The sequence below is a fragment of the Tursiops truncatus genome, chromosome 20, assembly GCF_011762595.2.
Source record: "Tursiops truncatus isolate mTurTru1 chromosome 20, mTurTru1.mat.Y, whole genome shotgun sequence".
Classification (NCBI taxonomy): Eukaryota; Metazoa; Chordata; class Mammalia; order Artiodactyla; family Delphinidae; genus Tursiops; species Tursiops truncatus.
In genome coordinates, this window is record NC_047053.1 from 24,818,898 (window position 1) to 25,395,613 (window position 576,716).

Genomic DNA, 576,716 nt, shown 5'->3' on the forward strand with positions numbered 1-576,716 from the left:
GTGAGCCGTGGCTGCTGAGCCTGCGCGTCCGGAGCCTGTGCTCCAGAGCGGGAGAGGCCACAGCAGGGAGAGGCCCGCGTACTGCAAAAAACAAAACAAAACAAACAAAAAAAACGAAGCAAGCAGTGAATTGCACTTCCAAAAATGATGGATTGAGCCATGAATCAAAGAAAAGGTGTGTGTCTTCATTAGTGTAATAGGAGAAGCTAGGTAAGGAGAGAATTGAGTTGGGAAAAACTGAATTTCTTATAATGGGTTCTGTATGTTATTCTTGACAGATCCCATTTTGATTGAAGAGTCTGCTTGGTTCTGAAAAGCACACCACCTGTTCCACATTGAGGCACATTCTGCCTGCAGTCAACCTTGCACCACACACGTACACACACACATTGAGACAGAAAACACATGTATCCCTGCTACAACATGCAGCTTTGGTGGCACCTATGGGTTTCTCTGTGCATACTCTCTAGATTAATAGCTAACCTGCCAACAGTGAGTAGTTGACTCGTTACATAATTCAAGTCCAGATTTCTGGAGATTACATATTGCCTTAACTAACACCAATGTGGTCAGTATATAGCAGTACAATTTCCATTCTGATGGTTTTTCAGAACTGTTATCCCACCTCTCTCTCACTGTATCACCGTGGGGCAGTGATGGGACAGCTCCATGGGATGAAGGAAAAGGAGGAACTAACCAGCATTTTGCAAATGTCAGTAATTTATGATAGCTTCTATCATGATTTGTACCAAAGTCATGCACCATTAATACAATTATTTAATTGTATTATTCTTTAAATTGACTTGCTATGTTACTTGGCCTCATCCTAAGCAAATAACAACCATGGTAACTCAGATTTAAGGGATGAATAACTTTTTAAATGCTCATTCAAATCCATAACTGATGGAACAAAAAAAAAATTGTTCACATATGACCTAAAATCATCTTATGTGCCTAAGTCACACTTTGGAAAATTCACATCTAATAGAAAGCCCAGCTGAGAGCTGCTAGAATTTCAGACTGAGCCCAAAATACCCTAGCTTGAGCTGGATGAAAAGTCAGGAGTGGAGAATTCTCATTGCAGACTCACCCTTCTCATCTAAATACACCATCATTTCTCTCCACTTTTCCACATCTTTACTACTAGCAGATACCATTCAAGTACCGGCATCTGTTAGAAGAAACTGAAAAGGAGAAGAAATAGAAATTAAATAAAAGAAAACATATCTGACAACTGAAATGGAATCTGCTTGGTTTTCTGCTGTTCCTGCATTTTGTAGGTTGAAAGGCTACTATCAAAATATTGTGGTTATAAAAACATCATAATTATAGGATCTTGAATCATGTTTGTTGTCACTCCATGCCTTTGCCTTTGTCTTTCTTTTAATCTCCTCAAGGTACCATAATTATGTCTTCAGTGCGGGTCAATTATCTCTGAACTAAAAAGCAATTTACCATCATTACCTCTGATTATTCTTCCCTTTTCTTTGATCTTATTTTGTGCAGCAACCAAAATTTTGTGTTTATTCAACCCTTCTCTTCCCTGGTTGCCTTGTTGGCAGAGCTGAGATACAGTAGAAAATCATTCCCCTGCCATTTCCAATATTATCCTTTCTCTTCATCCCACTTTTCAAATATTTTTGGCACCTGCACATTATCAAAATATATTCAAATGATCTTATTACCAATGTAGCTCCTGGCTAACACTGTCTTTTTAGTCACAGTGTCCCTTTCATCTTTTTCTTCCCAACCCTAACTACGTTTACTAAAACCAAATTAGTATACAAAGGCCCATTTAAACAGCATTAATATGTTAAAAAGTGACTGCATCCTCTTTTCAATAATCCTGAGACTAATGGACCTCAAGACTTATGTGACACAGAAAATTAACGAGACTGGGTTGGAGCAATGATCCATGAATCATGAAGGACCTCTCCACTATGGTTACAAAAACTAATGAAATTAGCATTTCTTTTGGTTGGAAAAGGAACAAAGCGAGAAAGGGGTTGAGAGAAATGATCTTAAGAAATAATACTTAAGACATAATACTTGCAAAATAGAAATACACAGGTCTTATTGGTTAGGTTTTTTTTGACAGTTGTCCAGAGGAGTAAAAAGACTAAGAAGCAAAGTAATGTGTTTGCTTTCTCTTTGTGGAAATGGGATGCACACAAAGGATGAGGGAAGCACAGCCACAGATACATTCTTTGGGGCAGTCTTCCTGGTTCCATGCCATCAGGCCTCATGATGATTTTTCTTGCCCCATATTGACAAGATGACTTCCCAGAAATCCCCGCAGTGAGTCAGAAGAACATTCTTGATGCCTGGTATCCAAATGTACTGTGCAGCCAAGTAAAAGTGGGAGAAGGGGATTCCCAGCAGAAGCTTCCTCCAACTCCCTCTGGCCAGAGCTCTGTATGTAATCAAAATTTTTGCTCCTACCATATCTCAGTGCCCCCTCTGCATCTTATGAGGTACTTTTCCTGTGCTGATTATTCCCCTCTATTTCTCATTGCTCTGAATTCACAGTGAGGGGGAAAATATCTTAGAAATACAGTCCACTGTGGCAACTATTTAGCAAATAAGTACAACTAGATGTGTTGCAGGCACCACATAGAGAGAATCCTCTAGGTCTTTGGTCTATGTAACTCAGATCTGGGGCATGGAATGGGAAGACTGTGGTACTGGAACAAAACTGAACTACTTGATATTTTAGAAAAACTGCACTATTTTCAAGAAGAATAACTTTTAAATGATTGAGAGCATCATGATGGGAATAGCACATGATCAGAGATCAGGATCCCAAGATAAGATTCTCATACTGCACTGCCCCCAGTTGAGGGATTTTGAAATCACATAAGCTCTATGAGTATGAGGGTCCCAACTCCATCAGAGGGTTTCTGTGAGGATCCACTGAAGTAATACATGTGAAATGCCCAGAATTAAAAATAATGTACAAATACAAGATGCTTCCTATAAACTAAATGTTTGTGGTCCCCTAAAATTCATATATTGAAACCTTAATCTCCAACATGATGGAATTAAGAGGTGGGGCCTTGCTTGCTTCATGAGGACGGAACCCTCATGAAGGGATTAGCGTCCTTATAAGAGAGTGAGAGAGCTTCCTTACTCTCTTCTCTCTGCCCTGTGCGGATACAATGAGAAGATGGTGGTCTGTAAACCAGTAAGAGGTCCCAAACCAAGAACCTGACCAGGCTGGCACCCTGATCTCAGACTTCCACCCTTCAGAACTGGGAGAAATAACTATTTACTGTTTAAGGCAAGTGGACTAAGACGATGCTTTTCAATAACCCATTTTACGTTTTCCTACTCTCTACATGGCAGAGGGAGAAAGTCCTGTTATGAATTTCATGCATGTGACACTCATCCAGGTGTTCTCACATATCTTTTCTCATTTAAACCTGAAAACATCCCTAGGAGAATTACATTAATATCCTGATTTGATAGCTAAATAAAATGAGGCTCCCAGAGGATTAATAATCTTCCCACTTTTGTGAATTTCATGTATTTACTCACTCAACAAATATTACATGCTAGATATTGTTCTAGAACAGAGATTGGTAAGCTATAGGTCACAGGCTAAATCCTGCCCAATGCCTATTTTTGCAAATAAAATTTTATCGGACCATAGCCACACCCAGTCTATGGCTGCTTTCATACTATTGATACAATGGTAAAATTAAATAGCAGCAACAAAGACCATATGGACCACATAGCATAAAATATTTTCTCCCTGGCCCTTTGTAGAAAGAATTTGCTGCCTACTATTCTAGGAGCTTAGGATACAGCAGTGGTAAAAATAGGAAAAACAAAACACCAAAGAAACAACCCCGCCCTCATGGTGCTTACGTTCTAATGGGAGAAGACTGTCAATATGCTTAAGTAAAAAGTTAATCACATAGTTAGAAAGTTAAGTGTCATGGGAGAGAGGAATCAGGGTAAGGGGAATGGGGCATGTTTAAGGGGAGGAGTTTCACATTCTGAAAAGAACTTTGGGGTTTACTCAGTAAAATAGGAAACCACTGACATTATTTAAATGGAGAAATGCCATGATCTGATTTGGTTTTTAAAGTCTACCTCCCGTTGTTCTGTTGAAAATGAAGTGTAGTAGGACATGATCAAAGCAGGGAAATGAGTTAGTAGGCTTTTGTAATATGGTAGGCAAGAGATGATGACTGTAGCAATGGAAATAATGAGAAATAATTGACTTCTTGGAATATTTTGAAGGTAGAGGAACAGGATTTGCTGATGGATTAGATGAGAGGAAAGGAGTCGAGGATGACCTCCCCCACTGCCAGGTTTTTGGCCTGAGCTGGAAGACCAGAGCTACTATCATCTGAAGGCTGGGGCTGAAGCAGATTTGAAGAGGGAGGTAGTTTCCCCGGGGCGACTGTAACAAAGTGCCACAAACTTGATGGCTTAAAACAACAGAAATTAGTCTCTCTCATAGCTCTAGAACACAGAAGTCCAAAATCAAAGTGTCAGCAGGATTGTACTCCCTCCAAAGGCTCTAGGGGAGGATCTTCCCTTGCCTTTTCAGCTTCTGGTGACATTTCTTGGCTTAGAGCTGTATGACCACAATCTCTGCCTCTGTCTTCACATGACCTTCTCCTCCTCTGTGTATCTTCTCTTCTGTCTCTTATAAGAACACTTGTCATTAGATTTAGGACCTACCTGGATAATCCAGAATATCTCATCTCACGATCCTTAACCTAATTACATCTGCAAAGCTCCTTTTCCAAATAAAGTCATATTCACAGATTCCAGGTAGAAATATCTTTTGGGAAGGGCACCATTCAACCCTCCACAAAGGGAAAACAAGTGTTCTATTTTTACATGTTAAATATGAGACTCATCTGAATTTATTGAGTGGAGATGTTGAGTAAACAATCACATGATGGTGGAAGCCAAGAGTTCAACCACTCGTTCCTCTAACCATACTTGCTCAGATGTCACGGGAGTCTCTTCTATACAATCGAGTAATTGACAAAATGGTCCTTGATATAAAGTAATTTGCCCTGACTAGGTCATTCCCAATGTTGATGCCCTTAGATATAACCCAAAGAGCCTTCTGCTTTATCTTTTAAAAAATGGTGTGGATTTGACCAAGCAAGATGAGATTCTTGGAGGTAGAAGGAAAGCAACACTGTTTGTTTTCCTTTAGTGATGAGATCAAGCTTAGCAAAGTACAAAAGGACCTAATGAATCCATGGTTCGATTGTCCCTGGTTCCTGCCTTGTGAAACACTGCAAATATTTACAAGCTGGAGTTAAGAATCCAACCAATAGTTCAGAACAGCAACTTTCTCTACTCTACAAAGAATAAGTGGCTTTGCTAGCAGCATTTTCTAACCCATGGACCTAACTAGCTGAGAAGGAATTTGAGCATTATACCACTTAATACTGACTCAACATAGATATTCTACCAAATCAAAAACTTCAAAGCTCAATATATTAATGAGTTCCTGGAGTCTCTGGAGACTTGTTGCTGGTCAGATAAATGATCAATCAAAGTACTTTCTCTTTAATTTAAAGTTAAAATTGATGTTCTCTGGTCTCAAGTGTAATCATGTTAATTTATTGGGAAATATATAAGGAATTGCCAAAAGTAGGAATGAGCCAATTATTGGTTTAAATGAGTTTGGGTTTCCTTGTTTTTGTCCGTCTGATTCATGAAGTATTTTCACTTTCAGACAATCAAAAGTTATTTATATAGGTTTGGGCCTTATTAAGGTAGCTAAAAAGGCCCAGGGGTAGAATTACAGCCCTTTTCTAAAAAATAGTGAAATTGATATACTAAAAATCTAATTTAAACATTAGCATTTGCTACTTTTAATAAGTCACAGAAAGTGGATGCCTTGGGACAGGATAATGCCAGAGAATGCTTCTCAAATGTGGCTTTTTTCCTCCAAAAGGTTTCTGGCTCCATTTTTTTCAGAATCTGCCAGGACAGAAAATATCCTGATCTCATGGTTTGTTCAATGACATAATTGAGTGAGTAGCTTCCCTAAGCTTCTATCAGGTAGGGAACGTTAGGAAATCATTTGTCTCAACTTGGGCACCGCATCTAAATGACTCTGTTACCTTATTCTTTCAGGACAGAAATGAAAATAATTGGAGAGGACTCACATGTTGGTCCTTTTCTCTTACAGAAAGAAGAGAAAGCAACATGCCTTGCCTCATAGTCACTACCCCTTGCTCTAAGGGAGATAGTAGTGTGAAGTTTTTTTAAATAATAGTCTTTGGCATTAGGAGTACATTTGTGAGTATCCATTTTGCAATTTGTCTCTTCTGTGACTTTTGGCAAGTCACTTAACCTTTCTAAACCTCATATATAGAAAAGAGATAAAAAATAGTACATATTTCATAAGGCTGTCAGTAGAGTTAAAAGTGAAAAATACAACACATTGCCTAGCACAAGGTAAGCAGTATTAACTGTAGCTATAATTATTATTATTATCTGAATACTCAAAGCAGGGTTGAAGTGAAGTGTTAATAATTCCACACCTTTCTGTCTGAGCCAAATGTCCTTTGATTAAATCTTAGACCCAATCACCCCAAATAAGAGACTTTGATGAAAGGACAATTCTGCTGAAAATGTGATGAGAAGTTTGCACTCCTATTAGTGAAAGTAGAAAAGTTGTTTTTATTCATTTTTGTGATTTGGCTGTGGATCCAAAGGCCCTAGGGCACCTGGCATAAAGAACTAGAAGTTATTATTAAAAACTGAACATTTTTGATGAACCTAATAGCCAAAGGCAGATCAAGTCCACATAGCATGAAGCCTAAAAGTAGGGCAATAAGAAAATCAGGGCTGAGATAATATTCAAGTCTCAGACCTCTGGCAATAAATAATGGAATGGGTCAGAGTGAGTGAGAAACAAACCAAGCCAGCATAAATGCTGATTTGGGCTCTTTTTAGAAAGAAAATGTCTACCAGTAGTCATTGATCTTGAAGTTGTTCCTGTCACTGGGAAGTCAGAGGCCAATTATATCTGATTTAAGATCCCACCTAGATAGGTAGTTTTGCCAGATTCCACTCATTGTTAATTTCCTATTCCATCATCTATTATAAAAGAATCTTAGTCTTCAAATAAAAAAAAGCTCTCACTTCTACCCTTTAGAATGTCTTGCCAGCTTAGCCCATAATTTTCCTAAGGTGGAGCTCACCTTCTTCTACCTAAAGGGGCATTCACTGCCTTACTGGAATAACCTTACCAAGAGTTAAAAGGTAGTCTTTAAAGCCTATTAAGAGATAAGAGAGGTGAAAACTGTGTACACAGACGTGCACACATATGTGTTGATTGGTGAGGGAGTCTCAAAGCAATCTCAAATCCTGAGGGTGAGCCTGGGGGACATGACCTCCAAACAGCCACCCAGTAACAATAAGCAGCCATTCATTCATTCCCTTAGCAAAAATCTGAATTCAAATTTAATATGAATTTAGTTAATTCATATTACTGGAATGCCTACTTTTGCCAAGTGTTGGGGTGGACAGGGGAAATTAGGAGGTTATAATAGTCCAAGTGAATGACAATATTGTTTTAGATAAAATAGGTAGTAAAGAAGGTCTTGAGAAATGATTGGATTCAGGATATGTTTTGAAGGTACCACTGAAAGAATTTTACAAGAGAAAGAGGAAACTCGAGTTGAATCCGAGATTCTTGGCTCGGGTGACTTGGATGGAGCTGCCAGTCACTAAGATAACCCTGTGGGAGGAGCAGATTGGGAGCTTAGAAATCAAGAGTTATGTTTTAGCCATATTAAGTCTGAGATGACAACTTTACATCAAGGGGGATGTGTTGAGTAGGCAGTTGGATGTTTGAGAATGATTTCGGGAGAGGCATGTGGGTTGTAAATATAAATTTAGGAGTTTACAGAGTTCACATGGCTTTCAAAACCCTGAAACTGGGAGAGAGAGCTTAGGGAGTGAGTATAGAACCCGAGGAGAAGAGGTCTGAAGAATGAGCTTCAGGGAGATGAGGAAGAACAAACAGAGATCGAGGAAGGGTAACAAGCAAAATAGAAGGAAAACACAACCAGGGTACTTCCTGGAAGCAAAGTGAAGAAAGTGTTTCAAGAAGAAGAGAATGATCAACTCTTCCTAACATTGTTGATAGACCTAATATGATGAGGAATAATAATCACCTACTGGATTTGGTACCATGGTGATCATCAAGGACTATAGAACTGCTCTTTCAGTGGAAGAGGGAACAAAACACCAATTAATATGGATTCAAAAGAGACTGAGAGTAAAGGAAATGGAAACAGCAAATATAGACTTCTGGTTTTGAGGAATTTCTCTATAAAGGGGAGAAAACCCTGACAAAGGAATCAAACCACTGGCTAGTTTCCTGAATCATAGGGTGATTCAGGACCCCATTAAGTTCCAGAGCAAAATCCAAGTTGGCAACACTCTAAAGATCATATGTTCAACCCCACTGGGATGGTGGAAGAGATAGAGATAAGTAAGTGAGCCCTAGTCCTCAGAAAGGTTTCAGTCAAGGAGGAGAGATATTTAGGATGTCAGGGTCAGAAAAAAATTTAATTGCTTTTAATCCTTGAAACAACCTATTACTTCCACTTAGCAGACCCTCAGCATCTGACTATTTAACAATGGGAGATTTTTGAATATTTGTAAGTCACTCTGAAGTTTCAAGATGTGTGGCTATTTTCAGTTTTGCTGAGGAGAAGGTTGGAAAGTGTGTACTGTCAGTCTGGTGTGGGGAAAAGGACAACTTAGCCCCACCTCCCAGCAACTGCATCTCACTCAGCTTTATGGTTATCACCTAACTGCCATGTGAGTGATAATATGTGTCAAAAGTCTCAAGTAGGTTAGTTAAGATTTTTTTTCATACTTTACAAAAAAGAAAATATGCCATTAAAATTTCCTATTAGAGTAACAATATATTAAATGGAACATTTTCTATTATCTCAGGATTTTGGCTGAAACTCTAACACAGAAAACAATAAAACATATTCCTAGATTATTTTTTTCTCCCTGCAGGGCTAAATATCCAAGCACCATCATGAATGACACAATGGACAAGGAAATTAATGATGAACTGACTGATTCAGGAGAGACAAGTGGTAATAGTTGCCATTCAACCTCAGAAGACAACATACCTAACTTATAAACACAGAAAAATCTAGCCAATATACACATAATCATACGAGTTACTATATTTAATTTAAGAATCAGAACCACTTAGTGACAAAGCAACAGATTTTCATGATATATATCCCTTGGGTTATGCAAAGAAAATTAAATCCAAACACAGATTTACAAGACATGGTTTGTAAGAAAAGAAAAATGGTCCAAGCGTGCAGCAAAACATAAAAACACACAAAAATAAGAATATAGTAGAGAGTCAGGGTAACTGAAAAGTTGAATTTGGTATGGGATTTTGGAATTTAAAATAATTAAAGACCCTGAAATGGCTTGATCTGTGGCAGTTGTACAAATTTTTATCAGATAATTATTGTATATAAGATGAATCCATGCTGTGCTAAAACATAAACACATCAAATCAGTGACTATGAAACCTTCCATCATCTTCTGCTTCTGACTTATAAGACTAGAAATTCAAATAGTTATTGAAGAGAATTGGTCGAAGAATTTTCATACAAGTGAAGAATTATTTTTCTTTCTCTTCCTACCCCCTTAGGAAAAGATTTGGAAGGGTGGTGTCTCCCCTCTATCATGCCAAGAGAAAGAAAGCTTAAAGATTAAGAAAAGAAGTGAGGTTAATACTAGTTTAATGCCCTTTGAGCAAGAAAAATTCATAGGCCTGTCCCAAGTCTCTGTGGAGCCAAAGTGAAGCTATGGGGAGAGATATTTGAAGAGTCTGCTATGTATCCCCAGGAGTTTGCAGGCACAAATAGTAGTCACTGGGGAAATCTGAAGGTGAGAGGCTGGCTGGATCAGCCTTTGTCTACACGTTTAAAAGAGGGCTATTAGAATTTGGGGAGACTGCTCTTCCATGATTTGGCAGGATAAGGATGTATGTCCTAGGGGCCAAGTAACCATGTTTGAATTGTCTTGTTGGGCTTCTACCAAAGAGGATGCCCTGCTGGCATAGGACAAGCAAGTGGTAAGAAGCTATAGGGATTTCTGCTACAGGCAAAAGCTTTTGGGGGTATCATCAGGTCCAGCCAGAGGGTGCATCCATATCAGGGGCCTGTTCATGAGAGATGTGCCCATAGGGCCCTTTGGAGAATCCATTGATACACCCACAGAAGAGCCAATATCTGGATGCCTGCCATGAGACAGTGCATGTACAACCACAAGAGAAATACAAACAACTAAAAAAAAACCTTTTCTCCTACCATCTAGAACCCTCCTTTTGTCATGATCTCAGAAGAACCAGAAAAAGGGGGAGGATATGTGAAAGTTCCAGAGGAATAGTGACACAACCGTCCATGCCAATTTTTACCTCTGTAGCTCTAGCATTCTGAGATATCACCTTCTTAGAAGAGAGAAAGTATTGCACGTCATGAGTGACATGGATATAAGGCTCTGATAATGCAAAGGTTAGATTACAAGTTACTCACCTCTTACTGGAGTCCTCTTTTGTAATTTTAATAGAAGTAATGAGGACCAAATTGTGAGGGAACGTGACACTGTGTTCAACAGCCCATTCCCCATTAGATTAAATGTCATCTAATTGGAAAAGCAGGCGTTAACACAAATGGAGCAGTGGAGGAAAGCTTAGTCAATCTAAGCAGATTCTCATAACTCTAGATATTGATTTTAGATTACAAAATCATTGATAAATTGTACTACACATCTAGGTTTATTGAGTATTTCCCAAAAAAGGTGTGGAGAAATGGGAAGTCAGTGGCAACCATTATACAATACTTCAAAGGGGTGACCATGTTGTCATTAACTGCCATGACAGCATCTATTATTCTTCAAATCCATCCACACCCAGATGGCTTATTTTTCTTCAGATTATTGATACTCAGTGAGGCCAAGCAATGAGACTAGTTCACTTTTTTGGAAGTTTAAACTTCCAATGTAGAGGAGCTATTTGTAATTTTCAGTTAATACTAATGGTGATTATGATTGTATATTCAACAACAGATCAGATATTTATTTATTTCTTAAGTGAGTGCCATCTACAGAAATCCATTCACCAAGCATTTGTTAGGAACTTATATTGTTCTTCAATTCTGCTAACAATCAGGGACTCTGTGCAAGATATAGTCCCTGTGTGACTTCAAAGGACTCCTGCCTAATTGGAGAGTCTAACAAGGAAATTGTAAGTATGATACATTGTGTTGAGTGGTATATAAAGATATATAAACAATACCCAACACGTACCAATTACTTCCCATATATCTGTGAGGTAGTGATATCAAGCTGTCTATCAAAGGTTCATGTTCCTCTTCTGAAGGGAAGAATTACTGCTGGGAAGAAGCTGCCCACATAGGTACTACATTTCCCAGTCACAGTCAAATATAAGGATGACCATATGGAATGTGGGCAGAAGTGATGTTTTTCTGATATTCTCCATTAACCCTTTTCCTCTCCAGGCATATATCCCACCACTGCCACCTGAAATAGATGATAGATAGATAGATAGATAGGGCAGATAGATAATAGATCACCCAGTAAAAACTTAAAAGTTATATGTTGATAATGGCAGAGCCTCCATCAGCCTGGGCCCCTGAATTACTGTGTGGAGTACCCTCTCTCATTTATGGAGTGAAAAATAAACTTCTATGTTGTAAAACAACAGAGATTTGGAGAGTTGTCAGCTAAGCAGCTACTTTGCCATTACTAATATACCCAAAGCGCTAGTTAAAAATTCCTGATGTGATTAATCCTTTAAAACAACCACAACAACCTTATGAAATGGTTATTATAATTATCCACGTTTTATCAGTGAGGAAACTGAGGCCCAGAGCTGAGATGCCATTTGTTCAAGGGCACAGAGGTAGTAAGTAGTGAAGGCAGTTTATTAGTGACTAATAATAAAGAATAGAGTCATTTTGGGCCCTAACCTTGAAGAGGTTTCTGTCTCAAGGTACAGATGATATAGATGTGAAAATTCCTAAATATAGAAAATCAAAAGTCTGAACAAGAAACATAAAATCTCATCTGCATATTTTCAGAATGAATATCCATAAATAATTTGAAAATGCAATAATAATCCAATGACAAAAAATTAAAATAATTTAAAAATACATGGCTTGGAAAAATTAATTCAGAAGCAATTAATGGTAGAAAAATATATATGTTTGGATTAACAGGATATAAATTTGAAACAATATAATTTTCATTTCATTTTCATTCAGAATTTATGTAAAGATAAGCATATAATAGTAAGAGTTTAGCATCAAAAGTGTTTTATAATCAGTTTTATTTATTTATTTTATTTTTATTTTTATTTTTTTGCAGTACGCAGGCCTCTCACTGTTGTGGCCTCTCCCGTTGAGGAGCACAGGCTCCGGACGCGCAGGCTCAGTGGCCATGGCTCACGGGCCCAGCCGCTCCATGGCATGTGGGATCTTCCGGGACAGGGGCATGAACCCACGTCCCCTGCATCAGCAGGTGGACTCTCAGCCACTGCACCACGAGGGAAGCCCTATAATCAGTTTTAAATTCAATTTTATTCTTATAAAGTTTTCTAAACTAATTGAAACAACTACTGAATATTAAAATTTATTTATGGGTGTTTAAAAAACTTTATTATAGATGCTTATCTGACTCATTCAAAAAAATGGGGAAGAATTTGAGGCAGCTTACAGAAAAGTGAACAATTGAATAATATAAAATCTTGAAATAAGTGAGCTAATTGGTGTGAAAAGGTAATGAAGTCAAAAAATAAGTCAAAGATAAGACTGTTACAAGATTTATAACAAGTGATACATTTTCACAAAAGGAGGTGCATATTTATATCTGATTTCCCTGGGCAAAAAGTAGTGAAAATATTAAGATTAATTACTAGAGTTACAATATTGTTGAGGGGAAGTCCAACCTTTCTGGGCTTCGGATATGAACGGAATTTCTTCTGCATCCTTACATAGAAGAAGCTATATAATACAACAGACTGTAAAGCCTCAATACCATGCCTACAAGACATGCAGCTGCAAGATTCACACAGCTGTTTTCTGTGTAACATCCCTCAATACTAACCTTGGTGTCACTCCAAACCTAGCTCAGTAAAGACAGTTTATAAAGAGTCAAAATAATGCAGTCTAGGTACACAGTTCTCTAACGGTCCAAGTCTGACGTTTAATTATTCCGTCCCATCTACTTACTGGGAGAGGGCGTAGCCCCACTTGGAGAATGAGATAGATCAGCCTGAAAGCACTGAAAGAAGCACATAGTTATTATTTACCATAGACAGGTGAGTGGGGTGATGACAGGAGGAACGGGAATTACAACCCCTGCAAAGAGAAATTAGAACCCATACATAGTAAGAAGAAAGGAAGGAAGGAAGGAAGGAAGGAAGGAAGGAAGGAAGGAAGGAAGGAAGGAAGGAAGGAAGGGAGAAAGGGGAAAGAAAGAAAGAAGCAAAACTGTGTTGAAAACAGAATTTATGTAAAGATAAGCATATAATAGTAAACAATGAAAAAGTCATCATTATCTTTAGATTCCCTTTTTTATACAAAGAATGACCTACTGGAGCATCAAGGCATATGTTTTCAATTGTTATTATTGAATAAGGATTTTCTGTCCTACTCTACTCCTTTCCTGCAATTAGTGATGTATAATATGGCAAGAGGTAGGGATATAATGACACATCTAAGTGCTGTTAATTAAGCCATGTATGGTCTTAGCCTCATTTGTACACCTACTTGGCCTGTAAGTCAAAGAGCAAGAATGATGTCACCTAGCCACAGAGAACACTCTGGTAGAAACTCCAAATGGGAGCTGCATAAGAAGTGAGGGAGAGGTCAGCAAGCTGCTGACGAATGTGGAGGTGTATCTAATTAGAAGTGTATCTACTGACTCATTTTAATATATTTTTCTCCCCAAACCCATTCCCCTAGTCCTTGCTTCTTTAGAGGTTTTAGTGCCCAGAAAAGGGATCCTAACAAGGTATCCAGAAAGTGACAATATAAAGGTTTCAGTGCAATGGAAACGACCTTAATTCTAAAGGGGAGCTAGGATTTTGATGTTCCATGGAGCTGGAACAGTGGTTTTAGAGCCCAGGAAGCTTTCTATAAAACTGTAACGAACAGCAAAGATAAATAGAAGACTAATTAGGGCTTAGATCTCTCAGAAAAGAAGTTTAGGATCATTCAGTAGGAAAAGAACCCATTTTCTAAGACTGATGGCTAAAGGCATCTGTGAATCAATGAACAAGGAGGGAAGCTGTATGTACCAGCTGTTTACTCATTCATTTGTTCAGCACATATACTGAGCATCTGCTTTGTTCCAGGAACTATTCTGACTCTAATTCCTTACACAAATAAAAGCTATGTTTTAAATTTCCTTTTCTTGCTCACTGTCAGAGTATTTAAATTTGAGATATACTCTGCTTTCTTTTGTCATCTTTAGTAGACCTTTATTCTACAGAGGAATTCTACTTGCATTTTTTTTGCTTAGCTTACTAATATTGCAATTTTGCTCCACAATCAGAAAGTGTTAGTGATTGTGTGCCATTTTATACAGAAGAGTGGAATATTAAGATGGAATTATGAGAGAATCAGGAGATATTGTGAATTTTGAGACAAAAACAGTTTTTTTAAGAAAGACTACAGCTTTGCCTCTGGATGGAATAACTGGATGTGACTTCAAGTGGCTACACAAGAACATTTTACAGTGTTAGGACAGAGCATCCTCGGAGCTGTATAATCACCATGAAGGAAGCTGTATGACCCAGTAGGTAGGAGGAGGAATGCAATGGACGAGAAGCCTCAAAAAATCTTGCTAAGAAACTAATACTCAAAAAGTATTCTGTGACAGGCAAATCATGTGCTTCAAGCTAAAAGAGTATTGATGCCTTTGGCACAAGTGATTGGGTTAGGGAGAATTTCCCAATTATGACCACCTGAGAAAAATGGCCCACTTTGGATGGTGGTTAACCAACCCAACTTACCTAGGGAGACTAAAGGTGAAAGGTAGAAAGCAAAGCAGGCACTCCTGAAGGAAATTCAGGAGCCATTATTGGAAAAACTAAGCACTAGAACAGAGACATTTCTATATCCTCACTCTGTGCAGATAAAGTGTTACAACTCTTACAAACTAAAGGGGCAAACAAATATAGTGGTGTTTGGAAGGCAGGTGTTTTGGAGCCTCTTATCCAGAGAAGCTATTAGGTGGTATTAGGAGTAAGCTCTAGATTTGGTGTCAGAAAACATGGGTTGGAGAACTAGTTAAGTCATACACTAAATTTGTGATATTGTCCCAATATGTATACTGAATATTTTACTTATTAGGAAAATATCCTTTCCATTTCTTTCAAGGCTCAAAGCCATGTTGATTTTGATGTAACACTATAAATTCTTTATTTTTTATTTTTATTTTTTGCAGTAGGCGGGACTCTCACTGTTGTGCCCTCTCCCATTGCGGAGCACAGGCTTTGGATGCACAGGCTCAGAAGCTCCAGGCTTTGGATGCACAGGCCAAGCCGCTCCACGGCGTGTGGGATCTTCCCACACTGGGACACGAACCCTTGTCCTCTGCATCAGCAGGTGGACTCTCAATGACTGCGCCACCAGGGAAACCCATAACACTATAAATTCTTAAAGGTAAAAAAATTATAACTGCCATGTACATGCAAGAGTAAATGTTGCTAGTTTTCTCAGCACCACTTACTGAAGAGGCTGTCTTGTCTCCATTGTATGTTCTTGCCTCCTTTGTCATAGATTAGGTGACCATAGGTGTGTGGGTTTATCTCTGGGCTTTCTATCCTGTTCCACTGATCTATATTTCTGTTTTTGTGCCAGTACCATACTGTCTTGACTACTGTAGCTTTGCAGTGTAGTCTAAAGTCAGAGAGCCTGATTCCTCCAGCTCCATTTTTCTTTCTCAAGATTGCTTTGGCTATTCGGGGTCTTTTGTGTTTCCATACAAATTGTGAAATTTTTGTTTCTAATTCTGTGAAAAATGCCATTGGTAATTTGATAGGGATTGCCTTGAACCTGTAGATTACTTTGGGTAGTATAGTCATTTTCACAGTATTGATTCTTCCAATCCAGGAGCATGGTATATCTCTCCATCAATTTGTGTCATCTTTGATTTCTTCCATCAGTGTTTTATAGTTTTCTGAGTACAGGTCTTTTGCCTCCTTAGGTAGGTTTATTCCTAGGTATTTTATTCTTTTTATTGTAATGGTAAATGGGATTGTTTCCTTAATTTCTCTTACTGATCTTTCATTGTTAGTGTATAGGAATGCAAGAGATTTCTGTGCATTAATTTTGTATCCTGCAACCTTACCAAATTCATTGATTAGCTCTAGTAGTTTTCTGGTGACACCTTTATGATGTTCTATGTATAACATCATGTCATCTGCAAACAGTGACAGTTTTACTTCTTTTATTCCAATTTGTATTCTTTTTATTTCTTTTTCTTCTCTGATTGCCGTGGCTAGGACTTCCAATACGATGTTGAATAATAGTGGCAAGAGTGGACATCCTTGTCTTGTACCTGATCTTAAAGGAAATGTTCTCAGTTTTTCACCATTGAGAATGATGTTTGTTGTGGGTTTGTCATATATGGCCTTTCTTATGTTGAGGTAGGTTCCCTCTATGCCCACCTTCTGGAGAGTTTTTATCATGAATGGGTGTTGAAATTTGTCAAAGCTTTTTCTGCATCAATTGAGATGATCATATGGTTTTTACTCTTTAATTTGTTAATATGGTGTATTACATTGATTGTTTTGTGTATATTGAAGAATCCTTGCATCCCTGGGATAAATCCCACTTTGACCATGGTGTATATGTAAAATAATGAAATTAGAACACCACCTAACACCATACACAAAGATAAACTCAAAATGGATTAAAGACCTAAATGTAGGGCTTCCCTGGTGGTGCAGTTGTTAAGAATCCTCCTGCCAGTGCAGGGGATATGGGTTCAAGCTCCAGTCTGGGAAGATTCCACATGCCATGGAGCAACTAAGCCTGTGCACCACAACTACTGAGCCTGTGCTCTAGAGCCCACGAGCCACAACTACTGAAGCCCACACACCTAGAGCCCGTGCTCCACAGCAAGCCACCACAATGAGAAGCCTGCACACCACAGTGAAGAGTAGCCCCTGCTCGCCACAACTAGAGAAAGCCACAGCAAGGAAGACCCAACACAGCCAAAAATAAATAAATGAATAAAAGACCTAAATGTAAGACTGGACACTATAAAGCTCTTAGAGGAAAACATGAAAATAAAAACAAAAATAAGTGAATTGGACCTAATTAAACTTAAAATCTTTTGCACAGCAAAGAATATCATAAACAAGATGAAAAGACAACCCACGGAATGGGAGAAAATATTTGCAAATGAAGCAACAGACAAAGGATTAATCTCCAAAATATACAATCAGCTCATGCAGCTCAATACCAAAAAAAAAAAAAAAAAAAAAAACCCAATCCAAAAATGAGCAGAAGACCTAAATAGATATTTCAGCAAAGAAGACATACAGATGACCAAGAGGCACATGAAAAGATGCTCAACATCACTAATTATTAGAGAAAAGCAAATCAAAACTACAATGAGGTATCACCTCACATCAGTCAGAATGGCCATCATCAAAAAATCTACAAACAATAAATGCTGGAGAGGGTACAGAGAAAAGGGAACCCTCTTGCACTGTTGGTGGGAATGTGCAATTAATACAGCCACTGTGGAGAACAGTAGAAGGTTCCTTAGAAAACTAAAAATGGAGCCACCATATGACCCAGCAATCCCGCTACTGTGCATATACCCTGAGAAAACCATAATTCAAAAAGACACATGTACCCCAATGTTCACTGCAGCACTATTTACAATAGCCAGGACATGGAATCAACCTAAATGTCCATCGACAGACCAATGAATAAAGGAGATGTGGTACATATATACAATGGAATATTACTCAGCCATAAAAAGAAATGAAATTGGTTCATTTGTAGAGAAGTGGATGGACCTAGAGACTGTCATATAGAGTGGAGTAAGTCAGAAAGAGAAAAACAAATATAGTATATTAAATCCTATGTGTAGAATCTAGAAAAATGGTACAGATAAACCTATTTGCAGGGCAGGAATAGAAAGGCAGACATGGAGAACTGATGTGTGGACACAGGGGGGAAGGGGAGGGTGGGATGAATTGGGAGATTAGGTTTGACATAAATACACTACCATGTGTAAGATAGATAGCTAGTGGGAACATGCTGTACGGCACAAGGAGCTCAGCTCGGTGCTCTGTAATGGTCAAGTTGTGTGGGATGGGGAGGGGAAGGGAGGTCCAAGAGGGAGGGGATGTGTGTAGGCATAGGGCTGATTTACTTGGCTGTGTGGCAGAAACTAACACAATATTGTAAAGCAATTATACTCCAATAAAAAAAGAATAAATGTTGCAACATTGTATTAAATGAGTATACAAAGTAATATGTGCAGGATGATGGCTACTTTGGAAAGACTGAGATACATGTGGAAAACAAAGAGGATACTCAAAAGTGGACATTGTGATAGAGTGGTGGGATTTTATATGACAGTTCCCATTTTTCAAAACAAACTGTGATATTGTTTTATGTTTTCGTATCAGAAATTAGACTAAAGCAATGTGTCCATGTGGAAGCATTGGCTCTCATACAGAAAACATGAGTGGTTAATAGAAAAACCCTGTGCAGTTGCAGACATGTGAGATTTTGAATAGTATACAATGGAAATAAGAGAGAGTCAACGAGTTCTGGAAGGAGGCTGTTTTCAAGATGTATCCAACCTGAACACTCTTTACTTTCATCCCCACCTCCTGCTTCAGCCAGATCAGAGAGAGAAGATTCAGACGGAGAAACAGAGAGCATAGCCCAGAGAGACCTTGGACAGATGTTGAGCACTGGCTCCGTGTCAGGCATTGTGTTGAGCCTGCAGAAATATGCAGCAGTGAATAAGCAGACATGCTGCTTCTCCACACAGGGCTTCTAGAAATGTGTGTGTGTGTGCGTGTGTGTGTGTGTATGTGTGTGTGTACTGTCAATGTGAGAGAAGAGAAAATCTCCTCAACTTCTTTTTTGTTTGTTTGTTTTGTTTTTTTTTGCGGTACACGGGCCTCTCACTTGCTGTGGCCTCTCCCGTTGCGGAGCACAGGCTCCGGACGCGCAGGCTCAGCAGCCATGGCTCACGGGCCTAGCCGCTCCGCGGCACGTGGGATCTTCCCAGACCGGGGCGTGAACCCGTGTCCCCTACATCGGCAGGCGGACTCTCAACCACTGCGCCACCAGGGAAGCCCCTCCTCAACTTCTTTATAAACAGGAAAAGAGATGGGAAGATCCAGGGATACAATCAGTGATGACTCTCTAAGGCCGGAACTTTCATCAATTACAGACTGAGAAAAAATATTGACAATTCTCTAGTTTTGGTACTAAGAACCCTTTAAAAAAAAGGAGTTGTAAAAAAAAAGTTGGTATAGGATATACATAGCACAGAATGCAGAAAAGAATCAATGGAAAATATAGAATGAGAATAATTTTTTTTAAAGCTATCCAAATAAAACCAAGAGAGACATTGCCTTTTGCTGTTTCCTACTTTTGGTTTAACCAATTCTTCTGTAAGAACAGAATAAAAGTTCATCCTTAAACCAAACTTTACATTATTTTTTGGTTGTTTCTTATATAAATGTGCATAGATTAACTCACTAGTAAACTGCATATATTTCTCATCCCATTCAGTAATTCTTTGTTAATCCTTTGTTGTGTTTTAAAATACTGAGTTAATTACTGTTTAGATTTCATATAGGTATGCACGTGTGTGTGTGTGTGTGTGTGTGTGTGTGTGTGTATAATTGTTTTACAAAAACTTAATGTACGTGAGATAGACCCCAAATGACAAGATTCTGCTGACAAAACTGGCAAAACCCACTGAAAAGCAGATTTTGCAGAATTTTACCTTTACACTTGTTCTTGTCTGGGCTGCAAAAGAAATTTGCAAAATTTTAAGCAACACTTCACTGGGAAAATCTGACCCAATGTCAGAAGACCTAGGCTCAAATCCAAGTCTTACCATTTATGAGCCTTACAATGAAGAGCCTTTCACTTGAACTTTAAATTTTATTTATTAAAAAAGTACCCCCCCAAACTTATTTACTCAAAAAATATTTGTTGATGGTTAATTATGTACCAGTCTCCTAATTCTCAAGTGTTTGTCTTCAGGAAACTGATATCCTTGGCCAATCAAAACTAAGAACAGCCCGATTTTAATGAAAATGCACTGATTTCAGTGGCATCAGGAAAACAGTTCAGAAGTATAAAGGTTCTCCCCAATGTCTCAATGCACATTTCAACAAATAAACCTAACAAATATAAGAAGAGTAAGGACCATGCCTCCAAGTCTTTAACTAGTACCCACTATTTTTTAATATGTAAAACATTCTATGATGAAGGGAATTCAGGATATAATGAAAAATGCAGAACGCTAAGGCATGTACAAGGAAATAAAAGGAGATATGTTGAGGCAATTCTGATGTCTCAGTTAACCACAGATGTTTGATCCTTATCCCTGTGCCTAATTATAGCTCAACACTCCTCCTTAATCCTCCCCAACAGCAGCATGGAGCATGGATTGCATGGGGTCAACAATGGGAATAGGGACACAAATCAGAAGGATGTATAGCAATCTTTGTACCCTAGGAACAACACATACTTCAAATTTCCCTAGAGCACATTAAAATCAGCACATACTAGAACAAGTTAAAGAAACTTCAAAATATTTCAAAGTAAAAAAAAAAAAAAACTTTATTAATAATGCAATAAACTTGAAATAAAAACAAAATTGCTAACCAAAAACTCAACTATTTAAAAATAGAAAAGACTTTTTAAGATAACAATTGGGCAAGAGAAGAAATTAAAGCTGATTTTATAAGACAATATATATAACAATAGGAAAGGGAATAGTTTATGTCAAAACTTATGAGATATGAACTAATTTCTTGTGATGAAATTTTACACTATAATTGGTGTTATCATTAAATGAGATAAAAATAAATTAAGCATTCAGCACAGTAATTTATAAAAACTAACATCAAATTAGACTGAGTGGCAGGAAGAAAGAAATAATAAAGTTATGATATAAAGAGAATATAAACCCCCAAAAGTAGTATAGAAAGAAACATAACCGTCAATGCAGAGGTATATTTTAAATAGTTGAATATAGTCTACAATTCTGTGCTTATGTATTTGAAAATTATGATAAAATGGGCATTTTCTAAGAAAACAAAAATGACCAAAATTGTCCTAAGAAGGGTAGGCAAACTTAATAAAAAAATGAATGAAGAAGGAATTGAGAAATATAGTCAAAAATGAATTCCAGTACCAAAGATTGTTATAAGTGATTGCTTGCAAATTTTTAATTATCAGAAAATCCAGATGCCACTTAAACTATTGTAGTGCAAATAAAAAAGATGTATCTCTGCAATTCATTATACAAAGCTAGCATAATCTTGCCAGCAAGGTGTAACATAGCACAAAGAGAACTAAAGTTTAGGCCAATTATTATTTAAAAACACAGGAAAATTCTAAATAATTGAAAAATGAGTCCATAAACATAATTAAAAGTATAGTATAGTATGACCAAGTTGGCTTTGTTATATAATGCAAAGGAGCTTAATAGGAAAATTTTTAAATATAATTCATCATATCAGTAGGTCAAAATAGATAAATCATGTGATTATCTTGATACTGAAAAGATAATTGATAAAACTTAATATCCATTCCTAATCATCTTAGTTAGTACCTTAATCATGTAAAGAGTGAGACTCGCTCAAACTGGTAATAAATGTCATTCTTAATTGTAAAATCCTAAAGTCATTCTCTTTATAGTAGCAAGGTAATGTTGCATGTGATTATTACTACTATTTGAAACTATTGTTATTTAAACAGAAAAATAATATTTATTTATATGAAAAATATATAGACGTGAGAAAGAACTGGGTAAAAGTAAAAATATTGTTTTCAATATTATTATTGAATATATTATATTCAATATTATTACCTGGAGAAATCTAAAAGAATCCATTAAAACCTATTCAAACTAAAAGGAGAGTTCTTAAGGTTGTAATATACAAATAAATATACCTAAACGTCCTTTTATAAATGAGAAACAACCAATTAGAAAAAAAATCTTGTTTATAGTTGCAACATAGAATATAAAGTGCCTAGAAATTAACTAAAGACTAGAGACACTAAATATGGCTAAAGCTGTAAATCTTCCCTGTAAGATATAAATGAAGTTTAAATATTTGGAGACACGAAGATGCTTATGAATAGAAAGGCTTAATAATGGAGGATGTCAGTTCTCCTTCTCCTTCTTTGTCACCAATTACTCTGAAATGGTATGGCAATATTAATTAAAATTCCAATGCTATTTGGGGAGAGAACTTAAAATAACTTTAAAGTTCATCAGGAAGAATAAACGTCCACAAAGTTTTAAATCTTCCTGTGATAACAATGTCTAGTTATCATCGTTAAGTGGCCCTTTTCTCCTTTCAGGCATGTAGCAGGATTACACTTCCCTGCCCCTTGCAATTAAGCTAAGCCATGTGACTGATTCTGGCCAATGAATTGTGTCATTTCTAGACATAAGGACTTAATTGCCAGTGTGAGACCTTTCAGCTCTCTTTCCCTGCACAGGAATTGTGGAGGAGAATTTGTGTTGAAAAGTCAGAGCAGTCTAGATTGCTGAGTGTTTACGTGGAGGACAGCTTTCCTGAAGAGACATCTGAACCCACAGTAGACTTCCTGTGAAAAAGATAAATCTTTGTTGCATGAAGCCATTGAGATTTGAAGGTTGTTAATACAACAGAACCCAGCGTAGGCTTACTGATGAACTTCCTTGTAGGAAAAATAGAACTGTCATAAATAGATAGAAAAGACATACCTCAGGCTGACGTGAGATCATAAAAATGAGCAAAGGATATTGTAATAGCAGTTTACAAACAAAAAAGCACAAATGGACAATAAATATATGAAAAAATATTATATTTCACTACTAAATAAGAAATGTAGATTTATTTATTTTTATTTATTTGGTTGCACCAGGTCTTAGTTGCAGCAGGTGTGCTCCTTAGTTGTGGCCGGCAGGCTCCTTAGTTGCAGCATATGTACTCCTAAGTTGCAGCTCACGGGTTCCTTAGTTGTGACATGCGAACTCTTAGTTGCAGCATGCATGTGGGATCTAGTTCCATGACCAGGGATTGAACCCGGGCCCCCTGCATTGGGAGCACGTAGTCTTAACCACTGTGGCACAAGGGAAGTCCAGAGAAAATGTAGATTTAAATTGTGATACAATTTCACACATTCATTTAACTGAATGAAGTTAATAAGATTCATGAAATTAACTTTTGGAAACAATGTGGGAAAATAGAAACATATATTGCTTGTACATTTATAATATAATACTAACCCTAACTCAGAAATTTCCCTTTAAGCTCTCTAAAGATTTTTTCCATGTTCAAGGAGATATGTACATGTATGTTCATTGCAATATTATTGCTATTAGTAAAAAGAGGGAACAGTCTATGCCTCAGAAGGAGTCTAAAAAAAAAGACTGTTTAGTCCTTAAATGGATCTGTATGTGCATATGCCATTACAATAAAGGTCACAAATCTAATGTAAAGTGGAATAGAAGTACACAAACATTCATGCCTACACACACACACACACAGACAAAGAATCCAGTTTCTTATTATTAAAGACAAAGCTATGAACTAATGCAGACAGATCTGTTACTGTGGCAACAGCAACCCCACGTGCTTTGTTTGAACTCAATAAACAATAGAAAATCCTTGAAATTTCTTCCTTATCATCTTCATTGAAAACATTTCCTGATGGCTGATGAATCATGAATAGCACTATTTGACTGCTATAGGGTTACAGAGAAAGCAATTTGCTTTTGCCCTTTCAAGGTTATGATTTAAATAAAAATGTCAAGAACAGCTGAGGGATAATGATGGGTCTGATTTATGCCAGTACATCAAGTAAGTGAACAAATTCCAAAGAAAAAGGAAATGATGGTATATAGATTAAGATATTTCAGACATAGATATTAGCCATATATTCAGAAAGAGTTGTGGATACATACACAAATGCAAATGTAGATAGATATATATGTATATATAGATAGGTATTTTTGTTGTTTATAAAAGATAGTATTTGGAACAATTGACCTTCACACTCTCCTGAAACAAACAAAAAGTGCATGAACATAGTGTGCCCATAGTTTAGAGACAGAGACTTGCCTCAGAGATATTCTGGTCTACTCTTTCTCAAACATAGAACATACAATGTTACAAGATATGATTTTAGTTAATATGTGAACACTTTATTTTAATAATTAAATACTTTTCATCAGTTGACACTTTATGGCAAATATATATTATTACTACCTACTATTTTATAAAGTTAATTTTTAAACAAGTTATTTAAGTTAAAACGGGTTCATCTGCACCATCTGCTTAATTTTTCTGTAAATCTAAGACTGTATTAAAAATAAAGACAATTAAATATGGTTTGGTTGAAGGAAATATATTAATAAATAAAAGCACAGGTGATCCATAGTTATGGCAAACATTATAAGGCAAAACACAACTACTACTGATTGGGAAATTACTATAAGTTCTATATTTGGAAGTTTTATCTACCTATTATGTTGCCTTCATTTGTCACTGTGGTCAACATTTGTAACTTCATCTTTTAAGGTAAATCTACATACCAATCCTTATTGATGCACAGAAGACGTTTTCTCCCAGAAACCTTAAAATTATGCTTACATTTCAAATAAGGCCAAGTCAGGAGACAAACACCACACCAGTAATTTAACAAGGAAAATTTAATATAAAGAATTATTAATGAATGAAGAATGGTTAATACTAAAAGCAGTAAGAGAGGATTCTAAGACATAGTAGCAATTGAAGCAGCAATGGCAGGAAGCAGCACTATTCCTAGGACTAAGGGAGAACAAACAAGAAAGGAATTTAGAAACTTATAGGAGCCCTTCCCACAAGCTGAGATTCAGATCTCTAAGAAAAGGTATAGCAGCTACAGGAACACACAGCCAATAGTGGAAAATCAGCTTGCCAAAGGGCAGCCACTACAGCTAGACTACAGGGGTAGACAGCTGCTGAATGGAGGACATATCTGCTGAAGAGTGAAGGCTGCAAACAAACCATGAGGGCTGTAGAGATGAGCATGTTTCCCACTATTACCTGCACACACACACACACACACACACACACACACACACACACAAACCAATATGTGGCTATCACAGCAGACTGGAAGAAGGAAAAGAAATCCCTTCTTCCTGCTCTGGCCTTGCAGAATCACTCCAGCACACTTTATTATCAAAGACAAACATTGTGCCAACTGGAAAGAAGAAATGTCTACAGGGCCCAGCTCCAATACCCAAAGCACAGTGAAGAAGAGTATAGTTCAGGCTAAGAGGCAATAAATTCATAACTGGTACAGTCAATTTAAAGATGTGATTCATGAGGACACGCTTCCAGAAAAATTAAAATGCACTGTAAGAAAATTCTTCATGTGCAATGAAAATTTGGCCTAAGGCTTTTAAGTCTGAATGGGTTCTTAAAAATGAAAAAAATATGAGAATTTGTATGCATTTCTATTTAAAATACCCACTCCTTGTGAAAGTTTCCTAAAGGAAAGCAGAAAACCTAGGAGTATTTTATAAATGATTTAATTCAGTAAAACTTAAAAAAGCTTTTATGGCAAAAGGTACTATATACAAAACCAAAGAATAAAAGATAAACTTAGGAAAATACAAACTATTTGCAATATGTATGAAGACAAAGAATAATTATCATTAATTTACAAAGAGCTCCTTCAAACTGATTAAGAAAGGATAAATAAACCAATAAAAATGAGCAAAAGTATCTGAAGAAGCAATCACAAAAAATGACATGCAAAAGGCCAATATGAGAATACTCTCAAACACAATAGTTGATAAAACACAAAATAAATACAAATTTTTAAAAGGTAAAAGTTTTCCTTCCACCTGGAAAAGTTTAGCAACATTTCATGAAGCAAGGAAGTAAGTAAAGAAGTCTACTCATGCATTGTTGAAAGGCTTAACTTGCAACAATTTTTGAATTGCCTTCTGGCAATATGGATTAAAATTTATAATGCAGGCATCCTTTAACCAAGCAATCCTACCTCCAGAAATTTATTTTAAAAATAAAAATAAAATATAGACATATGAATGTATATAAAAGCATTATTTTATTAGCAAAAAAATGGGAAAATTGGAGCATCTTTCAATATGAGAATGGTTGAGTAAATGACGTACATTCTTAATATGGGATATAATGCATTCATTTTAAAAACTGAGTTATATTTTTGAGGGCTGTCTTGAAAAAGTATTCATGAAATAGAGTGAAGTGAAAAAAATTCCAGAATAACACATACTGTGATTCTGGTTTTATAATAAAATTGTATATGTATACAATTGATGTAATCTTGCATAAACAAATAAAAATATATAGAATGATAAGAATTTTATGTTTAACAGTGGCTACATTGAAGAGGGCAGAATTGGAGCTTGAGAAAAAACACTATTAATTTTAATCTAAATACTTTCATAATGTTTAAATTATTACATCAGGCATGTATTATTTGTATTTATTTTTTTCTTCTCTTCCATTATGGTTTGTCACAGTATATTGAATATAGTTCTCTGTACTATACAGTAGGACCTTGTTGTTTATCTATTCCATATATAATAGTTTGCATCTATTATTTGTATTTAAGTGACTAATATTTAGATATATATGCCTGCTTTAGTGCTGGCTTATGAAGTTCTAATCCTCTTTTCACTTATGGCTAAGGTAAATTGAGCAAATCTAGTCTGAAAAATAATAATTCAAAAAATTAGACTCAGTGATATGTAAGGTCCCTTCTTTTCCAGTATTATATAAGGTGTGTGGGAGATGTATTGTCAGATGGAAAGCGGGAGTACGGCTGCCTTAGGGGAGGAAGAGAAGTGGGCTGTGGAAAGGTTTAAAGGACAGATGCAGATGAGCAAAGCTGAAGGACAGTTTTCTAAACAGAAGTAGAGTAGGCAGTGAATTCTATTTTCATGTTCTTCATTCACAAGAAATAGTATCATCAAGAAGGAAAAAACTGCAAACCACCTTCACCCTTCAGAGTATAGCAGAAGGATCAGAGGATGCCATCTGCCACATACACTGTCACAGGAGATGAATTTCCTAAGGTAGAAGCAAGTTCAGATTTCTACTTCAAATTATCCACTTGAAAATCAGAGGAAATTCTAGAAATAACTGATCAAGGTAGCTAAACACAGTATAAGTAAAGCCCGACTAAGTTATAAACAGCGCTGACAGAGTCAGCCTAAAGAGGAGATGGGCATCCCACAAGCAATCAAAATGTAATTAATTGGTTAAAACAATGGCTAAGATGAGAACATTCCTTTGAAATAGTGTGGAAAGGGGGATGCCCTGGAGGCTACACATTGATTAACCACTTTGTAGTCAATGAACTAGATTTCATTGAATACACATGGTAACTTTAGAATACATGTTATTACACCTCTATTTTATAAATGAGAAGCCTAGGGAGGGAACTGACTTGCTCTTTTTGCAATGTTAATAAGAGGAAAAGCCAAAAACCAAACCCAGTTCAGACACTAACCTTTACGACCTTTATATTACAGTGTCTCCCAAACTGGCTTACTTCACAGAAGGATGTTAGGGAACCGTATGTTTCAAACTCAGCATATCGATTGCATGCCAGCCATGTGTCTAGAAGAATCCCGTTTGCTATGGAGAATCTGAAAAAAACAGGTGACATGGAGGTTCTTTTAGGAAGGCTAGTATGTTTGGGGTGGGGGGGGAGGTTAACTCATACAGATGGCCGGCTTCCAGCAGTGTAGTATATAAACGCCTACAAAAGGCAGCCAGCTGACGTAAATGAAAACAAGGAAGCCCAGTAGGGACTGCGCAATTAATATGGCCCAGAGTAAATTAAAACAGAGCTTTCAAAGAGTGGTATCTATTTCATAAGGGATGATTATCCCCATTGCTTCTCCATTTAACAGCTCAATTTGGTCTATTCTTAAACTTGGTAGGAGTGAATGGTGCTTCGCAGTAGATTACCTCAAATTTAATGCCATGTTCCCACAATTAAGGCATATTATTGAAATTATTGACTCTATCTAATCAGGAACTGGTAAATATTCACCATTATCGATTTGGCTATGTTCTGTTCAGTGCCTTTTTCAACAGTCTCTCAACTGCAGTTTGCCATCATTTCTGAAGTGACATAACAGACCTATACCCAGCTGGTCATTGGGTACCTCAACAGTTTTTAATCACACGTAATCTTTACAGGCAACATCTTAACTGCATTCAGCCTTCTCCTGGGGCACAGATATGACATTACATTGATGATATTCTCTTCCAAGATGACTCATTTAATATACTTGTTAGTACATACAAATACTCATAAAAGAGCTCAAAAAATGGGGATTGGGCTTCCCTGTCGGCACAGTGGTTGAGGGTCTGCCTGCCAATGCAGGGGACGCAGGTTCGTGTCCCAGTCCGGGAAGATCCCGCGTGCCGCGGAGCGGCTGGGCCCGTGAGCCGTGGCCACTGGGCCTGCGCGTCCAGAGCCTGTGCTCTGCAACGGGAGAGGCCACAACAGTGAGAGGCCCACGTACTGCAAAAAAAAAAAAAAAAAAAAAAAAAATGGGGATGAGCCATTGCCCCAGATATGATTCAAAGCCTCAATTAAATTCCTTAAAATTATTTGGTAAACCAAAGGCCACTCCATCCCTGACACTGTCAGGAAACAGCTATTGACTCTTTCAGCATCTACAGCTATAAAACAAGTCCAACATCTTTCAGGCTTTGGAGGGTTCTAGAAGCATATACAAATTTTTGCTTAAGCCCATTAATGCCATTATTTGCAAATCTTCCCACTTTGAATGGGGCTCCCTCCAAAGAAAGTCTGTAGAATCTATCCAAATTACAAAACAGTAGGTACTCTCCTTAGGGCTTTCCAGAAACTCCTTCATTCTAGAGACTTTAGCAAACTCCCTTCTGTGTCCGGGAGTCTCTGGACCACCTATGATGGCCATAAGCTGTCCATGGGATTCTCAGATAAGAAGCTGCCCTCCTCCTTGGTCCCATACTATATGCCATTAAGTGGTAATTGCTGACTACATACTGGGCTCTCTTTGAAACAGAGGCCCTTGAAGGCCCTGAACCTGTGACCCTTCACATGTAGCTTCCCTTCATGCCTAGTGTCATGGAAGTAGCACCTGCAGCCTTGGCATGGCCACTGAAGCCTCCTTGCTAAAGGATGGACCCAAATCTGGGCCCTCTGTTGTACCACACCTAACCAGACGGAGTGGCCTCACCCCTCCACAGTTCCTTGCTACATGCTATAGTGCTATAGTGTTAATGGTCAGCGTGTCTCCCCAAGGACTCCAGTTTCATAATTATGTGGCCATTTGACTTTATCTCTCAGCTTGCTGACACTCTATTTTTTGTTTAGCCTTTTTTCTCTGTTGTGTTCTATTCTGGATATGTTTTCAAGTTCATTAATCTATTTTTCTGCTCCATCTAATCATCCCTTAAACCCACCCAGTGTGTATTTCATCTCAAACATTTTATTTTTCATCTTCCAAAATCTGAAAATCCATATATTTATGTAAATGATATGTATATATACATATATATATATATCCTACATATATATATATCCTATGTATATATAATTAAAAACATTTTTAATAAAACACTGTGAAACCCAAACAAAACACATTAATGCTCCATGCACTACTATATCTCAACGTCTGGGAATAAAACAGGGTTTAAAATCAGACAAAGAAGAGGTTCGAATTCCAGATTCAATGCCTAATTACTGTGTGGATCTTGATCAAGTATTTCAATTATTAAAATAAGTTTGTATTTTAACTTAGATTTTAACTGAAATGGTTGTGGAACATTGCCTGAGCCTGTGTTGACCATAGTGAGATTTTTTAGAGTATGCATGTCAATTCAATATTGCCAAAACCCACAGAACCTAAGCAAGGAATCAAAGTTGCAGCTCTGTTCAGCTGCTGAGCATAGCCTCCTGTCACGCATGGGCAGCCACAGATCCCGTCCTACAGCCCCACTTGGGCAGGATGTCAAACCCACAGCCCTGTCCAAATGTTGAGCATAGCCACTGGCCCGGCACAGCCAGGGAGCCTGAAGAGTGACCCTGCAAAGCCTCAGTACCACCCAAAACACAAAGCCCAGCCTACAGCCCCACCAGACTACTGAAAACAGTCTGTGCCTTGCCCAGGCAGGGAGCTCAGCCAGTGACCATGCCCAACCAAAGATCCTGGCCAGCGACCTCACCTGACAGCCAGGCACAGCCAGGAGCCTACCTGCTCACAGAGTGCAGCCTAAGGCCCTTCCAATCATGAAGCCCTACCTACAGCCTCACCTAAACACAGAGCTCAGGCAGCAGCACCATATGCAGTCTGGGAGCACAGCCTGAGACCCTATTTGACCAGAAGTGATTGTGGAGCCCAGTTTGCAGCCCTGCCGGGGAACAAACCTTTGACCTTGTACAACCAGAGATGATCCTCTCAAACTCTTCCACAAAACTGAGAGAAGTGGGAGAAAATATTTGCAAATCATATATCTCATAATGGGTTAATATCCAAAATATATAAAGAACTCAGACAACTTGATAGCAAAAAAAAAAAAAAATCTGATTTTAAAATGGACAAAGGGCTTGAATAAACATTTCTCCAAAGAGGATATGTAAATGGCCAAAAGGTACACAACTACACTAATCATCAGGGAAACAGAAATGAAAACCACAGGGAGATATCACCTCATACCTGTTATAATGGTTATTATCCAAAAGAAAAGAGATAAATGCTGGAAAAGATGTAGAGAAAAGGGAACACTTGTGCACTGTTGGTGGGAATGTACCTTGGTACAGCCACTATGAAAAACAATTTGGAGGTTCCTCAAAATATTAAAAATAGAATTACTGTATGATCCAGCAATTCTACTTTTGGGTATATATCTGAAGGAAATGAAATAACTATCTCAAAGAGATATCTGAACCTGCATTTTCCTTGCAGTATTATTTACAATAACTAAGACATGGAAACAACCTTAGTGCCCATGGATGGATGAATGGATAAAGAAAATGTGGTATATATATAAAATGGAATATTATTCAGCCACAGAAAGAAGAAAATTCTGCCACTGTGACAGTATGGGTGAAACTTGAAAGCATCAAGCTGAGTAAAACAAGTCAGACAGAGAAAAACAAATACTGTGTGATCTCATTTATATGTGGAATCTAAAATTTAAAAAGGGGAGACCTTCAAGATGGTGGACGAGTAAGATGTGCAGATCACCTTTCTCCCCACAAATACATCAGAAATACATCTACATGTGGAATAACTACTACAGAACACTTACTGAATATTGTCAGAAGCCCTCAAATTCCCAAAAGGCAAGAAACTCCCCACATACCTGGGTAGGGCAAAAGGAAAAAAGTAAAAATAGAGACAAAAGAATAGGGATGGGACCTGCACCTCTGGGAGGGAGCTGTGAAGGAGGAAATATTTCCACACACTAGGAAGCCCCTTCACTGGCGGAGACAGGGAGTGGCGGGGTGGGGGGAAGCTTCAGAGCCACAGAGGAGAGCGAAACAATGGGGGTGCAGAGGGCAAAGTGGAGAGATTCCCGCACAGAGGATCAGTGGCAACCAGCATTCATCAGCCCGAGAGGCTTGTCTGCTCACCCACTGGGGTGGGTGGGGGCTGGGAGCTGAGGCTCGGGCTTTGGAGTTCAGATCCCAGGGAGAGGACTGGAGTTGGCTGCATGAACACAGCCTGAAAGGGGCTAGTGCGCCACAGCTAGTGGGAAGGGAGTCCAGGAAAAAGTCTGGACCTGCCTAAGAGGCAAGAGACCATTGTTTCAGGGTGCATGAGGAGAGGGGATTCAGAGCACCTCCTAAATGAGGTCCAGAGACAGAAGCGAGCTGTGGCTATCAGCATGCACACCAGAGACGGGCATAAAACTCTAAGGCTGCTGCTGCAGCCACCAAGAAGCCTGTGCACAAGTCATTATCCACACCTCCCCTCCTGGGAACCTGTACAGCCTGCCACTGCCAGGGTCCCGTGATCCAGGGACACCTTCCCTAGGAGAACACACAGCACGCCTCAAGCTGTTGCAATGTCATGCTGGCCTCTGCTGCTGCAGGCTCGTCCACATTCCATACCCCTCCCTCCCCCCAGCCCGAGTGAACCACAGCCCCCTAATCAGCTGCTACTTTAACCCCATCCTGTCTGAGCAAAGAACAGACACCATCAGGTGACCTACACGCAGAGGTGGTTCCAAATCCAAAGCTGAACCCCAGGAACTGTGAGAACAAAGAAGAGAAAGGGAAATCTCTACCAGCAGCCTCAGGAGCAGCAGATGAAATCTCCACAATCAACTTGATGTACCCTGCATCTGTGGAATACCTGAATAGACAACAAATCATCACAAAATTGAGGCGGTGGACTTTGGGAACAACTGTAGACTTGGGGTTTGCGTTCTGCATCTAATTTCTTTCTGCTCTTATATTTATCTTAGTTTAGTATTTAGAGTTTATTATCATTGGTAGATTTGTTTGATTTGGTTGCTCTCTTCCTTTTTAAAAAAAAAATATATATATTATATATATTTTTTTTTTCTCCTTTTGTGACTGTGTATGTGAATGCTTCTTTGTGTGATTTTGTCTATATAGCTTTGATTTTACCATTTGTCCTAGGGTTCTCTCTGTCCTTTTTTTTTTTTTTTTTTTTTTTTTTGGTATATTTTTCAGTGCTTGTTATCATTGGTGGATTTGTTTTTTGGTTTGGTTGCTCTCTTCTTTCTTTCTTTCTTTTTTTCACACTTTTCTTCTGAGCCGTGTGGCTGATAGGGTTTTTGTGCTCCAGCTGGGTGTCAGGCCTGTGCTTCTGAGGTGGGAGAGCTGAGTTCAAGACATTGGTCCACCAGAGACCTCCTGGCTCCATGTAATGTCAAACGGTGAAAACTCGCCCAAAAATCTCCAACTCAATGCTAAGACTCAGCTCAACTCAACGACCAGCAAGCTACAGTACTGGACACCCTATGCCAAACAACTAGCAAGACAGGAACACAAACCCACCCATTAGCAGAGAGGATGCCTAAAATCATAATAAGGTCACAGACACCCTAAAACACACCACTGGATGCAGTCCTGCCCACCAGAAAGACAAGATCCAGCCTCATCCACCAGAACACAAGCACCAGTCCCTCCACCAGGAGGCCTACAAAACCCACTGAACAAACCTTAGCCACTGGGGGCAGACACAAAAAACAACGGGAGCTACGAACCTGCAGCCTGCGAAAAGGAGACCTCAAACACAGTAAGTTAAGCAAAATGAGAAGACAGAGAAACACACAGCAGATGAAGGAGCAAGGTAAAAACCCACCAGACCAAATAAATGAAGAGGAAATAGGCAGTCTACTTGAAAAAGAATTCAGAATAATGACAGTGAAGATGATCCAAAATCTTGGAAATAGAATGGAGAAAATATAAGAAATGTTTAACAAGGAACTAGAAGAACTAAAGAGCAAACAAACAATGATCAAAACACAATAAATGAAATTAAAAATTCTCTAAAAAGAATCAATAGCAAAATAACTGAGGCAGAAGAACGGATAAGTGACCTGGAAGATAAAATAGTGGAAATAACTACCACAGAGCAGAATAAAGAAATAAAGAATGAAAATGATTGATGACAGTCTCATAGACCTTTGGGAAAACATTTAAATGCACCAACATTCGAATTATAGGGGTCCCAGAGGAGGAAGAGAAAAAGAAAGGGACTGAGAAAATATTTGAAGAGATTATAGTTGAAAACTTCCCTAATATGGGAAATAAAATAGTCAATCAGGTCCAGGAAGCACAGGGAGTCCCATACAGGATAAATCCAAGGAGAAACACACCAAGACACATATTAATCAAACTATCAAAAATTAAATACAGAGAAAAAATATTAAAAGCAGCAAGGGAAAAACAACAAATAACATAAAAGGGAATCCCCATAAGGTTAACACCTGATCTTTCAGCAGAAACCCTGCAAGCCAGAAGGGAGTGGCAGGACATATTTTAAATGATGAAAGGGGAAAAGCATGCACAGGAAACACAAGAGAAGGAAAAGACCTACAATAACAAACCCAAAACCGTTAAAAAAATGGTAATAGGAACATACATACCAATAACTACCTTAAATGTAAATGAATTAAAAGCTCCAACCAAAAGACATAGACTGCCTGAATGGATACAAAAGCAAGACCCATATATATGCGGTCTACAGGTGACCCACTTCATACCTAGGGACACATACAGACTGAAAGTGAGGGGATGGAAAAAGATATTCCATGCAAATGGAAATCAAAAGTTGGAGTAGCAATTCTCATATCAGACAAAATAGACTTTAAAATAAAGATGATAACAAGAGACAAAGAAGGACACTACATAATAATCGAGGGATCAATCCAAGAAGAAGATATAACAATTGTAAATATTTATGCACCCAACATAGGAGCACCTCAATACATAAGGGAAATGCTAACAGCCATAAAAGGGGAAATTGACAGTAATACAATCATAGCAGGGGACTTTAACACCCCACTTTCACCCATGGACAGATCATCCAAAATGAAAATAAATAAGGAAACACAAGCTTTAAATGATATATTTAAAAAGATGGACTTAATTGATATTTATAAGACATTCCATCCAAAAACAACAGAATACACTTTCTTCTCAAGTGCTCATTGAACATTCTCCAGGATAGATCATATCTTGGGTCACAAATCACGCCTCAGTAAATTTAAGAAAATAGAAATTGTGTCAAGTATCTTTTCCGACCACAATGCTATGAGACTAGATATCAATTACAAGAAAAAAATCTTTAAGAAATACAACTACATGAAGGCTAAACAATACATTACTATCATATCACCAAGAGATCACTGAAGAAATCAAAGAGGACATCAAAAAATACTTAGAAATAAATGATAATGAAAACATGATGACCCAAAACCTATGGAATGCAGCAAAAGAAGTTCTAACAGGGAAGTTTATAGCAATACAAACCTACCTCAAGAAACAAAAAACACTCAAATATACAACCTAACCTTACACCTAAAGGAATTAGAGAAAGGAGAACAAAAACTCCCAAAGTTAGCAGAAGGAAAGAAATCATAAAGATCAGATCAGAAATAAATGAAAAAGAAAGGAAGGAAACAAGAGCAAAGATCAATAAAACTAAAAGCTGGTTCTTTGAGAAGATAAACAAAATTGATAAAACATTAGCCAGACTCATCAAGAAAAAAAGGGAGAAGACTCAAATCAATAGAATTAGAAATGAAAAAGGAGAAGTAACAACTGACACTGCAGAAATACAAAGGATCATGAGAGATTACTACAAGCAACTCTATGCCAATAAAATGGACAACCTAGAAGAAATGGACAAATTCTTAGAAATGCACAACCTTCCAAGACTGAACCAGGAAGAAATAGAAAATATAAAGAGACCAATCACAAATCTGTGAAAAAAATCTTCCAAAAAACAAAAGCCCAGGACCAGATGGCTTCACAGGTGAATTCTATCAAACATTTATAGAAGAGCTAACACCTATACTTCTCAAACTCTTCCAAAATATAGCAGAGGGAGGAATACTCCCAAACTCATTCTACACGACCACCATCACCCTGATATGTAAACCAGAAAAAGATGTGACAAAGAAATAAAACTACAGGCCAATATCTCTGATGAACATAGATGCAAAAATCCTCAACAAAATACTAGCAAACAGAATCCAAAGCACATTAAAAGGATCATACACCATGATCAAATGGAGATTACCCCAGGAATGCAAGGATTCTTCAATATACGCAAATAAATCAATGAGATAAAACATATTAACCAATTGAAGGAGAAAAACCATATGCTCATCTCAATAGATGCAGAAAAAGTGTCAACAAAATTCAACACCCATTTATGATATAAACCCTCCAGAAAGTAGGCATTGAAGGAACTTACCTCAACATCATAAAGGCTATATATGACAAACCCACAGCCAACATCGTTCTCAATGGTGAAAAACTGAAACTATTTCCTCTAAGATCTGGAACAAGACAAGGTTGCCCACTCTCACCACTATTATTCAATATAGTTTTGGAAGTTTTAGCCACAGCAATCAGAGAAGAAAAAGAAATAAAAGGAATCCAAATCAGAAAAGAAGACGTAACGCTGTCACTGTGTGCAGATGACATGATGCTATACATAGAGAAACCTAAAGATGCTACCAGAAACTAGAGCTAATCAATGAATTTGGTAAAGTAGCAATATACAAAATTAGTGCACAGAAATCTCTTGCATTCCTATACACTAATGATGAAAACTCTGAAAGAGAAATTAAGGAAACTCTCCCATGTACCACTGCAACAAAAAGAATAAAATACCTAGGAATAAACCTACCTAAGGAAACAAAAGACCTGCATGCAGAAAACTATAAGACACTGATGAAAGAAATTAAAGATGACACAAACAGATGGAGAGATATACCATGTTCCTCGATTGAAAGAATCAACATTGTGAAAATGAGTATACTACCCAAAGCAATCTACAGATTCGATGCAATCCCTATCAAACTACCAATGGCATTTTTCACAGAGCTAGAACAAAATTTTCACAATTTGCATGGAAACACAAAAGACCCCGATTAGCCAACGCAATCTTGAGAAAGAAAAACGGAGTGGGAGGAATCAGGCTCCTGGACTTCAGACTATACTACAAAGCTACAGTAATCAACAGAAATATAGATCAATGGAGCAGGATAGAAAGCCCGGAGATAAACCCACACACCTATGCTCACCTGATTTTTGATAAAGGAGTAAGACTATACAATGGAGAAAAGACAGCCTCTTCAATAAGTGTTGCTTGTAAAACTGGACAGCTACATGTAAAAGAATGAAATTAGAACACTCCCTAACACCATACACAAAAATAAACTCAAAATGGATTAAAGACCAAAATGTAAGTCCAGACAGTATAAAACTCTTGGAGGAAAACATAGGCAGAACACTCTATGACATACATCACAGCAAGATCCTTTTTGACCCACCTCCTAGAGAAATGGAAATAAAAACAAAAATAAACAAATGGGACCTAATGAAACTTAAAAGTTTTTGCACAGCAAAGGAAACCATAAACAAGACAAAAAGACAACCCTCAGAGTGGGAGAAAATGTTTGCAAATGAAGCAACTGACAAAGAATTAATGTCCAAAATTTACAAGAAGCTCATGCAGCTCAATATCAAAGAAACAAACAACCCAGTCCAAAAATGGGCAGAAGACCTAAATAGACATTTCTCCAAAGAAGATATACATATTGCCAACAAACACATGAAAGAATGCTCATCATCAGGCTTCCCTGGTGGTGCAATGGTTGAGAGTCCGCCTGCCAATGCAGGGGACATGGGTTCGTGACCCGGTCCGGGAAGATCCCACATGCCGTGGAGCTGCTAGGCCGGTGAGACATGGCTGCTGAGCCTGCGCATTTGGAGCCTGTGCTCCACAGCGGGAGAGGCCACAACAGTGAGAGGCCTGCGTACCACAAAAAAAAAAAAAAAAAGAATGCTCAACATCACTAATCATTAGAGAAATGCAAATCAAATCTACAATGAGGTATCACCTCATACCAGTCAGAATAGCCATCATCAGAAACTCTACAAACAATAAATGCTGGAGAGGGTGTGGAGAAAAGGGAACCCTCTTGCACTCTTGGTGTGAATGTTAATTGATAGAGCCACTATGGACAACAGTATGGAGGTTCCTTAGAAAACTAAAAATAGAACTACCATATGACCCAGCAATCCCACTACTGGGCATATACCCTAAGAAAACCATAATTCAAAAAGAGTCATGTTCCACAATGTTCATTGCAGCTCTATTTACAAAAGCCAGGACATGGAAGCAACGTAAGTGTCCATTGACAAATGAATGGGTAAACAAGATGTGGCACATATGTTCAATGGAATATTACTCAGACATAAAAAGAAACGAAATTGAGTTATTTGTGGTGAGGTGGATGGACTTAGAGTCTGTCATACAGAGTGAAGTAAGTCAGAAGGAGAAAAAGAAATACCATATGCTAACACATATATATGGAATCTAAAAAAAAAAAACAAAAAACTGGTTCTGAAGAACCTGGGGCAGGACAGGAATAAAGACGTTGATGTAGAGAATGGACTTGAGGACACGGGGAGGGGGAAGGGTAAGCTGGGACGAAGTGTGAGAGTGGCATGGAAATATATATACTACCAAATGTGAAATCGATAGCTAGTGGGAAGCAGCCCCATAGCACAGGGAGATCACCTTGGTGCTTTGTGACCACCTAGAGGGGTCAGATAGGGAGGATGGGAGGGAGATGCAAGTGGGAAGAACTATGGGGATATATGTATATGTATAGCTGATTCACTTTGTTATAAAGCAGAGACTAACACACCATTGTAAAGCAATTATACTCCAATAAAGAGGTTAAAAAAAAAAAGAGGTAAATGGGGTCCCTAGAGCCATGCTCCAAATACTATAGCAAGGAAAGTGTGTCTCTTGCTATAAGATGCATACTGATGAAGTTAACTTACTGAAGTCTATTAAAAGAAATTCATCTAATATAGCAATAGTGAATCTTATCTCCATAGGCCAAAAACTCTTAAACCTGATAGAACAATTGTCCTCTCATCCAACACAATTTTACAATGAGGTTTTCTCCCTTATCTAAAGTATTTTGTGTGTGATTTTCTTACCAAGAGACAATTAACTGACACTGGACATTAACATCTCTCTCAACCTCTTCAAACAATAGCATCAAATTATTTCTTTTCTTGTGGAAATTGAAAAGAAAATCATTAACAGATGGTACCAAATTATAAGACTTTCTTTTTTCTATTTAGTATTTCTATTTTGCAGTGGCTTTACAAACACTATTGTTTCTTTTTTTCAGCAGGAGTTTCACAATTATGATGGGACATTTTCTGCCAATAACAAAACCAGTGGCTCGTCTAATTTGGGACTATCAAAAGCAGTATCATGTGGTGACCATAGCCAGTTTCATTTTTCTGTACCAGTAGAGAAGTATATGTAAAATAGAATATAATTTTCACCGTGACTAATGCATTCAGTAGTTATTACTAAGGTAAATTCTCAAAGAAAAATAGACAATTATTTATACTAAACTTTTTCATTTTGTTTTGTTTTTACAACTTGGCTGCCTGTCTGTCTTTATTAAGGTAATACATATTTGATCTCTAGTTAAAATAAAAGATTTTTGTCCAAAAACAAAAAAAATTAAAAGAAAACCTCATAGATATAGGAAGAACACAAAGATGGCACCCTTCAGCCTCTGTCTTTGGAGAGTATTTCAGTAGGCCCCTGGATGTGTGTTAAATTAGACGCCTGCCTCTCAGGCCAATGCTTTAAGATAAGCCTCTTCCACAGAGACTGGGTGTTTTTCAGTCAGCTGCCTCTGTGCTGGGATCGAGGGTCGAGGGTGGCTGAGTCCACGCAAGCCCTTTATGGACTGTTTCTCAGTTTGCGATAGTCTTGTTGGCTTCAAAGCTAGATGTTTTGGGGGCTCGTTTCCCACGTGCAAGTCTTAAAAGCTAGGGTTCCAGATGTGGGGGTGAAATCCCTTCACTCTTTACAGAGAAGCCCAGGAATTTGATTTTCCTCCCAACTGTGGGTCACCGTGTGCCAGGTGTGAGGCTTCTGGCAATATTGTGTTTCAGTCTCTCCTACCTTCTTGGATGTGTTTTTTTTCTTGTTCACCCAATGTGTAGGAGTTGCTCAGCTAGTTTGTTTTGTGTTTTGTTTTGTTTTGTTTTTCCCAAAGGCCATTTTTCCATACGTAGCTCTAGATTTGGGATTTCTGTGGGAGGAAGTGGGTATAGGCTCCTCCTTTATGGCCATCTTGAACTGAAACTGTTAATTCTTAATTAGCGTGGTGTCTAATTGCCTAGCCCTGGTCAAATTTTTCTTGGTCCTAGGGAAGATTTTATGGAACGTACGGTGGGTTGACTCATTCTGCTGGCACTTTTTTTTTTTTAACATCTTTATTGGAGTATAATTGCTTTACAATGGTGTGTTAGTTTCTGCTTTACAAAAAAGTGAATCAGTTATACATATACATATGTTCCCATATCTCTTCCCTCTTGCATCTCCCTCCCTCCCACCCTCCCTATCCCACCCCTCTAGGTAGTCACAAAGCACCAAGCTGATCTCCCTGTGCTATGCAGCTGCTTCCCACTAGCTATCTATTTTACGTTTGGTAGTGTATATACAGGTGTTAAGCTTTAATTCTTGGTTTATATGTTTGGTCAAAATATGGTCTTTAAGGGGCTTCCCTGGTGGCGCAGTGGTTGAGAGTCCGCCTGCCGATGCAGGGGACACGGGTTCGTGCCCCGGTCCGGGAGGATCCCCCATGCCGTGGAGCGGCTGGGCCCGTGAGCCATGGGTGCTGAGCCTGTGTGTCCGGAGCCTGTTGCTCCACAACAGGAGAGGCCACAACAGTGAGAGGCCCGCGTACTGCAAAATATATATATATACATATGGTCTTTAAGGACTGAATGTGAATCAAATGATTTCTAAGGGAAATTTTCTTTTCTTCCAGTATGATCTGCAAAATCCTGGCTATGGTTTCGTGATGCTGCTGGTCTGTGTCCCTACAACCTGAGCACTGAAGGTGGGACTGTTTTAGAGGATAATTTCCATTTGGATAACTTCCCTCTGAAGGATCAGGGTTTTCTGTACACTTAGGTCACCGTGCTAGGAAATGGAAGGAAATGCTTTTTTTTTTTTCTTCTCTTTTACATTTCTTATTTATTTGTTTATTTATTTGAGATATTTTGTAAGAAAAATCAGTTTCCTTCAGGAAATTAAAATGAATATAGACTTGCTATTTTATACTATACTGATACTTTCTGTGTACCTTCATAAAACTTTCCCCAGGCAATATTCCAGGGAGGCAACTGTTAAATCACTTCATAACCAGTATCAGTGGAATACACATAATCTTCTGCTAGGTCTTGAGAGAAAAACATGAACTCCAAATTAATTTTGTCTGTCTTCAAAGAGCTTATAATATATTTATCCATTCCATAAATGCATTCAGAACTATTTTTGATAGATTACCATGTGCTAAGTTATAACTGGCTGGGGAGGCAGGCTACACAAATGAAACTTTTTTTCTACCAGAAACAAAAAATGTGTTACTGCGGGCTTCCCTGGTGGTGCAGTGGTTGAGACTCTGCCTGCCAGTACAGGGGACATGGGTTCGAGCCCTGGTCTGGGAAGATCCCACATGCCGCGGAGCAACTGGGCCCATGAGCCACAACTACTGAGCCTGCGCGTCTGGAGCCTGTGCTCCGCAACAAGAGAGGCCGTGACAGTGAGAGGCCAGCACACCGTGATGAAGAGTGGCCCCCTCTTGCCTCAACTAGAGAAAGCCCTCGCACAGAAATGAAGACCCAACACAGCCAAAAATGAAATAAATAAATTTATTTTTTAAAAATATATATATGGTACTGCAATGCTAATATTAGCATTTTTATTCCAAAATATTATTTAAAGCAGCATAAGTTTGTGTCAAATGAGTGATAAGATCTTAAGGCCTATGGGAGTTCAGAAGCAAGAAATGTCACAGGAAACTAGGTGAGTCAAGGAAGAATTCCTTGTGAAGATAGTATTTCAGCTGGCAAATAAAGAGGAGTTTAATTTGCCATCATAATTTTCTTGGCATCTGGCCCCTCCCAATCCAAATCTTTCATCCTGGAAAATCATTGGCCTCTATGTTTCTCTGTTTTTACCTCATCCCCAATCACAAGTCCTGTCCTCTGAGAACACTATTCATAGAATCTTGACCCTGAAGAGATCTTTGGAACATGGAAGAGATTAAAGACCCACTCTTCACATTGAAGCAGGAAAGGGACCCAGAGGCCAGTCCACTCACTCCTCCACATTGCCCTGCAGCAAAAATCATGATACCTCAAGGCGAATATACCATGTACCTTAAACTACCTGTCTAGGCCCACTCACTAACAGAATTCACCAGATAGATTAAATGGTTAACTGCCAGTGGTTAGACTGCTAATTAGTGATACCTCCTAGGTGAGACCTTCGAGTCTGGTGCTTCTGTTATTACTCTTAGTTCACCATCAAAATAAGCATCACCTCTAATTTAGCCTCAGGACCAATTACATAATTTACAACAAATGTTAAGAATTTTAAGAAGGGGGCAGAAGACCATTAAACAAATCAAGAGGCCCTTCTGGGCATGGGGACTTTGTGACTACATACGTTGCCTGCCCACAAAGCCAGCCTGCTTATCCTTCTTATGTTGATCCTAAAGAGGGAGAAAGAAAATGGGTAACTAAAAAAATGATTAATTCCAAGTGAAAGTCACTTTTAGCTTCAATAATTTTTTTCCGTCTAGGAAATGTGGGTGAGTCATTCAGGCAGCATGTCTGTGGGGAGGAGTCTAATGGTCCCACTGTAGCAGATTTCACAACATACTTCCTAAGACTTGAATTTTACCCTCTAACTAAAAACAAAACAAAAAAAACAACAATAACAACAACAAAAAATCTATGAACAAATAGATGTCCATCAGTGACCCATTTTCTGCCTCTTTTGGTTTTATTAAGCTTTTCTGTTATAAATACTGTTCTTGACTACTTTATGTGAACTGAAGTCCTAAAGTCAGAAGGCAAGGTGAAATATTATAGCGGCCAGGGGAGGATAGCCTGATCTTTAGGTGAAACAGATGGGCAATCAAGGGATTTGGAGTTCTTTCTCTCTTCCTGCATTTTCTGAAGTGCAGTGAGTAAACTAAACCATGGAGAATTAGTTTGATGCAGGTAAACAAAGCTCTTCCCTTTTACTAGCTCTTTCTACCCTTCCACCCTCACCAGGCCTCAGAGTTGCCAATACAACAGAAAATCTCCAACACCTTTAAACAGCAGAAAGGCTGTCTGAAGGGCTGCTAAAGAAATGCAGCTGGGAAGGGGAGCACTTTATAGTTTGCTTATTGTGTCTGGTGTCAAGCTGGAACCAATGATGCTGTCATTCTGAAAAGAAAGTAATCAACATGAAAAAGAGCTTATTTTTTTTCTATCCAGGCCCCCACCAAAGAATCACTTAGATTTTATATTTAAAATAGTTCTGGGAAAAGAAAAGAAATAAATACGCTGGGTTGGTTCACATAACTATCAAAAAGCCAGTTCATAAACGCAGGGATTAGCATTTCCCAAGGGTTAACACATGGTCCTTTGAGGCAATTTAAGTTATTTCTGACCCCATTTGCCTAAAAAATAGAAGCTTCCCGTAAAGGTAGCTACCTCTCACCCTGAAAAGGGGTATAGTGGAGACTCTAATGCAAATAAGGGAATAATCAAAAATATTCCTATAAGGTTTTGCGATATAGCATTTTTAAGGAGCAGAATTTCCTTAATTATATTTGCAGACATGAATGTACATATGACACACTGGGTATACACTGACTCATGAGAGAAACTACAGCATCTCAAAGCTTTCTGAGGAGAAGAGTGTTATCAATTTGTGATTGTAAAATGTAGCTAATCCATTTATGGATAAAAGACTATAAAAATTCTCATGTGCTCAGGAATAAATCACTGTATATACATGTATTAATATTTAAAATCAAGAGACCCCTTCCTGGACTCCATTTCTGGAAATCAGAAGATAATAGGCATGCCCAAATGTGCGTATTTTTGGATAAAGATGAAATGAGGAACCAGGGCCTTTCATAGGGTTGCTCTTTTTAATATCCAAAGCATGGTCATACCCATTCCCCACTCTACCCGCCCCTACTCAGACACCTGCGGTTGCTGCCAGCCAGAAACTGAACACCTACCTTGCTCCTGACCAGGTACTGATATTTGAAGAAGACAGCTTTCCATGTCCAAATTGGGGTTGATATCCTTTGGGGAAAGTGGAGGAAGAAAGAGAAAAAGAATTTGAGGGTTGAAAGGCAGTGGCCTTCCAATTTACCTGACATTCCCACAACCAAACCATTAGCAGAGGCAGCAAGGAATAGAGAAAACACTCATGAAACTGCAGGCTGAAGCCAGAGTATAAAACTTTTTGTTTTTCTCTGGATTCATTTGTGTTATTGCTGATGTTGCTTATATGTTCTCTTGTAGTTCAGAGTATCATGAACAGCCACTGGGGTGTAAGATCAGATCTCAACTCAGTATAGCAAGACCAAACCAGATAAATCTCTGATAGAAACTGGAAGCTGGGCTGGAAGCTGTGCATCTCAAACTTTCCTTGAGCTGTAAATCTGAGAAGAGGATTTAATCACTCTTCAAAGAGACAATGAGCAGAAATAAAGAAAATTCACACACCATGTCTCTTGACTGAGTATCAGTACAGCACCTACCCCATTCAAGAATAAGTGTTCTTAATTCTATGAGTCTTTGAATATATTATTATATAGCATTAGCATGGCCAAGTAAACAACGGGCATGGATGGAAGAAAAAATATTTGTAATAATTGCAATCTCCACTGCTTACTGCCTGTTACCTGAAAAGATCTAGTAATATTTTTCACTTGATGATGTCTCAAATGTGTCTCTCTACCTAACCTGATTCATTTTTGTTCCCACTCTTACCAGATCTTTGAGTCTAGATCTTACACACTACACTGAAGTCTTTCAGAAATGCAATTACAAGTCATGCTCCTTTGGTTCTGATTTGCATTTCTTAGATTCCATTGCCTTCTAGAGCCATTTTACTTTGAAATATAAATCTAGTTCCAAGCAATAGGCATCCCAGAATTAAGGTAGAATATTAAGATTTTTTTTCTTTTTCTGTTCAGTTCTTATAAGGAATGGGACACCTAGACCAGATTTGATGAGAAACAACCCAGGGTACTGAGTTTTTAAATTACTTCTGGTTTGCCGGAAATTTGAATGTCCCTAAATGACTTCTGTAAAGGAAGTATTGCCGGAAGTCTGTAACTTTCCTGGAATTTGAGGTAGATTCCTGTGCCCTGTGTTCTTGCTGAAGAAGAAATAGCATAAATCACATTCTTAATATGAAAGCTCCATTCTCAAGGCCGTGTCTTAAGCTGATTGCCAAGGAGAAAACAAGCTGAACCAGGTCACATAACAAAGGGCTATTTCAATTCCAAAGAGTATGAGAATGATAACTTAGATCTAGTTCACGGTTGCTACTACTTCAGTTTGCTACCAAATCAGTAAACGATCAGTGTAAAAGGATACATGAAATTAAAATGCAAAAAAGTGGAGACACCTTGACAATACTTTCTTTTTCCTCAGGGAGACCCCAAAGCTTTGTGATCTAGCAACACACAAAGTTTCAACAACCCAGAGTCATTAGCTTAGTGAAAGGTCAAAGCATCACTCAAGGGTCTACCAACTACCATATAAGGAAACTCCTTGCTAACTCACAATAACTTATTTCACTGTTTCATTCATATCTCTGTCAAAATCAGGGTGCCATAATTAGGAAAATGCCTTCAACATCCAAAACACATTCACAGACCCACTGCAGACAGCTTCTTTGATTTGTCGGCCTTAAAAATAAAACAGTAATTATTTTACCAGCAAAATGGGTTTATTTGGGAAGAGCAGAGAATTGCAGTTCAGGACAAGCAAGCTATGGTGAAACATAGGCAAGTCCAAAGAGACAAAGGGAAGGTCAGCTTTTGTTAGGTTTTAGGAGGAAACTGGGGAGGGTTGTTTTGAACAAAATTTCCTTGGAGAAGAGCAAGAGTTTGAGATTTTGACATTTTCTCATTGGCTGCACTCTGGAGTTAAAGTTTTGTTGCTGGGGCAGGAGAGTTCTTCCTTCTTTTTCTTAAAAGCAGGAAATAAAATTCCCATGTGATTCATGTCCTCACTTGTCAAAATAATTCTTATCTTCCTTCTTCCTGCAATGAGTGTGTAAGAGCTCCCACTTCAGGGCTTCCTGACTCTATTTTATATGAGGTTTTCTTTATTTATTTTCATAAATTATAAGAAATGAACTCTGACAAGCTTAAAGAGAACACGATATTTATTGGAAAGATCTTGAATAGCGACATAGTCCATGGAAAGGCTGGAGAAGTAGACGCTGAGAAGGAATTCTCGGTAAGACATTGATCAAAGTGCTCACACTAGAATAAAGTAAGTATTTTTCCATGTTTCACAGCACCTCCAATATCACAAGATAGTGATATTAGTCAATGTTGACTAATATCACTATCTAATGTTGACTTGAGTCAACATTAAAACATATGACCACCCCTTGGATAGGGGAGAGGAGACCATACTGATGTACAGTGCTACCAGGATGACACACAATCACAGAGAAATTATTGCTCAAAAGTTACTTGCAATGTTATTACAAAGCAACAGGTGGTGGATGGGTTAATGGATACTGAGTTTCTGAACAAGCATCAAATATCCACTACCCAGCCCAATATATTTATGCAACATTCTTCCTCATTAATTTTCTGCTCAAATGTTCCTGGGATGGTCACTCAGCCCATTTGGAGGTGCCACACTGACTATAAGATCAATCCACAGCATTCCTGCAACTGTGTATCCAGGACATGAGAAGTTGTGCTAATGTAGTCAAGTTACTTGCTCTGCCCTTAAGAACCATGACCCTGAAGAAAACCCACTGCGCTGCAGCTGTCCCCAGTGAAAAATTCAGTGCTTGTCAATTTTTACAAATGTTTTAGCTGAAGACTTTGAGGAGTAATTCTTCTTAGAAGGCTTTTCTACCTCACTAGAGAGCCCTCCAGAAAAAAAAGTCTTAAACGTCAACAACAAATATCTCCTACTAGCTGTACCGATTTTTCCCTAGACAGTCTCTTGGAATTCAAGATGGGATTTTAAATCTGTCTTGAGTGTATAAAGGATGAAAAAAAAAGAGAGAGAAGAGGGACAAGAAACAATGAGGGGGGATATGCACATACTTTACCCATGTGGGTCTCAGTTATTTCACCTGCACTGAGTCAACCACCACAAAGCAAAAACACCTCTTGTTTCATTCCCACAGTATGCCATGTGACCTACATGACCAGTTCATTTAGATGAAGTTAATGAACTCACTAGTGCTCTATTGACCAAGCTGAGGATCTGTACTGGAATATGATAGAAAGATGATGGCATTTGGGGAAAATCAGGCTGAGATTTATATCCCTGCTCCTCTATTAACTAGACAAAAAAAGTAACCCTTCTGAACCTTATCTGAGGTCTATAAAATAATTTTTATTTTGTCCCTATTCAGTGAGATGATATATGTAAAGTGACTTGTGTTTAATGGGTGCTCAATAATGATCATTCTCTCTTCTATCTCTGGTATAATTAGAAGAATATAATTATATTCTGGAGCATATAATTAAATCTGGAGCACACATAAAAATCTAGTCTTCATTTCTTCACACGTTAAATAAGAATTTATTGCATGTCTACACTATGCCAGATACCATTCTAGAGACTGGGCATGTAACGGCAAACAGGACAAATAAAGTCCCTTCCCTCATGAAGGTTACATGCTGGGGGAAAAGATAGTGACAAATAAGTAAACAAATAAATACAAAATATAATCAGAGAAAAAAAGTGGTGAGTGCTCTGAAAAACATAATGTAGGGTGGGGATTGGCTATTTAAATAGAGTAGAGAGGGCTTCTCTGAAGAGGTAACATATGAATACTAATATGAATGATTTTTTAAAACGCTGACCTTGGAGACATATGGAGAAAGATGGTCCAGGTGGAGGGGACAGCAAGAATTAAGGCCCTAAGTTAGCAACGAGCCTAATATTTTTGAAGAACAACAAGAAAGTCCACGTGAGTGATGCTCAGAGGGAGTGGGATACACTGTTAGGAGAGAAAATCAGAAAAGCAGCTCTTGCCAGATCGTGCAGGGCTTTGTAGGCTTTTGTGTGGAGTTTAGATTTTATTCTCATATAATGAAAAATCATGGGAGGGTCTTAAGAAAGTTAGAAATATAATTGGACTTCTGATTTAAAAGAATCACTTCTGGGGGCTTCCCTGGTGGCGCAGTGGTTGAGAGTCTGCCTGCCGATGCAGGGGACACGGGTTCTTGCCCTGGTCTGGGAAGATCCCACATGTCGCGGAGCGGCTGGGCCCGTGAGCCATGGCCGCTGAGCCTGCGCGTCCGGAGCCTGTGCTCCGCAACGGGAGAGGCCACAACAGTGAGAGACCCTCATACCACAAAAAATAAATAATAAAAATAAATTTAAAAAAAATTAAAAGAATCCCTTCTGACTGCTACATTGAGAATAGATTCCTGAAGACAGTCATCATCCCCCACTCTAAACACATTTCCGTTCTAATCACAGTCTTTGGGCTACAGTCTAGGTCACTCATGAATTTCTTCAAATTGATATTAAACATAATATTTTGGGTGTTGTCTAACCAGTTCCAAGTAGTATGAGACTATGTACCTCAGTTGCTCAGCATACTGTATGTACAGCAAGGAAATCTAGGGTCATATTCACTTTTTAAAAAAATTACTGCATGGCAAGGTGAAGTAAGAATCACTAGATTGACTCCTGCTTGAAATAATTTAAAAACTGGGTGAAATATGTGAAACAAAGATTTTCAGACATTGTATGTTAGATAGCACAGGGTAATGATTCCCGAGAGAAGAGAAACAAATAAGGGGAGCCCTACAATGGCTCCAGCTTACCATCTGTAGAGTTTCCAGAGCAATGAGTCAAGAAGCTGAATGGGGGAGTCCCGACAAGTCAAGGTGGCAAGAGTTCTCAGAGCAAAGTGTCAGAGAAGAGAGAAGAGCTGCACAGACAGAAAGCTCTGGAGGTCTGTGGAGAGTTCCCCTCCAGGCTCCAGGTGAGAACTTACTGTACACAACTAAGAACACTACCCAAAAGTCAGGGAAAGAACAATTCAAAAGGACTAGAGGGAACAGTCTCCAGAGCTCACATGGGACCAAGAATAGTTTGTGTTCCCACCAGGCAGAGTGGAAGAACCTTGTAATGCATCAGACATTTGGGTATTCAGAAGGGTATCTTTCTCCACTGTGAAAGATGGAGAAAGCTAAGCTGTACACTAAAGGCTGCCCTAATTCCACCTTAAAAATTTTAAAGCAAGGCTAGAAAATATTAAATAGTTTCTATGTAATGGAAATGCATTCCAAAATAAATCCAAAAGAAGAAATCAAAAGAGAAATTAGAAAGTATTTGGAATTAAATAAAAACAAAATATCAAAATTAGTGAGTAGACAAAACTAAGCCCAAAGTGAGCAGAAAAAAGGAAATAAAGATCAAGCAGAGCTCAGTGAAACAGAAAACATAAAAGCAATAGTGAGAATCAATAAAACCAAGATCTTGTTCTTTGAGTAAATAAAAGTAATAAACCTCTAGCCAGCCCAAAGAGAGGAGACACACCTGAAAGAAAGAGAAGACATAACTACAGGTCCTAACAAATATTAAAAGGGTAATAATGGAATGTTAGAAACTTTATGTCTAAATAATTAGATGAAATGGACAAATTCCTTGGAAGACAAGCATAACTAAAACTCCTTCAAGAATAATTAGATAATCTGTAGAGCCCTACACCTATTAAACATATTGAATTTGTAGTTTAAAAATGTCTCCACAAAAGGAATTCAAAGTTCAGATGATTTCACTGGTGAATTCTATAAAATACTTTAAAACAAAATCATAGAATTCTACACAAACTGTTCCAGAAAATTGAATACATGAGAACACTTCCTAATTGATTTTATGAGGCCATAATTATCTTTATATCAAAATGAAATAAAGACATTAAAAGAAAAGACAGCCACAGAACAATATCCCTCATGAAAAATACAAAAAACCTTAACAAAGTATTAGCAAATCAAATCTAACAATATTTTTTAAATGCATAATGACCAAGTGAGTTTATCCTATAAATATGATTGGTTTAATATTTAAAGATAAATCAATGTCATTAACCGTGTTAACAAGTTAAAAACAAAGACCATGATCATCTGAAGAGAAGCAGAAAAACATTTGACAAAATCCAACATCCATTCCTAATGAAAACTCTCAGCAAACTAGGAATAAATGATACTTCCTCCAACCTGATAAATGTCATCTATGAAAAACCTACAGCTATCATCATACTTAGTGTTGAAATATGGAGTGTTTTCCCCCTGAGACCAGGAATGCGGGAAATGGTATCTTTACTCACTCCCTTTACTCATTTTGTCTTTGGTGCAATAAATCAAGACAAGAAATAAAGGCACCTAGATTGGAATGGAAGAATTAGAATTGTCTTTATGTGCAGATGCCATGATATGCAGAAAGTCATACAGAGTCTGCAAACAAGCTACCCGAACTACTGAGGTTGGCAAAATTTCAGGATAAAAGCACAATTTTAAAAACTCAATTGCATTTCTATATGCTAGACACCAAACTCATGTCTTTAAAGACAGGGTTTCCTGAAATATAAACCAAGGAAAAGCTAGAGAGTTTGTTTAAAGACACAAATTGGGTGATTCTAACAAAAACTAAAATTTGAGAACCACGGATATAAAACAAACATATTGAACCAATTTCATTACAGTCAAGATTCTGGTGCTCCAAGTGGGCAAAGCTGCATCTTACAGAATTCTGTCCTGAAAGTGATGGTTTGTTCCTGGTTATGTTAAAAAAAAAACAAAAAAAAAAAAAACATGCTTTATTTATCTTGCAGCTTTGTAAGTTTACATGTTGTCAAACTACTAAAGCATTTTAGGAAATAAATAGCAAAAAGTTAAGAAATACTCAATATACATCAATAAGAGATAAAGTCTCCTGGCACAGTTACACGATAAAATATAATTCAGTGGTTACTGTGAATTAATAGATCTGCATGTGTCAATCAACATGGCTCACTCTCTAACATGCCGTTGAATGAAATAGGGAGTTGTGAAACATTCACATAATTTTTAAAAAATACAAAATACACATAGGTTTTAAGCTTTTGTATATAGTGAAAATTTTTCAAAAACATGGGCTAGCAGGATTCACACAAAAGGTATATTAAGGACTGACTCTGAGTAAGGAGAACAGGATTAGTGAGATAGAGACTTCAACTTAAAAGATCAGAAGTAAAAAGAAATTTATCAATTTCACATTTATTCATTTTCTGTGGTGGGTACATAGGTGTTAGTAATATTATTCTCCACGTTCTTTTCTATTTCATTTTTTTCCCCCAAATTAAAAAAAAAATGTTATTTGAAGTTTGATGTCTCAAAACATTGTGAGGGTAATAAAAGCTATAAAGCAACTAGTGACAGAGATAATAAGGCAACATAAAAAAGCAGAAGAAAAATATGAGTCAGCTGTGATTTCTGTAATTACACTGATTGAATTTTGTGGTTATTTGGGGGAAGGGATGTTCCATTCCCACATGTAACAGTGTCACAAAACAGCAGTTTGAGGTTTCAGGGGCACCTTGCTTTTGATAGCTATGTCTTTTAAAGGGCTTTTGGGAATAACCAACCTTTCCAAGATTCATTCCAACTCCTAAAACTTTCAATCAAATTACACACAAGCAGAACCCCCTGAACTTCACAATCACCTGTCCTATCACCTTCAGGGTATGGTAATCCTTGCCATTGATGTACAGCACTTCATAAACTAGGAGATAGCAGATTGTAAGAGATCTAGCAATAAGCCCCTATGATGTGGCATTTACTGCATTGAGCATATTATAGACAGTATTTTAGTGACTTCTCACTGCAATATTATGAGGTACATGTTATCATACCCATGTTACAGACGAAGAAATTAATACTATGAGGTTAAGACCCATAGCCAAAAAGACTGGTCCAGCATGTCTCTCAGTCCCCACATGCACAGCATACATAACAGCTCCTCCCCTTTCTCCTGCTAACAGGGAGAGTGTACCCCATTAGGCAAGAGCAAAATGAATTATTTTAGCGGCCCGAGGGCAATTATTTGTGTCTTAAGTGGTGGGAGTGAGGTTACCAAAAAGTCTAATGCAGATTGCCTTTGGGTCCCTGATAGTCTGATTTCTATTGTTCTTAATTACTTTACACATTCCCCATGTCTGAAGCAACTCTAACATTGGTCAGAAGCTAATGTGTGTGGTCTTAATTGATTTTGCCGTCTTAGCCCAAACTCTCCCAGCCTTAGAGCTCATCCCCAGCCAGACCTCAGGCAGGAGCTGATTGGGGTTCCCAACAGCCCCCGTCATGCACCTGCCATTTCAGCTCAGCTTTTGTAACCAGCCAGGTAACCAGTGAGAGGCAGAGAGGAGATTGGAACTCCAGTCTTTCAATACTCCAAAGCCCATAGTCTTTCCTGCATACCAGCTGACTTTCCTATTTAAGCTCTGGCAAACACAGAAGGATCTTAATTAACATTTGCCTGTAGTGAGAAACTTTTATCTCATTCTGAGTTCTCTGTGGGATGTTTAGAATTCAGGTGACTTCTGAAACAGTAGACAGGAAAGAAACAGCACAGCTCAGCTTTCCCAGCTTCTGCATTTGCCCCTGCTTGACTGCCTCACAGCACAAGAGCAAGAGTCTCTTTGGTTTGAACTTAACAGATGCTTGTTTCCTAATAAGATCTTAGAGAAAGAAAGGCAGAGGGGAAAGTGTGACACAGGAGCTTGAGGTAGTCAGCTATGAAGGCTGCATTCCCATTAGCCCTCTAAGACTTTTTGATAGAGAAAAGGCCATTAACTGAAATTGGAGTCTCTAAGTGATTCCAGGCATGCTGCCTGAGTTTGGGGTTCCAAATACTACAAGGAAGCTTTTGCTGCTAAGTTTGTCAATTAATTCCTTGAGCCCAAAGGGGATTTGAGAGAAGATTAAGCCATATGCTACTGATTGGTTTACACTTAAGTCGGAAATGTATTGTTTAGAAAGTAAGATTTGGTGGGGGGAAAAAAAGGCAGAAAGAAACCTTATAGTGCCGTTCTAATACCATTAAAGATTTATTTGCTTCATAGTAGTAAAGTAGAGATTTTTTTCCCAAATGTAATTCAAGTCTAATCTCCCTTAACACCTTAATAAAAGTAAGGTGAGGTCGAGGGCTTCCCTGGTGGCGCAGTGGTTGAGAGTCCACCTGCCGATGCAGGGGACACGGGTTCGTGCTCAGGTCCGGGAAGATCCCATGTGCCGCAGAATGGCTGGGCCCATGAGCCACGGCCACTGAGCCTGCGCGTCCAGAGCCTGTGCTCTGCAACGGGAGAGGCCACAGCAGTGAGAGGCCCGCGTACTGCAAAAAAAAAAAAAAAAAAAAAGAAAATCATAGATGGAATACTGGAACCATAGCAATGGTGATGATTCTCCCTAATTCCCCCATTAAAACATATAAAGCCACTAAAATAGCAAAACAAAACTCACACAGACAACACCCACAACACCAGGTAACAAAGGTATTCCTATGAACCCCAGAATATAAACAGGTGGGGAATGACCACTTAGAGCCGAAAGGCCCTTGTGATATCAGCATCTATGTGGAATGAAGCCAAAGGGCGTCACACACACCTGAGAACAGGGGACCCCAAATTGTTAACAGGGGCACACTGGACAGCACACATAGCAAGCCAAATGAAAACACACCAGAAAAACAGGTCCAAAATGAACCAAAACGGTGACCTACTTCCTCAAATAAGCTAAAAAGCACATGAATTTGATATAAGACACAGAGTACAACACAAAAATAGGTGAAATAAGAGAACAGAGCTCAAGAAAATTTTAAAATACATTGCTAAAAATCATTTCAGAAATGAAGACTAAATGACTAAACTAGAAGGAACACAGAAGTGAATAAACACAAAAGACCATGGAAGTTGAAAAAGAAAAAAAGTAGCAGATATAGAAATTTTTTAAAAAATGAAGAGCCAACACACCTGTGTTAGCTTTCTGTTGCTATGTATCAAATATTCCCCAAACCTACAACCATGTATTATCTCTCTTGGTTTCTGAGTGTCAGACAGTACATAAGTGGGAGAGATTATTCCTACTCCATGATGTCTAGGGCTTCAGCTGGAAAACTTGGGGGCTGGAATCATCTAAACCCTTGTTCTGTCATATACCTGGCAGTCATTGTTGGTTCTTTTCTGAGAGCCTGGCTAGGGCTGTGAGACAGGCTGGGACCTGGGACCCTTTGCTGCAGTGCTGCAATGCTTACACATGGACACACCTCTCCTCAAGCAAGAAAATACAAAGAAACTATATGGGACTAAAAATAACTGCACGCATGTGCAGTTGGGGCAAATTCTGGACCCAAAAGATACAAAGAGACCAAAAACCAAACTGCCACTTTTGAAGAGCCTGGAGCAAAAGCAGGGGGTCAGGAGCAAAAGTGGGGTACTGTGCATGATCTTTGCACACAAAACCACCTAAGGGGTGGGCAAAACACCTAAGCCACCCCTCCAGCCCAACCCCTGGACATACCCCTACCCTCACCCCATATAAGGAACAAGCTTGCCCCCACTCAGGGAGCGAGCCAGCAAGGGAACCTGTTGTTCATTCTCGCTCCCCTCTGCTGCAGCAGGGGCCCCAATAAAGCCTTGCCCGAATTTCTTGTCTGGCCTCTGATCAATTTCTATTGATTAAGGAGGCCAAGAATCCTGGTTGGTAACAGCTGGAACACTGGAATGTGGCCTCTCCAGGTGGGCTGGCCTCCTCACAGCATGAGGGCAGGGTCCCAAGGCCAAGTATCCCAAGAAACAGTCAGGAGGAGGCTGCATTATTCTTATGACCTAGACTCAGAAGTTATACAGTATCACTTCTTTCGTCATCCGTTGGTCGAGGTAGTTCCAAGGCATGATCCAGATTCAAGAAGAGGGAACAGAGACTCACCTCTTGGTGAGAAGCATATCGGCCATAATGGGAGAAGAGCATGTGGGTGGAATAAGTAGGTGAGTGTGACCATCTTTGGAAAAATACAATCTGACACAAAACTTCTAATAGAATCCCTGAGGAAGTAAACCAAAGCAATGGAGCAGAACAAATACACAAACTTTACCTGAATAAAACTTTCCTATAAGTTTTAACTAAAAGAAAAAAAAAAAAAAAGAGTTGACATTATATTCTGTAAGGGTACACAATCTACCCGGGAAAATCAGCCCAGAAGGACCCAAACTGAGATCTATTCTAGTAAAGCTACAGGACTGTTGAGGGAAAAAAAAAAAAAAAAAAAATCCTTTAGACATTCATGCAAACCAACCAATTCACTTATAAGGAAAATAAAAGTGTCATCATATTTTTACACCAGTGCGTTATTCCAGATAACAGTGGAATAACATGTTAAGTTACGAAGGGAAAGAAAATCTGAACCAAGAATTCTACATACCAGCAAACTAACTTTTAAGTATAAAGCCCACATATAAACTATTATGAGCATGCAAGGATTTGAGGACTATATTGTTTCTTTGTGCCTTTCCTGAAGAATTACTAGAGAATAATACATTCTAAATGATCCAAGAAACACTGACATAAAGACTGGTAGAGTTCCAGAACGGATAGTCTATGAGACCCCGATAATGACTGAGTTTGTCAGCCCAACATACAATTAACCATAGTGTTAATTGATGGAAATATCACTTTAAAAAATCAATCTCTGTGCTTCCAAATACAAAATGAAGATCTATGATCTGCCCTTGAACTTTGTGGCCTGCAAAGAATATGAAAATCTAGCAGTGAGAGCACATGGTCTTTATTACAGTTATGACTGATTTGTATTGTGTGGTTAAGATTCTAAAACCAATATTTATCTACTTTATCAGGTTTTCTAATTAAAATGAGACGTACTTTTATAGGTATTCTGAGGATTTCAAATTGTATAGGTCATAGTATGACTTCTTAATGTCATGCCGAGTTCTTGTCAATAGACTCAAATTGACAAGAGCAACTAATTAATGTTACTAAAAGTAACACAACAGTGTTTGTCTATTTTTTAACTGACTCTCAATAAAATTTTACTTTCACTATCCTTAGTTGGAATATACAAAGATATTACTTATTTCTTCAAATTATCCCAATATTATAATAAAGAGGTATAATTATGCATATTTTAAGTATCCTGAAAATGTACATTAATAACTTTTAAAAGGAAAAATTCTGAAATGCTTGTAATAAAACACCCAATTTTAATTTTATAAACAACAAGATCAGTAATGATGTCTATTTATTTTCATAAACTTTTCAAATTTTGTATAAGAAAAAAGGAAACAGGTTTTGTACTGGCTGTTCCCTCTGTCTTGAATACTCTTCCCTCAGATATCCACATGATTCACTTCCCCTTTTCCTTCAAGTCTGGGCTCCTTCTAAGTTGGAACTTCTCAGACCACCCTACTAAAAACTGAATTCTCCATCCCCACTCTCTGCTTATTTGTCTTTGTGCTATTTCTCACTCTAACACAACATACATTTGTCTGTTTTGTTCACTTCTGTATCCCCAGTGCCTGGCATATAGAAAGCACTCAATAAGTATGTTAAAATAAAAGAAAAAAATAGACAGTGGGTCAGGGAAGGTTCTAGATGATCCTTAGGACCAAAGGTTAAATGTCATATTGCAAAGCATTTTTTGTCTTCAAACTCTTAGAACCCTATTTGAAAACAAAATGATTCTCTTATCCTTCTTATAGAGATGAGGAAACTAATATTCAAAAATGCTTCATTACTCACTGTGTAAGTAGAACACTTACTATGAGTCAGGTTTCAGGTACCAAATTCAGTGCTCTTGACCCTTTATCAGTTAATTCTTAGTGGAGTCCACAGATGTTACAGTGAGCATTAAAAAATCAGCTTCAGGGCTTCCCTGGTGGCGCAGTGGCTGAGAGTCCGCCTGCCAATGCAGGGGACACGGGTTCGTGCCCCGGTCTGGGAAGATTCCACATGCCGCTGAGCGGCTGGGCCTGTGAGCCATGGCCACTGGGCCTGCGTGTCCGGAGCCTGTGCCTGCAACGGGAGAGGCCACAGCGGTGAGAGGCCCGCGTACCGCAAAAAAAAAAAAAAAAAAAAAAAAAAAAAAAAAATCAGCTTCAGGTAAGTAGTGAAAATAAAATACCTTTGAGGAAAAGAAAAAAGAAATAGAAAGCGATATTTAATATAACCCAGTACTTCTCAAGTAGGGCGTTTTCGCCCCCCAGGGGACATTTGGCAATGACTGGAGACATTTTTGTTGTCACAAATGGGAGTGTACTACTGGCATCTAGTGGGTAGAGGAATAGGATGCTGCTAAACATCCAATGTTGCATAAGACAGTCCCCACAACAAAGAATTATCTGGTTCAAAATGTCAATAGAGCCGAGGTTGAAAAACTCTGATCACCTGAGATTTGCTTAGTCTTTTGCACACCAAGCAAGACTAATGCACCATGAAAATCGGTAATAAGGGATAGAACAATTCTTATCACATTACCTTCAATCATTTAGCCCATTGTTTTAAACGTTGTTATTTAAAACAATGTAGTTTACTTACATATAAAACCCTTTAATTGTCATTTAATCACCATTCTTTTCCTTGTAATTAGCTCATTAACTGTCTTACTAAGTAAAAACAACACTAAGCAAATGAGCTAATGAGTGTCTAATGATCGGTTACTAAAAATTACTACAGATGGCTTACAAATGGCTAGCTTCTTTACTACTACTGGGAAATTCAGTTGCTAACCTTAAGTAATTGACTACAATTAATATAGCAGAGTGTATACATAAACTGCAAGACGGTTAGAGCTGAAGCAAGAAATTTTCATCATTTCTTGGGGAAAATACATTAACAAAAGGATTGTTTGCATTCATGACCACATACCTCCCTCCGGCGGCAGAGCCTGGAATGAGGAACGGCATATTAGAGTCAGGAAAAAGCAGACGACAGAGCACTAAACTAAGGAGGCATGGAGATGCCAGCTTATCCAGCACTGGAATGCTGACAGGGAAGCTGTAACTTAAATCAGAGATCAGGAGCCAGAGTCCAACAACCCCAGAAGGTAGGTTTTATTATTATAAACTGTTTCATTTATTGTTATTACCTGTTTTTCAGGTGGAAAAACTGGGTACAGAAAAGTTCAACCACTTGCCCAAAGACACAACAAGCAAGCAGGGATTCAAACCAGCAATCTAGCACCAGAATTGTTCTCTTTATCACTAGGAAATGATGCCTTCTTCCTATTACACTGCAAACTCAATACAGAGCCTGCCACTGCAGAATGAAGTGGATAGGTTTGTCACATAGGTGAATTTACTTGAATTTGTAATCCCAAAGTGTAGCCAGTTACACAGGCACCCTCTGGCCTCAGACACCAGGCCACTGAATAGACTTTAAATCAGAGAGATACTTTGGAGTCAGGCAGATCTGGATTTGGGTTTATACTCTGCAGATTACTCTTAGTGTCACTTCTGGTAAGATAGTTAATCACTCTCCACCTCAGTTTTCTCATTTGCAAAACGGGAGTAATAATGTTTATCCTAAAATATGCTATGATGATGAAATAAAATCATATAAAATGTTTACACCAGGACCTGGCATATAGTAGGGGTTTCCTTCACTTTTATTGCTATAGCAAATAGCAATCTTGAAAACATTCTGTTGTAATTTTTTATTTTTGTGTTAAAATTAAAAATATACTTATACCCTATAAGTCAAAGGTAACACAAGAGAAGTTTCTAGTTTCTACACAAGAGAATATTTTCTTTACAGTTCATAGATGTGTGGAGTAGGGATATTTATAATTAAGGGAGTGGCAAAAAAGTGATAAAGAAAACTAAGGGAATTGCCATTATAGAAGCTGATCTCCTACTTCCTATGGGCACCAAGAAATAGCCCATAAACTCATTTCCTCTTTCATTTCATCACCCAACATTTACTGAATACCTCCTGTCTTCTAGGGGCTAACTTATTCACTAGAAATATAGAAAATCTTGAAACAAAAGGAAATAGTTTATGGTAGGAAACAATGAGATTTTCTCCATTCCACAAATATTTATGAAGTACTAAGCAGAAAAAGGCAGGAGACACTGTCAAGATGCCTGTCTCTCCCAGAACTTAGCAAGTTGTGTGACAAGTTACAACAGGGGGACAGGATACAAAGCACAGATACACAACACTGTCTTCAGATCAGGGGCATCATGGGAGTTTCCCAGCGAATCACCTCTGATCTGCACGGTGAAGGGTGAGTGAATGCTTCCTGAAACCTAGAAGCAGCAGAGCACTGCCGTCATGAGCATGTGGTGTGGATTCCCAGATCTGACTCTTCCTCCCTGTGTAAACTCAGGCAAGTGCTTCAGGTCCCTCCTTTATAAAGTGAGGATAATAAGGGTACCTACTCGTTCTGTTGCTGAGTGTACTGAATGCATTAATAAATGAAAACCCTCAGAATCCTAACTGGCTCATAATTAAGTGCCCAACAAATTTGGCTGTCATTTCTCATTCTTCCAGTTTCAGCTTAAATGAGAAGTGAATGGCATGTACAAAAAAATCAAGGGCATGAAAACCCGGAACCATTTGGAAGACTGCACTTAGATTGAGTAGACTGGAGCAGAGCATCCTTCTGGGGATACAGATAGAGCCCAGATCATGCGGAAGGAGCCTGGCTCCAGTACTGACTAATCTGGATTTTATCTTGATGGTTATGGGTCATGGGAGACACTGATGGATTTTTAAGCATGAGAGTGATTGGATCTAAATTCTATTTCAACAAGATGACTCTGTTAACAATGTAGAAAGCATGTGGGCCAGAGGCAAAAGTGGCTGCAAAGAAATCAGTTACAGTGCTATTGCAGTACTTTTCCAGGTGAAAATATTAAAGGTCTTGACCTAGGGCAGGGTAGTGAAGATGGACAACTTTCTCGTAGGTGAGGCAGTTGGATTAAAGGTCTTATTCCGACCTCCTAAAAGACTAATCTTAAATCCATTACTCATATATCGGGGTTCAAGGTGTAAGAAAAAAGGTGTTTGTGCATTTTTTCTAGGGTTTGGATAATGTCGATTTTTTTCTTTTTCTTCCTGTTCCTCAACAGACATTTCTTTTCTGAATGGTCTCAATGATGATGCATTCTAAGTGCTTGTAGACTTAGAAAGAAAGAGTGCAGAAGAATCACTGGTCTCCAGGGGCAGACAGCAGTCTACTTCTACGTAGGACCACTGAGTAGAATGCCAGGGTAAAATGACATCTTTTGATTTAAGTCCCCAAGCATGCTGTATTACCAAATCTGCTTCCCATGCATTATAACATCTCCGTGTATTTCATGACAAGAAGTGGGAGGAAATTTACTCTTAATTTCATTCATTACACTGAATTAAATCATGCACTTTTGAAATATGCATCTTAAATTACTCACAATTTGGATTAGTGTCGTTTCCATAAAATGTGCTAATAATAAGTTATGTGATTCCCTGTTTCAGAGAAAGAACTAATTCATCAAGGCTAACTTCACTGCTTTAGAACCTCCTAAAAAGTGCAGATGGATGTGATTTACTGTTAATGTGCAGAGCTAAATTTGTTGGAAAAATTCCTCTGGTATTCTTGGTGAATGACTCCAGGTGCAGTTATTAAGGTCAAATATTACAGTGTTACTGTCAAGATTTTTTTCTACAAAAACTAAGGGAGAATTACATGTAATCCTTAACATAGAGGCCCCTAATAAAGTATGTCCCACCTGCAGCTCTTAAGGCAAGATTCATCTCAATAAAAACGTGTGCTTATCAAAGTTTCAATTGTAGACTTAAGAAAATCTTAAAATTATAGGCCTAGGAAGGAAGTTGCATAGCTTATTCTCTATTCCCTTGGCTCTAGATGAGACAATATGTAAAATGCTGCAATTCCCTTTGGTATGTGGAGGCCATCTGTAACACATCTCTAAGGGTCACAGTGGTTTCAGCGGATCTGGTGGGAAAGGCAGCTACTTCCTCTTTTTCTCATCATTCTACTTGGGCCCTTGCCAAAGATGCACATTTGGTCAAGAAGCACAGTGTTCCGAACAGAAGGACCATTTATCTTATCAAGGGTATTCAAGGATTTGTTCTTTCTCACTGCGAGTTCTAAAAAGGTTTATTTAGGGCCAGAGAGAGGATGACATAGGACAGTAAATTTTCCAAGACTGCCATTCACTGAAAAACTGTTTGAGATTGACAGCCCTCACAGTTCAGAATTTGAGTTTAATCTGAATATATAAGCCAGAAGTACTTTAAAAATCATGTCCTAATCTCTCTCCTTTTTTACATTTACGAATCCAGTGATATGAAAGGACTCCCTCAGGTTGTATGACTAATTAAAGGCAGCCCAAGGATTAGAACTCAATGATTGCATATTGTCCAAATAACCTAAGTGCCTCGTGTTGTGGGATATACTCATGCTTCTAGTTCTCTTTTGATAATATGATTTTTATCTTCCTCTTTAATATTAGAAGGAGGGAAAATTTGGAGAATTTCACTTCTGGCTTGCAGAATTATTGAGACTTGAGGTATATGGGAGAGAAAATTAAAGTTGCTGAGTCACTAGTGAATTGTTTTATTGCCTCAGATGATGTGGTGGTGTGCCCCAAAGATGCATATTCCTTGTTTAAAGGAAGAATCTCAACAATACAAAGGAAAACTACCCTGAATTCACTATGTCCTCTGGGTAAGCACTTTTGGCACGTGGTATCAGAGCTGAGGACAAGACTGAACACGCATGGCCAGGAGAGCACGAGCTTGGAACTTCTTACAATTCTTCAGGAAATGAGAAAAGTGACAAGGGAAAAGCAGCAATCATAGTTTCAAACTCCTGTGACACTTTCTCTCTCCCAACCTTATAAAATAATCAAATGTACCTACCAGTTCTTTCCTAGCGCTGCTTGATATTTAATTTAGTAGGAACTTGTGCTAAGGGCTACATGCTTAAAAGGATTTATGAGCAGACTGTTAGGAGGAAACTTTATAGTTTCAAGATCCAACTCAAACCCACTAAAGAGAGTGTTATTTCCTTATGGGAATCTCAATTCCTGCAACAAGGAAAACTGTGAAAATTAAAGCTGTTTTACGTGAAAGGGCCCTATGTGTCTCCTGCATATTTCTGTTGGTACCATGCACTCTGACCATTGAAGACGTGTTTAGAGTGGGGATGGGGGCTGGGGCAGAGAGCAGTGGACACAGTGGTTTCAAGTCACTGAAAAAATCACTTGGAGATTTCTGCGGATATTTTCAGGGAGTACGGAGATTTGTAAGCTAGCTAAGTAGACAAGAAATGGCTTTTTAATCTTTCCATTAAATATACTTTCTATTGAAAGTATTTTTAAATGGTAAAATAGAGAACCACAGACAGAAATGTCTGCCAAGTCTAATGGTCATTTGAATGTAAAGAATGGAATCTGTCTACATCCAGGTCTGGTGAATTTTCAATTAATAGATACTTAATTGAAAAAAATTAAGTTTTCTATAAATCAAAGAATCAGGAAGGAAAAAAAAAAATCCCTTTTGCAGCCCTATAACACTTGCCTGAATGGGACTAGACCAGGGGTCAGCAAACTACTTATGTTCAGCTCCAGTTAGTAAATATTTTAGGTGTTTTAGGTTCAAACTATCACAACTAGTCAACTCTGCCATTGTGGTGTGAGAGCAGCCATAGGCAACACAAATGGGCTTGGCTGTGTTCCAATAAAACTTTATTCATAAAAGCAGGAAGTGGGCTGATTTTGGCCAGGGATTTTAGTTTACTAACCTCTGGTCTAGATGTTGATGCCAAGCTGGCTACTTAGACTCCTAAGGGTGTCAAACTGAAATGTCCAAAGAAGAAAACGTGTGTGAATTGGAGGTAATTGGGTTACTGTAGATGCATTGTTGACAGATGCCATATAAAATTTTGACATATTCCTGGACCTTTCTCTTGACTTGGTCTTCTTGACTCCCATAAAATTCAAAGATTTAAAGATTAAGGGTCTGGGGCTTCTCTGGTGCCGCAGTGGTTAAGAATCCGCCTGCCAATGCAGGGGACATGGGTTCGAGCCCTGGTCCAGGAAGATCCCACATGCTGCAGAGCAGCTAAACCCGTGTACCACAACTACTGAAGCCCACGTGCCTAGAGCTCGTGCTCCGCAACAAGACAAACCACCTCAATGAGGAGCACACACACGGCAATAAAGAGTAACCCCTGCTCGCCACAACTAGAGAAAGCCCGCGCGCACCAACGAAGACCCAATGCAGCCAAAAATAAATTTTAAAAATTTAAAAAAAAAAAAGATTAAAGGTCTGCTTCTGATCTGGTCGGCTTTAAATCATCCTAATTTAATTTTCAACAATAAAAACTGGGTATCATAGACATGCAGAGGGGTAGACTGATGATAAATCCAACCCACCTTAGTCTTCTAAAGGAAAATCACAGCACTTTTTATAAATGTGAGGCACGGAAAGGGTGATGTAAGACTAGCATTGAAATAAGAGACTAATAGATTTCAACTAAATTTTCTCAATCCTCTCCTATGAGTCACCTTGTACATTTGAAATGAGGGAATCACTAGCAATTCTCAGATATTTTAGTTCACATGTTTTAGTGTTTTTACTGGAGAATTTATGTCTTTAAAATTCACACACCATTTATCACTTTGCTTTATGCAGGGGAAAGGAACTGCCTAGTCCATATGTGTTGTAGTTTCTTAAAGACTTTCCTTAAATGTGAAGATAAATCAATCTCCAGCTGTGCGTCAGCAACACTGTCACACTGAGAAAAGGAGCCTTGGCTGCTTTCTATATTTTAGGCTTGTCTTTAAATGTCTGGAATTTATTTCACCTCCACAGAATCAAAAACCTTAAATGGAGAAAAGGCCTTAGCAAACCTCCTCCTTTATCACCTAAGACAAGCACAGACTGGGCTTCCTTTCACAGTGCATGTGAAGGGACTTCTCTGGCTGCCACAGCAGTTTCTCTTGGCAAGAAAAATCCTCCTCTTTTCTGTTTTGCCTTTGCTAGTCATAACCTCTGCTAGCTGACTTATTCTAGAGAATTTCAAGGGTCTTTTCAATAGACATAATATTTCTTTTTAAAATACTGATTTTCATAATTTTGAATAAACAGAATATTCCCATGCAGAAGAACGCAGTTTATTTGCCTCTATTTGTTAAAGAAAGTACAAGTTACATGGATTTCTAGATTACAGAAAAAAATAGCCCCTCTTTGCCCCATTCCTGATCATTTGATCTTCATATACAGCTTATTCTTGATCCTTTATCTAAAGCAAATTTCCTTGCATTTGCCCTATAAGTAGATCCCTTCTTGCCTGTTGGGTCCCTCTTTAAGTGAATCATTTAACAGACCTGTACTTCACCATACTCACACAAAAGGCAACGCAGGGTATGTTTCTGTGTTAAAAAAGCACAAAAACTACACCCTTTTCTGGTACAGCTATGAAGCATCAGGGAAAGAGAGGAGATTCAGAGCTAAAAGATCTTGATTCAGACACAGCTCTGGCTCTGAATTTTGAATCTGAGCCTTGTCTGAAAAGGGGGATCATAATAACACTTACCTCTGAGTTGAGAGGATTAAAGGAGCTAATGCATTTAGAAATGCTTTGTAGACTGTAAGATGCTAATCAGTTATTTGTTGGCCTGATGACTTTCCCAGTACAGAAAAGGAAACTTATCTCATGAACATGACCCTACTCTCCTTTGAGCCAGATTGCCCTGGATAGGGTCAGACGTCAGAGGTATGTATTATCCTCAACATCTTCTGGTAAGTTTCTTGCCTTCCACAGTACTGTCTGCAGGCCATGTCCACATGTGCTTTTGTAGCCTACACTGATGCTGGCCTGAAATGCTTAGAGCAACAATGCTCCACTTATCCATATAGCCAGGGGAGGAGGAGAGAGGAGACAGGGGGAAAAGAAGGGGATCAAGGAGTTTAATGAAAAAGGGAATATTAGATGATGCTATGCCAGAGTCGATTTATTTCTGTAGAAATGGAGCTTTCCTCAAGCTATCCCACACTTGGAAATGGTTTTATTCAGTACTACAAATCAAAGAGAGCAAGCAGAAAACTGAAACATTGTACAGTGGCAGTGGGAAGCTTCCAGAATGTGTAGACAAAGACAAGGACTTTGTGCCTTAATAGTGAAATATGAACAACTGTCATCTGAGAGACCCTGAATCTTATGTACTGTAATATTCTCTAATAGTAAGAAGTGACTAACCCAGCATGAACTGCGTGGGATAAGAGCTGCCTGAAATCAGGAGAAACCCATCCATGAAAAAGAATAGTGAAAGAGAAGCCAAATAGGGCCACCATAAGCACTTTAACTTTTCTTTAGTGAAGAGGGTTAGAAGTTAACCTTAGAATCACATCTTAAAAAACAAACACACAAAACCACATTGTATAGAATTAAATTTGTTTTATAGATATATGGGTATGATTCTAAAATAAGTTTTGCTGCCTGGTAAAGGAAAGAGCCCCATTGCTCTTAACAGAATTGTGCCATCACTGGGTGTTTTTCGGTCTAGTTTTGCCACATTTTGTGCTTACTGTGAAATGTGCTTCTAACTCTTCCTTCCACATATTGTGAACAGAAACTGTTAAGAGTTTGGAATTTTCAAATCATGTATGTTCATGGGGGGTAGGGTGGTGTGATAAGAGAATTATTTCTTAAAAAAAAAAACCCTAAACTCAAAATTCTACAAGTAAGAAGGGAAGAGCTCTGAGAAGGAATCACTGAAAGAGGAAGGACAGTTGTCCAGGGGGGTTTTGCCTTTGACAAACACATCCTACTTTTAATCCTGATGCCGGCCATATGCACTCCCTAGGGACATTGCCTCATTGGGAAAGACTGGAATATTTAAGTGTGACCTGATTAAAACTAAAGAATTAACAAAGCACAAAGAAGGCACACAAATGTAAAAACAGAATCATCACATTTAACAATTATAAGCTTAGAATCCTATTACACTTAGTTTAACAGTCATGGTACTATATACAGAATATATAAAAAAAATTTAATCAGAACTAAATGAAAATACTGGCTCTGCTATTATTAGCTATGCAACATTGGAAAATTTCATTTCCATGAACCTAATTTTCTCACCTTTAAAAAGAGGTGATAGGGGCTTCCCTGGTGGCGCAGTGGTTGAGAGTCCGCCTGCTGATGCAGGGGACGCGGGTTCGTGCCCCAGTCCGGGAAGATCCCACATGCCGCGGAGCGGCTGGGCCCGTGAGCCATGGCCGCTGAGCCTGCACGTCCGGAGCCTGTGCTCCGCAACGGGAGAGGACACAACAATGAGAGGCCCCAACAGTGAGAGGCCCGCGTACCGCAAAAAAAAAAAAAAAAAACAACTAGAGACTCATTGGAAGTGATTATTTCAGGATAGGCTCATGACCTAAGTGGATGCAATAACTCAACTCTAGGACTTTTGTTTCAATTTTGGGGAAGAAAGACTCTCTCTTTCTATTGGTTAATGAGGGGATGAAACATAACACTGGAACAGCAGTCTGCACATTAAACAGAGAATCTGCCTGAGAAGGAATCAACACAGAGGAAAGGATAGCTGAGAAATGAGAATGACCCTTTGTTTGAGAACTTGGATCCAGCCAAGCCTGAGTATTATCTTGGTACAAGACATTGAAGCCCTTTAAATTCTTTGTAAAAAGAATTTCTTTCTTTGATATCTAGATAGTTCAATAGCATCATTAAAAGATTTTGGCCACTGATACAAAGGTGGCTAGTCCAATTTGACAATAACTTGACAATACCATGGCATTTGAATTCAGGTACAACTGCTACATTTAAAATGATAGTGTGTAGGTGGTTTTTAATTATATATTTAAAAGATTTATAATTTTTTTGCCTTCAGCCTCATTGCCTAAATGCCTTGGCAAAACCTGGTGTGCTTGAGTTACCTAACTCATACACAGATGAGGCTATAAAAAAGAGGGTCCATCTCTTCAGGGAGCCCAAGGTAGGAGGACACACACCAGCCTGTCCTTCTGCTACTATACCTGCTGGAAGTCACTGACTAGACAAGTGTTTTCTCATCTTATGACCCAACTATTTTGAAGATTGAGGACCATAGGCTATCAGGACATCTATACCATCTACTTGGCCATATTGGTGAGAAGCTGTTAACTTTTAACTGTCCTCTTGCTGGAGTGCTTTATTTTGTTTCCTGCTGTATCTAAGAAAGATAGGTAGTTGCCCTAAAGCTTGCTTTTGTTTAACCTACATTAAGTGATTCTATTTCTGTGTGTGTAAAGGCCTGCATATCTAGAAGAAAAAGAACTTGTTCTAATTCCAACCTCTGAAACTGGAAGATTTGTTTCTAATCCCACTAATACACAGACTTATGGCCTAGATGTTTCAGACATAGGAGCCAATAAGTTCACTTTGGCTCAAACCAATTTGAATTACATTTTCTATACCTTGCTACCAAAAGAGTCTAGGCTAATACAGTACCTGACCCACAACAGTAGGCTTATCTAGTCTTGCAGACATAGACAAGCCTGAGTAGAATCTGCTCTTTCATCCTCAGAGCTCCTTTGCTGTCATGTGTTCTATTCTCACAAGAACAATGCAGTATAATCAGGTGTCTATTGAAGGCGTATAACATATATTTATAAGGTCATTCCAAATGAATATTAATACTGATTGGTTTAAATATTTTAAAAAACTATTCTTGTGAAAAATATCCACTTAACAGTGGGAATCATACCCTAGTCTCTTTATATGCCCCATTCCTAGTAAAATGCTAGGTGTATTAGTTGCATAAAATAATGAAGTTAAATTGAATTAGAAAAATCCCCTGGGTGGGAGGAGTTGAAGTGAGTTATTGTCAGTACAGAGTCCCTGTAGGCTATGTAAAAATGTTGCATGAGAAAATTCTCCTTTTATAAGAAAGAATAAAATGCACAATTACATCGACAAAGTCTAAAATAAGAAAAGGTATGCCAAAGGCTGCAGGAAGGTTTGATGCTCTGGGGAGGATAGGATCGCCTGTACTGGATGAGGAGTGAAAAGAGAAAGGGTATTCTGTCAGAAGCTATATTTAAAGAATCCAGATGCCCTCAAATAATTATAGTGATCCAAGCAGGGAAAAGGCCCAGTTCTGCCGTATTATGGAGGCTACCATGGGAATTGTGCTCCTGGAGTTCACAGCAGTCCCAGGACAGTCAATGGGGTCCCCCATAGGGGGATGATCCTACCTCTCTCATGTTCTACTCCCTTCATCCCATGCTCATGTATCTGGTTAAAGCAGAGAGGCAGAGGCTGTGAAAAAAAATTGAGTAAAACTCTGTGTTAGGAAAAAAATCCTAGTTCATAGATAGTCCTAAAGAGCAGCATTTTCCTAACTGAACTAAAGTTTATTTTGATAGTCCTATATTTCCAAGTAGCCTAACTAACACAAACAGCCTAGTTTCCCTATTGGAAAAACAGACATAATACTACTTGCCCTGTTTCCTTTGGTTATTATATGACCCAATGACAAAACTAACTACTGTACATGAAAGTGCTTTGTAAATTTGAAGACAGTTCATGATTACAAGTTTTATTTTTGCCCCTCCTATGCCTGGACTTAGTGTCCTGGCTTTTAGGATTTGGCACTGTGTAAGTCAAGCACTGATGCTGGATAATTAAGGTAGTTTAACTGCTGCAAGCAACAGCCCCCAGATCACACTGGCTTATCATGGCTAATTGCAATTTCTCACTCATGTCACACCCCATCATGCATGAGCAGGTGGTTTTTCATCCAAGCTTCTTGCATCTCATGACTCCCCACAACTCTAGGTTCATAGAGACCTCTCCTTTCCATCAGCTGATGAAGAAATAGAGTAGGCACAGTCCAGGAGCGAATTTTATGGGCAGATGGGGCAGAGGTACAACACTTCTACTCACATACTGTTGTACAGCACCCAATCACATTGTTGTAGCTAACTACAAAAAGGATCTGGAAATGGTAAGCTGTGATACCCAGGAGGGAGAGCAGAACATGGATAGCTGTGAGCACTAGATACAGACACTAAGCCAAGGCATTAATGAACTTATGCGATTCTTCAGCTTATCTTACATGAAAAGATCCTCCTCATCTATGTACTCCCAGAGTTTCTGGTTTACAGACTCTCTATAAAACCTAATTAAATACACTGCAAGCCACTTAAGTGCAGGAACATTTTGTCACTTTATTCTTACAATGCTTAAATATAGTGGGTACTCAAAATATGCTAGTTGAATTGATAAAACTAGTCAGGTGCCCGATTCGACCTGATTCACGTCCAAATTCAGCAGCGGTTTCTTAAACACCTCCCACAATGCCACGTTGCTGCCAAGAAATGGTTGCCTAGCCAGAAAAGTTATTCTGAAACTTAGGGCTTTCTACTTTTCTCTTTCAAACCCAGAGACATCCACAACTAAAACATAGTAAGCACTAATTATAAATGTGAAGGTTGAGTGAGTGAGTGAATGAATGAATGAGTGAATAATTTAGTGAACTAACAAGCTACAGACCCAAGAGTTTTATAAATCAAGTGAATTTGCTATTTGGATCATTCAAGCATTTGGAAATCAGTAACTTTAGTTCTTTTCTACCCTCTTGTAAGTTTTGGGCTCTAATCTACCCAGATCTAACTGACCCACATTGATCTAACTGTTTTATCTAAAAGCTAATAACCTGATAACCTGGCAGATGAAAGACTCCAGTGTTAGTCCTTGATTGAACACTAACTCACTCTATGTTTTTGAGCAACTTGGTAGATCCCAGGGCTGCTCCCCCTTCCTTCCTTGTCATTCATTTGGGACTTTCTCACACATTAGCTGTACCAGCTTGTTGTCTTGTATTCATGTCATCTTTCAGATTGTCACATCACTCTTCATCTGGGAAGAGATTTTCTCCTCAAATTGGTTGGGAACAATATGAGAATGTGGCCCATGTGTTCTTTGTTATTACTCTCTAAACAACATTTTCCATACACAAAACAGAAATAGATAAATAGTCCTGAGGTTCACTGATGAATCCTTTCTATGTTCAGCAGACATTTTAGTCCTGACCATGTGCCAGGTGTAACACTGAGCTTCATTAAGTTATAGTCCTTTCTATCAGGGAGCATCTAGTGGGGAAAGAAAGAAACTAAACAAATACCTACTAAGCAGTGCAATAGTTTATAAAAGAGTGTAAAAGGAAAAAGGAGTAAAGAAGAAAGATGAAGAAACTTAATAAACTGCCAAGGTTTAAAAAAATCTCAGCTTCACCACTCACTGGCTGTCTTTGACAAACTACTTAACCTCTCTTATCCTCAGTTTCCTCATCTGTAAAAGTTTAATAATAACAATAGCCATCTCATAGGGTTGTAAAGATGATTAAATGTATTAATATATGTAAAATGTTTAGAACTGTGCCTGATCTCAGTAAATATCTAATAAAAGTTATCTCTTATACTTAGTATTTTTATTGTCACTTTATTGTAAAGTACAATAAAGATATGGTAAGTGATATGCCTGAATCAAGGTGTATTTCAAATAAACATTTAGAAAATCGTTTTTAAAAGCAAGATGGTTCTGGAAGTGTTTTAAAAAGTACTGTATATTTCCAAGCATTATTATTTGCCAAATTATAATTTTGTTGTTCTGTTCTTATAACAGGATGAATCCAGTATATACTTATAAAAACTCAGTTTGCACTGACCACGTACATTACATTCATCTGTCATTGAAATGGATCTGATAAGTATCAGAATTACTACTTTCCTGAATTATTACTGTAACATACTACTAAGTCATGAAACCTTCCAGTTACCAACAGAGCTTGACTGTTTTCTTTGCTGTTTCTTTGGGTTGCAAAGATTGAAACCTGAGATTCAGAGCTGAGCTGTTTGTGGATCTGGCAGGCTGGTGACACTGTTGGGTATTTATTCGTATGACTTTATGGTGCAGGGTTGAAGTGCGGGGGAAGAATTTAATACAGGGAGGCTTGAGTCAAAGATAGAGGGGAGAATTAGATTTGGGAGGGAATTGCTTGGCATCTGTCTCCCTGTTGGCCAGAAGGACTGGTTTCAAAGTCCTATAGAGAGGGAAATTAAGGCCAGAAGCTGCAAGATAAGGTCTGATAAAGGATATGTGAGATTCTGGGAACAAATTGTGCTTCTTCAGGACATTTTATGAAGTGAGACAGAATCAGAGTGAGAGCCATTTTCATCACACGAAGCCCATCCCCAAACCCATGTTCCAAGACCACAAACCCAGTGTACTCTGAATCCCTTCCACCCTGGATGACAGCTAACCTGCTGAAGCCATACTGTGATGAGGGTGAGGGTGGGGCAGCTGCAGAGCCACATCAGAAGCCTCGACAAGAAAGCAGAGCCAAAGAACATGGTCAAACTTTTCCCTGAGCACATGTGTACAAGCGCCCCAAACCTGAGGACTCCCAGAGGTAACTAGGGGAAGCTTTGAAAGAGACTATGAATCTGTACAATGGGAACAGGGGAGAAAACCATCTCAGCAGGAGCAGGACATTTCACCACCTAGTAAGCAACAGGAGTGGGATTCAAATTCACTTCTCTGTCTTAAGATCCAGTCCTTTTTCAGAATATCATTCTGCCAAATTACTTCACATTGTACCCATACCACCCTAATAGTTACTTATGGGGAAAGAATATTACTCTAAACTGAATTACTAAAAACAATTTTTTTAATTAAAAAATAAACTGAATTACTGCAACGTCCACTATTTCTGCTGCATTCTGCACATGCAAACACACACACACACACACACACACACACACACACACACACACACACGTACAGCACTTCTTTTTTGTACCAGAGGAGGAATGTTTTAACTAAGTAATATTTAGCAAAAAAACAAAAATAGAGGATCATTTCCATGTTATCTACCCATTTGAGCCAGAGAAAGGCCAAGGAGTGGCCTATTAGGACCATGGTTCCAGAGGCAGTGAAAAGATAGAAGTTGTATCTTACATGTAGCTCCAAATCAGAGTCCCTCCACCCCAAATGATAGAAATGCTTAATTAAGTCCATATTTTTAAGCACTCCAATCCTTTTTAAGGTCATTATTTTTCAACTTTTGCATCTGGCTAAATACTCCTATTTTGGCCCAAGAAAGAAAAAGCAGGCTCCAGAAACCATTCTGCTGCGAGGAGACCTAGCGGCTTGAAAATGAGTTTTTGACAAATTGGAGAGACCACCTCCTTGCCCTGCACCTAGACAGCATGTAGCATTTTGTAAAGTGGCTTCATTCCTTCCACCCCCGCAGCCCAGCCTGGACCACATGGTTGAACCGTGTGATGCCTTAGAACCGTGTGATGCCTTGGAACATTGCTATTTCAACATGCCTTGAAATCATCCAGGACGGTTGCTGTGACCAAAGCAAAATTTTTAAATCGAGGGCCTTCAGTTATCTGGGTTTGCACCCCACCTCCCACACAATGATCTATGCTGCTTTGCTACTGAGAGCGCTTTCTCTGCTTTATTCTGCATCATGCTTTTATGCTGACTCTACATGCTATGAGCGAAAAGACTCCTTCCAGATATGGCTCTAAAGAGTTGATCATAAAAGATTTAGCCTTAATGTTACAAGGTTATTTCTATACACTCAGTCTTAATTTGGAATTATAGCTTCATTTGACTCGAGAGATTTTTTTAAATTTCATGATTATTAAAGGTCTCAGCTCTCCCATATGTGCAAATTAAGCCAGGAAGGCTTGAAATTCACCAGCACACTGAATTAGCTTTTCCACCCTCTGGGTTCCCACAGCACTTCAAACTTCCTTTTAACTTTATGTTTACTAGGTGTCAAAATCATTTATGTCTTCCTTTCCCTCTAGCCAATAAGTGTCTTAAAGACAATATATTTTAGTTATCTTTTTATCCCCGAAGCTTAATCAAGTGCCTGGCAAGGACCTAATCATTACTCAATATATATGTTGTTGGATTAAAATTTTACATGTCCATGATAACCATTTCAATGCCCTCGGGCACTGTTTATACTAAAAACCTTATTTCTTCTCCATTTGTACCTCGTGTCCAAGAACCTCCACAGACCTGCCTGAAGCTATGAGAGGACAATAGTTCTAAGGGAGACAGAGAGGAATGTTTAGAAAGATAATGGATATCATAACCATATCAAGATTTCCCTGCTTCTTTACCTGCATATCCATCTTTTACCATCTTTATTCAAGCTCAAACTCTCCATTACCTGCACTAATAAAGGGAAGCTATAGTATACATAGTTCCAAATAGTAGATCATCTAAATAACCCTCTTGTCCTTTGGGGGAAAGTGTCATACAGAAGCAAGAGCCCTAACTTCAGAGACATAAGGCTGAAGTCACACTTCTTACTTATAAGATGACCCTGGAGGTGTCACTCAACCTTTCTGAAACTCAGTTTCTTCACCTGCAATGTTTACCTTTCCTAGCCATAGGACTGGTGTCTGGATGACACAATTTGTACTATATTCTGCAAATCATAAAACACAGTACACATCTAAGATCATGGGAATATTACATTTAGAATGGAATCTCATGGCAACGAGTGATGAAGAAGCTGACATAGAATTAATATGTGGTTTTCTGCCAAATAAATATTAAAATGAGTTTACTGTTCTCAAGACTAAACCAAGTGACAATGTGGTGAGGCAGTCCAGCTACCTATTAGGTTCAGGGAGAACTGGATGGGGTTATAAAAGAGCCATGACTGATCCACTACATGGCTGGTTCCTGTGCAGATAATCAAGAGTTGACTAATTCACAGCAAGGGCACAAGACAGCACCTTGCACCACTGTTACCCATATGGTGGAAAAACGAAGGTTGCTTCTGCCAAGTGCAGATCCAATTAAAACTTGGAAAGGTTGCTCCATTATCATATTTGCAGTCATAATTAAATTTGTTGTTGAGAAGAGCTGCCAAGCTTGCCTCTGTTTTGGAAGGTGGGACATCTGTTACCATTAGCATGGACATGGAGCACGGCCGAAAGTCACAAAAATTCTGCTTCAAAATAAACATTCAAAATAAACTATAGTTTCTTTTAAAGCTCAGAATACTAAGCCTTCTATCATTTAATCGCCTCCGTTTCCTTGTTATCTCTCCTAATTTGTGATTTTTTTTAACATAAATGACTTTTCCCTGACATTGCTCATTTCCAGTCAAAGCTCTGAACGATTAGAATTCAGATATGACTAAAATTCAACAAGGAAGATAATTGATGATCAGAATTAAAAACCTTTAAGGAAGACCCTTGATACTTCCTATGGAGCTACCTAGTGCTGGGATTGTATATGACTTGATTCAACCACATATAGGAGGCAGCAAAGCTGGAGGGCTCTGGAGCACACAGTTAAGTGATAATATTAATGTATTTGCGTTATATCTTACAGACAACATGAGCTTCCACATTCACAAATTATTTTAAACCAGACAGCAATGTTATGTAGTAGACAGTTGTCTTCTCATTTTGCAGAAAAGTAAATTAAGATTCTGAAACATTGAAATGCTGATAGTCTCACAGCCAAATGGTAGAGAGAGGAGAAATAGAATCCAGGTTTTCTAAATCCTACGCCACATATGTGTACTTAATTTATAAGCTACATTAACTTATGTCAATAGAGCCCACCATACCCACATAAAGAGCTAAATGTTTTCATCTAAACAATTTTTTAAGATTATGATACTAAAAGATTAAATTAAAATCCATTTTCTTGCCTATTAGGATGAAACCCTGAATTGAATAATATGAACCAAAAGCCACACTCTCACTATATAGCCCTGACAAATCCTGCTTCCGACTATGAAGCACCTGGGCCCTGAAATTTACAATACCAGAAAGGGGAAGGAGAAGCACGTCATGGAAAGAGCTCTAAGCTGAGAGACATGAGTTCTGGTGCTTAAGGCGCAACCTGGGCCAAAGCACTTCATTCATTTCAGCATCATTTCCAGAACAGGAGGAAGAGATATGGCTGAAGTGAGTTCTCCCTAAGATCCCTTCCATGCTTAAAAACATAATGATTCCCATGAAGGACATTGAACTAGAATTGCACCTTATATTTTCCTGATGTATTGTCAGATCTGAGTTTGAATGATTCTAAGCTCATGCAGGTTTCACACTTACAACATTTTCCCTATAGCAATTCAGCCCCCAGACTCTCCAACGATTCACAGAGAGTCTTTAATGATAATAAACCTGGGCAAGGGAGGTTCTTAGTTCTGCAATTAATGACATGACAGTGAGAGAGATCTCAGAGCAGCAATTTATATAGGAGAATTCTCAGAAGAGAAGGTGGCCTGCTAGGCCTGAACAGTTAATCTTAAGTGGTCATTTAATTTTATATGAAAGGTGGCTTGATAAGAAGATGGAAAAAGAAAAAAAAAACATTCTGAGAACATATAACTAAAATCCAGCTCTCTTCCATGTTTGTATACATATATAGTGAATTCTAGAATTATTAATTTTATATATAAAGTAAGAAGGTAGAAAACTGAAAATCAAGAGCAGTGTGGAATAGTTTGAAAGGTCAGAATTTTCCAGAGAGGGCTTAACTTGATATTTCTGACCCCAAAACAGAATGTGGCAAGTTTTTAGTCTATGAAGGACGTTTACACACATGGCTTTGATCCTCACTGCAACCCTATAAAGAAGAAAAGATGTTATTGTCCCCAATTTAATAGATGGAGAGGATACAATAAGTGTTGTGACCAAAGTCACACATTAAGAAATGTGTTATGCATTTGAAGCCACCAGAACACGTGTTAAAAGCCCACAAAATATATAATTTCTCTTCATAACGCCTGTTTCAGATAACCACTAAAACTTACTAATTCAAGCAGCTCTACTCCTCACCCCAAAAGGCAACCAGAGGAAACAACTAAACATTTGAGAACATATGTATCAGTAGAGCTAGTAATCAGTCTTTCTGAGTCTCTTGTAAGTGGCCAGGACAATGTAATACAGTATCTTTTTGGTCAGAGTTTAGCTTATTACAGATAAAATTGTTGTTTTGAATATATGTGACATAATCAAACTATACATGGCCAACTGAATCATTTTTCCTTTGGGCATTTTCTTCTTTCAGTGTTTTATAATGATAATTATTATAGGGCTTCCCTGGTGGCGCCGTAGTTGAGAGTCCGCCTGCCAATTCAGGGGACAACGGTTCGTGCCCCAGTCTGGTAAGATCCCACATGCCGCGGAGCGGCTGGGCCCGTGAGCCATGGTCGCTGAGCCTGCGCGTCCGGAGCCTGTGCTCCGCAACGGGAGAGGCCACAACAGTGAGAGGCCTGCGTACTGCAAAAAAAATAAAAATAAAAATAAAAAATTATTATTATATACATGTAGGTAACTTTTGTATAGCAATTACAGTCGAGAGCAATTTACAAAATATTCCAATATCATATGAATTTAACTCTCTAATTAAAGCTCTGTGATACATAATCTATTGGCCTTTCCACATTTTACCTAGCTAACTTTTTATTGCGGTACGCGGGCCTCTCACTGTTGTGGCCTCTCCCATTCTGGAGCACAGGCTCCGGACGCGCAGGCTCAGCGGCCATGGCTTATGGGCCCAGCCGCTCCACAGCATGTAGGATCTTCCCGGACCGGGGCACAAACCCGTGTGCCTTACATCGGCAGGCAAACTCTCAACCACTGCGCCACCAGGGAAGCCCACCTAGCTAACTCTTAAAAGGCATCAAAACTCAGCTCAGTTCTGGAATCATTTTCTGACCTCCAAGTCTCTGTTTCCACCACAAATTACATTTGGTAATTTTCCTATTGGACTCAAAGCTCCCTAAGGTCAGGGGCCTCTCTCTCATTGTATCCTGGTCTCCTGTCATGTATAGGTGCTTAATAAGTGAGACTGAACAGACAGATGAAAGCAGGAATTGGGAGCTGTAATCCAGGTAATATACTGGAGAATGTACATTTAACACAATTCACTGCATTATTATTTGAGCTGATTGGCCAATGTTCTAGAATGTTCAACAGAGTCTATATTTTATGTCTAAGTTAAACACAAACTGCTTTCTCAGGAGACAGAGACTCTCAAAATCAGGGGCTGGACAAAGTCTCCAGAACCATCTGATACAATCCATGCCTACAGGAAAGTAAGTGAGTGTCTAAATAATCCATGGCATTTTCTGCTTCATTTAAAGCTTCATTTTTCCCCCTTAAAACAGGAGAAGAAAGAAGCAGCAAAGATTGCCTTTGTAGAATTTCTGGTTTCTATCCAGAAGAATCCTGCTCCCTTGCCCTGACCCTTGAGAGAACAGACTCCCAAGAGTCCCTGGAAAACTGCCACTTACATAAATTTGTCCCTGTTCATACTTCCTTCATTCTTCCACTGGCAAAACCTCTTTCCTCTCTCACACACATTTTCAACTACAGAACAAAATGTCCATTTCACACTGTTCAAAATCTCCGTCTCATTTTTCAGTGCTAAAACGATATAGTGCCCTGCAGTTTCTCAGACACTCATTCTTTTAAAGGCATTGGCTGAACCAAGTTCATTGGCTGTGGGTTTAATAAACTCTCTCAGTGCTGGTATCTTTCAGGCTGTCAGTTTAAAAATCATTTCCTGAGCACCATAGATCACTGCAGAGAGAGAAGTACACTCACAAAGAGAAATAGCAGGAGAATACCAGAATGCAAAGACTGCAAATGAATGGCTCAAAGGCTGCCACTGATGAAGATAATGATTAGACCAGTTGTAAATAAAATCACTTTAAAATGCAAAATGAGACACCCCCATTAGAAAAAGGTTGTTTATGTTCTGGCATTTTCAAGGGTAATGAATACAAGACATTAAGAATTACCCAAGTTGTCCACTTAAAAATTCTTAGATTTCCTACTCAGTGCTCAACCCCCTGCCTAAAAGATGAAAGACATTCAGCTCTATCAGTGGTTTTGTTCCTTACTTACTTATTTCATTTATCAGTGGTTTTGTTCCTTACTTACTTATTTCATTTATCAGTGGTTTTGTTCCTTACTTACTTATTTCATTTTACTCTCACATAAAATCAGGACCATTCTTAAATCCAACTCTCCTTAAGGATGGCCCATTTCCTTCTCTCTCTTATAAATCTGATCCCATTCTCTCCTTACATAACATGCTTTGCAACCTGTCCACATACTGCCTTGCACTTCCTTTTAATTGCATATGTTTAAATGTCTTGTCTCACCTAATAAAATCATAAACTACTTGAGGGTAGGAATAATGACATATTTCTCTTGTCTAACCCACAACAGCTGGCAGAGTAAAAAGCACAACACAGGTGTTCCATATAAACCCTTTGATGTGAATAAAATGAGAAACTTGGAGGCTGAGAAAGTGATTCTGTCTTTCCTTCTGGACTTAACAGAAATGCCATCTCAGAGCTTTCTCAACTCATGCATTATTGATTTTTACAGGTGCCACCTTTTTCTAAGGAGATATGGGGCACTAACAGCCAACCGCAGTGTGTGACTCTAATCAGCAACAATTTCGTTCTTATCCTAATCAGAAACACTTGTGCAGTGAGGCTGGGTCCCATAAATGACAATCATCTCACCATTGTTAAATCATGAATGCACCATAATATCATCAAAACACAAAACTGCCCCAAATTGTTCTCTTAAGTAATCGTACTGAAAGATTAGGCACCAGCAGGTAATTTGGCCTTATCTTTCTTCAGAAAAACTTAGAAGGGATTTGAAGTTGAATAAATCACCATGAGCAATTGTAAGAACAAACTACCCAGGGTATTTCAATATCTTTCTGTCTTCACACATATGGGGAAGATAATTTTATACTCATGATTTTCATATCATACTCTGGGCTCATAGTTCTGTTAGAGTGAATAATATTCTCCTTTCCCCATCAAAAATAGTGTACATGCATTGATTCAGGCATAGGGTTTCCCAGACATAAGAGATATTGACACAGGATTAATTGTTTTCCCAGTTTTCTGGGAGATGTTTGAACCTAAGACCGATCCTGGAAATATAGGTCCTGTCAGCCAAAAGAAGAGATCAGAGTGTGATAAAAGACATTTTAGAAAAAGATGGCAAGGCCAAGAACAGATAGGGTTTGGCTGGAATGCTGCTGATAAATTTTTAAAAAATAATCATTGTAGTACCCTGGGAACTATATTATTTACTTATTCAGTCTATACTCATTAAGCACCTAGTGTATACAAATAACTGTGCTGAGAAATGCAAGGCATACAGAGATAATGATCTGTCCTGAGCCCTAAGCAGTCTTGTAACCTAGTAGAAAATATCGTGTTATACGCAAAAAACATTAAGGCACCATAGACAACATGTGAAAAGGAACACCAGTGTCTTTTATATGATTAGATGATGTTTCACACACCTACCTGATGTTCCATAGAGATTAGGATTCAGCAGGCTTGCCGTATACCTAAAAATCTGTATATCTTTACAAAGCTCAGATGATTCTTATAATTAGTCAAATTTGAGAGAGCTCCAATTAGAGAGATTTTAGTTTAGTTGGAGAGTGAGACAATTTATACATGGAATGATCAGTACACAATTAGGAAAGTCATAGCTATTCATCTGGTTTTGAGGAACAATTAAGAGATAAATGTAGGTGTGGGGAACATTCTAAAATAGAACAAGTTGAGCTAAGCACAAAGGCAGGAAGTCACAAAATATATCAGGGGAGAGAGAAAAAACAGTCAAGAGAGGAAGGTAGAAGCCAGAATATAGAGGGTCTTGACTGACAAGATATGAGTGAGTTTTGAATTTAATCACCAGGGACTAGGAAACAACTGATAATTTTTCAATACAATCAAAGTATTACTTATGAAGAATTATTTAGCAAATAGGAATTTACAAAATGGATTAGATTAATGGAATAATTGGAAGCTTAGAAACAAGGAAGAAGATATTGTAATAGCTTAAGCAAAAATGGGGTACTGCAGTAGGATAGTGGCAGTGGAAAAGGAGAACTTGGAATGAAAGAAGTTGGAAAACTTGGTTACTAATGGTGTACGGAGGGAAAGGGAGAGGTAGGAAGATGACTAGGCATTGCTAAGCCTGGTAGCCACAGGAGAATGGAGATTATTAAAAACAAAAGAAAGAATCCAGAAGTTGAGCTAGTTTGACAGGAGTAGGGCTGGGCAGTTAATGATTTCAATGTTAGATTTGTTGAGTTTAAAGGATTTGAAGAATATTTGTGTGGAAATATCTGGTATAAAGATGGGGGGTCAGGAAGTGAGTGGAACAGGCCGTGGATAGGACAATCAAAAGTCTTGCAGATACTCTTACCATAGGATCTAGCAGTTGTGCTCCCTGGTATTCAAAGAGCTATAAACTTAAGTCCACACAAAAAACCTGCACCCAAATGTTCACAGAAACTTTATTTATAATTGCCGAAGCTTGGAGGCAATCAAGATGTCCTTCAGTAGGTGAATGGATAAACTGTGGTACATCCAGACAATGGGATATTATTCAGCACTGAAAGGAAATGGGGTTAACAAGCCATGAAAAGACATGGAGGAACCTTAAATGCATGTTACTAAGTGAAAGAAGGCAATCTGAAAAGGCTACGTATCATATGACTATATATATATATATATATATATATATAAAATATATATATATAATATGTGATATATATATATTATATATATATATATAAAATATTCTGGAAAAGGCAAAAACTATGAAAAGAATAAAAAGATCAGTGGTTGCCAGGAGTTGGGGAAAGGAAAGGATGAGCAGATAGAACACAGTGGATTTTCAGGGTAGTGAAATTACTGTCTATGATACCATAATGGTGGACACATATTATTACACATTTGCCCAGACCCACAGAAAGTTCAAGACCAGTGTGAACCCTAATGTAAACTATGGACTTTGGATGATAATGATGTAGTTTCATCAATTATAACACATGTAGTGCTCTGGTGGAGGATGTTGCTAATGGGGAGGCTTTGCATGAGTGGGAGCAGGGAGTATATGGGATCTCTCTTACCTTCCTCTCAATTTTGCTGTGAACCTAAAACTGCTCTAAAAACTGAAATCTTGGGCTTCCCTGGTGGCGCAGTGGTTGAGAGTCCGCCTGCCGATGCAGGGGACGTGGGTTCGTGCCCTGGTCCGGGAGGATCCCGCATGCCGCGGAGCAGCTGGGGCCCGTGAGCCATGGCCGCTGAGCCTGCGCGTCCGGAGCCTGTGCTCCGCAACGGGAGAGGCCACAACACTGAGAGGCCCGTGTACCGCAAAAAATAAATAAATAAATAAATAAATAAAACTGAAATCTTTAAAAAATATATATACACACACAATACTGACGCCTAAAATTCCAGTGATTCATTTTTCTTGTTACCATTACAATTTTCCTTTTTGCAAAGGCAGATAGAATGTTTCTAACAAAGAGTAGGAAAGAAAATGCAGAATGAGAAGGGGGAGATTTAAAGCAGTAGAGAATTTTCTGAAAAAGAGATAAAAGGCGATAAGCAAGGGGCATCAATGAGGGGATCAACTTCCACAAAGATTTTCCTAAGACTGAAGAAAAATACTTCCTTTACTGTAATAAATCCTAGCCTTGAGGAAGCTGTGGAGTGCTTGGGACTCTCATATAATTGCTGCTAGAAGTGTAAATGAACACAACTGTTTTGGAAAATTGTTTGATATTATCTACTAAAGCTGAACCTGCCAATGCAGGGGACATGGGTTCAATCCCTGGCCCAGGAAGATCCCACATGCCGCGGAGCAACTAAGCCTGTGTGCTACAACTACTGAGCCTGCGCTCTAGAGCCCGTGCTCCGCAACAAGAGAAGCCACGACAATGAGAAGCCCGTGCACCGAATGAAGAGTAGCCACTGCTTGCCTCAACTAGGGAAAGCCCATGCACAGCAACGAAGATCAAACACAGCCAAAAGAAAAACAGAAAACAAAAAAACACACAAATGAATAAATAAATTTATTTAAAAAAACTGTATAGGACTAGAGAATTAGGGTTGGTTTTTAGCTTTGGATATCAGAAAATATTCTCTTAGGTAACAAATAACCTGGGATTTGAAGGACTTCGTTATTTAGTTTCTCATGCACATTTTAATATTTATTTTGATCTATGATGTAACTAATTAAGATTTCATGTTGATTAAGGAGAGAAGAAACATATTTTTACTCCACACACACAAAATAAAGTTTCAATAAATTGACTCTGATTTCAAATTGGTAGAATCATGCTCTTTGTTATTAAGTGAGTAGATCACTTGCTTAAGGCACCTTCTGAGGACCAAGAGCTGAGACTAAAACAAAATACAAGAACAAGACTAGTCCAGATATAATGGGTTAGGGAATTGAGAAGGATGGATTTGGCTCACAAATGAAAGCTACCAGCCTGAAGGGAAGTAAAAATCACTAAATGTTAAACTCATTCTGTGGTGGATAAAACTTAGAGTCTGAAATACAAAACCAGAGCAGCCGCTCTCCCCTAGCACTCAGGCTTCTGAGAGGCAAAATGTTTCATATGAACCAAAGTAATATAAGGTGGAGATGAAAAATACCCTCTCCTCAGCCCTCCTCCCACCCCCACCCACATACCCTGTTTCAGTTGACTGGTAGTGGCCACCTGGAGCATAGTGTCAAGAAAGATGCTGAGGCCATATGCAGCCTCAGCAGAAAGGAGTGCCAGTATGGCTCATCTATATTTATTCTGGGGGTAAGAGGAAGAAACATAGAATGACCAACATTTCACCCTCAGTTTCCTTGAGATTCTCTTGATTTTAGCACTAAAAATCTAGGATGTTTCTCACTCTACCAGGAAATGATTACCTGTCTTTGCCTTCAACGGTCTATTTCAAGGAGACTGATCTTTGGAGAAAAATAACCTCAGTTGGTTATCTCTTTTGTACAACTAATTTATGAGATACCTTGTCTCTCAGAATCTCAAGCTCCTTGTGTAAAGTAAAGAATATAAAATCTACTGTATGGGGTTATGAGCGGACAAAAAGGAAACAATGATTATAAAGAGCATTGCAAGTCACATCATGGAATCCCAATAAATATTATTAGTTCACTCTTCTTTCTGGAACAGCAATTTAAATCAGTGCTACTACTAGCACTCTTAATGAGGCCAAGCCCCTCATGGACAGTCCCATCCAAATCAGTTTCTCAAATTGTATTCTGTAATGTCTTATTAACACACACACACCAAAAATGGGCTCCAGAGCAAAATACTTTCCAGACACTCTGGGTTAAATAAAGTTAAGCAGGCTCTTTAATGTGAGTCTTTCCATCCAAGAAAGCGATGTAGGGAGCAGCTTCTCCCAACTATCTCCCAAATATATTTAACCGAGAAACTCTTTTCCTCCATGGATCATCTCTTAAGACTAGTACTCTTTAGAATACCTAATAAAATGCTGACCCATCTCCACTCAAGGAAAAGCAATGCAAAGCTCAGATCTGAATGAGAAGTGAGCCCCAAACCATCTGCTCATCAAGACAGAAAATTATAGACGAAAGGAAGACAAGAGTTCAAGAATCAGAGATCTGGGGTCAGGTCCACATTTTGATCATACTGAGCTTTGTAACCCTGTCCCCTTCTGCACAATGCAGAGAACGAACTAGAAAGTCTCCACACCCATCTCAATATTCATCTTTTTTGAAATTATTCCCTTGGAGGTAGCATTATTCAAATACCTTGATCTTAAAAAAAATAACTACAGAATCCTTTTGCCATTTTGCTTTTTGCTGCCTTGGTTATTATTATTAGTTGTTATCCTTACTTCCTTTTAAAATGCTTCTCCAGCACACTACCTCTACCATTTTGTATGTTTAAATTATGCCTCAGTTTCTGCTGCTGACTCTACTTTCTCTCCTTCGAACAAGTTCTCCCTCTTCCACATCCCATGGCATGCTTTTCCCAGCTGAGAACATGAGTTTTCATAAAACACCTCCACGTACAGATTGCCTGAGCAAAAAAATAAACCTCATAATTACAAGGACCAGTGGTTCCCAGGGCCATGCAGATAATGCACTCCTGGGTCTTATTTTTTTCTGGTAAAATTGTAATAAGGACAAAAAAAGAAAATAGCACAATGTGAATCAATTCTTATGACAGTAATTGTAATGAGGATGGGACGTGGTACAATTTAGGCATTTGACACCCGACGCCCCACTTGGTAAAAATCTAATCTATTTTTCATTAGAGTTTCCTCACAGAAGATCCCATGGGACAGGCCAGAAGCCCCTGTTCCACGTGCAATCAGATTAGTCCATCTGGCTTCCAGCCATCTCTAAATGTTGTTCTCTGAACAACAATCAGATGGACACTCGAGTGACATTTTTTAGTTTTAGCCAGGGAAGAAAATATAGCCCATTGTGCTGAAATGTCCTGTTAACAGTGCATGCAGAAAAGGTATTGCTTCCATGAAAATTATGGGGTGAATTTTTAGTGGTATCTAACCAGAGAACCCAAGAATTTGCAAACATGCCCTACTACCCTCTTACCAAGCAAGATTTCCAAAGGAGCTTAACACAGAAGAAATTATAGCACATGGTTTATAAAATCTCTCTTTGTTTTTAGCTGAGCTTTGCCGAATACTCCTTAAAGAAAAGTACTGATAATATTGGGTTATAACACGCAGCTTAGTTTTAAGCCCTATGCAGGGTCACCTGCTTCTCACGTGCAAGCCTGGTTCCAACTTTTACCACCCCAGGACCCAGCGCAATGACCAGTGTTCAGGGGGAAAAAGAAAAAGGAAGATGGCCAACCCTGTTAGCTGGCCCTTCTCAGTTTACTAGTTGCAAGGCCTGGAGAAGTGGTAACCAGATTGAGTAAGCTGTACTCATATTTACAGTGAACCTGCCCACTAGTGAACCTCCAATCAGTACCTCGGGCTTGAAGTCATGGGTCAGCAAACTTATAGACTTCAGGCCAAATCCAACCCACCTTCTATTTGTCTGTCTTTGTAAATAAAGTTTTATGCAAACACAGTTTTAAATGAACACGTGACCATTTTCTTATGTCTTATCTATGTCTACTTTGACTCTATGACAGCAGAGTTGAATAGTGGTTAAAAATATCATCTGGTCTTCAAAGCCTGAAATATTTATCTTTGGCATTTACAAAAGAAAGTTTGCTAACCCCTGCTCTGAGTGCTCAGATTCACTAATTACCCTCCCTGTGGAAAAGCAAGGAAAGGGCTGAGAAGCATGCAGAGAGGCAGGGGCACTTCCTTCTTACTCAACCAGCTCACTTCTGCTTCCGTTAAACCCCTTGGGTTTAAAATCAAGCCTGTATCCAATCAGAGGGGTGGCTGAGGCTCCCTCCAGAACACTGGACATACAGAGATACATGAGGCTTGGTTTACTCTTTCTTTCTCATAAAAAACTTTTTACTGAGACCACAGATTTTTTCACTTCTGTGTTCTATCCTTGGGACATATACAAAAAGACATCTATCATAATGCTAGTCATAATAATAGACAAAATTTGGGGAAAAAAACCTATATATACAACAGTAGGGAAAGGGCAGAGCCACGTGATATAGCATTAAATAAATTATTTTTGAAGAATAGATATTATTCATATTAAAATTCCAAATAAAATATGGGATATAAAATTATGTTTTCAAAACTTTTAAAGCACACACACATAGACAGGCACACATACATGATATGTTTAAAGGTAGTTATTGTGTGATGTGATTTCCTTTTTTGAATGTTCCAAATTTTCCATAATAAGCATGAGTTACATTTAACATATTCAGATGGCTTTAAGGCACTTGTTCAAGGAGCTACTTGAAGGGCCCAGACTAGAGAGTAGTAACTGAGGAATTAAGTCTCCATCCATTTCCACCATATTTTTGAAAACTTTAATTTTAACAAAGGGCTCCAGAGCTAAGGAAAAGTTGAAAACCACTATTATTTAGAGTGTTATCAAAACTTTTTTGGAGTAGTTTCCAAAACCTCCTTTTCTGGTGCATGAGTGGATAGGAATACAGTTTTTCCTGGATTCTTGGATTAATGATTAAGGAGGGTACTGTAAGGGTTCAGGTCCTGGTGCGTACATGACACAATCCTTAAGGGAATGGGGCCAGATGGGTATAGAATTCAGAAACCCTGATATCTTAAAATGGTGGAATGGATCACAAAAATATCCTTCCTCTGCAGCCATAACCAGAGGGAAATGGAAGGAAAGAGAATAGGGAAGCTCATCACTGTATAACACATGAATCCCTTCCCAGGGCAAATGAGTGACCGCTGCAATTGTTCTACATATCTACAAAGTGGACTGCTCTGACAGCTTACATTTTCTCTTTTTTTTCTAATTTTTACCAATATTTTTAATTGTACTTTTTCTCCTGCTTTTAATTTTCTTTATGATAGAAGAGAAAAAGATTTAATAAATAAATAAAACCCTCTAGTATTGGTTTGATAGGCAGATTTGCCTCAATACACTGTCCAGACTAATCCTCAGCAAAGTCCCAGATAAAGAAATGCATCCACTGGGTTGATGAGTCAGCGTTGCATAAAACTGAGAAGCAATTTGCCTCCACCACTGCTCTCAGTAGGTAACTGTTGTCTGAGGAACATGCCAGCTATGCTAAATGCCATTTCCCAGCACTGGGCTCATGAGCTGACCTCAGAAAGTGTCACTCTGGCAGCCTAGGAATGAAGGTCCTCTGGTTTCATGGGGAAAGCAAATGAGATGTTGGCCATCAGCCAATGCCAAATACTTCGGCGAGGCTCCCATTGGTCTGTCATGATAAATAATACCTGCACACACACACACAAACACACTCCTTCCCTTAGAGACTCCCTTCCCCCATTCAAGTTTTAACAAGCAGTTGTTTTATCCTTGCTGTGGGTAGTCAGTGTTATACATCAGAATTTCTCAGTAGTAGTCAACTCCATATTCTGGGATCCTGGCATACAGAGAAAGTTCAATAAATATTTGTTCAAAGAACTCAGAATAAAATAGCACAGGAGGTTTGGTCTGGCTGACAAATATTCTTTAGTAAACTCTACTATATCAATTCAGGTGAAAAGTTAGTATCATGCACGAGCTTGCCCACAAGTGAACGGCACAAAGTGGGAAAGGATCCAAGGCAGACAATACTCTCAAGTCCAAACAGGTAAGTAGAATTAGGATGTTCCATCTAAGAACAGAAGAGCTACAGCCATTGGATAAAGTTTCAGAAGAAGGACTCTGGTTTACAGGAGGACCAGTAAGGTCAAAAATTAGCCCCTTGTCATAGATGGCTTACAGGAAAATGGTTTGAAAAAAAAAAAAGAAAGAAAGATTAAAACACAATCCCAGGCCTGTGTATCAATACCTAGAAGAAATTATGCTGAGACTGTGAGGTGAGAACTGGTTGATTCCTTCTGCCTCAGATCAAACTTCTTCTGGTATTGGATGGAGTAAGCCTAAATCTACAAAAAGGAATTAGGTGTGATAGACTTAGAGAGGAGAGGGATACAGAAAAGAGTAAAACAGACAAGGTGTGACCCTTGCTCTATTAACATGGAGTACATGGACAAGTAGTTGGAAATTCTTGAGTATCCTTGCAGCTAATCAATAGTACTCTTAATTCTGTGAACACATATATATCCTTTTTTATGGACAGCTTCACTTCCCATATCTATCCTTCCCAAGAAATAAATTTGCATACCACATAAGGTTGATTTCTCAGAAAAACCTCAGAACCTAATAGGTAAATGGACTCTAAGACTTTCATTAATTTATTTACTTTTACAAGTAAAAATAACTATTACTTGTTATTTCACAAGAAAATACCAAATTATTTTGTTATTTTATTCCTATTGTTACTGACGAAGAAATTTAAGTTTGAAGTGTGTGCACAGAACAGCAGAGCTTGGATCTGAATAAAGATCTCTCAGATGCCAAAACCTACTTCTCAACTGCTCCTCTAAAAATTGTTGGAATCTTGTTAACTGGCCACTTGGAGTTTTATACTTTCAATAGAAAATTAGAACAATTTAAAATGTACATAGGGAAAAAAGCAGAGGAGACATATGGGAAAGAAGTCAATGTGAACTCAGAGACTCCCACGCCTCATTAAGGGATTAAAATAATCCATTGAGCTGTGATAAATTAAAAGGGTTCCTCCTCTCCGCCCACAGCCTCATCTCCTCTTTCAGCCTCAGTGAGATGAAGCTACATCACCCAGAGATGAGCCAGTCATAGTTAATAATATGTATATTAATAAAGTATTACCATAGTATCTAAATATTTTATGTGTATCAGGCTTGTTTTATTATCTTGATTATAAGCACCTGAGGTTCTGTGTGTTTGTCTTCTTTCTTTTTATACTGTCTTCAAAAAATAAATTCAATCTTTTTTAAACATCATCTTTAAATGTTATACAGTGTTTCATTCTAATGGGGATAGAGCTCTTTTAGAATGAGTTCTGAAATACCCTCTTGCTATTATGGTTTGCATTAGAAACTGTTTGAAAAATATAGTGTTCTTGCTGAAGTTGTTAAGGGGATCATCCTATGAAAATTCCAATAAACACCTGAATTTCAAGTGCTAGTAGAAAGCTATTTTGAGAAGTGTGAAAGTTACTTTCTGTTTAGAAACATATCAATGTTTTAAAATTTACTTTTAGGAGAAAAAAGAGAACAGAGAAAAGAAACAGGCATAGAATTTTCTTTGCTCATCAAAGATATAAATTGATAAAGACAAATCTAACAGCTCTATTGGACCCTCACAATGTAGTTTACATCATGGGAGCTCCATAAATATAAAATAAATGGATAAACAAATCACAGGATTCTTAAGTAGAAAATAAGAAGTACTATATCTATTGGGAAGCTAAATACCTCATTAGAAAATGAACACTGAGAATGCCACCTTAATTATTTGATATATTATTTGGTATATGTGTGTGTGTGTGTGTGTGTGTGTGTGTGTGTGTGTGTGTGTACACATATATACATACAGTTTACCCTTGAACAATGTAAGGGTTAGGGATGCTAATTCTCTATGCAGTCGAAAATTCACATATAACTTATATTCGGCCCTTTGCATCCTTGGATTCAACCAACTGAGGATCGCATAGTACTGTAATATTTACTACTGAAAAAAAATTCCCATAGAAGTGGACCTGCATAGTTCAAACCTGTGATGTTCAAGGGTCAACTGTACATGCATGTATATGCACACACACACTCAAGTATATGTTTTTAAAATAATTCATTTTCTAGTACACAACTAAGAGGGAGATAGTCTTGATCACCTGCAATCCCACCACCAAGAAAGACACCACTGTTAACATTTTGCTGTATTGTGCTGCCTTCCATCTCTGTCATACATATACATATGAGAGAGAGAGTAAGATTACACATACATCCATCCAATATATACATTTCCACTGTAGAAATCAAACTGTACATAGATTTTTTATTCTGCTTTTTATATACAACATTTTAACTGAGAATTTCCCAAGCAGATAGAAATAGTCATAAACATTTTTAATGACTGCATAGGATAACAACTAGAGGTATAATACTCTATGAAACTATTTTATTGTCATCTGTTTTGGGGAATTGTAATTCTTTGTAATTTTTCACCATTATTATTAAAAATGCAATGAATAATCTTCTACATAAACCATGGATTATATTTGCTATTTCTTAAGATTGAGTCCTGTAAGTGAACTACTTTAGAAATAATTTAAGGTGGTTTTTAACTTTAAATACATATTCTTTTGCTTACAGGAGTAATACATGCTGTGGTAAGCAGAATAATGACACCTAAGGATGTAACTAAGGGAGAAGAGTAAGCTTCTGCAACTTTGCTGACTTTGAAGGTGGAGGAAGGAGGCACATGCCAAGTTTTAAGGGGTGGCCTCTAGAAGCTGGAAAAGACAGGAAAATAAATTCTCCCCTTGATTCTCCAGAAAGGGGCACAGCCCAGTAATTTTAGCCCATAGTGACCCACATCAGACTCAGAGATAACTGAAACATAACAAATGTATGTTGTTTTAGGCCACTACCTTTGTAGGAATATGTTACACCAACAATAAAAAAAGAATACATGTGATCTACAGAGTATCTGGAATATGGAAAAAGGCACAAAGAAAGTAGACATCCATAACACTAGCATCCAGAACTTTTTAAAAACATTAAAATGTCGATACATTTCTCTCTAGCTTGCTTTTTTAAAATGATAATATGTACATACAGTTTCTTTTTAATTAAGGGTACACTGAATCCTCTACTTCCCTCCTAATATTAAACTCATTAAACAAGCTTTGTTAAAAACTCATTTAAAACATTATTTGAATAACTATTTCATTAATATATCATTTGTGCACTATAATTAATTATACATTAGACTTTTCAAATATTTGTGGTTATTAATTATTCTTTTCTTTATCCCAACTTTTTTTTTTTTTTTAATAAATTTACTTATTTATTTCGGGCTGTGTTTGGTCTTTGTTGCTGCATGCGGGCTTTCTCTAGTTGCGGCGAGTGGAGGCTACTCTTCGTTGTGGTGTGCAGGCTTCTCATTGCGGTGGCTTCTCTTGTTGTGGAGCATGGGCTCTAGGCGGGCGGGCTTCAGTAGTTGCAGCACGCGGGCTCAGTAGTGTAGTTGTGGCTTGCAAGCTCCAGAGCGCAGGCTCAGTAGTTGTGGCACACGGGCCTAGCTGCTCCGCGGCATGTGGGATCTTCCCAGACAAGGGCTCCAACCTGTGTCCCCTGCATTGGCAGGCAAATTCTTAACCACTGTGCCACCAGGGAAGCCCTATCCCAACATTTTAACTTAAAAACTTTCAATATATAGAAAAGTTGAAAGAATCATTCTGTGAACAACAATATACCAACCACCTAGGTATACTATTAAACATTAACTAATTAATGTTCAACTATATTTAGCTTAGAATATATCCATCCATTTATTCTTCCTCTATACACCCATCAATAAATTTTGATGCATTTTAGAGTTATCTGTAGATAACAATAAGCCTCATCTCTAAACATTTCAGCATATATATAATTAACTAGCACTGAATAAAAATTTCTTAATTAACTTCCATATAAATATATATCTTCTCTGAATTTTGATTATTTTCTTAAAATAGCACTTTGGAAAGAGAATAACTGGGCCAAAATTTATGAATATTTAAGGCTTTCAAACATATAAACAAATGGTTTTCAAAAAAGTTTTGTCAAGTTATATTTCTACCGGTAGTACATGAGACTATCCATTTAATGGTATCCTTGTGAATATTAAGTATTATATTCTTCATTAATGTAACACCAGGAAAATTGGATGTTATTTTTTTACTTTGAATTTGTTTGATGTTTGATGATTTGGAACATTTTCCCATGTTTTTCATTTATATTTCCTCTGTTAATTGTCTGACTCATGTATGCCTATTCTTCCATTCAAATTTTAATGTTTTTCTCATCAGTTTGTGTAAGCTTTTTGTATATTAGAATTATTGACAAAAGAATATGAACAGCTTTAAGGAACTTGATGCATATTTTCAACTTCCTAAAAAGAATGTTACATATGGCATAATGATGAGAAATGAGACAGACTCATAAAATCTCTGTCTCTCAAAGATCAAATCTCTATGTCTCAATAACCAAATATCATTCAAAAAAGAAAATAATAATCAACACTTTTCATTCTAAGATAAAAAGCAAACAACAAACAAAGAAAAACAAGCAAAAGTTACTCTGACTAATTCTGGTCTCTAAAATAATAAAACCTTGAATATTTCTTGTAAATCTGGACTCTAACAAAATTATTTTCTTAGGTTTTTGCTATGCTGCTGTCTGAGGACATGTCATAAACTTTCTGAATTTCATAATTGTGACAGAGTTGTCATCTTTCACTATGAGAAGACCAACGTAAACTTGGTAACCATGCAATTTTGCACTTTGATTCCCTAAAATGCTTTTTGTGTTCTGTATTTCATGAGCCAGTCCTCCTGAAGTCTGACTCTCCTGCACTCTTTACAAGTGAACTTTTTCTTTTTTTATCTAAATGCTTCCACCTCTGAATATTTTGGACATATGTAATGATTTATAAGCAGAATTCCAGTAAATAATGGAAGAACTTCTACATCAGGCTAACTCTCTTGCAAATAACAATTACAAACTCTGGACAAAATTTCTTTAAATAACTGCTTGAAGGCACAGGAAAGCAACCAAAATCAAACAGAAAATGGAAGGGATTTGACTCTTGAAAATCACATTTGTTTATATAATTTGTTCCATGAGGGCACTCCATAGCATGGAGTGGCTAAAACTTGCAAAGCAAGGCACAGATTGTTTTGGATTGGTTTGGTTTTGACCTAAGGAGTCAGGAAAAGGAGTTTGGAACTGCAAGAGTCATTGGAAATTAAAGGGGGAAATTTCAGATAAAAAAGAAATCCATAAGGACCCAACTTTGCAACTTTGAGATTTCCTTCAAATGCTTGTCTAATCTCCAAACTGCACATACATGAGAGAGACGCCAAGGATACCAGAGTGAAAACAGTAGCTGGAAACCTAAAAGAGATGAATAAGGGGAAAATGTGTAATTCTAGACCTCAAAATTGGCGGAACTTGGAAAATGTCTCAAGCTTTTCATGGAAACACAGAAAAACCACTTAAGGAGTAAAGGAAACATTTCACAACTAAAGAATTTGCCCTAGGAATTATGGCAAGAAAGGGGACCTGGTCTTGCAGATTATAGATCTAAGCCTTCACAGGTTCAGGATTAGCAGTGAGTAATTTAACTGCCTTCTAAAACAAAACTAAACATCCTCTAGTGGAAGATAACAGAACCCAATCTCTATAAAGTGTCCTTCAAAATATCCAGTAGTCAATGAAAATTTACTAGCCTGTGGCGGAAATGGGGGACCACAGGGGAAAGACAGGAACATGTAACTAACAGTCAAGAGAAACGTTATTCAAGAAAAACATACTCAGAACAATCCAGATTTGCTATTTTCAGATAGGATTTTAAAATAACTAAGATATTGATAAAAATAATACACAGTTATATTAAAAGATATAGATATAAATGTATATATTGAGAATTTAATAAGAGATTTCAACATTATAATAAAAAAATACCATTGACCCTTGAACAACACAGGGGTTGGGGCACCGACCCCTGCACAGTTGAAAATCCTCATATAGCTTTACAGTCGGCCCACCATATCCACAGTTCTGCATCCCTGGATTCAACCAACTGTGGGCCATGTAGTACTTTAATACATATTTATTGAAAAAATCTGTGTATAAGTGGACCTGCACAGTTCAAATCCATGTTGTTCAAGGGGCAACTGTAAATCTAAGAACTAAATAGTACAATATCTGAAATCAAAAAAATTTTTTTGAAAAAAGTCATTGGATGAGATTGATAGCAAATTACACACAACAACAAAAAAAGACCAGTGAACTTGAAGGTAAGTCAATGAAAATCATCCAACTGAAGCATAAAGAGAAAAAAAAAAACTGGAGGGAGAAAAGCTAACAAAACTTCAGTTACATCTGAATCAATATCAAGTACTCAAATATTCATGTAACTAAAGTCTTGGAAGGAAAGAGAGGGAATGGGGTAGAAAAAAATTTGGCCAACTTTTTTCTAAAATTGATCAAAAATATATTAGCAAATCCAAAAATATCATTGAACTCCAGTCAAGATAAATACAAAGAAAATCACACGTATGTTCATCAGAGTTTAACTGCTAGAAAACAAAAATAAAGATCTTAAAAATAACCCCAGGAGAAAAAAATCATTACATGGATGGGAATAATGAAAAAATGACAGTTAACTTCATATCAAAAACAATTTAGGCCAGAAAATAATAGAATGATATACATAAGATCTGAAAGAATAGAATTGTCAACCTGGAGTTCTATATCCAGCGAAAATAACCCTCAAAAATGAAAAGAATAAAGATGTTTTCAGAAAAAAAAAGGAAGCCACAAAAATTTATTGCCAATAGACCCACTAGAAATTATACCAAAAAAATTGGATCCAAAGGAAGTTTATATATTAGATAGATTTTTAAAAATATTTTTGCTTGCTGTTTCCCTTTAAGTTTCTTTTATTAAATTGTTGTTATTTTACATAGCCATATCTTTCCCTTCTTTGTTCCAATGTATAAATTAACAATGATACTAGATGACAAAGGATGTGATTATGAGACAATTATTATGATATAGCTTTACTTACTATTTCATTTTGTCCTGGCAAAAATAAACTAGATTTTATTATTATTCCAGTTACTGTATACTGTGACAATCTTTATTATTTTACTACTATTTGAGATGAGGAAATATAATTTGCCCAAGATAGTTTCTACTGTCACTCCCATTTTACAGATTGCAGAACTGTGAATTTGGAAAGATTAGGCAATTTGCCTAAGTGAAAAAGCTAGTAAATTGCTAGCTAGAATTAAATCACAGGTCGCTGACTCCACAGCCATGCTCCTAATCAAAGTATTCTATACTGCCTGCATTCATCCTACAAACAATATTCCAGTTCAGAGATCAGGGAAGTAATCACTGACAGTTTCTTATAATGCTTGTGTAGTTCATTATATTAAAATCTAACACTTTTTTAGATATATGATGTGAAATGAGGATTTAACTGTACATTAAGTGTTTACATATTTGAGGGTCTGGGTCATCTAGCCTGTTCATTGATCATTCTGTCTACCTCTGTTCCAGTAGCATGCTCTTAATAATTGGGACTTTATGGAAAAGAGTTTTGACAGCTGAGCATCACAAAGTTGTTCAGCTTCCCTTACTGTGACCTTTTAAAAAAACTAATGACAAAACACCAAATGCAGCCTGAAGAAGGTTACACAAATTTCAGCCCTAATAGCTGGTATAAGAAGTAGGGGAGTTTTTGTGGAACTGACTCGTGCATTTGCATTTTTGACCCCCTGCTGACATCTAATCTTCAGCAAAGTGACATGTTGTTACACTGTTCAGATTGCTCATGTGGGAGAGATATCTTATCATTATCATTCAGCTCCCTGGGCTAAGAGTAGCAATTGGGCAGTGCAGATTTTTTAGAGATAGCAAGAGCGAAAGCTGCAGAACACACGTCTCAATTCTTCCCTCATGATTCCTGAAAATTTTCAATCATTATTTCTTTTTTACTCATAAATTTGGTTTTAATAGAAGGGTCATGAACAAGCTTCTGCCTTTTTCTTATCATCCAATGAAAGACCATTTCCTAGACTGGAATGTAAATGAGGGCACACAAATCTTGCTCTCTTACAATGAGATTTATTTACTAGTATTTTCTATTCCCTTCCTCCAAAATTACAAACATTTTCTGCAACACTGTGTAAGACAGCCTTTGCCCCTACACTTACAAAACCTATAAATGGTGCTAGGAAGTCAAGTTTACTTTCTGAGCTTTCTAATAAACATTTCAGAAAAGGTCATCTCTCCCAAAGGAGAAGTCCACAGATTGACAGTAGTTGGGGACCTTGGCATGTTGTGACAACTTGGATGTCACTTCCAATGATATGTGTCACCATTCTTATGGAAACAGGATTTCAATGGTCAAAAATGACACCTGTGGTTTCCCTGCACCCAAGGCTACCAGAAACAATTAACTTCCAACCTGCTTCTCCTGTATCAAAAAGACAGGAAAGATTCTTTCGCATGACCACTCTGAGACTATGGACAGCCCACTGCAAGATGTGAAGCTGCTTCTCCAATCTCTGGAGTAAACATCTACAAGATATGTTTGTAGTATTTCTTGTGCTTCTTGTTATAATCAGCTTTCCACCCAGTCTTCCTCTTCCCTTTCACCTTTGTTTTCTGTTGCAAGTCTTTTTCTTCTGGTAGACATGACGTAACATCTCTTTTCCCTGACCTCCAGTTTATTATCTACTCCCAAAGTTGTAAACTTCTTTTGCAATGTATATCCTTCATCTTGTTTCCTACTGTTAATCTTTGTCTTTCTGCTTATTCAGATAGAGTCTATCCTTCAAGAAAGATTTCAAGTGCAGTAATTCCTGACTTCTCTCCCTCACACTGGTGGCTACTAAATATACAGCTTGAACCACACTGGTTTTCATTTAGTTTTATCTACTTTACAATATCATAGAATGTTAGAGCTAGAAAGGATATTGAAATCATGTGTTCTGTTCATCAGAAAAAAAGCATAGGAAAATGGGAAAAATAATAAGCACAAAATAAGATATAAAAAAGTCTTAATAAAGACTAAATTTGTCAGTTTTAAGACAGATTGTTAGATTGAATTGTTTTAATTCAAAGAAGGGCATAAAACAAAATAGGAGAGAAAAAGGAAAACACCTTAAAATAAGTTTGCATAGAGATATTAATATAACACAAAATAAACTTTAAGAGAAAATCTCTATCAGTGATTACCACTAATATTGATAAAATGTCGACTCACCTAGAAAATATAACATTTCTAAAGACGTATCATCCTAATAAAAAATATACCAGCAAAAACAAAAGATTACAAAAAATTAGAAACCACCCTTATCATGGAATATTTCAACCCACCTCCCATACTACCAATATGCCAAGCACATAAAAACAGATACTGAAGATTTGAACAACATAAATAACATGACTGATTAATGAACATATATATATCAGCACCTGTCAGTTTTAAAATGTATATTCTTTCCATGCATACAAGGGACATTTACAAAAATTAGCATTTACAAATACAGATCATAAGTCAAGTCTCAAAGGACTTCAAAGAACTGATATCATACAGACTATGTTCTTCTACCACAATGCAATTAAATTCAAAATCAATAATAAAAGAAAAATTAAGAATTTCTGTACATTTGGAAATTTGTAAATATCTCTTTTAAATAACTGAAAAGTTGAAAAGGAAATTATAATAGAAATGTTAAAATGCTTAGAAGAAAATATTGTGTATCAAAATCTGTGGAATATAGCTAAAGTGGTTTTTAGAGGGAAATTTTAGCTTTAAAATAAGCTTATATTAGAAAATTAAAAAGCTAAAATTAATGAGTGAAGCACAATAAAATTGGAAAAAAGTAATCAAGTTAAAAGCAGAAAATAAATGAAATAGAAAACAAAGTCATTAGAGACCATCACCAAAGACAAATTCAACTGTTTAAAGAGATAAGCTCAGTAATTCTCTGGAAAATTAATTCAGAAAAAGAGACAGAGGGAAGAAACAAATTAAAATGTGATCCAAAAGAGGAATAACTATAGTTACATAAGAGATATTTTAAATGCTAAGAAAGCACTATGAACAACTGTATGCCAAACATTTTGAAAACTTGGATGAAATGAAAATGCACTAGCAAAAAATAATAATAACATCAAAACAGTCAGGAAGAAGTAGGAAGTTTCATAACTATTTTGAAATTTTCACACAAAAATCCACACTCAGGTAATATTGCATAATATTTCCACCAAATTTCCAAGACACATATAATTTCAACATAACATAAAATCTTCTAGAAAATAGAAAAATGAGAAATATTTTATAGGATATAATTTTTTCAAGTGTTCATCAGTTTCTCAATATGGTCATGTAAAGAAATAAGAAATAGTTACAAATAAGTTCATCTGTACCATTTTTCTAGATTCCACAAATAAGTGATACTGTACGATATTTATTTTTCTCTTTCTGACTTACTTCACTCTGTATAACACACTATAGGTCTATCCATATCTCTGCAAATGGCACTATTTCATTCCTTTTTATGGCTGAGTAATTTTCCATTGTATATATGTACAACATCTTTTTTTTTTTTTTTTATTTTTTCAACATCATCTTTATCCATGCAAAGCAGAAATAGAGACACAGTTGTAGAGAACAAACTTATGAATACCAAGGGGGGAAGGGGAGGGTAGGATGAATTGGGAGATTGGGATTGACATATATATACTACTATTTATAAAACAGATAACTAATGAGAACCTACTGTATAGCACAGGGAACTCTACTCAATGCTCTGTGGTGACCTAAATGGGAAGGAAATCTAAAAAAAGGGGATATATGTATATGTACAACTGATTCACTTTGCTGTACAGCAGACGCTAATACAACATTGTAAACAGCTATACTCCAATAAAAATTCTTTTAAAATTTCTAAAAAGAAAAAAAGAAATAGTTATACATTTGTCAGTTTGTAATAACTCTCTGCCCTTGGAATTTTTTTTTTCTTCTTCTTCATGTTTGCTTAGTAACTTTATCTCTTTCTCCATGTTTGCACATAGAAATATGATAGCATATTATTTTATTAAAGCTGCCAATTTGATGTATATAAATGAGTACCAACTCTTCAAAATAAATTTAAGGATTAAGAGTTAAAGTACAATTTTTTAGTGTAGGAAAATAGAAAAAAATTAAAATATTATTTACCACATCTTTGGAGAAATGATTATTTCCTCTATTTAAAGCAATACAAGAAATCATAAAGAGAATTGAAAACTTGCTTGACCATCTAAAATTAAAAGACATTTGCATAAAAAGTAAGTTAAAGAGGAAAACCAAAGTTATGAAAATATTTGCAGCAAGTTGTTAATATATATTACAAGAAAATAGCTCAAGCCACCAATAGAGAAAATGGACAAGGGATAGCAACAATTCAGTCACACAAAAGGAAACTCTAACGAATAAATATATGGAAAATGTTCAACTTCACTATTAATAAAAATGTAAAGTCAATCTTGAGATAACAATTTTTACCTATTAAATTATTTGAACTATTCGAAAGTTTAAAATATTCACTCTGAAAAATGGCAATATTGTATTGAGCTTGGTATACTCCTATGTGCTTGTGGCATTGTAAGATAGTACAATAATTCTTTCAATCTACTAGAAAATGGATCCTAAAGAAATAATAGAACAAAATAACAATGAAAAGCTAAATCCATGAAGGTACTGCCCCAATATCTATAGCAGCAAATACTTGAAAACTATTTCAATGTCCATGTAAATGATGGCACATTAAGTTAATGAAATAATGTAATATTATACTCTTATCAAGCAACTATTAAAATAGACAATGTGAACACTACTGAGCATCATAGAAAGTATTAATGCTATCATAATGCTAAGTAAAAACAGATTATAAATCTGACTACCAAGACAGCAACTACAAAATAACAAATGCATATGGAATTGAAAGAGCATTTGAAAACTAGGAAATTAATTACTGGGTTAAGATAACATACAGTAAATGACTAATATTTCATTGTTTAAGCTTCCTTTTATTTTGTTGTAAAATTGCCTTTCAATTTTTCAAAAATTGGTTTAATAAGTGAGGAGTGATGCAAGCTAGCCTTTCAAATCCAATGACTTTAGTGTGAACATTTATCAGAGTAAGTGGATTTGAAAGATGACCATTAAACTTCCAACGGATTTATTTAACGATATGTCAAGGCATCTGGCCACAGTTATATGCTTCTTAGTAACTCATCACTACAAGTAATTTTCCAGAACATTTTTTCCTTTTCATTTAATCAAATTCATGTACAAACCAAAGAAATTCCAAAAGGCCCAGCGCTGTTCTCATAGAAGATTTGATATGGCTAATATAAGCTCTATGGTTCATAGGGTATAGCTATAGTTCTCCAACAAGAGGTTATTTTGCAATTTGCCTGCAGTCCAAACATTCCTGGAGTTAAATTTTGAACTGTAATATCTAGATTACTTGATCAAATTTAGCTACAGTTGAAAACAACCAAGAATTGTCATCAAAGGTGATTTGGACATTGAGCTAATTAGCAAACAGACATGAGGGAAGCTACTAAACATATTTGCATTAGACTTATTTGTTCTACAAGGATGACAGAATCTTTACCAGTCCAGATCAAATTTCCTGGATATAACTGGAGGCCAGTAACTTACAGGGTCCTGTACACTTATTTTTTTGTCTTCTCCTCCCCACCTCTAATCCTCTCCATTACCACAGGGAAATCTTCCCCTATGTTGGAGTACAGTAAGGAGAGAAAGTGAGGTATGGTGATGCGATAGAAAGAAGTGCCCTCACATTACAGGGCACCTCTGTGTATGGAGAAGTCCCCTCAGGCACGACTTGACCTCCAGGTGCTTCCATCATAAAGTAGTTGCTTCAGAATTGATTGGGAGTGACAGCCTTTGGCTTCAATGTTGAAAAGTAAATAACAACTCCTCTTGAGATAATCGCTGCTAAAATTCAGATACATAATAATGACAATAATAGCTAAGATTTATAGGACAAATAATATTTTACAAAATGCCTTGATATATATATTATTTCGTTTAATTCCTACAGCAATTTTGCATCCAAAGATATAATTATTCTCATTTTACAGGTGATAAAACTGAAGCTCAAAGAGATAATAAATACATTATCAAAATATGCAGATTTATGTATAAGTATCTTTATGTAGAAAAGATATAAATGAGCCCTCCACAGTTTGTGACAAAGACTTATCTCAAATAAGGTGGGAAGCTCTATTGCCAGGATTCAATCGCAGGTCTTCCAATTCCAAATCTCATGCTCTTTTGTAAACAGGTAGGGTTACCCTTCTTAGTGAGGTATGCTTTTTTTTTGGTCTTTGGGAAATGAACACGTATGTGTATCTGGATGTGTAGCAGTATAGTTAACTTGGCATTTGAAACTCAAAGCTGACTTTAACTTCTGTGTTTGTTGAGGAAGTAAGGAAGCAGGGTAGAGAGTATGGCTTAAATCATACCACTTGAAAAATAAATGTCTATATGCTCCTTAAGAGAAAGGCAAAAGAAAACTGAAGCTTTAAAGCCTCTGACAGTCCTTCTGTTGGACTAAAGAGTTTCAATTACTCTTTATTTTAGCAGAGCCCAGTAACGGGTCTTTGGATATGCAAAAGTGGACCCAAACTCTGTAGAAGGATGAAAAGATAAATCATTCTGTATAATGATGTGAGGGAAACTGAAACTAGAGAGGGGAAAGGAAATTGTGTAGCAATGTGGTGGACAGACTCTTAAAAGCATCTACTATTCAGTTTTTTTGTCTACAGGTGATAAACTTCATCATCATGTACTTTCTTGAACATCGTGCTCGCAAGCACGCACACACACACCTTGCATAAAGGATATGGGGAATAAACAAAGAAAAAAGCTAAATCCCATGTTTGATTCACCGTACAACCAAAGCAGTGTCAAAGGAGGTAAGTTGTAATTGGATTGAAATATCAAAGTAAAAATTGACCATGAGAACATAAGTCCCTGAGAATCTGAAAAAAAATATGTGTGGGAAAGTATCAGAGTTAGCTCAAAGGACAGGTTGACTTCACAACACCTGGGTAAATAATACATGTCTGGGTGAAGAATCCTTTATATGTAAGTATCTATATGTGGAAAAGCTGTGAATGAGCCTTCCATAGCTTGGTTTATCCCTTTATTCAGCAAATATTTATTCAATGACTATCAATTACCAGGCATTATTATTAGATGCTGAGAATGTCCAGGAGAATAAGACATAGCTCCTTTTCTCAAGAACTGAATGGTTTAATGTGAGAGAGAGATAAGGAAATGGATTATTGCGATTCGGTTTAGAAAAAAACTAAGAAAGCAATGTCACAGTATTTTGACAATATAAAGAAGAGACACCCATCTCAGTCTTAAGATCAAAAAGACCTGCTAAACACACCTCCTACATTTTCCAGAACAAACCCAGTTTTGAGTAATTTGCCTCCATAGATATATTTTAAAGTGTCAATCTATGTACACTGTTAAATGATTTGAAAAATATGACCATCACTTCCTTAGTCTGTCAGGAATGTACTCATCTTTATATATGTTTTCCACCTTTAAAATTACCTTAGGAGTATGAGTGTGTGCCAAGATGGAATAAACTTACCACACAGCTTCTCTCCCACTGCTTACAACTAAACACTGCACAGAATACAAAAAGCAAAAACCTGAGAATTTTGAAAAATAAACACTATTAGGAAACTTAAAGAGCAGCCAGAGTGTGTTGAGTTCCTTGTTTTTTTTCCTTTTTTTTTTCCTTCTTTGACCCCAGGGCAGTGCGGTGGAAATGCACAACAAAACCTCTGAAAGAAACATCTTTTTTCTGGCTAGAGGACTGAGACAAGGCACTCTTGCAATGTAGAGGGTTCTCTCTCTCTCTCTCTCTCTCTCTCTCTCTCTCTCTATCTATCTATCTATCTATCTATCTCTTTCATTTTTTCTCTCCTGGACATGCCTGGAGGGCAGCCCAAGTCACAGAGCTGCATTGTCATCACAGCATGGATGGTTGTGTGGGCACCAGCACCCTTGAGAGGAAAACCCATCTCTCTGGCCAGAGAAAATGAGGAAAAGGATGTTTGTGGTCCAAAGAGTATACAGGGATGTCGCTGTTAAGTTTTCCTCTCTGTCCTCTTGCCTCATCACACCACAGGCAGCCCTAGTTGTGTGGAACTATAAGACAGTGCAAGAGGCTAGCACTCATCGTTCTGTCCAAGGAAACTAAGAGAGGAGGCCCTGAGGAGCTGGGGAGAAAGACAGGGCTGTGATGAGGGTGAGGCAATGTAGGCATCTAGGGAGCAAAATTGAGGAGAGCACTAGTTCTCAGGGTTATCCAAGTGCCAGCTCAGTACATTCACCACACCAGAGTGAGCAGCTCCTAAAATTCTGCACCCTGGGTTTCTCACACTTAATAAAAAATCTTGAATACACTTAGAGAAAACTGACATCTTGCATAAAAGGAGAAAAGTGATTCAAATGAATTACGAGTTTCTCCTCAGGAATTTCTAAAGCCACAAGAAATTGGAAGAACATCTTTAGAGTGTTGAAAGAAAGAACTGTCAACTGAGAATTCTATAACCAGTAAAAATACCCTTCAAAAATGAAGACAAAATAAAGCCACTTTCAAATGGAGGAAAATGTATGAAGTTTCAGGTGAAGAGACATTTTTCACCAGCAAATCAGTTCTGAAGTAAATGCAATAAGAAGTTCTTCAGGTGGAAGGGAAATGAAACCAGAGGGAAGCTTGGAACTGCAAGAATAAAGGAAAAACAACAGCAATGGCATGTATCTGGATAAACACAATAGACCCTTTCTCCTCTTAAGTTTTCCTAAAAGCACAAATAAATGAAACTAAAATATAAAAAATAATGGAGAAAATTCAATGAAACCAAAAGCTTTGGGAGATTAATAAAACATATAATCATTAAAGAAAGACTGACCAAGAAAAAAAAGGGTGAAGATGCAATTTTCCAGTAATAGGAATGAAAGCAGAGCATCACTACAGACAGCACAGATATTAAAATAATAATAAGGATGTGCTACAAACAGCAGTAAGCCCATAACCCCAACAACATAAATGAAATGGTCCAAATTCCTAGGAAAACTCATTCCAAACTACCAAACAAACTACCAAAGCTCATTCGAGAAAATTAGATAACTGGAATGTTCCTATAAATTGAATTTCTGGTTTAAAATCTTCTAACAAAAATACTCCAGTCCTAGGTGATTTCACTGGCCAATTCCACAAGAGATTTAAGGAAAAAAGTATATGAATTCTACACAATTACTTCCATAAAATAAAAGAGGAGAGAAGATGTCCAAAATCATTTTCTGTGACCAGCATTACATTGATACCAAACCCAAAGACATTACCAAAATAAAAAATACAGTGCATAAATATAAATTCAAAAATCCATGAAAATAGTTAAAATATTAGCAAATCAAAGAGTATATGAAATGGATCATGACCAATTTGGGTTTATCCCAGAAATGTAATGTTGTTTCAACATTCAAAAGTTAATCAATATAATTAATCATCTTATCTGACTAAAGAAGAGAAAAACACATGATCACTTCAATAGATGCATAAAGGCAATTGAGAAAACTCATATCCATAAATAATTTTAAAAAGAAAAAAACCTCTCAGCAACTATGAATGTACAGGAACTTCCTTAACCTGATAAAAGTCATTTACAAAAAAACACTATAGATAATATCATACTTAATGGTGAAAGACTAAATGCTTTCATCCTAAAATTGAGAATAATACATGCTTTCACCGTTCCAATTCAACAGTATTCTGAAACACCCAACCAGTGTTTTGGGGGAGGAATTTTAAAAAGACATACAGATTAGAAAAAAGAAATCAAATTTCCTCTGTTCCCAGATGATATGATTGTATACATAGAAAATCTAAATGAATCTATAAATGAGCTTCTAGAAATATTAACTGAGTTTAACAAGATGTCAGAATTCAAGCTCAATATACAAAAATCAATAGTATTTCTATACATTAGCAATGAATAATTAGAATTCAAAACTTGAAATAGTACCATTTACAATAACACCAAAAAAATTAAATACATAGGTATCAACCTAACAAAATGCATGCAAGACAATATGATAAAAAGTACAAACCACTGATGAAAGAAAAAGCAAAAAAGATCTGAAGAAATGAAGAAATATGCTATATCAATGAATTGGAAGAGTCAATATTGCTGTCAGTTCTCTCCAATCTGATCTGTAGAACCAACAAAATACCACTCTAAATCCCACAACACTTTTGACAAGAATATTCTAAAATTTATGGGAAGGCAAAGGTACTAAAATAACCAAATAAATTTTAAAAAATGAATGAAGAAGGCTCAAATTACCTAATTTCAAGACAATGTAAAGCTACATTAATTAAGAGTATAGTGAATGGATAGCCACTTAGATCAATAGGACAGAACAGGGAGTTCATAAATCACCTACTTATATATGAACAACTGATTTTTGACAAAATTGCAAAGGCAATTTAATGGAGAAAGGAGAGTTTTTTCAGTAATGATGCTGGAACAATTGGAATCACAACCTACATTTTACTTTTTATTGAAAAATTAACAGAAAATAGATCTAAATGTAAAACTATAAAAAGTTTAGAAGAAAACATAAGAGATCTTAGTGGCCTTAGATTGTGTAAAGAATTCTTAGATATGACACCAAAAATGTAATCCATAGGTGGAAAATCATGATAAATTGGACTTCATCAAAATGTAAGAACTTTGCCTTAGGAAGGACACTATTAAATAAAAATATCAGCCACAGATTAGGAGAAAATATTTACAAGTCATGTATCTGACAAAGAACTTGTAAACAGAATCCATGAAGAACTCTCAAAATTCAATAACAAGAAAACAATGTACATTGTTGTGCATAAGATCTGAACAGACACTTCACCAAAGAAAATGTATGGATGGCAAATAAGCATGTAAAAAGATGATCAGTATCATTAAAAATATAATGAAAGACAATTATACATCTATTAGAATGGCTAAAATATAAAAAGCTGATAAAACAAAATGCTGGTGAGGATGTGGGGTGTCAAGAATTCTCATACATTACTGGTAGAAATGCAAATGGTGCAACCAATTTGGAAAATAGTTTGATGGTTTATTATAATTAAACATATGCTTACCATACTACTCTGCAATCTCACTCTTAGGTATTTGCCTAAGAAATATGAAAACTTATGTCCATGCACGCAAAATGTATGCAAATGTTTAGAGCAGCTTTATTCATAATTGCCAAAAACCAGTAATAAATGAAGTGTATTTCAACTTGCAAATGGATAAACAAACTGCAATGCAGTCACACAATGGAACACTACTCAGCAATGAAAAAGAGTGACCTACTGATTGACACAGACATGAATGAATCTCAAATGCATTTTGTTGGGCCAAAGACAAAGTCCCAAAAGACTACACATTGTATTTTATCATATGACAGTCTGATCAGGCAAAACTACAGGCACAGAAAACAGATTCATGATTTCCAGAGGGTAGAGTTGGGGGAAAGAGTTGACTACAAAGAAGTACAAGGGAATTTTGTGTAATGGAAATGTTCAGTATCTTGGCCATGGTGTTGGATACACAGCTTTATTCACATGTCAAAAGGGCACAGAACTATACACAGAACTATATAAATTTTGCATGTAATTTTTTTTAATAAACACCTTACATATGCTTGAACACATAAGAAAGTGAAAAGTTGACACTTGACCTCTAACAAGTGTTAAAAGGAAACATGCTGAGACTCTGGGAGGGCTCACACCAAGGAGTACTTCCCAGAACTTCTGCTGCCAGTGTCTTTGTCACTACGGTGTGCCACAGCCACCCCTAGCCTCTGCAGGAGACCTTCCAACTCTAGCAGCCACAACAGAAAGAGGCTGGTCTCTGATGACATTATGGAGCTGCCATATTGACCCTATGCTGCTCATTTCTAGAGTTCTCATTATATGAGATAAACAAAAGAACACATTTATTTCAGGAAAACTAAGAAGGAAAGAATGACTGTGGATTTGCTGCCTGCCCAGGTGATACCGTGTGGATGAAAGGCTCTTGGTGCTCCAGACAGGAGCCAGTGCTGTGCCTCTGAGGTGAGAGAGCCAACATCAGGACACTGGTCCACAAGAGACCTCCCATCTCCACATAATATCAAACGGTGAAAATCACCCAGAGATCTCCATCTCAACACCAATACCCAGCTTCATTCAACGACCAACAAGCTACAGTGCTGGACACCCTATGCCAAACAACTAGCAAGACAGGAACACAACACCACCCATTAGCAGAGAGGCTGCCTAAAATCATAATAATTCCACAGACACCCCAAAACACACCACCAGATGTGGACCTGCCCACCAGAAAGAAAACATCCAGCCTAATCCACCAGAACACAGGCACTAGTCCCCTCCACAAGGAAGCCTACAAAACACACTGACACAACTTTAGCCACTGGGGAAAGACACCAAAAACAACAGGAATTACAAACCTGCAGCCTGCAAAAAGGAGACCCCAAACACAGTAAGAGAAGCAAAATGAGAAAACAGAAAAACACACAACAGATGAAGGAGCAAGATAAAAACACACCAGACCTAACAAATGAAGAGGAAATAAGCAGTCTACCTAAAAAAGAATTCAGAATAATGATAGTAAAGATGACCCAAAATCTTGGACCTAGAAAAACTAAAGATGAAAGAAGCAATGATGAACAACACAATAAATGAAATTAAAAATACTCTAGAAGAGATCAATAGCAGAATAACTGAGGCAGAAGAATGGATAAGTGACCTGGAAGATAAAATAGTGGAAATAACTACTACAGAGCAGAATAAAGAAAAAAGAATGAAAAGAACTGAGGAGAGTCTCAGAGACCTCTGGGACAACATTAAATGCACCAACATTCGAATTATAAGGGTTCCAGAACAAGAAGAGAAAAAGAATGGGACTGAGAAAATATTTGAAGAGATTATAGTGAAAACTTCCCTAATATGGGAAATAAAATAGTCAATCAAGTCCAGGAAGCACAGGGAGTCCCATACAGGATAAATCCAAGGAGAAACACGGCAAGACACATATTAATCAAACTGTCAAAAATTAAATACAAAGAAAACATATTAAAAACAGCAAGGGAAAAACAACAAATAATACACAAGGGAATCCCCAAAAGGTTAACAGCTGATCTTTCAGCAGAAACTCTGCAAGCCAGAAGGAACTGGAAGGACATATTTAAAGTGATGAAGGAGAAAACCCTACAACTAAGATTACTCTACCCAGCAAGGATCTCATTCACATTCAACGGAGAAATTAAAACCTTTACACACAAGCAAAAGCTGAGAGAGTTTAGCACCAGAAAACCAGCTTTATAACAAATGCTAAAGGATCTTCTCTAGGAAATAAACACAAGAGAAGGAAATGACCTATAATAACAAACCCCAAACAATTAAGAAAATGGGAATAGGAACACACATATCAATAATTACCTTAAATGCAAATGGATTAAGTGCTCCAACCAAAAGACACAGACTGGCTGAATGGATACAAAAACAAGACCCATATATAGGCTGTCTACAAGAGACCAACTTCAGACCTAGGGACACATACAGACTGAAAGTGAGGGGATGGAAACAGATATTCCATGCAAATGGAAACCAAAAGAAAGCTGGAGTAGCAATTCCCATATCAGACAAAATAGACTTTAAAATAAAGACTATTAGAAGAGACAAAGAAGGATACTAGATAATGATCAAGGGATCAATCCAAGAAGAAGATATAACAATTGTAAATATTTATGCACCCAACATAGGAGCACCTCAATACATAAGGGAAATACTAACAGCCATAAAAGGGGAAATCGACAGAAACACAATCATAGTAGGGGACTTTAACACCACACTTTCACCAATGGACAGATCATGCAAAATGAAAATAAATAAGGAAACACAAGCTTTAAATGATACATTAAACAAGATGTACTTACTTGATATTTATAGGACATTCCATCCAAAAACAACAGAGTACACTTTTTTCTAAAGTGCTCATGGAACATTCTCCAAGATAGATCATATATTGGGTAACAAATCAAGCCTTGGTAAATCTAAGAAAATTGAAATTGTATCAAGTATATTTTCCAACAACAATGCTATGATACTAGATATCAATTACAGGAAAACATCTGTAAAAAATACAAACACATGGAGGCTAAACAATACACTGCTTAATACCGAAGTGATCACTGAAGAAATCAAAGAGAAAATCAAAAAATACCTAGAAACAATGACAAGGGAGACACGAGGACCCAAAACCTATGGGATGCAACAAAAGCCGTTCTAAGAGGGAAGTTTATAGCAATACAATCCTACCTTAAGAAACAGGAAACACTTCGAATAAACAACCTAACCTTGCACTTAAAACAATTAGAGAAAGAACAAAAAAATCCCAAAGTTAGCAGAAGGAAAGAAATCATAAAAATCAGATCAGAAATAAATGAAAAAGAAATGAGGGAAATGATAGCAAAGATCAATAAAACTAAAAGCTTGTTCTTTAAGAAGATAAACAATATTGATAAACCATTAGCCAGACTCATCAAGAAAAAAAGGGAGAACACTCAAATAAATAGAATTAGAAATGAAAAATGAGAAGTAACAACTGACACTGCAGAAATAGAAAAGATCATGAGAGATTACTACAAGCAACTCTATGCCAATAAAATGGACAACCTGGAAGAAATGGACAAATTCTTAGAAATGCACAACCTGCCAAGACTGAATCAGGAAGAAATAGAAAATATGAATAGACCAATCACAAGCACTGAAATTGAAACTGTGATTTAAAATCTCCCAACAAACAAAAGCCCAGGACCAGATGGCTTCACAGGAAAATTCTATCAAACATTTAGAGAAGAGCTAACACCTATCCTTCTCAAACTCTTCCAAAATATAGCAGAGGGAGGAACACTCCCAAACTCATTCTACAAGGCCACCATCACCCTGATACCAAAACCAGACAAGGTTGTCACAAAGAAAGAAAACTACAGGCCAATATCACTGATGAACATAGATGCAAAAATCCTCAACAAAATACTGGCAAACAGAATCCAGCAGCACATTAAAAGGATCATACATGATGATCAAGTGGGGTTTATCTCAGGAATGCAAGGATTCTTCAATATACACAAATCAATCAACGTGATAAACTATATTAACAAATTGAAGGAGAAAAACCATATGGTCATCTCAATAGATGCAGAGAAAGCGCTCGACAAAATTCAACAACCATTTATGATAAAAAACCTGCAGAAAGTAGGCATAGAGGGAACTTTCCCCAACATAATTAAGGCCATATATGACAAACCCACAGCCAACATCGTCCTCAATGGTGAAAAAATGAAAGCATTTCCACTAAGATCAGGAAAAAGACAAGGTTGCCCACTCTCACCACTCTTATTCAACATAGTTTTGGAAGTTTTAGCCACAGCAATCAGAGAAGAAAAGGAAATAAAAGGAATCCAAATCTGAAAAGAAAAAGTAAAGCTGTCACTGTTTGCAGATGACATGATACTATACACAGAGAATCCTAAAGATGCTACCAGAAAAGTACTAGAGCTAATCAATGAGTTTGGTAAAGTAAGAGGATACAAAATTAATGCACAGAAATCTCTGGCATTCCTATACACTAATGATGAAAAATCTGAAGGTGAAATCAAGAACACACTCCCATTTATCACTGCAACAAAAATAATTAAATATCTAGGAATAAACCTACCCAAGGAGACAAAAAACCTGTATGCAGAAAATTATGACACTGATGAAAGAAATTAAAGATGATACAAATAGATGGAGAGATATACCATGTTCTTGGATTGGAAGAATCAACATTGTGAAAATGACTCACTACCCAAAGCAATCTACAAATTCAATGCAATCCCTATCAAACTACCACTGGCATTTTTCACAGAACTAGAACAAAAAATTTCACAATTTGTATGGAAACACAAAAGACCCCGAATAGCCAAAGCAATCTGAGAACAAAAAACGGAGCTGGAGGAATCAGGCTCCCTGACTTCAGACTATACTACAAAGCTACAGTTATCAAGACAGTATGGTACTGGCACAAAAACAGAAAGATAGATCAATGGAACAGGATAGAAAGCCCAGAGGTAAACCCATGCACATATGGTCACCTTATATTTGATAAAGGAGGCAGGAATGTACAGTGGAGAAAGGACAGCCTCTTCAATAAGTGGTGCTGGGAAAACTGGACAGGTACATGTAAAAGTATGAGGTTAGAACACTCCCTAATACCATACACAAAAATAAGCTCAAAATGGATTAAAGACCTAAATGTAAGGCCAGAAACTATCAAACTCTTAGAGGAAAACATAGGCAGAACACTCTATGACATAAATCACAGAAAAATCCTTTTTGACCCACCTCCTAGAGAAATGGAAATAAAAACAAAAATAAACAAATGGGACCTAATGAAACTTCAAAGCTTTTGCACAGCAAAGGAAACCATAAATGAGACAAAAAGACAACCCTCAGAATGGGAGAAAGTATTTGCAAATGAAGCAACTGACAAAGGATTAATCTCCAAAATTTGTAAGCAGCTCATGCAGCTCAATTACAAAAAAACAAACAACCCAATCCAAAAATGGGCAGAAGATCTAAATAGACATTTCTCCGAAGAAGATATACAGATTGCCAGCAAACACATGAAAGAATGCTCAACATCATTAATCATTAAAGAAATGCAAATCATAACTATGTTGGGAGCCAAGAAGTTTTCGCCATTAGAAGATGGCCGACACCCTGCTTCTCTTCCTGATTTATGAGATAGAAGTTCGCGCCTAAAATGAAAGCCCGCGCACGCAGCACCAATGATGATTAGCCAAGTACTTCCCTCATTCTGAATCCCGCCCCCCTTTCTCTGCAGTGTATAAATACAGCTACCGCAGCAATAAAAGTTTGAGGCTTGATCAGGATTCTGTCTTGCCTCCATTCTTTCGCGTCTCCTGCCCTTCCCCCTTTTTTCAACCCCCACAGGTTCCTCCTCAGACTCACAAGGATTTGTCCTGCTGGTCGGGACTCCCGGGGACGCCCGGGGCCGTACACAATTGGCGCCCAACGTGGGGCCTGAGGAACGGATCCTGACGGAGGTAGCACGCTTACGAACGCCTGGCCAGGCACCCACTGAGCCGCCGCGAGACTTACTCGAAAGTGAAGCTTGATTAGGTCCCCGGAGGACTGGCCGCCCTTCGGCAGTCGTGACCTGAGGATAAGGTAAGCGGAGCTATAAATATGGGACAGGAATTGAGTTCCCATGAACTCTTTCTTCAGGGGATCGAGGATTCCCTCAAGATGCGGAAGATTAAGGCTAGAAAAAAAGATTTGCGTGAATTTTTTATGTTCTTGTCTGATGTTTGCCCATGGTTCCCACAGGAAGGGACAATAGATAAAAAATGCTGGAATCGTGTAGGAAATTGTTTAAATGATTATTATCAAACCTTTGGGCCTTCTAAAGTGCCTGTGACTGCATTTTCGTATTGGAATTTAATTAGGGAGATTCTCATGGGTCATTTTTTTGACCCCGATGTCCAAAAGGTTGTAGAGACCGGGGAAACAATTCTTAAAGCAGCCTCTCGTCTCCATTCAGCTTGTCCATCCGTTACCATTGATATGGGTTCAAATGAAGAGTTCCCAAAAATTCCAGAAACCGGTCATCATTATCCCACAGATGATAAAGTTATCCCAAAGATTTATCCTTCCCTTACTGCTATTAAGGGTGATCCCAATGATGACCAGCTTTCCCCCCAAGATCAGGAAACTCTCGATGAGCAGGCTGCTCGTTATCATCGCAATGATGATCCCTGGGGATTCCCCCTTTTGAAGCCTCCACCATCTTATAATACTCCTCATCAGATGCCTGCCTTTAGCGCCCCTGCTCCCATTGCCCCCCTGATTGATCCCCTTCGACAGGCTAAGATGGCCTTAACCCAGGAAATTTCCTCTTTGAGAGATGTTTTACAACAAAAACGGGAACGCTTGGATCTCCTAAAGGAGCTTAAGGCCCTTGAGGTGGAGCTTACTTCTTTTAATGTCTCGAACGGTCCCAATAAACCCCCGCTTCGACAAAAACCAGGATCCATTAAGTTAGCCTTCCCTGTTACTCGCAGTCAAAATTTACCCACTCAAGGTGAAATTCAAGCTGAAGATAGTGAGGAAGGGGAAGAGGAAGAGGGAGAAGAATCTCCTGAACCTGATGAGGGACCAGATATTCATAATTCTTCTGGGGGCGGCCCTTTTGAACATAAATATCGCCGCCTCAATTTAAAACATATAAAAGATTTAAAATCTGCTGTCAATAATTATGGGCCCACAGCCCCTTATACATTGGCAATCTTGGAGGGATTAAGCGATCGCTGGCTGACCCCAAATGATTGGCTTACCCTGGCTCGGGCCACCCTTTCTGGGGGAGATTTTGTTTTATGGCGCACTGAATTTGCAGAAAATTGTAGAGAAACTGCCCAAAGAAATGCTGAAAACAGAACTTCCCGATCATGGACCCGAGATAAATTACTTGGCCGTCCCCCCTATGAATCCAATGAGTCTCAGGCTGCTTTTCCCCCTGGTTTGTTGTCTCAAATACAACATGCTGGCCTTAAGGCCTGGCGCCGTCTTCCGCCTAAGGGTTCGCCCACAACTTCCTTGGCAAAAATTCGCCAGGGACCAGAAGAGCCTTATTGTGAGTTTATTAGCCGCCTCACGGACGCCGCCGAGCGTGTAGTGGGTGATAGTGAAACTGATAATGCCTTTGTTAAACATTTAGCTTATGAAAATGCCAATCCGGCCTGCCAAGCTGCCCTTCGGGCTCATCGTGGTGGTAGCCTGGCTGATTACCTTAAGTTGTGCTCCGGAATTGGTCCCTCCCATTCTGTTGGTCTTGCGATTGGAGCTGCTCTAAAAGATTTTATTAAAGATACATCCGTCCTAGATAAACAACAAAAAACTTGCTATAATTGCAAACAACCTGGACATTTAGAAGCCACTACTTCGCCATGGAATACCCCTATATTTGTGATAAAAAAGAGATCTGGCTCATGGCGACTTCTCCAAGATCTTAGGGAAATTAATAAAACAATGTTTACTATGGGAGCTTTACAGCCTGGCTTGCCTTCTCCTATTGCCATTCCAGCTGGCTATTTTAAAATCATTATTGATCTTAAAGATTGCTTTTTTACTATCCCTCTCCATCCTCAGGATAGAGAGCGTTTTGCATTTAGTCTCCCAGTAATTAATTTTAAAGGCCCAATGCCACGTTTTCAATGGAAGGTCCTCCCGCAGGGTATGGCCAATAGCCCCACCTTATGTCAAAAATTTGTTGCACAAGCTGTAGACCCTCTTAGGGCTCGTTGGCCTGGTATCTATATCATTCATTATATGGATGATATTCTTTTGGTTGGAAAATCAACTGATGAACTCCTTAAGTGTTATCAAGATTTAAAAGATAATCTTGCTTCCTCTGGCCTTCAAATTGCTTCAAATAAGGTACAATTAAAAGATCCATACTATTATCTTGGTTTCGAATTAAACAAAAAAAATAATTACCACTCAAAAGATACACATACAAGTATCACATTTGCAAACCCTCAATGATTTTCAAAAATTTTTGGGAGATATTAATTGGCTACGACCGTATCTTAAACTTACTACGGGAGAGTTAAAACCCTTATTCGAAATTTTACAAGGGCCATCAGATCCCTTGTCACCCCGTAGGCTGACTAAGGAGGCTAAAAATTCTCTTCAATTAGTAGAAAAGGCCATTAGATGTCAACAGATTACCTTTTTAGATTATGGTCGTCCCTTTAGTTTGATTATTTGTGCCACTGCACATACACCCACTGGAATCCTATGGCAAGATCATCCCCTCTTGTGGATACATTTGTCCGTATCTCCTAATAAAGTGCTTAAGACCTACCCTTCCTTAGTAGCACAGGTTCTTACTTTGGGCAGAGAAAAAAGCCGTCAATTTTTTGGCAGAGATCCTGATCATTTGATTCTCCCCTATACCAAAGAAGAGCTTGGTTGGTTATTACAAACTGATGATAAATGGCTTGTTTCCTTATCCTCCTTTCAGGGTAATATTGATAATCATTATCCACCTGATAAGCTCCTTCAGTTTGCTAGAAAACATCTGTTTATATTTCCCAAAATCACTTCTGCTGTTCCTCTGGGAGATGCTGCCCTAGTATTCACTGATGGATCATCATCCGGTGTTGCTGTATTTGTTATAAATAATCAGCCCTATAGGGTACAGTCCCCCTTTTTATCAGCACAACTTGTTGAGCTTTTTGCCATTCTTCAGGTTTTTGAGATGTTACAGAATATCCCCTTTAATTTATATACGGACAGCTCATATATAGCTTTGTCCGTCCCCCTTTTAGAAACTGTTCCATATATTAAACCCTCTTCCAATGCTGTTCCCCTTTTTCAACAACTTCAAAGTCTTATACTTCGAAGACAAGCGCCTTTTTTTATTGATCATCTTAGGGCTCATACAGATCTTCCTGGACCCCTCTCTCAGGGCAATGATTTAGCTGATAAAAATGCCCGCCTGATGTGCACCGTAACCTCTGATTCTGTTTCTCAAGCTACTCAATTTCATCAGCTACATCATGTTAATGCACATACTCTTCGCTTAATGTTTAAGCTTACTCGAGAACAATCAAGACAAATTGTAAAAAATTGTCCAGGGTGCGTTACATTTTTACCTCTTCCACATCTTGGGGTAAACCCAAGAGGTCTATTACCTAATGAAATCTGGCAGATGGATGTTACCCATCTTGCTAAATTTGGAAAATTAAAATTTATTCATGTGTCCATTGATACCTTTAGCGGCTTTATATATGCCTCCCTTCAGGGAGGAGAAGCCACAAAAAACATTATTTCACATGTGCTCCAATGTTTTACAGTTTTAGGCAAGCCTCAAATAATTAAAACAGATAATGGGCCTGGGTATACCTCCCAGGCTTTCCAAGATTTTTGCACCCGGCTTCAAATAAAACATCTTACGGGAATTCCATATAACCCCCAGGGTCAAGGCATAGTAGAAAGAGCCCATCAAACCCTTAAAAATACCATTTCCAAGCTTAAAAATAATGATTTAACTGCTACAAAAAATTCCCCAAAAAATATTCTTAGTCATGCCCTGTTTGTAATTAATTTTTTACAATTAGATAATAATGGTAGATCTGCCGCCGATCGCCTTTGGCATCAAGGAACTAAAAATCAATATGCACAAGTTATGTGGAAAGACCCTTTGACCTTTAAATGGCATGGACCCGATCCACTCCTCATCTGGGGGAGGGGATCCGCATGTGTATATAATACCAAAGAAGGTGGAGCACGCTGGTTGCCTGAGCGCCTTATTAAACCTATAAGTTCTATAAAGTAATAAATTTTATCCAGGGCCCTTTTCCCTGAGATTGTATTTCTTTTTCTTTTTCAGAAAAAGATGGAGACCCTCCTAATATTGAAAGAGCGGCAGAGACGACATGAGCTATCCGTTGTGACCCTGATCCTGTCATCTTTGCTGGTTGTTGGACAGGCTGAAAGCACTCCCCACTTGCCTCAAAATTTAACCTGATACATTACCATCGCCTCGCCATTACAGAAGCAGAACCAAAGGATGATTCTGGCTGCCCCTCCACTGGAGCGGCATGAAACAGAGACATGCCTACCCCCCTCTTTGATGGAGGGTATGGGTACCGAGTTGAGTGTGGCAGCAAAGCATGCACAAGGGAAAACGTGTATATATGTATATACAAGGTAATCTCTGTTATTCCCTGTGAGTATACCTGAATTATGATAGAGGTTGGTATCTAAACATTGTTTTTGGCTTTTAGTAGCTAAGATTATCTTTGGCTCTGCCTCTCCTCCCCAAAAGATACCAAGAGCCGATGAGTGTGGACACACATACCTTGTCCACGGGAGGATTCAGGTCACTACTCCCTCACTCGGTTAATGCCCACCTCCTTAAAAGAAATAAAAAGGGAGGAAATGTTGGGAGACAAGAAGTTTTCGCCATTAGAAGATGGCCGACACCCTGCTTCTCTTCCTGATTTATGAGATAGAAGTTCGCGCCTAAAATGAAAGCCCGCGCACGCAGCACCAATGATGATTAGCCAAGTACTTCCCTCATTCTGAATCCCGCCCCCCTTTCTCTGCAGTGTATAAATACAGCTACCGCAGCAATAAAAGTTTGAGGCTTGATCAGGATTCTGTCTTGCCTCCATTCTTTCGCGTCTCCTGCCCTTCCCCCTTTTTTCAACCCCCACAGGTTCCTCCTCAGACTCACAAGGATTTGTCCTGCTGGTCGGGACTCCCGGGGACGCCCGGGGCCGTACACATAACTACAATGAGATATCATCTCACACCGATCAGAATGGCCATCATCAAAATATCTAGAAACAGTAAATGCTGGAGAGGGTGTGGAGAAAAGGGAACACTCTTACACTGCTGGTGGGAATGTGAATTGGTACAGCCACTGTGGAGAACAGTATGGAGGTTCCTTAAATACTACAAGTAGAACTACCATATGACCCAGTAATCCTACTACTGGGCATATACCCCAAGAAAACCATAATTCAAAAGGAGCCATGTACCAAAATGTTCATTGCAGCTCTATTTACAATAGCCAGGAGATGGAAACAACCTAAATGTCCTTCCTCGGATGAATGGATAAAGAAGAAGTGGCACATATATACAATGGAATATTACTCAGCCATAAAAAGAAATGAAATTGAGTTATCTGTAGTGAGGTGGATGGACCTAGAGTCTGTCATACAGAGTGAAGTAAGTCAGAAAGAGAGAGACAAATATCGTATGCTAACACATATATATGGAATTTAAGGAAAAAAATGTCATGAAGAACCTAGGGGTAAGACCAGAATAAAGACACAGACCTACTAGAGAATGGACTTGAGGATATGGGGAGGGGGAAGGGTAAGCTGTGACAAAGCAAGAGAATAGCATGGACATATATACACTACCAAACGTAAAATATATAGCTAATGGGAAGCAGCTGCATAGCACAGGGAGATCAGCTCAGTGCTTTGTGACCACCTGGATGGCTGGGATAGGGAGGGTGGGAGGGAGGGAGACGCAAGAGCGAGGAGATATGGGAACATATGTATATGTATAATTGATTCACTTTGTTATAAAGCAGAAACTAACACACCATTGTAAAGCAATTATACTTCAATAAACATTTAACAAAAAATAAAAAAAATAAATAAAACCGAGCCTGAGAAATGTTAGGTAATTTTTTTTTTTTTTTTTCTTTTTTTGTGGTACACGGGCCTCTCGCTGTTGTGTCCTCTCCCATTGTGGATCACAGGCTCCAGACACGCGGGCTCAGCTGCCATGTCTCACGGGCCTAGCTGCTCCGCGGCATGTGGGATCTTCCCGGACCGGGGCATGAACCTGTGTCCCCTGCATCGGCATGCGGACTCTCAACCACTGCGCCACTAGGGAAGCCCAGTTAGGTAAATTTTAATGGTTTGAATCTGATTGCCATGCTCTTTATTACACCAAATTGCCTCTCATGTTTTAAACCTATGGCTTTAGAATAGAAAAGTAATTTTTAATCCCTTCATTAGGACATATCAATGTTAAAAATCATCCTTCCATTCAAATAATCTCTGATAGTTTAAATATTTCTTGAAAATACATAATCTCATTTAATCCTACTAATGACTGTGAGTAGGGAAGGCAGATTTTAAATCCCTCACATTACAGAGGAAAAATATGTGACCCAGTGAGTTTGAGATTTGGTGTAAGGCAGAGCCTAGACACAAAGCCAGGTTGTCTAATTTTTATGAGTTTTCATGATTCCCAAAACACTGTACCAAAGAAAATAGAGGTATGTTACTTCAGCTTTCATTTTGCATATGGACAGATGACCAGGAAAACCACAAATCACAGGGGAAAATAAACAATGGCAGCTCTACCTATGACTATCATGGCTGAGAAAAAGTTGCTCAGTCCCTTCAGACACGTCACGTGTAATAATTATCCTTCAGAACAGAATGCAAAATTCCTTTAGCACTTAGCCACCATTTCACTTTCTTTGTCCTCTATTTTAAGTCCTCTATTTAAATATTTAAATTGTTACCCGCTAAGACACTGTAGGAACAAAATAAACTTTTGTGGACTTTTCAAATCCTCTGATTATTGATACAGAAGATAATTTGGATAAATTTCAAGGGCATTATGCTGAGTGGGGGAGAAAAAGCAATTTCAAAATTGTTTTGAAACTGTATGATTCCGTTCCTGTAACATTCTCAAAATGACAAAATGACAGAAATGGAAAACAGATTAGTGTTTTCCAAGGGTTAGGAATGGAGGGTGGGGAGTGGCAGAGAGGCAGGATAGCAATGGATGTGACTATAAAGGGGTATTATGAGGAATTTTTGAGATGATGGAGCAGTTTTGTGTCTTGGTTGGGGTAACGGTAGCAGAATCTACATGTGATAAAATTGCATAGAACTACACATACACACAAAAATGTGCATGTGATTTGGTAAACTCTGAATAAGCTCTGTAGATTGTACCAATGTCAATTTCATGGGTTTGATAGTTGTACTATATAGTTGGTAAAATGTTACTACTGAGAACTACTATCATCTTTGTATTTATTTTACAATTTCCTGTAAATCTATAGTTATTTTAAAAAATAATCTAAAAAAATTTTTTTAATCTGCTGATTTTAGCGGGGTCTTGTTGGATCATCAGTGTCTATGCCTTGGCAGATCTATTCTACTGTCCCCAAAAGTCCCCTTCCCCCCAGGAGAAGTGGCAAGGACTCTCAGGACTGCTGTCAAATGTATCCTTATCTCAAATCTAATCAGGTTGCTTCTGTTTTTAAAACACATCCATAGAATAAAGTTCAAATTCCTTCTTGAGTATGACAAACAGGTTCATTGTAATCTGAATCCTGCTTACTTTTTGATGTCCCTCCCCCTCTCCCCAAAAAGAAAAGGTTCATGCTGGTGGTTCTGATTATGCTCTTCCTTCTTTCTGGAATGACTTTCTTCATAGACTCTACAGACTCACAGCGTTTTTTGAGACAACCCAGCTCTGCTCCCAGTAGGCCTTGCAGCTAAAAAGTAGCATATGGCAAGTCAAAGCTGGACCCGCCAACAGATCCAGTGAACACTCCTCACAGCCTCTCCCCAGCCAGGATTCTTAAGCATTTGCCTTTGCCAAGTACTAAATCCACTCACCAATATCTTATAGCTAATCTCCTGTGATCCAGATGCAAAGCCTAACCTAAATTACCCCAGAAGGGAAGCATGTTGACTTTCTCTTCCACCATTTCAGGTGTTTACTACCCACCAAGGTTTCAGAATCAACACTAGGGCGTGGCCATGACAAAAGGTAGCACTAAGATTGGATACTGAAACAATAAATCAGCTAGACTTTGCCTATATGGGTTACCTCTGAGAGGCTGAGAACAAACAGCTTAATTTGCATCACACAACCCCAGGGTTTCATGGGCATCCCTTTTAGAGGAGAAAACAATACAGTAAAGCTGCAGCTTAATCCAGGACCACGAAGCCAATCCAGTCCCATTCACTTGTTTATCCTGAGTATTTCTGACCATGTCTGGTTCTTCTGACTCCTACCTTTCCATCCCTGGTGACTAATCCATTGACAAGCAGTAGCACTTCCTGAAGGGGGTGCAGTTCAAACAAAGTTATTTTGAGAGATTATTGAAGAGGAGTGGAATATATTCATCAGGTCAATTCTTGTCCCACAGAGTACACATTTTTATCTAGCACTGAGCTGATTTTTAGCTAAGAAGGACATTCTGATTAACCTTATCTTTAAAATATCTTCTCATCATAACTGTACCAAGTTTGCTGGATCACCAAGCAATACATATGGATAAGATAAAGAACCGTCGATCCTTTTAAATAATTCAACAGCATATTAATCTTTGTGAACTTTGTGGGACTGTGTTAATGTCAGCTTTCCATTGCTTATCTGGGAACACAGAGTATTCAGGACACATTTCTCACCTCAGTTAAAGAACTACATCCCGTTCAAGATGGTGATGTAGGAGGTTCCTGAACTTACCTCCCCCCATGGACACACAGAATCTACAGTTACGTGTGGAACAATTTCCTCTGAAAAAGCACCCCAAACTGGCTGACCGATGACTACACATCAGGCAAATGAAGAAAAACCCACAATCAAGCGGGTAGGAGAGGCCGAGACACAATGTTGTCATAAACCCTACCCCCAGCAGATGACTCACAAGTGGAGGGAACCCTCTGTCTGCGAAGCAAAGGATTTGAACGTCACATTGGGCACCCCAACTTTTAAGACTCGCACCTGAAAATTAAGCCTTCAAAACATCTAGCTTTGAAAGTCAACAAGGCTGGTGTCCATGAGACCCACAAGCTTCTAGTGAACTGAGAAACAGCTCCAAAAGCTCCTGTACTCAGACTCACCCATCCCAGGGCCCTGTGCAGAGGCACCTGGTTGAAAAGTGCTCAGACTTCCTGTGAAAGGAGGCAGGGGGCTGGCAGCACCATCTTCCCACTCTCCCTCTGCCTCATCCAACTCAATATGTCTCCAGAAAGGAGCTTGTACCCTCTTCTGATACCCTGATTTTTGTGGCTGCCACTAGGGGCCACCTCTAGATTACCTGGCTCTGGTGGCCAGCAGGGCTTACACTCAAGCGTCCCACAGGACTAATCTGAAGCATTTGGCACTGGCCACACATGAGTATTCTGTGAGTGGGGCCCTGTTCTGAAGAACAAGGGCTGATTCTTCATTTCTTCCCAATCTCTTTTCCCTCCAGGTAAGTAATAACCCTAGAGCTGTGCCCATAATACCTAATAGAAAAGGAGAAGACATGGCTATTGAAGCAGAAGGATCAGCCCAGTAGTAGATAGGATGGTTCTTTCCTTCCAGCCACCCAGAGCTATTTCAGCCAGTTGCAGATGGTGAAAGCTACTCAGAGAGACATCAAAACAATGTAGATGCATAGAAGTTATCTGGCTAATTTTATGATACAAGTTAAGGTGTGCATTAATACAATCTTACCTACATAGATCAAAATACCAGGTATTGTAGAATCTGCCTATAAACACAGAAGCATAGAGCTCTTAGTGATTTTCTGGTTCAAAAAAAAAATCACAAATATTTTTAACTCTAAATGCCCTAAATTTACAATCTGTATAAGGCATGTATGTAGAATTCAACCTCTATCTAATTGTGAAATGTTAAATCCACTCATTATTGAGTATCTGATCAACCACTTTAAATTAAAGAATATTCCTAAAGAAAGTATTTTCAAATCCTTGCAAAACAATTTATCTAATTAATGGCTCAGGTGTATGTCTCTAGGGAATGGATGTACAGTAAACCATACTTTTTACAAGAGCTGCTCTCTACTCATTGCCTTCATAAAGGATTGCCAGGTTATAGATTTAACTGGTACACCACTGAGTATTTGTACCCTCAAATTTTACCTGATGGAGAATGTTGATAAGAATTAAAAACTTTTTAGAAGTAAGAATTGATTTATCTATAACTTTGTTCAAACACTCTCCTTAGGAGGTAAGGCTGGTCCACATGATAAGCATAGACTCAGTGCTAGGAGTTTCCAAAACCTTTAAACTAGAGGGTAGCAACCAATCTACGGCAGTATGAAAAGAAGCAGGAACATACACACAAGTCAAAATATATTGATGATAGCTGAAAGTAAGATACCAAAGAAGCAATTAAAAAAATTAGGGAAGGAATCCACAATGCCAGAAATGGAAGATTTGAGGGAAGGAGTCAAAAGTGTAAGGTCAGAAGGGGATTAGATCAGGCAAAGAATACATCAAGAACAAGCAAGGAAGATCCAAAGTCCTAACTAAAAAGACCCTTCAAGGGTCTGTGGTGTGCTTTTACATTTGGGCAGCTAGGAAGACATAACCACCTGGCTTAACACATCAGAAGTAGGCTGCAGAAGCCTTTGATCACACAGATGGAAACAGTGTATGGGTCAGTCATCTCAAAATAGGTCAGGGACTCCAAATGATTCTTCCAAGCCTTTGTTAAATCACCCCTGTGAAAAATAGATCACACAGGAATGGGCTCCAGACACTGTCAATTCAGAACTTAACCAGTGTTTTAAAATTTTTAAAAAACTGAGTTCTAAACCCTCTACTTTAAAATTTATACTCAGAGTAAAAATTCAAGTCAGGTTCCTTAGTTTTCCTATCAAAATGTTAACTCTTCCCCTTGTGCATTTTCTTCTAAAGTATATGGATCTCTTTCAATCAATAACACAGAATATTTGAAATTAAGAAAGGAGACACTGATCTTCATAATAAATTCTATCCATCTAATCTAAAAACCCTCCATGAGACAACTGATATTCTACAGAGAGAGGCTAAGAGAATTGTTAAATATTCAATTCCCTCAATCTTCTAACTTTTATCTCTGAATCAAATCAAGTAGCCAGAAGAGCTATGTGCAAGGATTATTCTATTAGTTCCCTATAAAAATGCCTTTACAACCCAGTGTTATATTATGTCTTCTTATTGAAAGGACCAAAAATTTGTCATCTTTTGCAAAATTGCTATTGAAAATAGTACATTGTGTAATGCTTTCTCTATAAAACATATCAAAAGCAAAATCAGTGCAAGGGAAGTATTAGATTCCCTAATAAACAGAAACTTTTTCAGAAAATGATGTCATTGAGGTTTTCTACCAAGACATCCAGGAAGTTCGAAACTAATATTTTTGTACCTTCTCCATTATTGATTCTATATTCCTCTACTCCTGTCTTATTGGAGGCTCTCTCAAGTCAGTTTTGGAAAGAGGAAGTATAGGATTAATAGATACTGGAAGTAAATATAAAAATAATAAAAGTGGAATGATAATTATAGCTTCACTATTATTTTCTTTTTTTATGAGTGTGCATCTCATGGTTAGATCCATTTATTTTTTTATTTTAGATCCATTTATTAATTTGGATATTGAGGAAAGTTCCCTGTGGCAGAAACAATGCTATACATTTACCAATCTCCATTTCATTTTCCTCTTCCTGGACATACAGGAAGAATTCACTTCTTGCCCAACCTGCAGTTAAGGTGGTACTATATCTGTGGATTCTGGCCAATAAATTTAGAAGAACAAATGTATATCACTCTAAGCATGACACTTAAAACCATTCCATGCTATCTCCTTGTACTCTCTTCCCCTGCTTCAGCAACCCTGGAAGGCATGATGAGAAAGTAACATCATAAGAGGATGCAGCCTCCATCAGCCTGGGTCCCTAAGTGACTATGTAGATGGAGTAGAGGCCCTCTATTCTCCCAAGTTGAACATCTAGCATAATTAGTAAATTCATTGGTAAATTCATTAATTGGTCATTTTTGTAATTAATTGGAAAATTAATTGGTACAAATTGATAAATAATTGGTACCTATTGGTAATTGATAACTAATAGGTTCAATGGGTAATTGGTAATTAATTGGCAAATTAACTAATTGGTAAATCACTTGGTAAATAAATTAATTGATAAACTTTTTCTCTGAATAAGTGACTGAGATTTCAAAGGTAATTTTGTTACCACATAGCCTCTTCTCTCCTTACTAGTTCCTATGAAATATGTGATTCAAGAACCCTTCATAAAAATTCTCAAAAAAAAAAAAATTCTCACCTTTTATTCTTGACTCGGATTGCAGCCTCAAATAACTTTCTGCTCTATTATCCCAATGAGCTGGACTAGAAAACATGCAAAATTCTATGGCCTACTCTTCATATGGTTTTGTTTTCTTAATTGTGGTAAAATATACCTAACATAAAATTTCTCACCTTCACCACAGTTCAGCAGTGTTAAGTACATTCACATTGTTGTGCAACTATCACCACCATCCCTCTCTAGAACCCTTTTTATCTTGCAAAACTATAATGCTATATTCATTAAACAATAACTCTCCATGCCCCCTACCTCACCTCCTGGCAACCACCATTCTACATGCTGTCTCTATGAATTCGACTAATCTATGTACCTCATATAAGTGGATCATATAGCATTTGTCTTTCTATGATTGACTTATGTTACTTAGCATAGCATCCTCAAAGTTCATTCATGTTGCAGCATGTGTCAGAATGTCCTTCCTTTTTAAGCCTGAATAATATTCATTGTATGTATATACCACATTCTTTTTCTCCATTCACCCATCAATGGACACTTGGGTTTCTTCCACCCTTTGGCTATTGTGAAAAATGCTGCTATGAATATAGGTGTACAATGTGTCTTCAAGACTCTGCTTTCACTTATTTTGGGTAAACCCCCAGAAGTGGAGTTGCTGGATCATATGGTAATTTTATTTTGAATTTTTTAAGGAACTGCCATACTGTTTCCACAATGGCTGCACCATTTTACATACTTACCAACAGTGTACAAGTGTTCCAATTTCTCCACGTCCTCGCCAACACTTGTTTTTTTCTGGTGTTTTGAGAGTAGCCATCCTAATGGGTGTGAGGTGGTATCTCATTGATTCGCATTTCCCTGATGATTAGCAATGTTGAGCATCTTTTCATGTGTTTTCTTTAGAGAAATATCTGTTCAAGTCCTTTGCACATATTTTTATCAAGTTCTTTGTTTTTTTGCTGTTGTTGAGTTACTGACATGGTCTTTTAATGCCCAAACCTGAGCAATTAGCTCTTTCTTCATCCTTTTCCTTTGGATTCTATTCCAAACTACTTCTTCTCTCCAGAGATGAAGGCTTAAGAAAACTATATTTTCCTAAGATAGGCTTTCTCCTTATATGCAGTTAAAGCTGGGATATTTATTTTCACTAAATGTAAAGACTAAACTAAATTTTATCTGAGGAAACAAGGTGAAACTTCTTGAAAAGTTAGAGCTTTGTGTATGTCATAATTAATTAGTTCACACAAATTGCCAGCAAGGATCAGGACAAAATGTAGGGACCAACAGTGAAGGAAAAGTGAGGCAAGATCAACTCAAGACTGATCATACGGCTCTGCAAAGAGAAGCTTAGCCAAACAAAAGTAGCTATGTGGTCCACAGCATATTTTCCACAGGTCACAGCCTGAGCTATTTGAGGTGTATTTCCAGCAAGTAATTAAATTCTTATTTGTCCAATTCAGAGAATTAAACATGCCAGTCTAGGTCAGGGTGGAGATAGTTTATCACTTTCTTGCTTCAGAGAAGATCTCTAGCTGTTTCCAATTCATCCCACACAAGCTCAGGTGGGAACACTCCCTTTCTCACCGTTACTGCCATGATGGATACAGGGCTCTGCTTTCATCCTCTGGGGTCGTATCCTGCTTTCCTCTGGGGCTTACAAATGATTTGGGACCTTACAAGATGGAGGAAGGTGGTAGGCTGTTCACATCAGATAGGTTGGACAGGGACAGAGCAGTCTCCAAGCACAAAAAGCATCTTTCTGCTGGGTGGTCAGTAGACCTTGTGCTAATGAAGTAAGGACATCTCGCTAGACATGAAGTAAATCTAACAGAGACCCTAGACACAGGTGATGTACCCTGGTCACTAGCAGGGAGACTGGATGATCACCCATGCCACTGATGGGCTCTGGTCACTGGGGGCAAACACTACTTGCTCAAGTACAGTCTGTGGAGTATGAGGACGCTGACTCCCCTACAATCCCTTCAGGGGCACCCTTGACTTCGGCCCTAACAAGCGTTTCCTTTCATCACTTCCGCTCTCTCCCTTTGTCCTCCTCCCTCAGACCTGGAGAACTTTTTCTATACTGAGGAAAAGGATGATATTTGTCATGTTTTTTCCCTAACAATCTGAATATGACTCATAGAACCTAAACGTAAGAAGCTCAAAAGCCAGGAAGAGGCACATTTTTCCCCTATGCTCCCTGCTAATACATCCCTGCCGTGATAAAAAGAAAGAACAGAAACACCTGTATATCAATGAGGGTGGTCAGCTGGCATTATATCAGAAGAGCCTCAGTCCACAGGAAATAACTACAAGCACTTCTATATTCATATTTTAATCAACACTTGAAGTTTGGTTAATTGGCACAGGAAGTAGCAGAAATGAGTTTTTATTGCTGAAATGTGTAGCATGTTAAATAACATAATAAATGCTAGATATGGAACTCTCTTTGGGAAAATCTGACGTACTTAAGATATGTGGATTGGCTAAAACATTTTAGAGATGTTTCACCCTTGCAATACGTGGGTATAAGTATCTGAACAGGCTTCCGACTTTTTCCCTTAAGGATGATCTTGCCATCTCTCTCCAAGATTCTATTCTGGAAACAGCATACAGAGTCTTCAGACACACCTGCTACTTTTTTTTTTTTTTTTTTTTTTTTTGCGATACACGGGCCTCTCACTGCTGTGGCCTCTCCCGCTGCGGAGCACAGGCTCCAGATGCGCAGGCTCAGCGGCTATGGCTCACGGGCCCAGCCGCTCCGCGGCATGTGGGATCTTCCCGGACCGGGGCACGAACCCGTGGCCCCTGCATCGGCAGGTGGACTCTCAACCACTGCATCACCAGGGAAGCCCAGTCAAGGTGCTTTTTAAGAGACCTATAATATCTAAGCTCATGTTGTGCGCTCCTCCTCAAACTTGTTTCCAGCTCCCAACCTATCAAGTCCCCATCTGGTCTTGGGGCCTGATTCCTGGCTCTGACTCATATACTTCCAACTTTATGGTTCTTTTGTAAAACATTCCAGTTTCTCTTGGCTTTCTTTTTCATTCTCTATAACTTGAAGCAATGAAGGCCGTAGATCTAGCAGTTCAAATGAGGAACAGGAAATGCAAAACAAAAATCCAAAAACCTTTTTGGTAACTATTCCAAAAATGTCTTGAAGCCATGACTGTCCACCCTGCTGATTGCTCTTTTTCTTGATAAGAATTTTATTCATTCATTAGGGGGTGATATTCTGCAGACACCCTCAATTTGGAGACAGTAAATTTCTTCATCTGACTCTTTTGTTTCCGGGGCTCTAATAGTATTTACTTAAGTAGATCTCCCCATAAATTTTGCAGGTCCTTCTTTTTCATCCAGGAAGTGACCAGCACAACATTTCTGTCTATAAATGAGAAGAGTTAACCTTGCTACACTTTCTGGATTTACTGTTGGAGGCCTCAGTGTCTGTCCTCTGTTTCCAGATTTGCAAATGAGACAGAGCTCAGTGTTATCTCACAACTCATGCAAATTAGATGCCAGGAAAGCTATTGAAAAGGAAAGATGGTATCATCTGTCTTGCAAGGGCATTGCTCAGATTGACAGCCTCACATTTAACCTCCTCTTTTCCTTCCCACGAATTAATAGCTCAGCTCACCCTCCCTAAGAAGTCATCTGCTTTATTGAAATGAAATTCCAGCTACATTGGGGAGAACCACTAGAGAAAATCTGTCACTTATTTCCTTTGTTCTCCTAGGCTGGAAGGGTCCATACCCTGAAGGATAGATTGTCTTGAAGAATGTTTAAGGAATATTTTAGATGTGAGCGGTGAAAGGGGTGAGGGCTGCGGGGGTAGTAAATACTCTTTCCTGATTTTCAGATGCCTACACATTTATAGGCTTTAGTCAATGGCCTCCCTGCTGTTCCCTGCTATCATTCCTGCATTTCCCCTGATGTCCAAGAAATGATGCTGCTAGACTTATTGATCAATACACATCCTAATATATTATGACTGCCCAGACTTAAGGTTAATTCAACCTGCTACATGAAAATAAGAGTACTCAAACAATATTTGTCATTATTTGTTTTGATATATTCAGATGAACCTATAATTAGTATCAAACCACCAATCAAGAGGCACACATGTGTCCATGACCCAAATATAATTAGAAAACATGGCTAGTAACTAGTTATTCGCTGAACAAATATTTATTGAACAACTACTATGTTCCAGGAACTGTTCTAGGTGTTCAGGATACAGTGTCAAACCAGACAAACAAGATCATTGCTCTCAGAAGTTTATAATCATACTGAGAAACCAGAAAGAACATACCATAAAATCAAATAAATAAACTCACTGATTTCAGATTGAGGTAAATGTCATGATGGAAACAAAACAGGGTGAGGTGATAGGGAGCACTGGGGTGGACACACTTTGGGTAGGTGGTCAGGGAAGTCCTCTCTGAAGAGGTGACATATGAGATGAGACATGAATGATGGGAAGGAAATAGGTATAAACAAACTAGGGTTCAAAATCCCAAGGTACATACCAGCTTGGGATAGTCCAAGACTTGAGAGGTCAGTGTGGCTAGAATCTCATGACTGAGTCAGAGGGATAGGAGGAACCAGAACCCACTGGACCTGGTAGGAAGACTCAAGAGTTTTCAGCTGGAGTTGGCATTATCTAAGTTTTAAAAATACCACTCTGGGAATTCCCTGGTGGTCCAGTGGTTAGGACTCAGTGGTTTTACTGCCGTGGCCTGGGTTCAATCCTTGGTCAGGGTACTAAGATCCCACAAGCTGGGAGGTACGGCCAAAAAAAAAAAATGTATATATACCACTCTGATATTTTTTATATGAAACTGGGTGAAAACTGGGTAATGGTGGAACATAAATGCGACAATAGTGTAATCCAGGTGACTAATGGCAGGGACATAGACTAGGGTGTGTGGGAAAAATAAACCACATTGGTTTTGAATCACAAACATCATAGTCAATTCTTTATTCTAAAACTGATGATGTTGGAAAAAACAGGGGTTGAACTACTTTCTCCCCACTCAGAAAATTTTGGACATAACATATACGTTTGGAAGAAAAAAAAGGAAGCAAAAAGTGGAGAGGAAGTATATCGATGATGTCATTTGCAACATAAACAAAAGCAACGTACATTTTAGGAATCAACACCTTTTCAGGGTTTCATGATTCTACCCATTTTTTTCAAGAAGAGAACAAAGGTTACAATGCAAGTACTTAAAGGCAAACTCAGATAAAAAGAATTTGACAAAAATCTTGATTTATAGGAGATAAAAGAAAATCTCAAAAGAGGAAACCTAACATTTGGGACAGGGAGAAAAACAGTTAAATTTAGTCTTATTGGAAACCACCTTCAGCTTGAATAATTGGATAGTCAAAACTTCTGTTTAGTTTGAGTTTCTTATCAGATCAAAGTAAAGTCTTTCATAAACAGCACTGCATCTGTATAAACAAAATTTCCACAGCATTTTCTTTCAGTGAACGATTCTTTGTTTTAGATGTTCCCTTTTCAGTCAAGTTGGGCAAAAGGAAACGTACAATTTTTATCGCAGCTTGAATTCCACAAGTGTGAGCAGTGGTGATGTGAGGAGATAGATTCAGAACACATATACAAGCAATGAGATGAGAGTGATGAGACTTTGCTACTGGATTAGATGTAAGGGGTAAAGAAATGGGAGGAATCGAGGTAAATGCCTCAACTCTGGGCTTGAGCAGTAATGTAGATCTTTATGAAAGTAAGAGGTTTTAGTAGCCTTAGAAATGCAGCACCAAACTCCTTAGAAACTAAGGAGTCTTAGGAGTTGGTCCTTACTGATTTAGTAAAGACTCCAAGGTTCCTGAGAGCAGGAGCAGAATATACACACTTGGGTATGTCCAGCAACTAAAGTGTACTGAGTGTAGTTGCAGATGTATGGATTACTACAGAGTCATGCTTGAATAGAAAGTTATATTAATGAGGGTGTGGGGTCAGTAAACCAAAGAGCTTTGAATAGACTACCTAGCATGGCTGGAAAACCAATTCTTGTTAAGATCTAATAACTAATATTATAATCACTAGCATTTGGATGATTACCTTGTATTAATTTTAGGGTACCTTATATGTATTGTTTCAACTAATCTTCACAGAACCCTATGGGGTAGATCCTGAAACAAAAACAAAGGGTATCCAGGGGCTTCCCTGGTGGCGCAGTGGTTGAGAGTCTGCCTGCCGATGCAGGGGACACGGGTTTGTGCCCTGGTCGGGGAAGATCCCACATGCCGCGGAGCGGCTGGGCCCGTGAGCCATGGCCGCTGAGCCTGCACGTCTGGAGCCTGTGCTCCGCAATGGGAGGGGCTGAAACAGTGAGAGGCCCGCGTACCGCAAAAAAAAAAAAAAAGTGTATCCAAACTTGCCCAGAGTCACATGGTTAGAAGTGGTAGAGCCAAAATTAGAACCCACACCAACCATCAAGCCTTGGCTCAGAACAAAGGGTGAATGATGTTCCTAACATGCTTGGCATTTCACCACAAGTGAATCAATAAATTCTGTGGAAGTGTACCTTTCATAAAAGAAAGCAGAATTTCGAGGAAGGCAGATGACTCCATTTGAAGTTCAAGACCTGGAGAGCTTTGTGCAGAGCAATAGGTATGCTCTGAATGCTGTATTGTCCGCAGGATGACCCAGTGCATAGGACGGTGAATCATGGCCTCTGGAGCTACATTTGCTGCAGACTTATCCACTTACGGAAACAATGCCTACCCTCTCCTTTGGGTTAGTATTTCCATGTGTGGAACCTGCAACTCAAAAGGACGTTTATATAGCTTCCTTTCCTCTCTGTATAGTAAGTCCCCTACATACGAACAAGTTCCATTCTGAGAGCACATTTGTAAGTCCAATTTGTTCATAAGTCCAACAAAGTTAGCCTAGGTACCCAACTAACACAATCGGCTATATAGTACTGTACAGTAATAGGTTTAAAATACTTTTCACACAAATAATACATACATAAAAAATGAATACAAAAATAAATCTTACAGTACAGTACAGCAGTACAGTACAACAGCTGGCATACAGGGGCTGGCATGCATGTTCGAATCTTTGAAAGTTCACAACTTGAAGTTTCTTATGTAGGGGACTTACTGTATTATGTTTCTGTAGAGAAACAGGACCAATAAGTTGTGTGTGTGAGTGTGTGTGTACGTGAATGTGTATATATGTGTGTGATTTATTTTAAGGAATTGGTTCATGCACTTATGGAAGCAGCAAGTCCAAAATCCGCAAGGTGGATTGGCAAACTGGAGCCCCAGGAAGAACTGATGTTGTGGTTTAAGACCAAAGGCCATCTGCTGGCAGAATTTCTTATTGCTTGGGGGAGCTCAGTTTTCTGTTCTATTCAGGCCTTCAACTGATTAGATGAGATCCACACACATTATAGAGAGCAATCTGCTTTACTCAAAGTTCACCAATTTAAATGTTAATCTCATCTAAAAACACCCTCACAGAAGCAAGGCCAAATACCTAGGCACCGTAGCCCAGCCAAGGTGACACATAAAACTAACCATCAAACTCACTTAGGGAAAAGATGGAAAATCAGTGGCCTCTAAATGTTTTCATGTTGCTCCTTCCCTGGGAAGGTCCCAGTCTTTGGGGGGATGCAGCACGATACATAACTAATGGTTAACTCTATGAGTTTTGGTATTAAACCTAATTTTGAGTCCTAGCTCTTCTACTTACTAGCTTTGTGACTACGGGAAGGTCACATTCACTTTCTACCCAAAGGTTTCTGATTTGTGAAATACAGGTTATAATGATCAACTCCCAGAGTTGCAATGAAGTGATGGAGACACAGCACCTAGTACACTGTGTCTCCACAACTACCAGCAGGAGAAGCCATCTAACTTTGCCCAGGTAATGGTGAGGGTAACTATTTTCACCTTGTGGAACAGAAAAATAAAAGCAACATAAAGGACCTAGATTATAAAATATTCCTTAATTCAATTCCCCAATGTTAGACTCATACTAGGATCTTTCCCTACCTATTCAAACCCACAATGATGTCCCTTCCTTTGCACTACTTTGCACATAATTGTAATTTAATGCAGTTTAACACTTATTTCTATTCTTTAAATCAGTGTATTCCTAGGAAGCACAGGATGTTAATAGGTGTTACCCACACCGAAAAGGCTCCTGATCACATGAAATTTGATATTACACAGGCTTCTTTATCAGATTTCTCAGAGCCTTTAGGGTACATAAGTACTTTGAAATCTCTGAAGGGTGATATAATCTGCAACATTTCAAATTTAAATGACCACAGAACCCTTTCTGATGCAGCTCTCCCACGATTAGTGTTCTGCAGCACACTCTTTGGCAAACAATGTCTAATTGTTTTGAGTGTGCCAGCCTTGTCTCTCAGGTTAAATCATAAAGTCCCCAAGAGTAGAGAAATAATTGTCTCTTTTATATCCCTAATAACACCAGCACGGTGCAGAAAATAGAGCATTTCAGTAAATATGTATCGTTTGATAAAATTATTCTAATTCCTTAATAATAGTTTCTATTTTTGGAGTGCCAACTGTATGTTGGATATTATTCTAGGCACTAAGAAGACAAAACTTAGTAAAATACAACCGCTGCTCTCAAGAAACACAGTTGAATAAAGAAGAAAGGTAAGCATATAAATACTCGTTAATTGCTATGTCATGTTTACGAGGTCTTGGGGTGATGCAAAGAAGGAAATAATACCTTCATGGCAGGAGGCAGAGAATGGACAGGGATGGTTGGGAAAGGCTTCACTGAGAAGGTGACAAGTGAACTGAAGTTTAAGCACTGAGAAGGAATTCTCCAGACAGGCAAGGAGTTAAAGGGCATTCAGGAAAAAGCAAGAGACATGCCCAAAAGCACAGACGTAAAAATAGCACAGCTTGTTTACTGAATCACAAGAGTCCTGTATGGCTTGTGCATAAAATGTACGGGAGGCTGCTGTGGGAGCTGGAGAAGAGGATGTAGGGGAGGCAGGTCGTGGAAGGCCTGGTATCTTGATGCCGTATTAAAAAGTTTTAACTGTTCTTGAGGTAATGGGAGCCAGAGATGGATTTGGGGGGTCTTGAAAGTGTTGAGGAAGTTATCAGGAGGAAGGAAAAGACAGAACCCAGGAACCACATACTCCCGACTTGAGAACACGGCTGATAATGACACAGCATGGTGTCTGTGTTTCTTCCTAATTGAGACAAATCTGTATCATCTCCGTTTGTTGATACTGAATCAGTACGATTGCCATTTAAGCATTCCAGGTAGCCCCGTCTGGAATAATAGTGTCCCTCCAATATGAGGAATTACTAATTAATATCTGACTATTTCAAAAAAGAATAAGTGAGAGTTTTGGGTAACTGTGAATGATAGTATTATCATAAACTGGTCTCATTTGGAAACCCCATGATATTTGAAAAGAATTATGTCAAAAGCATCCTTGAAAATATTTCTGGTTTATTGTTTTTAAAAACAATATTCCTTAATATGAGAGTATATAAGGAGCATACTTTGGTTGAAGCATGCTCTGTAATATAAGAAAAGGATTATGATTCTACCTTGTAGTAACCCCAGCAATTAATGAAATTGCTCTCTGGGGAGAACTCAACATATGCTTTTAAACACATTAAAAATTTTACATGATCCTTTAAGGATTCTTCTAGAATAAACCTCAGAGCTAAGCAGCTCACTTGAAATCATAACTTGAAATAAGTCTCTGGGCTTTGAGATGATGCCACTGTCTTCTTGCCTTTCTCCCTCAAGCCCCGATTATTAGTCCTCCCCACACTGCACCACTTTATTACCACATGTGCTGTGAGTGACCGAAGTCCACTGGACATATTTTCAGAGTAACATGATTTCACAGAGAATCTTCAGTTCCCTACATAATAGAAAAGGAAGTAAAGGGACTTCTCTGGTGGTCCAGTGGCTAAGACTCTGTGCTCCCAATGCAGGGGGCCCAGGTTTAATCCCTGGTCAGGGTACTAGATCTCACATGCCACAACTAAGAGTTTGCGTGCCAAAACTAAAGATCCTGAGTGCCGCAACTAAGACCTGGTGCAGCCGTATTTGGTGATGCTGTGACAGCATCTTTCTCTCACAAGTGCAGTGCAGGGAGAAAGGAGACCCACTCCCAAAAATGACAGAAGAATATGAAGGAGGTATTAACTCCAGGAAATCCTCCTAAATGAAATAACCAAACCAAGCAAGAAAACAATAAAGCTCAAAATGACCTGGTTGTTCCCAGAGAAGGCAACCGAATAAAGGACAAAGCCTCTGGCTAATCCTCAGGACTCTGGCTTGAGAACGTAATCAGGAACAATCTGCAGGCAAGCAGAGGAGGCTGCTGCTCACCTGGAAGAATCCAAGAGGCACCTGGGTGTTAGAAGTCAGCTCTTTGGCCTGGACCTCATAGGGCAGTGGTGGGACACAGGGATCTGGGATCTTCTCAGCTCTGCAGTAAAAGCACTCCTATTCATCAACTCAAGGTCATCAGCTTCAGAGATTCTAGAACTCCCTAACCATTTCAAGAGGTAGATTAATTAATCAATATGGCATTTGCCTGTGGTTGTAGAGCGAACTATTCAAGACTTATGTAACTGTAACCTGAGCGCTATTGATAACAATAATTGGAACCTCAGGAGATAACTTGGAGAACCCAAACCCCCAGGTCAGCAGGGATGGAGAATGCTCTGGGGGATACTAAAATATCTTCCACCCCAAAAGTAAAAATGTGACTTGTAGGCCTGAGACAATGCAGGTGGAGCTAAACAGAGGGAAGTGCAATCTGCTCAAGGCTGAGTGAGCCCCGCTCTGGGGAGGGGGGCCCCTGTACAAATACTCATGTTTCATTTTCTTGACATAGGGGTGAAAAAGCTTCTGTCTTTGCCTCAGACGACTGAATGTCTTTTTTCTTTCCTGCTAAGGGTTATAATTCTACTATCCTTGTTCAGTTTGCCTAGGAAAAATCACATGTGCCCTAATATATAGTGTCCTCCTCCTGTGATGACATTCCCTCACCAATCACATATTGGATAATTCCCGTTATGGAAAATTGTATTGTAGCAGGATGACTACTGGACTTTCTGCTCGACATCTCTCCTGTAGACCATATAGCCCTGAGAGGAACAGGGGACGGAGATCTGGGCGTGGTCACCAACCACAGGACCCAGTGATCCTAAAATGCACCGCAGTTTCTCTTTCCATGTAACTGACAGCAAGGTGATGCCAGAGCTTGTAGGGAACAAGCCCAAAGGTGGCTGTGGGCAGATGTAGGCATAATTCCATGAGGGGGTTTATAACATTAGAACGTCTCATGGGAGGCAAGTACAGGCTATATAAGTACAATGGCCATTTCTAGACCTTCAGCTTTACTGAGAATGGGGGGTTGGCACAGTGGGCAGTAGGTAAAAAGAAATGAGAATACAGGTCATGGAAGCCAGGAGGAAAAGGTATTACAAGAAGAGAGCTGCCACCTGTGTACAATGCTGCTGAAAGATAAGTAACAGGAAATCTCTGGACCTGGCAACATGGAAAATATTGTTTTCCTTGACAAGAGCAGTCACATGGGATGGATGGATACAGGAGCCTGAGGAGAGTGAACTGGGAGGAGAATGTGTTATGAGGAAGTGCAGAGACTTTAGACCAGGGGTCTGCAAAAGGCCAGATGGTCAGTATTTCAGACTTTGTGGGCCTTATGGTCTCTGACACAGCTACTCAACTCTGCCATTGGAGGGTGACAGTAGCCACAGATATAAGCAAATGGGCAAGGCTGTATTCCAATAAAACATAGACAATGAAAATTGAATTTCATATAATTTTCACATCACAAAATACTTTTCTTCTTTTGATTTTTCCCCAACCATTTACAAACAGGAAATTCTTAGCTCCTGAGCGGTACAAAAATGGTTGTCAGGCCAGATTTGTCAGGCCATACTACGTCAACTCTTACAATAAACTACTCTTGGGAGAAGGTTTTCTGTGAATGGTGTTGAGTAGATAACAGGGAACCTATAGATCAGAAGGGAATGCCAGCATAATAGGGAAGAACAAATCTGACTCCATATTGGATGCTTCTTTTACTTTAACCTTTGTATTCTACTGCTTTTGCTTTGAGTTGAGAATGTTGCCTATAGCCTGAAATATACAGGATAGCCCATTCTCAAGGCTCTGACCTTTAAGGGTCTAATACTTTTCCATTCATACAGAGAAAAAAAGTTGCAGAACAGAGAACGGCATTTGTCTTGTTGGAAGTTTATAGGAACATTGTGACCTGACCTATGTGGACAGCTGCTGCAAGAACAAAGGATTCCAACACCAAGAAATTTGCACCAAACAACCACACCCTCTCCCCTTTTTAGTATAAAAGAAGCCTGAATTCTGACTTGGGTAAGGTGGTTCTTTGGGACAGTAGCCTACCACTTTCTCAGCCTGCTGGCTTTCCAAATAAAGTCGCTATTCCTGCCCCAACAACTCGTCTCTTGACTTATCAGCCTGTCATGCAGCGAGCAGTGCAAGATTGGACTTGGTAACACAAACTCCATGCAGGAGATACATTTTTTCTCTTGTGTTCTAATCTATCCTCAGCTTCTAACACGGGGCTTAGCACATAATAGATGCTTAATAAATACGTGCTAAATAAATGAATTAATTTTAACCTAAGTCTGACTACTAAGTCCATCTACTTTCTACTCTATCCCACTGCCACACAGGCACATGGATATCTTGAATTAGAACCTACAAAATTCTCACCAGATAATAAAATAATAACCTGCCTGTGTGTGCCATGTGCTGTGACCCCTTCACTCCTTCTGTCTACCATACCTGTCTACCAAACTGGCTGCCTGCTTACTTGACTTTTCTTGAAACCCCCTGACGCAGACATCTGCTTATGTGCTCAGATTTTACCCTGAAAATTCATCTGAGACTACATACAGCCCTGATTGAGTCAGGAAATTTCCCACCTGAATACAATCTCAATTTTCTTTTAGTGAAGAATCCCTTTCCTTAAAAGAGATACACAGCTAAATGAGAAGGCCCAGCCAAGAAGATGAGATTAGAGAGATAGATAGATGATAGATAGATAGATCCATAGAGAGAGAGATAGAGAGATAGATAATAGGCAGACAGGTACATATATACATATACATATGCACATACATATACACATAAGTACATGTACACATGTATACATATACACACTCACATATATACACATATTTTTTCTTTGCTCTGTCATTTTCCTCCTTCTCTTTGGAGACCTGCTATCTTATCTTTCTCACAAACAGCCTCTGAGCTGCTCCGCCTGATAAGCCCATGAATGGGTAAGCCCTTTCAGACTTCTCCAGGGTTTCTGGCAGTTATGCTGGCTGAGGGAACAGATAACCCTGGGTTTGAGGAATGACAGAACTTTCCTTGATCCACTAGGTGATTTGCTAAGCTCTCTGCTACACATAGATACAGGGTCTGTGTTTTCAAAGATCACTCAGGAAGACGGAACCAGGGAGAAGAACTGTCAGCATAGAATTTCCACTACAAAAATGACTCAAGGAGCAAATGCTCACATTGCCTTTTCCTCCTCTGAGCTTACATCACTTACAGTGTAAGCCACTTGGAAGGTAATCACCCACCGGGCTGGGTTATTAAAGCCTCCACCCACTTTTTTAGTCTTATCATTCATTGCACACTCTTTTTGATCCCTCACAGCCTATATTTGAGTCACACTGAATTTTCTGTCATTTTTGAACAACCCATTTTCCTCCACATCATTTATTCACTCTTTTTTTTTTTTTTTTTTTTTTTGTGGTACGCAGGCCTCTCACTGTTGTGGCCTCTCCCGTTGCAGAGCACAGGTTCCGGACATGCAGGCTCAGCGGCCATGGGTCACGGGCCTAGCCACTCCGCGGCATGTGGGACCTTCCCGGACCGGGGCACGAACCCATGTCCCCTGCATCGGCAGGCGGACTCTCAACCACTGCACCACCAGGAAGCCCTATTCACTCATTTTGAAGCCAACGACCTACCTCTCTCCCACTTCTCCGTGGCCCTCATCTCTTTCACTCAAAGTCCCACCCATCTTTCAAGCCTTTACTATAACTCTCTTTCTTCCAGGAAGTTTTCCCAGATGCCCACGTTGGCATTCACATCTCCAGGTCTTGCCATCCATTTCCATTTATTTCCTCCTCTGTTGCAGCATCTACCACATACAGTAGATTTCAACAGAGAGAGTATGTGCTCTTGGCAGACGGACATGGTTCAAATCTTATCTCTGCCTATTACTCCCAAGGGGATCTTAAGCAAAGTCAGTTAACCTCTCTGAGAGTCTGTTTTATTATTGATAAAATGCCTAAATGTTTCCAAGTTTGCTTGAGTAGCAAATGAGATACTGAATGGAAAGCGCCTGGCATGGATGATCAACACAGGACCAGTTTGCTCCTTCATCCCACCCATTCTATAAAGAACGACTTTGTCTATACAACTTCCATATTTGCTCCTACCCAAATATTTTTCATAAGGGATCTGGCCTGTTTTCTTAAGAGGAAAGTGTTTAAACCCAAACACCTGTAACTAACCTCTCAAGTTAAACAAAAATAGAATCAAAGAGTGATAGAGTAGAAGGCATCTGGTACCGTTACCACTGTCTGTCACCTGATAGCCATGGGTGTCTACACATGGACTCAATCTAATAGAATCATTGGCCATTATCTAGTCCTGTGTTCCAGGCCCTAAAAACTGCTTTTCCAAAAGATCTTTCTCTCTAGCTCACATCCCTTCAATGTGCTGACTATACCTATAATCATGGCAATACTGCCTTGGTTTGTAAACAAAAAGGAATTATTGAAATAAACAATTTAAAAGGCATATACCTTATATGGCTGTCCTTACATTATTATATTACCAAATCTTTGATATTTTTTATCTCATCTTAATTCTCTCTCACTTTTACATAACTCATTTCAAAGGGATGATAATATTGGAACAAGCGTAGCTCCACGCATTTTACAAAATGGAAAAATTAGAGTTATAATGGTGAGGACAATGTGACAATGTTGCCACTGATCTCTCTTTCATGGCCAAAAAATCTAGAAGACCAGTGAGTGGCGTCCCTTGTCTAAGGGTACGCTCAAGCTTGTCCCGTGGTCATCATTCTCAGGGCGTATCTGGCCTCCACCAGACTGAGGTGGAATGACACTAGAAATCATGTGTTTAAAGTAGGATATTTTCAGTTTGCCATGAAAGAAAAACAAGGGCAGGAGGAACAAGGAAGGAGTTGACAGCCCCGCGGGTAAAGAATATGCTTTCAAAAAAGGAGATGTACCCAAGAAGATGATCAGCTTCTCAGGCAAAGCAAAGCATACTCCAGTAAAGGTCAGGTATTCCTCTCAGATCAGAGTTGTTGAAACCAACTATTTGTTTTAAAGTGAGTTCCTTAGTATTTGTGTTTATGGATCCTGGTTTCCCTCATGTAGGGAAACTACTAAAGGAAAAAAAAAGCACAAACATCATTTCCTATGACCTATGCCTGGGAATATTAAATGGTGCTTGGCTATTTAAATATGCTGTTTGTACTGAATTCACAGTGCATTATCCTATATCTTAGCTGATGTTGAAACACTTAGCCAAATGCTTAATGCCCAGAAAAAAAAAAATAGGTAATGTCAGAATGTTTTCACTAGCTCTTAAGTTAACTCTTGGTTATCCAGCACCATATGAACACAGTCAACCCCTAATATTCACAGGGGATTGGTTCCAGGACCCATCGAGGATACCAAATTCTGTGAATTCTCAAGTCCCTTATATAAAATAGCATAGTATTTGCACATAACCTATGCACATCCTCCCGTACACCTTAAGTCATCTCTAGGTTACTTTTAACATCTAATAAATGTAAATGCTATATAAATAGTTGCCGGTGTGCAGAAAATTCAAGTTTTACTTTTTGGAACTTTTTTCCCAAATATTTTTGATCCATGTATGGTTGAATTAATAAATATGGAACCCAGGGATACAGAAGAGCAACTGTAAGGCCTAACATGTTCCTGAACTGTAGAGGAATCATTGAATAGTGGAGAAGAAATATTAGGAATCTGCTTAGGTGATATCCTGAAGGAAGTTCTGATCTTTTACTAAGATTAACAAAAGGCTAAGGGACTAAGAATTCTGTACCCAGTTCCACTATGGAGGGTGTAGGGGGGTTTCTCTGCACCAACAAAGCAATGTTCTGACACCACCTTGGTGTCCTACAATTCAACTCAATTCGGATACCATCTACCTGGAGAAAGCGTCAGATCCCACAGGTTAAGGGCTTAGTCCTACAAGACTGCTTCCCCCGCCAACTTCAGGTTTACACCTGTGTTTCTGATCAACAAGCTACAGACAGAGGTTCCAAAACCCTTTCCTTGAATTTGATTAATTTGCTAGAAAAGCTTACAGGACTCATAGAAGCATTTTACTTACTAGATCACTGGTCTACTATAAAAGAATATAACTCAAGAACAGCCAGATGGAAGAGATGCATAGGGTAAGTATAGGGAAAGGGTGCTGAGCTTCCATGCCCTCTCTAGGCCTGCCACTTTCCCTGCATCTCCACGTGTTCACCAACCTGGAAGCTTTCTGAACTCAGTCCTTTTGGGTTTTTATGGAGGCTTTATTACAAGGCACAATTGATTAAATCACTGGTTATTGGCAATTGATTTGACCTCCAGCTCCTGTCCCCTCCCCCAGATGTGTGTGGAGGTGAGGGAGACTGACATAACAGAAGACACCTTTATGGCTCTCATCACTTAATGAAATTTCAAGATTTTTAGGAGCTCTGTGCCAGAGACAGGGATGAAAACAAAATATGTATTTCTTATTGTAAATCACAATATCACAGGGACAGACCAAAAGTTGGGATGACTAACACAACTAAAGGGCACTCCGTGGTGGAACCCATGAAATGGCAAATAATTCCTGGCTTGCAGAATGCCAAGATGCTACTCTAGGAATATCCAGGGAACTGGTACTGGCCAGGGATGACCCTTCCTAAAAAGAAGCCAAAACATTAATGGGCTCTTGCAAGATACAATCCTAGGTCAAAAGTTGTCAGATTCTTGGTAAGAAGCCATATTAATAATTATAGCCTATTACTCACCATGTCAGACCTCATAATAGGGGTTTTACATGCCTCATACCATTTAATTCTCACAGCTCTTTGTAAGATGGGAATTATTTTCTCTACTTCATAGACAAAAAGTTTGAGGCTCCAAGGGGTGAATGAACAGCTTGTTAAGTGTCAGAGGTGGAATTTGAACTCTGTATGTACAGTGCTTAAGCCTAAGTACTTACTACCACATAGCCCAGACCCCCACGAGGTCAGACACTAGGGAATTAAAGACATAAGAGGGGTCAATGAGGCCAAAGTCAGGAGTAGAAGTAATGCATCTGCCAGTTGACCTTTAAATATTCCGTGCAAGGGCAGAAAGTTAGAAGATGATATCTGACAATTTGCTCTGGATTGCCAACTCATTTGCTTTCCCATGCTGCTTCATGCTCCCTTTAAGTTGATCCCTGTATCCTGTCTCCCTTGATTGGTACAGGGACCTTTCTAAATTCCCTTATCTAGAATGTTAATCTCCACCCCGTAAATTCTCTTAGTCTCAGTGTACCTGGCAGTTGCTATAAAATATATCCACTCCACAAACCTTAGTTGGAAACTTTAGCATACCGATCAGCCTCTGACTCCTCTGATTTTCTTTCACTTGCTGGCCCTCAGCTCCATCCTTCCCACCCCACTACTGCGGTGGGGTTAACACCCAAGCAGGAGGTCACAGTGTCCCGAAAGAGCAGTAAAGCTGTGGGCTAACTAAACATTCCAGTTCTAAGCAGACATTCTAATGATGGTGAGTTCAAAAACCTTCATCACTTTTTCTTTGGTTACAAAAGAGGGCACAAATCAGCCTTGTTGAACACCCATGCAGATTCCATGTGTTAAGTGGCAGAGAAAAAGAGCAAGGACCCTTTTCAGATATTCAGGTTTGAGTGGAAATTTCCACTGCTGGCCTCCAGACCATCACTGAGAAAACATTTTCTCTCTGCCAGAAAATACTCGCGACTCCTCCTTCTCAGGCGCTGTTGGTTGATTCAGTGGGTGCACCAATACTTTTCTTCTCAGGACCAATGCCAGCCATCTAGCTCTTTCTGGCTTTCCCTGAACTCCACATTTTGCTCAGGAAGTGCTTAACTGGTGCTTTAATACCAGCTTAGTTCTCCCTCCATTATTCCCTGAACTCTGACAGCCCCATCGCAACACTCCTCTTTTTTTTTTTTTTTTTTTTCGCCGTACGCGGGCCTCTCACTGTTGTGGGCTCTCCCATTGCGGGGCACAGGCTCCGGACGCGCAGGCTCAGCGGCCATGGCTCACTGGCCCAGCCGCTCCGCGGCATGTGGGATCTTCCCGGAGCGGGGCACGAACCCGTGTCCCCTGCATCGGCAGGCGGACTCTCAACCACTGCGCCACCAGGGAAGCCCTCTCCTCTTTAATGTTTAATGCTATGATGACTGTTACTGATTAGGACTAAACTTTACCCTAGGATGCCCAGGGAATAAATGTTTTTTATTAAAAGTACAAGAAAGGGAAAGCCATTCTGAAAAATAGAAAAGATTCCTGTGATTTCCCTCTTGAGACTCATTGAGCAGAGAGCAGAGTTGGCTTGTGGTTATTATTTGATCAGCTAGAGCTAATCTGTGTTGATGCCTCCTGCCAAGTCCTGCCATGTGTGCGTGATTTCTCGTCCATTAATACGTAATGTATAGATCTGGATACAGGCAAATCAATGATCCTGCTTCAAGGAAGCAAAGCCAAACTAATGGAAACATTAGCCCAAGACTTCAGAAAAACTGGAGATTTGAAGACCCCGATGTTTGTGTTTTGTAAGTGTGTGTGGGAGTTTTCAAGGAGGTGGGAGGCAGAGAAAAGGGTCACAGAGTAAAAAGGAGGGGAAACAGGGGCAAAATTGTATCCCTTGAGGCCAAGATAACCTGGCTGTTCTGTGTAGAGGACGTCTGATGGTAACAACAAAGGCTCGTGGAAAACAAAACACAAATGATTCCAGGAATCATGGTTTTGTTGTGTTAAATTATCAGATGCAACAAGATATATATTTAGCTCTATTGAGCCAAACTGAGAATTGGCATGAACACCCACTAGAGAAATTATAAAAACAGACTGTTCTAGGGAAGACTGTCTCTGCCGTGTTGAATTCTTCAGTTCACAAGAAATCTGAAAATTGATGGCCCAGACACAATGTCTTAATATCCATGGGGGGTTAGGGGATGTGAAATTGGAAGGGGTCGGGAGTAATCTTGAAGGCTGGCTGAACTTAACTACTGTGTGCCTGTGAAGCCAGTTTAAATCCATCTCTCTCTGGAGATAAATTTTTTAAACTTTTGAAATATACACTATGCCCTTTAAGTTATTTACATGTAAAAATGCTATCAGATGTTATTATTTTTCAGAAAATACAGATTTTCTAGGTGAACTTAATCTAGAATTTTATGATATAAGACACTTGTAAGAAGCACTTTTGTATACCACTAAGAATTCCCAAGACTGGGTTCAGTACCTAGTATGTAGTAGGTACTTAAGAAATGTTTAAACAGAAAAATAGATGAGTGAGTGAATGAAGGAAAGGTATCATATGCATTCAGTTAGAGCATCCTAGATGCATGCAGGTGTAGGCAGATAACTTTAAAATATTTTTAAATTATAAGAACATTTTTACAAACATTTTAGATGATTATGACCTCTTTTCAGTACTTGGTAGTGAGTCTACCCTCTCTGAGTAAAGCAGAAACCAGATGAGAGCCTTATATTTGTGAGTAGAATAAAGAAAAGTTAGGTACCCACTGTGTGAGTTTTTCACTTGGGAAGTCACAATCCTTAGTTGGCATGAGACTCAGCTATAACACACCATTAAGAAAATTCAAGCTAAGCAAACATCAATAGATGCCGTAGGGTCTGAGACACTCAAAGTGGAATTTCAGACAAGAGGGGGAAATTCTGAATGGTTCAGAGACTACAAAAAGCCAAATTTACTACAAAAAAAAATTACAATTTGATAGTAGCCTGTAAAACTCAATATCTTAAACTTCTATGAGACAGAATACTGTGATCGTGTGAACACAGACATAGAAATACATTTTGATGTTACCACTATTAGCAGCTGTCAGGTATTGAATAACCTATGCTATGCACTTTGTATGACCTCATTTCATTTAACACTTAAAACAGCCTGAAGCTGAATATTATCTCCATTTTATAAATGAGAAAATCGATGTATAGGAGGTGAAGTATCTTTCCAGGGTGGCATAGTCAGGATGTGACAGAGTTGAACACAAGTCCATTTGACTCCAAAACCTAGCTTTTGATCTCCAAGAGCCACTGCATTCTGTTTCCATAAAAACGAATATAGAAAATTAAAATTTTGTTAGTTTACACTAATTCAGACATGAATTTAATATTGATGTGCCTGTAGTGAAGGTCCTCTGCTAGGTTCTGGGGATATGAAAGTGAATAAAGCATAGTTCTTGTCCTCAAGGAACTTATATCTAGCATAAGAAATAGACACAGGCACAATGAAGTATAACATAGAAGTCCAAGCACTGTACAGTGATACAACTGAGGAAGCAACTGCCTGTGTAGAGAAGAAATCAAAATAAATATTTTTTTGTCAAAAGACTATAGATCTTCTTAACTGGCATAATCAACAATAAGATTAAGGACTGAGGCGAGCATAATGTGTGATACCTAATGAGATAAGTTTCTAATTCTGTTATTTGTGCTTTGTTTCTGTGCAGAGCTCTATATAATCATGAAATATTTTATGAAATATACCTTGTGAAAAGTGAAGCTGTAGGAAAAGCCTCCTTGCAAAACTGAAGCAGAAAAGCAAGAATATATTCAATGACACAATTATTACTAACAGTGAAATTTCACCCTTTTACTTAACTAAATCAGCACTTGAGGACATACACACAGCATTCTCCATTGTGAGCTGATTCTGCCTTTATTCAAAATTTAAAAAGAAAATGCCTGTGATTTTTCATCATGTCATTAAACTACAAGCTAACGTACTTATAGTTGAGTAATAAAAAAGAAATATAGGTCAAAGAATATCAAATAACTTCTTGCAACCGATAATATGCTCATGGTATTAGGCAAACAAAAGAACTATGAGATACCTTAGTACCTAATGATGAATCACATGCATAAAAATACCTAAAGGTGTGGGACTTCCTTGGTGGTCCAGTGGTTAAGACTTTGTGCTTCCAATGCGGGGGGTGGGAGTGGAGGTGGGGGTAGGTCGATCCCTCACACATGCTGAGCAGCGTGGCCAAAAAAGATGAAAAAAAAGAAAAAGAAAAAAACCTAAAGGTGACTCTACCAACATGGAGAAATTCTCATTAGGAAAAGAGCACTGTGAACTAAAATAATGCAGCTAGAAAGATTTATTCTGTGTAAGAGTTATTTTGATTTACACAGACATAAATTTTAGGAAAGTTTTGAAGCCATGGAGATTTTATCTCCAGGTTTTGTAGAGAATTGTCCTTATCAAAGAAGGTGAGGTAAAGATTTCTTAGATAGGCACAAAAAGCAAAAAGTATTAAAAAAATTTATTTAGAAAATCTGATTTTATCAAAATTAAAAACTTCTCTTTGAGAACACTGCTAAGAAAATGAAAAGAAAACCTACAAAATGGGAGAAAATATTTGTAAAACGCATATCAGATAATAGACTGATATCCAGAATATATGAAGAAATCTTGGGACTTCCCTGGTAGTGCAGTGGTTAAGAATCTGCCTGCCAATGCAGGGGACATGGTTCAAGCCCTGGTCCAGGAGGATCCCACATGCCACGGAGCAACTAAGCCCGTGCGCCACAACTACTGAGCCTGCGCTCTAGAGCCCACGAGCCACAACTACTGAAGCCCGTGAGCCACGGCTACGGAAGTGCCTAGAGCCCGTGCTCCACAACAAGGGAAGCCACCACAATGAGAAGCCCATGCACAGCAAAGAAGAGTAGCCCCCGCTCACCACAACTAGAGAAAGCCCACAGTGCAGCCAAAACACAACACTGCCAAAAATAAATAAATTAATTAATTTTTAAAAATAAGTATTTATTTAAAAAAAGAACTCTTACAACTCAATAATAAAAAACAACACAATTAAAAATGGAAAAAATTTGAATAGACACTTCATCAAAGATATACAGATGGCAAGTAAGTACATGGAAAGATGCTCAATATCTTGATTTGTTGAGTACCTATTAATAACTAATAACTTCATTAGTTGTTAGGAAAATCCAAATTAAAACCACAATGAGATATTACTTCACACCTGTTAGAATGACTAAGTTAAAAAATCTGAGCATAGCACTTGTTGGTGAGGATGTGGAGCAAATGCAACTCCCACATACTGTTAATGAGAATGTAAAATGGTCCAGCACCATTGAAAACATGTTTGGTGTTTTCTTAAACACCAAACATGGTGTTTGGTGTTTGGTGATTTCTTAAAAAGCTAAATATACACTTACCATATAACCCACTCATTCCACTACTAGGTAATTACCTGAGAGAAATAAATATACGTTCACACAAAGGCTTGTTCATGCACGTTCATAGCAGCTTTATAGCCAAAAACTGGGGTGGAGGGGGAATTGAGAGAATGTCCATTATCTTGTGAATGAGTCAACAATGTGTGGTATAGCCATACAATGGAACATTATTTAGCAATAAAAAGGAACAACTATTGATACATGCAACAACAAGGAGGAAGCTCAAAAGCTTTATGTTGAGTGAAAGACACCAGATTAAAATGTACAAGCTGTGGATTCCATGTATATGGCATTTTGGAAAAGGCAAAACCATAGTGAAAGAAACACATGAGTAGTTACCAAGGCTTCATGTGGGGATATTGACTACAAAGCAGCTAGAAGGACGTTTTGGGGGTGATGGAAATATTGTATATCTTTATTTTGATGGTGGTTACATAACTCTCTCTCTCTCTCTCTCTCTATATATATATATATAAATAATATATCTGTCAAAATTCATAGAACTGTATACCAAAACAGGATAAATTTTATTGTATATAAGTTATACCTAAACCTGACTTTAATAAAAGAATATATATGATATATTTATTACATTTGCCTTTAAAGTTTAGTAGTAGAAAAGTATTTTACACAATCTGGATCCCAAATAGAATTGTCACATGTAGGAAATCATAAACTATCATTTATTCAACAGTAAAATAAAATCACTACCTGAATTTACTAATAAATGTTTTTCTATTTTAAAAAGTAATCAACCATGAGCTACTGAACCTCAAAAATTCCTCATCTGTAAAAGAATGTATATTAAACTGAATGTAGGATTTTCTATTACACACTTAGGAGTTAATCATTCTTAGCTAATGCTTTGTCAGCTTCAAAAATCCCCAAGTTATATACTTCTCCCAAGGATTATAAAATATAGATATCTGAACCAAATGGATTCCACTGGTTACATTTCTGCTTTCTCACAATGAACAAAATATAGTAATTAGTAGGAGCACCCTTTATGTAATTTTTAAGGATTATTTCAACCTGAGTGCATGACATGTTCCCTCTGGTCTGTAGCACACTCTCTAATGAGCAGTATTGAAAGAAGAATCACGCCTTCAAGGGTGAACTTGGTGAATACCTGCTGCAAACGCAGGCTCATGAAGGCTGCCATCCGTGAGGTGATTTCAGCTCGCTGTGTGCAATCTGAAACCAGCAATTGCCTCTGACTGAGAAAGAGTGTAACTTCACATTATTGTTTCTGAGCTTTCTGAAACAGGGTATTTTGCCTTGCACGTGATAGATATACTTCTCTCTTAGTTTATTTTCATCTCATTGTATGGAATATTTTCCATAGAGGATTCAGGAGGAAGAAATGCAGGAAGCTGCTCCAGGCATTGGTGGAATGGCCTGATTATTTAATTTTTTTGCAGAGAGCTCAAGGGAAGAACTGCAGCTGCACTCCAGAGCAGCTGATGCTTAGCATGGCACTAGGGTGACACATCCATACATCTTAATAAAGCACCATGCATTAATCTATTAGTAGCAACTCAAGGAAATACTCCAGTGGCCCAAGCGAGATCGGGTGTATGGTAAAGACTAAAAAGATGGACAGGAGAAAAGCATTACAAAGAAACTTAATGATAATGTTTTCTCCCCCACCACAAAATAGAGAAGAATGCTTCACAGTAAAGGAATCGCTGTTGGAAGAATCAGCTGGATATGGTGGGAACTGAAGTACAGGATCAAGCAAGTCAGATATGCATTGACGTTATTTGTCCCATTTGATACACAGGAAACAGTTGAAACAGCAGCTGCCAGCTCCTGGAATGTCATCAACAGAAAAAACTCTGGCAAGGCAATTACAAGAAGTGTTACTTAATTTTAAAAAAATGTAAAAGCATTATGCAAGCCAAAGGTTAGGGGAGACAGATATTAGCCAGTTGACTGGCTTCTTTGAGGTCTAGAGTCAAACCTGGTTTTTGCATGCAATGGATGAGGTCAAGTGGAAGGTAGGCAATAGTGATACAGCAGCACAACACTGGACTTGGAATCAGAAGATTTACATTTGGATCTCCATTCTGCCATTTGCTAGCAGTGTGACCTCTAGCAAGTTACTGAACTAATCTGAAATTCAGTGAAATAATGAGTATGAAAGTGCCTGGCACTAGCAGACACCAAGCAGAATTTTGCTTGATCTGTTTATCTGATGTGGAGACTTCAATGCACGTAGTTCCAGCCTTGTGTGATGAACGTTTCTTTTTAAGTGTTTTATTGTAAACAGTTTAGTGGCATAGGACTCTTCAGTCAAGATGTCAATACCTCTCTTGAGTAGGCCTAACCAAGTGGGGTCACTCTCTCAGCTGACCTGCCTAAATGCTTAATATACACTGCCTGCAGTTGTGTGTACTTACTGCTAAATTACTTTGTAAGCATTCTTATGTCTGTTTATGTGTGCATACCCTGTCTCCTCAATTAGGATTATTGACTTATTGAGCCATAAAGTATTTTAGAGGAGAGTTTAGGCCAAACCCTTCATTGTATGGTGGGAATATCAAGGTCCAGGGAAGTCCAGTGGCTTGTCTCAAATCATACATCGATTGGTGACAGAGTCGGTATTAGGACCAAGTTCCCTTCAATCCCTAGCCAATGCTTCTTTCTCCCATTTCTCATCACAAACTATTCTAAAAATAAGCATCTGAGAACAAGAACCAGTTTTGCTGCTATTGTTGTTTATACCTAAAATCTGATACCTATTCATTTACGAAGAGCAATCAAAATAGAAAAATGAATGCACAGTTAGGTAATTAAAATAAAAGCCAATGTGTGATAACTCTACAGCAGAGGTACAAAGTGCTTTGGGATCAAAGAGAAAAAAGGGATTGATTTTTGTCTGAACTGTTGCTAATCATCAGGAAAAACATAGGATTGGGACTGTCTTATTGAAGGGTAGAAAATAACTAATTTCTTGAACTTCCCTGGTGGTCCAGTGATTAAGATTCAGAGCTTCCACTGCAGGGAGCATGGGTTCAAAGCCTGGTCTTGTGGGGACTATGATCCTGCATCCAGCATGACCTGCAGCCACAAAAAAAAAAAGAAAAGAAAAGAACTAACTTCTAATATAGAGAGGCTAGTTTGCTAGAGACTAAGGAAATGGTCAGTGAAGCAGTAAAAACAGAGAAATATATTACTGAGCATCTATTAAGCTATTATAGGCCAACCTTTGTTGTGATACTTTCACGTCCATCATGTCATCAAATCTCTGACCAACCTTCCTTGGCCATCTTTATTTCAGTGCTAATTGGGAAATATTTAATCCTTGTAAGATCATTTTATGAATATGAATTAGTAGATTATGTTCCTTCCATAGTTATTAATTAAGCAGCTATTACCTGCAATAATCTTAACTGGGCAAAAAAGTGAATATTTTCTCATTTGAAGGATTTCTAAACTTTGAGAGGCTATAAGAATTAAGTATTCACATACAGTGGTTTCCAAATCCAGCTGTACGTCTGAATCCTGGGGGAAGCTTTTAGAAAATGTAGATTCCAAGACCCCATTCCCCAGAGATTCTGATTCTGTTGATCTGATATGCAGTTAAGAAGCTGCACTGTGTATAAGATGCCCAGGTGATTTTAATGTGCAGCCAGTTGTGGAAAGCACAACTGACACAGGAATTGTCTTTTAATTTGTGTTTTCATAACATTATTTGGCTATTAGATTGAAAACTTGGGGAACACTATTTGCATTGCAAGGACAAGTATCAGTTATAAAGGGTTTACCATGAACTCACAATGCCAGTAGGAAGGAAAAAAATCTGTCATCCACCTGATATGATAAAACTGCTTTTGCTGACCTATTGCAGCTACTTTGTATGAGAGACTCTGAGCTTTATTTTGCAATAACAATGGATATATCAAGTCATAAAGAGAGGGTATAAGAAATGCTCTGCTAATGAGCATACTGGTGGTTAAAGGGAAAGAAGCCATTTCACTTGAGACAATTAAATGTGGATCTGCTCAGTGATATTTGGGTTTATAATTACATACTTTGCCTATAGAAACAGCCTCATTATTGAAAATTTTCAGGAAAAATAATGTTTGATACCATTGAAACAGTCATTTTGGTTAACACTTTTTTAAACAACACCACATTTAAGTAATGCAACTAATAATTAATAGCAGAATAAACTACATTCTCTGCCCATGAATAGGTATAATAATGAATATGCAAATATGCAAATATATGCTAGAAATACATTGGGGGTGGGGTGGGGTGGGGTCTTAAAAGATTGGTAATAATTATGTTAGAAAGGTAGGGGGCATGTTAGAAAAACTACTTAATGCATTTGTTTATTTTTACCAAATAACTAGTTGGTAAAGAGATTTACCAAATCTCACTATTTAAAGAGATTCTTAGTTATATTTGTTTATTCCACAATCTCACCACTCTACTAATTAGAAAGTTCTTCTTGAATGCTCTTATCCCTTTCTATGTAATTCCAATTCATTCCTAAGAGGATGCTTTGGTTGACAGAAATCCTGCCTTAAGGACATGGCAATTGGATGGTTTGACTTCCCTACAGAGACAAGTATTGACCTCTACAGGCAACTCAAGGCTCCTTGCTTGTCCCCCACCCTCATTTTACACCTTTCCAAGGATGAGGCCTGTGACGGGGAAGACACTTCAGTCTTTCAGGGGGCAGGATCGCTGATCAGGATGACATCCTTGGACTGAGGGCTGTGCTTTTATGGGCAGAGTTTTTAAAAGTGTTAAAAGGTCACCTTATTACTGTGGTCTTTCTCCACTTTCTGTAGATCTCCCTCAGGCACCAGGAACAGCGAGGGCTGCTTCCAAATGGAAAGAGGCTGACCAGCTTGTCACTTCTGATGTCCCCTTTTGCTAGGGCTGGGCCAGGGCAAAGCCAGGAGCAGGGATATTTTTGCAGTGGGGCAAGGGGGCTTTTTTGCAGTCTGGCTCTCTTGGCATGGCTTTTTCTCTCGACAATGGGACAAAGTTCTGAAATTGGAAGTGGACTTAGGGGAAAACAATTTGGCCATTTTCCAAGCATTGATTCTAGGCTCTTAACTAGAGGCAAAAAGGGAACTTTCTATAGTTTAGCACTTTGTAGAGTTTTGTATTCAGGTTGGAGAACAAACCTTGCTAAAAATAAGGTGTCTGTTTATTCTCTTTTGCCTCCATTGTGTTTATATCTTCCCAAGGGACACTGCTAAAGTCTTTCTGGGTGCCCCAGCCCAATATCAAACCCATTCCTTCTCTTTATAGCACCCCAACTCACCCTCCCCACTCCAATGGAAAGCACAAGTCCAAACTGGGATCTGTGTTTTCAACCTCAGTTTCTTTCCTTCTAAAAATGCTGCTCCAGGTAACTAAAGCTCTTCCTGGTTGTGCTTCCTACTTCCAAGTAGCAACTTGTCTGTGAGTCAATTACTGAAGAGTTTTCAGGACTTTCTACTCGTCACCTGCCTATTCAAATACGATGACCAACCTAAAACACCTGTCAACTCTTCCCATGAATTATTAGGTCTGTAATTAAAATCCAACAGAGAGCTCAAAAATTAATTAGGACAGGAAACAGCTATGTGAGCAGCATGGAACACAGCCTCTATAAAGGAAAACAAGCTTCATATAAAGCAAGGGTGTACTGCAGGCCTCTGTCCATCTCCCCAGGCCTCTGTCCATCTCTGTTCCCTGAACTGCCTTTTTCTGACCTGTAACCTCATTGTGAAGGTGCCTAACGGAAGATTCCACATGGCAGCATCAATACATTGCATTGACTGTCTGATTTGCTACTTAAAATGTAATCCAGAAAAGTGTATTTCTCCTGCTTAGAGAAAAACACAGAAATTTAGAGGGATCAAATATCTTGTTGCTCACACCTGGGTTTTCTTCTTCAGGTCTCCAACACCCTGTGCATGGAGAGTTCTTTTAAGTTTTCTGGAGTCTGCACTCATGGGCATAAGGCTGTGGAAGCAGGACAGTACAGTGGTTACATACACTGGAATCAAATGTATCTGCTACTTACTGTGATCCCTTGGGCAAGTTACCAATACTCTGTGCCTTGGTGTCTACCACATGGCCAGTTTTCAAATCTTAGGTATGTTATTAATTCAGGTTAGTCCCTAACAGAATGATGATAGTAATGATGTCTGTTTTCTCCTGCTCTCAAGAGGGGATGCTAAAAGATTCATATTAATAATTTCAGTGTACTCCTAGATCTGTAAGAAATAGTTTCCAAAAGCAGGGTGCCATGTTTTATGCAATGTTTGGCGATTGGCTAAATATTTTTTTTAACAGTAAGAATGAATCAGAGAAATGAAATATCCTTCAGCATAGCTGTGAAGAGAGATATATTAACAAATCCAAGAATTCAGCCCTTCAAAAATAAAATACCTTTTCACCTTGAATAGCTGCAAAATTGCACCTCCTTTCCCATATTGTGGAAGAAAAGGACAAAAATTTCTTCCCAAATCTGTTATTTTAAGATTGGCAGTCAGAGAAGGGGACCATAAAACACTGTCAGAAATGACAAAGGTTGAATTAAATTCCAGGGACTGTTAAGAGTGATGTGAAGGACTCATCTCTGGCCAGGAATAACTGGATATAAAAGCATATTGGGGCTTCCCTGGTGGAGCAGTGGTTGAGAGTCCACCTGCCGATACAGGGGACACAGGTTCGTGCCCCGGTCCGGGAAGATCCCACATGCCGCGGAGCGGCTGGGCCCGTGAGCCATGGCCGCTGAGCCTGCGCGTCCGGAGCCTGTGCTCCGCAGCGGGAGAGGCCACAGCAGTGAGAGGCCCGCGTACCGCAAAAAAAAAAAAAGCATGTTGATTAATAATGTAACCTTATTTTAAACCTGTTCCCAAGTAGCCCAAAATCCTTCGCTGCAGTCAGATGAGAAATATGAAAAGGTTTCCCCAAGATCCTCAATAGAAGCAAAAACTGGAATAAACTAGACTTGTCACAGAACAATTTTCACCATATGGAGCCTGAATGCCTCACTGAGCAGCCCCGAAGGGTCTGAAGGGGATACACAATCATGCTTGCTCCTCGTCAAATGCCCCAGAGAAAATGTCTGTGCTTTTTCAAGGGAAACTCTTTATTTATTTTATTTATTTATTTATTTTTGCGGTACGCAGGCCTCTCACTGCCGTGGTTTCTCCCGTTGCGGAGCACAGGCTCCGGACGCGCAGGCCCAGCGACCACGGCCCATGGGATCCTCCCGGAACGGGGCACGAACCCGCATCCCCCGCATCGGCAGGCGGACTCTCAACCACTGCGCCACCAGGGAAGCCCGGAAGCTCTTTATTTAGGCACACACAATCCATTCAAAAACTAGACACAAAGTCTAAGACGAATGCTTAAGAAAATCTCCAAACATAGCCAATATTCGGTGATGAATATTTCATGTACAGCTCTGGTTCCCAACCTACAGGCAGAGGAGAGAGTGTTAGGCTCTACAGAACTATCAGAAATAGAGATTCTTTACGGTTACCTCTAGCAATGGGAAATCAGCTGTGAGGTTACATGTGGAATTAAGAACAGCAGAAATCTCCCAGGAACCCAGGAATGGCTGGACTGAAGCTGGAATATAGTTTAAAAACTGTGAGGTTTTTTTCAGGACATACAATTCGCAAGACTCATCAGCATCAAAACTCTGACAACCCTCCTCAATGGTAATCCTCTCAGATTCTCTACTGTTGATATTATTAACCCACTACCCCACTCTCTATTTGGATATCATTTTTGTGTCTTTTGGCCTTAGTTTACTGATAGCTTCTGACTACTCTTGGCTCCTGCTGTATCTGATCCTACTAATGATTGCCCTATCTATCTACCTACCTATCTCTTGATCTATTCATCTATCTAACAAGAGACACTAACTGATACAAAGTCTCATACCAGGTCACTTCTAAGGATGCCAACCATGTGGAGACTGGCTCATAGATTTGCTATTCTTACTTCAGGTCGCTCTCCTGGTCCAGTCAGCTAAAATGGGGGAGTCAAATGATTTAGAACAAGGATACTCAATGTATGGCCCACAGCCCAAATCTGGCCTGCCAGCTGTTTTTGTACTTTGATTCACTTAGGTATTGTCTGTGGCTGCTGTTCACTACAAGGGCAGACAGTTGAGTAGTTGCCCACAAAGCCTGAAATATTTACTATCTGGCCTTTTAGGAAAGTGTCTGCTGTTCCCTGATTTAGAACACAGCCAAGCAAGGAAGTACTCTGAAAAGGAGCTATAAGTGGGTTTTCTTAGGAAAGGCTCAGGAGTGGAGCAGGTATTCTGAAGCTAAAAGCCTCAGGAGAAAGCTGCAGAGTTGTCTTGAGAAGTACTTGGATCTGTATGCACGTTACAGACCGAATAAATATGCATACATTCAAATTATATAGACGATTTTGCTGTGGGTAAAATATAAATTAATTCACTTGAAAGTGATATTGATCCCATACTATCTCTTCAATGACTCTTTTTTCTCTGTGAATTGGAATGGATTTTCAATCATGTTGAGAACCCCTGATATAGAAATATCAAACTAGTACATGATCTGAAAAGCATTTCTGTTTAGCTCTGGAATGCAATTTGTTGTTGTTTTGTTATGTTTTTGTAAGGAACGTGGTAGGACACTCACCTTATAACATGGGGTTAAGGCTAATATGAAATACTATAATTTCTAACATTTTGGAGCTCATCTGGTTCTTTTATGTTAAGAAGCCAATGAGGAAAAAACGTGATCACTAGACTCAAGAACTTAATGAAAAGTGAATTTTCTGTCCACTTGACAACAAAATTAACTCTGCCCACTAAGCTATGAGTTCTTCCTTATTTGATTGTGAGCACTTGGCATGTAGAGGTTGGATTTTATCTCCTTCATATACCATTGATTCCTAACACAGTGACTGGCACATTTGGGGACCCTAATATGTGTTTGTAGAATAAACAAGTGAATGTTGCCATATGTTCTCATGGCTCAGTTAACAAAGCTGACAGAGAATGAACTTTAACTGGAAAGGAATCTGGGCACAACTTTGTAAGTGCTATGCCCCCTACAGAGATGAAAAAACACTTAAAAGTTCTCCCTATAAGGGAATCAGGTGCGGAGTTTGTGAAATCCAGACTTAACTAGTGCTTTCTTCCCCTCCTGGTCATTGCAGTATTTGTGCTCAAGCCTATACTAACAGACCTGGCTCTAACCCTATGTCGCCCAGACCTTTAATCTATTCCAGCAGCCAACCCTCCTTGCAAAGTTAGTTCCACTCTGTGTTCAGCACTTAGACTGAATCACAATCGTTTACCAGACAGTCTCTCTCAATAGCTTGGAAGTTCATATTGTACCTCCGTATGATAAAATTCAATAACGAATGAATAAGTGATCTAAAGGATGTAAAATATAAGGCTTTATCCTCTCCTCTCCCTGACCATCTATGCCAATTGATCATGACATACTTCATTTGCTAGACCTACCTTCTTTCTACACATCTTTCTTAATGGTGTAACCTCTCCAGGTAGCCTCTACTGTATTTCAAAGTTTGCACAACTGTAGGTATATATTTGCCATCCAGAGGTTCAAATCCCAGACATGGCTTTTATTAAACCATCCCTTTCTGCAGCTATCTAATTCCTGATACATGTCAATCCCCAAACAACCACCTCCCCAAGCCCCCCGCCTGTCTGCTAACTAAAGAATATCAGGTTTTACTGCCTATGTGAAAAGCAGCGAGCAGCATCCATGTAACTCCCTGCAGAGCAGCGAGCCTTTAGCAGCAAAGCACCCTGGAAAACACAGCTGCCTGCCCTTCCCAGAACGCTCCTGCTGCTCCCAGGGATCATTCGGCCAGAATACAGCTACCCAGCGAGGCCTTTGGGAGAACTTGATAAGTTAAACAAGGCTGCCCTCTCATGGTTAAAAAAAAAAAAAACAGCTATATAAAATAAAATGTTTTCTATTCTCCAAACACAGAAATCCAGGGCACCCTATTGAAACTGTGAGTAATGCTTATGTCTTTTTTTTTTTTTTTTTTTTTTTTTTGTGGTACGCGGGCCTCTCACTGTTGTGGCCTCTCCCGTTGCGGAGCACAGGCTCCGGACGCGCAGGCTCAGCGGCCATGGCTCACGGGCCCAGCCGCTCCGCGGCATGTGGGATCCTCCAGGACTGGGGCACGAACCCGTGTTCCTTGCATCGGCAGGCGGACTCTCAACCACTGCGCCACCAGGTAAGCCCGCTTATGTCTTTTTAAAAGCAGATAATTTAAAGCACACAAGTCAGCTTCTAAGATAAGATAAATAAGTAAAATTGTAAGCAAAAAAGTACATTGTCCATCGAAAAGCCTGCTCTAGATTGAATTATAATAATCATCAAGAATTCATAACTGGTTTCAGAATTTAAAGGCTGATGAAGTAATCCTTAAAAACATGGGATTTCTTTAATAGGTGATTTGTTTTAGACTTTAGTTGCTTTACACAGCAGCAACAAGGGTTCCATTCATATACTCATTCATTGAGTAAATATCTATAAAGTACTTACTAGGGAATTTCAACAATTCTAAAATACTTTTTCCCCCCATATATTATCATTTCTGATGCATTTGACAAACTGTGGTGTGTTATAACTTGTCACCAGGTGGCAGTTAGAGACGTGGATAGGGTTGTCACTGCCTGGGCATATACAGTCTGCTTGTTGCTGCTGTTGGCTCATAACGACAACAGCAACTACTTCATGATTCAGTCATCCCTCCCCAAGTCTATTTAAGGACCATTTGGGGAGGGAAAACCAATCCTGCTTGTTGCCTGATAAACCTTTCATTGATACTTTCTGGTAAGACTAAGAAAGCACCACCACCCAAACTTGCAAAATGGGTGTCAACAGTTTAAGACAAAATATTGGGAGGAAACAGGGGAGCAGTTTAAGGAATGTTGAAACACCAATGCTCTTGATGGCACGAAGGATGACACGGTGTGGAAAAACACACTGACACACTGACGTCTCTGAGCCAAGAGTGAGTCAGGAAAGTTGGTTACATATGGGGGAAAAATTTTGTTAATTTTTTTTTTTGCTTTCATTTTTCTGCTCAGATATAAATAGGAGTCATATATGCAAAACAATCTAGGACTATTGTATCTCAAAGGGTTATTTAAACAAATATAAAATAAAAATGCTAAGTAATCAGGAAGCACAGTTTAATTGGAAACCTTTCATCTAATTAATAGTCCCTAAAATAATAGTGCATCTTACAACAAAGTCTTAGATTCAATGAACCATGGAATGTACTAGCAATGTCACTGTCACTGAGTAACGTGGCAATGAACAAACAGAGCTTTCTCTGCCCTCATGAGCCACATGAGGGGGAGATAACTATAAACATGCAAACAATAAAGGCATGAGACCATTTCAAATAGTGGTAAGTGCTATGAAGACAATAAAAGAAAGTAATAGGATAAAGGGAGGCCAGGGCAGAGAGAGGTTTAGATTAGCACTGTAGGGAAATGCAGGGGCAAGGGAGAGTATACCATCCCATCACAACAGGTGAAGGAAGAAATGTGTTCAATAAGCAGGCAGAGGTCAACTGTGACACTGGCATTAGGAGGAAAAGTAAGATGAGTTGAGAGGACTGTCCTTAGTATTGGCAAGACCATATCTTTTTTTATTTATTTTTTTAATATTTATTTATTTATTTAGCTGCATTGGATCTTAGTTGTGACACACAGGATCTTTGGTGTGGCACATGGGATCTTTCACTGTGGTGCACAGGCTTCTCTCTAGTTGTGGTGCAGGCTCTAGAGTGCGGGGGCTTAGTTACCCCATAGCATGTGGGTTCTTAGTTCCCCAACCAGGGATCTAACCTGCATTGTAAGGTGGATTCTTAACCACTGGACCACCAGGGAAGTTCCAAGACCATATCTTTTAAAAGGGAGCTTACAGCTGGACTGAAGTGTGTTGAAGGACAAATGAGAGGCAAAGATGTGGGTAAAATGGAGCAGGACCCTGTGGGGCCCTCCCATGTTTCTTGTTTGCAGGAATTTGGCTTCATTCAGCCTCCTTGACCTTCCCTGAGTTCCAAAGGGCAGATTCAAACAGTTGCTTATCAGGGAAGGGAGAGAATGCAGAAACAAAGGAGGGGCAGTCAAGAAACAATAGTGCAGCCTCAGAGCAGGGTCCTGGTTCCTCCTCAGGGAATACACATAACAATATCTTTGAGTTCTTCTACAGGAATTAAGGCCCCCACCCAGGTGGAGGAGGGTAACTTCAGGCTGAGCACCAGATTCCTGGAGCACCACCACCCTATTACCTCACCACCAACCAATAAGAAGAAAATCTGCACACAGTGGAAGATAACAAAGACTCTGGTGCCCTCCCCAAATAATTCTCCCTTTAAAAACTTTCACAGACAATCAGAATCTTAGGATTTTGGGTTAGAATCTTGGGTTTTTGGACACGAGTCCACCATCTCCCCAGGTTGCCAGCCTCTTGAATAAAGCAATCTTTCTGTTCCTACGAGCACTTGTCTCTTGAGTATTGCCTTTCCAGCAGAGAGCAGCCAAGCCCGAGTTGATAACATGGGGGGAGCAAAAATGCATCTCTTTGGATAGGTGTGCTTTCAGAGACTATGGGGAACTACATGGTGGGCCTTCCCTGCAGCACAATGTAGAATAACAAAAGGGTATGCTTTGCAGTTTGAGGGGGGCAATATTAACTTTTGCAAACAGGCAACAAGTGAACAATAATCATACAAAACAATTTCAGATTATAATCAGCATTATAAAGGGCATAACCAAAATGACATGGTAGAAAGTAGGAAATAGGAGCCTACTTTAGACTTTGGGCTTTAACAATTTTGAGCACCAGTAATATGCCAAGGCCTTTGTTAAAAGTGTTCAAATGTTGTGTCATTTAATCTTGAGACACACTGAGAAATGTGGAATTGGCTCCACTTTTATAGATAAGGAAACAGGTTCTGAAAGAATGATTTGCCTGTCAAAGTTCACAGTCAGTGAATGGCTGTGAGCCAAGCCATTTGAACGAAGTTTAACATCTAAACTAATGTCCCTGTTTCCTTTGCTGTCCACCTCTTCTTTCAAGGCTCTCCTGGAGAACAAACATCCTAGGAGCATCCCTCTAGGCCTGCCCTTTCCCCACTCCAGCCTGAAATTCCAGTGCTGAATCTCTTGGGTTTTTTGAGCCCCATTCCCACCAGACATTTTTTCAAGTAAACTGATCAACAAATCATACATGATTCACAACATGCTAATAGAAACTAAACATGTGACTGGTATAATGCTAGTAGGACATACTTTTCCCAAATAGGTGACTCTTGCATATTTAAATAGTGGTGTTTAGGGAGACCTTGCCAAACCTCAGAAGCTGTTTTCTAATAGTGGACATTTTAGGACACCTAGTAGGTTAATAAACTGGTTAATATTTACTGAGTTTTATTATAGTCTGAGCATCATTCTATGTGCTATACATCATCTCATTTTTCAAAATAACCTTATGAAGTTATTTTTATCATCTGAGATCTGGGACTTGAAACCAGGTGATCTGACTTGCATATCTGAGCAAGATTTCCAAAGGAACACATAGGAATTAAATTACAAACCTCAAATAAGTTAAGTGTGAACTGGTGAGGTCATGAAACCCACCAAAAGCAAGTTGCCTTGGGTTATGAAAATATTGGTTCCCCTGGTTTACTTTTCAGATAAAATTTTGGTTTAAAACTTCATTGGAATCCTTTGAGATGATAAATTTAGCCAAAAAGTGCCCTTTAGTTCCAGATCTCAGTGGCACTCCTTAATTACAAGTATGATGAGGGAAGCTAATGAAAGCATTTGTGTGGTTTAAAGTTCAATATTGGTGGAAGGGTGAATGTTTAAAATCAACCAACAAACTTTTACTTAGCACTGCCAGATGAGGAGTGCTTGACTAGATGCTGCAGGTGTTACCAAGCCAAACTTGGGTCCACTCACTGGATGCACAAGCAAAACACATCTACTGACACCGGGTTGCAAAGAAGCAAAGTACAGTGTTTATTGCAGGGCACCAAACAAGAAGAATGGGCAGCTAGTGCTCAAAAGACCCAAACTCCTCAATGGCTTGCAGGGAAGGTCTTTTAAAGACAACTTTTGAGGTGAGCATTGCAGGGTGCATGATTAGCTCATGAACTTTCTTCTGATTGGTTGGTGGTGAGGTAACAGGGTGATGTTTCAGGAATTGTAATCATCCTCCTTCTGGTTCCAACCAGCCTGGGGTCTACATGTTTGTGGTCAGCATGTAATCACCATCTTCCATCTGGGTGGGGGTCTGCATTTCTGTGGAACAACTCAAAGATACAGGTCAAATTGTTATGTATATTCCTTGAGGAGGAACTAGGACTCTGTTTTATTGCTGAACTATTGTTTCAGCTATCATTACCTGTCTTGAGTGCCTTGTTTTTCCTTTGATTATGCATTCCCTCAATTCTCTAATTGTTAACTTTTTGTCCCTGCTCTTTGGAACATGGGGAAGGCCTAGGCAACTAAAACCTTTTCTAAAAACAAGAATGGGGGACATGAAAGGGTTTTTGTGTCTGGGAAGACCCTGCAGGGTCTTGCTTGGTTTCACAGGTGCTCCCCAAGATCAATGACAGGAACTTGGCTCTGGGTACAGTTTGTCTCATTCCTAAGCTTTGGAATGAGACAAACCCAAATTCATCTCCCAATTCTGAGTGACTTTAAGCAAGTCATTTAGTAAAATGGAAATAACGATTCTTAGTTTATAAAATTATTATTATTATTGGAGATACCAAAGCACTTTTTAGAGTGGCTGGCACAGTAGGAAGTCAACCAGTGTTAGCTCCCATTACTATCCTTATGCCTCTCTCATCTTGCGTCTCTAAGTTCAGCCAAAAGCCCAAGAGCAGGAAGAGAGAAAAGACTGAGCTTTGAAGTTAATTTCCAGAATAAGAAGTTTCCAAGATGTAGATACTAAAAAATAACTGTGGAAATAAAGTCAACATACATCTTTGTACATATAGTTTTCAAAAACAATGGGCAATAATTATTGTGTAAAATGTTACTTTTAAAGATAATTAATACTAATACATCTATAGATGCATAGGGTCTTGCTATATTTGAAAGAACCCAAGCTTCAGTCCAATTTCATCCTTAAAGAGTATTGTCTTATGACATTTGAGAACTGCTGGTCTGAGCAGTATTCATAGAGGAGAAAAGGCAAGGAGATAGATAAAGAACACAAAGGAATCTGAAACTAATTGAAAGAGAAGAATTGAGGATAATTTCAAGATTTTTTATTTGGGAAAGTATGATACCATTAGCCAATCTGGGGACTTTTAAAAATCTTGATGCCCTTGATACATTCCAGGTTCGTTAAATCGGAATCTCTGAGGGTGGGAGCCAGGCATCAGTACTCTTTACAGTAGCTCAGGTGATTCCAACACATCCATCACTGCCTTCATCAAAACAAAGAAGTCAGGTAGCATACTGAGACAGTGGAGGAAGGGGATGAGTATAATTCTAGTTCTGTCAAGGTCAGAGCTCCAACAAGGCATCCAGGGAGGAATTAAGGACTGGATCTCAGGAAGGATAGAGCTCAAGATTTTGGAGAGTCATTCATGCATTCAATAAACTTTCCTAAGGCCTGTTAAGTGCCTGGATACCAAGCCCAACAAACAGGATTCTATTCCCTTGAGGGGCTTATATCTAGGAGGGGGGAACATATTTCTTTTTTTTTGGCTTATAAACAAGAGAATTTTATTTCTCACAGTTCTAAAGGATGAGAAGTCCAAGATTAAGGCACTGACAAATTCAGTGTCTGGCGAGAGCCCACTGCCTGGTTCATGAATTGCCATCTCTTTGCTGTGTCCTCACATGGTGAAAGGAGCAGGGAGCTCTCTGGGGTCTCTTTTATATTTATTTGTTTGTTTATTTATTTATTTATTTAGGTTAGGCTCTTCTTAAATACCATTTTTAAAAAAAAAATATTTTATTTATTTTTTTATACAGCAGGTTCTTATTAGTTCTATCTATTTTATACATGTTAGTGTATACATGTTAATCCCAGTCTCCCAATTCATCCCATGGGGGGAACATATTTCTAAACAAACAAGCAGTACAAAGTGTTGTGAGCTCTAAGACAGAAATCTGTATGTAGGACAGGAAAGGAGGACCCAGTTCTCTTGGGAGTGGTCAGAAAATGTTTCAGAGAGAAGGGACAAGGAGAAGGCACCCTGAGGGAAACGGAGAAAGAGGAAAAGAGAGACTACAGAACTCTGGGGAGGCTAACAGTTTTAGCAGGCAAGGAGGAAGATGGAGCCAGATGAAGATCATGAGAAGTAGCAGCCAGAGAAGGGAGTACTGTATAGGATAGGGAAGTGCCCTGAAAGGTGAGGGGGGAAAGAAGGATGGCTAATGGGACGGCATCATATAGCACAGAGAGGGCAAAGAGGATGAGGCTGAGAAATGGCTTGGAGTTGATGATCAAGTGGCTACGGAAATTAGTTTCCACAGTGGAACAGCTAGGGAAGAGAGAGTGGGAGATGTCTGGAACTGGACCCATTAGAAAAAGAGAAGGATAAAGAGAGGGCTAGAGAAAATACTGGGTTGCCCCAAAAGTTCATTCCATAACATCTTTTGGAAAAACCTGTATGAAAAAACTTTTCGGCCAACCCAATACTATGGGGAGGAATGGGGGAGAACATTTAAATATTAAAATAGAGAAAAGGTGCCTGTAGTGGGAAAAGTTTGGGACTCAGGGATAAGCTATTGTGTTGCATTCTCTTAGCTGGAGCTGAATGGCCTTGGGGCGGTTACTTCGCTTAGCTGGCTGTCCATTTTTCATCTGTAAGATGATGCAGTAGACCTGAGATTTATAAGGGTATGTCCAGATCTGACAATCTAAAAAATTTAGTGGAAAGAACAGAATCAAATGAGAGGGTGAAAAAGACTCTTAACTGCATAAAGCCTGATGATGGGTCAACTTTGTTTCCAGATACGTGTGTTTGCCACGTTCGGTCACCTCATTCTCCAGGTACCATCCCCTAGAACCCACTTTTTAAAAAGGAAAGGGTACCACCTACCATCTATGCTCTACCCATGAGAGTACATAGGTTAAAGTCACAGCTTCTGGAATCATACAGTCCTTCACTATGACTGCATGAAAAATGACTTACTTTGGTTTTTCTAATCTGTAAAACAGAGTAATAAGAGTACTGGTTTCAGAGTTATCATGGGATTAAATGAGAGAATGCATGTGCATGTAATGTATTTACAGCACACCTAGCATATAGTTCTAGTAAAGAAAATATTAGCATTCTTGAACAGGTACAGAAAGAACAGCAGGACCCTGTGCCAGCAAAGTCTATGTATATCTTCTTTAAGATAGGAATACGGGTCGTGATATACTTTGAACCACACAGATCTTTAAAAGAAAAATGAGGAGAAACATGCTCAATAAGCAGATTCACCTAGTGGCAAAAATACAGGCTCTAGAATCAGGCAGCCATGATTCAAACTCTAGTCAAGCTATTTATTAGTTATATATATACATATATATATATTTTTTTTTTTTTTCGGTACGCGGGCCTCTCGCTGTTGTGGCCTCTGCCGTTGCGGAACACAGGATCCGTACACGCAGGCTCAGCGGCCATGGCTCACGGGCGCAGCCGTTCCGCGGCATGTGGGATCTTCCCGGACCGGGGCACGAACCCGCGTCCCCTGACGTCAGCAGGTGGACTCTCAACCACTGAGCCACCAGGGAAGCCCTAGCTTTATATTTTTAAATCTCTGATTACATATTTGTACAAATGAAGTGTATGCTACCTGTCTCCAGGCTTAGGAAGACTGCATTCAGATGGAGTTCCACTTCCAGGCACTTAAGTGTATTTAAAGTACTGTAAAGGTTATTTGCAGGAATTCCCTGGCGTTCCAATGGTTAGGACTTGGCACTTTCACTTCAGTGGCCCGGGTTCAATTCCTGGTTGGGGAACTAAGATCCCACAGGCCACGCAGCGTGGCCAAATAAAAAAATAAAGGTTATTTTCTTTGCTTCTACCTAGCATTATGACTTATGTGTAAATAAACGCTTAGTAAGTGTTTTTAGAATTGAAATTTTAGTGAGATTTTGCTCCTGGTATCCAGAAATTTTACCCTTGTTTCTTTCTGGGATTCTGCCTCTTCTCTGACCTTAACTTAGCTGTGAATTCTATCCTACTCTCAGACCATACTAACACGGACTGGGTTGATTATCCCCCCGGGGTCTTGGCAGATCATGGAGAAAGTGGCAGAACACAGAAAGAAGGCTGCAACCACCACAACACCCCCGTAGGCAAACGGGGAGAAAAGAGCTTCAGGTAGTACCCATCAACCTGGTTCTGTTTACCCCGACATAATGTCCTGAACACGCTCCCTGGTGCCATGTTCTCAGTGCCTCAATCCTGTAGCACAAGGAAATAAAAAACAAAACTTCTCCCATAAGAAGTAGCAGAATTATGTTAAAAATATGTATGTTGATTCCTTCCCAGTTCTCATTCCCTGGGAAGGCCACTGACACCAACAGCAGCCTAAGCTGAAATTTTCTCTTTAAGCTTGTAGGGTTCAGAGAGTGGAATATTTTGTAGAGTCTATAATATGAAAGAGATTAGGTTGGTGATGTCACAAGAGGTTTTCAACAGTGTGGGCAGAAGCTGTAGCGATGACTAAGGTAGTTGATAAGTAGCACCACAAGAAGTAGTTATTCACCCTGGATAAGCAGGTGGAGAATATTAGTTACAGGCAGGAGGCATTTACAACAAAAATGATTCATTCTAGATTTTAGAATCCCAGGTATTAGCTCACATGGGTCAAGAAAAATTAGAAATAGCAGAATTAGAGCAAAAAAAAGTTAACCCCTTGGCACACACTGGAATTGGTTTTGATTTCTATTTTTAAATATATGACTAAGGACATAAGCCAGACCGATCTTTTGATCTCTTGTCACCATTTCCAGGGCCCAGGAAGGGCTTGTCGAACTGGGCCCCACTTGACCACAGGAAGCAAGATCTGGAGGCACAGGGAGCCCATCTTATGCTAACTTCCATCACCTTGGAGACACACCACTCCCCAGCAGGCTCCGGCATCATCGTGGAAGATTGTTACCATCGCTAATCAGATGTTAATCGAATGCACCAGAAAAGGAAATAAATTCCGCTTCTGAAAGGGCAGCTGGAAAGAGGTTGAAATGCTCCCGCTCGGATTTACATTCCAAAGCAGTCCTAAAGCCAAACACTCCCTGCCGGAGCAGAAGGAAAGCCCCTCTCTTCTTCTCACCTTCGCTGGAAAATAGTTCCCTGGAGGAACCGAGAACTCGCTGGGCGGCGCCACGTGGTCCCTCAGGAAATTGGGGCGAGACAAAGGACGCCGGCTCCTGTGAGGCCTCTCGATTGAAGCCAGTCCCTCCTCCTGTCCATCACCTGCAGCCTTAAAGTGCCAGGGACACATCTTCCCTCCCGGATCTCTGGGGCGGGTAAATAAGTCGGGGTGGGGTAAATATTTCTAGTTAGGCGATTCACTCAGTGGTTAAACATGTATTTTGTGGGTGCCAAACGCTGACCTGAGCGGGTTATGTGGTTAATGCTCACAGTAACCCGAGACGTGTGTTAACTCCATATTTCCTTCTTTACAACGGGGAGCAGGAAGCGCAGAGAAGAACAGCACCTCGCCCCGTGAGCGGCAGGATCCCGGGTCACTCGTCCCCAGCGGTGTCCCCAGGGCCGCCCGGCCGGTTCCGCGGCTCGTGGCAGGTGCGCGTGTGCCCGCCCCCTCCGGCGCTCCCGCCTCAGCCCCCCCAAGGACCCAGCCCGGAGCCCGGCGCCTTGCAGCGGCCAGGGGAAGTGCGGCCCGGGGGGCGGAGCCAGGGCCGTGCGGGTGGAGTCGTGAGCCGCGGTGTTGGAGGCCCGGGCCGGCTCCCTGCGCTACCATGGCGTTCGGGAAGAGTCACCGGGACCCATACGCGACCTCCGTGGGCCAGCTCATAGGTAAAAGGGGGACCCCTCCGGCTTGGGGCCGGGACGCTACGCGTTGACTCTGTTCCCGGCCGCAGAGGATCGCGTGGGTCCGAGTTCGACGAACTCCTCCCCGCTCCCCCGCAACTTTCCCAGGCCCCGCGCTCCGCTGGTCCCGAGCGGCACCTGTCCCCGCCGACCTCTCTCGAACCCCACCTCCTCACCTCCCGTCTTCCGGTGCTTTCCGGGGTGGGGGTGGGGTGGAAGCGGACAGGTGGACCGAGGGGATCCAGGTGTGGCGTGGCTGGGCCTCTACAGGGACGTGTCAACTTCTGGGTAAGGGGAAGCTGTTCAGAAAGTGAGTCCTCCCGAGGGCCAAGTGTTGTCCTGCCCGTTTTGCAAAGAGAAAAAGTTTCCAGGAGGTTAAGTGCAGTGACCTCGATGTGACAGGCAGGTCTCCAAACTAGTTCTGACTCCAGGCCCTTAAAACGTGAGTTACTTTTTAGGGGTGAACAAAGAGAACAAACATGCCTAGCACTGGAGCGAAGGAAGGGGGAGCCAGGCGCGCTCTGGGTACACAAGAGGCCTCTCAAGGCCACTAGGGGCTACACAGGTGTCTGCCTGACTCCTTCCCTCTCCCGTGGCCGTGCTCTGATCCATGTACGCGGAAGCCGGAGCCAGTGCCTGGACTGTTTAACAACACCGGCTCCCTTCTCCCTGGTCTCTGATACCTCCCTTGGGAACCGGGTGTGGCACCAGTGCATATAGATGCCAAGCAAAGCGTCATCACTTCGGGGAGCTTCGTGGGATGAGGAAATCATGAAAACCTGGTAGTTGTAATAAGGAGGCTCAGATTTGAACAGTTTTGCCTGCAGCTCAGTTAACTGCTGTATGACAAGAACACATTACCCAGGGACTTCCCTGGTGGTCCAGTGGTTAAGACGTCACCCTTCCAATGCAGGGGGCGCTGGTTCTATCCCTGGTCGGGGAACTAAGACCCCACATGCTGCGCGGCCAAAAATAAATAAAGAATGAATAAATTAAAGAACCAAAACCAAAACACTACTCAACCTGAAGCTTAGTTCCCATACCTTTATAAGATGGTGAGTGTAACTATCATTGAGGAGGAGATGCTTTCTAAACTGTTGCTGGCTGTATCTCTGTTGGGTATTAAAATGAACCCTGAACAGAAGTGGATTCAGGCTGCATCTTCATAAGTTGATTTATTCTTTAATGCTGTGAACATTTACTGACTGCCAGCTATATCCCTGGACCTGGACCAGGCAAAGGTAAGATGTGGTCTCAGCCATCACGGAACGCATAATCTTATAGGGAAGACGCACACAATTTCGTACTGACAATAGTGCAGTACCTTTGCAATAGAAGAGAAGTGTAAAACACCCAAAACTTATGAAAAGGGAGAACTTAACTCTGCCATGGCCTTTGAAGGGTGAGTAGGAGTTTTCTAGGAAGATGGGAATGTGGGAAGAAGGAGGACAGAATGGGGAGCAAGAAATCTGGCAGAAAGAACCTTGTAACTGAACACAAGATTGGTAAGCCTTGTCCATTTGAATGCCAAATTCAAATAGTGTTTCTCCTAGATGAGGAGCAGTCTAAGCTTTGGAGTTCCCCTAACCAAACCTTTATCCTCTTCATTATCCTTTTAATTTTTGCTCAATTCCCCTAGAACCTCATGTTTTCATGCTGAGGGATATTCTCCTTTCTCGTAGTAGAGATGTTAAGCTCATTCAGGTTGAGTGTTCTATTATCCTTCCCAGGTGACATTTTGTATTCTTAAGGAGGATGTCAGAAGAGGGAAAAGCTATCTGACTGTTTAGTGATGGGGTTACAGGTACAGGAGCCTTCAAGTCTGCCTGGTGCAGCTCTGGTTAGTACAGGTGCTAGGAAGTACATAGACAGTTTCAGTAGATCTGTCTTTTTCTCAACACCACCCCCAAAGGAGAATAAGTGACTTTTAAAAAGCAAACAAAAACTGGCATCAAACATCAAACAACCTAGATTTGAATGCTAGTTCTACCGTGTACTGACTGTGTAGCCTTGGGTAACTTCCTTAACCTCCTTGAACTTCTGTTTCATCACCTCAAAACAGTGGGTTAAATGAAATTGCATAAGATAAAATACTTAGTTTAGCACTGTGCACTTCATCTTGTAGGTGACTGTCCTTCTCTGAAAGACAGGCAGGCAGATGGAGATTTAGCTGGGCTGTCTTGGCCCTGCAGCCTTTATTAATAGGTCACTCATTACTGTTGCAAGAGAAACACCTGGGTTTTGACTGATTCTTGAATTACTGGGAATTGCTCAGAAAAAAAAAATCTCTCTGCTCTTTGGTGATATAAACTTAATGGTACTTGCTAGTGAACTCCAGGCAGATTGTTTCAGGAGGACCAGACATGTTTTATTCTGTTGTAGCTCAGATTCAACACAACAGCTTTTTCTTTGCAGAAAAGGCTACATTTGCTGGAGTTCAGACTGAAGATTGGGGCCAGTTCATGCACATCTGTTACATAATTAACACTGCCCACGATGGGTGAGTTCAGTGTGTGGTTCATGTATTTGCCTCTCATAAGAAGTGTCAGAACATATTTTCTCTTGCAAACTGGTTTTCTTGTTGAAATAGTGTTTCCATCACCCTTTAAGCACCCACTGCCTTTTGAAGACATGTCAGGTTGAAATATTAGGACAGCTGCTTGTTTCAGCATGTGGAATATCTGAGAATCCATTATAATTTTTCTCCTCTTTGCCTTTTCCTTAATAGTTTCAAATTTTGTCTCGGTGAAGCTCAAATTCCTTGTTCTTTAAGGAGAGAGGAAGATACTGTTTCCTTTGTTAGGAATTCTTCTTGCTCTGATTGGCAATATTTTATGTTACTGTAACTGAAAAATATTATCAAGAAGCTAGTGGTCTCCTGGTGGTGACCTGTCTCTGGGCAGTTGTCATTACCAACCAGGAAATAATCTAGCAGTTGTTTTCCTCTGCCTGTCACAAGACAATTTTTTTTTTCTTCCGAATGCCAACTCACCCATGTTTATGCTGAGTTCTTAAACAATGTGTTATCTTTTGTTACACTTCTTAAACTTTACAGAATTGAAGTTTAAAAAATAAAATCATTAAGAAGACCAACTATTTTGTGATTTAGTCTGAACTACAAGTTGTTAAAAGGGATTTTCCTGTGCATTTAAACTAATAATGAACAGCAAAGGAGACTGTCTTAGTTTTTGTTGATGAAGAAAACATTACACTTAATTATTGACTATCTCAATGGAAAGTGCTTATGGTTAGTACTTTAAAATATTTATGGTGTTTTCCCTGTAATCTTGTTTACCATATTTGTTTCCTCTAAAACTTTTCTTCATTGATAATACTAATTTCTTCATTGATAATGCAAAAAGGGAAATGCAATGTAAAATTTTTTTCTTTTAAAACAGTGTCTTTATTCTTTTCAACTTTTCTAAGGGTTTCATCTTAGATTTCATATATGATTTTTTAGAAATATATATAATATTTTATAATAGTTACAATTTTAAGTATATGTAATATTATGTAATTATATTATCATATAATAGAAATTCTAAATTCTAAATTCAAAAAATATTTGTATCTTTTTTAAGTTTTGAGGTATAATTGGCATATAGCACTGTATAAGTTTAAAGTGTACAGCATAATGACTTGAATTACATATACTGCAAAACAGTTTCCACAACAAGTTTTGTTAACATCCATCACCTCATACAGTTACAAAAAATGTTTTTTCCTTGTGATGAGAACTTTCAGGATCTACTCTCTTAACAACTGTCAAATATACCATACAGCAGTATTAACTATAGTCATCATGTTGTGCGTTACATCCCCATTACTTATCTATAACTGACCATCTCAGAGTAAATTTAGACTGTCTACTTACACATAGTTCCTCCTTTTGTAACATAACATTGTAGCATATCAGAACCTGACCTGGTTAGTCCTAACTCCTCCTACATCCCATTGCCTATAGGATGCTTAGGAAATACTAATAAAAATAGGTAACATTTTTGGAAATTACATTTCCTGTAAACTGGTTCTGTGCGTTGATATGGGCTGTGGGTGTGAGTATATTTCACATGTAGTGCTTTCTAGGTAATGATCATCATCTGCATATTTCGTTTGATTCTGACAAGGAGGTAGGTGGTATTGTCTGCCTAGATGTATGAGGAAACGGGTGTAAAAATGTTAAGTCATCTGCCCAGTGCCACACAGAACCAATACCTTGGTTATCTCCTTAGCCGTTCCTCTTTCCACACTGCATGCTGCTTTTCAGAGACTACTTGCTTTCAGCAATGGCTACGTTGATGATTTTACTGTGTTTATTGCCACAGGCCAAAAGATGCAGTAAAAGCTTTGAAGAAAAGGATTTCCAAAAATTACAATCATAAAGAAATACAACTTACCTTGTCAGTAAGTATTTACTTTAATGTTAAATTAAGACCAGAATTTTCCAAGCTATAGTCACGTTTCTAATTTTGGGTATAAAAGATACAAATATTCTGAGATAATTAATAGGTTAGCAAAAAGTTATTTACAGTATGAATTAAAACTATTCATTTATTGAGAATTGCAGAATCAAGGGAGTTTCGTTGTTTGTAATAGCATTTAATTCGGTGGAAAGTGAGTGTTCCTGGAAAAGCATATTTTCCTGGTTAGGAGATGGGAACTGGTCATGAAAAACCTGTATGTACTGAGTTGCTCAAGAAGTTTGTGTATGTGTTACACATGGGGAAGATTGAAGCTTGAGAAGTGCCTCCCCGTCATCTTTCTACCTCATTTGAACACCTCTGTGGAATTCTGAGATGCTGGAGGCTCTTTAGGGTTCAGCCAAGTTCTGCTGTTTGGTATAATTTGGAGAATGTTCTTTGTTGATTTAAACAATTCTCCTGTGCACCTTATCGCTTGATTTGGGTGTGGACATTTATTTGACATGTTCCCATTTTCCCCCAACCTTGGCCGTGTGACCTCTTCAGTTGCTTGGTGAGTTGCCCGTTTTACTTCAGTATGTTTTGCAAACCCTGCCTGCTGCCTGAGAGTGAGCTGTGTGGCTTTCTAGTTTCTTCTGTGTGCCTTTGCTGACCTCAGCCCAGCCGCAAGCCACATGTGGTTATGGCACTACTCTGCCAGCATCACACTGCTCTTAGGGGACTTGGACGTGTTTATCTAGAGGGCTGTGGAACAGAGGTGAGCACAGCCCCCCTTTTCTAGTTTCAGGGGGAAAATCATTTATCACATCTTGCTTACTTGGAGAGTAACTGAATGAGAAAATGAATTGAAGTCTTAATGATACTATCACTGAAGAAACCCTTCAAGTTGGGGTCTGAATATAGTTTTGGAGGGATTTTCTTCTCTCATCTTTTTTGACCTCTCCCCTGTCCTTTACCATAGCAGCCCCCTCAGGGAGGTCACAGAATGCAGGCAACTGGAGAGAGAGGAGTAAGGCACTTCAGTAGAAATGTCAGAACAATGGGTTGGTGGTGGAAATAAACCTTTGCCTGGTACCTGGTTGATGCTCTCAACAACCCTTTGAAGAAGTTGTATTATTGACTCCACTTCAGAAATGAAGAAACTGAGACTTAGTGAGGTTAAGTGATTTTTTTTTTTTTTTTCCCCTCCAAGATTTAAGTAGCATAGGCAAGATTTCAGTCCGGTTCTCAGATTCTAAATTCCATGTCCTTGCCCCATACACCTTGCTTCTCAGAACAAATCAAGCCCCTTGAAAGAAAAGGCTGCTGTGTTTCATTTGTGTTTTCAACTCCTTTCTACATGGTAGAAGACCTAGTGCATCAGTGTACCAGGTGTTGAGTGGTTAAAATGATTGAGTGTCCTTCAGCCCCCATCCCACTCTCCTAGCATCCAGGAAGGACTCAAGGAATGTAGAAGAATTGGGGTAGAAAGATACGTAGCTGTGCCCTAAAATGAAGTGGATCTAGGATATCTCAGGGCTGCTGAAGGTTAGGAGAATTGACTGAGTAACCTAAGGGCAGAAGATGAATTTATGCCACTTTTGAATTTCAGCATGCGGTATTTCACCTTCTCACAGTTGTTTATTCTGTATAATGCGTTTGTCTCTTTCTCTGTTGTAGCCAGCCTACGTGACATTTCCATGGTTGCTTCTTATCCTCAGCTCCATATCCTCCTCCATCACAGTTCCTTCCTTCTGGGGATGAACCAGGACTCTTCCCTGGGGAATCTGACTTATCCCAGAGTGTTGTCTCTTTCAGCCCTCCATCTCTGAGTTCCCACTCTTTCTGTCCTTCCAGTCGTCTGATCTCTTAGGCCTTACTCCCAGCTAGCTGCCTGTTCCCTGTTCCACCTCAGGTAACTGTACATCCTCCACCTCCTAATTTCCACACCAGTACGTGAGAACAAGTGAATCTAAAACCTGTGCCAAAGTAAAGGTGAGAGTCACAGGTTGGGGGTCATTGTTAGGGGCAGAGTTCATTAAGGTACCTACTTCTTGGATTTTCTTTGAATTGGTCTTTGACTCTTGCTAGCTTCATGCATATTTCCCCAAGTTGTATAGTCAGTGGCCCAATCACCTCACCTCACGCTACTCACTGCATTGTAGTGGTGTCTTTAAGGCTTCAGAACAGACTTTAATATTAACTTAAGCCAGACTTAATCATGAGAGAGATTAGTCACAGAAAGAATCATCCAGGGGCTTCCCTGGTGGCGCAGGGGTTGAGAATCTGCCTGCTAATGCAGGGGACACGGGTTCGAGCCCCTGTCTGGGAGGATCCCACATGCTGCGGAGCAACTAGGCCCGTGAATATTTAGCATTCATTTTACTGTTAGGGAAAATGAGATTTGGAGGCAAAGTATCTTGCCTAAGACTGCATATCTGGTTACATGAAGTATTTTTATAAATTCCCATTGAACTAGAGGCACTTTTCCTCTCAGCAGTTCATCAGATAAAAACTCATCATAACAGTATATCAAGCAAAAACTCATTTGTTATTCAACTTTTCAGCTTGTCTTTTTCTAAACAACTTGCATTAAAATACAATAGATTCATCTTAATATGTTTTGGCTTCTGATTTTACTTTCCTTTGCCTTAAAGGTTCTCCCTGTATATTTCACAAAGCTGCATGTGCTCAGCTTCTGTATTTTATGGTTGCATTTTTAGCCACATTGCCCTTAAAACTGCAGCTTTCATACCTTCTTATTTCTGTATTGCCATTAAAGTGACACAAATACAGAGCATGGTGTAAAGTCAGTTTTCAGGGCTTCTTTTCTGCAAAGATGATTATACCTATCCTGGTCACGTTATGGTTTTTGTGACCTCGGAGAAGGTGTTAGCATGGGAACTAGAGATTTAATTTTGTTTTTAGATCACTTTTAGAAATCCACTTTCTGCATGCAGTTCTTCAATACCAGCTCATTCTTTCTTAGCCTGACTTCTGCTTATGTTGCTTTATTGAAAATCTTTTTTTCAAGGTGACTGATGACCCCACTAACCAACAAACCGAGCTGAGTTTTTCAGTCCATATTCTTAACCATTTGACACTCCATCCTCCTAGAAACTCTGCCCTCTTTTGATTTTACCAACATTATGTTCTATTTATCTTATGCATCAGTTTCTGTTGATTGCCTTTCCTGAGCGTCCTTCTGGCCTCACAGGTGAACCCCTTTGTCCCTTCCTCTCTGCTCATCCAAGGCAGGCTTGATAACTCACTTTTGGCCTCACTCTCCCCTGAACTATAGCTGTGCATGTACAGCTCTCAGCAAAAAATCTCTACTTGAATGTCTCATTGTCCTTTTTGTCTTAGTCACCTTGAGCTGCTCTAACAAAATACCATAGATTAGGTGGCTTAAACAACAGACATCTATTTCTCACAGTCCTGGAGGCTGTGAAGTCCAAGATCAAGGTGCCGGCAGATCCAGTGTATGATGAGGGCCCACCCTCTGGCTTGTAGATGGCCATCTTCTTGCTGTATCCTCACATGGCCAAGAGAGAGATGATCTCTCTTATCCCTTTCTTATAAGAGCACTAATCTCATTCATGAGGACTCCACCCTCATGACCTAACTCCCTCCCAAAAATCCCACCTCCAAATACCATCACATTAGGGATTAGGAGGTTCAACATGGGAATTTGGGAGGGACACAAACATTCAGTTCACAGCACTTATAAACTCAAAATATCTAAATTTCAACCCACCATTTTGACCTTCGACTAGTCATAGTATCCCATCCACTTCCAGATTTCCATCAATCTCATGCAGAGTAACAGTCACTTAACTTTCAGCCTTTCCTTTTCAACAAACCCCGGTTGCTGAAAGTTCTTGCTTCATAATTCTCATGTCTTTCCCTTCCTTGTACCCACATCATCCTAGTTTAGGCCTTTCTGCATCAGGCTGTACTAGTGGGTAACTGCTGGATCTCTCTATCATTCCAGGGTCTTTGCCCTCCAATTCCCTTTGTAGGGTGCTGCTTGAAAACCTTGTCAGAGTACTATGCATGCACTAACCTTTCTCTCAAGTTCAGGATAGAGGTGTGATGGTGACAAAACTAATAAGAACCCTTCAGTGGCTTCTTACTGCCTTCAAGATAATCTTCAAATTCTTTACATTGCCACACAAAATTTCTCTACTGTCTGGATGAAGCCCCTCCAGACTTAATCCACCCACCTCCCCAATGTCCCCAGTTTGCTGATGTAAAGAAGCCTCTACAAACTGGAGTACTTATTTTCCTCCTCACAGCTCATATGCTTTGTCACCTGTACTTATATTTTTTAATACCATTTACCTGTCTAGACTATTGCTCTATACTCATTTGTACTTTTCTTGACCATTTTTCAAAGCCCAGCATAGAACCACCCTTTTCCAAAAGTCTTAAGACCACCTGGCCCTAAATTATCACATCTGCCTATAAAGGTCTGTAGCTGGGGTAACCATGTAATTTTTCATCTAGGCAAGGACATTTTTGAGAGTGAAAGGAGGTATCATCATTAATAAAACCAGGACAACAGGAGTTCACCAGGACTTTCCTGGCAAAACTAGGACACGTCACCTTGTATGGAGCCCACATGCTTTGTTTGCACCTCCCATTGGCCCTTGGCATTTACTACCTTGCATAGTTATTAGTTCTCGTATAATTGTGTCCTGGCTCCCCAACAGGACCATCCGCTAAGCAGTTACATTATGCCTTATATTTCCTCACATTTCCAGAACCTAACATTTTGCCATGTATTTTAGTAGATACTAAATTATGTTTATTAATTGGAATGCTGGTGGAAATCATTACTTAGCAATTTTTACCTTATATTTAGGAGGTGGTTTTGCAAAGAGATAAAACGTTTAATTTTTCTCTTTAGCTTATTGACGTGTGTATGCAGAACTGTGGTCCGAGTTTCCAGTCTCTGATTGTGAAGAAGGAATTCGTTAAAGATAGTCTAGTTAAGCTGCTGAGTCCCAGATATACCTTGCCAATAGACATTCAGAATAGAATTTTGAATTTCATTAAGGTAAGTCTATTATATATCTTATGGGATGGTGAATGTCTAAGATTAGAGATTTAATTACCTAACTCCCAATTGGTTCAGTGATCCTTTACAAGCCTGGGCTTGAGCCCCAAAGAGTTTTCACTATTCGGTTTTCCATGTAATAATAATTTCTTGGCATTGGATAGTGGCCTTTTTCTGAAGAATGTGTAGTCTTTTCCATACGTGTCTCTCAGTTTCTATCTTATCTACATCAGATAGGAGAGAGAGTGACGTGTACATTCATTTTGCAGGTGTGGAAACTATGTTCTGGGGTAGATAACTCACTGCTTTCAGAGTTATTTGGCAAAAGAGCTACTGATGCTGTTTTAGAATCTGTTAATTCTAGATTTAGTATAGCAAAAAACAAACAATAGTATCTATTCCAGAGTTTCATTAAATTGTTGAGGCATGGCAGTTTGGTGATTAAAAATATATTATTCTAATGGCCATCATCAAAAAATATACAAACAGGACTTCCCTGGTGGCACAGTGGTTGAGAGTCCGCCTGCCGATGCAGGGGACGCGGGTTCGTGCCCCGGTCCGGGAAGATCCCACAGGCCGCGGGCCATGGCCGCTGAGCCTGCGCTTCCGGAGCCTGTGTTCTGCAACAGGAGAGGCCACAACAGTGAGAGGCCCGCGTACCGCAAAAAAAAAAAAAAAAAAATATATATATATATACACATACACACACACACACACACACACACACAATGGAGAGGGTGTGGAGAAAAGGGAACCCTCTTGCACTGTTGGTGGGAATGTAAATTCATACAGCCGCTATGGAGAACAGTATGGAGGTTCCTTAAAAAACTAAAAATAGAACTGCCATATGACCCAGCAATCCCACTACTGGGCGTATACCCTGAGAAAACCATAATTCAAAAAGAGTCATGTACCACAATGTTCATTGCAGCTCCATTTACAATAGCCAGGACATGGAAGCAACCTAAATGTCCATCGACAGATGACTGGATAAAGAAGATGTGGTACATATATACAATGGAATATTACTCAAGCCATAAAAAGAAACAAAATTGAGTTATTTGTAGTGAGGTGGATGGACCTAGAATCTGTCATACAGAGTGAAGTATGTCAAAAAGAGAAAAACAAATACTGTATGCTAACACATATATATGGAATCTAAATTTTTAAAAAAGTGGTCATGAGGAACCTAGGGGCAGGACAGGAATAAGGACGCAGACGTAGAGAATGGACTTGAGGACATGGGGAGGGGGAAGGGTAAGCTGGGACAAAGTGAGAGAGTGGCATGGTCTAATATATACTACCAAATGTAAAATAGGTAGCTAGCGGGAAGCAGCTGCATAGCACAGGGAGATCAGCTCAGTGGTTTGTGACCACCTAGAGGGATGGGATAGGGAGGGTGGGAGGGAGGGAGACACAAGAGGGAGGAGATATGGGAACATATGTATATGTATAACTGATTCACTTTGTTACAAAGCAGAAAGTAACATACCATTGTAAAGCAATTATACTCCAATAAAGATGTTTTTTATATATATATATATATATATATATATATATATATATATAGATTATTCTAGTCTCTAAAAATGTACATTCAAAAGTAGCTTTCTTTTTCTGAGTAAGGTACATAATTGTCAATCTCTCATTTTCTGTCACCAGTTTAGGAGTTGTGTTTTGTTTTGCTGCTTATTTATCTCTGGAACTTTCCATCTCTTGAATTCAGACATGGTCGCAGGGTTTTCCAGGAGCTGTGGATGTAAGTGAAGTGAAAGAAGTGTACCTGGACCTCCTTAAGAAAGGTGTTCAGTTTCCTCCATCAGATGCAGTGGCTGAAACAGCCAGACAAGAGGTAGGAGGCCGTTCTTTGACCTATGTAGAGTAAGACAGTGTAGTGCATGGGTCTTTTCTCTTTGAAAGGGACCACCCTAGCTCCACCTAGCTTCACCTAAAAGATTAATCTGTTAGAAGGATACTGTGATACCTCATAAAATACAAGCCGCAAGAAGGGTGGTGTTAGCTGGATCTTTGAACAGAGAACCAAGCATTCAAATGCCTTGTTACTTGTCTACCTTCCTTTGATCATCAGTTTCGTTCTTCTCTCTCATTGCAGACTAGCTTTTTCCACATGGTAAACAACATAGCTCCCAAATTTTCATATGGTAGCCTTAGCTTTTTCACATTCCACGTCCCAAATTTCAGAGAAGGGCCTCATTGAACCAACCTAGGTCAGTTTTCCATTTCTTCACAAATTAACTAAGGTCATATAAGAACGGGGTTGCTCCATATAGAAATTATTTAGGTAGAGCAGAAGAGGGGCAGTTTTCAAAAGAAAAGATTGGTGCTAGACAGGCAGGGGTCTCTATTATAGGTATTCATATAATAGATTTGTTTATTAATACTGTGCCCATAGAAGAGTTTCGCAATGTTCACATGTATTCATTCTCAAGTTTGCAAGCAACTTTCAAGGTTTTGAACTTAGAACACTTGTAGTGACTGATAATAATTCATCTCCTAACTTACTATGATTTCCATAACGTAAAAACAGTAATTCTTTCCTTCTGCATATTGGTGAGTCCTGCCTTGGTAGAAAAAGCAATTCAGGTGTATACCAAAAGTCTGATCTTTGTGAAGGCTTTGTCCTGAGGGCTCACTCTCCCTAGTGACTGAGTCATCTGAATGGAAAAACTGGATTTGGAGTGGCTGAGTTAATTTAAATAATAATATTTCTATATTTCATGTTGATAGACTGCTCAGATCTCACCAAATCCACCACCATCTGTTCCTACTGCACCAGCTCTTTCTTCTGTGGTTTCCAAGAGCTCCACTATTATATTGGTCCCAGAACAGGTAACAACAGCAATGACTGTATTTATTGATGACTTTTTCTAAGTTCTAAGTACTTTATATATAGTTTGTTTATTTTTAACAATATTATCATAAGGTAGAGGTACATTTGAACCTCATTTTACAGAGGAGGGGACTGAAGCTTAGTGACACTGTATAAGTTATGATGGTTCAACTCTAAGTGGAATTAATCCCATGGATTCTGCCTGATTATAAAAGCCTGAGCTTTTAACAGTTGTCCTCGTCGAGTGGCTTTTGTGGCTTTGTGGAGGCTTGGCTGTGGGACGGATCTTGTGTAAGGTGATTCCTGTTGCTCCTGATAGGACTGTCTGTATGCCACACCAGAGAGCTCAGTAAGTGGTCATCTTATTACTATTATTAACTGTGCCAACTGAATTACATTTACTTGTTTGTCTATATCTGTTTATCTAATGTTTAGACAAGCAATTATGAAATGAAGCTCATTTCTGTCCTGCTATAAGGGAACTATCATTTAAGACTTTATATTATTATTATTCGGTATTGTATAACAATCCATGTGATTAATTCCTCTTAGAATTTAATCCAGGAAGAAAAAAAAGTGTTTCTCTCTTGATTCTTCCCTCTCTAATACCGTGGGACTATAAAACATTCACTTTTTTCTCTCCCATTGGTTTCTAAGAAACCCAGACTAACATTTGCCATTTTCTTCAGGTTGCTGATAGGGTTACCTTCTCCCTTCTCCATATTGGTTCCAATCTGACTTTTTCCCTTCATTAACTTTCCTAGAGCATAGTTTTAAATTTATTACAAGAGCTCTCAAGACCTTTTAGAAGGTGACAGATTGTACATTTGTAAAATAATTATATGTACATTTGTATAAATTTGAAAATATTAAATTTTACAAAAATGTTTTCTCTGCAAGCAAGAAACAAGGTAGCCATTCTTTGTGTCACACTTACTGGTGATTGTGTTGCTCTCGACAGATTGGAAAACTGCGCAGTGAATTGGATATGGTGAAAATGAATGTGAGAGTGATGTCTGCCATATTGATAGAGAATATTCCTGGGTCTGAAAACCATGAAGACACAGAGCTTCTGCAGGTGTAGTATGATTTCAGGGACAAGCAGTCCCTGAAAGTTATTCTCTAAACTTAGAGCCTTGGAGATAGAAGGCACCGTAATATTGACTTGTCCATGCTCCAGCATGTTTACTTGATTTTTAAACTTAACAAGAAGCTGCAAGGATGACTTTATCAGAAATGCCGTGGTAACTTAGACGTGGTACTTACCCTCTTGCAATAAATAATTTAACATCATTTAATCATTCATAGCCTAGCCATATATAGCCTCTGCTAATCTCTAATTGTTTTCAGTGTGTAAAAGTTACCTATCTATTCAGCAAACATAATGAGTAACTATAATGTGTTAAAGGATATAGAAATGAGGAGGCTGTCCTAGTCCTTAAGGAACTTAGGTCTAGTGGGCAAGAGTGTTTTGTAAACGACAAGTTTAATAAAATACTGATGCTATAATAGAAATGTATTTATCATACTGTGGGTTCAGGGGTGGGGGCAAGGAGAAAGGTGAGGGTTTTTGGAAAGGTTTAGGTGGAGGCAGTGCCGACACTGTGGAGGAGCAAGTGGACAGTGCATTTGGATGTGTATGGGCATGTGAAGGACACGGGCAGCTCATTATGACTGGAGTGGGGGCCCTCCGAGACCCTCTTCTGTGTCTCTACATCCAGTGCACTTTTTCCCTCTAATGGTTTCTTCTAATTTTCAATTTTAAGGTTTTTTTTTGTTTTTTTTTTTTGCGGTACGTGGGCCTCTCACTGTTGTGGCCCCTCCCGTTGTGGAGCACAGGCTCCGGATGTACAGGCTCCGGACGCGCAGTTTCAGCGGCCATGGCTCGCGGGCCCAGCTGCTCCGCGGCATGTGGGATCTTCCTGGACCGGGGCGTGAACCCGTGTCCCCTGCATTGGCGGGTGGACTCTCAGCCACTGCACCACCAGGGAAGCCCATCAATTTTAAGTTTTAACACACACTTTAACACATTATTTTAGAAGCAGTTAGAGGAAAAAAATCAGTTTCTAAATCTTTTTCTTGCCCCCAAAGTTAAGAAACTTATATTTTTACTTTTCTCTGATTCCACTCCCCACTTCTCATGTTGTTGTTATCTTTCCTTTAAGTCCTTTGATTGTTAGTAAATAACATTTTTCTTGATTATTGCTTGTTTGGGAAACAATCAATGGTATAAAAATGTCCTTTTTCAACATTACCACCTGTATTTAACTGCTATCTCCTTAACTTGTTACTAGTGGTAAACTTTGAGTGTTTACGTGTCCAAAGATGTCTTTTGGCTGCCATGTTAAGGGCTCACAGTTTGGCCTAGGTACAGAATTATTTTCCTTAAGTCCTTCAAAGATACTGCTCCATTGTTCTTGCACCCAGTGGTGCTATTGAGAAGTATCATATTATGTATTCTTGCACCTTTGTTTTATAATCTGTTTTTCTGATTGTATTTGTGATTTCTCTTTAATGCCTCTGAAATTTCACTATACTGTGTCTAGGGATATGTGTGCATGTATGTGCATATGTGTATTTACCTTACTTAACCCGCTTAGTATCAATACTTGATAGGCCTTTTGCCCTGTCAGCTTAAGTGTATTTTGCTTCTGGGAAATTCTCAGCTCTTATTTCAGATATTTCTTTTCTAGTATTCTTTCTGTCTTTGTATGGAACATGATTTAGATGATGAAACTTTCAGTTATATTTTTCTTATCTCAACTCTTATAAACGTTTTGTTTCTTCTTCCTTTTACGCTGTAGTTCTAGCAAAGCTTCTCAATTTTATGTATTATTTCTCTTAAATGTGAACATCAGATTGTCTATTCGGCCCTCCTAATGAATGTTTTATTTCAACAATTTTTTATTTTAAAAATTTATTTCAATTTTTATAATAGTTCTTTCATGGATACGCTTTTCCCTTTTGTCTTTCTAAGGATAGTAATTATTTTTAAAGGTACTTTTCCATTTGCTCTGTGGATTCTCTTTCCTTGGGTACAAGTTCTTTTGTTCATCACCTCTTTCATTTCATTTCTCAAGTATCTGGATAGACTGGTGATAGTGAGCTTATTTTTGTGTGAGATCCCTGACAGCTCGTCTGCATTTCTGTGACCCACCTTGCCCATGCCAAGTGGAAAACACTGTTACTGCAGCTTGTTCTTAGTACTATTTCTGAGTATTTCTGTGTTTGCTGCTGTTTTCAGAGTACGTAGCATTGGCACGGGATGATGCTGGGTGGGTTATATTGGTAGCTGGTCTTCTAAGTTATATGCTTCCTATTTTTCCTGGTTGCTACCAGCAACTGGAAACAGTACCCTATGTCTCTGTCCCAAGCATTGCTGCCACCTAGACACAGATGCTCCTGCCTCAGCTGTCTGGTCTCACATGGGGAGAGAGGCGTGAGCACAGGTTGTCTTGTCCAGTTGTTTCACTACTGTACCTCAGCTGTTTGTTAGCTGCCCCTCATACTGTCTTCTTCTGGCTTCCACGGTCTCTAGTCATGGAGCATCCTTCATTTCCTTCCATGTTCTGTGGCAGTACTCATTGTGGGCAGTCTTGAGTGTCCTGGATTGTGCTTTCCTCTAATCCAGGGGTCAGCATGCTGTGGCCAGTGGGTTATATGCAGGCTTCGGTTGTCTGTGAACTCAGAATGGGTTTTACATTTTTAAACGATTTAAAAAAAAAGAAAAAAACAGGTCATTTCTCAAGTTATATCTATGCAAGCCTACCTCCAGAGACCACAAGGGAGTCAGACACACCCCTCAAGGAACCCCGTGCCACCCCCCACCCACTATCAATGGATTTGAGTTTGTGGTATCCCTCAGGTGCACAGAGGGTTTTTAAACCACAGCTTGGGAGCATCAGGTTCCAGGAGAAGGGTGGCAAGATCTGGTCTGCCCAGGTTATTGCGGACTTGATATGCTATGCCTGAGTGGGCTTAACCCAGGTGGCAGAAGGAAGCCATTAAAGGGATATAAGCTGAAGGACTGCATAACCAGGTAAAACTTTAGAAAGAGTCCTCTGGTGAACACTGAGATGACAAATTCTGGGGGAAGCAAGACACAACTCTTGGAAACAATTTAAGACAGCATTTCCTACTGGTCTTATGTTGTATATTATGTGGGGAATATGACATCTGTGGTCAAATAAGTTCCAAAACCAATTGTTTACTGTATTTCTCCTCTTGGAGGGTCAAAAAGTTCATTAGTATAGTAAAGGCTCTAAGAGTCTTTTTTTATTGAAGTATAGTTGATTTACAATGTTGTGTTAGTTTCAGGTGTAGAGCAAAGTGATTCGGTTGTATCAATACATATATATGTATATATCTATATTCTTTTATTTGATTCTTTTCCATTATAGGTTATTACAAGATATTGAATATGGTTCCCTGTGCTATACAGTAAATACTTATTATCTATTTTATATATGGTAGATATATTTTATATATCATCCTAATTTATCCCTCCCCCAACCCCTTCCCCTTTGGTAACCATAAATTTGTTTTCTATGTCTGTGAGTCTGTTTCTGTTTTGTAAGTAAGTTCATTTGGACTGTTTTTTAGATTCCACATATGAGTGATATCATATAATATTTGTCTTTCTCTGTCTGACTTACTTCACTTAGTACGATCATCTCTAGGTTGCTGCAAATGGCATTGTTTCATTCTTTTTTTTGGCTAAGTAGTATTCCATTGTGTATATATGTATATACCACATCTTCTTTATCCATTCATTTGTTGATGGACACTTAGGTTGCTTCCATGTCATGGGTGTTATAAATAGTGCCGCTACGAACATTGAGGTGTGTATCTTTTTTTTTTTTTTTTTTTTTTTTTTTTTTTTTTTTTTTGCGGTACGTGGGCCTCTCACTGCTGCGGCCTCTCCCGTTGCGGAGCACAGGCTCTGGACGCGCAGGCTCAGCGGCCATGGCTCACGGGCCCAGCCGCTCCGCGGCATGTGGGATCCTCCCAGACCGGGGCACGAACCCGTGTCCCCTGCATCGGCAGGCGGGCTCTCAACCGCTGCGCCACCAGGGAAGCCGGGGTGTGTATCTTTTTGAATTAGAGCTTTCATCTTTTCTGGATATATGTCCAGGAGTGGGATTGCTGGGTCATATGGTTACTCTGTTTTTAGTTTTGGAAGGAACCTCCATACTGTTTTTCCGTAGTGGCTGTATCAGTTTACATTCCCACCAACAGTGTAGGAGGGTTCTATTTTCTCCATACCCTCTCCAGTATTTATTATTTGTAGATTTTTTGGTGGTGGCAATTCTGACCAGTGTGAGATGATACCTTATTGTAGCTTTGATTTGCATTTCTCTAATAATTAGCAATGTTGAGCATCTTTTCATGTGCCTGTTGGCCAAATGTATGTCTTTTGATTGGGTCGTTTGTTTTTTTGTTATTGAGTTGTAGGAGCTGTTTTGTATATTTTGGAAATGAAGCCCTTGCCGGTCACATTGTTTGCAAAGATTTTCTCCCGGTCTGTAGGTTGTCTTTTTGTTTTGTTTATGGTTTACTTTTTTGTGCAAAAGCTTGTAAGTTCGATTAGGTCTCATTTGTTTATTTCTATTGCCTTGGGAGACTGACCTAAGAAAACATTGCTACAATTTACATCAGAGACTGTCTTGCTTGTGTTCTCTTCTAGGATTTTTATGGTGTCATGTCTTATGTTTAAGTCTTTAAGCCGTTTTGAGCTTATTTTTGTTTATGGTGTGAGGGAGTGTTCTAACTTCATTGATTTACATGTGACTGTCCAACTTTCCCAGCACCACTTGCTGAAGAGACTCTCTTTTCTCCATTGTATATTCTTGCCTCCTTTGTCAAAGATTACCTGACTGTAGGTGTGGTGTGACCTATTTAGGTGTGACCGTGGGTTTATTTCTGGGCTCTCTATTCAGTTCCATTTATCTATATGTCTGTTTTTGTGCCGATACCACACTGTTTCAGTTACTGTTGCTCTGTAGTATTGTCTGAAGTCTCCAATGGTTATGCCTCCAGCTTTGTTCTTTTTCCTCAGGATAGCTTTGGCAATTCTGTGTCTCTTGTGGTTCTGTATAAATTTTAGGGTTATTCTAATTTTGTGAAAAATGTTATGGGTAATTTGATAGGGATCACATTAAATCTGTGGATTGCTTTGAGTAGTATGGCCATTTTAACTATATTAATTCTTCCAATCCAAGAACATGTGATATCTTTCCATTTCCTTGAATCATCTTCAATTTCTTTTATCAGTGTTTTATAGTTCTCAGCATATAAGTCTTTCATCTCCTTGGTTAGGCTTATTCCTAGGTTTTGTTTTGTTTTTTTTTTGATGCAATTTTAAACAGTATTTTTTTTACTTTCCCATTCTGATATTTCATTGTTAGTGAAAGAAATGCAACAGATTTCTGTGTATTAATCTTGTATACTGCTACCTTGCTGAATTCATTTATCAGTTTTAATAGTTTTTGTGTGGAGTCTTTAGGGTTTTCTATATAGATATCCTATTGTCCACATATAATGACAGTTTTACCTTTTCTCTTGCAATTTGTATACATTTTATTTCTTTTTTCTGTCTGATTGCTCTGGCTGTGACTTCCAATACTGTGTTGAATGGAAGTGGTGAGAGTAGGCATCCTAGTCTTGTTCCAGAATTTATTGGGAAGGCTTTCAGCTTTTCACCATTTAGTATTATGCTGGCTGTGGGTTTGTCATAAAATGGCTTTCATAATGTTTAGATATGTTCCCTCTCTACACGCTTTGGCAAGAGTTTTTATCATGAATGGATGTTGAATTTTATCAAATGCTTTTTCTGCATCTGTTGAGATGATCATGTGGTTTTTGTCTTGTTTTTTGTTGATGTGGTGTATCACATTGACTGATTTGCATATGTTGAACCATCCTTGTGAGCCTGGGATGAATCCAACTTGATCATGGTATGTGATCCTTTTCATGTGTTGTTGGATTTGGTTTGCTAATGTTTTGTTGAGGATTTTTGCATCTGTGCAAAGAGTCTTTAACCCAAAATTTACAGACTTTTTGACTAAAGAATCTCTAGTTGCTAAGTATCTGTTAATATCCTATAGAACATCAGAGTAATATTCATTGAGAAATAAATCAGTATTTTGGATCAGTGGTTTTAAGTATATTATTTTTAAGATATTTTACTTAGGAACGTTATATCATTTTGCTAATGATTCTTATGGTTCCTGGCCTTGGGCAAGTCATTTACTATCATTGGACTTAGTTTCTATATATATATATAAAATGAAGAGCTAAGATAAGAGCTTAGCTCTTCATTTATACATCCAAGTTATGAGGAGATTAAAAAGAAAATTAATTATAGAGTTCCTGTGTAGTAATCCCTTTTAAAAAATCCACAATCAAAGGCATTCACAGATATAAATTCTGTGACTCATGATGTTAACAAGCATGTTAAACTAAAATTTAAAAAGTAAATATCAAAGTAAAAGGGTATGTGGCAGATAATATTTTTCAAAAATGGACATGGCAATGTTCCTAGTTCCACACAGTCTTCCCAGCCTTTCAGAGCTCTCAAATGAGGTGATAGGATTTTTCTCTCATGTTTTTATCTATCTGTGGCAAACAATCACTCCTTCAGTAAAATGTACACTGAAACATCCCATTCAAATATGCGCATCCAGTTTTATTTGATGCCATCGTGGGGTGCGCTGAAATGCCTTTTGTGTCCAAGTCTTTGGGTACAGATGTTTGGTTGAATTTTGCAAGGATAATGCTGATTTGCTGGTTGCTGTTTTGATGCCAGAGGTTAGGGTTGTGTGTTGCCTTGAATAGTAAAGAGACTTGGGCTGTAAATCAATGTTAGAACACTACTCATGGCCAATTCCAGTTGAATGGTTCTGGCCCCAGGTCAGTTTGTTTATGGAGCCTATTGAATGTGTAACTTTATTTTTCTCCCTTAACGCGTTTTGTTAGTAACAGATAGAGAGTTGGTGCGGGGAGCACTGTTTTTAAATTCTTTTGGCAGGTATTTGAACTTTTTCTTGTAATCTAAATAACCTTGTAAAAGAAAACTATTTCTCTACTCACAACACTTCAGACACCAGGTCTGAAGTTTTTTCCCTCACATTAAATCATTCTGGCACTAGCTACCCAGAGATAGCACAGACCCCACATGTTAAGAGGCTTGGTCCCACAAGACGGCCCCCACTTCAGAAGCCAATCACAAGTAGTGGGTACCCAGGTTGCCCACACTTCTGTCCCATTTTGGCTACAAGTCAAATCGGGGGTCCCCGTGATCCCCTCCTCAGGTCCAGTAATTTGCTAGGATGGCTCAGGGAATCCAGGGAAACACTTTACTTACTATTACCAGTTCATTATAAAGGATATAGATGATAGCCAGATGAAGATGTCAAGTGAAAAAAGTACAACCTAAAAGTTTTGTGGTTTTTTTTTTTGTTTTTTTATTTGCTGTGCTGGGTTTTCATAGCAGGCTTCTCTAGTTGTGGCACGCATGCTCCAGAGTGCATGGTCTCAGTAGTTGTGGCGTGTGGGCTCTTTAGTTGTGGTGTGTGGGTTTAGTTGCCCCACAGCATGTGGGATCTGAGTTCCCCGATCAGGGATCGAACCCGCGTCCCCTGCATTGGAAGGTAGATTCTTAACCACTGGACTACCAGGGAAGTCCCTAAAGGTTTTGAATTATGTTTTATTCGGTGGACAAAACTGAAGACTTAAGCCCAAGACACAGCCTCTCAGATAGCTCTAAGGTACTACTCTGAAGAAGTAAGGGAGGAGCCAGGATATATAGGAGTTTTTTTAACAAAGACCAGGTAATTGGAACATCAAAAGATTACTGTTACTGAAAGAAAACCAGATATCTCAAGTTAAAGAATTTAGTGCTTTTCTATGTTTGCACAGATACAGGAGTCTGGGCTCACTGAAGTCATTACTTTGATATACACCTCAGCTATCTGGGGCCAGCATCCTGTGCTTTCTCATCCTCACTTTCCTCAGGGTACACTCTTGGGAGGTGGCTGCAGAGGCTGACTGCTAGATGGTGGGCATCCTGTTTCTATCTTGAGTTCCTTCAGGGCTCACCGTAGGGGAGGCTGTAATGTGATGGCTTGATGGCTGCAACATCTTTTGTTTACTGATATGGCAGGTGACATTTTTCCGTTGTTGACAAAGAATACATACAGCAAGGTGTGGAAGGGTCCTGAGCACAGGAGCTTCTGTCCCTGTGGAGTTGGAGTTCACCACCTTCCCAGCATCTGAGTGTGTTCACCACCTAGAAGCTCTCTGAACCCAGTAGTTTAGGGTTTTATAGAGATTCCATTACAGAGGCATGATTTATTTAATCATTGGCCACTGGTGACTAACTCAACCCCCAGTCCCTCTCCCCTTCCTGGAGGTTGCAAGTTTCAACCTTCTAATCACAGGGTTGGTTCCTCTGGCAGCCATCCCCCATCCTCCAAGAATTACCTCATTAGCATAAACTCAGGCTTGGTTGAAAGGGGCTTCTTATCAATAACAAAAGATGCTTCTCTTATCCTACTGCTCTGGAAATTCCCAGGGTTTTAGAAGCTCTGTGCTAGGTACTGGGGATAAAGACCAAATATATATTTCTTCTATCACAATATCCTGTCCAACTATGGTCAATCTAAAATAAGGTGATGGAATCTAAAAATGAAACCAGCAAAGATAGATTATGGAGAAATAAAGTAATTCTTTAGTTTGTACTTTTTCAGAGGTTTTCTTACAACTGTGTAAAACCAGCAGCCCCCAGCGTTTTTGGCACCAGGGACCGGTTTCGTTTTTGGGCAATTTTTCCAGGGACTGGGGCTGGTGGGGGGATGGTTTTGGAATGATTCAAGCACATTACATTTATTGTGCACTTTATTTCTATTATTATTACATTGTAATATATAATGAAATAATTATACAACTCACCATAATGCAGAATCAGTGAGAGTCCTGAGCTTGTTTTCACTTGCCACTCACTGATAGGGTTTTGATATGATTCTGCAAGCAGTTGATTTATTATGGTCTCTGTGCAGTCAAACCTCTCTGCTAATGATAATCTGTATTTGCAGCCACTCACCTGCGCTAGCATCACTGCCTCAGCTCCACCTCAGATAATCAGGCATTAGATTCTCATACAGAGCGGGCAACCTAGATCCCTTGCGTGAGCAGTTCACAGTAGGGTTCGTCCTCCCATGAGAATCTAACGCCGCCACTGATCTGACAGGAGGCGGAGCTCAGGCAGTAACGCAAGCGATGGGTTGCGAGTGATGGGGAGTGGCTGTAAATACAGATGAAGCTTCGCTCATTTGCCCGCTGCTCACCTCCTGCTCTGCGGCCCGGTTCCTAACAGGCCGAAGACTGGTACCAGTCTGTGGCCTGGGGGTTGCGGACCCCTGTTGTAAAATCTACAGATTAGTGGAGTTAGGGCCCCCAGACAACGCTGGCTTCCTGCCTAGCTTCCCCATGTAACTGCAGGGGCTTTTGGAGGCTTCAGCATGAGCCTGGTGGGGGGTCATCAGAGTTGGGGTAGTGGGCAAGGTGGGAGGCATTGAGGACCCAGGAGCGTTACAGGGCATTCAGAGTTTATCTGTAAAGAAGTACTACAAGTATCTGAAATCCACTGTGATAGTTGTGAAACAGACACTGTTTTTTCCCCAAACTAGCTAATAACCACTTTTTTTCTTTTAGCTTGTTAAAAGAATTTACCTCCTCTTCCCCAAACCCCTTTGAAATGACAGACAAAATATGAAAATAAGAATAAATTCCAAGGATTACAGGAGAGCCTAGACAGACCGTCAGGGGACCAGAAGAGTGAGGATATTCAGAGTCCAGTAATGTAGGTGGGATCAGCCAACTGAGGTACACACAGTCCCAGAAGAAAGAGGCCCTTACAGTGTGACTTTCCTCAGAAGAAGCCTATAGTAACCTCAGAATCAGAGTAAGATTGGATGGGCCTTAGGTACTCACATGGACATGAGTCTGTCTTCTGCTGTTCCAGCACTATACCTCCAGGAGCAGGGAACTTCCAGTGTCACTAATAAGACCAGAGAAAAAGGACTTCAAATAACTTGTGGTTTCCAAGAGAACATGGGACTTCAGCAATCAGAAGAAAAAAGAAAAACACTCACTAGGGTTTTTAAACTTTGAAGGCAGAGGGTCTCATCCCTAGAGATGATAATGCAGAAAGGCTGTTAGAATTCTCAGGAAGAATACGTAGTTTCCTTCTCTCCCTCTAAAGGTGAGGCTTCTCCTTCTCCTTGCCGTTTTCCTTTGTGGGGCTGAGCTGCTTTTTCTAACTTTTTAACTTATATAACAAAAGGAAAACTTTGTTTTTTGTACTACTCACAACCAGCACTTCTGACACCAAATGTATGGGTTTTTTGCCCACACTGACTGATTTTCTGATGCCAGCTGGGTGTCTTAAAATTAAATTCAATTCCGACATTAAGTACCCAGAGTTAGCATCAGATCCCACAGGTTAAGGGCTCGGTCCCACAAGGCTGCCCCACTTCAGATGCCCTTTGCAAGTTTAAGTCTCCCATACTTCTGACCAACAGGCTATAAACCGGGGGTTCCCACAACCCTCTCCTCAGGTTTGATAATTTGCGTGAATGGCTCACAGAACTCAAGGAGACAATTACTTATATTTATTGGTTTATTACAAAGGATGTTACAAAGGATGCAGATGAAAAGCCAGGTGAAGAGGTACAAAGGGTGAGGTCTAGAAGGGTCCCAAACACTGAAGCTTCTGTCCCTATGGAGTTGAGGTGCACCCCTGTCCCAGCACATGGGTATGTTCACCAACTGGAAGCCCTCCGAACCCCAAAGTTTATGGATTTTTATGGAGGCTTCATCAAGTAGGCATGATCAGTTAACTCTCATCTCTAGCCTCCCTTCCATACCCGGAGGATGGAGGATAGGGCTAAAAGTTCCAAGCTTCGAATCAAGTTTTAGTCTTTCTGTTGACCAGCCGCCATGCAGGAGCCCATCAAGAGTTGCCTCATCAGAACAAAAGATGCTCCTATCACCCAGGAAGTTCCAAGGGATTTAGGAACTCTGTCAGCACTGGGGGGCAAAGATCAATATGTATATTTCTTATTTCGTATATAGGTCGTAGCCATTCAGATGTCCCAGCTGCATCTCAGTACCTTGTTCGGGCCCCAGGCTTTGTCTCCTGCCTCTCAGGGTTATTAGAGACCGACAGATGGGTGCCTTTCGGGCCCTTGTGCCTTTATTGCCTCTCATATCTTTGGATCCTGTTTGGATTTAGCCTTTGAGGACTTCTCATGCTTTCTTGAAAGTTTAGGCATGCACATTAAAATACTTTTATATTGTATCCAATATTTTTAGGTATTTTGTTGTCAAAAATATTTTCAGGATATTGAGTACAGTGCTGTGTTGAAAATCAAGAACTATATAGCTTTTTTTATCTTTAATTGAGGTAAAATTCACATAATATTAATAAAAATGTTAAAACATTTTAAAACATTAAGTTTTATGTTAAAACATAAAATTAATCACTTTAAGGTTTACAGTTTAAAGTGTACAATTTAGTGGAATTCATGTTCACAGTGTAACCATTTCCTCTATTTAGTTCCAAAACATTTTCATCATCCCCAAAGGAAACCCTATACCCATTAAGCAATCTCTCTCCCTTCCTGTCTTTGCCCAGTCCCAGGCAACCAGTTATCTGCTTTCTCTTTCTGTGTATTTATTTACCTATTCTGAGTATTTCATATAAATGGAATCATAAAATATGATTCTTTCACTTACTATAATGTTTTCAAGGTTCAACCATGCTGTAGCACATTTTATGGCCCAATATTCCATTGTGTGGGTATACTATATTTTATTTATTTATTTATTTATTAGTTGATGGACATTTGAGTTGTTTCTACCTTTTGGCTATTGTGAATAGCTGCTGTGAACATTCATGTATAATTTTTTGTTTGAATACCTATGTTCTTTTGAGTATATACCTCAGAGTAGCATCACTAGGTCATATAGAAACTCTATGTTTAACTTTTTGAGGAACTGCCAAACTTTTTTCCACAGTGGCTGCACCATTTTACATTCCCACCAGCAACACACAGGTTTCAATTTCTCCACTTCCCTGGCAACACTTGTGGTTTTCTGGAGTTTTTTAGCTACGTAGTAGGTGTGAAGTGGTATCTCACTATAGTTTTGATTTGCGTTTCCCTAATAACTAATGATATTGAGCATCTCTATAGCTTTCTAAAAGGTAGACCAGATCATGTTGCTCCTTGCTGGAAACCCTCCAGTGGCTTCCCATTACACTTGGAATAAAACCCTACTTTCTTACTCTGGCCACAAAACCTCTCCCAGTCTGCTCCTGCCCGCCTTTCCTTCCATAGCTCATGTGTCCTTGGTCCAGCCACAGCAACCACCTTCCTATTCCCTGGACACACTGAGTTCGTTATTGTCGGGGAGCTGTTTCACCCTTGACTCTCATGCTTCCCCTGTCTTTTAATGGCCAGCTTTTTCTCATCATTCCAACTTAGTATGTTACCTCCTCGGAGGGGTCTTCACTGGCTCCCCAGTTTAAAGTCATCACTTTCTTTTTCACCCCCTTTTCATTCTCTGCCCAGCACACTGATGCTTTTCCTGCATGATTGTGCAGCTGTCTTTGCCTTCTAGAATGGATGCTTCAAAGCCTTGTCCTGTTTACTGCTCAGGTTCCGCTCCCAGAGCAGTGCTGCACAATGTAATCATTCAACAAAAATATCTTTAATAAATTAATGGATTTTCCCTTGATTTTATGTGGTTTAAAATTAAAATCTTGGGACTTCCCTGATGGCACAGCAGTTAAGAATCTGCTTGCCGATGCAGGGGACACGGGTTTGATCCCTGGTCCGGGAAGTTCCCACATGCCGCGGAGCAACTAAGCCTGTGTGCCACAACTACTGAGCCTGTGCTCTAGAGCCTGCAAGCTACAACTACTGAGCCCACGTGCCACAGCTACTGAAGCCCGTGTGCCTAGAGCCCATGCTCCGCAACGAGAGAAGCCACTTCAATGAGAAGCCTGCGCACTGCAACGAAGAGTAGCCCCCACTCTCTGCAACTAGAGAAAGCCTGTGAGCAGCAACAAAGACCCAATGCAGCCAAAATTAATTTAAAAAATAAAATTAAAATCTTTATCCTTGGTATCAGTTAGAGATTTTCCCTTCATTGATCTTTTTCAGTTATATGGCTGGTTGTCCAAATAACATTTAGTAACAATTTATACCTTCTCCACTGATTTCAAATACCTCTTTATCATATTCTGTATTCTAGTGCAAGGATGTCTTTCCAGAGGCTGTTCTCTTGGTTTGATCTGTTTGTCTATCCCTGTGTTGGTATCATACTATTTAAATTGCTCTGTTTTCATGCCTTTTAGGCCTTATCAGTGAAACAGATGGCATGCTCCATTTGGGTAATTTGAAAAGAATTTAATCAAGGTACTGTTTATTTAGTGAGGTACCACAGGGCTCAGAGAAACCACAGGAGCAAGTTTGTTACCCTGGGCTATTAGCTAATACCCCTAGGCATAAATAGGCAAGAAGAAACTTTTGCCAGAACCCAGTGGGCAGAATATGAGGAAGGCAGCCTTGAGAGTAGTGGTGCCTTTGGTGGAAGGAATGAAGATAATATCCAGACCTCACTCTCCTTTGCCCTCCCATTTCCTCCCCGTGCATCCTGTGGGCTGAACCCAGTCAAAAGCTAGAGGGCAGGGGACCTGGTGGTATGCCCGCTACAGGCCAGCCCCCAGGGCACACAGCAGGGCAGAGTATGGATGGTGGATCTGGAAGGCAAAAGAAAGGTGTGCAGCCGGTAGGAAAAGTCTCCGCTCAAAAATTTCTCGGCTCTTCTTGTACATATACTTCACCAGTGATCACAGTCTTATATGCAGTTTGTTAACATTAAAAGCATTTCCTGTTTTGTCTGTTGGCGCATACCTTCTGGCAGCTGTTCTGTTTATTTGAAATGCATTGTCTGTTTCCTTCTGTCTGAAATCTGGTATACTTATGTGGAATCCCCTATCTGTTCCTCCAATCCGTGCCGAGCGTTTAGATCCCGAAGCCCTGCTTATTCTCAGAGCTCCTTTCTCTTTGTTAGATTCTTAGGCAATGAAACTATTTTGGTGAAAGACACCTTTGCCAACCACTATGTTGCTCCTGGACTTTGAACTTCATTAGGGGCAGAGACAGGATTTCTTTTAGCTTGCCAGAGTGGTGTGCGAAGATTCTGAGGCCACGTCTAGTCTATGAGTATTGCGATGAGTTAAAAGTATCTGTTCTGGTCACAGTAATGAAATGTTGCTGCACGTTCTTGCATTTGTTTTCTAGGTGTTGTGTACTTGTCCCTGAATCACCGTACTCTTACCGTGAATGGCTCACCTCCCATTTTAGTCTTGTTTTTGCCTAGACGCAGTAAGGACAATGAAAGAAGACAATGTTTTAGTCTTCTGTAGAATAAAGTGAGCTCCAATTCTGAAAGCACAACTAGAAAAAGCCTTACTCTAACTTATTAGAGAAGTTTCAAATCATGTGAATCTAAAATTTGGTCCTGTGAGAATAATTGGTAACAGTTGAGAAAAAAAAACCTGAGAGTAAAATAAAAAGTCATCTGCCCTGACCGCTCTTACTGTCTTTCCCATTCAGAGACTTGTAAGGTGTTAAGAGTGGAAGGGACTCTCAATGCCATTAAGACCATCTCCCTTTACAGATGAGGCTGCATATTCAGAAAGGGAATGATTTGTCCACACAGTGGCAAGCGAGTGATGGAGCTGGAGTGGGAACCTTGTCCTCCTGAGGCTGTGTTCTATCCAGTATAGCACTTGTTTCTCATTTTGAACCCAGGACTGACTTTCTAGCATAGGTGGCTAACCTATTGTCTGTTCATGTGGGTATATATTAGCTCCTGAGCTAGAGTGGAAGCAACTTGAAGGCAGTAACCAAGACCTCTAGTTATAAATCCATACAGCTATGCACATTTAGAGTGTATGTTTTGTGTACTGAGTGAGCTTATCAAATGTCTATTAAGTTGAATAGATTGATCCTCTGTTGAAGAATTAATGATTTAGGGCAAAAGAAGGGCTAAGGAGTTACTGAAGATGTTTACAATATTTAGTTGGGAAAAAGAGTTGGAAGTTAATGATTTTCTGGAGGATTATGTTAACTGTTAACTTGTCATTCATTCAATAGAGGCCTGTAAAAGAAAGAAGAAACTGTATGAGCAAGTTATGCTGAGGAATGTTTGGTTTCATGGTGAGCGGGGGCAGTTTTGGTTTTGAGTATATAGGGACGTTCTCGGGGTCTCTTGCTGTCTTGGTAGGAGGTCCTGGGAGAGAGGAGATGTGTAATAGCAGTAGTGCCAGAGGTATTATTTCCAGAGAAGGCTGTTAAGCAAACACATTCCTTCCTTTTATTACTTTTTCAAGGGATACGTTCAGATACTTTTGTTTTTCTTTTTATTGAGTTGCCCTGTGTTGGTGAATGTGGGACAATTGCAGTTGAAGTTCAAAGTGTGGAAGAATCTTCTTCCTTAATTCCTGAATGCTCTGCGAAAGAGTGGGAGCCATCTGGATGTCAGAAGAGGAAGCTCTTAATGAGCTCCTTTTTGTTTTGCTCCAAAGACGTTTGAATTGATTGTTAGAATCACTTTAGCTCAGAAGCCTGCCTGGGCTTTGATATGGTGTAAAGGGAGGCGATTCCAGGGCCTCTGTGATGGGCATATGCACCAGCAGCTGTTCCTCCGTATTTTAACTCGTGCCCCCTTGCTCCCCACATCCACAGCCCTGCAGGTGCCTGCTGTGGGGAACTTCTGACCCATCCTTTTGGTCCATGGTACTTGATCTGTGCTGTTTGCAGGTGGCTTGGCCCTCCTCTGAGACAGACATCAATTGCAAAGATCAGAGTGGGCTGGCTTTTGAAGAGGTTTTTCAAATTCTGCTTTGCAAACCTGCTGAGAAATGTGGTGCCCCTTTCATGTTTCCATTCCATCTGTCTCTTGAGAGGGCAAAGGGACAGTCTTCATGTGACCGGGGGCTGTTGACGTTGGCTGCAAATTCATTTCAGATTACTTTCTACTTTTGTCACAGGCATCTAACAGCCATTGTTATTTCCTTGATCTTGACATTGTTCTAGCAAGGCTGCCAGTGAGCAAGGAGGAGAACTGTTCTGTACACTAACGCAGAACAGAGGTAAAGTTCTCGTTCATCATGGGGTTATAACCAAATGCTTCTTAGTTTTTTCCTTTTTTAAAAAAAAAAATATATATATATGTATTTATTTTGGCTGCACCAGGTCTTAGTTGCGGCATGCAGACTTCTTAGTTGTGGCATGCATGCCGGATCTAGTTCCCTGACCAGAGATCGAACCCAGGCCCCCTGCATTGGGAGTGCAGAGTCTTATCCACTGGACCACCAGGGAAGTCCCAGGAATGTATAATATTAGTTTGCTAGTTAAGCTGCTAGGGACACCTCCTTAGGCAACCATAATACATTCATTGACTACCCTGTATGCCATACGTGGGTTTCAACCGCATCATTTTCTGTTCTGACAACAACCCTATAAGATGGTTGTTATCCTTGTTTTACAGATAAAAAAGTAAACTGAGGCTAAGTTTTAACCATATCCCGTATCAGGTATGTAGATGGGAGAGACCTCTGGATCACTGAGTCTGAAGTCTTTTCTCTTTGTGCTCTACCAGGGGACCATAAGTGACTCAAATTTGGCAACCACCTGACTTAATTTTACTAGGATGTGGCCACACCCATTTGTTTACATATTGTGTGTGGTTACTCTCACCTTGGCAGAGTTGGGTAGTTACAACACAGGCTTTGTGGCCTACAAAGCAGAAAATATTTAATATCTGGACCTTTAAGAAAAAGTTTGTCAACTGCTGCAGACAGTGACCACATCATTAGGAACCGGGACAATTTTTCTGGTTGCACAGTGCAAGTATGAAAACCTAGAGTCTGTCATCTGTCTGTCTCACTTTTTTTTTTCCTTTCCCTTTTCTTCTGTCTTCTAAATACTTCTGTTAAGATTTTGTGGAGGTATGGTAGCCTTTACCTCTGAGTCTAAATGCCAGCTAGTAGTGGTTTGGTTTATTTATTTAGAGATTTCCTGTTGGAAATCTTGTGATAGATTGTTTGAGATTCTAAATGGTTTTGGGAAGTGTAAGTTTTTCAGCAGGTCTTTTTTTTTTTTTTTTAAGTCTGTCTTTCTTGAGGGAAAAGATCAGATAATGTAATAGTGCTGTGATTTAGCAAGTTCTGCTGCTTTCATTTTGAAAGGAGAGCTTCCCTGTGTTCTTGCCTGATGTTAATGTATTATTACATGGACAAATTCTAGCCAGGGTGGGTTTGAAGGAATATTAATACCAGTTTTATGCTCCTCAGGCTTACTGGAGGTTTGCCTAAGAGAAAGTAAGTTGTAAGATAGCAGTTCTCAAGTATCAGTGTACATAAGAAACACTTTGAGATGCTTGTTTAAAAAGTGTAAATTCCCAAACTCTCAGCCTAGGCAATTCTGAGTCAGTAAGTCTGTTGTAGGTGCCTCTGATGCTTATGAGAAAAAGCTGGTTTGGGGAGTAGAGTCTTGTGTAATACAGTGATTCCAGGCAGTCCAAATAAAAATGGCATTGATGACTAGTTTTTTAATCCTGCTTCAGTTTACCTTGGAATGTGATGTTGTAACTATAAACGTTACATGTTTAAGTAAAACATAACAAGAAAATTATACTGCTATAAATGCATTTTAACTACTTTCTTCTATTACCACAAATAACAACAATAGCATTGTATGTTTTATGTAGTTCTTTATAGTTATATAGTTCCTCATTATACACCTCATTTGATTTTCTGTCACCCCTTGAGGTAGATGTGGCAAGTAGTATATTCTTCACTTGTCAAGTGAGTAAACAGATTTAGAAAACAAGTGATTTTTTTCCCTAACACAGCACAGCTAATAAGTAGTAAACCTAGAATTCCTGTACACCACTTCTGATTTCTAGTCCAGCATTACATGCAATGTACATTATTGTCCTTATGATGCCCATTTTGATTTTTAGAGGAAAATATTGTTCTGATATCCTTCATAGAGAAAGGATGAGCTGTCCATAGTTAAATACTTTGGTAATCTCCCATAGGTGACTCAGTGTGGAGATGGTCACAGTAGTATACAGATTGGCAAATCAGTTGTTTTTTTAGCACTGAAGAAGCAATCTCTCTCCTTCTTTGACAGAAACTTTATAAGACAGGTCGGGAGATGCAGGAGAGGATCATGGACCTGCTTGTAGTGGTGGAGAATGAAGATGTCACTGTTGAGCTAATTCAGGTGAATGAGGATTTGAATAACGCCATCCTTGGATATGAGAGGTGAGCAGTGGCACGCCCTCTCCGACCCTCCTCCAGTGCTAGTTTAACCTCCAGGTACTCTGTGTTCTTAGAGTGCCTACAGGTGAGCACTCAGAAAGATCAGGAATAAGTTCTGGACATGGCTGCCTTCCTCCCAAGATAGGGAATCCTGGTCCTGCTCTTCTGGGAGTGTGTGATATGGCTTTTTGCAGGAATGAGCATGTGCCTGAGCAGTGTGAGGGGCATTCACGGGCAGTGTAAGCAATGCTCACGTACTGCCCTGTGAGCAGGGCCTGGATCTTAATCACAGAATGTTGTCTGCACTGAGCACATCGTAAGCTCTCAAATAGACCAGTGCTATAAACAAAGAGTCGTAGTGAAAGTGAGGTTTACCCTAAGTTTGAGGTGGAGAACAACATGGAAATGGTAAAGAGAAGAGAGGAGGATATTTATATGGAGAAAATAGTCTACACAAAACCAGAGTAGCCAGTGAGGATAAGCTGTATATGAACACAGATTTTTTTTCTAAATTCCATTCATAAAAGTATGAAGGCAAAAAGTTTAAACACAGTCATCTCTTGATATCTGTAGGGGATTGTTTCCAGGAACCCCCCCCCAAGGATACCAAGATCCACAGATGCTTAAGCCCTTTATGTAAAATAGTGTAGTATTTGCATATAACCTATGCACATCCTCCTGTACACTTTAAATCATCTCTAGATTACTTATAATACCTAGTAAATGTAAATGCTATGTAAATAGATGCTGGTTCATGGCAAATTCAAGTTTCCTTTTTAGAACTTTCTGGAATTTTTCTTTTTCAAATATTTTCAATCTGAGGTTGGTTGAATCCTCAGATACAGAACCCACAGATACAGAACCTGTGGATACAGGGGTCGACTGTACTCATAATTTTGTTTCTAACATTTTAGTATTTTTCTAAACTTTTTTATAGTCGTGATCATATAAAGAACATATACTTTTGTTTCTCCCTTGATTTTCTTTGCCGTAAAACCAGTATTTGTGTATCCTATGTTCTTAAATGCTTTGGCTAAACCATTATTTTTAATAGCTGCATAATGGTCCACGTTTCTCTCACAGTTCACTTATTAGGCATTTAAGTTGTTTCCAAGTCTTTTATTCATTCATCAAAGTAATAGTCTTTTTTTTTTTTTTTTTTTTTGTGGTACGCGGGCCTCTCACCGTTGGGGCCTCTCCCGTTGCGGAGCACAGGCTCCGGACGCGCAGGCTCAGCGGCCATGACTCACGGGCGCAGCCGCTCCGCGGCATGTGGGATCTTCCCGGACCGGGGCACAAACCCGTGTCCCCTGCATCGGTAGGCGGACTCTCAACCACTGTGCCACCAGGGAAGCCCCCAAAGTAATAGTTTTATAACCTATTGTAATCTATAGTCAAGCCTATAGTCAGGAAAACACCTTCAATCATATATATAAATATACACACTTGGAAAGTGAAATAAATGCAGTGAATAGGAGGTCTGTTTAGTGAGAATAACAGCCAGACCTAATCCAGGTCAGAAGAAGGACAGGAAGGCTTCTATGGGGAAGTACCATTTAAGCTGAGAACTCTGGGATGAGGAGGAGTTGACTAAACCAGGAGCAGGTAAGAGCACATACGGTTGTGAAGCTATGGGAAGGCACAACAGGCCTGGGGAGAGAGCTGGCACCTAGAACCCGGCCCCAAAGAGCGGCAGCATGCTTCGCTTGACAGGTGGCTTTCTCCTCAGTCTTAATGAGAAGTGCTATATACAAACATAGCTTCAGGCAAGTCTCCTGGTCTCTTTCCAAACCCGTACCTAGGCCTTCCTAGCATAGAAATTCTGGAGTCTCTGAGATCCCCAAACTTTTTCTAGATCCTTGTTTCAAATAAGAGTTGTATTGGCATTTTGGGTAGGGCAGTTTTCCCTTATGTGGCCCCTACCTGCTAAATATCAGAGGTTTTCCTCCTAGTTACAGTGACATTTCAAGACGCCCTTAGGGGAACCATTTCTGTCGAGAATTCCCTGGAATTAGTGGCCATATTTCCCACCAACAGATGAAGAATGGGACCAGTGTGACATAAGGGAAGGAGGTGAACAGGTCCGGATTCAAGTCTTACTGATGATTTTGGACAAATTGCTTAACTTTTTTTAAGATTTGGGTTTTGTCCTATTTATTAAAGAGGATAATACTACCTATTTGGAGAGGGTTTGTTTATTTTATTTGTTTGTTTCTAAGAATTAAATGTGATAATGTATATTAAAGCACCTAGCTGGGTGCTAGCACATTAAATATTAATTTCTTGTCCTCCTCCTCTTCTTGTCCCAGTGAGCCTTCTAATTTATTGTCTAGACTTTTTTTCCCCACTCATCGTGAATGAACCAAGAGAATCAGGGAAGTAAAACCCACAGCTGCAAAATAAGTTCTTTCCCTCACTATCTCACTGTCAGGGAGAGCGGCCGTTCTGTGAAGAGGTGACAGGGCACCAAGGGAGGGATGTGAGCCCTGTGACCATGTTCCCTTACCACTGAGCAAAGCTTGCCCTTCGTTTTTTTTGGGGTTTTTTTTTGTTGTTTGTTTGGTCTTTTTGGGGGGGTGGTTGGTATAAATCTTTGTAAATGGGAAGATATCTAAGGAAAACCATATGGTTTTCAGTAGAGTGCTGACTCATGGTTTTCATTTTGGAGAATTCTATTACAAACCGTAAGACCCCTTACTAAAAGCTTCCTCCAAGGGGGAATGTGTGTTTATCTGGTCTTGATATCAGGAGACTGGGTTATTTCTGTGAACAGCTTTTTCTGATTCAGCTTTGAACCAGGGCTGCATTCCTTTTTGGAGGAAAATCTTTTCCTTAACTTGTGCAACTTATGCCACTTTTCTAGGCTCCTGACCCCTTTCCTCCATCTTCAAAGCCAAAGTTGTCTGGTCGGGTCCTTCTCACATTGTATCCCTCTTGCTTCCTTCGTCTGCCTCCCTCGTCCACATTTAAGGACCTTTGTGATTACACTGGGCTCATCTGTGTGGTCCAGGATAATCTCCCTGTTAAAGTCCACTCATTAGCAATCTTCACTCCATATGCCATCTAACCTAACATATTCACCGTTCCATTGATTAGGATGTGGATATCTTGGCAGGGGAATCATCCTACTTACCATGCTCACCACAGTCTGCCCTCTGTTCCCTAAAGATTCACATCCATCCCACAGGCAAAATACATTCACCCTATTCCAAAATCCCCAGAAGTTTCCACTCATTACATCCAGGGAATAGCTGTGCAAATAAGGTAACAGAAATTGTTACTCAAGGCTTGATTTGTGAAGGTTGTTCATACCTTGCACATAACTAGCTAGCATGCAGGAAGCCAATACCATGAGTAGATGGAAGAAGAAGTACGTGTGTTAGAAAGGGGAAAATCCTTAAACCTAAGTCATGTTTTAATTCAGTATGAGCTTTTAGACTTGAAAGTGTTTAGGTTCATGGAATCAATGTGTCGTAAGAGTAATACTATGTATTTCTAAAGCAGCTTTTAGTTTGCAAAGCATTTCCACATTCATCCACCTGTATTATCTGTCTGTATCTCGCCCTTGAGAATAACTTTGAGGAAATGGTTCAGATATTGCTATTCTCTTTGAGTAGATGGAGAACTGAGGATCATATGTGTGGTCCTATAACTACTCAGTAATAATACTGACACTTGTGCCTTGGATTTCTGCTTTCAGCTTCACTATTCTTTGAAACCTATTCTCTTATTTATTTATTTAACTGCTCCTCCTTTACCCACAGTGTACGAACAATGTAAAATTAAAACAAAGTTGTAAAAGGTAATATTGTTAGGTGTCAAGTGTCTTATAAAAATGAAGATTAAACAGTGAAAATATGTTAATTGTATGTGAATTTTATGGAAAATGATCATTTTTGATAATTTTGGCAAAATTAGAAACAACTCAAATATTTGAGAATAAGGAGAATATTTATATATGTGATTCATTAGGTTAAGTATGCAACCACTATAAGTTGTATTTCTGAATAACTAGAAAAATGATCTGAACATAATGGAATTAGAATACAGAATTATGTAAAGTATAATTTCAACTAAGTTTAAAATAGATTAACTTACAGAAAAAAATACTAGAAGGAAGTATATCATAATATTAATAGGAACCATATCTTGATTATGGAATTATTCATATTTGTAATATTTGTCCATTTTCTCATAGTTTTCTTTAAAGGCATTATTACTTTTATAAACTGGGAAAAAGTTATTAAAGTACTTTATTGGGAATTGGGGATGAGGCTGATTATCCCTAAATATTTGCACATTAATAATTCTGTTAAATATTATAGCATTTTCATATCTGTTTTCTTTTAAAGACTTGCATTTTGTTAATTCAAACAGGTTCATTCGAAACCAACAAAGGATTTTGGAGCAAAATAAGAACCAGAGGGAAGATGCCAATGTAAGTAAATAGAACTGTTATAAAATAAACAACTGAAAATTTTATGAATTCTACAGCAAGGAGCAAAGCTTATATAAAACAAGTCTTAAAAAAGAGAAGACATGCATTAATGATTTGGAGTGGTTTTAGTAGTGTAGAGTATCTGCCTTAATAACTCATTGAGTTATTGATAAGAGGTCATAAGAAGATTCTCTAATTAAGCAGGGACCCATGTCAGTGGCGAGATGTGATTAGTACTAGCATTGTCTATTGAATGGAGAGTTCCCTCTCAGGATACTTCCAAATAGGATCTTCCTTTCTCCAAAGGAAAGTCTGGGGAGAAAGCTGTGACAAACTGCCTGACATAGTTTTTTCTAAATTGTGTTTTTGTTTGCTTTGTTTTCAGACTACCAGTGAACCTTCTGCCCCATCCTCTGATCTCCTTGACCTGAGTCGCAGCCCTCTGATGCATAGGGCCACTTTGGGAGAACTCAGCACCCTGAATGCTCAGCTTTCAGACTTAAGTAAATAAGCACATGGGCCTTTTCAGACCAGTGGAAGAGCTTGATGTGAAACAGTTCTCTTGGTTTCTTGATTAAATGGAACCTGAGAAGAACTGAAGTCAGTTTGAATATCAGAGAACTATATCAGGAGATTTAAGTACTTCTTGACAAATGGTAGGTCACACCCAGTACAGGAATGGGATGTGTCTGGCGGAGGAGGTCCTTGAAACTCGTCCCACTGGCTTAGTATTTTGACAAATTCGCCTGGCCTGCTTATAGAGCTTGTTCAGCTCCATGGCCAATACTTAAACCTACTGTGAACCCACTCACTATTATCTTTGGTTTTCTCTGCCATACTATAGCATCAGGAAGGGGAATATTTGATGCATATAGACAAAATCAGGAATTATGAGGCCTCATGATGGCGAAATGTGGAGGGCAAATCACAAGCTTTTGAGTCAGAGAAGTCCAAGTTGAAATCCCAGTTCTGGCACCTCTTAGCCACCCACCTTAGAGACTTTCCTACTTTATAAAGTGAGAGCAATTGTTGCTTTAATGGTCTTCTGTGAAGGTAAATGAATGATGTTGCACTGTAGGCTTAGGGTTACCTACCTTATCTGTCTTATTTGTTGTCTCCTATTACCCTTCCCAAAGAGTTTTGGTAAATTACAAAGTAAAGATGATGAAAAATGCTGAAATCCAGAATTTTCTGCCAAATTAAAATCAGTTTGTTTTCCTTTTATGTTAGCAGGATTTTTTAGAATCAGAATAGTCAGTATCACTCAATTTGTGGTTTTCTTATTACTTAACCCATTTCTAAAATGTTGGCTGCTTGCTTAGACCAGTGGGATGTTTGGAGTCCATTATATTGAAGAGTTTTCTTGAGTTTTTATCAGGCATTTTCAGAGCGGGGGTGGAAATAATTATTCTCTTTGGGGTGTCTCATGATTATGGGAACTTGAGAGTTTGGAGAGGTGAGGGTAGAGCTCTATATATGCCATAGCTTTTTACTTTTGTGCTTGACAGGATAAGACATAAAATCCCTTCCATTGTGAGTCAGCTTGGGATTTTAGAAAACCCAACACAATAACGTTTGCTACCTTTACAACATCCTCTTTTTATGGCAGGGAATTTCTCTCTTTCCAGTTGCCATAAATGATGTTTTTGAATTTCTGTTTGAGGAAATCCCACGATTTTACGGTGACAGAACTATCTCAATCTCCTTAATTTGGTGTTTTTTTTTTTAAAAAAAAACAGAAAATTCAACAGAACTGATGGACAAAATGTTTTAGAGCCAAGCAATAAGTACATTTTGTGTTCTAGATTTCAGCTCTACAAGTCCTGTTGTAACAAACAACTTGAAACCCAGTCTTCATCCACAGGTGGATTTGCTAGCCTCAGAAAACACAGAAACACCCCTGTAAGTATGTCAGTAATACTCCAGAACTAATTCCATCTCATTCTGATTCCTCGTATTTAAGAAAACATGACATAATAGAAAAGGTAGAGACTTAGGAATCATACATAACTGATTTAGAATTTCAGTACTGCTTCCTATTAGCTGTGTGACCTTGGATGAGAAACTTAACCAGTGTGAGCCTTCATTTCTCTTCTAAGAATACTCTCTAGGATTCTTAAAAAGATTCTGTGCAATGCTGTATGTACCTCCTAGTATAGCACTCAGTACATAGCAAGCCTTCCATAAATTCTGTTTCTCTTATTTTTTTAGTGGTAACAGGAGGTAGGAAAAATACAAAGACAAAGTGGGGGAACAGAAACGACCACACAGATTGCAGAGCACTTGCTATGTGGCAGGCACTTTGCTGACCTGTTTTTATTTATTGCATTTAATCTTTTCCAAAGTTCTTGGATCAGTGCTATTATCCTTATTCCCATTTTATAGGAAAAAAGGCTGAGACCTAGGGAATAGAAGTTCATGTAGCGATTAAGTAGCAGGTCTGGTGAACTGATAGTTCACCAAAAAAGAAATACAGATGATTTAGAAACATAATTTTGCTCAGTGATGCTCAGCCTTACGTACAGTTACAGAAATATAAATTAAACTGCAATAAGACTTTTTTTAACCTCACAGATTGGCAGTAGTCTACATGTTTGTTAACATGCTTTGTTAACTGTGGAGAGACAGATACTATCACAAAACTGTGCAGTTTTTATGAGGGGCAAGTGGCAATATCTATTAAAATTATAAATGCATTTACGTTTGAACTTGCAGTCTAGGAATTTATGCTTATTTATGCAAAATAAGGTCTTTACAAGATTATTCTTGACAGCATTTGTGCAATAGCTAATAATTAGAGACAACTCAAGTACCCTTCAGTTTGGGGAATGGTTAAATAAACATCTACACAATATATTATTATACTTCTGGAGAAAAAAGTAGGCCCTCTATGTGAGGGACAATCACCAATATATTTATTATTAAATGAGAAAAGGTGCAAAGTAGTGTGTGTATACTATCTCAAATTTGTATAAGAAAGTGAGAAATAATATATGCTAATATTTGCCACTCTTTGCATAGAGAAACATAAGAAAGATGCAGAAGAACCTAAAAAAAGCATGGTTACCTAAGGTCAAGAAGAGGCAGGATGGAGCAGATAAACAGCAAAAAAATAAACAGAAGTTAGATTTGCCTTCCATCAAAGCCTATTATATTCTTTTTTTTTCCTTTTAAATATATGTATTTTAGGTAATAGGCAATACATTTCCATGATGCAGATATCAAAGCAATATAAAAAGATGTACAAGGACAATACTTGATCTCATCCCACCCCCATCCTGCCTCTTGCCCTCCCTTGGGTCATACCTGCTCCCACCCGGGAAACCCCTTTGTTAGTTTCTTATTTATCCTTCCAAAGTGTCTTTAGGTAAATAAGAATATGAATTATTTTTTCTCCTTTATTAAATAAAGGGCAGCATACTATGCATACTGTTTTGAACCTTGCTTTTGTTTTTCACTCAACAGCATGTCTTGGCTGTGTTTTTATGTCAATGGACTTAGATATTTTTTAGTTACTTTTCTATATTAAAAAGGAGAGGGGCAGACTGAGGAGAAGAGAAAGGAGAATCAAACTGGGGAAAAAAGCAAAAAAAAAACAAAAAAAAAAGTGTAAGGGAAGAAGAGAGAAAGGAAAGATTCATGTGCTGGGACATGGCTATCTCTTGAACCAGGTTGGGTCATTACCTTAGCTTGACTCCCTCTGGTCTTGATTGCTGTGATGCAAGTAAATGTTGAAATGTTGTAGGCAGAACTCCAGTGAAGTTGCTTAGTAAACAATGTGGTCTGAAGTAGCTGATTCTGTCTTCCTTTATTCTGCAAATCTTGTTGGGAAAGATTGACCATAAAGATGAAATCCCATTACAAAAAATGTCTGTCTATACAACTCACAAAGATCAAATCCTAGCTAACAGCTGCTTAGTTTTGTGGATCTCATACTCTAAGGTGCATAAAAATCACTTGAGTGATTATTGAACAGTAGAATTGTTGGCCACCAGAAACTCTGATTCAGTAGCAAGAACCTTTAGTTTTAAAAAATGTCTCTGGGGAACCATAAGGCAGTGATCGGCTGATCGTTAGAAACCCTGTTATAATTGTCTGCCCAAGTTCCAGATATCAAAATAATTATAATAGTTCTTAGAATTTACTGGAATAAAAAATAATGTGTGACATCTATATTTTGTTTTCTAGACTATGTCTTTTGTATCTATTTTTTTCTGATTTTCAGAAGAAGCTTATATTGATACATGAGTGAAAGTATCACTAGTCAGTTTTTTAGTGATGGAAATTAAAGCGCTAAAGTTACCTAAGGCATGAATCTGGGTTAAATCATATGCCAAAGATTACATATGAGTGGCAAAATCAGCCATCCGAATATCTTACAGTCTTGAGATTTTTCCACCTCTCTGTGTTTGCAGTTTAATTTATCATCACAGAACAAATGAGTGATGGAATTATTCATAACAGAAAGGATCCCTGAAAAGCGATGATGATGGGATAAAGCCACAGGTCATATTTATAGCCCAGTTAGTATCAGGCCATAGGCTAAGAAGAATAAGAAATGCTTACTAATTACTTACTAGTGCTCCCTACAGGCCTATGAGATAGGTATCCCCAATATTCACTGTACAAGTGAAGAAACCAAGGCTGCTAACTAGTGCAAAAAGAGGATTCAAATTCAAGTGGATCTGATTTCCATACCTGCTCTCTTTATTTTCTTTCTGCACTTTAATTTTATTTTAAAAATTTCCGAGAGCTTCCCTGGTGGCGCAGTGGTTGAGAGTCCGCCTGCCGATGCAGGGGACACGGGTTCATGGCCCAGTCCAGGAAGATCCCACATGCTGTGGAGCGGCTAGGCCCGGGAGCCATGGCCGCTGAGCCTATGAGTCTGGAGCCTGTGCTCTGCAACGGGAGATGCCACAACAGTGAGAGGCCCACATACCGCAAAAAAAAAAAAAAAAAAAAAAAAATTCCGTATGGTAAAACTGACCCTTTTTTTGTTTGGTGTACAGTTCTATGTATTTTAACATATATACATAGGTTCATGTAACCACCCCCACAGTCCGAATGTAGAATAGTTCATTATCCCAAAAAGCTCCCTTATGCTATTATTCCTTTATAGTCACACATCCCCATCCCCAACCCCCAGCAGCCACCAGTCTGTTCTCTATCATTATAGTTTGTGACAATAGCATCTGAATAGAGTCATACAGTATGTGATATTTCTAGAAAAGTTTATGTAAAATTATTTGCTTCATGTATTTGAAGCTGTCTTTAAGTGCATTTGCATTCAGGATTGTTGTCTTCTTGGTGAATTGACCCTTTTATCATTATGTAATGTCCCCTCTTTATACGTTGTAATTGTCTTTGCCCTCATGTTTACTTTGATATTAATATAGCCACTCTAGCTTTCTTTTGATTAGTGTTCACATGGTATATCTTCTGCCTTTTTACTTTTTTTTGGCTGCGTTGGGTCTTCGTTGCTGTACGTGGGCTTTTCTCTAATTGCGGTGAGCGGGAGCTGTTCTTCGTTGTGGACCACGGGCTCTAGGCACATGTGCTTCAGTAGTTGTGGCTCACGGGCTCTAGAGTGCAGGCTTAGTAGTTGTGGTGCATGGGCTTAGTTGCTCCGTGGCATGTGGGATCTTCCTGGACCAGGGATGGAACCTGTGTCCCCTGCATCGGCAGGCAGAGTCTTATCCACTGCGCCACCAGGGAAGCCCTGCCTTTTTACTTTTAACTTAATTATTTGAAGTGAGTTTCTAATTGATAACATATGGTTGGGTTGTGCATTTTTATGTATTTTAATAATTTATGTCTTTAATTGGTATGTTTAGACCATTTACATTTAGTATGTTTGTATTTAGGTCTAGCATTGTGTAATTTGCTATTTGTTCCCTTTGGTGTGTGGGGTTTTTTTTTCTGTTTCCTCTTTCCTTCATACTTTAGGTTATTTGAATGTTTTCAATATTCCATTTTATCGTGATTTTGTAACTTTGTGTAGTGTATATATGGGGAGGGGAGGAATGGTTGCTCTAGGAATTACAGTTTTTGGGGGGTACTTAAAACCAGTATTTTCCCATTTGAAGTGAAATGTAGAAACCTTATTATCATACAGCGCTCCCCTTTAATAATATAAATTATAGTTACTGTATGTATTATGTATGTTAGAAAACCACAACCAGACAATGTATAATTATTATACAATTATTTTTCCATAATATAGTTTTTGCTTGCAACCCTCAAATAAATTTTAAAGACTCAGGAAGAGAAGAATAGTCTATTATATTTACCCAATATTTACCATTTCTGTTGCTTTCCTTCTATTCTGGTACAATTTCTCTTCTCTCTGAAGAATTTCTTTTAGCATTACTTTAGAGAAGGTCTGTTGGCAGTGAAAGTCTCTTAGATTATTTCATGTGAGTATGTCTTTCTCATTTTTGTTCCTGAAGGATATTCTCATTGGATTCTGGGTAGATGGTTCTTTTCTTCCAGCAGTTTTTAAACATTGCTCCAGTCTCCTCTGGCCTAAATGGCTTCTAATGAGAAAGCTAACATTCATTCAAAATTTCCCCTGTTGATTCTGTGTTGTTTTTTTCTGTCTGTGCTTTAAGAACTTTTCTTCTAATTTTCAACAGTTTGATTATGATGTGTCTGAGCATGGCTGTCTTTTGGTTTTACTGAGTGTATTCATTTCCTGTGGCTACCATAAAAACACCACAAACTGGTGGGTTTAAAACCACAGGAACTTCTCTTTATAGAGTTCTGGAGGCTAGAAGTCTGAGAGAAAGCAAGGCAGTCTCCCTCCAGGGCTCTCAGAGGAGAAGCCATTCTTTGCCTCTTAAAGATTCTGGTGAGTGTTGGCACTCCTTTGTTATTTTGGCTTGTGGCCACATCACTTCACTTTCTTTCTCCACCTTCACATTACCTTCTCCCCTGTGTGTCTCAGCCCCTCCTTCCCCCCACTCCTGTTTTTCTGTTTTAAGGTCACTTGTCATTGAATTTAGTGCCCACTCGAACATCATCTCAGTGTCCTTAATTATATCTACAAAAACCCTTTTTCCAAATAAGGTGACACTCATAGGTTCCAGGAATTAGGACAAGGACATAACTCTTTGGGAGCCACGACTCAACCTATTACACTGAACTTCTTGAATCTGTGGGTTTGTCTTTGACCAAATTTGCAAAGTTTTAAGCCTTTATTTCTTCAAATGTTTTTTTCAGCACTACACACTTTCTGCCGTCCTTCTGGGACTTTTGATGGCACACGTTAGATCTGTTGTCATTGTTTCATAGATCCATAGGGTTCTGTTCATTGCTTTTCTCACTCTATTTCCTCTGTCATCCCCACTTTGCTGTTTAGCTCATTCTGTAACTTTTTAAAAATTTCAGTTACTGAAATTTTCAATTCTAAAATTCCCATTTGGCTCTTCTTTATAATCTTGTGTTTCTTTGCTGAGACTCTATTTTCCTGTTTTTTATCAAGAGTGTTCACAGTTCCTTGCTGAAGCATTTGTATAAATAGCTGCTTTAAAATTGTAAGATAATTTCAGCATCTGTGTACTCTGGATGTCAACCACTGTTGATTGTCTTTTCTCTTGCAAGTTTAAATTTTCTCAGTTCTTCATAGGCATAGTAATTTTGGATTGTATCTTGGACATTTTTAATGATATGAGACACTTCATCTTATCTAAATCCTGTTGAGAATGTTGATGTTTTGATTAGTAGGCAAACAACCTCATGAGGTTTACGTCACAGTTTCAGCCTGCCTTCTGTGTGCTTCGGTTCTGATGTCAGTTAAATTTTCAAAGCCTTGGCAGTGCCATTGAGACCTGTCCCACATGTGTGCCACCCAGTATTCATGTAAGGTCTGGATAGCAGGCTGTGTGTTCAGTTCTCAACATCTTTGGCATTTATTGGGATCAGCCATGGATGCATAGATGCATAAAGTTGTTTCATAAACAACTTTAAGGTTGTTTTCCTGAATTCCTCCCTCTTTGTGATTTCTCTGGTTCTTTGCTTTCCTGGGACGCCCTTTTTTGGCTCTCCAGTCAAAAAGCTGAAGGTTTACTATGCCATGCATTTCCTTGACTATGCTTGTGTTGGGCACCAAATGGCAAGACAGAAGGGATAAAAGAAACAACAGAGGTTTGCCATATCCTCCTGGGATCACAGTTCTACCTCTTAGAGAGGAAGGTTCCCCTCACTCAGAGTTTTAAGCCCCTGTAGGTCCCTGTTGCCTCTGCTGTCACTGCAGCCACCTTGGGATTGCCTAGGGTTTGGGGTGTGAAAGAACAAAGAGGAGAAAAGGGATGGGGGATTTCCACACTCTCTCTGAGCATTAGGATTTCCCTTTTCTGCTCCTTGAGTGAGAATGAGAGGCTTCTCCTGGAGCTCTGTCTTCACTGCCCACTTGGGTTTTAGGCTGCACTGCATTCCAGTTAGGGAATACCAGAGGGGCAGAACATGGTAAGTTCACCAACATTTCACTGATACTCAAATTCTAGTCTTCTTTCCCAATCAGCCTGTAACTAGTGTTTACTTTTCAGTTCTCAAATATTTGCTCCACGCATCCTGTCCATGTTTTATAGCTGCATTTGGTGGGAGAGACAGGGTGAAGTGTGTTTATTCCAACTTTACTCCAAACTGTCCCCCCTTCCTAACTTCTACTCTGCATTGCCCCTCATCCTTTAGGAAACGATGGGGTGGTAGCTACGCTCATGCAAAGACTGAAGGCTCTGCTGTCACTGGTATAGTGTGCACACTCCAGGGTCTCAAGGCTGCCACTGCCTGGGGACAGGGTTTTATCTTTACTGTCTTTGGTATTTGGGCATCATGATCTGCTGGGCACTAAAACCAATGGTAATTTTTATTGATATATAAAATTAATACGTTTGTGTAGTCTGAAGGTACATTTTGGGTTTTGTTTTTAGACCAGGAAACTCATCTTTTGGCATCTTTGATCTCACTGTAGGGTAATCATGCTGTGTTATCACACTATCCTAGGTTTGTCCAAAGGACCAGCCAAAACCTCGCCTCAAGTCCTACATATGAGAGTGTAAGTAATGAAGACCTTCCCTGGCAGTGCACCTGATGAGCAATTATCATGCTAAAAAGGAACTCCTGGTCCTTAATTCTCATGTTCTGCTCAAAGTTTCTTTATAATGTGTTGATGCAGCCCTTGTTAGGACTTTTCCTTGCTGTCTTTTTAATCATTTAAGATAGACAAGTGTAGTCTCACTTCCGTTAGAAAGATGGTTAAGGATCAGAATTCCCTTAGAGCTGTTTATATTTGCCATCTCCACTTTCTTTCCTCCCATCCTCTGACAGACTTCAGACAAGTTCTCATTCCAGCCACTTTACTGGCAGAGCTCTTGTCAAGGTCACCAGAGACCTCCAGATTTACTAAATGTAGTCCTGCAATTCTCAGTCTTCATCTCACCTGATCAACAGCAACTGACAGTCAGTCACATCCTATTTTCTGCACGTGTGGCTTTCAGACACCACTCACTTTGGGTTCTTCTTTTGCCTCAGTTCTCCATCCCCTTTGCTGGTCCCTCCTCCTCTACTGGCCTTTCAGTATTGGAGACCCCAGGAATCTGGCATTCATTCCTCCATGGTCTTTTGGTCTCATGTCTTGAAATTCCATTCAGACTGACGACTTACAAGTTGCTGTCTCCAGACCTTATGCCTTCCCTACACTCAGAACTCACATTTCCACCTTCCACTTCACATCTCCTCTTGTTTTCTTTCAGTCCTGTCTCCCGATTTGCTCTTCCTGCTGTCTCCCCCACTCAGTAAATGACCACTATTTCAGGGGCTGAGGTCAAAAACCTTGAGAAATCATGCTTGACCTCCACCATTTTACCTCTACCTTCAAAATATATCCATTATCCAGCCACTTCTCACCACCTCCACTACCACATCCCATTTCAAGCTACCATCAGATGGATATTGCAGTGGCCTCCCTGAGTGTTGCCTTGCTTCAGCCTTCACCTTCCTCTCCACCCCCACCCCCATCACACAATCTATTCTTAAAACAGAAACCAGAGCAATCTTTTATTTTTTCATTTTTTTTTTTTTTTTGGCTGTGTCGGGTCTTAGTTGCAGCACATGGGATCTTTCGTTGCAGTGTGTGGGCTTCTCTCTAGTTGTGGCACACGGGCTCCAGAGCACGTGGGCTCATTAGTTGCAGTGTGTGGGCTCTCTAGTTGTGGCACATGGGTTCAGCAGCTGTGGCACACGGGCTTAGTTGCCCTGCAGCATGTGGGATCTTAGTTCCCTGACCAGGGTTCAAACCAGTGTCCCCTGGATTGCAAGACCAATTCTTAACCACTGGACCACCAGGGAAGTCCCCATGGCAATCTTTTTTAAAAGTAAAGTTTGTATTATGTTACCCATTTGCTCTAAAACCACCTGTGATTTTCTTCCTGACTCCATTTTACTCAGTAAAAGCCTGAAATGCTGCTCTGACCCCTCCCACTACCTCTCTAGCTGCACCTCTTGCCTCTCCAACTGCACTGGCCACCCCCCTGCTTCAGAGCATATGACCATATGACCTTAGCTAATCACAGGACCTGCATCAGAATCAGGGCTCTGCTCAGTGTCCCCAGTGGTGAGGCATTCCCTTGACTATGACTGTCAGAGAAATATCCCACCCCAGCCTCTCTTCTCCCATTACCCTGCTTTTTCCAGAAAGCACTTGATATCTGACACCTGTTTACGTTTGTTGATTGTCTGCTTCTTGAGGGTAGGGATTTGGCCTGCTTTATTTACTGCTTTATTTATAGAGCCTGGCATACAGTAGGTGCCCAGGACATACTTGTGAAATGAATGAAGAAAATTACAAGAAGAGATATTTCTAATTAAAACTTTAATCTTTAAGTCTTGATTTAATATCTTCACCTTATGCTTTTTTGTGGTTAATATTGTTTTTTGTCCTTTGAGGCCCAGGTTTTATTCAGTGTGGAACAACAGACTCTGGTCTGAGCCATACATTCCTGCTTCTTTTTTTAAAAAGCAACATTTTTTTTAAGTTTACATTTTATATGGGAAATGAGGTGCAATGGGCATGAAACCAGACAGAAAAGCAGTAAATTCTGTAAGGGGTTATTATCTTAAAAACTAAAATAATAGTTAATAATTACTAATTCTTATCCAGTTCAGAATATATGGTTCTTGGAATACTGCCCCTTGGAAGCCTAGGAATCTAAATTATAAAGTAAAGCTTAATGTAGAATGTTTATTTGAACGTACACCCTGCTCTCTTCAGTTTCCGGAATATTCAAATTCAGTATTACTACAGCCAGTTACTCTAAAGACCATTCCAGCAACACCATCAAACCAGACACCACCATCCCTGCCCAGCAATCATCCAGGTACTTGACACCTTATTATTTGCATCAAATAAGGAAACTTGTGAGAATATATGAATCTGCTAAAGATTTATTGGTAACTGAAAATAGATATACAGAGAGGAAAAATTAGAGTTCATTTACATTTTTAAGCTACATGAGATAAATTCAGGGCAGATACCATTATTACTGACATTAGGAGATTGTAAAAATGCTTGTGTTGCACTGAATATTGTATTTTGAGTGCTGAGGTAAATGAACCTGTAATCGAAGTTTGGAAACCTTTTTGTTATGTATAGATTTGTTGTACTTGGGAGTAGCATTGGAACACCAGTGTGCTTGTTTCTCGTTGTCAGTGTTTGTTAGGATCTTCTGTCAGAAGTCTAAGTCATAAAGAGAATATTAATTGTGTGTGTCTCCTCGAAAAGCACAATGTGTGTTTCTTTTTGTTGCTTACAGCGATGACAAAGAATGATTTCCAGCCACCCAATTACTACGAGGTAATGGAGTTTGATCCCTTAGCTCCTGCTGTCACCACAGAGTAAGTAATTTACAAAATGATTATCTTTTTTGTCTTGGTTCCCTTTGGTAGCAGAGCTAACAGGGCTTGGTCATACATTTAACTTTGTTTAGGTCTTGGCAGAAATCAATGACCTTATTTAAAAATGACTTGTGAGGTTTTCTTGGAGGTTGTTGCTCTTAATGGTCTTGTTATTCTCAGCCTTGTGACTAAAAAATAAAAATGCTGGGGTTGCACATTAAGAAATAACCAGAACCATCGTGTGCATTAGTATATTCCTTGTAGATGCCTTGGAGGAAAGTCAGGTTCTCTCCAGCTTGAGAAGGGCACTATTCACTGATTAGTGACATAAGTACCACATGGATGGGGTATTTTAGTTGTTCTTTGACTAATGCCAAAAAAGACTTCTATAAGAACTTGTTTTTAATCTTCACTACCTATGACAAGAGTGTGCTTAAAATGGATTATTAGTGTAAAAATTACTTTTTAACTTGGAATCCTTAAAGCAGCATTATTTTGTGATTTCATATTGGTCAGTATATAAAAATATTTATGGAATGGTAGGCTCCTTAGAGCTTTAATATACTTTGACTAAAGGTTACCCCCGAAATTGTTTAAAATGATTAAAGCAGGTTTATGGAAATCACTGTTTAGAAACTAGCAGCCTGCAGGCTGTTATCTTGCCTGCAGCTGTGTTTTGTTTGACCTGTGTGAATTTTAAATATGCATTTCAACACTAACTGCCAACAGTTAAAAAGTGGGATATTTCCAAAAATATCTGGACCTCTGGATTCTTTTCGATACAACAGCATTTTTACGTGTTAGCAATAGCTTGGGGCTGCATAGTAGCTGCCTCTTTAAGATGAGACAGCTTCTGCAGTCCACCAGGCCCCACCTGGCCCACTGCATACCTTCATCTGACCTGCCTGGCATGTGTAGGCATTTGAGGTTTTGACCCTGGTTTAAACCCTCAATGTAGTGATCTATTTTGGAATGATTTATGAACGAATCTTAATAGGCTTAGGAATTCATTAAATATTTTTTCCTAACAAGATTATGAAACTTTCCTAGGTCATTCTGCTTGATAAAGTATCAATGAATATATTAGTGGTTTAAGGAATTAGAAACTGGTTAAACTGGGTATGCTGTCTGGAAACCGGATGTTTTTATCGGTTTCTCTAGGCAAATAGGAAGCGGAAAAGTATATTATTATATTTTAGTTAATTATGAGATTGTTTTAAGTAGATGTGGTGGTGCAATAGATATTAAAGGTAAGAGAGATAGTAAGAAGCTGGAATTCCCTACCACTACAATTCTTACTTTCAGGAGGGTAGGGTGTCTCAATTTCTTTGAACATTCCATGAAATCCAGGGAACTTCTGCCTAAGGAAAAGCACAAAATCTTGCAGAAAAGTTCTGGGATATTCACATCACTAGTTGTCCATGAACCCCAGGTTAAGAATTTCTACTCCAGCAGAACAGAGAGTATAGTATTTATGAATATACATATACATATACATACACATGATTCATTCATTTGACAAATGACTGAACACTGTCTATGTGCAAGGGGAATTGATTGCTGCCTAATTTATCGTGTTAAAACTCATGGAGGGTAAATCTAGTATGGATGCAGAAATTAAATCAGCAGGCAAACATGTATTTACAGTTTGTGTTAATGGTATGAAAGATATCGACTTGACAGTGTATAACAGAAAGAACTGATTTAAATGAGGGTAGAGAAAGCCTGAGAAGTGACGTTAAGGTTAAGACCTGCAGTTTTTAGTGTGACAAGTTTGGGAATCAGTGTTGCAGGCCCAGGTAACAACTTATACAAAGACCCTGTGGGGAGAGAGTTTGGCACATTCAAGAAAATGGAAAAGCCAAGAGCAAAGAGAGCAACGGGGAACAACCTATTACCAGATGTGGAAATTGCAGTTTGGAAACAAAAAGGAGGGAGTACACAACTGTGGTAAACATTACTGAAGACAAACACTCAATAATGGACTAAGTAACAGGAAATCATTGGTGATTTTAGTAGAAGCATTTTGGTAAATCGATGGGGACAGAACCAAATTTCAGTGCATTAAAAAGTAAGAGATGAAGTAGACAGTAAGTGCACAGGTAACTTACATAGAAACTTAAACATGAAGGAATTGTGGAAAGTGGCCTGGGAGCTAGAGGATTACTGAGGTGATTAAGTAGACATGGGATAAAGGACTGTATTATTTTATAAAATGGGAGATGCTGGAACATCTGTGAATCCTAAGGGGTAGGATTTAGTAGAGAATGAGAGGCTGCAGTTTTAGGAAGGGAGATACCTAAATGAGTGAGGTGTTTGAGAAGCCTAGGGGTAGACAGATAGGATCATAGAAGTAGATGATGGTGCAGATGAAAACAGACTTGAAGATTTGGTGATGGAAGCATGAGGAGGTTTCCATATCCAGACATTTAATTTACTAAAATGTGAGGTTTCTGACTGAGAGGAGGGGCATCAGAGATTTGAATAGAGTGAAGGAGGTTGAAATACTTTTGTGGAAAACGAGAGACAAAACTTATTAGAAAAACATTAAAATTTCTGGACCATGCTGGGGCTTCTTGAGGTTAGGGATCATGCCTTCAATGTGCTGTGATTTTTATGAGATTTTTTTTCCTTAGCCATGTGTTGTTATACTGTATATATTAATGTCATATTTCTAGGTATAGATATGTTCTATCTACAGACATATGTAAGACAAATATAAAGAATTGAACAAAGGCTGTCATAGAAAGGACTATATACAAAGCACAAAGATGACAGTTATATGCTAAAGGTAGCTCAGGAGTTTGGACTGTAATAACATACGTTAAATAAGCTAGAATATTAATTTTTAATGTTTTTTATAAAGCCAGGGAAAGCTGAACAATTTTTGCTTTTTTTTAAATCAGGAAGCAAACTGTCCAAATTTTGAGCCATATTTCTCATTAAATTACAAGTAAAATGGTTACATGAGATACATATTTATAAGATGTACGGGAATAGCAGCATTAGGATCTAAGAAAGTTATAATGTAAGCTTCAGGACAGAGACCTTTGTTTTTATTTACTGATATAGCCTGATTTCCTGAACACCTAAAATAGCACCAGATTTTTAGTTAAGTTGTTGGCAGCTAAAAGCCAAAATAGTACATTGAAACTGATATATAACCCTTTTGCCATTATGGCTTGTTTGTTTCAGAGCTATTTATGAAGACATTGATGTTCACCACCACAAAGGAGCTCAAAGTCACAGTGACCGTTGAGGTAAAGGCTTCAACTTACGCAACTTACATTCCACATGATTTCAGTGTAACTGTCACTTTCTACATTTATTATTTACATTTTGTAAGGGCCATCACAGTCTGACACTCTGATGAGTGAGATATTATTACACAAGTTCCTCTGAGTCACTCAAATTGTAATGAACTATTGTTCACTAATGAAATACATTCTTTGTGACCATGTTAGCTAAAAATTATAAATCTTGGGAATGCAGAAGTAGGTTTATGGTATAGAAATGTTAATGCTAACAAAAACCGATGATCAATAAAAACTTCTTAGCACTAGAATCAGATGTGTCTTTTATGTGCAGTTAATACCTGTTAGCTGGGACTGGTAGAAGCCATTCATTGTTAGTCTAGATTGGTCTGGATTCTATTGCTTTACTAATCATTCCATTTATTTACTAATAAATGCACACAGCCACCAGTAACCTATTAACCTTATTTATTCCCTCCACACCTTCCCCCATGGAAGTAGTACATTCCCACCTTTCCTCTACTAGACTGTGGCTCTCTAGTTACAAGGAATGGGGAAAGAGGAAAAGATGGAGATGGTTGACTCTTCTTTTTATTCCAGGTTGAAGTGGATGACCAGCTCACTAGCAGCATTATGGGTGCCAATTCTCCTAAAGGTAGACCCTGTCCAGCTTTGAGACCCAGAAGTTAAGACCTTCCAGAACGTCAAAGCCACAGTGGAACATTTCTCCTCTGCAGTAATGAGGTTTAAACAGAAGAGTAACAGTTCCAGAGTAACATTTATGGCTCCTGACAGCAGCTCAAGCTTTATCTCAGAAGAACTTGGTTGTAACATATATTCACTTAAAACTTAAGCAGAAGAAAAATTCTTGGTACTGAGGCCAACCAGATTAAGTGTAGCACCTTATGTTTCAGACCTTCCTACATTTAGAAATCATCACAAGAGCTCGGATAAGAGTAGATGAAGACTTTCATTACAAAATAATTGTTAACAGATGAAAGCATGAAATGTGAAAAACTATTATTATTCAGGAAGAATACTGAGTGCCTTCATTTAACTAAAGTTGAATGTAAAAGTCAATTTGCACTTCTTTATAAATAATACTCTTGTTTAGGATTATGAATTGTAAAAGCCTTGATGATTGTAGTTTAATATTTCAGGTACCCTCAAGAGGTTACTGGATTCTACACTGTTTGCCTTTAAATATAATTCTTTATAACACTAAATGCTCCTTTTTTATTTCTTTTTGGAAAAAAGACTACTGGAAAACATTCAGAATAAATTGTACTTTGGTTTGTCATAAATTACTATTAAAACAGTTCAATACATCTTTTTTCAGAAGAACTCTGCTGTCAGTAAATCTTCACAATCCCACTTACATTTTAAAATTTGGAGACTTGGAACTATCACAAAAAATGCTACAAACCTACCGGATATACTTATGCATTTTATTTAAATTTCATGGTACTGAAATTTCAAAGTACTTGTTTAGTACTCTGAATGTAAAATAGCCCTAGATCCTAAAGGAAAAATACAGTCAAATTTGAAATCAGAATGTAATCTTTAGGCAAGCTGTTAGGGCTTAGTGATTCCTCTTCCATTTTGAGCTTTTAAAATAGTGACTGTTCATAATGAAAGTAGTAACCAACTATTCTAGAAATAATAATAAAAATTCATTGCTACAAGTATGAAGTGCTCATAATTTGAAAGGGGACCAGTGAATTAAGCTGAACCATCAAGTCCATGCCAACATATTTAAGAAACAAAGCAGTTTCTTCTAATACTACTTAAACTCTAAGTATGGTTTTGAACAGTTACACATTCTAAGTAGGGTAACTTAGTTGGGAAAAAAGAACCATAAGTATATAAAATGTAAAATAGAAGGCTTCACATTATTATAAATATTTCTCCTCTGAGAAGATACATGATTTTTCAAAAATCACAAATTTGAAGCAGGACTTAGTTCTGACTTCAATTATAGCCTGGAACCGGCAACTTATGCCCCTCCTTTGCTTCAAAAAAAGTATAAGAAAGAGTGATGAGATCAACATTCACCATTCTTGGATCTTCAGCAAATTCAGGATCAATGTAGAAAAATACCGGCATATCTACTTCCTCTTGTGGATTAAGCCTTTGTTCTTCAAAACAGAAGCACTAGAAGTTATAGAAAGGTATTCATTAATTAATATTTCTATTCTATTACCTATAATAGAAACTAATGCTTCATTTATTGGCTTTAATAAGCATTACTGTTAATTATAATCTTTAAATTCTGTAGTAGAATAACAGCATCTTTTATCTCAGATTGAGTTTTGCTTTAAGGATTGAGAATCAGCAAATTCTTCTAATCTTAAAAAAGCAGATATCTATATGGTTTGACTTTCAACCTCTGCATAGCTATTATAAGCAATGAAAAATAAAGTTTGAAGTTTAGAAGAAATGAACTTTAAAAAATTAGTACCTACTAAACAGACACAAATAGATTTAGTATCAAACAATTTCATGTACCTTTATCACATTCTGTAATGTCTGCATTTAGTTATACCTGTATTTTATTGAAATACTGTCCAGCTTCAAATGGTACCACATTGTATGTAGAAATTCCAATTACTGGTTTGTCAGTAGGATTCTTAGCTTTATAAAACGCCAGTGCAGTCTCCCCTGGCACTACCTGTTTTAAGGAAAATATACATTATCCTTAAATCTCACATGGCTCCTTTCCCTCCTAAATTAGTCATTATTATCATTTCAGACCATAATACCTCATTTAAACTAATGTTAAGGGTCAGCAAAATAAATTGTGAATACTACCCAAGAACATTTGATTTTCAAATGTTACTTGCATATGTCAGTGGAGAACCAATGTTCTCTTACGCATACTTAGATACGGATTGTCCTCTTGTATGTCTGAAGTCTTCAAGCAATAATCTGCAGATGAAGTTATTTAAAATGTATCCAACAAAGGAGGCAAGAAAATACAATGGAGAAAAGACAGCCTATTCAGTAAGTGGTGCTGGGAAAACAGGACAGCTACGTGTAAAACAATGAAATTAGAACACTACCTAACACCATACACAAAAATAAACTTAAAATGGATTAAAGACCTAAATGTAAGGCCAGACACTATAAAACTCTTAGAGGGAAACATAGGCAGAACACTCTATGATGTATAAATCACAGCAAGATCCTTTTTGATCCACCTCCTAGAGAAATGGAAATAAAAACAAAAATAAACAAATGGGACCTAATGAAACTTAAAAGCTTTTGCACAGCAAAGGAAAACATAAACAAGATGAAAAGACAACCCTCAGAATGGGAGAAAATATTTGCAAATGAAACAACTGACAAAGGATTAAGCTCCAAAATACACAAGCAGCTCATGCAGCTCAATATCAAAAAAACAAACCACCCAATCCAAAAATGGGCAGAAGACCTAAATAGACATTTCTCCAAAGAAGACATACAGATTGCCAACAAACACATGAAAGAATGCTCAACATCACTAATCATTAGAGAAATGCAAATCAAAACCACAATGAGATATCATCTCACACCAGTCAGAATGGCCATCATCAAAAAATCTAGAAACAATAAATGCTGGAGAGGGTGTGGAGAAAAGGGAACCCTCCTGCACTGCTGATAGGAATGTAAATTGATATAGCCACTATGGAGAACAGTATGGAGGTTCCTTAAAAAACTAAAAATAGAACTACCATATGACCCAGCAATCCCACTACTGGGCATATACCCTGAGAAAACCATAATTCAAAAAGAGTCGTGGGGCTTCCCTGGTGGCGCAGTGGTTGAGAGTCTGCCTGCCGATGCAGGGGACACAGGTTCGTACCCCGGTCCGGGAGGATCCCACATGCCGCGGAGCAGCTGGGCCTGTGAGCCATGGCTGCTGAGCCTGTGTGTCTGGAGCCTGTGCTCGCAACGGGAGAGGCCACAGCAGTGAGAGGCCCGCGTACCGCAAAAAAGAGTCATGAGCCACAATGTTCATTGCAACACTATTTACAATAGCCAGGACATGGAAGCAACCTAAGTGTCCATCGACAGATGAATGGATAAAGAAGATGTGGCACATATATACAATGGAATATTGCTCCATAAAAAAAAACAAAATTGAGTTATTTGTAGGTAGGTGTATGGACCTAGAGTCTGTCATACAGAGTGAAGTAAGTCAGAAAGAGAAAAGCAAATACCGTATGCTAACATATATAGAATGTAAAAAAAAAAAAAAGGTTCTGAAGAACCTAGGGGCAGGACAGGAATAAAGACACAGACATAGAGAATGGACTTAGGGACACGGGGAGGGGGAAGGGTAAGCTGGGACGAAATGAGAGAGTAGCACTGACATATATACACTACCAAATATAAAATAGACAGCTAGTGGGAAGCTGCTGCATAGCACAGGGAGATCAGCTCCATGCTTTGTCATGACCTAGAGGGGTGGGATAGGGAGGCTCAAAACGGAGGGGATATATATATATATACATATAGCTGATTCACGTTGTTGTACAGCAGAAACTAACACAACATTGTAAAGCAATTATACTTCAATAAAGATGTAAGAAAATAAAATGTGTCCAAGAACAAGCCAAGCCTAACTTCTTAACACTTATCCCTGAATATTATATAATTGACTAAAGATTCTTCTTATAAAAGGTTACCAACCTTAAACTTAGTTTACAACCAGAGTAAATTAAATGTAAACCAGAGTAAAACTAACTGAATAGAACTTTTATTTAACCAAAAAGCACTAATAGTTTTTTTTTCTTGAGAGAAAATAACGGATAAAATAAATTGCAAGGCTTTAAAGAAGTCAACGTAAAATGAGACATAAATAAAAAAAAAAAAAGAAATCACCGTCCAAAGGATGCTCTGTCGCATGTACCAATTTAGCAACTAACACCACTGTATACTACTGTGTGATTGCAACTAATATTCAGAACCATAATCTAGGGCTTCCCTGGTGGCGCAGTGGTTAAGAATCCGCCTGCCAATGCAGGGGACATGGGTTCAAGCTCTGGTTCGGGAAGATCCCACATGCTGCGGAGCAACTAAGCCAGCGTGCCACAACTACTGAAGCCTGCGCGCCTAGAGCCCATGCTCCGCAACGAGAGAAGCCACCACAATGAGAAGCCCGCGCACTGCAATGAAGAGTAGCCCCTGCTCGCCACAATTAGAGAAAGCCCGCATGCAGCAACAAAGACCCAACGCAGCCAAAAATAAATTAATTAATTAAAAAAAAAAAAAACCAGAAAGAACCATAACCTATAACACCCTCAAATCACTGAAGAGATTCAATGAAGCTTACTAACCTGGGGAAGCACTAATATTAATAGGGTTTTCCAATAAGAGTTACAATTAAGCTTTTCTGGCTATTCAGTTCATGAGATAATTTCAGTTAAATCCTCTAATCACAATTTTAGGAAACTTTTAAGGTGTATAATCTTTCTGAAATAGAACATGACTATTTAGCATGATTACTTCAAAGATCCTTAAATTTTTTTTTTAAGGGACAGGGATACTTCTGATGTAAATCAGTAAACTACTTTCCATTGTAACCAATGATTTTCAACATTTTTCTTGTATCATCTATACCTGAGGTAAAGTCAACTATAAAGGATGACAGCTGCTCCTACTGTCAAGATTAGTGACCAGAAAACTTCTTAGTGAATTCTTAATACGATTCTAATAAAAACATGACATTTTCCATAGTTCCAAACTGACTTATTATAATGCCATGTAACTTAAAAGTATATCCTGTTACATTAGGTCAGAATATAGGGCACTGTCAAAAAGTAGTCTGCAGGAATAAAAGGATTACAGTAATGGAATCTGTCAGTATTTTGAAATTAAGTTTAGATGAATGTTTCCTAAATTATGAACCAGTAAGCGATGAAAGAAAGGATTTTTACATTGAAAAAAGCAATCTTTTAAAAACTGCTTTAATCACTTACATATATTTCTGTTTGCTGAGGTCTAAAGTTCCACTGGAGACTTGCATGCACATCTGCATTAAAGGTGACTTTAATGATGCGATCCTTAACAGGTACCATGTTTTCAATTTGTTCTGATGCATGACCTGCTACTGCCGATCCTCCAAGTCCAGTAGTCTAGGAAAAGACAACAAGGTACAATATAATATGCTAAACAACAATACAGTAGTTTTAGGTGCTGATGACCTATTTATTGGATGAAACAAAATTTTAAAAACTATTTAACTTTAATAATCCAGTAGCAGCAAGGTTTATATACTATCACTGGCCGTTTCCTATGAATGTGCCAATGGTTTGACCACTTTTTGGGTGTCAAGGGCCTATACTGGTTAAAGTCGTATTATTCAGTAATCACTTGGTTATATGGCATGGTCAAAAATGAATCATTTGAAAGAGAGCGGACTCTCCACTGATAATAGAGCTCAGAATTTTTAGCTGAACTTTTCATTAAACATATATCCCCTTATTGTTAATATTTCATATCAACTATTATTATTAGAAATAAAATTTACCCACAACGCTGTCATTTCAATAAACTATTTAAATAATTCCATTTTTCCACATCCCTGTCTGGTCCTTTTTCATATCATAACTTTTAGAACACAGATTAGTGTGTAGCTTCACTTCTATAGTCTGCTTTCCTCAAGCATCATAAGTATTTTTCCATGTTGGTAAATATTTTTCTGTATTTTTTTGTATAGTACAGCTTTTATATATATATATTACCAGTTAATCAGAGAACCTGATCTCTTTGGCCACTGAATCAACTAGTCATAAGGCATCAAGATAATCTGTGATACTTCTTGTCTATCTTCATTGCCATTAATTATTTCCTTATCAGAGAAGCTTAAAAAAAATTATTCTTTTGATGCTTGAGGTTGCCAGAATTCTGGTCTCCGGATAATTAACCTGTTACTATACTAGGAAAAAAATACCAAACTTGAGGCTAGGGAAGACTCCCAGCAAAATATAGTATTACCATCTTAGCTTGTTACACAAGTCAAACAGCTTCACTCAGCTGCCATGCAATATAAAGTTACATTATAACCCTACAAGATACATCAGAGGGCAAGCCTTTATTTACTCTTGCTTAATAAACAAGTATATACTTCTCTTCAAGAGGGCTAAGTTTTAAGATGTTTTCCTGAAGAACCTGAGTCACTTAAATAAAGATTCCTGAATATTTTCTTTCTGACAGGCTGTCTTTGAATACAGATTCTTCAAATTAGTAAATGTGATGCTTTGAGAAATTAAACAATAGAAAAAGGCACTGAAAAGAAAATGTCCTGCGCTCCAGTTTAGTTCTGTCACTAGCTCTAAAAACTCACTAAATCTTACTTTCTTTGGGCTACACTTTCCATACTCATAAAATGAGCTCAGTGTATGAAGTGGTTTATATGATCCCTAATTTTTTGGCTCTAAAGTTTCATGGTTCCAAAAATAAAAGAGGTGCTCTTTTGGAAACGTCACTACTAAACATCCAACTATGATTTAAGTTTAGGATTACAAATTACAATTGTTTTTACTTTCCTGCCCTGCACTTTCACCCGGGTGCATGAAATATTGTCATTCACTTCAGTCTGGAGCAGGGTTTCTCAATCTTGGAACTAATGACATTTTGGAGAGGGTAATTCTTTGGGTTTTTTTTCCGTTTTTTTTGGTGGGGGTGGGGGAATGGATCCGCCCTCTGCAGTGTTGGATGTTTAGCAGCATCCCTTAGCCTCTACCCACTAGATACCAGTAGCACCCTCCCCCCCTCACTTCCCAGGTTGTGACAACCTAAAATGTCTTCAGACATTGTTAAATATTGCCTGAAGAATAAAATCAACACCCACCTTCCCCTGCCTACTCACCGGTGGTTTGGGGTGATCTACACTTGCTGTTTTAGATTCAGGTCTGCTTACGACTTAATCAACTGGTAGTTCTGGGATTCATGCTTGGTCCAGGCTGGCCTCTGATGAAAATTAATTCACATTCTACACTCATCCTCCAGAAATCAAGCTACTGCACTTTCCTACATAGATGCTGATATTAAGAGACTGAAAAGTCCTTCAGATTTCTGCTGTTTCAGCCATTATCGAAAATAAAGGCAAAAGTTAATCTTCATAAGGACAGGAGAAGTAAGCCAGGCATTAACAATAGTGGCAGGAAAGAGCAACTAACCAGTGATTCCCGAACTCTTCTGAGCATTGCAATCTTTAAAAAATTACTACTTCCTGACTCCCACTCCAAGACCTTCTGATTTAATTGGTTAGGGATGTGACCTGGGTGTCAGGATTTTGAAAAGCTCTCCAGGTGATTCCGATGTACAACAAAGTTTGGGAACCACTATCACTCACGCACTGAATGAACCCAATGTATAGCTCTCATTTATGTTTTTAAAACATAAATTCCTGACCCCTACCCACGTCTCCTAATCAGGATCTCTGGGGTACAGGAGCCCTGACATGTTTGTTTAAGAAGCCCCATGGGTGATCCTAATGCCCAGATAAAGCAGCAAACTACTGCCTAAGAACTTAGCAGAATATATATGAAATAGGTGAACTCTGCCTTTGCCCGCGGTTCTCAACCGTTAGCCTGCATCAAAATCTGCTAGGGAACTTATTAAATACAGACTGCTGGGCCCTGCCCCCAGAGTTTCTGATTCAACAGTTCTGCAGTCGGACTCAACAATCTGCGCTCAAGTTCCCCTTCCAGGTAATGATGCTGCTGCTAGTCCTGGGGTCTGCACTTTGAGAACCATTGCACTAGAGTTTCTTATCTAAAAAGGAGCCCTGTGTAAGGACATTACAGTTACATATTAACAAGGGGGAAAAGCCTCGAAGTCCTAATTCATGCTAGTTTGTATACATAAAAAGCTACTCCCAGTTTAACTACAAGTAGCAAGCACACTCCCATTTCCAGGGTTAACCTTTGCACAGAAACCATGGTTTCTGTGGTTCACAGAATTAATGTATGAACATAAATTACATTTTAAAAGCGGGCCCGTGTGTGAACAGCAGGAGAGTAAGGCAGATCGCTGGATACCGTAATACAGGTTGCAGACCTTGCCGGTGGTGTAGCTGAGATCGGGGAATTTCACTAGGCAGAGGAGTATAGGCACGATCACTATAAGAACTCGGGTTCTACCGGTAGCCTTGTCACCTTCTTAGTGACCCTGGGCAAGTAATTCACTTTCTAAGGCCTGTTTCCTTAGAAAGCGATTTTCTTTGGTAGATAATCTCGGACATCCCTCCAACACGGCACCGTGGAGCATCGCTGTCTAGGGAACTGCCCACACCCCCGCCCCTCCAGACGGGCCGCCCAACGGGCAGCGCAAGCCCTACCTGGCAGTAGAGCCGGTAAAGGGGCACGGCTGCGTAGGACGCCCCCAGCATGCCCACGGCCGCCGCGGCCACATACGTGAGGACGGTCTTGTTCCGCCGCCGCCAATCCTCCTCCTGTGCGCGCGTGAAGGGGTTAGTGCTCTTCGGCCGCCGCGGCGGCTGCACAGCCAAGCTCGGGCGCCTCCATGTCCCGAGCCGTCTCAGCTCCCTCTCAGCACCCCGTGTCCCGCTTCTCCCCGACCTGAGACAAGACTCTACCCTCTCCGCAGCCCTGGTCGGGTTTCCAGGGTGGTTCCAGGGCCACCCACAGAAAGGCACGCGAGCCCATCGCGTAACCCAGAGCCCTCCCATGGCACCCGGAAAGAACGCCCGCCTGTCAGAGGCCAGAGGCCAGATCTCGCGAGGCCTGCTCTGTCTCGCGATCTCTGGGTTGAGCCAGCCGCTGCCTTGGCTACGGGGCTCCTCAGGTGGCGGCGTCTGTAGTGGGGCTACGGAGGCCGGGTTGCCGGGTAAGTTCGCGTTTTGCTTCTTGACTGTTCCTCCCACTTTGCTTCCCTCCAGTCGCTATTTAAGTTACTTTTAGGAAAACGACTTGCGTTCTTCCGCGTGCTAGCCATCATCACGTGGGTTTGTGTCCCCGATCTTCCTAACCTCCAGCAGCCTTTGTCTAGACCCGGCGGAACCCAGCGGCCGCTGTCCCGCGCGGTCCTTTGACTGGGGTACTGTGGCCGTCGATCCGCTATTACTGCCCTGAACTCCGGCTCGAGGATCACCTCTCCCAGGAAGTCTTCCAGTTTTAACCACAGCCCACTCAAACACTTGAACATATACATTTTCCCAGCCCCTGGGAATCGGCTTCTGCTGCTCTGAAGTCCTTTAACCATTAGCCCAGTGAAAATTAACCAGTTCTGGGGCGGGAGAGACGTTGTCAGACTGGTTTTTTGAGATGATAGTGACCAGGATATGAGGATCATTTAAGGAAGGATTGAAGGAAATGGGGATGTTCATCTTGGAAAAGAAACGCATGGGGGATGTAATAGCTTTCTTCAGTTGTGCTACAGGACAAACTAGGACCTGCGTGGGGCGGACGGCATAGGCAATTTTGCTGTAATGGAAGAAAGAATCTTTCAAGGAACTATAAAGTAGAGGTTAAGAGCTCAGATTCTGAGGTTACAGCAGGTCTGCATTCATACCCGGGTCCTCACTATGGCCGTGTGTCCTTAGGTTATTTGGTCTTTTTAAAACTTAACGGCCTTACTTGTAAAATACGAATCATAACAGTAAATGAGAATATGCATGTAAGTAATTTTCACAGTGTAAACATTTAGTAAACATTACTTTTTTATTGCTAATGTCCAGAGCAGGTATAATTATCCCCACTTCATGGATGACGAAGCTGAAGTCCTGCGAAGTTAAATGACTGACTTTTGTCATTCAACATTTTATTTACTGTGCTCTCTTGTGGGCCAGACATTGTTCAACCTACTGGGCCTACAGCACAGAGAAAGTCAGAGAAGATCAGTTCAATTATGGAGTGTGTCCTTTCTACTGAGGGACTCAGGAGAAAACCAAGTAACAGACACATAAATAATGGAATTTCAGATAACAGTACAGTGTGACTGAAAGTCAAGAGGAAGGGAGGTAGGGCTTCCCTGGTGGCGCAGTGGTTGAGAGTCCGCCTGCCGATGCAGGGGGCACGGGTTCGCGCCCCGGTCCGGGAGGATACCACATGCCGCAGAGCAGCTGGGCCCGTGAGCCATGGCCGCTGAGCCTGCACGTCCGGAGCCTGTGCTCCGCAACGCGAGAAGCCACAACAGTGAGAGGCCCGCGTACCGCAAAAAAAAAAAAAAAAAAAAAAAAAAAAAAAAAAAAAAAGAGGAAGGGAGGTAAAGTAAGGTCTTTCTGAGGATGTGACATTTGAGCCTAGCCCTGAGTGATGATAAGGAGCAAACTACACAATGACAATTCCAAGTCATGCCAAGACCCCTAGGCAAGAAAGAGCTACTTACCACTGAAGAACAAAAAGGAGGCCATCTCTTCCTAGCCTTGTGAGCAGGGAGAAAAGTGGTAGGAAATGGGTCAGCGCAGGTATACTGGGGCCAGATAATACAGAGCCTTATAAGCCATGTCCAAGCGTTTGTATTTTATTTTAAAAATAATACGAAGCATACAAGTGATATCTGATTCACATTTTTTAAAAGATATTGGTTATGGTGTGGAAAAGGGAAGGGAGCAAAAAAGAAAATAGAACAGTTAGGAGGCAGTTGCTGTAGTGCAGGTGAGTGATGATGGTCACCTTGAGAGAGTAACTGATTAACTGTGGTCACAGGGCCAGAAAATTAGAAACCAAAAAAAAGAAAAAGGAAAAAAAAAGTATCTTCTTTCTTTTCTACATTTTTTTTTTTGGTGTGTTAGTTTCTGCTTTATAACAAAGTGAATCAGTTATACGTATACATATATCCCCATATCTCCTCCCTCTTGCGTCTCCCTGGCACCCTCCCTATCCCACCCCTCTAGGTGGACCCAGCACTGAGCTGATCTCCCTGTGCTGTGCGACTGCTTCCCACTAGCTATCTATTTTACATTTGGTAGTGTATACATGTCCATATATACACTACCACTCTCTCACTTTGTCCCAGCTTATCCTTCCCCCTCCCCGTGTCCTCATGACTTTTCTACTTTGACACGAAAATTTCAAGATTCTCTGATTCTACAGACTTATTCCTGTGTTATGAGAATGTTTGAAAATTTTTTTCATCTGTATCTACCTTAGTTCTTATACCAGATTGTCATCTCTTTCAGGACAAGACCTGTCATATTTTAAATTCCTTACAGCATAGACTCAAACCCTGTGCAAACATTAATGTCACTGAAACCAACAAAACATTCCCTTTGACTATTCTTTTTTTCCAGGCAACCATTCCATGTAGCAAGAGGTAGCAGCATAAATATGTCACTAATAATGTCTTTGTTTTGTACTTTTATTTTGTTGTATAATTGCAAATGAAATTACTCTTTTCCAAGGTACAGTAATCTCGATAGCAATAGAGCAGTGTTGGCTGCAGTTCTTGTGAGTCTGAGTGTGCTTGTGATGTTGCATAAATCATTATGGTAACTAATGCTAAGTAATGGGTTCTACCATGAATGGAATGGGAGCAACTCAGGCAAGGCTAGTACAACCCTGTCCTGCAAGTAGAGATGTTGATTACAAACTTAAAACATCAGGGGCTGGACTGACGTTTCAGACTCAGCATCTTTTATTTGTAATATCATTTTTAGCAGTAAATAATTGAACCTTGTGAACACTTTCTAGTTAGCTATGATCATGTTCAATTTTACATAGTAGGTAAAATACGTTGTTATTTTTCATACAAACCATTTTGGGGGATGGAGGTGAGTGAAATGGGTGCAGGTGGAAAAAGAAGGAAAAATGGGAAAAAAACCTGATAGTCACAATGTTTTCTTATCTGATTATTGGTTTTCAGGCTTTCTGACTTAAGGATTATAAAGACGTATTGTTTTTAAAATTTGGTTTCTGGGAGTTCCCTGGTGGTCCAGTGGTTAGGACTCAGTGCTTCCACTGCAGGTGGCATGGGTTCTATCCCCGATCTTGGAACTAAGATCTTGCAAGCCGCACAGTGTGGCCAAAAATAAAAAAAATTGGTTTATAATTACATTTTTTTAGTATTTTTGATGCATAAGTTAAGGACATTGCAATGTAAATCTTAATATGTTAGCCACTGAGCTGTATTTCTTAGCTGACTGCCTAATAAAGCCATTTAGATCCATTTGGCAATTTGAAGTACCTAACAATTATTCCAACAGTACTAACAACTGTTTATTTGGTAGGTATTTATTGCAGTGCTTTCCTTCTACCTAAAAGAGGAAGAGTAATACATTTGAGTAAATAGTAAGAACAAATGAATTGTAGTTTGCCTGAGAATAGACTGGATAATCACTGTTTTCCAATTAGTACACAATAATGGCATGAAGTTGCTGCAGTGAGTCTTGATATCCTAGTTTTTTTATTTCTGTGCAGCTTCCTTTATTTTTTTTTTTGATATGAAAACAAAAAAGTAATTGTTTATATTAAATTATCATCATGTAGAATCCACTTTAAAAATGTGGAAATATTTGCAGATTTAATTTTTATTGGAGTGTAGTTGATTTACAATGTTGTGTTAGTTTCAGGTGTACAGCAAAGAGAATCTGTTATACATACGCATATACATATATCCACTCTTTTTTTTATTCTTTTCCCATATAGCCTGGCAGCTTCCTTTAAACCACATGTTTGAGAGGCTACTCCATTTAAAAAATCTTGAATAAGTTTATGTGATTGACAGATAAGGTGAAATGAAAACAGAAATTATTCATCAGTAGAAGGCATTTATTTTTTTCAAGTAACATTTATCAAGATCAGGGCCAGCTTCATCGGTATGTGACCTGTGCAGTCAGTCACACAGGCCTTGCTCACTTAGTTGGACCCTGTACTTGGTTTAATCCTCTGCTGTCACTTTCTTGAAATTGTTAATAATTTTTTTTTAACAAAGGGCTTCGCATTTTCATTTTGTACTGCCCCCTTCCCCCAATTGATTATATCCCAAATGAACTGACTGACATTCTGGCATAATTCAGGCTAGGGTATAGTCAGACTACCTAGAATAAGCAGAAGTTAAAGAGATAAGGCAAAAGGCAAATTCAGATCTCCTGAGAACAGTCAGGTTGTACGAAATAAGATCAAGCAAAAATTCTTATTTCTTACATGACGCCTAAGACTCTAAGTACTCTAGACCCTGCCTACTTCTCTCTAACTTCATCTCCTCTCTCTCCCCATTCGTCATGCTCCAGTCACACTTATTTTGTTCTGTAAACATCCCAAATTTTTTGCTGCCTTGAGATGTTCTCTGCCTGGAATACTTGGTACCTCAGTTTTTTTCCCTCAGTTTTTCTCCTGGCTGACCTATTATTTGGATCTTACATGGAACTCTAGTACCCAGTCTAAATTAGCTCTCCTTTGTCCAGTCACATATACCATATCACCTTTCAGTATCTAAAATCTAGTTCACGTTGTTTCCGTTTTTGTTATTTTTCTCCCAGCGCTAGCATGTAGATGCCATAAAAGCAGAGGCCTTGTCTTTTTTGGCATAATATCATAAGTATTTAGCACAGTGCGTGAACATGATTGTACTGAGCCAGTGATTGGCAAGCAGAAGGCAGTCAGGTAGTCTAAGGAAACTTGTGAGAGCAGTGAGCTGTTGGTCTGATGAAGATCTTTCAAGATGCCCAGAAAAAAAAAAAGACGAAGAAGCCCAGGTCTCCTTCTTTGAAGCAGTTTTCCGTTGTTTCCCACTGGGTTGTGCTGTGGGTTACAAGCAGATGCTATTCATCCACCTCCAAGACAAATGAGTAGCATTCCTGACCTGCTTAGATTCTTGAAAATCTAAGAAAAAAATGTACCACCAGGGGGAATATTGCCTTTGGGTACAGAATCAAGAAGATAGTAAAATAACCCTTTGGCCGATTTTTTATATCTTGATTTCCTGAAACTTTAATGCCATTTTAAAAGATCAGTTAAAGTCTAGCCCAGGGAAGGGAGTCATACCTGATTTTTGCCGATGTTCTTAAACAACCCTAGGATTATATAAATAGCTAATGCTGTCTTGAAGAATTTCTGCTGTCATAAGGTGTACAAGTTGTCACAGTTCCTAAACACTGTCATTTTCTTATATGTCTGTTTCTTCAAGTATAATACTGAATCTATAGGTCTAACTTTACAATAAGCGATATTGACATTTTTAATATTAGTTCCAGTGAATTTATAAATAGGAGGCATTTCTAATTTGTCAGTCACAGAATTCAGACAGATAACTTATTGGGTAGCCCTCCTTCTCCCTTAAAATGACCTTAATGTAAAATTTCACTGTTTCCTAAGAAAAAGCCTCCTTGTTCTCCTTTTTTTCTTTTTTTTCCCCCTTTCTAATGACATAAGCATAAGCTGTCACACTCAGTAATGAACTAAAGTTCCCCAGTCACTTGATTGAAATAATCTGGTAAGTCTTCAAAGACATTTAGATGTATATGACTCGATAGCTTCTGACAAAGCACCTTTCTCATGTGCTTTTTAAGATGATGATGGGAATGATGATGATGATGATGATGATAATGATGATGATGGAGGAGGTGGAAGAGGAGGGAGAGGGGAGAGACTGTTTGGGTTTAGTATTAAGCCAATAAATCTCTCCTCCCCTGTTACAACACCTGTCCTTTGTCTCTTCTGTTTACCATTTCACTTTAGAGGAACAACTAAAAGACACTAGAGTTCCTTGGCAACACAGCTTGTTAAGAACTTTGAATTAGATATAAAAATACTTTGTCGGGCTTCCCTGGTGGCACAGTGGTTGAGAGTCCGCCTGCTGATGCAGGGGACACGGGTTCGTGCCCCGGTCCGGGAAGATCCCACATGCCGCGGAGCGGCTGGGCCCGTGAGCCATGGCCGCTGAGCCTGCGTGTCTGGAGCCTGTGCTCCGCAACGGGAGAGGCCTCAACAGTGAGAGGCCCGCGTACCGCAAAAAAAAATAATAATAATAAAAATAAATAAATAAATAAAAATACTTTGTCAAGGGAGGATGAGAATTAGGTTCTTGCTTATAAAGCTGTTATGAGTCTATTCTAGAGTTATTATTTTAATCTTTGTAATGATAACTCAGTAAGTCTTCTAATTAATTGTCTATAAGCTGTGAGTATGTGTATATGTATTGAAGTGTTAAATAAGATGCACTTGGATATAAACGAACATATTGCAGTTACACAATTTTCAACTAAAATGTAATATATGAATTGGGCCTGTTTTTCCTTCAACTAGTTTACTAGTAACATTAAAAAATAAAGACATTAAATCATGTGATAGAATTTGGGGTGAAAGAGATTGTTTTCTAGAAGATTTTACTAAGTTTTCCCAAAACAGTTTTTATCCTTTCAAAATAATAGGTGTTTTAAAAGGCATTAAGTTAATAGAAAAAATATCAAAATGCCTAGGAATTAAATAAATAAGAAATGTGCAAGACCCATATGAAGACACTTTAGAACACTGCAGAAGGTCACAAAAGAAGACTTGAACAAAAGGAAAGATATGCCAAGTACTGTGACAGGAAAAATCAAAAAGATAGATACCAGAGCTTCCTCAATCAATTTGCAAATGTAACGTGATTCCCAACAATTAGCTTTTTTTAAAAAAAAAAACAAGGAGATTTAGATGTTAATGTGTAAAAATAACCAAAAATAGCCAGGAAACTTGGATGAAAAAGAGCAGTGAGGGGGGTATTGTCCTTACCAGATATGAAAACATATTATAGAGTGTCTATGATTAAAATAAAATAGTGTTGGTACATAAATACGTAGAATAACAAATGGGCCAGAATAAAAATGTACTGTAGTAGACCCAAGTACTTATGAGATCTGGTGTATGATAAAGGTTGCATCTCAAATCACATTTAATAAATGTGGTTAAGACAACTGAGTGATCTTCTTGGGGGAGAAAATAAGAGTTGGATCTGTACCTTATACTGTAGGTGGTTTCCAAATGGATCAAAGATTTTAGAATGAAACTGTAAGAAAATATGAGAGTTCTTTGTAACTTTGTGGAGTCGGCAAGGACTTTCATTTGACTTAAACCAAAAATCATAAAAGAAAAGATAAATTTAGCCACAAACTTTTGCATAACCAAAAAAAAAATCTAAGAACAAAAGGAGGAAGATATACTTACAATCCTTAGTGCAGACAGAGGAATAATCTCCCTAGGATTTAAGAACTAGAAAATAGACAGTAAAAAGCTAACAATGAATAGGAAAATTGGCAAAAGATAGGAAAACACAGTTCACATAAAAGGTTCTGAAAGCATAAAAAAAAATGCTCAGCCTCACTCAGACTACATTAAGATACCATTTTCATCAATATGACTGTCAAAATCCAAGTAATGTAGTATACCATGTTGGTGAGGATTTGGAATACCAGGCACTATTATTGTTGGAGGCACTATTATTGATGGATTGAAAATAGTACAACCCTGATGGAGAGCAGTTTGGCATTTTCTGTCAAAATAGCAAGTGTGTATAAACTCTGATTTTTGTAAATTTATCTTACAGATAGATTTGTACATGTGTAATGTGACCTATATATAAAGGTTTCATTATAGCAATAGCAAAAAAAGTGAAACAATTTAAATATCTATCAATAAGGGAATAAATAAATATGGTCCATCCATAAAATGGAATACTATACGGCTGTGAAAATAAATTAGTATGCTATGTAAAAATATGAAAAGAATTCCAAGTTATATATTAAGTTAAAGAAAAAAAGAAACAGGTTGCACAGTAGTGCATATAGTATGCAGGGCTACCACACACTCCAGAGTACCTGTTCACATCAGAGTCTGTATGACCCATACAAACCCTCAGGATTGTACAGTGTACAACCTGAACAGCTGGGTGCTTTGTGCCTGATTGTAGCTACTTTCTGCATCAAAAAAATGTAAAGGAATCAAATATTTATTTATATTTGTTTACTTGTATATAAAAGAACTAAAAGGATTCACAAGAAACTAAAACAGTAGGTACCTAAGTGTGGAAATGGTGTGGAGCTGGATAGGACAGAGATATGCATCCATAATATATAACCACATTGGAATGTATTAACTATTATTTAAATTTTAAAAATATAATGTTTCATATGGCATTATTATAGTTTAATCAAGTTAACACTTACCATCATTTCTGTCAGATGTTTTTATCCCTTTCCCTTTTATATTCTCTATTTTTGGTCTGGTAAAAAGAACTAGTTTTAGAAAATACTGAATGTCGTGTCTCTGAGAACATAAATTATTAAGTCTGTTATTCAGACATCATGTGCATGATAGGCAGATTTTTATCTGATGAGATTTTTAATTGTATGGAATGAAAGCTTCTAATGCAGTCATAAGAGAGTTGTGTATCAAAGTAAAGCTCTAATTTAAGTTTTCCAGAATAGAGTCAGCTTATAAAACAAAATATTTTCCCCCAATGTTCCACTGTCTCTGTTTTTGCTGACCTAACCTTTTCCCCCTATGAATCAGCAACCTAGAAAAACAAAATATTTTCCTTGAATAGTCGTATTTTTAGTAAAAGAATAGAATATTTTCTTTGTGTCATTCATTAATACTGTGAAGTTGGGGGATTGGGGTGGATGTGTAACATTACTAGAACTCCTATCAATTGAGAACCTTGCTCGCTTGTATAAAGGAAGGAGTAGGAAACAAGCAAAGGAGAGGGAAGGAAAAGGCATTTTATGATTTTTAAGGATATGATAATGGATACCTTGTTCATGTGGAGAGGAAAAAAAAAAGGCTGATGTTTGAATAGATAAGATTAAACCCATTTCATTATTGTAAAGAAGTTTAATCAGTAGTATCATCTTCATAGGGACTTCCCTGGCGGTCCAGTGGTTAAGTCTCCATGCTTCCACTGCAGGGGGCACGGGTTCAATCCCTGGTTGGGGCGCTAAGATCCTGCATGCTGCGTGACACAGCCAAAAAAAAAAAAAAAAAAAAAAATAGTATCATCTTCATAGAAGAGAGACAGCATTAATTAACACTCTCTTATCCTACTTTGTTGGAGGATGACATTTTTCCACATAAATTAATTTTCCAGTGTCCTGTAGCAGAAAAAGCTTGTGTTTGGAGCCAGGCAGAACTGGATTCAAATTCCACTTTATAACTGTTTAGCACTGTGGCCATGAGCAAGTCACATAGCTTCTCCATTAACTGATTTTCTCTTATGTAAAATGGGTTAATATTACCTGCCTTTTGGGGCTCCTCTGAGGATAAAATCCTCTAGTATGATGCCTGGCTGTGTTGCTGTTTCATGACGACTCCTCCATTCTGGGTTAGATGGCCTTCCTCCATGCCCCCAGCACCCTGCGAATACCAGTCAGAGCACTTAGCACACTCCTGATGTCTGTTTATTTGACTGTCTCTGGGGAGAGACTCTTTTCTTTTTATCTCACCTCTAGCACTTAGGACAATGACAGGTATGTTAGGTGAATGAAATAATTTAAAAACTGAAATTTCATTTTAATAGTTTGAAGTAGAAAAAAAATTAAATGACACTATATGGAATCTATTATAGAATTTAACAATGACATATCCATTATACTTGGATATGTTCCATGACCTGGGGACCCAGTGCCCAGCTAAGACAAATCACTACTGCATGGGGATCTTACTCACTTTGGTAACACTGTGAAGACAGCCCAGTTTTTTACATCTCCCTTAATCCTTTGCAACTCTTTTAGCTAGGTGTTATTATTCCTACCTTAATATGAAGAGATGCCAGGAGGTTAGGTAACTCTTCTAAGGCTGTATGGCTAGCATATAGTGGTATTGCCATTTGAACTCAGCTTTTTTTTACTTAAAGCTAATGAATTTTTCAGGATATTAAATAAGATAAATACACTTGAAATACTTAGCACAGTGTGTGACACATGGTGCCAATAGATGGTAGTTGCTATTATTATTGTTATATCAAAACTTCCTCACTGAAGATTTGGGAATCTGCTCCATTCTGCTATATTATTAAAGCAGTCTATAATGAACTTATAAAAACTTACTTTTAGAATTGAACTCTCTTCTACCACTGCATTAGTCTTGTGGACCACTGCAGCAGCTCTTGACTCTGAGTCATTACTCTGTCAAGCCCTAGGATTGTAAGCTCTTCCCTCAAGTTTCCCCTCCTTCCCCCATGGGGTACTGAGTAACCTTCTTGCTTCCTGGCCATCAGACTCTTGCTGCTGACAGCGCTTGGTGGCTTCATTTCCCTGCTACTGTTGATCTGTGTGCTCCCACTGTTTCTGTTGCTTGCTACCACAGAGGCTGTGAAAGTTGAAGCAGGTTTTTAACACCCAGACCAGTGATACAATTCTGTGTTAGGATCCCAGAAGGTTGTCGGCTCTTTCTTCAGAGTCCATTTAATTTATTGACAGAAGAATCTAGGATTTCTCTCACATAAGTAGTTGGAGAAGAGACGGGATAATCCCCTTGATTTTAGTTCTCCACCTCAGTTTCACTGTCCCTAGTACTTTGGGTTCCTGAGTCCCCAACCTCTCTGGGATTCTACAAGATATGTTCCTCAACATCTCTAGCTGTTTTTTAGGCCAGAATTTTGCCATGAATCAGTTATGGTGTGCTGAGTTAGTGATTGCCCCTCAGCTTCTTAGAGGTATAGCATGCCACCTCTGTTTACCCCAGTACACCATACAAGTATTACCATTTTCTATATGTGTGCTCAAACTTAAAAGTGTTTACAAAGCCTTTCCCTAGCTTTCAGCTTCTTCAGGCCTCCTTTATCAATTATCGTCCTACCATCTATTTTTTGTCTTCCAGAAATTTATTGAAACTTTTCATCTCATGGCTCTTCTTTCATTTTTTCTCTAACATTATGAGTTTATACTGTTTGTAACCCTTTATATTAGGGTTATATTAGTGGGCTCTTGGAGGAAAAGAAGATACATGCCAAGGTCAAGCTGCCATTTTTATCTGAAAATTGGATTTTTAAAAAAATTTAACTTTACTAGGGTATAACTGATTTATAACAAACAGCACATATTTATAGTGAGACAGTTTGGTGAGTTTTGACATATGTGTCCATTTGTAAAACTATCACTACTACCTACTGTACCTTTGAAGAAACTGATGCTTGGAGAAGCCTAGAAGCTCAAATTGGAATGCAGGTCTGTCTGATGTCAAGTTCCATGCTGTGGGCTCTGAAGCCTGAGTTCTAGTTGGGAAAAAAACCATCGACTATTTCTCATTTGTATAGGGAAAGTACACAATCTCTCTGAATCTAGCTACTCATTGCTTTAATAAGAGAGCTGTGCTAAATGATCCTAAGGTCTTTTTCAACTTCAGGTTTCTATACTTTATGTTTCTTATACAGAAGTGGTAAATCTGTTCAAATACAGTTTTTAAATTAAATGAAACTGCACTATTCTCTATAATTTTCACAGTGGAGCTATATGAGTCATTAAAATAATATTTTTTTCTTTTTATAGGAAAGTATTTAAGAAGCTCATGGAGTAATATGAGTCAGAGTAATATAGGATCTGCAGGAAGTCCCTCAAGATAGTTGGTGAGACAGTAGGAATTTGTGTTTTCTTCAAAGTGTATTGTATAATTATTTTGCAGACATTCTGACCATAAAATTCCTAGCCTTGTGCTCACAAGAGACATTTTCCTCAGTCTTTTATTATTATGTGTTTTTTAAGCTTAGTAACGGTGGAAGCTATAATAGTTACCTAAAGCTTAACTGTATTCTTCACTTCTGCTAGAATATACAGATTTTTATATAGCTATAGATATTAATAATGATATAGATATAGTCCTATAGCTCTATCTAGCTTTCTATCTACAGAACTGCCTTTACATTTCTCAGATATTATCAGCAATGACTAAAATGCCATAGCTCAATATATATAAAATACATCTATCATCTATACACAGGGACATATTGTTTACATGCCAAGTATATGTAATGTTTTTATGCACAGTTAAAATCAAATTTGACTGTTCTAAGACATGACAGTTTATTTTCTACTTCTCCAATCTTAGGAAAAGAAGAATTTATAGACTCTTCGTCAAGATCTTCATTTATACAGCTGTTAAATCCAAGGCTACAGTAGTGGTGAAACCATGAATAAAAATACATCTGCTGTAGTATCATCTGGTCTACTTGAAAAGTAATTGCTAAATTAAATTTAATATGTTTTGAACTATCATAGTTTAAAATATGTAGAATACTAATGAACATTTGGTGGAAAGTTTTATACAGCTACGTACATGTGGTCTAAGATAGTGGTAATGAAAAGGTTGATCAGAGCTTTCTGTGTAAATCAGGGTAAAGGATAATTATGCATTCTCTTTTAGAATTATTTATATAGACTGCTTTTTAAAAATTTGATCTGATTTTTTAAATACCTAAAATATTTTATAATTCCAGTATAAAAATAACAATGTTAAGATTAACATTTACTGACTAACAAACCAGCTCAAAATACCTTGAAACAAGCAAGCATTTATTCTTCCTCATGATTCTGTGAACAGTTCTTCTGGGCTGCACCAGATCACGTAGGGTGGCCTCATTGACATGTTCTGGGGCCTCATCTAGGAAGGCTGGATAGCTGAAGTCTCTTTCAACTTGGCATCTCATCTTCCAGGCAGCTAGCTCAGACTTTTTCACGTGGTGGTAGAATGGTTCCCAGCAGCAAAACACAAGTGTTTTTCAAATGTCTGTTTTCCTCACATTTGCTTATGCACCATTGGCTAAAGCAATTTAGATAACTAAGTCCAAATTCAAGGTCTAGAGTTACAGACTTTACTTTTTAATGGAAGGAACAGTAAAGTCACATTCCTGGGGGCATGCAGACAGAGACGAGAAGAATTGGCCGTTTTGCAAACATGTAACACACATATAACAAGGTATATTTGGAGAAGTCCTGCTTTCAGTCTTGTCTTTCACTCTGTGCCTTCATTCCTCCTATAAATAGCCATCTTTATTCTTAGTTCTTTTTCAGTGTTTCTTTTTGCATAAGAAAATACATATCCATATAAATATATATGCATGTGATATATATATGTGTGTATATAATTATATTTTTTCTCAAAGTTATTATTTATTCTGTATATAGTTCCACTGTATAGACATTCTTCTACTCTTGCTTACATAGTAAACAAGTGTTCACCAGCCCTTTGACTCAGGTTTGAAGATCTTCCCTGCAGAAGGGTGTCAGGTTAGTTAAACTCAAGGTATCTTTCTCTGATGCCTCCTCCTGGGAGCAGTGGAAAGCTCCAGTCTCATAGAGATATAAGCCAGCCCCAGCTGTTGGTAGGTGAAGAGCTCTGTCTACAGAGCTCCATGCATTGATGTTGAACAGTTTTACTCTGTGTGACAACACAGAGTTTTATCCAACTACTTAGGGCAAAATCAAGTTCATGAGGAAGTAGCATATGACCAAGGCAAAATGTTCCAAAACACCCAGGATTCAGCTCCCAGGCTCCACTTGCCAGTGCATTCTTAACAAAAAGGTAGCATATCATATATAGTGTTTTGACCAGACTTTTTTTTAACTTAAAATTATATCCTGGTGATCACTTCATATCAATTTATAAAGATCTTCCTTGTACCTTGTTGTAACTGTATAGTATTCTGTTCTTAATATACCATAGTTTATTCATCCAGTACCTTATTGATGGACATTTGAATTGTTTGCTATTTTTGGTGATCATAAATTATGCCAAATGACGAACCTAGTATACAAGTCATTTGTATTTCTTGCCAGAGTATCTTTGGGAAAGGTTCCTAGAAAGGGGATTGTTGGATCAGAAGGTAAAGTTAGAGACTTCCAAATCCCCTCTTTAGGGGTTATGCCATTTTGCATTACCACCAACAATGTAAAAGAGTACCTCTTTCCTGAAGCCTTGTCTTATATTGTGAAAGTTCTAAATTTACATTGATCTGATAGGTGAAAAGCAGTGTCTCTGCCTGGTTTTTTTTGTTTGTTTGTTTTGTTTTGTGTTTTTTTTTTTTTTTTTGCGGTACGCGGGCCTCTCACTGTTGTGGCTTCTCCCATTGTGGAGCACAGGCTCCGGACGCACAGGCTCAGCGGCCATGGCTCACGGGCCTAGCCGCTCTGCGGCATATGGGATCTTCCCGGATCGGGGCACGAACCCGTGTACCCTGCATTGGCCGGCGGACTCTCAACCACTGCGCCACCTGGGAAGCCCAGCAGAACTATTTTTAATAGACAAAAAAAAAAAAAAAGAAAAAAGGAAGTAATATAAATTCTTAACAATGAGGGAATTTTAAAGTAAGGTCCTAGCAAGTAAATACACTGCTGTGTTAATGATAGATACTGTGTGTTGGGATTAGAAAAGGAGGGATCCCTTACTGAAATAACATATGCTGGAGATCGTGTGTGTCCCCATTGAAGGAAATTGACATTTAGAGGGTTTAAGAGGTTATTGGAGGTGCTTAATGAGGACCTTTGTCCCCTTTCTTCATCTTGCCCTTTTCTAGGCTTCACCCCTTTACGTCCTTGCAGTCTAAATCTCCTGTCAAGAATGGACTGAGGTTCTGAAATCTGACTGTAGAACATTTTCTGCCTTTTTTTCCTAGCTAATTGACTATTACCCTAGTATCCCCAGATAGGCCCTCCAACCCTAGAGCTGAATTCAATATAATGCAACCCTAAAGGATGTGCTATATAAAGGGCAAAATATTCAAAAACAGGGAGTTTTGTAAGTTTTTTTTAAATTTTTAATTTCTTTCATTCTACTTTTTTATGATTTAACTTTTGAATACAAGTCTTCTTAAAGATATAGTCAGAACTTCTATGGCAGAAGTTAAGAAAATTTTTTTAAAGCTATAATCATATGTAAGATATGAAGTAACTCTTTTCAAAGAGCGGTTTCTGTGTTTTGGCACGTTTGAAGACAGCTGGAAGTCCTATATTCAACAATGGCTTTAATGCACCAGTGAAGTAGACCTTAGACCATACTTTGTCTCTGGAGTTAGACAGACTGCCCTCACATTGTTGTTCTCCAGCTTCGTAACCTTGGGCCACCAAGTTAACCTGCCCAGATTTGGGTTCTTTTAGAAAAATGAGGGTAATCATCATAGGGATTTTATAAATATTAGTTGAACGGCCTAATGTATGTATATTGCTTAGCACAACACCCACTACACCATAAGTAAGCAGACGGCCCTGAGCTTCATTTCATGCTTTATTCAAGTTCTCTTGGACCAGTAAAAGTGTCTGCTCTGACCACTGTTTAGAAACACAACTGAGGTGAAGCGGGGAGAGTACCTTTTGCAGAATTCTTTTAACAGTTCCTTCTTTTCTAATGGCATCACTTTTATGTCTGGCAGAAATTGCAGCTGGAGCAAGTGATTTGTACCAGGAAAATACTCTTTCTAAATTAAAAAGATAAACTGCATTTTTTTGAGATTCAAATGAAGGTCATATTTATTTTGCTTTAAGTGGCCAAAAAATGTCTTTTAAAGTCACTTACCTAATTCATTAAAGTATTTTGTTTTGGAATCCTTCAGTGTAGTCAAAATAATCAGTTAAAACTAAGTCTCTTCAGTCACCTTTAATAAATCTTTAAAGTTGTTTGAATAATATTTTTAAAGTATTTTCTACTCCAAAGAAATAAGCATTATTGCAGTAATTTCTTGTACTGTTTGGCTGTTTTATAGAAAAACTAAAATTAGAGCTAAGAAAATTCATTTGATTGCTTTTGTATGATCATACTTTTTAAAATGTCGTTGCTAGTGTATACGGAGTATTCTGAGTTGTCTAGTTCTAAGAATTTGATTTACCAAACAGTTTAAAGAAAAAGTAGGTGCCCATCTCTAGGCTAACCTGTGCATGCTACTTTACTTTATCTTAGGGATCCTGCCTTTCAGATGATTACAGTTACCAAGGAGACAGGCCTTGGTCTGAAGATCCTAGGAGGAATTAACCGGAATGAAGGTCCCTTGGTATATATTCAGGAAATCATGCCTGGAGGAGACTGTTATAAGGTAAAATGAAAATAAAAATAACCCTTCACCTAAAAGACAAAACCACTAGTGATGAGGTGTGTTTTCCTATATCATCAGTAAAATTTTTAATTTTTTTTTGTGATGGTGTATACATCTAGGAAGTAGAAAGAATTAACATTTTGACTAATAAGACAGAGAAACATTTAAACATGCATTAAGCTAAGGAAGAATAATCTCAAATTTTACTTTTTTTTTTAACTTTTTATTTTATATTGGAGTATAACCGATTAACAATGTTGTGATAGTTTCAGGTGCACAGCAAAGCAACTTAGCCCTACAAGTACATGTATCCATTCTCCCCCAGACTCCCCTCCCATCCAGGCTGCCACATACATTGAGCAGAGTTCTCTGTGCTTTAAATATAGCAGTGTGTACATGTCAATCCCAAACCCCTTAACTATAACTTCCCTCCACCCTTCTCCCCTGTAACCATAAGTTCATTCTCTAAGTCTATGAGTCTGTTTCTCTTTTGTAAATATGTTCATTTGTATCATTTCTTTTTAGTTTCCACAAATAAACAATATCACAAGGTATTTCTCTTTCTCTTTCTGATTTACTTCACTCAGTATGACAATCTCTATGTCCATCCATGTTGCTGCAAATGACATTATTTCATTCTTTTTTTATGACTGAGTAATATTCCATTGTATATATGTATCACATCTTCTTTATCCATTCCTCTGTCGATGGACATGTAGGTTGCTTCCATGTCTTGGCTATTGTAAACAGTACTGCAATGAACATTGGGGTGCATGTATCCTTTCCGACCATGTTTTTCTCCAGATACATGCTCAGGAGTGGGATTGCAGGGTCATATGTTAGCTCTGTTTTTAGTTTTTTAAGGAACCTCCATAATGTTCTCTATAGTGGCTGTACCATTTTACATTCCCACCAGCAGTGTAGGAGGGTTCCCTTCTCTCCACGCCCTCTCCAGCATTTATTGTTCGTGGATTTTTGATGATAGCCATTTTGACTGGTGTGAGGTGATATCTCACTAGTTTTGATTTGCATTTCTCTAATCATTAGTGATGCTGAACATTTTTTCATGTGCCTCTTGGCCATTCGTATGTCTTCCTTGGAAAAATGTCTGTTTAGGTCTTCTGCCCATTTTTTGATTGGGTTGTTTGTTTTGATGATATTAAGCAACATGGGCTGTTTATAGATTTTGGAGGCTAATCCCTTGTCAGTCACATCATTTGCAAGTATTTTCTCCCACTCTGTGGATTGTCTTTTCGTTTTGGTTATGGTTTCCTTTGCTGTGCAAAAGCTTTTGAGTTTAATTAGGTGCCATTTGTTTATTTTTGTTCTTATTTCCATTTCTCAGGGAGACAGATTGGAAAATATATTGCTGCGATTTATGTCTGAGAGTGTCCTGCCTATGTTTTCCTCTAGGACTTTTATAGTGTCCAGTCTCACATATAGGTCTTTAAAACATTTTGAGCTTATTTTTGTGTATAGTGTTAAAGAATGATCTAATTTCATTTTTTTTACATGTAGCTGTCCAGCTTTCCCAACACCATTTGTTGAAGAGAATGTCTTTCCACCATTGTATTGTCTTGCCTCCTTTGTCATAGATTCATTGACCATAGATGCGTGGGTTTATTTCTGGGCTTTCTATCCTGTTCCATTGATCTATAGTTCTACTTTTGTGCCAGTACCATACTGTTTTGATTACTATAGCTTTTTAATATAGTCTGAAGTCAGGGAGCCTGATTCCTCCAGCTCCATTTTTCTTTCTCAAGATTGCTTTGGCTTTTCGGGGTCTTTTGTGTCTCCATACAAATTTTAACATTTTTTGTTCTAGTTCTGTGAAAAATGACATTGGTAATTTGATAAGAATTGCATTGAATCTGTAGATTGCCTTGGGAAGTATAGTCATTTTGACAATATTGATTCTTCCAATCCAAGAACATGGTATATCTTTCCATCTGTTGGCGTCATCTGTGATTTCTTTCATCAGCATCTTATAGTTTTCGGAGTGCCAGTCTTTTGTCTCCTTAGGCAGGTTTATTCCTAGGTATTTTATTCTTTTTGATGCAATGGTAAATGGGATTGTTTCTTGAATTTCTCTTTCTGATCTTTCATTATTAGTGTATAGAAATGCAACAGAGTTCTGTGTGTTAATTTTGTAGCCTGCAAATTTACCAAATTCATTGGTGAGCTGTAGTAGTTTTCTGGTAATGTCTTTAGGATTTTCTATGTATCTGCAGTGACATTTTCACTTCTTATTTTCCAATTTGGATTCCTTTTATTTCTTTTTCTTCTCTGACTGCTGTAGCTAGGACTTCCAAAACTATGTTGGATAAAAGTGGTGAGGGTGGGCATCCTTGCCTTATTCCTGATCTTAGAGGAGATGATTTCAACTTTTCACCATTGAGTATGATGCTTGATGTGGGTTTGTCATATATGGCCTTTGTTATTTTGAGGTAGGTTCCCTCTATGCCCACTTCCTGGAAAGTTTTTATCATAAATCGGTGTTGAATTTTGTCAAAAGTTTTTTCTGCATCTATTGAGGTGATCATATGGTTTTTATTCTTTACTGTGTTGGTGTAGTGTATGATGCTGATTGATTTGTGGATATTGAAAAATCCTTGCGTTCCTGGGATAAATCCCACTTGATCATTGTGTATGATCCTTTTAATGTATTGTTGGATTCGAATTGCTACTCTTTTGTTGAGGATTTTTGTGTCTATGTTCATCAGTGATATTGGCCTGTAATTTTCTCTTTTAATGGTATCTTTGTCTTGTTTTGGTATCAGGGTAATGATGATCTCATAGAATGAATTCAGGAGTTTTCCTTCCTCTGCCATTTTTTTGGAAGAGTTTCAGAAGAATAGATGTTAGCTGTTTTGTAAATGTTTGATAGACTTTGCCCATGAAGCCATCAGGTCCTGCACTTTTGTTTGTTGGGAGTTTTTTAATTACAGTTTCAATTTCAGTGCTTGTGATTGGTCTCTTCATATTTTCTAATTCTTCCTGGATCAGTCTTGGGAGACTGTACCTTTCTAAGAATTTGTCCATTTCTTCCAGGTTGTCCATCTTATTGGCATACTGTTGCATATAGTAGTCTCTTATGATCCTTTGTATTTCTGTGGTGTCAGTTATAACTTCTCTGTTTTTATTTCTAATTTTGTTAATTTGAGTCCTCTCCCTTTTTTCTTGAGTCTGGCTAAAGGTTTATCAATTTTGGTTATCTTTTCAAACAACCAGTGTTTAGTTTCATTGATCTTTGCTATTGTCTTATTTATTTATTTATTTCTGATCTGATCTTTATGATTCCTACTCTGATCTTTATGACTTCTTTCCTTCTACTAACTTTCGGTTTTGTTTGTTGTTCTTTCTCTAGTTGCTTTAGGTATAAGGTAGGTTGTTTATTTGAGATTTTTCTTGTTTCCTGAGGTAAGACTGTATTGCTATAAACTTTCCTCTTAGAACTGCTTTGGCTGTATCCCATAGGTTTTAGATCATTGTGCTTTCATTTCCATTTGTCTCTAGGTATTTTTTGATTTCCTCTTTGATTTCTTCAGTGATCCATTAGTTGTTTAGTAGCATATTGTTTAGCCTTCACGTGTTTGTGTTTTTTATAGTTTTTTGTTCTTGTAGCTTATTTCTAATTTCGTAGCATTGTGGTCAGAAAAGATTCTTGATATGATTTCAATTTTCTTAAATTTACAGAGGCTTGCTTTGTGGCCGAGGATGTGGTCAATCTTGGAGAATGTTCCGTGTACACTTGAGAAGCATGTGTATTCTTCTGCTTTTGGGTAGAGTGCTCTATAAATATCAATTAAGTCCATCTGGTCTAACGTATCATTTAAGTAAGACCTGTGTTTCTTTATTGATTTTCTGTCTGGATGATCTGTCCATTGATGAAAGTGGGGTGTTAAAGCCCCCCACTATTATTGTGTTACTGTCAATTACTCCCTTTGTGGCTGTTAGTATTTGCCTTATATATTGAAGTGCTCCTATGTTGGGTGTATATATGTTTACAATTGCTATATCTTCTTCTTGGATTGATCCCTTGATTGTTACGTAGTGTCCTTCTTTGTCTCTTATAACAGTCTTTATTTTTAAGTCTATTTTTATGGATATGAGTAGTGCTACTCCAGCTTTCTTTTGATTTCCATTTGCATGGAATACCTTCTTCCATCCCCTCACTTTCAGTCTGTATGTGTCCCTAGGTCTGAAGTGGATCTCTTGTAGACAGCATATATACAGGTCTTGTTTTTGTACCCATTCAGCCAGTCTGTGTCTTTTGGCACATTTAATCCATTTACATTTAAGGTAATTATTGATATGTGTGTTCCTATTGCCATTTTCTTAATTGTTTTGGGTTTGTTTTTGTAGGTCTTTTTTCTTTTCTTTCTCTTTTGTTTTCTTCTGATGATCATATTTAGTGTTGTTTGGTTGTTTTTTGTTTTTCTTTTTTTGTGTGTATCTATTGTAGTTTCTGGGTTTGCTGTTCCCATGAGGTTTTGATATAGTAGTCTATATGTACAAGGTTGTTTTATGTTGCTAGTCTTTTCCCTGCCTAGAGGAATTCCTTTAGCATTTGTTGCAAAGCTGGTCTGGTGGTGCTGAATTCTCTTAGCTTTTGCTTGTCTGTAAAGCTTTTGATTTCTCCATCAAATCTGAATGAGAGCCTTGCTGGGTAGAGTATTCTTGGTTGTAGGTTCTTCCCTTTCATCACTAAATATATCGTGCCACTCCCTTCTGGCTTGCAGAGTTTCTGCTGAGAAATCAGCTGTTAACCTTATGGGAGTTCCCTTATATGTTATTTGTCGTTTTCCCCTTGTTGCTTTTAATAATTTTGCATCTTTAATTTTTGTCAATTTGATTACTATGTGTCTCGACCTGTTTCTCCTTGGGTTTATCCTACCTGGGACTCTCTGTGCTTCCTGGACTTTGGTGGCTATTTCCTTTCCCATGTTTGGGAAGTTTTCAACTATAATCTCTTCAAATATTTTCTCGGGTCCTTTCTCTCTCTCTTTTCCTTCCGGGACCCCTATAATCCAATGTTGGTGCATTTAATGTTGTCCCAGAGGTCTCTTAGGCTGTCTTCATTTCTTTTCTTTCTTTTTTCCATATTCTGTTCCACAGCAGTGATTTCCACCATTCTGTCTTCCAGGTCACTTATCCATTCTTCTGCCTCAGTTATTCTGCTATTGATTCCTTCTAGTGTATTTTTCATTTCAGTTATTGCATTGTTCATCTCTGTTTGTTTGTTCTTTAATTCTTCTAGGTCTTTGTTAAACATATCTTGCATCTTCTTGATCCTTGCCTCCATTCTTTTTCTGAGGTCCTGGATCATCTTCACTACCATTATTCTGAATTCTTTTTCTGGAAGGTTGCCTATATCCACTTCATTTAGTTGTTTCTCTGGGGTTTTATCTTGTTCCTTCATCTGGGACATAATCCTCTGCCTTTTCATTTTGTTTATCTTTCTGTGACTGTGGTTTTTGTTCCACAGGCTGCAGGATTGTAGTTCTTCTTGCTTCTGCTGTTTGCCCTCTGGTGGATGAGTCTATCTAAGAGGCTTATGCAAGCTTCCTGATGGGAGGGACTGGTGGTGTGTAGAGCTGCGTGTCGCTCTGGTGGGTACAGCTCAGTAAAACTTTAATCCACTTGTCAGCTGATGGGTGGGGCTGTGTCCCCTCCCTGTTGGTTGTTTGGCCTGAGGAGACCAAGCACTGGAGCCTACAAGCTCTATTTTGGGGCTAATGGCAGACTCCGGGAGGGCTCATGCCCATGAGTACTTCCCAGAACTTCTGCTGCCAATGTCCTTGTCCCCGTGGTGAGCCACCGCTGCCCCTTGCCTGTGCAGGAGACCCTCCAACACTAGCAGGTAGGTCTGGTTCAGTCTCCTGTGTTGTCACTGCTCCTTCCCCCTGGGTCCTGGTGCACACAAGACTTTGTGTGTACACTCCAAGGGTAGAGTCCCTGTTTCCCCCAGTCCTAAGTCCTGCAATCAAATCCTGCTGGCCTTCAAAGTCTGATTCTCTGGGAATTCCTCCTCCTATTGCCAGACCCCCAGGTTGGGAAGCCTGATGTGGGGCTCATAACCTTCACTCCAGTGCATGGACTTATGTGGTATAATTGTTCTCCAATTTGTGAGTCACCCACCCAGCAGTTATGGGATTTGATTTTATAATGATTGCACCCCTCCTATCATCTCACTGCAGCTTCTCCTTTGTCTTTGCATGTGGGGTATCTTTTTTGGTGAGTTCCATTGTCTTCCTGTCGATGATTGTTCAGTAGTTAGTTGTGATTCCTATGCTCTCGCAAGAGGGAGTTAGCACACGTCCTTCTACTCCGCCATCTTGAACCAATCTCAGTAAATTTTTAATATTAACTGGATGTTCACTGTGACCATTTCTTAGTGAAAGATATAGAGGGATTGGAAGATAGACCTTTATACTCGTGGCGTTTTAACCTAACAAATGAATAGGAAATAAATATGAAAGTAGCAGATTTCAAGCTGTAAGTAAATGTTATATATTTTTAATTATATGCTGTTCAAATTTTATTTTAAGTCTGGCTGAGAGAGGTTATATTTGAAGACATGTTATCTATTCACTGCTCCCAGTTAGGTTTAACTTAGATTAGTTAAAGTACTTCATTTAGCCTCTTCTAAATGCAAAACAAAGCAAAACAAACAGAGCAAATAAAATCCACTCACTTCTGAATTTACAGGAATTCTTGTTGAATTTGTTAATTATGCCAGTCACTAGTAGCCCATATGAGAAATTAGATTTAGAATTAAGACTAGAAAATATCTATTTTAGGAGTTAGAAAACCTTACTGTCCTCTTCACTGTAAGAAATATGTAAAGCATGAGTTCTTTTTGCTCTGGTTGCTAGGAAGCTCAGATCCATATTTGAAGCACTTAGTTAACAAATTGGTTACTATATTTTCATGCTCATTTCTCTTGAATTTTATTTGCTATTTCTGTTTTACTAATGTGATTCTACATGTCTTTTGTTGAAAATTGCCTCCCTTTTTGGAGAGATGTAGGACATAAAGAATTTAATAAAACATTCTATTAATATCAAGCTATGTAACATGAGAAGTGATACCCTTATAAAGTCTGTTTATATTGTCATTGTCCTTATTCTAGTTGTTTTGGTTGAATAAATAGTCCTACCCTTACCCCCACCCCGATTCCTACACCAAACACTGTTTAGAAAGCAGTTTGTTTATTCAATTGGATTTTTTTCCTTGTTAGAAAAAAAAATCAGTTTAACTAGTAACTTCCAAAACAATAGATTTAAATTGTTTCAATCTTGCTGAGATAATAAGGTTTCCTCCAAATATACTTACCAAGTGGTAAGTATTATACAATAAGCATAGGGTATTATAATGATATAATTTTTGGCTATTGAATTTAATTTATTAACTAACTAAGAGCATACTTAAATGCTAAATTTAAACAAATTCAAACAAACGAAAAACAAAATTTTTCTTGTAAGAATTGAGATGTACTACTTTAGTTTTAAAGCTGAGATATGTCTGTGTGTGTGTGTGTGTGTGTGTGTGTGTGTGTGTGTGTGTGTGTATTCAGTATAGCTAAGGTATTTCTTAGACTATACTTGAAGTAATGCAGTAGATCATGGTACCTAACAAGTGAAAACAATTTACTTTTAAGACAAGCATCAATTTGTGCTTTTTTTCCCGCATGAAAAATATTTGTAGTTAAAGTAATAAATTGATAGCAGTGGTGCTGAGTGACTCATCTCCTGTCAGTGATGACAGACTAAGAAATTATACCTATAATGTATATTTTCTCTTGTTGATTTTCTGAGAATTTCATTGTTTGAAAGTGTATTAGAAAGCAAAACCATGTCATAAAGTATATTTTATATTTACCACTAGAGAGCAGCACAGAGTTATTAATGTTTTTTGACAGTATTTGGTCATGTCCAAGAGACGAAAACAGCCAAAATAGAGAAAGGTGTAGACAGAGAAGAATAAGTAGGTTTGCAGTGCTTACATTTACTTTTGTGTTCTTCGTCAAGTTGGAGAGTTATGTACATGTTTACTCTGCAAATACAAATTAATGCAATTTTATTTAAAAAAATTTTTATGAATAGTAATAATAGAATTTACTGTATTCTAAATACTGTGTTAGGCTTGTTAATAAACTTCTAATCTGTACAAAATTTCTCCAGGTGTTTTCATGGAATAGGAAACACTGGTTCATAGGGTATCCTTATTAAGTTGCTGAACTGAGCAACTGTTAATATTTTTTAAATGCATATGAGTGCTTTCACTTGCTGTAATTTTATTTTAACATTATATTGTTTCAGAACTAATAATATAGGCAATCTCAAGTTTATAGATGGATTATATTTCATTTATATTCCCAAACTTTATAGATAGGGGATTATTGGAACGCAGGAGTTACTTTAAGTAACCGTGGTTAGCTTCTCCCCTTTATCCCAATACCCACATAAAAGTATTTCTCCTCCTGGAATATATGAAATGCAACACTGGTTCAGTAACCAAAATCGTCCTGTCTCTTTGAAAAACGTATTCTGAGTTCAAACTTGGAACATATTGACACGTTTTGCTAGTTCAAATAGGAAAGAAGATTCTCCCAGCTTTAAGAGCTAGAGGTAGCCTATAGGTTGGGAACAAATATACTACGTACTGAGTTAAGGGAAATATGAAATATGGGAACTCCAAGGCCCTTTTCACCCCACCAGCCAATCCGATATCAGTTTGGAGTCTCAGTGTTAAATCTTAGATCTTTTTTTGGGGGGGCACTCCTTTGACACATATCCAATTGCCTGATCAACATTTCCACTTGGATCTCTTAAAGGCATCTCAAATGCAGCATGTCTGAGGCAGGACTCATGATAGTCACATCACACCTTCATCTACCCATTTCTTCCCAAACAGACCTCTTTCCAGTGTTCCCAATCTCTGTGAATGACACCTTCCAGTAGCACAAAGTCAGAAAACTAACAGCATCCAAACTACTTCCTCTCCCTTAACACCCATATCCAATTCCTTAGTACATACTATTGACTGTTCTACCCTCAATAGCTCTTGAACCCATCAGTCTTCTTCATCTCCACTGCCATCACCATTGTTTAAACTATCATCAGTTTTTATCAGACCTCACAATAGCTTTGTCTGCTCTTATGCACCATTCCTATTTCCCTCCCAGCTATCCAACTAATACTTACTTGCCTACAAGGCTCTGTATTATGTGACTTCTGCCCTCTACTTCTCTGACTCTCCATCCCCACCTATGCTTTCAGAGTAGCATTCTTTCAGTCCCTGGAAGGGGCCTGGTTCTTTCTCATCTTATATGCTGCTCCCTCTGACTGAGAACAGCTCCCCCCATTACTTTCAAATATCAATTCAAAGACCACTTACAAAGAGAGGTATTCCTTGTGCTTCCTCCATCCCAAGTCTAGGCCAGGTTGTTTTCCTGTCTGTGCACCTTTCCTTCATATCACCTGTCTGTGCCTGTTTCTTTCCTTCTCAGTTTATGATCATACATCAGTATCTGTGACTGTTTTACCAACTCTGCCTGAGCCACAAGTCTCAGATTATTTCCTAAGTGCAAGGATATTATCTGATTTTATTCACAATAATATCTTTAGTCCCTAGCTTGGTACCTGACACATATTAATTGCTCAATTAATACCAATGAATGAATAATCCTTTAGTCACATTTCTGAGAATTCACTGATCTGCCTGTTTACCATTCAACTACCACCATCTGGGCTCCACACAAAAGTACCTCTTCTTCTTAGCCCTTTGTGACCGATTCTGAACCACACTTTGAATGTTTTTGTTTTTTTCTTTGTTTCTCTGCTAATACTGTAAGGACAGCAGGCAGGAATCAAAATTTTTTCTTCAAAACTGACATATTTCATTTACCTGATTCTAGGGCACACACACACACACACACACACACACACACACATACAGTCAGCCCTCCATATCCTCGGGTTCCATATCTGTGGGTTCAACCAACCTCAAATTGAAAATATTCAGAAAAGGACAAAGGCCTCTGGATGGCAGGGGGTAAAGAAACCAATCAATTGGTGGGAGCTAAAGCAGTAGCAGCCAAGATGGTTCACTTTAAGATGTCACTCACTTTTCTCCTTTGCCATTACTATTTGTGTTAGAGCCACCTTAATTTCCTCAAAGTGTTTCCTGGGCCTTATTCATTTATTGTGGACCTATTGTATACCTGGCACTATGCTCAGAGATATAACCATGAAAAAGACATAGTTCTGATCAACTGAAAGAATCAATGCTGCTAATTTGGGAGTTGCTGAATTAATATACTCCAATGGAAAAAAAAAAGATATGTAAACAAATAACGACAGTACAGAGTAAGTGCAATAATATAGATAAGTAAAAGTGCATTTGGAACAAAGAGAAGGAGACAATTAAGTAAATCTAGGGAGATGGAGAAAACTTACAGCAGAAATAATATTTGAATTTGGTTGTGAAGTTTAAATGAGAGTTCATCAGACAGAGAAGTGGCAAGGTGGGTGGTAGCATTCTAGATAGGAATTAATATGTGTAAGTGAATTAAAGTTTGAAAGACCGTGGCTGATTTGAAGAACATTTTCTGAGAATAGAATGAAGAATTTATATGCTGAGGAGGGAAGGTAGATGATGAGGCTAGAAAAAGTAGGTTGCAGCTAGTTTGTTGTGCCAGGTTTGGGAAGTTCAGTTCAGCTTTTCCCACAAGTGGGCAGTCATAAAGGGTTCTTAATTTGAGGAGTGGGAGGGTTAAATTTGCTATTACTGTAAAAATTGCCTGCAACAGATATGGGATTCTGATTCAACTCACTTCAATTTAACACCTACAATGTACTAGGATTTTATATACGTTATTTATCACAGCAACCTTGTGCAATAGGTACTTATCCCCACTTCACAGCTAAAAAAATGAGTCTCATGGAGATTAAACAAATTGCCTAAATTCATGTTAATAACTGGTATTTAAAAAGTGATACTTCCATTGACTTTCATCCTTTATGAAAGTATGGGAAAGGAATCCAAAGGCTTGCAGGAGCATTCCTTAGTATTTAGGAGTAATGAGTTAGAATCAGGCTGTATATATGGTTATGGTAACACATTATTTAGAAAACTGTAATGGTCATTATAATCTGGAATGGACAGTGTTGGCAGCTTTTAATGAAAGTATGCAAGTGTTCAAGAATACATTATTATTTCAACATCTTTATAAATGTCAATGTGAAAGAATTCAGACTGAAGTTAGGTGTGTGAAAGTGCTTGGCACCTTGCCTGTCATGTTGTGTTGTTGCTCAATAAGTGCTGAACCAGAATCTAGACAGTGTGGAAGAGGCCTCTCTGAAGTTACTATCTTCACAGACACATTAATCCAGCTGGGGCAGAATTCACTGGCTTTGAATGCCAGACTTTTACAGAAATAGCTTTGTTTTAGTTTGCAGGTTCTGACTTTTAAACAGGTTCAGAAATTCACATGATCAGCTAAGATCTTATTCTAGGAGGCAAAGAAAAAAAAAACAACTGCTGTGAGTACTTTTTAGAAACAAAAATATATATAAACACCAGAAACCACAGTCAGAGACTTTCTTCTTCTTCTCTTCTCTGACTCTTGTCTTCCTGGAAAATGCTACTTCGGTACATGGGTGTACTTTAATATAAGATGTGTTAAATTGCCTTACTGAGAACTTTTTCCTCTGCATGGCTAATACTGTGAGGCCCAAGAGGCGAATGTGGGAGGCTTCTGTTTTCTGAAGCTTTTTCTCCGTAATGCTGTCAACCAACTGTGGTTTCTATAAGATACATGGATAGAGGAGCTGTCTCCGACAGTTTAGAATTTAGTTCCGTGTTCCTTGTAGATGAGGTTGTGCACCTCCCCTGTCCCCTTCCTTAGCTTTCTTTCATTGTTTATGAATATCTAGCTAGCAAGTTGTGGAGCTCAAATTCGAATTCAAATCTATCTGGTTGCCACAACTCGTGCTCTTTTTTCCTCATCAGTCCACTGCCTCTGAAGACTGCTGCCCAACTAGAAGACAGATGAGGTGCCATCTGGCTTATAGTCCTCATTATAGAATTTTCCCTTTTCAAGGAAGTTCAATAAAAGGCAGTTTAATACCAAGAATATTTAGATTAAAACAAAATAACCTAATATTTACTGTCCACCACCCCAATTCTAAAAGAACCTTTTTTCCCTTGTCAGTGTCCTTTAAATGCTTTGCTCCAATGAAGCAAGGCTTTCTTCATTTTTCCCTTTCTTTCCTCAAATTACTTCCAGGCTTTGGGACATAAATCAGTAGTAGAATAGTCATTAAATTTCAGTTATAATCTACCTTATTAAGCTGATTCTAATGAGGAATTTTTTTTGCAGATGCCAAATGGTCTAGAGCTGGATTTAACAATGACATTTATTTAATTTAATTTATTTATTTATTTTAAAATTAGATTTTAAGAACCTCTATTTGGCCCTTACTTCCAATGCCAGTTTTGGAATATAGAACCAAAATAAAATTCATCTGGTTAGGAACATTGTTGAGGCAAATGTCATGAGATTTCTTTTGATGGGCTGGAAAATTTCTTTTCTTTTTAATAATATAATATTTTATGCATACAAAAGGATATTGGAACATATATCTAACTTATGAAGAATAATAATGAAACAAATGCCTATGAATCCACTTAGAGTTCACCATTTGACTTATGAAGTAGAAAATTTTACTATTAAGGCTTCCTATATGTTTTCCCCCCACCCCATTGCATTCCCCACCCTCCCTCCCAGAAATAAGCACTCTCCAGAATTTTGCTCTTCCTTTTTATTAGCCTTATCATTTTGCCTGTGGCAAAAAGGTTGTTTTTGTTTGTTTGTTTGTTACCATTTCACTTTAACCTTAAGGAATGAGTTATCCTCAAACTACTATTTAGCATATTAAATTGAAAGCTCTTGTACCTAAGTTTCTAAGTATAGTGTGGGTATAATTGATTTAAATGCATATATAACCAAAGTCTGTCATAAGGCTTGGGCCCAGGTAATACTGAACTGTGTTTATAAAATCTTACAAAATCAGCTCTTTCATTTTACTGAACATTTAGGATCCATATGGTAGATACTTCCTCCATATTGCTTAGCCTTTTCTAGCATTACTACTGTGTTTTATCCCCCATACATCAAATGGAAGGAGAAACAAAAATCACTTGTGAATATAGCAATTGTGTGTTCTCTGACTTTGCTAATTATGTTTAATCACATACCTATAAAATCCAAATTAGTTTTCAAATTTTATATATTTTAAAATCAAATTGCCTTTTTGGATTTTTTTATGTTTATATTTCAGAAGGGTCATAGGGTCATTATGCATTTAGATTATAATATCTTTCATTACACAATATTTGAAATAACATGTTCCCATAAAAATTCTTGATAAATATTTTATATTTATTTTGCTTTCCTGTATACTCAGTATTCAGTGTGAGAGATAATAGTAAAGGTCTTTTTTTTTTTTTTTTTTTTTTTGCGGTATGCGGGCCTCTCACTGTCGTGGCCTCTCCTGTTGTGGAGCACAGGCTCCGGACGCGCAGGCTCAGCGGCCATGGCTCACGAGCCCAGCCGCTCCATGGTATGCGGGATCTTCCCGGACCAGGGCACGAACCCATGTCCCCTGCATCAGCAGGCAGACTCTCAACCACTGCGCCACCAGGGAAGCCCAGTAAAGGTCTTTTTTTAAAAAAATATTGTTATTTAAAAGTAAAGTAACCATAAATCACCATTATTATATATTATATACGTTTATTACATATAATGCAGTTCAGACCAAAGATCAGTTATTCAGGGATATATCAATATTGTATCAGACTTTCAAACAGAGGAGTCTCATAACATGGACCTTTTTTATAACTCCAGTTGATTCTTTTCATCAAGGAAGTGTGGGAAATAATACTTAGGTAATGTTTACAGTATGAAAACAAAAACAGTAAGTGCAGAAGCTATCCCAGGGATAGCTTGGGGTTAAAGGCCTGCAGATACCTGAACTCTTCCTACTTCCCCATCCTCATTTCTCATGATTTCTGGCTCACACTTTTTAATTGAACACTGTGTTGAAGGCTATAGTCCCCTGCACACTATATGTTGCTTCTCATCTCTGTCTTTATCCTGCTACCTCCTTGATGGTAATATGTTTCTTCTTTACTTCCTTCCATCCCCTTATCTTCACCATCTCTTTTCCCTGGTTAATCCTATTAATTAAAACTTATTTTATACATAGTAGATAAGACTTTTTAAAAGATCTTTCCTTGAATTTGTGGAATTTACTTAAATACCATCAAGGGTGAAAATACTTTCTAACCATATAAGCTTCTTCCCTAGTTATAGAAATAATGCTTTCTGTGTTTGTACTAATGATAAATGGAGAAGCATCTTAAGAGCTGAAAATTAAGAGAGCTCATTCTTGTTTTCCAGTTTGAATTAAAAGAAAAGGCAGGGCTTCCCTGGTGGCGCAGTGGTTGAGAGTCCGCCTGCCGATGCAGGGGACAGGGGTTTGTGCCCCGGTCCAGGAGGATCTCACATGCCGGGGAGCGGCTGGGCCCGTGAGCCATGGCCGCTGAGCCTGCGCCTCCGGAGCCTGTGCTCCGCAAGGGGAGAGGCCGCGGCAGTGAGAGGCCCGCTTACCGCAAAAAAAAAAAAAAAAAAAAAAGAAAAGAAAAGGCAAATGAAGACTGAGAAAACTTGCCTGACATGTACATTAAATTTTGTAACTTTTGTGCTTTGTCTTATTCAGTTAGGCTAGTTATAGGCAGAGCCAGGACTTGACAAAGACAATGCCAGGCAGCCAATTAGAATTGGTCGTTATTAGTAGGATGTGAATAAAGCTACCTGTCCAACCAACTGGGCCTGAGTCACAGGAGGGGCAGCAGGTCCAGTGAAGAAGATGTTTCACCATGAACAGAAATGTGGGTAGAATCAATATAATTAAGATCCTTGACTGAATTTTTAAAAATTCTAACTGTGGAATAACTCAGTGTTTGGTGGGATGAAAGATAAAGGAATGCTCAGAAACTGAAGTGAATGAGGCTTATATTCTGAAATATACCAGAATTATTTAGCCTACTTTATCACATTCAGAGCTGTGTTTGTCTCATACAACTGACCTTTTAAAACAGGCCTCTTTCCTAGTGTACCAGACTATGGCTTCATATATTCAGGATTCCTTAGGCTGAAAGTTTATTCAAGGAGTACTTGAACATTTCCATTTCATTCATGTATATTACCAAACCAGACTTTAATCAAACCATTTTGCTGTTGAGGTTCTTTGTCTAAAATTTTCTTTTTACTCTTTTCTTTAAGTCATTCTTTACTAAAACTGTGCTTTGCTTTAATTGCATCAATTAACTTTTTAAGAAACACCTTAATCAGTTTCTTTACAAATGTTACTATTTTTGTTAGGATGGACGTTTGAAGCCAGGAGATCAACTTATCTCAATAAACAAGGAGTCTATGATTGGTGTATCATTTGAAGAAGCAAAAAGCATAATTACCAGAGCCAAGTTGAGGTAACTATTCTATCTGTAAGATAGAATGAGTCATTTAGTATGTCTCCCTAAAAATAGAAATTTAAGTTGTCCTAGTACTTTAGACCCAAAAGAAGTATTTTTTGATAATATATGAAACATTATCTTAGAATTCAGTAGTACTATATCCATAAAGTGATTTCTTTTTAATGCTAGGTCAGAATCTGCTTGGGAGATAGCATTCATAAGACAGAAATCTCACAGCAGTCATTTAGAAAATCCATCGTGTTCATCCCTTTTACAAGCTACAGGAGAATATGGACCTCAAGCCTCAAAGTTTAGTCTTCTTTCTTCTTCCCCTGAAATACTAATTCCAAAGACCTCATCGACTCCCAAATCTACAGATGCCATTTTATCTTCTTTTAAGATAAATCAGGTAATCTTAACTTTTTCTATTTATGTAGTCCACAAATCCCCTGTGTGTCATTATGTTTGTCATATACATATAGAACTATAATTTTGGTAATATAGTTTGTTAACAGATTGGTATTTCCTTGAAAGATCTTTTCTTTGTTTAAGATTTTATGCTATGCTGTCAATAAATACAGTTTTTCAAGTCAATATGTTGTTTGTCCAGAAAATCACGATCAGGAATGGCATCACAAAGATATGCCTAGATATCACTCAAACCTATGATATGGAAAGTTATATTTATTTTCAGATAGTCTCTAATATGGTTCTGTTCATTATTTTTTCTGTTTTCTGCTTGACTGAAGACAGGCAATTTTCCTTTCTGTTGCTCAGCTCTTTCCTGTACAGTGTAGGTGGATTTTGTTCCCTCATGTGTGTATGCTGGAATATATCAATAGTTCACCCTAGAATCACACAAAAGGGGGAGTTCCCACATCAAAATCGATATAATTACAGTCATCCCTCATCACCTGTGGAGGGATTGGCTCCAGGATAACCTCCCCACACCCCGACAGCAGATACCAAAATCTGAGGCTGCTCAAGTCTCTTATATAAAATGGTGTAGTATTTGCATTTAACCTATGCACAGCCTCCCCATATACTTTAAATCATCTCTAGATTACTTATAATACCTAATACAATGTAAATACTATGTAAATAGTTGTAAATAAATACAGTGTAAATGCTATGTAAATAGTTGCCAATGTGGCAAATTCAAGTTTTGCTTTTTGAAACTTCTTAGAGTTTTTAAAAAATAGTTTTAATCCATTGTTGGTTGAATTTGCACATGCAGAAATGGCAGATATGAAGGGATGACTGTAATTACTAATTGCAACGGTGCCATAAATAATGAGTTATAAAATAGAGTGTATACCCTATAAAACAAACTTGAAAATCAGGTAGGCTTTTAGTCAGTGCAATAAAATTCATCAAAAGTAATTTCAGTTTCAGGCCCATGCTAATCAGATACAGAGTTTAAGATTTTCTCTTAGCCCTTTATACTTTCTCATTTGGGGTTATAATACCTTTTCAGAGACACAGTGCATAGCCTTATATTTTGTTGTCCTTGGGTATGGTAGAGCTGAGAGCAGTTGTTACTTTCATTCTGAATTGCTGTGTTTGAAGATGAATATACCAAAATTTTAAAGGTTTTATATTTGGGGGACTATTGCTTTAATCTCTTTAATCATTCTTTTTATGTTAACGTGAGCGTCTCATGTGGTTTTTGACCTACTTTAGAAAATGACATTTCACCTTCCTCATTTTCTTTCATAGATAAAAACTGGATACAAGAAAACAGAACAGATTCCAATTACTTCTTCAGACAACAGCCCTACAGATATGCCTAATACAGGTAAATGCACATTTAATTCCTCTTTCCTGTTATTTTTTTCAATTACTCTCTCTATGAGGAGTACATAATGTGACTTAAAAGACTTTAAAGAAGGGTGCATTATGCCTTTTTCCTTCATTGAATAAAAGAGCAAAATGAATCCATTGTGCAGTGGTCCCTGTTATATTATGACTTTTATTGGAAATTTTCCTGAACAAAGGGTTGAAATTTTAAAAGATGCATTATCATTGCAGTGTCTATGAAGCTGTAATAATCAATGAACTGTTGAAACCAAATAATGAAAACTCTTCTATAACTCAAGATTAGGATGCCTTGCCCTTTTAGTGAAATCCTCGTGAGGTATATTAAATGCACCTTTCAGAGAAATTATAGAAGGGAGCATAGCTTAAGAAAAGAAGTATGTTTTGTTTTTCTTGGAAGAGATTATATAGATATAAATTAGAAAGAACATCAGTATTGTGAATTCAGTATTACTGGTTCTTAATTAGCATGAAATGATTTATTGACTTTTCAAAACAGTAAAGGATTAATTGTGTAAGCTACCCATAAAAAAAGGATTTTTATCAATCTGTAAAGTGTTTGTAGGCTCAAATATCAAGAAGAAATTCCTTCCCTTAAATTATCTCCAAAAGTTAAAGGGAACAACAATAAAAAGAAACAAACAAAAAAAACTATACTTATTGAAAGGAAGAGTTAATTACATGTCTAAATTATAAAGCAAATTGTTACTCGTATACTTTAATTTTTAATAGCATTGTGTAGATCAAAACTGCTAAATAAGGAAGAGTTAGCAGAAATTATATAGTGTCTTAGTCTGTGTGGGTTACTCTAACAAAATACCACAGAATGGGTGGCTTATAAATAACAAACATTTCTCACAGTTCTGGAGGCTGGAAGTCCAGGATCATGGTGCCAGCATGGTCTGGGTGAGAGCTTCCTTGTGGTTGCAGGCTTCTTATTGTGTCCTCACATGGTGGAAAGGTCTTAGAAGCACTGTGGGACCTCTTTTGTAATAACACTAATCCCATTTGTAAGGGCTCCACCTTCATGCTCTAAGCACCTCCCAAAGGCCTCAACTCCGGAGGTTGGAATTTCAACATATGAATTTCAGGTGGACACAAACATTCAGACCATAGCACATAGCTCCTATACTTAACAGGAATTTATAGTGAATTCCATAGTAGTTTCTCTGATTTGGAGCAGTATTTACCAGTGGGTTAGGAAAAATCTTTAGCTGTCAATTATATGCCTTTTTACTTAGTGGAATTTGTTGACCCTTAGAAACTTTATTAGTATTATTTCCTTTACATAATTAATGTTCATTCTCTTGATGCCTCTTTTAGCCAATTTATTTACTCAGTAAGTATTTACTGAGTATGTCATGTGCGTCATAGTTCGGTAGAAAATATGAAGGAACTGGGATATTTTTTTCCATGAGATACTTAATAGTATATTGTGAAATAAAATATGGAATTAAAAACCTTCATTATTCAGATTAGAAAGCACATATATGTGTGTGTTTATTTATGTGTGTGCGTGTGTGATTATTTTATTGAATAAATACTCAACTATTTGCAGTGTTCTGTGTTGACTAGAGCAGGGGGTGGGTGGTTTTGGTACTCTAAGAAGTATATGTCTTATGGACAAATAACACATTTGCACAAGATGTGTAAAGACATGAGCAGAGTAGATTAAGGGAAGAAGTAGTAAGTGACCTGAGTGTGATATAGGGAAAACACAGTGGTTAGTCACCAGGCTCTGAATGCAAACGTAGAGATTCAGATCTTTGCTCCCAACTTATTGGCTGAATTAGCTTATTATATTGAAATAGTTTCCTCGTGGTTTTGTTATGAGTATTAAACAAGATTATGTATGTCAAGCACTTTGTAATTGGTGCATAGAATATGCTCAGTACATTTTGCTGTCATTATTATTAATATTACGGAACCTGAAGTTTAGAGTATAGCTCAGATAATATTCCAGGGCATGTTTTTTAGAGCAGAAGTGAAAGCTTCTGTCCTTTAATTCAATTTTGCATCCTCCCCCTCTACCCCAGAAGCTAGTACATAGTAAAGAATTTGTCACAAAATATGCAGAAATCAATAGAGAAAAATTTCTTGGCAAAAGTCAGACATCATCTGGATCTTGAAAGAAGTGATAAACATCAACAGATGGATGAAGGTAACAGATCATCCTAAGTGAAGGAGGCATCATCATCAAATGCAAAGAAGTAAGGTCAAGCTACATGTCAGGTGACCCTAGGAGGCAAATGTGATTAGAGCAAGGAGATCCTGTAGTAACGAACAAACTGAGGTAAATTTACATCAGTGACTATAAGAAATGATGCTAGATTTTGTAATAGAAAAATAATTTAGTGAAAAACATATTTGAGTGAGTTAACTGTATATAAATATTAAAATGCAATTAAAATGGAACATTTTTCTAGAGTAGAAATGGAATTGACTCAGTACCATTTTCTTCCACGTAAATGTAGTAGCCCAGATGTTTCTGGGTAGAAAAATAAAGCAAAGTCAACTCTAAATTATCTCTAGGTAACTTATATACCTTGTGATTTGTCTAAGTAGTTAATTATAGATTGTTCCCAAATTAGATCCTTAACCATCACATCTAGACTCCTTCAGCCAGCTGGTATTTATTAAAAAACATAAATGAGTTTTAATGTTAACCTCAACAAAAATAAACTTAATGAGGCAAGTCTACCCCTGTTCTCATCTCAAAAGCATTCCAAAGTGTAAAACTGGTTAGAATGTTTAAAATTCACATTATACTTGAGTATGTTTTTCGAAACTATTCTGTTATATAAATTTCTTATTTCAGAATCCAGAGTTGTTTACTACTGCCATACGCTGAATAATGCGTGAGTTTGTGAGTGAGCTAAAAACATGCTAACGACATTCCTAAGGAAATCAGTAAAGAATTACTACGTGAAGGAATACGATCATTAACTTTACCACCACACAAGCCTTAATTCTCCTGCAATAAGGCTTTTAAAACTGAAAACAAACTAGTGATGGGGAAAAATATCCATGGTGAGGGTTCATGGTATTAACTAAATGGTATTGATCCTACCCTTATAAAACATTTCCTTTCTTCTGCTCCTAAAAAGAGGAATAGGAAGAGAAGAGCCAAGGGAATAATAAGCCATACTTTGAAAATTCTCACCCCCTCCCAGAGAGGAGCAAATAAAGAGCCCAAGGCTGAAAGTGAAAGAGGACACTGGCAAATGAGGAAAACTGTCTGTGGGAGAGCTTTTCAGGTCAAGTTACCTTGAATTACCGAAGCCTGCTGGATTTATGTCCACATCCTCCTAAGGTTTTGGCTCAAATGTAAAGATTTAGGGGAAGTTTGGCTAGAAGAAAGTGAGGTTTTGTTAAGCCATGATTGCATATTGTTAAATGGGGGATTATTATAAGTTTACATTAAATCTCCTATTAAATCTCTGTGTGTGTCACTATTAACGCTACTTTATAGTTTTCATAGTAGTTTTCTATGATTTTTAATTTACCTTTACAATTCCTGTAAGGTGATCTGTTTTATTCTTCCTACTTTACAGATGAGAAAACTGATGATGAAAGATATTGACACATTTAAGAAATTGTCTTCAGGGGTCATTAGAGATTAGAATCCTAACATGGTCACCTACTAGTTGTATGATCTTGGGCTAGTTTCTTTCCCCTTTTGGGCCTTAGTCTCATCATTCTTGGGTTGGAAATAATAACACCTGTGTCACTGTGGTTATTGTAAAGATTAAATGAGCTTATATATATAAAGTACTTAGTGTAATGCCTGGCTAAAAGTAAGCATAAATAAGAGTTAATCTGTTATTTCCACTGCTGCACATAGCAAATTTTTATGCTTAGATGTAGGAAAACATAAGTGAGAACCCACGCCTTGGTGTGAGTCCCTATCCCTCCCTCTCTTTTGTCTTCTCTCTATGCCTTCCACACACACTTGAATTGAGTAATTCACACCCAGGGTTAGTCTTGGTCTGAGATCATAATTAGGTTAGCTTGGGTCCACCTTGTGTTACTGTGCCTTAATGATAGGTCAGGCACCAGACTGAAAGTCGTTGTCAAGCCTCACATGTCCAAACCCTAAAAATGAAAGATAAGGTTTGACTTACCCGCTCTTTGGGCTTCCAAACCACTTCACTCCATGCTGATATTTTATGCTACACTTTAGGTTTGGCACAAAATTTCTCTTAAGAGGAAAAAAATTTTATATGTATAATGTATTTTTAGCCCTTGGCCAACAATTAGGTATCACAGCAACTAAGGCGTCTTTGTTGCTTATGTCAAAATTGTAAAAATTTTATTATACTAAAATCAGTCTTTCTCTAGGTTTGACTTCCATTTAAAGCTAAAAGTCAGTAACCATTTTTTTTTCATGATCTTGACACCTATAAGCTATATTCAAGATTTTACATAGAATGTTAAGGAAGCGTTAAAGGTTTAGAGGAAGACTATTTATTTTCCTATGCACTTCTTATGTTCTTAAGAAAGAGAATGCAAATCATTTTGTACTTAGAGACAGATGCTCTGAGAAATAAAAAAAAATTAAAACGCTGCATAAAAATGTGACATTTTAAAAAGTTTTTTCTCTTCCTCTTGTTTCTATGTAGAACTAGTAAAATACCATTTAAAAGTGTATTTAGAATGGTGACAATTTAGATATAAGGATTGACATGAATTGCAGGAATTTGCTTGAGAAACTTTGGCATATTAAGGCAAATAATTTTTCAAGTTCTAGTCCCTTGTGACACCTGTTTTTTACTCATGCAACAAGGACAAAGCTCGTCTAAATAATCAGGGTAGACTGAGAAGGCGTTAGAGAATGGGTGAGAGGTGTATGACACTCAACTCTTGAGAATCCATTTATGCTACTTGGAATATAACTTCTGTAAAATAAGAAATAGGATTTTTAGTTCAAGAAGTTCTGAGCCTATATCATACTTTATGTGCAAACTTGAAACAGTTTGCATTTGTGAGTTTTTCCATAGTACCTCCAGAACTCATGTAGCAAAACCACTTTTGCCAGAGAAAAATCATGACCTTTTAAATTTTCTAATATGATTTTGCTTATTTTGGAAGAAAAAAAAAACTTTTTATTTTGCAATTAGTAAGTTGTTGTGATGACAAGGTAACTGGTGGGATGTATGTTTGTTGTATTAATATTTCTGTGGGACTTAATGCATAATTGGCCACTCTTTTTATATCATGTCTTTTAAGGCTTAAGTGAAGCTGGTTTATATAATACATTTTAGATTTAAAGAACAAAAAAATCATGAAAACAAAAGTGAAAACTGCTAACTGATTAACCAGAATTCTTTCTGAACCTCAGGAGCCCAGAACACATCCTGTAAAATGAAAAATTCTATTCCAATTAAATTTCCAATTAATGTGTACCCTGTTGCCTCATAGATATTGCCCCTGCCTTGACTGATAATTATGGACCACAAGGAAAGAAGATTTCCCTAAATCCCTCTGTTCGCCTTAAAGTAGAGAAACTGGAAATGGTAAATACTTGAAATTTTCATTTTTCTTCCATAAAACAACAGCAAGGAAATATTCTCATTCTTTGAGAGGATAAGGGATTGGAGCCATTAGTTTCTTGAAGAGTTATCGATTTACAGTTAAATGAATGGCAGTTTGGGTTTAAACTGTTTAATTCATGTTTAATTTGGGCAGTTCATGGTGGTTCATTAGTACAAAATAGAAATAAAACCTTCTGTAACTAAATTGACCTTCAAATTAATCAGTTTCCTCCTGTGTAGGAATGAGACAAATGTGACGTTTTACAATATAGAATCAAAGGAAACATGGGATAAATTATGACAAAGTGTAGTAGACTTCAAATATGTAATGGCAATAAGTGCAAGGAAATAATACTCTATTACTCAATTGTTTAAAAAGTGAAGAGAAACTAAATCTTAAAGAACAAAATAGAAGCCTACTAGATATAAAGAAGATGGTAGCAATGTACCAAATAGTATTATATTGAGAGTTTCTGTATATAAAAGAAACATAAGATGATTAAAAAAGAAAAATTAGGGGGCTTCCCTGGTGGCGCAGTGGTTGAGAGTCCGCCTGCCGATGCAGGGGACGCGGGTTCGTGCCCCAGTCCGGGAGGATCCCACATGCCGTGGAACGGCTGGGCCCGTGAGCCATGGCCGCTGAGCCTGCGCGTCCGGATCCTGTGCTCCCCAACGGGAGACGCCAGTGAGAGGCCCGCAAAAAAAAAAAAAAAAAAAAAAAAAGAGAGAAAGGAAACTTATAAGCAGAAAATGATTTTAAAACTTTTCCTCTCAGGATACCTGGAAGATGACAGCAAAAAGATGATTTTTTTTTTTTAATATGAAAATGGATATAATGCCGAAGGTTCACAGCCTCTACTTTCCTATCAGTTTTTGTGGATAATAATTTTTTTTTTTTTTTCGGTACGCGGGCCTCTCACTGTTGTGGCCTCTCCCGTTACGGAGCACAGGCTCCGGACGCGCAGGCTCAGTGGCCATGGCTCACGGGCACAGCTGCTCCGTGGCATGTGGGATCTTCCTGGACCGGGGCACGAACCCGTGTCCCCTGCATCGGCAGGCGGACTCTCAACCACTGCGCCACCAGGGAAGCCCTGGATAATGATTTTTTACACTTTTAGGAACAGTATGAAAATGCATAGCTGGAATAAATATGCATTACCATTCATTCACATATTCAGACCTTTGCATGGTCCTATAGTAATACCCTTTTCAGTGCCAGTTTGAATCTTACTCTTTGTTCAAATTCTGACTCAATTCCAACTCCTTTGTACAGCTTCTTGCTAACTTTTATAGTTCAGGCCAGTATTGCCATATTTTGCACATCTGTAGCACTGAAGATTATTTTGCAGTACCCTGTAATCTTCTGTGTTTTGTTTTATCAGTAAGTCAAAGCTTACAATCTCTGTGTACCTACCACCATTTAAACACCTGGTTTGTACTCTATAAAATTCTTATTAATTAGGTACTTGAGATGTCTCCTTCATATCTTCGAAATCCTGAGTATCTTTCCCTATGTTTTACTCTCTTTTTATTTGTGGCTGAAATGTAAGTTCTGGATAATAGCAAGCTTTACAATCAGTTAATAATAACATTTTCAAAAAATAGAATGTTTGAGGTTTAAAAACATATCTATTAATATCTAAAAATAAATAATTACTGTTTTTTAATGATATTGCTGTAATATATATTTCTGAACATCCAAGATTTAATACTAACTATTCCTCTGGATAAGGAGAAAACTATTCAGTTAATGACTTTACCTGGCAGTCATTATTCTTTGACTCAGTTTAAATTTCCCTAGCACATGATATTTTTAAAATCTGATTAATTTTCTTAGAAATATGAAAATCATCTAAATTTATATTGATTCTGAGAAATATGAGTTGCTTGCACATTGAGTATTCCACTTTTGGTCCTCCTTTGAGCCTTAGCAAATTGATTTTTGTAGAAAAAAATGGCAGTTTTACAGCAAAGGAAACCTACATTCTGTGTAAATTCAGCTTCCCTGCTTTTATTCTAAATATTTTTAGTGACTATATTTAGTAGAGCATTCTCTGTTTTTCAGAGTTTGAAACTAAATTTCACTTAATAATTTTTTTTTCTAAAATCCATATTAGATTCTATCTGCCCATACATTTCCTAGGCTACTCTTACTTTTTTGAATAGTTACGTATTAATGTAATAATATCTGTATCACTTTAATTTGAAATAGATCCTTCTATTTTAGTTGCTACTTTGTAGACAAATTCAACTTTATTGTCCATTACATTTTTAACACATTTCCTATTTAGTAATAGATAAGGCCAATATGTTCAAGTATTTAAAATGTAATAAAATTACATTTTTTTACTTTATCGCTTATAAGTATATTGCATATAGTATCTAGGAAATTGGTGATATAAAAGGTTTCACAAGGAAAAGGTGTTGACTGATTATGTGGTTATTAAGTCATTAGCTAACACAGTACAATTTTTAAGAAAGGCTAAGAGGTTAGAATTTGATGAAGGAAATTACCTTCAAGATGTATGTTTGTGGGGCATTGACTTCATGAAATCTTTCATGTTTTAGTAGTTGAGGTAGACAATTTTGTATCAGTATATACTGAAAAATAATTTCTAGCACTGAACTAATACTATGTATCTCCTTTGATCCCACTGTTAAACTTATAAGTAGGTATGGTAAACATAGCAAATAGGAATTTTTTTTTTTTTTTTTTTTTGCTGTTCGCGGGCCTCTCACTGCTGTGGCCTCTCCCCTTGCAGAGCACAGGCTCCGGACGCGCAGGCCCAGTGGCCATGGCTCACAGGTCCAGCCGCTCCGCGGCATGCGAGATCCTCCCAGACCGGGGCACGAACCCGTGTCCCCCGCATCGGCAGGTGGACTCTCAACCACTGTGCCACCAGGGAAGCCCGGGATTTTTCTTTTAGTTGGCTTGAAGAAGAAGAATTACTGCACCTTCTCGCTATCTATGTTTTTGTATCTGAGAAAGATGCTTTGGGATACAGATGCCATTTCGCTGATATTTACTTTACCTCTTGCCATTTATGTAACATTTGAAGAAAGCTGTAGTGAGCAATGATATACCCAATGTCTGAATACAGTTAATGAGGTGTTCTTTGTATTAGATTGGGAAGTAGGTGACTAATATTATAAGGAAGTGACATTTTTTAGATTCATCATTTAGATATCAGAAAAAGTTAAGGACATTTATTTGTCCAATTAACAAAGTTGCATTTTTGTTTACGGTGAAAACATGACATTAGTTATACAAGAAATTATTGGAACCTATTTTTAATCAAAAATAAATTACCTCCAATTTATTATTTTTATCGAAGTATAGTCAATTTACAGTATTATATTAGTTTCAGGTGTACAGCATACTGATTCAGTATTTTTGCAGGTTATACTCCATTATAGTTTATTAGAAGATAATGGCTATAATTCCTTGTGCTGTACAGTAAATCTTTGTTGCTTATTTATTGTATATATAGTAGTTTATATCTATTAATCCATACCTGAAATTTGTCCCTACCCCCCCCCCCCGCTCTTCTTTGGTAACCATAAGTTTGTTTTCTACACCTGTGACTCTGTTTCTGTTTTGCATGTGCATTCATTTGTACTGTGTTTTACATTGCACATGTAAGTGATATCACATAATATTTGTCTTTGACTTATTTCACTAAACATATTCTCTAGGTCAATCCATGTTGCTGCAAATGGCAGAATTTCATTCTTTTTTATGGCTGAGTAGTGTTCCATTATATATACGTTCACACACACAATCACACAAACACACATCTTCTTAATCCAGTCATCTCTTCTTTTTTTATTTTTAACATCTTTATTGGAGTATAATTGCTTTACATTGTTGTGTTAGTTTCTGCTGTATAACAAAGTGAATCAGCTATACGTATACTTATATCACCATATCTGCTCCCTCTTGCAACTCCCTCCCACCCTCCCTATCCCACCCCTCTAGGTGGTCACAAAGCACAGAGCTGATCTCCCTTTGCTATGCAGCTGCTTCCCACTAACTATCTATTTTACATTTGGTAGTGTATATATGTCGATTCCACTCTCTCACTTCATCCCAACTTACCCTTCCCCCTCCTCGTGTCCCTAAGTCCATTCTCTATGTCTGCATCTTTATTCCTGTCCTGCCTCTCGGTTCTTCAGAACCTTTTTTTTTTTTTTAGATTCTATATATATGTGTTAGCATATGGCATTTGTTTTTCTCTTTCTGACTTACTTCACTCTGTATAACAGATTCCACCCCACTACAAATAACTCAATTTCATTTTTTTATGGCTGAGTAATATTCCATTGTATATATGTGCCACATCTTCTTTGTCCATTCATCTGTCGATGGACATTTAGGTTGCTTCCATGTCCTGGTTATTGTAAATAGTGCTGCAATGAACATTGTGGTACATGACTCTTTTTGAATTATGGTTTTCTCAGGGTATATGCCCAGTAGTGGGATTGCTGGGTCATATGTCAGCTCTATTTTTAGTTTTTTAAGGAACCTCCATACTTTTCTCCATAGTGGCTGTATCAATTTACATTCCCACCAACAGTGCAGTGGGTTCCCTTTTCTCCACACCCTCTCCAGCATTTATTGTTTGTAGATTTTTTGATAATGGCCTTTCTGACTGGTGTGAGGTGATACCTTACTGTAGCTTTGATTTGCATTTCTCTGATGATTAGTGCTGTTGAGCATCCTTTCATGTGTTTGTTGGCAATCTGTATATCTTCTTGGGAGAAATGTCTGTTGAGGTCTTCTGCCCATTTTTGGATTGGGTTGTTTGTTTTTTTGATATTGAGCTGCATGGGCTGCTTGTATATTTTGGAGATTAATCCTTTGTCCGTTGCTTCATTTGCAAATATTTTCTCCCATTCTGAGAGTTGTCTTTTCGTCTTTTCGTCTTGTTTATGGTTTCCTTTGCTGTGCAAAAGCTTTTAAGTTTCATTAGGTCCTATTTGTTTATTTTTGTTTTTATTTCTATTTCTCTAGGAGGTGGGTCAAAAAGGATCTTGCTATGATTTGTATCATAGAGTGTTCTGCCTGTGTTTTCCTCTAAGAGTTTGATAGTGTCTGGCCTTACATTTAGGTCTTTAATCCATTTTGAGTTTATTTTTGTGTATGGTGTTAGGGAGTGTTCTAGTTTCATTCTTTTACATGTAGCTGTCCAGTTTTCCCAGCACCACTTATTGAAGAGGCTGTCTTTTCTCCACTGTATATTCTTGCCTCCTTTATCAAAGATAAGGTGACCATATGTGTGTGGGTTTATCTCTGGGCTTTCTATCCTGTTCCATTGATCTATATTTCTGTTTTTGTGCCAGTACCATACTGTCTTGATGACTGTAGCTTTGCAGTGTAGTCCGAAGTCCAGGAGCCTGATGCCTCCAGCTCCGTTTTTCTTTCTCAAGATTGCTTTGGCTGTTTGGGGTCTTTTGTGTTTCCATACATATTGTGAAATTTTTTGTTCTAGTTCTGTGAAGAATGTCATTGGTAGTTTGATACGGATTGCATTGAATCTGTAGATTGCTTTGGGTAGTATAGTCATTTTCACAATGTTGATTCTTCCAATCCAAGAACATGGTATATCTCTCCATCTGTTTGTATCATCTTTAATTTCTTTCATCAGTGTCTTATAGTTTTCTGCATACAGGTCTTTTGTCTCCTTGGGTAGGTTTATTCCTAGGTATTTTATTCTTTTTGTTGCAATAGTAAATGGGAGTGTGTTTCCTTAATTTATCTCTCAGATTTTTCATCATTAATGTATAGGAATGCAAGCGATTTCTGTGCATTAATTTTTAATCTTGCTACTTTATGAAATTCATTGATTAGCTCTAGTAGTTTTCTGGTAGCATCTTTAGGATTCTCTATGTATAGTATCATGTCATCTGCAAACAGTCAATCCAGTCATCTCTTGATGGGCACTTGGGTTTCTTGCATGTCCTGGCTATTATAAATAGAGCTGCTATGAACATTGGGGTGCATGTATCTTTTCCATTTAGCGTTTTCATTTTTTCCAGATAGATACCCAGGAGTGGAATTTCTGGATCATATGGTAGTTCTATTTTTAGTTTTTTTAGGAACTTTCTTTCTGTTTTCCACAGTAGCTGCACCAATTTACATTACTTTCAACAGTGTAAAAGAGTTTCCCTTTTCTCCATATCCTTGCCAACATTTGTTATTTGTAGGCCTTTTTGATGATAGCCATTCTGACAGGAGTGAGGTCATATCTCATTGTTTTGATTTTCATTTCTCTTATAATTAGTATTGCTGAGTATCTTTTCATGTGCCTGTTGGCCATCTGTATGTCTTCTTTGGAGAAGTGTCTATTCAGGTGTTCTGCCCATTTTTTGATTGGGTTGTTTGTTTTTTGATATTGAGTTTGTGAGCTTTTTGTATCTTTCAGATATTAACCCCTTTTCAGTTGCATTATTTGCAAATATTTTCTCCCATCCCATACGTTGTTTTTTTCATTTGATTGATCATTTCCTTTGCTGTACAAAAGCTTTTAAGTTTAAGTTGCATTTGTTTATTTTTGCTTTTATTTCTTTTGCCTTAGGATACTGATCTAAAAGAATATTGCTATTATAATTTATGTCAAAGAGTATTCTGCATATGTTCTCTTCTAGGAGTTTTATGATTTCTGTTCTTACATTTAGGTCGTTAAACCATTTTGAGTTTATTTTTGTATATGGTGTGATGGAATGTTCTAATCTCATTGTTTTACATGTGACTGTCCAGTTTTCCCAGCACCTCTTATTGAAGAGATGGTCTTTTCTCCATTGTGTATTGTTGTCTCCTTTTTTGTAGATTAATTGACCATAATTGCGTGGGTTTATTTCTGGGTTGTCTGTTCTATATCATTGATATATGTTCTGCTTTTGTGTCAGTACCACACTGTTTTGATTACGGTAGCTTTTTCGTATAGTCTGATGTCTGGACGAGTTATACCTTCAGTTTTGTTCTTTTTTTGCAAGGTCATTTTGGCAGTTTGGGGTCTTTCATGGTTCCATATGAATTTTATGATTGTTTGTTCTAGCTCTGTAAAAAATGTTATGGTACTTTGATATAGATTGAATTAAATTTGTAGATTGCTTTGGATAGAATGGCCATTTTAACCATATTAATTCTTCCAATCCAAGAGCACAGGATACATTTCCATTTCTTTATATAAGCTTCAGTTTCCTTCATCATTGTTTTATCATTTTCAGAGTATATGTCTTTCACCTCCTTGGTTAGGTTTATTCCTAGGTATTTTATTATTTTTGATGTGATTTTAAAGAGGGTTGATTTTTTACTTTCTGTTTCTGATATTTCATTATTAGTTTTTAGACCACAGCAGAATTATGTATATTAATCTTGTATCCTGCTACCTCATTGAAATCATTTATTAGTTCTAATAGTTTTCTGTGGAGACTTTAGGGCTCTCACTATGGAGTATCATGTCATCTGCAAATAGTGACAGTTTTACCTTTTCACTTTCAATTTGGATAATCTTTATTTCTTTTTCTGGTCTGATAGCTGTGGCTAGGACTTTTAATACTATGTTAAGTAGAAGTGGTGAGAATGGGCATTCTTGTCGTGTTCCTGAATTTAGTGGGAAGGCCTACAGCTTTTCACCAGTGAGTATTATGTTGGCTGTGGGTTTCTTGTAAACAGCCTGTATTATGTTCAGATATGTTCCCTCTATTCCCACTTTGGCAAGAGTTTTTATCATGAATGCATGTTGTATTTTGTCAAATGCTTTTTCTGCATCTTTTGAGATGATCATGTGGTTTTTGTCTTTCCTTTTGTTAATGTGGTGTATCACATTGATTGATTTGCATATGTCAAACCATCCTTGTGCCCCTGGAATGAATCCAACTTAATCATGGTGTATAATCCTTTCTATGTATTGCTGGATTCAGTTTGCTAATATATTTTTGAGGACTTTTGCATCTATAGTCATCAAAGATATTGGCATGTAATTTTCTTTTTCTTGTGGCGTCTTTGTCTGGTTTTGGTATCAGGGTAATAGTGGCCTCCTAGGATGAATGTGGCAGTGCTCCCTCCTCTTCAATTTTTTTGGAATAGTTTGAGAAGGATAGGTATAAGTTCTTTATATGTTTTGGTAGAATTCCCTAGTGAAACTTCTTGGTACTGGACTTGTTTGCAGGGAGTTATTTTATTTCAGATTCTATTTCACTTCTAGTGATTGTTCATTCAAATTGTCTGTTTCTTCTTGACTCAGTCTTGGCAGGATGTATGTTTCTAGAAATTTGTCCATTTCTTCTAGGTTGTCCAATTTGTTGGCATATAACTGTACATAGTATTCTCTTATGATTTTTTGTATTTCTGTGATATCAGTTGTTATTACCCCTCTTTGATTTCTTAATTTGTTTATTTGGGTCCTCTCTTTTCTTCTTGGTGCCTCGATAGAGGTTTGTCAATTTTGTTTATCCTTTTAGAAAACCAGCTCTTGGTTTTATTGACCTTTCCTATTGTCTTTTTGATCTCTATTTTATTTCCTCTGTGATCTTTATTATTTCCTTCCTTCTTCTGACTTTGGCTTTGTTTATTCTTTTTCCAATTCTTGAAGGTGGTAGGTTAGATTGTTTATTTGAGATTTTTCTTGTTTCTTGAGGAAGGCCTGTATCACTATGAACTTCCTTCTTAGAACTGCTTTTTCTACATCCCAAAGATTTTGTAAAGTTGTGTTTTCATTTTTATTTGTCTCAGGGTATTTTCTGATTTCTTCTTTGATTACATCATTGATCCATTGTTTTTTTTTAATAGCAGGTTGTTTACTCTCCACGTGTTTGTTCTTTTCACTTTTTTTTTCTTTCTGTAGTTGATTCCTAGTTTCAGACCGTTGTGGTCAGAAAAGGTGTTTGATATAATTTTTACCTCTAAATTTGTTGGGACTTGTTTTGTGTTCCAGTATGTGATCTATCATAGAGAACATTTCTTGTGTGCTTGAAAAGAACGTGTATTCTGCTTTTGGGGGGGTATGCAGTAGACATTGATTATATCCAACTCTATTGTATAATTTAGGACCTTATTGCCATATTGATTTTCTGTCTGCATGATTTGTCCATTGATGTTAGTGGGGTGTTAAAGTCTCCTACTGTTATTGTATTATTGTCAGTTTCTCCCTTTATGTCTGTTAGTATTTGCTTTATATATTTAGGTTCTCCTGTTATAGGGTGCTTATGTTAATGAGTGTAATATTCTCCTCTTATATTGATCCCTTTATTATTATATAATGTCCTTGTTTGTCTTTTGTTATAGCCTTTGTTTTAAAGTCTATTTTGTCTGATACACATATTGTTACCCCACTTTCTTGTCATTTTCATTTACATGAAATAGCTTTCTTTCATCCCCTCACTTTCAGTCTGTATGTCTCTTTAGCCCTGAAGTGTGTCTTTTGGTAGGCAACATATTGAAAGGTTTTTTTTTTTTAATCCAATCAGCCACCCTATGCCCTTTTTTAAAAAAATAAATTTACTTATTTATTTATTTATGGCTGTGTTGGGTCTTCATTGCTGCGTGCGGGCACTCTCTAGTTGCAGCGAGTGGCTACTCTTCATTGCAATGCATGGGCTTCTCATTGCAGTGGCTTCTCTTGTTGTGGAGCATGGGCTCCAGTAGTTGTAACTCACAGGCTCAGTAGTTGTGGCTCATGGTTTCTAGAGCACAGGCTCAGTAGTTGTGGCGCGTGGGATTAGTTGCTTCACAGCATGTGGGATCTTCCTGGACCAGGGCTCGAACCCGTGTCCCCTGCATTAGCAGGCGGATTGTTAACCACTGAGCCACCAGGGAAGTCCCCACCCTATGTCTTTTGATTGGAGTGTTTATTCCCCTGACATTTACAGTAATTATTGATAGGTAAGTACTTATTGCCATCTTATTACTTGTTTTCCAGTTGTTTTTGTAGTTCTTCTCTGTTCATTTCTTCTTTTTGTTTCTCCCACTGTGGTTTGATGATTTTCTTTAGTAGTATGGTTGGTTTCCTTTCTTTTTATTTTTTGTATATCTTTTGTAAATTTTTGATTTCTGGTTACAATGGGGTTCATATATGTTGATCCATAATTATATGTACTTCATTTAAACTGATAGTCATTTCAGTTCAAACACATTCTAAAAGATATACATTTTTTACTCCCCTCCCCTGTATTTTGTGTTTTTGATGTCATATTTTACAACTTAATGCTTATCCCTTAACTGTTTATTGTAGTCAGAGTTTCTTTTACAATTTTTTGTCTTTTAATCTACTTATTTAAGTAATCTTCAATCCTTAATATATATCTGTCTTTTCTAGTGGGATTTACCCTTTCCTATAGATTCTTACTTCGCTTCCATTTAGAAAAGATCCTTCAGGATTTATTTTAGGGTAGATCTGGTATTGCTGAATTCTTTTAGTTTTTGCTTGTCTGAAAAGTTCTCTCTCCTTCTGTTCTAAATGATAATATTGCTCCGTAGGGTCTCCTAGTTTGCAGAGTTTTCCCTTTCAGCACTTTGAATATATCATGCCACTCCCTTCTGGCCTGCAATGTTTCTACAGGGAGATCAACTGATAGCCTTATGGGGATTCCCTTCTTTATGACTCTTTCTTTTTCTCTTGCTGCTTTTAGAATTCTCTCTTTAACTTTTGTTGTTTTAATTATATTTTAGTGTGGGTGTGTTTGGGTTCATCTTGTTTTCAAATCTCTGTGCCTCTTGTGCCTAGATATCTGTTTCCTTCTTTCAGTTTGGGAAATTTTACAGCCATAATTTCTTCAAATACATTTTCAATACCCTTCCTCTTCATCTTCTCCTTCTGGAACTTCTATAATGTGAATATTGGTACATTTCATGGTATCCCAGAGATGCCATATGTTACTTTTACTTTTTTTTTTTATTTGCCTTTCTGACTGCTGTTCTGATTGGATAATTTCCATTATTTTATCTTCCAGATCATGCATGCGTTCTTCTGTGTCATTTAGTTTGCCATTTGTTCCTTCTAGGGTGTTCAGGGTGTTTTTTATTTCAGATATTTAATTATCTATTTTCGATTGGGTCTCTTTTCTTTTTTGGCCAAGCCATGCAGCTTGTGGGATCTTAGTTCCCACACCAGGGATTGAACCTGTGCCCTCGGCAGTGAAAGCACAGAGTTGTAACCCCTGGACCACCAGGGAATTCCCTCAATTGGGTCTTTTTTATATTTTCTAGTTCCTGTTAAGATGATCTGTGTTTAGATCGATTCTTTTCCCTAATTTAGTTAGCAATGTTTTGAACTCTTTATCTGGTAAATTATTTATTTCTGTTTCATTATTTATTTTTTAAGGGGTTTTCTCTTACTCTTTCAATTAAGAGTAGTTCCTATGCCTTTTCATTTTAGTTAACTTTCTCTGTCTCTAGGAATTTTGGTGAAACAGTTATCCATTGTGGTCTTGAGGGCATGTTCTTATTTGAGAGCATCGCTGTGCTGACTGAATGTTCCCAGTGCCTTTAATGGAAGGGCTGGATTTGATGTGGATGCCAGTCACATCTTTCCTCAGGGTGTGCTGACAGCTGTCACCTTGATAGGGCCTGTGGCTGGTGATGGAGGAGCTAAAGTCTGTGCAGGGTGTGAGGTGGGACTTCTCTGCTCATTGGCTGTCATCACCCTGTCAGGGGCAAGATTTGCTCCCAAGTTGCTGGAGTAGAATCCCTGAGGGTTGGGCTAGATCTGGCTCTGTTCCCTTTAAGTATGTGTTTTTCCTTCTCCCTGCACTGGGGCTTTTGCCCCAAAGGAGGGGAGTCCTGAAGCGAATGGGGCCTGTGTGCTCACAGAGGTCTGATACTCTGCCTGTGTAGGCATCTACAGCTTCGTTCAGATGCAATCCGTGGTCGCATCTTTTCCCTGGCTGTGATCACCTGAGATCTAGTGTTGTACGGTAGCATGGGGTTAGTGGGGCTGGAGTGTTTGCTCAGCTTGGGCTGGCAAACTTAGCGAGGCAGTCACAGGAAATCTGGCCACCACGCTGCTATAAGAAATCTGGGCTGCTTCTGGGGCATCTCTTGAGTAAGCACCAACGATGGCTACTGTTGCCCTATCTGGGCTACACCCCGCTCCCCCAGGTTGCCTCTGCATCCCTAAGTGAAGTCTTCTCCCAGGTCCTGGGTGCCCTAGATCCAGTGCCATGCTGTGGTGGAGAGTGAGTGGGGTGTTCTCTTTGCTTGGACTGGGGAGCATGTCAAGGTGGCAGCTGCTAGGGCAGACCTCTCTCCACCCTGCCTGGGAGCAGGCTAGCACCCACCCACTCCTCATGAGTGGAGTCTAGGCTTCTCCAGCCTTTCTGTCTGTTCCAGCAGTTCTCCAAGTGGCCAAGGGAGCTTGTCTCCTTTGCATAGCACCCCAGGACTGGGACGCCCAGTCTGTGGCTCAACCCACTCACACCCCAGGATGAATGTCCGTCCATGTGATCCCCCCTTTCCTCTGAGTTCCCTCCCATGGACACAGGTCCCAACCCAGTCACTTTTCTTCCCGTTCTATACAGGTACAGCATATCTTTCTTTCATCCTTGGCTGTACAGGAGTCCTTCTACCAGTTTCCAGTTAGTTTTCCATGAGAATTTTTCCGTATGTCGATGTATTTTTTATGTGTTTGTGGGGAAAGGTGAGCTCCATGTCCTCTTACTCTGCCATCTTCATCTCCCATCAAATTACTTTCAATTTAAATTTATGAGCTTACCTCACTGACATGCTGTATTCTTGTAAATTTTTCTTTCAACAAAACTTCCATCTGTTACTAAGTTTAACTCAGGAAAAATTTACACGGTAGTTAACTGCATTTTGCAATTTTATTATTACTTAATACAATAAGAATCACTGTATATTGAGTACCTTCTATGATAGGTCTTTTGTTTGCATTATTTTTATAAAATTGTTTTTATTTCTTTTTTTTAAAGGAAGCTTTATTTTTATTTATTTATTTATTTATTTTTGGCTGTGTTGGGTCTTTGCTGCTGCGTGCAAGCTTTCTCAAATTGCGGTGAGTGGGGGCTACTCTTCATTGTGGTGCACGGGCTTCTCATTGTGGTGTTTTCTCTTGTTGCAGAGCACGGACTCTAGGCACACAGACTTCAGTAGTTGTGGCACATGGGCTCAGTAGTTGTGGCTCATGGGCTCTAGAGTGCAGGCTCAGTAATTGTGGCGCACAGGCTTTGTTGCTCCACGGCATGTGGGATCCTCCTGGACCAGGGCTCGAACCCGTGTCCCCTGCATTGGCAGACGGATTCCTAACCACTGCGCCACCCGGGAAGTCCCTGTTTTTATTTCTTTATAAAATATTTCTATTTTATTTCTTTATATGAGAATATTAATCATATGCAAGAATGATTATATTTTATGTGTAGAGTTTAAAGATTAATAAAACAAATACACATATACTCCACCACCCAGCTAAGAATGAGAATCTTTGACATTGCCTGTGTCTCTCTTCTTGATTGTATATATCTCTTTCCCCAAGAGGTAACTCTATTCCAAATGTTGAGTATCATTTATATGCTTTTTAAAAGTTGATTACTAAAATATTAATAAGGTCAAAGAGTTTATTTATCTTCAACCTAACTTAAGGTATTGTTAGAATTTTCCTCCTGTTTTTTCATCTCCTGGAAAAATGTTTGGCTCATAGTATACGCTCAGAAAATAATTGTTCAATTGGTGTATTGTTTTCTAAAGTAATTCTACCAATTTTCATTCCTACTAGTCTTATGCAAGAGTTCCCATTGCTCCACATTCTTTATATTTAGTCTAATTATAATGCATTTTGAGTTATTCCTGCCATCTTATTTAAAATTTTTTTCTTTGTTCTTGTTTTTAATTCCTTTTTTACCCCATGTTTACTGTATTTTTTTCGTTTGATTATGTTTGATTTTTTTGGTTGGTGGTTTTTGCATTTTATTTTTTTTCTCCCCCATCTTATTTAGGAATTGTACCTTCTCTTGCTAATCTTTTAAGGATTACCCTAAAAATTTAACATTCATCTTTAACTTAGTCTAAAGTTAATCAGAATCTTTACCCTTCTTTCAAATATACAAGGTGCTTATAATACTTTAACTCTGATTAACCTCTACCGAACTTATATGCTTCTTATTGCCCAGTATTTTAGTTTTAGTGATGCATTGTTTTTTCTAATTCACAGTCTTTCTTTGCAGTCACCTGCTATTTCAGTCACATAACCACTGAGTTTCTAATTTATTTTCTACCTAGTATTTTTATAATAATATCTTGTTCCTAATTTTATTCTTGATTCACCTTTTTTAACTTAAGAAAGATAAACAAAATGTAGTACATACATACAATGGACTATTATTGGACTGTAAAAGGAATGAAGTTCTGATATATGCTATAACATAAACCTTGAAACATTAAGCTAGGTGAAAGGAGCTAGGCACAAAAAGTTACATGATTCTATTTATATGAAATGACCAGAATAGTCAAATCCATATAGACAGAAAATAGATTAGTGGTTGACTGGGGCTGGTGGGATAGGGAAAAATAGCAAGTGACTGCTAATGGGTATGGGGTTTCTTTTAGAGGTGATGAAAATTTTCTAGAATTAGGTGATTGATGTACAACTATGTGTATGTACTAAAAGCCACTTAACTGTACACTAAAACAGTGAACTTTTTGTGAATTATATCTCAGTATATCTGTTATTAATAAAAAGTCACATTGGGGCTTCCCTGGTAGTGCAGTGGTTGAGAGTCTGCCTGCCAATGCAGGGGACACAGGTTCGAGCCCTGGTCTGGGAAGATCCCACATGCCGCAGAGCAACTAGGCCCGTGAGCCACAACTACTGAGCCTATGCGTCTGGAGCTTGTGCTGCGCAACAAGAGAGGCCGCGACAGTGAGAGGCCCGCGCACCACGATGAAGAGTGGCCCCCACTTGCCGCAACTAGAGAAAGCCCTCGCACAGAAACGAAGACCCAACACAGTCAAAAATAAATAAATACATTAATTAATTATTTTTTTAAAAAAGTCACGTTGAGATATAGAGTATGGTACCATTTATATAAAAATTAAAACTTAAAAATATTTTTTAAAACTATTCATCACATATATTTATAAAAATATGAAGTAATGGTGTAAAAGCACACTTGGGAACTATCCATGAGAAACTGCATAAAAAGAGATTGTAAGAAAGTGAAGTTATGCCAAAAAGTGGGAGAAAATATTCGTAATGCACATAACATATACAATTTTGATATCCAGAATATATGAAGAACTCCTAGAAATAAATTAGAAAAAGACGTGTCAATACTATTCCTAGGGTAGGAAGAAATTCCTAGAATTTCTTCCTACCCTAAAGAAATTTTTACCCATGTGCTGTAGTACATGTGTAGAAGAATGTTCATTGCTGGTAAGCAGAAAACCCCAATGTTCATCTAGAGGAGGATGGATTAATAAATTGTGGCATATTCATCTAATCAAATATTAGTTCAGTCAAAGTGAATGTATTAATGTTACAAGACCATATAACCACGTGGATGAATGATAAAACAACCCTGTAGGGTAAAAAGACCAAGTTTTAGAAGACTATCAGTCGCATTTTAATGAAGCTAAAAAACAGCAAAACAAAAAAACATGTTAAGGATACATAGTATGTGACAAACCATTTTAAAGTAAATAGTATGGGAATAATAATGACATAATTCCTTAGTAGTGGTTACCTCTAGTATAGTAGGAGAGGAGTATGTTACATAAATCAATAGTATTAGCAATTTTGTAATTCTTAAATGGATTCATAGATGTTTTAAAACATATATTTGTTACATGTATGTTTTTAGTATATTTCAAATATATAATAAAATACTTGGGGAGAAGTACAGAAGGGGCTTTTGCAATGTTTTGTTACATTCAAAATCTGAAGTAAATATACTTAAATACTAAGGTTTAATGTACTATTATAACAAGTTTTAAAAGCATGCAAAATATCTAAAATGTACAGAATAGAAGGCTGTTATATATTGATAATTCTTTTAAAAACATAGAACACTGTATATAGTATAATTTAATTCTTGCAAAAGATATATAATTTATTTTTTTACATATACAGGTGTTATATACATAGAAGAAATCAGGAAAATTATACACCAGTCGATTAATAGTGTTTGTCTCTGGAGGAGTGTTTCTCAAAAGCAGGGATGTGGGGACATCCTCAGGGGACATTTTTTGCCTCAGGGGACATTTGGCAATGTCTGGGGACATTTTGAGTTTTTACAATTGGGAGAATGCCACCAAATTAGGAATCACTAACAAAAAATACTTCCTCAAGCTTTACATATGAAAATTTAAAACATATTGCTAAATAATTTATGTCATAAACATATAAAAGAAGCTAAATCTCACTTGTAGTTAGGAGAATTCAAATTAACAAACAACATACTATTTCATATTCAACGTATTGACAAAAATTAAAGTGTGAAAACAGCAAATGCTGTTAAGAATGTAGAAAAATAAAGCTGCTTATATATTAGTGTTGCGCATAAATTGATACAACCAGTTTGGCGAGCAATTTTATAATATCTAAGAAATTTGACAGTATATATACCCTATGACTCAGCATTTCCTCTTGTAGGGGTGTACTGTAGAGAAATTTTTACACATCTATATGAGGAGATGTGTAAAATGTCTTATTATAAAAAACAGAGTGGAGTAATTATAAAAAGCCCATCAATGAGAGAATGGATAATAAATTATAATATATTCATCCAGTTAGATACCATTTAAATTTAAAATAAGTGAAGTAGTTTTGCAGTTAACAATATTGAGCAATTGTGAAATTTTAACATTGAGGTAAAAAATAAAAATAATTTGTAAGGTTATCCTTTTGTATTATACTATGCAGGTAAAATCATAAATGCACAAAATACTCTTTTATGTACTGATAAAAGAGTACATGTTATTAGGGGACAAATGTAGTAGTGGCATCAAATCATGGACAGGAAGGATATGCCAACCTTAGGATAGTGGTTCCTGCTGAGAAACAATGGAGAAAGCTTTCAACCAAGTCTATAATGTTTATTTCTTAAAAATATATATATATAAATTTCAAACAAATACTAATATATACTTGATGATACTTGATGATAAGAAGTAAATGGGTGCTCTTTGTATTATTCTCTTTCCTTTTATTTATTTATTTTTTGGGGGTGTATTTGGAACATTTTCTATGACTGAAGGAAAAGAATATCAAAAGTTGGGCTTCCCTGGTGGCACAGTGGTTGAGAGTCTGCCTGCCAATGCAGGGGATACGGGTTTGTGCCCTGATCTGGGAAGATCCCACATGCCACGGAGCGGCTGGGCCTGTGAGCCATGGCCGCTGAGGCTGCACATCCGGAGCCTGTGCTCCGCAACGGGAGAGGCCACAACAGTGAGAGGCCCACGTACCAAAAAAAAAAAAAAAAAAAAAGAATATCAAAAGTTAAGAATCATTATTCCATGTTATGCAAGGCAATGACTGTGTAGATAGGGCAGGCAGATGACGCTTGGTTAAAATGCTCTAGAATCACTTTTGAAGGAATCTTTCCTGATGTTTTCCCTTCCTTCTGACTCCTTTTCTCACTGTGCCCAGCCACCTATACATTGACCAGTTTGGTTTTGCCACAGTACATCCTGTACACACTTCTATTAAATTACATATTGCACTAATTACATTTATTTACATGTTATCCTCTCCCTAGAGACCATAGCTCTTTGAGGGTAGTGGCTATATCTTGTTTGTGTCCCTTTGTATAGTTTAGTGCCTAACAAATAGTAAGCACTAAATAAATACTTGGTAAGTGAAGTGATGGATGACTGAACAGATTTCAAAGGAGGAAGGAATATATAAGGACAATTACTAGTATTAACCTTTACCTACATTTTAGTTTTGATGTTCTTGCCAGAATCCGATAATACGGCATCTAGTCAGTCCTTATTCATTAGTTAAGATTAGATTTTGCTATATATAACCTGAGAACCTAAAATAACAGTGGTTTCCATTAGAAATTTATTTTTCTTACACCAAAAGGAAACCTGAAAGAAAGTAATCCAGAGCTGGCATGGAGGTTATACATGCTTTTAAGTATCTTTCTGCTCCGCCATCTTTGTTGAGGTGGCTCATGAACCAAGATGACTACTTAAATTCCAGCCATCTTTTCTTTCTTTTCTTTCTTCCCTCCTTTCTTTTCCTTCCTTCTTTCATCTTTTTTTTCTTTTAATTAAGACCAAAGAGAGAAGGAAAAAAGGGACAAGAAGTACCTACCCCACTTTTGAAAGACTTACCAGAAGTTCCCTGCAAGTTTGCTTTATGTCTCCTTGGGTAGTACATGGTCATATGGCCTTATCAAGCTGCAGAACGGGCTGGGAAATATCTTTTAGCTGAATGACAATGTTTCTAGCTAAAGATTTTGGTTCTGTTACTAAAGAACAAGGAGAGAATGGACACTGAAATATAACTAGCAGGCTCTGAAATTTTAATTAGCTATGGGTACTAAAAAGAGAAGGTAGAGAGAAGAGGGTTCCAGAGAAAGCTTTTTAGTTTATTATTTATGTAAGCCTGCCCATAAACAAGCCAAAAATTAGAATTTTTTGTATTCCAACCAATTCCTGTCATCCTTAGTTTTGGTCTCAAATACAAGAAGATATCAACAAAATATCAGTGTTTTAGAGTGCTAGTTAGAAAAATTAATGTTAAATCGGATTTATTAGGATTTCCTTGCTGTTTTTCTTCTGCCATGTCACATATTTTAAACTAAGAAATGGTTTGAATTTTGGTTCTAGGGATATGCTATTTGGCATTGGCCAAAGTGCTAGCCTTGGGGGAAAAAATGAGGTGGTGGTAGATCAAGAAGCTAATATTTTATGGAAAATTAATCCATAAATAGTCATCAGACTTTCTTTGATCATGATCACTGTTCTTGATATTGATTCTTTTCACTGGATTGTAAAATAAAGTTGTAATGAATAGTTTTATTCTTTGGAGATTTGAAAAATTGCTTCACATGAATCCTTTTCCTTCCAGGCTCTAAATTATCTTGGTATTCAGCCCACAAAAGAACAACACCAAGCCCTGAGACAGCAAGTGCAAGTAGACCCAAAGGGGACAGTGTCTTTTGGAGGTAATATTTAGGTTCATCATGTGTGTCATCACAGAAACTTATTGTGGCCCATATTCACTGAGTGCCTCTTCTTTCGAAGGAGAGAAAGAAAAATAAAACCACATCTATTTTAAGTTCCTTAATCAGTATTCTAAAGACTCAGATAGAATTATTGGTCTTACTGGGTCAGCAGAAAGGAGAACTTTCTTAGAATCTTTCAGCTTTAAAATATCATTCAATCATATTCTTTTTTTATTTTTAATTTATTCCACAAACATTGCTTTAGTAATAACAAAAGAAACAGTACAATATATAGAAGCCCTAGTTCTGCTACTGTGAAATTCTAATTTTTTTTCAGCCAGTACGATATAATAAATATTTCATTATGCTGTATAATTATTCTTATTTTTATTTTATAATTATTATTAAAGATAGCAAATTGTGAACATACTCCATTGATATACTATAATATTAAGCTTTTCCACTATTGGGAATTTTGATGGTTTTTCATTAACTGACAATATAAATAATTCTATATTTAATATAGCTTTTTTTTCTTCCTTCTCTTAGGATAAATCCCCATAAGTGGCTTAGACTTTTGATATGTATTGATAAATTGTTTTCCAGAGACATTTTACACACATATTTGTTCTGCCACTAGTAATGTTTGAATGTAACAGTTTTTTGTATCCTTTACAGCATTAAGTATTTAATTTTTTTCTTATAGAGTAGATGCAACATTGTATCATTTTAAAAGCATCTGCATTGCTAAAAGAAATTTGGGGGTTTGAAGTGATGAAAAAAGATGTATTTGTTCCCCTCTGCTCTTGAAATCATACAGTGTAATGAGAACAAGAAACAAAAATACATGTAAAACCACAATGTATAAGGACAAAGTAGATGAGGAAAATAAATGAATTAGTGAGCAGAGGCATGTAAAGTCCAAGTGTCTGAAGAGATAGGAGAATCACAACGGGAAACAAGCTGATTCCTGGAAAGGCTTAGGAATTGAAAACATTGAGTACTTAAGGCTGTGTTAAGGAGCAATTATATATGCTGTTCCCTGCCCCCTCTCAAGTAATCCACAACTACCATCCCTTACCCTTGCAGAGGAAAATAAGTATATTCCCTTGAGAAATTAAACCAGATTGATTCTGGACCTATAGTTGCCAGCAGCTAAGGAATTTGGGGGTGTGTATGGTGAATTATCACTTACAAAACACACAGATTGCTCAGTGATATTTGCAACCATGTGTATGGTCTGTAGGCAAGAGGTTGTAAGATTCTCTCTGAAGAACCTGAACAAAGTATCATAATAGCTGACCACGTTATTGCTCTGTAGTAAAACCTACTAATTGACAAAGCAAGTTATGCACACAAAATTTCCAATCAACGATTTAGTGCCTGATTCGTCTTAAATATGAACACCAGACATTTGGAGAAATCCTCCAACGTAAAATATAAAGCCCCAAAGTATCAGACAAATAGAAAAAGAGGAACTCAGAAAAAGGGAAGTATTACAAGAGCAAAAAAGAACTTCACGTAAACCATAATTAGCATCTTTTAAAAAGATAAGCGAAACTAAGGCATCCGCAATAAGAGTAGGGTACTGTAAAATAGGAACAATTAAAAGGATTACTGGAAACTAAACATATAAGAATCAAATTCAAAAAAAACCTGAAGTTAGATGGATGAACAGGTCACACTCCATGTCTGAAGAAGCATATAGTTTGCTAGGTTGGCATCAGGCAGTGTTATATAACAAACAAGAGAATATGCCTTCGAGTCACACTTCAATGGAATCTTGCTCTGCTACTTATTTGCCAAGTAGCCTTGGGAGGTTTAAGACAGTTAACTTATCTTAGCCCAAACTGTAAAATGGAGAGGATGAGAAGAACTACCACAGAAAATTCTCAAGATGAAATCGCAAAGGGCCATGCGTAGCATATAGAGGCTGTTATAGAAACATCTCCTGCTATTATTATTATCATTATTAAACCACAGGTTCTTTCGGCTAGAAAAGCTGTAGATCATAATATTATCATATGTTTTAGAAAAAGTACTATTCATAATAAAAGAGTTGGAGAGATAGTTATGCCTGTGACATTTATTTGCTTCATTATCGTATCTGATTTATTAACTTCAGCAAAGTTAAATGAAATGAGTGAAAACCAGTTTATCTCTTACTTCTTATGTGAACTTAAATTTATCTGTCACTTCAGTTAACACTATTTTAAGGTAATTTAAGTAAGTTAAATTTTAAGCATTAGTTATAACACATAGCTTCAGCTTCATGTAGAAAAAGGTAAGGTTTGCTTAGATGAGGTTAAATGCTGTATTCTTACTGAAATGTGTTCTATTTTAGATTTTGTCCAGGTTGCCAGAAACTTGTTTTCCTTGCATTTGGGTGAAGCAAATGTTGGTGCACATGAAATTTCCAACATATTAGACTCACAGGTAGAGTATGCCCTATAGAATTGTCTTGATTGCACTTAAATCATAAGTCTTAAATGTTATCTGTCATATATATAGGCTTTTTTTATTTTTTAAAAAAATAAATTATGCAGATGATACATGCTTTTTGGATAAATATATAAAATACAGATAATCAAAAGTAAAAATTTACCTTGATCTCCTCTATCCTCCTCTCTCACTATTCCCTCATGCTATTCCCATCTTTAAATTTACCACAGAAAAGTACTCATATCGTAAGTGTAAACCCTCTGAAGTTTTACAATCTGAACCATTCTTGTGTAATCAGCATCCACATCAAGAAACATAACATTAAAGAAACTACCAGGACCCTGAAGTCTGTCTCCTACTCGCCGAGTTCCTTTCTAATTACTAGCGCTTGCCCTCCCCACCCCCAGTCAAGGTAACAGCTACTCTTTTGCTTCCAGCAACATAGATTGGTTTTGCTCTTTTTGTGCTTTACATAAAATGGAATTGTGAAGTCAGTTAACTTTGTAACTCGTTTGTTCTACAAACCTTTGACACTTATATTGCCAAATCTTTCAGTCCTTTCTGTTATGAATTTTTGATACTGTTACATTATTAAAGAAGGTCTTCCCAATTTATATTATGTGTTAACATATCATATATAGATAACTTATTTTTGTTTATTCATGAGGTTGGGCCCCAAATGGATAACCACGTGCGCTTATTCCACGTCATTTATTCAATAACCATTCTTTTCCACTTTTACCACTAATTTAAAATACAACTTTAATACATACTAAATTGCATCTGGATACACAGCTCTGTTTCTTTCTTTTCTTTTTTTTTAAGCATCTTTATTGGAGTATAATTGCTTTACATTGTTGTATTCGTTGCTGCTGTATAACAGTGAATCAGCTATACGTATACATATATCCCCATATCCCCTCCCTCTTGCGTCTCCTTCCCTCCCTCTCTATCCCACCCCTCTAGGTGGTCACAAAGCACCGAGCTGATCTCCCTGTGCTATGCAGCTGCTTCCCACTAGCTATCTATTTTATATTTGGTAGTGTATATATGTCCATGCCACTCACTTCATCCCAGCTTACCCTTCCCCCTCCCCATATCCTCAAGTCCATTCTCTACATCTACATCTTTATTCCTGTCCTGCCCCTAGGTTCTTCAGAAACATTTTTTTTTTTTTAGATTCCATATATATGTGTTAGCATACGGTATTTGTTTTTCTCTTTCTGAATTACTTCACTCTGTATGACACACTCTAGGTCCATCCACCTCACTACAAATAACTCAGTTTTTGTTTCTATTTATGGCGGAGGAATATTCCATTGTATATATGTGCCACATCTTCTTTATCCATTTATCTGTCACTGGACACTTAGGTTGCTTCCATGTCCTGGCTGTTGTAAACAGTGCTGCAATGAACATTGTGGTACATGACTCTTTTAGAATTATGGTTTTTTCAGGGTATATACCCAGTAGTGGGATTGCTGGGTCATATGGAAGTTCTATTTTTAGTTTTTTAAGGAACCTCCATACTGTTCTCCATAGTGGCTGTATCAATTTTCATTCCCACCAACAGTGCAAGAGGGTTCCCTTTTCTCCACACCTTCTCCAGCATTTATTGTTTGTAGATTTTTTGATGATGGCCATTCTGACCGGTGTGAGGTGATAGCTCATTGTAGTGTTGATTTGTATTTCTCTAATGATTAGTGATGTTGAGCATCCTTTCATGTGTTTGTTGGCAATCTGTATGTCTTCTTTGGAGAAATGTCTGTTTAGGTCTTCTGCCCATTTTTGGATTGGGTTGTTTGGTTTTTTGATATTGAGCTGCATGGGCTGCTTGTATATTTCGGAGATTAATCCTCTGTCAGTTGCTTCGTTTGCAAATATGTTCTCCCATTCTGAGGGTTGTCTTTTCATCTTGTTTATGGTTTGCTTTGCTGTGCAAAAGCTTTTAGGTTTCATTAGGTTCCATTTGTTTATTTTCGTTTTTATTTCTGTTTCTCTAGGAGGTGGGTCAAAAAGGATCTTGCTGTGATTTACGTCATAGAGTGTTCTGCCTGTGTTTCCCTCTAAGAGTTTTATAGTGTCTGGCCTTACATTTAGGTCTTTAATCCATTTTGAGTTTATTTTTGTGTATGGTGTTAGGGAGTGTTCTAATTTCATTCCTTTACATGTACATAGCTCTCTTTCTAAACAAACCACTCTGTTCCGTTGATCCATTTCTCTCTGCCACTACATTATTATTTTAATTACTCTAGCTTTTTAGTTCTAGGTTCATTGTTTAGTTCTAGGTTCATTGTTATTGTTAGGTTAAGTCTAATATTTTTTTAACTTCTTGATTTTGATCATCTGCATGATCTTTAGAATCATTTTGCCATGGTAATAAAATTTCAATTGGGACTTTCTTTTTTTAATTGGAATTGCATTAAATATAGAGGGTGGTTTGGGAGAAGCGAACGTGATTTTTTTCTCCATTCATTTAGATCTTTGTTGATGTTTTGGAAAGAAAAAATAATATCTTGCTTCATGTAGGTCTTAAGTATTTCTTGTTAGATCTGAATAAGTATGCTATAGTTTGATGCTATTGGAAATGGGAATTTTTTTACCATTATATTTTCTAATTGATGATTAATAAAGATTAATTTTTGAATGGTTATTCTCTGGGATGCCACTTTATTGAACTCCCTTATTCCAGTTATTTTTCAGTTATTTATCTTAGGTTTTCTAGGTAGACATTTGAAATTAATTACTTTGTCTCCTTCACAAATTTTTACTTTTTCTAAATACTGTTGAATAGGAGCTACAAAAGTGAACAAGAAATTAATTTCCATGATATTTGAGTCATTTTACATTTTTAATTTTTTAAAAGAAGCTAGCATTATCTTACTTAATTAATAAGTTTTACAGTTCACCATTGAGCTGCTCAGGTTTGAACTGCATGTGTACACTTACACACAGATTTTTTTTTTTCCAGTGGTGTATACTGCAATACTATACAATCTGAGGTTGGTTAAATCCTTAAGTGCAAAACCACAGATGTGGAGGACCTACTGTAAAGTCATACTTGGATTTTCCACCCTGTGGAGGATCAGTGTCCCTAACCCCCCATATTGTTCAAGGGTCAGCTGTATACCATTCCAATTCTTTTTGTTTGTTTGTTTGTTTTTGTTTTGTTTTGTTTTGTTTTGTGGTACGTGGGCCTCTCACTGTTGTGGCCTCTCCTGTTGCGGAGCACAGGCTCTGGACACACAGGCTCAGCGGCCATGGCCTAGCCACTCCACGGCATGTGGGATCTTCCCGGACCAGGGCACGAACCCGTGTCCCCTGCATCAGCAGGTGGACTCTCAACAACTGCACCACCAGGGAAGCCCCCATTCCAATTCTTGTGAAACAGTTTAAGTAATAGAAATGTTATCTGTTCCTTGAAGGTTTGAAAATGTTTCATATACCGAGTGATTTGGGCCTAGATCTTTCAGGAGAAGAGATATTTCCTACTTATTTTAATGTCTTCTAAGGTTGTTCTATTCAGGGTTTTGTTCTCTTCTTGAATAATTTTGTTAATGTACATCTTCCTAGAAAATTTTTCCTTTCATCAAGATATTAAAATTTATCAAACATTAACATGGAATTTTTTTAGATTTTTAATCCTTATTTTTGATGATATTGCTTTTTATTTCATAGATGTACTGCACTTTTTTTTTTTTCTTTTTTCTTTTTTTTTTTGCCACACCACATGGCTTCTGGGATCTCAGTTCCCCAACCAGGGATTGAACCCAGGCCTCCACAGTGAAAGCACTGAATCCTAACCACTAGACCACCAGGGAACTCACAACACAATTTTTACAAGTAATCACACCCATAAGTTTCTATAGGTCATATTTTAATAATGACTCAACAGTATATAATGTTTCCTTATTTTAAAGTGTTTTAAATATTTTCTAGTTATATAGTTCCCTTTTGATTACTGATTTCCAGTTTAATTCCAGAGGTTAGAGAGCATATTCTATGTGATATTGATCCTTTGACCATATACCCAGCATATAGTCAATTTTATGGAATGTTTCCCATCTTGTGGAAAGCATGTATATTCTACAGTTGTTGAGTGCAGTGCTTCCTATATGTAAGTTAGGTCACAGTTGTTAATCATGTGGTTCACATTTTCCATTTACTTTTAGAATTTTCTATTTCATTAATCTTTCTTTGGTCACCTTTTATTGTATTGTCTGTTACTGAGAGAGAGGTGTTTTATAATCTCTATTTAGTTAGGCTAATTTTCGCCTTACATATCCTAAGCCTGTATTATTAGGTGTATACTATTTAGTATTGTTGTATTCTGACAAGATATTGAATCTCTTCATTTCTAGAATGTTTCTTGCCTTAAAATCAACTTAGTCTAATTGTGTAATGGTTGGTGGTTTGGTTTGGTTTTGTTTCCAATTACTATAAATATAGTTTTGTTGTTGTTGTTTTTTAGCTGCGTTGCGTCTTTGTTGCTGTACGTGGGCTTTCTCTAGTTGCGGGGAGTGGGGGCTACTCTTCTTTGTGGTGTGCGGGCTTCTCATTGAGGTGGCTTCTCTTGCTGTGGAGCACGGGCTCTAGGTGCACGGGCTTCAGTAGTTGCAGGGCACGGGCTCAGTAGTTGTGGCATGTGGACTCAGTAGTTGCTCTGTGGAGGCTCTAGGGTGCACGGGCTTCAGTAATTGTGGTGTGTGGGCTCAGTAGTTGTGGCTTGCAGGCTCTAGAGCTCAGGCTCAGTAGTTGTGGCACACGGGCTTAGTTGTTCTGTGGCATGTGGGATCTTCCCAGACCAGGGATCAAATCCATGTCCCCTGCATTGGCAGGTAGATTCTTTCTTTTTTTTTTTTTTTTTACATTTTTCTAAATTTATTTATTTATCTATTTATGGCTGTGTTGGGTGTTTGTTGCTGTGTAAGGGCTTTCTCCAGCTGTGGTAAGCGGGGTCCACTCTTCATCACGGTGCGCGGGCCTCTTACTGTCACGGCCTCTCTTGTTGTGGAGCACAGGCTCCAGACACGCAGGCTCAGTAATTGTGGCTCACGGGCCTAGTTGCTCCACAGCATGTGGGATCTTCCTGGACCAGGGCTTGAACCCGTGTCCCCTGCATTGGCAGGAAGACTCTCAACCACTGCACCACCAGGGAAGCCTGGCAGGTGGATTCTTAACCACTGCACTAGTAGGGAAGTCCCATAAATATAGTTTTTAAAGTTATAATTAAGATGCAATATTAGTTTCAGGTGTACAACATTGAGAATGATATTTTTATACATTATGCAATGATTACGACAATAAAACCAGTTATACCCATCACCATACAAAGTTGTTACAATATTTTTGACTGTATTCCCTATGTATAAATTACAGCCCTGTGACTTATTTATTTTATATCTGGAAGTTTGTACCTCTCAATCCCCTTCACCTATTCTGCATCCACCCTGCTCTGTCTCCCCTCTAGCAACCCCTGTTCTCTATTTATGAGTCTGTTTCTGTTATATTTTGTTCACTTTATTTGTTTGTTTGTTTTGTTTTTTAGGTTCCACATGTAAATGAGATCATACAGTATTTGTTTTTTTCTGTCTGAGTTATTTTACTTACCATGATATCCTTCAAGTCCATCCATGTTGCCACAGATGGCGAGATTCTTTTTTATGGCTGAGTAATAGTATGTATATATTATGTATAATATATATAACATTATATCATTATATATATATATATGTTTATATATACATACCACATCTTTATTTATTCATCCATCTCTGGACACTTAGGTTGCTTCCATATCTCGGCTTTTGTAAATAGTGCTGCAACAAAATACATATATCTTTTTGAATTAGTGTTTTATTTTTCTTCAGATAAATACCCAGAAGTGGAATTGCTGGATCATATGGTAGTTCTCTTTTTAGTTTTTTGAGAAACCTCCATACCATACTGTTTTCCAAAGTGGCTGCAACAATTTACAATCCCACCAACAGTGCATGAGGGTTCCTTTTCTCCACATCCTCACCAACACTTGTTGTTTGCTGTCTTTTTGATAATAACCATTGTTGACAGGTGTAAGGTGATATCTCACTGTGGTTTTGATTTACATTTCCCTGATGATTAGTGATGTTGAGCACCTTTTCATGTTCCTGTTGGCCATCTGTATATCTTCTTTGGAAAATGTCTCTTCAGATCCTCTGCCCACCTTTTTTTGATAAATTTACTTGGTTTTATTTAATTATTTTTGGCTGTGTTGGGTCTCCGTTGTTGTGCACAGGCTTTCTCTACTTGCAGCGAGCAGGGGCTACTCTTTGTTGTGGTGCATGGGCTTCTCATTGTGGTGGATTCTCTTGTTGCGAAGCACTGGCTCTAGGCATGCGGGCTTCAGTAGTTGTGGTGCACGGGCTCAGTAGTTGTGGCTCATGGACTCAGTAGCTGTGGCTCATGGGCTCTAGAGCGCAGGCTCAGTAGTTGTGGTGCACGGGCTTAGTTGCTCCGTGGCATGTGGGATCTTCCCAGACCAGAGCTTGGATGCATGTCCCCTGCATGAGCAGGCGGATTTTTAACCACTGTGCCACCAGGGAAGCCCCCTCTGCCCATTTTTAATTGGAGTGTCTGTTCTTTGATAATGAGTTGTATGAGTTCTTTTTATATTTTGGATATCAACACCTTGTTGGATATATCATTTCCAAATAATGTCTCTCATTCAGTAGTTTGCCTTTTTGTTTTGTTGGTGGTTTCATTCTCTGTGCAAAAGCTTTTTAGTTTGGTGTAGTCCCATTTGTTTATTTTTGCTTTTGTTACCCTTGCTTGAGGAGACATATCCAAAAAAATATTGTTAAGACTGATGTCAGAGTGTGTGCTGCCTATGATTTCTTCTAGGAGATTTATAGTTTCAGGTCTTACACTTAAGTCTTAAATTCACTCTGTGTTTTTTTTTTTGTGTGTGTGTATGGTGTAAGAAAGTAGTCCAGTTCATTCTTTTGCATGTAGCTGTCTAATTTTCTCAGCACCATTTATTGAAGGGATGTCTCTTCCCCATTGTATATTCTTGCCTCTTATGTCATAGATTAATTGACTATGTAAGTGTGGGTTTATTTCAGGGCTCTTGATTCTGTTCCATTGATCTATGTGTCTGTTTTGGGCCAGTACCATACTGTTTTGATTACTGTAGCTTTGAAGTGTAGGTTCATGTCTGGGAGCATGATAATTCCAGCTTTGCTCTTCTTTTTCTCAAGATAGCTTTGAACAAACTGATCACTAGAAATGAAAACAAACTGATCACTAGAAATGAAATAGAATATGTAATTTAAAAAGACTCCCTATAAAGAAAAGTCCAAGACCAGATGGCTTGTTTGAATTCTACCAAACATAAAAGAAGACCTTTTACTGATCCTTCTCAAACTCTTCCAAAATACTGGAGAGGAGGGAACACTCCCAAAGACATTCTGTGAAGCCACCATACCATCACCCTGGTAACAAAACCAAAGATACCACAAAAAAAGAAAATTACAGGCCAATTTCTCTGATGAATATAGGTGCAGAAATTCTCAACAAAATATTAGCAAACTGAATCCAACAATACATAAAAAAGATCATACACCGTGACCAAGTGGGATTCATCCCCAGTTCACAAGGATGGTTCAACATATGCGAATCAATCAATGTGATACACCACACCAACAAAAGAAAAGACAAAAACTACATGATTATCTCAATAGATGCAGAAAAAGCATTTGACAAAATTCAACATCCATTTGTGATAAAAATTCTTACCAAAGTGTTATAGAAGGAACATACCTCAACATAATAAAAGCTATTTATGACAAACCTACAACCAATATAATACTCAATGGTAACAAGCTGAAAGCCTTCCCACTAAAATCTGGAACAAGACAAGGATGCCCACTCTCATCACTTCTCTTCAACGTAGTATTGGAATTCCTAGCCACAGCAATCAGACAAGAAAAAGAAATAAAAGTTATCCAAGTTGGAAATGAAGAGGTAAAATTGTCATTATATGCAGATGACATGATACTCTATATAAAAAACCCTAAAGACTCCACACAAAAACTGCTAGAACTGATAAATGAATTCAGCAAGGTAGCAGGGTACAAGATTAACATACAGAAATCGGTTGCATTTCTTTACACTAACAATGAAATATCAGAAAGGGAATATAAAAATACAATACCTTTTAAAATCACACCAGAAGAAATAAAATGGGAATAAACCTAACCAATGAGGTGAAAATCTTATATGTTGAGAACTATAAAACATTAGTAAAGGTAATTGAAGATGGTTCAAAGAAATCCAAAGATATCCCATGCTCTTGGATTGGAAGAATTAATATTGTTAAAATGGCCATACTACCCAAAGCAATATACAGATTTAACCCACTCCCCATCAAATTACCCATGACATTTTTCACAGAACTAGAACAAATAATCCTAAAATTTATATGGAACCATAAAAGACTCAGAATTCCCAAAGCAATTCTGAAGAAAAAGAAGGAAGCCAAAGCAGTTCTGAGGAAAAAGAAGAAAGCAGGAGGCATAATCCTCCCAGACTTCATACAATACTAAAAAACTACAGTAATGCAAGCGGCATGGTATTGGCACAAAAACAAATACTTACATCAATGGAACCTAATAGAAAGCCCAGAAATAAACCCACATATCTACGGTCAATTAATCTTCGACAAAGGAGACAAGAATATAAAATGGGTAAAAGACAGTCTCTTCAGCAAGTGGGAAAGTTGTACAGCTGCATGAAATGAATGAAGTTAGGACACACCCTCACACCATACAGAAAAATAAACTCAAAATGGCTTAAAGACTTAAATATAAGACAAGACACCGTAAAACTCCTAGAAGAGAACATAGGCAAAACATTCTCTGAGGTAAATTGTACTAGTGTTTTCTTAGATCAGTCTCCCAAGGCAATAGAAATAAAAACAAAAATAAACAAATGGGATCTAATCACACTTACAAGCTTTTGCACAGCAAAGGCAACCAAAAACAAAACAAAAAGACAGTCTATGGGATGGGAGAAAATATTTGCAAATGATGCAACCGACAAAGGCTTAATTTCCAAAATATACAGACAGTTCATATAACTCAACTCAACAACAAAAACAAACAACCCAATCAAAAAATGGGCAGAAGACCTAAATAGACATTTCTCAAAAGAAGACATACAGTTGGCCAATAAGCACATGAAAAGATACTCAACATCACTAATTATTAGAAAAATGCAAATCAAAATTACAATGAGGTACCACCTCACACCAGTAAGAATGGCCATCATTAAAAAGCCTACAAATAACAAATTCTGGAGAGGGTATGGAGAAAAGAGAACCCTCCTACACTGTTGATGGGAATGTAAGTTGGTGCAGCCACTATGGAAAACAGTATGGAGGTCAAACATATGTCCGGACAAAACTCTAATTCCAAAGGATACATGCACTCCTATGTTCATAGCAACACTAGTCACAATAGCCAAGACACGGAAACAACCTAAGTGTCCATCAAAAGATGAATAGATAAAGATGCGGTACATATATACTATGGAATACTACACAGCCATAAAAAAGAACAAAATAATGCCATTTGCAGCAACATGGATGCAACTAGAGATGGTCATACTAAGTGAAGTAAGTCAGAAAGGGAAAGACAATACAATATGATATCACTTATATGTAGAATCTAAAATATGACACAAATGAACCTATCTACAAAGCAGAAAAAGACTCTCAGACATAGAGAACTGACTTGTGTTTGCCAAAGGGGGTGTGTGGGAGGGTTGGACTGGGAATTTGGGGTTAGTAGATGCAAACTATTATATATAGAATGGATGGACAACAAGGTCTTACTGTATAGCACAGAGAACTATATTCAATGTCCTGGGATAAACCACAATGTAAAAAGAATATAAGAAAGGATATATATATATCCTTTATATATATATCTTAAAAGATTGCTTTGGTTATTAGGGGTCTTTTGTGGTTCAATACTAATTTTAGGATTATTTGTTCTAGTTCTGTGAAAAATGCCATTGATATTTTGATAGGGATTGCTTTGGGTAGTGTGGACATTTTAACAATATTGATGCTTCCAGTCCATGAGTACAGTATTTTTTTTTTTCTGTTGTCTTCAACTTTTTCCTCTGTGTCTTATACTTATCAGAGTACAGGTCTTTCACCTCTCTGTTTAAATTTATTCCTAAATATTTTATTCTTTTTGATGCAGTTGTAAATGGAATTGTTTTCTTGATTTATCTTTCTGATAGTTCATTATTAGTGTACAGAAATGCAACAGATTTCTGTATATTAGTTTTGTATCCTGCAACTTTACTGAATTCATTTATTAATCCTAGTAGTTTTTTGGTGGTGTCTTTGGGTTTTTTTATATATAGTATCAATAGTGACAGTTTTACTTCTACCTTTCCAATTTAGATGCCTTTTATTTCTTTTTCTTATCTGATTGCTCTGGCTGGGACCTCCAATACTGTGTTGAATAAAAGTGGATGCAAGAATGAGCATCTTTGTCTTGTTCCTGATGTTAGCAGAAATGCTTTCAGCTTTTCAATGTGGAATAGTATGTTGGCTGTGGTTTTCTCATGTATGGCTTTTATTATGTTAAGGTGTGTTCCCTCTATATTCACTTTGTGAGAGTTTTTATCTTAAATGGATGTTGAATTTTGTCAAATGCTTTTTCTGCATCTTTTTGGATGATCACATGGTTTTTATCCTCTGTTTTGTTCATGTGGTATATCACATTGTTTTATTTACAGATGTCAAACCATCCTTGAATCCCTGGAATGAATCCTAATTGATCATGGTGTATGATTCTTTTAATCTGTTGTTGAATTTGGTTTGCTAATGTTTTATTAATTTTTACATCCGTGTTTATCAAGGACATTGTCCTATAACTTTTTGTATGTGTGTTGTGTCTTTGTTTTTGGTTTCAGGATAATGCTGGCCTTGTAAAATGAATTTGGAAGTGTGGCCTTCTCTTTAGTTTTTTGGAGTAATTTGAGAAGTATAGGGATTAACTCTTCTTTCAGTGTTTGGTAGAAGTTACCTATGAAGCCATCTGGATCTGGACTTTTGTTTTGGGGGAGTTTTTTGATTATGTATTAATTTCCTTACTAGTAATCAGTCTATTCATATTTTCTATTTCTTCATGACTGTTTCATGGAAGATTGTCTGTCTCTAGGAATTTATCCATTTCTTCTAGATTGTCTAGTTTGGCATATCATTTTTCATAGCATTTTCTTATGATCCTTTGTATTTCTGTGGGTCCATTGTAATTTCTCTTTTAGTTCTGATTTAATTTATTTGGAGTTTATTTTTTTCTTGATGGCTAAAGGTTTGTCAATTTTATTTATCTTTTCAAAGAACCAACTCTTAGTTTTATTGATCCTTTCTATTGCTTTTTAAATCTCTATTTCATTTACTTTTGCTCTGATCTTTATTTCTTTCCTTCTACTAACTTGTTCCTCTTTTTCCACTTCCTTTAAATTTACACTTAGATTGTTTATTTGAGATTTTTTCTTGTTTCCTGAGGTAGGCCTTTATTGCTATAAACTTCCTTCTTAGAACTGCTTTAGCTGCATTGCATAGATTTTGGACAGTTGTGTTTCCATTTTCATTGTCTCAGGGTATTTTTTTAAATTTCCTCTTTGATTTCTTCATTGACTCATTGGTTGTTTAGTTGCCTGATGTTTAGTTTCCACCTGTTTTCTTTACAATTTTCTTCTTATAGTCTTTCTACTGTGGTCAGAAAAGTTGCTTGGTATGATTTTAGTCTTCTTAAATTTACTGAGACTTGTTTTGTGGCCTAACATATGATCTGTCATGGAGAATGTTCCATGTGCACTTGAAAGAATGCATGTTCTGCTGCTTTTAATGGAATGTTCTGTATATATCTATTAGGTTCATGTGATCTAATGTGTTGTTTAAGGCCAGGGTTTCCTTATTGATTTTCTGTCTGGATGATCTGTCCATTGATGTAAGTGGGTTATTAAAGTCCCTTATTATTGTATTGCTATCTACTTCTCCCTTTATGTCTGTTAACATTTGCTTTGTATATTTAGGTGATTCTGTGTTGGGTGCATAAATGTTTACAAGTGTTATATTCTCTTGTTGGATTGACCCCTTGTCTTTTGTTATAGTCTTTGTTTTAAAGTCTATTTAATCTGATATGAGTATTGCTACCCCAGCTTTCTTTTGTTTCCATTGTATGGAATCTCTTCCCATCCCTTCACTTTCAATCTATTTGAGGCTTTAGATCTGAGGTAAGCCTCTTGTAGGCAGCATATAGATGGGTCTTTTTTTTTTCTTTAATCAGTGGCTTTTGCTTGGAGCATTTAGTCCATTTACACTTAAAGTAATTATTGATAGGTATGTATTTATTATCACTTTAGTTGTTTTCTGGTTGTTTTTGTAGTTCTTCTCTGTTCCTATTTTCTTCTCTTGGTTTGTTTCTTTGTGATTTGTTGGATTTCTTTAGTTTATATTTGGATTCCTTTCTTTTTATTTTTTGTGTATCTATTCAAGGTTTATGGTTTGTGGTTGCTGTGAGGGTCTTATATATTGACCTGTGTATAGCCATCTGTTTTAAGCTGATAGTCACTTAATTTTGAAGCCATTATAAAAACACTACGTTTTTATCTTCTCCACACATTTTATGGTTTTGATGTCATATTTTACATCTTTTTATTCTCTGAATCCCTTAACTACTTACTGTAGTTACAATTGATTGTATTACTTTTGTCTTTTAAACTTTGTACTGGCTTTTTAAATGGCTGATCCCTTGCCTTCACTATATATTTGCCTTTGCCAGTGGGATTTTTTTCTTCCTTCCATATGTTGTCTTATTTCTAGTTACAGCCTTTTCTTTTCTGCTTAAAGAAGGCCTTTTAACATTTCTTGTCTGACTGGTTTAGTGTGATGAACTCCTTTAAGTTTTTGTTTATCTGGGAAACCCTTTATCTCTCCTTCAATTTTAAATGATAACCTTGCCAGATATTATATTTTATTTTATTTTTTTCTTTCAGCACTTTAAATATATTATGCCACTCCCTTCTGGCCTGTAAATTTTCTGCTGAAAAATCAGCTGATGGTCTTATGGGGTTTCTCTTGTATGTGATTAGCTATATTTCTCTTGCTGCCTTTAAGATTCCCTCTTTTGCCATTTTAATTATAATATATTTCAGTGCGAATCTCTTTGGGTTCATCTTTTTGGGGACTCTGTGTTTCCTGTACCTGAATGTCTGTTTTCTTTTCCAGGTTAGGGAAATTTTTATTTCATTTTTTTCTTCAAATAAGCTTTTATTTCTACAAATAAGTTTTTTGGCCCTTTCTCTCTTCTCCTTATGGGACCCCTATAATGTAAATGTGGTACTCTTGATGTTGCCCAAGAGGTCTCTTAAACTCTCTTCATTTTAAAAACTTCTTTCTTCTTTTTGCTGTTCTGATTGTGTGATTTCCACTATTCTGTCTTCCAGATCACTTATCTATTCTCCTTTATTATCTAGTATGCTGTTATTCTCTCTATTGTATTCCCTCTATTGTATTGTATTCTTCAGTTCTGATTAGTTCTTATATTTTCTAAATGTTTGTTGAAGTTCTCACTGTGTTCCTTCATTCTTCTGAGTTTGGTAAGCATCCTTATGTCTGTTTTCTTGAACTCTTTATCGGGTAAATTATTTATCTCCATTTCATTAAGGTTTCTTTTTTTGGGGGGTGGGGGTTTATTTTGATCCTTAGTTTGAAACATTCCTCTGTCTCCTCATTTTATTTGACTTTCAGTTTTTGTTTCTATAAATTGGGCAAAATAGCTACCTCTGTGGTTTTGAAAGAATGGCTTGTAGAGGAGCATTCCCTGTGTAGACTACTTGTGCCTGGTGGCTTTGGCAGGCTGGATAGAGCTAGAGCAGGCAGTCCATGGAGAGTGCAGCACCTGAGGCCACCTCGGCAGGGTGGCTGGGGCTAGAATAGACACAGGCTGGAGGAAGGCCTTGGTGAATGCTGCATCTGAGACCACCTTAGTGGGTTGGCTGGGGTTGGAGTTGTTGCATGCCAGGTTTGGTCCCAGGGGAGTGCTGCACTCAAATCTGCCTTGGTGGGGCAGCTCGGGCTGGAGTGGGCATGGGCCGGGGGAGTCATGGGGGAACTCAAATGATGGCAGTTGCTGGCCCCTCTGACCCCAGAGAGATCTCCAGCAGTTCCTTGCTCATTTGCAGAAGCTCTAGGGTTAGTCCAGGTGCCCTTTAAACTCCTGTTTTTTGGTCGTGTCCCAGGGTGGGCGAGTCTGTGCTCAGGCCCCTCAGAAAATCTCTCCCTACTGCAGGTCAGGGTGGGGTTCTCATGGATACCATGTTTCCATCTTTACTACCCATTTCTATGTGGTCCTTCTATGTGCAGTAGCTGTCCATTCAGCCTTCAGGTCTTCAAAACAAATTTCTCTATATGTAGGTGTAGATTGGATGTGTTCGTGGGAAGAGGTGAACTCAGGGTCTTCCTATGCCACCATCTTGGACCCCTCTTAAATATTTTTCTTTTTATAAGGAAACCTATTATATAACTCTTTTAAATATATCTAATGAAATCTAATACTGTAGTTTTTGGTACCCATAATTATCTTTTAAAAGAAAATTCAGGCATCAGTTCTTATTCTCAGAAATTTATCATCTTTCCTTTTTCTCTGTTAACTCTTACTTCTCTTCTATATTGCCCTAGAATGTTACCCTGATATGTTATAATTTCAAGCTTAAAAATCTTTCATTGATCACCCTATCATTTTGTTACCAAAAAATTTAGGTAAATTGTAATATATTTATTTCAATTTACTATGTTCATTAGATTTTACATATTAAAATTTTCTTCTGATTTGAGTAGTAATTATATTATTGATTCACAATCAAAAAATATAAATATGATATAAATTTTGTTAAATTATTTTTATAAAGGTAATTTTTTTAATGTAAATTCATATTTCAGTGGGATAGAAGGATTATTTTCAGTCCAGCTCTGTCATTTATAAGATTTCCATATTTGCATGGGCATTTCTGAGCTCTTTATTCTGCTGGTTTATTTGGTTTCATAAGTCTTGATATCTGCTAAGACACACTTTCCCACCTTGTTCTTCTTTTCAAATATTACTTTGGCTTATCTTATCTGTATACATTTTTGCCAAAATCTTGCTACGTTGAATTTATAGACTATTATAACTGATGAACCTACACTGACACATCATAATCACCCAAAGTCCATAGTTTACATTACAGTTCACTCTTGGTATATACATTCCGTGTGGGTTTGGACAAATGTATAATGACATGTATCAATCATTATTGTATCATACAGAGTATCTTTATTACACAAAATATTCTCTGTTCACTGCCTGTCATCTCTCCACAACCTTCCCCCCCACCCATAGCAACCACTGATCCTTTTATTGTCTCCATAGTTTTGCCCTTTCCAGAATGTCATATACTTGGAATCATACAGTATATAGCCCTTTCAGATTGGCTTCTTTCACTTAGTAATATGCATTTAAGGTTTCTCTGTGTCTTTTCATCTCTCTTATCTGGATGTTTATTTACCCATTTACCTATTGAAGAACACCTTGGTTGCTTCAAATTTTGATAATTATGAATAAAACTACTATAAACGTCATGTGCAGGTCTTTGTGTGGACGTAAGTTTTCAATTCCTTTGGGTAAATACCAAGGAACTCAATTGTTGGATCATATGGTAAGAGGATGTGTAGTTTTGTAAGAAACTGCCAAACTGTCTTACAAAGTGGTTGTACCATTTTTCATTCCCACCAGCAATGAATGAGAGTTACCATTGCTGAGAATGAGAGTTTCCAAAGACCTGGTTGTTTGGAAACTCTCAGGAGATTACCTAGTTCACCCAGAATTGAAGTGCTGATTTAGCAGATCTGATTTACTCTAAATGTAGCATTTAGAGTAAGAAGACTGAAGCTGTAAGAGCACGGTTCTCCTTCCACTCATCCAGGTGTTTTGTTTTTATCTACCTAATGTTGATAGCAGAACATTGTTTTCTAATTGCCAAACAGTACTATAAGCTACCATATCCATTTATGATGAGGAAAGGCAAAGGTTGTTGGGTGGCTTACAATATAAGTCAAGTAGGGAATTCAGAGTACTTTTATGAGCATACAAAACTTTCTTAGCAACTGCAAAGAAATACTCATGCTCCAAATTAGTAATTTACTTCCTTTTTGCCAATATGATTTTAGGGCAGATAAGAATGTATTCAATCTGTGGCATTTTGATAGCAAAAGCAAAGTGCTGATGGTAATGGTGCAAGGCCCACGTGCCAATAATTTCCTGTTTGTGGCTTCAAATCAGATATTGTGCAAGAGTCATTATATCAGTTTACAAGAATTCTTTTGTTGTATTCTGCTTGTCAACACACAGAAGAATCCCCATAAAATGACCTGAATCCACAAATCCATAGTAAGAATGCATTTTACTTCACCACACTCACATATGTAACTGAAACAAAAGTGTCAAAGCATTACTTACCTTTTCTACATCCTTGTGTTCTTATTTAATATTCAATTTTATTTCATTAAATATTTGGTCTTATAATTTACTAATGAGTTATGCACCACAGTTTGAAAATACTGTAAAAATCATTACTTGTCAAACAGCTCACCAGAAACAAATTTTTAAAAATATATTTTTTAGTATTTTTCCCAATTTTTTTTTTTAGTTGAAAAACAGTATAGTGCCTCATGTGAAATAATATATCAATTAATCTGAGGTCATGATGCTGACATGACATTCTGTGAAGGTGAGGAAATTCCCCTCTGGTCACCCCCTCAACCATCTCATCTTAAACAACAGTCAGATTTTATAATCCATCTGTTAGGGATGCTTGTTTTTTACCCATATGTTTCCTTTTTTTTTGGCTTGTATTTTTCTTAATTTATTGTTTAAAAATATTTTTACGGAAGCATAATGGACACAGTAATAAATAGAATCATACAGATGAACTTATTTGCAAAAGCAGAAATAGAGGCACAGATGTAGAGGACAAATGTATGGACACCAAGGGGGTAAGGGAGGGGTGGGATGAATTGGGAGATTGGGATTGACTTATATACACTATGACGTATGAAATAGATGACTAATGAGAACCTACTGTATAGCACAGGGAACTCCACTCAGTGCTATATGGTGACCTAAATGGGAAAGAAATCCTAAAAAGAGGAGATATATGTATATGCATAGCTGATTCACTTTGCGGTATAGCAGAAACTAACACAACATTGTAAAGCAACTATACTCCAATAAAAATTAATAATAGTAAAAAAGAATCATACAGTATGTACTCTTTTGTAACTAGCTTCATTTGCTGATCATTCTGTCTGACTCATAAGATTTCTTGAGATACTATCTTTTAAGAAGAAAAAATTGCTGAGCCAGTATAGTCAGTCCTACTTTTGTTTAGTTGACAAAAAACTTTTGGTTTTAGAATAATATGGCATTTAGAAGCAAAAATATAATTATCTTTCTGTGATTCTAGTCATCATTGCTATATTAAAAAATTCACACAGTGCTATACCTGTGACTGGCACAAGATTACACCCAGAAAAGGCAAGGTTGGAGCCTACATCTATCAGTATTCTAAAATTAGCAACAGCAGACTGTAGTCCATGATATTGTGATGGCTTTACCACACTAATCAAGTATCATAAATGGATTATATTAAAATCACAGAACACCACAAGTATCTGAATGTAGACTTTTCACAATTGGGGTTCGTGCTAAATCAATTAAGTGGATTGCATTTTAACAAGTGAAATAGGATAGAATGGAAAATATCAAAGTGAACTGTATATAATAAGAATGATAATATTTCATTGATATAAATGTTATTTCTCACTATGTGTAGCAGTAAATACTTTATAGCCACTTCACTATATACTCATCTGTAAAACATTAAATGTATATTGAACAACTACAATGTGTGTGGCATTGTGTTAGGTGCTCCAGCACATGTTATTAAGGTTAATAAAACTGGAGCCTGCCCCTCAAGGAATTTAGGGTATAATGTAAAGCAATTTACAAATAAAATTTAAAAATGCATTGTGTGATAAGGCCATAGTAATAATAGAGCTTAGAACATTAAGAGAGGATTCATAACAGAGTTGGCATTTGAGTGAGTTTTGAATGATAAATAGGATTTTATCTGCTTAAGAGGTGAACAGAGAATGATAAGCGTTTTTATTAGCATGAAAAACAATATGTATAATGTGTTGGTAAGCAGAGTAATCTATGTTTTAAATAAGATAATTGGGTACATGCAGGTCAGTGAAGGAAGAGTAAATATTAAACTTAAAAATTTGTACCTGTGTTAAGTGAGGAGCCATTAAGGAGAATAATGACATGATCAAAGTGGTATTTTAGAAATAGTAATCTTAAATGGTGTTGGTTATCTTGGAAGGGATTAACGTGGTGGTTGGTAGTCTAGACTACCAAATACGGAATAATAAAGAGCTAAACTATGGTGAAGATGAGGAGAATGGAAAGGAATGGTGAGACAGATCTAAGATATTTACTGAAACAAGTATCTCGTCAATGAGGCTTGCATTTGGATGTCAGAACCAAGGGAGAATGAGTTAAAGATAACTCTGAAGTTTTTATTCGGATGATTAATGACATGTTGTTACTTTTACTGGAAAGAGAATAAGAAGAGAAAGGTAGAGAAGATGATGGGTTGTGTTTTGGAAAGAGTAAGTTCAAGATGCTGACAGGTATAAATAACCAAAAGGCAATTGGAAATAAGGAACTGGACACCAGGAGAGGGATTTGAGAATGATCTGGAGGGTGATAGTTATGATAGCATGGCAGTGAATGTTATCACTCAGGGAGAGCTTGTAGAGAAGGCAGCGGAAAGGGACAAACTTTGGGGAACCTCCCTTTTCCCCCATTTAAGGAGTAGAAGTGAAATTAAGTCAAAACAGCCTAAATATTCTGAGGGTAGATGAGATAGTAGAGTATGAAAAACCTAGGGAAGAGAAAGTTTCAAGAACAAATGGCTTGAGCAATGTTATATGTAGCAAAGTGGTTAAGCAAGTTGATGAGAGGCATTTATTTTGTCAAATAGCAGGTTGTTTGGTGACACTACAAGTAATTATTTTTGAAATGTGGGGATGGGAGGAAAGATACGTAAACCAGATTATAAGAAGTAAAAGGAGTAAGCAGGGGAAATGGAAGGGGAATGCACAGAAATTTTAAGGAAAGGATGTAATTGGATGGATTCGTAATGGAAGGGTTTATCAATAAAATTAGACTGAAACAGAGGTTGTTGTTTTGTTCTGTTTAAAATGAATTGAGGCTAGGAAGGTGGCCAGTGCAATAGTGGCTATCCAGAATTGGCACAAGTCAAATAACTTAAAAATTATGATGATGGAGCACAGTGAAGGGAGAGTTGAGGTCAGACTTGCTCAGCTCAGTGCAGTGACTTTCTGAAGTATCTCTTGATATCTCCATAGGAGACATGAGAAAGCAGAGTAGAAATGATTTATAATGTTATGTACCAGGTATCGCAGAGGTCAAGGGGCCTGAGGGTCAAAAATTATATCATGGGAGCCAGGCAGGAAAGGAGGATAAAGTCCAAGAACTGGAGGTATATTAGAAAATAGGTATCTGTCTGGAATCATTCATGTTAAATAGCAACAATGTATTAATTTCATTTGCTGCTTGCTTAGTTGAAGCATATTTGGAAAATCACTGGGTACAAAGGGGCTTTTCAAAGAATTCACAAGTAATATCTATGGCCAGTTTTTTTCTGTTTAGCCCTAAAATAGCAATAAAGTTATAAAACTTTTTTTTTTAACTCATGGTGTGTTCTATGTCTGTCGCCTAGTGTTCTGCCTCCCAAAATGGTACCATGGACTCTTTTATGCATGACTTACCTTCATTTTAAATGCAAAAATTTATGATTACATCCCTAAAAATCCCAATCCATAATTTATCTTAGTAAATTATGATAGCTCTGTTATCTAGATTCTCATTTAAACTCTGAATTGTTTAATTTTACTTCTTAAGATAACAAAATAGAATAAGACCATCTGAATGTATAGTAGCAGTGTTTCCCAGAATGTGCTTGGTAGACATTAGTCCCACGAGATACTACAAAATAAAGGAGAGTGTGTGTGTGTAATATGGTTGGAAAACTTGAGGAAAACAAGTCATTATGTTACCTTTTGGGATATTCAAAATGCTTATTAGCATATCAAAGCTACTGGAAGCCCTGCAGGAAAGAAAGTTATTTTTTTCTAAATCCTGCATTTCTCTAACTTATCTGACCTACAAGGACCACTATCACCATCACCATCACCCAGTTATGCTTTTATACAAATCTAATTAATATCATTTGGAACACATTTTGGGAAATATTGCTACATTTGAAATTGTATTTGGAAGTAACCTAAAACAGTGTAAGAATGAATTCTGTGACTACTTATGAAATAGAATGACAGAGACAGATGAAGAATATGAGATCATGTTATTATGGACAATGGCCATAGGTACACAAAAGCAAATGTGTCAGAACACAAGGAACCAATAATTTTAGGAAAAATATTTCTGCAAAAACTTGAGGAATGACCCCAACTTCTGTTATTCTAAGACTTGGAAAGCAAATCTGAGTTTATTATATCCATACCACCATGATTTTTTGTTGAGCAGTTAGTAAAAAATCACAGACTAATGTCAGATCTCTGTGGGAATCTTGGAATGGCCACTTACCAGCTGTGAAACCTTAGGCATTTTACTAACCTTTTGAGCCCATTCCCTCATGTAAAATAGACACAAAGTTATGGTAAGGATTTAATATTGAATATATACAGTCCTTAGCAATGTATCTGCACAAAGTTCCTAATAAATGGTTGATATTATTAACTATTTGTATTATCTTTTCCTACTCTGCATTCACCTCTCCTATCTGAAGGGCCCTGCTTTAAAGCTCATACTTATATAGCGATCACTTTCTCTATTTGGTCCTATAAATCATACTTTCTATACTTTATTTTTAGTTCTATTATAACTTCTGCATAGAAGATGGCTATAATTAGACTTGGATTTTTATCTCTGATAAGATTGCCATTTTTTTTACCTTATAATTAACTGTCAGAGATCAAGCTAGAAGTAAGAGAAATTGTCATTTCTGCTATTTTTTGTTGTTGTTATTCACCTGTGCATGAATTATTAATATTATCTTCAAGACAGTTTCTGTGCAGGAATCTTTTTAAGCCACTTTGGCTGTTACATTATATTTCATTTAGTTAAAACAATAATAGGCATAATCAATTAATGTACTTTACTGGGTTCCTGTAAACTATCTTGGTTGATAATGTCCAGCATTTTGTTAGCCTTATATACCATGTACTTGGTGTGGACATCTTTAAGGAGTAGTTTATGTTGATAATTCATAAAGTCTTTTTAATTGAAGTATAGTTGATTTACAGTATTATGTTAGTTTCAGGTATACAACATAGTGATTCAGTATTTTCCAGATTATATTCCGTTATAGGTTATTACAAGAATCTGGGTATAATTCCCTGTGCTATACAGTATATCCTTGTTGCTTATCTATTTTATATATAGTACTTTGTATCTGTTAATCCCTAATCCCTGTTAATACCCCTAATTTGTCCCTCCCCACTTCCCTCTCCCTTTCAGTAACCACAAGTTTGTTTTCTATGTCTGTGACTCTGTTTCTGTTTTACATATACATTCATTTGTATTATTTTTTAGATTCCACATGTAAGTGATATCATATAGTATTTGCCTTTCTTCTGACTTATTTCACTAAGCATAATATTCTCTATGTCCATCCACATTGCTGCAAGTGGCATTATTTCATTCATTTGTATGGCTGAGTAATATTCCATTGTGTGTGTATACACACACACACACACACACACACACACATATATAAACACATACATTATAAACACAGTCTTAAAATTTGGACTTTAAGGAAAAATTATATTGTTAAAATAAGAATAATAAAAATGAGAACAGAGTGTGTATATCTCATAATCATCTAAATTCTGTATCAGTAACAAAAATATAAGGTTAAGCTTAAATGAATTAAGTTACCCCAGATTATTTTAATATTCTCTTTTATCTAATGAAATGACTCCAAAGTAAGAAACTGAATCTTGTTATTGGAATGCAAAAGCCTAAGACTCATCAAAAAGTATTTTTATGTTCTCATAATTAGTATCTAATGTATAACTTTTCTCTTATATTTTAATGTTGACAGCTTCTTCCCTGTGATTCCTTAGAAGCAGATGAAATGGAAAGGCTTAAGCATGAAAGAAATGATGCCTTGGAAGAAGTGAATACACTTAAGGTAATCTCCAATTTAGCTTCCTTATATTTTCTTTAGAAAAATGAAAAGAAAGAAAATTACCTTCTGTTGAATTCTGCAGTATCGGGGCTTAGTTTTTTGTTAAAGAATATTAATATCAAATAGCTTAGCATTGAATGTTAATACCAAGTAATTTGATATTTATTTCTTCAGCTGACCTTTAGAGAATTAATTTTTTAGTTCACACACTTATTTATATTTCACAGTCTCCATCTAAGATTCAGTGTGAACAGTGGTTTTTAGTTATCCCTTCTGATCTAGCTACTTTTCACCCCTATTTTTTCTTACGCTGATGGCAAGAATAAGGAGCCAACAAAGATTAGATGAGAAGCCCACAAAACAAGCCATGACAGTTTTGGATCCTCAGATGTTCATTGGGAAATACATTTTCTCCCATGTTCATGGGAATGCTTCAGGGACATCTTGTTTCGCTAACATAATTTAGAATTAAGGCAATGTGATTTAAGGAAAATAAAAACACAGTATATCCCAAATATACTTTAAGATTTTGGTTCTCTTTATATGTCTTCATTTCATGTTTAGTAGAATATTAAATTTACATTATATCCTAAGTTTTACAGAAAGCCATTATATTTTTCAAATCTTCAAGAAAAGCACATAACTACTTGATTTACCATTAATTCACCATAGGAATATATTTTTAAATTACTTTTAATTATTTTCTTAAATAAGTGAAACTCTATTATTTGTTTAATTTTTATTAAAGCAAAATCTTTACACCAAAAAAAAAAGAAAGAAAAGAAAGAAAGAAAGAAATTTCCTTGCTACCTTAGTTTTTAAATTCTGACCTCTAGAGGAAGCCATTGTTTAACATATCTTGTTTATCCTTTGGGAGACTTTCTCTATGTAGCCAATCATATGTTTAAAAATACATGTGTATATATTTTTTAACTTTTACAAAATTGCATACACACTTTTTTACAACTTGCCTTCTTTTTTTCTCTTTGTTAGCATTATATCTTTGGTTACTTTTCAGGTTAACATATACAGATCTACCTAATTCTTTTTAATGCCTCTCCTATCATCAAAAGGTTCTATTCTAGGTTATTTAACCAGTTCTTTATTGATGGATATTTAGGCTATTTCCAGTTTTCCATTATTAAAAATAATTCCATCATAAGTAGCTTTGTAGATGTATCTTTGGGCCGTTGTGCAGTTGTAAAAGTACAAATTGAATACATTTCTGAAAGCCGAATTGCTTTTATCAAAGAATATGGATGCATAAAATTTTACATGTTGCCAAATTCCCTTTCAAAAGATATTACCAATTCATGTTACGTTCAAATGTAAGCATTTTACTACAAAGGAATATTTTATATTTCTTTTTACAGCTTTGAAACCACTATCCACATTTTTTTGTGTAACAAGAATTAAGATGAAAAATATAAATTTAGTTTTAAAAATATATTGACAGTAGTTTCCTCGTATTCTCTTAGAAAACATCTCCAGGGTTGGTTACATTGGTAAGACAGCATTTTTATATAATTTACTCTGCATAAGTCGTTGAGTCTTACAGTTCATCAGAATTTTCTGAGGCTCTCAGATCTTTTTTATTTCCCTAATGTTTATCATTGTTAAATTTAGTGATATATTCCTGTTTTTTATTGGAATATCAGTAGTAATTATTAGAATTTTAATTTAATTTAACATTTAAACAAAGTTTTCCTGAGGAGCTGTTCAGTAAATCAGGATTCACATTTAAAATTTTTGAGATGTGACTGAGCATATCCTACTGTGACAAAACCTAAAAGCACGGGTGAAATATATTCTATATTTTATAATTTCCTTTACCTGAGAACCTATCTATTGGCTGAGAACCACTTGTTTAACTATAGAAAAGATTGTACAAAGCAATAAATATTTCATTTGAGATAATGTTTGCACTTTTGAGTTTTTCTGTTTTGAGTTTGCAGTTTTGAGTTTTCACACTCACACAAATAGCAGAGGTTGTTAAATGAAGTTCATGGAGTGTATAGATGGTCTCTCATCACTTCCCATTATCCTGTGACATCTCTATTCTTCATGTCTGATTTGAGGTACAAAGAAAAATGAAGCCAAGAAAATTTGATACCAATGGCTAATTTTTATTTTGCAAGAATGATTTTTAAAAGTGCCATGGGCCTCATTTAACTTAAAGCCTTTCTGCAGAGTTCACATTGCTACTGCTTTGCAAAGCTGAATGAAAATAGATATATTTTCCATTTACAGATGCAAAAAACTAGGACACAAAAAGTGAAGGTGACTTGCATAAAACCCAGGAGCCAGCAGTTTCTTGACTTCTGGTCTGTGGCAGATTCATTAGATTGCTATATGATATTCATTGTCATGTACTTTCATTTCATCTGTTAGACAAGAATGAGCTGAAGTATAACAGAAAGCGAATTGCTTCCTGTAAACCCTGCAATGCTGCCATGAATATTTACCACTCAATATAATCTTCCAGCAATTCCTCTGCTTGGGTTTATAGTAAAATGGTTCTTAAATTACTCTTAGTGTCTCTGATTTGATCAAAAACATGTAGATTTATTTATGACATACTTAACAAAATTGAACATTTTAGGATATTTGCTCAACTGAATTTTAAGTTCAAAGATTTTAATATTTGATTGACATGCCTAATGTTATTCTTCCTTAGTAACTATTATTTCATATTTTGGTTACACCAGTCATATCTTCAGTTTTACGGATAATCTTCCAAAAATAAACTAAATTAAGAAAATAATAGTTAACCCAGTTTCATAGTCCTCTTTAGTATAGTAAGAGACACTCTAAGTTGTAATAATAATGCTCTTCAATTTGCAAGCTTTTTGGCAATGATAGCTATTACCCAACATTTAGTTAATATTTATACATTCTGATCCTGATTGACTTATTTTGGACCTTGGATTTTGAGGTTTTAAAAAGCGGCTAACAGGGAGTCCACTGGTAGCTAGTGGTTAGGATTCCGGGCTTTCACTGCTGTGGCTCGGGTTCAGTCCCTGGTCAGGGAGCTAAGATCCTGCAAGCTGCATGGTGCCAGACCCCCCTCCAAAAAAAGTGACTAATTATAGTAACAGAAAATATGTTTACATCACCACAATTATACTGTAAATAACTAATTACTTTTAGATGGTATGTGTAAAGCCAGAAAAATGACTGGGAACTACATTTTCAAATTGTAGAAATTGGATGTTTGGGGAATTTATAAGCTTTGAAACAAAGCCCTAAATATCATACCCATTGATACCTTCATAACAAGTTATTAATTCAGTGGTTTTTAAATATAGGAAAAATTATTTCAATCGGAAAGGCAAAGGAAACAACTGACAGAAGAACTCCAAAATGTGAAACAAGTAAGTGTATGTATTGTATATATGTGTTTTGTATATGTGTGCATAAACATATGAGGTATAATTACAAAGTATTGATGCTGTATAATATCCCAGAGCTTACAGATGTAAACAGTATAGTATAAAATAGTATAGATCTTAAAAGCGATCACTCATAGGGGCTGTACCCATGCTGAATTCCTGCTACCAAAGGAAATGTTAAAACTCCTCTTGGAAATTGCTTTCAAAGCCAGATATCTATGGACTGAAATGACCCATCTCATTGCTTTTCTCTTCTTTTTTTCTTTCTCTTTTATTTTCCCTTTTTCTTTTCTTCTGTTACTCATACTCATCTTATTAAAGATAAAAACAAAACAAGCAAAAAACAGAAACCTCCAAAGCAGAGCATTTTTTAATTTTATTTTTTAATAATGAAAAGTAAAAATTTGGGATTTCCCTAGTGGTGCAGTGGTTGAGAATCCGCCTGCCAATGCAGGGTACACGGGTTTGATCCCTGGTCAGGGAAGATCCCACATGCCGTGGAGCAACTAAGCCCATGCGCCACAACTACTGAGCCTGTGCTCTAGAGCCTGCAAGCCACAACTACTGAGCCCGTGTGCCACAACTACTGAAACCTGCGTGCCTAGAGCCCATTCTCCACGAGAGAAGCCAGCGCAATGAGAAGCCCATGCACCGCAATGAAGAGTAGCCCACGCTCGCTGCAACTAGAGAAAACCTGCACATAGCAATGAAGACACAACACAGCCAAAAATTAATTAACTAATTAATTTTTAAAAAATTAATTTTCACTCTGCATCATTCTTCAGAGAATTTTAAGTAACTTACAGCAAAAAAATACAACAGCATCATCATGAAATAGAGATACAAGTAACAAACAAATAAAATATTAATAAGAGTAGGAAGTTAAGAGACCATTGTTATAGATCAGTGGCAATCACCTGATTTTGAATCTCCCCAACATTATCCTCCCAGAAAACATAAAATTTACAGAGCAAAATAAAACCATACAGGACCCATACTGGTTTCTTTTGTTTGTTTGTTTGTTTAGGGGTTTTTTTGGCTGTGCCACTTGGCTTGCAGGATCTTAGTTCCCCAACCAGGGATTGAACCCAGGCCCATGGTAGTGAAAGCACCGAGTCCTAACCACTGGACTGCCAGGGAATTCCTAGGACCCATACCTTAAATATGGCTATTGGACAGGGAACACCAGAACCTTCAAACTACATACAAATAGTTTAAAAATTCCAACAAATTCTTGCAACTTGCCTGCCACTGAAACCTGGCGTACAAAGAGCAGAGGAGTTACGGCTTAAAAACTCTGAAAAAGAATAAGGAGAAACAGAGCAATTAGATGAAATACTACAAATAAAATCACCCCCAGAAAGAGAAAAATGCCACTATTAATGCCAAAATACTGAACAGAGGCCAGGTTTTTGTGGTTCTCAGGACTTGAGAAAGTGTGTGCAACCAGAAGTGACAGCCTTCGAGAATCATTGCTTCTGGGGAAGAATCAAATAGAGAAGGGGTGGTATCCCTTGAAGATTAGGAAATAAAGCGAAACAAGGAAATAAGAGGGGAAAATTAAGGATCTTGCAGAAATGAAAGAGAAACAAGACATACCAAACCTCCTCTATCTACCCTCCACTATGACCGTCAACAACATGATCCATAAAAGAAATTGCACAGAAGAGGGTGCTGTTGAACTAAGAACTCTTTCTATGAAAGAAAAAGGAATTGGAAAAAAAAAATCTGTCCCTGTCATTACAAGACAACTGTAAAAATCAGACAATATGAATTAAAGCTTTCCTCCTAATGAAAACTCCAAACAATTCAACCATAAAGCTGACAAAAACTGTAACACATCACTGCAAACTCAATTTAATATCGTCAAACAAGCATTTGGCATTAAGAAAGAAAAGCACCTCAAATCAGAAATTTAAAACTGACTTAGAAAATGACAAAAAACAGGAATAAATGAAATGAGAGTTGATAAAACTTAGGAAAGAAAGAGAAGAAAAAGACAAAATGATACCAGAAATGAAAACTAAATTACAGGTTTCCCAAGGAAGAACATAATCAAATAAAAAGGCATTGAAGAAAACCAGAAAAATAAGAATGAAATAAAGAAGTAAAAGATTTTCTTAAAGAAGTAAATCAAAACAACTGAACAGCACTAATATTTAGAACTATAATCCAAGAAAACTTTTCAGAAATAAGATGACCTGACACTGTTAATGGATAGTGGGGAAATTTGGCCTGGAAAGATCAATTATAGGACCTATCCTAGTAAAACTAGTAGACTTTAAAGATAGAGAAAAAAATAGGCAAAGTGCCTTCAAATGAAAAGGTCAAATAACTTACAAAGGCAATAGAATTAGACCAGCATCAGCCTTCTTGACACAACATACAAAGTAAGGCATTAGTGGAGCAATATTTTCATGAAACTAAAGGAAAGAATGTGTAAACCAAGAATATTGTATACCACCAAGTTGACTCCCAGATATCAAGGCCATAGAAAAACAGTTTAAAATGTGCCAGTATTCAGAGCATAATGTACACATGTAGTATTCCTGAGGAATCTGGGAGAGGTGAGTTTCACCCAGCCAAAAAATGCCTGGGATAACTTTGACAAGAATTTCCAAACTGTGAGCATTTCCTATCTGTTATTTTATAGCTGAGACTAAAATGAGAGTGCGTTCACAGGTAAAAGAATAATGTGTAAACATTACATGTCTGACAAAAATCAAAGATGCAATTTTATTTTTAATGAGAGGAGAAGGGAGAAAAAAAGGGAAAATAGCATAAGATCATTCTGTTGTATGAGTAAAGTATAATAGTCACTGAATATTATTTAAAACTGACACCAAATATTAAAAAGATGAGGTAAATATTGAGGGAATATCAGGCACTTATAAAAAGCAATAATACAAATGTAACCTGTAGAATGAAAATACACATCTTCCTAATTACCAAGAGAAATCTTTTTAAAGAAGTAAAAGGGACACATGAATGAAGAAATGCAGTAAATATACACAATAATTTCAACAAAAGACAGTATGACAAAATTGAGACTGAACATAATAGTCATCTTAATTAACATAACTGGGATTAACTCACCTATTAAAATGTTTTAGGAAAATATCATTTACCAAAACTGACCTCAATAGAGATAGAAAGTTTAATATACCAATTTCCATAGAAGAAATAAAGTTACCAAGAAGCCACCCTATAGAAAAGGACCAGGCCAAATAGTTTCACAGGGGAATCTAACCAAACCTCTGGCAATCAATCTCCCATAAATGGCTTCAGAGTATTAAAAAAAAAAAAAGAAAAGAAAGAAAGAAAATATACAAATTCTTTTCTGGGAGCAAGTATAACATTTGATGCCTAAACCTGATAAAAGTAGCACAAAAAAAGAAAATGCAGTTAGACTAGAAAGACAACTAGGGACATACGAATTGGAAAAGAAAAAATAAAGCTATCTCTGTTTTCAGGTAACATAATAGTAATCCAGAAAACTCTAGAGAATCAATGATAAAACTAACTCATTGGAAAAATCCACAAGCCAGCAAGATATAAAATTAATATGCAAGGGACTTCCCTGGTGGGCAGTGGTTAAGAATCCGCCCGCCAATGCAGGGGACACGGGTTCGAGCCCTGGTCCGGGAAGATCCCACATGTTGCAGAGCAACTAAGCCCGTGTGCAGCAACTACTGAGCCTGTGCTCTAGAGCCCACGAGCCACAACTACTGAGCCCGTGTGCCACAACTACTGAAGCCTGTGCCTAGAGCCCACGCTTCGCAACAAGAGAAGCCACTGCAATGAGACACCCGCGCACTGCAATGAAGAGTAGCCCCCACTCGCCGCAACTAGAGAAAGCCCACACGCAGCCACGAAGACCCAATGCAGCCAAATAAATAATTTTTTTAAAAAAATTAATATGCAAAATTCAATTGCATCCATATACACAAATTATAAGCAGAAGTTTTAACAGTTTAGATGAAACCAAAAATTATATAGAAAAATGGGTAAAAAACATGAACAGACCACTCACCAAAAAGTTATAAAAAGGTCATATGAAACATGAAAAGATATTCAGTCTTTCTCATAATAAGAGAAATAACAATTAAATCTACATTGAGACAGGACTTCCAGCTTCTAGTACTGAGCAGGACACTTGCAGAGAACATTTTCCAAGAGAACAACTCTAAAACCTGGACATTACACACTAAGCAACAACCAAAGGAACTGGAACATGAACGCAGAGAAGCTGCTCCTCTGGGAAGCGGGGAACTATGTGAACTAAATTTCTTGTTCCGAGTGTTTTAAGCCTGGAGCTAACAGCAATCTGATACCAGTGGAAATTGACCCTCACTTGGGGTCACTTGGTATTTGAAAACATTCACAGACAATTCAATGAGGAAAAGCTGCTCATTACAATACATGGTGCTAGAACAAGGGAATATTAGTATGAGAAAAATTGAATCTCAACCACTACCTCATTTCATATTCAAAAACTACTCTGAATGGATTACAGATCTAAACGTAAGAACTAAAACTTAAATTCCAGAAGAAACTTTTGTGACATTGGGTTAAGCAAAGTTATCAAACCATATAACTAAAATTAGTAAATTTTACTATTATATATATAAATTATTCCTCAGCAAAGCTATTTTTTTTTTTTTAGATATGCCAGTACAACTTTTCATCCATCAGATTAGCAAAAATTCAGAAGCTTGACAGTGTGCTGTTGGTGAGGCTGTTTCAAAACAGGCATCCTCATACATTGCTGGTGGTAATGCAAAATGGCGTGCAGCTATGAAGGAGAATTTGGCATTTCTAACAAATCTATGTATGCATTTACACTTCAACCTGGCAACCTCACTGCTAGGAATTTGCCTTGAAGATATACCTTTAATAATATTAAAATACATGTGCACAGTATTTATTGTGATATTATTTGTAATTAGGAAATATTGGAAACTACCTTCATCTCCTAAGCATAGGTGATTGAATGGACTATGGTCCATACGTGCAATGGAGCTCTATGCCGCTGCAGGAGAGAGAAGGAAGATCTCTCCTCAGTAGTACAAAGTGATTTCCAAGAGATACTTTCAAGTAAAAAAGAGCAAAGGATGAAAGAGTGTATATAGTATTATCATTTATAAACAAGAGAAATTATCATGTGTATCTATTTATCTTTACAAAAAAAACCAAAGGAAGGATAAACTACACAGCAATGAAATTGGTTATCTACAACACGGGTGGGCACAGAGTGGACAAGATGCAGGAGGGAATGACACCTCTCTGAGAATACCTTTTTATGTAATTTTTACTTTGGGGGACATGTTAATATTCTACATATTTTTAAAATATATAAAGAAATCAGGAAAGATGGGAAAGGGAAAATGAGCTTAAAACTACAAGCAAAGTGAAATAAATTAATTCATTTGCATGTCAAATGAATACCATAAATATACCAAAGGAAAACAAAAGAAAGAATCAATTTCAGTAACCTATGAACACAGTATTTATGTTCAGTGTTTGACAGGTTGGGTTGAGTTAGAAAAGAATTGCAAACAAATCCCAGAACTTTTATAGTATGTTTTGTTGTCTTGTTGTTATTTTAGAGGTGTGGCCAAAGCCATTCTGAAACAATTTTAAGATGTAATATAGGTCTCAGCAAATGTGTTGATTGTTGTTGAGAGCCAGAATCTCAATGAAAAAGCAAAGACATTCAAAGCAGAATGAAGGAAGTCAAAAAAGAATCCTGTGGATGTACTAGAATTGGAGGTATCATTGTGAATGCATCATTTCTAAAATATATATGTATGTATGTATGTATGTGAATATGAATAATACATGCCCATATATATATGTATGTATACACACACACGTGTGTGTGTATATACATATATATATATATATATATATATATATATATATATATATATATATATATATATATATATATATATATATATAATCCTAGCTCTGACAGCTGAAAGAGCCAAGAAGCAGACACCCCAATAGCAATGAGCATATAGCATATCTAAGTACCCATTTCCCACTAATAGGAATCCAGGCTTCTTGGAGAAATGACTGATTTCAGGGCCAGGGGTGGGTAAGTACAAAATGAGCCTGAAACATCTTATGCTAGAAAATAAGGAAATGCCCAAAATGATGGGATCATGTCACAAGGAACCAGCTTGAAGGGCCTTCCACTGGCCAATCTGGAAGTACTTGAGCACCAAAATAATTAAATACAGTAATGAACCATTGAAAACATTGTGATTCATGAGTCCATACCATAGTAAAGAGATGAATTAATTAATGAGGAGAACTGAGGGCTCTTTCTCATTATAGACTGTTGAGTGCTGACTGATAACTACAGTTATCAGAGAAGCTGCCAGATTTGGGAAGTCAGCATTTTGCATCTGTTTCAGTAATGGCTGGATCAGATGCAAATCATAAAATGCTAAATCTAGGGGGCATTTTTTTTTATGAAGAGCAGAACATTTACATATTTACATGGTTTTAAAGTGGCTTTTTATAAACTGCTTATTAATTGCAAGGGGAAAATAGTAATTATACAGTAGTGAAATCAGACAACTCCTAGACTGGTGCTAAAAATGGATATCACCAGTGAAGAACAGATGGGCATGTATGACTTCAAATGTGATACCTTGAAAAGGACGCAACATCAGTTATGTAGCATTATGGCTAAGAATGTATGAACCTGAATCTGGCCATGAGGAAGCATCAGACAAACCCCAAATGAGGGACAGCTTTATTTTTTTTAAAGGTGTGTGTGTGTTGGGGGTGTGGGTGTGGGTTATATTCTTCGGAACTGTCAATGACATAAAGAAACAAAAGAATGAAAAGGAAGGGAAGGAGGGAGAGAGGGAGGGAGGAAGGAAGGGAGGGAGGGAGGGAGGGAGGGAGGAGGGGAGGGACGTAAGAAAGAGATGGACAGGGGAGAGAGAAAGACAGACAGGAAGAAAGAAAGAGAGAAAGGATGAGGGAGGGAGGAAGGAGAGAAGGAGGGAAGGTCGCAGATTAAAAGAGGGTAAAGAGACATGAAAACTAAAAAAAAAGCTGATCCTACACTGGATCCTGCACTGGAATGGGGAAAATGCTATAAAGGATATTATTGGGTCAATTAACAAAATTGGAATACAGATGGTAGATTAGATAAAAGTATTGTTTCAATGTTAAATTTCTTAAATTTGATAGCTGTACTATGGTTGTATAAGATAGCCTTATACTTAGGAAATACTAACGTTTGTAGGGGTAAAGAACCATGATGAGTGCAATGTAACTCACCCTCAGATGGTTAGAAAAAATTGTGTGTATATATATTTATATACATATGTGTATATAAATATGTATATGTATGCATGTATGTGTACATATGTATATAAGTGAGAGATTGAGAACATGCAAAATCTTGGTAACAACAACCTTGAAATATCAGTGGTTTACAAGAATACTTTATTTCTCACTCATGGACATGCAAAAGGGTGAATCTGTGAGTTGGGTAAATTTGGGCCAAGGATATAAAGATGTTCTTTGTACTATTCCTATTCTTGTATCCCTTATGTACATTTGAAATTATTTCCAAATTAAAAGTGTTTAAAAGTCCTCTATTTTTGTCCAGTTTTTAGACCCCCATTTTATTAAGTTTTTTTGTACTTTGATTGATATGCCTTTTTAGTTCTGTATCTTCAATACTTGCATCAGTTTATATGGCCAGGCCGATTTACATTTTAGTGTTTCTTTGAATGCTCAAAGTGGACATTTATAAATCTTCTTTGTTAATTTTTACATGTAGAATAAATTAAGGGGTAGGGTTTTTTCTACATTTACTTAAAATTTTGTTTTCTCCTAAATGCTTGGATCTTAAAAGCTTTAGAATATCAAGCATACTTAGTAAAGTAAGGTAATATGATAGTATAAATGTATATAGCACGAAGTAAGCACTCAACAAATGTTAACTATTATGGTCATTATTATTAATAATAGAAGAAGTAATATTAGGTGTGGAGAAAGAGGTGGAAATGATTTGTTTTAACGATTTGATTTAGAGGAAGAAAACCTAATTCTGGCTGACGGAATAAGGAGACTTTTATTAAAGAGAAGGTGGACCAGACATGGAAAGGGGATAGCATTCCAGGCAGAGGGTGCAGCATGAAAATTGTGGTATGAAAGGGAAAGTCTTATCTTGAGAGTCAAAATGGGCCCTCTTTTGTATGCTAATTTTACTATTACTTGTTAATATGTTTGTATCTAAAAATGTGATGATAATGTCTGTCTTATAATTTGTTCCTAGTTCTTTAGCATTTAAGAGCCTAAAACTATCAGTAATATAGTAAGTTCCTAAAAAATAATAGTTTTGATTTGTATTCTTTTATCTTATCATTATTAAAGGCCTAGGAACATAAGGGAAACATGGAAAGATGAAAGCATTAGGAAATAACATTTGGGGGCTGTGGGGAGGTGTTGTGTTGGGGCCAAAGCATATAGGCACTTGAATACCAATCTAAGATTTGAGACAGTGGATTGCCAGTGAGGATACTTGACAAGAGGAGAAGAAAGATCAACTTGTTCCACCTACAATCTGACCCCTGTCTTTCCTTCACACTCTACATCTAACTTGTTGGCCCTACTTTTTAAAAATTGGAGAATTCTGCCACTTTTTATCACTTCCATCACTGGTCTAAGCTATCATCATCTTCTGCCTGTGTTGTAATTATAGCTTCCTACCAGATCACCCAGCTTTTACCCTTGCCCCACCCCCATACAGTCTGATCTGAACACAGCAGCCAGAAATAGCCTTTTAAAACTTGTTAGAACTCTCCAGAACTTTCCATCTCACTCAAAATAAAAGCCAGTCCTATCCCCCATCCCTACACCCCTCTAACCTCAATGACCTCATTTCTTACCACTCTTCCCCCCACTCCCCTACTAGTTCTCCAGCCCCTCTGACGTCCCTGCACCATCACCCCACTAATGCTCCAGCTCTCACTGTCTGTGGATAAGTTTTTTGGTATTCCTGATTGCTTTCTTATATATTTTATACTTGTTATGTTTTTGTCCTTCACCTACTTTTTTAAATACAAAAATAATTTAACTATATTCTAATAAAAATAAGTATTTCAATTTAATTACCAATCATGATTTACACAAGTATTACTGTAACTCATGCTGTCTGTATAAAATATTCAGATAAGCACACTGTTGTGTAAAAAGTTTTTGAAATTAATTCATTCATTAACAGTAACCAGATCAGTTATGTGTTTATGTATACAACTCAAATGACTCACATGCCTGACACAAACACTACAGTTCAACACTAATATCCTAAATGATGCAGTGATAAAAGTGAAATACAATTCTACCAAAACAAAATACTTTTAGATTTAAATGCAAACTGAAGAAAATTAAATTAAAAGTTCAGTTCTTCAGCCTACTTAGCTATATTTCAAGTGCTCAATAGCCACGTGTAGCTAGTGGCTACCATATTAGACAGGGCAGGTCTAGAACTCTGCATCCTTGCTACTCAAAGAGCGGTTGAGGACCAGCAGTGTCAGCAACACCTGGAAATTAGAAATGCAAGGTCTCGGGTCTTACCCCAAGACCTACTGAAATAGAATCTGCATTTAACAAGTCCTTGGGTGATATGAATGCACCTTAAAATTTGAGAAGTCCAGATAACAGGCAATGCAGGATTTAACTGGGTAGTGGCAATGGAATTATACCAAGTATACCAGGGCGGTCAGTGTGAAAGATGCCATGAGGGTAAAGTCAACCAGACTTAACAGGGATAGCATGTTCAGTAATAATCAGAAAAAGCGGTCGAGGCTTTGTAATTTGGTGATTGAGAGTCTATAATAATGCAATTAACAAAGCAAGAGAAATGAGATTGAGAGTAAAGATGTTTTAATTCATAGTATAGATTAATGCATATTTTCCAGTTTTAGCAAAAATAATTTTTAAAATATATATGTGTATACAAACATGTGCATACATACTGGCACAACTACTCATTTCAGAAACACACACTTGCAATAAAAATATGCCACCCAAAATCAACCCAAAACTGTCCATTTTTTTAGTATATGGACCTTGCATACCATTCATCTTCTCTTATTCATGTAGAATGTTATTATTCGGTTTAAGGGGATTTCAGACTTATTGTTAATGAAAGAGTTTCTATGCTTTAGTGAAAATACTTCTCCATTTTTCCAAGGATTAATTTCTTTTTTCTTAATTAGCAAGTCTTTAAAAATTACAAATACATGTAATGAGGTGGATGGACCTAGAGTCTGTCATACAGAGTGAAGCCAGAAAGAGAAAAACAAATGCTGTATGCTAGCACATATATATGGAATCTAAAAAAACGGTACTGGTGAACCTAGTGGCAGGGCAGGAATAAAGACACAGATGTAGAGAATGGACTTGAGGGCACGGGGGTAGGGAGGAAGCTGGGACGAAGTGAGAGAGCAGCACTGACATATATACACTACCAAGTGTAAAATGTATGGCTAGTAGGAAGCTGCTGCATAGCACAGGGAGATCAGCTCGATGCTTTGTGACGACCTAGAGAGGTGGGATAGGGAGGGTAGGAGGGAGGTTCAAGAGGGAGGGGATATGGGGATATATGTATACACATAACTGATTCACTTTTTTGTATAGAAGAAACTAACATAACGTTGTAAAGCCATTATACTCCAATAAAGATGTAAAAAAAAATAAAAATTACAAAGTAATTGTGATTAACACTTCTCTTAAAAACTTTTAAAAACCAGTCATTTGAGTCGTATGAAATTTGGCAAAATTTCTTTCCCCTTTTTTAGTATCCTTTTGAAGATCTTGATATGAAATCAGTACAGTACTAATAATTATGCCATATAAATCCTTTAAATACATAGGTAACCTAATTATTAAAACACCATTAGATTGACTTTCAATTTATTTTACAGTGCTGTTTCCAGTTGCTTCCAAAGGAGAAGAGAGCACAATTTGATATCCTTTGTTCATTTAAAACTTTTAATTTAATTATTGTGAGACCTGATCCTAAAAGCAGAATAATCTCTCCTTTTGAAGGTACAATACCTATTTTAAATTATGGAAATTAATTTACCTTTATTTAGTGTAATGACCCAAAAAGAAAGCAATGAAGAACTAAAGAGAGGGAGACAGGAAGAATGGGGAAAAGGAAGGGAGAGCAAGGGAAGGAAGAAATTAAAAGAATGAAAGAACAAGCTGTGAAGGGATCCTTTTCCACTAGAAGGATCAGGTACATTTGTATTTTTTTCAACCAGGGATGGCCTGGTTGTGACCATAATACTTTACTCACTGTTTTGTAAAGAATTGGTGGTACTATTCTCTAAAATCTAAGTATTTTTGATGAGTTTTCATGCCTTACAGAATAATCCAAACTAACTGTTTAAAATCATGAGCACAGTTTCCCATGAAATTATATATACTGCTTGTTATTTTTTCTTCAAGTTCTAACAACTTTTAACAGGCATGGGCCATTTTTCTAGCAACTTCCTTTGATCAACAGCTTTCTAAAGCCTACTCTCATACAAGTTGTTTTTAAAGTTTCTTTCAGCACAGTGTTATGACCTAAGGCAGCAATGAATTGGTGAACAGTCCAAACCCAAAATATTTAGCTTGTCTAAACCAGTCTCTGCCCTAAAGAAACACGGGAAATTTCTCCAAGTTCAGATAAGCCCAGTTGTAGTTGGCCTCACCTGTGTAAAGGTTGGGTTGAACGCCTTAGGAGGGCGTGAAGTCCCGAGGCTGAAACGAGGTCAGATCAGCACAGGATTCTCTGTGGACAGTTGAGCATGAACTTAGATACAGCTGGAACAGCTGGCATGTGCACTATTTTGGTTTATGGATTAAGCAACAACGGAAACTTTAAGAACAGATTAAATATATCTCTAAAAGGAAGAATAATATGTGATTACTAAAGAATATTCACATTTTCACACTTGAAGAGATTTGTTAATTTTGTGCATTTATTAAAGAAACAGTAAAGCCTCTAATTTTTAGAATTGATATGAGTTCTTACACCCCTTTTATTCTTCTTTAGTGATCTGAACTTTTTACAATAGCTCTGTATGGAACTAGTAGATATTCCAAGATGCCAATCTCATCTCTAGAGGAAAAAAAAAAGAAAAATACATGTATTTGTCAGGTTTTTTTGTGTTCTGAAAGGGGACTGTAGTAAAATATTCCTGTGTTCCCATTTCAGATGGTCACTTGTAACCTCAGAATGTCAACCTGTATTTTCTATTAAAAACTCTCTTTTAGCAAGGATCCCTCCTGCTACTCTGTTATAGTCTCAGCCACCTCCTTCCATGCCCCATCTCTTAACATCTAGCAACCACTAATCTGTTCTCTGTATCTATAATTTTGTCTTTCCAAGCATGTTATATAAGTGTTATCATACAATATGTCACTTTTGGGGATTGGCTTTTTTCATTCAACATCCTTCCCCTGGAATCCATCCAGGTTGTTTTGTGTATTTATGTTGTTCCTTTTTATTGCTGAGTGCTTATAAAACTGGTGAAACCTGATTAAGGTTGGTGGATCATATCAATGAAATTTCCTGGTTGTGATATTCTACTGTACTAACGAAAGATATAACCATTGGAGGAGACTGAGTGAAGAGTACAGGAAACCTCTCTGTATTATTTCTTACAACCATGTGTAGTCTACAATGATCTTAAAATGATTTTTAAAAAGCAAATAAAACAAACAAAAAAGCACCCTCTTTGAGAAAAAAGATTATAAAGCTCCTACAATGATAGCAATCTGAGTGGAGAAACTTGTTAAACAAACTTGGTTGGATTTATTTTTCAACTTTAATTCCCTTTATGAGAATCAAAGAAATGACCCGTGTATTCTCCAATGTTAAATTTTGCCCAAGTAACTGCCTTAGTTAAAGACAGCTTGCTTGGAAAAGGAACACGAAGACAGCCCAGTTGTCATTCCTATTTGCAGACAGCAGCCATTATCTAGTGATTCACTGGAGGTGAATGTAGCATTCTAAACTACCTTTGGCAAACAAAGATGTCTATTTCAGATACCCATTTCCAAATAGTTGTTTCTTTTTAATGTAGAAAAGTTCTTACTATTTTAAGAATTCTGAGAGAAATTTTATTACCCTATTGATACTATAGAACTGTTTTAATTGTGTTAGATTAACTAGACTCACAGAATTTTCAATGTTAGAGAAGTTTGGGAGGAAAGTGATCTTATTCTTCATAGAAACCTTTCAGTTCAATTTGATTACAGTATATTCTATATCAGTCGTCTTAGTTAGAACTGATGTTAGGGTTCTGGTTTCCATACTGTGAGCCACTTATTTTCTGGCTGTTCAGGGACCACATTCAGCATTCTTTCATCAGTTGTTTCACACTTGCCTGCGGTAACTTATAAGGGCAACTTGGCAAGGGAGATGTTTCAGCTTCTTTTATTTAATGCTTGTTTTGTGTGAATGCACTGTGAAAGCTAGATATACTTTTTACAAGGAGCTCTCAATCTAGTAAGAAAAACGAAAAATAGAGGAAAACCATCACTTCCTAGAAAGCACTTCAGAATAGGTGCCCTATCGGTGGTGAGTTGTCAGAGACGTGATTGTATACCAAAGTAGGCATTACTCCCTATAATTTTCCTTATTTAACCCAAAACAAGCAAATATAAATCTGTAAAATTCCATAAGTCAGTTGCTAAGAGAGCACCTTTCCAGGGTATATTTTAAACATCTATGCAGATGCCAAACATTTTATGTTTCTTAATGTAAGAGTAATATATATTAACTTGGCTGACAAACTAGTAAATTTTACCCAAGGAGGAAGTAGTGATAAGGCAGTTGATACTATAAAACTCCTGTCTTGGCAGTTTAACCTGTGAGAAACACTTTCAGTACTCTTACTTTGCTGTGTGACTCATGACGTTGTGTTAAATGATTTATTCACAAACTACTTTAGAACTAAAAACAAGACTTCTCTAGTCTTACCTAACCTTACATAAATAAATCACCCTATTTGAAAATATTGTACGTACTTTGATTCATTGTCATCCGCATTAGATAGCAAAGATTGTCTATGACCATGGGTTTCAAATAAAATTGTGACTTCCATCACAATTCTTCATATTCAAGGCAGCTGATTTCCTGATATGATTGCTCATGACATTCTGCCACTCCTGACCATATATGCCCCTTATGTCATTTGTATCCCCTTCCCACTCTTGCTTTTTCTTCTTCACTTCTATTCTTAATCAATAACTGTTTTCCCACTTTCCCCACATGATTTTATAAGATCTCTTTACATTGTAGTTATTGACCCTATATCTACCAAATCTGTTGCAAATATTTTCCCCTATATACAAATTGTCTTTCTAATTTTTTAAAAGTTTTTAAACACAGGTGTTTTTGTATTGTCAAATCTATCTTTTTCTTTGTGATTTCTCCCCCCCTTTTTTTTAACTTTAAAAAATTTCATTTCTAGCAATTTCAGATACATATTTACCTGGTTTTCCTCCCATCTCTGTTTTTGTTTAGCCCACCTAAGAAATTACTCTGTTTGGTATATGGTATGAGATGAGTGTCTACACTTTACACTTTTTTTCCAAATAGTTTGTTGTCACAACCACTCATTGTTATGTGGTATCTCCATTACCATAAATTAAATTCTCATATAATCTAGGGGTCTGTTTGGGCTATCTAATCTTTCCAGTTGCTTTGTCAATAAATATTGGGCGAATGAATGTTTTATCTAACTCTTCTTTGGCTAGCACCAACTTTTGTAATTTATATATGCCTTAAATTCTTGGGCCATGTCCCACGTTATTTGTTTTCTTTCTTTCTTTCTTTTTTTCCTTCTTATTGTTGTTTTTCAGAATTTGCTTACCAGTTCTCACTGATTTTTTTTCTTCCAAATCAATTTAAGAATCTTATTTATTATTTAGATCTTATTATATCTAGATTCAAATTTGGAACTCTTGGTCAAGTGCCATCAAAACAAGCAAAATTTGATAAAATTTTTTTTCTAACTGAATTCTCTAAAAGTTAATTTGGAAGGACTAAATTTCTGTTTTTAAACTCCAAACTTCAGATGAATTCTAAATATTTGATAGCTACAAAAGTAGCCTTTGAGCGGTACTAGGTTTCAATGAACAGGATATAAATTCTGATTATGAAAGGAATTTCTAATACTGTAAATGTTCTCTTTTGGTACATTTGTAACCAGAACTGGAGAAGTAGGAAAATAGTTTTTTCTTTTATGTCAACCATCTCTAAACCAGAAAATATGTGTTCAGGGTTAAATGTTTTGTCAAAACAGAGTTTTAACTAATTTATATTTTGAACAAAGTTCACATGGTAAAATTTATTAGATAGATGTACTTGTGTGTCTGTCTTTGATTAGGGATTTCTGTTTATAAACAGAGATTGAACATTGTTTCTTTGATTTTCTTTGATGTTCAGAGGCAGAATTCAATTTTGCAACTTTTGGAGGATGAGGCAGCTGCAGGTAAAGAAGTTGACAGCTCTTGGGAGGGTTAATTAGAGATAATTATAATTTGATTGACCTGCTTTTCCTCCAGAAAGCTTAACCAAGTCTTCCTTTGCAAAGTTAGGATTTTGTTTTTTCATACAAAGTAAAGAAAATCTTTGTTTCTTGGATTGGCACATATCTATCATTTTTACTTTACAAAGGAGTGTCACCACACAAATCACAGAATCAGGGATATGGGTGGGATTGGAATGGACTTTCAAGATTATATAGTCCTTGGGAGCATGTATTTATTATATAAACTTATGGTGGAAAATTATAAATTTTAGAGAAATATAAACTAGCATGCATAATTTTTAAATCTTTAAATTTTTAAATCTATTTAATGAAAAAGCAAGAAATAAAATTGTCAAACACAAATAAAGTGTAGCTATCTGTCCTTTTTCGACCTTGGTAGTCTTCATTCCACATGGTTTAGATGTAATCTCATTTACTTGATAAATACTATAAAAGGATTTTGTTTATATATAAAGAGAGTGTAATGAAATGATTTGCTTTTCATTATGTGGTATTTTTCATAGCATGGCTTATGGTTCTTACTGTAATTATTTAAATGAAATACATTTCTCAAATATTCCCATAAAATTGAAACCTTCCTGTGAAAACTTCTTACCTAATAAAGTTCTCTAAGGCAATTATTATATATGAAAAACAAAATAGTCATTTTCACTGTTTGTCCACTCAGTTATATCTCATATTTATGCTGAATGGAGCACCTGTTAATATCAGATAGGGTTTTACTCTCAGACAGCTTGTGTTTTAGTTTGGGCAGTCAAGACCTTTTGAAATTAGAAAGTTTGGGAGTAAAATACTATTTTAATGACAGTTCAACATAGCCATAGGAGATATTAAGTAGTATGTGATTAATTAAAGACAACAGATATTATTAAGAATAAAAGGAGGGGAAATCATTGTAAGCTTACGTGGTTTGGAAAGATTAGAGGAGGTAAAATCTGAAGTAGATTTTGAAGGATAGATGAGAACTGGATGAAGAAAAAAGAGGAAAATTGCATTCACCTAGTGGAAGGAATAATGTGCTCAAAAGCATCTTGGAGGTGGGAGAGTTTAGTCTGGGAAATTTGGTAAGTGAATGTACTTGGATATGGTAGTGCTGTAAGAGAGTCAAATGTGCTAAAACTGGAAAGGTTGATTTGGAACAAATAGTGGAGAACCTTGAAGTATGGAGGTTGAGGATGTATTTATCATGTACCATGTACTTACCTAAGCAACATTTTCTCTAGTTACATTAGGTTTGTTACCTAAGCAGTATTTCAGGAAAACTGATCCTTCAGAAGTATGCAGAATACATTATAGTGAAGAACACAGTAGGCAGAGTGATTACTTATGTGATTTTCATAGTACCTAATTGCGAGGTGTTAAAGACATGAACAGTAACATGATGGTAAGAATGGATATTAAGGAATGGTACAAATACATCATCAATGAAGAATTCACAGGTGCTTAATAACTGGTTAGGTATGGAGGTGGAGTAGTGGGATGGATGTATGCACGGAGAAGGCATAAAGAAAGGGAAAGGAGAGAGCGCATATCAGAGACATATATAAAGTTCTGTGAATTCATTTTCTCCTCCAAGTGCATCGTGGTTAAGGGATGAGTTGTAGGTTCATTTTGTGAACATCTAGCAAATTACTTTGTGATCATCCATTGAGAGGAATATGAAACATATTTTAATAAATTTGACACATAAGTTAAGGAAACTAGATATAACTTGCTTTTAAACGCTTTCCTTCAACAGCCCTCTTCCTGCAGTAAACCTTAATCTTTTTCACAAGCTGTAATGGGACCAAGACCAAGAAGGGTTTTCCAATGAGTGGATGTAGGAAGCTGATAAGAGAAGTATTCTTTTGGGCTTGGTAGCATAAGTTACATTACACTAAAACATATATCTCTTTGCAGTCTCCTTTTTCTCCTGTCAACCATTGACATTTTGAAAGATTTACTGATTAGCTTAAAAATTACAGAACTTCTAAGTTTAGTGATGTGGATGTACTACCTAATTACAAATGAGCAACTGCAGTTAGTGCTTTTTCCTTCTACTTTAGGGAGCCGTTAAAAACTCACAACTAGAGGAGGAAAGGTTTTACATAATTGTTGCTAACATTAAAAAAGACATGTGCACATTATATTTCCGAACAACTATTTCAGTGCCTCAAGAAAGCCTTCAATCATTTGATGTAGTCTAGCCCTCTAATCACATTGGTGATTATGAATATATTTCAAAAGCAGTAAAGATGAACAGGAAAAAAACTGTACCAAGAACTGTAGTGGTTTCTTTAACCCTATTGTGACAGTTGTTTTGATCTTATAAAGTAGGTGTTGTTATTTACCATTGTACAAATGAACAGAGTCTTGGAGAATTACAGAGCCAGAAAATGAAAAAAAATCACATATCTAAGATTCTGAGGTATATCTCATCAAACGCCCATATTTTTAATTCAATATCATGTTAATGCCTTAAGGGGGAAAAAGTGCTATATGTGGAAAAACAGATAATATATTGTCTTTTGTTTGAGCTTATGCTCCCCTTTGAGTTTATACTGCCCTTTGTTTCAACACAATCACATAGCTAACTTCAAAGTATTTGTAGCCTACAAAGATTTTCATTTGTTTGAACTATATTTTCAAAGAAGAATGTGGTCTGATCTTCCCTGAAGGTTCATTGTGAAATTGTGAGGTGGAAAATCCTGATTTTACAATAAGACAGTGTGAGTTGAAGGCATTTCCTCAGTGTCACTGAAAGAAAGTTAAGTCAGAGATCTGCCTTCATAATTCATGATTCCCTTCTAGTGCATTTGTTTGTACTGCTTAGTATTAAAAAGCATAATGCTTATGTTGATTTTTCTATTTACTATTACATCTTAGTTTCTCTTATTTCCTAACTTTCTAAAATGAATTAATCTGTACCTAATACAAAGTAAATCAGTGAACTGGCTGCCGCATTTACCCTGATGGGATTTCAGGCTCATGGTAAGGTACTGGGAAAATTCTGGCTCAATTGTTACTGACATAGGAGGCTTTACAGTTATTAGAAGACAGCCCAGGAGGAAAAGAAAAAATGGATTATGTGATCCTGTATTGCTAAATACGGCACACTGCTGCTATCTTCTCTTTACTGCTTCCTCTAAGAGTAGTCATTTCAATGCACTAATCTTTTAAACAGCCGTTCGGTGGGAATTGGGCTAGAACTTTGCTAAGGGGTCACATTTACCAACCTGACAATTATACGTTTACTAAAGAAATAGCATGAATTTATTCAGCATCAAAACCTCTGCATCTTTTACCACCCAACTGCCTTTCACACCATATTGCCATCAGTGCACTATAATGGCTATATAAATTCCATCCAGATTCTTCTTTTAATTAACTAGTATTCTTTGAACAAAAATAAAAGTGCTGTTTTTATAGAAGAATAAAAACTGCATGAAGCGAGTGTGAAGGAGACAAATCACCAAATTAGTTATTCTTTATTGCAGCTATGGAGAATTCTCTGTCCCTCCCTTTCTCTTCAGTAGCAATATTTTTTTTCCTAGCCTGAGTGAATGGAAAATGGGCAACAGTGTAGCAGCCTCGAATGTGTTTGAGTTTATTGTAATGACCACATCCTAAAAGCTCATGCAGGGCTGGACACTGATGATATTGTCATCTACAAGTGATTTGGTTTTTTAACATTTTCTGTAGTTGGTAGCCAAGAGCTCAAACTTTGTAACTATACTGCCTGGGTTCAAATCCCAGCTCAGCCACTTACTAAGTTTGCGATTCTGAGCAAGCTCCCTAACGTTTCAGTTTCCTATCTATTAAATGAGGATAATAATAGACATACCTCTCACAGCATTAGGTGGATTATCTGAGTTGATCCATGTCAAACATCTAGAGCTCTGTCAACAGAGCTCTAGATACTAAGCCATTACCTCCTGTATGCACAGTCTAATGTGAAGTTGATCCTGCGCTGACACTGGTGACCCTTGATCACCTGGGCTGAACTGACTGATGTGGTAGTTAGGTAAATGTCCTTTTATTTCCTTAGATATTTCTTTCTAAAAGTACCTTTTATTACAAGACAATTACTTTTAAAAATAAGGAAGCAAAGTTATTTGAGTCAAGGGTACAATAGGCAGTTGGTTGGCCATGTCTCCATCCTGCAGCTGCTGCCAGATCTAGCTTTCTAAACCACTGTGTTCTCATATCAATTTCTGCTCAGAAGGTTTCAAGCCTTCCCCAAATCCAAGCACCTTTGCCTATCACGCCATTTCTACCAGAGCCCAGCCCTTTCCCTCCCTCTCCACAATCTTTTTTTATCCATTGTGCCCCTAGAGGAAGCATCTACTCCAGTCAAAGTTGATCTATTTCAAAATTTGTCATTTCTCAAATGTACCTCATTCAGATTCCTAATTTTCCCTCTTCCTTTGTTCACACTGTTCATTTGTCTAATATGTCCTACTCTCTTCCTCCACTTATCTAAGTCATACCTTCTGTTCTAAGCTGAGCCAAAAAAGGGAAAGTGTCTTTTACCCCCTTTGTATTTTTTATCACATAACATGATTGTCTGGATGCAGTAAGTGCTAAGTAAAAGTTGTTAATGATGAAGAACTCTCCTGTTAGCTCTATTTTCAAACTACATTTATTTCTTTTATTTTTATAAATTTATTTATTTATTTATGTGGTTTTGGCTGCATTGGGTCTTCATTGCTGTGCACGGGTTTTCTTTAGTTGAGGTGAGCAGGGGCTACTCTTCGTTGTGGTGCGTGGGCTTCTCATTGCGGTGGCTTCTCTTGTTGCAGAGCACAGGCTCTAGGCACACGGGCTTCAGTAGTTGTGGCACATGGGCTCAGTAGTTGTGGCTTGCGGGCTCTAGAGCGCAGGCTTGTAGTTGTGGCGCATGGGCTTAGCTGTTCCGCGGCATGTGGGATTTTCCCGGACCAGAGCTCAAACCCAAGTCCCCTGCATTGGCAGGAGGATTCTTAACCACTGCGCCACCAGGGAAGCCCTCCGACTACATTTAGAATCTCACCACTTCACACCATCTCCACCACTGTCACCCTGTCCAAGCTAAAGTAACTGTAGCTTGCCTATCCCGTTCCTCTTCTCCCTATTACACCCTTGCCTACTCCTGTGATGAGTTGTCTGCTCTCAACACAGCAGTGAAAGTGACCCACATAAAATTTAAGTCAGATCATACCACTTCTCTGCTCAGAACTCTCCAGTCACTTCCCCTCTCACCCTGAGTAAAACTAAAGTCCTCTCAGTGGCCTCCAAAGCCTCTCGAGATCTGCAACTCCACGCCAACACCATCCCTGCCCAAACCTGTGACCACTTTGCCCTCATTTCCTACTATTCCCTTCTTCCTGTCCCCTACTACTGTCCACTTCTGCCACACTGGCTTTCTTGCTGTTCTCTGAAGATGCAAGGCACAATCCTGTCTCAGGACCTTTGCACAAATTGTTCTCTCTGCCCAGAAAGTTCCTCCTTGGAAAACTTTCATGGCTCCATCCTTCCTGCAGTTCTCTAATTAAATGTCTTCTCAATGAGATCGTCATTGATTATCCCTAATTTGCTGTCTATCTTCCCAAACTTTCAATAGATTGTAAATTCTGTTTCTGTACCTGAAACAGAAACTGGCACATAATAAGTACTTAATAGTTATTGAATGTATGAATGAAAAATTGGCCCTTAAAAATATGTCCTAGGGCTTCCCTGGTGGCGCAGTGGTTGAGAGTCTACCTGCCGATGCAGGGGACATGGGTTCGTGCCCCGGTCCAGGAAGATTCCACATGCCGCGGAGCAGCTAGGCCCGTGAGCCATGGCCGCAGAGCCTGCGCGTCTGGAGGCTGTGCTCCGCAACGGGAGAGGCCACAACAGTGAGAGGCCCGCGAACCGCAAAAAAAATATATATATATATATATGTCCTATAGTAAAAATACTTCTAACCCTCCCTTAGGCTCAAACTAAAGCAAGTATCCTATAATAGCTCCCAGAAAATTAAAATAGCCACAGTTGAATATTAGCCATGGCAATTGTAGCAGAAAGTTCCATTGCAGAGAAAAGAGATTTCTGCATCAAGTGAAGAAAAAGAAGCGGTTTACATTATAACAAGTGCCATATTAAATTATATTGGTGTCCTGGGGGACTGTTATTGACCCAACACCACACATTTTTGAGAGAGCAAGTGGTTTTGCCCACACCGTCCTCTTCCTAAGGTGGAGAATGTAGCTATTATATAGTTTTGTTTTGTTTTTGTGTTTGTTTGTCATCTAGCAGTGGAATAAAATGGTGAAAAGAACATTAATGTTGGAGTCAGGTAAACCTGGGTTTAAATTCTGGCACTAGTATGTGTCCTTGGATAGGATATGTAACCTCTCCGAGCCTCTGTTTGATTATGTATAAAATGGTTTTTAATAATGCCTTTCCCTCAGTGTTGTTCTAAATGTTAAATGGGAGAAGACGCATGAATTACCTGAGATGTAACATGTGGTTAATAAATGTATTGTGAACATTGCATCCCATAGAAATAGCTGTATATTTTGCTACTGAATTCTACCTTTTGGCTTAAATCAAAATGGAGAAGTAGCAGTTAGACTGATGTCTAGGAATAAGCTTTGGCTCCTGGCACTTGGACCACGGAGAAGCCCTCAACACCATAAATCTCTCAGCAGTATCTGATGAAGCTGCAAGAGCCTTCCTAGAACATGAGCCTACCACCTGCTTGACTTTTGTAGAAGCCTACTCTTTTTATCTTTTCAGCTAATTCTTAATCTTCTATTTTCCACTTTCAATTCTCCTTTGTTTCTCTTATTTTCAAAATTCTATGCTAGATGTGTGAAGTTGGAGATTCCATACTGAAAGTTTTCTAAGAAATCAAGAAAGGAAAAGTAAGGTCAGGCAGCTACTCTGTACAATAAAATAATGTGAATATTAATTTTCAAATTGAGATGTGAGAAACATATGTATAATTGATTCACTTTTAGAATTAGAACTTCCAGGAAGGAGGAAAATATTTTGTTTAAACCACTGAATTGTTTTTACATGTTTTTTTTTTCAATGACATTATTTTTTGAAATTTTTAGGAAGCCAAAGCTGTGGTCGAAGAAACAAGAGCCCTGCGAAGTCGGCTTCATCTTGCCGAAGCTGCACAGAGACAGGCACACGGAATGGAAATGGATTATGAAGAAGTGATCCGTCTGTTAGAGGCCGAGATTACAGAGCTGAAGGCTCAGCTTGCTGATTATTCTGACCAAAATAAAGTAAGCAAAACAGTTCTCTCTTCTAGTTACCATGGTTTCCTTGCCGTTGTCATGTATCCTGTTTTCATTTTCTTTTCATCTGCACTTCTAAACTAGGTCAGTGTTTGTCTTCTATAATTCAGTGATAGGATGATGTGTCATGATGGGGGTAATGTGAAGGTTATGAGCCTCCGTTTATCCAGATAGCTTTGGGATGCAAAAGTATGTGCCCAAATTTATTCAGGTCATTGGTCAACATTGTACAGCTCAGGCACTGAGTCCTGGAACTATTTAACATTTAATTGATTACATTGGTTTCCTCCTTTTTCCTAAACTTGCTAATTTGTCCTGTGGGGATGGGAGGAGGAGAGTCTAGGGATGGGGTTTGCTCTTTGATTAGAGCACTCAAGGAAGTGTGAAAGTTAAAGAATTTTTTGCCCAAGTCCCAAGATAATTAATAGAAAGAAACTTGAGTTTGAATTTAGCAGACTCCAATTTCAATAGTGAAATACTGAATGCTTTGCAGAAGGCAATGTGAACTTTTTTTAATGTGAATTTTTTCATTATGTGATTTTTTAAGACATACTGCACTCATTGAATGGTCTTCAAAAACTGTAACAGACATTTTTATTTCACTGAAGTAAGGTAGAAAATTAAATAAATTGAAATAGATATTTTATAACTTCATGAGTTCATTTATAACCATAGTGTTTATATCTCTCTAATACAGTCATCTTTCAAGAGAACATAAAACAAATTTGAAAAATTTGTGTGTATTTATTTAAACATAAAAGAGTTAAATACTTTAAATATACCAAGTAGAAATGAAACCAGTTTTAGAAAAGCAAAATACAGAAGAAAATCTGAAATTTTCTTTGGTTAGCTCTTAAGAATTGCTAATATATTTCTCACATCTGTCCATTTAAACCAATCCCCAAAGAAGGTTGACATTCCTGTCACCCTTTGATAATACCACAAGGCCAAGGGGAAAACATTACTTGAGACAGCAGAAATACTTAGGAATATTACTTGTATTTATTATTCTTGACCCAGTGTTTACATTCTGAAATCAGAGATATGTGCTTATTTCATGTGAGTAACTTTAACATGATTCTGAAAATATTTTGGGAATTTTCAAAACACTAAAAGTACTTTTTTTTAATAATAACTTGATTTACTTTTGGAGGGATAATCAAGTCTTTAAAAATACTTTTTAAATAATATAACATTCAAGGAGTTCACATGAATTTATTCATTTTTTTAAAAGCATAAGTTATTTGCTATTCTTTCTTCCAGCTCCTAGCTGAGAAACGTTTTTGTCCTAAGTCGTGTAGTAATATAATTAATTCAGTTCTTCTCTTTTTTAGCATAATGGTGTCTCATGCCATTCCTCTTAACAAAATCCTAAATTAACCATTAACCTGTCTCTGAAGATAATCTTTTTTTTTTTTTTTCCCAAAGAGGAGATGTTATACATGAGCATCTTAACATTTTCCAAACCCAATACCAGTGGAGAAATAGAAGGAAATTTGTTTTTAATTGTTTGAGATTGCTTGAAGAGACACTGACCAAGATATTACAGGATTCAGATTCAATATTCATTTTTAAGGCATATTCTTTTTGTAACAATATTATTTTTCTTACAAGTTTTCCCTTATATTATCTCTATATTTACTTTTTTTTTCACCTTCAGCTTAAGAAATAAAACTTTACCAGTACCTTCGAAGACCCACAATATCCCTTTCCAATTGCATCCCCCTCCCTCACCCTCATAGGTAAACAAACCATTTTCCTGGATTTAGTGTTAAACATTTTCTTGATAATTTTACTACCTATGTATATATCCCTTAACAGTATGTTGTTTAATTTTGCCTGTTTGTCAACTTTATGTAAATAGAAATATACTACTTTTATTGTTCCAACTTGGTTTTTCACTCAAAATTTTTTGTGATTCATCTATTTGAAGTTTATAGCTAGTTCATGTCTTTTCATTGCTTTTTTGTACTCCATTGAGTGGATATATTACAGTATATTTGTCCATTCTGTATTTGATGGACAGTCCAATCGTTTCAGTTTTCTTCTGTTATGAACAATGTTGCTGAAAACAGTTTTGTACATATATCCTGCTCCACATGTGTAACAGTTCTCTTGGGTTCATATCTTGGAGTGGAATTGCTAGGTTGAATGGTGATTGTATGATCAACTTTACTAATTACAATTAGGCAATTCCTAATTGTTTTTGAAAGTGTTTGAACCAATTTTACTCCCAACAGTAATGAATGAGAATTACCGTTTACCCCAAATCCTTGCTGATGCTTGCTTTCTTTTACTTTTAATTTTTATCAAACTGTTAGGTGTAATAAGTGTATCTCATTGTGGTTTAATTTGAATTTCTCTAATGATTTTGAGCTACTGATGTGCTGGGACCAGCTGGTACTAGTTTATGAGAGCTGACTGTGTGCATTTCTTCTTAACTGCATGTTCAACACATCATGTTGTTAGCTTGAAATCAGCCATGGTGGGGTTATTTACACCCCCAAATGCAATAAACCAGGGCTTTGCCCCTTGTCCCAGATAGTCAGTTGAGTTAATATTTATGCAATTATTAGGCATTTGTGTTTCTATGTGAAATGCTTCTTCATATCTTTTAACCATTTTCCACTGGGTTATTTGTCTTTTTTATATTCACATGTAGTGATTGTTTGTATGTTCTGGTTACTAACCTATCTTATATTTTATGTTGTAAAAATCCTCTCTGGAATTTATAGCTTACCTTTTCACCCTCTGGTGAAATGAACAGGTGTTATTTTCAAGTAATCAAACTTTTCAGTCTTTTCTCTCATGTGTCTTTCCAGAAGTCCTTCCATTCCCAAAGATATTTTTATATTTGTCTCTAAAAGTTTTAAAACTTTGATCCTTCTGTCATGGTTTTATGTCATTGTATAAGGTGGGGATTCATTTCATTCTTTCTTTTTTATCCTAAGTGAATGGCCAACTATACCAGCACCGCTCATTCAAAAGTCTCTTTTACTCTAAATCTTGATCCGATCAACCTGTCTAGTTCTTTTTATTTAAAAGTGTGTTGGCTATATAACCCTTTGATCTTTTATATGTATTTTAGACTCAGATTATAAATTCCATCAAAAGAAATTAATACAATTGCCATTTTTACTGAAAATGCATTAAATATATAATTTGGGGGAAATTTACGTATTTATGATTGTGTCTTGATTCATAAACATCATTGAGGAACAGAAAGGTTAATTGCATGTGGCCAGAGAATCTAGTCTATAGATAACTCCAGAATTCATTGATGGTTGCTTCATGGCTTACTGTCTGACCAATATTTACAAATATTCAAAGAGAGCTTGAAAAGAATTCTGCAATCATTTGATGTGTTGTTTTATATAGTCCACCAGATCAGGATCATTAATTGTGGGGTTCAATTCTTCTCTAGTCATATTAATTTCTTTGTCAGGGAATAGGTTAAAATTTCCCTTGTGATTACTTTTTAAAATTTTCTGTATATATTTGAAGTAATGTTTTTAATTGCATACAAGCTTAGAATTATGTTATCATCCTTTTACGAAAATGTTGTGACTCTTCAATCTTCTTTCCCCCTTAATGCTTATTTTTGATTGATATTAAAATAGTTATACCAGCTTTCTTTTGGTATCTACCTATGTATTTTTTCCATCCTTTTACTTTCAACTTTTCAGTGTCCTTATATTTTAATTGTGTCTATGATAAACAACTGGTAGTTGGATTTTTTTCCCCATTTTACTGATTTTTGACCTTTAATTGGAAAGGTCTTTCCATTTACATTCTTATTCGCAAATGCACTTGGCTTCATTTCTACCCTTTTATTTTGTGCATTTTATTTGTCCCATATTTTCTAGTTGTTTGTCATTTTTTGCCTCCCTTTTTTTTTTTCTTTTTTGGATTGGGTCAGACTTCTCCTGTGTTCCCCTACTCCCATTTCATTTAGTTTACTCTGCTAGTTTAGAAGTTAGACACTTGGTTTCTAATTTTTAAATATTATATTAGAAATGTTAACATTCTATTTTAACTTAAATTATAAAACTAATCACTGGCTTTCCACTTCTTCTAAATATTGTAAGGACTTTAAAACATAAATCCAATCATCCCTTTCTGCTTAATTTCTATTAACTAAGTATTTTAGTTCTTTCTTGACTTTTAACATCATAAATTAGATACTATTACAGTTTATTTTGTGCAGTCAACCTTCATTTAGATAGACCTCCATGTTTATCATTTTCTTTGTTCAACATTCTTCCTTTCATTTGACATCCTTGCTAGAATTACTTTCTTTTTTCCTGAAATACATCTTTTAGAAGTTCATCTTTTAGAAATAGTGAGTATCTATTGGTAATAAACTCTATTTTTGTTTGTCTGGAAACTTCTTTTTTGACTCTTGTTCTTGAAATATATTTTTGCTACATTTAGATTGTTAAATCGGCACTGAATTTCTTTCAGTGTTTTTATTCCATGGTTGTGATATCAGATGTCAGTCTGTCGTTTGTTTGCTATCTGTTGTTTTTTTTTAGATGATTTTATCTTTAGTGTTCAGCAGTTTGACTATGATCAGTCATGTGTTCACTTATTTTTATTTATATTGCTTGAGATTCATGGAATGAGGTTCCTGATCTGAGGAACAGTGTCTTTCACCATTTTTGAAAAACCCTAAGCTTTTATCCTGACCTATTCCTCTTTCATTATTTCTAGTCTGTCTTATGTAATTCAGATTGGATGTATGCTAGATCTTCTTCCGGTTATTTTTTCTCTTTTCATATTTTCCATTTTTATTTTTATGCTCTATTATGAGAAGTTTCTTTACCTCTGCCTTCCAGTTCACCCATTCTCTTTTCATCTGTATCTAATTGGATAGTAAATGCATAAATTGAGTTTCTAATTATTACTGCTTTTTTTTTTGACATCTTTATTGGAGTATAATTGCTTTACATTGTTGTGTTAGTTGCTGCTGTATAACAAAGTGAATCAGCTATACATATACATATATCCCCATATCCCCTCCCTCCTGCATCTCCCTCCCACCCTCCCTGTATTTTTACTTTTCAGATCTATTTTTTATGTCACCTGGATCTATTTTGATAGTTTCTTGTTTCTTTATTATGCTTTAAATTCTTAATTTTTAAAACATATTAAACATAACTTTATATTCTGTATCTGATCACTTCAGTAGCTGCTGTCTCTATAGGTTTGATCCTATAATTTGTTTCCTTCAGCTGACTTTTCATCCATAGTAGCTTATTTGCTGAGATCATGTTCTTTTGATACATTAAATGTAGGCATTCTTTGATGTCTGAGTTTAGCAAATAACCCCACTAGAGAAATTTTTTGTTTGCTTTTACCAGCCAGGAACCAATTTAAACTAAATTTTCAGCTTATGAATGTACAGGCCACACAGGTAATATAAATTCTGACCTGGAACCTGCATGAGTTGGGGGACTGTGGTTGGCAATTATTCGGGGGACACTTTTTTAACCATTCACCAGAGGCAAAATCAAAAGTTTTGTTTCTCCCTAATTCACCCATTAAAGTTCTTCTGTTTGCCATTTGTGCCTGATGAAACCCCAAACTATAGGCCTCCAAGGATCAGCAAATACCCTGAGATCAAATTGTGCTACAGTGTACTCTAACTTCAGTGGGTTCATTCAGCATTGCTATTGCTTATCTTCATGAAATTCCTTCACTTTTCCTGGAATTCTTTTACTTCCCCGTCAGCTCAGCTTTACATTGGGTCATATTACATTATATATTTATGTATAGGGCTTCCCTGGTGGCGCAGTGGTTGAGAGTCCGCCTGCCGATGCATGGGACGTGGGTTCGTGCCCCGGTCCAGGAATATCCCACATGCCGCAGAGCGGCTGGGCCCGTGAGCCATGGCCGCTGAGCCTGCGCATCCGGAGCCTGTGCTCCGCAACGGGAGAGGCCACAACAGTGAGAGGCCTGCGTACCGCAAAAAAAAAAAAATATTTATGTATATCTTCAGCATGTTGGATTGTGCCACACTAATACGGGTTTCCGTCAGCCTCTGGTAACCATGTTGTCAAGAAATGCCATAAACTAATTAAAATGTATTTTAATATAAGAATATAATATAAACTAATTAAAGTGTATTATATATAACATTATATATAATAAATGTATTATTATATAACTTTTATTAAAATAAAAGTTATTTGTAGCTTATCTTAAAAAGTTTGCAGCATTCCTGTGCAGTTTAACTTTTAAAAATATGCAATTAGTTAAGTACCCCCCAAAACAAGAAGATATGTACAAGAAGAGAGAAAATAAATGATATAGTAATGTTGGATATTAGTTAATAAAAAATGAAAATAGGAGCCACTAGTATAAAATTGAAGAAATGTATAATATGTTCCTTTTGATATCTCTGTCCAGGAAAGTGTTCAGGAGTTAAGAAAGCGAATCACAGTACTTGACTGCCAATTGCGAAAATCAGAAATGGCTCGAAAAACTTTTGAGGCATCCACTGAAAAGCTTCTTCATTTTGTAGAGGTAAATTTTCCTGTTACATCACTTTATGTCCATTTTTAAGAAATGTATAGACAACTGACATACAGGTAAATGTCATGGCGTTTGATGGCTAGTGAAACATTCTCTGGGCTCAAAACAGCAATGGTGACTTACAGTCAGATTTTAAATTGCTTAGATAATGAAAAGACCAGCTAACATACAGATTAAGAGAAATAATTGAGACAGGGTAATATGATCCCAAATATATACTATGTTTTAATGAACACTTTCTTAACTTTTGATACTATGTAAACATTAGTTGATAACTACCCTATAAAGAAATGTTTCTCTGTGTATTATAATTCTGAGTAGAATTGTATGTTAATGTAATTGATTTTTTCCCCTATATAACACCTTTTTAATCATATGGGTGGAGGGGGTTATAAATATTATTTAAGCAAGAGAAAACATTTTAAAAAGCTATCAAAGTTACATTATCACCTTCACTCTCTTGTTTGTCTCTAGGCTATTCAAGAAGTATTTTGTGATAATTCTCTTCCTTTGTCAAATTTAAGGTAAGAAAATTTAAGTGCTTTCTGCAGAGTATGGCCACTGATTACATTCTTCATCTGGTACTTGTGCTAAAATACTAAAATCTCTTAAAGTCTTAAGATAGTCAAAGCAATTTTTTTCCTTTTATAAAGACTACCACTAGCAATGTAGTTCTACTTCTAGCAACATATGCTTGAAGAAACATAGGAAAACTCCACCCTTTTCTGTGAAAACAGCAGTTCAATAAATGAAGATGATTCATTATATTTTAAGTTTCCACATAGCATTTTTGAATTTAGAAAAATATCGTAGTACATGGTAGTACATATGGTAGTACACCTTTAAACTCATTTTAATGTAATACTTTATTTCTTCAGGTGAAATCTGATGTTTTTATTGTTATCTATGCTGCTTATGATGTAAAATAATTATGTGAATACCATGATGATTATTTTCAGTATGATGTTAAAATACTCAGCAGTCAGATTCCGCTTGTATGGGTTAGACATGTCCCAAACTCCCACCACCCAAGGTTTCATTGTGACCTTGAATAATAATTTAAAAGCTTTGGTATTAAAAATGACTATTTAAAAGCCAGAGCCTGCCCTTGCAGGTTCACAGAACAAAAGTAACTTTAAAAAGCAACATTAATATATGTAACTGAATCACTTTGCTGTACACCTGAAAGTAATACAACATTGTAAATCAACTATACATCAACTTTAAAAAAAAAAAAGCAACATTAAGCAACTTTTTGCTACATCTTGGAAAGTTAAACACTAGTAAAATTTGGCTCAGTCTTTTTAATATACTATATCATCTGTAATGGATGTTGGCCTTGGTATTCTACATGGAATAAAGGCTCTGTATTTGAATTTGAGAATTGATGCTTTAGTTTCTCCTTGTGAATTAATACTATCATGCTTAGGAAGATGCATTATAAGTAATGATGGCTTTGTCATCAGTTTAAAATTGTCTCTTTTCAAGTAAAAGTTTCAGCATAATGGTAAAAGTAAAACCTTGCATTTTAATTGTCTCAGAATGCATTCATTTCAGGTGACTTTCGCATTTTTTAAAAGTGGTATAAATGCTCTAGGCTTTTTTAGATTTAGGGATAGCAAATGGAAGAGTTTAAGAGAGAATTTCAGGAGCAAATATACATATTGAATTTATATTTAATATTACTAGAAGTAGTAGTAAATGTCTCTTTAATAAATTTATGTTTAAGTGCTTAATTTAAGTGTTTACAAAACTAAATAAAAGGCCAAATCATGTTAGCATAACACAAGCACTCACAAAATAAGCCAAACAAATGATTTAGGAGGAAGCTATCCTTCTATCCCTTCCTCCTTATGTATAAGGTAAACCTAATTTTTTAAATATGCCTATTTATTATATAATAAAGAATTGAAAACAGAAATATTATTTTGTGGGAATTATTTTGATTATGGCTACAAGAATACAATGTTCCCAGAAATCAAAAATTTTTGTACAATTTCATAACTATGAAGAATTCAGACTTAGCAAAGATAGATATTATTCATTGTGTAATAAGTTTAGCTTTATTTTATTGCTTCCATAGTGAAAGAAGAGCTATGTTAGCTTCCCAGACGTCCCTCACACCACTGGGAAGGAGTGGACGTAACATCCCAGCAACGCTGGCACTTGAATCTAAGGAACTTGTTAAATCTGTCCGAGCCATACTTGATATGGATTGTAAGTTTTCTGCATTTTTTTCATGCGCTTAAAAATAACTTATTTAGCAAAACAAAAGAAGAAAATTTCAAGTTTGATAGTTTAATCTTGTTAAATGCATTGGTTTGCCTACAGTAAAATTGATAGCTTATCGATAAAAATCTTAATGCAACCAATTGTAGGGGGAGAATACTTGCTTTATTTAAAGTGCTCAAAATGGCTTCCAACAGAAGGTAGCTGATTAAGACCTTTTTTTTTTTTTTTACCTCTACTTCCATCTAAAGTCTCTCTGAAATGGAAGAATAAATATAAAAATAAATCCACAACAGCACTGGAAACCTAGAAGGTTGGACTCAACATTGAGGAAATTTTTAATAATATACAACAGATGGAATAAGATTGAAGATACAGCCCAGCTGTGCAAGAGACCCCAGAACACAATAAAGGTGAAAGACAGTGAGTTAAGTAGAACCATGAAAAACCCTCAAGATCACAAGCAGGGAAAGCTAGGAACAAACCCTGGGGCAGTCAGCAGGGTAACGAATTAAAGGGCTGTAGAGCAGCTGAACGAGTTCCCTACTCTTCAGAGCTGAGAGAATACCTCTCTCAAGGGACTGCATTATCTGTCACTGGACACCCCCAGAGTCAGCCGTGTTCTCAGTAACCTCCTTACATATTTGTCTATGTAAGACTCCTGTCTCAATTTAGATATTCCTGTCTGAAATTAGCAATATTTTAACTTTTAAAATTAGAATGTCAGTAATAGCTGCTTTTAGTCTTTACATTCTGATGCTAGTTAGAAGTTATTTAGACAGCCGTGTTCTCGGTAACCACTGGACACCCCCAGAGTCAGCCGTGTTCTCAGTAACCTCCGTGTTCTCAGTAACCACCACAGGCCACATTGCTCCTATTTTTTAGGAGGGATGAAAATAGCCACTACTAATGTATTATGTGTAAGATCAGAATTTTATATATCAGACATTTTTAAGCTAGGATGGGAACAGTGGAGGGAAACACCTGCACAGACATAGCCCAGTGGACATTGCAATCATTAATTTTAATTACCTTGCTAGCATTAACCTTTATATTTGTCAAACATGATTATTCAAAGAAAATTTTTGAAGTTCAGCAGAACTTCTTTGGAAGAAAAGTGGAAAATTACATCTTCACTTTTTATCTGTCATAAGATTATACCCACTCCGCTGCTTAAAACTAGCAAATTGTTTCTAAGTGTCTTCCTATTTAGAAGTACAATTGCTAATGTTTGCATATTTCCCAGCACTTTTGTAATTATATGTGACATATCTTTTTCAGTGTGATAATTCAGATAAGCTCAGCTCATTTTTCTTTCTCTTTAAGCAGTAGCTTTTTCCATCTGTAATGAAAAGGAGAAAATTGCTATCATGTGGTAGATAATTCAGCCACAGCCTCCACCTCATTTCCTTTGCCATGGCTATCCGATTATTTCAAGTTTCAATTTGAAATTTTCATTTGGGTAATTGCCTCCACTTTCTTGTTAATTTAAGTATACTCCAGGATGTTATACTATGGAATTTCCTCAGAAATGAAATTAAGATTTCTTAGGTCTTATAGGTTAAAACCAGTCACTAAGGAATATCTAGAGGACAATTGTGAGCCATTTTTGGATCATGGACTCCATGGAAATCTGGTGAAAGTCCTCTTCCCAGAAATATGCAATTAAGCACATTTTTTTCATGCATTTTCAGAGTGTTTATGAACCCCAACTTAAGAACCCCTGATGTAAAATTACAGGGAACACGAATGCTTTCTACAGCATTGCAAACATGGCCATCCATCTCTCACAAGAATACCTCTAGCAGTGGAGAAGTATATGAATCACATAGGCTGCCAAGAGTCAAGCAGCACTTTGAATCCACGTAAACAATGTGCCTCAGAATCTCTGATGTTCCCTGGAGGTCCCCCAGAGAGCACCTCAATTGGTCATCCAACTTCATTAGGCAAATTACTTAACCTCTGGGCCTGTTTCCTCATATAAAAGGTAGAGATTATAATATCTGAAGTGGCAGGATTGGAGGATTAAATGAGATACATGTAAAGTACCTTAAAGTATAAGATGTTCTATAAATAGCTGTTACTGCTGCTGGTACCACATTACTATCTATAGTAATTAATTTAAAGAATACTTTTTCTCTATGGTAACTATTATATAATTATTTTCTAAAGCTTTGTTTAACTTTGATACATTTGAAAATGTGATAGATGAGACCTTTTCTTAATATATAACATTTATTGCTATTATTGATTTTGAGTTAGAATGTAATCATCACAGGAAACTGCGGTTAAATGTCTGAATCAGCAGCTTATCTTTCAGTTGTTTATTGCTAACTATAAGGAAACTTAGATCTGCTCTGTTACATTACCTTCAGTGAAACAGTATGTAGACATAATAGGCATTTTCAATCAGTACTGGAACCCCTGGAGGCCCTTATATTGATCTCCATCAATATTTACATGGTCAGTATTGCAATGCTTTAGTGTCATCTTTATTTGAAATAACTACATGTTTTAAAGTGTAATTTTCATTTGATTGACATCTAGATTAACAAAATTCTGTAATGAAAGCAGGAAGAGGCAGTTCTATTTTTAAAAAATGCATATTAAAACAATATCTGAAAAAAAAAAAAAAACAATATCTGGCTGGATATCCAATAGGAGGTTTTTTATAAAAAGAGAACTTATTGACTCCCTGGTAAATCGGCAGAGTAAACACAGGCTTCTACCTTCCTTCCCATGGAAATGATCAATGGAATATAAAAATAGGGGGGAAGTCTTCAAAAGCACTAGCAGTTACAGGCAAATCCCCAAAACTTTTCAACATAGGGCAGGAAGGACCACATAGAAGAGAAGCATGAAGGTCCTCTGCTAAACAACAATAGCAATTATGGGAATAACTGGAGGGAACCCTGACAGGAGGGCACCCCTTAATGCATTCTAATTTGAAGGGGTAATGAATAAAGTCAAAGACTGGCTAGGGGGTAGATGGACTCTTTTTACTCTATTATTTTGGTGAGTCAGTGTCATTTGTTGAAATCCTCAGGGTCCAACAGTTTCTGTGTCAAGCAGAAGGCCATCTGGGGCTTGGTCCTTTAGGCAGCCTAGACACACTTTAGACCTGACACACACTGGGGCATACAAGAAATGTATGTAAAGAAATAAATATAAAGGGAAACTGGCACAGCAGCTTCTGTACCACAGGCCACATTGCTCTGCACAGCCGCCTCTGGTCCTGGCTCACGACTCACTCCCCTCAGACTGATGCATTGTCCTTATACTTGCAATGCAATGCACATGGGCCAGCCTCCAGCCTGAGCTTTAGATCATACCCTCATCAACAACTTGGTTGAGTGTCAGGGCAGCCAGGGATCCACATATTCTCGCAAGGGTCAAAAACCAATTCTGAGTAGAGAGCTGTCTACATTCAAGGCTTGTATAAAGAGAAACATATAACACACACACACACAGTTCATTCAAGCTCTTATAAACAAATAGATATATATGTATACATAGAAATATATGATTATGAAAAAGTCCACTTTCAAGAAAATAGGAGATAGCTGTCAAGATTCAGAATAGACTTCAGGATCAAGATGGTAGGGTGATCTCATGCCATTCTGTTCCTACACTTAGAAATGACGTTTAAAATTTTGTGTGTGTTCAAAAGATAAAAACCGAGAAAGGAACGCCTCCCTGCACCAAAAACAGAGGGTAAAACTATAATAATAACTGGGGTCTTCAGCTTCTGAGATACACAGGATCGACGTGAGCAGCTGGAGCAAAAGTTCAAACACCCACGAAGGCCCAAATGACGTCAGAGCGAAGGAAGCAAGGAGCAGGGACCTTCCAGCATAAAATACACTTTCTTTTCTCAACTTACTCACGTATAAGGCATTAAACAAAAATAAAAATCCCTTCAGTTTAGGAGCCATCTGGGCCTGCCACCAATTAAATTTGAAAATAAGTGTTCTCATCACTACAGGTGGGAATATAACTTGACACAACATTCTTGGGAATCAGTTTTGCAGTATATATCAAGAGCTTTTAAAATGTCTATTTGAAAAGTGTTTTTGAAAGTTAAAAGAAAATTTTAATGGTCAAATATTTTAACCTGATAATCCCACCTGTTAGTATTTTTGCAAAGAAAATAATCAGTGATGTGCTTAAAAATGTATATACAAGTATTTTCATTGTGGCATTTCTTATAAAAGCAGAAGTATGGATGTTCAACTGTTACATATTGGTTGAATAATTATATAGCTTTTACTCAACCCATTGAAAATAAAGATGAACTTTTCCCCTACCAAGCAACAACCATCCGATTACACATATTTGTCTATGTAAGACTCCTGTCTCAATTTAGATATTCCTGTCTGAAATTAGCAATATTTTAACTTTTAAAATTAGAATGTCAGTAATAGCTGCTTTTTGTCTTTACATTCTGATGCTAATTAGAAGTTATTTAGGCAGATGGAAAAAGGCTCTTTGAGAAAAAGGGGAAACGCAGTACTGCAATATTTAAAGGCCTTCACAATTTTTCTTTTGGATCCAAAGCTCACACTTGATATAGCATCTTCTCATTGTACTTATTCGAGGTCTCAGACTCTCATCTTTGCCTTCCTTATTTCCTTCAAAGCATATTTTTATTAACCTACATGAATTTATCATGTATATATATATATATATATATATATATATATATATACCATGTGTGTGTATATATATACCATGTGTGTATAGCCATGTGTGTGTATATATATATATATATATATATATATATATATCTTTGGAAGTCAGCTATACTATTTAGAATGGGCATTATGGTATTTACTTCCCATAAAGTAATCATATTATTTATATATCTTTCTTCTCCTAGAATTGGGGAAAATGTTTCACGCATAGGGAATAGGTTATGTGATCTGATGCCATTTAAGAGACAGTTTCACCTGTTTTTTTAGACAGACCTATTCTCTAGTGACTTGGTTATTCAGAGCCAGATAATAACCACTGTAAATATTTGTGGTGTTTTACCATTCAAGGAAAATGGCAAACTCACATATTCTCTTATATTGTTGCAAATTGAAAGTAGGTTACTGCTATAATGTTCCATTAAGAAAATATATCAAATTTAATCTTGGGTCGTTTCTGGAAAATAAACTATACTTGAGTTATTCAATTTTGTTTTAAGTGGGCAAATTATTATTAGCCTCAAGAAAAATAAGTAATTTCTTTCCTGGCACAATTTTATTTCCAAAAAAAGAAAAAGTGAGGGAAAAATATATCACTTAAGAAAAGGTAATCATTTAGATTCACTTAGTTTCATTACTTCGTTCTTTCATGAATTATTTATTGAGTACCTACAATGTGCCAGACCCTGACGTAGACCCTTTGATAACAGCATAAACAAAATCCTTGCTATCAAGCTGCTTAAATAAATTGTAAGGGCAGAGATGGACAAACAAGTTAGCAAATAAGTACATGACAATTCCAGACAGTGATGACTGTGAGGCATAGAATAAGCCAGATGATGTGTAAGGGAATGTGAGTAAGTGGGGATGCTACTCCTCCTTTTTTGAAGAGGTGACATTTGAACCAAGATCTAGCCAGGAGGAAACCTGTATGGAAAGAGTTTTTTAGGCCAACTCTAAAAGCCTTGAGATAGGAGCGATCTTGACATATTTGAGGGACAGAAAAAAAGCCTGGGTATCTGATACATATGAGCAAGCAGGAGAGTAGCAGGAGGTAAGGGTGGAGATTTAGAAAGCAGCCAGATCGTATAGGGCTTTGAACACCACAGGAAGGAGTTTGGATTGTATTTTGAGTATTATAGAAGCCATTAATGGTTTTAAGCAGAAGGAATAACGTGATCGATCTGGTCTACATTTTGAAAGATCATTCAGGCAGTTTTTTGAAACTGGACTGTAGGAGTAGCGAAGAGTGAAGAAAGCAGGAAGACTAGTTGGCTATTACATGATTTACATAGGAGATGGTAGTAGCATGGGCTAGGTTTGGAGTAGCAAGGAACAAATGTTCATTTTTAAAAAGAGAAGTTGGTCAGCATGTATAATTTTTTGGAACACTTGAAATTCAGTATTAATGTTTAAACTTGATATTCATTGCATATCGGGTCAATGAGTAACCAAAAGTCCACAAGCACAAAGCAATTGCCTGTCATCATCTTGGATCTCAGACTACCTCATATTTCCCTACTGCCCCTTCTGCACATTAATTAAGTGTCGGGTATTTGCCTTTTTCATTAAACAAGTTACTGAGAATTGAAGTGTTGAAATGATTTAATAATACCAAACCTGTAGTAACCATCTGCTATTCTCTACTGGTACATAGGAAGCAAACATAATACAGTTTGTCAGTCATAAAAATCAGGAAGCCACCATGTTTCCAGTATTTAGTATACACAAACAGATATCCAGGGTGAGTCAATCCCAGAGCTACCACATCGTATGTGTTTTCACAGAAGATCATTTACAGGACAGTATTTCAGATATATACTTTAATCACATATACTGCCAGCAGCCGTAAGGTAGGAAGGCATGGCTAGACAAGCAAGACCTAATTTCTCACACAAAGCAGGAATATAGTTGTCAAGGGGGTTGCAGAATGCACAATATCTAGGATTTAATTAAGTAAAAGGCTGTATACCTTAGTACTAACATGGTGAACAGACTATAACATAAAATGATTTCCAACACAAAAGCAGAAAAAATACAAGGAATGCTTCAGAAATTACAGAGGCATAGATGGTAAAGTGTAGTGAATTTGCTCTCTTCCAAAAAATGAAACTAATTCCTTACACAGTTAGAACTCACTATAATAATAGGATGTCTAAAGTATAGTTCATGTTTCTGTCCTATAACTTGACAAGCAAAATGTAAATGGTGGCAGAAAGAAATATTTTCCCTCAAGACCTGAAACTGTCCTCATTCAAACTGAATGTGTTCTTTTAGGTTAATGGAATAGGTGTTCTCCAGAGTTCATATGAGGACAAAGTATTAACTCATCTCAAGAAAGCAGCAGTAGCAGTAGCAGTAGCAGTAGCAGCTTTAATGATTATTTAATATGATAAAATATCAATTTAGATCCAGAAGTTCCTGCCTTCAACAACAGAATATTCATATTACTATTACAAATAATATATTTTAAAATAATAATACCAAATATATAGAAGATTTTTTAAATTTTATGAGTTTTACAGTTTAAAAGTACCATTTTACATCAATATGTTCTCACACAACCCTGTGAGATAGGCATTATTATGTCTAATTTAAAAGATTTGAAAAGATTAAGGCTCAGAGAACTTAATTTACTTAAGTCACATGCTTGGAAAGGACAACGCCAGGACCCTAACCTAGGCCTTCTACTATTAAGTCCTATAAGTCTCACAGGGGTATAGTTAAGTCATTATATCGCAATTAATTGGCAGAATTTTTTTTTTCCTTGGGAGCATCTAAAATGGCAGGATGCCTTATATTCATTGTTATCTTAGATATGATAAAATATGATAACCTCTCGGAGTCTTGGTTTCCTGTCTCTAAACTGGGAATACAATCTTCATAAGATTGTTTCAAGGATTAAATGAACTAGTATAAAAGCACTTTGTAAGATATAAAGTGCTATGTAAAGATAAGATTATGTTTTAGGGCTTCCCTGGTGGCGCAGTGGTTGAGAGTCCGCCTGCCGATGCAGGGGACACGGGTTCGTGCCCCGGTCCAGGAAGATCCTACGTGCCACAGAGCGGCTGGGCCTTGAGCCCTGGCCGCTGAGCCTGCGTGTCCGGAGCCTGTGCTCCGCCACGGAAGAGGCTACAGGGGTGAGAGGTCCGCGTACCGCAAAAATATATATATATATATGTTTTAGAGTTCATTTTTTATTTTAATTAGAATCATTGACTAATTTTCATGTCTTACAAATATTCAGAATAAAGCAACAGATTACATTGGTTCAGGAAGCTTTAATAAATTTCAATCAGGTATAGATGGATACCTGACTCAGTGATATAGTTGTTTTCTCAGGAGGTCAGATTGGGAGAGTATCATTTTTTTTTTTTTTTTAGAAATCTCTGTATTGTTTGATTGTTTTTTTCTTTGTTATTTTTAGAGTGAGCATTTGTTACTTCTAAAATTTAAAGCATCCTTAAGTAAAATAAATTTTTAAACACCATGGAAACCTCACAGTAAAAAATAAAAGCTCTCTGGGCTTCCCTGGTGGTGCAGTGGTTAAGAATCCACCTGGCAATGCAGGGGATGCAAGTTCAAGCCCTGGTCTGGGAAGATCCCACATGCCGCAGAACAACTAGGTCTGTGTGCCACAACTGCTGAGCCTTCACTCTACAGCTCGCACACCTAGATCCGGTGCTCCCCAACAGGGGAGGCCACCACAGTGAGAGGCCCATGCACCGCAGCAAAGAGTAGCCCCCACTCGCCTCAACTAGAGAAAAGCCCAAGTGCAGCAACAAAGACCCAGTGCAGCGAAAAATAAAATAAATTAATTAAAGTAAATAAATAAAGAAAATCTCTTTGGAATCATTTACAAAACATTGTATAAAGAGAGAATAATAAATGTACCTAGACAAAAACTTTAAAATCTTTAATAATATTTTCCACAAATTTATGACCTTCTGAACTCATCCAACCATGATTACCAATTACATTAAAATGATTAGATCTTGGGACTATAAATACTATTGATGTTTCTCATTTCTTTTATAATAACCCCCAAATGCTAATGAAAGTTAAAGTCAAAGTAGATACAGCATTAGGAGTGAGAAAACCTAATTCCTGGATAAGATTTTTTAAACCTTAGGTAACTTCCTCAACTGCACTTTTGCTCCATTTACAAAATGAAAAGAATGAGCATCACAGCTTATTACATTACGGGATGAAATGAAGTAACATTTGTGAAATTGTCTTTAGTTTTTACATAAAAAGTAGTTGTTTGCACCCTAAATGAATATCTTTGTCAAAAAGATAGATTCACTTTTACTATTATAGAGGCAGAATAGCATAGTGAAAAGACCATATGCTGGATTCAGATTCCAGCTCTAACACCTAATAGATTTGTGCAAAAGCCCCAAAAGAGGTTCGTGTAAGCTCTCTTGAGTCTCATTTACCTCACCTATAAAAATGGAGAAGGCTTCCCTGGTGGCGCAGTGGTTGAGAGTCCGCCTGCCAATGCAGGGAACACGGGTTCGTGCCCCGGTCTGGGAAGATCCCACATGCCGCGGAGCGGCTGGGCCCGTGAGCCATGGCCGCTGAGCCTGCGCGTCCGGAGCCTGTGCTCCGCAACGGGAGAGGCCACAGCGGTGAGAGGCCCGCGTACCGCAAAAAAAAAATGGAGATATCACCAACTCATAGGGTTGTTATGAGGATTAAAGATAATGTTAACTGAAGTAACTAGCTGATTAAAGTTAATGTTTATAAAGTGGCTCATATCATCATTATAATATATCATTATTTTATCTCATTATAGTCATAATCTTCATCATTCATTGTCATTATGTAAAAGGGTTTTGTCCTCGCAACCTAGTCTGATATGATCAACTATTCTCTTCCTCCCTCTTTTTTTTGGAAAGCTGGAAACCTTGGAAGGTGAAGAAAGATTTCTATTAATGTAGATTTATATAATTTATCATTATTAAATCACTGAGCACACATAAAAATGATGTGCTAAAATCCCTGAAAACAATTCCAAAGTATCATTTTACTCTTTAATATAGCAGTAAAAATTTGAATAGGAAACCCAGCTTCAACTCAATTTTTTTTCATGGATATAAAGTTTGAAATAATAAAGAAAATTTGTATCTAACTGGCAGCCTCGAGGACTCTCATATTTCATACTGTCTTGTCCGTGGAGAGGGAGGCCTTGCCGACCTTCTATAGATGATAGAAATACTGAAAGTGCCCATGGATGGGTATAACTAGGCATCAGTTCTCTGCACAACTTTGACAGGCATTTCACCCATATGAGGGAGGAGTAAGCCATATAGATATCTGGTGCAAGAATGTTCCAGACAAAAGGTGCAAAGGCCTGAGGCAGGAAGGTACCTTGTATGTTTGAGAAAAACAAAGAGAGCAGTCTGGACACAGAGGTCCAGCTCATTGTATCATTCAGTCCTCAGCTCATTGTCTGCTTCTCAGCAAGGCCTTTCCTAACTACCTATTTAATTTGGGCCTTCTCTCTCCCTCCAAATACTCTATTTCACTCCCCTATTTTATTCTCTCCTTACGACTGTACACTATCTATTTTTTGTTTATTTTCTTGTTAATTTTCTGTCTCTTCTATTAAAATATGAGCTCCCTGAGAACAGGGATCTTGACTGTCTTGTTCAGCACAATTTAGGCAATGCCTAAAGCAGTACCTGGCACACAGTAGGTTCATGAAATATTAATATTTCAACATTGTGATTAATATCTATTTAATATATATATTTAATGTATATGTTTAACATATATGTTTTAATATCATTTTCTTAGGTGTGAACTTAAACTAATGAGGTCTCATTTTTATTCACCAGAGGGCCATCTATTAACAATGACCCTCAGTCTGTAGTGTTGAGCATATGAGGAAACCAGCACACTCACACAATGTTGATAGATGCTAGTCAGTTCAGCTCTTTTGGAGAACGGTCTGTCTGTGTCTCTAGGAATCTAAAATGTACATTTTCTTTGACCCTTCAGTTTCACTTCTAGGAACCTATTATGGAAATAAATGCCTACTCATATGCATGAATCTAATATACAGAAATATCCACTTGTATGTGCAAACAGATATCAAATAGTCAGTTCCTTCCACAAATATTCATTACATACTTGTGTATCAGGCACTGAGAAGAGAGGCTGGCTCTGCTAACGCTGAGAATGTCCCTGAGGCTGAGGTATGAGGCAGGTGAGACTTGAGGAACAGCGGAATCACCTCTTCTCTCTTGTACATGCAGACCCTAGGTGGGGTACCACACATCATCAGCTACAACCTTGTTTTTCAAAGCAACAAGTCTGATAGATGGGGAGTAATACTATTGAAAGCCATGAACTGTGAGTGATGCACCACAAAGAGCATTAGAGATGAGAAAGAAAGAAACCAAAGTAAATCTGTAAGAGTGGACCTCAACAGTCCAGGCAGAAAAAGAGTATGAATGATACTTTCTCAAAGTAGATCATTAACTAGTGCATGCCAAGCTGTTGTAACACTGAAGCACTTCAACTGTTTTGTGTAACATCTGCTGGAATTGTAGTTCTTCCGAAAGTATATGGAAAGGATGTGATTGTTTATGTTTGTACATATTTGGACATATACCACAGATTCCATGAAAGCAGTTTTGTCTTGCTTTGTTTTGTTTTAAATTTAGATAAAATGGATTTGTTCTCATGTTTAGAAACCATCAATGGGACTGTGGCTTGTGGGGTAAGAAATCCTAAAAGAAGAACTGTACTGTACACAATTACTTACAGTCTCAGTAGGAAAGAAAAGGTAGTGATATACAAATAAATCAAGGGAAACTTCACAGAACTCTTTGATGAGCTTAGATGTTTAAAAAGTATACAAATATTGGACAAAGAAACAACCTAGAACTAACATAAACTCTTCGGAACAGTGGCAGGAATGTTAAAGCCAGTATTAACTTAAGTTGTTTTTTTTTTTTAATTAAAGATGAGAAAAGCTATATTTGAAGCAGTAACAAAGAGAAAGAAGATTTGGTATGTTAAGTTAATATAGAGAGGGGAAAAGTCTAAGTAGTGTGTTAGGCAGATTCTTTGGTGGTCTCCATGGTCCCTACTTCCCAGTGTTGGTACCCTTGTGTGATTCCCCTCCCCTGGAGTATGTGCAGGACCTGTGGTTTACTTGTAACCAGTAGAACTCAGCAAAGATGACAGGATGTACACGATAACATTACATAAGATTTTAGTGCTCGTTTTGCTGGAGTCTCTCACTCTTTCCTGGCTTCAAAGAAGTGAACTGCTATGTTGGGAGACCCACATGGCAAGGAGCTGAGGGTAGCCTCAGGCTGACAGCCAGAAAACTGAAGCCTTGGATCCTATAACCACAAGGAATTGAATTTTGTTAACAATACCAAAACTTTCCCCAGTCGAGCCTCAGATGAGACCACAGTCTTACCAGACACTAAGCAGAGGACTCAACTAAGCCTTGCCCAGACTCTCAACCCACAGAAACCATGAGATTAAAAAATATATATGTATTATTTTAAGCTGCCAAGTGTGCAGTAGTTTGTTACACAGCAATAGAAAATGAATATCATAACTACTGCCATTTGCTTCTACCTTCCTAGTTGAGAAAATGACCTTCAAAGCAGCAAGGCTAGAATTTTCCCTGGAATAAAAAAAAATTCCTTCTATTAGAGTTAAAGATACAAATTACATTTTTAGAGCTTTGAGTCAACCTTCAGACTCCCCATGAGATGACTCTTCTCTATCTCCGCCACCTCTTTAACTCTTTTCTATCCAGTCAAAGGAAGGTTGGGGGAATTTGAAGGATACTCCTTTACAAGCATAGTTAAAACAAGGGCCTCCAGAAGCAGACAGCTGCTGTTATGCTAGAAGTGGTGGCATGAGCTGAGAGAAACAGGTCTTCCTCCTCCCCATGTGATGTCTCATTCACAAGTCACATTCCCACTACCTATCACAGTGCATGACACATAAGTTGATGGTCAGTGACTGTCTGATGAATGAATTCCTTGTTAAGTTACCTCATCTATAAATCCAATGAGAAAGAAGGAAAGTCATCCCTCCCTACTATGGTCCTTTTCCTTCTTAGACTTTTGGGAATTAAAAGGCAATCATGACACTTATATGTGTACAAGGAAGTAAATGAATGAATGCTGAGAGTACAGAGATGAGCGAATTGCTTTTTGTTCATAAAAGGAATCTATAAAACCTAACATGAATACTGATAATTTTATAATTCTCTTTTTTCCTTCTCAGTCTACAGAGTTGTGTTTAGTTTTTTTTTTTAATTGAGATATATTTGACATGTTTAGTTTTATGAGTCTTGGTCAGTGTTGGTAAATGCCAAAAGCTTAATTGTCTGATTCCAAATGATACTGACATAATGAACTCATTTGTTATGTCTCCATTTTCTATCTTCACATCACGTAAAAGTACAAACTTTTTATAACCTGACAATAATTGGAATGCCTTTATCTTTCATTCATTTTATTGTCAGCTTCCTTCTTTGTAGACCTCCAGTGGAAACATAATTTTAACATTATTCATTTCTGTTTGGTACATTGAATGCATGATACATTGTACCTCATTACTAACAATTTGTGAATTCTTTATAAATACTTTCATTAATTAATTCCTAATTGCTTTGTTGGATATTACTGATGACAAATGCCCTGTTATAGTTTCATTTATGTAACCTATAAGTATAAAATGGACAAAAATGTATACTCCATTGCTTTTAATGTCCATTTCAAAAACATGGTAATTTTTTAATCTAAACTAAGGAAATGAAACTATTTCAACTCATAATGTCATTATTTATGAATTAGGAAATTACATACCTGTAGAATTGAAACCTTTTTTTAAAAATGAATTGATAAGTGCTCAGGGGTCATGTGTAATGCCTAAGAACATGGTTAATTTTTTAAAATTTAACAAGCACTATATTATTTCTCCCTACAGTCTGTTGTCTAGTGGTCTTTAACACATAAATCATGCTACATCACTCTCCAAGTCAAAACTCTCTGATCACTTCCCATCACACTTAGAGTAAGATCCAAGCTCCTTACCATGGCTTGAAAGGTCCTTCATTTCTGGCCCTGACTAGTTCTCTACTACTCTTCCCCTGCTTATGCTACACCAGTCACATTGATCTTTTTATAATTCTTCAAACATGCCAAACTCATTTCCACCCCAGTGCCTTTGCACTTGCTTTTCCAACTTCCTAGAATCGTTTTCCTTCAGATCTTCACAAGACTTACTCCTTCATTTCATTCAGGTCCATGCTATAATGTCTTCTTTTGAAAGACACTTTTCCTGGCCACTCTATCTAAAATACTAGCCCAGTCATCACTACCAATCACTCATGATCCCTCTACTCATGTTTTTCTAATAGCACAGATTGCCATCTGAAATTGTGTCTGCCCCCCCAGAACATAAACTTCAGGAAGGCAGGGTCCTCACTGTGTTGTTCACCACTGTAGCCCCAAAAATTACTACAGCAGTTATTCAATATGTGTTAAGTAAAAAAACTAAGATCATAGAGGTAGCCTGTGTAGGACTAAACATCAGCTGAAGAGAGAAACAAGGAAGTGAGGTAAAAATAACACGAATTTTCAAGCCTGGATTATTGGAGGGTGGTAGAACCGTTAAACGTCACAAGGAACTCAGAAGGAAAGACAGAAGGACCAGTTCTGTATTAGACGTTAGAAATGCTGGTAGACATCGAGAGGGAGGTGGGAGAGAGGTCACGACTAGAGATGTTGTTTAGGGTGCAATTCATGTAGTTCTGATAGTTGAAGCCCTAAGATGGCAGAGAAAGGGTGTAACAGGAGAAGAAGGAAAAGTCCTTTGGGGACAGCTCAGAAGAAGAGGGGCCAGATGGGGAGCAGTCAGGATGACAGGAGTAGGAATAAAGAGATTATGGGGAGCTTAACAAAAAAGAGCTCAGGGAGAAGAGAATTTCACAAAGGGAGTGTTAAGCAGTTCTAAGTGCTGATAACAAGAGGACAACATGTGAAAAATGGATTGGCTGTGATTGTAAGCATTTGTGACCTTTAAGAGAGAAGCTTCAGTAGATTGGCGAGGGCAGGAATACATTTTACACCAACACTGACTTGAATGTCAGTTTAATCTTTCCTCTGTGATTCATAAGGCATTTCAACATCTCTAAGGACCTCTTGGTCATTTTATAAATATCAGTTATGTAACTCAGTAGTTTAAAAAGTATTGGATTAAGGAAAAAAGATAAAGGAAATTGAACTGGATCTATACGGATCTTACAGCATATGGTAGAAGTTCCTTAATTTAAACAAATTACTGCCTGTGCCCAGGTTTCTGTGACTTTCTAGTGAGGAATGCAGTGTGCTCTGATAGCTGTCAACAAAGTGTCATTAAGCGTGTGCATAGTTTTTTAAATTGAGAAGTGCTAAGATAAAAGGGAAAATGTTAGTTAAGCCAACAATATTTTTATTTTATTATCTGCTGACATAAAAATGGGTTAGGGCTTCCCTGGTGGCGCAGTGGTTGAGAGTCCGCCTGCCGATGCAGGGGATACGGGTTTGTGCCCCGGTCTGGGAAGATCCCACATGCCGTGGAGCGGCTGGGCCCGTGAGCCATGGCCGCTGAGCCTGCGCGTCCGGAGCCTGTGCTCCGCAACAGGAGAGGCCACGGCAGTGAGAGGCCCACGTAACGCAAAAACCACCCCCCCAAAAAAAAAAAATGGGTTAAACTTTATTTTTGTTATTTTGAAAAGGTCTGAAAAGAATGAATAAGCAGGGAAAATTGCTCACACTCCACCACCAAGAGGCAATCATTGTTTGCATTTTGACCTAATTACTTTCAGTCCTTTATTTCAGATTTTTAAAACTTCTAACACTTTTGTGTTATTTTTTTCTATAATGGGAGGAGGAATATAGTAGCCAACAGCATGAGCTTGAGAATCAGATTGCCTGGGTTCAAATCCCATCTCTTGATGAGTTTCATAACCACTCTGCACCGCAGTCTCCTCATCTATAAAATGCAGGAACAAATAATTCTTCCATAAGCTTATTTGTCCTAATATCTGGCATATAAAACAGAGTTGATCCCATACTCTTTCCACCTTTCCCAACTTACTTGTTCTATTTTCCCCCTCCACTGGCACTCAACTGCAAGACTTTTCATCACTTTCATTATTTTAGTTATCATTTTCCTAATGTTCTCTACTTTTCTCATTGGTTTTAAGATGCAAATATTGTTTCCAAATATAATATAGGTTGGGAGCCACCTCTACTCCTGGATACTGAGCTAATATGAGAAACTGAGGAACCCTGTTGAGGATTGTACTTGTCTATAGTGGCCTTAAAGTTGCACTGCACTGTGCCCCCACATTAAAGTCAAACATGGCCTGACTCTGTTCTGAAATTAAAAAGGATAATAAACTAATTAAAGCATTTTATTGTCTGTATCAGAGTTATTATCCTGAAGCCATTAACCATACAATGATAATCAAATGACTGGATGGGCCATTAACAGTAATATGTCCCTAGGGCACCACATCACAACTGTGTGCATTATGTGCAGATTATTGTGACAGAAATGTTTCTAAGACTAGGCTAAATGTGAACTATTTAAGTAATAGAGAATCCAAGGGAAAGCAGTTTCTTCTTTTGTTTACTTAAGGAAAGGATTCGAATAATTGATTTCAAGTATCTTTAAAGAAAGGGGAGATTAAGAAAAATCGCCTTGTTAGCCTCTTGGTTAAAATAATTGGTCAAATAGCATCAAGGCAGAAGAACATGGCCATAAAAGCTGCAACACCTCTCATGGCTTCATGATCGAAAACAAAAGTAAGCCCTGAGTTCTCCCAATCAAACTCAATGGGTCATTTGCGTATGACAATTATAGTTACATTTCCCAAAGCCAACCTTGCTTTTGAGTGTTTTGGCACCCTTTCAATTACTCTCCTGTTTAGGGGCTCAGAAAAAAATAGGTGAAGTATCTATAATATTCTTTTTTTTTGTGAGCAAGTTTTTTATCAACCTTACTCTTTTCTGAAACCTCTTTTCTCCGTTCTAGTACTGTAATGTAGGTTATTATCCAAAGGTGGATCTGTTTTTATTGATAAGGTACTGACAAGGTTCTGTGAAGTGCATCGCTGTGCTTTGGGTTGGAGAGTTTTTATAAACAGCAAAGTGCTATTGTTTTGTTGCTTGAGAAGATGGTGAATTGACATTAACTTAAGGAAACAGACTGCTGTAGGTTTTTCTAAGTATCTTGCAGTAAATCAACCTTCAAAGACTTCCTTAGGAAACACATTGGCTCTTTTTAAAAATATAAATGCAATATATTAAACATAGTTCTTAAATCATCTAGCTCTTTTTTTCTAATCCAAAGATAAGAAAAATATATCAATTTGTAATATGACTTCCTAGAGATTTGGATAACAAAAAGCTTGGACGGTCTTAATCCAGCAGAGCTGTCAGTTTCCTAGTTCTTTGTGTGTTTTCATTTGTTAGGAGTTGGCTAAGAGGAAGGTCACATTTGTGTGACCACTTGTGTTGCCTCAGTTCATGGTCTTGAAATTTTCTTTTAAAGAGGGACTAATTATGTACTTCTTCCCAAATAGAAAAGCAAATTTTATTTACATATTTTCTGAATTTTTAACTGTACCCTCTTTTTTATTCTTTGGAGTGGAAACCATTGTTTATTTGTTTTCTCTTTAATGAAATGTAATGACACGATTATTTAAAAATAAGCTTTTACTAGAATATTTGGATCTCTAGCCCAATCACAGTTTACAGTAGTAATTCATCAGCAGAGTTCTGCCATCAGTGAATCTGAAGTTCAGAGTTCTAAAGCAGTTGCAAAGGGAAGCAGACCTAAATAATGAGAACATTTGTTAGGATGGCAAGGTATCATCTTCCAGCACCTGGATTACTTTCTGTTTGTTTGTTTTACTTTCTGTTTTTTTGCGGTATGCGGGCCTCTCACTGTTGTGGCCTCTCCTGTTGTGGAGCACAGGCTCGGGACGCACAGGCTCAGCAGCCATGGCTCATGGGCCTAGCTTCTCCGCGGCATGTGGGATCTTCCCGGACCGGGGCACGAACCCGTGTCCCCTGCATCGGCAGGCGGACTCTCAACCACTGCGCCACCAGCGAAGCCCCTGGATTACTTTTTAAATTTACAATTCAGGAGTCAAATCTGAACTAAACTTGATTAATCAGAAGTGATTCATGTGCTGGGCTTAACCATGGTGGGAAATGACAGAGTTAAGACTTCTTCAGTCCTTTTATGAATTGTTAACGAAGGGTTTAGTTCAGGCTTCCTACCTTAGTCTTGGAAGTCCAGTATAGGAATAAAGACAAACTCCAGGAAATAATGCCTAGTTTGATTGTTTATATATATATGTTTTTAATTTATTTATCTTATTTATTTTATTTTTGGCTGCATTGGGTCTTCGTTGCTGCACATGGGCTTTCTCTAGTTGCGGTGAGCGGGGGCTACTCTTCATTGCAGTGCCCAGGCTTCTCATTGTGGTGGCTTCTCTTGTTGCGGAGCACAGACTCTAGGTGCACAGGCTTCAATAGTTGTGGCTTGTGGGTTCTAGAGCACAGGCTCAGTAGTTGTGGCGCACAGGCTTAATTGCTCCACAGCATGTGGGATCTTCTCGGACCGGGGCTTGAACGTGTGTCCCCTGCATTGGCAGGCAGACTCTCAACCACTGTACCACCAGGGAAGCCCTATTGTTTATATCTAAATTAAAACATCTGAGCTACTTTCTCATGTCTCAAGAGCTAGAAAGTTCAATGAAACATACACATTTATAAACATATTTTTTAAATGCTCAAAGGAGATATTGCTGTTTCCCAAAGACGTTATAAATGCACTCAAAACATTACTGTGGAGTATATTTGCATTTAAGAGTATAGCTTAAATATTTTATAGCCAAAGTATTTTGTGGTATTTCTATTCTTTCCAAAGGCCATTAGTGCCTAAATCACAACACAGAGATACGTTTACCATAATACCACATTCAGAAAGCCGTGAAGGCAAGCAGTCTGTTGGAATGCACAGGGCAGCAAGTGTGCTTTCTTTTTTGTTTAGTTGTTGACTTGCCACGTGACAAGTCAAGTTCCCCCATCTTAACTCTAATGCCTAACGATGCTACAGAAACTTAATTGGTATTTAAAACAGTTTTGAGATTTATAGATAAAAAATTTCACAGAAGCACAAATTTTATTATCTGGCTTTCTGTCTAGTGGTTCTTCTTAGTACACACTGAATATAAACTTCCTTAAATAAGAAGGTAACATGTTAAGACTGTGAAGAGGTCAAAAAGGATAATTATGGTTGTATCTAATTATCATGTAAGTTAACCAAATGTAATTACAAAGCAGTTGTTAACTTTTGTTTAAAGGTGTTTATTTTTTTTGTTTGGGTGGAAGACGAAAAAATGTTTTTTTTCGTGCTTCTTTGTGCTCTTCTGTTTTGGCAGTGCTCTGTTATGTGACCTAGATTTCAAATCTCTGTAGTATTTCCTGTATAAAACCAGTGTATTCCCTCTCTGTGCACCTTCCACTAATAATAAAATATGAGTCAGCTATGCAGAGGCACTATCTGTGTAAGGTTTTTTAATCAAAACCTTTTATTAATAAAAACAAGTACAAAGTGCTATTATAATGCAGATGAGCTAATAAGCTAAGTATAATTCAGAATCTTTCTAAAGAGAAATTTCTCAAGAGGTAAATATTTAAAGATTCACTCTTAATTTTTTTAATAATATGCTTTTTTATGCATAAAGAAATTTCTTATTTCTAAGTCTGATGTAATCTTGGAATTCTTGGTAGGCAGAAACTGTGACTTTTTTAATATTGTACTAAACAAATATTTTTTGATCTATTCAAAGAATTTTTCTTATTACAATCTACTATTATAATTTAATTATTTCTTAATGAGTATTTACACTCTGGAAAACAAACACCTATCCAGTTCTGTCATATGTGAAGTGATATTGGCAGATTTCAGCCATAGTATAGCCTTTCCTCTTGGCTCAGCCATTAGTATAAAAAAGACTAGTTGTGAAATAGCAACAATTATGCTTTAACATTACTGCTAGGAAACTGGACAAATTCCAGGTTATTTCACTGAACGTGCATCACATGGTCAAGGCTTCCCGACACTCCGGCCTTGAGTAAATAGCACAGCAGTCTTTTAAGTATTATGCATCTTAAAGAAATATAGGTCTATCCAAATTGGCTGCACTAATAGAAAATAAAATGATAGTTATAACTGTATCTAAATGACATCAAACATCTGTATTACAAATGAAACACTGACTCATCTAGCTGTTTCCAAAGGTACAGACATTTACATTTATGTGAGCAAAACAACTGAATGATTAATTGAATGTTTTGAGCTTGTGTTTGAATTTTTACCATAGTCTCAGAGTATTACTCTAAAGCATTCTCCTTTAGACTCTGTTCTCTCACTCAATCATATCATCACTTCTATTCCTTCCTCCCCTCCCTTCCTTTCTTCAACAAATTCAGACTGAGTACCCACTATGTGTCAGACACTGTATATTGAGTGGGAGAGTAAAACAGACATGGCCTTCCTGGGGCATATACTTGGTAGGGGGTAACTGGATAGTTTTTAAAGTTTAATTATATACGTACAAATTATGGTAAGTGTTCTAAGGAACAAGAATAAAGTATTATTTATTCGGCAAACATTTTTGAGGACCAACTATGTGTCAGTCATTTTGCTATATTAATAGTAGATAGGAATGAATGAAACAATATGATTCCTGCCCTCATAGAGGAAATTTGGAAGAGGACAAGAATGGTCTGTGGTAAGATTTAAGTTGAGACTTGAAAAATGGCTAGGAGCCAACTATCCAACAAGCTGAGGAGAGAGCATTCTCTCCTTAGTAGGGAAGAGAAGGGGATGCAAGACTCAACCCTAGGACCATTTAGAGGTCTGTAGAGAAAGAAGAAGCTGGACAAAAAAGGAATGATCTTTTAAAAATTTAGATGGCTTTTTTCATTTTCTAAATTTAGGTGGAAAATTAGGTGTGTGTGGTATTGTGGAAACCAAGGAAAACTGAATGCTTTTAAATAATTGTCCTGGTAGATAAATTTTAAAAAATTATTCTCAGCAAATTATAAAAGACCCCATGGTCACTAATATATATAATATATTTTTATGTTATATAAATATTTATATATTTTTATTAAAATTTTTATATAAAAATTTATATAATTTTTATATTATATTAATATTTAAATATATTTTTTAAATTTTTATATATTTATTTTATATTACATAGTACCTGATATATAATTATTCCATATTTCTTTTATATATATTTTAGAACCACTTTATAGAACTATAATATAGTTCTAAATATAGAACCAATATATATTTTTATATATTATATTTATATTCATTTTATATTATATATATGTGTGTATATATATTTCAGAACTGCTTTCTCCAATTTAGAAACTATCTTAACCAATCTTAATAGGCCCCTCTCTAGTACTACCATGAATTTAAACTGCTGCCAGTTAAAATGTATTTCAGAGTTGGTTGTGTTTGTTTCCAAAACGATTAATGCTAGTTGTACTTGCCACTGTAAATTAATTGCAATTTTTGTAATTTGATGAAATGTGAAAGTGGAAAGAAAAAATTGATTTTACAAAAACTAAGTTGAATACTTTAGAGAGATTTAATAAAGGTGAGTTAATAATGCTATTGATTAGATGTAAAAGGGTCACCTGTAAAAGATTGGAGGGAAATTATAAAAGTCTAGAAGGATTCTACTGCTCTTGGGTTGTTTCATAACTGTTGTTAACTCTCAATCCACTCTGAAGAACCTGAAACTGGAAATGATAGCTGTTGCATTTTGGGTGTGGTTTCTGCAAGAAAAACAACACAGAACCCTAATCAGAGGACTGATCAACAAAGAAAAGCCTCTAGCCTAATAAAGATTGGCAGATGAATATATATTTATATGTTTTGATTTAAAATAAAATATATAAGTATAAAATAAAAATATATCCATATATATATGATACCTTAACTGATGGTTAATCTTCTTCTGTAAACAATACAAAGATAAACTTTAACTCAGCCTATGTCCATTACCAAAATGCATTAACAAACTATCATTGAATAAATGGAATCTTACAATAAAAGTTTATTCCTTTTCTTTCATGGTTTCGATATTTAAATACCTCAAACAAGGAAAATGAGCCTTTGAGTGTTTTGAATTTGCTAAGCGTATGTATATTGCACCTAGTCTTTGTTTCTGCACCTGGCCTTTATTTCTTTGCCTTAATCATCCTGATAACTTTTAAGAATGTAATTGATTACCTATTAATTTCAACCAACATTATAGTCTCACTTTTATTCTTAAACATAACCACAGTTAAGGTTACTGAAGTGTACTTCTCAAGTAGAGAATATTATAAATTGAAAGGGTTTAACCCTTATTTTCTGAAATTCTCTTTACAATTAACTTCAGAACTTACCCAAGATACTTAGAAGACAACAGAATAATATTTAGTATTGCTACATGTTCAATATCAGTTTTTACTGCTCTATAAATTTAGCTGCAAGTATTTAATTATCAATAATAATATTTTTAAATTAAAATTCCATACTTAATAGTCAAATTGTCAGTGAACAATGTGGGACAGCAAGTGATTAAAGTGAGTAGGTAATAAAATAAAGTATAATAGAGGACAGTGATCCAATGGGGGAAAAATAGAAATGAAGTTTAAGATTCCCAGAATTTATAAATTAGATTCTTAAAGTAGATTTGATTTGTTGGATTTTAAATACCGGGTTTTGTACACATACACAAATGTCTAATAACCAAATACAATGTCCATGGTCCCTACCTATAAATAGCTACACACCCTTCTGTTACTTTCGTGTTGCCGAGGAGGTAGCTTCCTGCCAGAGACATGTATAGTGCTTTGGGACATGGTTATTATATACAGCATCAGAAGTTAAGTCTTTGGGCCATCAGATAGGAGCAACAGGAAGACAAATTCTGGCTCAATTATGAGAAGGAAACTTGGACAATTAGACCTATCCAAAAATGTGAAGTCCTATGTTTCCCATCACTACAGAGCCTGGAGAAATCATGAAAGACTTGTAGATATATTGGATGAAAATGGAACTTCTTAAATTCCTCCGTATGGCTGCCACAGAGCATTGAGTATTTCGTGCAAGTCAAGGGAGGTGCTGTGGTACAACACTGCATCTCCTAGAGGAAGGAGTGTTATTTTATAATCTTCACAGGACCACCAGCTTCCAAGCTCCATACCTGAGTTACATCAGCTCAGAGGAGCTTCTATTTTCTAGCACTTGCACATTTTCAACCCAGAATGCAACCTTTTTTTCTCTAGTTTTTAATGTCACCATTAAAAGAACAAGCAGTGGCCTTGTTCTTATACATGTTAGTCTTGCCTTCCATTTCCTTCCCTCCAACACTAAGAGTCTGACTAAGCAAATGAAAGGAAATGAATTAAATATTCAACTCAGAAAATAAATTTTTTGGAACCAAGAATGTCTGAGTAAGACTCAGTACCCTCAAGGAGCTAGAAGTCTATGAAAGGAGAGGAATAAAGTAACTGTGCAAATTATCATAATGCTAAATTGAAGATATGAAGTATTTTATGAATGGTAAAAAAGTGCTAATAGCTCAAAAGAACAATGAGGGAAATTGTTTTAAAACCAGGAAAGCATTTATAGAGAACGAAACATTTAAGATTTGGCTCTGAGAAATTTTGAATGGCAGTGATGGAATCAAAAGGAAACTGGAGCAAATGGAAGATAAAGAAGAACTGTCATAATTTAAAAGCACTGGAAGAATTGCGAGATACAAGACTGAAACAGCTATTTCATTATTTATGCCATTATAAGCAACACAGTCTTGAGAAAATATCGCAACACGAATTATTAACTGTATGCACATTTGCACTGATACCCTAGGGTCCCCAATTTCTCAGGCACTCTCATTCTGACAAACCAGGTACCTTAATATCTTAACTAACCTTCATCCACTCTCCTGTTGTCTTTTTAGTTTTGTTTTTGTCATCTGTGGCAGACTTAATGTTTGCCCTACCAAGTCTGTCACAGTAGAAACTGTAAAGCCAGACACTTGCTTTCTCAGCCTGCTGAATCTGGAAGTAGCCACACAGCCCATTCCTGGCCAATGAGATATGAAGGAAAATCTTCTTAGGAACTTCTGTAAAACTTTTAATTAATAGATAAGGACAGATGGAACTGGGACTACCTCTTTTTCCTTTCTTCCTGCCTTCAGTATGGATATGATGTCTGTAGCTTTGGAGGACTTCTTGCAACTACAAGGTTGCACTAAGGATGCTGGAGTAGAAAGAAAAAACCTGGGACCTTGATATTATTGTTGGGTAAAGTCCAGGCTCCTTCAAAATAAACTCCTGTTTGTTTGCGCCTGTAATTGGGTAGTCAGTCACTTTCACCTGAAAACATTCGTAACTAATATGCAACATTTTTCCTAAATCTCTCCAGGCAATCTTACTTTTAAAAATCTGAAGATAAGCTTACTTCTTGAGATGTGAATACTCAACAAACCATTGTTGAACATTTACTGTGCACCGAAGACTGTACTGTGTACCAGAAAGTGGTACAAAGATAAAACATGGCCAATGCCCTCAAGGAACTCATGTTTAACATGAAAAAGTGATAAGTGTTGTGATAGAGACTGGTACAAACCACAGAAGTACTATAGAGGAGGGGAAGATGAACTCTGCCAAGGAAATTAGGGGAGGATGCACAGAGGAAATACAATTTAAGCTGGTTCCAGATCCGTGAGCAGAGTTTACAAGGCAGAGAAGAAAGTGTTAGTAACTTTAGGCAGAGTTAATAGCCTGTGCAAATGCGGTGATGAGTTGAAGGAACGTGGCCTGTATTGGGGAAAAGCAAAAAGTTGCGAGTGGTGGGAATGTTTTTCTTTGTTCTTTGTTTTTTTTGCAGTACGCGGGCCTCTCACTGTTGTGGCCTCTCCCGTTGCGGAGCACAGGCTCCGGACTTGCAGGCTCAGCGGCCGTGGCTCACGGGCCCAGCCGCTCCACAGCATGTGAGATCTTCCCACACCGGGGCATGAACCCATGTCCCCTGCATCGGCAGGCGGACTCTCAACCACTGCGCCACCAGGGAAGCCCATGGAATGTTTTAAGTTTGCTTTTTTTCAGGAATGACTCTATTTTAAAATAAGACAGATTTTACCCCATGAAGATACTTGTATAATTAATAGAAGGTAGTTAATTTAAATTTTATCTCACTTGAATTTATTAAAATATTAACATGAGCTAATCAGTAGTTTCTCCTTAGATTGTAAACTCACATATTTAGATGTATGTGTTGATGTATGACTTTCTAAGCAAATTAAACCATTAAAATTAGAAGGAGATTGCCAAAAGTAAAAGAAATGTTTAAGCACTTTTGAAGCACTTATTTAGCTATAAATACTTAACATTTTTAGTTGAAAGTATTGTATACAATCATTAAAATATATCATTAAAGATCATTATCTCAAATCAAAGTGTACTTGAAAGTAGGAAACTAACTTTTCTTAATTAGGAAGTCTCAGAGATTTCAGTGATTCCTCCTTTTTTAATTCAAATTTGAATTTATATTCCTTGTGTTTATTTATTATCCCTCTTCTTTTCTGTTATTAATTAAAGCAGACATACAGTTTTGGAGAGGTTTGCTCAAACTCCAGTCCTAAAACTTGCAATGTCCAGAGGACCCCAAATTCCAACATAGTAGTTGGATTATCTCCTACCTAAGTACTTTTGTTATCAGGATCCCCAAATATAGCAGCTTTTCTGTTTGTTCAGTAACTTAAGATAATTAAATGAAGGAGAAAGAAATACTTGGGGGCCTTACTAAAGCTGGATATGATGGTATAAAGTTAAGGGGAGAGTTGGCAGAATTGACATCTGATTTACTTGGAATCATTGTCTACATCAGTCAAACCAAATCAATATATAGAAATAAAAGTTGTTTATAATTGCATGTAAGTATTTGTATTCTGAATTATCAGAAATTATCATCATCACTGGTCAAATGAGACATAATTCTCCTAGTTCTTAACTTCTTATGGTACCGATGATCTTTACTAAGTGCTGCTAGATGGAAAGATGCAAATAAGGGGTATGTGTTTGGGCCTTACTTGTACACAGTGCCTGTTTACATGCTGTTTTGGAAGGTATGAGTCTATAAGGCATTTGCAGAATAGACTCTGATATATATTAATAGCCATATATATATATATATATATATATATTTAAAATGTATGCATTTAAAAATAAGGTAGGAAAAACAATAGGATAAATCATTTTAGAAACACTTTTTGCCCTCCCACTTCAAAGCAGATTTACCTAAAGTGATGGGTTTAGCACTCAAAAGAAATTTATTTTTATTGTACTGATTGGCAGATTTTATTTTTAAATGAGTTCAAGCTCTTTTAAAGAAGAGTATGAATTTCCCTCTGTGTGGTCAATCTAAAGCAATGCTGTCAAGTAAGCTGATTTACCAGTGTGCAAAATTTGGATCCATTTATGTAGCTGCATTAGCCAGCTTGGGCTGCCATGACAAAATACCACAGACTGAGTGAATTAAATAACAGAAACTTATTCCTCACAGTTCTGGAGGCTGGAAAGTCCAATGTCAAGGTACCAGCAAGGTAAGTTTTATTCTGAGGCCTCTTCTTTTGGCTTGTAGGCAGCCACCGTCTCTCTGTTAGCTCACGTGATCTCCTCTTTGTGCGCATACAGCGATGAAGAGAGGGGTCAGAATCTCTTCTTATAAGACAGTAATTCTATCAGATCAAACTACAGCCACACTGGGGGTTCGGGTTTCAGCATATGAATTTTGTGGGAACACAAACATTCAGTCCATAACAATAGCAAACTGTTAAGTAGGCAGTAATTAATATTTGAGAATTAATACACTGTTTACATTTGAAAGAGGTCTGAGTGCAACAGTTTACACTCTGCACAGAAGTTGCTCTTTTAGCATTATTACAGAGTGGCATAGAGGACGATCACTAGATTAGAAGTTACATTACTTTCCTTCCCTATAATTGACTCTATAACAAAGGTTTTTAACCTTTTTTGGTGTCAGTCTCCAATTTCTAACGTAAGACAATCCAATAGAGAATTTCTAAGATCTCTTTCCACTCAAAAATTCTTTGATTCTGAGAGTTCCACTTCCAGTATGACCAAATAATCTCCTGACAGACTAACCATCCCTCATAACTCAATTATATACTGGCTGCCATATCAGTAAACAAAGGATGTCACAGTCATCAGAGATTGCAGCCACAGCCTATGGTGAGCTGGTGAGCCCTGAGGGAACTCAGGAAGAATACCTGCCATCTAGCAGCCATCAGACTGCAGCCACTCCCCATGGTGAGCCCTGAGGAAACTCAGGATGTGAAAACACAGGATACTGGCCCCAGATAGCTGAGGTGCATATCAAAGGAATGATTCCAGTGAGCCCAGACTCTTGCATCTCCCTATACACAGAAAAGTGCTAAATTCCTTAACTTGGGATATCTGGTTTTCTTTAATTAACAATGATCTTTTGATTATTGTTCCTGACTACCTGCTCTTTGTTGCAAAACTTCTATATAGTTTTCCTCCATTTCCTCTCGGAGCAGTTCCCTCAGGGTTACTTGAGATACTGCTTGAAGCATCCTAAAAGTTCCTGCCAAATAAAACAACTCTCAAAAAAAAAGAAAGAAACCCTGGGCAAAATAGAAAAACAACCACCTGAAGGCTCCGGAGAGTAAATAAAATCAGGCAGGTTCTGGACAATAGTCAAACTTGGAAGAAGGAACAAACATGGCATAAGTTTCTTGTTTGTTCCACTTTCAGATTGAGGGCAGCACCCAGGGTTGGGACTAGCGTGAGGCAAGCAAGGCCTTCTTAAGGAGGCAATCACTCTTGTGTGCTGACTGCACTTGCATGAGCCTGAGGATGAGTACCTTCGTAAATTTTGCACCATGGACACCTTGCTTGCCTCACCCTACTCCAAGACCTAACAGGACCCATGGGACAGTAAGACTCTGATAACCTGAAATCTCTATGACGTGTGGAACTAGAAGATGACGTTTGAGGCAACCACCACTGCCAGAAAGTGAAGGAGGAAAGCCTAGAGAGCAGACAGCCAGATACAGGACCCCCAAATTCTGTATATAAACTCCACCCAACTCTTTGCCTGACCCCAAGCTCAGGGAAGATTGTAACAGCCAGCCAAGGGGGTAAAAAAAAACTGAACTGAGATTTGAGCCTGTGCCCAAGAGATAGATATATCCTATAGCTTGAGTCCGACCAAGTAAATTTCCTGCAAAATCAAAAATATCAACACTCCTCAGAGTAATAACAGAATTCAGTTTCTGCAGTGTAACATTCATACTTTCCAGAATATAAAACAATATTACCAGTGTAAAAAGAAACAGGAAAATGTAACCATTCTTAAGGGAAAAGACAATGAGCTGAGACCAACTCCCAAAAGATCCAGATGTTGGAACAAGGGCTTGAAAGTACTTGTTATAACTATGTGCAATGAAGTAGAGGAAAATATATTCACAATGAATGCAAAGATAGGATATCTAAGCAGAGAAACAGAAATCCTTTTTTAAACTAAATGGTATTTCTAAAAGTAAAAAACATAATATTTTTAAAAATTAGAACAATGATAGCCTGGGGAATGGTGGTAGGAATCAACTGGAAAGGTATCTTTCTGGGGTGATGGCAATGTTCTATATCTTGATGGAGTTTTAGATTATACATTTGTCAAAATTCAGTGAATGTACACTTAAGATTTGTGCATTTTATTGTATGTAAATTGTACATCAAAGAAAAATTTCTAGATAGTTGGGAACAACTGAAGAAGTCCCTAAATTAGAGAACTGCCTATAACCTGACAAAGAGACTGTGGTACATGACTATTGTCTTTGAAGTTCATTCAAAAGTGGTTATTGAGTGAATATATCCCACAGTGATGAGCATTCCAGGTAGAAAAACAGTATCTAAAAATCCACAGAAGGAAAGAAGTCAATAATTCTAGGAGGCTAGACACTAGGTGGGATTAATAGGACATGAAAATGAAAAAAAAGATTAAAGCTGTATTTTAAAGTCTCTTTTTTTTTTAATGAGGTTTTTTATACGGCTGCCCAGAGAGATTTCCGTCTGCCTTTTAAAATTTTAAATTAAAAGAAATAGTTTACATATAATAAAATGTAAGTGTACAATTCACTGAGTTTTGCCAAATATATACAGTTGTGTAATACCACCATAATTGTATTACAGAACATTTCCATTACTCCAAAACTTTCTCATGTGCCCCTGTGTAATCAGTCCCCTCCATCACTCCTGGTCCCAGGAAGCCACTGACCTGCTTTCTGTCACTATAGTTTTGCCTTTTCTAATTTCATATAAATAGACTCCAAGTATGTAACACCTTACACTTAGTATACTGCTTTTGAGATTCATCCTTGGTGTTGTGTGCAATTGTATCAATGTTCAGCAGTATTTCATTGATTGATATTCCACAATTTATTTATCCAGTCACCAACTGACGGTTATTTGAATTGCTTTCAGCTGGGGCTGTTATGAGTAAAGTTTCTGTGCACATTCCAGTACGTGTCTTTCTGTAAGAAATGTGTTTTGAAAGGATTTTAAATGCCACACTATGGAGTTTTTATTTTTTTAAGTGGTAATCAACTCTTCTGTGAGCACTAATATTCTTTGAAGAGGAAAACAAGCAAAGATCTTTTATCTTTTATTAGAGTTTATAATTCTTTAATCAGTATTGAGTTTATCTGACTGCATGAAGGCTGTTGTTTCAAAATTTTACCCGCTCTACTAATGTGTTTTTATTGCTTTTCTTTGCATATTTTTAAAAATGCATTTAATAAAAATTTAAACAAATCTTTTTAAAGGCAAATATCCAAAAGAGTTCTTGTTTTTATGATTTTTTCAAATTTTATCTGAAAGTAATGTGAGATCTTTAATAGATTTTCAGATAACCACATTTTTTAAAAATTTAAAGAGAAGGATGTTAACAGCAAAATGCTACATGACTAGGGACTAGTGATGCTTAGAGTTGCATTATTTGTCCTTAGGGTGGGAACATAAATGATCTTGACCTAATTTCATCTGCTCTATGATAGTGTTTCTAAAATTGCATGTCTGTTGGTCCTCCACTATCCTGTTGTCAAAATCCACAAGTAACAGTTGTGCAAATATTTGTAAGAAAGTTTCCCTGGTGAGTACAAAGACCTTATAACAACAGTAAAATTTCAAATATTCACAGGATTCACTGAACCATCAGCCCTCATGGGAAGCAGATTTCTTCAGTGGGTCAACAAATATTTCTTGGGTGCCCAGGATGTATGTGTGAGGCACTGTTCTGAATCTGGTCACCACTCTACCGGGCCTCGGATAGTAGTCACTCAACAAATGTGAGGAGAAAAAGTGTCGAGTAAAGTTTCTGACAGATCCAGAGCCTAGCTAGGTATAAGGAGCCAGAAGCACTGCTGAGAATGTTCAAGAGGTTACCATGCTGGACAAGCGTGAGGGAGATTTTGACCAGCTGGATCAGGGATAGCTTGGATGAGATTCCAAATCAGATTGATAGATGGGATCTAGAGATTTGAGTCCACCATCTCCAAGCTCACTTTTTCTGCCCAAGTTTACTGTGCCTAAATTTAAGATGCCATAATCCCTTTTATGTATTATCTCTCTCTCCCTTCTTCTGTTCCTATTTTCCTAATTCAAGTCTGTCTACCTATAACTCTCAGGCAACTGTTAGTTGCAGGCAAATAGTAGTATCCATTTTAGACTACCCAACATATTCCTGGTACTCTTAACCAGAGGAAATCAAGCTTGCTTGACAGCAACTTTGCCACTTCTAATTACTAAAATCAGTCTTGCTGAATGGAGAAGAAAGAAGAGGCAGTTCATTTTTTTCCCTTCTAATACATGAATTAATTCATGTTCAGCAGCCACTGACCTCTTAATATCTTTATTATTGTAACAATAGCGGTGCTTTAAAGAAATCCTGTTTATCTTTGTACACTAAAGGGAATTAGGAACACACACACACACTCTCTCTCTCTCACACACACACACACACACACACACACACGTGACCTCTTTAGGCTGATTATGCAGAGGGAGATCTCATACTCCAGTGAAGAAAGCTTCAGCAGGTTTTATGCTGTTTTATTAGTGCATAAAATGAAGTTTGTTGTAGGTTATTGATTTTAAGCCAAACAAACCTAACCAGATCATTCCCCCAGCATCGTCTGAATGCCCAGAGACAACACCCAGTGAAATTCTGCATTCTCACCTTCAGTCTGGGTCACGGGATTGAAAGCTAGCTGCCTAAGAAAGAACATTTCAGCAGGCTTCTCGAATGTCTGCATATCAGAGTTCAAGGAAATCACCCCATGATTTTAACTGTAAAATACTGTAAAATTTCAGCTGTAAAAATCCTGACTTTTGCATCTGTTGGGAAAAGAAATGTAGAAAGTAAATGTTAGCTTTTTCCCTCCTCCTAACTGGGTATTAGTGTAGTATTTGCGCAAAAAGAGTGATAAGATAAAGAGGATTATGAACCACCAAATAACCTCTAGGGATATTTTTACCATGTTGTTCTTTAATATATTACAGCTTTTAACCTGCTCAGTGAATGACCTCTAATTAGAAAGGACTTATATCTAATTATATTAACATTTGAACTCCTAAATTTAAGACATACTAATATAAAAACATAAAATCTTCCTACATTATATAGTCATTTGATTTTTTGTTTGTTTGTTCAAATGATGATGTAGGTAACCGTGTGTAAAAAATCAGATCACAGATCCTAAATTGTCTGTTAATATAAAGTTTATGCAAGTCTAATTTTAAGGAAAGTTTAAAGCACAATTCACAAAATCTATATAGGTTTTTAATAAATTATGTCCTTAGAAAGTTTTTATACTTAAAATACTGCATTATTTGGCTATTTACAGGTTACAACCATCTCAGTATAATAGGTTCATCTTTCATAGGAAAATTAGCTAGTAGTTCTTTAAAAATTGGCACTGCAGTTCATACCTACAAATTAACTTGTACAATCGTAACTCTAACATTAAAATGTCTCTAAAATAGACTGCTTTGTGTTTAAGTGTAAACATTATTTCAGTTTCTTTCAAAAGAGCATTTCTCTAGGTAATAATGCAGAATTTGAAATGTTAAGAGTTTTTTTCTTTTGTTCTTCAGAAAGTTAAGCAAAATACTTTTGGACCATTTAAAAATATTGATTGTTGGCAATGCTAACAGGAATTAGGGAAATGGAAGCAGCATGACAATAGTTAAAAGCATAGGCTGTAGCACCAGATTGCTTGGGTTCAAATTGTGGCTGCACCATTTTTTAGTGTGACAATGGGCAAGTTACTTAAACCTCTTTATCCCTCAGTTTCTTCTCTGTAAGATGAGGTTAATAATAACACCTATCTCAAATGATTGTTAGGATAAAATGAGTTAATATTTTTTAAATACCTAGAAAAATACCAGGCATATAGAAATCTCTGTGTAAACATTTGATAAACACATAGTTTATGATTAGGACAGTAATTCTCACATCATTTTAGACTGATACCGGTTTCATGTTATCATCTTTTGGATAAAACGATATTTGTATCCTTTGATTTTTGAACTTTCTATTAGGACCAGGGAGGTAAGATATAGGTTCCACGATGGTTATACCGGACCTGGCTAGCACTGGCTTACAAGAATTCTGTAAGCTAATTGTGAGACATAATCATTATTAAAAATTAAAAATTGTATTAAATTTTCAGTTTAAACATTTAAAAGAGGAATAAATACTCAAAACTTACCACTTCCTAATTATTTTCCTTATCTTTGTCATTGAGATTATTTATGTCTCATATCCGGGAATACTATATCATGGCTTACTACTACATATTTCTTCCCAACTCTGTAGTCATTGACGTCACATAAGTAGCTTGAAATCAGTTATGGTAGGAGTATTTACACCACGGAAATCAGCAAATGCTACAAATTAGGGCTCCTCCTGCCCCCAAGAGCTGGTTGTTACGCATTTATCATCATACCACTCATTGAGGGTCAGAGTGTCCCACTGGTTTCTGTTATTCTTTTATTGGGTGTTATCATGAGTGAAATAGAGAGTATATAATTTCCTGTACTGGGAGAGGATTCTAAAAAATATCCCAGTATATTAATGGAGATTTCCCCTGTAGATAATTTAAACACCTTTCCTATATTAAGCATCCAAATTTCTCTATATCTCTAGAACCATAAACAAAGGAGAAGGAAGGACCTATTATTTTCCTTACTCTGAATAATAATTGTCTCCTTTTGTATATATATCATATAGTTATATATTCTCTAATAAGAGTCTCACGATAACCCTGTAAGCTAGGCAAGCTGACTGCTATTATCACTATCATATAGACTCCACAAGATTATTATTTTCCCATAGTTTTTCAATTATAATTGAGGAACATTACATATAGATTCAGATTTTGTGACTGCAAAAAATTTCACTGTGATATATATCATATTCTTTAGTGAAGCTTTATTAATTGTGAGTTAGATTCTCTCTTTCTTTCTTTCTTTCTCATAGCCACCCTTCCACCCAAGCTCTTTCCCTCTCTTTTCCCTTTTTCTCAAGATATCAGATGCTAAAAGTTAAATGTGTTTGAGTTTTCATAACAACTACACTAGAAAATGTTTTTCAGATAAATTTGGTTATTTGAGCCCTCTGAGACTGATGGTGTTGTCTTTCTCTGTTGTGTTCTTGGAATTCTCGTTCTCCAGTGTTTCTCCCCATCCCAGCTCCTGCTATCATCCATGTGAGTCCACCACCTTTACTTTTCAGTTTCTTTTGTCCAATGCCCATTTTTTCCCACTTTACCATGGTCTTCCAATTCCACCACAAACCTTGGCACCACAGACAGTGGTTCAGACTCCTGACTCTCCCTCTCAAACCTCCTACCTTTCCAGCTCACTACATAGTTTATTTTCCTCAATAAGATCTCCTATTTTCTCTATCCTTCAGCCTCCACTGTTATTTTTACTTGTCTTCTTATTCAGCTTAAAGTCTGGGGTCCATTATTCAAATCACTCTTACACATTCCCTCAGCTCACTTGGCACTCTCTCCTTCCCTCCCGCTGTTTAACAAGACTCTGGGCCTCAACAAGCTCAGTCATTACCTTCTGCGTGATATACCCAAGTAACGAGCGTCACTGCAGTCACACGACCATAGTTCACTAGATTCCACTAGATCTCTTAATGTGTAATTATAATTATTTTAAAGCTCAATATTTTCTCTGGATCTGGTTCTGTTGGTGGTTTTATCTTTTGGCAATGGATCTTTTTCTCTTGCTTTTCTGTGTCTCATAATTGTGATTGTCAGTATTTGGAGGTACAGAACTGTAGAGACTGGGGTAAATGTTATTTAAACCCTGAAATGGGTCTGTCTCTTCTCTGTCAGGCCTTTAGTGTGTGTTTGCGGGGGAGGGTGGTTATTCACTCTCATTTGTAGGCAAGCTGGATTTGCATTTTGTTTCTAGGGTTCTATTGAGTTTACCACAGACTTCAAATTCCTCTAGTGCTTGTCTGCTGTTCTCTTGTGCTCATGTGAGGTCTGGGGTGCTGGGGGTAGGGGTTCTCAGTATGCCTGCCCCATCCTCAGCAGGCAGCAGGCTCCACACACCTGCATCACAGTGGACATTTACTGTCTGCTCTCTTGCCCTCTCCCAGAGTAGGCAGCTCAGTGTCAGGTGAGTGGTGCATGTGGGGAGTGAGGGGGTGTGGAGAGACTCTCGGCTTTCCTACTCTGGTCTCTGGGTTTCAGACAGGCCCCATGCCCAAGTCTCAGGGGTAGAACTTTCCCAGCCTTCCTGTCCCTCCTTAGTGGCAAACAACCCTACCTCCTACTAAGTGCTCAAGTGGGTTTCCTGCCCCACTCCTTGTGGAAGTCAAACTCTGCGTCACATCAGTGCAGGATTCTGGATTTGAAAAGTTTCATGCCCTCACCCCTCCATGACTTAGTGTCAGTGCAGGGTGAAGACATCAGGTTTTCTACCCACCTCACCCCACCAGGACAAATGAGGTTTTCGTGGAGTCTGGGAGGGACTAGGGGTGTGACAGTTTCTTGCCCCTCCCCCAGGAACAGATGACTTGCCTTCTGTCACTCAGATTCCTGTCCACATGTGGGAGTGTCCCTTGTTCCTCCCCGAACTGCAGCCGGCTATTACTTCATATCAGAGGAGGGTCCAGGTCATGGATGATACTTCTGCTCCACCCTCGAACCTTTGCAGGTCCTGCATGAGCCCACACTACCCAGGGGCTCTCTCAGGTCTCCTGCCTACCCCTTGTCTTTCTCATGAGCAAAGAGCTGTTCAGGAAGAGCAGGCTCTCCTTGTGTCTAGGGCTCCCGGGGACACCAAACTATCATGCTAGCCCGTAAGCAGGCTTTACAAATTTATTACAGTTTTAGATATTTTCTTCCTACCCACTTTTATGGCAAGACTTCTTCCTGTGCTCTGCCACGAGAGAAAGAGTTCACGTGCCCCATCTTCCCTCAGAGGGGCTTGTCACCCTTTGGACTTCAGTTCACCTGAGGGTCAGCTCAGGTGAGGAACTCAGTCTCTGAGGAACTAAACAAAATTTTTAAAATTTTTTTTAGGTTGTGCAGCTTTCCGCACATATGGTGGGAGCAACATTCTCTTGCAGCTTTCTTCATCTTAAACAGTAGCATATCTCCAGCTTTCCTGTTAAGAAACTTTCAAACAATTTTAACATGGCCTACAAAACCCTGCATAGTCATATTTGCCTGTCTCTCCAGCTCACTCTTGTATCAGTCCCCTCCTAACTTACTCACTATTCTCCGGGAACAATGATTTCTCAGTTCCTCAAACATGCCAAGCTCTTCCCCATCCCAGAGCCTTTGCACTTGCTGTTCACTCAACCTAGTGTTCTTGCCCACGTCTGTACCTGGATAACTCCAGCAATTTCAGAGATCCTTCCTTCATCCTACATCCCTTTATCCACACTGTACATAAAGTACTTCCTCATTCTTTCTCACAGCTGGACAATATCCGGTTATCTGATATATAGTCTTTAATCAGTCCCCATTGGTGGTTATTTAGATTATTTTCAATCTTTTACTTTTACAATTAATAATCTTGTACAAAAAGGTTATCTATAAGATAAATTCCTGGAAGAATTGCTGGATTAAATGGTCCATGGAGCCAGTTCAGCGTAGTGGTTAAGAGTCTGGGCTCTACTGCCTGCCAGCTGTGTAACCTTGGGCAAGTGATGGAACCTCTCCATGCCCGTTTCCTCATTTGTAAAATGAGGATAATAATAGTACTTCGTAAAATTGTTGTGAGGCCTAAGAGAGTTGGTACATGTGTAATGCAATGTCTAGCACATGGCCACTCCATTAATGTGAACTGTTGTTATTAGCATTTAAAATTTTAGGTAGATCTTGAAAAGTTTCTCCCCATACATATGTTATCATATGTATACTCCCATGAGTATGAGAATGACTGCCTCTTCATACCCTCAACACAGTGTCTTATTAAGCTATCTTTTACTCTTTGCTAACATGATGAACACAGCCTCTCATACTAGTTTAATTTGTATTTCTCTTGTTAAGAGTGAAATTAAGCCTATTTTCATATGTTTAAGTACATTTATGTCCTGAATGTTCCACATGTTTCACAGACTCCTATTTGTCATTTCCTTTCTCTTACTGATTTGTAGGAGTTATTTATGTATTAAGGAGTTTAACCTTTGTCTGTGCTATGAGTTACTCTTTCATAGTATTCAATACTTTTCTTCCCTAGTACTTATTCCTACTTTTAATGGTGTCTTTATTTATGATTACTTTTTAATGTTTCATAAGACCAAGGTACATGTTAATTTGTTAATCATTATGTATTGAACACCAGGTAAAATGCTAAACACAGAAAAATAATCACTAAAAAAAATGATCAATAAATATTTAATGAAAGGGCCAAATATGACAAAAAGAACTTTCCTACGTAAATAGACTGGGAAAATAGAAGGGAAACTATTTTGTATGGACATGTGATGAGTTTGGTTTTGGATATGTGGAGTGTTAGGTGACAGCCAGTGTTCTAAGCTGAATATGCACGAGACTCCTACTTTGGCAAAATACTCATGAAGAGTACTTTGAAACAAATGATCTCTGATGGAAAGAATGTTGTGTGAGGGTTCATAAACAAATACTTCCAATCAGAAACAATAGTTGTCATAACAGTTTTAAAGCAAAGATGAAAAGGAAAAATAGAAGCATTATATATTTGCAAGTATAAAGATGTGGGGAATGTAGAAAAATTTTAATGCCTTGGGACTATAACGATTATTGAAAAGTATTAAGATAGTATGTTGTAATTATACCCAAATCACTTATTGTGAAGGGATGAAAATCTTTACTAAAGGACAATTGCGTCCATCATAGTCATATAAGCTTGTAGAAATCAAAAACACCCTTTTTCTATAAAGTAGGTTATTTGGTGTATCAATATATTGTGGTTTTTAACTTATAATTAATTGGACAGTGATTGTGTTTTCTATTACTGAACTATCACTGAAAGATAGTCGCTATCAATTTAGTCCCCAAGTCTGTTTTTTACAGACTATATTAACTGCAGGAAGAAGAAGAAACCACTCAGTCTTCTAAAAAGAAATGCTATTTTTTCAGAACAGAGAATTTATCCTCAAATATTGTTCAATAAACAGGAATATCTTGATGGCTACAGTCATTGAATAACCATTTTGACTTATATGGATATGAATTGGTACCTTTAATAAGACCGTTGTGAAGTTATAGTCCTTGTTTACTAATTGTAAGAAAACAATCAGGGCAGGAACTCTATTTTGATGGCATGGGGATGCAGTATCCCAATGTCAATCTCAATTCTCAAATGATCCTATAGATTAAAAGATACTGTCTTTAAAGTATACATATTTTTGTCTCCTCATTAAAAAAAAGACCTGTGAATTAATAAATTAGAAATGTGGCTATAATTGCACTGAAGAGACAAGTCATTTAAACAAAAATCTTAGTCACATTAGAATGACTTTCTACTTTTAGCGTGTCTTTGCCCTATTGATCATCATTCCTGGCATTTCTGAACCTTTTTGTCATAAAAGCAGGGGTTTTGTGTACAGTCATCAGATTCTTCCCTTCAGGTGAGGGGCTTGTCAGCGAAAAATGAAGTGATCTGTAACAAAGGTGTAGAAAGTGTAAAGGCGATAAATCTACGTGAACTGCAGCAGCAGTTGATCATGGCCTGTCTGGCTGAGCGTGTGCTGGCCATGGTTACTATCGGAGATATATATAGTGTCACTTCAGGGGCTTTTAAGAAGCCAGTCATTTGCTTATGCTGAGTTCCCAGATATGCTTATTTTGTGCTTAAAATAGGAACATTTATTCATTAAGGGAAAAAAGAAACTCCTAGGTGGCCTGTGTTAATCCACAAAGGAAATAGTTACAGAATTCTGGGCCAGGCTCTTATTTTTATACAACTGTGTTAAAAGACTGGAGGTAAATATAAAGTAAAGCTTGTTTTGTTTTTCTTATAAAAATAACATCATTAGAGCTATTCTCAAAGAATATGAAGTGAATGATGATAGAGAAAGGTTTTATTTTGTTCATAGTTGCTGTTCCTGCATTTTTGCTCTGCCCCTTGCTGAGACTTGGGGAAATGGTTTGTTGTTACAGCTCAGTTACTTTCTAAAGTAGGCTACCTGCACCAGGAGTCTGTTCTTTGATGTGTTAATGTTCTTATACTCATCAAAGGAGCCTTGATAAGTCAATACCAAAGACTGATCCAAAAGGTCAATTACAATCCTTTACAGCAGCAGTCCCCAACCTTTTTTTTTTAAATTTATTTATTTACTTATTATTTTTGGCTGCGTTGGGTTTTTGTTGCTGCGCGCGGGCTTTTCTCTAGTTACAGAGAGCAGGGGCTACTCTTTGTTGCGGTGCGAGGGCTTCTCACTGTGGTGGTTTCTTTTGTTGTAGAGCACCAGCTGTGGAGCATCAGCTCTAGAGCACAGGTTCAGCAGGCATTGCTGCGCGGCATGTGGGATCTTCCCGGACCAGGGCTCGAACCCGTGTCCCCTGCATTGGCAGGCGGATTCTTTAACCACTGTGCCACCAGGAAAGTCCAGTCCCCAACCTTTTTGGCACTGGTTTCCTGGAAGACAATTCCACAGCTTCGCTCACTCTCCCGCTGCTCACCTGCTGTGTGACCCGTTCCTAACAAACCACAGACCAATACTGGTCCGTGGCCTGGGGGTTGGGGACCTCTGCTTAACAGTATTCAGGGGTGGAGCCAAGGGATGGAAACCCTTGCGTTCTAAAGGAGTACCACCCATAATTGGAATATAGAGAATGGGCTGCCTCAACCTGGGCCTGTTCTGTTGGTGAGGACAAAAATGTACTTATTTATAGAAATATGGCCAAATGATTGCTTGCTTACTTCAGTCTGCATCTCTTTATAGCTAACTAATTATTCTCAATCCCATTACTGAAATGGAAGCTGAGTTTAGCAAATTGTTTGGCCGTTAACATTTAATGCACAAAATTCTTAATTAACAAAATAAAATACTACAATCCATTGTAAATCACTTTGCTAAATTTTAGACTTCATAAGGAATTTTGTCTTGTCCAAGAGCTACTTTCAAACTGCTTGCTGATCTGGTACTCATATGTCGATTCCCTGTGGAGCTGAGTGAAAGAATGTAAAGGGAGCCGATTAAAGAAACTTTGAGCCCGAATAGACAAGCAGAGGCCATCTTGTCCATCTTTCTGCCGCCAGGAAAAAAACATCCCCTGCACCAAAAATTTTTGCTTGAATCCTGCTAACAAAAATGCTCACCGGGCTTCCCTGGTAGCGCAGTGGTTGGGGGTCCGCCTGCCGATGCAGGGGACGCGGGTTCATGCCCCAGTCCGGGAGGATCCCGCATGCCGCAGAGCGGCTGGGCCCGTGAGCCATGGCCGCTGAGCCTGCGCGTCCGGAGCCTGTGCTCCGCAATGGGAGAGGCCACAGCAGTGAGAGGCCCGCGTACCAAAAAAAAAAAAAAAAAAAAAAAAATGCTCACCACATGTAAATGACAAGTCATGATCCATTTAATGCAACTAAAGCAGATTGTTAACTGTTCAAGACTTATTTATTGTGTTCTAAGATGCTGAGTATGAAAGCTCATCTGAATTGTTTTAATTCCTCCTTTCTAGACAATTATTTTGTACAAGAAATGTACTCAAATAATTGTAAAGCTGTGGGAAATTTGTGTCCAGGAAATAAAGTTATCTTTATCATCTTATTAAATGTATTTTTGGTTTCCTTTCACTCAAGGTCTACCTTACGGGTGGGAGGAAGCTTACACAGCAGATGGAATCAAGTACTTCATCAAGTAAGTACAAGCATCTCAACCAAGTAAGCAATTTTCTTCACATCTGGAGAGAACCTGGAAGTTGCAGAATAATCAGTAATACCAAGAAACCCTCTTGGAGGTTACAAAAATTAGTAACAAGAAGTGAAACTTCACCATTTTCATTTCATGTGATTTAAATGCTAATATCAGATATTATTTAGAAAAAAAAACCTAATAATTATTTCAAGGGAAACATCAAAAAATTGGAACAGGATTGTCATTTGAACCTAAATGTTGGCTGCCTCAATTCACTTTTGGCTAAAAGTATTAATATTTATGCAAAGTTAATATCTAATGAAAAAGCCTGCTTTGTCTCAAAACTTATTAACAATAATAGTAATAATAATCAACATTTTTTCATGCTTTGCAGTGTACACAGTTCATTTATTCTGCAAATTTTTTTTTTTTTTTTTTTTTTTTTTTTGCGGTACACGGGCCTCTCACGGTTGTGACCTCTCCCGTTGCGGAGCACAGGCTCCAGACGCACAGGCTCAGCGGCCATGGCTCACGGGCCTAGCCGCTCCACGGCATGTGGGATCTTCCCGGACCGGGGCATGAACCCGTGTCTCCTGCATCGGCAGGCGGACTCTCAAGCACTGCGCCACCAGGGAAGCCCTGCAAATATTTCTTGAGCATTTGCTGTGCACCAGGCAGTATTCCATACCTTGGAGATACAGCAGTGAGATATACAGACTATATATATTCTATATATTCTCTGATATCAAGGAATTTACTTAATAGTGAGGAAAAACATACAATATATAACTGAGGAGATAAATGAGACAGTATATGAACAAACCTCATCTTAATGGAGTCTCAGAACATCCTTCATTTATAGATGAAAAAAATAAAAGCCTAGAGTAGTTGCCAAAAAATCCACAGCTAACTAAGTCACCAAGCCAGAAGGGAACCCAAGTCTTCTGACACTAGGATTCTCTCTAGTATACTAGACTGTTAGAGACCTCTCTTTGAAAGCCTCAACAGAAATACATTTTCTAGCTGCTGGACTGGTTAATTTTACTCTGGACATGGCAATCTGGTATACTTCCACTATGTTCTGAGTAGCTCTTTTCATGTCAGAGTTGGAGTTATGAGAACACAAGGGGGATTCCCAGCATCCTCTTAAAATCCCACGAGACTTCCTTATATGACCCTTTTTTAGCAAATGATACTTGGTATGCATTTGGGGAGGAAAAGAGAGATGTATCCTTGCTGTTCTTTCAAATGTGCAAGTATTTTTCAAAGCAATATCCACATTTTGGATTCTCAAACTCTGTGACTTTACACAGGTTCCTCCATCTCTCTTCATCTCAGTTTTCTCATCAAAAAATAAGGTGAATTGTACCTACTTTATAGAGTTGTTAAATGTTAAGCACCTAGCATAAAATTTGGAACACAGTAGATACCTAATAAAATAGTCATCATTAATTTACAACATGGAGAAAACATCATGGTGGAAAAAAGAACAGGAAAAATCGTATGACCATTAAAGACATTGAAAATTCAGAAGCTTCATATTTTGAAAAGATTTAAGGAAAAGCTAGGGGTAAACCTGGCAAAGTATTTTCTTGATTTTTTTTTTCTTGTGGTCTCTAGCAAAAAGTAATTAATAAAGCAAAGGTGTAGTTTATAATACATGAAGGAGAAAGGGACTTTTGGAGCAAAGGACCCAGGAATTCCATGAACAGATTACATTTAGCGCCATACTATTCACTTCCCAAATCATAACTCTTCTGGAAGGAAAGTTTCACTTCAATATGCTGTATTAACTATGTTTAGTTCCTGAGAGATTTGAATCACTGTACTGTAGGGGTGACAAGAAAATGAAAAACCACATCCAAATTTGCACTGGGTTTCTTTCTTATGTTCACTTTGTAATGGATAAGGGGAGAGATGTGGGGATGGGGGTGGGGGGGGCGGGCAGTGATGCTCAACAGCCAGGCATATGTTAGGGGTATTTTTCTACGCATTGTATTCTCTAATCTTCTTAACACTGTAGAAAGTGGGCATTGCTCAGCTCTTAATAGGACGATATTATGATGGTGGTGAGCTGCATCCTGCCCTCAGCCATGCCTGTCTCCTAGAAGGTCCCCAAAAGAAATGCCCCATCAAAGGAAGGCAAACTGGCATTCATTGTAAACCCAGGTTCTGAAGTCAGAGGCCTTTGAAAAATGTCAGTAAATGAGTCTGGACCCTGTGGGGAACTCTTTCACCAAGGCTTAGCCTTAGCCATCTGTCAGTATCCTAACCCAAAGCTGTGTCAGAGCCTAACCAGGAAAGGAAAGGATAAGGGCACCATCACCAACTACCAAGGAAAAGGAGGGAGAAAGAGACGTGAGTGTGAGTCAGAGAGTGAGCATGTCCCATTGCCTGGTACCCAGTGGTTTAAGCCACTGTCCTTTGCTGACTGGAACAGTAGCCTTGGGCTGGGCTCCTACTATAAGGGAGAACAGCATCCTAGGAGAAGAGAGAAGAGAAGTAGTAGCAAGCCCTTTGACTGCCCTGAGATCTAACTCAGTCCCGTAGAAGGAATGGAAAGCGGCACCACATTTGAATAATCCACTCCAGTCATAGAAAATAATGTACACTCTTTAGGGAGTTATCTTCCTTGACCTTAATCTTGACTCCTAAGGAAAGCAGAAAAGAGGTAAGATAGATTTGTTAAAGGACAGTGGTGGGCATCCTTGTCTCACCATTACAGTTGGAGAAACTCTGTGGAAAAGAGGCTAAACTCATCCAGGTCAGGCCGTAGTAAAATTTCAGAGCCAAGATACAGTTCCAGGGTTGTCTGAGTCCAAAGCCATCCCCCCAAAACACACACCCACGCTGCACCATCTCCATCTCCTTATTTTAACGTAGCATGTTTACATATGACAAGAAAGATATTTTAAACTGATCTTGATTTTGTTAGAATTCTATACTTTATTCATTTTTAAATAGCAGAATAGAAACTTAGTTCTAAGCACAAGTAGTCATCTCCTGGAGACTAGAAAGGTCAAACAGTAAAGATAAGAAAATCTAACAATATACCAGTGTTTTCTTTATCTTGTCTCATGGAGGAATGGACTGCTTACCATGAGTTGGCTTTTTTTTTTTTTTTTGCGGTACGCGGGCCTCTCACTGTTGTGGCCTCTCCCGTTGCGGAGCACAGGCTCCGGACGTGCAGGCTCAGCGGCCATGGCTCACGGGCCCAGCCACTCCGCGGCATGTGGGATCTTCCCGGACCGGGGCATGAACCCGTGTCCCCTGCATCGGCAGGCGGACTCTCAACCACTGCGCCACCAGGGAAGCCCGAGTTGGCTTTTTTGCTAGTCATTAACCCCATTCAAGCACCAACATTTATTTTAGTTTAACTATTCTTAATGGAAGTCTTATTTTACAAGTATTGTGTGCTTTCCTGCCTTCTTCTACTGAGGCCCCTGAACAAAATCATTATAAACATCAATCTTATACATAATACAGTGAGTTCTGCAGGGTGACGTTAAGCTGTATAAGCTAGAATAGAGACACAGCTGTCATCTCTCCCCGATCTCAACATGCCTGGCCATCTCCTCATCTCCATTCTCCTTTTCAATCCTCTACACACTTCACCATCTTCCCCAGGAGTTTATTTGAGGAAGACAGGATGCCAAATAATCAGACTAATTTGAATTGCTTGTAAATAGTCCTGGAGTGTGCATCTACAAGTGTTTATATGTGAGTCAAGTGCATAAGTTCTGGTGCAGGTGGATTTGATTCCAGGAAGGCCATCTGGTATAAGGAAAAGAAGAGCATGGGCTTTGGATTTGGAGAAACGTAGGTTCCAATGCTGGTGTCTCCACAGAATAACTGAATGACCTTGGCATGTTTACTAAACCTCTCTGGGCTTTAATTTCTACGTATAGAATGGAAAGAATATTAGCCCTTCATAGAGTTCCTGCCCAGAATGAATGAGCTTATGTATGTAAAAAGCCTATCATAACACCTGACCCAAAGTAGACACTTTCAGCCAAGGTTAGACCTCTTCACTTGCTCCTAACATTTTGATGAGGGTTTCCTCTCAGCTCTTAGCTGCCTTCAGATAGGATGCCAAATAAGTAATGTCTGCATAAGCAAGCATCCACTATATGTCTTTCTTGGAACTATTTAGATTTTTGTTTTTTCATCCTCTCACTACCCCAACCAAACTTTTGAGCCTGGCTAGCCTGTGTTAGCTTTTGGGTAGGAGTAGTTCATTTACCATGTGAATGGTAATTTGGAGGCAAGAAATAACAAGTAATGAACTCAGTTCATTGCCTCTGTCACCTTTGCTTAAAAAGAACAGTGACTGAGATCCCTCTTCCAGAACATTGGAGGAGATGCCGGTCTGTGTACGTATACACAATGTCTGAGATTGACACCTGTCACTATCTTCCCGGAAACTGAATTGTTAAATCTGATGGAAGCCAAGCCTTGGGCAAAGGAATAACTGTCAGTGCTGTCCCAAGAATGCCTAGACAAAGACGGTCTTCATTGAATATTCCTATCCACCCACATGTCCATTGCACACCCATTAATACTGTGTAGTCATCTACTTACCTTCTGACACAAGAGAAGAAAGCATTTTATCTTGTGTAAACAAACATAATCAAAATATTGGCATTGCTAGAGCCAGTGTCTCATAGAACTAACAAAAGTATACATCTATATATGTGTATGTGTATACACCAATATGTGTATGCACATATGCAAATAGGCAGGGCTTACTCACTTGCATTATAAATACCAGTGCATTCAAGGGAAAACTTTCTTATTTTCTCCTTAGAGAGAGAGTTGCAGCGTTCTTAAATTCAATGACAAAATGCCAGTTATCTTGATAGCGCTGTAATGAAATTATCTGGTAAACCTGACCATTTTACCACCCAACTTCCTATCTTCCCTTTGCAGTTATATACTATTACAGATTTATAACAATCTTTTGATATGATTCCACTTTAAAAGTTCATATACTTTATATGTATGTTATATAATTTAACAGAATTATTATGAGCTATGTTTGAGAGTAAAAATGAACTTAATATTACAAACTAGACATAACTGCTACGTTGCTTTCATTGAACTCTTTTTTTCTATTGAAGGTTTCAGATTCACTGTGATCACTGGCCATGATTTCATGTATTAATTCTCTATTGCTGCTTAATAAATTTCCCCAAAATTTTGCAGCCTTAAACAATAAACATTTATTTTCTTACCCAAGTTGCAGAGGGTCAAGAACCCGGATGTGGTTTCGCTGGATCATTCTGACTCTCTCTCGATGTGGGTTTCTCATAAAGTTGCAATCAAGCTCTTAGCCAGGTCTGGGAATTGAAGAGTAGTTTAATGGGGCTGGAATATTTGTTCCAGGCTCACATGTGAGGCTTCAGTTCCTCACCATAAGTGGACCTTTCTCCATCCATAGGGCCATAGGGCTGCACAAACATCGCAGCTGGCTTCCCCCACAGCAAGGGACAAGAGAAAAAGTGAAAGCAAGAGAAACACCAAGATAAAACCTGTAGTGTCTTTTATAACCAATCTCAGAAGTGATTGACATACCTTCTGCCATATGCTACTGGTCAAACAGAGCACCCTGGTACAGTGTAGGAGGCAGCTATACAAGAGTGTGCATGCCAGAAGGTAAGGACCACCGGGAGCTATCTTAGAGGATGCCTATGACAAGGCTGTTTCACAATGTACTATATATAATATATTAATCAATAATTAAATTATTATATATATAATCTATACATCTCTATAAACGATACAAAAATCTCAATATCATATACTTGCTTCAAACATTATATTATACTGTTGGTGATTTTTCAAGTAGGTATATTCATTGGTTTTTTATTTTGTTTGTTTTTTTAAACATCTTTATTGGAGTATAATTGCTTTACAATGGTGTGTTAGATTCTGCTTTATAAAAACGTGAATCAGTTATATATATACATATATATGTCCCCATATCTCTTCCCCCTTGCGTCTCCCTCCCTCCCACCCTCCCACCCTCCCTATCCCATCCCTCTAGGTGGTCACATAGCACCAAGCTGATCTCCCTGTGCTATGCGGCTGCTTCCCACTAGCTATCTATTTTACATTTCGTAGTGTATATATGTCCATGACACTCTCTCACTTTGTCCCAGCTTACCCTTCCCGTTCCCCATATCCTCAAGTCCATTCTCTAGTAGGTCTGTGTCTTTATTCCCATCTTGCCCCTAGGTTCTTCATGACCTTTTTTTTTTTTTTTAGATTACATATATATGTGTTAGCATACAGTATTTGTTTTGCCCTTTCTTAATTACTTCACTCTGTATGACACACTCTAGGTCCACCCACCTCACTACAAATAACTCAATTTATTTTCTTTTTACGGCTGAGTAATATTCCATTGTACATATGTGCCACATCTTCTTTATCCATTCATCTGTTTATGGACACTTAGGTTGCTTCCACATCCTGGCTATTGTAAATAGAGCTGCAATGAATATTTTGGTACGTCATTGCTTTTGAATTATGTTTCTTTCAGGGTATATGCCCAGTAGTGGGATTGCTGGGTCATATGGTAGTTCTATTTTTAGTTTTTTAAGGAACCTCCATACTGTTCTCCATAGTGGCTGTATCAATTTACATTGCCACCAACAGTGCAAGAGGGTTCCCTTTTCTCCACACCCTCTCCAGCATTTATTGTTTGTAGATTTTTTGATGATGGCCATTCTGACCGGTGTGAGATGATATCTCATTGTAGTTTTGACTTGCATTTCTCTAATGATTAAAGACGTTGAGCATTCTTTCATGTGTTTGTTGGCAATCTGTATATCTTCTATGGAGAAATGTCTATTTAAGTCTTCTGCCCATTTTTGGATTGGATTGTTTGTTTTTTTGACATTAAGCTGCATGAGCTGCTTGTAAATTTTGGACATTAATCCTTTGTCAGTTGCTTCATTTGTAAATATTTTCTCCCATTCTGGGGGTTGTATTTTCATCTTGTTTATGGTTTCCTTTGCTGTGCAAAAGCTTTTAAGTTTCATTAGGTCCCATTTGTTTATTTTTGTTTTTATTTCCATTTCTCTAGGAGGTGGGTCAATAAGGATCTTGCTGTGATTTGTATCATAGAGTGTTCTGCCTGTGTTTTCCTCTAAGAGTTTGATAGTGTCTGGCCTTACATTTAGGTCTTTAATCCATTTTGAGTTTATTTTTGTGTATGGTGTTAGAGAGTGTTCTAATTTCATTCTTTTAGATGTAACCAGTTTTCCCAGCACCACTTATTGAAGAGGCTGTCTTTTCTCCACTGTATATTCTTGCCTCCCTTATCAAAGATAAGGTGACCATATGTGCATGGGTTTATCTCTGGGCTTTCTATCCTGTTCCATTGATCTATATTTCTGTTTTTGTGCCAATAGCATACTGTCTTGATTACTGTCATTTACTGTCCTGGAACCTGATTCCTCCAGCTCCGGTTTTCTTTCTCAAGATTGCTTTGGGTATTCGGGGTCTTTTGTGTCTCCATAACATATTGTGAAATTTTTTGTTCAAGTTCTGTGAAAAATGCCAGTGGTAGTTTGATAGGGATTGCATTGAATCTGTAGATTCCATTGGGTAGTATAGTCATTTTCACAATGTTGATTCTCCCACTCCAAGAACATGGTATATCTCTTCATCTATTTGTATCATCTTTAATTTCTTTCATCAGTATCTTATAAATTTCTGCATACAGGTCTTTTGTCTCCTTAGGTACGTTTATTCCTAGATATTTTATTCTTTTGTTGCAATGGTAAATGGGAGTGTTTTCTTAATTTCACTTTCAGATTTTTCAACATTAGTGTATAGGAATGCAAAAGATTTCTGTGCATTAACTTTGTATCCTGCTACTTTACCAAATTCATTGATTAGCTCTAGTAGTTTTCCGGTAACATCTTGAGGATTCTCTACGTATTTATCATGACATCTGCAAACAGTGACAGCTTTACTTCTTCTTTTCCAATTTGGATTCCTTTTATTTCTTTTTCTTCTCTGATTGCTCTGGCTAAAACTTCCAAAACTATGTTGAATAATAGTGGTGAGAGTGGGCAACCTTGTCTTGTTCCTGATCTTAGTGGAAATGGTTTCAGTTTTTCATCATTGAGGACAATGTTGGCTGTGGGTTTGTCATATATGACCTTTATTAGGTTGAGGAAAGTTCCCTCTATGCCTACTTTCTGGAGGGTTTTTAATCAGAAATCTGTGTTGAATTTTGTCAAAAGCTTTCTCTGCATCTATTGAGATGATCATATGGTTTTTCTCCTTCAATTTGTTAATATGGTGTATCACATTGATTGATTTGCGTATATTGAAGAATCCTTGCATTCATAGGATAAACCCCACTTGATCATGGTGTGTGATCCTTTTAATGTGCTGTTGGATTCTGTTTGGTAGTATTTTGTTGAGGATTTTTGCATCTATGTTCATCAGTGATATTGGCCTCTAGTTTTCTCTCTTTGTGACATCTTTGTCTGGTTTTGGTATCAGGGTGATGGTGGCCTCATAGAATGAGGTTGGGAGTGTTCCTCCCTCTGCGATATTTTGGAAGAGTTTGAGAAGGATAGGCGTTAGCTCTTCTCTAAATGTTTGATACAATTCGCCTGTGAAGCCATCTGGTCCTGGGCTTTTGTTTGTTGGAAGATTTTTAATCACAGTTTCAATTTCAGTGCTTGTGATTGGTCTGTTCATATTTTCTATTTCTTCCTGGTTCAGTCTCGGAAGGTTGTGCATTTCTAAGAATTTGTCCATTTCTTCCAGGTTGTCCATTTTATTGACATACAGTTGCTTGTAGGAATCTTTCATGATCCTTTATATTTCTGTAGTGTCAGTTGATACTTCTCCTTTTTCATTTCTAATTCTATTTATTTGAGTCTTCTCCCTTTTTTTCTTGATGACTCTGGCTAATGGTTTATCAATTTTGTTTATCTTCTCAAAGAACCAGCTTTTAGTTTTATTGATCTTTGCTATCATTTCCTTCATTTCTTTTTCATTTGTTTCTGATCTGATCTTTATGATTTCTTTCCTTCTACTAACTTTGGGTTTTTTTTTGTTCTTCTTTCTCTAATTGCTTTAGGTGTAAGGTTAGGTTGTTTGAGATGTTTCTTGTTTCTTAAGGTAGGATTGTATTGCTATAAACTTTCCTCTTAGAACTGCTTTTGCTGTATCCCATAGGTTTTGGGTCATCGTGTTTTCATTGTCATTTGTTTCTAGGTATTTTTTGATTTCCTCTTTGATTTCTTCAGTTATCTCTAGGTTATTATTTTTTCCTGTAATTGATATCTAGTCTCATAGTGTTGTGGTTGGAAAAGATACTTGATACGATTTCAATTTTCTTAAATTTACCAAGGCTTGATTTGTGACCCAAGATATGATCTATCCTGGAGAATAATCCATGAGCACTTGAGAAGAAAGTGTATTCTGTTGTTTTTGGATGGAATGTCCTATAAATATCAATTAAGTTCATCTTGATTAATGTATCATTTAAAGCTTGTTTCCTTATTTATTTTCATTTTGGATGATCTGTCCATTGGTGAAAGTGGGGTGTTAACATCCTCTACTATGATTGTGTTACTGTCGATTTCCCCTTTTATGGCTGTTAGTATTTGCCTTATGTATTGAGGTGCTCCTATGTTGGGTGCATAAATATTTACAATTGTTATAACTTCTTCTTGGATTGATCCCTCGATCATTATGTAGTGTCCTTCTTTGTCTCTTCTAATAGTCTTTGTTTGAAAATCTATTTTGTCTGATATGAGAATTGCTACTCCAGCTTTCTTTTGATTTCCATTTGCATGGAATATCTTTTTCCATCCCCTCACTTTCAGTCAGTATGTCTCCCTAGGTCTGAAGTGGGTCTCTTGTAGACAGTATATATATGGGTCTTGTTTTTTTATCCATTCAACCAGTCTGTGTCTTTCGGTTGGAGCATTTAATCCATTTACATTTAAGGGAATTATCGATATGTATGTTCCTATTACCATTTTCTTAATTGTTTGGGGTTTCTTACTGTAGGTCTTTTCCTTCTCTTGTGTTTCCTGCCCAGAGAAGGTCCTTTAGCATTTCTTGTAAAGCTGGTTTGGTGGTGCTGAATTCTCTCAGCTTTTGCTTGTCTGTAAAGGTTTTAATTTCTCCATCAAATCTGAATGAAATCCTTGCTGGGTAGAGTAATCTTGGTTGTAGTTTATTCCCCTTTGTCACTTTAAATATGTCCTGCCACTCCCTTCTGACTTGCAGAGTTTCTGCTGAAAGAGCACCTGTTAACCTTATGGGGATTCCCTTATGTGTTATTTGTCATTTTTCCCTTGCTGCCTTTAATATTTTTTCTTTGTATTTAATTTTTGATAGTTTGATTAATATGTGTCTTGGCATATTTCTCCTTGGATTTACCCTGTATGGGACTCTCCATGCTTCCTGGACTTGATTAACTATTTCCTTTCCCATATTAGGAAGTTTTCAACTATAATCTCTTCAAATATTTTCTCAGTCCCTTTCTTTTTCTCTTCTTCTTCTGGGACCCCTATAATTCGAATGTTGATGTGTTTAATGTTGTCCCAGATGTCTCTGAGACTGTCCTCAATTATTTTCATTCTTTTTCTTTACTCTGCTCTGCAGTAGTTATTTCGACCATTTTATCTTCCAGGTCACTTATCCATTCTTTTGTCTCAGTTATTCTTCTATTGATCCCTTCTAGAGAATTTTTAATTTCATTTATTGTGTTGTTCATCACTTTTTGTTTGCTCTTTACTTCTTCTAGGTCCTTATTAAACGTTTCTTGTATTTTCTCCACTTTTTTTCCAAGATTTTGGATCATTTTTACTGTCATTATTCTGAAATCTTTTTCAGGTAAACAGCCTATTTCCTCTTCATTTGTTAGGTCTGGGGGTTTTTGCCTTGCTTCTTCATCTGCTGTGTGTTTCTCTGGCTTCTCATGTTGCTTAACTTACTGTGTTTGGGGTCTCCTTTTCGCAGGCTGCAGGTTCGTAGTTCCCGTTGTTTTTGGTGTCTGCCCCCAGTGGCTACAGTTGGTTCAGTGGGTTGTGTAGGCTTCCTGGTGGAGGGGACTAGTGCCTGTGTTCTGGTGAATGAGGCTGGATCTTGTCTTTCTGGTGGGCAGGTCCACATCTGGTGATGTGTTTTGGGAGGTCTGGGCCTTATTATGATTTTAGGCAGCCTCTCCGCTAATGGACGGGGTTGTGTTCCTGTCTTGCTAGTTGTTTGGCATAGAGTGTCCAGCACTGTAGCTTGCTGGTCGTTGAGTGGAGCTGGGTCTTGGTGTTGAGATGGAGATCTCTGGGAGATTTTCGCCATTTGATATTACTTGGAGCTGGGAGGTCTCCTGTGGACCAATGTGCTGAACTTGGCTCTCCCACCTCAGAGGCACAGCCCTGACGCCTGGCTGGAGCACCAAGAGCCTGTCATTCACACGGCTCAGAATAAAAGTGAGAAAAGAAAGAAAGAAGAAGATAAAACAAAATAAAGTAAAATAAAACAAAGTTATTAAAATAAAAATTTTTTTAATAAAAGAAAAAAAAAAGAAAGAAGAGAGCAACCAATCTGGAAAACAAATCTACCAATTATAACAAGTGCTAAAAACTATACTAAAAAAAGAGAGAAAAAAAAAAAGGAAAGACAGAACCCTGGGTCAAATGGTAAATGCAAAGCTATACAGACAAAATCACACACAGAACCATACACATACACACTCACAAAAAGAGAAAAAGGGAAAAATATATATATATATCGTTGCTCCCAAAGTCCACCTCCTCAATTTGGGATGACTCGTTGTCTATTCATGTATTCCACAGATGCAGGTACATCAAGTTGATTGTGGAGCTTTAATCCACTGCTTCTGAGGCTGCTGGGAGAAATTTCCCTTTCTCTTCTTTGTTCGCACAGCTCCCGGGGTTCAGCTTTGGATTTGGCCCCACCTCTGCCTGTAGGTCACCTGAGGGCATCTGTTCTTCACTCAGACAGGACGGGGTTAAAGGAGCAGCTGATTCGGGGGCTCTGGCTCACTGGGGCCGCGGTGAGGGAGGAATGAGGATGCAGGGCGAGCCTGCGGCGGCAGAGGCCAGCATGACGTTGCACCGGCCTGAGGCACGCTGTGTGTTCTCCTGTGGGAGTTGTCCCTGGATCACTGGACCCTGGCAGTGGTGGGCTGCACAGGCTCCCCGGAAGGGAGGTGTGGATAGTGGCCTGTGCTCGCACACAGGCTTCTTGGCGGCGGCAGCAGCAGCCTTAGCGTCTCATACCCGTCTCTGGGGTCCGCGCTGATAGCCATGGCTCGCGCCCGTCTCTGGAGCTCCTTTAAGCGGCACTCTTAATCCCCTCTCCTCGCGTACCAGGAAACAAAGAGGGAAGAAAAAGTCTCTTGCCTCTTCGGCAGCTCCAGACATCTTCCCGGACTCCCTCCCGGCTAGCTGTGGCGCACTAGCCCCCTTTAGGCTGTGTTCACGCCGCCAACCCCAGTCCTCTCCCTGCGCTCTGACCGAAGCCCGAGCCTCAGCTCCCAGCCCCACCCGTCCCGGTGGAAGAACAAACAACCCTCTCGGGCTGGTGAGTGCCAGTCGGCACCGGGCCTCTGTGCAGGAATCTCTCCGCTCTGCCCTCCGCACCCCTGTGGCTGCGCTCTCCTCCATGGCTCCGAAGCTTCCCCGCTCCGCCACTGCAGTCTCCACCCGCGAAGGGGCTTCCTAGTGTGTGGGAACCTTTCCTCCTTCACAGCTCCCTCTCACTGGTGCAGGTTCCGTCCCTATTCTTTTGTCTCTGTTTATTCTGTTTTCTTTTGCCCTACCCAGGTACGTGGGGAGTTTCTTGCCTTTTGGGAGGTCTGAGGTCTTCTGCTCATGTTTAGTAGGTGTTCTGTAGGAGTTGTTCCACATGTAGGTGTATTTCTGATATATTTGTGGGGAGGAAGGTGATCTCCACGTCTTACTCTTCCGTCATCATGAAGCCGTCTACTCATTGGTTTTTAAAAGTTACTCACACCTGGCTTATAATTCCTTTGTGTTGATACACCTTTATATCACATTCTGAAATCTGAGATAGCACACCTTGTATTATAAAATCTGTTCTCCATTACATAGGAAGTATTATACTTACATTACAAATGCATACCAGTAAAACCTAGGGAGCCTGTGATTTCTGAATAAAACAGAAGTTTCTGTCTAGAGCAGAGAGGGCAAATAGATTTCAACTCACTTTCTCAAGTGTTGTTTGTGAAGAATTCTGAGGCTATATTCAACCTCACTGATATGTCTTTTTTTTTGTTGTCTGCATTGGGTCTTCGTTGCTGCACACGGACTTTTCTCTAGTTGCAGTGAGTGAGGGCTATTCTTCCTTGTGGTGCATGGGTTTCTCATTGCGGTGGCTTCTCTTGTTGCGGAACACAGGCTCTAGGTTCACGGGCTTCAGTAGTTGCAGCACATGGGCTCAGTAGTTGTGGTGCACGGGCTTAATTGCTCCACGGCATGTGGGATCTTCCCGGACCAGGGATCAAACCCGTGTCCCATGCATTGGCAGGTAGACTCTTAACCACTGCGCCACCAGGGAAGTCCCTGATATTTGTCTTGATGCATCAGAGATGTCTGCTGTGGGTGCCGGGGGAAGAGATGTGTGGGACACATACCACATTTTTTCAGTCTTTGGTCTTTTAGAGCATATTGCCAACACAGGAACTCTGCCAGGATGAACAGTAATAATGCAAACCGTAGGTTGGAATGACAAAATAAACAGTGACATTCCCCCCCAATAGTTCTTATGAGATAGTCAGTATTTAAGAGCTTTGCCTTTATGACTTCAAAGGAAAACTGATTTCCAATAGGCATGTTTTGTCTCATATCTTTCCAGACAGAGTTCATTAACAACCCTAAATGATTGTCTGAACTTGGGGTAGAACAGCCTATTAGGTTGTTTCCAGGTAGGAAAGAATGTAGATCATAACCTATATATGAATGAAATTTGTCATTGTCAGCCTTCTGTATTAATTAAAGGCTTAAGTTACATTGTATCATCTCATTTATAAAATAAATTAAAAAATGGAAAACACAAAAGGAAAAATTTGAGATTGTTTTTCTTACCTCCAACCTTATTTTGCACGTAGAGTCCATGTTAGGTAATTCTAATGTGATTAGAAATTAAGGAGACTGGGGAAGGGAGGGTGGAGAGTGAGGGATGGTTTCTGGATGGGAAATAAAAAGCTACTACTTTTAACTTTTCCTAAATCCTTAGCAGATGATTTTAGCTCCACTTTAGTAGGTACTGTCAGGAGCCCTCCCTCTTAAGACCTCATTAATTTGGCTGCTTTGATTAATTTTAGATGAGTTAAGAAATAGCCATGGACAGACTACTGAAGTCTAGGGCTCACTTGATGAGATGTCAGGGCAATTTCTATGTACCTAACTTCAGTGTAGATAAGGGAAATGGGGGTAAGCTCCTCACTGCCTTTGCATGTATGGCAATCCTGAGCATTTCATTCTTAATGAGACTATAATGAAGAAATCAACAGAGGACTTGAAGGAAGAAGTATGGAGCTTATTAAAATATTTTGTTCCCAAGTACTTCTAGCTATGATTAAATTGTAAGGTATTAAAACCACTAGTCTGGATGTACCCATCTATGTGATAACTGGTTTAGAATATCCAGTAACTAGTACAGTGCCTGGTATGTGTAGGGACTGAATAAGTATTTATCAAATGAGTGAATATGGTCATTGAGGAAGCAGTTGATAGGGAAAAAATATGGGCTTTAGTATCAGACAGACCTGGTTTCTAATGTTTACGCCACCACTTTTGAGTGTGACCTTGGTATAATTAGTAGTATTTCTATTGTCTGTAACCCCTTTTCTCATCAAAAAACAAGGATAGTAGTTTATATCTCCCAGGCTTGTTTTGAGAATTTAACAAAATAACTCACCTGGCACAAGGTGAGTGCCTAATAGATGTTCATTCCCCTTCCCTTCCCTTATATTATTCTACTGCTATTTGCCAGTGGAGGAGCTTTATACGACAGCATTTGCACAGCTGCAAATAGAAACCAGCAACCAAAACCTACACTTATACCTCTCCCCAGCCAGTCAGCAGCCCTGTGACAGGAGCAAAGAGGCTGCAGGGCTCAGGAGCCTGAGACAGCCTGCTCTGGATCTTCTATAAATACCTACAAAGGGGTGTAGCCATATGAAACTCTGTATGAGCAACTGTCATCTAAACAGAAGGCCAGCCAGCTGACCGAGGTTACTCAGAATGGAAAGCCCACTGAAATGAATAAAATATCCAGATCTAGACAGCCAACATCAAGCTCTTTTTTCCCCTATTTAACCAATAACAGATATAACTGAGGCAGGAAGCATGTTTTTTAGCATTTTGGAGGGATAATATAAGAAAATCCTTTGGGATTGTGTAAAGTACTTTGGAAATTCATCACCTTTCTAGGGTTATACTTTTATTTAGCCGGATATGGCATCTTCTCTGCCTCCAAGACCCTTTATTTAAATTTCTCAACAAATACTAACTTTTTTGTCACTTTCCCTTCCAAATTTGGTTGCTGGATTAGTCTGCTAGGGCTTCCATGACAAAATACCACAGACTGGGTGGCTTAAACTGGGTGAAAAATTTATTTTTCTCACAGTTCTGGAGGACAGAAGGCCAAGATCAAGATGCCATCAGGATTGGTTTCTTGTGAGGCCCCTCTTCCTGGGATGTAGACAACTACCTCCTCACATGGCCTCTTCTCTGTGTTCATGGAGAGAAAGGTCTGATGTGTCTTCCTCTTCTTACAAGGACACCAGTCCCATTGGACCAGGGCCTCACCCTCATGATCTCATCTAACCCTAATTACCTCCACAAAGGCCCCATCCTCCAAACACAGCCACATTAGGGTTTAGGACTGCAACGTAGAATTGGGGGGTGGGGACACAATTCATTCCGTAACAGTTGCTTCTTCCTTAAATTACTTTCCATAGGTCTCTAGCACCTTTTTCTTCAGTCAGTTATCTCCAGTACAATGTATTATAGCATATAATCTTTCTTCCTGTACATTTGCCAAGTTTCAGGCAAATTGCAAGAATTAATACAAACCAGTGCCCCTTCCCTCAAGCTCTAGGCTTTAGTGCGAGAAATAGCTGAGGGGCAAGGGAGTGTGGTAAGTAGAATAATGGCTCCCTGATAATATCTATGAGCTAATCCCCAAAATCTTTGAATATGTTAGGTTCCATGGTAAAGGGGCATTAAGGTTGCAGGTGGAATTAAGGTTGCTAATCAGCTGACCTTAAAATAGGGAGATTATCCTGGATTATCCATGTGGGTCCAGTCTAATCACATGAGTCCTCAGCAGTAGAAGAGGGAGCCAGAAGGAAAGAGTCAGAAAGAGATATGACAATGGAAGCAGGGTCAGAGATATGTTGTGTTGCTGACTTGGAAGATGGAGGCCACAAGCCATGGAATGTGGGTGGCCTTTAAAAGCTGGAAAAGCAAGGAAACGGATTCTCCCCTAGAGCCTCCAGAACGAAATTTTGCCTTGCCAACCTCTTGATTTGAGCCAGTGAGAACTGTGGCGGACTTCTGAGCTACAGAACAGTTAGCCAGTAAATTAGCATTGTTTTAAGCCACTACATTCGTGGTCATTTGTTACTGCACCAAGAGAAAACTAATACAGGAAGTTAGAAGTGGAGGAGAGAGGGTGATGCTTATGATGGACCTAGAATGTGTCAGGCATAAAACTAGGGGATTTATATGTTTTCTCTCTTAACACTATCGAGGAAGGTCTTACATGTTTTCTAGATTGGGAAACAGACTCAGAGTTTAAGTAACTTTCCCAGAGACATACAAGTAACCCAGTTAGTGCCTGGGCAATACGGAATTTCAGACCAGGTCCGTGAAGCTGATACAAAAAGATAGTGACCATGGTCTGCATCTAAGCCTGAGATCTACTATTGTGTGACCTTGGATAGGGCACTGGGACTCTCTTAGCCTCAATTTCTTCAATTGCCACATGATGTGAAAAGTTTAAGACTGCTGGAGAAGCAGGTGTCACACAAATAATTTTTATTCATACTGAATAAAGGTTTTATGAATTTTATGATAAATTATTTAAAAATGCTTTAGAGATAGAATCTATGATCATTGAATTAATCAGTCAATACATCTTTAATTATTTCATCTTGTAAAGCTAAAGACCTCTTTTCAGGTGGTCTCATTTAATCTAACCCAAAGCCTCCATATATATTGTTGAAACCAACCCATATAATAGAGCCTCAGAGAGGAATATAACATAATGGTAAAATTCCCAGAAGTCAGATTTGGATCCAGATGCTGGCTCTAACATTTATCAGTTTTATGACCTGGAGTAAGTTATTTCACCTCTCTCAGTGTTAGCTTCCTCATATATAAAATGAGGATAATAAATATAACTGTCTCTCCTTTAAAATATAAATATATATAATATAAATATATAAAATATAAACAATATAAATATGTAAATTAGGATATATAATATTTACAAAATATAAGTATAAAATAAGGTTCTAACAAACAGTTAAGCCCATTTATTCACAAGTCCAAGGTGGCACCATTAGAAGCAATCAGTATGTAAAGTTCATGAGAGAACTGTAAAGGTTGATGGCATATATGGTTTTTATCCCATAATTTTTTACTGTAATTGAAGGTTTCTGTGTTATAGCACTCACTCTCAAGTGGCTTTTGCACTTAGCATTATGGAGTCAATAATACTGACAAAATACCTCAAGAGTTTAAAGATGATCTCATGTGGAACCCCTCCAAGTCCCCAGTTTTGTGATGCTCAGTTTTCTAATATCATATGTATATTTATAGCGTTATATTTTTAGTGTAATCAGCTTAACTTTGATAGAAAAATAATATTAGGATAAGTATAAAATAAGTTGAAGTTGTATGTTTCAAATAATTTTAGGGTTTTTTTTTAAGATTTCAAATTTGGCAATTAAAAAAATACATTTAGTTAGATGTTTATTAAACTTATTTTATTGTATAAATTAAATGAAAGCCTTATAACTTGTATTACAGTTCTTACCATTTTAATAAGAACATTAAAATTTTAAACATCTACATTTCATGCACTTCTACTCATTAAGTGGGAATTTAATATGGAAACTTTGGCAATGGTCTTGCAAACTTGCTTCTAATTAAATTTAGTTTCCATTAATCTATATTCTGACAGTCTTTTGATTACTAACATATTTCAAGTAGCCTGAAAATATATATTTATTGCCTGCTTTTTGTATTTTAGAAAGACAAGCTCTTTGGTTTGTAAAAAGTTGTACATATATTTAATGGGAAAGTAATAGTCATGGCTTCATCTTGAAATACTCTCTTGAAGTCATTTAGAGTAACACTAGCTGCTGTTACAAACCCTGCTTTTCAGTGGCTTAACACTCACACACTAGTCAGTGCGGGAATCCCTGGTCGATGGGTGGCTTTTCTTTTCTTTGGGTAGTGATTTTGAGACCCCAGCTCCTTCCAGTTCATGGCTCTGCCATCCCCTAGGGCCTCTGAGTTCTCTGCATTCAGTTATGGATGAGGCGTGAGAACAGAGAAGGCATTCCAGCGCTGTTCTTGAAAACCCCTGGTCCACAAGACGTAAACATCAACTCTCTCCCCTTCCACTGGTGGGAATTAGTTACATGCTCACATAAGGATGTAGGGGGAGCTGAGAAATGTAGTCTCTGCCTGGGAGCAGCCTCCTGATAACAACTCCACAGTGTGGAATGGAGAACATAAATTTTGGTGGACACTGCCAAAGGGGATATATGAGAATGTACAAATACACCAACTACAGAATTTTATAAAATTGCTTATTATTATCTAATAGTCCAGTGTCTAGGCACCAGTGTCAGTAGGACATGTTCTTAGAGGTCTTCTGAATTTTTTTATTCTATCACAATCCAAAACAGCATCAATTTTTAAAAGTTACCCAAAGCTATAGTCTGAGACCATAGAAATATTTTCTTTTTTTGAAAAATGTATCACCTTTGGACTTGGTATGTTTTTGCCTCTGTACAATAATTGACAGCAATCTAAGCCTGTGTATATTACTTCAAAAATATAATTCATATTTTTTCAGGACTTTTCAGCGTTCATTTTTTACAAGTCTAGTGATGTAATTTTTTTCCAATATTATGCATAAGTAATATATTACTGTAGCTTTAGATTCTTGTAACATAATGTACTATCTAGGCCTAAAGATTTTTTAATTAATTGGATTATTTAATTGCAAAATATATCTGATATGTTTTTTATAGAGAATGCCATAAATATAGAATAGAAATAAAATTTGTCTTCAAGAATGTAAAGATTTGAATGGGATCCTGCTAATGTTTGATCAGAGCCCCACTGGATTTCCAAATGCCTAATTACAAAATTCTCAAAGTATTCTGTGATATTTACAGAATTCATTAATGGGAAATACTCATTTTGATTTTAGGAGTATATTTCCAAAGTTATGTAAGAGGGAACTCTTTATATATCTGTGGAAATAAACTGCTTGCAATTTTCTCTTAAACATGTTTTGGAATGGATACTTTCTATTACTAATCTGTAGTCATTCTCATAACCAGTGTCTGACAAGATTACATGCTGCCTCACCAAGGTTTGGTGACTTTTTTATAGTTTTATTGACATGGTTCACTTTCTGTTCTTCCCTTCTGATTTGTTTTCAATTGGGAATATTTCTTATTAAATCTTTTATTTTCATTACTACTTGAAGTTTATGGCCAGTTGTAAAATTTTTCAGTGATTCCAAGTACTGATACCAGAAACATTTTGGATTAACATATTTATTTGTCTTTATTTTCTGGCTCATATGAATATTATATACATAAGATTACCCTGCTCTCTGTAAAAAAAGGACATTGTAAGTTAATTACTTTGGCTTATTATTCTGCAGCTTTATCTTAAATAGATAATATATGCAATCTTGCTAAATTCACAATAACATATAAATAGTATCATTTACAATGGAAGATTAACAAAAGAACCTCTTTCTTCATCACAATTATAAGAATGAATCTCTACAAAACAAGTGTTCTTTTTGTCTTTAAACCACTTTTCTCTTAACTGGCTGTCCTAAATTTTCATTTAGGAAGAAAGCATTTTGCATGCTAGGAGGTAAGAAACATAAGGAAGGTAATTATAATGGAATTTAAATAATTCACTTACATTTCTTTGGCAATAAAATAAAGCATGTTCTCTTAGGGTTTATTTTTTTATAAGCGCTAAAATATGTCTTTCAAATTACTAATATTATAAAAGAAACCACACAACACTGTCGTCTCCCCAGCTCAAATATTACTGTTTTCCAACAGCAGATTTGGCAGTCATTCAGAGGCAAGTAGTATTAGGCTTTTTAGATTTTCAAATATATCTGAACTGCTGTTGATTGCTCCCCAAATCAGGTCAGATACACTCTCTGCAGGAACATTTCCCAGAGGTACTGTATGTTCAAATGGAAGATTTTCATGTTTCACAGTCAGCCTCATTTATTTTCCAGACCTCTAAATTTTTCATACTAAGTAGCAGCATCTCACTTTGTGAACAATGGGGTCTTTATTAATTAAACAGAGTCAACAGGGTTGATTTATTCTCTCTCTTCTCAGTTGAATTACCAAGCACACAAATCAGAGAGGAAATATTTCTCATAGTAGAATGTTCTCCAAGCCAGTAAATCTGGGATTATCTCATCATACCGATTATGTCAAAGCTCTTTAGTCACCATGCTCACCAGGACATAAAATTGAATCGTATACACACAAATGGCCCCGTTCCAGCATCACAGGAAGAATTCCAAGTTTTACTTACAATATTCAGAAAACCCTAATTATTAACAAAAAACAAAGAAACAGCCATGATCATTATTGAATATCTACTCTTCACCAGGCACTTTACATGCATTACCTGTGTTTTAGAAGCATTGGTTCTGGATGTGTTTTTTTTTTTTCTAGTGATTGGCTATTGTATTTGCATGTTTGGCGCTAAGGTGTGTGTTTTTCAATTGTGTACAGAGAAGTGTATTATGAACATAAGATTAACCAATTAATATTTTATGGTATTATTTTGTATTTGGAGAAAGATCAGATGTTGATTTGTTGATTAAAAAGTGCCAAATGAAGTTTACTGTCAAGGATGACTTTCTGGCAGAACTTTCTAATATTCATTGTTCAGAGTCTATAACTACATTTTCTTCTTAAACATTTTACTTTTGCTTATTTTATATTATCAATTCAGTGGAATGTCCATATATGGGCAGTTATAATATTTCAAACATGAGAATTTTTTTAAGTCACATAAGAAAGTGTGTACCCAACCTTACCCCTCAGGTAATTAATTGTGCCTGTTTTTCTTCCTTTCCAGCCTCCCCAGTTAAGGAGCATTGTAGGGGAGGAAGGATTTATAATAATCTAAATTAAAGTCTCTTCTTTGGACTAACATATTATAAATGTGCTGATAAACAGTAAAGTAAATATACTAAGATATCCCATCAAGCTTTTTCCTTTCAGTTTTAAACAGGTACGTTGTATGGGACAATGTGTCCTCATTTCCCCTTGCAGTGGTATTCTAGCCCTCTGTGTTACACTCACTGGTAATTCTTTAAAACCACTTTCAATTTAGGCAGCTTTCCAGCTTTACAAAAGCCTTGAAATGAAGTTAACCTGTGCAGAATCAAATGCTTTGTAAGTTTAGCCTCCATAATAAGAAATCGCACTAAACCATTTTAAAGAGGTAATAGTAACATGGATTACTGTCAAGAGAATAACTATTCTTTGTATCACTTAACCACACTCTGAGGTTTTGAAACTATGAAGATATCTGGGCCTTGCCACCTCTACCTCCATCTTAAACAACCTAAGTGCATTTACTCTATCGTGAAACTATAAGTGATCTTCTTCCATGGAAAGCTGCATTTTCAATATTTAAACAGAAGAGTGGAACAATTTGTTTTAGGGGATAGGGATAGAATTTAGAATATAGGACTGAAAACAAACCAAATCTAGTAATAACAGTGAAACTGACCATTGGTACTAAGTGCAACATTTCAGTTATTGTCATCAACAGGCACTAAAGTAAGTGCCTCTTTGTGACAGATCCCAAGTTGTGCTCAAAGGCACACTCGTCCCATGCGTGCTAATAGGGCATGTTAGTTTGAGTAATATTATAAACTCTTGGAGAGTCGTAAGACACATTAGTATATTTAGGGCTCTGGGAAATCCTACAGTAAAAAAAACCTACTTAACTATGTTTAAACTAGTGTATCTCAAAGTTATTTGACCATAGAATTCTCTTCTTCACATAATATGTATTAAAAACCCTTATAACACACTTCAGAAATGTTATTCTGTAATATTTTAGGAAGTAGGAGATACTTTGAGATCCACAATCTTATTTGATCCTCATAAGTGCCAGCCCTCAGATGGACTTGATCTAAGACATGATGCTTCTCTGAGGTTGAGTTTGAGTAGGATGGGGGCAGGGGAAACTGATCTAGGATGGATAGGGCAGTGAGGTAAGCCAGGGCTAGAACAAGGATCCAAGGAGAAGGAATAAGTCATCCTATTCCAGAAGCTGTCTGTCCAGGACTCAGGAGCTGGGCAGATAGTGGTGGATTTAGGCGAGTCATCCAGCTGAAGGCTGGGAGTTGGATACTAGGTCTAAAAAACACCATGCATCAGGTAGCGGCACAAGTAGTGATGTTTCACCACTTCCTGAACATGCCCCATATGTTTGTACGTCCTTCCTTACCTCTGCTTGTGTTCTTCCCTGAAACGCCTAGTTACTTGTTCTGAGAATATGTTTGGTACCATAGACTCAGAGATAAGAAACAGCTCCTGCCCTAAAGGAGCTTTGTATGCAGTACAAAGGCCTAAAAATAAACAGGCATTTGTAATATGGTATAAGAGATAAGGCCATGGGCACAGATTGGAGGAATCTAGAGGGAGATTTGGTTCTTTAGAATTAGTTTGAGTTAGCTGAATAAACAAGACGGGAAGGGGGAAGATTGTAGCAGAGAAGAAAGTATTGTTGAGGCAGGTAAGAAACAAGGTATTTCGTACTATGGAATATGTATTTGATCCAGAAGGCATTAGTTTGCACTGAATTTTTAGCAGGTGAGCAGCAGTGTATGATCTGTCATTTAGGAAGATCTCTTGGCTGGAGTGGAGGATGAATTAAAAAACTAGAACAGAGGCAAAGAGACAAGCTGTTTCAGTGGCCCAGGCCATAGCATTGGAAAAGGAGAAAGGAAAAGATTCCAGAGATGTTACAGAAAGGCAATCACAGGACTTGCTGATGGATAAAGAAGAGTGAGGAGTCAAAGATAACACATTCTCCTGCATTCTTTTGTTTTTTATCAAAGAATAAAGAAAAAAATGGGTTTTGTTGAACCTAAAAACGTATCTAAGACTTTTAAAAACTATTGGATCCAGTTCCAACTGCTTCCTAATTCAGGAGACTGCAGTAGGGTGGAAGCAGTGTCACTGGGATCACTGCTTGCGTGGTGGGTAGAAGTACAGTCTTTCAGATTGTAATTGTATCCCTTTTTCTTCCCAAGTCACGTAACACAGACTACATCCTGGATGCATCCCGTGATGAGCGCACTGACCCTGTCCTGCTCAGAGGAGAACGAAGAGGATTGCTCCAGAGAACTTCCTGACCAGAAGAATTGATGGTTTTCTGTGGGAAGCTGCGGTCCATGGTCTTCTGGCATCTCCGTCGACGTGGAGGACTCTGACACGCGACATCTAAAATAGGAGTAAACCACACACTATTTAGTGAAGTGAAATGGAGATTGGATTTAAGCTATTTTTGTAAAACTTTTTGATATAACTGTATACATTTACAAAATTAATTGCCACTACAGTAGTTCTTTAGGAATAATCTGGTCCTGTTTTTGAAATCATATGTAATTAGATTTTATAATATATATAATTTTTCATATGTAATTATGTAATTTTATAGTTAGTTCTTTATAGAATACCAGACACAGTGGTTTTTATAATTAAGACACATTGAAAATTACATGAACATAGTGAAACACTTCATTTATTTGGTAATTCACTAACCTCTTATATGCGTACCTTAGGAAAGTGATTTCAGCAAGCTTTTCCACAGGCCACTGGATATATAGCTTACATCTTTATGATGCTTTCTAATTTACAAAATGCTTTTCAGACCCTGTTTTGTGTAAACCATACAACACGCCTGTGAGGCAACTCCACTGGGTATTTTTCAGTTAGGGAAAGAGCAGTTCAGAGAAATGAAGCACCTTGTCCTGGAGCTGAGGCTCACACCCTCACCTTCAGATTCCATGTCCAGGCCCCTTTGCCCCACACCCTGATGTCCCTGCAGAGTCAGGTCGCAGCCCGACACACAGGGTCGCATGTCTCTGTTGATGCAGCTGAGCTCCACAGCTGTGTACCCCTGGGGCCACAGAGACTCAGGGGGCACTTGTTCATTCAAACATGGCCCCCACCCAACCTCATGGTTCTCCTATAAACCCTTCCCCCAAACACTCACCAAGCAGGGGCATGGCTTTGTGATGTTGATTCAATGGGCTTCTTTCAGCAGCTCACATTTTTCTAAAGTAAAGGGACCGACTCCCTCTTGGGATTTGCCCTGCTGGGTTGTCCTTGCCAGAGGGAGTGTTGAGGGGAGCTGATGAATAGAGGGGCATCCGGAATCTATGTATCAAAAGAGACATCCTTGAACTCCTCTGCTGTGCGTTCCAGACTGACCTCATTATTGCTGATATCAGCCTCCAGACCGATTATGCTTCCGATCTTATTTCATCTTACTGTAAGAATGCTACTAGACAGTTTTTGGAAGGAATGAGCCATTGACTTGGAGTGCTAAAGATTTTCTCTCCATTTAATGATTTAAACCTGGGGCTGGGAAGTTGGGGTGGGGGGTGGGCAGGGAGGAGGAAGTCATTTTAAATGCTCTGGGCATTAAGTACCAACTGAATAACAAAAAGGGACTTATCCTTACGCAGTGTTATTATATAGTTAGGTGATGTACTGTACTGAGTAAGCAAGTGAGCAAGAATCATTAATTAATCAGAATACTGTTCCCAAACCATCCGTGATAGCACAGAGACGTTACCGTGTCTGTCTGGCCTCCTCTTCTCCCCACCACCGCCACTGCTCTTCTTCCTTTCCCTCCTCTCCTCACTCCCTTCTCTCTTTCTCTCTCTCCTGCCCTCCCCACCTCTGAAATACAAGTAAGAAAAAGGAACTCGGAGCCTTGAGGATCACTTGACTCAGTGATTTTCAAACATCTTTTGGTGAAAAAGACTCATTTTTCAAATGAATTCTTAAACAGAATCTCAATATTTGTAACAGATTTTTTTTTTAATATTTCTGTCCTGCTTCAAACAAGATGGAGGCCCAATTAAAACAGCCCCCAGCACTGCTATGCAAACCTAAAACTCCTTAGAATATAGTGTCAGAATCATCCATTGTAACCATTTATATACATGAGTAAACTGAGATCTTGAGAGCTCACACAGTGAGGTCAAACTTAGACCTAGACCTTGAGTCTCCTAGTCTACGACATTGCATATGGTATATTATATAGATCTATGTGGTAAATATATGTGCACATTATGCTCAGGCACACATTCCTGAATATATGTAGGATTTATAATTTATGTCTTGAATGATAACATAAGTCAAATCCAGGCTGATAGGTAGTCATTAGCCCTGAGAAAAGTTTCAGAATGGCTGGAGAAACTTGTGTTTCCTCTGACAGCTCTTTGAATATTAGGAAGCTGCAGGGAGACAAGTTTTGAGAGAAGGCCCTGAAGGAGCTCTTTCCTTGTGTCCCCCAGAGGTGAGTGAAATTCTCAAACACCCCAAGTTACTTTTATAAATTAGTATCTATAATTGTGAAAGTACAGACTATTTGTGGTTGCCAAATTAATGGTATGAAGTGTCCCTCCCTTTCCTGGGAGTGTTTTTCTAATCTGTTTCTAGTGAGGAAGACACAGAAGATGCTCAAGTCACTTGGCATCAAGATCCTCAGGAAGCAGTTCACTGGCGGACGCCTCATAGGTTAACTTTACCATTTGGTGCCACTTTCCTTCCTGCTTCCTAATCGAATACCTAATGGAAAAGGCCTACAAAAATCGTAATGAAATTATTTATTGGGCATTTTGTACCATACATTCGTGACGGATAATTTGCATGTATTATTTCATTATCTTCTTAAAACAACCCCATGAGGTAGAAACTATGATCATCTTCATTTTGTAAACAAGTTTAGGATTAGAGAGAGTTGCTGATCTTTGCCTCAGGGTGATTTATCACCTACGTGTGGAAACTGGGGCTCAAGGCAAGTCTTGCGGGGCCCATTCTCTTAAACCACCGCAGAGCCAGTTAGAGCCATTGTGTGTGACACTGGCGGCAGAGCTGGGGTCCGGGGGTCAGTTTTACGAAGAGGCAGATTCAAGTTCAGTGTGCTAAGGAACTTCCTCGTAGTCAGAACACATCAGTAAAGAATTCCCCAGGAGTAAGTGGAAACCACGTCCCAGGAAGTGCTCTGTCAGGCTGAACTCCTTACTGCAAGACTGTTGCTGAGGGGTTCAGGGTCTGAACTGGCTGGACCATTTGAGCACTGACTGAGATTTCTTCCTCTTTATGCTTCTGTGACCTCTGAACCCACAGATGAATGCCCCAAGAGATGCTCAAAGAAACATATGGTGGGGAGTCATTAAGAATCCTTATTCAATGCAAGTAGAATCCCCCAATTATTTCAGAGTGAGTTGACATTTTTATAGCCCATCTTTCTTTAAGTCAACTCTATTGTTGTGGTCATTGTAAACTCTTCTCTGTTGACCCACTGACTCAGATTGTAGGATCTAAAAATCTCAATGTTCTTACATGCTTCCATCTCACTTTACTAAAGAGTGACCTGGCTTAGCCTTCCTTATGTATTTAATCTCAGAATATTGACCGAGCACCAACAATGAGCCAAGCACAGTACTAGGCACTATGGTGAAGTAGGGCAAAAGCCGACCATTTCCTGGCGTCTACTTACTGTTGGCTGAGAAGTTAAAAGCTTCTCAGGTAGTCAGAATTGAATAGCTTCTCTTTAATTTTTTTATTTTAAAAATAATCTATTTCCATTAAAAAAAGAATCAAGTAGTATGGAATTGAACAAAGTCAAAAGATAGCCTATCTCACTTTCCCAAGGTAGCTATAACTAATACTTTCATGAGAATTTTTACTCAAAGGAAATCATACTGTTAAGTATCTTTCTTTTGACTTAATATATTATGGTCATTTTTTTCATGGTGATACATAGATTAATGTTATACCTCAAATGTCTCCATAAAATATCACTACCCAAATAACACCTAATTTCTGTAGCCAACAATCTATTGATGAGCACTTAGACTAATTTAAATTGTCAGGCTTCCCTAGTGGCGCAGTTGTTGAGAGTCCGCCTGCCGATGCAGGGGACACGGGTTCGTGCCCCGATCCGGGAAGATCCCACATGCCGCGGAGCGGCTGGGCCCGTGAGCCGTGGTTGCTGAGCCTGCGCATCTGGAGCCTGTGTTCCGCATCGGGAGAGGCCACAACAGTGAGAGGCCCGCATACCGCAAAAAAAGTAATAAATTAAATAAATAAATAAATAAAAATTTAAAAAATAAAAATAAATTGTCTTCTGTTACTAACAATGCCACAGTGAACATTCTCATATTCATTAAATCCTTTTCCTCATACATCTATGTACTCTTATGCCAGTATGTCTATAGTGATGATACATTCATAAAAGTAAATTACTACATCAAAGTTATGTTCATTTTAATTTTGGTATAAATTCACAAATTCTCCTCCATAAAAATAGGACCGATTTACACTACCAGCAATAGTGTATAAGAGCTTTTCTTCTCTATCTTATAGAACAATTTTTTAGTCGAAAGACTGCCAATAACTTTTCTGATTGTTTTCGTCCTTAGAGTAATCCTTTTTCCATCATTATCTAAAGACCTGAATTTTTTCATCATTGTGTTTTAGTTGTCCCTTGACAGCAGAGGCTGACTCTGTATATAGGGGAGTCTAGCAGTGACCAATTCACTGTATGTCAAACACGTAATTACTGTCATCTTTTTATTTGAAAGTATTGACCTTTCCTACTTTATATATAATGGTGGCGAGGACCAACTTTTATTTTTTTATTTTATTTTTTTTAACATCTTTATTGGAGTATAATTGCTTTACAATGGTGTGTTAGTTTCTGCTTTATAACAAAGTGCATCAGCTGTACGTATACATATATCCCCATATCTCCTCCCTCTTGTGTCTCCCTGCTAACCTCCCTATCGCACCCCTCTAGGTGGTCACAAAGTACAGAGCTGATCTCCCTGTGCTATGCGGCCTTGGCAAAGTGCAAAGCACAATACAAATGCACTTTGAGCCTTGGTTTCCCCATCTCTGTGAGGGGATAGTATTCCCCTGACTCTTCCCAAACCAGTTCAGCTCAGCAACCATTTCCTGAGCACCTGCGAGATGCCAGACAAGATGCAAGGTCTTGAAGATAACACACTGAGTAGTTCTGATTCCCAAATCAAGAAGCTCATAGTCTAAAACCCTTTTTTCCTTTCTTTCCTTTTTTTCTCAAAAACCTTGTATTTTTCCTTAAAGGAGTGAGAAGTTAGGGGTTTGGTTAATAAGAACCCCTGAAGAGAGGCCCTTTATCACTCTCTTAAATTTGAATAATTCCAAAATAATATTAACAACAACCTTTGACTAGAAATAAAAGAAAAGGAACATACTGTATGAAGGGCCTCTCCAATAATAAATTCTAAGCAGCTGTAAAAATACAGAGTCAAATGATACTTTCATAAAGTATTTGCAAAATTAGAAAGTATTATCCTTTTTCTAGGGGGAAATGGACATTTTTATTTTCTCTGCTAAGTAAAATGCAACTATTTCAAAAGTCAACAAACTTGAATTTTACAATATACAGAACAAAAAGAACTAAGCTAACATTAAAACAACTTACATACTTTATTGCATATAAATTTTGAGGATGAAAAGAACTTTAAATAGAATACGCCCATGAAACTTAACTTTAGAAATAAAATCCCAAGATGTTTTAACTATAGCTATCCACATGTAATATCATTGTGCCTGCATGATGATTATGTAAATATTAATGCAGTTCTGTATTTGCTTTCTTCATATGACTTTTTAACATTTAACTAATACTACTTTTTTTTTTTTTTTAAAGTTTGAATTTCACTCTCAGCGTACAGGGGTGGTCTGAGGGAAAGTGCAATCAGATTAGTAGCTATGACCCCTCTTCATTCCTGTTCCCCCATCACTAAAATATTATCTGTCACTTTACCCTGTTTATTCCTTATACATTATTTATCAATTTGTAATGATCTATTTGTGTTTTGTCTTCCTTAATAACAGGAGTAAGAATGAGAGTACGTTCCTTGATGACAGGGATTTATCTGTCTCATTCACCATTATAGGAAGGATCTAGCACCATGGAGGAGGATCTAACACAGTGCCTGTCACATAGTAGGTGTTCAATGCATACTTGCCAAATTGAATGTATAATGTACTGTCCATAGCTAAGACTTAGTTCCCACTTTAACTCTCATGCCCTTGTATTCCTTTATTCACTTTAAACACTGAGTGCTACCACATGGCAAACACTGCAAAGTCCTAGAGATACAGTGCAAAACATATGTGATCCTAGCCCCTATGTGATTTATATATATATTTTTTTCTTTCTTTCTTTTCGGTACGCGGGCCGCTCACTGTTGTGGCCTCTCCCGTTGCAGAGCACAGGCTGCGGATGCGCAGGCTCAGCGGCCATGGCTCACGGGCCAAGCCATTCCGTGGCATGTGGGATCTTCCCGGACTGGGGCACGAACCCATGTCCCCTGCATCGGCAGGCGGACTCTCAACCACTGCACCACCAGGGAAGCCCGTGATTTATATTTTATGCAAAGGATATTCAACTGAAATTAACCAAAGCTTTTTACACTTATTTTCTTTATTTCCCTTTTTTATTCCATAGCTGAACTTCTAGTCCATTTAATGCTCACTGTCTCAAGAAAGGTGTGTGGCATCAGAAAGCAGAGGAACACATGCTCTTTTAAGTTTCAAAAGTCTGGCTTCTTAGGGAATTGGAAAGGATTCATGATTTAGATCAAAGATCTGAGAGCACATATGATGTGGAAGAGCAAGGCTTTCCTACTCCCTGTCTAGGAAATAATTCCCTTGGCTGTGGGAGAGGAAAAAGAACAAAAATGTTGGTGCGACTCAGAGAAAGGGGCTGGGCCCCACTTCCTGGACCACCTTCTTGGGAGCAGCAAAACACAATTATATGAGTTAGTGTTGAGAGCAGAGGAGACCCATTCCTCACTGTACCCTAGGATGGAAATGATTGCATGCTGTGTATAGGCACAGCCTTGGACAACTTCAGTGAGCTTAGACAACTTCAGTGAGCTTCCTCTAGCCCAGTGTGGTCCAAACTGGAAGATCATATTGATTCCCATGAACCCAAAAGGATCACAGGAGTAGCAGGAAGACCCACTGGACCTAAATGAAGATTTTTTCTATTCAGTCCACATGGCCTCTCAGTGAAATGCAACTTGGATAGTGACAACAGACCATCTAAACCCAGAGTGCCCTGGCACTAAGTAAGCCTCCCAGAGTTTAGCAATGACTCCCCAGAATGGAGGGAAACTGCAAGTTGACTGAGATTAGTATTGGTCGAGATCACTTATTCCCTACCCCTGATGTCTTCTGGCCTGTCCGCCTCTGCATTCACAGGTAGTAACTGACATGCTTGGTGAGCTTGGGAGAAAGAAAAAGACATGTACTGTTTCTAGAACATTTCTTAATATATTCCCCTTTCTCTGATCCATGCAAACACTGCCTATTTGTTTTTCAGGTCTTTCTCATTTATTACCTGCATAATGGCATGGAGGCAATATACCTTTCTCTCTCTCTACCACACCTGTCCCCATCAACCTACCCACCACACTTCTGTTAGAATTATCTTTCTGAAACACACATCTGATTCTATTGCCCCCTTGCTGCTCTTCAGTTCCTAGCACCTGCCATTAACTGACCCTTTCCTCTCTTCCTCCAGCAGCATTTCTCACCCAACAGTCACTCAGATAGACTGTTTTGTCTAGGGAACGTCTCCTGCCTCATTCCCTCAGCAGATTCCTTCTCATCCTTCCAAGACACCCCTCGATACACCTCTTCTGTGAAGATCCTAACACATGCTGCTTCCCCCCAGCCAGCACCGGCACTCTAGGTACTATCTCTTGTTCATACCTCTGTCCAGCCCCTCTTCCCACTCGGGGGTGGTGGAGTACGAACTTCCATCCCAAGAGGAGTTGCTGACCTATTTGTCCAGACACCCATTGGGGTACTACATTTATTTACTAATTTATTTCTATCTCGTGAACTGGGTTACTGGGTCGTCAAGGCTTGAGGTCTGGTCCTACCCTCTCTTGTGTGCTTCCTGTCTCCATGTGGTAAAAAGCATCAGAGCTCTGGTTAAAGCCAACTAGTCCCTCTCACTGTGGCTGTCCCACTCAACATCACAGCTAGGTGAGTAAATCAGGGGGAGTTGGGAGGGAAATGGGAAGATAGAAGATTGGCTCAGATAGTCCGTTGTTTCTTATTTATATATTGTTACATTGGGGTATTTTTTTTAATATTTTATTTATTTATTTTTAAACTTTTGGCTGTGTTGGGTCTTCATTTCTGTGTGAGGGCTTTCTCTAGTTGTGGCGAGTGGGGGCCACTCTTCATCGCGGTGTGCGGGCCTCTCACTGTCGTGGCCTCTCTTGTTGCGGAGCACAGGCTCCGGATGCGGAGGCTCAGTAGTTGTGGCTCACGGGCCCAGTTGCTCCGCGGCATGTGGGATCCTCCCAGACCAGGGCTCGAACCCGTGTCCCCTGCATTGGCAGGCAGACACTCAACCACTGCGCCACCAGGGAAGCCCACATTGGGGTATTTTTATCTACAACCTGGAGGGTGAGAAGGTTAACTGGGAGGAGACATGCTCTAAAATCCTACCCCATCCCCCTATCGCTGCAAACCTTTTAATAAAGCCTCTGTCACACTATACTTGCAATTAATTTGGGCGGGAAAGGGGGGCATGTGTCTCTCCTACTAGACTTTGAGCCCTTTAAGTCAGAATCCATATCTTATTCTTTACCTCTCTCACAGAACATGGCAGAGTATTGTTCAATAAATGCTTACAGAATACATTTTAAAAGTGATTCATTGCTTTCAAAAACTCTTTTGGCTGTTTCCTGCTTCTGGCAGAAAAAAACAAAATGAATGAAAAAGAAAATGAGATGGGAGTTTAAGAACATCTACACCAGCTAGTTCTACTAAAGTTGGAATGATGTAGTGGATTTTTCTAGAAGAAGGAAGTGTATGCTGCATAAGCTTGACCACAAAACTCACAGTGTGATTGCAGTGGAAGGGTTGTAAAGCACATACAAAAATATTATTGATTTACCCAAGATTTTGAAAAATACAACAGAATGATTTTAGTATGGAAGGGTAGGTAAAGCCTAAAACCAAAATGCATGTGCATTTCAAGGCAACAGTGTTGAACTTCTATTCTTACAGGTTAATTAATCATGTTGCTAAAGAGTTGATTTGGTACAAGGGAGTTATGTATTGCCACAGTACTTTGAAGGTGCAGAAATTATCCCATCTATAAGTCCGTTGGAATTGCTTGTGTGTGCTGTTTCGCAATACAGAAATACATCTTTCATCAGCAAAATATGGGGTGAGAAAACAGGAAGACAAAACAAATTGGGTGGATAATAAAGTTACCTTGGCATATAGACAGTTCAGGTCAGGCATTTCTCTGAAATGGAATATGAAAAGATGCTTGTGGGGAGATCCTCTTTCTATATGCTGAGTAGTTTTATCATTCAGGGAAGTAATCCATGCATTAAATCTAATGCCAGCTTTTTATTTTTGTGCAGTGATCACATGAGTTATATATAGTTCTGTGATCACCACTAAAAAATAAAAAGCTGGCACCAAATTAAAGGCATGGATTACTTCTCTGAGTAATGTGTGTGTGCACACACACATACATTTATATGTGTATATGTACACACATACACACTTTAGAGGAATAAGAAATATTTAATAGACTAACGTCTACAGAATTTCAAGAATGTGACGAAATGGTGGCCCCTCACTCACAAATGTAACCCCTACTACGACTCATACTAGGTGAAAAGTCTATGAAATTATCTCAGTTTTCCCACCGTTGCTAAGATTGTTCGTTGATTATATTCCTTCTGTCTCTGAGTAGCATATTCCTGATTAGTATTTCACCAAGTTTAAGACTCTATCAATTATAAGACTTACCATTATTTTTTCTATCACCAAAAATTGTTTAAAAGCATCTAAAATATGACATAGTACTTTGGATTTTTGTCTTATGTCTTTTTAAGTAAACTTAAGAGCTATTTGAACATAGCTTTTATCATGTGTATATATAAAGGAAAATGAAATACAAATAAATTGTGATATTCCTAAAACTTCTGTATATTCAGAGTGGAACTCTTCTGAACCTCTCTTTTAAATCACAGTTTTCATCCACATTTTTCACAATAACATCCTGCCATCAAAATGAAGCATTTCTTAAAGGACTGTTCCACTACTATCCCTAGGAATTTCTCCCCAGGTCTTGACATCTATTCTGAGTTTTGATGCTGGTACTTTTTTTGATCTTTTCCAAAGGATTTAATAGAGGATTTTTAGACAATAATCAGGATTCATATTCCTTCCTCAAATAGTCCTTAAATGCTTTATTTACTGAAAAGTAAAGTAACAGTCCATTCATACCACAAGAAAAACAACCAAGTTCATGCATGCCCAGGCAAAGACAACTGTATCATTATAGTTGCCTTTTGCAGTTTTGGTGGTATAAGGGTGAACCTAACTGCCTTCCTGGCCAACAGGAAGTGGAAGACATCATGGGTTGTAAGACACACCTTGTCGTATGTTCGGTTCCCCGAGGTGAGAATTTGTTTGAACTAGTGGGGGGAAAAAAACATGGTAGGAAAATAGAGAAATACGACTGACATATAGGGAAGGGAGAAAAGCCCGCACAAGGGTGTGATGTCAAGCAAAGCCCATCCATCAGAAGGTGTGGAGGCGGGGATGGCACTTTGGCTCAGTCCCACAAGGGAGCTCTGGGGAAACTGTAAGTCCTGCTTCAGTTTTCCAAGTAGAGGCCAGCTGGAGTATTTATACCCCTGAACCAACAGTCATTGGTTAAGCATGGGAGGCCCGGGAGAGAGATATGAATTTCTAGGCCCTTCTAGCTCTGTGTAGGCAAAGTGGGTTCATGCAGCCCTACAACAAAGAGATGTAGGTGCTGGATGTTGGGAGTAAAATCACACAGAGCTAATGTTCATGAGAGTTGTAGAGGGATCCGAGAGCGCTGACCAGGACTGTTACACATCCCAGTTTCAGACATTTATATGTGAAAAATATATGCCTTAGAACTGATGAAATGTGGTACTGAGGATCAAATTTCCTTCTTCCTGGCTCATCTCATAGCATCCTTGAAATTGAGTTAAAGATGAAATGTCTTAACAAATGAAAACAGAATGGCCTTTCTAAAAAATTATTTAATTCAATCAAAATTACTTTAAAAGCTATTCCTAAAAGTCCTAATGGAAAATACTTGAAAGAGATCAAGTGATTTGTACCCCCACATTGACAGGAGTTGAATGTCTAAACTATCCAGGACAGAAACCGTATAATTTACTCTGTGAAGTCAATCTTTAAGCCTATTCAAACTCCCTCAATAATCTATACCAGTGCCGTCTTTCCTGCCAATTTCAAAGAAATTAGAAACAAACTTCCCCCACCTGTGATATGAGGCGTTCCTAGAATTATTGATTAATTACCTAAGATATGATAAAAAAAAACATATTTAAAACACAGTAATACTCTATGTTGGGGAGGGTACATGACGTCAATATTCTCAAGTATTTTTAGCGCATTTATAAATCACTGTAAAGTTTCTGGAAATCAGTCTTGGAATACCTATCAAGAACCTTAAAAATATTCAAACTTTTTGACCCTATAGTTCTACTACTATGAATTTTTCCTCACAAATCACCACAATTTTAGACCAGAAAAAAATTGTATTGAAAAGGTTTTCTGAAGCACTATTTAAAATAGAAATAAATACCTATAGACCTCAAACCAGGAGAATATCTATTGATAAGTAAAATATATCTAACATGATGGAAAATATTTAATAATATTTAATGACCCAGGGAAAATGTAACAATATAACATTAAGTGGAAATAAAAGAAAACAGAAGTCTGTTTACAGTATGATACAACAGCATTTTATATATAAGTACCATAGAAGAACTTGAAGAAAATATTAGGTGACATTATTAGTGATATTTATTTTATTCATTATACTTTTCTATATTTTAAAAATTCTCTACAGTAAGTATTTTATAAGAAAAAATAAATGTTAGTAATTTTAGGTATGTATGGAAAAAAGTATATGTGAGCTGATGATATTTTTTATTTCCCCTTCATTTCCTAGGAGAGTTTTGCTTTAGAACTCTGTATACAATCTGGTAAAAGTTTTTTGTCTTCTTTGTTTTTTTTTGCGGTACGCGGGCCTCTCACTGTTGTGGCCTCTCCCGTTGCGGAGCACAGGCTCTGGACGCACAGCCTCAACGGCCATGGCTCACGGACCCAGCTGCTCCACGGCGTGTGGGATCTTCCCAGACCGGGGCACGAACCTGTGTCCCCTGCATCATCAGGTGGACTCTCAACCACTGCACCACCAGGGAAACCCAGGTAAAAGTTTTTAATGCTATAACATAAGGGCTGGAAAAAGGACTGATTGGGTTGTTGGTATGAATGGGACCTGACCTGTATCCTCAATAATTAAATTGGTTATTGTGGAAACAAACAAACAAAAAAATGCATTTAAAATTTCTCTCTACAGCACTTGTGTGGCCAGATTCACTGCCTTAACGCTTATTCCGGATTTTTCTCTTGCTAGAAAAATAGGATTGTCACAGATGTGATATTTCCTTTTTCATTCTCTAGGGTGGGCCAAGTTTGATGGTAGCATAAAGACTGAGACCTTCACTGCTATTGTGGATGTCAATTAAAATATTCCTGAGCAGTAGCATTGAGTAACCATCCTGCAGGACACCCTGAGTTTGCCATCTGTATCTTGCCATTTTCAAAGATCCTGGACCTATTTTCTCTCCACTGAAAATATTTATGCAGTAAAAACAGCAATAGATTCTAGCAGAGTTGATGTGTCATTAAGTTTTTCAGATTAATTATTTGCACCTAAAGCCAGGTCTGAAGTATTCTGCCTCTGGACACAGTGCCTGGTACAGGACTCTGCCCTAAAAACCGAGCCTCTGAATAACGTCTTCGCAAGAAGCACAAAATCTTAGAGTCTATATGGACTTGTAAGCTCCTTTGTCCAACCATCTTTCAAATGAAAGGAGCCTTTTAAAGCACTCCTGACCAATAGGTATTCAGAGCTTTGCTGGGATATTCCTAGTGAGGAGGAACTTGCTAACTCCTTAAAAAAACTCATTTCCCTAAGGATGATTTTTTTAAAAAGTCATCTCGTAACATTCAACAAAGACATTGATCTATCCACAAGAACTAACCTGTGACTTAGCCTCCTCACGTGGATTTCCTTTGCGGATGGGGATGCCTCCCCACTGGAGACTAAGCTGGATGCCAGTCCCTTTCACCCCCATCCCACTGTGGTGTTTATAGTACGTGTGAATAAGATACATGGCGCCATCTACACGGAAACTGTGACTCCTCTCATGTTAGGGGTTGAATCACACCCCCTCCCCAAATTCCCGAAGGCAACTAGGCTAACCACTATGCCACCAACCTCAGGGTGTGACCTTATTTGGAGATAAGCTCTTTACAAAGATAATGAAGTTAAAATGAGGTCGTTAGGGTGAGCCTTAACCAATATCACTAGTGTCCCTATAAAGAGAGGAAATTTTGAAACATACAGACACACACAGGGAGAACACCATGTGAAGACTGACTGATGTTACCACAAGACAAGGAACTACCCTGGGAGAGAGGCCTGAAGCAAAGCCTTTCCTAGAGCCTCCAGAAGGAGCATGGCCCTGCCAACACCTCCATCTCTTGGCTCCAGACTCCAGAATGTGAGACAACACATTTCTGTTGTTTAAGTCACTCAGTTTGTAGTACTTTGTTCCAGCAGTCCTAGCAGACTAATACACCCCCCAAATCCAGAACTGCCCCTTCTAAATTAGAAAAACAGTAATAATCACAGTATTAGCTACCTGAGTGACTGATATTGTTGGTCATTCTTTGTGGAGGTGAGTTTCTGTCCTATTGAGATCAAAAGTCAGCTCTCCTGGAGGCACATCTCAGCCTCTTCCCTTGCAGTGCGAGCTCACAGGACAGACCACCAGCTGATCCACTGGGGTAACAGTAAGAACAAACCTCCAAGGGGCCCATTTGGGTGATGTTCAGGCCAATATTTAAGAGGCCCATGGTTGCACGTTAGAATCACCTGGAGAGAATTTAAAAATCACAAAGCCTAGCAAGACCCCAGATCCATTAAACTGAATCCCTGGGAGTAGGACCCAGGCACCTATGTCTTGAAGATCCCCAAGGGATTACAGTGTGTAGCCAAGGTTGAGAATTATTGTCCTAGACTATCTTTGAATCCAGGTAACTGAAACTTCCCAGGGAGCAGCCTGCCGAAAACGAAAGTTACATTCTTGGTGCATATATTCTTAGAGTTACAAAATTGAAAGTGCCATCTCAACAATGCTTACAATCAGATACACACACGTACTCGTCAATTGCATGATTTCCTCTGATAAAACTTCCCCACTTTGCACATTTGAAAACTGCCGCTAAATTCCTTTTTTTTTTTTTTTTTTTTTATTTTTGCGGTACGCGGGCCCCTCAATGTTGTGGCCTCTCCCATTGCGGAGCGCAGGCTCAGCGGCCATGGTTCACGGGCCTAGCCACTCTGTGGCATGTGGGATCTTCCCAGACCGGGGCACGAACCCATGTCCCCTGCCTCGCCAGGCGGACTCTCAACCACTGCGCCACCAGGGAAGCCCTAAATTCCATTTTTATTTATTTATTTATTTATTTATTTATTTATTTATTTATTTACATCTTTATTGGGGTATAATTGCTTTACAATGATGTGTTAGTTTCTGCTTTATAACAAAGTGAATCAGTTATACATATTCATATGTTCCCATATCTCTTCCTTCTTGCGTCTCCCTCCCTCCCACCCTCCCTATCCCACCCCTCCAGGTGGTCACAAAGCACCGACCTGATCTCCCTGTGCTACGCGGCTGATTCCCACTAGCTATCTACCTTACGTTTGGTAGTGTATATATAAACTCCATTTTTTAAACGTCAATAATAATGCCACCAACTCACATTTATAGAGAATTTACAATTTAAAGTTTGCATCTCACGATAACATGGTGAAGTGGTCAGGGTAAGCATTCTTTCATTTTGCATATGAGAAAACTGAGGCTCAGTTAAGTTATGTGACTTTCTCAAGCCATGTTACAGTTACCAACTTGTTCCAATTTCCCTGGGACTTTCCTGGTTTTAAAAACTGGAGGTCCCACATCTCGGGAGCCCCTCAGTCTTTGGCAAACCAGGGTAGCTGGTCACCCTGCACCTACAGCAAGAGGCTGAGATGAGTCCCAGTTACTTGCTCTGAAGGACTGTAGAGCATGTGTAAGCCAATCCCTCCTTTTGCAGGGAGAAGGAAAGACTTGTATGAGTCTCCAGAACCCCTGCTGGATCTCCTTCCACTCTTGAGATGGATGTAGAGGGGCTGCCAGGGCACAAAGAAAGAAAAGTGATGGGGTCTCCTCCCCAACCCTATTTATGGTACATTCCCTAGGATTCAAAATTCCCAGACCACAGAGCAGAAAGCTGTGTCAAGTTTGCTTCTGTTTTGTTTTGTTATTGTTGGGCTCATAGTTTTGGTTTACTTAAGATATTTTTAAATAATCATAGAGAAATGACTTTCTTGGGGGGTGTAACAATTCTATGAATTTTTTAATGTAACATGTATAGACACATTTGACCACCACCAGAATGAAGAAATAGAACAGTTTTATTGACCCACAAGCCCCTTCCTTCCATCCTTTTGTAGACATACTTGCCCCATCCCCAAATTCTGGCAATCACTGCTCTAGTCTCCATAACTTTTAGAGAATAATTCCATAATTTTTGTCTTTTTGAGAATATATAAATAATCATAGAGTGTGTAAACTCCTGAAACTGGCTTCTTTTACTCAGCATAATGCCTCTGAGATTCATCCAGGTCATTGCATGTATCAAGTTTGTTCATTTTCATTACTGAGGAGTATTCCATTGTATGGGTGGACCACAGTTTATTCATGCATTCACCTACTGAAAGACAATTGGGCTGTTTCCAGGTTTTGGTGATAATGAATAGAGCTGTAATAAACATTCATGTCTTGGTGTTTGTTTGTTTTTCAATTGTGGTTAAAAAAAAAAATCCCACATAGGGTTTCCCTGGTGGCGCAGTGGTTGGGAGTCCGCCTGCCGATGCAGGGGACACGGGTTCGTGCCCCGGTCCGGGAAGATCCCACATGCCACGGAGCGGCTGGGCCCGTGAGCCATGGCCGCTGAGCCTGCGCGTCTGGAGCCTGTGCTCCAAAACGGGAGAGGCCACAACAGTGAGAGGCCCACGTACCGCAAAAAAAAAAAAAAAATACCCCACATAATATAAAATTTGTATACTGGTTTTTGTATAAACATAAGAGTTCACTTCTCTAGGGGAAATATCCAGAGACAAGATTGCTTGAGTATGTGTTGTGTTCACTTTTTATTGCTGCCATAACAAATTACCACAAACTTAGTAGATTAAGCAATACAAATGTATTATTATCTCACAGTTCCATAAGTCAGAAGCCTAAAATGGGTCTTAGCAGGCTAAATCCAAGCTGTTAGTAGGGCTGCATTCCCTTCTGGAAGCTGTAGGAAAGAACTCACTTTCTTGCTCATTCAGTTACTGGCAGAGTTCAGTTCCTTGAAGTTGTAGAACTAAGAAGACTATTTACTTCCTTGGTTCATGGCCCCCTTGCTGCCCTTTTAAAGCCATTAACGTCACGTCTCTCTCTGACCCAGACAAGAAAGAGTCTCCGCTATTAAGGACTCAGTTGATTTGATTAGATTGGGCCCACCCAGATAATCCAAGATAATGTCACCATTTCGAAGTCCATACCCTGGGGAGTGGACAAGATGGCAGAGTAGGGAGACCCTGAGCTCACCTGCTCCCACAGACACACAAAAATTACAACTATTTGCATAGCAGCTAATGATGAGAAAAACCAGCAGACGAGCAGGAAAAATCTTCTACAACTAAAGATATAAAGAAGGAAACACAATAAGATGGGTAGCAAGGGTGGAGGTGGGGTATAGTCAAGACCATACCCCTGTTGGGTGACACACAAATGAGAGGATAATTATAATCGCAGAAGTTGTCCCTAAGGAGCAAGTGGCCCAAGTCCCACATTGGGCTCCCCAGCCCAGTGGTCTTGCACTAGGAAGATGAGCCCCCAGAACATTTGGCTTTGAACGCCTGTGGGCAACCCAGAGGGCTATGAGAATTAGAGGATCTACCCTTAAAGGGCCCACACAAAATCTCACACACTCCAGGACCCAGGGCAGAAGCAGTAATTTGAAAGGAGCCTGGTTCAGACCCACCTGCTGATTTTAGAGAGCCTCCGAAGAGGCAGGAAGCAACTGAAGCTCACCCTGGGACATAGACACAGGTGACAGTCATTTTGGGGAACTTGTCCTACCATGTGGACACTGGTGCTGGCAAGCCCTATTTTGGAATCCCACCTCTAGCTTATTAGTTCTGAGATCCAGACCCACCCACTAGACTGTTGGCACAAATACTGGGACACCTCAGGCCAAGCAAATAGCTTGGCCCACCAACCAGCAGTCCTAAGACTCCCTGAGCTCGTGGCTGCCCAGACCTGGCCCTGTCCACAACAGGACCCAGGACCTAGCCACACACACCAGTGCACCAGCACTATGCCCTGAACCCCAAGACCCCTGCAGCAGGAGACTCTGGGACTGGCTCCACCCACCAGTGAGCCAGCAATAGCTCTGGGACCAGCCTCACACACCAATGTGTAGGCACCAGCCCTTGGACCCCCTGAGCCCCAACCCTGCCCACCAGCAGGCTGAAAACGCCACCCCCAGTACCCAGGGTGCTGTAGCCAGAGACTTTGGGACCTGACTCTGCCCACCAGTCAGCTGGCACTAGCCCCAGGACCCTCTGGGACTTGGTTCTGCCCATCAGTAGGCCAATACCAGTTCTGGGAAACCCTGAGCCCTGCAGCCAGAGACCCCAGGACCTGAGTCCATCAACCAGTGGGCAGGCACTAGCCCCAGGATCTGGCCTCACACACCAGTGGGTGGACGTCAGCCCCAGGGCCACCACATCCCCAATTCCTGCTGTATCAGGACCCAGCCCATGCAACATTGTGCCAGCACCAGCCCCAGGACCCCCTTGACCGCAGCCCCCACCCACCAGCAGGTGGATATCAGATCTGAGACACCTTGGAATCCTCAGTCAGCCACCCCAGGATCTAGCCCCACTTACCAGCAGGTGGACACTAGCTTTAGGACATGCCAGACACCACAGCCAGCCACGTCAGGAACTGGACCCACTCACTATCAGGCCAACACTAGATCCAGGACCACCAGCCCACAACCGCACCCTTCAGAATAAGACTCTGCCCACCAGAGGGCCATCACTAGCACCAGGACTCCCTGGGACCTGCGGCCAGCAGCTTATGACCCAGTCCCACTCACCAGTGGCCAGAAGCTTCCACAAGGCAGGTCCTGGCAAGCAACCAGACTGGGGACCAGTCACACTTACTAGACCACCCAGAGTAGTCAGTGCAGCACAACAGAAGGACCCATACAGCCCCAAAATAAGGCACCCCTAAAGCATATATCTCTGGTGATCAGAGTGGAGTGCACTGCATAGGATGTCTCCTACAAAAGGCCACTTCTCCAAAGTTGGGAAATGTAACCAACCTACAAAATACATAGATATAAAAACAGAAAATTAAGCAAAAATAGGCAACAGAGGAATATGTAAATGAAGGAACAAGATTAAAACCCCAGAACAAGAACTAACTGAAATGGCATTAGGCAATCTACCTGATAAAGAATTCAAGGTAATGATCATAAACATGTTCAAAGAAACTCCAGAGAAGATTGGATGAACAGAGTAAGAAGTTAGAATTTTTTAACAAAAAGTTAGAAAATATTTAGAAGAACCAAGCAGAGAAAAGGAATATAATAATTAAAATAAAAAATATACTAAAAGCAATCAACAGTAGATTAGATGATACAGAGGAACAGATGAATGAGCTGGAAGACAGAGGATTGGAAATCACTGAAGCTGAACAGAAAAAAAGAAAAAGAATAAAAAGAAATGACAACAGTTTAAGAGACCAACATCAAGCATACTAGCAGTCACAGTATAGGGGTCCCAGAAGGAAAAGAGAGAGTACAGGGAGCAGAGAATATATCTGAAGATATAATAGCTGAAAGCTTCCCTAATCTGGGAAAGGAAACACACATCCAGGTCCAAGAAGCACAGAGAGTTCCAAACAGGATCAACTCAAAAAGGAACACATCAGGGCTTCCCTGGTGGCACAGTGGTTAAGAATCTGCCTTCCAATGCAGGGGACACGGGTTCAAGCCCTGGTCTGGCAAGATCCCACATGCCGCAGAGCAACTAAGCCCATGTGCCACAACTACTGAGCCTGAGCTCTAGAGCCTGCGAGCCACAACTACTGAGCCCATGTGCTACAACTACTGAAGCCTGCGTGCCTAAAGCCCATGTTCTGCAACAAGAGAAGCCACCACAATGAGAAGCCTGCATACCACAATGAAGAGTAGCCCCCGCTCGCCACAACTAGAGAAAGCCCATGCACAGCAACAAAGACCCAATGCAGCCAAAAATTTAAAAAAAAAGGACTACACCAAGACAAGTTGTAATTAAAAGAGCAAAAATTAAAGGTAAAGAGAACATTAAAAACAGCAGAAGAAAAGCAACAATTTGTGTATTAGGTTGGCCAAAATTTTCATTTAGGTTTTTCTGTAATGTCTTACAGAAAAACCCAAATGAACTTTTTGGCCAACCCAATATGAGGGACCCACCTCCTAGAGTAATGAAAATAAAACCAAAAATAAACAAATGGGACCTAATTAAACTTAAAAGCTTTTGCACAACAAAGGAAACCATAAATAAAACCAAAAGACAACCCACAGAATAGGAGAAAATATTTGCAAATGAAGTGACCAACAAGGGATTAATCTCCAAAATATACAAACAGCTTACACAGCTGTATGTCAAAAAAAAAAAAAAAAAACAAAAAAAACCAACCCAATCAAAAAATGGGCAGAAGATATAAATAGACATTTCTCCAAAGATGACATACAGATGGCCAAAAAGCAGGTGAAAAGATGCTCAAATCACTAATTATCAGAGAAATACAAATCAAAACTACAATGAAGTATCACCTCACACCAGTCAGAATGGATATCATCAAAAAGTCTACAAATAATACATGCTGGAGAGGACGTGGAGAAAAGAGAACCCTCCTACACTGTTGGTAGGAATGTAAATTGGTGCAACCACTATGAAGAACAGTATGGAGGTTCTTTAAAATACTGAAAATAGAGCTACCATATGATCCAGCAATCCCACCCCTGGGCATATATCCAGAGAAAACCATGGTTCCAAAGTATACATGCACCCCAATGTTCACTGCAGCACTATTTACAATAAACAAGATATGGAAGCAACCTAAATGTCCATCAGCAGAGGAATGGATAAAGAAGATGTGGTACATATATACAATGGAATATTACTCAGCCATAAAAAAGAACAAAATAATGCCATTTGCAGCAACATGGATGGACCTAGAGATTATCACACTAAGTGAAGTAAGTCAGACAAAGACAAATATCATATGATATCACTCACACGTGGAATCTAATTTTTAAAAAGTGATACAAATGAACTTATTTACAAAACAAAAACAGACTTACAGATATAGAAAACAAACTTATGGTTACAAAAGGGGAAACATGAAAGGGAGGGTTAAATAAGGAGCTTGGGATTAACATACATACACTATTATATATAAAATAGATAATCAACATGGACCTACTATATGGTACAGGGAACTCTACTCAGTATTCTGTGATAACCTATATGAGAAAATAATCTGAAAAAAATGAATATATGTGTATGTACAACTGAATCACTTTGCTGTACCCCTGAAACTAAAAAAACATTGTAAATCAACTATAATCCAATAAAATTTATAAAATAAAATAAATAAATATAAAATAAAATAAAATATTGTAAAATAAATGAATATAAAATATATATTTTATATTTATAAAATAAATATTATAAAATATGATATAAAATAATAAAATAAAAATTTTAAATATAAAAATAAATATTAAATAAATCATTCTCCTATCAATAAATATGTGATGATTTTAAACCTAAAAAAATCATACAATCATCTCAATAGATGCAGAAAAACTTTTTAATAAAATTCAACATCTATTTATTATAAGAATTCTTGACAAAGTGGATATAGATGGAACATACCTCAACATAATAATGACAAGCCCACAGGTAACATTAGACAAGCCCACAGGTAACATGGTGAAAAGCTGAAACCATTTCCTCTATGATTAGAAACAAGACAAGATACCCACTCTCTCTACGTTTATTCAACATATTATTGGAAGTTCTAGCCACAGCAATGAGACAAGGAAAAGAAATAAAAGGAATACGTGTTGGAAAGGAGGAAGGAAAACTGTCACTGTTTGCAGATGACAAGATACTATACACAGAAAATATTAAAAACACAACCAAAAAACTGCTAGAGTGCATCAATTAATTTGGAAAAGTTTCAGGATGCAAAATTAATATACAGAAACATGTTGCATCTCTATACACTAACAATGAAATATCAGAAAGAGAAATTACAGAAACAATCCCATTTACAATTGCATCAAAAAGAATAAACTACCTAGGAATAAATCTAACTAAGGAGGTAAAGACCTGTACTCAGAGAACTATTAAAACACTGATGAAAAAAATTGAAAATGACACAAGGAGTTGGAAACATATACTATGTTCATGGATTGGAGGGATTAATATTGTTAAAATGATCATACTACCCAAGGCAATCCACAGATTCAATGCAATCCCTATCAAAATACCAACTGCATTTTTCGCAGAACTAGAACAAATAATTCTAAAACTTATATGGAAACACAAAGACCCAGAATAGCCAAAACAATCTTGAAAAAGAAAATGAAGCTGGAGGTATCATGCTCCCTGATTTCAAACTCTCCTTCAAAGCTACAGTAATCAAAACAGTATGGTACTGGCACAAAAAGACACATAGATCAATGGAACAGAGTCAAGAGCCCAGAAATGAGCCCACACTTATAAGGGCAATTAATCTATCCCTATATTCCATTAAGAGAATATGACTTTTGCTCTATTAAAAAAAATTGTTATTAAGATTACATGATCTTGGGGCTTCCCTGGTGACGCATTGGTTGGGAATCTGCCTGCCAATGCAGGGGACACGGGTTCAAGCCCTGGTCCGGGAAGATCCCACATGCTCTGGAGCAACTAAGCCTGTGTGCCACAACAACTAAGCCTGCGCTCTGGAGTCTGCGAGCCACAACTACTGAGCCAGTGTGCCACACCTACTGAAGCCCGCATGCCTAGAGCCCGTGCTCCACAGCAAGAGAGGCCACCACAATGAGAAGCCCGCACACAGGAGTGGCCTGTGCTCACCGCAACTAGAGAAAAGCCCGGGCGCAGCAAAGAAGACCCAACACAGCCAAAAAATTAAAAAAATTTAAAAAAATAAAAAGATTACATGATCTTAAAGGAAAACCCTGAGGCCTAACCTCATGGCATCTACAACTTCTTTCACACCAGTGTCCCTTCTAACAAACATTGTGTGACTGTGGATGTGGCCTTCACAAAGAACCATTAGGGGAGTCAAATGACAGGAAGTCAAAGTGAACTAGAAGGAATGTTTTTGAACACTGCAGAACCATTCCCAAGCAGGGGGGAGAGATTTTCCTTTCCAGTGAATTAAATAGATATATAGACACCAAATCTGCTTAGAACAAATATGACTTCTCAGATCTAAGGATACCTGGTGATGCCCATAGATGAAACACTGAAAATTAAGCAGAGGGAGGAAATTATATTGCCAGCCTTCTGGAAATTCTTGTCTACAACTGTACAATAAGGGAGCAACCTGGAGCTGTCTTGAGAATTACCTCCAAAAATCTAAAGTTGCTAGAAACCATCCCAGAGAATTTGAAAATCCTAATCTTACCTGTACCAAATAGAATACTTTCTCAGAAACCTGGCAGGAAACAAAAGCCACCACAGGTGGTCCAAATGAAGATGCTACTTATGGAGATATGGTGAGGGTTCAGGGAAGAAGCAAGTGATGGTGAAGCACACAGAAACTAACAAGAGTTAGAAGCTATTTCTACTTTTAGGGCTGAGGGATAAAGGAAAACATAATGTTGCTGGAGTCTGAGCACTGGGCAGTAGAGGAGAAGGTTCCCTGCTGGAGGGATGCAGCTACTCTCAGAACATGGTGTGAAAGCAAGAAGGGGCAGAAAGGGAGAAGATTTGTCCTGACCTTTCTCTCCTCCCACCCTCCCTTCTGTGGGTACTTCTCACTGCTGGAATGAAGTCAGCCCAAAACAACCAGCATAAGGAGTAATCCAGGGATTCCTGATCTGTGTGCAACAGAAGATCTGCTATCTGAGAAATTTCATCAGAATGAGTAAATGAACCATTCATTCCTTGATGGATAATTCCTGCCCCCCTTCTAGGTGCATAGGTGTCGCCCATCAATGAGATGCACACAGTCCTCACTCTCACAAAGCTTATAGCCCAGTGGGAGTGGCAGTCAAATAGACCCAGCAGAGGGTGTGACAGATGCACAGAGTAGAGCCAGCTAACCCAGATATAAGAAATCAGAGAGAGGTTCTTGGAGGAAGTTATATCTAAATGGAGATTTAAATAATGCGTAAGTAGAGAGGGCCTCCTGAGTAATGGTAGGGAGGTGAGATCGAAGATGATACGGTGGGATTCAGTATAGCCAGAGCATAGCTTTGGGAGTGGACAATGGGATGGGGGCAATGGGAATGGCCTGGAAGAAGTCTAGAGAGGTGAGAAGGGCCAGATCTCAAAAAAACCTTGTGCGCATGCTAAGAATAGTTGTGAGGAATGGAAAGATTATAAGCAGGGTAATGGCATAATCGGATGTTTTTTAAGGCTCTCCAAGGTGTGAAGGACAGATGGGCAAGGAACAAGTGTGGAAGGAGTTTTCACAGCCTGACCCCTTCTCTGGCTGAGACCCTGGCCAAGTGCCTTAACAGCCCTGAGCTTCGGTTCCCTCACCCATATGACAAAAATAATCAGCCTTGCCCAACTGACCTCACTAGATTGGGGCAAGAATCAGAGGGACATGAACGGGCTCTGGCAACTATAAAGTGTAGTCAGAATTCCCACCAGCATCGTGATGAAAAGAAAATGTGGCTGATACTGTTATATTTCCCAAGGAAATCTGCGTGGTCCTCTGATCCATTTCCCAAAGACCAGAGAGGAAATTGAGAATGAAGCAGCCCCAGAGCCAGCACACTGAAAAGAGTGTGTGCATGCCATGGATTTTGAAATGGAGATCCTGTCCTCCCTGTTGTGTGGCACATGATCACTGTTCAATAAATATGAATTGATGAATGGCTGAGTGAGGCTTTGTTTTGTTTTATTTTCTTTTTTGCAAACTCTCTTATGACCACAGAGGGAAAGCTAAATTAATGCCATGTGACTGTAAAAATCCCTCTGACATCTTTTATTGTAATGGAAGATGACAATGGTTATCAGAGCAGAAGGAACATGCATGAGTGAAAGTAAATACCAAACACCTTTTGGGAAACCAAGCACCTCCTGATGACCTTTGCAGCTGTTCCGCTTCCTAAAGCACAGCAACCTGGAGTCTCAGGGCAGTCTAACCAGGATATCCTCGTGTTTCCAGGGGTGTGCCTCCTCCCTCTCCCTGGGTTGTGCAGAATTTTAAATGTCATAGTGATCACATTTTTCCCCAGGATAACATGAAATATCATTGGAGCTTAATGGAGATGAACAAAAGATTAAATTCAGATGTTACTGATATATTACATTGGAGAAATTACATCTCTTCCACAAGCTATAAATCCTCTGAATTTTTTAACACAGTAAGAAATAAAATAGCAAAAGCTACTATTTCTGAGTCCCTGACATGCATTCTACCCTATCCAAGTAATTCACACCTATCACCTCATGTAATGTCCCTGACAGTCCTTCAAGGTAGGCATTATCATCTCCATTTAACACATAAATGCAGACAAACTCATTGACCTACTCAAAGCCACATGACTTGTGGATGTGTGAATGTCCCCTCACTTAAGCTCTATGGCCTTGGCAGAGTTACTTTTACCTGCTCTAAGCTTCATCTGCAGAATGGAAATAACAAGATACTGAATTCATAAGAGTGTAGAAGATCGTATTAAATGAGATGTTATGTGCAGCACTTTACTGCAGGGCCTGCTACACAGTAATCACTTAGTGCATTAGTCAGTAATGATTACTGACTAATATGATTTATTGTAAGGAACTGGCTCATGCAATTATGTAGGCTGAGAAGTTCCACCATTTGCAAACTAGAGATTCAGGAGAGCCAGAGGTGTTGATCCAGTCTGAGTCCAAAGGCCTGAGAACCAGGGGTGCCAAGTTCCAGTCTGAGTGCAAGAGAAAGCCAATGTCCAGGGTCCAGGAAAACAGGTGAAGGGAGAGAATTCCTTCTTATTCAGCCTTTTATTCTATTCAGGTCTTCAGTGGATTGGATGAGGCCCACTCACATTGTGAAGGTCAATCTGTTTTACTCAGTCTACCAATTCAAATGTTAATCTTATCCAGAAATATCACCACAGACATGCCCAGAAATAATGTTTAACCAAGTATCTGACTACTCTGCGGTCCAGTCAAGTTGACACATAAAATTAACCATCACACTTACTAAATGCTGCTTTGTATGCTTGGCATTCTATGCCTGTCTAGCCACTGTTTGTTTCACTTTGCCTCAAAACCAAAAAGAGTCACCAGTATAATGATAATGAAATCAAAAGCCACATAAAATTTTTCTTCCCTTGGGGAATTCTTCAACGTCTTGCATATTAAATTCATGGCAAGGGTTCCAAGCTCTGGGACTGTTTTCCCTAAAACTCAGGAAAAGGTGGGAAGGCATGTTAGTAATTCAGAAATAGGAGAATGCCACATATTGAGCCCTAGAGCACTAAGGGAAAAAAAAGGCCTAAGTAACAGCTTTCTAACCCTCTAGGCTAGGGCTGTGAGTATAGATAACCAAGCAAGGAAAAGCTTAGACCATGAATTAAAAGTAGGCACTTCCTTGGGCTGAGGCATCTCATTAGATGCTCCCATATCACCCTAAGTAATAAGGAAAAAATTAGTTTAAATCTGAAGACAAAAAGACATATATATGTATGTATTATATATATATATATGTATATATATATACCCATTGCACAAAATGTCCCATGGCATTTTTCTGCACCCAAACTTATATTTCATTTGCTGAGGTGCCCATTTTCTACTCACCACCTTCATTTTTTTTTAAATAAATGTATTTATTTATTTATTTTTGGCTGTGTTGGGTCTTTGTTGCTGTGCGCAGGCTTCCTCTAGTTGCGGGGAGCAGGGGCTGCTCTTCATTGTGGTGTGCAGGTTTCTCATGGCGGTGGCTTCTTGTTGCAGAGCACAGGCTCTAGGCTTGCGGGCTCTAGAGTGAGGCCTCAGTAGCTGTGGTGCACGGGCTTAGTTGCTCCGCAGCATGTGGGATCTTCCTGGACCAGGGCTTGAACCTGTGTCCCCTGCACTGGCAGGAGAATTCTTAACCACTGTGCCACCAGGGAAGTCCCACCACCTTCATTTCTGATGGTGGAGTTAGAAAGAGCTGAGCTTGAAATACAGCCCTGCCACATTCTAGCCATGTTACCTTGAGCCAAATACTCATCTCTGAGCTTCAGAGACTCCCTCGATTGGGCATAAACATCACAGAGCCCTTAGGAAGGTTAAGGAAATTACTTATTGTATCTGGCACTTAATAAGGCCTACATAAATGTGAGCTTCCTTTCCACTCTCCATCTCCCACCTCAATAAGGGAAAAAGTAAACTTTTCTTAAGTTACTGCTGCTTTTAGATGACTGAAAGATGACATTCATTCTTCTCTGTATAAGGAGATAGCTGGAACTGAATAAAACATCAACTCCACTGGTTATCAAACCATATTCTACTGAGCCTTCTTAAGGCTTGTGGGGTAAGGGAGCACATTTGGGTAAGATTTCCACCCTACCCAACCTTCCACTTCAACTAGAGTTCATTTTACTTGCTTTGTGTATGCCTGCTTCCATTTAAGATTTCATTTTAACAAAAGATTCCTCAGAGAATAATTGCAAACCACTGATCTAATGCAAATCCATTTTAGAGATGAGGAAACAAAGACTCCAAAGGTAAGGTAACAACCCCTACAACCATTTGAGACAGAGTCAGAATTAAAACACAGGTTCTTGGACTCCTAGGTCACTGTGCTGTCATTTTAAGCTATAGCATCTCACTATGACTGATGTGGGAATGGTAATGTGGTGTGGAAAGAGAGCCTCCATCATCACAGGGAACACAGAGTTGGCCAAGGTTTACATTGAGGGGAGTGTCCCATGAAGAGACTCCAGAGGGGAGGAGAGACAGTTTTTCTTGTAGCCCAGAGGTCATGATGGATACCTAGGTTGCCTCACATGCCTATGGAAGTCCAAACCCCCTTCTGGGTTTCTATTCCAAGACTCATCCTATACCATGTTGACTGACACAAAATAAGCCATGTTTTGCTTTCTATTATAAAGGCTGAGTTTATTCAATCTTACTGAAGATGGCAGGATGGTGGAAGGGGAAGTAGAGGTACAGGTACCATACCACTAAGCTCATAACCTCTATCACACTGGCATCTATCTTTATCAACCTTTCCCTTTGTTTCCCCTTACCTCCTCCATCTATGATTGCCACATAAAACTCCAAATCCTTATCCTATTTTGTAGTTATTCTCCCCTCTTGAATATCCAAATCTATCAAGGTACTTAACAATTTGAAAAAGTCTTCCTGCTATTAATAACTACATTTCTTAGATAAAGTGTGGTTAGATAGAAAAAAATTTAAACAAAACCTGAAATTAAATTGTATTCTATTATAGGAAAAACAGAGGCATCTATGGTAAAATGAGAAATTACAGCAGTGGTCCTGAATTTTTTCTACATAAATTTCACCTTCCCTTTGGAGTGCTCTCATAATTCTTCTTGCCACTATCTTGCCCAGACCCTGGAAAATGTTTACCTTAAAACCCACTGCACAAGCTTGGATCTAATTTCTCTCCTTGGTTCCTTTAGGCAGAACAGGGAGGGGGCAATTTCATTTTAAGCTAATTAAATAGCTTCTGAAATGGTGAGCTAAGTAGTCTGTCCAACACGCTCACTGAGGACAATTAAACAATCTGGACAACATTTTATTTTAATCTGTCTGCAGTCAATGGAGAGCTAAAAAGCAATAAGAAATCATAAGACTGAGATCTGAAAGAAGATGGAAACCAACAGAGTTAAGTTCAACAACTGGACCTCTTTACCCTTTGTGTATCTGCTGATTTCAGGAGAGGTTAATGAGAGTCTGAGTTACTGAACAGAAATTTTAACAGATTAGTTGAAGTTAGAGAGAAATTGGAGTCCAGAGTCACCAAAGGGACACTGATAAACTTGTGGAACACTACAGGCTCAAGATCCTATGAGTAAGGGTAAAATAGAAGAAGAATAACCCTTAAAGAAATTGAAGCCAAAATTCAAACCATTTCAGTCCCTGAAATTGGATTAACATGACCCTAGGTTGCAAGTGCACTTAGTTGTCCTCCATAAGCAAACATAAATCATTTTTGGAGAAAGAGAACATCATGATAAGCTTTTTTCCTCTAATTTTTATCTAACAATGTCCAGCACATAATCAAAAGAAACAAGGCATAACAAGAAGACAAGATACACAAGAACAAAGAAAACAGAAAAAGATCCAAGTAGTTCTAGATAATAAAATTATTAGTCATAGATTTTAGAATAATAATGCTTCTGAGGAGATAAAAGACAAGATTCAGAATTTTGGCAGATAATGGGAAATTACAAAAATATAATGAAATGAAGGGCTTCCCTGGTAGCGCAGTGGTTGAGAGTCCGCCTGCCGATGCAGGGGACATGGGTTTGTGCCCCGGTCAGGGAAGATCCCACATGTCATGGAGTGGCTGGGCCTGTGAGCCATGGCCACTGAGCCTGCACGTCCGGAGCCTGTGCTCCGCAATGGGAGAGGCCACAACAGTGAGAGGCCCACATACCGCAAAAAAAAAAAAAAAAAAAATATATATATATATATATATATATATAATGAAATGGAAATATTAGAACTAAAAAATACAATAAGCAAAAGTAAGAACTCCATGGATGTGTTTAGCAGCAGTTAGGTACAACTTAAAACAGGAAGAAAGAAGAAAATATCCAGAATTATGCAAGAGGGAACAAAATACAGCAGAGACTTAAGTGCTGATGAAATACACTAAAAAAGCCTAACATGTATAATAAATCTCAGAAAGAAAATACAGAAAGAATTGAGAAGAAGAAATATTTGAAACAATTAGCTGAACTTTTTCCAAAACTGATGAAAGGTTTTAAATCATAAATTCAAGAATTCTTACAAACCTCAAGCAAGATAAATACAAAGAAATCCACATCTAGACGCATCATAGTCAAACTGCTGATAACCAAAGACAAAAACAAAACACTAAAAACAGAAAGGAAAAAGACACATTACCATCTCAACAGGAATAGTGAAATAAGACAACAGAATTATTTCAACAAAGTATTCAAGGAAAAAGTGTCTTGTCAACTTAGAATTCTATATCCAGCAATAATAGCCTTCAAGAATAAAGATGAAATAAAAATATTTTCAGACAAAAATAGAATTCAGCAGACCCATTATAAATGAAGTCTTTTAGGAAAAAAGAATTAGCCCAAATGGAAGCTTAGAGGTGAAGGAAGGAACACACATCAACAAAAAGAGTAAATTTGTGATTAATGCTTGGTGAATACTGACTGTGAAAAGCAATAATTATTATCTGTGATAGGATTTAAAATATCTGTAAACTTATTTATATGCAGCAACAATAGTAAATAAGTTAAAAGATAGAGATCAAATATTCTAAGATCCTTGTACTGAACATAAAGAGGGTAAAAAGTACCAAATAACACTAGCCTTTGATAGGTTATGGATGCATGTAGTAATCTCTAGAGTAACCACTTGTAGACTGGATGTTTGTGTCCCCCCAAAATTCATATGCTGAAACTCTACACCTCAATGTGATTATATCAGGAGATAGGCCTTTGGGAGGGAATTAGGATCTGATGAGGTCATGAGGGTGGAGCCATCATAAGTGAGATTAGTGCCTTTCTAAGTGTCATGAGAAAGCTTGTTTCCTTTCTCTGTTTCCACCATGTAAATATACAAGGAGAAATTTGCTATCTGCACCTCAGAAGAGGGCTCTCATCAGAACCCAACTATGCTGGCACCATGATCTCAGACATAGAGCCTCCAGAAATGTGAGAAATAAATTTCTGTTTTGATAAGCCACTTAGTTTTGTTATACAGCCCAAACTGAGTAAGACACCATCAAAACTCCAGTAAAAGTATATAATTATTAAGCAAACAAAAGAGGGAAAATGATGAAAAAATTCAAACAATCTAAATTATTTTATATTCTTGTCTTCTGACAAGAAACAAGAAATACAAGAATATATGTTGTTTGGCATAAATAGAAAGCTAACAATAAAATGAGAGATTCAAACCAAATATATCAGTAATAAATTAAATGTAAACAGACCAAATTTTCCAATTAAAGGCAAAGAATGCCAGGCTTTATAATAAAAAAAAAGCTCAACTATCAACTATTCACAAGAGTAATCTAAAATATGGAGGTATTATAAAAGTATATAAAAAATAAAAGAATGAAAAAGATATACCATGTAAAGAATAACTGGAAAAAAAAAGCTAGTGTTGCTAAATTAATATCAGAAAAATGTATTTTAAGGTCAAAGTATTACAAATGAATAAAAAATAAACTTTATAATTTAAAAAGATTTTATTTACTAGGTAGGTATGGCAATTATACATTTATATGCACCAAATAACATAGGCCAAAATATACAAGACAAAAACTGATAGAACTGAAAGAAGAAATAGACAAATCCAATATCTTAGTGGATGTTTTAGCATACTTCTTTCAGTAATAGTATATGTAGTCAAAACAATTAATGAAGATAAAGATAATGTGAACAACACATTGGTAAATATAACCTAATTACCATATATGTATATTCTACTCAATAACTGTAGCATACACCTTTTTTTCCAAATATACATGAAGTAGTTATAAAGCTTAACAATATCCTTGATCATAAAACAAATCTTAACCAATGTCAAAGGACTAAAATCATACAGAATATATTTTTAAACACAGTGCAATTAAGCTAAGAATCAATGATCCCAAAACTATAATTTCCCATGTGCTTGAAAACTAAAAAATATCCTTCTAAATAACACATTATTCAAAGGAAATTAAAAAATATTTTAAATAAAAGATCTAAAAGATCAAGGAAACAGTACATAAAAACACTTATAGGATGCATCTTACAGAAAATTTCTACCTTTAAATGTACACATTATAAAAGAAGAAAGACTAAAAAGTTATGAACTAAGTAATCATCTCAAGAAACTAGCAATAGAAGAGCAAGTTATAACCAAAGAAAAATGGAATAAAGAAGAAAAATAGTAGAAGCAGAAATTAAGGAAAGAGAGAATAAATTTACAATAGAGAGGAATCAACAAAGACCAAAGTTGGTTATTTGGACAAAGTAGTAATATTAATAACTATCTAGCAAGATTAATCAAGAAAAAAGAGAAAAAGAAAAATAACCAATGTTAGGTAAGAAAAAAGGAAAATCATTAAAGATCTTATAGATATTAAAAAGATCACAAAAGAATACTATAAAACAATTTTAGGTCATTAAAGTTTAAAGTTTGATAAAAATAGAAAAACTTACATTAAAAATACAATATGTAAAACTAACACAAGGAAAAATAGAATATCTGAATCATCCTATAACATCAAAGAAATTGAGTCCATAATCTTAAACTCTCTCAAAAGAAAACCCAGTACCAAAGAGTTTCACCAGTGTATTCTACCAAACATTTAAGGAAGGCATAGCCAATTATACACAAACTGTTTCAGAGAACAGCATAAAATGGAACACTCTCAAAACTTACTTATGAGGCCAGCAAAACCTTTATGCCAAAATCTGACAAGGACATTACAAGAGGTGAAAATTACAGAATGATTTCAGTCATGAAGATGCAAAACATATAAGCAAACAAAATCCAGCAATATTTAAAATGGTTAATACATTATGACTGAGAAAAATTTATTCCAAGGAAGCAAGATTGGTTTAACTGTCAAAAAAAAATGGAACAATTAACTCACCACATTAACAAAATAAAGGCTAATTATCATATTGTCTTCTCAGTGCAGAAAAAGCTTTTAACAGAAGTTGTCTCCATTTTATGATTTAAGAATCTCATAGTGAGGCAGGAGACAGATGGGCCCCTCCAGGGTAAACAGCTGGAATTCATTCCCTGTGGACGGAAATTCTAAAATATCAATAGCAGGACAATCAAGAGAGGATGCTGGGCTTCCCTGGTGGCGCAGTGGTTGAGAGTCTGCCTGCCGATGCAGGGGACGCGGGTTCATGCTGCGGTCTGGGAGGATCCCACATGCCGCGGATCCCACATGCCTTGAGTCATGGCCTCTGAGCCTGCGCGTCCGGAGCCTGTGCTCTGCAACTGGAGAGGCCACAACAGTGAGAGGCCCGCGAACGGCAAAAAGAAAAAAATTACAGCAAAAATCATACTTATGGGTGAAGCACCATCACTTTCAGGATAAGTCCAAGCTGCTTTGTGGTCTGCTGGCTCCACACATGAAACCTGGGTCCCAGCCATGGTCAACCATTTGCAGCTTGCCAAACTGCAAAATGATGTAGGCCAACCTCATTCCACACATTTCTTATTAAACAGAGATTCTACTTCCATTGTACAATTACTTGTCTACAAGTATCTCTCACATTGTTGCTAACACTAAAATCAATGAACAAAAATATGAATTAAGCAGTTAGTTTGGAATAAATGCCTTGAAACACTGAATGCCATGAATTGGAGTTTTCAGGATTAAAAACGATATGTGGAAAGAAAAGCTCTAGCTGTTAACAGAAATAAGAAAAGAAGTTTTAAGAATTAATAGCTCTGCTACATATTAATACTTCTAACAATAATAAAATTAGAAGAAACTTGGGTGGTTTTGCTTAGTAAACCAAAGCACGTAGTGTTGAAAAAAAAAAAAGTATGTAAGGAAATAAGTATTGGAATCCAAATGGGAAAAACATGCAGTGCCCCAGATCCTAAAGGATGCATGAGGTTTAGATCAAAAGAACACAGAAGTGTAAGAAGGAGGCAAATTTCAGGATAAAAAAAAAGTGAACTGGAGAAGAGGTAGTAAAATGACAAAATCATTTTATCTGTGTTGTATGCATGGCCTTTGGAGGCAGACAAACCTGGGGAGAAATAAACAAGGCCCTTGTAATCTTCTGCCAATCAATTAACCTCTCTGAGGACCAGTTGCCATGAAGGTTAAATGACAAATGGGTGTACTGTCATGTAAGTCCTCCCCCCATAAAAAAGTCTCCATTCATTCCTCTTGCCCCACTTCAAAGCTACATCTTCATTTTCACAGGTGACAAAAAAAGAGCAAGACAAGATTCTCCAAAATTCCCTTAAGATATCCAAAATAAAAAGAGCTCATTCCTCAAACCAAAAGGAACAAAGAAACCACAAAAGGTTACAATTCAAATGAGCCTCAGAGACTGAGGGTCTAAGGAATGCACTGATGGCTAGAACTGTCTTATGCAAATAGAGTATTTTAAAAATCTTTTCCAGACCTCTCCTGAAGCTTCTGCCTCCCTTCAGAATGTATTGCCTTCATAAACGCATGCTGAATGGCCAGCTTTCCTCCCAACTAGCTGTGTACAGAAGTAGATTGCATACTCACTCATAGGGAGGATGATTTGCAAAAGGAGAGCAGAGAAGCAAGGTGTTCGTGCATCTGCAAAAACCTTGCCCAGAAGATGACTTATGACATTAGAAGTGATCAAGCTTCGGAAGGAACCAAGAAAGCTCTATTATGCTGTTAGGAACATACATAGCCAGATATGTGCTTAACTGCTCCTCCCTTGCTTCTTGCCAAAAGGGCTGATGTACTGTCCAGCTTATTATGTTGGGGTTTTTTGTTTTGTTTCAACTCCAGGGCTCTATGGAACCCATTCTTAGAATGCCAAAGGTTTTGACAAGTCCCAGATCTTGTGAGCCAACCTAAACCTGGCTGGGCTCAGAGATGGATGACACGCCATCCAGGAGCTGGCCCCTGTTCCTCTCTGAATGGATCAGGAGATGCAGGCACACCACTGATGAAGCTCCCTCCCAAGGGTGAGGCTCTAATGGAACACATCTGAATCCCCTCCAGGGGAAGCCGCCAAGAACCTGGAGGAGGGGAAGGGGATCTAGAGAGAGGGGATGACTGTGAGAGAGACAAGCTCCAGCCCTCCAGACTTGTCAATCAGGGATTTAGAGGAACCTAGAGAGAATGAAAGCACTCAAAGGAAATAAACCTTTCATAATCATCTTTAGGGCAGGCAGATATAAGAATTACAGAGTAAAGATTTGTGCTCTGATAGAAAGCCCAGAAAGATTAAATCTTGGCGAGCTGGGTATTAAGTGTGCCAGATGCTGTTCTGAGCTCTACGTGCATTATCTCATTTAATCTTCATGATGTGCTTGCAACGGGGACTCTTACCTCCTCCATTTTATAGACAGAAAACTGAGGCTTAGTGAGGCTGGGCAACTAGCCCCAGACCCAACAGCAGTGAGCACTGAACTCATAACTGGATGTTGCCTCTCCATTGAAAATAATCCATGACAAAAATAATCCTAACAAAGCATTTATCACACCATTGAAATGGAGCAGGACCCTCTGGGGCCTTCCTGGGTACAAATCCTTTCCCTGTTCCCCATTTCTTATTTATAGGAAATGGGCTTCATTCAACCTCCTTGACCTTCCCTAAGTTCCAAAAGGCAGATTCAAACAGCTGCTAATCAGAGAAGGGAAGGAATGCAGAAGCAAAGGAGGAGCAGTCAAGAAAAAATAGTGCAGCCTAGGGGCAAGGTCCTGGTTCCTGCTCAGGGAATATACATAACAATACCTTTGAGTTCTTCTGCAAAAACTAAGGCTGGCACCCAGGTGGAGGATGGTAACTTCAGGCTGAGCACAAGATTCCAGGAACTCCGCCCTGTTACCTCACCAGCAACCGATCAGAAGAAAGTCTTTACACAGTGGAAGAAAACACTCTGTGTCCCTTCCCAAATGATTCTCCCTTTTAAAACTTTTGTGGTTGAGTAGAATCTTTGGAGTTGATTGTTGGACATGAGGCCATCTTCTCCCCAGGTTGCCAGCCTCCTGAAAAAAGCAAACTTTCTTTTCCAACCAACATACATCTCTCAAGTATTTGCTTTCAAGCTGAACCTGAGTTCGGTAACACCATAAGTATTCAGTAAATAATTATTAATAAAATAACTAGTTAACTAAATAACAAATGTTATTATAAGGTCAGCACTGGATTAATACAGAACTGGCACTAATCATCTTTGTGTCTTTGTGGAAATTGCTTGTCTTCTCTGGGTTGCATTTTCCTCATCTAAAAAGAAGTTTAGACTAGATGCTCTCTGGGTTATATGATATGATTAATGAGTCATATGGTGAGCCCAGCATTTAAACAAAACTATCCATCTAGTCTAAACCAGAGCTCTCAATGTAACTTTGTCCCAAGTCCCTTCAGCTGTGTGAAATTGTGTCTCTTTTCCAAGAGAAAAAATGCATCTAGGCTGGGAAAATACACACATCTTTCTAGAGCACCCTGTGGCTTGGTTGGAGAGGACACTGCCATTAACAAAAGGGCCTTATCACAGTTGCCATTTCATTCTCAGTGACTGGATTGTCCCATTTGTCTCAGTCAAGATGTTAAATGACCCCATGAAGGGCTTCTCTCTTTGCTCAGCCGGATGGCTCTTTCCTGGCAATTGAAATGCAGGGTTCTTTTCCACCAAAACTACAACATAAGGACAGGAAAAACCTCTTAGAATGTACTCAGAGCAAAACTATAATCTTGAATGTTTTCAACAGCTCTTTTTCTCTCCTTTAAAATTCTTTTTTTTTTTTTGTCTTTAAGGCATTAAACAATATTGCATGGACAGAACTTATTGGACTAAAAAGTTGGTTGTTTTTATGTTTGTCCTTATGTACCCTGACCTTACTACACCACATCCTTTTCTCAGCTACCACTTGACTGCTCCCAGACACGTTCATTCTTCTCTATCCAGTCTCCAACAAGGCCTCCTCCTCTAGAAAGCCTTTCTTGAGTCTGTCAGGTAGACATGGGCATTTTTCATATGAATAAATTATACTTGAGGCCAGGGCCCATGATATCTCCAGTTGGCATTCTCACCTAGCAAAGCACCTGATGTAAGGTAGGCATCCACACAGTTAGGTAGGCACAGTCAGCCCTCCCTCCATATCTGCTGGGTCCACATCCATGATTCAACTAACCATTGATCAAAAATATTTGGAATAAAAAGTTCTAGAGGGCTTCCCAGGTGGCTCAGTGGTTGAGAGTCCACCTGCCGATGCAGGGGACACGGGTTCGTGCCCCGGTCCGGGAAGATTCCACATGCCGCAGAGCGGCTGGGCCTGTGAGCCATGGCTGCTGAGCCTGCGCGTCCGGAGCCTGTGCTCCACAACGGGAGAGGCCACAGCAGTGAGAGGCCTGCGTACCGCAAAAAAAAAAAAAAAAAAAAAGTTCTAGAAAGTTCCAAAAGCAAAACTTTAATTTGCTGCACATCAATAACTATTTACAAAGCATTTACCTTGTATTTACAACTATTTACATAGCATTTACATTGTATTAGGTATTATAAGTAATCTCAGGATGGTTTAAGGTATATGGAAGTATGTGCATAGTTTATATGCAAATAGTACGCCATTTTATATAAGGAACTTGAGTGGATTTAGGTACCCACATGGGTGTCCTGGAACTAATTCTTTGCTGATGTCAAGGGACTACTGTACAGTTGAACCTTGAACAATGCGGGAGGTTGGGATGCCAGCCCTCCTGTATTTGGTGAATGAATGTTGAAAGGATGCTTCAAAAAAATCAATTAAAACATTAAGTAATAGATAAAACGAAATATAAATTACAAGGATATGTGATATGAGAATATGATATGAATATTGTTAAGAACACAATGACGCTTATCAGTGGGTCTACAGCCCAACAGTAATTATACTGATGATCATTTTTGCTCTTCAGGCTTTATGAACTATGTGACTTGAATAGGCCCTGTGTAAGTAGAAACCAAGGACAGATCATTTATCTGGGAGAGAGGAAGATGTACTTCTTAAAAATCCAAATACATTTGCATCAGAGCTTACTTTGAACCTTAACCCAGTTCCTACCACTGGATGAAAGAATCACCAACACACGTCTATGAGAAACAGGCTGACCATCACTGCCCTAGATCTGAGAAAGATGGAACAAGGCCACGGTCAAGTTACAGGTGCCAGCTGGAAGGAGATGACTTAATGTGGAAGAGTGAAGGTTGAGTTATGAAGCGGTTCTTGTTGAAGATAAATCTATACACGGAATTAAGTTCAGAATATCTCTGTTCTCAAACACTGACCAGATCTGTGGCCTCTATTCAGACAAAGTTGCTACCTTGAAGCAACTCTGCACAAGAAGTGTGATTCAGCAAAAGAGTGGCTGTGAATTCAGTTAGACCTGGGTTGAAATCCTGCCTCTTAGTAACTCTATGACCTTGGTCATGCCTCCTGAGCATCATTTTTGTCAGTAGGAAAGTAGAGATAATAACACTTGTTACTACATATTGTTGAAAGTAGGCATTCAATAAATGTTACTTTCCTTCTCTCCATGTAGTCAGCCACTAGGGAAAAAGAACTGAGAGGGAAACTTCCTAAACTGGGAAGAAATTGCCCAGATTTCCAACTGGAGAACGTTCACTGTTGAAAAAAACTGGTTGTGAAAAGGAACAGCAAAAGTAGGAATCCTCAAAAATTGGAATCTATATCAAATCACTCACTTTAATTCTACATGTATTTATTGAATACCTACTATGTGACAGACATTGTTCTGAGCCTTGAGAATATGGGCAAGAATAAGACACACAATCCCTCCTGTCAGAGAGCTCACAAGCTATCAGGAAAGACATTCATTCAAGAGGTACATGTGTGATGAGTGTTTTGAAACAGTGCTGTGGGAGCACAGGGTCTAGTCTAAACTGTCAAATGTAGCTTATCTGAAAGCCCCATTTATGCTAAGAAAAAATGGATGAATAGGACAAATTGGTAGATTTTGTATCTTCCTCCACTACTCAAATTACACAGATATTTCTTGCATTCCTACTATGTGCTAAGCCCTGAGGAGACAGAAATAAAAAAGAAACTATGAACAGTCTCTGCTCCCCTCAAACCTCAAAATCCATCAAAGAAAAACAAAATAAATGGCAGAGATGCCAGATGATATCACAAATAAAAGGCTTTGGAAACAAAGGAGGGAATGGTGGATCTGCTCCCAAGGGGAGATTAAAAGCACACCAAGAAGGAGAGCCAGCATTGGGCTTTGGATGGCAATTTCCATTCTACCCTCTGAGCTTTTACACAGTGAGGATAAGTGATGCCTGCAGTGCCAGCTGGTACTGTTAACAACTTGAGGCATTAATGTAATACAGTGATGCCCTCAGAAAATAAATAGAGCTGATAAAGAAATTAATGTGTTCAAAAATAAATGCATCATCTGCTGACTTGTTCACATCTCCTTCACACAGGGTGAAGTTTACTCGGGGCTAGAAAGAAAGAATACAGCAGTCAAGTACAACCCACAAGTGACAGCCAGGGGAAAGATCAGTGTTTCTTCCCCATCCTCATGTACTAAGTGACTGAAGAGCTTCCATTTCCAGGGCGCTTTTCAGTTTTCAAAATACATTTACATTCAAATTTTATTGGTTCTGCCCCACAAGTCCTGAAAACAAGGAGTGGGGATATGTCATTCCCACTATACAGATGGGAAAGCTGAGACTCAGGGAATAAGCCATTTCTAGAGTCACATGCTAGAGAGGGGTGAAGGGAATATTAGCGCCCAAGTCTTCTGATTTTCCCTCTAATGATCTTTGGATGCCCTCAGGCAGTTTTCAAACTCTAATGTTCACATGAGCCACCTGGGGGTCAAAAATGCAGAGTTGGAGTCCTAAGTGTGGGGTGATTCCTGAGATTCTGCATTTCCAGCTGGCTCCATGATGCTGATGTTGCTGGAGAAAGGGCACTCTTCACAAGAAAAGATTATCATAATTGTGTTTCCCAGAAGAAATTATTGCAAATGGTTATGAAAGTGGATGATCCTTCTTATTTTTTCAAAATACCAAGTAGCAGTCCCTCAACAATTTTACCTAAGCAATAACTAGTCTCCTTTGACGTCTGTGGGTCATGGAAGACTTCTGTTATAGTTCATTTATCTCACTTCTCACCCTTGTTTTGGTCTCTTCTAGTCTCTTGCTGGGTCTATCTCAGTCTCTGACTCTGACTATATTACCCCTTCTCTGATGCTTGACCATCAATCCATGTTCTTGAATTACAGTGACAAGTAATGGCTCACATCTCCATTGTGTCCTGTCTGCTGGGCAAAGGCCAACTCACCATGCTGCCTTTCAATATAATAGGCAATGACAATTCATTTTCATAATTAATCAATCAATACCTACTCACTGACTGCTCCAAGGTACTCAGGAGGCACTATGCTTCAAGATGACCTGCCTAGAAACGAGACACAAGATGATTTAAGAAAAAAAAAAAAAAAAAAAAAACCCCAGAAAACCAAAAAAAACATGGCATCAGGAATAAGATAAGGGGATATACAGAATAAGTTAAAGTGTGTTCTTGGAAGTAAGAATAGAAAGAAAATATGTTCAATGCTGTAAAGTATGGAAAAAAGTGTAAGACATAGTTATTTCCCTCTAGGATGCTTTAAATCTAGCTGGGGAATTGATGATGAGAACAATTACACTCATTTTTATTGATGGCAGAGGTTAGTTATTAGTATATTTGTCCTGTTTTGTGATCCAGCATTTTGTGACGAAGTGGACAGGAGCCACATTTCCCTCCTTGGTCACTGTATGATGGGCTCCCAGTAAGGATAAGCTGGCTTCACCTGATAAGGGGTGACTATGTGACCTAAGCCAAGTGAATCAAAGGCTCTCTCCTTAGAATTTGAATTTTGAGCAGAGTGACAAGAAGACTGAAAGTAGCCAGAGCTGACACCCTGGATGGCAGTGCCCCAAGAACTCTCCACCAGTTCTTGCCAGAGCCACTTTGTCTCCTGTCCTCTCTGAGTCTCATTCTTCAGCTTTTCCTTTTATTACATGAGCAATCCCATGGCCTTCCAATAGATTCCTATTCTATGTAAGTTGGCCAGAGTGTTGTTTAAATCAAAGAATTCTAATTCAGAAACACCTGTATTTGGCTAGGTTCTATGCTGTGTACTTTTATGCAGGTTTAATTAAATCATCTCCAAAATCAAAAGACATAGGTGCTGTTGAGTCCAATAAGGAATATTCTTGCTCTCTGAGTTCTGAATGAATTGAAGAAAAAGACAAAGATCCCAAACATATCATCTTTATTACTGATAGAGCATATATTTTCAGATGAATGGATTTCCCAATACTGTATACTAGAAGTAAATAAACTTGCACAGGTATGCTGCATCAGAACAGACCTCCTAATGGAGAGGCAATCTTCTATAAAATGTATGGCATGAAGCAACAGAGAAGTAAACATTCTTCTTGTGGGCAACTCACTCTCAAGAGGAAGAAAGGGAGGAACTGAGCCAAGCCTGATCCATTTGTTCTTCCTGAATTTACCAATCAAGTCAGTTACCCCACTCTACTCGCCCCCTTTAAGTTGCAATAAGTAAAGGGGAGGAGAGACACTAGGGCTCTTACACCAATTAAGCTCCTTCTGCACAGAAGGAAATATCTGGAGATGGAAAGAATCACTCTTCCCAAGAGTGATTAGCTCACATTTTAACAATCCTACCTATTTTTCCAGGAATCTGCTAAACACTGCATATGGATTACCTCATTTCATCCTCACAATCACTCTCTGAAGTATCTACTAATAGCATGCCCATTTTACAGATGAAGATACTCAGGCTTAGAGACTGTTAACTAGCTTTCCAGAAGACTCAGCTAGTGTGTGGTAAAGCCAGGATTCAAACCCGAATAGTATGACCCTTGATTTTGTGTCTTATGTCACTGTCCCTGAAGAGCCTCTCCAATGAGGAAACTGACACCAAGAGAAGTTAACTCAGTGATATAAGAATTGGTAGAGCCAGGTTTCAAATCTGCAGTCAGATCTATCTGATTGCAAACACCATGTACTTAACCACTCTACAAATACACAAAATATTTCAGAAAAGTTTGAGTACCAGAGGCATTCACGAAAGAGCAACATGAATTTAGCCTGGAGCACTCACGAAAGTTACATGGAGGGCTGGTGTTAGGAGCTGGATATTTAAAGGTAGGTGGGATATATTTTTAGGAAGCCATTTCAATCCAAGAGACGAGAACAAATCCTAGGTTGTTGGCTAGAAGTGAGCTTATAAAACACTGAGTCCATGAGGAAGATGAAGAAACAGAGACCTAGGAGGTGTGGTGAGTAGAGGAGGGAGAAATGATTAGATGAAAGGACCACATGTCGGGGGATCAGAACCAAAGCTGAGTAGATGAAATAGATGAAATCCCAGTTACAGGATTTTAAACCAGGCAAAAAAAGTTTGGATTGTAAGATTCTTGAGCACAGTTTGAGAGTACAACCTGCCACAGAACCTGTCAGTGATTCTCATCAGGGAGAAGGACGAGACAGAATTTAAGAAACCCAGTGAGAACTGGGTGGAGACCTCAATACAAAAGGAAAGTGATGGGACTTCCCTGGCTGTCCAGTGGTTAAGACTCCACGCTTTCACTGCAGGGGACACAGGTTCCATCCCTGGTCAGGGAACGAAGATCCCATATGCTGGGAAGCCAAAAGACAAAAACAAAACAAAACAAACAAAAGGAAGGTGATGAGGGCCTGAACAAGGTAGTAAAACACACCTGGAAAGAAGTGGTGACTGAGAGCCATCTGCAATTTGGTGATAGTAATGACGTAGGGAGGAAGAGGAGGGAAAAAAGTTAAAATTAATACCTGTTTCTAAACTAAGAGACTTGAAAATATCATTTGGAGAAATTGGAGAAATAAAAATTTGGCTTTGGAACCCAGTGTCTTTTGTTCCTGGCCCACGGTCATCACCTTAACCAAGACCTGATCTCAGGAAAGGGCCTCATTAATCCCCCACTGAGGTATGTATGACAGGCAAGGATTAAGGCATCAGTACTCTCAGGGAAAAAAAGAAAAAACATTGACATTTGAAAGGAAGTATTTTTTAATTATTCCAATTAGAGAAGTCCAGGCAGAAGCAGCCAACAGAGGAGGAATTTGAGGGGAAAGGAGGACCCTCTGCCTTAGGAACTGGTGTCATGGTGGGGCTTCCTACCGTAAGGCACTCCTGGCACTCCAGGCAACCTTCTGAACACTGACATACATGCCCTCATTCAACCCTAACAACAACCCTGCAAAGCGGACACCATAATTCTCATTCTAGAGATTACACCACTTGCCCCAAGTCACAGCATCAAGAAGTGGCCGAGCTGGATCTCAACCAGCAAGGTGGCTCTTAGAGGATTAGTCCTAACGACAAAATGAGAAACTGGGGCAATATGAACAAACCATTACATCAGCACTTCTAAAACGTTTTTAAATAGTAGAAATTCTTATTTTTTTTATTCCTAGTTAAATCTTACCCAGGAGATGGACAGATAGATGATAGATAGATAGATATAGATAGATGATAGATAGATAGATAGATAGATAGATAATAGAAGGAAAAGAGATGAACTATTCCAGGTCGAAGGAACACAGTGAGAGTAAGGAATCTGGAGCCTGTCTCTTGTCCCCCACTGTTTCCACGGACATTGGGTTGTCCATGGAAACCGAATCAGAACACAATTTCAGTGCAAAGCAGCTCATTACTTGCCCTTCCTGCTCTTCTAAGAATGTACACAAGGAAAAGCACAGATTGAAATATCAGCTTTATTGATGGGCCGCTGCTAATGGCTAGATTGGAAAAAGCTGTGGAGTCTTCCAGCTTCCTCTTTGAACTAAATCAGTCTACTGATGCAGGTACAGACAGAAGGTACAATCACCCATCATAGGTTCAGATGGGTCAAAGGTCAAGAGAACCAGAGACAAGAGGCTTAGCTGTTCATGAAACCTGTCCAGTGGAGAAATGTCAGGCTTTCCCTCTTCTACTCCACTGTACACATAACTGGTAGAGGCAGGTAGAAGCAGAGTGAGCTGCACAATTCTAGGGGCACTTGAGAGATGCCCTTGGGTGGAAGGGTCAGGGGTATATCCACAATATGTAATGACTTGGACAGCTCAAGTATCAACCAATCAAAATGGGACCAGGACATTAAGTAGTCATACCTTTAAACCAACCAGGAGGGGAAAATGGGTGAGAAAAGTTAAAATCTAGTGGAAAGCACAAGGGAAGAGTATTTTTGTTAGACCACCTTCTGGGTCAACAGTCAGTCTGTACAGTGGTGATTGGGTGCTCACCCCTGGTCCAATAAGCAAAGTCCAAATTGGCCAGTACTCACATGGCAACCTACACAGAAGGAGCACCTTAGATGGGATGGTGGAGCTGAGGGGTATTCTGAACATGTCTTTACAGTTCATGCATCCAGAACCTCTACAAGGCCCAGTACAAAAGCCTCTTCACCCCTATGAAGCCTTCCCTGCTTACTCTAAATTGTTTCCCTTCTATATAAGCCCTCATAACAGTTTGTATCTCGTTTATACTCTCACCCTGAACTACGCTTTTTAAACGCACATCTCTTTTCTGCTGGATTGGATGCCTTATTCATCCCTGTATCCCAATGATTCTCAACCAGTGGCAATTTTTGATTGTCACAAGTTGGGCCGGGGGAGGGTGCTATAGGCACCTAGTAGAGGCCAAAGATGCTGTTAAACATCCTACAGTGCACAGGACAGCCACCACCACCCCCAACATACACACACAAATGTCCTGTAGGGCCAAAATGTCAACAGTGCCAAGGTTGAGAAATCTTGCTGCATCCCTAGTGCTTGGCAGATAGTAGGTGTTCAATAAATGTTTGTTCAGTGAATAAATGGATGAATGAATGGTTTGTATTTTTTTTTTTTTTTCGGTCTGTGGACCTCTCACTATTGTGGCCTCTCCTGTTGTGGAGCACAGGCTCCGGACGCTCAGGCTCAGCGGCCATAGCTCACGGGCCCAGCCACTCCGCGGCATGTGGGATCATCCCGGACCAGGGCACGAACCCGTGTCCCCTGCATCTTCAGGCGGACTCTCAACCACTGCGCCACCAGGGAAGCCCAGTTTGTATTTTTTAAGTAGCTCATCTCTTGCTTGAAGCCCCTCAGTAAGGGTTGGCTCAGAGATAATTTAACTGGTTGTTTTTGGATGAATGGTCAGTCATAGTGAGTTGCATTTTGTAAGATAGTACATGACCTGTCTGCTTCTTTCTTCTCTTCAATGGTGCTCCATTGCCTATAAATTAAAATGCATCCTCCTAAGGATGGCAGACAAGGCCCTCCATGATCAATCCCTGCCTACCCTGTACCCTTCCCCACCACATACCCCATACTCCAGCCAGCTCCATTAAATTATATTCAGCTCACATACATACACTGCTATTTAGAATTTTCATGGCTTTGCAAAATGTCTTCCCTTTGCCTGGTATTTTCTATACAACCCTATACCATAGTTACTTCTTGAGCTTCCATTCACGTGGTTCAACTTGTCCTATTTTACTTTTACGTATGGTTGACCCTTGAAGGACAGGGGTTTGAACTGCACAGGTTCACTTATACATGGATTTTTTTCCCGCATAAATATATAGTTGTCCCTCGGTATCTGCAGGGGATTGGTTCCAGGACCCTCCACGAATACCAAGATCTGAGGATGTTCAAGTCCCATAGTCGGCCTTCTGTATCTGCAAATTTGTGTATGTGTTTTAAATTTGTATCTGCTGGTGATTGAATCCTCAGATGGGGAACTCGTCAATAAGAAGGGATGATTGTATTCCCTTATTTACCTTAGAGGATTGATCATCCATTCTTTTGTGATAAGCTTTTCCAAACACTTTGATTTCCTCCCACCTCTTTCTTCAGTATGGGAACTATACCACGTGTGTGTGCTGTGATGGATCATAGACACTGCACTGAGCTAACGACTAAGCTCTTGAAACTAGTTTTCAAGGGCTATTTTGATGAGAGATTCTCAGCTAGGGGTGTATATCAGAATCATCAAAGAAGAATTTTGAAATAAAAATCTCTGGAGGTAGAATCCATTTTGTTTTTGCATTTGTTTATTGTCAGTTCCATGGGTGATTTCCAGGGTTCCCTCCTGGTTAAATATAAGCACTTTAAATGAACCAGCATCTGGTATAAAATCAATTCACCAGCGTATCAAAATGAAAAGCAAAAAGAAAGATCAATATCATCTTCTGAATGTACTGAATTCCTGCTTTTTCTAAAGGCATATTTATTTCTAAATAAAATAAAGAGCATTACTTGGAGACCAAGTGGCATACAACTCCATCCAGGACATGAACTGCAAGTAGGCAATGTTCTGTTAATAATGCCAGCATCTGTTCTGCATTTTCAACTGGAAAGCAAGTATTTCCCATCTAACTCTGCTGATTCACTCTTTGGAGTATTATACATGCTATGACAGATTCTCTCTTTCCATGCCAATGAACTGGGTTGGCCTCTTAGAATTACGAAGATTCATTTATAGAAATATGCAATAAAATCTTTCAAGGGAAAAAAGGACTTTGAGATACTTGTGGATTGGAGCATGGACACATGCAGCTAACATCACATCTATTCCAATGGCCTTTTGCCATGCTGTTTCAGGTCTACATCTGCTGCTGGTTAGCAAAAATTCCATTCACAGCTGTCCAGATGAATCAAATGTCCAATTAGCATTTCTTGCTCAGTGACAGGATTCTGCCCAGAACAAAAATTTTAAAACAGAAAGTACAATAGAACAGAAAGTTTGATTGGTATTCTTGCTGAAAACAGTACTCTGTGAATTCTTGAATGTCTTCTTAGGGAAAAAACAAAACCAAACAAAAACCTATAGGAAGCTAACAAAGTTTTCTAACAATGTTTCTTCCCTGAAAACAGTTAAGTTCAAAGAGTTTCAGTTCATTATATGCGTGTCTTCCTGATGAAAAGCCTTGCTCTGTTCTTTCCTGTTCCTCAGTTCCAAAAGACCATCAACATCCTAAGTTTGCCATCCACTACAAATGGAAGATGGTTCCACCAATAAAACCATCTCTTGTTTTCAGTTTAAACTTCTAAGGTGAGGAAAATGAACTCAACCTACTTTTCAGATTTCCCTTAATGGTGGTAACCAGAATTCACTTTATACTTATATGTTCAAGTATGCCAAGGTACTCAGCAAGATATCTAGAATTCTAACTCAAAAAGGCTCAACAGTAGAATAGCCCAAGAAGTTATTTGTGTTCCTCCACTGCTTAAAGCATTTTCAATGGTTTTCCACTTCACATAGAATAAAATTACCAAGGCCCAGCATGATTTAGCCTTTAGCTGTGTCTCTACTCTCAAACTGTGCCTCTCTCCCCTTGGCCCATATGCCCCAGACACACTGGCCTAATTTCAGTTCTGTCTCCCATTAAGCCATCATCTTCTCTACCCAAGGGCCTTTACACATGCTGCTTCTCATGAATACTTTTCCTACCTCTCTGTCTTTTAGAGCTTTACTTCCTCTGATAGTCCTTCCTGATCATATCTATCTGGCTCCACCTTCCTCCTGTTGTAAAGCCCTTCTAATTTCCTTTTCTATTTCTTGTACCACTCATCACAGTTTGTAATTCTTTTTTTTTTTGTGGTACACGGGCCTCTCACTGTTGTGGCCTTTCCCGTTGCGGAGCACAGACTCCGGACGCGCAGGCTCAGCGGCCATGGCTCACGGGCCCAGCCGCTCTGCGGCATGTGGGATCCTCCCGGACCGGGGCACAAACCCGTGTCCCCTGCATCGGCAGGCGGACTCTCAACCACTGCGCCACCAGGGAAGCCCTGTAATTCATTTTTTGTGTGTACTTTTCTTTGGCCTTTGTCTCTTAGTGGAAGGAAATCTCTAGATAAAGACAGAGCTTAAGTTATTCTTGTTCATCATGTAATAGTACGTCCACTGCCTAGCACAGTGCTTTTACTTACTAGCATCTCAAAAAATTTCAGATAGCTATTATAAGAAATGAATGAATACATGAATGTTAACATTTTAATTAACAATGTGATCAAACCATGTTTTACAATGGAACAGATATCTTTCTTTTCTCTGTCACAGCTAATGAAACTAAGAAGGTCTTCCTAAATAAGGATCTTTCTCTGTAACAAGGAAGTGAAAATTTTCAAAGCAACTTAAAACCCATAATAATAACTGCCATTTGTAGAGCAGTTTATAACTCACAAAGCTTCCTTGTACTTTTGCCGTTATCTTCCCTACGTTATAGAAAAAAAGGAAACACTAAGTACAGAGTTTCTGTACCTCCTTAGTTGCCCAAGATTACAAATTAATTAAAGACAGAAGTAGGACTCAAACCCAGGTCAATAGGTACTTAATTTTACTGGTCTTTCTTCCCTGCCTCATTGGTCTCTCTGTCTTGCAGTCAAGTTACTCCTGCCAAAGTCTGGAGATGATTTTCGGAAGAATCTACCCTGAAGGAGAAATATAGTTTGATTTCAAATCTGATTGAATGTACAGCTAAATTAAGTTGCTGGAGAAAATTCATTTTCTAGGAGCAGTTTCAGCATACATTTTAAACAATTAATAAACACAGTGCATATGTTAAAAACAAAACCAAACCATAGAAAAATGGACAGTGGAAGAGACCGAGTAAACAGAGACCACACTCTCTCTCTAACCCAGTGGGGAATCCACTGCTATCCGTATTAAGGATAGTCGCAGGAGAAGACTCATTCATATTTTTTCTCTGGAGACAGTTGTACACAGGCTTTGCTTAAGTAAAGTATCCCCATAGTCAAAATTGTTCCATTCATTGTTATTTACCCACACCAAAGTTGATTTTTATGACAAGCTTCACTGTTAACCCAGATGCTTCCATGGCAGCGTGTAAGCTGTGACTGCAGAAATAAGCTTCCCCTCCACAGTCACACTGACTGTTAAATTAAAGCAGTAATTACAAGAGCAATTTTAAAAGTCAGCTAAGCTTTATTTTTTTTCACATAATGATTGTACTTTTTATTTAAATAATAAATGTTCATTTAGAAATTATTTTTATTATTATTATGTCTTATTCAAACAATAAAGATCAAAATTAAGAAAGAGTAAGGAAGGTAAAAGAGGGAAGGGGAGGGAAGGAGAAAGGGGAAAATGAGAGGATAGGAGGGGTTAGGAGAGGAGAGGGGAGGGGGGCTATGTTCCATAATGCCAGTGTCTTGTGCTATTAATGAAAGTAAATTTAAAGATCCAATTTCTTTTTCAATATGAAGATGCTTTGTAACTATAGCATTTCTCATTGCCATCAACTTCCAATTCCCTTCTCAGTATGCCTAGGAAACCTAAACATATTCTGGGGAAGAAAGAGTCTAATCAAGATGCAACTGCTAAGGTCATAGTGAAGGAAATGTTCACAGCAAAGACAGGGAAGACCAAGATAAGTAGCACGAGGATATCTGCTCTATCTGTATTTGCTTCCTCAGCAGTCTTCTTTCTGTTTCAAAATTTTGAGCAGAGAGCCAGCTGCAAGGCTGAGCATGCATAAACACAGTTGACTGTTGTCACCAAATGCAACTTGCAACGAATTTAATCTGAAGCATATCTCATACTGTTCAGAGTTATTATGCTACAGAGTAGTTAGCATAAATGGTAAACAATTCACATGAAGGGTGGAATTACGTTTACATTGTTAAATCAAGATGTTTCATTTTTCTTTTGTTCTTTATTCTTCAGCATCATTTGTATTTATATCAATAATTTACATTTGACTTGATCAATGTAATCAAGACACATAGATATAGACCCACACGCGCACACACACACACACACACACACACACACACACACATACACACAAATGGTGACAGAGTTTACTCATAAGTTAAGACACCCAGTGCTTCAGACCCAAGTCCTCTTCACCATGACTCAACTCTCTGGTCCTCTCCCACCAACTCAGCCCTTTCCACAGTCTGTTTCTGACGTCCTTCAATCTTGGGAATACCTGATCTCTATATATACAATTCTCACCTCCAGGCCTGATCTCTTAGATGTCTGAGAGTCCAAGGGAAAAACAAAGGAAATCTAAGTAGGTACTGAGTATCAGAACTTGTGTCAGGTGCTTATATATGGATGACCTGTTACGAATTTTTCAAGAGTTTAGCCAGTTTGATATTGCACGTATTTTTATAAACACAGAAGTTGAAGTTTAAAGAAAGACTTGTTGGGCTTCCCTGGTGGCGCAGTGGTTGAGAGTCCGCCTGCCAATGCAGGGGACATGGGTTCGTGCCCCGGTCCGGGAAGATCCCACAAGCCACACGTCCAGAGCCTGTGCTCCGCAACAGGAGAGGCCACAACACTGAGAGGCCCGCGTACCACCAAAAAAAAAAAAAAAAAAGAAAGAAAGACTTGTTCAGGGTGACAAAGGTAGTAAGTGATGAAACAGTCCAGGAGTTCAGACTCCACATTTAATGCTCTTTCCATGGCAACACAGAAGAACTCTCAAGAATGGGACTGCAGATAGCCCTTGCTGTTTAGGCTGAGAAAGTGTAATAGCCATTGCTTATTTCTAACCAACATCTTAGGCCTTGGGATTCTAACCTCTCTTCCTCCATGTGATTCCATTGGAGATGGAAATTATTGATCCTTCTCTAATCTTACCCTCTTATCTTCCAAAGGCTGGGTACATGCTTCAGGACTGTCCAATCCTGGTACTACATTCCTCTATTAAACCAAATGGTTTAGGGAGTGGACACAAGAGCCAAGCAAGGTCAATTAACTTCCATTTCTGGAAAATGATAAATGGACTATAGGCAAAAGCTTCTTTCCAATGAGTTTGCTAAGCTGGAACAATGCAATTCTGGAGCTGCTGGAACTTATATTTCCTAGCTACAGGAAGGAGCTCCTCTGTTGTAGTTGAGAATAAGTCAGAAAGAACAGATGGCATGCTCTTTCCCTTCTCTATGCATTTACATGTATGATTCTCTACATCTAGAACACCTCTTTTGCTTTTCCATTCAAAAAGAAAAAATATAGCTAACTCCTATCTCATTTCAGGTATCAGTTCCTTCAGGAGTTCTGTCCTCCTTCCCCATGTTGAGTTAGATGCCCCTGCTCTATACTCTCTAAGCATCTTGTACTTACACCTATAAGTGAAATCATCACACAGCATTGCTATTACTATCTACTGTCTTTCGCATTCTCTACATGATGAGATTGTCATACAGAGTGAGCATGTCATGGTTAACATTGCATTCACATCATTTGGGAAAGTAACAGGTAATAATAGATGCTCAGTGTTTGCAAAAAGTATGGATGGTAGTGGATATTAGGTGAGCTTGAAAACTGTTTCCCAAACTGTAAAAGCTGTTGAGAATTATCCTCCACAAGGAAATAAAGGGAAATTTTAAATTTCAGAAATTCCAAAATTTCTTAAATTCTCATGGGTAAAACTAGAACCAGTGAAAATTATAGGCAGATATATTTTACCACAATATAAGAAAAGAGTTTTTTATCAAACACATGGTTTTAGTATTTTCTGTGTGTCTATGGTTTTTATCAGTTTTACTATGTTCTGCATATTGTAGTTTTACTTGTTACTTATTATGATTGGAGTTTATAGCACTTCTTGAAAATGTAATTTATTTTTTGGTCATTTTTGGAAAATCTCAGTCAATATGTCTTCAAATATGCTTCTGACCCATTTTCTCTTCCCTTTATTTCTAGGGTTACAGCTATATATGCGTATGATAGACATTTTCACCATGTCCCTCTATCCTCCTCTTTTTAATGCTATTCTTTCCTTGTATTATTCCGGATATTCTCTTCTGACCTATATTCCAGTTCACTAATTGTCTCTTTAGATGTGGCTAATGTGATGTTAAACCATTTAGTTCTTAATTTCAGTAACTGTATTTTTCATTTCCACAGTTTTTTTTTGTTTTTTGGTTTTTTTGCAGTACGCGGGCCTCTCACTGTTGTGGCCTCTCCTGTTGCGGAGCACAGGCTCTGGACGCACAGGCTCAGCGGCCATGGCTCACGGGCCCAGCCACTCCGCGGCATGTGGGATCTTCCCGGACCGGGGCACGAACCCATGTACCCTGCACCGGCAGGCAGACTCTCAACCACTGCACCACCAGGGAAGCCCTCCACGGTTTTTATATTCTTTTTCATAGTCTCTTGACCTCTGCTGAAATTCTCCATTTTGTTACCCGGTTTCTTGAACATGTTAATCATACTTAAAGTCAGTCCACACTTGATAACTCCAGCATCTAGATCATCTGTGGATTTATTTCTACTTTCTGTTGTTTTTTTTTTTTAATCTAAATTTTTGTTAATTCTTACCTCTTTCTCTGACTGGTTATTTTTTGTCAAATTCTAAATATCGTGTGTGAAAAATTACAGAGATAATTCAAGACTATAACAGATGCTATCTTCCTCAGAAAAGGTTTGATTTGCTTGTGACAACTGTTAGAAGTAGATCACTTTAACCACTTTAATCTCTTATAGCTGAGCTTCAGTCTTTGTGAGAGCTAGGGTTAGTCTATTTCTGGCTTCATCTAATCCCAAAGTATAGCCCTTCAAGGATTCCAGGTGGAAGTCTTGGATATTTGTTTACCAAGTTCTGTCCTCCTTGGTGGACTCTGTACTCAATTTTTGGCATTGCCCCCTTCATATGAATCAAAAGAAAATTCTCATAGCTTCTCAGCCTCTCAGCCACCAGTTGACACCAACTGGGCTCAATTCTATGGACTTCATCTTCTCTGAGTTCCTGCTCCCTCCAGTACTTACTCCTTTGGTAGCTCTCCAATACCTTCGAAAAGATTATACACATGCACACATACTTTATATATAAAACCTCCCAAAGTTTTTATATCTACTTCTACATCTATGTTTATATTTCTTGTCATCTTGATAATTTTCCAATACTTTCAAATGTTTTTTAAAAAATATACATTGTCCTGGGACTTCCCTGGTGGTCCAGTGGTTAAGACTCCATGCTTCTAATGCAGGGGTCTCAGGTTCGATCCCTAGTTGGGGAACTAAGATCCCACATGCTGTGTAGTGCAGCCAGAAAAAAAAAAAAAATCTATATCTATATCTACATCTATATATTTATGTATATCTATACACACACACATTGTCCAGCCTTTCTGTAGTTCTTAACAGGAGGACTTGTTATCTACCACTGCCAGAATCAAAATCCTACTATAGGATTTTATGTGAGGTTAAAGTTTGACTGGATAAACCTTAAACTTTATCTGGAGGAGTAAATGCAAGAGAATAGCCATGGAAATTTTTCTGAATTAAGGGAAATTAGTCTTTATATTATAAAGTTTTAGTAATAAAACCGTATGATGATGAGAGAAGAATAGTATCAGATCCAAATAACAGAAAACAATCTAGAAATGTTGGTTATACTATATGTATTACATATTACATATAAAGGAGGAATTTCACCTCATAGAAAATCAATGCCAGATGAATTAAAGATCTAAGTTTCAAACAGTTTCAAATAGTCATAAAATTGAAGTAGAGAAATCCTTCCTAGTTTAACACACAAAGTAGAAAACAAATAACAGATTGTCTACATTAAATAAAATTTAAACAAAAGATATCATAAACATTGTTACCTGTTAAACAGGTAACAATAAACAGGGAAGCAACAAGCTGGGAAAGGTATAAATGGCAGATATTTATAGATAGAGACAGAGAGAGGCAGAGAAACAGTTCTAACACAAATCAATAAAAAGATTAAAACGATTCAATACAAAAGTGTGCAAGGTGAAGAGACAATCTACGTTACTAATTTTTTCAAAAACTTATTTGAAGATGCCCAGCTTCACTACACTTAAAAAAAAATTATGAAAAACAAAATAACAAGATAAAGTCTGTTTCAGCTTTCAAATGAACGAATATTTATATGTATTCTTGGCAAGGGTGTGAGGAGATAGGAGCTCATATATACTTTTGGTGGGAAGATAAATTGATGCAATTTTTATGGAGGACAATTTGGCAATATTTATCAAACTTTAAAATATGCTTATCATTTCACTTCTAGGGCTCTCTCCTACAGAAATATTGGCACTTGGGTAAAAGGAAATATACTGAAGCACCATTTCTAACAGTGTAAAATTGGAAACCATCTAAATGTCCACTACGTAAAGGAACGGTTAATTAAATTTTGCACATCTGTTAAATAGCATACTATAAATCTATTAAAAACTACAAGCTGTTGGACTTCCCTGGTGGCATAGTGGTTAAGAATCTGCCTGCCAATGCAGGGGACATGGGTTCAAGCCCTGGTCCGGGAAGATCCCACATGCCATGGAGCAACTAAGCCTGTGTGCCACAACTACTGAGCCTGTGCTCTAGAGCCCACAAGCCACAACTACTGAGCCCATGAGCCACAACTACTGAAGCCCGCATGCCTAGAGACTGTGCTCCACAACAAGAGAAGCCACTGCAATGAGAAACCCACTCACCACAATGAAGAGTAACCCCAACTCACCACAACCAGAGAAAAGTCTGTGCACAGCAACGAAGACCAAATGCAGCCAAAAATAATAATAATAATTTTTTTTTACGTACAAGTTGTTCTATACTTACTATCATATTATATATTGGCTAGTGAGAAAAGCAAGTTATAAAAATTTTTTAGTATGATTTGTTTTAAAAATTCTACTTCTGTGAATATTATATATATGTTATGTGTATCTGTGTGTGTGTGTACGTAGCTTACTAAACGAGTTGAATTCAGTAATCAACAGAAAATGCCCGTGCATTTGTTTTCATGTATGCCAGTTTGTATGATACTGTAACAGGCAGACCCCCATAGCCTCTTTTCTGATCACTTGAAGGTACTAAAAAATATAGCCAGTCTAAATCAAAACTTCAATTTTGTATCCAATTTAAAACCTCTCCCTCTTTCTAGCAAAGGCTTAACTGTAGTTTGGAGACCAGCAGTGAGATGAGGGGAAATGTCTATCCTCTTACTCTGTCTTCCTTTCCTCCCACCCTTGCTGATGGTTTCAATAGGGTCAAGTGACAGAAAAGGAGGTTTTAAATGAAAAGAGCCAGATGTCTTACTTGACCGCTGCTGTGATAATCCTTGTGTCCTGTCAGTGACCTCTGCCCTGGCAGGCATACAGTCTAGCTCTCTCCTGGAGGGACACATAGCCAGCCTCACTCCACGTCACTGCCCTTACCAAGTGTGCAGCTCAGTAGGCCTTCATCCAGCAAATAGAACCTCTGTTTCCTTTCTCATGGGCATGAGCCATTTACATAGGGAACTCCCTTACTGGGTCTGAGAGAGAGGAGAAAAGCCAAAGATCTACAAATTCCTTTCAAATACTTGTATTCCAAATTACTTTCTAGGTGCCTTTACATAGGCTGTTAGCGATGATGTCACTAGTCTCATTTTGCTTTGTTTTAGTAAATCCTGTCTAAGTGTCTATCATGCCTCTCTTTAGAATATGGGTCACTTATTACCTATCATCTTCAGCTTTGGTGCATTAGCTGCAAATCCAAAACAATAGGAAATACCCCATTTAGCACTCTGTCACATTTATACCCCCCCACACACAATCTCATGCACACAGATATACATATATCTGCTTTGCTAATGGAGATCAAGGAGTAGGATACCCACAAACTGTGAACATTGGTGGCCTCTGCAGTGGAATGGGGGGCAGTGAGAGTGGTGACTTTCATTTTTCACTCTATATTTCTCAATCATTGAATTTGCTTACAATAAGCATGCAATTCCTTTGTAATTAAGAAAACAATAAAATAGTAATGATAATAATAATAATAAAATATTGATAATAGCTATCATTTTTAAGTCTCAAAGTACCAGGCTCAGTGCTAGACGCTTTGTTAACATTATCTGTTTTAATCCTCTTCACAGCACAATGATTATGGCTTTTTGATAGATGAGGATTCTTTGAGGCCAACTTGGCCAACGTTCTAAGTTTTGCTGGGCTTAGAAACCAATGTAGTCTACCTCCAGAAATCCTCAACAGTTCTCCTGGTATATTCTAATCTAGCACTTAGCAGGGTGACAGGCAGTAGGCCACTCAGTAGTGGTTGATTGACTGCAGGCCGTGAACTGCCTCTTTTCATCTGTAGCACCCAGCACAGTGTCCTAGCTGTAATAGATGTATATTAGGTGTTCGGTAAATGCTAGCTGAATGGATTGAGAGGTCGTATAATTTATCATCCAAACCAGGACACTTCTGATAGTGAAAGTGAGTGCTACTCACAGCTACACAGGTGCAGCACATGAAAATCAGGACCGTTCTGGGAAAACAAGACGGTATGGTCACCCTGTTGGTAGAAGGAAGGAAGGAAAGAGGGAAGGGGGGAGGAGAAGGAGGGCAGGGAGGGAATAGGAGAGAAGGGAGAAAATGTATCCATGGCATTTTATTGTCCTGCAAATTTCTGTAGAGTGCATAAAGCTTTTTCACAATTAATGACATGAAGCTTGAAAATAAAATAGACCTCGGGGAAGTAGTATATCTGTATAAAGGAGTTTTAGTTGTTATAATTAGTGATTTCAAGTCATAAAAGGGGAATGATGGAGAGCTATCAGGAAGGAAGAGAAGGCTGAAGTTTTTGAAGGAAAATAATTGTTTATTTTCATCTCTTGACAGACACAACGGTACATCAAAGAAGAAATGCCCTGGAAATGAAGTTCTTTCCAACAGTTTGGGTAAAGAAGAGAGCTGTAGAGGTTTGGGTCAAGTGTTGAGCTGGAAGCTGCAGGGAGGTGACAGAGATGCCATTTCATGTCCAGACCCAGCTGAGGCTCATCCAGTCCTGACTGCTCAGCTCAGAGGGGAAAGTACTCGAGCCGGGGAATAAAAGACATGAACAAACTATTGTGTTGGCCAAAAAGTTCGTTCGGGTTTTTCGTAAGATTATACGGAAAGACCCGAACAAAATTTTTGGCCAGCCCAATACTTGGGTTGGTTTAAGCTTCTCTGAACCTCACTTTCCTCACCTGCTCATTTGGGATAAAACACCTCACAGTGTGAGCTGAAAATTCAAAGAAACAATTATGGCAGCTGTGCATCTTCCTTACCAGGGTCAATTGTTTTGTTGAAACATTTGTTCTTATAAAGAGTGAGAAGTCTGGGACCTGTGTCACACTAATGTGCTCTCTCACATCTGCTGCTGATGCTTTGGACAATGCTATAGACTGAATATTTGTGTCCCCAACCCCAAATTCATATGCTGAAATACTAACCCCCAATGTGATGGTATTAGGAGGTGGGGTCTTTGGGAAGTGACTAGGTCATCATAAGGGTAGAGCGCTCATGAATGGGATTGTGCCCTTATAGTAGAGGCTCCACAGACCTCTCTTGCCCCTTTGACCATGTGAGGTAATGGCGAAAAGACAGCCATCTGTCTGTGAGGAAGCCGGTCCCCACCAGACACTGAATATGCCCTTGCCATGATCTTGGACTTCCCAGTCTCCAGAACTGTGAGAAATAAATGTCTGTTGTTTTTAAGCCACCTAGTTTATGGTATTTTTGTTATAGCAGCCCAAATGGACTAAGACGACAAAGCACATCACATTAGTGTTGCCTTGTAGGACATGTCATGCACTGAAATGACAACTTGCTGAGAATATGGCTCTCCATCCCACAGTTTATGCCCATTTTCTGAGAGGATGCCCATCGCAGGGTCAGTAGGGTCATTGAATTTTCATTCTGTGGGATTCAGTGCTTTCTCAAGAGGCAGGCTGACTATGGAAGGTCTAACACCCCTGGCGGTGGGTAGGTCCACAAAACAAGTCCGGGTAAGCGTGTGAGTGTGTGTGTGTGTGTGTGTGTGTGTGTGTGCGTGTGTGTGTGTGTCTGTGCATGCAGACATGTTTACCTGTGTGTGCATGTGTGTTTCGTGAGAAGAAAAAAGTGAGATGAAAAGGATTGAGGTCACTGATGAACCACAGATTATCTCACAAACATCCCAAACCCCTGCCTCTAGAATATCCACTTGTTCTAAACATCAGGGAGAAGAAAGCTGAATCACTGACGTCTTATATAAATCTAAATTTTCTAATGGCATTTTACATTATTAAAACTTAATGAGAAAAGACTGAGTAGGGGAGAAGTCTAGCTTATTAAGCTCATTTTTTGGTCTATTTTTCATTTTATAAAGAGATTCAAATTCAAAGCTTACACAACAAAGAAGCACTCACTCCCCTTTTTGGAGTAATATGTTTGGGTTTTTTTTTCTTTAAATTGGGCTTAAATTAGACCTCAGAAGGAGGGAATTCATTAAAATCCTGATCTGTGATGTTGGCAAGTTGCCATCTGAAAGGCCTGTATTACTTCCTTTTACAGGGTTCAAAGGAGAAATAACAAATGCCAAAAATAAGATTATGGTTTTGCTTGATGTGCTAATTTATAATGTTTTCATCAGATTACAAAATCACAAAATTAGATAAAGAAGAAAAAGGTTAATTCTTGATAGGTAGTTTTTTCCCCAGTTAAAATATGCATAGACCTTGTGTGTTTTCTTCTAGCATTTTTCTATGAAGAGATACACATGCAAATCCATGGACATTCATGTATGTGGTAAAATTGATATCACACATCATACATAAATTGTATCCTGCTCTTTCCCACTTAATCCTATACTATTATCATTGCTTCTGACTGAATGTTATTTGAAAACAATTTTTAACTATAGATAAGGCATAAATTATTATTAATTGAAGAGGCCTCTGTCATTGTCTGTAGGGACCATTTCCAGTTGATCATCCTTGTCAGTAATATATGAGAAGTAACCATGTTTAAATATAAATTTGGAATCTGATATTGCTTTAGATTCTTAGAAATGGAATTTTTATATTCAAAGAAGTGCTCATTTTAAAGCTTTTGGGATATTTCTTACAAAATGTCTCCCCATGAAATTTGTTATTGTGTGACTGCCATGAGAGGGGATACGGGCCAAGCACTCCCCCCACCCTCACCAGCCTTGAGCATCATCCAATTATGTCAATTCGTGTGTGTACTTTGCACATTTTTATACCAGTGTTAGTGTTTGTATAATTCAAATTTTTTAAATTTTAAATTTAAGGCTATTAGCCCTTCTTTTTGTTTGTTTGCAAATGGATTTTCCAATTTGTCATTTACCTTTTAGTTTTGTTTTTTGTGCTGGTGACAAACTACTTACATTTTTAGGTAGCCAGATATAACAATATTTATTTTAAAGATCTCTCCTGTTGCTTTTATGCTTGTAAGTCCTCATCTATCCTTAATTAGTTTACTGCCTGCCAATAATTTCTTCCTGCTTTTAAATTAAAAAATATATATAATCCAGGGACTTTCCTAGTGGTGCAGTGGTTAAGAATCTGACTGTCAATGCAGGGGACATATCCCTGGTCTGGGAAGATCCCACATGCTGCGGAGCAACTAAGCCTGCGTGTCACAACTACTGAAGCCACGTGCCTAGAGCCCGTGCTCCGCAACAAGAGACGCCCCCGTTCACCACAACTAGAGAAAAGCCGTTGTGCAGCAACGAAGACCCAGCATAGCAAATTTTAAGTTCCTAGCATAGTGGCTGATACACACTTTATGTTCAGTACTTGGTTATTATTGTCACATTATATTTATGATCTTTAGTCCTTTATCTAGGAATTTGGAGTGTTTCTTGTTCAAATACTTTTTGTATTTCTCAGTAAATTTTTAAGATTGATACCATACATTTTTACTTATGCTTATTCCTAGGTATTTCGTGTACTGTTAAAAAAAAAAAACATTTTCACTACATCTTTTAATTGTTATTTGTTAAAATGGCTGAAACCTCAAAACGATAGGTGTCAACTGCATCTGTATTCCAAAGTGAGATCACCTTCACCTTCAAGGACTAGCAGAGGAGACAAAGAAAATCGGTTTTACGATCCTTGTCTTTTTACCTTCTCAAACATCACAAGGAAAAAAAAAAAAAAAAAAAACATCACAAGGGTTAAATTGGAGAGGTGAGGAGAGTTTGGAAATGGAGACTTTTAAAAAGAGAATAGTCTGAAAGATGCATCCCATTCCACTCCCCTCCCTCTTACACACAACACACATGGTCCCATGGGTAAAAGGTGTAGGATGCTCTTCTCTCTACACAAGTCAAGTGAAAGTGGATGCATTGGGACCACTCAGAGAACTGGTCAAGAGTGCCCTGGAGCTGGTGGCATGATGGTGTGGCATCTGAGTCAGGCCTCAGGAATCTAAAGGATGAGAGTCTGAAGCAGCTTCAGGCAGAAAGTAGAGAGCTATGGTAGAATAAAACTGCATCCACCAACAGCAGATCTAAGAAATCTGTTTCTCCTGGAGCGCAGATAGAATTAGTGGAGCTATCTGGTGGCACAAGAGGACTTGATCAGGGACTTCCCTGGTGGCTCAGTGGTTAAGAATCATAATGTAACTTTTTTACAAGCAACCCCAAAGGGTAGCTTGGCTCTCACCATTTTCATTCATTCATTCAACATGTGTTCAACAAATATTTAATCAGCAGCTGCCACATGCCAGGCACTGGGGTTGGGACTGGCGGCACAGTGGACAACAAGACAATGATTGTCACTGACTTTGTGGAGCACAGAATCTAACATTGCACTTTTCTTCCTTTTCGAGTAACTTCAGAAAACCTCCTCAAGTGCCAAGGAACATCTGGGGGGCACTCTCCAGGCTGGCATTCAAAAGCATTTGTTCCGGGACTTCTCTGGTGGTGCAGTGGTTAAGAATCTGCCTGCCAATGCAGGGGACATGGGTTCAAGCCCTGGTCCAGGAAGATCCCACATGCCACAGAGCAACTAAGCCTGTGCGCCACAACTACTGAGCCTGCGTTCTAGAGCCCGCGAGCCACAACAACTGAGCCCACGTGCTGCAACTACTGAAGCCCACGTGCCTAGAGCATGTGCTCCACAACAAGAGAAGCCACTGCAATGAGAAGCCCACGCACCGCAACAAAGACCCAACGCAGCCAAAACTTTAAAAATTAAAAAAAAAAAGGCATTGGTTGCCCAGCATCTCAGAACCTTCTCACTTCTCCACATTGCAACAAACTTTCTGTTCACGCAGGTACTTCTCCCAAATGCCTTTTTCTACTTACCGTTCTCAAAAGTTTAAAAAAGATATTTATTTATTTGGCTGCACCAGGTCTTAGTTGCGGCATGCAGGATCTTCATTTTCGCATGTGGGATCCTTCAGTTGCGGTATGCATATGGGATCTAGTTCCCTGACCAGGGATCAAACACAGGCCCCCTGCATTGGGAGCTCAGAGTCTTAACCACTGGACCACCAGGGAAGTCCCTTTCTCAAATATTTTAATCACCATGTCACAGAAACCAACTCTCCAATCCATTTCTTGCCATTTTTCCCAAGAGGTATAGAGGGCCATTATGAAAGTGGAATTTCTTCAGCCCTAGTGGGCCAGAGCTATACTGATTATATATGAGAAGATATGAAGGAGTATCCAACCTTAAGAGTTGAATATTCATATTATAAAAAAACTTTATAGGCAATGGACAGCTGAAGTTCTTGGTTGAAATAATAAATAGAGGATGCATTTTTTATACTTTGCACACTTTTCCTCATAGCTGAATGGTAAGGAACCCATTAGGAATTTTAGAAAAGAGTAACAAGATCAGGTTTGTACTTCCCATCGTATACAATTTATTTACTATCTAGGGAGCTTTGAAATTGGGAATATTTAGACGGAATTGGGATGAACTATAGTGACTCTCCAGCTTAAAGAGAAAAGGTATCCAATTAATCTCTTTACCTTTTTCTCTTCAGGGTAGTGCTTTTATCCTTCCTAAAATCCTGCATTGCAGGGACAACCAGCATTCCCTTTCTTCTTAAAGGGTTTTCTGGTCAAAAAATAGTTCTATAGTCAGAGCTATAATTTTCCTTTGTCCATAGTTGCAGACTCTATTCATGCTGGAAAAGACATCTGTGGTTCTGAGCATCATTCTCTGGGATGCAGAGGCTGAAATGTTTGGTCTCAAGGAGGTCAGAAGGGGAGGAAGTTGAGGAAGGAGCTGGTTTTCAGTCAATGGTCAATCAGTCCGTATCACAGACCACCCTGCCACCAGTTGAGGACCTGATGACAAACACCTCTGAACTGGGGTCAAAAGTCAGGCTCATTCCTCCTCTTTATCTTGAAAATAGTCCTTTTATGTATTATGGGCTGTAGGTTTTATGGTTGGCAAAGCATGTGTGAAGAACTGGGAAGGAACTGAGAAAGACATTGCAATGTGGACAGGACAGGGTGTGAACAATTATAAACCTTTGTGAAAGTGTTATCCTCTGAGCTGTCATTCACTTGCTTTCTCCCACGCTGAGAGTGTGCTCATGAGGTCAGTAAAATTGACTGAAGACAGACAGACAGAAACATGTTTTCCAGGGATCTCAGAGGAGTAGCAGCTGCAAATAAGACATCCTGGCAATGACCACAAAAGAGAGAGCTGGCTTGACAGCCTTGAATGCACAGGTTACACCTAGATGCCTAGAAAGTATCCTGATTCTCTACAGTGACTATTGACCAAAAGCAGAATCATCTAAGTAGAAGAAACAATGAAATGCACCTGAGAATTCTGACATTTTGTCAACAAAATCAATGCAGAAATTTGATATGGAAAATTTTCCTGGACAAAGGAAAAGGCAAGTTGATCCCAGCCTAATTGATATTAACCTATCTAAAGGAAGACTATGGCAAGAGAAGAGAGTTGGTGAGCCAGAAAAGCGTAGAAAAATGGGGATCAGAGAGGCAAAATTCGGCCTTGTGTGCACAGTACCCAGGGGAGAGAGATTGTAAGTCTGGAAGATTCGTCACAACCTGCATATATTTCAAGAGGCCACAGAGCGCATTGTTTAGGATGTCTCTGGAGTCAGACTAATGTAGTTCAAACACTAAGACCATAGCTTACTTACTTACTTACTTAATTGCTGTCTTGAACAAGATACTTAAGTTCTGTGAGACTTGGTTTCTTCATATGTAAAACCAAGATAATATTAATAGTTCCTTGTTGCCCCTTCTTCCTGGGCACACAGTGAGACTACATTTCCCAACCTCTCCTGAACGTTTAGGAGTGGTCATGTGACTGATTTCTACCCAATGGAATAGGAGCCAAAGTGGCATGAAACCCCTCCAGGCCCAACCCATTAAAAACTTCCTATATTCAATCTTCTATCCTCTTTACTTTCCCACTGGCCGGATGTGGCAGAGCCTCCAACACTTTGGGGACCTGAATGACTGTGTGAAGCAGAGCCCCTTTACCAATCTGGAACCACGTTAGACTATTTGTAGGAGAAAAAATTAAATTCTATGGGGTAAACTATTATTCCTTTGGGGACTTATTTGCTCCAGCAGTTAGCCATCTTAACTAATATACTACTAATTGTTTTGTTGCATAAAAAGAGATGAGTCCATGTAAAACCTGTAGGATGGTACCTGCTCTATAGAAAGTGCTTAAAATGTATAGCTATTATTTTTATTCTGAGCTAAACCAGACGCCTTTGAGGCTGGTGCAAGTTTGAAGATGACAAAATTGATGTCAGACTCAGCTGAAGTTTCTTCATTTTTTCTTTGTCGTATCAGCCAAAAAACACTACACAAGGTATAAATGAGATGATGAATATATGCCAACATGACTGAGCAGGTCTCTAATACTTGCTTTCCAAGCGATAGATGGGGTGGGCTCAACAACCCACACAGAGCAAGGGTGTTGTCAAGTCAGAAGAGCCCAGAACTATAGACTAATAGCCTTCATACACTTTAGCTTGGGTTAGTAGGTGAAGAGGAGAGAGGGGGTCTCAGATCATTTCTCTAAGATGTCATTTGAGTTTAGGTTTATATCTTTTGCTGAACCATAGTTATATAATATTCTTACTTCCATATTTCATTTCTTATTGCCCCACTGGGTCTACTAGAGGTATCAGTGCAACACAACAAGCTATAACCTACCGCATCCTACCATCCTTCTTCCTTTGTACAAATTCCTTTATTTCCAAACTAACATGTATTCCGATTAGCTTTCCTGCCCTCTATAACTGAAAACTAAAGCCCGGGAATGAGGACAAGCATTGACCACAGAAAAGGAAATCCATATCACCAATGCATATATAAATCAATTATCTACCAGTCCCACTCCAGTCACTCTTTATCCTCCATCCTGCCTTATTTTTTCATGGCATTTACAGCTATCTGAAATTTCATCTTTTATTTATTTTCTTACTTATTTATTATCTGCCTCTTCCCCCTGATGTAAGCTTATGAGGATGGAGACTATCCTGTTGCTGCTATATCCCAACATTCAGAGCAGTGCCACTCACAAAGTAGATACAAAGAAGCACATTTTTTTTTCAAATAAATACATGAATTTGTTGAACGAATGGATGTTTGTCATAGGTTGGTTTCCCTGAATATCTTCATTTATGGGGAACTGATGAAAGAATTTCTAGACCAAAAAAGCTAATTATTGGGGCCTTGACAAGATCTGGTACTAAGATCAGGTTACTTTGTGGATACTTGTTTGGGTATCCAGACAGCTGGGATCTTTAGGTAAAGTGACTCTACACAACCACAAAACATTTGGGAATGGAAATGTGTACATTACTTCTGGGGAGGTGAATCTAGCTTACTGTCACTCAATTATATTACAATTCGTTATTCCCTGTCCTGGTGTCAGGAAAAGATTAGAGCCCTTGGGATTACTTAGCCTGGAGGATAAAATGCCAAGATGAGATACAATCTGCTCACTAAAATATGCCTTGTCAAATTCATCTCATGTCTTTTTTGGTGAGGGTCATTAAGCTAATGGATCTGGGGGAATGTTCTAAAATAAAGGATTTTGTGGGATCTCTCAGGTTATTCTCACAGACAAGAAGGGAAAAGACAGGTGAATTGGCATATGGTTGAATGTTGAATGACCATCCCTGAAGGATGCAGGAGGGGGTCTTTGGTGATGGATTTCATTGGATTTTGTACAAGTACCTGGAATGCATTCTGATCAAATCTGTGGATCACAGATATACCTAGGAATAAGAACTAACACATGGGTGACAGAATCAGGTCCCATAAATCTCTTATTGAGCTGTAACAATGAATGTAATACAGCAAGACTGAATTTAACAGAGATAAAGATCAAGTCATGCACCTGGGTTCAACAAATCAATCACACATCTGACCCAGCTGAGTTCTTTTAAATCATCCAAGCCACTCCCAAGCTGCACAGCCAATATCCTGGAAAACTCAGTCCCTGACACCTTACAGAGACCAAGTCTAGAGCCTTATTGCCCAAGGTCACAGCTAATTCATTTCTTGACCTGGTCTGTTACCTCAGCTCCTGACCCCTTACTCCATTCCCTGGCTCTGGCTGAACACTTGCCCTTTGGCTCTGACCATAGGCTCCCCTCTGCTGCTATGATCCCATTTCCCGTGCTTTGACCTCTCCAGCTCCTTTGAGTCTGGTCTCTGGAACCCATACCAGCACCTTCTCTGAGAATAGATAGCTTAAGGACAGAACGTTCCAAGCATTGACCAGTCTTGGCACCCATGAAGACACATACCTATGGAGAAGACAGATAAGCACAAAAGTAGATATATAGATAGATACATACATACATATATATACATATACATATCTCTATATACATATAGATACGTATATATATCTTAATTTTTCTTTCATTCTATACATATATATGTTTATAAAAATTCATCCGTACTTTATTGCTACCTTTTTTGTACTTTATAATATATTAAGATGTTTTGACCATGAAAATAAATATTTTTCTATGGCAGGTTCATTGAAGAATGCATGTTAGAACTTTTTAAAAAGTATAGAGAGGGTTTTTTTATTTCTAAACTTAAAAAAAATATCACACAACATTCCATGCTAATTTCAATGATTTTTTTGAAGGAAAACATAAATGATCAAAATTGGTTCAAAAGGATGTCCACTTAGCTGGATATCTAGCTTGAGGCTCTCTGAATGGTGACCCTTGTCCACCTGGTCACACATCCATAGTGGGACATGCAATTATTTTGTTTGTATGTCTTGTCAAGGGCAGCCAGATATGTTGGAAGGCATTTCATTATCTCCAAGTTTTCTTTGATAATGACTTAATTTCTAAGAAATGAAATGCATCAGAATCCAGCCACACCTGCTGGATTCAAGGGCTGCTCTAATGCCTCCCCACCCCCATTTTTGGCCCTTTTCCACCTTCTCTCCAGGCGAGAGGAAGGTGCCCTCCCTTCCCTCTCTCCTCTGCGAGTTATGTCAGGTGGCTTGCTTGGGGAGGTGCCAAAGAATAATAAACGCTGTTTTCAAACTGGCTCAGGAGCTGGTAATTCCTGGTGATTTCAGGCTGGTTTCCAAGCTGTTTGCCAAAGTAGGAGGGAGGACAGAGTTCTTAGTGAATGCCATCCACACACTGCCCTTCCAGACTCACTGTTGGGCCCTGCAGATCATCTCCGCTTCTCCCTCCAGGAAGGAGGCAAAGAATAGTGAGCAGTGATGTCACTTGGGACACTTCTACTGTTTCTATCTGATCCCAGCTTCCTCTCATGAGGAGCAAAACCAAGTCCCCCAAAGCTACCCGTGTCGGCCGTGGCCCACTTAGTCTTCCCAGGCACAGGGCCCCCTGAGGCACCCCCTCAGGTTCTGGGAAGAAAACAACCTTCCAGAGTGTGCCCCCAAGACTAAAGCTCTCCCACTCCCCGTTCAGAGCCAGTGAGGACTGCCTCGGTGCAGGCCTCCTGCTGGGGCCTCTGGATGGAGCCCTTTTCCCAGCCCCTGAGGGCTTAGCTTGCTTCAAGTGCCAGCTCGAAGCAACCCTGCCCCAAGAAGCATCAACCACGTCCCCTTCACCGGTGCCTAGCTCGCTTGGCACCCATTGCCTTAGCGCGCGGGGCCCTCTCTCTTTCACCCTCGTGTTATACTTATCACTGTAGATACCTTGACTCCCTCACTGGACTGTAGGCTTCTTTATGGCACAGAAAGTGACCGATTCACCTTTATTTCTCCCAGACGCACTCAGCAAATCAATGAAGAATGGGGTCATTATCCTAAAAGCTGCCTGAGTTCCTGGTGCCCTGGGTAAAGCTGCCTACTTCTGTTTCTTCTGGGACACATTGTCAACAATGCCTGTTTCCAAACACACTGCCACCTTCCAACTCTCTGGCTCCCAGGAACCCCGGACTGAGTTCTCTTTCTCAGAATCAGGAAGAGACCTCTGGGCTCTTTCCCAGCACACGCCCACGTCCCACAGGCTCACCTAATGCCACCTTGACCTGCAGTAAAGACAGAGCTGTCCTGATTGAAATAGAAAGGGATGTGGTTTTATCCCTTTTGCTTGATTTCTCTTTCCCTGCTTTCCTCACCTCCAGCTGCCCCCGTGAGAGCCCCTGGGAACCTCCGATGGCCCCACAGGACAGTCTGAATCCATTGCACAGATGGTCACTGAGGACCCCTCTTAATCTGCGTTTCTGATTCATAGCTTGGACAGCAGCAACAGCCGGACATGGAGGGGAGTGGAGGGGAGCAGAGCTCGTTACTGAGGAGAACCTGAGATCTACCCAGGAAAGTGGTCACTGTGTGCACACGGGCCACGTACCAACGTCCCAGGCCTCGCAGGGTATGTGGCTGTATTTTGTCAACCTCTGCATTCTCACCACTTAGCATGTGGCTGGATCAAAGCTGCCATTTCTCCATCACATTCAAGGACTCAATAAATATGAGTTGCTTTCCACACCTCCTCTGGCAACGCATTAGATTCTACCCTGCTTTGCATCTAAGCTAGTTGGTCACGCATCAGTCTTGTCACTATGCTGTAAGATACTTGAGGGCATGGATAGTAGGCTATTCACCTCTGCATCCCAACCAGGCACAGATGATCAGTTTCAACTGTGGGTCAGCGTTAGAACACAGTGCCAAACCTCAGGTGGGCAAAAGGAAGGCTCCCGAGGGCAGAATAGTGCTGAGGTCCTAAGTGTGGGCCCTGGAGTTCTAGTGACCAGCAGTGTAACTTCTCTCTGCCTCAACTCATCATTTGCCAACGTGAGTGGAGAATATTACTCACCTCCTAGGGTTCTTTTGAGGATGAACAATGTAATGCGTGTAGAGTAGTTAGCACGGTGCTGGGCACATAATAAGCTCTCAAGCCATTACGTCATTATTTGTGTGTGCAATTCATAAAACATTTTCCCAAATGAGCAGAGATTTCTCAGAAATATTTGATAGCTAGTGCCCTTTGGGGGCTCTGAAAATAGCTATGAAGGAAAGACTCTCAATAAACTACTTACAAATAGTTGGGCAGGGTCTTAGTCAGTTCGAGAGTTCTGGAGGCTGGAAGTCCAAGATCAAGGTGACAGCATGGTTGCCTTTGCTGAGAGTCCCCTTCTTGTTCATAGTCCATGCCTTCTTGCTGTGTCCTCACATGATGGCTGGGGCTAGGGTGCTCTCTGGAGGCTCTCTTATGGACAGCTAATCCCATTCATGAGAGCTCCACCCTCATAACCTATGCACCTCTCAAAGGTCCACCTCCTAATACAATCATCTTTGGGGATAGGATTTCAACATATGAATTTTGGGGGGAAACAAACATTCAAACTGTAGCAGGGAAGGTGTGCAGACATAAAAAGAAAAACACACCCAGGGATACACAGGCCTGCCTGATTCTCTGTCTCTGTCTCTCTGTCTCTCTGTCTCTGTCTCTGTCTCTGTCTCTGTCTCTCTCTCTCTCACACACACACACACACACACACACACACTCCCCTTTTCCAGGTGTCCCTTGGATAGAATTCTGCCAACAATATGTCATAGCAAGCACTCTTGGCTCTGCCCCTCCAGGGATGATTCCTGAGCCAATGTGGAGGAAGGCATTCTCATCACCGTTTCCCTTGAGAAGCCTGTGGTTCCTTGGGATGAGGAAAGCCTGTAATCAAATGCTGTGCATGAACTGATAAAGTAACTAGTATTACTGCGGACAATGGAGTACAAGAAATGATCTATTCAGTCCTTTGAGCGTATACTTCCCCTGTTCTGTTACACACTGAATCGATCTTTTACAAAGCAAAAATGGATGTATATGTGAAATTTATACGTCCCACTTCATAAACCGGGTTTATAAAATAAGTTCATTTTTCTGTTAACAATAAAATCTATATGGCTCTAAGGTTACACTTGCTGCTGAAAGACAATTCCTTCCTGCCCTATAATTACTTTTTCTGTGATTCCAGGTTGTTGGGAGAATTAAATAAGTTATTATAGGGCAAGTGTTTACATTAGTGTCCAGCTCAATTCTAATAGAATAGCAAGCACTCAATAAATATTCTTTGTTATTATTCCCACCATCAATATCATTCCCAGTATTTCAGTCTGCCATCGGAGTCTGAATTTGGTGAGCCAGCTAGAGGAAAAGGATGTCACGGGCACAGTGGTTGTTGAAACTGCTCCTAAGTATTCCAGCTCCCTGGTCTTCCTGGCACCAGGTAGAACTGGACTCACTCAATGGCTTGTGGTTGGGTGGGGGTCACATGACTAGTTCTGGTTGCTGGTTGTGAGTGGAAGCAACGCATGTCACCTCTGGGCTGGAGCTTTTAATTGCTGATGCAGAACCTGCCAGAAGACCAGTAACGTTTCGGAGGAGGGCTGCTCCCTCTGTCTCTGTCCTCAGCTGAGAACAATGATGAGATGGAGTAGAATTCCTGCCAGCCTGCAATGGATGCATAGGATGAGCGAGAAATAATTCTTCACTCTTTCAGCCACTGGGATTGGATTTGCTTGTTACTGTGACCCACCCTAGCCTATCCTGACTGACACACCAGTATCTCGATTATCCCAACACAAGTTATTGCATTGCAAGTATATCACCAGAGAAGGGGGACATGGCTTATCAAAAATTCAAAAAGGTTCTTTACCAGTGGCTGTTTCTGCCACAGCATTTCCCTGGGGTGGGGGGTGGGGTGCTGGGTGATTTCTGGGAAAATATGGGGGAAAGGAAAATAAGGCTCCCCCTTCCAGTATTTTGCTCAACTATCAGCTCCCGGTGTTATGGTCATTCCTTGCTAATGTTCACTTGGTGATACTTTGGTCCAGCCTCGAACACATGCTTCGTCCTTGGTTTGACAAATGCCCTGTCTCCAACCAAGTCACCCCTCCATCACCGTGACATTTTGGTGCCCTTTTCTACTCTGCCTTCAGTCAGTACCATCTACATCATCAGAATTTTTCAAACAGTGTTGAACATCAAAAGGGAAAGTAAAAGGGAGTTTCCCGCCCTTTCAAAACTTGGCTCCTCATGCAAATATGCTCAACCCCGTTGGGTAATCTTTTAGTTCTCTATACTGGGAGAATGGGTAGCTTTGTCACACACCAAATGTGTCTCCCAGTTCCCACATATCAGGCATCTGGTTCTTTCTCCTGGCTCTTCATAGCACTGGGCAGAAACCTCTGTTGACCACTTCTCAGGACCTCTGCAATTTTCTGTTTTCAGGTCTGTCCCCAAGAGGGCTGTGAGGCTTTCAATAGCTGAGATTTAAATACACTTCCTTTCCCTACCCAAATTGCTTATGCGGGCGTGGGGGGTGGGGGTGGTGTCTTCAGAGAAGATGCAGCTCAGGTGTCATATCCTATGGAAAGCCCTTCTTGACCTCCTCTACCTCCCACCCGCTTCCAACTGTGGTAGAGGGAGCTGTTCACTCTCATGTATCCCTATGACCCTGGCAAAATTTTACACTTGCTTATTGCCCTTATTTGTTTACACACTTGTCTCCTCCTTTTAAGGTGGAATTTCCTGGAAAGCAAGCATTTCATTGAGTTTTGTTTATTTTCATCATAGTCCTAACAACTAATGCATCCCTGGTTCTACCCTTGCAGACCATTAATGCATGTATGTTTAATTATCAGGTGGACAGACAGCTTATATATCCACATAAATTCACACACCAAGTTAATAATCCAAAGTGTAGCATATGATTTGGGATGTAGGGAAAAAGGATGGATGAGAAAGATTTTCAAAAGAAAGAAATAGAAAGAGGAAAAAAAACAGACAAATAAATACATGGATGTGAGTCAAAATCAACATCTACCACAGCCAACTCTTGACTTCCTTGATATGCTGTGAGTCTTAATGTCTCAGATGGACACTTTGAGGTTTCTAGTTTGGGCCTGTTCCGATTACAAGACAAAGACAGGGGCACACCATTCCCGTAAAGTTGCAAGATCCCAAGTGAGGTCCTCCCAGCAGCTTCATTTGCCTCAGTTTAGCCCTGGCCCCGCCCTTGAGGGTGTGCCTTGATATTGAATTGATAGTTGTTGAATATTTGAACATTCAGTTGGCTGGAGGAGAAGCTTCCCCTTACGGTGTGAACATGCCAATTATATGGACATGTTCTCCGTGTAATGTAACGTTCTCTATGTGATGACATAGCACGCCACAAACACAGTGGATACATTTGGAATCATTCCTGACTCCTTCCTGTCCTTCCCATATACACAGTCAAGTGGTGGTGAGACATCTTTCATCCTGCTTCCTAGGAAAGGATGATATGAAGGGGAATAGAGCAGGACAGGAAGTGCATGGCAGTTGCTGTGGGGTGACTATAATTGGCTGACTGACCTCTGAGCACATGTGAAAGACCCTTGAGTACTCTTTGATATAACTGGATGAGATTTGGAAAGGATGAGCAGGTAAGAGCAGGAGCCAGTGCAATTTAAATAATTACTGTGCATCTTTATCTGCAAGGGATATAAACCTGGGGAACCTGGTTTCTTACACTCCGTCATCTCTCACTCCTCTCCAACACAACCCTTCCCCATGCCAGTAAGTCTGGTCGCTAATCTTGAGAATGCTAGATTCATTTGTACCTCCACTCCTTTGCTCATATGGTGTATGGCCATCTATATAGCCCTTCCTTTCTCCCCTGTTTATCTGACCCCATCTGAGCCATCCTTCAAGACCCTCTTCTATTTATCTCTTTAAACTGATATCTACCTATGTGGTCTCTCTCTGCTGTGAATACCTGCCACACTGCATTATCATCCACTTAGGCACTTAATTGCATGCTGTCTCATATCATTATTTTAAAGTTTTCCTAGTGTCTATCTTGTTTGCCTAAGTTGACTATATTTCCTTTGAGTTTAGGGGTCATAAATGTCTTCCATTTTTCTCTAAGAGCCCTTGTGCTTCCACATATAGTAGGAGTCTAATACCTATTGGATGTGTGGATGAAGAAATAGTACATAAATGTGGTGTTTGTATACTTCCTTTATATGATTCTGACAAAATGACACCACTTAATCTCTCACCATAACTTGTTTTTGTAGTAGTGGAGACAGATTTTCCCTGATGTACTGACGCTCTTACTCACACCCTCAATGGGAAGATGTACATTGCAGGAAAAACTGCAAATACACTGGCTGCATAATTTGGGGCAAACCAAGATCTGTCACCCAATCCACACCTGGAAAAGGGGACAGTAATAGCAATAGTAGTAATAAAAGTGATGTGAGGAGCACTGTGTTTGCCTCCTCAAGATCTACATCCAGTATGTTTGCTTGTTCTCTGTAGCTCCCCTCAAAGCAAGTGGGATAATAGATTAACGCAAATGAATGAATAATCCGATCTCCTGCTACCATTGTTGATTCAGTTGTGGGCACTTTCCCCAACTCAGGCCAAAGAGTATGGGGAAGACATTTGCTCGCTGACTCTGGAAGAGAAGTATTTTCATTAAGTAAGAACTTCCCAAACCTTTAGAGGAAGCTGACATCATAGAAGGCATGGCAGACGGAAAGAAACCAGCTCTTGGTGACATTGTTTAGCTGCTGAATCAGACTATCCCTGAAGTCCGTCCTATCCTGGACTTCAGTTAAATGAGGTACCTGTTCAAGTTCAACTCAATCCACTTAGAGTTGGATTTCCTGTTCCTTGCAACCAAATATATTATAACTGGTATACATATAATGACAATAATAGCTGCATTACAAACTCACAGAGTAGTCTGGAGAGTAAAAGTTAATCACGGATGCGTAACTGCTGTGTAGGCTTTATCATGCAAATGTTTGTTGCTGAGAGTCCCTCTGTTAAGATGTCTTCTCTTAGGAGATAGAATATGGAGAGGAGCTTAAAGATGCAGAAGTCTTGTTGGGTGGCTATCTTGGGAGTTAAAAATTTTTCTCAACAGAATTTATCAGAAAGCTTGAAACATTAAAATACAAGCTGAACAGAATAAAAAGTACTGCACAAGACGAACTTTCTAGAAGGAAATGATTTACATAAAACCTGGTATCCAGCACACAGTGCTAAATAACTCTTTGTTTTTAAATTTTATTTTTATTTTTAAAGACAAGCTAATCATACAGGGTACATGAAGTTACCAAAGTGTGTAAGTGTAGTCTCTCTCCTCCCCTAGCCCTCAGTAGCCGATAAACCTTCCTTTGCATTTCTTGTGCATATTTCTAGAGCTATTCTGTACGCACCCGTAGCATCTCATATATACTGCCGTGCTCCATTTTATTTTTTTTTAGATCACATGATGTATTTTGGAGGCCTCGCCACATCAGTGTCTGTAGGGCTGTCCATTTCTTTTTAACCACTTCAGAGAATTCCAAACATAGCCCAAACGTAATTTCTCCTTCCATGAATTTGACCATGTTTACCTTTGGACACTTAGAACGTTTCCCATCGTTTGCGGAAACGATAATGGGATGTAAAACAGTGATGTCATGATTATCCTTCTAGGGAGACATTTCACAGAAGTGGGAACCCATCTGTAAGATAATTTCCGAGTCGTGGAATTGCTGATTCAAAGGGCTTATGTACAGTAACTTTTTCATTTTTGAATTCATGAATCTTAAATTCGATGAATTCGCGGGCAGCCGCGTGGGGAGCGTGAGCACTTCTCTAAAGCTGCCGGTTAGATACTGGGCTGAGGACTAGGAGACCCGCAGAGCGAGCCCTGGCTCCGGCCGCGCAAAGCGGAGCCACGCCCCGCCCGGCCCACTCGCCCGTCGCCCCACCCTGCACGCGACCTGCCCGCAGCCCCCGGCGGAGGAGCGGCACGTGCGATTCCACGTGAGGCTCCTAGCGGCACGCAGAGGAGGAGTGCGCCTGCGCCGGCCGCAGGAAAAGTAGGTCAGACGACTCCTGTCACGTGACTCGCTCCCCTCAGCTACCCCGGCGCCTGCCGCCCGGGCAGAGCCGGCAGGCGCTCCGCACCCAACGTGACGGCCGGGCGCGGCGGGGCGGGCGGGGTCCGCGAGCGCCCAGCGCCCGCGAGGATTCGCCGGTTCTCCTCCCTTTGGGGCTCTCCGCTCCGAAGTCGGGCGGGCAAGTGGAGCGCCGCACTGAGCCTCCCAGAACGGGGTGGAAACACACGGCAAAGGAAAGCGGCCTCGCGTCCCTGACACCCGCACGCGGCTTTTTGAAGCATTGCAGCCTGGAAGGAAGGGAAGTGCGTCGCGTTTCGGTGTCAGACGAATCCCACCGATCCTTTGCGGTCCCCATGTTATAAGGGAACACAGACATTCAAGGAAACAAACTTTGTCAAAGGAAATAGAAAAGAATGTGAATGGTTACTGAACATTTGCAGGAATGTTCTACAGGCCCCATTTCTAATCTCCTGCCCACCGCCGCCCAAATATACCCGCCTACAAGGATTGTAGGCACATTTCTCACCTACAAGAGACTTCAGAGGTGATGGTGGTGCCGATGGGGCTGGGTGTGTGTGAAGGCAGCCCTGAATCAACTGAAGTCTGAATTTTATGCATTAGGAATCATTTTATTTCGTGCCATCCTTTCTGATTTTAAACTTGTTGCACAAAGACAGGCTCTGCCTAAGTGGGTTGCAATCCAGTGGAAGAGACTGACAAGCAAAGTCAATGGTCTACACCGTGGTGGGCTGTAAATCCTTCGATAGAGGTGTGCCCAGGTGTTACATAAGCCCAGAGGAGGAGGGGCACCCGAGCGCAGGGTTGGGTACCCTGAGCCTTGAAGGCTAAGTGGGAGTTAGCTGGCAGAAAAGTAAGGCAGAGGGGGTGGAAAAGTGTTCCAAACAAAGGGAGCTACTAATAGTTACATAATGTTTCCCTCATGGAGTTCTTTACTATAATTGTTTTAGCCATGCATGTAGTTGGAATGTATATAGTTTCCATTTATGTTATTCTAAACCAGTCTTTAATGAACATCATTATGTACAATACTTTCCCCCCTCCACTTTAAACTCCAGGAACAGGATGGCTGCGTAGAAGACACATTTTGTATCTTTTGTAAAGCATTGTCAAATTATTTTCCAAAACAGTTGTAGTAAATTTGTACCAAGGTGACATGTAAGTATTTAGCATTCAGGCAGTAAGTTGCCTGTTAATTATTTCAAGTCAACTTAGCCTGATGAGATTAACACTTGATTTACTAGAATGCCATAAATCATAATACATGCATTTCTAGTTTTCGTGATAAAATTCTGAATGAATTCAAGTTTGAAAAATGGAAAATATCAGATCAATGCATTTCATCCTTACAGGAAACCAGGTAGTATGTACGAGGGGGAGAGGAGGGGAGGAGAGGAGTGATACTAACTAAGCAGCACAAATACCTGATTACTCTGATTACTCCTTTCTTGCTGTGAATCAAGAGGAAGGGAAAGTAGCTCCACACAAGCCAGAACAAGACAAGAAGTTTCCACGCCTCTCTGCAAATGTCAGAACAGCAGCAGAATCAAAGAGGCCCTGAGTTTGACCCAAAAGGCCACTATAACTTACAGGAGGAAGGCTGGTCATGTGTTTGGGAACGAAGTTCCAGAAACCAACATGCTTCCGCTTGGTCTCTGTTGGCATCTGTACCTGCAAGGAGAAAACAATACTGTGACACTGAAAAGGACATTTAGGAGAAAAGTAATTTAGGTAATACGGACTATGAAAGCAGAACATTTCTTACTTTTTGCCTGTATTAGGCTAGATGGTTAAGGAAAACAGAAGCATGGTGCAGTTATGATTTTGCAGAGACGTGGCTGTAGTTCATACTGTGGTTGTCTCCCTAATATCCATTCTGCACATTGCGTAATGACCTTATACTTTGGGGGGCAGGGCTTACCTCCCCGCAGCTTCAGGGGCTGGCCTTGATTGAATTAACAAATCAGTGTAGTCCCATTGCTCTTTTTATGAGGATTAGAAGAGTTAATTCAGCAAAAGCACTTAGAATGGTGACTGCCACATGTTAAGTGCGCAATGAACATTTGTTGTTGATACTGTTGTTATTATTAGTGTAACAATGACTATTCAATGAGAGGAAGCCTGAACTTGTTTCAGTGGTTACAGGATGACATTCTTTCTCCTAGGATGGGGATAAAGAAGCATGTGTAACCACTGATGCCATCCATCCACCTTGAGGGGAGCCAACCCACCACACACCTGATAAACAAGGGGGGCAGAGGAGGCCACACCCCGATCAAACTTCAGTTGTAGCCTGCACCAACCACCTCTTGACAGTTCAGTTGTTTGAGCCAAACACATCCCATTTGTTACTTCAGTCACTGGAGTTGGGTCATTTGTTATTTGCCAGCAGAAGCATCTTATCTGAAACCATGCCTAGGTCCTTATTTTAACTAAAGGGTTAAAATGATGACACTGGCATTCCATTCTGAGCATGAACTTGTTAAAGAATGGGATTAAATCTTACCTCCATGGCAGATGAATACAATGACCCAAAATATTCATTTTCTAGGGCTGCCATAACAAAATACCACTGGATGGTAAGACTGGTGGCTTAAACAACACAAATTTGTTTTCTCACAGTTCTGGAGGTTAGGAGTCTCAGATCAAGGTGTTGGCAGGGTTGACTTCTTCTGAGATCTCTCACCTTGGCTTGTAGATGACCATCCCCTCTCTGTGTTTTCATATGTTCTTCCCTTAGTGTGTGTGTGTCTCCCAATTTCTTCTTGTTATAAGGATACCATTCATATTGGATTAGGACCCACCCTAATGACTCTGTTTTAACTAAATTACCTCTTTAAAGGTCCTATTTCCAAATACAGACACATTCTGAGATACTGGGGACTAGGGCTTAATATTTATGAATTTAGTGGTGGGGGGCACAATTCAGCTCATAACATCCAACAAGACATTAATGATATAATATGGGTTATTTAATATCAGATCTTAGTTCTTATTCTAGTTCTCTTCTCCAAGGCTTTTGTTCAGGACTGCTTGTGTGTGTGTGTGTGTGTGTGTGTGTGTGTGTGTGTGTGTGTGTGTGTGTGTGTGTAGGGGCTCAGGAAGGGAGAGAGACTGATGTTGGAAGAGCATGCCTGAGGGTATAGATCCAGAAAAACTGCATGCAGTGAAGCTCAGGCTAGATCTACTCTTAAATATCTGTCCTCAAAGAACAATTCACATTGAGGACAGGAAAGCAAAGGTAAAGGAAGCCTTGATTATTTTACTCTTTGTGAAGATGGGCGACTTTGCTAAAGAATATGCTTCAGGCAGATTTTTTTTTTTCCTCCCTTAACACTTCTTGGCTAAACTGCTGGTGCTTTATTGAAGAGTAGAATCTGATTTCTGGACCTGCTTGAAAAGCTGTTTCTGTGTTCTAATTTCAGTAAGGCAACATTCCAAAAAAGAATGGAGGGCTCAGTTTGTATTCCTAGGTTGGTCATTGAATTGCATACTTTGTACTATAGGGAAAAGCTGTGGGACATAGAAGACACTTCCCCACCTTTGGGCTCAGTTTCTCTGAATGTTAAGTGAAGCAGTTGGACTCCATGATTTCTGTTGTTTCTGGCTATTTATCATAGGATTAGATGAAAAGAATGTATTTTGGTTTCTTTGTTGGGCTTTATTAGTAAAAACTGCACTTAGTGTTCTCAAAAACTCTTTCCCAGCATTCAAGTGGCTATTTTTAAAAAATATCTATTGGCTGCGCTTGGTCTCAGTTGCAGCAGGCAGCCTCCTTGGTTGCAGCATGTGAACTCTTAGCTGCGGCATGCATGTGGGATCTAGTTCCCTGATCAAGGATTGAACCCACGTTCCCTGCAATGGGAGCACGGAGTCTCATCCACTGCGCCACTGAGGAAGTCCAGCAAGTGGCTATTAACACCGCCTGCATCAGGTACTCACAACAGGTAACGAAGGCACATTTCTTAAGAATGAGATGATTCAGATATCCCATCTTTGAACATCTGCCCATGTTTACCTCATTGTACAATTCTTTTACTTTTTTTTTTCCTAGAGCAAGGGGAGGGAAGAAGAATTGTTCATAGTGGAAGCCAGCATTCTAAGGAGAATATTTTGTTATTGCTTCTCAGTGTACCATCCCAGGAAGGCATGCTCCAGCCCAGAGGTTCTTAACCAGGAATGAACATCACAATCACCTGTGACAGTTTTTCAGTACACATGCCTGTGACTCCATTTCTCAATATTTTGAATCAGTGATTCTGGAGAAGGGCCTGAATTTGTGGAAAGATCTACAGGTATAATGCCACACATAACCAGTTCCGAACTGCGGGTTTGATCCAAACACTTTCCTTCTTCCCATAAGCCATTCCCAGTTCCTTTTGGTCAATGATGCTAAAACACCTTGTATTACAAATACAGCTCATGTTAATGGAAATATATCTGCAATCGAGGGACAATTCTTTTTTCCCAAAGTTACATATTAGGAATTTTAGTTGGTTGTGAGAAAAATAATCTAAGTAACTCATAAAATTCTGCCTATTTTGCCATTGTAAATGCAGTTAGCATTTCTGAAACTAGGGGTAATGTTTTGCTTCAGAGCTGATGTACTCTAAACAACAACAAAACTTTGTATGGCATTTGCAGTCGTTGCAGAGCAATATTTGGTATCAATGTTTTTGTTAAATCATTGAGTTACATTCTGGAATTACAGCACTAAAATAACAAGAGGCTTGATTCCATCAACTCTCCTGGAGAGTTTATGTAAGGAAATTATATTTGCTTGCTGAACTGTAAATTAAACAGGTTCTAGCTTTCCACTCCTTCAGACTTGCATCTCTCTGGCTGCATATGGAATTTGCTCTCATTGGACTCCAGTAAAGAGCATCCAAGTAGAGAAAAAGAGGAAACATTACTCAACACATCGAAAAACAAAGAATTTTCTGCTTCCCCCAGAAGTCCAGCTCCTGGAGCAGTGGAATAAGCAGACATTTTGGAGTCAAACAAAACTGGTTCAAACTCCAGCTCCTTCTTGCTACAACTAGTTTACATGTGTAACTATTTGTGTCTTCACCTTCTGAGCTTCAGCGCTCCTGAATCTGCGCAATGGCAGATCACACTCATGTGGCAGGGTGGCTATGAGCATCAGAGTAAAGATGATGTATGTAAAGTGCTTGGCACATAGTAGGTACCCTCAACCGGTTCCTGGCATCATCATTATTATTTTCTTAGAAAGAAAAAAATAGGTGCAAATAAGCAAGGCTTTACTTTTTCTTCATAGTTCCCCCTTAATGAGAGGAATTCAAAAGGAATGAGAATAAATTTGGAAAGCCCTGACTTGCCTCTTGGTAAGCAGGGATGCCAACTCTGAAGTGGCTGCTTCTCTATAGATGAAGCACAAAATGTCTACATATACTACGGTATATGTGACATTCTCAAGGGAGTGAAAAGAAGCCCTTAAACTTCCTTTGAACTGCACACTAGCTGTGAATTGATAGCTCCACTTGAAATCTAATGAAAACTCAAACTCCCTGGAGTTTAGGCACAATCTTTTTCAATATGGGGGAAGTGGATTCAACTAGGATATGTGGTATTTACATGATCTCAGATTCTTATAGAACCCAAGATTACTAAGTACAAAGCAGGTGGCTGTAAACTGTACCTTAGTTGTTAAGAGGAAAGGGAAGAAGAAAATTGAGCCCTTTAAAAAAATTAACCTGTTAAAGTTCTGAATTTGCTTGAGTCAAATTCCTATAACAGCCTGAGTGTCCAGGCAAGTGGAAGTAGAAAATAAGGAAGGGTAATGATGTTAACATCAGACGTTCAAAACCAAGGGGAAGTATAACTACCCCAAAGTATAACTATCATAAATCTTTTTGCACCAAATAACATAATACAAAAATGTAAAACATAACTAATATGGTTGAAATAACATAGACAAACATCAGTGTTTTACCCTGTAAATAGAGAATACATGTTCTTTTGTTGTTGTTGTGTTTATCTTTTTTTTTAAACATCTTTATTGGAGTATAATTGCTTTACTATGGTGTGTTAGTTTCTGCTTTATAACAAAGTGAATCAGCTATACATATACATATATCCCCATATCTCCTCCCTCTTGCGTCTCCCTCCCACCCTCCTTATACATATTCTTTTTTTTTTAAGTGTTGAAACATTTATAAAAATACATACTGGGCTCAAACACTTGACAAATTATCAGATATGGACATAGTATTAGCAGTGGTTAACTCTAAAGGTGGGGTAAGGAGTGACATTTACTTTTTCTGTGTTCTTTCGTATTGTTCGAATACTTTATAACCAACATTTTTATAAGAAAGCGTAAGATTATTTTCATTTAAAAATAATACCAAATAATTTCTGGATACTTACTGTGTTGATATAGGTATTAAGCAGGTGTCCTGACATTTCATTTCATCCTCACAAGAACCCCTGAAGTAGTATGGCAAAGATTGATGGCATCTCCCTTTCCCATACATATCTTTTCTCTACTTCTTCCATGATAATAGAAGTTTTAGGTAGACATGCACCACACAGCTAGAGACAAGATTTCCCAGCCTCCTTTGCCCCTTGCCGGTAGATAGCCAACTAATTGGATGTGAGTAGAAAATGTCAGTGCAACCTCTGCCCCTCCTCCCTCTTTTAACCTTTCCTGCTGCTAGAATACGGACCAGTGGACATGGTGGGAAGCCGTATTCAACCAAGCCAAAGAGGGCCCCCCTGTAGGGAATAGAGAGCAACAAGAGAGAGAAAACCTGGGTTCCTAATGCCATGGAGCCCTAGATCAGCCTTGGACTGTTTGCACTCAGACTTCTGTAAGAGGGAGAAATAAACTTCTATATTATTTAAACCACTATTAGGTTGGTATGTTAAATCAATATTCTGTTATTATATTACGTAGCTTTTCTTTTGAGAATTGTAACCTTTACATTATGTTTTATAACCATAATTATTTAAAAATTCACTTTAGCAACTTCCCTGGTGGTCCAGTGGCTAAGACTCTGTGCTCCCAATGCAGGGGGCCCAGGTTCCATCCCTGGTCAGGGAACTAGATTCCCACATGCATGCCACAACTAAGAGTATGCATGCCACAACTAAGAGTTTGCATGCCGCAACTAAAGATTCCACCTGCTGCAGCTAAAAAGATCCTGCATGCCACAACTAAGACCCTGCGCAGCCAAAATAAATAAATAAATATTAAAAAAATTCACTTTAGGGTTTCCCTGGTGGTGCAGTGGTTGAGAGTCTGCCTGCCAGTGCGGGGGACGCGGGTTCGTGCCCCGGTCCGGGAGGATCCCATGTGCTGCGGAATGGCTGGTCCCGTGGGCCATGGCTGCTGGGCCTGCGCGTCCGGAGCCTGTGCTCCGCGGCGGGAGAGGCCACATTGGTGAGAGGCCTGCGTACCGCAAAAAAAAAAAAGAAAAAAAAATTCACTTTATGCTTAGTATATTTCAATGTTCACCAATAATCCTTATGTGTCTCAACATCACCCCTTTCATAAATACCTTATTCTTAATCATGCCCAGTGGCCCTGGTGGTATCTTTTCATTCCAAAAGGGATATATGAGTGATATATTCCCAGAGTTCTTCATATTTGAATGACAGTTTTTAAAAATTGAAATATAGTTGATTTACTATATTGTATTAATTTCCGGTGTACAGCACAGTGATTCAGTATTTTTGCAGATTATATACTCCATTATAGGTTATACAAGATAATGGGTATAGTTCCTTGTGCTATGCAGTAAATCCTTGTTGCTCATCTATTTTATGTATAGTAGTTTGTGTTTGTTAATCCCAGATTCCTAATTTATCCCTCCCCATTCCCTTTCTTCTTTGGTAATCACAAGATTGTATTCTATGTCTGTGAGTCTGTTTATGTACATTCATTTGTTTTATTTTTTAGATTCCATAATAAGTGATATATAGTATTTGTCTTTGTCTGACTTATTTTGCTAAGCATAATATTCTCTAGGTCCATCCATGTTGCTGCAAATGGCAGTATTTCATTCTCCTTTATGGCTGAGCAATATTCATATATATATAAATACACATTGCACATCTTCTTAATCCAATTGTTTGTTGATGGGCATGGGTTTCTTCCATATCTTGGCTATTGTAAATAGTGCTGCTATGAACACTGGGGTGCCTGTATCTTTTTGAATTAGTGTTTTCGTTTTTTTCCAGTATATACACAGGAGTGGAATTGCTGGTTCATATGGTAGTTCTATCTTTAGTTTTTTAGCCTCCATACTGTTTTCCATAGTGGTTGCACAAATTTACATTCCCACCAAGAGTGTACGAGGGTTCCCTTTACTCCATATCCTCTCCAACATTATTTGTAGACTTTTTGATGATGGTCATTCTGACTGGTAAGGTGATACCTCTTTGTAGTTTTGATTTGCATTTCTCTTATAATTAGTGATGTTGATCACATTTTTATGTTCCTGTTAGCCATCTGTATGTCTTCTTTGGGCAAATATCCGTTCAAGTCTTCTGCTTATTTTTTGATTGGATTGTTCGTTTTTTTACTATTGAGTTGTGTGAGCTATTTGTATATTTTGGATATTAACCGCTCGTCATCATTTCCAAATATTTTCTCCCATTCTGCAGGTTGTCTTTCAGTTTTGTTGATGGTTTCCTTTGCTGCGCAAAAGCTTTTAAGTTTAAGTAAGTCCCATTTGTTTGTTTTTGTTTCCTTTGCCTTGGGAGACGGATCCAAGAAAATATTGCCATGATTTATGTACAAAATTGTTTCACCTATGTTCTCTTCCAGGATTTTTATGGTTTCATGTCTTACATTTCAGTCTTTAAGCCATTTTGAGTTTATTTTTGTATATGGTGTGAGGGAATGTTCTAATTTCATGCTTTTACATGTGGCTGTCTAGCTTTCCCAGCACCACCTGTTGAAGAGACTGTTTTTTTGGTATTGTATATTTTTGCCTCCTTCATTGTAGATTGATTGACCATTGGTGGGTAGGTTTATTTCTAGGCTCTCTATTCTGTTCCATTGATCTTTGTGTCTGTTTTGTACCAGTACAACACTGTTTTGATTACTGTAGCTTTGTGGTACAGTCTGAAGTCTGGGAGGGTTATACCTCCAGCTTTGTTATTTTTTTCTCAGGATTGCTTTGGCAATTCTGGGTCTTTTGTGGTTCCATATAAATTTTAGGATTATTTGTTCTAGTTCTGTGAAAAATGTCCTGGGAATTTTGATAGGAATTGCATTAAATCTGTAGATTGCTTTGGATAGTATAGCCACTTTAATAATTTTGATTATTCCAATCCAAGAACCTGGGATATCTTTCCATTTCTTTGAATCATCTTTAATTTCCTTCATCAATATTCTGAAGTTCTCAGCATATAGGTCTCCTTGGTTAAATTTGTTCCTAGGTATTTCAAATTTTTTTGATGCAATTTTAAATGGGATTGGTTTTTTTTACTTTCTCTTTCTGATATTTCATTATTAGTGGGTAGAAAAATGCAACAGATTTCTGTATATTAACCTTGTATCCTGTAACCTTGCTGAATTCATTTATTAGTTCTAACAGTTTTTGGGTGGAGAATGACAATTTGATTGTTTTAGAATTCTTGAGTCACTCCCTTGCCCGCTTAGGTCTCTGGGGATTGCTTTTTCTTTATGTGATTTTTTTAATCTGTTATTTATCTATTGGGCTGAAGGGAGGTTTAAGATCAGCCTGATTACTACTTCTTTTAGAGTAACCTGACTTCTGCTGGGGCACTTATAGATTGTAAACTTTAGAATAACAACTTCACAAAGATTATGTGATAGCATTGGTCAATATTTAATCATTTTAAAAAACACCATAGACCCTTCATTGTGTAGCTCATTGGCTTTTATCATTCCATTTTCTTGTTATATTGTTTAACTTTTCTTTTTCTGTTATCTTCAGATACACCAACTATCTGTCTTAATTCATTCATCCATTCAACAAATACTAAATGTTGGTTACCACTCAATATTTCTATGTGGCAGGCATTGTTCTAGATGACAACAATAGAGGAATGAATGGGATGGACCAAGTTTCCACCCCATGGAACATACCTTTTATTGGGAGGAGGTAGTAAAAAATTAAACAGAAAACTAAACAAGATCCTTTCAGATAGAGGTACGTTTTAGGAAGAAAAACCAGGATGATGTTAACAGTGTGACTGCCAGGAAGCAGTGGATCGAGGATAACTTTAGTGTTTGAGCTGAACCCTGAATGACCTGAAGAAGCCATTCATCCAAAGACCCTCAATTCCTCTTTCTTTGTCTCACTTCACATCCAACCCTTCAGAAAGCCCAGCTGAGGGTTTTTGAAAGTAGATTTCAAAATATATCTCAAATCAGGTCACTTCTCACCACCTCAGCTGCTACTACCCTAGACCAAGCTATCTTTATTTCTCCACTGGTCTCTGTTTCCACTCTTCCCTCCAGAATCTACTTTCCTCTAGTATCCATAACAACTTCTGAAGAATCAGTCACATTGTGTCACTGCCTTGCACAAATCCCTACAATGACTTTCTATGACAGAAAGGGTTATTTTCTTTCTTTTTAAAACAATTAATTAATTTTATGGCTGCGTTGGGTCTTCGTTGCTGCACGTGGGCTTTCTCTAGTTGTGGCGAGCGGGGGCTAACTCTTTGTTGCGGTGCACAGGCTTCTCATTGTGGTGGCTTCTCTTGTTGCAGAGCACAGGCTCTAGGCACTCAGGCTTCAGTAGTTGTGGTGCACGGGCTTCAGTAGTTGTGGCTCACAGGCTCCAGAGCACAGGCTCAGTAGTTGTGGTGCACCGGCTTGGGTACTCCGTGGCATGTGGGATCTTCCCAGACCAGGGCTCAAACCTGTGTCCCCTGCATTGGCAGGAGGATTCTTAACCACTGCACCACCAGGGAAGCCCGAGAGCGTTATTTTCAACCAGAAAACATTTATGTCTTCTTCCTCTGCTAATAGAATTACCTAATTTTAGCTAGGCACATTTCCCAACTTCCCTTGCAACCAGTTTTGGTTATATGACCAAATTCTGGCCAATAGGATGCAAACAGAATCGATGTGAACAATTTCTAGATTGTGCCCTTAAAACGAAAAGAGTTGTCCTTTCCTTCTCCTTTCCTCTGGTCCCCATGGGGAACATATGGTGATGAGCTACCTTCTACCATGTAGAAGATGGCAAATTATGGGGGATGAATAGGATAACAAGAAGAAAGGTGGTTCTTTTTTTGTGTGTGTGTGTGGTACGCGGGCCTCTCACTGCTGTGGCCTCTCCCGTTGTGGAGCACAGGCTCCGGACGCGCAGGCTCAGCGGCCGTGGCTCACGGGCCCAGCCACTGCTCCGCGACACGTGGGATCTTCCCGGACTGGGGCACGAACGCGTGTCCCCTGCATCGGCAGGCGGACTCTCAACCACTGCGCCACCAGGGAAGCCCAGAAAGGTGGTTCTTGACACCATGGAGGTCCTTGGACTGCTTACCTTCAGACTGATACCTTCTCTTACCTTCAGAGGGAGAAATAAACTTCTGTGTTACTTAAATCATTGCTATTTAGGGCTGTGAGCAGAAATGATGTGTGGTACTTCTGGATCATGCCCTTAAAAGAAAAGATCAGGGCTTCCCTGGTGGTGCAGTGGTTGGGAGTCCGCCTGCCGATGCAGGGGACGCGGGTTCGTGCCCCGGTCCGGGAAGGTCCCACGTGCCGTGGAGCGGCTGGGCCCGTGAGCCATGGCTGCTGAGCCTGAGCGTCCAGAGCCTGTGCTCCGTAACGGGAGAGGCCACAACAGTGAGAGGCCCGCGTACTGCAAAAAAATAAATAAATAAAATAAGTAAAGTAAAGAAAAGATCACCTTGCCTTTCCCTGACTTTGCTGTCTGGGATGCAAACACAACAAGAGCAGAGGGAGCAGCCACCTTGGGTTCAGAAGTAGAAGCATTGTCTTAAGGATTGCCTGGCCACCTCCTGATCCTAGGCTTCCTACTTATGGACAGTTCTGTGAGAGAAATCAAATCAACTTCCAACTTCTAACCTGTTGGAACCTCTATACTGTTGGGGTCTCTTTGTTACATCATCTTAGATCCTACCTAACTGATATATTTCCTTTCACACTTAAATCTGAAGTCCTTAATGAGAAGACCAGTATGCATAGGGAGGTCAACACCTAGCACAGTGTTTGGAACAAAGTATGCACTAAAAATATGAGTGCCCTGCCCCTCCCCCCCACTTCACTCAGCACATCATTTTAATGCCTGGAAACCCCAAGGTCAATGTGACTACGTTTTAATGGGAAACTAAATACCGATAACTACAAAAGGTTGTTCTTAAGAGGATAGCATCACTACATATGTTTGCCAGGAGAAATCTTGCTATATTTTTGACATTAAAAAGTTTCCAGTTCTTTGGGAAAGTGAGGCATTGTTGATTTCATGCCTTATAACTGTCACAGATAGCTCTTCATCCAATCTAAGCCTTAGTTTTCTCACACTTCTCAGAACGCCTGCAGGAATGAATTCATTAGACATTCAGTGGCAGAAGCTTGATGTGTTAGCCCCGTGTGATGGTACAAGCTCTTTTCTTACCCTGTTAAGGCCTGTGAATGTCAGCCCACTGCCAGGGCATTAATTAAATTGGGCAACAGTGAGAGCCCTGACTAGAAAATCCGTGGAATAGTGGAGAGAGGTCTCACCTTGCTCAGCCTCCACCAGCTGCTGCCACTACAGAGAGGAAAAGGCAGCCAACAGGGTTTCTACTAAATACCAAGAATGAGACAGGGGCTTTACACACGTTGTTTCCTTCATTACTCGCGAGAGCCAGATAAAATCGTCATTACGATCTCCGTTTTATTGATGAGAAAACTGAGGCTTAGGAGACTGGGCTATTTGTCCACAAGTGCTGAACAAGGAAATTATGAAGTCGGATTTTCTTGCGTTTGTTAAAAACTCATACTTCTTCTATCCACCCACCCTGCCCCCACCCACAGGCTTCTGACACTGTGATGAAGGGATGTGAGTTCTGGGTGGGGCCCAGGAAAAGGTGTTCTCAGGACCAGGCACTCGGGGCTCAGTGTCCTCATCTGAAGGCCGTGGGTGCTGGGGTTGAGCTAGACTATCTCAGGCTCTTGTGGGAAGAAGGCTGTGGAACCTGCAGCTGGTTAGGAATGACACAAAGTGCTTCCCAATCCGCATGTTGGGCCAGTGTCTCTGCTCTCTTCCTTGCAGCCACACACACGCCCTGGGCCGGAGCTTCCTCACAGGCCCCGAGACAGCCAAGGATCAAGGGCTTCATTCACAAAATATATATTGAGCACCTTCCAGGAGCCTGACCTTGTGCCCTGGTCACACTGATCAACAAGACATGCATGATTCCTGGCTGCATAAAGGTTATACTTTAGTAGGGGGCACAAGCCAGAAACAAACAATTACCCAGTTTTAAAAGTATTTAGGGGCTTCCCTGGTGGTACAGTGGTTGAGAATCTGCCTGCTAATGCCACGGACATGGGTTCGAGCCCTGGTCTGGGAGGATCCCACATGCCATGGAGCAACTAGGCCCGTGAGCCACAACTACTGAGCCTGCACATCTGGAACCTGTGCTCCGCAACGGGAGAGGCCGCAATAGTGAGAGACCCCCGCACCGTGATGAAGAGTGGCCCCCGCTTGCCACAACTACAGAAAGCCCTCACACAGAAACGAAGACCCAACACAGCAAAAATAAATTAATTAATTAATAAACTCCTACCCCAACATCTTAAAAAAAAAAAGTATTTAGAAAGAAAAAAATAAGGCTTTGAAAAAAAGAGAAAAAGAGTAACTCGACTTTAGAGACAGCAGCTCTGGGGGCAGGGGGCAGACCTGGGAAGGTTAGGTTTTGACTGACCAGTCCAGGCTGGAAGGACTCGGAGTTCTAGAGAAAGTGGCAGGAAGAGCTCCAGGCAGAGGGAACAGCGTGTGTAAAGGCCCGAAAGCTGGAAAGAACATACCAGATTTGAGGACCGGAGGCCTGAAGAAGTAAAGCTGGAAATCGAATCAGGGGCCAGAATCTGCAAGGCAGGGCTTGAGAGCTGTACTAAGGAGCTTAGATTTCAGCTGAAATGCAGGAGAAAGCCAGAGAAAGATTTTAAACAGGGAAGAAGTGATCCAATGCCTCTGTCTTTTTTAATCCTCATGCTTTTCAGGGGGTAAATTTATTGACGTTCATAAGTTCAGTAAAGTCCACTTATTGTAAGTGTTCGGCTCAATAAATTTTAACCATGTGAAGATCTCTAACCAGCACCCAGATCAAGAAACAGAGCATCACCCCAAGCCCATAATCTCCCCTCATGTCCCATTCCATTCACTTATCCACCCCCGTCTCATGCTGAAGCTGGCTCCTAGTGGCTTGTGAGTTATGAGGATTAAGTTTTCAGGAATTTATGAACTGGTTGTTAAACACAGCAACTATGAAAACAATTTATACAAACTTCTAATTAAATAAATTATATTAAAAAGAAAGGTAAGAAATTCTAGGAAATGAAAAATAATGAATAGTGACAGAAAACAGACCAGTGTATCCTGGAGATGGGGGAGGGCAGGGAGGGAAGGAGGAAGGGGTCGCACAGGGGCATCAGGAAATGTTGAGGTTGGTGGATATGTTCATTATCTTGATTGTGGTGATGGTTTTGTGGGTGTATATACAGCTATCAAAACTTAGATTGTATCCTTAATCATGTGTAGTTTACTTTATGTCAATTATACTTCAACAGAACTGTCAAAAAGAAAAACTGATTGGAACATAGCTTGCTAAATATTTGTTCATAAGCTGAATAAATATAGATAGACTAGGAGGGTTCAAGAATGGTAGAAATCGGGCTTCCCTGGTGGCGCAGTGGTTAAGAATCCGCCTGCCAATGCAGGGGACATGGGTTCGAGCACTGGCCCGGGAAGATCCCACATGCCACGTAGCAACTAAGCCCGTGCGCCATAGATACTGAGCCTGCACTCTAGAGCCTGCGAGGCACAACTACTTAGCCCACGTGCCACAATTACCGAAGCCTGCACACCTAGAGCCTGGGCTCCACAACAAGAGAAGCCACTGCAGTGAGAAGCCCATGTACCACAACGAAGAGTAGCCCCGCTCACCACAACTAGAGAAAGCCGGCACACAGCAACGAAGACCCAACACAGCCAAAAGTAAATAAATAAAATAAATAAATCTATTTAAAAAAAAAGAATGGTGGAAATCAAGAGGGTATTTGGACATTTGACATCATTTCAGTCCTATGTCTTAGAAGACATTAGCTGCTGGGGCTTTCAAATTTGCATGTGAGTGAGGCGCTGGACAGGTCATTTAGTACCCAGAAAAAGGTAATAAATATTCAAAATTCTCCACTTCCTAAGCATTCTAATACATTTTATTAGTATTTATGCTCTTGAGGTTATTTACATCTGTCCAGTGGAAATTCCACATAATGTTGTGCTACAATATAGCTTTTCCCAACTCTGCATTAAATGACATTGCATTAGTAGCTTGAAACTGGCCGAGATAGAAGTATTTACACAGGGAAAACAGTCAGTACTAGAAATCTTGGCTTTCTTTTTCTGAGAGCCAACTGCTGAACATTCATCTCTCCCCCACCCATCCCTCCAAGAGTAGCGGCAACTATACTGGCTTCTAGACCCATAGAAACCTTATACATGGTGCACATACTCTCTTGAATCTTTATCTCTTTGGCTCCATCCATACTGTATTTGTGGGACTCATCCATGTTGTTACGTGGAGTGGATGCACTGAGGGGAGAATGAAGAGCAGGGGTACAAGGATGGGAGAGGTGGACACCCGTGAAGAGGTGCTTTTGGCCAGATTTTGCTTTCAGGATAATATCTGAGAAGGGAGTTAGAAAGGTGAGGCAGAGCTTTGCTTGGAACACAGTGTGGTTGGTTGTTGGCCCTGATCCCAATGTCAAGGAGGGTCACAGCTTCTGGAAACATTCTAAGACCTGGAGTTTTGGGGTAAGAGAAAGGATTGAGGACTGTAGGAAAGGTAAAATGTGTCTTGTTTAAAGAGGGGGCAGCTATAGGATTTGTAACCGATAGTTGGAGGATTAGGTGTACAGGAAATAAACATACGGTAAAAGAGACGGGGCTCTTGTAGGCAAGGCAGTTTGCAGCCATGAAATTAAGACGCCCATACTTTTGCTGAAAAAGCAGGTATTATTGTGAATCTTTGGTTTCAAAGACTTCTTTAGTTTGAAACAGGGGAAGGTGACTAACACACAAAAAGAGAAAAAGGAGGAATCTTATCTCAATGGTAAAACCATACTGATAAGACATAGGGAAGAGAAAACCAGGATAAGGATTACAGGGAGGAAGGGCTGATTATTTTTCAAGGTTCAATATACAAAGCCCTGCATGAGTTGAAAGAAGAGGAAATACTTCCATTCTTTCGTGTGTTTGTTCATTCATTCATGCATTTAATATCTATGTTTCCAGCAGTAGGTTCCATGCATTTGGTGAAGAGGCAGCGTCTGAGCCTCAAACTTTGCTTTTAGAGCCAAAGTCTTATATTGGCTGGAAAGGAAAGGCATTCAAGAGGGGAGAGAGAGAGGGAGAGGGGGAGAGAAGAGGGAAAAGGAGGGGAGGGGAGGGGAGAGAGCAGTATGGAGCAGAGGAAGGAAGCCAGCCCTTCTTTACTTCCTCCCCTCCTTTTCTTCCACAACAGCAATGTGGGAAGGAAGATGTGCTCTGCCCAGGGGGAGAGCATTCTCTTTTATTTCTTATTTTTCAACTTACTAGTATTCTAGTGTAGAACTGTCTAGATATCATATAAACTAGTACAAAGATAAGCTCTAAAACTGATCCAGGACCTAGGGCAGCATTTTTACAGTATAATCCCAGAACTCCATAAATCAGAATAACTTTCTGTAGTGGGTCGAACTTAGTCCCATAAAGAAGATATGTCCAAGTCTTAACCCCCAGTATCAGTGAATGTGACCTTATTTGGAAATAGCATCTTAGCAGATGAAATTAAATTAAGGATCTCCAGATGAAAGCCTCCTATATTTAGGATGAGTTCTAAATCCAATTACTGGTATCCGTATAAGAGAAAGAAGAGGGATATTTGAGACACACCTCAGAGGCAAAGGCCATGTGAAGGTGAAGGCAGAGACTGAAGTGATGCAGCCACAAGCCAAGGAATGCCCAGAGCCCACAGAAGCTGGAAGAGGCAAGGAAGGATTCTTCCTTATGTGCCTTTGAGGGGACCCTCATCTACCGACACCTTCAGTTTTGGCCTCCAGAACTGTGAGAGAAAAACTCCTTTTGTTTTCAGACACCAAGTTTTTGGTAATTTGTTAGGGCAGCCCTAGGAAACTATATGCCTTGATGAAAAGGCAAATACTTAGACCCTACCCCAGACTACTGAACGAGAACCATTAATAGCAGGCCCAGGAATCTGCATTCTTACGAACCCCTCTAAAAGCTTGATGGCTGCTGATAAAGAACAATGGAGTGTGGCTTCTGTCTTTCAGGACTGAAGTGGCCCAATATTTCAAGATTTTTTTTTTTTAATGAAAAAGGAAATCCCATAGGCTGCCTGCTATTGTCTTAGCACAGAACCTAGGATTATTAGGCAGAAGTATGAGATACCCAGATTACTAGTTATTGGAGACATAATTACTTAAGCCCTGACTGTGCAGCAACTGGAACTACAAGCCTGGAGACCTGGTGGCCGGTCTCATTGTGGGAAACCTCTCAATCGTGTGTGCAGAAACTAATGAGGGAGGAGAGCTGAACGGTCATGGGTTGGTCCTGGCAGGTAAACGGAAACCAAGCTGGAGAGGTAATGGAGAATCTGGGAAGCATTGATAACAAACACGACTAACACTCGACGTGGATAAAAGCTGACAGGTGAAGGTGGAAGGACCAAGCTACCGAACTCTGTAAACGATATTTTCCACGCCTTTGAATGTCGGCAAGTAGGAACTGCTGAAATGTGAGAGTTAGAGAAAACAATGGTTAGGTAAACTGATCGGTACCTTTGGATGACCTGGGCAAATGACTCTAAATTTTGGTGTTGCCCCCATGCTATCTATATTTTTATGCCTTCAAACAGGTATTGTCTTCTATTTGGTGGTACAGAGTTAGGTATGGTGATGAATACCAAGAGGAAAGGACCACACCTTTGAGGAGAAGAGGGAGAGATGGACATGTAAGAAAGAGTTTCAGGAGTACAAAGGAGGAGGAAGTGTTTCTCAGGGTGTCAGGAAGGTTTCAGCAAGGAGTGGCAGCTGAGCTGAGCCCGAAGGTCAAGACAGGCATTCATCACATGGGGAAAGGAAGGGAGCATGTGCTGTGAGAGCATGACTACTCATATTTATTGAGCTCACACTTTGGGCCAGGCTCTAGTCTAAATTCTTACGTGTATGAATGCATGTAATCCTCACCTGTGAGGTTGGTACAAGTGCTGTTCTCATCTTATGACTGGGGAAACCGAAGCACCAAGAAGCTAAGTGTCTTGCCCCAAATCATCCAACTGACAGATGGTGGAGCCAGGATTTGAGCCCTAAGGTCTTGTTCCAGAGGCTTCCACCTAAACACTGCATGCTGCCCCCTGCTGGTGGGACTGGAGTACAGGTGGAGAGCAGCAGACGGCAGGAGCTAGAAAGAATCTGGAGGCTAGTGCTCAACTGGGACAGCGTGTCTGCTGCATGGTAAGAAGGCTGGGTTTCACTCTGCAGGTAGTGTGGAGACACTGAAGGCTCGTAAGTAAAACAAAACAAAATAAAATCCAATCAGGCTTTTGGAAGATAACTTTGTTGGAAGACTGTTTTGGGGTGGGAGTGAAGAGAGAAAGTACAGGGACAGCAGTAGGTAAGGAGGCGCCCCTCTAAGGAGAGCTGAAGCAAGTCTTAACCAAGCCAACGGCACTGAGGACAGAGGGGAGCGGGTATTTCTAAGAAACAGATAGAATCTGCCTTTGATTTTAAATATTGCATTTAGTTCTCAAAAAGTCAAATTAGGAGGCATGAGGAAGAAAGAAGGGTCAATTCTGTAGGTTCTAACTTGGTGACTTGGTAAATTGGTGCCAGTGGTGGCGGCGCGGAGGGGGGGGAGGAGAAGGAAATACAAAAAGGGGAGGAGTTAGTTTATTTGAGAGTAGGAGGAAAGTGGAGCATAATTTAGAGTTATATTGCAAAGAGCATTAGATTCTCAGCTAAGCTCACTTGGTTGAATTAGAAAATTGTGCTAACCAGGCCGTATTGTTTCCATTTTCTATTTTCTTCATATTATGACGGTTTGACATCTTAAAAACCTTTCTGGCTGCGGGGAGACTGCCCCTCTTGGTGCTAGACAATTGTTAGAGATAGCAGAGGACTCCGCTGGGAGCATGCCTTTGATTTACAAACCAACCAACCCAGAGCCATACCTCCTCTAACTGGCCTTCACACCCCCAAGGACAAAATTCCTTTGCCTTAATTATCCCAGGGCTGGGTGCTGTGCAGCTAGGGACCACCTCTATAGCCTGGAGCCCGCTGAAATTATTAAACTAACCAATTGTAGACTGTGTACCCTTCCCTGACTTGCCTTTCCCACAGAAACTCCAGTAAAGGCTGTGGCCCAGGTTCTCCCCTCACTCCTGCCCCTTCTGCCTCTTGACCAGTGCTGGTGTTTTCTCCCGTGGCCCCGCACGGAGTGCCGTGCCTCCCATTTCTAGGACCTGTGGGTATAATAAACTTGCTTTCCTGAGCCTCTCCTTGTCTCCTCTGTGGCTGCACCTGACTGACCATCACCTGAAAGAATAAAAAAACACAGGCAAATTCACCAACTCTGAAGTCACAGACTGCACTATTATCCTTGAGGGGAGAGATAGAAGAATATAGTTACCTCATTGCAAATCCATCTCTCCTCATGGAAAAACAGGTCTAGGCAGAAATAATACGTAGTCCTCATATATTGAAAGCCTTTTTTTAGACTATCAACTTTAATTTTGATAAAATAATGTAGCTCCAAAGGGTTTGAATTTAAATTTGTCCATCGTTTGGCATCTAGTTAGCATTTATGTGCACGAGTTGAACCCAGCACTTGAAAACAAGGAGGCAGCTCTCTGACAGGGAAACTGGTAAGACTCAAAACCGAAAACAAGGAGGTTGAGATAACCCAACATATTGTCTGTAAATGCATGGGGAGGAGGCCTGGGGGCCAGCAAAGGCCAAGCAATGTCCTTCCAGAATGTGGGGCTGTGTAGGGGAGTGGTAATCAGTACTCAGATGGACCAGGGCTTCTCAGCCTTAGCACTACTGCCATTCTTGAGCTGGATCATTCCCTGTGGGGCTGTCCTGTGCAGGGTACAACTTTAGTAGCATCCCTGGCCAGAAGCAGCCCCACCCCCAACCAGAGTTGTGAGGAGCTGAGATATCTCCAGATGTTGCCAGCTGTGCCAAGGGGAGGGTGCAAAATCCTCCCTCTTTGAGAACCACAGAGAAAGACTTAGATTGGATTCCAGTTTCTGCTGCTTATTAGCTGTGTGACCTCAACATGTTAGTCAGCCTCTCAAGCTTCAATATCCCCATTCCTAAAATAAAGAATGCAAGGGGCATATGTGATTTTGTCTGCCAAGGACCCTCTCCTCTAACTGGTCTTCCTTCCACTCCAACCATTTGGTCCCAGTTGGGTGGTCACATTCTTACCATCTACAACCATTGCTGATTAATCCCAGAATGGGCAGCCAACTTAAGCTGGGCCCATCTGAGCCCTTCTCTGGGATTTTTTTTTTTTTTTTCTTTTTTTTTTTTTTTACTAAAACCAAGAAAGATCTGAAGTCAGGGAGGCTGATTCCTCCAGCTCTGTTTTTTTCTTTCTCAAGATTGCTTTGGCCATTCAGGGTCTTTTCTGTTTCCATACAAATTGTGAGATTTTTTTGTTCTAGTTCTGTGAAAAATGCCATTGGTAGTTTGATGGGGATTGCATTGAATCTATAGATTGCTTTGGGTAGTACAGTCATTTTCTCAATGTTGCTTCTTCCAATCCAAGAACATGGTATATCTCTCCATCTGTTGGTATCACCTTTAATTTCTTTCACCAGTGTCTTATAGTTTTTTGCATACAGGTCTTTTGTCTCCTTAGGTAGGTTTATTCCTAGGTATTTTATTCTTTTTGTTGCAATGGTAAATGGGAGTGTTTCCTTAACTTCTCTTTCAGATTTTTCATCATTAGTGTATAGGAATGCAAGAGATTTCTGTGCATTAATTTTGTATCCTGCTACTTTACCAAATTCATTGATTAGCTCTAGTAGCTTTCTGGTGGCATCTTTAGGATTCTCTATGTCTAGTATCATGTCATCTGCAAACAATGACAGTTCTACTTCTTTTCCAATTTGGATTCCTTTTATTTCTTTTTCTTCCCGGATTGCTGTGGCTAAAACTTCCAAAACTATGTTGAATAATAGTGGTGACAGTGGGCAACATTGTCTTTTTCCTGATTTCAGAGGAAATGGTTTCATTTTTTCACCCTTGAGAATGAATGACGGTGGCCGTGGGTTGGTGATATATGGCCTTCATTATGTTGCGGTAAGTTCCCTCTATGCCTACTTTCTGCAGAGTTTTTATAATAAATGGGTGTTGAATATTGTTGAAAGCTTTTTCTGCATCTATTGAGATTATCATATGGTTTTTATCATTCAATTTGTTAATATGGACAGGACAGGAATAAAGACATAGAGAATGGACTTGAGGACACGGGGAGGGGGAAGGGTAAGCTGGGATGAAGTGAGAGAGTGACATTGACATATATACACTACCAAATGTAAAATAGATAGCTAGTGGGAAGCAGCTGCGTAGCACAGGAAGATCAGCTTGGTGCTTTGTGACCACCTAGAGGGGTGGGATAGGGAGGGTGGGAGGGAGATGCAAGATGGAGGGTATATGGGGATATATGTATACATATAGCTGATTCACTTTATTATACGGCAGAAACTAACACAACATTGTAAAGCAATTATACTCCAATAAAGATGTTAAATAAAACAAATAAAAATAAAAAACCAAGGAGAGTTAGTCCCTCTCTGGTGGAAGAAAGCCAAAGAGTTTAATGAAACTCCTAAACAACCGGAAGTCATGTAGTGCACAGAAGAGGCCAGTTTGCAGAAAGAGGGAAGCAAGAGACAATGAGAAGGCAAAGAGGAGGCTTCCCAAGCTCCCCACACTTGCCTCAGCCAGTGTGACTTTGGCTTATGACACCCCAAGAATTTTCATCAATCAAAATATATTAGGGCTTCCCTGGTGGCGCAGTGGTTGGGAGTCCACCTGCCGATGCAGGGGTCATGGGTTCGTGCCCCGGTCCGGGAAGATCCCACATGCCGTGGAGCGGCTGGGCCCGTGAGCCATGGCCGCTGAGCCTGCGCGTCCGGAGCCTGTGCTCCGCAACGGGAGAGACACAGTGAGAGGCCTGCGTACCGCAAAAAAAAAAAAAAAAAAAAAAAAAAAAATTAGTGTCCGTCTCATAAGGTTGTCTTGAAGATGGTCTGTGATGATACAAAGTATTTAGTACAGAGCCTGGCCTGGTCTGTGTTTTGCAAATAATCATTGTCATGGTTAAGATCATCTGTATCATTCGTATTCTTGTGAACTTGGCATTCCAGAAACTGAACAGGCCGTAGTTCCAGCTGTGCTATTCCACACCTGTGTACTTTGTACTGGGCAGACCTCTCCTGTTCCCCACCTTCCTAATCTACTCCTATGCTATCTACAAAACCTTCCTGAGGCCCCTCTCTGAAGACTTCCTAAGCCATTCAGACAGAGGCAGTCACTTCCCTCTTCACACCCCCTTTTTCTCTCTCAACTGTTCAGATCATACTGACGTAGGTATCTAGTTAACTGGCTGTCTCCCCACCTGACTGCAGGGAACCCCATACTTCTCTTCTTTGCTTTAATCCTCAGCATCCAGCATGGCACTTGGCCCCAAAGGGTCCTGCATCAGTGTTTTGTGCACTGAGGAGAAGAGGACCTGCAGAATCAGGAAGACAGGCCTGCTGTAAGCTCCTCAATCTTCATGTTCCCTGCCTGACGTTAAAAAAAAAAGCACTAACAGATGGGGAATAGTGTGCTTGGAGTCTAGTAAAAGTGGCACCCAAAGAGTCAGGAAGCCTGCTTCCAGCTCTGTGCAAAGACCAGTAGATGTGAAGCCTGTGAGTTATAACCAGTAGGAACGGTGAGCTTAGAACATGTCTGTCAGTGTGTGAGAAGACCTAGCACCACCTCTAGCCAAGAAAGGCCCTTTCTCCTGCTTCTCCCACTCTGGCTCTCAGCCTCTGTGATGTAAATGTCCACATCCTCACAGCTACTCAATGGGAGAGAAGTCCCAGCAAGACTGTGTGCATCCGGCTGGCTCTGCCTGGTGGCATTAAGGCCATGCAACTCACTTGCCTCACTCTGACTCCACGCCCAGCAAGGGTGCTCCCACGGAGAGTGTCCATATGGGGCAGGGAACACACTGTCCAGCTGACATGAATTTTTAAGGATTGCTTGAAGTTCAACATACCTGGTTTGCCCAGAGCTCCTTTCCAAAGGAAAGCCGTGCCAAGTTAATCTGGTGGCACATGGTTTGTGGCACGTGTTTGAGTTAAACCAGCTGCCTTGGCCTCTAGTAATTGAATCGATTACCAATGTCCCAACAAAGACACACACTTATAGGCATCAGGTTGGCCAATCACTTATGAGATGGCAAAACTCGATATAGAATGGTGACGCTGTCTATGGATCAACCTTTGTCTTGGCGTGAAGACACAACGAACAGAGGGAAGTTTGTCCTGCATCCCTGCATGCGGAGAGCCAACTGTTCCTGTTCTCTCCAGGTCTGCGGGATGTGGTGGTCAGGGAAGTGCTTGATCCATGACAGCGTGTGTCCTCAGCACAAGTTTGTGGTCTTCCTCTCTGCATGTTTAGCTTAACAGTAAATTCTCATCACCTCAGGGCATCTGGCCTTACATTTTCCATGCACCTAAAAGAGCCTAATGCGCAGCTTGGAAATTATATTTTAGAGAGTGATTAACGCTAATCGATTTTGCTGAGCCTGATGGACCCTGGATCCTGAGAAAACTGAAGACTAGATTCTAGGTCATGGCAAGTCCTTGCCTCTGTAGTTCAGCTGTCTCTAACTTCGGTTATATTTACTAGATTTGAAATATTTTCATGTGTTAATTAAGCCACAAAATTTCTATTCCTCAGCTTTTAGTAAGACAGGAAATGGGCATCCCTCCTCTACTCTGGCTGAAGAGCTATTTGGAATCTGCTTTACTTGATTGTTTCATTGAACTTCAAACTCATATGTCTTTTGGAGTCTGGGAGCAGTAGAAGGTGGCTGCCCTGGGGAAAGGGAGAAGAGGGTGAGAAGAGAAAAGGACATGTGTGTTTGGATGAAAAGGAGCATCTAATGTCATGGACCAAATAAACAGAAATGCAAACACACAAGTGGGAGCATCCCTGCAAAGGAGCAGAAAAACATAAAATGCAAAAAAGCCCCACTAAACAAGTTCTCACATTTGTTTAGTCCTTCACAATTTACCAAGCACCTCCATGTGCACTATCTCATTTAGTCCTCCAAGCGACTCTGTGAGCTTTAGCTTATATTTTACACAAAGAAAGTGGAGATCTGAGAGGTTATTCAAGGTCACATGACAGAGACAGAATTTGAACCAGCTGGGAGCCCAGCAAATTTATTGGATGGATGATTGCCATTCATTTACTGTATGGAGGTTAAGAGTGTAAGATTTGCAGTCAAGCAGAACCGTTTTCAGCTACAGCTTCTCCATGTCTCAGCTAGCCATAGGACCATGGCAAGTCACTGACTTTTCTGAGTCACACTGTCCTCATCTGTAAAACAGGGAAAACAATGCTCCCTACCCTATGCTGTTGTTGCAATTATTATTTTAGTAGGAGCAGTAGTAGATACCGAAGTATGTCTCACCCCAAACTCTGTTTATTCTACTGTAACACACTGCATTTTTTTTCTCTCCCTTTTTCACATGTATCTTTTTCTTTCCTTCTCTTCAACACAGTTTTTCTTCACCTTCCTTCCTATCACACATCCATAAAGCCTCTGGCTTTCAATAAACACACACATACTTGGCTTACTACCTATCTGTTTGTCCCAGTCTTCCTCACTCACATTTACTAAGCACCCCACGACCCAGAGCTGGGATAGGAAGCCCAGCCATGGTCCTTTGCACGAGTCATCCTTTGGAGGAGAGCTTAGCCTTCCAAACACGTGTTTGGTTGTTTTTGGCTTGCATGTTCCTGCACCAAGAAAACGGATTTGAGGGTCTCCAGTAGTTAAGCTAATTCAATACAATTTTCCATTTTCAGTGTTTTAGCTGGGATAGAGGTTTCAGGAAGGAAAGAAAGCTGGGTTAGGTGTATCCAGCTCAACTCCCATGTGCTGCCTTTTACTTCTGATTTAATTCCCTGGATAAAGTGCCCTTTCTGGCAACAAGATGAACATCTTCATCTAGAAGTTTGGCTCGCTGGCATAGAAAGACTTTTATAATCCCAGTGCTTATCTCTCTCCACCCCAGGCTCCCAGCCCCTGGTAGGGTACAGTGGCAGGCATTGTGTGCTCACCAAGGTTTCACACCCATTGGGAATCTGAAACACAGACACTATTTACCCTGCAAAGACCTTTCTGCAGACCTGCAGGGCCAGTGCCAAGGTGGCTGCATCACATCTGCCCGCACTGGGCTGCGAGAAAGACTTCCTTACCCAACCTCACTATTCAAATTCCTGAAATAAGACAGGTAGAAAACATTGGCTGGGCAGAAGGCTGATTTCCAGAGCTTCGGGGCAGAGTAGGGCTGTGCTGGCATCTTTTAAGAAGTGGATTCTGAGAAACCTTTCTTCTATGGTCATTTCTATTTTTAGGACAGTTCCATACCCCGGAAGCCTCTGTTATTCTTCCTCGCTTGAAGAGGCAACTGAAGAGTTTTCCACTGACTTGTCAAATGTTCTCCTTATAGTATTTATTTGTTTGGATTTATGCAACAGAGGTTTAGTTTTGATCCCCCCCCCCCCCCAAGCACATGCAGGTTAGGACAGGAGTGCTAAAAATGTTCATAGTTGTAACCAAAAACATTCAATAGACTTGATTATTTGCACATATACATAAAAAGCGAATTGGCCATTGCCTCTGCCTCTAGGCTCTTAGTTACCTTAATGTAGACAACTTTGTAGAAGGTCTTGTAACAAACCAAAGGAGCCATCGAAAGTGAGCCATTCATTTTAGCTATGAACTTGGATGAACTTTGTTCTGTTGCTTGATATGAATCAGAGCCCGGGAAACTTAGAAATAGCATTATTCTGTCCTTGGAAATAAAGCACCCACTTTCCCTTGGGGTCAAAGGTTTTGGTCACCCACAAATATACAGTCAAATAATTTTCAATAAATGCACCAAAGCCATTCAAGGGGGAAATAAAAGTCTTTCCAACAGTTGCTGCTAGAACAATCAGATATTCCCATGAGAAAAAAATAGAACCTCAACCCCTACCTCAGTGCTATCCACAAAAATTAATTTGAGGTGGGTCATTGACCTAAAAGGAAAAGCTTAAACTATAAAAGCTTTAGAGGAAAATATCTCCAAAACTCAGGATTCTTAGTTCACAGAAAGTAATAACCATGAAAAAATTTTTAATACATTTCATCAAATTAAATTTCCATGAGTCCATGAGTTTTTGCTCATGGAAAGGCAATGTTAAGAAAATTACTAGGCAAGCAACAGATTGGAAGGAAACACAACACATATATTTGTCAAAGGACCAAAGTATATAAAGAACTCCTAAAATTCAATAATTAAAAAAAACGATTTTAAAATGGACAAGGCACTTGAACAGACACTTTGCACGGAAAGATGTACAAATGACTAATAAGCACATGAAAAAGTGCTTAACATCACTTGTTATCATGAAAATTCAAATTAAAAGCGCAATGAGACATCCACCCACTTCAATGGCTAAAATACTTTAAAATTGACACCACCAAATATTGGTGAGAATCCAGAGCAACCAGAATCCTCAACTGCTGCTGGAAACGTAGAATAAGTCACCTACTTCAGGAAGGTGTTTGGCGGTTTCTCAGAAAGTAAAACATGTATCTACCCAATGAAGCCATCTCCACTCCTATTTGTTTATCCAAGAGAAATGAAAACACATTCACAAATTGTCAGTTTCCTTTCTCCATATCTTTACCCATGTCACTCCCTTCTGGAATTCCCTTTTTCCTATCCCATCCCTGATTTCTGCACGTACAAATACTATGCAGTCTTAATGTCCTGTTTTGAGGAAGCTTGCTGGTTCCCTTCCCTTCTCTTTATCCTCCAGACCACTTCTGTACTCTTCCTGTGTTTCTCATAGAACATCACTTTTCCCATTGGTTACATATGGCATATCGCCAGCCAGTCTCTAAGCTCCCATCCGACCTGATCTCTCTGGTCTGATCTATCTTTGCACAGCACTCAGAGCTTTACAGTACCGAATGAATGACTGAGTGGACACATACTCATCCAATGACATGCTGGACTTACGGTCAGAAGATCTTGGTCCAAATACTAGCTCTGTCCAATGATGTTGGATAAATTCTCTGATCTTATTTGCCTTTATTTAAGATAAAATAACTTAATGACTGTGGTAGACTCTTACTTTGGGGGCCTCCCAATGAAGTATGCCACCCAACTTCCATGCCCTTGTATGGTACCTTCACACACCAACTCAAGGCTTGGCCACATGTCTTGCTTTGACCAGTGGAACATTAGCAAGAAAAGTCCTGATGAGCACTGCACAGTGGGGCTTATCTTGGATGGATGGCTCTTGGCAGCCCTGAGCTGCCACGTCAGAAGTCAGACTACACTGCTGGAGAGACCACACAAAGAGACCATGTAAGGAAGCCACATGAAAGTAGAGAAACCTTGACCCTCCATGGAGAGGAAGAGAAAGCTGGCCATGTCAGAGTCCCAGCTGAGCCTAGGCCAGATTGCAGGATGATGAGAGAAAATAAAATGGTTGTTCTTTTAAGCCAGTAGGTTTTTGAGTGATTTGTTTGGAGATGTCACTTCCATCTATCCATTTTTGCTCATTTAAGACAATCTTATAATGCACATATATGCCAGGCCTGAAACTAAACTTCCTTGAGGGTTAGATATGTCTTATTCATCTTTTTCTCCCCAGTTCCAGCATAGTCCCTGGCATACAGTTGGTGCTCAATAAATGGATGTGGCATTAGCTAAGTCTGCTGTTTTGGGAATTTGGTTGAAATCTGAAACATTACAGCACCGTCTCACTTAGAATGGTACCTTATCTTTTGTCATAATTTTCTAGTGAGGAGAAATGTAGAGGTCACTTGATCATATGCCTTTTATGAGGAAACTGCAACTCAAAGAGGGAAGGGCACTTGCCAGTAGTCACCCTGCCAGGGGCACCCTGCACTTGGTCTCCTGGCTTCCAGATGCCATCGGGGGCTCCAGGGAAGAGCCGCTGAGACTCCAGCATATCCCACCTCAGAGGCAGTCTTTACAGAGGCCTTTCTGCCTCATTGAAAGAATGTTTTCTTTAATTTGTGCCCATTCCTTCTTTCAGTTCCTTCCCCAGATGACGGTACCCTAATCTTAGCGAGGAGACGAAGGCGGGGTGGAAGACCCCGATGCCTGCTGCGAGCTCTCCAAGCCTGGATGCCAGCGCTCCCACCCAACCCACACCCAGTTGCTGGCAGTGCTCAGCGACCACCAGAGCCCTGAGACCAAACTGGCAAAGCTGCGGCCGCTGCGATCGCCCTGAAGCCTATACCACTTTAAGGGAAACTTTACAAAATTATTTTAATTACCGTGCAGATCTCGTAACCCAGGCACAGTCATATGTTCTCTCCTAGAGCAAATATTTCTGAAATACCATTCCCTGTGTGTCTCTCTCCTGTCCTCACTCAACTTCAGGCCAAAGTTTATCCCTATGAATACCCCCTTCAAAGCGTGGGAAACAGTTCACAACGAGTCTCTGTCGTCCCCCTCTCTGCTTTTTGTAACTCATTAGAACTTCTAGCAAGTACGGGGCAAGAGAGAGGGTGCTAAGCTTGGCTGGCACCAGGAGAAATATTTAGAAGGGTATTTTCAATTCGATCTAAACCAATCATTGTCGAACTTGGCAGCTCCTTAAAACCACTCCGGGAGCTTTAAAAACTAATGTTGCCTGGATGTCAGGCCAGAAGTCCGATTTAACTGATCTAGGATGCGGCCTGGGCATCTGGATTTTTTTTTTTTTTTTTTTAACTCCCTAGATTATTCCCAGGTTAAAAACTACTGAGATAAATTTCTCATTCCTCTTCCTACTCTGAAAAAGTTAGATTCTCAGCCCAGGTCTGTGGCCCAGGGGACCTGACGCCCCGACGCCTGTCTCTTTACAGCCCGCTAGAGCCGCACGGTCCCAGAAAATTGGAGCGCGCGACGACGCTAAACACGCGGCGGCGGACGGGCGGGCCCGCGTGGGGCCCCGCCCCCGCACGCCTATCGGCGCGCGGTGCGGGCCCTGACGTCACTCTTGTCAGGCCGCGGCACATGGGCGGCTGGATGCGCTGAGCCCGGCGCTGCGGGGCAGCGGAGCGCGGGGGAGCAGCGGCCGCCGGCTCGGGGAGGGGGGGTGGGGTGGGACGGCCCGCGGCCTCTGAGCTAGTGCGACGCGGCCGGGCGGTGCGGTGCCTTCCGCCCTCTGCAGCTGTCTGCATATTTTTTCTTTCTTTTTCGCAATTTTGAACATTTAACAAGACGAGGGGTTCGAAGCAAGTGAGAGCATCCTGCACGTCGTGGAGGAGCCCGCGGGCACTTGGCGCGCTCTCTGGGGACTGCATTGGGAACCCGAAAGTTTTTTGTTTTTATATTTTTACGCAGATGTATTTATAAAGACATAAGTAATTTTTTTTTTTCTTCCCTGTCTGCACCGCCTTGAAAGCGAGAACTTTTGGCAAAGGACGGAGGAAAAAGCTCAGCAACATTTTTGGGGGAGGTTGGGGTTGTTGTTTTTTTTTTTTTAAGAAAAAAAAATTGAGTGCATCGCGATGGAGAAAATGTCCCGACAGCTCCCACTGAATCCCACCTTTATCCCGCCTCCCTACGGCGTGCTCAGGTCCTTGCTGGAGAACCCGCTGAAGCTCCCCCTTCATCACGAAGACGGTGAGCGCTGCCCTCCTGGCTGCCCCGCTCTGGGAAGGAACAACGCTTCCGGGGCCCCCTCCTGGGCCGGGCACCCCCGCTGGAGCATCCATACCCCTCCGTCCCTGCCCCCGGCACCCCGGCCTTGCTTTGATGAAATCGAGGAGCTCACCTATCGCCCCATCCCTCCTCCTCAAAAAGGGGAGGGGACCCCCTCGCTGAGCAACGTTTAAAATAGCGTTGGGGACCCGGCCGGGCCTTCCCGGGTCCCGCTCGGGCGGCGCAGGTGGGAGATAGAACTTGACAGGTCAGTGTTCCCTAGATTGAGGTTCACCCGCACGCAGAGTGAAACCGCCTGCACGCAGGCAGAGTAGCGCGGGCTGGGAAGAGAAACCACAGGGCCGGCTTCCACGCGGGTGGGGGCTCGAGTCGGGGGTCTCACTGCGGAGCCTGGGTATTGGGATCGTGCTTATCGTTGCTGTTAGTTGTTAGTGTTTGGAACACCCGAGGTGAGAGCGGAGACGCCTGTTCTCCCTGGCTGGGTGCTTCAGAAAGGGGGGTGTTGGTTGGGGTTGGCTGGGGGAGTGGTCTCTGGGCGGGATGCCGCGCACGCCCCCAGCGCTGCCACCTTCCCAGCGCACTTTTCCTGGTGGGAGGGGAGAGCGGAGCAGGCTCACGTGTAACCGCGCAGGAGCCTCCTCTGGCTTGAGCCTTTTCTTGGTAAGTCCCAAACCTTCCCCAGGCAACCTTGGTTGGAGCGGGCCAGGAGGGGTCGTGCGAGGAGGCGCCGAACCCAGCTGGTGCCGCCAGGGATTTGTCGTTTGGGTTTCATGCCTTCGATATCATGGTACCAGATATGAACCGTGCGGTGAACCGTGCGGCTCAGAGTGTAAAGTCTTGAAAGATCATTTGGCTACAAGTAGCCCGGGACTACTCGCATCTTCTTTCCTAGGGCAACCTGTTGCATTACAAGAGTTGAGGGGTTTGGTTCGCCGTCTGCAGAACATAGCTTCCCTCTTAACTCCCCTTTAAGGAGGAGCACTTGGGAGGAAGGTGTTGCCTGCAGTCTTTTGCATCTGTGGGTGTTTTAAAGTCAGATTCTTGAGAGATGAGACCGTAGAGGATTAGAATGAATGGCGATGGAGACTGTGTTTCTGTGAGGAAGAAGCTCAGAAGCCAAATTGCTTAATCCCAGATGCCACCCGCACCTGAGTACTAGACTTGTTCAAATCCAGAGCGCTGGTTAAAGACCTAATGGGGTGAGTGATACTTCCAGGTAGAAAGCAGCTGCACACCTCCATCACAGGTATCCAGAGGAACCACCTTTTCTGATACTTGTGTTTTTGACAGGTTGCATACATGTATAATTTTTGAGTTGGGTCATACTTCAGTGTTTGGGGAAGAGGAGGAAGAAAACACTTCGTATTTGAAACCAAACCAAAACAAAAAACTCCTTTTGTAAAATACAGCGTACCTCAGTGGCTTTAGAAGCAAAGCACATTGTGGGCTAGGCAGTTCTCAGCTTTCCTTTCTGCAATGTGAGGCATTGGTCAAGCTCCTATCAAGTCTCAGAGCCTCCATTGCTTCATTGTGAATGGGGATCGTCGCTATTTGCAAGTTTATTATGAAATTTTTTGGGGGGAAAAATATATGGAAAGAACCAGGTATGTTAGTAGGTGCTCAGTACATGGTATCAAAGAAGGGTGGAGAGTCCCTGCTTTACCAAAATTAGAATTATGAATGCACTGGCTTTCTAAATATGAATGACCTCATATTGTTACTGTAATCAGTTTCCTGGAGGATAAATCATGCCTGGTTATTGGCTGTGTTCTTAAAAAAATCACAGCAGTTGTATGTAATTGCAGGTGTTATTTTACCACTGTAGATTTAAATTATCGTCTCTTCAAATAATGCACTGAATCCTGTGCTGTCTTGTTTATATCCCAGATCAGTCTCTAGCCCTGTCCCGAGGACTAGTGCTTTCTTTCCAAAGTAAATAGGAAGATGTTGAAAAACAGGCAGAGATCCTTGTCCTGCCTGAACTTTTAACTCTAGGTCCACAAGAACCAGCAGCTAGAGAAGAACCCCGGCATTTGTGGGAAGTAGTCTTGTAGCAGAAGCCAGGAGGAGTGATTAAAAAAGCAAGACTTCTTCATTTTCTTTTTTAAACTCCAATTTCCCCCCCCCCCCTTTTTGCAGCATTTAGTAAAGATAAAGACAAGGAAAAGAAGCTGGATGATGAGAGTAATAGCCCGACGGTCCCCCAGTCAGCATTCTTGGGACCCACCTTATGGGACAAAACTCTTCCCTATGACGGAGATACTTTCCAGTTGGAATACATGGACCTGGAGGAGTTTTTGTCGGAAAATGGCATTCCCCCCAGCCCGTCTCAGCATGACCACAGCCCTCACCCTCCCGGGCTACAGCCGGCTTCCTCAGCTGCCCCCTCCGTCATGGACCTCAGCAGTCGGACCTCTGCACCCATTCACCCTGGCATCCCATCCCCAAACTGTATGCAGAGCCCCATCAGACCAGGTAAACTCTCAGAAGGTTCTCCCTTCAGGTGGGGAGGAGGGAGAAGGAGGGAGAGGGTGCGGGTGATATAAACGTCTTAACGATCAGGGGTGCTTGAAAAGTGGAGTCTTGTATTTCATTGTAGTGGTTGTCCCACTTCAATGAGCATATCAGCTGGAGAGTCAGCTAAAGGCAGATTCTATGGAACCTACCCCCAGAAAGTCTGATTTTTCAGGTCTGGATGAGGCCCAGGGATATGCATTTGTAACTGGCTCCCTGGGGGATTCTAATGCAGCTGATCCAAGGACTGCAGTTTAAGAAATACCAACCTACAGTTAATGATTTGGGTAATTTAGGCATCCATCTCATCTTCTGTCTCTTTTCCTCATTCCCCAAATACACAGACAATAGGACCTTGCTGAATGGTTTGGGTAGACAGACTGTCTATAAGGCTGTGGTTTACCTATATGCATTGTTCTCTGGCCCAAAGGAAAAAAATGTGAGTCAGGGGTGTGGGGCAGATAGCTTTTCCATCCATTTCATCTTGTGTTGTCGTCGATTGAGAAACTGAATCTAAAAGCAGCTCTCACATTAAGCGTGGCTTAGCCTTCTTCAGCATCAGATCCCGTCTCTCTCTTTTCCCCATTCCTATAAACCAAATTGTTCTTATATATTTTTTTTCATTTTCATCTGTTCACCACACGTAATCCACTTTTATCAAAACCCACAAGGCCCCAAGGCTGGCTTTAAATGGTGTTGAAATATTACACAAAAACGTTACCTGAAATGACCAGTACTTCAAAACCCACCGCCAAATGCTCAGATATAAACACAAGTTGAGGGAGCTCTGTCTTCGTGCCTTTAGTACCCTGTCGTACAAAATGAACAGGAAGAAAGGCCACTTCACGAGCGAGCGCAGGTAACCAGGAACAAAGATGCAGCCAGATAAATTGTCAGGAAGGTCGCTGAGCCAAGGGCCTTAGCTGCGGGGAGGACAGAAAGCAGGACAATGGGAGACTTGTGCTAGAGATCATTCCTGAAGTCTATGTCCTCAACTCGTGTAGAATTTCTGTGACACACAGAGCGAGATTAAAATGAAACGAAACGGTGCAGAGGAGGAAGAGAACGCCCCTGCCTTGAAATGTTAGTGTTGAAGCTTTCCCATCAAATCTCTCTGTGCTGCCCCTTCTCCAAAACCCACTTTGAATTATAACTTCAAGACTACTGGCTGGCATGGCTTTAAGTCTTAGCCTCTGACCACCTCAGAAGGCCACGGAAGCTTAGGGAAACACTCCTTTATGTGACCCTGAGCCCCTGTTACTTAGGACACACAGGCCGTTTTCCCAGGAACAGACAACAAAATAAATAACCATTCAGAGTGAGAAAACAACCAGGAGGAAGGGGACAGAGCCTCAGGGAGAAGGCGCAGTTATGCCTCAGTCATCTTCTCTGCAGAATGAGACTGACCACTTCGTAGCCGTGTGACCTTACAAAGTGATACAGTCTTTCCGGGCCTCAGTTTCCCTTTGTGTAGGAGGGTATAATTTCTATTTGATTGGACTATTGTGAAAATTAGAGACAGTATGTATAAAGGGTCAAATGACAAGCACTAGTTATTTTTTAATGAGAGCAGTTACGATCATTATTCTGTGTCAACTTTCATCATTTATTCCAATTTCTGCCTTCTGAAATACCTTCATAAAGTAATTAGGTACAGTATATAACCCTTTTTTCTGGAGAGAAATGTCAGGAGATTTTGACCAATAGTTTTTGGCTTGGGGTATTCTAAGCCTAACGCATATACTCAGTTGACACGTATTTCTCAGTTTTCTCTCACGTACAGGATATGTGCCATGTTAGAAACGCTGTATTTTTTCCCAAGAGGCATGCAGATATTGGGACCCCACCCTTAGGTTTCTACTGAAAAATCAAGAATTGGGGTTTTGGAGTTTGAAGCTTCCTTAAAAGTCACTTGTCAGGGCTCACAGAATCAGTATTAATGACTTTCAGAAACTTCTGATGCCCGAATCAGGTTTGCAATCCATAGCAAAGGACTGCTGAGTTTCAGTGGCTATCATTTTGTTAGGTTATGGAGTTAAAGGCACTAGGATCAGACGGGGCACTGGCATCTAGAAATAAGCTCTTCATTTAAGCATCCTTTTTCATAATGGAAACACACTTCAAAATAATACTCTTCAATTCATTTAAACTCAGTGATAGTCCTGACAAAAAAGGAAAAGAAGTTAGAGCTCTTATTAAAATACCAAATGCAGGTAAAATAACACTGCTTTTTCGTACAGTGCTGATCATTATAAAGGTGATAATGCAAAGTAAAATTCTAGGGAGTGTTGGATGGTATATCACAAGCAAACCTGAAAAAGGAGGAAGTTCTTGATTATTCTCTGTAATCACAGTGGTGACCAGAATAGAAATACCAAGTTAATCTTGAGGAAAATAAGTCCTCAGAAGGGAAGAGCACAGATGTAGCTGTGAACATTCTGGGAATTGTAGAATTTCAGTCTAGAGCAAGATTTCTCAGCTTTGGCACTGTTTGACGTTTCAGGTAAGTCTTTGTTGTGAGGACTGTCCTGTGCATTGTAGGATGTTTAAGGGCATCCCTGGCCTCTGTCCTCCAGAAGGCAGTAAAACTACCCCCTCCCACAACCTGTGACAAGTAAAAATGTCTCCAGTTACTACCAAACGTCCCCTGAGGGCAAAATCACCCCCGTTGAGAACTACTGATCTTGACTTTCGATTTGAATGACAAAATCTGGGCTTAATTCAGGGTCCTGTCACACACGTGGATGCTTTTTACCTCCTGTAATGCTTTATGGCAAAACTTTTGAGAAGGTCAGGAGACCTTAAGTTGCCAAGAAGAAATATAATGTTAATAAGAGTATACTTATACACTTTTAGTTGATAAAACTGAGACATCAGACTAATCAGGAGATAATTGCAAAGCAATTTTATTAAACGTTTGTTTTCTGCTCTCTGCTCGGCATGCATCTTTTGAGTTACACTCAGTAACATTGTGCCATTAGTGCTGCCTGTGTGGTTGAAAGGAAATGAAGCTGTGAGGTGACAAATTATGCACTTCTAGGTTTACCCCAAGTGTGTCTTGGAATGACAAGGTGAGCGTTCTTGTGAATTCTCTTATTATTTACCCTGACTACCCTCCAACCCCTTTCCTGTTTTATATACTCATCCTTATTCCTCTGTCTAGCTATCTGATCAAAGAATGAATTAAATATCTGAATACAATTTTCCTTGAAGAAATAACCCAGGGATCCATTGAAACCTCCTGTGGCTATGGGGTTATTGCTAAGCTTTCTGGGGTGGCATCTTAATGAAGGAAGAGTGGTGGTTCCTGGGTGCTATAGCCACCTGCACGGGCTTCTCAGTCACCCGAGATGCAGCTTCCTGGACTTTCCCGGGCCAGCCTGGACTTTCCCAGGCAGGAAATCATCCTGACCACTTCGATGTTTGCATGTCAGATGCTATCAGAGGTGGTACCTGGGAGTGCTTTCCTGGAGGTATGTGCTGCGTACTGGAAAAATAAGAATCAGTTTGCCCTGAGAATTGAGCAATTGCTTTAAGGACAGCAGTCCCTTTAGGGAAGTCATCTATAGCAGACAAAGGCAGAGTTATTTTTAAATCACATGCTTGTAAAGCCAGATTTGAAATTGTTTCCTCTGGTGGTTTTTCTTTGAATAGCTTGAGGGTGTCCTACCACTTTAGACCCGTATTCAGCTGAGAATTCCGAAGCCTGTCTTTCCAGTTCTGAGCACAGAGCCTAGGTTTTGATGAAGGCTGGTTACGGAGTGAAGTGAAAACCCTTACATGTGGTGGTGAGTGGGAAGAGGAGGGCATGAATGGGTGGCCCAAGGAGAGTGAGGAGGTGGGGGAGACCCCATGGTACCCTCGCAGGATGGAATCCGTGTCCTGGAATTGCTGACCTTGCCTTGTAATGAGCTTTTCACATGGAAGGAAGATGCTGGCTCTGGGTTCTGAACCATGGTGGAGGGGAGTTCTGTGCTGGTGGTTCTGGGATTATGAGAGTCCTGCTTAGGCAACAGGCTTCTTTTGGTTTTTCCAGCATCATGAGATGAAGCTTCAGTTTCTCCCTTCCCTTCAGGGCATGCAGTTCGTATATTTTCCCTTCCAGCATGTTGATAAATCTGCAGATTGGCAGCGCCCTGATTGAGTTGAGGTGCACCGCGCCCCAGGTATATCTTGAAAGTGCTTTGCATTCATCAGGTTCAAGGAGATCACGAGGGGTGAGAGACAGCTTTGTTCTGGAAGCAGGCAGACTTTTTTGTTTCTTGTAAGGGTTTGTCTTCTCCACCACACCTTGTAGAGGACAGGCCTGCCCTGTTCTCTTGGCTTTGTCATGTGAAACATTCCCAGGACAGTGGATCCTAGCCTTCTGGCAAGAGGTATTCCCAGACAGGTATGGACAGCAAGGGTGACTGGGTGCTTAAGAGTATCAGCTCTGGACCCAGGGACTTGGGTTCACATCCTGGATTTGTAACCAGAGGTCGATTCCTTGACCTCTTTAAGCCTTGGTTTTCTCATCAGTAGAATGGAGACTGTAAATAATCCCCCTTTTGTGGGGTTTTAACAGGGTGTGTGGCACATGCATACTCAGAGCCTGGAGCTAGAATGATGTCGTGGCTGGCAAGTAGGGAAAGGAATGGCTTATTCCCAAACCCGTTCTCCATTTAGGGATTTGTTTCATCCAGTGCCCTTCCCTCTGCAAAAATAGGACGTGCGTTTTTTTGTTGTTGTTGTTGTTTTTTCCCCAGCATGCCCAGGCCCTATTCCTTAGAGCCTGCCTGACTTTTCTCCTCTGCTCTGGGTTGAGACGAGCCACTTCCCTGACGTTACCCCAGCAGCTGCGCTTCTGGGTTAGCAACTCCTGTTCCTCCAGTGTGGAAACAGCCGCTCACTGGCTACCCAGCCCCCAGGTCTCGTGCGAGCCCCGGGCACCCTGGCTGCCTGCCTGCATGACCGTGTGCTCCAGGCACGTGGCTGTGCCCTGTGGAGCTCGCCCAGCTCTGGGTGGCGTGCTGGCTGCCTGCCACCCTCCTGCCCCCACTCTCGCTTCCCTTCCCAGGCGAACTACAGCGAGTGCCAGTGAGGAACTGTAATCCTGACCCTGGCATGAGAAAGCTGAGCTCTGGAGGGCCGTTCCCATGCCAGGGAAACCTGCTCTGCCCCACATTCTAGCCAGACCCCAAATGCAGCCCTCTCTCCTGCCCGTCTGCCCGGAGGCGCTGTGTTCTCTGCGCTGCTACAGGAGGCGGGATTCCTGTAGGCCAGCGCCTGCCAGGGGGCTTGTCAGAGTCTTTGCAGTTCAGCGCTGTGTCTACCAGACGAGAAAAATAGCAACATCAAGACAGAACTCGGTAGAGGAGAAGGAAGGGGGTGAGGGTGTGGGTGCGAAGAAAGGCGCTGTGATAACGTCCTGGTGTAGAGAGCCAGAGGGTGAGAGACAGCGGTGACTTATTAGGTTTCTCATAAACCTCCCCTCCAACCGGCACTAATCACTTTCACCCAGGAATCATTTTTTATGTCTCAGCAGTGGAAATGGAGGAGAGAGGGAAGGTAGTAGGGGAAGTAATGAGATTGAGAAAAACATTGGAAAATAATACATGAGAGAGGGACAGGCAGGTACAGGCCCTGTATCTGATTCTGTAAGGGAATGATTGAGAGTATTGGTCCCATCTGATGTCTTCCTTTATTATAATATTTGGTGTCCCCGCAGCAAATGTCTTAATCTGAAACCACTAAACCATTGTTTGGAATAAACTGAAATGTGCTGCAGACCTAGATGCCTGCTGGCTCACCATTCAAATGTCCATCAGAATGACCTGTGTTTGGAAAGACACAGATCCCTCCCGGCAAAATCCCGCCCCTGCCATGCCTGCTCACGATCTCAGGCAGGCCCTTCAAATGGTCTGAGCTTCGGATTTCCCACCTGGAACTTCGGAGTAATCCCTGGACCTGCCTCCTAGCATTGCTGAAGTTTATATGGGGATTACTAGGCACAGGGACGGGCACACAGCAACGCCCAATAACAGCTGCTCCGAGTGGCTTTCTCATTACCATCTGATCTCATTTCTCATAGGAGGACCTCCCACTGGACTCCTAGACAGTCTCCATACTTTTCCCTTCCTAGCCAGTTAAGGCCTCTGGAGTTGGAATTCCTCCTCTGCTTCTCTGCCGAGCCTTTCTCGCCCCTCTCTTCGCCTCTGAGTTTTAAGTAGCCTTGGGTAGCTAACTTTATTCAGTCCTCCTTGTTCATGAGATTAAAAAAATCAAGCAAGCAAAATGCAGTTCAAAGAAGTTCTTGAGTAGAGGATTTCTCCAGGACATATATGGCTAGTAAATCAGTCAATCAATTGTTGTTACTATTGTGAATTTTTACTAGTAGGCAGTAATTATACTTGAAGGAAATACAGTGACCTCAGGGGTAAAGGAACCATAAAGGCGTGTTAGGGTGCTGGGAGAGGAGGGGAGTCTAGTTCATCTTCCTACTTACAAGTAAGACTTTACATAAGCATTCCAGAATAATAATTCCTCCTTCCCCCCAGTGGTCCTTTAATGGATAAATCTTTCTCTTTCCACACATTTATTTTCTCATCTGCAAAGTAGCATTTTGGTTGGGTTGATGTGAGCTTTCTAATGTGCATGAAGGGCCAGCATGGTACCTACCCTAGTTGGCCAACCCTTACCCGAGATCCATACCGTTACTTTCCTGCAGTCAATGGTATGAAGATGAGAAAGCCGCAGAGGAAGCTGGCGGGGTGGGGAGCCGTGTGGACGGTCCCCAGCAATAGCATCAGCTTTGGCTTTGTGCTGCCCCCTGGGGAAGACAGACAAGGGTGTGATTTGGCTGCTGGTCTCCAGGAGATGGCAGCTTAGTAGGGAAGATAGAACTTGTAGGTAAAAAGATGAGTGACAGGACAAGCTCGCATGTCCTCAGTGCCAAGTGATGTGTACATAGAAGCCTCCAATGTCTACTGAAAAGAGGAGGGTGAAAGAGTAAGCAATAAAGTGAGCAAAACATTTGAAAATTAATAAGGGAGCAGTGCAGACGGTGAGGGCTGCCAGGCCTCACAGGAAGCAGTCAGTGCCTGGGGCAAGAGGGCCTGGGGCGAAGCTTCTTGCAGGAGTTGGACCTTCCGTTGGGCCTCCAAGTGAGTGGTGGAGGAGCCAGGATGGTGAACGGCAGAACGTGGAGGCAGGGATGCCCACGGGTGTTTAGGGAACAAGGTGTGGATCCAGTTTGGCTGGTGCAGAAAATTCATATGAAGGAGGCAGGAGTGTGAGTCTGGAGAGGCAGGTGCCAGCCAGGCTGGCAGCTTCATGCATGCCAGGCTACCGAGCTTGAACTTGATCCAGGAGGCAGTGGGGAGCCATTGAAGGTTTTTGAGCAGGGAAGTGGCATGTGGACGTTTCCTCTTGGGTTCAAGGTTGGATTTGAAACATTTTTAGATACTTCACAATAGTTTCCTCTGGCGAACCGGGACTTCCTTATTTTTGTTATTTTGAAAATAAATACTCTCCCTTGAACATAAAACAGTTTTTCAAAACACAATGTTCTAATGATCTAGAGAAAGTAATTCAAAAACACAGGGTTTAAGTTTCACTTATGAAGCCCATAATTTTGGCAATTAGGGGAAACACTCTTTGGCAAGAAAATAGTTTGAGGGATTTGAATGATTCAGAATTTAAAAGTCCAAAAGCAGGCCTGATCTCATAGGAGTAGAAAAATAGATTTTAATAAGCCCAAGCCATTAATATTCATGGCTTTACAATGCCTCTGTTATAAAGCTTACTGGGTTTGCAAACAAGTATGTTAAACCTATTTCTATGAGTGTAGGTTTTTGTTTTTCTTTGAGTGTGTGTATATGTGTATGTGAGAGAGAGAAAGAAGGAAGGTTTCAGTGATACAAATAGTACTTGATTATAAGGATTACCTGCAGCAGTAATATCAGGCTGAAAACACTTAGGCAAGTGTTTGGCCAGCTTAGTAATTTTACTCCTGAGAGACAAAGGAGTCCTTATTACAGTTTTGTATTCTTTTTTTTTTTTTTTTTTTTTTTTTTCTGGTACGCAGGCCTCTCACTGCTGTGGCCTCTCCCGTTGTGGAGCACAGGCTCCAGACGTGCAGGCTCAGCGGCCATGGCTCACAGGCCCAGCCGCTCCGCGGCATGTGGGATCTTCCTGGACCAGGGCACGAACCCGTGTCCCCTGAATCGTCAGGTGGACTCTCAACCACTGCGCCACCTGGGAAGCCCCAGTTTTGTATTCTTGAGTCCTGACCTTGTATTTGTGGCTCCCTTCTTCCCTGAAGCCGGAATTAGCTGCACAACATGCAGAGATCTGGTGGCTGGGGTTGGGGGGTGCTGCTGGAGGAAAGGGACTTTGTGGGAGCAGACAGGCTCTGGGAGAGCAATGGGAGCTGCTGAATGGCACCTGCACGAAGTAACTCACTCAGGTACCCCCGAAGTGTTCTCTGAGATCAAGCCAAGATGACAGAAATAAGGAGGAGTTGCCCTAACCCAAACCAGTTCCCTTAAGTAAAAGAAAAAAAACAAAACAGTCAATGTGTGCAATTTCACCTCCAGCTATGTACAATAGACAATTACAGGAGTGTTGGCAGAATCAGGCATCTGTTGGGGAAAAACTATTCAGTACTCTTTTCTGTCAAATTGGCTTCTGGTGGATATACACTCCATGACTTAACGTGAAAATTCCTGAAATGTTTGTTTTCCTTCTTTTCTGACTTTAGCAAGTATTGTTACTGTCTCAAGTCCCTAACCATCCAGCTCATAATGGGAATCCAGTCTCATTTTCTGTCCTGAAAAATTATACAGTTCTACTGTCACACAGATCTCCTAAAAGTTTTGTTTTTAGAAGTTTAATCCAGGATTTTTTATTTTTTTCATTAATGATTTTTGGAAGAATGCTTTGGAATTTAGGGTCTTGTAATGAGAGATGGATTGTGGCTAATTAAACCCCTTTCCCTCTCACATCTTGCCTGGGAGACCCTAGATTCCTAAAAACAATGAGTGCATGCTGCAGAAGAGTGCTCCAGGGAGCTACAACATTAAATCATCTGTGACAAAGTGTTCTCTTAGAAAGTGAGATTGCATAAATGGTTCAGCAGAAATAAGTGCTTTGGCAGAAACTCCTTGAGTGGGAAAGAGCAGTGCTTTCTTTTGTAATTAACTCTGGGTAACAGTCTGCTTTGATGTCCTTGCAGTAGAACCCAAGCATGGATAGTGGAGCAGAGAAGGAAAGCCTCACTGCTGCTCTGTAAGTGTTTTTGCACTTAATGGAAAGAGTTAAGTGAGGCTGTCCATTCATGCACAATAAATGCCTCTTGAATTGAATTGAATGGGTAAAATGAAGGTTTGTTTGGGGAAGGATGCCACCAGGCCCTGACCAATGGGAATCAGCGCTGTAAACCAGATGAACAAGATCATCTAGATAGGCAGTAATCAGATTGCTCAGAACAGAGATCTCAGTACCCCAAGTAGGAAGAGTTCTTCTAAGGAGAGTGACAAAGAGTCAAACTCCATCTGCCCAAAGGATTGATCAGAAGACGTAGTTCACCTTAGAATGGATTCATTGTGCTGTGGGCTTAGTATCACTGAAGGAGATTATGGAGGCTTTTACTAGAGAAAACTTTAAAAATAGGATGGGGATCTCATATCCAGTTGGAATAATACTGCTTTTAGAGACCAAATGCCACTGAACGATTTATAGAGGAAAGAGTAAATAATATAAAATGTAAAGATAGAAATAAAGCCTTGATGGAGTTTCTGAGGCTAGAAAAGGAAAATTTGTAGAACTGACTTCATAGGAATTTCACAGAATTCATTTCATTACAGTTGATTTCTTTTTATTAATACACTTTACCAGGGGAGTTGGATGCCTTTTTTTTCCTCATAGAATCTAAAGTATGTTTATTTCAAATGGCCAGTAACACATGAATGATTTTTAAAATAATATTTATATTCATGTCAAAAATATTTTTTAGCATTGTAAATGAAATTGGCCCAAATATAACAGGGCATTTAGTGATATTTAGTTATTGGATTCCTTAGATGTTTAAAGGTAAAAGACAGGAAGTTTCAGTATTGCAAAAATTAGGTATAAAGAAGCAATTTGAGTTTACTTATAGTCTACTTATTTCTCTTTACCCTCAATCTTACCTGACAGTAACATTGCATTGATTCAGATTTTGTGATCATTTGATTTTACACTGATGATTAAATTGAAATTGGTATCTTTGTCTTCTTTATAAAGATACAGCCAAACACATTAATTATGCAAATATAATTTTAGGAGGCACTTGAGTACAAAATAGGCTTTAAAGACATTAGCTGCGTGTATATACATTGATGTTCTTAATCACAGCGTATATTAGCAAGGAGCAAAAGAATTTATGTCATTTAGATGTTTCAGTAATTCGGATTAGTGTTCCCACCAAATTGTTGCAGTTTATCTCTCTCTGCCCTTCCCTCCCACTTGTCTCCACCCACTAAATTTTCATATTTTTAAACTTAGATTTTCATATAAGGAAATATATGGAAACGAAAGAATGTTTTTGTTCAATTATGTACCGCCAGAGAAGATGTCATAGACCAATCTGCAAAGATGGTGGTTTTCTCTCGAATTTTACTAATGAAATAATCATCTCCTAGAGCAGCCTGCTCTCATTCTTCGCTTCCTCTCACCGACGGGCAGCATAATGTGGTTAAAATTCCAGACTTGGCTTAGATCTTGGCTCTCAGAGCCAGATTGACCCGCTCTCTAACTCTTCTGCCTTTGTTTTCTCCTCTGTAAGTGGGGGTGGCAGTACCTGCTCCAGCCGATTCCTGGACCAGTAAACGAGATGCTCTAGGGGAAGCACTTAGAACAGCGGCCGATCTGAATGAAAGCTTTCACCACTTTCATTTGTATTCGTTTTTTTTTTTAATTTGAGAGATTCTATTTCTTTTTTAAAAAATATTTTTCTATTTATTTATTTATTTTTGGCTGCGTTGGGTCTTCGTTGCTGTGTGCAGGCTTTCTCTAGTTGCGGTGAGCAGGGGCTACTCTCCCTTGCAGTGTGCGGGCTTTTCATTGCGGTGGCTTCTCTTGTTGTGGAGCATGGGCTCTAGGTGCACAGGCCTCAGCAGTTGTGGCACGTGGGCTCAGTAGTTGTGGCTTGCGGGCTCTAGAGCGTGGGCTCAGTAGTTGTGGCGCATGGGCTTAGTTGCTCCGCGGCATGTGGCATCTTCCTGGACCCGGGCTCGAACCCATGTCCCCTGCATGGGCAGGCGGATTCTTAAGCACTGCGCACCAGGGAAGCCCCATGTTTATTCTACGATTACTATTTTTCCCTTTTCCTACTTAAGTAGGAAGGAATCTTGTGCTGTAGTAGTGGTGGCCAGCGATGATTACTGTAGCAATGCTCTCCGCCCCTTGAGTCATTGTAGGGAAGAAAGGGTGATGGAGAGGCAGAGCTGGAGCATTCTAGGTACTGACATCTGTGAGAAGATATACCCCACTCCCCAAAAAACCCGTTTGTGATCCCGTAACAGTGTAAGTGCCTGTTTCCTTGAATAGCTCCGTGGGCAAGGGCTGTGTCTTTCATCTTCACACCCCTTACCGTCCTCTGACTCTGTTCCTGGAAGACCTTGAGGGGGTGAAGGGGGAAATGTGACTTAATTTGTTTCTGTTAGTGCTCTCAAGCTTTTCCAGAGTGCTATAGGATTTGTGACTGGGGTTTCTTCTTTTTCCTTTTTTGGTGACACCTTTGGGTTGTGGAGTGGAGGACTGGCAGTGCCCCTAGCTGTGAGTGATGGGCTGCTGAGTGGGGGAGGCAGGACCGAGGGTTTCCATGGTAACGAACCCCCTAGGCTTCTGCTCCCCCTGGTGTAAATCTCTCAAACATTTTCTTAGCCCTCCCTACAAGATGAAAACCTGGCAGAGGGTGTCTTCAGAGAGGAAAAATAGACGCTTCTGTCAAGGTACAATGGAAACATGAGGAAACTGAGAAAACAGAGGTAAATTATTTGGAAGAAAAGTGTGAAAATAGTTTTTTACACAAAAGGGAAAGCTGTAAGTCAGTTAATTTAAGAATTGGGATTAACCTGATATAACTTTGCTTTGCAGCCAGATCAGAGATGTGGAGTTCTTGGCATGGGTCTTAATATAGTACAGTGTGTACATATGGGTGTGGCAGGATAAACCTTTTAAAGGTACAACAGTCCTGCAACTAGTCAAGACCGTTCCCTCTTGTGAGGGGCGTTTGAATTCCCTCACAAGAGGGAACTAAAGCTCCCTCAGCATATTTTTACATCCAATCAGATATCTGAGCTTTTATAAAAGAGTAGGCACAATGCTCCTAAGTTTAAATGAGCTAATTGCATATGAAATCATAGCCATACCCATTATGTGTTAAAGCTGGGATGCTGCTCAGCACTCAGTGTAAGAGGTTGTAGGAAATCAAGTCAGTCATATTAGAAATGAAACTGGGGGACTTCCCTGGTGGCACAGTGGTTAAGAACCCGCCTGCCACTGCAGGGGACACGGGTTCGAGCCCTGGTCTGGGGAGATCCCACATGCCGTGGAGCAACTAAGTGCATGCACCACAAATGCTGAGCCTGCGATCTAGAGCCTGCGAGCCACAACTACTGAGCCCTCACGTTGCAACTACTGAAGCCCACGCACCTAGAGCCCGTGCTCTGCAACTAGAGAAGCCACCGCAGTGAGAAGCCCACGCACAGCAACGAAGAGTAGCCCCTGCTCGCTGCAACAAGAGAAAGCCCACATGCAGCAACAAAGACCCAACACAACCAAAATTAATTAATTAATTAATTATTTTAAAAAAAGAAAAGAAATGAAATTGGTTCCTGGAATTTAGTCTGCTCGCAAGAGGATTGGCTGTTGAGGATCCACTGCCAAAGCATGTCTTCTCTTTTCTTCGTCAGCCCTTCCATCCTGATTACAAGCTGCTTAAAAATAAATGTGGGCCCATCTCAGGGGCCAAAAACCATGGTGATCAGGATGAAATCATTGTAAGGCAGAAATAACAAGCTTTGATAAAGACATTCAGAGAAGCACAGTCTTATTAGCATCAGCACACTCTTGTTGGAGCCTTTAGGCACTAAACTATTCTAAGTCAGATTTGGAGTCAGAGGTCGCCTGAGAAGCCATGATACCCAGGGCAAGTCACTTAAATTCTGAGCCCTGTTTCCTCGTCTGGATCATAGCGACCTATTTTGTAGGAATGCTGTGAGGGTTAAATGCCATTAAATGGGCTAATCAGTGAGCAGACCTGGGAGAGTTGTCACTCAGTAAGTTTCAACTCAGAGTGATAATCTGGTATTTAAACATCACTTTCTACAAGAATGTACTTGTAGTTCATATCTTTGGAGTCTCACTTTTAGATTTCCGACTTGCTGGGCTGAGTCTTTTCAAGCCCCATGATGCTCCTTTAGGTACACTAACAGATCTAATTTATTGTTTCAGCTATGCTGCTAAATACCTTAAGCAAGTTGTCAACCTCTCTGGGCTTCACTTCTTCATTTGTAAGATGGGAATAATCTATGTTTTTCTAACTTACAAATAAATATAAAATAAGATAGTCAATTAGAAAATTGACCAATCTAAATTCAAATCAAAGTATAAATCGTGTTAGCATTTTTATTTACTTGGGTTTTAAGTGGTAAGAGGGGAAAACACATAGCAATAATTTCAAGGTAGACCATTTACAAAGAACACAGAATTTGGAATCAGCCAATCTAGGTGCCGGACCTGGTTTGCAAGGATTGGTGGCGTGTCTCTGGACAGGTCATTGAATCTCTCAAGGCCTCAGTTTTCTTATCTATCAAACACGGGTGTTATTTTTAGTTCTGTGACCCTGTATTCTAAGACTACTATGAATCGAAAGACAAATATTCAAATTTTGGTGCAAAACATGTAAAGCTTCTTGGGGTGATGGTGCTGCTTCCAAGCTGGTCAGTGGGTTAAGAGTCTGACGTTCTGCCACTCATAAAGGATGACAGAGTTCAAAAGCTAAAACTGTAAAGCAAAAGACATTTGACACCTTTGGGGAAAAAGGGCAACAGCATTAAAGCTCGTTACTTCCTAAAGAATGGTCTTCATTCTGAATGGGAACCGCTGGCTTCTCTCTGGTGTTCAGCATTCCAGAGGAAGCCTGAAAGCAAGTTATCTGGCTAGAGTCATTGCTCCAAGGGTTAGATTTTTTTAAGCAGGGTTTTTTATTAGCCAGAGAAAATAATTTTTAAAAAAGGAAAACCCCAAGACCCACAGCTAGCTTTGATGGCAACTTTTCTAGAAGGGCAGTTGCCAGCTGCACTTTGGCTTGCTCCTCTGGGTGGCCAGATCCTGGTTTGAAGGAGCTTCCCATGCAGCAGGTTTCACCTCGGCCGGTTTGGATGGATTAGTAGGTACCTGGAATGTCATCTCGAAAGACTGAAACTTGGTCTGGGCTCAATGGAAAGAGTTCTGTGATTGATTAGGGATGTCTGCCCTGGGCTTAGGTAGGACCATATTTGTGCCAGGTATTTGCTCTCCTGACAGAGCAGGTTATGAAGGATCCTTTAGTACTTGTCCCTCCACTGGGCAGAAGATCAAGGACTCGGGCCAGTGCTGTTTCCGGTGTCCTGGAAAAGTGTTTATCCAAGACCCTGGCAAGTATTGTTTTTTGTCAGCGGAAGTGTTAACTCTGGTTAGCTTCACAGAATGGAAGAAGGGAAGTCTGTTGATTCTGTACCATGGTCACAGGACAGGAGTGGCCAGGTGGAAGGAAGCTATAACTCCAACAGTCCCCGTCAGATTCCCGTGGATATTCCAGTGGAGCACAGACTGGGGTGCTTACTGCTCAGCAGAGGCAGCGGCAAGCCATAGAGCCAGGCAGGCTGTGGCCAGCGGTCACGGCTGCAGAGTCCCTGGAAAACTGGCCCTTGGAAGGACGAGGAGGCTGGGCCCTCGGGACTCCACACACTGTGATTCTTTTTTTTTATATATATAAATTTATTTATTTGTTTTTTATTTTTGGCTGTGTTGGATCTTCGTTGCTGCACACAGGCTTTCTCTAGTTGCGGCGAGTGGGGGCTACTCTTCATTGCAGTGTGTGGGCTTCTCATTGCGGTGGTTTCTCTTGTTGCAGAGCACGGGCTCTAGGTACATGGGCTTCAGTAGTTGTGGCACATGGGCTCAGTAGTTGTGGCTCATGGGCTCTAAAGCACAGGCTCAGTAGTTGTGGCACACGGGCCTAGTTGCTCCGCGGCATGTGGGATCTTCGTGGACCAGGGCTTGAACCTGTGTCCCCTGCATTGGCAGGTAGATTCTTACTCACTGAGCCACCAGGGAAGTCCCTACACACTGTGATTCTTGACATTGAATACAGAAGTTCTGTTACCTTCCTTAAAAAGCATTGGAGAATTTACCAGTCTACTTAGGATTGGAGGTGACCTTCAGTTACCCATGTTAGTAGTTCTGAAGTTTTTTTCTCTTCAGCCTTGGAATGTGCTTTATGTTTTTGTGCTGTTGATCTGCTTTCCTAGAGATGTTTGAACGCTTCAGATTTTTCTTTTTGTAAAGCATGCTCTGGGGGAGTGTAGTGCTCTTCACAGCTCCCCCAGTGTGCTTCCCCTAGCCAGCCAAATGTCTTGGAGACCCCCTAATCTCCTAACTTTAAATCCATCAACTACACTAGTGGATTGATAATAGTTGCAATTTATTGAACACTTAGTATGTGCTTCCAGGCACCAGGGTCACTGTATGACAAGGGATTGGTGCAGGAGTGTATGGGGGCAGTGGGGTGAAGTGGGCTCGAGTTTAAACATTGTCTATGGAGAAGGTACAAAAGAGTTCACTGAGAGTGGACCTGACTTCCTCTGCTACTGAGGTTTCCTGCTGTTTCCAGTGACTGCACTTGAGCTGTGCATATGATTAACTTTCAATTATCCTGAGCCAATTAACCGGTTTGCAGATTAACCAAGGTGAAGGCTCACCTGGGCCTGGGAGGTGCTCATCATCTCAACTGCTCCGTAATTAGCTGGTTATGGCTGATTGCATACCCCGTGGTCCAGGAGCCTGAGGGCTGGGCTGCTGCAAGGGAGGGGAGACAAGGAGCAGTGTCTTCTAGGACCTTCCACCCCCTTCAACGAGAGGAGCCCACTAGCTCATAAAATCCTGCAGTCTCTGGTACAGTCCCTGGGAGGTTCAGAGGCTCCTGGAGTCCTGGTGCTCTGCCCCTGTCCCCAGTACCTTCCAAGTTGGGAAGCTCAAGTTGGCTGGAGGGCACAGTGCATTTGAAATTCCCAGAGATGCAGTGATCTAATATGTTGAAAGGGGCGCAGTGAGCAGGGGCACTAATCCCCCTTTTCTTCCTCAGCCCGTGAACCACCCTTCCATCGCCACCCCAAAGATGTAGTTGACAGGCTTGAGACCCTGAGCAATGGGTCCCTCCTGTGGTCATAGGAGGCCAAAGCCACAGTGGCAACGAGGTGGGAGTTGCCCACAAAAGCAAGGTGTTTGCCACACCTTACACCAGCCCAGAGTATACACAGTTTAACCCGGGAGCCAAACTCCTGCCATACTTGGAGTGATCTCAGTTTCGTGGGGAGGAACCTTGAATCCCAGGTAAACTCCAAATCTTGAGAAAGTGTCCATGACGGACTTTGGCCTATGGCCTGTGAAGGAAGAACAAGCCTTTGCACAGGATGGTGTTTGATGGGCTTCTGTGGATTATCTTTATGTCTTAGGCAGTGTTCACCCGAGCACCTGGCACATCCTTTCACCTCTGACTCCGTGATCATCCTGCACCTGCCAGGCCTGGAGGCCTTGCCTCAGTACACCCCAGTTTGCCGACAGCTGCGTTCCCTTCTCAGCCTGGGCCATGGGTTTCCTCAGGTCCTTCTCTTTGGCTCACGTTTTCCCAGGGCTGCTTGTGTGTACAGTCTAGAGATCACATTTTATTAACACAAAGAAATCTGCTCGGGCTGCCTGGCTCTCACAGTCACATGGAGAGAAATGTGCTCCTTCGCTTCGCCAACCCTCAGCTCTCTGTGCAGAATACAGCCGAGAGCTGGGCACCGGGCCAAGCTTACATTTCACATTGGAACACACTTTCACATCACTCGTTGGCAGGACATCCACGGCGGTGTCTATTTGGGGGGTAAGTCAGAGAAGTGTTATTTCCCTCTTCTGCGTGTCGAGAGATAGGACCTTTAAAAAATGTTTGACCAGGGCTTCCCTGGTGGCACAGTGGTTGTGAGTCCGCCTGCCGATGCAGGGGACACGGGTTCGTGCCCCGGTCCGGGAAGATCCCACATGCCGCGGAGCGGCTGGGCCCGTGAGCCATGGCCACTGAGCCTGCGCGTCCGGAGCCTGTGCTTCGCAACGGGAGAGGCCACAACAGTGAGAGACCCGCGTACCGCAAAAAAAATAATAATAAAATAAAAAAATAAAAATAAATAAAAAATGTTTGACCTTTCCCCATCCTTGTTGTCTGCAAGGTGCCCAGGTAGTTAGGTGATCCAGCGAAGCGTGGCAGCAGCACGTGAGAGAAGCCCCCTCCCTCCCAGGTTCCCCTGTTTCCTAAATCAGTAAACATAGCCAGGACTGCCTGGGACAGAGAAACTCAGGCCAAGGTAATAACATCAAAACCAAAGTCCTGGAACTCTTGAGTAAACTAGTTACCCTCCCAGATAAAACAACTTTGTTGTCCAGATCTTCCTTTCCAAAGATCTAAGACTTTTCAAATGCTGGTCCAAGGCCAACCATTGAAAGAGAGAACTTCAGCAAGCCTCCTGGAATGGAAAACACTGTTAAAGTAAACAAACGAGCCTCTTCCATTCAGTTTTCCCTTACTGGTCTATTTTTATGTCTTATTTTACCACCCCCCACCCCGGTACTTAACATTTTGTAATACTCTCCCTTCTCCACTTCTACTCCCATCTCCGTCTCACTTTTCTCAGGGAGCAAGCTGATCATTTTGCCTTCGGTAGCACAAATATCCAATTTCAAAAAGAGGAGTTGGGGGGAAGAGGTGGTATAATTCACTTCTTTTGGTGTCCCCCTCATACTCAGCTCTTACACGTGGATGCCTGAAGCCTGACTTGGGTTTGAAAAGAAATTTGATCCTGGAATTTTAAACCCTTTTTAGGAAAGATTGGAATGGTTAGAAAACAAAGATTTACTGGAATAATACTGACTTTTCTCAATGAAATAGATCCCTCTTGAAACAAAAAAGTTGAAAGTAAACTCTTCCTTCCCCATCACACCAACCCATAAATTCCGTGAGGATTTCCCAAGCTCCAAAGCTTATTCTGATTCTAGTGTTGACTACTTTGGGATGTTGCTTTTGCTGTCGGTCCCATCCAGCCAAGCAACAACTAATCAAGATTTAAAGAAACTTTTTCCCACAAGATGCATATGCCACCTGCTGCTTCGTAGGACAGGCCACCCGTGGGAAGCCCCCTCTCACTGAGAAGGATGCCCAGAACCTTGGGGACCCGGATGCAGTCTCCTGGGACCCGGATGCAGTCTCCTACCAGTCACCTGGTGAAGCTTATGCTTACTCTGCAGAAGGGAGGTGGCAGAAACCCATTCCACCTGCAAGTAAGTAGTTTTAAAACTAATGCCAAGTTCTCATATGGTGGGTAGATGCCTCAGCTCAGTGCAGGGTGGAAAGAGTGCTACTTCACAGAGTAAAACCGTTGCAATCACATTACTCATTTCAGGAGAGGTCAGATAAAGTTTATTGGAGAGATGAAAGTCACCCTGCAGTTTCAAAGAGTTCTCCTGAAAGCATTGAGAAATGGTTGAAGTTCAGAAGTTGATTTGAAGCTTTGTTTCCCTTCCCCTTATAAGCGAGACAGGTATTTTTTAGTCACATTTTCCTTTTTGATGGACAGAAGATCTGGCGGATGACTGGGATGGTCTGATCTGCAGTCAGCGGCAGGTCTGTCGTATGGGTCATCTGCTTTCTGCATGGGCCGTGGTGAATGTGTAAGCTCTGGCTAGTTGCCATCTGCCACCCAGCAAGACAGCACCTTGAGGCTTTAACCCTCTGCCCTCGCTTGGGGAGGTGTTCGGGGAATGTAATTTCATGTTATAATTAACTGAAGCAATGTGCAGTGCTTTTCTTAGGTGTTATAGTGGCACGACACGTATCACTCAGAATTGACTGTATCGGGACTGCTTTGACAATCAGTAGGTTAAGTGGTTGGGCCTGAGTTTGGCCTACTCTCGTGCCAGTGTGGGTACTTGAATCCTGTGAGAGTTTTGCATAAAACGGGTAGAGGTGTGTTGAACCCAGTTTTCCCCAAAGCACTTCTGTGGACTCTGCACTCGGCTTGCGAGTGTCTCAGAGGCACAGGAAAGGGTTTTCTCTCGGGCACCTAAGCCCATGCTTTACACTCTAGCTGGTGTAAGTGTTTACTCAGTAAACATTTGTTCAGTGATTGAAATAACAAAGACATTACTTTCATTATAAATGGTTTTACAAGGGCACTTGTGCTCACTTTAATATCTTCAGTGATGCTGGCAGAATTCAGTTCAACATGGCGAGTCTTTGCAAAAGGTCACGTGAGTGTGTTGAGCTCCTTTGGGGCAGAACTGAGTCAGGGTGCTCTTGGAGGAAGGGACATGCAGACAGACCCTGTGGACAGTGACAGGGCCAGGGCTCACCACAAGGCTTTGGTGAGCTGCTTTTCCATGTGAACTTTTTGCTATTTTCTGATTGGTTGTTAAATAGCCAAGGATGAAGTGTTTTCAGATGAGAGATCACAAGTAAAGGTGGATACCCAGCCCTGACTTTCCATCTTCAATGATAGACACAACTGGAAGTCAGCAGCTCCAGACTCTACAGTATTCCCAGATCACCTGTAAGAGTTCTTGAAACTCATCTAACAGTTTTATTTTTAATAAATTTATTTATTTTATTTATTTATTTTTGGCTGCATTGAGTCTTCGTTGCTGCATGCGGGCTTTCTCTAGTTGCGGAGAGCGGGGGCCACTCTTGGTTGTGGTGCGCGGGCTTCTCATCGCGGTGGCTTCTCTTCTTGCAGAGCACGGGCTCTAGGAGCACAGGCTTCAGTAGTTGTGGCACACGGGCTCTAGAGCGCAGGCTCAGTAGTTGTGGCGCATGGGCTTAGTTGCTCTGTGGCATGTGGGATCTTCCCAGACCAGGGCTCGAACCTGTGTTCCCTGCCTTGGCAGGCGGATTCTTAACCACTGCGCCACCAGGGAAGCCCATCTAACAGGTTCTTAATTGGAATTTTTTTAAACATGGAATTCATAATATTTTATTTTATTATTATTATTTTTTGGCCACTCCACGCGGCATGTGGGATCTTAGTTCCCCGACCACGGATCCAACCCAGACCCCCTGCAGTGGAAGTGGAAGTGTGGAGTGTTAACCACTGGACCACCAGGGAAGTCCCCTCTTAATTGGAATTTTAACTGAGCAAGTAAGAAGTCCCATGTTGGGCTGGGGGAAAGGAGGAATGGAGAGGGATGTCGATTTTATTTAAAAAACACCAACTTATATTTCTTTGGCTAATAGATGCGGAGGAGGCCTCTCTGGCTGGCGTGTGAGGATGTAACTTCCTTGAGCATAGGATTTGATTGGTTTATGGAGTCGTGCTTCTGCCCTTACCTGCCAGTGGTTGGGGTCACTAAAACAGACACAGCCCTGCTGGAGAGGAGAGGGGCTTCTGAGGTCCACTCCAGGAGCAGCTGCAGCCCGCCACTGAGGGGTGGCAGGAGGCTGCCCTTCTGGCTCACTGCCTCCACAGCAGCAGGTGAAGAGTTAGAATAGGTTGATGGCTGGACTTGTGATGTCCTCAGCAGTCCCTGAGCAGAGTTCATTCTAAGCCCCCAGCATGCTCTGTGCCCACACCAGGGAATACAGTGTGAAGCTTCTAGCAACACCCGGAGATGCTCGACCCTTCCCACGTGTGTGTGTTCAGTTTGCTGTGTCTCAATTTAGTAGAACGTTGGGGAAAATAACCTCCCTCCTACCAGGGTGAGGTTGCAAAGGTCTCTGGAAGGAACAGTGCAGAAAATTATTCAAATAACTGAGGCATTTGAAAAATTATTTTGAGAAGGATTTAAAATATTTTTAAAAATACATAGCAAGGACCCTTCCTCCATTATCCAGAATTAACAACTTGGCATATTTACCATATATGTTCATATATCAATTTATATAGTCATCTATGAATTTAAACATTATAGATCAAGTTGGGGTCTTGGGGAACTTTTTAAAAAAAGCTGTGTGTGAACTCATAAGGCAGAGCAGAAATAACTCCAAATCTGCTTTCTCAGATGTGAATCCCTCCTGGCACTTTGGGTCTGTTGTATTAATAAATAAGCCTGGTTTTAGTCTAGTTAGAAAAGAAGGCCAGGCTGGTGCATCAGAATGCTGCATTCCTTTTGGTTAGACTTTGTCAGAGGATAGGCAGGCGGCTGTTTGGCACAGAGTTTCTGGGTGTTTCCCTTTGGAATATAAAAGGAGTATCCCTTAACCCCAGGAGAGACTGCACCAGAGCCATCTTCTTCCCTCGGTGCTGAAGAAAAACAGACAAATACGCACAACCAACATTCAAAGAAGGGCGTGGTGCAGCCTGAAGACAGGTAGTGAGCTGTGACACTGGCTCACTCCTATGCAGTGTCATAGGGATGCCCGTTAGAGGTGGCAGCCGGAGTGGTCACCATTGTGCCTTCTCTCCTGGTTGGTGAAATCCTGTGAATCAGGCAATCTACAGTGTGCACCAGTTTTCCTCTGAACACAGAGCTTCCATCAAACAGGTGAAAAGAAACAGCGTGATAATAGCTAACCCTTCTCTAGTGTTTACTGTAGTCTGGGCACTAGGCTAAGTACATGCATTATCTCATTAAAACTCAAAACAAACTCTGGGCACTGCTATTTTTAGTACTAGGTAGATACTATTATTATGGTCCTTTCACAGATGAGAAAACCAAGACCCAGAGAACCGAGTAAATGCTGACAGGAGCCCAGTTAGTAGACAGCAGGGCTGGTACGTGCAGCCCCACGGCCTGGCACCAGCATCCGTGCGCCGAGCCGCTACCTCTCCTGCTTCTTCATAGGAGGCACTTTGCGTCATGGAAGGTGGAGAACTCCTGGGACCTCAGAACCCCCGTGTGGATGGCACACCACAGTGTCTTAGGTGTACTGGGAACCTGGGTGTGGGGGGGATGCAGACGAAAGGAGCAACAAAACCAGGCCAGTCAAACGCATTGTCTGTGGCGGCCCTGAGGTCTCCACAGCCAGGGCCTGGAGAGGCCAGCTTTCAGAGCACAGGCTTTACTTTTAAATCATGAAGAGTTTAATTTAAAAATGGATTCTGTGCTTTGGTGTGACTCTCAAATCCACAGTGCCTTCCAATTTCTTAAAAGTGAAACTCTGTGAAATGATAAACACAGACATCCAGAAAGAGTCAGGGACAGTCTAGAGGGGTATTGGGAACATGTCATGCCTTGGTGCCAAGCCCACGGCACAGTCCACGTGAGGCAGAGAGCAGGAATCGTCCTCCTGGTGCCCATTCTTTGCGGATCTGCCCTGGTACAATAGTGAGACCCATCAGTCCGGAGAATCTCAGTCTTCCATGCAGAGATCCCCCGCTTCAGCCACCCTGAGAAACCCACATACAGAAGCATGCGTGGCTGTGTGGATGTGCTGGGCAGCAGCTCTGCACTTTGCCGTCAGCCGGGGGGAAGGAGTGTTCGCCTTCACGTGCTTCTCAGAGATGTGCTTGCTGAGAGCTCCTTGCAGATTCAAAACATGGGGGACGTGTGTTCTTGAGAGCTGTGTATGTGAAGCAGCACAGAGCATGCAGCCGGCACTTGGTAAATATTAGTTCCCTTCCCCTTCCTGTGTGTGAGGCAAGTCGTACAAGGGAAGCGTCAGCAGTTCGGATGCAAAAATAGATCTCCATGTGAGGATGTGGCCTCTTTTCCTTGAGTGTGGACCAGATGTCAGGCTGCCTGGTGAGGACTCCAGGAACGTGACAGCTTCCTTCTTAGGGGCTTCATTGCTTCTTCACTCTGTGGAGAGGCCTCCCTCTCCATGCACTTCTTGCTTCTGAAAAACAAGAATGAAAAAGAGGATGGTATAAAAGTCCCAGGAATGAACTTTCTGTTTTCTCCTTCTTAAAAAGGATGTGCGTGTTATTTGGATCTTACTTTCAAGTCTGATACCTGTTCATCACATCATTATCCCTGTTATTTAATAACATGACAAAAATTAATGTAGAACCACAGCAAATGGACATTTGTTTTGAGTGCGTTTATCCTTTTCCTTACCTGACATTTACTGAGGGCCAACTGTTTACCACGCACTGAGCTAGGTGTTGGGAATTCAGAGATAAGGAAGGGTCCATCCCTTGAACTTGAGCAGTTTATGAATTGCAAAGAGATAGTTAAATCATTGCGAATAAAGTGTTAAGAGTGTGTACAAAGTGAAGGCAAGAGAGGTCAGCTCTGAATGGGGTGCGGAGGTAAGATCAGAGATGATCTTTGAATTGTGTATTGAAGAATAAGCACAAATTGTTCAATAAGAAGGATACATTTAAGTGACTCATTGAATTTTTCTTGTCTGATATTAAGTTAATTTCCATTAAATATGCTCAAGAATTAATTCAGGTCATAGTGTTAAGGGACATGGGACTGGAATAAAAAAATGAGGGGGGAAAAGGAGAATAAAAAGAACGTATAGGGTGGTTAATCCACAGAGGGGCTACCTAACTCCCTCCTACCCAGAGAAGGGAAACCTTGCTGCATGGTGAGGGACCCGGGCTCTGCACTGCCAGGGCAGCCGAGCCACGTGTCTCAAACATGGCATGTTTAAAGAAGTTGGGAGGTTATAGGCGGCATAACAGATGTGATTTGACAGTTGCTGTGGCAACACACCCACTTCCAGAAAATCAGTTAGTGGGAGAGCAGGGGAACTCATGGTACTTGCCCTGGGCTGCCCTGTGCCCCACACTGCCTGTTCTGGGCCAAAGGTGTGGACAGATTGAGAAGGACAAATGCCCCACATGGCTGACTGCCACCTGCCTTTGTGGAATTGACTCTGGAATAATATAGGAGATGCGTAAACCAGAACAAAGACAACAGGGGAACAGTGTGGGGGAGGAAGGGGAGTTCTGAGCAAGCAGTGCCGACTCCTTTCAGGAAAATACCTCCCAAGCATTGTATTTGAATATATGGAATGACCCATGGATTTCTATGAAAAAATGCATATGGCATAAATGTGTATAAATCTCCCTTTATGGAAGCAGCAGCAGCAAAGAATGCTGTAGGCATAAGTAAAAGCGTCCCTAGAGTAGCAAAAGGACTTGAGTTAATGAAAAATTGGTTTTGAAGTTTCGGCTGAAGAGCTGGGTGATTGCCTCTGTGGCACCACCTTCTGGCAAATCAGAGATATCACATGGTGTGAATCCTCGGACTGTATAGGTGGTGGGTTTTCCAAGCTTCAGTGTACCAGCTGCTTACCTCCACAGGGGCTGTTTACTCCAGACTATTGGTTCTCAACCTTGGCCTCACTCGAGAATCACCAGTGGAGATTTTGGAAAAAGTTATTTAGAAATATTTAATTACAAAGTAATATATGACTGTTGTAAAATAAAGTCAGAACTGTGCAGGTGTACAGCTTGAGTTCCTATATCCCATTCCTAGATTTAACAGTCAACAGTTCCTTGGATACTCATCCAGACATTTCCTTTGTGTTTATAAGCATATGTGAGTGTGTATCTAAATGTACTTGTACATATATTTATATAGAGCTTGATTGTGTGTGCACAGAAGTATGGAAATATATGTATATGCACACACTATACATAGGCTATATACTATACGTAGTGCATATATACTATACATAATGTGCAACTTGCCTTTTTTACTTAATATCTTTCGGATATCTTTTCATACTAGTACATATAGATCTATCAGCTGCATGGAATCCCATTGCCTGGATATGCCATCATTTATTTAACAAGTACCTTTAGCTTGTTTCCATCCTTGGTTGCCATTCTCCGTACATTCAGCATACCTAAAGTTTAAATCCCTAGATGTGGAACTGTTGGATCAAAGTATGTAGGCTCCAGGGGCTTCCCTGGTGGCAGAGTGGTTGAGAGTCCGCCTGCTGATGCAGGGGACGCAGGTTCATAACCCGGTCTGGGAAGATCCCACATGCCGCGGAGCGGCTGGGCCGCTGAGCCTGCGCGTCCGGAGCCTGTGCTCCGCAGCAGGAGAGGCCACAACAGTGAGAGGCCCGCGTAGCACAAAAAACAAACAAACAAACAAAAAAAAACTGTAGGCTCCAAAAGAATTGTACTAGTTCATACTCCCACCAAAAGTGTGTGCGAAGGCTATTTCTCCTTTCATTAAAAGTAAAGGCTATTTCTCCTTTCATAAATAAGTAAAACAAAACAAAAATACAGAGCCCCAGGCCCCATTTTCAGAGCTTCTGATTGAGGTGGGAGGGGTGCTGAGCATCTTTATTTTTTTAGATCCACAGGTGAACCTGGTCCATAACCAGGGTTGGGAACTATGGCCTTAGATAGAGGGGGTAAAGTTAGGAGCCGTTCTCCTAAATGCTGATGCCTTGGTTATGCCCTTTCAGACCCAAACAGCAAGATTTCCCTTACTGTGGCCAGCTGGGGAATAGCCATTTCCTCTGAAGTTCTTCTTAAACTAGAGATCTTTATTTAGACAGACATAAAATTAAATGAATCTGTATTTATTAGAGTAGGATTAAAGCTACAAGAGTCAGAGAAGTAACATCTAGGTACAGTTTGATACTTTTCTCACTATTCTGTAATTACTTGTTCATAAGTCATTTCTCCTTTAAAGACTTTTAAGAAATAATTGTTTAATTCCTTTCCATGTGGCTTCAGATTCTATTAGAAGAGGTAGAGTTTGTGGATATTAAAGTCAGTACCTTGTTCTCTGATTTCAGTATGAAGAGCCCCTGGGCTGGTAGGCAGCTGGCCAGCTTTGGGAAGTAACCAAAGTGTCTCCTTTCTGTTGCTTAGTTAGCCACAGTAGCTGGAGAGAGAGAAAAATGACATCTCTTTTCCAGAGAACCTGTTGTAAGCATTCTCCATCTTGGGGGATGATTCCTCCTTCACAGCCTGTTTCATTCCTCTCCTTGAGGCCATGTCTTGCCATCCTCTTCTGTGTCTCTGTCCACTGAGCTGCTACCAAGGACGGTGTCCCTTGCTCTGTGGCATTAGGAAGCCGTGTCACGCCTTCACTCCTCCCACCAACCCGAAGACCATTGCCTTCAATCTAACAGCAAGTCTGTCTTTGCCTTTTTGAGGAAACACCCCTGCGCCCTCCCGTTTGTCGTTTGCCCACATTTCTTTTCAGTTGGTCTCTTTATCTCACTTCCATGTTTAGGTAAGAACTGCCTTCCGTTAAGTTTATATTAGGAAATCTGAGCCGATTGGGATGGTGGGGGGAAGGGGGCGGGGGCTGGTACGCACTGGAATGACAAAGGATCTCAGAGGTGCTCGGACACTCTGGGTCCACAGAAAGGTTGCAGGCTGTGCTGGGCCTTCCCGTCTCATGTCTGTCTCATGCGTGGTCCTGACGGGCCCCAGCCTGAAGCTAAAGAAGAAGGTGTGCCACAACACTAAGGAACCCGCACAAGTGTTTGATAATGACTTAGTGTCTCATTTCTGTTTACCCAAGAGGCACACAGACCTCACCTGTGCCTGTGGAATAGAAAGGCAGATTTCTGCCCCATACAGATTTCTCTACATTAGGCAGGAGCCAGATGGGTTTAGCTTGGCTAATCTTAGTACAAGCTGGAAAATTCCAATTTTTCCAAAACAACACATTTCTAAGAAATTGTCTGGTTTAGAATATTATTCTAGCATATGTAAGGGAACCGCACGACTATGGGCTGACTTACTGCGGGCTTATAAATAGGGATGAGAATTTACCTGCGGCTCCCTTTGTCCCGCACCAACGTGGTCGTGGTAAGAACTGCACTCAGTAAGCCCCTCCATCTTTATTCCTTGTCAGAATCAGGGGCTGTTGGGCAATTTTTCCCTTGTGTGGGACTTGAAGTTATTTGAGAAAACCCGAGTGTATGCCTTTTCCCAAGTCTTGGCTTGCATCTGGATGTAAAATCAGATGCATGACGCATGCTCATTGAATGTTGATTCGGATTATAGATCACTGGAAACTGTATGTGTTGCTCTTTAGTCTTCCCTTTTCCTCTGCCCAGATGACTGAGACTGAGCTGTCACTTCTTTAAAATAGAATTCCTCCCGTGATACCTCATCACAAATGTATATGCCGGTCAGGCGATAACAAGACCGATGAACACCTACATGAAGCAGAGTGCCTGGCAGCTGCCGCAGAGGCTGGCAGTGCTCACCCCACCCCGGATGAGACACTGGGGGCACAAAATCCATTGTGTTTAGTTACCAGCTGACTCTGTGGAATTAAGTTGATTTCCCCCCCAAGAATCCAGATCCCTGACTTAGCGTAACGCCACCCCTCACCCCCATCGCAGCTTCTGTTGCCTAGCGATAGTTATTTAGTAACCTTTCAGAATTATCGTTAACTAATAAAGGAAGAGGAAGAGAACATCCCTATTCCGTGTCATGTACACAGCCTGCATTACAGACCTCTCTGTTGTTGGCTGGAGGGGGTGTCTACAGGCATTTTAATCTATCACCCTCCCTCTCTCTCCATAGCCCCTGCCCTCCAGCCCGCAGCATACACTCTCTAGACCAAGAGTAAAAAAAGATGTCATAGGCCAACAACGTAATAGGCTGGGTCGCTCAACACCGCTCACAGAGATCTCCCCCAGAGAAGGCAGAGCAGACAGGAACGTCCTGAGGACCATGTCAGAGCCCCAGGATTCCTGCCACAGGTGGGGTCTAGGTGTGGGCTGCTTGAAGGGAATTGTTGGCCACCAGCCTGTGGCATTACTTTTGTGGGTGGGCACGTGCGGGTGGCAGTGGAAGTGTAGAGAGGAGGGTTAGGGCTTTGGAGCTGGCCCTGGTTTGAACGTAGGCTCTTCCAACTCACTAGCTGTTTGACCTTGAGCAAGTTACCCAAGCTGGTCGATTGCTTCTCCTTTGTTCAGTGGAGATGGTACAGCTCCCTGGTTTGGAGGCGCAGGGACTGCCTGTGAGGGGTTGATAACATAGCTAGGAGAACCTTTCCTCAGTCAGTCCCGCTGCACCAACCTGTCCAAGGATTAGTTTACCTCCTGCTTTTCTGGCTCCTCTAAAGTACTGTCCACGGAGTCCTCTTCATCTACCCGTCCCTGAAATGTCCATGGCCCCCCAAGGCCTTGTCTTTGGTTTTCTTCTTGCTCTGTATTCTCTCCTGGGGGGATCTCAAGGCTATGAAATCTGTATCTCCAGTTAGGATTGCTCTCCTGCAGCCTGGACTCATGTTTAAAGCTGAGATCCACGTCCTTCAGCATCTTTCTCTGCAGCCCAGAGGTGCCTTGGACTTGATGGATCCACAATCAGGTGCTGCCTTTTCTTCTGAATGTGCTCGGGACACTGTATTCCGTATCTCAGTGAAGTTTACCACCTCCTTTCTGGCTGTCCAGGCTAGAAACCTGAAAGTTAACTTGCTCTCTCCTTCTCTCTCCCTTATATTGACTTGACTGAGACTTACATTGATCCCACCTCATTAATAACCCTTGAATCTACCTGGTCCTCTGCCATTGATGTGGGCGAGCCTCTCACCATTTCCTGTCTCCCCTCCGATGCCTTCTCCTCTTGGTTGCCACAGCGTTATTTCCTCGACTGCTCACCATTCCCTTGAGGATAAGATCTGACCATCAAGGGCCCCTCTCTGTCTGGTCTCAACTCTTCCAACCCCTCTCCTTGCCCTCTGAGCTCCAACTACCAACTGCTTTCAGTTCCCTGCCTGGCCCATGAGTTCTGTCACATCTTCATGCCTTCACAGATTCTGTTCCTCTGCCTTGATTACCCCTCATCTCTTTACTTTCTGGCCAATTTCAAGAATCCACCAAGTTGCCAACTCCCTCTGAGAAGCATTTCCTGATGCCCCTGCACTCCCTCCAAGGATCTGGATTAGTGATCCACTTTTGGATTCCACCCTTTGGTTCCCCGGACAAAGCCCTCCCATAGCACTTAGCACCTGTACTATGAACACCTGTTTGCTTACTGATTTCCACTTCCAGACTGTGTGCTCCCAGACGTGGGTTTTATTTATATATTTCCAGAGCTTAGTCCATAGTATGTCTTAATATATGTTTGTTAAACAAATCAGTGTTTTAATCAACAGGGCTTTGTTAATCATCTTCTATGTGAGGCATTGGTAAGGGCTTTGCCTGAAAAGATTTCCAGTCTAGTTTGAGAATAGATAATTGCTTAAAAGCTATAGAGTCACTTAACCTGATAAAACTTCCAGGCCAGCATACGCTTAAGTGCAAGAGGATATAGATCTTAAATGTGAGGGAAGTTGGAAGTTGTCACCAACACTGGGACAGTCAGCGGGAGGAGGACTTGACTTAGGCCTTGAGGGATGGTGCGACAGGTAGAGGCAGAGAGGGTGAGAAGCCAGACCAGTGTGCCTGGAGCAGAGAGCAGAGAGGTGGGAGTGAGGATGTCCTTGACCTCCAGATGGAGAGCTTGGACTGGAAGGCAGTGGGAGGCCACTGCTGCCGTTGATCATGGTAGAGATGTTCCAGGAAGGGGAACCTGGTGGTCGTGTTGCAGGACAGGATTGCAGGTGGCAGACAGGCCAGTTAGGAAGGCACTGAATTTGTCCAGGTCCTCAGAGGAATGGCCTGCCCTGGCCTGTGACAGGGATCTGAACCACAGCAGAAAACCTTCACTGAACTTAAGGATAATTTATTGCAAGAGCTAGAATGAGCCTTTGCTGTCATCCCAAACTCTTGTCCCATTATATAACGGGTGGTCACACCGAAGCCCAGGGATTCTCCCCCACAGTTCCCATAACTGGCGTGGTCTCTGGATTTCAATCCTTCTGCATGAGAGAGGTGTGGTTAAAGTTCAGAGCCTGATGGAAAGACGACGACAGTTCTCAGGCTGATGGTCCCTGGGAGCTTGGAGGATGAGTTTGGCTTTGAGACGACAGTGAGCCATGACCAGCCGCGCCCAGACCAGTGCAGGGTTCTCTGTGAACTCTGGGGTGAGGGAATTTCAGAGAGCGCTGGCCAGGCGCCAAGGCAGGAGGCTTTAGAAAAGCTTGTTTACTTTTGGGTGCTCAACTTGGAGACTCGCACAGGAAGGAATTCTTGTGGATCTCCTTGAGCAGCCGCAGAACCACAGACACACCTGAATCCTATTCACGTTCATCCGGAAACTCAGGCTTTAAAACAATCCTGGTTTTCTTCCTATGTTTGTTTGGACTGGTTGGGGGGTTGAGAGAGGAGGAAGGGTGTTGCTCAGGAGAGTGTGGGCCACTTGTTTGCAGTCGGTTCCTGGGTTCACAGTGGACGTCAGCAAGCCCTGCACTTACCTCATGCTCTGCTTCACTCTTTCCTCTAAATCCAAACAAAAAACTCACATGGCCCAAAGGAGAATAGTCAGTTTAATAACTCAGCGTGACAGCAATTTGAAAACTGCGGGTTTCAAATGACTAGGCCTGCACATTTTCACCATCTCAGACAATTAAAGAGACTCCAGGGACCTAGGTGGTGCTGATTCCAGCGGTGCATGTTGTCATTAAAGATGGAAAGAGCCTCCAGGTATAGCGAGCTTGTTTCTCTGCTTGATAAGAAGGTAGCCCCAGCCTAGGGGGACCTCAGTAAATTGCTTAGTGGCTCAATTTCTCCGTAGGTAAAATGTGCCCATGGGCCCTACGTGCTTCGCAGGGTTGTCAGGAGGGTGGGATGAGGTTATAGATACTCAGCGTGCACTTGAACCAGGTCTAGATGCAGCATGTAAATGCAGGCAGGAGCCCCTCCTCTGCTCCTGCCTGGAAAGCTGACATCACCACCGTGCACACATGGGGGCTCTGAGGAGGGGCTGAGGTTAGGACTCTAGTCCCCACTTTATCCTTTCCAGATGTCTCTTGTTGCTTATCCTCTAGCATGTGGAGTTGCAGAAGGGCTTGAAGTGGCCATTCTGGATTATAGCCACTGTCACTATTACAGCCTTGGGAGGATTGGGCCTCTGCTCTCTCAGAAGAGATGGCTGCGGGGACTTCCCTGGTGGCTCAGTGGTTAAGAATCCTCCTGCCAATGCAGGGGACACGGGTTCGAGCCCTGGTCCTGGAAGATCCCACATGCTGTGGAGCAACTGAGCCCGTGCACCACAACTACTGAGTCTGCGCTCTAGAGCCTGCGAGCCACAACTACTGAGCCCGTGTGCCACAACTACTGAAGCCCACGCACCTAGAGTCCGTGCTGCGCAACAAGAGAAGCCACCGCAGTGAGAAGCCCACACACCGCAACGAAGAGTAGCCCCCAGTCGCCACAACTAGAGGAAGCCTATTCGTAGCAACAAAGACCCAGCACAGCCAAAAATAAATAAATTAAAAAATAAAAAAGAAGGGATGGCTACTGCACAGAGCATTTGAAGACTGGGCAAGCAGGCAGTTGGTGGGACTCAACCTTGCACTTCCCGGGTCTTCACCCACCTGCGTTTCCTACAAGTGCAGAGGAAGCCAGGAGGCCTGCTTTTCTCCAGCCATGCATGTTCCATGACTTGGGGTGGAGTGGCGCAGGGACATGCGTGTGTGTGGGGGAAGGACGATGCACCTTGTTTCCAGTTTATGACACTCCCTACGCACCTGTGGCGGGGCAGGGGTGCGGGTCAGTGTCGCAAGATCTGAAATCCAGTTCACGCAGGCTTTGGTCTCTGGCACTGTGAGTACATTTCTGACCACGCTGTTACTTGTCTGTACACGGAGGTGCTGTGACAGCAGTGGGGAGAGGCTCTTAGCCCCCGGGAGGGCAGGTGAAGGGGACTCTGCTGCTCTGTCTTGGGGACAGTGGCGTGGTGGCCAGGGGGCCCACACATGCCCTGACCCCTGAATGGAACTGATCTGCCCCATGTCACTGACTGCCAGCGGGCGTGGCTCTGAGCCGCTCTGCTCTCGCCTCTCAAGTTCACCTCAAGGAGGCAGGTTTCTTGCTGACTCCACTGGCAAGACACGCGCTGGTCCGCAGCCTTGGAATGAGAGGCCTTGCTAATCCAGTCCCAGCCTCTGCCAGATCAGGAGCTGCCAAGTCAAGCCAGGGCCATTTTGGGTACTGGTGCACCATCCCAGAGCAGCGTGCTGGTCCTGGACATGGGTCACACTTGGCGACATCTAGCAGGCTTTTCCTGGGCTGCAGCCGGAGGGAGGCGTGTGCTGGGGGGCTCAGGGAGGGACGTGCGGACTCCACACCCCCGCCCCCGAGTGGCCTCCCCACGTCCTGCCCATCCCAGCCGGCCCCAGTGGACAGAGGAGGGAGCAGTACTCTGCATGGGGGAGTGGCTGGCCCCAGGCCACAGAGCTATTTAGGGGCAAAGGCACCATGAGTCCAGGTCTGTCTGTGCTTTCTGATGAACTGAGCCATCTCCCAGGACGGGTCAAAGTGAGGGATGAAGGCCAGAGCAGGAGCCTGGAACGGTGTTCCAGCTGTCTCTGCCCAAACCCAGACCCAGTATTAACTGGCATACTGATAATTCAAGGGTATTGGCCTCTGCAGCCATAACCCATAACAGAATAAATGAGGCGTGGTCTCTGGCTATCCAGAATCTCTTTAAAGATGCCTGAGTGAGATGTAGTGTTGACAGGAGCCCTAGCCCTGAGGCTCATTAGTTGTTTTGTCATTGAAGGAGTGCTCTTGGCAGGAGCTCGCCATTCAGGAGGACCGAAGTAGTGGAGGAGGGAAGGGAGGGAAAGGAAATGGGGTGGCTGGCTGCCCGAAAGTTCCTGGGGCTCTTGTCCATAGCCGGAGGCATTCCTGCCTCCTTGGGGGACCATCTGCTGCCCAGGAGCCCGGTGGGCCATGGGAGACTGAACCCCACCAACCTCCCGCCAGCTTTCTGGCTGCATGACTTTGTGTATGGCTGTTGGGGGCGGATTTCACCTCTGACCCTCCACTTCGTCATCCATAAAATGTGGCGCGGGCTGATGGGTCAGTGGAACGTTGTACTTGAGGCCAGGAGACCCAGGTCCTGATGCAAAACTCTCAGTTGAGAAGCACACAGTCCCTTGCTGTCCTTTGAAGCATTTACATGCTTAAGAACTTGGGCTTTAGAATCAGAAGAGTTGGGAGGTGAGATTCTGTTTCATGTACTTGTTGGGCAACCTTGGGCAAATCATTTAGCTTTCTGAGCTTGTCTTAAACTGTCTGGAAAATGGGGTTACTAATGATTCCACCTTCACACAGCTATCGTTTTTTTTTTTAAGTTTCTTTATTTTATTATTTATTTTAGTTTGGCTGCATTGGGTCTTCATTGCTGCACGCAGGCTTTTCTCTAGTTGGGGAGAGGGGGGCTACTCTTTGTTGCGGTGCGCGGGCTTCTCATTGCAGTGGCTTCTGTTGTTGTGGAGCACGGGCTCTAGGCATGTGGGCTTCAGTAGTTGTGGCACTCGTGTTCAGTAGTTGTGGCTTGCGGGCTCTAGAGGGCAGGTTCAGTAGTTGTGGCTCACGGGCTTAGTTGCTCCGCAGCATGTAGGATCTTCCCGGACCAGGGCTCGAACCCGTGTCCCATGCATTGGCAGACGGATTCTTAACCACTGCGCCACGAGGGAAGCCCCACACAACTATCTTGAGGATTAAGTGAGGTGATACACTGGCAGGGCCTTGGCGAGGGGGTACTCCTCCTGGCCACTCATCACTGTGACTAACTGGTTACTCAGCGGGCAGGGGAGGCCTGTCTGCCAGCCCACGGGACTGCATTTCTTTCGCCCTCTCAGTAAATGGTAACAGACAGACCCTTCCTAATGTTTACAAGTAATGGATTGGGCTGGCTTCTTGGTGCTGTGCTTTACCCATAGTTCTGTTGACAGCCTGTTACTGGATGGAGAGAGTTGTTGGAAAAGAGCTGCTTTGATCAAAGTAATCTTTATAGAGGACCTTTCAGTGTATTTGTTCCACAATGACAGCACTTACTGGGCACCTTGTCTGGATATGGCACAAATGAAGTGTGTGTGTGTGTGTGTGTGTGTGTGTGTGTGAGAGAGAGAGAGAGAGAGAGAGAGGGAGAGAGAGGGAGAGAGAGGGAGAGAGAGAGAAGAGAAGAGGAGAGGAGAGGAGAGAGAGAGGGAGGGAGAGAGAGAGAGGCGGTTGGTGGGGGGGATTTGTTTTTGCCTTGAAGTCAGTGTATCAGCTGAGTAAGGCTCAGGACACTTGAAAAGTCTCAGGGTTATGACAGATTCCCAGCCGCTGGAGTTGAGAAGGACTCTTTCTAATATAACCTTTGGTTAAGCCTTTTCTTTCTCCTCCTCTTCTTCCTTTCTGGGGGTTTGAATGGTCTTTTCTTGACAGTATTTAACACAGCCTCTTGAAGGTTATATATGTGCAAAGTGAAGCAAAGTCCATTTTTAGAGGATAATTTTTATTTGTCTTTGAAAGTAAACGTTGCTCATTATAGACAATTTGAAAAATATAACAAATAAAAAGAAAAAATAGTCCCTGTTCCCCACAACAGTCCTTGTTAGGAACCAGGGGTGTTTATCTCCAGTTACTCAGTAGTTAGTACTAAGCATCTTCTCCATGCAGGCTCCTTCTAGAAGCCAGGGATGCAGCAGCAAAGAAGACAAGGTCCCCGTTCCCTGGAGCTTACATGCAAATGGAAGGAGGTCACTGACAAAGGTCAAACAAATACAAAAGATAATTTGGGGGGGAGATAAATTTTGCAAAGGAAATGAAACAGGGTGGTTTGATAGGTGGTGAGTTGGGACAGAGGAAAGTCAGAGGGTTTGAAGATGTGGCATTTGAACTGGTGTCTAAAGCATGCAGAAGGACCAGGCAGGCAGAGAGCAGGGGGCAAGTGTTTAGGTGGAGGGAATACTAAGGACACAGGCCTTGGGGGAGGGGGGGCCCTGCTTAGGGCAGTTGAGGAGCAGAAGGAAGGCCGGCATGGCTGGGCATGTGCGGTAAGGAGGGGCCTTGAGTGTTATCATGTGTGGCAGTGCAAAGCCTTTGGAGGGTTTGAGGTAGGGGGTGACCTGCATAGGTTTCTGTTTTTAGAGTGTTTCCTAGTGGCTGTGTGGAGAGTGCATTGTGGGGACTCCAGTGGAAGGAGGGGAGCAGTTAGGAGGATGTGGAGAGATGCTCAAGGGAGAGACCATGCCAGCTTGGATGAGGAGGCAGTCTTTTTTCTTGATTTTTTTTAAAGTATCTGGATCATAGTATCTGTCTATCTCTCTATATATTTTGGCTTGCGGCTTGCAGAATCTTAGCTCCCCAACCAGGGATCGAACCCGGGCCATGGCAGTGAAAGCGCTGAGCCCTCACCACTGGACCACCAGGGAATTCCCCACAGTGTCTATACTTTATATTTGTGTTTATCTGGAGACTACTGATTGCTTTCCAGGCACTGTGCATTATGTTAAGCACTCTATAAATACCTTGTCTCATTCATTTCTCACGTAGCCCTATGAGGCAGGCATTGTAATCTCCATTTGCAGATGAAAAAACTGGAACTAAGAGAGGTACGTTTAAAAAAAGGAAGAAAATTCACCAGTAGTTCCTGTCCTCACAACAGACCTTACTAGGAAATGCGGAATATTTCTTTCTGGCCCTTTATTCACAAACACCCAAGTTTATACTGTATAGGTGGTGGAATGAGAAATCAAACCTAAGTCTGACTCACTTCACAGCTTAACCACTACCCGGTACATTTTAAAACCTTACTGTGATATTAATGTTATTGTATAAGCATGCCCCCAAATATACTAGCTCAGCTTGTAGATCAGTCATCTATTGCCATGACAGTGTTTACCAAACACTCACAAATACTTGGTAGCATACACACATGAGGGTTTATTGTTCTCGTCTGAAATTGCTGTGGGTTGGTCAGGTAGCTCTGCTGATCTTGGCTGGGCTCGCACATCTCAGGAACAAGTGATCTGGGCTGACCTAGACTGGCCTGCCCCACATGCCCTTCACACCCCCCAGGAGGCTAGACCAAGCGTGTATATATGGTGGTGACGAAAGTGCTGCAGAGAACCAGCAGGACATGCAAAACCTCTTTAGGCCCAGCCTCAGAACTGACACTCTGTCACTTCTGCCACAAGGCCAGCCCAGATTCAAGGGGTGGGGAAATAGACTCAGCCTGGAACTGCAGTCACGTGGAACAGGACATGGGTAGAGGGAGGGATGAGACCTCTGGCCATTAGGACATTGTTGCCTTTGCAGAGTGCTTGTTGGCCAAGTTAACAGGTTCCTGCCATCGGAATAGAGACTAGCTAAATCATCCTCAGAGTTCAGAAAGCCTGCATCCTTAGGGTGTACTTTTGAGGCCTTTATTTAATCTCTGTACCTAGTATGGTAACACTTTACATACCCTTGAGTGTTACTGCAGTCTTCTAAGTTAATTGGCACCCTGTGATGTAAGGATTCTCGGAAGCAGGGTGTTTTGCAGTGAAGGGAGCCCCGATGATGGTTCTCTTCTGAAAGCAGTTGGTACAAAGGGGGTCAGAAGTGCTATTTCAAACTCAAATTATGACTCTCTAGGGTCAAAGAGGTCATGAGAAGCAAACAGACCACAGACTGGTTATGGGAAGGAGAGGAAGATCATGAACCAAACTGAATCACAAGGAATTTCACCCATCAGTTCTAATAGAGAACCCATGGGCCCAAACCAAATCGTTTTCTCTCTTCTCAGCATTCTTTATAGAGGATAATGTTCATCAGCTGGCTGATGCTCGTCAGTGGTAACACTAGGATATGGTGTCTGTCCTGACAGTACGGCTGTGTTTAACTTCCTGAATGGGGAGCACATCAGAAAGGTTGGAGATGCTGTAATTGGTCTTGAGGGTTAAGTCGTAAATGTAGCTACAGTTTATTACTTTGATGCAGCCATAAACTAAAGAAATAAACCATCAACTTCAGATTGGGACACAGAACACAGATTGTGGCCGTACCCATTCATTGATGACTTCTAGCTAATCAGCTAATTGAACGTGAGATGCTAAATTCTTGTTAAGTATGTAAGAATAAAAAACATCCTATCTTCAGTTATGCTATTTGGAGGTTTAGGCATGCCTACTCTATGACAAAAGTGGAGGCCAATTTTGGGTTTGAAGGTAACTTCTAATCTTCTAGATTTAAGCCCTTTGTTCCACCCTTTCCACCAGAAATCCTCCTTGGCTCTCCTGGAAGTGACTTTCATTAAGATGGTTTTAAAAAGAAGAAAACAATGTTCCAGCAAACTGCAGAGTCTACACCGTGGGGTTGATCCTGTCCACCCCTGATATTTCAAAGAAAGCCTTGGAGAAATACCAAGCTCAGACTTAACAAATACAGGAAAAAACCACATGATCATCTCAACAGATACCAAAAAAGTCATTTGAGGAAATTTAATATGTGATTTCTGATTTTAAAAAAAACAACCCTCAGTGCAGTAGGGCTGGAAGGGTTGGAAATGCCTTAGCTTGTCAAACTGTTATCTGCTAGGATTCTATAATAGACCTTAAGGATGTGAAGCATTAAAAGATTTTTCATTAAAGTCTGGGACAAGCAGGGACCTCCAGTCTCATCCCTTTTACCTATTGCCTTGCAGAGCCCAGCCAGTGCAGGGAGGTGTTTTTTTTAGGTAGGAATTATAAACATTGAGGCAACAACTATCTCTAGAGGCAGAAAAGATTATTTACCTAGAAAACTCAGAGAAGTTAGAACTATTAGAACTAATAAGGGAGTAAAGTGGCTGGATATAAACCCAGCATTTTAAAACCAGTAGCTTCTTATATGTCAGCAGTAACCAATTAGTAAGTCTAACAAGGGAAATTTACATTAGCAACAATTATGAGAAAACATTGAAGGGATAAATTTAGCAAAAACTGTGAAAGTTTAAAGTGAAGAAAACTGTGAAACTTAAAGATGTAAGAAAAAGAACAAAAAATAAAAATGGGGAGTATACTAAGGTTATATTGAATATTTAAAAGGTATCAGTTGTCCCTAAATTAACCTATGACTTTCATGCAATCTTCATTCAAAAATTCCATTAATAATTTTAAATATAACTTAATATATCCTGAAATTCATCTAGAAGAGTGTAAGAATACTGACTAAAATTTTACGAATAGAACAATAAAGAGGGAAGAATTTGCCCTATCAAATATCAAACCTTACTTACCATTATATTAAGACACTTGGAGAATACTGTGTAATGCCCCTTGCATGTACTTTATACAAAAATAAATCTTAGGTGATTCAAAATCCTAAAAATATAAATTAATTATAGTTGTATTAGAGAAAAGTATAGAGTAATATATGTACACACACGTATGTACACACATGTATATGTATACATACATACTTGTATACGTGCATGCATATAATATAATTTGGGGATAGAGAAGGTATGAAATTAGAAGCCATAAAGGAGAAAATTTTAAGAGATTATTACCATGTTACAGTGTAAGATCTTGTCAGTAGTGCAAAACTCTATAAGCAAAGTTAGAAAACAAACAGTCTGGGAGAAAATATTTTCTACAAATAAAACAGATGAAAGGATTATATCCATTGTCTATAAAGAGTTCTTTCTATAAAGAATTCTTACAAATGAATAAGCAACAAAATCCATTTAAAGAGAAGCAAAATATATGAAGAGGGTGGTATACAGGAGAAGAAATGGATCCAATGGACATGTGAGATGCTCAGTCTCACTAGTAACAAGGAAATGTAAATTCAACAATAGTGATATTTGTATATATCAGATTGGCAACATTTTAAAAATTAATATTTAATTGTACAAAACTGCACTTTTAGAAATGTTGGTACAACTATAAATAGATAAGATTCAGCAATGCTTTTAGAAATATAAAATATACATGTCTTTTGCATGAACAGTCTCACTTCTAGACATCCCTTCTATAAAAATACTCACATACCTAAAAATCCTTCTATTGGGGAATGATTAAGTAAATTGTTACATATCCAAGCTATGGAATACTACTCACCCTTTAAAAAAACAGAGTAGTTCTGTTTGTACTAACATGGGAAATTGCATATGGTATACTGGTATATTGAAAAAGTAATTTAAGATCTGTGGGTAGAATAATCCTATTTGGGTTAAATCATTTATATGTAAAAACCAAGGATTGAGAGGTTCACACCAAGCAGTTAAGGGTGGTCTCCTCTGGGAAGAGCAGCAAGGTAGATTGGGGGCAAGGGAGACACATTTCTGCATTTGTTGAAATTTTGCAATGAACATCTTTGGTAATTTAAAAAAATTAATGTAGGGCTTCCCTGGTGGCGCAGTGGTTGAGAGTCCGCCTGCCGATGCAGGGGACACGGGTTCGTGCCCCGGTCCGGGAAGATCCCACATGCCGCAGAGTGGCTGGGCCCATGAGCCATGGCCTCTGAGCCTGTGCGTCCGGATCCTGTGCTCCGCAACGGGAGAGGTCACAACGGTGAGAGGCCCGCGTACCGGAAAAAAAAAAAAAAAAAAAAATTAATGTAATGATGCAGTCTTAACTTGAAAATTCTTATATTAAAAAATTGCAAATCCACAAAAGGTAGGACAAAATAATAAAGATCTTCCTCCGTGTTACTCAGTGATACTGTGGACATTTAGGAATAAAGGGGGAAAAATGAGTCCAGCAGAGTTAATACAGTAGAAAATACAGACAAACAAGATGATGCAAGGGTATCTTGGGAGAAAAGAGACCCGGCTGTGTTTCTCATGTCCTTTGCTGGTTGCTCTGTGATGCTGGGGAAGCTATTGAAAGCCATTGACTCGTCTGTGGTCCAGTTAGGTTTTCTCTGTGCTGCAGGTAGGGCTGACCTACTTCCATTGGGAGAAAGGGCTCGAGAGAAAGAATGCAGATAAAGCTTCTGCCTAAATGTGAAGTGTTATTGTTAGAATGTTCATGAATGAATGTCAGCGCCCAGCATCTCAGAGGGCCCCCATTAAATGAGGAGTATTCTTTGTAGAAGCAGAACTCTGAAGTAGGCACCACCGTGAGGAGTGGGGTGGGGATAAGATAGAGAAAACATGAAAGACCATGTGGTCTGGTAGAGGAGGGTGTGTGTGTGTGTAAACCTTAACATGTATAAATCAATAAAGGGGATTTAAATACAACATAATTAACAGAATACTGAAGTACTAGGGAAGAACTTGAAGTAACTTTGAGCAATTAGATTTGGGAAATATTAATTAAGACATGCTTCCAGAGGGGAGCAGAGGATGTATCTACCTGTGGGTGTGTGTATGTGATGCGGGGGTGACACATGGGGCATGGTGGTTGAACTGAGAGGGCATTGGGTAGCTTTATTATTAAGTTCAAAGAGAGTTTCTAAAGGGAAAGTAAAATACCCGTTTGACTCAGATATGGTCCATTTTCTAAGGCAATGTCGAGAGGCACAAGATCAAATTTAGCTTGACCCCATCCAGTGCAGAACTCAGCAGCCTCTAGAAGCTGGAGCTGAACTGAGCGTGGCTAATGAGAAACCTCCATCCTCTGCCAATGCCTTGGGACCCATCTCTTCCTCTTTGGCAAGCAGGATACAAAGAGAGCTCAAAGCAGAGTGGGGACCAAAAGGTCCCCAGAACGTTCATTCTGCAAGCTCCCCACCAGGCCTTTCCGGAAAACAGACGAGCCTGGTTTCACAGGTTAGCCAGAAAGCAAGTCGATGGCTTTGCCCTTCAACCCGGGGTAGTTTCTAATGGCACCTACAGGATACTCCGCATGGCGTCCAGCCTTCAGCAGTGAGGGAGAAGAGGACGTGTGCTAAGCCGAGCTGAGCTGTATCCTCTCATTTATTCTCTGGGCGTGAAAGGGGTGATTGTAAAATTCAAATGGAACTAGAAGTTGAGGTTCAGAGCTCCCCACATAAACGCTGCAGTCTGTTATTCCGAAATGCAGTCCACCCTCTTTCGAGGACCTTTGTGCGTTTCAGTGGTTTGGTTTGCAGAACCGTCAAGTGGAAGTTAGATCATCTCCGTTGCATCTTTTCCGTTTTGCTCAATATTCCTTGAATGCACACATGGGTTAGCACCACAGCCTGGTAGCTCATCTCCTGTCTCCAGTCCTGCCCCCTTCAGTTCACTCCTCACACTTCTTTCCACACTTCAGCTCTGCTTCTGACTTCAGTGCTCAGAACCCCTCAGTGACATTCAAGGCCTTTTATAACATCCCTACTGCCCACCTTCCTTGACCACGTCTCTTGCATTTATGCCTCTCTCCTTTCCATCTTGTGTTCTGATACAGCTACCCAAGACTACTTGTGGTTCCTCAAAAATGCAACCCTCTGTCTTGTATCTGTCCCTGGATTACCGTTTTTGCTAATTACTGTGTGTCTCAAGACGCCGCTATACCAAGCATCTTCTCTAGGAGTGTTCCTAACCTGCTTCGGGTTATGTCCTTTCCCCCCACACTCCGGAAGCACGTGTGGTTTCCTTTCATCCCTTCACTATATCTCACTGGCTAGTTTTGGTCTGATTCCCTGACTCACCTGGAAAACACCTTAAAGGTAAAAAAGAGTACCTGACACATAGTTGGTGCTTCATGAATATGTTGTAGGACGGAACGAATGCATGTATTTTTTCATTTAGTTTGTGAATATGTGTATGTGGGTCCTTGTTTTCCCTGATCTGACGTGAGTAAAGCCATTCAGCCTGCTGTGCCTCAGGAACGATGTTAGAGTCACATTTAAGTAAGTTTAAGACTCTTGCCCTCATCCTCATACTTGAGCATCATCAAGTAGCTGTCTCCTGGGCCTCCATAGAGTGTGCATGAATTAAAACTCCTGTGTTGTTCCAGGCCAGCTGTTGCCAGCCAACCGCAATACTCCGAGCCCCATTGACCCTGACACCATCCAGGTCCCGGTGGGCTATGAGCCAGACCCGGCCGACCTTGCCCTCTCCAGCATCCCCGGGCAGGAAATGTTTGACCCTCGCAAACGCAAGTTCTCTGAGGAAGAACTGAAGCCACAGCCCATGATTAAGAAAGCTCGCAAAGTCTTCATCCCAGATGATCTGAAGGTAAATTGGAACTGGTAATTAGGCTGTGGGCAAGTGGAGAGTGGGATCAAGAGGCAGATTAAAAGGGTGACCCCAGGAAAATCACACAAGCTAGTGAACAAAGACTTGTGATTTCTGATCCCATTTCTTGGCACGTGACGAGGCAAGTTGCTTCCTCTCTGGGTGTCTTTTGAACTATGCCTTCCATATCTTGATAATGCATAGATATAAGGAAAAGCAATAAAATGGAGTGCTTTGCAGCCCATGAAGGAAGCAAACCCACTACTATCTGCAAGGAAACCTATGAAAGCCTAATAAAATCAAACCAGGATCTTTCAAGGTTGAAAAGAGAAAAAAAAAATTATTGGGGAAGGGCATCTGGACCTCATAGTCTCCAAGGGTTCCCTTTCCTTTGGGAATTTCACACTAATTAACTGCTTCCATTTCTCTGTAGGCCTCAGGGAGTAACAGCCAGAGACAGGACCTCTCTCCACATTGCCAGCCTTGGAAGCTAGGGTGGGATTTTTAAGGAAGCTGGTGGGTTTCCTGACACTATTTATAAGTAATATTCACTCTGTGTCTCAAGTAAAGATCACTTGAGTATCTCAACAAAAGGTTAATTTGGGCTTGGTTTTTCTCTACTGTGTTGAAGGCACACATTATTTATAAAGGAAAATAGCCTTACCTTAGGAAATCAGATACAACTTAAAATTAATCTGACACATTTAACGATACCTTAGGAAGAGAATTCTTTCTAAACTTACGCCACGCCTACCAATACCAAAATAGAACCATTTTTGATTACCCATTGCTTAGAATTTTTTGTGTTTATGTTGCTTTCCAATCATATGGACAATAGAGATATGATTGTATACATTCAAGGCATTGGAAGCAGACATAATTTTCTAACTGCTGACCACCATTTCTCAAACCTAAATATGGTTCACATGAAGAGACACTCCTGTTGGGAAAATGGGAGTTTGGGACATTGTCCTGGAACTGATTTAGACCATTTACTTCTGCTTTTCACATATACAAAGAGCACTGGAGGAAAATGTACCTGGCAGATTTAAGTCACTGCTGTCATCCAATACCTCAGATTACCTTCAGTGATGCAGAATCATAAAATGTCCGGGTTTTGGGACTTCCCTGGTGGTGCAGTGGTTAAGAATCCACCAGCCAATGCAGAGGACATGGGTTCGAGCCCTGGTCCGGGAAGATCCTACATGCCGCAGAGCAACTGTGCCTGTGCACCACAACTACTGAGCCTGCACTCTGGAGCCCGCGAGCCACAACTACTGAGCCCGTGTGCCACAACTACTGAAGCCCACATGTCTAGAGCCCATGCTCCACAACAAGAGAAGCCACCACAAGGAGAAGCCCTCTCACCACAACGAAGAGTAGTAGCCCCCGCTCGCTGCAACTAGAGAAAGCCCGCACGCAGCAACAAAGACATAATGTAGCCAAAAATAAATAAATAAATAAATTTATTAAAAAATAAAATGTCGGGTTTTAAAAAGGACCTCAGAGATTCACTGGACCAAAGTGATCATTTTACCACTGAGGAAATGGAGACACAGAAAGGTAGAGGTGAGCACTGCTAGTTAGTGTAAGGCCCAGCTTCGTCCCCAGGTCGGCTAGCTTCCAGAAAGGTCACTGAAGCACGTTGGCCCTGACAGGAGCTACATCGGGAGCCTTTGGGTGACAAACCAATAGCTGTCACCCTGAGAATCAAAAGAGGAAAGTGCATAGTAAAAACACCAGAAAATTGAAGCTAGTCAGGGAATCGATGGTTAGACTAAGATGGGGTAAGAAAGGGGCCCCATGGGATTAGGTCCTGGGTGATTAGGCATCTTCTTTCAGCTCATGCTTTTCCTCATCTTGTGTTCTTAGCCATACAATTCTGTGTGCATTTTGGAACTTGCCTCTTAAACTAAACGGGGGAGCCCATTCAGTAGGGATTTCCTCTTTAATGGAGGCAAGTTTGAAGGGATGCTGCTGAGTAGTAGATACAACTTCCAGCCAGACCTGCACATGGTCTCCAAATTTACACATTTAAAGCAAAGAGCAAGCTTACTTAATTACCCTGGTAACCTCAGCAACAAAGAGGCCACGTGAAAAACGTCTGTGCTGGAATTATGCATGTCACTGCCACCGTGGCTGGGCCTGGCCTTCTCACGTGCCAGTGAGGGGAGCAGGCAGGAACACTGTCCTGCCAGGTGTCCTTGGATTCCTTCAGTTGTGAGTAAAGTCTCAGGCCCCAGAGCATGAGCAATGGTGAAGCAAGAAGCAGAGCTGTAAGATGTTTCTCGTGTGGCAGGAGGACTGAGCTGGGTGGGGCAGGTGACCTCCAGCCCTGGATGAGCAGACCGAGTGAGTGAAGTGGCTCTCCCTGCCACTGCCTGCACTCTCTCTCTGGAGCCATTCATTTGGGTTAGGGGGCAGCCCCAGGAGGATGAAGGGGTGGTATACTGATTCCTAGCTGAGAGTCAGTTTAATCGCCTTGGTGTCTTTCAAACACCCATTCATTCACTTGATAAATATTTTTCAAATGCTAGTGTCTGCCAGGTCCGATGTCAGGGCCTGGGGATTCCAAGGTGAGCCACTACTGACATTGTTCCTGCCCCCAAGTGAGAAAAAGGGAGTGTTGACATGTCAGGGAGGGCCTGCTGGGCAGAGGTGTCATCAAACACCAGACCTTCAAGAAGATGGGACTGGACTGAGGAGTTCTTTGCCAGGTAGGGGTATCTCCGTAGCCAGATGGCATCTGCCCCTGGGAGATAGAGGGAAAGGGTACAGGTGATGTATCAGCCCCACTCAATATCCCGCTCTCCCCGCCCCCCATTTCTGTGCTGACAAAGGTGGGAAAGCTGGTTTTTCTTGTCTGGGACAGTCCTCCTATCATGCCTGCCTTCTGCAGCCTCTGCTCCAGTCCTATTCCCAGCTCCCCTCCCACCTGAGATGGTCCCCATTCCACACCTTGCCCAGCTCATCTGCACATGTGGACAGGTGAGGCTGGGAAATGAAAGCACCTTAGAAGTGAGAAGAGCTCAGAAACTGGTTGCTACACTGAGGTCAGCTGGTGACTCCCCTGGTCCTTAAGACCTGGTCACAAACCACCAAGTCCATGGCCTACGGTGGTACCGCTTCCCCATCCTCCTGCGCGCTGCACACAGCTTCTCCTTGTTCTCATGTAACCCTTCTCTCCCCGGCCCCTGTGTGCAGGTTCTGATACATCCTAAGCCAACCCCTCTTTCCAATCATCTTGGAAACTACACTCCTGGGAACACTAATGAGTATGGTAGATTCACTGATTGACCAAGGGGGTGGAATTGGGGCTTCCAAAGTAATGCAGACAAGTTCCATCAGAGCTGGAGCTTTCACTGCTGTTAATGTGCCTTAGGCTGTCTCACCCCTGTGGAGTCTTGTGCTCTCTTAGCTCCTCCCAGCTTCTCTGGGCCAGCGCCCTAGTCTCTCACCCCTTCCTCCCTCCTCTGCACCCTTTCTGAAGGAAAGCAACAAATCCTGCCCGAAGCTTAATTATCCAGGTATTTTCCAAAGGACAGCCTCCTCTCTAAGAAGAATTCTGGTACTAGCTATTATGAAGATCACCTTTTTCACTTTGTTACACATTATGAAATGTATAGCAAGCTGGGAGTGGTTTATAAATAAGAGAACAGTACTAGCCTGTGAAGGGCAGATAGAAGGTGCTTGCATATGCTTTCTGTCTCACACTTCCTGTCTTTGTGCTGGGCAAGTGTTGGCTCAGGATAAATGCAGGGATGGCACAGACCACTGACTTTGGACTTTGCTCGCAGCCTTGGCCTCAAACCATGTGACCTCCTCCAGTGCCAAATGCCTCTTGGAATCCTGGGGGAGGGGAAGAACTGGCTCACTCACTTATTCTGGGTGGCACATAACTGCAGGTATTAGCTTTGCTAGGATTGAGGAATTTAGTGTTGCAAGTTGTTGAAAAAAGGGGGTTGCAAAACCCACCAGGTGGCACCATAAATGGAAGAAGACTTACATTTCTTAGTCCTCCTAGGAAGGTTTTCCCTTTTTTGGCAGTGATGGGGGGTGGGGGGAAGGAGGGATTGCTTTCATGTTGACCACAGTTAAACATCACTTAGGCTAAGACAGCCTAGAAAACAGTTAAACAGGAAATTCGAGTAAATTATTTAAATGTTAGCCACCAAAATGAGTATATTGATCAGTGGCAGGTGGAACTTTTTTTATTTGTTTTTAGTTGCCAAAGTATACATGCCCATTATAGAATATTCTAGTAGTTCAGAAGGATATAAAATAAAAGGTGAAAGATCCTACCTCTCTCCTTGGCTCCCTCCTTCAATCCCCTTTCCAAAGCCACCACTTTTAATAGCTGCGTATAAGTCTTCTGGGCCTCTTTCTATGAATATATACTATTATAATTTTTAAACCAAAGTGGGATGAGGAACCTGTTGATCTGCAAATTGCCACTGTTTCTACCCAGATAGTGATATGTTGCTAGCATCTTTCTGGTTCAGCTGGATCATTATTTTTAACAGTTGTGTGAATCTATCATGATGTAGTTATTAAAGCTCCTGATAATTAGGGGGGTTTGCCCATTATTTTCTATTACAAACAATGCTGCAGTAAAAATTGTGTGCCCGTGTGTGCGCACGTGCGTGAGGACTGCGCTAGGGTGCAAGCCCAGAGGCACGGTGCAGACACTGCCAGGTCGCCTTTCAACAATACTGTGTCAATTTATTCAGGAAAGCACGCTCCCAGGGAAGAAAAGGGTTTAACATTTCCAGCAAAGAGAGGGAAGGAGTTAGGCTTGTCCTTCAGGGAGTGCGGGAAGCTAGGCTTTGCTTGGGGACGTGCGCTCTGTTGGGCGGGAGAGGCGGCCCGGCGAAGGGCGGGTGCCCTCGGCTCGCAGAGCCGGAGCTGGAGCCGGGGACGGGAAGCCCGGTGGGGATGCGGGACGCGGGCCGAGGTCTAACCGCGTCGGTGTGTGTTTCCCCCGCCCCGAGCAGGACGACAAGTACTGGGCGCGGCGCCGGAAGAACAACATGGCGGCCAAGCGCTCGCGTGATGCGCGGCGCCTCAAGGAGAACCAGATTGCCATCCGCGCGTCCTTCCTGGAGAAGGAGAACTCGGCGCTGCGCCAGGAGGTGGCCGACCTGCGCAAGGAGCTGGGCAAGTGCAAGAACATCCTGGCCAAGTACGAGGCCCGGCACGGGCCCCTGTAGGCCGGCGTCCGCGGGCGGCCTCAGGCCCCGGACAGGGGTCTCCTGGTTGATTGCACCGCACCTACCGACCTTCCTGACATCAGCACTTTACCAGATGCATCAACAGGACGGACTCACATTTTGGCGTGCGTGTGTGTATGTGCTTGTGCTCATGTGTGGTCAACGGGTGTGTGTGTGTGTGAGTGTGTGTGTGTGCGCGCGCGCGTGCGCGCGTCCCTTTGCACTTGCCATTTTGATAGCCCTCCATCGTCTTTTAGTTCCAAAATGAAAGGTGCCATGTTTTTACTGGACTGCGGAGACTTCTCGTGGGTTTCCTGACCCCCTTCCTCCTCCACTCCTGTCCTTTCCGCGTGGCTTCATGTTGGCACTTACCTACTCTTCCAGGACACTTTGGTTGGGCTCACTAAGAAGGGCCCTGGTGAAATAGTAGATCTTGGTTTTCAAGACCACAGGCTCTTGTTTCTGTTTAATCTGTAAGTTACCATGCTAATAAGGTGCACAGAATAATTTAGCACTACACTGCAGCTCCATTCAGTTACAGGTTGCTTCCCTCCTATCTTCAGTTTTGGTGATAATCGTCTTCAAATTTAAAGTGCTGTTTAGATTTATTAGATCCCATATTTACTTACTGCTGTCTACTAAGTTTCCTTTTAACTCTACCAACCCCGGCAAGTAAGAGTACTATTATAGAACACAGAGTGTGTTTTTGCACTGTCTGTACCTAAAGCAATAATCCTATTGTACGCTAGAGCATGCTGCCTGAGTATTACTAGTGGACGTAGGATATTTTCCCTACCTAAGAATTTCACTGTCTTTTAAAAAACAAAAATTACAGTAATGCATTTCAGCATGACCAGAACATCCCCAGGACAGAGAAGCAGAGGGAAATGCCAGGTCTAAGAACGAGGGGTTAACTTATCAGTATACAGCCAAAAAAATGCATCTTGGAACAGTTTTTGACATTGATGTGTTTGCTTTTGTTTTCTTCTCTTTCCCATACCCTTAGTCTCCAGTTTTCTAGTTAACTTTTTCCACATCCCTCTTGATATTCAATACAATTCAATTAAGATTCAGTTTTCCCCGTTTTTTGTAATATATATGTTTTTGTGAATTATACCTTGTCGTTTTTAAAGATCAGTCAGTTAAGTTAATAAGTTGATGTTTTGTAAAACCCTTTTTCCTAGTGGTGTCATTTTTGAATGCTTCATAAATTAATGATTTTGGAGCTTATGTTTCTTATTCTCTGTTTGCTTTTGAACGTATGTGCTCTTATAAAATGGACTTCTGAAAAATGAATGTAAAAGACACTGGTGTATCTCAGAAGGGGATGGTGTTGTCACAAACTGTGGTTAATCCAATCAATTTAAATGTTTACTGTAGACCAAAAGGAGAGATTATTAAATTGTTTAATGTTTATACAGAGTAATTATAGGAAGTTCTTTTTGTACAGTATTTTTCAGATATAAATACTGACGATGTATTTTGGAAGACATATATTATATATAGCAAAGAGAAAAGGAAAACTATTCCATGTTTTAAAATTATATAGCAAAGATATATATTCATCAATGTTGTACAGAGAAGAAGTGCTTGGGTGTTTTTGAAGTCTTTAATATTTTAAGCCTATCACTGACACATCAGCATGTTTTCTGCTTTAAATTAAAATTTTACAACAGTATCGAAGCTTGCTCTGACAAATTCTGCTCTAAAACACCAAAGGAGCTCTCTTATTTCCTATTAGGTCTCAGAAAGAAGTCAGTTAACATCACCCAAAAGCACGAAATGGATGTTAGTCAAATATTTATTGGATGATACAGTGTTTTTTAGGCAAAGCATCTGCCACAAAAATGTTCACTTCAAAATTATGAGTTCCTGGAATGGAGCATCACTGCAAGCATCCCAAACAATTCTGTTCTCCTCTGTGAGCACGTGCATCGTACGCAGTATAAGGTTAATATTGGTGCTATGTGTATGGTTTATAATTTGATAGATGTTTTGACTTTAAAGACGATTGTTCTTTTGTTTCACTAACTTGTGTCGAGAGATTCTGCTGTTGTTGCAAAGAAACATTTTCCGCAAGATTAAAATACCCTTTAATCAGTGGGATTTTCTAGTTTCCTGTGTCCAGAGTATGTAATTCTTTAGTGACCTGGTGGTCTCCTTGTCAATCCATCAGCAATGCTTCTCTCATAGTGTCATAGTCTTGGAAAATCTGAATAGTAAAATATTCCTGCTAGGTATCCGTTTTGTCCCAAGCTACAGATTATGGTGGGAGATGGGAGAGTATTGGAATTGAAATACATTGTTCAGGTAAATAACCAATAAAATAAATAAGACCTTTGGCAAACTTAAGCAGAACTGAATAAGTGTTATTCAGAGAAACAAGTGGACATGGAGTTGGCCTTTTTATAGGTAAAGAGACTAATTGCAGCAGAATTGTTAAATCGTCACTAAAACAGAAACAAATGACATCTTTAAGTGGAGAAGTGTTGAAGGATTGTCCTGAAGACCATCTAAATTCATTGACGTTTAAAATGGTAGCTGAAAAACTGTATTTGAGTACTGGTCTTTCTGAAATTAGGTTGTTTGTATCAAATGAGCATCATAAATGTTTCCTGCAGAAGAAATAAGATCATAATAAAACATTCTTTGGCGTGCCAAGGGAGGTTTCAGAAACCTACCTCGTCTTAAAACTTTAGAAACTTTGGAGTCTGTATAGGTGCCTTATATGTAGGTTATTGTCACCACACACATGAGCACTCAACCCCTGGACTCACTGCCTTCTGTCCAGGGCAGTCAACTAGTAAATAAAGCAGTTCTGCTAAATGGTATGGGAAGCCCGGCCCAATTTGGAATGACTTGGATCATCCAGGGTCAAATGAGTTCTGCAGACTGAAGCTATTAAAAGAGTCCTGTTGTAATTTTTCACCTTTTCATCATAAGCATCTTTCAGAGATTAATTACTTGGCCATTAAAAATGAATCCAAATCATATTATGCCAACATCATTTAGACATGATTTGGAATGAGCGGCCTAGAACTTCTGACAAGGTCACATCATCATTTCTTTTGACTAGACTTGCGAAGAAAGGCAAAAATTGGTCAGCCTGTCCTTCTGCTTGTGCCGCCTTGAGGACATAGGTAGGGAATGGGAGGGAGGTCAGTGATCACTTCCTCCCCTTGAGAAAGTGGCCACTTTTGACCATTCAAAACCCACAGTGAGCAGGATAGTGACAGGCCTTTCATCTTCAAATACAACAGACCACTGTGAAACCATCCTTTGAAGCAGAAGGACCATTCATTTGAGGAGCGTGCAGAATTCTGGCATTGGGTGGGGAGGAAGCTGTATGAGAAAGCCCAGAGGTTCCTTCCAACTCACCAGTTTTGTGAGGGAATTCACAATAATTCTGAATGTACATTTGAAAGGTCTTGAGTCTGTTTTCAGAAGAGTCAAGAAGAATTTTAAGTAGAGTCCTTCCCACCTCCCACCCCCACCCCAAAGTAAAACAAAGGTCATTCTGTAAAACGCAAGGAGTTTATCTACTTTTCCCCTAATGTTCCTTTTAGGAAAACTCAAACTTGATCAGCGTTAATCAGACCAATCCCAGAAGGTGGTAGACACCTGCTTTCAGTCCGCCAGCTTCCTGCTGAGGGCTTCTAGGCCCCCACTGGGAAGGCCAAGATCTCCTCTAGGTTTTCTCTACAGTCAACAGTGTCATTTTTAAATGAGCAAAGCCATGTCTTCAATCTTGATGCATTGGATTTGGCAACTAAAGTCAGTACATTTTGCAAAGGGCCAAGTGTATGTAGAGGAATGTGTGTATGTGTGTGTGTGTGTGTGTGTGTGTGAATAGTTAAGGCATAAAATCTTTCATTTTGGAGCACCTTACCGAACATAACAATAATCACTGTTATCCTTTTGGCAACACCACAAAGACTGCATCTGTTAAACAGGTACAAGTTCACTTGAGGTCAGTGTAATTGTACACCATGGTATTGGTGGTGTTTATTGCTGATAAGTCCAAACCTTTATCTGTCTGTTATTCTTAATGTTTAATAAACTTTGGATTGTTTCCTGTCTTTCCTTTATTTTTGTTGACAGTCTGCTGGAAATGAGATTCTGTTCCCAATTCTATCATAAAGAAGCCATTGACAGAGTTAATTACATAGATGATAAAGTAATAATACTATATAGTTAGTGAAAAATCAACATTTATTGAGTACTTACATGCCAGGCACTATGCTAAACACTTGCATGGAATATTTTATTTAATCCCATGTCAACCCTATGAGGTAGGGACAATTGTTATCTCCATTTACAGAAGAAAGATAGAAGGTTCGGGAGCTTAAGTAGCTGGTAGAAGTGACAGAAAAGAGTTCTGATCCATCAAATGGGTGTCATTTAGAGTGGTGGTTCCCAAAAACCAGTCCAAAGACTGTTTTCTTGTTGGACGTATAAGAATCACCTGGGACCATATTACAAGACTGCAGATCCAGTGATGCTGAATCAGTACATCTGGGATGGGGCCTGGAAATCTGAATTTCTTAAAGGTTCACAGCTAACTCCCATGTGTGGCCAAGTGATTAGAGCCAAGGATTTACAGACTTGACCTTAATTTGAGTTCATGACCTTGGGGGATCCATGTAGAAGCTTCAAAACTTCCATAATTACCTGAAACTGTATGCAACTTTTTGTGTATAAACATGTATTTTTCTGTAGAGGAGATCCATAGCTTCCCCACCCTCCAAAGGAATCTGTGATGCAAGATGGAATAAAACCCCCTGATTAACAGGAAGGCTGATGTAGAATGGTGGTTCCCAGCCCAGGCAACCCATTAGAATCACCTGGGGAGCTCAAAACACTGGCGCTCATGTGCCACGGTCCAGGCCAAGGAGCTCAGCATCTGTGGCAGGAGAGAAGGGAGCTCTGGTGAGGAGTTAGTTCAGTGGTTCAGATCTGTCACTTAGCGAGTGTGTGACCTTGAACAGCTACTAAGCACTTTTAAACCTGAATCTCCCATCTGTGAGAAGGTCAGCTCTCCACCCCTGAGGGTTTTGGGGAGAACTAATGACATAAATGCATAGTCTCTGGTACCTCATCGGCCCTCAATAAATAACTGCCACAGGGACCTGAGGATAGAATGTGTACCTGCTGCACTTTTTCCAGTTCAATATTTCAGACCATTTGTTCCTCCAAAGAAGTCAGAAAACAGTTCTGTGCAGAAGAAGGGGTAGGTGGCTGGTGGCGAGAGAACAGGTGATGCCCCGGCATGGGTGTGGTTCATACTCTGACATCCCTAGTAGATCAGAGCTTTGACCACAGGTTGGGGGATGTCCATCCAGGTGGCACCTTCCAATTTAAGCAGCTACAAGTCAGGGGTCAGCTCTATTTCACCATTAAACAACTTTCTCCTTTCTCAGAGGAATAGGTACAATGACCTTAGCAAGATTCTCTTTGAGTAACTGATTTTATATTTTTGCATCTTCAAACCTCTTAGAGGAAATGACTGCTTCTCCATGCCTGGAGAGACTTGTGACTTTATGGTGGCAGGAACTGATGTGAAGCCCAGCTGTGTAGATGCCCAGTCACTCGTGAGACCTCAGTCCCCAGGGCCCATCACTGCTGCCCTTGGGATGGCTTTTCCATTCCCATTTAAACATAACAAACCTTCAACTGCCAAGTCCTTTTCTTCAAAGCACAGGAATTCCATTCCCTCTTTGAAAATCACTGGCTTAGAAGTCTCTTTGGGCATCTTTAGCAAGGATCTGGGTGGGAATTGTGGAAGTCTTGCCTTTGTGGTCGGGAGATGGCTTCTTGGTAATAAATGTAAATGACCCTATTGGAGGAGAAAGGCCCAGGTAAAGAAGGTGGTGAGCGTTCTCTGCCTCTCTGGGCTTTGAGTCAGTGAAGACTTGCATCCAAAGGCCCCTCTCTGACTTCTCTTCATCCTGCAAAGCCTGGCACGATAGGAAAAGCTGACAGTTACTGAACCCTGTACTAAACTAAAAGCTGACAGGTACTAAACCGTGTACCTGCCACATCTCACTTCCTTCTCATGCTATGAAATTGCTACTAATATTTTTCCTGTTTTAAAGAAACAGGCTCATGGAAATGAAGTAAGCAGAATTTAAGCCCAGGCAGGAAGCCTGATTCCAGAGTTTGTGTTCTGTGCTACTGTACTCCATGGCTTAAACTACGGGCTCAACAAAGGCAAAAGGCAATCACTGTAATTAGGAGGGTGAGCCCAGAGCAGGCAAACCTGGGCTTGAATCCCGTCTCTATTATTTACTGTGTGACCATAGAAAATTCAGCAAATTGCCCTGAGTTTTACCTGCAAAATGGACAAACTACAACTCTCCTTATATGGTTGTTATTAGGATTAAGTGAGAACATGCATTGAAAACACTTGGATCAATGTGCAGAGTATAAGAGGAATTCAACAAGTATTTGCTTTTTGTAATAATCATAGCAATTATTAATAAATGTTGCTTGATTTGATTTCACTGGTGATGTGTTATGATAGAGTCAGACTATATATTGTGTATTTTAGTAGGTGCGTTTTTTGTTTTTTTTTTTTGCGGTACGCTGGCCTCTCACTGCTGTGGCCTCTCCCATTGCGGAGCACAGGCTCCGGACGCGCAGGCTCAGCGGCCATGGCTCACGGGCCCAGCCGCTCCGCGGCATGTGGGATCCTCCCGGACCGGGGCACGAACTCGTGTCCCTGCATCGGCAGGCGGACTCTCAACCACTGCGCCACCAGGGAAGCCCTAGTGCGTGCACTTTTATTCTGCAAATACTTGATTCAAGAGCCTCTTCTACATTTTGGTGACATCCCTGTTTTATGGATGAGTAAACAGTGGAGAGAGTGTGGTCACTTTATGAGCGAAGTTGTGTTTCTGAGATTGATTTTATAAACATAAAATTCATGAAGCATCACCAATTTTAAGCCAACTCTGTTGCCTCTGATATTGTTGGGATCTTGGAGACCTTTACTTTAACGAATGTACTGAATGGTACTGAAAGTCTGACCCTTGCAGTGTGAGGGAAGGCTCCCGCTCACACAGAGATGAGAAGTCGTGGGTGGTTCCCAAGGGTCTTTTGTTAGCTTCTGCCTTCAGGCCTGCCCCAGTCTCCATGCTATACATCTATATCTATACCTCTATCTATCTATCATCTATCTATGTATCTATCATCTATCTATCTATCTATGTATCTATCTCTCTCTCTATCTATCATCTGTCATCTTTTTCTGGCTCCTGCTAATAACATGTAGAGCCAGGCCCAGACCCCCATGGTCTATGACAAGGCTGAGAACTATGTCAGCAGCTTACTAAACCCATTGCTTTCCCTTCTAGATATTCACCTAGACCACCTTTTCCAGCCTTCCTTTCATTTTGTGTGGCCAGACAACTGAATTCTGACCAATAGAGCATGAGCAGGAGTGATCCTGGGTGTCACTTCACGACTGGCCAACAAACATCTCCATCTACCCTTCTTCCTCTTCTCCTTCTTCTGGCTCCAGCAGATGCTCTGAGAAGAGGAGACTTAAGGAGGAAGGGACCTAGGTCTCTTGAGTCACTGAACTGTTACATGAGGGAGAAAAAAACCTTCCTGTACTAAGCCTTTGAGAACCTGGGGTTGGCTGTTGCAGTGGTCAGCCTACCCTGATTTGAGAACCTTCTTCTGCAGTCCATTGTCCTTATTTGAAGTCTTCACATCTTTGCCAGCCTCTTCCCCAGGCTGGGGAGTGGAGGATGGTTCCTCGTTAAAACCCAGACTCGTCACCTCTCGCATACAGGACCTTGTGGTTTACCTACCTCCAGGACAGACCTCCCACCCTGGTTTGGCCCAGCCTGTTGGGCTGGACCTTCAGAATATCACTGCCTGCCTCTTGCCTCAGTTTCTCCTGCATTTGAACAGTGTCCAGAGCTGTCCAGATGCCCTCAGGGGACCAGCCTCTATATCTATCCCTCCCCTAGCCTAGACCCTCTCCCTGGCCACTTGGTCCCTCCTCCATCCCTCACACCAGATATTCAGTTACATACCTAGAAATGAGGCCTAATGTTTCCTAGAGCACTGATCTTCCCATTTTTTAAAGAATAAATTTATTTTATTTATTTATTTATTTTTGGCTGCGTTCGATCTTCGTTGCTGTGGGCGGGCTTTCTCTAGTTGCAGGGAGCAGGCTTCTCATTACGGTGGCTTCTTCCCATATTTTAACTCACATAACTCCCTAAAATTCTTTGTTAACCATGAACCCACATTGCACATTATAAAGCTAACATCTAAAAGTTTTCACCACAAGTATAAATAGGTACAAACAGAGCACTAGCTGCTCTAAATATCAGCATTTTAATAAAGCACGACATGGCTCTTCTTAATGTAGCCAGTGAGGTACAAAACCCCAAGTGATCAGATACCTGCCAACATCCATTTGAAAAATGCAGGGCTTCCCTGGTGGCACAGTGGTTAAGAATCTGCCTGCCAATGCAGGGGACACGGGTTCAAGCCCTGGTCCCGGAAGATCCCACATGCCGCGAGCAACTAAGCCCGTGCGCCACAACTACTGAGCCTGCACTATAGAGCCCGCGAGCCACAACTATTCAGTATGCGAGCCACAACTACTGAAGCCTGTGTGCCTAGAGCCCCTGCTCTACAACAAGAGAAGTCACCACAATGAGAGACCCGTGCACTACAACGAAGAGTAGCCCCTGCTCGCTGCAACTAGAGAAAACCTATGCACAGCAATAAAGACCCAATGCAGCCCAAAATAAAATAAAATGTAAAAATTTAAAAAAAAAGAGTTAAAAAGAAATGCAGTTGGAATTTGTACATCACTTCTTTTTCCCTCAAAATCGTTATTTTCATGGTATTGTCCCTCATTGAATTTGTTTCTAATGTAATATATTTTGGGGCTTAAAAGTCTTGTATTGACCCTCCATATTTTTCAGCCGTGAAACCATATCTATAGACTGAGATTATTATTTTTTTCTCTCTGAACATAAGGCTGAAAAAGTTTTAAAAATGTTTCTTTAGGTGTGATTTACAGTTACCTTGACTACTACTATGCAATTGATCAAAACCACATATATATGTTAAATTTTTTTAATTTATTTTTTTGAAGTATAGTTGATTTACAATGTTGTGTTAATTTCTGCTGTACAGCAAAGTGATTCAGTTATACATATATATACATTCTTTTTCATATTCTTTTTCATTATGGTTTATCATAGGATATTGAATATAGTTTCCTGTGTTATATAGTAGGACCTAGTTGGTTATCCATTCTATATATAATAGCTTGCATCTGCTAATCCCAAATTACCAATCCATCCCTCCCCCACCCCCTCTCCCCCATGGCAACCACAAGTCTGTTCTCTATGTCTGTGAGTCTTATAAATTCATTTGTGTCATATTTTAGATTCCACATATAAGTGATATCATATGGTATTTGTCTTTCTCTTTCTGACTTACTTCACTTAGTATGATAATCTCTAGATCCATCCATACATATGTTAAATTTTTTGATAAATTTACTACTGACCTTTAAAAGCAAAACTTCAGTGGAATTGCAAATCTTGGGGAGATGGATGTGAGTGATTGTGGTGCCTTGACAACAAAAGACTTTGAAGACAGCCAACTTCCTCTTCATCCCTTGGTGCCCCAGGCATTTTTACACCTGGAACCAGAGCCCCCCCCCCCCCCCCCCCCCCGCCAAGTAAGACTTAGACTGTGCAGGAAGTATGCTTATTTTTGGTAAAGAGAGAGGAGTATGATTTTGAAAGGGGAGGAAAAGAAAGAAGTCCTCATCAACAGCACTTCCTTGGGCAGATCAGTTTAAGAAAAAGTACATATAGAAGTTGAGGATCTAGAAATTCCCTTAAAATTCGCCTGTGCACCCATATCCCACTACTCGCATGGCTCCTCCAATTTGAAGGTTATGCTAGCTCAAAGCAGTGTGTTGGGGTGGGATGGATGGGGGGGGTAGGGAGCAGGGAGGTCATTTGGCCAAGTCTTACATTTTTGAAGGGTTTAGGTTGTTTAATTAGGATGTTTGAGTTGTCATCAAATGAATATAAATTCGCAGAGATAGAATGGCAATTTTTTTGGTAACTTTCTCTGGGCACTTCTTCACCTTTTGGAATATACCTTAAAAGCCATAAAATAGGAGTGGCCCCAAGCCTCCCTCACTCTCTGATGGGGAACAGGGTGGGTCTTGGGGGGCTCTACAAGGGCGGGTGATGGTTGAGCTGAGTGAGGAAAAGCAAGAGTTTGTGGGGAAAAGATGGGCAGGGATATTCCAGGTAGAAGCACAGAGGTGAGAGAAACCAGAACCCTCATTGGGGTGACAGCATTGTTGGATCATGGGGTCTTAGAAGAAGCATGGTGGAAAACGAGGTGTGGCCAGACCACGAATGTCCTTGCACATCACTCCGAGGCCTTTGGACTTTATCCTGATCAGGAGAATGACATTAGCAGATTCCTTATTAGAAAGATTATACTGGCAGCTATGTGGAAGATGGATTGCAAGGAATTAGGAGGAGTTGGAGGGTGAGGGAGGATCTTACATTAGTTTCTGAATAAGGCTCTAGAGATGAGATGGATGGATAGATTGGGAGGTTGCGTCGACAGGATTTGGTAGAAGAGTCAAGGTTTCATTTATATGACCTCAGTTGATCAATGGGTCACAGCCAGGGATGAACAGAAGGATCATCTGGGGAGCTTGTAAAGACACCCTTGCCTGCCCCACCCTGAGACACGCAGCCTCTGGTGTGGAAGACCAGCCTGTTTTCCCTAGAAAATTCTCCTACTTCAGTTTCCCTTGTACACCCTTGGTTGAAGAGCACTGCACTGACTCTCAAAACACCCTGAGAGGAATATGGATCCAAGATTGGCAACTTTTCTCTGGCAAGCCTCAGAAAGTAAGGGAGGCTTCAGGCTATTTCTGTCTTACGGATGTTAAGGTATATTTCAAAAGGTGAAGGAGTGCCCAAAGTTACCAAAAAAGTTTCCATTCTATCTCTGTGAATGTGTATTCATTTGGTGGCAAATCAAACACCCTAATTTGAGACCCTTCACCTTTGACTTAAAGAAACCAAGGCTCAAAGAGTTCTGAAATCAGAATTTCTGGAGCAGAGCTTACAAATAGGAAAAGTAATGCCTGGATTCGCACCAAGCTTTTTGGACTCCCAAGCCCTCTACTGCTCCGGATGTGCTGATCCTTGCCCACCTGCCCTATACAGTCCCAAGTGGGGCTGGTGTGTTTATACCTTGTGAGCCCCAGCTCCATCTATGGCTGCCTGAACTAGGAGGGACACCTAACTCCAGAGAAGCCACTCCCTCTAACCAGCTGAGAGTTTGATCTAAGACAGTGGCTCTTAAACCTTGCCCCTCATTGGAATCACTTGGGGAACTTAAAAAATATCCTGATTCCCAGGTCATATTCAAACCAGTTGTTATCAGAATCTGCTGGGGTAGGTGGAACCCAGACATCAGTAGTTTAAAAAATTCCCCAGGTGATTCCAGTTGCAGCTTGTGAATTAATACTCTAATGCTTTGGAGTTTACACTTGGGTTCAAACCCTGCCTCTGACATCCATTTATTTAATGAACAAATATTCATTGAGCATTCACTATGGAGAAGCTCTTTTTAGCTAGTAACACTGTACTTAATTTTTCTGAGTCTCAGAGTCATTTAATGCCACCTTGTTTGCATTAAGCAACACATATAAAGCACCTGGCAACTTGAAATATTAGACATTCAACAAGTATTAGTTCCTTCTCTCACACTACCCAACTTCTCCTCTCCTTGATCTTGCAGGAGGTAAATAAGAAGCTCCAGGTAGGAGGGGCCCAGAGTTGGAGTCCTCATTCTGGCCTTTGAAATTCAAATGAGTAACACAGGACAGGACAGGACAGAACACAATGAGACCTTTTAGCACTTTTGTCCCTTAAGCTAGATTTACTTGTAAGATTCCTATTCTAACATATTATAGGAGAGTGAATGGATTAAAAAAGGACTCTTGGAGAATCTCTCATCTACTACCCTTATTTTAAGATTAGAAATCAAACATTTGCTAGTGGAGACTGGATTCCATCGTAGGTTTGCAAACTCCTGGTCTAATGCCAATGCTGAAACATCAACCTTGCCTCCTAAGAAATGAAACTGAGAAGGACCCTGTGGGGCTCCTGGCCATGGAAGTCTTTCTATGTCCCCCATTTCTTATTTGTAGAGAGTAGACTCTAGCCTCCAAGACCTTCCCTGAGTTCCAAAGGGCAGATACCAACAGCGGCTAATCAGGGAAGGGAGGTTAGGGTCCTGATTCTGCCTCAAGGCATACACATAACAATATCTTCGAGCTCTTTACAGAACTTAAAACCCCCAACAAATGGAAGATGTTAGCATTCTTAAGTCCAGATTAAAGGAACTAGAGAAACTCATCAAGATTAAGAGACCACCTGAGACCAGATTAAAGGAGTGCGGGGGTGGGGGAGGGGGTGGGGGGGTGGGGGGGTGCCTGCACACACCCTAATCCTTATCAGCAACCCTGCCCTTGAACCACCGCTATAAAACCCCTCACCAAATCCTGCCTGGTTGCGATACACAGTTTTTGAGGTGCACGTGTCTTCTGTGTCCCCCTTTGCCTGGCAAAGCAATAAAGGTATTCTTCTCTACTTCACCTAAAACTCTGTCTCAGAGTTTCCATTCAGCTCTGGTGCACAGAGGCCAAGTTTTCGGCATCAGAACCATCATCACGTCTTTAATTTTTCACTCTAAGGAAAACTGGTAGCGGCGCATCATGGAATATTCTACCCCATGATCAGCACTCATTTCTGAAAGCTTCCCCAAATTAGCATGTAAAACCATAATGCTTGCTTTACTAACATGACTGCACCCCACTCCCCAAACAGATTGCAGCCCCTAAGCCACTTCTACCTAGAAATTCTGAAGCCACCCCTGAAAATGCATCCTAGGATGTAAGGATTCAGAGATTTATGCCCTTCAGTGTGGACCCACAGGAAAATTGTACAGTTTTCCTGGGGAGTAGGTGGCTTCCAGCATGACACGAGGTCCAGCTACAAACCAGGTTTCTTCTCCAATTCTGTCCTTTCCCCTGGCAGCCTCCTGTGACTTGAGAAGGGGGTGAAAGGAAGGAGAGAGAAGGACAGGTCTCTTCCTGAACCTCTCACATGAGGAAGACCCACTCAGGGAAGGAAATGATTCCCCTCCCTGTGCTGAGGCTCCCGACATGTCTGAACACCATTGCACCTCCGAGCGGTCCCTCATCTGTTTCTCATTAGGGCCCTT

At 39.3% G+C, this 576,716-nt stretch overlaps 4 protein-coding genes and 1 long non-coding RNA gene across 21 annotated transcripts; 3 read left to right on the plus strand and 2 right to left on the minus strand.

The window, feature by feature from the left end:
* Positions 1–160,794: 160,794 nt before the first annotated feature.
* LOC109551727 (uncharacterized) lies at positions 160,795–166,599 on the minus strand. Its single transcript, XR_002178425.3, has 3 exons — positions 166,376–166,599; positions 166,093–166,279; positions 160,795–161,100 (listed from the first exon to the last, which is right to left on the minus strand). It is a non-coding gene; the product is annotated as an uncharacterized lncRNA (long non-coding RNA).
* Positions 166,600–166,601: 2 nt separating this feature from the next.
* TOM1L1 (target of myb1 like 1 membrane trafficking protein) lies at positions 166,602–219,444 on the plus strand. Of its 3 annotated transcripts, XM_019945364.3 has the most exons (16): positions 166,602–166,799; positions 169,230–169,314; positions 171,140–171,218; positions 176,127–176,276; positions 178,003–178,128; positions 179,025–179,126; positions 180,089–180,205; positions 198,402–198,535; positions 202,910–202,970; positions 203,356–203,473; positions 204,776–204,872; positions 211,974–212,025; positions 214,240–214,345; positions 214,781–214,862; positions 218,058–218,122; positions 218,717–219,444. In XM_019945364.3, exons 1-15 carry the CDS (start codon positions 166,742–166,744, stop codon positions 218,119–218,121), a joined length of 1,431 nt encoding a protein of 476 aa, XP_019800923.1. In that variant the 5' UTR covers positions 166,602–166,741; the 3' UTR covers position 218,122; positions 218,717–219,444. The 3 variants fall into 3 exon arrangements, with proteins under 3 accessions (XP_019800923.1, XP_073653595.1, XP_073653594.1); XM_073797493.1 differs by lacking the exon at positions 169,230–169,314 and having other exon boundaries at positions 166,663–166,799; XM_073797494.1 differs by lacking the exons at positions 211,974–212,025; positions 214,781–214,862; positions 218,058–218,122; positions 218,717–219,444 and having other exon boundaries at positions 214,240–214,310.
* COX11 (cytochrome c oxidase copper chaperone COX11) lies at positions 214,397–227,826 on the minus strand. Of its 2 annotated transcripts, XM_019945365.3 has the most exons (4): positions 227,445–227,822; positions 224,080–224,235; positions 220,662–220,787; positions 214,397–220,270 (listed from the first exon to the last, which is right to left on the minus strand). In XM_019945365.3, exons 1-4 carry the CDS (start codon positions 227,793–227,795, stop codon positions 220,088–220,090), a joined length of 816 nt encoding a protein of 271 aa, XP_019800924.1. In that variant the 5' UTR covers positions 227,796–227,822; the 3' UTR covers positions 214,397–220,087. The 2 variants fall into 2 exon arrangements, with proteins under 2 accessions (XP_019800924.1, XP_019800925.1); XM_019945366.3 differs by lacking the exon at positions 220,662–220,787 and having other exon boundaries at positions 227,445–227,826.
* A 32-nt stretch (positions 227,827–227,858) lies between these two features.
* Positions 227,859–418,475, plus strand: STXBP4 (syntaxin binding protein 4). Of its 6 annotated transcripts, XM_019945363.3 has the most exons (18): positions 227,869–227,953; positions 239,526–239,602; positions 240,082–240,209; positions 243,922–244,054; positions 259,509–259,615; positions 259,790–260,009; positions 261,320–261,398; positions 266,840–266,934; positions 285,984–286,080; positions 288,425–288,516; positions 310,840–310,929; positions 314,235–314,300; positions 336,976–337,152; positions 343,576–343,692; positions 344,176–344,225; positions 345,785–345,918; positions 386,111–386,168; positions 409,773–418,475. In XM_019945363.3, the coding sequence occupies exons 3-18, from the start codon at positions 240,163–240,165 to the stop codon at positions 409,885–409,887; spliced, it is 1,677 nt and encodes a 558-aa protein (XP_019800922.1). In that variant the 5' UTR covers positions 227,869–227,953; positions 239,526–239,602; positions 240,082–240,162; the 3' UTR covers positions 409,888–418,475. The 6 variants fall into 6 exon arrangements, with proteins under 6 accessions (XP_033704196.1, XP_073653593.1, XP_033704195.1 ...); XM_033848304.2 differs by lacking the exons at positions 386,111–386,168; positions 409,773–418,475 and adding an exon at positions 346,182–350,600 and having other exon boundaries at positions 227,868–227,953; XM_073797491.1 differs by lacking the exon at positions 239,526–239,602 and having other exon boundaries at positions 227,921–227,953.
* Positions 418,476–512,981: 94,506 nt separating this feature from the next.
* HLF (HLF transcription factor, PAR bZIP family member) lies at positions 512,982–567,480 on the plus strand. Of its 9 annotated transcripts, none has more exons than XM_019945463.3 (5): positions 512,982–513,520; positions 515,699–516,034; positions 534,479–534,670; positions 557,978–558,198; positions 563,190–567,480. In XM_019945463.3, exons 1-5 carry the CDS (start codon positions 513,406–513,408, stop codon positions 563,406–563,408), a joined length of 1,083 nt encoding a protein of 360 aa, XP_019801022.1. In that variant the 5' UTR covers positions 512,982–513,405; the 3' UTR covers positions 563,409–567,480. The 9 variants fall into 9 exon arrangements, with proteins under 9 accessions (XP_019801022.1, XP_033702655.1, XP_019801025.1 ...); XM_033846764.2 differs by having other exon boundaries at positions 534,506–534,670; XM_019945466.3 differs by lacking the exon at positions 563,190–567,480 and adding an exon at positions 559,218–563,183.
* The last annotated feature ends 9,236 nt before the right edge of the window (positions 567,481–576,716 follow it).

What these genes read in the sequence shown, in the direction of transcription:
- TOM1L1 (XM_019945364.3), top strand. Translation starts at nt 166,742, where the DNA reads ATGGCGTTCGGGAAGAGTCACCGGGACCCATACGCGACCTCCGTGGGC. An exon ending in CTCCGTGGGCCAGCTCATAG is followed by an intron (nt 166,800 to 169,229) that starts GTAAAAGGGGGA and finishes TTTTCTTTGCAG; the next exon opens with AAAAGGCTACATTTGCTGGA. An exon ending in GAATTTTGAATTTCATTAAG is followed by an intron (nt 176,277 to 178,002) that starts GTAAGTCTATTA and finishes TCTTGAATTCAG; the next exon opens with ACATGGTCGCAGGGTTTTCC.
- COX11 (XM_019945365.3), bottom strand. Translation starts at nt 227,795, where the DNA reads ATGGGAGGGCTCTGGGTTACGCGATGGGCTCGCGTGCCTTTCTGTGGG. An exon ending in CTCAGCAAACAGAAATATAT is followed by an intron (nt 220,788 to 224,079) that starts GTAAGTGATTAA and finishes TCCTTAAAACAG; the next exon opens with GTAGTGCCAGGGGAGACTGC. An exon ending in AGTATTTCAATAAAATACAG is followed by an intron (nt 220,271 to 220,661) that starts GTATAACTAAAT and finishes TATAACTTCTAG; the next exon opens with TGCTTCTGTTTTGAAGAACA.
- STXBP4 (XM_019945363.3), top strand. Translation starts at nt 240,163, where the DNA reads ATGAATAAAAATACATCTGCTGTAGTATCATCTGGTCTACTTGAAAA. An exon ending in AACTCCAAAATGTGAAACAA is followed by an intron (nt 314,301 to 336,975) that starts GTAAGTGTATGT and finishes TGAAATTTTTAG; the next exon opens with GAAGCCAAAGCTGTGGTCGA. An exon ending in AGCCATACTTGATATGGATT is followed by an intron (nt 345,919 to 386,110) that starts GTAAGTTTTCTG and finishes CTTTCACTCAAG; the next exon opens with GTCTACCTTACGGGTGGGAG.
- HLF (XM_019945463.3), top strand. Translation starts at nt 513,406, where the DNA reads ATGGAGAAAATGTCCCGACAGCTCCCACTGAATCCCACCTTTATCCCG. An exon ending in CCCCCTTCATCACGAAGACG is followed by an intron (nt 513,521 to 515,698) that starts GTGAGCGCTGCC and finishes CCCTTTTTGCAG; the next exon opens with CATTTAGTAAAGATAAAGAC. An exon ending in GAAACCCATTCCACCTGCAA is followed by an intron (nt 534,671 to 557,977) that starts GTAAGTAGTTTT and finishes GTGTTGTTCCAG; the next exon opens with GCCAGCTGTTGCCAGCCAAC.